Source organism: Colletes gigas, unplaced genomic scaffold (genome assembly GCF_013123115.1).
Source record: "Colletes gigas isolate AHSC1104 unplaced genomic scaffold, ASM1312311v1 Colletes_gigas_Sc00038, whole genome shotgun sequence".
NCBI classification, from domain to species: Eukaryota; Metazoa; Arthropoda; class Insecta; order Hymenoptera; family Colletidae; genus Colletes; species Colletes gigas.
Genome location: NW_025106667.1, coordinates 1,409,091 through 1,905,381, shown reverse-complemented (window position 1 = coordinate 1,905,381; position 496,291 = coordinate 1,409,091). Strand labels below are relative to the sequence as shown.

General features: G+C 38.5%; 25 protein-coding genes across 68 annotated transcripts; 13 read left to right on the top strand and 12 right to left on the bottom strand.

The window, feature by feature from the left end:
- Positions 1-2,474: 2,474 nt before the first annotated feature.
- On the bottom strand, positions 2,475-3,833 carry LOC122402641 (huntingtin-interacting protein 1-like). The gene is made up of 6 exons (XM_043405599.1): positions 3,522-3,833; positions 3,301-3,389; positions 3,050-3,188; positions 2,885-2,972; positions 2,725-2,817; positions 2,475-2,643 (listed from the first exon to the last, which is right to left on the bottom strand). The coding sequence occupies exons 1-6, from the start codon at positions 3,831-3,833 to the stop codon at positions 2,570-2,572; spliced, it is 795 nt and encodes a 264-aa protein (XP_043261534.1). The 3' UTR covers positions 2,475-2,569.
- Positions 3,834-9,935: 6,102 nt separating this feature from the next.
- LOC122402629 (ubiquitin carboxyl-terminal hydrolase) lies at positions 9,936-12,195 on the top strand. 4 transcript variants are annotated; one of them, XM_043405575.1, is made up of 8 exons: positions 9,936-9,989; positions 10,149-10,240; positions 10,316-10,327; positions 10,500-10,628; positions 10,713-10,864; positions 10,940-11,081; positions 11,517-11,592; positions 11,692-12,195. In XM_043405575.1, the coding sequence occupies exons 2-8, from the start codon at positions 10,205-10,207 to the stop codon at positions 11,847-11,849; spliced, it is 705 nt and encodes a 234-aa protein (XP_043261510.1). In that variant the 5' UTR covers positions 9,936-9,989; positions 10,149-10,204; the 3' UTR covers positions 11,850-12,195. The 4 variants fall into 4 exon arrangements, with proteins under 4 accessions (XP_043261510.1, XP_043261509.1, XP_043261512.1 ...); XM_043405577.1 differs by having other exon boundaries at positions 9,951-10,064; XM_043405578.1 differs by having other exon boundaries at positions 9,986-10,004.
- A 6,995-nt stretch (positions 12,196-19,190) lies between these two features.
- On the top strand, positions 19,191-44,054 carry LOC122402618 (proton-coupled amino acid transporter 1). 5 transcript variants are annotated; one of them, XM_043405548.1, is made up of 11 exons: positions 19,192-19,390; positions 30,451-30,527; positions 33,810-33,926; positions 37,023-37,173; positions 37,320-37,447; positions 38,136-38,220; positions 38,305-38,577; positions 40,064-40,242; positions 40,697-40,729; positions 40,999-41,171; positions 41,987-44,054. In XM_043405548.1, exons 2-11 carry the CDS (start codon positions 30,451-30,453, stop codon positions 42,226-42,228), a joined length of 1,458 nt encoding a protein of 485 aa, XP_043261483.1. In that variant the 5' UTR covers positions 19,192-19,390; the 3' UTR covers positions 42,229-44,054. The 5 variants fall into 5 exon arrangements, with proteins under 5 accessions (XP_043261487.1, XP_043261483.1, XP_043261484.1 ...); XM_043405549.1 differs by lacking the exon at positions 40,697-40,729 and having other exon boundaries at positions 19,194-19,390; XM_043405551.1 differs by lacking the exons at positions 19,192-19,390; positions 30,451-30,527 and adding an exon at positions 31,260-31,385.
- A 1,643-nt stretch (positions 44,055-45,697) lies between these two features.
- Positions 45,698-50,869, top strand: LOC122402687. Its single transcript, XM_043405676.1, is given in 11 exon segments — positions 45,698-45,850; positions 45,986-46,127; positions 46,393-46,616; positions 47,008-47,139; positions 47,735-47,971; positions 48,099-48,181; positions 48,662-48,866; positions 49,291-49,432; positions 49,495-49,691; positions 50,125-50,300; positions 50,731-50,869. Coding segments are annotated over 11 exon segments (1,830 nt in total).
- A 1,440-nt stretch (positions 50,870-52,309) lies between these two features.
- Positions 52,310-60,236, top strand: LOC122402673 (4-coumarate--CoA ligase 1-like). Of its 6 annotated transcripts, none has more exons than XM_043405657.1 (8): positions 52,310-52,442; positions 52,533-52,661; positions 56,776-56,983; positions 57,357-57,835; positions 58,208-58,385; positions 58,625-58,846; positions 59,207-59,367; positions 59,709-60,236. In XM_043405657.1, the coding sequence occupies exons 1-8, from the start codon at positions 52,416-52,418 to the stop codon at positions 59,865-59,867; spliced, it is 1,563 nt and encodes a 520-aa protein (XP_043261592.1). In that variant the 5' UTR covers positions 52,310-52,415; the 3' UTR covers positions 59,868-60,236. The 6 variants fall into 6 exon arrangements, with proteins under 6 accessions (XP_043261592.1, XP_043261591.1, XP_043261594.1 ...); XM_043405656.1 differs by having other exon boundaries at positions 59,207-59,436; positions 59,709-60,233; XM_043405659.1 differs by lacking the exons at positions 52,310-52,442; positions 52,533-52,661 and adding an exon at positions 55,777-55,888 and having other exon boundaries at positions 59,207-59,436; positions 59,709-60,232.
- Positions 60,237-60,261: 25 nt separating this feature from the next.
- On the bottom strand, positions 60,262-62,935 carry LOC122402674 (zinc carboxypeptidase-like). The gene is made up of 7 exons (XM_043405662.1): positions 62,853-62,935; positions 62,519-62,672; positions 61,773-62,291; positions 61,625-61,712; positions 61,189-61,391; positions 60,881-60,965; positions 60,262-60,570 (listed from the first exon to the last, which is right to left on the bottom strand). Exons 2-7 carry the CDS (start codon positions 62,660-62,662, stop codon positions 60,377-60,379), a joined length of 1,233 nt encoding a protein of 410 aa, XP_043261597.1. The 5' UTR covers positions 62,663-62,672; positions 62,853-62,935; the 3' UTR covers positions 60,262-60,376.
- An 831-nt stretch (positions 62,936-63,766) lies between these two features.
- LOC122402686 (zinc carboxypeptidase-like) lies at positions 63,767-67,234 on the bottom strand. The gene is made up of 5 exons (XM_043405675.1): positions 66,831-67,234; positions 65,776-66,081; positions 65,153-65,240; positions 64,425-64,712; positions 63,767-63,981 (listed from the first exon to the last, which is right to left on the bottom strand). Exons 1-5 carry the CDS (start codon positions 67,188-67,190, stop codon positions 63,767-63,769), a joined length of 1,257 nt encoding a protein of 418 aa, XP_043261610.1. The 5' UTR covers positions 67,191-67,234.
- A 13,181-nt stretch (positions 67,235-80,415) lies between these two features.
- On the top strand, positions 80,416-102,301 carry LOC122402671 (acetyl-coenzyme A synthetase). Of its 3 annotated transcripts, XR_006259546.1 has the most exons (12): positions 80,422-80,977; positions 82,765-82,980; positions 87,780-87,975; positions 91,999-92,236; positions 92,714-92,885; positions 93,410-93,602; positions 94,128-94,283; positions 94,544-94,711; positions 95,215-95,404; positions 98,255-98,500; positions 98,922-100,296; positions 100,336-102,299. XR_006259546.1 is itself a non-coding variant. In XM_043405654.1 (11 exons), the coding sequence occupies exons 1-11, from the start codon at positions 80,889-80,891 to the stop codon at positions 99,116-99,118; spliced, it is 2,013 nt and encodes a 670-aa protein (XP_043261589.1). In that variant the 5' UTR covers positions 80,416-80,888; the 3' UTR covers positions 99,119-102,301. The 3 variants fall into 3 exon arrangements, 2 of the variants coding, with proteins under 2 accessions (XP_043261589.1, XP_043261587.1); XM_043405654.1 differs by having other exon boundaries at positions 80,416-80,977; positions 92,762-92,885; positions 98,922-102,301; XM_043405652.1 differs by having other exon boundaries at positions 98,922-102,298.
- LOC122402672 (enolase-like) lies at positions 95,415-98,066 on the bottom strand. The gene is made up of 4 exons (XM_043405655.1): positions 97,298-98,066; positions 96,735-96,859; positions 96,418-96,663; positions 95,415-96,235 (listed from the first exon to the last, which is right to left on the bottom strand). Exons 1-4 carry the CDS (start codon positions 97,690-97,692, stop codon positions 95,691-95,693), a joined length of 1,311 nt encoding a protein of 436 aa, XP_043261590.1. The 5' UTR covers positions 97,693-98,066; the 3' UTR covers positions 95,415-95,690.
- Positions 102,302-103,734: 1,433 nt separating the features above from the next.
- Positions 103,735-108,275, top strand: LOC122402670 (inositol monophosphatase 1-like). The gene is made up of 6 exons (XM_043405651.1): positions 103,735-104,617; positions 105,856-105,989; positions 107,414-107,673; positions 107,747-107,852; positions 107,920-108,071; positions 108,147-108,275. The coding sequence occupies exons 1-6, from the start codon at positions 104,555-104,557 to the stop codon at positions 108,251-108,253; spliced, it is 822 nt and encodes a 273-aa protein (XP_043261586.1). The 5' UTR covers positions 103,735-104,554; the 3' UTR covers positions 108,254-108,275.
- LOC122402668 (serine/threonine-protein kinase PRP4 homolog) lies at positions 108,275-116,951 on the bottom strand. 11 transcript variants are annotated; one of them, XR_006259538.1, is made up of 16 exons: positions 116,833-116,951; positions 116,136-116,306; positions 115,816-116,062; positions 115,264-115,745; positions 114,345-115,023; positions 113,922-114,272; positions 113,767-113,852; positions 113,549-113,695; positions 113,314-113,467; positions 112,655-112,907; positions 111,833-112,071; positions 111,024-111,678; positions 110,780-110,922; positions 109,697-109,770; positions 109,001-109,222; positions 108,275-108,844 (listed from the first exon to the last, which is right to left on the bottom strand). XR_006259538.1 is itself a non-coding variant. In XM_043405650.1 (12 exons), exons 1-12 carry the CDS (start codon positions 116,835-116,837, stop codon positions 111,478-111,480), a joined length of 3,015 nt encoding a protein of 1,004 aa, XP_043261585.1. In that variant the 5' UTR covers positions 116,838-116,951; the 3' UTR covers positions 110,930-111,477. The 11 variants fall into 11 exon arrangements, 1 of the variants encoding a protein (XP_043261585.1); XR_006259541.1 differs by having other exon boundaries at positions 108,275-109,222; positions 111,024-111,315; positions 111,433-111,678; XR_006259539.1 differs by having other exon boundaries at positions 108,275-109,222; positions 111,024-111,315; positions 111,478-111,678.
- A 1,168-nt stretch (positions 116,952-118,119) lies between these two features.
- Positions 118,120-214,829, bottom strand: LOC122402643 (titin). 2 transcript variants are annotated; one of them, XM_043405603.1, is made up of 82 exons: positions 214,144-214,829; positions 206,368-206,410; positions 205,673-205,947; positions 205,511-205,585; positions 205,359-205,411; positions 204,913-205,134; positions 204,453-204,796; positions 203,981-204,329; positions 203,624-203,862; positions 203,183-203,412; positions 202,977-203,120; positions 202,613-202,870; positions 202,359-202,502; positions 202,007-202,279; positions 201,275-201,820; positions 200,598-201,075; positions 199,891-200,471; positions 199,192-199,734; positions 198,822-199,076; positions 198,592-198,735; positions 197,450-197,851; positions 196,573-196,974; positions 196,046-196,268; positions 195,787-195,959; positions 194,878-195,017; positions 194,166-194,682; positions 193,884-194,027; positions 193,558-193,809; positions 190,769-193,470; positions 189,265-190,267; positions 188,526-188,924; positions 187,933-188,452; positions 187,546-187,717; positions 187,279-187,465; positions 184,717-185,056; positions 183,897-184,632; positions 183,394-183,732; positions 183,026-183,182; positions 182,775-182,941; positions 182,203-182,332; positions 165,850-173,466; positions 164,455-165,227; positions 163,904-164,363; positions 163,718-163,818; positions 163,529-163,626; positions 163,156-163,376; positions 162,428-162,502; positions 160,820-160,924; positions 160,380-160,568; positions 160,076-160,304; positions 159,921-159,990; positions 158,854-159,732; positions 158,647-158,713; positions 158,150-158,203; positions 147,078-156,011; positions 136,250-146,584; positions 135,927-135,964; positions 129,264-135,849; positions 128,846-128,893; positions 128,674-128,787; positions 128,440-128,592; positions 127,934-128,297; positions 127,434-127,749; positions 126,876-127,164; positions 126,407-126,475; positions 126,158-126,290; positions 125,302-125,738; positions 124,873-125,142; positions 124,262-124,640; positions 123,977-124,131; positions 123,536-123,826; positions 123,308-123,449; positions 122,917-123,186; positions 122,328-122,773; positions 121,763-122,062; positions 121,518-121,672; positions 120,989-121,139; positions 120,669-120,746; positions 120,496-120,600; positions 120,100-120,297; positions 119,717-120,022; positions 118,120-119,611 (listed from the first exon to the last, which is right to left on the bottom strand). In XM_043405603.1, exons 1-82 carry the CDS (start codon positions 214,310-214,312, stop codon positions 119,409-119,411), a joined length of 56,673 nt encoding a protein of 18,890 aa, XP_043261538.1. In that variant the 5' UTR covers positions 214,313-214,829; the 3' UTR covers positions 118,120-119,408. The 2 variants fall into 2 exon arrangements, with proteins under 2 accessions (XP_043261538.1, XP_043261536.1); XM_043405601.1 differs by lacking the exons at positions 120,669-120,746; positions 126,407-126,475 and having other exon boundaries at positions 205,359-205,585; positions 214,144-214,827.
- LOC122402645 lies at positions 160,986-162,420 on the bottom strand. Its single transcript, XM_043405605.1, has 2 exons — positions 161,168-162,420; positions 160,986-161,037 (listed from the first exon to the last, which is right to left on the bottom strand). The coding sequence occupies exons 1-2, from the start codon at positions 162,396-162,398 to the stop codon at positions 161,030-161,032; spliced, it is 1,239 nt and encodes a 412-aa protein (XP_043261540.1). The 5' UTR covers positions 162,399-162,420; the 3' UTR covers positions 160,986-161,029.
- An 8,054-nt stretch (positions 214,830-222,883) lies between the features above and the next one.
- Positions 222,884-276,868, bottom strand: LOC122402644. Its single transcript, XM_043405604.1, has 52 exons — positions 276,669-276,868; positions 276,260-276,452; positions 275,676-275,789; positions 275,435-275,609; positions 274,533-274,633; positions 274,249-274,458; positions 273,664-273,849; positions 273,465-273,579; positions 272,933-273,174; positions 272,731-272,853; positions 272,427-272,618; positions 272,134-272,342; positions 268,777-269,374; positions 268,408-268,586; positions 268,089-268,284; positions 267,450-267,675; positions 265,414-265,664; positions 252,004-252,126; positions 251,664-251,842; positions 249,943-250,190; positions 249,300-249,556; positions 248,836-249,027; positions 248,490-248,672; positions 247,634-248,242; positions 247,266-247,424; positions 247,009-247,192; positions 246,802-246,929; positions 246,201-246,647; positions 245,575-245,941; positions 244,968-245,416; positions 244,491-244,890; positions 244,103-244,405; positions 243,735-243,901; positions 242,884-243,168; positions 242,170-242,350; positions 241,871-242,085; positions 241,443-241,727; positions 239,881-240,055; positions 234,793-235,133; positions 234,494-234,722; positions 233,968-234,165; positions 233,683-233,886; positions 233,411-233,574; positions 230,190-233,084; positions 229,470-229,689; positions 228,396-228,708; positions 227,914-228,356; positions 227,056-227,241; positions 226,085-226,600; positions 225,334-225,431; positions 223,448-223,628; positions 222,884-223,353 (listed from the first exon to the last, which is right to left on the bottom strand). Exons 1-52 carry the CDS (start codon positions 276,851-276,853, stop codon positions 223,244-223,246), a joined length of 15,129 nt encoding a protein of 5,042 aa, XP_043261539.1. The 5' UTR covers positions 276,854-276,868; the 3' UTR covers positions 222,884-223,243.
- Positions 276,869-279,240: 2,372 nt separating this feature from the next.
- Positions 279,241-286,943, top strand: LOC122402696 (muscle M-line assembly protein unc-89). 2 transcript variants are annotated; one of them, XM_043405707.1, is made up of 9 exons: positions 279,241-279,522; positions 280,809-281,188; positions 281,979-282,201; positions 282,337-282,624; positions 282,705-282,832; positions 282,942-283,114; positions 283,274-283,637; positions 283,723-284,176; positions 284,396-286,943. In XM_043405707.1, exons 1-9 carry the CDS (start codon positions 279,438-279,440, stop codon positions 286,525-286,527), a joined length of 4,227 nt encoding a protein of 1,408 aa, XP_043261642.1. In that variant the 5' UTR covers positions 279,241-279,437; the 3' UTR covers positions 286,528-286,943. The 2 variants fall into 2 exon arrangements, with proteins under 2 accessions (XP_043261642.1, XP_043261641.1); XM_043405706.1 differs by having other exon boundaries at positions 284,393-286,943.
- A 1,450-nt stretch (positions 286,944-288,393) lies between these two features.
- On the top strand, positions 288,394-356,364 carry LOC122402691. 12 transcript variants are annotated; one of them, XM_043405691.1, is made up of 48 exons: positions 288,394-288,687; positions 290,146-290,287; positions 295,560-295,860; positions 296,871-297,051; positions 305,521-305,771; positions 306,072-306,216; positions 306,335-306,547; positions 306,670-306,852; positions 306,944-307,141; positions 307,246-307,382; positions 307,507-307,843; positions 308,014-308,298; positions 308,549-326,195; positions 327,588-329,001; positions 329,074-329,428; positions 329,705-329,953; positions 330,028-330,177; positions 330,252-330,581; positions 330,738-330,910; positions 331,124-331,244; positions 333,261-333,424; positions 333,868-334,089; positions 334,215-334,468; positions 334,674-334,837; positions 335,151-335,421; positions 335,513-335,764; positions 335,945-336,077; positions 339,632-339,800; positions 339,876-339,921; positions 340,026-340,161; positions 340,324-340,480; positions 340,559-340,687; positions 340,989-341,336; positions 341,679-341,850; positions 342,136-342,289; positions 342,926-343,052; positions 343,268-343,468; positions 343,751-343,920; positions 344,084-345,007; positions 345,185-345,347; positions 345,437-345,778; positions 345,846-346,140; positions 346,225-346,366; positions 346,497-346,696; positions 346,768-346,920; positions 347,008-347,131; positions 354,757-355,861; positions 356,074-356,359. In XM_043405691.1, exons 1-48 carry the CDS (start codon positions 288,675-288,677, stop codon positions 356,247-356,249), a joined length of 29,718 nt encoding a protein of 9,905 aa, XP_043261626.1. In that variant the 5' UTR covers positions 288,394-288,674; the 3' UTR covers positions 356,250-356,359. The 12 variants fall into 12 exon arrangements, 10 of the variants coding, with proteins under 10 accessions (XP_043261626.1, XP_043261621.1, XP_043261620.1 ...); XM_043405686.1 differs by lacking the exons at positions 345,437-345,778; positions 345,846-346,140; positions 346,225-346,366; ... (1 more) ...; positions 346,768-346,920; positions 347,008-347,131 and adding exons at positions 352,635-352,976; positions 353,044-353,338; positions 353,423-353,564; ... (1 more) ...; positions 353,966-354,118; positions 354,206-354,329 and having other exon boundaries at positions 308,549-329,001; positions 356,074-356,364; XM_043405685.1 differs by lacking the exons at positions 346,225-346,366; positions 346,497-346,696; positions 346,768-346,920; positions 347,008-347,131 and adding exons at positions 353,423-353,564; positions 353,695-353,894; positions 353,966-354,118; positions 354,206-354,329 and having other exon boundaries at positions 308,549-329,001; positions 356,074-356,362.
- LOC122402692 (esterase FE4-like) lies at positions 356,258-362,129 on the bottom strand. 5 transcript variants are annotated; one of them, XM_043405696.1, is made up of 9 exons: positions 361,904-362,129; positions 360,077-360,283; positions 358,786-359,080; positions 358,188-358,373; positions 357,802-358,001; positions 357,554-357,710; positions 357,141-357,467; positions 356,569-356,713; positions 356,258-356,511 (listed from the first exon to the last, which is right to left on the bottom strand). In XM_043405696.1, exons 2-9 carry the CDS (start codon positions 360,209-360,211, stop codon positions 356,376-356,378), a joined length of 1,581 nt encoding a protein of 526 aa, XP_043261631.1. In that variant the 5' UTR covers positions 360,212-360,283; positions 361,904-362,129; the 3' UTR covers positions 356,258-356,375. The 5 variants fall into 5 exon arrangements, with proteins under 5 accessions (XP_043261631.1, XP_043261633.1, XP_043261632.1 ...); XM_043405698.1 differs by having other exon boundaries at positions 360,077-360,265; XM_043405697.1 differs by lacking the exon at positions 361,904-362,129 and adding an exon at positions 361,436-361,501.
- A 1,614-nt stretch (positions 362,130-363,743) lies between these two features.
- Positions 363,744-366,052, bottom strand: LOC122402605 (integrin-linked protein kinase homolog pat-4). The gene is made up of 7 exons (XM_043405524.1): positions 365,922-366,052; positions 365,462-365,627; positions 365,123-365,315; positions 364,960-365,040; positions 364,453-364,895; positions 364,156-364,386; positions 363,744-364,079 (listed from the first exon to the last, which is right to left on the bottom strand). The coding sequence occupies exons 1-7, from the start codon at positions 366,008-366,010 to the stop codon at positions 363,933-363,935; spliced, it is 1,350 nt and encodes a 449-aa protein (XP_043261459.1). The 5' UTR covers positions 366,011-366,052; the 3' UTR covers positions 363,744-363,932.
- A 218-nt stretch (positions 366,053-366,270) lies between these two features.
- Positions 366,271-368,032, top strand: LOC122402606 (mediator of RNA polymerase II transcription subunit 27). 2 transcript variants are annotated; one of them, XM_043405525.1, is made up of 5 exons: positions 366,271-366,393; positions 366,545-366,948; positions 367,020-367,280; positions 367,367-367,667; positions 367,753-368,032. In XM_043405525.1, the coding sequence occupies exons 2-5, from the start codon at positions 366,776-366,778 to the stop codon at positions 367,885-367,887; spliced, it is 870 nt and encodes a 289-aa protein (XP_043261460.1). In that variant the 5' UTR covers positions 366,271-366,393; positions 366,545-366,775; the 3' UTR covers positions 367,888-368,032. The 2 variants fall into 2 exon arrangements, with proteins under 2 accessions (XP_043261460.1, XP_043261461.1); XM_043405526.1 differs by having other exon boundaries at positions 366,293-366,393; positions 366,734-366,948.
- Positions 368,033-369,596: 1,564 nt separating this feature from the next.
- Positions 369,597-371,200, top strand: LOC122402690 (peptidyl-prolyl cis-trans isomerase 5). The gene is made up of 4 exons (XM_043405682.1): positions 369,597-369,776; positions 370,094-370,301; positions 370,377-370,561; positions 370,639-371,200. Exons 1-4 carry the CDS (start codon positions 369,684-369,686, stop codon positions 370,771-370,773), a joined length of 621 nt encoding a protein of 206 aa, XP_043261617.1. The 5' UTR covers positions 369,597-369,683; the 3' UTR covers positions 370,774-371,200.
- A 1,253-nt stretch (positions 371,201-372,453) lies between these two features.
- LOC122402627 (mitochondrial import inner membrane translocase subunit Tim8 A-like) lies at positions 372,454-373,370 on the top strand. 2 transcript variants are annotated; one of them, XM_043405571.1, is made up of 2 exons: positions 372,454-372,809; positions 373,182-373,370. In XM_043405571.1, the coding sequence occupies exons 1-2, from the start codon at positions 372,717-372,719 to the stop codon at positions 373,368-373,370; spliced, it is 282 nt and encodes a 93-aa protein (XP_043261506.1). In that variant the 5' UTR covers positions 372,454-372,716. The 2 variants fall into 2 exon arrangements, with proteins under 2 accessions (XP_043261506.1, XP_043261505.1); XM_043405570.1 differs by having other exon boundaries at positions 372,454-372,830.
- Positions 373,356-374,743, top strand: LOC122402626 (peroxisomal biogenesis factor 3). Its single transcript, XM_043405569.1, has one exon. It carries the CDS (start codon positions 373,490-373,492, stop codon positions 374,627-374,629), a length of 1,140 nt encoding a protein of 379 aa, XP_043261504.1. The 5' UTR covers positions 373,356-373,489; the 3' UTR covers positions 374,630-374,743.
- Positions 374,744-376,742: 1,999 nt separating this feature from the next.
- Positions 376,743-380,275, top strand: LOC122402698. Its single transcript, XM_043405709.1, has 4 exons — positions 376,743-377,151; positions 377,720-377,995; positions 378,735-378,950; positions 379,194-380,275. The coding sequence occupies exons 1-4, from the start codon at positions 376,888-376,890 to the stop codon at positions 379,668-379,670; spliced, it is 1,233 nt and encodes a 410-aa protein (XP_043261644.1). The 5' UTR covers positions 376,743-376,887; the 3' UTR covers positions 379,671-380,275.
- Positions 380,276-380,436: 161 nt separating this feature from the next.
- On the bottom strand, positions 380,437-382,598 carry LOC122402697 (ADP-ribose pyrophosphatase, mitochondrial). Its single transcript, XM_043405708.1, has 3 exons — positions 382,360-382,598; positions 381,971-382,270; positions 380,437-381,206 (listed from the first exon to the last, which is right to left on the bottom strand). Exons 2-3 carry the CDS (start codon positions 382,194-382,196, stop codon positions 380,572-380,574), a joined length of 861 nt encoding a protein of 286 aa, XP_043261643.1. The 5' UTR covers positions 382,197-382,270; positions 382,360-382,598; the 3' UTR covers positions 380,437-380,571.
- A 26,178-nt stretch (positions 382,599-408,776) lies between these two features.
- On the bottom strand, positions 408,777-486,976 carry LOC122402642. Its single transcript, XM_043405600.1, has 3 exons — positions 486,115-486,976; positions 416,999-417,230; positions 408,777-411,454 (listed from the first exon to the last, which is right to left on the bottom strand). The coding sequence occupies exons 1-3, from the start codon at positions 486,241-486,243 to the stop codon at positions 411,123-411,125; spliced, it is 693 nt and encodes a 230-aa protein (XP_043261535.1). The 5' UTR covers positions 486,244-486,976; the 3' UTR covers positions 408,777-411,122.
- Between the last annotated feature and the right edge of the window lie 9,315 nt (positions 486,977-496,291).

The following is a 496,291-nucleotide window of genomic DNA, read 5'->3' as shown; positions in this document are numbered from 1 at the left end:
TATGCAACGTGTATTGCACTTTTAATGAGTATTGAGGAGTACAAGTTAGGTCTGACGTCGCTGGATTATCGATACCGTTTAATGAATATTCGATAATATCTTCTGCTTCGGAGATGCAATTTACTGAAATAAAAATACACCTTTCTATCAGAGATATCAACATAAACCATTCACCATTTTATTATCGAATAAATTTAATAAAATATTACCTGATATCCAAAAGTGACTATTTTAGATAAGAAATCAGGAAGTAGTTAGTTAGTCTCGGGTCTGTTTTGACCCTTTACAACGGGTCTCTTTTGACCCTGTTCTGCGGGTCTATTCTATTCTACGGGTCTGTTCTGACCCTTTACAACGGGTCTCTTTTGACCCTGTTCTGCTGGTCTATTCTATTCTACGGGTCTGTTTTGACCCTGTTCTGCGGGTCTATTCTATTCTACGGGTCTGTTCTGACCCTTTACAACGGGTCTCTTTTGACCCTGTCCTGCGGGTCTATTCTATTCTACGGGTCTGTTTGGACCCTTTTCTGCGAGTCTATTCTATTCTACGGGTCTGTTTTGACCCCTTTCTACGGGTCTCTTTTGACCCTGTTCTGCGGGTCTGTTTTGACCCTTTACAACGGGTCTCTTTTGACCCTGTTCTGCGGGGCTATTCTATTCTACGGGTCTCTTTTGACCCTGTTCTGCGGGCCTATTCTATTCTACGGGTCTGTTTTGACCTTTTTCTACGGGTCTCTTTTGACCCTGTTCTGCGGGTCTATTCTATTCTACGGGTCTGTTTTGACCCCTTTCTACGGGTCTGTTTTGACCCTGTTCTGCGGGTCTATTCTATTCTACGGGTCTGTTCTGACCCTTTACAACGGGTCTCTTTTGACCCTTTTCTACGGGTCTGTTTTGACCCTGTTCTGCGGGTCTGTTTTGACCCTGTTCTGCGGGTCTGTTTTGACCCTGTTCTTTAAACTCGAGGAAAATGGAGTGTATGGCTCCATGCAAGGAGATTATAGCTGCAATGGAGGCTACAGGAAGAAGAGATAGGTATAGTGAAAGCAGCACAAGTTTGGAAGATGATTCATCTGCTCCAGCATGAATTCAAATATAATATGTAAACATAAAATCAAAATAGATGAAAGAAAAGGTACTACCAATTTTGTTAAAGTATCAGGTTTACTTAAAAATAAAGTATAAAATAAAAATAGGGGAAACTGTATAGTAAAATATATAAAATAAAGTACAATAAAATGAAAAGTAAGAAAGACTAGAAGAAATATTGAAATAGAATAAAATAAGGTAAGATGAACTAGACCAGACTGTAGAGTAGTTTTAGCTTATCCCGTATCTTTGGTGTCATAGCCCATATCTTTAGTGACAAGTACACGTAAATGTAGAAAAGAGCCCCTAAGCTGTGGGTATAACTGTAAAAACTATGGAGTGTAAGTATATGCTATTATTATATTATATAATATTTTATTAGTGAGAAAGACGAAAGCGTTTCCATATCAGTAAACTGTATAACGGTAAAGAATCCTGGCCTGAATCATAATGAGAGAAAATAACTAAAATAACTGTGACTTGTATTGTATCGTAGTCTATTTGTTACATTTATATACGGCCGATTGCAGATACTATTACTACTACTACTACTATCTTTTCCTGGTTACATCCTGTTGTGTGATTTCACTGTTTTACTATTATTTTATCCCTTGATTTCGATTTAATTATGTTACTTCATTACCTGATTTACAAAATCTGATATTACCTGATATCCAAAAGTGACTATTTTAGATAAGAAATCAGGAAGTAGTTAGTTAGTCTCGGGTCTGTTTTGACCCTTTACAACGGGTCTCTTTTGACCCTTTACAACGGGTCTCTTTTGACCCTGTTCTGCGGGTCTATTCTATTCTACGGGTCTGTTTTGACCCTTTACAACGGGTCTATTTTGACCCTGTTCTGCGGGTCTATTCTATTCTACGGGTCTGTTCTGACCCTTTACAACGGGTCTCTTTTGACCCTGTTCTGCGGGTCTATTCTATTCTACGGGTCTGTTTTGACCCTTTACAACGGGTCTATTTCGACCCTGCTCTGCGGGTCTGCTTTGACCCTGTTCTGCGGGTCTGTTTTGACCCTGTTCTGCGGGTTTGCTTCGACCCTGTTCTGCGGGTCTGCTTTGACCCTGTTCTGCGGGTCTGCTTTGACCCTGTTCTACGGGTCTGCTTTGACCCCTTTCTACGGGTCTATTTTGACCCTTTTCTACGGGTCTGTTTTGACCCTTTTCTGCGGGTCTGTTTTGACCCTGTTCTGCGGGTCTATTTTGACCCTAAAGCCGTTTTTTTACAAGTTATAAAATCATTTTTGCCAATCAACGCCTAAAATATTACACTTTCACCGGAACGAAATAAAAATAAAATATAACCGTAAATCTAGTAAAAGAAAGGTATTAACCAAATTTTCACCTCTCGTGGTATTTACTTCTTCTTTTATATCGTCCAAATCCTCTTGTCCTTCGATAGCTTTTCGAGCTTCCTGTTCAGTTATATCTTCACCTTCTATTAACTCGTCCAGTCGGCGTTCCGCTAAAAACGGTTCGACGTTCCGATTTTTCTTCTGACATTTTTAATAACACAATTTGTTTGTCCACTTCGGCTTTCTGTTACATACGAGGATACACGTAACGAGCATGAATATTTTCTTATGATATTAAAAACTATGAAAATTACAATATTCCTACCTTCCTGATTAAACTGATATGTTCTTCTCTTCATTTTGCATATACATCTTTCAATTTCTGAAATCTCTCTTCCAAAACAAAATAAATACTTTTCTACAAAAACATAACAGAGAAGTTATATTAGATTGCGATATAAATGTACACGTATGTATGCACCAACCTTCGCTTTCATCAACTTTCGCCATCGTGTCTGCTTTTTGTTTAAGAGAGTCCTGATTTACCTGTTTTTCTTGTTCAATTTCATTGCCCTAAAAAATAAAAACAACTTGTTACATAGACTGTTTTTGTAAACCATAATGTTAATGATTAATTAAAACGTTTTTACGTTAATAAGCAAACCCGATTCAAGTTGCATGACACGACTCTGAAGCTCTTCCGTGATTCGTTGATGATCCATCGGTAGACGATGCGATTCTTGTCTCTGGTGACTATTTTCTTGCTGTAAATGATCGATGGGACTTTCTCTAAAATACATATGTTCGGAACAATTAATAATCTTCTATCGCGTAAGAGTAATAAGCGATCATTTTTCTAATTAGTATTAACATTTTCTATTCGCACTTTATTTAAGTTTACCTTTCCGCTAAAGATTCTTCTGGTGGCGATACCACCCTCGGCGTCGCGTACGTTCGTAACTCGGATTGTATCAAAAAGTTTGGTGGATTCTTCGATAAACATTATACATCGGGTAAATCGATAAAGAAATTTAACAGTTTTTATGAGCATTTTATGGTAGAAACCATTCCTTCGAATCACTAAATTCTGTTTAAAAATAAATTTAATTCGAAAAATCTTACCTCGGGTAACGCAGGCGTCGTTATAACATGCTTAAAATACTGTCTTTGTTTTACGGTGTTGTACAACTTCTTCGGTTCATAGAATTGTTTCGAAAATCGGTCACGATGGCCGGCTAAAGTGTCCGCTGGTAGTGTGTTATCAAGTTTCAACAGAATTTTCACACAATAATCGTATAACTGCGACGCGTCTGGAACGCACGGAATTAGTGGAGCCGGTCGACATTGTCCACTGACGGTCATACAATTTGACGGTGTATTCTTTAATGATGCGCTAACTGAAATCATTAACGTAACCGTGATACATAAATACATCAAAACACATAATCGATCGCTTGTCAGAGCGCGACTCCTCTGGACTCCTCTGGTGGCGAGCATGGGAGGCGACGCCACAGGCCTAACTTCCCCGGGCCTAAATCCCCTAGCCTGAGGTGTTGGGTCTTTGGGGGGTTAGATTTTTGGGGGTTACAATTTGTAAAAAAACAAAAGCCACCGTTCTTTATCGAAAATTACTGACATATTATGAGATTAGTTTTCGATCTAAATTAATAGGGGCGCCGTCTAGGGTGCAAAGGGGTGAATTGTTTCTCGACAAACTTGGGCGTTTTGTGGTAGATGTCGTCTTGACACGTGTATATCGATATACAGTAAACTTCTAGGGGTCTATTTCGACCCTAATGGTCTATTTTGACCCTGTTCTGCGGGTCTATTTCGACCCTAAGGGTCTATTTTAACCCGGTTCTAAGGGTCTATTTCGACCCTGCTCTACGGGTCTCTTTTGACCCTGTTCTGCGGGTCTATTCTATTCTACGGGTCTGTTCTGACCCTTTACAACGGGTCTCTTTTGACCCTGTTCTGCGGGTCTATTCTATTCTACGGGTCTGTTCTGACCCTTTACAACGGGTCTCTTTTGACCCTGTTCTGCGGGTCTATTCTATTCTACGGGTCTGTTCTGACCCTTTACAACGGGTCTCTTTTGACCCTGTTCTGCGGGTCTATTCTATTCTACGGGTCTGTTCTGACCCTTTACAACGGGTCTCTTTTGACCCTGTTCTGCGGGTCTATTCTATTCTACGGGTCTGTTTTGACCCTTTTCTACGGGTCTGTTTTGACCCTGTTCTTTAAACTCGAGGAAAATGGAGAGTATGTCTCCATGCAAGGAGATTATAGCTGCAATGGAGGCTACAGGAAGAAGAGATAGGTATAGTGACAGCAACACAAGTTTGGAAGATGATTCATCTGCTCCAGCATGAATTCAAATATAATATGTAAACATAAAATCAAAATAGATGAAAGAGAAGGTACTACCAATTTTGTTATAGTATCAGATTTACTTAAAAAGAAAATATAAAAATAATAATATAAAATAAAGATAGAGCAAAATGCATAGTAAAATATATAAATAAAATAAAGTACGAATAAAATGAAAATAAGAAAGACTAGAAGAAATATAAAATAAAATAAAATAAGATAAACTAAACTAGACTAGACTGTAGAGTAATGTTTTAGCTTATCCCGTATCTTTGGTGTCATAGCCCATATCTTTAGTGACAAGTACATGTAAATGTAGAAAAACCCCTAAGCTGTAGGGTATAACTGTAAAAATATGGAGTGTAGAGTATATGCTATTATTATATTATATAATATTTTATTAGTGAGAAAGACGAAAGCGTTTCCATATCAGTAAACTGTATAACGGTAAAGAATCCTGGCCTGAATCATAATGAGAGAAAATAACTAAAATAACTGTGACTTGTATTGTATCGTAGTCTATTTGTTACATTTATATACGGCCGATTGCAGATACTATTACTACTACTACTACTATCTTTTCCCTGTTACATCCTGTTGTGTGATTTTACTGTTTTACTATTATTTTATCCCTTAATTTCGATTTAATTATGTTACTTCATTACCTGATTTACAAAATCTGATATTACCTGATATCCAAAAGTGACTATTTTAGATAAGAAATCAGGAAGTAGTTAGTTAGTCTCGGGTCTATTTTGACCCTATTCTATGGGTCTATTTCGACCCTGTTCTAGGGGTCTGTTTTGACCCTGTTCTGCGGGTCTATTCTATTCTACGGGTCTGGGTTGACCCTTTTCTACGGGTCTCTTTTGACCCTGTTCTGCGGGTCTATTCTATTCTACGGGTCTGTTTTGACCCTTTTATACGGGTCTCTTTTGACCCTGTTCTGCGGGTCTATTCTATTTTACGGGTCTGTTCTGACCCTTTACAACGGGTCTCTTTTGACCCTGTTCGGCGGGTCTGTTCTATTCTACGGGTCTGTTCTGACCCTTTACAACGGGTCTCTTTTGACCCTGTTCGGCGGGTCTGTTCTATTCTACGGGTCTGTTCTGACCCTTTACAACGGGTCTCTTTTGACCCTGTTCGGCGGGTCTATTCTATTCTACGGGTCTGTTCTGACTCCTTTCTACGGGTCTCTTTTGACCCTGTTCTGCGGGTCTATTCTATTCTACGGGTCTGTTCTGACCCTTTACAACGGGTCTCTTTTGACCCTGTTCTGCGGGTCTATTCTATTCTACGGGTCTGTTTTGACCCTGTTCTAAGGGTCTGTTTTGACCCTGTTCTGCGGGTCTATTCTATTCTACGGGTCTGTTTTGACCCTTTTATACGGGTCTCTTTTGACCCTGTTCTGCGGGTCTATTCTATTCTACGGGTCTGTTCTGACCCTTTACAACGGGTCTCTTTTGACCCTGTTCTGCGGGTCTGTTCTATTCTACGGGTCTGTTCTGACCCTTTACAACGGGTCTCTTTTGACCCTGTTCTGCGGGTCTGTTCTATTCTACGGGTCTGTGTTGACCCTTTACAACGGGTCTCTTTTGACCCTGTTCTGCGGGTCTATTCTATTCTACGGGTCTCTTTTGACCCTGTTCGGCGGGTCTATTCTATTCTACGGGTCTGTTTTGACCCTGTTCTAAGGGTCTATTCTATTCTACGGGTCTGTTCTGACCCTTTACAACGGGTCTCTTTTGACCCTATTCGGCGGGTCTATTCTATTCTACGGGTCTGTTCTGACTCCTTTCTACGGGTCTCTTTTGACCCTGTTCTGCTGGTCTATTCTATTCTACGGGTCTGTTTTGACCCTGTTCTGCGGGTCTATTCTATTCTACGGGTCTGTTCTGACCCTTTACAACGGGTCTCTTTTGACCCTGTTCTGCGGGTCTGTTCTATTCTACGGGTCTGTGTTGACCCTTTACAACGGGTCTCTTTTGACCCTGTTCGGCGGGTCTATTCTATTCTACGGGTCTGTTCTGACTCCTTTCTACGGGTCTCTTTTGACCCTGTTCTGCGGGTCTATTCTATTCTACGGGTCTGTTCTGACCCTTTACAACGGGTCTCTTTTGACCCTGTTCTGCGGGTCTATTCTATTCTACGGGTCTGTTTTGACCCTGTTCTAAGGGTCTGTTTTGACCCTGTTCTGCGGGTCTATTCTATTCTACGGGTCTGTTTTGACCCTTTTATACGGGTCTCTTTTGACCCTGTTCTGCGGGTCTATTCTATTCTACGGGTCTGTTCTGACCCTTTACAACGGGTCTCTTTTGACCCTGTTCTGCTGGTCTATTCTATTCTACGGGTCTGTTTTGACCCTGTTCTGCGGGTCTATTCTATTCTACGGGTCTGTTTTGACCCTTTTCTACGGGTCTCTTTTGACCCTGTTCGGCGGGTCTATTCTATTCTACGGGTCTGTTCTGACCCTTTACAACGGGTCTCTTTTGACCCTGTTCTGCGGGTCTGTTCTATTCTACGGGTCTGTTCTGACCCTTTACAACGGGTCTCTTTTGACCCTGTTCTGCGGGTCTGTTCTATTCTACGGGTCTGTGTTGACCCTTTACAACGGGTCTCTTTTGACCCTGTTCTGCGGGTCTATTCTATTCTACGGGTCTGTTTTGACCCTGTTCTGCGGGTCTATTCTATTCTACGGGTCTGTTTTGACCCTGTTCTGCGGGTCTATTCTATTCTACGGGTCTGTTCTGACCCTTTACAACGGGTCTCTTTTGACCCTGTTCGGCGGGTCTATTCTATTCTACGGGTCTGTTCTGACTCCTTTCTACGGGTCTCTTTTGACCCTGTTCTGCTGGTCTATTCTATTCTACGGGTCTGTTTTGACCCTGTTCTGCGGGTCTATTCTATTCTACGGGTCTGTTCTGACCCTTTACAACGGGTCTCTTTTGACCCTGTTCTGCGGGTCTGTTCTATTCTACGGGTCTGTGTTGACCCTTTACAACGGGTCTCTTTTGACCCTGTTCGGCGGGTCTATTCTATTCTACGGGTCTGTTCTGACTCCTTTCTACGGGTCTCTTTTGACCCTGTTCTGCGGGTCTATTCTATTCTACGGGTCTGTTCTGACCCTTTACAACGGGTCTCTTTTGACCCTGTTCTGCGGGTCTATTCTATTCTACGGGTCTGTTTTGACCCTGTTCTAAGGGTCTGTTTTGACCCTGTTCTGCGGGTCTATTCTATTCTACGGGTCTGTTTTGACCCTTTTATACGGGTCTCTTTTGACCCTGTTCTGCGGGTCTATTCTATTCTACGGGTCTGTTCTGACCCTTTACAACGGGTCTCTTTTGACCCTGTTCTGCTGGTCTATTCTATTCTACGGGTCTGTTTTGACCCTGTTCTGCGGGTCTATTCTATTCTACGGGTCTGTTTTGACCCTTTTCTACGGGTCTCTTTTGACCCTGTTCGGCGGGTCTATTCTATTCTACGGGTCTGTTCTGACCCTTTACAACGGGTCTCTTTTGACCCTGTTCTGCGGGTCTGTTCTATTCTACGGGTCTGTTCTGACCCTTTACAACGGGTCTCTTTTGACCCTGTTCTGCGGGTCTGTTCTATTCTACGGGTCTGTGTTGACCCTTTACAACGGGTCTCTTTTGACCCTGTTCTGCGGGTCTATTCTATTCTACGGGTCTGTTTTGACCCTGTTCTGCGGGTCTATTCTATTCTACGGGTCTGTTTTGACCCTGTTCTGCGGGTCTATTCTATTCTACGGGTCTGTTCTGACCCTTTACAACGGGTCTCTTTTGACCCTGTTCGGCGGGTCTGTTCTATTCTACGGGTCTGTTCTGACCCTTTACAACGGGTCTCTTTTGACCCTGTTCGGCGGGTCTATTCTATTCTACGGGTCTGTTCTGACTCCTTTCTACGGGTCTCTTTTGACCCTGTTCTGCTGGTCTATTCTATTCTACGGGTCTGTTTTGACCCTGTTCTGCGGGTCTATTCTATTCTACGGGTCTGTTCTGACCCTTTACAACGGGTCTCTTTTGACCCTGTTCGGCGGGTCTGTTCTGACCCTTTACAACGGGGACGGACGGGAGACGCCACGCAGCGCCACGCAGCGCCAGTGCGACGAAGGATTCCCCTGACTGAATCGACTACTGACCATAACCCTCTCGAAGATGTTGCCATAATTTTCCAATATCCTCTAGCCTTCCACGATACCGTTGAGAGTCTGGAATTACTTTTCGATGACCCTCTCGCAGTACTTTGTGTAAAACGTGACAAAATTTCCATGCGACGATTTCATTCTCTTGCAATGGTTGTCTTAACATGCACATCCAAAAGATTATTCCACTTTTTTCTTCATATGTACCTATAATCGCGCCTATATTTCTATAAGGTGTATACAGCGTATTTACAAGAGAATAATTTATAAACTACAATTAATAATCTAGTAAAAATTATAACCCAGACCTAACCGCGACGCCCGGATAGAAAGTGGTTCGACGAGTGTATACATATACATATATGTACTAAGTAGGTACAACTAACCGTGGGGTCGATCGAGCTCTTGTGAGAGCGCGACCCCTCTGGTGGCGAGCATTATATGTATGTATAGTAACCCTAGCAGTTTAATATTATTTCAACGCGTTTTACTTGCCCAATTACTCTGTTTCTACATATACATATGTATGCAATATCACTTTTATGAAACTATTTACAATAATTTAAATATATGTACAATAAATTTCTCGAAATCGACTTCCTTTTTCTAATCAACAATTTTGTATAAACGGAGCGTCAAGCAGCTGGAAGGGTTCTAAATAATGGAAACACCTGTAAAGAAATTTTGATTTAAGAGTATTGAAAGAAAATTAATTATGCGATATATCGTTGACCGTTACTGGCGAGTAGGACTGTTGTTGCAGTAAACTGTATTAATATTATAAAATGCTTACACGGATTTAATATTTTATTTTAAGCTAATAATTTGGTATATCTGAAATATTGCCTATTATGTATAATGCAGTTGTTTTTACAAAAGTTGCGTGGTATAGGGGGAAATGACAATAATTTTAGCTGTTTAAGTCTGTTAAGAAAGTGGAAAATTCGAAATTTCTTTCGTACTTATATTTATTATCCATTCTGACAGTCTGACAGTAGCAAATATGTAGTAGCCAATAGCGTTCTGTCGGTATCAACGTGGTGCGAAGGACTCGGATTTCGGTAAATTTTTCGGGTGTAATTCAAACACGAATAACAATTAAATTTTAAACATAAGAACCTTTTAATACGATAAATGTATTGTGGTGGTCCATTAGAATTTATCATTGATAATCATTTTTAGAAAAATTCTTGTTGAAAAGTATTTAAAACAAATTATAGGTTAGTAAGTAAACCGCTAAATTTGCCGACATTCCCGACAAACACGAAATTTCATCATGTCTACTTGGATACCATTGGAATCAAATCCAGAGGTAAGAATTTATATTTTCAAATTGAAAGCACAGATGTTTTGTTCATCGCTCAATAGTTTTTATTCTTTGTTTTAGGTTATGACGAAGGTAAATCATCGTGACTTTCAACTGTTGATTTTGTCATTTGATTGTGGAATGTCTTTTCTTATATGTCATGAATATTAACTTATTTACATGAGTAGAGTATACTTTATACTTTTACAAAGTAAAATTATTAATAGCTTTTCTAAAGCAAGTAATAAAACGTTTAATTTTACAGTTCTTGCACAGAATCGGGGTGCCAAAAGAATGGTGCATCATTGATGTCTACGGGTTGGAACCTGATTTGTTAGCACTTGTACCTAAACCAGTTATTGCTGTTATATTGCTTTATCCTTTGCGTAAAGAGGTTTCAAAATTAATATTATATTATTATATTTGTTTGTTGAAATTACCATATATTACAAATAATATTATTTTACACTTATAAAAGGATAACAAACTTGAAGACAACGAAGATGTTAAAGAAAATGATAAAAGTGCGTTAGGTCCGACAGATCCGGATGTTTACCACATGAAACAGTATATTCATAATTCTTGCGGTACAATCGCATTAATCCACAGTGTTGCAAATAATCTAGATAGGTAAGCTTTTTATGCAAAGTTTAATTAATTTATTTTAAATACATTATTGTAGGTTACATTTCTATGTTTCTGTAGTATAAATCTTCAGGATGGTTTTCTGAAAACTTTCTTAGACAAATCAAAAAATCTTAATTTCGAGGAATCTGGCGGACTTTTGGTAACCTCGTCTGAAATCAACGAGACTCATAAAGGATTGGCATTAGAGGGACAGACGATGGTATGATTCTTGGGTAAATATTTATTTTAGTAGCTTTGTCCTAAATTTGTTTTCCCCAATATATATCAGCATTGAAAAGAAATATATGTAGATCAGTGGAGGGTGAAAAAGTAATGCGCCGTTGTATTTTTTTCATAAAAAGAAAGCTTAAAATTTAAAGAAACTGCAGTATGTGTGAAGCCATCTTGATGATTTTAGAATATGTTATACTAGAATTTCCTTAAATTTTAAGTTTTGTTTGTCAAAAAAATGCAAAAGCGCATTACTTTTTCATCCTCCGCCATATTTTCTTTTCAATGCTAAATTATAGCCTCTTTTAAAAAAAAAACCCCCCCAAAAGATAGACAAATTTCGGACATAGACACTAACGTAAATATTTAGAGATTCTTGTTTTTGCTGTTTAATTAGAAAAATGTTACCAAACATGTTTCGTAGGTACCAAGTGTGGAAACGCCAGTCTACCATCACTTTGTAGCATTTATACACAAAAATGGTGTTTTATACGAATTGGGTAAATATATTTTTACATCGTTAGTTCTAACAAATGATCGTGCAATGTACAATTAAAAAGAAGAACATTGTAATTAAAATATTTAATTTATATTCTTAGATGGACGTAAATCCGCACCTATCAATCATGGTCCCACCAGTCCTGAAACACTATTAGAAGATTCTGCACGTGTTTGCAAAGAATATATGGTTCGCGATCCCGAAGAAGTGTGCTTTACAGTTGTTGCTCTCAGTAATAGCGATGCGGAAGCATTATAGCTTCATGTCTAATATATTATAAGCACATTTTATAATAATTGTTCAAATAGTTTATTTTGCACGTTTATATATACACCGCCATTTTTTTTATTGCATTTAATAATATCCGCTTGTTATTGCATTGTAACACATATATTCATGAAAGATAAGTGTTTGCATAGATATTCATATCATCATGTTATATGAAGATAATCTACATATCAGAGGATATCTGTCAGGAGTATCTCAAGCCAAATAAAAGTCGTACTCTTAATATGTTTATATAATAAGGAAAGTATTTTACCTTTCTCTTGCATTTGTCAATATCATCTGCTCTTTACTTTGCATTGTTTATTTAATTTTTGTAAATTATTTCGCTATTAAAAGTAAAGGGTATAGCCGAATAAGGGGGTCAAATGTGCCCTTGAACGAAATGTGACATACGATGGATCCATCGATAGAGCATCAAGAAAAAACGTTCTGTGCCAAATTTTAACCCTCTATCTTGTTTGGAAGGGTAGTTATTGAGAAAATTCGGATTAACGAGTTTGTGCCTATTTCCCCTATTTAATCGAGTAGAAAAATTATGAAAAAAATCTGGTACATTATGGTTATCGAGATACGTGTTTGAGAATTTTTTTCCGATTTTTCGATTTCAAATCCTAGGTGTGAAAAATTAAAAACGCAAAAAAACGCAGAAAAATACCGATTTCGTATTGAAGCTTTCGAGACACTAGATTTATATAATTACTGTAAATGCATATTGTCATTGGTTATGTCCCTGAATTTTTTCAGATTTTTTGGCAGGGTGCGCCGTAGTAGGAAAAATGAAAAACCGATTTTTTCGGCGTTTTTCGCGTGAAAAAGCAACTTATACTTTGAATTTTTGTATTCCCTTTAATAGATAACTATATTCTGTGGTTCTAAACATTTCCATGTTGAGTAAAACAGTGTATACAAGAAGAAAAGCAAAAATAAGTCAAGAAAAAAAACGTGCTATGCGCGTTGTATTCAGAAGTATCAGCATTATTTCCAAGAGCTGCTGCGATGGTGCAGTGAGTAAGATGCTCGGCTGCGAGACTGCTCTGCAAACTTTTTGACGCGCGTTCGCGCCCTGCTATGGTACATTTTTTTTTATTATTTCAATTTCTAACTAAACGACAATGAAAAACTATTAGTTTATTAATATTTAAAAAATATTTTTACCTAAAATATACGCAAAAACAATTATGGAGCAGTTTCTATTCCATCATTTCTCTAGTCGTATATTTGCTTAAATACCCTACTGTTTCATTTTTTCTACGTTAAATGAATATACGTACTTAGTTTTAAAATTCTCAAACACGTATCTCAATAGTAGCAATGCACCAGATTTTTTTCATAATTTTCATACTCGATTAAATAGGGGAAATAGGCACAAATTCGCTAATCCGAATTTTCCCAATAACTACCCTTCCGAACATGATAGAGGGTTCAAATTTGGTACAGAATGTTTTTTTTTGATGCTCTATCGATGGATCCATCGTATGTTAAATTTGGTTCAAGGGCACATTTGACCCCCTTATTCGGCTATACCCTTTATATAAATACAACTTTCAGATTTAATTATCGGCCGTCACCAGAAGTAAAAATATTCAATATGTCTGCTGTATGATAAACCCTTTAAAACAAGCGATTTTTTAAACTGTGTCAAAGCAAAACGTTCATGTAGAAAAATAGAATCATTTGAGGTATGTGTTAAATCGAAACCACGTGAACAGAGAATCTATTTCATTTGTGTAATTAGAAAATTTGGTGTATTGTATGACGGTGGTTTTTTGCATAAAAATTTGTTGTGAAATTTAACAAAATTTATTAAGTAATCCAAGAAACCGTTACAACAATTGAGAAGATGATACGGAGAACATTATATGTATATACATATGTATTATAAAACAAAATGTTAGTTTGATTTCTGGATAAAAAACTAACAAATTGCAAGCCCAACAGAAATGCAATATCGCACAATTAAACATATCAAAACATTAGTAGAAGTTAGTTTCTTATCCAGAGATGAAACTAACATTTTCTTTTATGATACATATACATATAATTTTAAAAGTTCGTATTTTGAGAGTCCGGATTTTTGGAATTATATTGTACAAATATAAATTTAACTATTAAATGTATACTTTAAATATAATTGTAAATTTCGAATTGTGCAAAAGTGTGTCAGAAATGTGGGACGACAATTTTTGATACAAGGCTTTGTTTTTGTTTTGTACGTGGGGAAATCCTTCGGGCGGGCCCGCGGGTAGTGCCGGACTATTACCGGCTAAAACCCCACGGTGACCATCCTCAGGCACCTGGCGAGAGATCGGGAGCTCTAGTCAGCCATTACAGAGTACCCTGCCGCGCTGTGCCTTTTCAGGCCCCACCCGCGTGGGAGGCACACCTTCCGTTACATTCCCACTGAACCGCAGGTGGCAGGTAAAATATCCCATGCCCCATACCGGTGTATTCATACACCGGTGTTTGGTCCGCGGGAGCTTTCGCTCCGACCTCCGGGATCCCATGCAACGATGCAGCCTACACCAGCCTTCTCAGGTTGATGAGCTCATCCCAGCGGCTGCCCTTATCCGCCACCTGGGGACGCACCACGTAGGGGTTCACCTCCCCTGCCACCTGGACAACCAAATACTCAAATACATACCTAAATGGGTGCTTGGTCCGCCAACTACCATTCTTCCACGAAAAGAAGGCACACACGTGTTTACATACCCACTCATAGGTCTGGGTCGAAAACGGTGACGAAGATCGGTGACAGCCAATCAGCGGACTGCAGCAAGAGTGGGGATGTAAGCACGCTGTGTCTTCTTATCGTGGAAGGACGATACGCGTGCACTTAAAAGATAACAGACTTGAATGTAGTACATTTTCCACTTAGTTGCTTTCTTTGTGTATGTAAACATTTTATTTCAGACAAAATAGACAACACTTTCAGCAATTTGTAGTTTATCCGAGTAAGTGTATTATTGAAGTGCATTACTACAGTTTACATAATTATATGATGTTTGTAAATATGAGTAGAGTAGCCAAGTGCAAAGAAACATTCAACTCAAGTACAACACGCATATTTGTCGGGACTTCATACTCGAGAACGAAATCTTGTATCAAAAATTCTCATTCCACATTTTCAACTTACTTTCGCGCGAAGAATAACTTCCATTCGGATATAACCACGTTGTTGTAAACTTAAGTAATTTTTAAATTAATAAGTATGTATACATATGTATGTATACAGGGTGGGTGGGCCACGAACTAATCCCCACGATTTTTCACTCGCTTTTGATAATTTGACAAAAAAATATTTCCTATCGATGTTAATCAGTATTTAACCGTTAAGAAATTACAGTTGCTTAATTTTTTATCGAAAATCAATTTGTTTGTAAACTTAAGTATGTAACTGTAATTTCTTGTGGGGACTACTTCGTGCCTCACCCTGTATAGAAGTTGTTTGTGTATCAAGGGAAATCGACTATTGTATACATACATACATACATACATACATACATACATACGTATATGCAACACAAACCTTTCAAATAATTCAAGCTATAGTAAGCTTTGAAAAAAAAAAAAATTATTCTTAGAATCATTGCATGCAATTGATGAAGAAATCGTTTTTAGCGCTTCATCTTAATTTACACGTTTAGATAAAACGACGATTTCGTTTTAAAATAAATTTACTGAATATATTGGGAACGATTTAGCACCGTGTCAATTAGTATAACGATTTCGAAAATTTACTAATAAAGTTTTCTAAACTTATCGACGAATTTTTATAAAGAAAAGCATTCAAGTGAATTTTTTGACATCGTTACGCACATGAAGACTACGTAGGTACTTACTTACATTCTAAGATAAATTGTTTACATATAAATAGAATTTTTTTAAATTTTTCAGCGGAGCTGTTTCAAGTGTTCCTGAAACTTATACGGAAACGAACATCAGAGAAATATTTCAGATGTCGTATGGAAAGCACACTGTTATATGGATAATGAAGATTTATGACAAAAAAACAAGTTGCCTGTAAAGTTTATTTTTGAAAGAATTTTGCTATGGCGATACCTTTGTTTCCTCTTTTATCGGAGGTCGCAAAACTTGTCGGTCAGTGACCAGAAGCTAGCAAAAGGCTTATGTTAGTTATTTTCGATCCTCTTAGTGAGCATCTTGGCACCACTCTCTAAATAGTAGCTTCAAAATACAAAATAAGACCGAAAACCAGGCCCGCGGTAGGTTATTTACTATACCCACAATTTCTTACGTAATACGATGAAAAGCCTTAATAGAAAAAGGAAACAGGAATCCAAAATGGATGCCAAGACAATTTGTCATTTAAATCACTGCGTATTTACTTCCTTTTTTAAACGCAAAATGTCAGAACGAATGTTACTTATACCAATTAGTTCTTTTAAATCATCTGTCCAAATCGCTTTTCCTAACTTGTTATTGCTTAAATTTAAAAACTAGTAATAATGTAATATAATATAATATATGAAATGACTGATAATAAATAATGAAAAGTATAGACAAAAAATTGACAGATGATACTTTGTTTCGTGGGTTTTGTAAATATTTTAAACAATCATGTACGATTGATATAATTTTTTATCATATTTATGTAGATTATGTAGATTTTTATAAAAATATGTTTATTCTAACATATTTTACATTTATTTCATGTATGTATTGGAATTATTATATTATAAAAATTACATCGATGTTTTTCGAAAAGTTATTATGATTCCTAAATCGTACCGCTACAATCATAAACCATCGTTGTTTCTCTTAATAAATATAGTGGTGTTTGTTGAAACGTGTGTATTATACGTGGGAATATAAAATAAAATATAAGTAGTACGATTTATAGCAATTTTCAACTATACATACATATGGGATACAAAGGGATTCCACTTTTGTAAATAAATGAATAGTAGTTATTGTCCGTTTCAGGAACAATGTGTAAAATGCACTTGAGACGTGTGTTTAGTCACTGTTTGTTGAAAATTTTCCATCAAAACTTCCGGCTTCGACTTTTACCCATATCGCGGTAGAAAATTTTCCATGACCCTCCGAGGCGGCTGTTAAATTCCTATAGAGGAATGCGATAACATTCAATGAGTCTTTTTCGATAGAAGATGTAAATATATTGCCATTATCAAGTAATTCTTCACAGATATTATTACATAAGGATGTAGAGTTTTTGGGGTCGCTGACAACAATATTTCGTTTGAAAATATCAAACTCAAAATGGCGGATTCAACCACTTAAGATTCACTAACTGAATTTTTCAATTTATACCGCGCTATATGTATTTGCCACTCTGAAGAATACATTAGATACCAAGTTTTTATAAGATATGTAGAGAAAAAATTCTTTGACTGTATCCGCTATTTAAAATTTGGAAAAATATGTATATGTATGTATAATACCATTTAAAAACCACAAGGTGACTCCAGCTTTTTCTGAGAACAGGATATCTTTGAAGGTTCTTTTAAACCAATTACATAATACATACTTGACTTGATATCAATCAACTTTTGGTTGAGGCATTTTTTTTTTATTAAACTATCAGGACCAGCTAAAATATCGTGACGACTGATTCACGACTTACTCTGTTCATGTTATATTCTCCCTTCGTTTCGTGTACATACATACATACATACATACATACATACATACATACATATATAAACTGTCATGACATTGAATTTCAAACGAGCAACTCAAACGAATACATCAATCTTTTTTTCTTTAAACATAACGCTAAAAACTTTGTTTAGGTAAATGTGTTGTGTACATGTCCTTCAGTTGCATCACAAATATTCTACCAACATCCTACAGTATAAATTATTTAAATAATCAAAATGACAAATCAGGCGTACGTTAATCAAACAGTCCATATTTTCATCTAAGAAAGAAACATCGCAAAGAACCTTATCATCAGTAATATCGATATCTTCGATATATCATTTAATACTGTAGATGTTATTATTCGTACCAAACTCAATGAGAACACGCAGTGTCGTGTAAAAGCTTTATCTAAAAAAAAAAGGAATTAGAATTTTTACCATGGAAATGACGTATTGCAAACAGTAATAAACGTAACCGTCGACTGAAGGATTAAGAGGAACGTTGCGATTTCAGGCGATAAATGCTTGAGTAATCACTCGTGTTTCGCGCCGTCACATCCCGGCATTGATAACACCGTTCGACATCCAACTTCTCTCCTTCGATTCGTCTTTATGCGACAGTGACATTGGTTCTTTCCCATTATGTAGAAAATAAAACTTTCGAACCGCGCGACCCGTGTACTTACCTACATACTTACTTACATTGCAATCTTCTTTCCACGCGTAACCGAGAGAAACGGAAACTTACTCTGTGGAATAATTCACCATCGATGAATCACGGAAGTAACCCCTAATTTTCCATCCTGAAAAACTTCTCTTCGACACGATTACATTTTATCTAACGTGTTTCGATCTAACGTGCTTCAAATTTTCCACTCCGATGACGCAGACCTCATTCAGTCCATCAATATTACAACTTGTTGGGCATTAACTCTAAGCGTGATGCGTTTTAACATTTATTATATGTATATTTAATGTGTAACATACAATTATATATTTGGATTAATAAATACGTTAGTAGATAGGTGTTAGAAAACATATAAAACCGAAAGAGCGGCGGGTAACCAACCAGCGCGGGGCCATCCTACATAATGGTGCCAACACAACATAATGCAAAAAAAAGGTGAAAATTTTTTATTTTTTGTTTTTAATCAAACTTTTACCAATGTATCTGTGAGCATTATTCCGATTAAAATAGAATTTATCCTGATGGGATGCGGAATTAAAATGTGTTATGATTATGATTTGCAAAAAATTCTCCCACAAAATTTAATAAAAGCGCACTTCACACTAAAAGAACCCCTTAAGTGGACAGATTTTGCGAGATACACTGGTAAGTAAGTAAGTAAGTAAGTTGTAAGTACGTATCTCTGTCGTTTGTGGTGAAAGCGTTGTTTCCTCGTTTTGTTGCGTTTCGAGTGTTGCAATTGCTCATGACCGAAGCGAATAAAACAAGGCCCACATTGGAGAATCTTTGACCGTAAAAGTTGTTCCCCGTGAGTGTTGCCCCGGGACTCCCGGAAGCAGATATATCTTTGAGATCGTGAAATGTTTCCCGGTGTCGGCTGGTTCCACCGCGAACGAAATTCAGGGAGCATCGCGGTCGTCTCGGTTAGGTGCGGCTCTTGGTCGATCGTCGCGTCGGAGGAAAGCCAAGAAAGACACGGTCGCACCGGGCAAGTCTGGCAAAGTAGCAGCGAGTTGAGCGAGTAGCGAATCAGTGTTTGGCGGTCTGGCTCGAACGTACCCGAGTATCGCGGCTCCGTTTCAGTCGCGCGGAAGCAGCCGACCGTTGCACGTGTTTACGGATCGGACGACAATCGCCACCATCCATGGGTTACCAGTGCCCGTTCGCACATCTGGATACATTCAATTGACTACGATAAAGTAAGTCGTACAGTTTACACCATTTACTTAATCTCATCTTTGATCGTCTTCGAACGATCTTTCTTTAATTCTTTAAAAGTTTTACGAAAACAATCGGTCGTTGTCTCTTTCTCATCGAATTACGAGTTTCTTAACAAATCTTCCTCAAATCGATCGAATCGATTTTCGTATCGTTTGTGCTTCCTTGTGCGTTTTGGGTATTATTGATACATACGTATTAGAGGAGCGTGTGTCGATCGGTTTTAAGGGATGATGATGTATGTAATTCCGCTGTTTCGATGTTGTACAGTCTGTGCTAAAGTTTACGGTCCGGAGGTATACGAAACGGGCAACAAAGTGTTAGTAAACATTGGATTGTAATCCAATAGAGTTTAATATTGAAAAGGCATGTATTAGAAGTTAGGTAAGTAAGTACTTATCTCCTCGAGTGTTTCATTTGATACGCTAGTTGTCGAAAAATAAGACTTGACGGAACCGTGTTCGCGTTTGAACATCTGTTGCGACGAAACATACTTTTCCCTTCTATCTTGGAAACTCTCGAATTCCAGACTCACGTTTCGAGTTTCGAGCGTAAATTTTAACGCACCCTGTAAGTACAGTCGGCCAGTTTTCATTCACGGTGGGTTTTAAATACATAAACTGTTTTATATCTGGGACGATGCGATTACACAGATAAGCGGGTTGGTTTCCGACGGTGTTATTTATGCATTTGATGCGTACAGCTGGTCGCGCAACAAGTGACATTAAGTGATTTGTAAGATACAATTATTTCAGTGTTGCCCTTATCGAGTGCAGTTAACGTTTCACCGAAATACACACGATACACGTGTGACGTTCAATGTTTTCCTTTCTTGCTAACGCTTTTGTTTTGTATCGTGATACTTTTATCGGGCAGCGCCTTCCCAGGGTTGGCCGAACACTCTCTATAACAATTATACTGGAATACGGAATAGTAAAAGTCAGATTCGAGTCAAGATCGACCTGGGGGTGGGTCCATCATCCGAGGGATAACGGTTTTTTTCTTATTATTAACTTGATAGTATTTTATAACCAATTCCTTCAAATTATAAGCAATAAGTTACAGTTGTAGTTGTTTACATACATTTTTTCGAGCACTTCCTCTGTTAATCTGACAAAAAATATGTTCTGAAGAAAAGTTTATCAGTTTCAAAATATGTATTCAGTTTATAAAAATTATTATTTTCTATGATGGTATAGGTTGAATTAGGTAGTAAATTTGTTCGACGGATTTAGGGGTGGGAAGCTTTTTAAATGAGAAGTTGGATAAGTTGCATAAATTAAATTGACTAAATTGTGATATTTTGTGCTTAAGTTTAACCGAGAGCATCGATAGGTCTCTCGATCGATTGTTTCATTCGAATTGTGATTTTCAACGATTCATCAAAATACAATAATTCGGTAGGATTAATTTAATGAGTATGATTAAATCAAGGGTTTTTTACCATATGTATAACGCTTCGAGTGTATTTTACAAACTTTATACCGTCGATTCTGTTTGTCATTTTATCGGATAAAAATGCAACGATACACCAATTAAGATAAGAACGGTTCGTATCGTCACTGTCATTCAATTTTTAGACGTAGTTTATCGTGACTGTTTGGCATGTGTGCACCTATTCATGATAATGTGCGTTGCAGATATAGAGCACAACATACTGATCTCTTGGGTTTTGTACAATAGGATCGTTTAACACAAATACTAGCAGGAATTCGTATTATACCTTGCATAGTGCGAATATACAATAGCGAATACATATCGTTTTTTTTTTTTTCGCCAACACTGTGAATGGCGGAATACACTGTACATACATACTCATCAGCGATCGGCGGGGTGTGATGCAACATTTCCGTCAATTGTCCGTCGTTGATATTTGGCGATCATCCACGTCGAATGCAGCAGACACATTAGGTCATGCGCATTGGTCTCGAAAATAAAACCATCGGATATCACGCATTTTTCAACCCCGTAAAGTAATAAATAAATGAAAATATTCATAAACGAAGTTGTATAAACAGAAGGGTAGAAACGTGCGTGTCTGTTTCTAAACAAATGATAATAATTAAACGAGAAACACGACAGTATTGTTGTTAGGCATTTTCGCACAGTTGTGACGCATCATTTACATTCGTCTTTAGAATACTAGTTTTCTAGTGATTTCGTTAATTTGCTCGTACTAAAAGAGACGTTTGTACGAATAAAAGGTGACGTCTGGGTAAATATTGACAGGCGATTTGGCGATTAAACGTTTGACATTTAAATAATCTTGGCCGATGCACCGCCGCACGTGCAAGAAACGTGTAAGTAAGTAGGAGCGAGTTTCCTAATGCGTATCAGTCGCCTATAATCTGTATATGTACCTCTTTAATTTTTTTATTATTACGCTGATAGTGCTGATAGTATAAGCACAATGTTGTGGCGAGTGTACCGAATAACCGAACGAAAGAAAAATAGAAACAACAAATAAACAGACAATTTTGTTTATACATAAAGCTGATAAAAATTTGACGATGCAGTTTTATTGTACGTGTTTACGATTGTAAATAGAAATAGGTTCCATAAGTAATCACTCTGAATAACACCTAAAGTGTGGATTTCATAGAAATGGTATTTTATATGTAGAAATATTATACAATTATTTTTAAATAAACTTGAATATTTTCTTATAATCTCCATCTCCTCACTAGTTGTTGGGTTTCGTACAAATTAAGCTTAAAAATGTCTTATAGAAAATTCACTGCTCTCATAAATTTCGATACCAAACGGTATTATTCGTACCATAATAAAATTTTTGTTTTTAAAAACCGTTTGGGGTGAACAAGTTCTACATATGAATCACCCGATATACAATGTATATGTATACATATATGAATGTAGGTATGTACATATGTTTGAGGATAACATAGTTTCTCTTTTTACAGTTTCAAAGTTTGTAATTACGTTTGAATTTCATTATTACGTAGGGTAAGTAAAGGTAATGGCTAACAATTTACAGAATTTCCATTTTTATTATAGAATAGAGTCATTATTCTAGCAAAAGAAAGTAAGAAAGATTTAAACAAGTGTACCTCGAGAACCAACAACTGTACAACATATGTCAATGTCAACGTTATGTCTACGAGGTCTCGATTAATGTAAATAATTACTTAATTTACATTTATTTTATGCACATATTACAAGTATGTACATATTGTGAAAATTAAATCGATATCTATCTAAAAATTATCATGACTTTTGAATCATATCGTTGACGAGTATGTAAATCGATCGGTATAATCATTATTCTATCTTTTAGTATTAATTGCAAGTATTTCTTTGTTTTAGTTTATTTTTTTCGACGTTTCGAACTCTGATTATTTATTATTATACATACATACATACATACATACATATGTATATTCAAGTATGTATGTACTTACTTTGAAACACATTTATAGTGGACAAGAAATTTTCGAGCAAAATTTCAAATAAATTTCCTTTAGTCTTAAAAATGTTAATTGAATACAGTTGGAGGGCGTGAATCATCGATCAGTCTAACAACGAGCAGTCTAGCCAATAGAAATACTAATTCTAGCCAAGATGCGAGTCTTCTAGTTCTGGCTCAGGCGATGCGTGTCTTTCTCCTGGTGCACGTGGTCTTTCTTCCTAAATTTTAACAAGGCGCCGCGTTATCGAACCCAGTCCTGTCGTTGCAACGTCGGAATGTCGATGCAAGAAATAATCTGACATTGACTATTTTCGAATGGGCGCCGTTTGTAAGTAAATAGGTACGCGTGTATGGGCAAACAGCACCACCACTCGCCGCGACCGATCGAACAGCTCCACGCGTCGGGGATGGCAAAGATCATTCGCTGATTCGATTTTTCACGAATACTTTTTACCTTTAAGTACGGAAGAAAAGAGAAAACTATTTATATCAGAGAAGAAACGTTGATTGATGCGACTCTTAATTCACCGACGACGCAACTAAGTATGTAAGTACATACTTACATATGCTTGCGTCCTTTTATATAGATTAGTTTTATTCGAAGCATTACATCATTGGTGGGACACGTTAGAATTTTATTACCGACTGAATATTTTAAGCTTGGTTCGTCAAATTTTATGACAGAGTTTCGAACACGGTACAATATTATCCGAATGGAAATACATTATTTACATGATTTCTTTAATTTTAATCTAATGGGTCACTTAGGGCTATCGCTTCTTCTTTTTGGCACATTGGTATCGCGGTTCGTGCGCCACCGCACGATTTACGCGTTTCATCGCATAACTGAACCTTCCGAAACCTATTTAACCTATCTGCGATAAGTGGCATGAATCGCTATGAAGTAATGTTCTGTTAATATATCTCCACGATAGATTACATTTTCGAACTAGGCTATTAATTAAGGAATTAAACTATTATTTCAAACGAAAGGAAATGTTGGCCATAAAATAAATGTAATATTTAGTTAACGCTTTGACTGCCACGCCACTTCCATCCCTGGGGAAAATTTTAATGGTAGATTCTAGAGACGAAAATAAGATGAAAATCGAGAATATCAATTTCTCGATCGAGGCTTCCTTAAAAAGTTATTAACGTTTAAAGTTCTCGTACGTCTAAAATTTGATTATCTGTCGTGTCACTAGACTATGAACAAATATAGTTGAAATCTTACTCCCTACTTTTAAAACATATGTATCTTGCTGTAACTTGCTTAACGCAAATTTATTCATTGAGAGCGTTTGCAGACGTGAAGTAATTTGTCAAACGTTTATCATCTAATTTAAAAATGTATTCAAGTTATTCGTAGAAACGATCTAGTCTAAGAGACGCGCACACAACCACTGACTAAATCACAATAAAGATTATCATAATTGTACCGGGAATCGTAATTCGTGTCAAGAACCATATTAAATTGGTAATTGAGTTAAATGCATAATTCGTGCACTTTGGCATCGTAATCATGCGAACGTGTACCGCTGTGAATCGAAGAATGGGCCACTAATTTATAATTGAAAGCGTATTCTTCTGGTTTAAGAACGATTATTTCAATCTTTTTATTTGCTTCTATTTTCAAAGTCAATTGATATTAAACTTCTTCTGGTATACTTCCTGAGAGCATTAAATTGCTCGAGCAAATATTAACATTGTCCCTGCTAATAGCTAGTTGCTCGTGTTTCGTTAATACGACAATCTCGATTAGGTTTTTTTTTCCTTATAGCTTGAGAAAGGCTACCATTATTAACACGTGTTTTCTATTTCATGTAGTTATTATTACTTTAATGTGTAATGCTTTAATACTACATAGTGTAACTTTGAATGATCGTAACCGGTTCATTAATTAATCGATAATATTAATAGATTTGGTACAAAGAGCAATATTACGACATTTCGTATTGAACTTGCTAGTTGAATTCTTGTCAGTGAGGCTTATTTCACAAGACACTGTTAATTTTTTGGACAATGTACGATAAATGGTTCTTAATGGTTCCTTTGTTTTTAGCTACTGTCTTTCGTACAGTTCAGACGTTGTTCCGTACTTACGAGTATGTACATATTATCTCTTCCGTGCATATGATGATGCATATTTTATGCGGAAAATGAGTCAACAATGATGATATCAAATGTGAATGTGTCCAGTTGACTGTATCCCAAAATACAATGGTATAATATTATACACGAATAGAACTGCTTTCATAACAATGGCGGAAGAGTCATACAGTGATGACTTGATCGATTTAATGAAAGTTTGAGGAACGTGAAATATTTTCCAGGATACTCAATAATTTATATTTATAAAAAGTCGAGATTTAAATATAGAAATATAGAAAAATGAAATATTTCGAGCTGCGGATTTCTAATACAGTCACGTGACTGTATTAAATTGGAATTATTAAAAAGAAGTTTCCTTAGAAAAAAGGCGATCAAATAATGTTACACTATGTATGGTAAGTAAGTATGTAGGTACTAGAGGAGGAATTTCTCGTCCTAGTTACCACAGTTGCGAAAGATCGCTTGCTATGTATGTAAGTACATATGTACTTCTTACTTACACGGTGTTGGAAAAGGCGCATAATCAATTCCTTTCCACCCTGTACCCGTCACCAGCGGTTGCTTAACAATTAAACTGTTTCTACTTGAACATTTCACTTGTATGAGAATTTCAATTTTAATTTTTCAACTGGGTAAAAACGATCGACGTCTCTTTTTTTGTAGTTTTTTTACATATATGTATGTATGTATGTATGTATGTATGTATCTGCAAAACCTTACCTTACGCCTGAATTCTTAAAATTAACAATTCTCCATAAAGGCAAAGAATCTGACCCTGTAGATCGGAGGAAGACCCTTTTAAACAAATTGGATGATTGGAAGGATGTTATACATACATATGTACATATGTACATATGTATGTATGTACTGCCATATTCTTCATATATTCTCTATGTCGAAAATTGTTGTGTATGTGGTGGTACTTATTGGAAGGTTTCCTCCTCTACCTGATAATTAAGTTAATAACGGTAACATTCGATTCTTGTTAATAAAATCTTTATTTTTACTATTTACCAAATAAAAAGAAAAAAGTATTTCCGCTATTGGAAATGTTTTAATTTTATTAAATAAGTAAAAAATCTTGAAAATATTTAATGGTCTTAATTCGATGGACAGGAATTTACCAGTGGTAGATAACTGAACTCTATTTTGAAAGAAAAACGCGCAACGATTATGCACAATGAGTTATTCAAGTTCGTTTGCTTTCGACTGTTAATAAAATAATCGGTCAAGATAACGCTTATCGGTATGTTTGATTACTTCGATCGTTCGTAGCAACCTCTTAACCGGTCCTCTTCTGATTGCGAGCTGGAAAACTTTTTACAAGATAACTCTTTATTAGCATATTAAGATAGGTAATCTACGTTCCTGACGTAACCAGAAGACAAACGATAACCGAGCTAGTCTGCATTTCGTTTTCTTTGGAATTGCATGAAACGTGCATCCTGCACTAATCGCGTTGATAAGACACTTCACCGAATGCCTGACACGCTTCCACCAACGAACATCACAATAATAATTAACAGAATTCCGCTGCAGATGCGTTGTTAAACGTGACTCGTTTGTCAGATTTCTCTATTTGTTTATTGCTACGAGATTAAATAGAGGCGTCCAAGGAACTACATACAACTTAAACGACGCTCCATTTTCGAGTTTTAAAGGAAAACTAATAAAATGTTATTTTTTGGAATAATTAGAACACAGAATTTATTATGGAAATTGGTCCGTAAAAATAAAATTGTAAAATATTATAAAACCTAACGATAAACCCCTAATTAAGTAATTACCGACAGACTTAATTATTCGATAGTTTGCACAATGTTGATATCAAAGAGGAAAGAGCGTATCTCTATTAATGAAGAGAAATAAAATTAGAATAATATTATTTTATTATTCGATTTGTGTCAGTCGGGGTATCAAATACCCCGGGCCTGTAATATGTAGTATCTGAAACCAATAAATAACATATCTTTAAAATTCTAGTTGAAATCACAAATATTTATAGTTATACATAATACATACATACTAATTAAATGATGAGTAAAATATAATATAAATAACACACAAATAGCAAGTGTATATGCTTAGTTGATTGAATAAATATTATTGTAATACATACATACTGGTGAAACTTGATAACTTATGTATAATAAAAGAATAGATTTACATCAAGCATCAGGTTTTGATGCAGATATACAACATATTTCACTATATGTATATTATATTGTTTAAGAAAATGTAAAAAAAAGAAATCGATATTTCAAAGGTTCACACTACGATACTCCCTTAAGATTCTGATGATTGTTTAACATTTTTCAACGAACAAAGAAATTGCCTTAAACTATTGAAATTCAAATGATAGATTTTTTTGGTCGATAGGGGTGAGTTGAAACCCCCATAAGCCAGCCCCTCTATTAGGTATCTACCATTTTGTATCGTTTTTTCAGTTTTTTTTTCATTTGAGATGTCCTATAATTTTCTTTGGTTAATTCTTGGTTACTTTTTCTTAACTCTGATGTTAATCTATTGTTTATCAAGCCATCGAATGTGATTCACGCACCGCTATCTTGCTCTTTAATCATGACACCCACTTCAGTATTATTCTACACGCACGATGCACACTGTTGTCACGTGTGTGTTTGCCAAAACACACTTTTTTTTGTTTCTTTTAGTACTTACTATACATATAGTAATACTCTTACCAGTTAAGAATCTCTCATGCCGTGATACGATCTTTTTTAAAACCGACTATGTTTGACTATATGTATGTATTTGAATGTATGTAACAGCACCACCAATTTTAATTTTTTTTTTTTTTTTTGCCAACAACGTTGAAAATGTCACTGAAACATGTATGAACGAACCTTGTATGATTTGTCTGCAAGATGTGTTATAGTTTCTATGTATTTATTAAAAAAAATTAATCGATAGGATACACGAATTCCGTGAACTCGTGATTCATTGCGCACGTGAACTAGTCGGAATCAAACGATAAATAGGTTGTAATTGTTGGGTCGTGTGTGCATCGATGCACGCGTGCACGTGCCATTTTCGTGCGTATCGCGCGTATCGCGCGTGCGGTGTGTCATTTCTCGTAGCTCGTCATGGATGAGTTAAATCTATCGCAGACACGCACGGATTACTTAATGGATGTCAAACAATAATATACGTTCGCCATTTTCCTCTACGAATCGTTTCGCGCGTCGCAAAATATTAACCACGGAATATTACTCGAACGCGACTAAAGGATATGTTGATCGAACTAGTTTCACGCGGACACGTTTACGACGAACGCGATTATGCTAATTAACGATAATTGTAACTTTGTTCAAGACCTCTCGCGTCTATGATTTACATATCTACATCTATTTTTCATCTCGATGTTACATCGATTTTATCCGTAAATCCGAGAATACATATTCTGCAATCGATGAATATTGTATTGTAAGAAAATATGTACATACTTACATATGTACATACATATACGTATACATATTTGAGGGGGAAAATTTCACGTTTATAATGTGGATGAAATTTAAGGTAATAATACTAACGAAAAGATAATAAATAATTAAGGAATAATAAAAAAAAAGAGGGAATTAATGTGTACAATTTAAAAAAAAAACTATTTTATTTCTATTATAAACAAAATACTAGAATTGTATACACAGAAGAACGACATTTGTATAAGAAAAGGTCGTACATAAACTTTTAAAGGCATTGTAAAATTAATCGTGAAAAGAACAACCATCTTCTTTTTCTCCCTCTGCATCCGAGTATAAAAACGTCTTTGAAAAAACAGAAGCTTTGTCTTTTAACAGGAGCAAAACTATTCTAAAATATCGACAAAATATTATTTATTTATATCAATAATGAAAAAAGTAACAATTTATCTAATTATTTTTATTCGATTTGCAAAACATTATTAACACATTCCTGAGGAAGACCTATAGCGTAAAGATCGATTATGGAATGTTTTTTTAATCTGCGCTATCATTTACTGTAATTACTTTGTTGGCGTGTTGTGTTCACCTGTTAATGTCCAGAGTGAAATATCATTTGTTATTCGATGATAGCGGAATAATACAGCGAAGATAATCGAAGGAAATCGTTGGACAGATGTTCAGTCACGTTTCCGTGAGATACTGGATCGTGTGTCTCTCATTGACTCTGTGCGACCTTAATTCGATCGACCGTTGTCGAAGAAAAGCAGGAGCGCCGCCATTGTTGGAGTTTAATTAACGGACGCACGTGGTTTCGTTCTCACGAACATGGAATTTCAGCGAAATGAATAACGCTGTCAACAAACTAGCGATTATCAATAAATGCGATACTCGGTGGATTGCATTTGCAGAAGGCTTTGCTTTGATACGATTACTATCAGGCGTTACAGTCCCCAGACACTCGATTATGGCCGACAAAATATTGCAATAGCCACAATCAATATATGTACATACTTACATATGTACGTATTAAACAAAATTTAAATAAAATTATAGAAAAAAATATCAATTTTCTGCCGTTCTAAAATCAGCTATACATACATCATTTCTATCATTCGGTATTCTGGCTAAATAGGTACATATGTATGACGCAGTAGGAATAATTATAAAAAATATTTTCGTAATTAATGGTAGTTGTATAATATTTGTGTCTTGGCTAAAATGATAAAACATCCGCATTGATTAAATTACAACCTTAAAATTACATTTACAAAATCTTTTTTATTTTATCTTATTTATTAAGTCTTTCCTATTTCTATGTAAAACGAAAATAAAATATTAGTCGTTCGAGTTGTAAAATCGAACGTATAATTTAAATTATACAAGCATGAATTACCCAAACTATTTCGAATTCTCTAATCGTCGAATTTCTTGAAGGTCATATCCGGATCTTATCAAATATTATGAAACGATTGCTACATATACATATGTATCTCTCCTCGGGGACATTGATTCAGAAGTAAACTGAAGTTTGCTCGCCATAGTATAGGAAACAGTCTATCAGTTATTGTGTAAGTGTTAATTAGATAATGTATTCTAACATGTGTCTGACGTATGTACATATTCTTATATGGTTCGATTTTATTGCAATTATTAAGAATTACTAAGAATTTTTCATCAGAACAAAATTTCTATGTTATCTACCCAATAAATATGTAGTATCTGTTGATTTTTTTTTAATGTATCTTTTGAGAAATTTCGAGGTTAAATAAACAATCATCTTCTGTAATTTTGTAATTTTTTTAATCAATGGGTTTTGCCCATAAATAAATAAATAAATAAATAAATAAAAGTTTCCAGCAAGTACATATAAGATAAATGATACTGATTTTAACTATACATACCTATTACCTATTCGTTTGGGAAGGAAAAAATATTATCGATTATTGAAACCTCGTTTTAAATATAATAGAATTTCGTATCGATTTTCATTTATTTATTGTACAGTTTCGTCATAGTTTTAGTACTTTACTATTGATTTAATTATTTATTTTTACAGATGGAAATGCATAATAGCCCCAACATGAAGAAGAGTAGCTTTCGTGGTGACGAAATGACGCTGAAGGAACCTCACAGGTAAATAAACATCATTTTTACTAAAATGATTATTCGTTTATTAGAGAAACAGTATTGTTTTTCGTTAATATTTCTTCTAATCTATCAAATTGTGGGCGTAACAATAGTAAATTGAATTCTTCCAGAATGTTGTAAACAAACGTCACCTGGACGGTTCAGTAATTCACTATGTTAGAATGTCGCGTAACTGCATGTTATGTAACATCCATATTGCTAATAAGAAAATTATTACCGGAACGCGAGTATGTAATCTTCCAACGCTGCATTAATCTCATCCTGTTCATCTTCTTATAGTATTCCTCATCAAATGTGGGTCAATGAGGCTCGTACGAAACAGACTGAAGAATTCTATATGTTATTAAGATTATCGATGCTTAATAAGTGTTGCGAATTACGTGACAGAATGTGACGTTTATAGAAATGTTTGCGATTTATCGGTGCCTTGGAAATAGTATTTCAGTCGTTTCAACAGTGTGTTCAGCTTCATCCATCTGTTGTGAATATTGCTTCCTGATTCGTTTAAAAATTTCTTAAGCATTAATTCTCTCTCTCTCTCTCTCTCTCTCTCTCTCTCATTTCATGGATTTCTTATTTACCACTGGATTTAATATTTCCTATTGTTTTCAAACGATGTTACATACGGTTTTTGTTCTAATTGGTGTGGTTCTAATAAGACTGTTTATTTAATGGCAAAAGATTTCCTTTCGGAAAGATTGCGTGATGCATGCTATCCAGATCGTCGATGACCGAAATAGTTCGAAGATTCGACTAGTAAGTAGTATTAAACGAATAAATTGCGAAATGTTGTCGAGTTTATACCTATACATATGTACATACCTACGTGTTCCTGTTTCAATGGTAAGTGCAGAGCCAAGAGTGACGTATGTAGCTGCTTGGCACCCAACGATATTTCGATCTAGCATCGAACCACGAAACTTCCACTCGATTCGGTTTTCACTCGTTAATCAATTTCTCATAAGGTCGAAGCGACAATTATGCAGATCGATGTGTGCATCGAACGATGTTGCGCCGAACGAATCGAGGTTTTCTTACTCGTTGCGTAATCGATACTATCTTAAAAGACACTACTTATAAACACTACCAGATGGCCGGACGTTAGATTTTTAATTGTTGTACACAATTATTTATGGCTCAGAGATTCGCTATTAGCAACGCACGCACATTGTTCAACGATATTTTATTTGCGAATGTATAATAACAAGCACGTGTGACAACTTCCACGAACAATGTCATTTCCGACTATTAAATTATTTTTACGTATGCTGATTTTTTAAAAGATACTATTATATTATTGTTTAGAGTTAATAAATACCTTTTGGGTTAGGTAAAGTAACGTGAATACGAAAATTACGTCAGTTTAATTACAGACTCGCCGGTTTTGACAGGAAAATGTCAGATAGCATTGTCAAAGGATGATAAATATTATTTAAAAATGTTCAAGTATATTTCTAATATTATATTAGAAAAATAACAATAAGGAAACTTTTGTGGCTATTTAAAATTTACGTATGGATATTTCACTCACTTTGGCTTTCCTATAACTAATAAATATTGTAGTTACTGTAAAGGTCTCGTCACATTTTACTTATTTTCAAACGGATAAATAAAGCGTAACAAGTTGGAAAATTGACCGCCTCGTGTCACTATACTGCATAAAATACGTGTGCGGCCTGAAATGCCGTTTCTGACGAGTATAAAGGGTGTTTACCTTGAAATGTTAATATCGGATACAGGATGCAGGTCTTGCAATAAAGAGCAGACTAGACTGTCACTTTCACCGGTTTAACTCATTCGTGCAACTATACCGCACTGACCATGATGCATTCTATTCGTAAAGGCATCATATCATCATCGACAGATTTTCTCTCCTTGAAAATTGCTAATTTTCACCAAATTAGTAAGCAATTTTCACAATATAAAATCGATTGTACTTTGATAATTCGATATGTACCGGAAGTGAAAGCAAAAAAGATCAACAGATTTTAAAATACGTTTCTAACGTAGGTATGTACATACATACATATATTCTTTTTCCCTTTCACTCTTCAATCTTCTGACTTGGAACGATGAGAATGAAAAGAATATTTTTGTTCGCAATTTCCAAGGATATTTCTAATCTGTTGGAAAAATAACGATAAGGAAAATTTGCTTGTTATTTAAACTTGACACGTTTAAAAAATAACTTTCTTATAACTAATATATGTATTATAATTACTATAAAGGTCATATAATTTCTATTTGTTTCGGTCATTTTCTATTTCTTTATTATTGCATATTAATAATTGGAAAATCTATATCTATTGTCTATCGGTTTGATTCTTTTGTAGTACGTTTGAGTGGAGTTCGAGGAAAGAATGATGCAACTATTGTTCTAATTATTTTGACATCGACATGACTAACGTTTTAACTAGAATTCGCACAAAAGTATAAATGTTAATGTATTTAGTTGGAAGCGGATCGCCAACGTCGCAATATCCGATTCGCGTGCATTAGCGTCACGAAGTCTACGGGTAGAACGCGGTATGGTAATCGTAAATCTTACTAACAACTGGTTTGACGTTCATGGGAAAGGGTAGACGTATGTAACTTTATACAGAAGCGAGTCGTTAGCGTTGCATTCTAGTTTGTACTTGTTGCGACTAGTCTCCGGTTTCCGTCCTACAGAGCCATTCGATAATTAGAAATCTCATTAGTACCTTTGCATCATGCGAATTTACGTTATCAACATTTTTACGAAATTACTTCCTTTTAACGTTCTACGTCAGTGGTTCTTAATCTGGGGTACTAGTTTTAAGTTTAATGCTTCATAATTCCCAACAATTCTTATCATAAACTTTCTCAAGGAGCTCTTTACAAATAAACTATAACACCTTCCTCGGTCAACATTTACAAGGTTTATTTCAACATGTTTCAGTGACATTTTCAAATTTGTTCAGTTCCCTTATTAGAACGAAAAATTTACTAGATTTGAAAGTGAAAAAGTCTCCGGGAATTCTGTTGTAAGGTTATTTTTATCTTGCGTGTAAGTTTACATCGTCTTAGTCGGAAGTTTCAACACTGGTTGACAAAATATTGATTTAACGAATATTAAAGAACGTTATTTCGAGAAATATTAAAAAAGGAGCTGATGGGAAGAACAGTATTACAATTATCATTAAAGTGTAGCAGATCACGTTACACAATTTCGTGTAATGGTAGGTTAATATGTATGGAAAAACAATGAAAGGTGAAAAGTGACGAACGAGAATAACTGTTTTGCAGAAATGGCAGCACGTACGGAGCCTTTCAGTCGAAGGATCCTATTTTGGCGGTCGAGAAGGGCGCCGACATGGAAGGCGGAACTAACGAACATGGCGTTTCCGTCAACCATCCGACCTCGTAAGTACAATAACCTTGAAACTCAACTTTCGTTCCTTTATTTCTTCGCCTCGAGACGTTCAACGTCCATCGAGCAATTTTCAGGATCGATTTAAAATACATACATACATACATACATATATTATAACATATTATGAAAAAACTCTTGAGCACAAAAAGAAATAATACAACAAAGTAAAGATTATACAGAGAAAATATTATAGCTTATAAAATTTTGCAAAATAATTAATGTTACAATACGTGGCAAGGACAGTTTTAGACATTTTCCAAGGATTTGTTAAATTATTTTATTTATACAATTTTGGCATTATGTACATAGTTACAGTCTCACAGAATAATATAGAATGTGATTTGTTAGGTATTTCGACATGAAATATGACTTTTGATTAGTTTATTTACAATCATGGTATCGGTGATTTTGTTTCTAGTATGCAATATTTGAAACTGGAATCAGTTTCGAATAATTCACTGGTTCTTATAATTTTTGTATTTTTTCTTGTTTGAGAAACGTATAGCCATACCGTTTTGGAGATCTACCTGACTAATTTGGCGGAACACGGTATGACTCATGCAAGTTGCATGAGTCATACCGTATTCTCGGTTAGTATGGTAAAGGGCTCTAACCGTTTCTTATTCGTTCTCACAGCTGACTACAAAGGCTCGAGAACGCCTCGATTGTGAGGCAGATCTTGGATCTGAACTTTCTACGATATAACCTAGGATTAGGAAATCGTTGTAAGAAAGTCAAGAGATTGTTTCACGTTAAACTTGTTGCTTGCAATTTATTCATTGCATCGTAAATTTAAAAAAACGTTTATTAAACTTAGCATACCAAGGTGAAATTTTTAACACATTTCCAACTAAAATCTATCAAATTTGATATACATACATGTACATATGTATATGTATGGTATAGAAGTTCTTTTTCTAGATAGATAATATTTCTCTAATATTTCTAGTTAAATTTATTAAGAAAAATTTGACGATAAACTTCTGGTTTTTCTTTTTTTTATAAACTTGACGTGTTTCTAAAGTGGCGTACTGGTATTTTAGACGAAGAGGAAGGAAGTAAGTACATAATACGGCGCGTATCGTCGCGATGAATCAGGATAATCGTAGTTTTCCGCCACGTTCTCGAGTACATATTACTTTCCAAGAATCGCGTAAATTTGACATACTCTGTTGTCTAAGCGTCCTTCCTTTTTGCACTCGAAGCGACAGGATAATTTGAGAGTTAATGGGTCTTTCCTACGAACTTATTGTCCGTCATTGCAGCAATTAAATCACACCGTTCAGGCCTGGATCTTTTTCCCCAACGTAATCGTCGCACGCAATTAAAGTGCAGTATGTACATACTTGGAGACCTTGAAGTAACGTGTATGTATGTATGTATGTATGTATGTATGTATGTATGTATGTACGTCACGTATGCTTCGAGTAAATGTTCTTAACCTCGCATTCCGTTTGCGGGAGGCATTCTCGCGGATTAAATATTTCGATCCAGGATCTTTTCGTAAGGACACCATCGTGAAGATAACAATGAACACAGTGCGCACCGCACAACCCTTCATAACTCATTGTCAGTTGCACTTTCAAGTTACATCACCATATACATATGTATCTACGTATAGTTTTAAAACGAAGATTAAAAATTCTGACATATAGTATAGTACGTACGTACTTACTCCTATCTACATATTTGACGATATTAACGTAACTAGGAACTTTAATAAAATTTTATGTAAAAAGTCGTAATACGTTTAATTCTTCGAATCGTTTCGCGATCTTAAATTATGGGGAGGACGAAATCGTCCAGTTTTTTTTTAATAAGAACGTAATTGTTGGCACGCTTGAAGTGGACTTTTCAAATCGCATCGTACCGGATCATGTATGGCCGTCACGCGCAACAGCAATTTCCTTAATTTCCGAGTCATGCGCAACATTAATGAAAATCACAATATGAAATAATTCATAGGGACATGAATTACAAGTATGATAATGCACGGTGGTTTTCTAAACGAGCCATCGTCGTCTTCCTTCGTCGTACGAGAAATTACACTCTAGAAAGTTTAAACGAAGAATTCACAGCTCGGATAACTGATATTTATTTCTTCTTTTCCGTACAAAAGTATGTATGTATGTATTTCGATCGATCTTCAGCTAGTACTTTTAGACAGTTGGATGGTGCCAACGTCAGCGAACACGATTAACGAGAAGCATCGAGCCTAAGGTTTTGCTTACAGCCGCTAAAGCCGAAGATGTATCTCGAAATACATATTTTGGCATTGGTTCCCATTAGGTTCGCGTAATTTCCACATTTAACTCTTCATTTAGCGAATCGTTCGTGTCGCGAAGACGTTAATAGTATATTAATCGATTGCGTAATTACCAGTTTCATTGAGACGTTGATTGAATAAAATGGCGAACAATTGTCGCGTTTGATGAAGAATAGAAACACCAAACGGTTGTTTCTATTCTGTTTTTCAGGGAATTTTTTAACACTTTCGAATGAAAATGCTCGGTTAAATAAAATTTATTCGTATAAAATTGAATTTTCATATGTGATATTCTTTTTGTAATTTTACCGTTTTGCTACACAGAGGGCCTTGGGTGAGAACAATAAAAAAAATATTATGGAAATATTAAGAGATTTCAAACGGAATTTGTTAACTTTATTTTCGTAGCGGATATCTATTTTGGTTGCTCTTATTCGAAGAATGATCGTACTCGCGAATGGATATAACGATATGTAATCCCGGAGTAGAACCGGCACGTGTTTATTCGCCGATATAAAATCGCAAGAAGGGACATAGGCGAGCGTTTTCAAACTCGGTCGGCCGGTTCATTCGCCGGTGATTTTAAATTAGCTCGCGCGACGAGACGCGGGAATGCTTGGAAAATTTCCTGTCAACTCTACCAAACTTTCTGTACACCAGCTTTCAACTAATTTTCTATCAAGTAATTTTCAATTCATTATCGGACAAATATTGTAAAAGGTAGTTTAATCATCCACTACTCGATTATACACACGGTAAAAAAAAGTTTTTTTTATCTTTTTACACAGTTTTTGCAACGATGAACGATGAATTATTACAGGTATTTGGAAACAATGATGCACCTGTTCAAAGGTAACGTCGGCTCGGGAATATTTGCATTGGGCGATGCTTTCAAACACGCTGGACTGCTCCTGGCTCCACCATTCACGATCTTCCTTGGTGTCATTTGTGTTCACGCCCAGCACATTCTTGTACGTAAAATTCATTTCTTTTTCAATTCGAAAATATAGCCTCGAACGAACTAATCTTACTCTATATTTTCGATCCGTTTTTTTTTTCCTAGATAATGTTTGTAATTGTTGTATGATAATGTAAGTACGTGATCGAATGGTTACAGATTCAGTGCAACGAAGAGGTAAGGCGTCGCGTTAATGATCCAAACGCTACCAGTGGATTCGCTGATACCGTGGAACTCTGCTTCGCCACCGGACCTCTTTCACTCCGAAAATACTCTGTGCATATGAGGTTCGTATGTATGTGTGTCGGCAGAAGATTAAACAGGGACACCATCCTCTGTTTGTTTACCATTACATATACTCAAAATCCGTCTGATGTCTTATTTTGAGACGCGACGCAGCTTAAAATTAATCCTGTTAACGGTCCATCGATATCACAAAACGGATTCATTTCATTAAACTCGTAATCTTTCCTTTTTTCCGCTTTAACAATTTTTAGTAACAATCCCTCGATTTTACAGGGGTGATTTATTATTAGTACATATTAGGGTGGTATCGCCATCGACGCATTTAATTTATTTACAAAAGCTGCAAAACACATTGTTTCTACTCTGTACAATGTTGTGTAATATAAAATTTGATTACTTAAAAATTAAATATAAATATTTTTATAAAGTTTACCGAAGAAATTTAACAGATTTTAGGTATGTTCTTTTTAATTATTTCTTTTTCGAGAAATAAAACAGAATTAATGCAATAGAGGGTCAACTGGAATTTCTGTTACTTTGAACGTATGTTTATTAAAAAATATGAAATGAAACTAATATATTCTCTGCTCCGACTGTGGATGGAATAGTAAGAATCAACATCTTTGTTGAATCAACAGTTTTCCAATATCGTTCAAAACAATATTTAAATATCAATTTTATTCGCATTTACGATGTCATATTTACTTTGACGATGTCGCTTTGTTCCAGAAAATTGGTTAATGTATTTTTATGTATCACGCAACTCGGATTTTGCTGCGTATATTTCGTTTTCATTGCTACGAATATGAAGCAGGTGAGTTTTTCAACGTATAATAATTGCAATATACAATCTATTGTTTGTTTAAAAAACAACAATGAAAAAGAATATTTTCGGCAGGTGGGGGACGTGTACGGAGTCCAGATGAACGTCCATGAACACATGGCTGTAATCCTGATTCCCATACTGCTCAGCACGTGGATAAGGAACCTAAAGTACCTGGTACCCATCTCCTCGTTGGCGAATTTTTTAGTTGCCGCTGGCTACATCGCCACCATGTATATAATGTGCTACGATCTGCCACCCATCCATGAGAGGCGGTACATAGCCGATTGGCACAACCTGCCTCTATTCTTTGGCACTGTGATATATTCTTTCGAGGGTATCACGTTGGTAAGCGTCTGTCGTCTCACACGTGCTCCACTGTATTTATGCAACGCGTATCAATTTGGCGACAAAACAACTCAATTCCGCCGTCACACTCCTTTCCCTAACAAACAGCAGCATCTGTGAACTCTCTGACACGCTGACACTGACCAAATTTACGTTAACCGACGGACAAATAACCAACTTTCTCACATTCGAATATTCCTGAACCTCTTTTGCGAATGCGAAAGCACTCCAAAAAAAGAAATATGTACTCATATTTTTAATCTATTCCAAGATTTCTTCTCGCTTCTCTACATATCTTGAACATTTTTCGACAAGTTCAAATTGTCCGATATTAAATAAATCATTTTTAAGTGTTAGCATTCTGCACGAAAGGACTTGGGAAATTATTTAAGGTAGCGAAACTTTCCTCTGACATCGATTCGTTCCAAGCTCTCTGTAGGCATTTTAAATAAAAAATTTCTTCCCTACAAACCAACGCTTCAAACGCTCAGAACGCTTCTTTCTACGAAAATACTTTGAAAATTGCGTTCAGACACTGACGCTTTTCCGACATTAAATCACCTCAAGGTTCCTCCTGTAAATATCTTGGAAACAATATGAGAAATAACAAATTCGACTTTAATGCGATTCAAGTTTTTAGCCTTCTGAATGCATCTTAGAATGATACCTGATACTTGACATTGTGTCACAGAGTATATGTATACTTTGTCAGAAAGAAGTTGTGTCGAGACAAAAGTGTCGTCATTTTAAATTTATTCTTCTTCTTCAAAGAAACATGTGTACAATTAAACCTATTTTACATAAGGATAAAACTGTACTAAAGATCGGTGTCACTTGGTGGGATGTTTCTTGTGAATAGTCCAAGATACAATATTTAATTATTGTAATTATTCAAATTATTCCACGTGTTGGGAAAAAAATGATATCTTCGGTCTGAAATGCAGTTATGTATTTACTACTTGTATGTAAGAATTTGCTTCTAAGAAATTTTAAGTTCACTGCTGTTGGAATAATCGTGAACCTTATTCAAATTCAATAGTTTCTTTTTACATGTACGTACTTTTATTTAATATATCAAAGTCCAAGTTTTATTTTGTGTTCAAGTACAGTGAGATTAAATACCAGAGAATTCATATTTGCAAATGGGATACGAACGATGGAATGAATAACTAGTAATTAATTATTTCAATAAATATTTTTAATCGAAACACTCGGGCAACTTCGATAAACAATAAGTATGTTTCCTAGTTTATTTACCTGCTTAAAAATTATATTAATTTAAAATTCGAATATTTTATTTTCCATAGAATAATTGCAGAAAATAAAAAATATTAACACGGGTATACGTGTCTGAAAAATTACAGGAATTTAAACACATGTTTAGTAATTGCTCCTTATGTATAATAGCAGAATTGTTCGTTATCGATTGTAAATAAAATTTAGGCAGTTTAAAATTCAGTTACTAATCGATGCTATTGCGTTCCAGGTTTTACCACTGAAGAATGAAATGAAGAAACCAAGTAATTTCAATAAGACACTTGGTGTTCTAAATGTCGGAATGGTCATTGTGGGTGCAATGTTCGTCGCGATGGGTTTCATGTCGTACTTAAAGTACGGCGAGGCGGTCGCTGGTTCTGTTACGTTAAATCTCGAAAAGACAGAAGTGTAAGTATAAATTTATTTACTTTTTATTTATATCTCGACGTATTTTATTTTTTGCACGGCCGATAAAATCACTCTCCTATCGATATTTCGGTAAATGTATGGAAATGTTAATCACTCGCTAAAATTATGCGGGTAGTAATTGTTAAAATTAGTCTCGATTTCGAAAATAAGTTTCTATTTCTAAAACAATTCTTCCCAATAATATTTTAGTATTTATGAAATTACGCAAGTGGTTAACAACTGTTGTGTTGCCTAAACGCTTAATGGTTATTAATGACGTTAAACCAAAATCGTTTTACCGATTCTATAGTAGACTTTTATGCGTCCAGGTGATAAATCGTACTGCGTTATGAATAATCAAAATTCTATCACACAAAATGATAGCGAAAAATAGCGAGACGCACACGTAGTTAAGAGAAACTCTTTGTAACATAATTTTCTGTTGCATACGAAGGGTGGATGGGAAAAACGTCGTCGACCATTCAAGGTTTCTACCATATAGTTCTTTTTTATACAAGTGCCGTACCGTACAAATACATACTACTTATATCAGTTTATTTTTTTTTTTTATCCACCATATTAACGATCGTGGATTTCTGCGTTATTCTGTGGTCGACTAATTCTGCATGTAGTGTTACTTAACATACATACATAGAAATAATTGTATATTTTGATGATGTGACGATGGAAATGGAATACTGGAAGCCGCGTTTACGAACACCTTCGTCGAGTTTTAATCCTTCTTTTCTTTTACAGCTTACCTCAGTGCATAAAAATTGCCATCTCGTTGAGTATATTACTCACGTATGCACTCCAATTTTACGTTCCTGTTGCGATCATGTGGCCGAAGATCGTCGAGCAATTTGGCCCCTTCACGTGGCCAGTTCTATCGGAGACTGTTTTCCGCTCAGTGTTATGCTTCCTTACATGTAAGTTGAAAATTTAACATAATTTTCATTAATGTTCATATCAGTTCATACATTACGAATTTAAGCACACAGGAAAGATTCAACTAACTCCGTACATATACATACAATCCATTTTAGTCGTTCGATTTATTTTCACATGAAAAAAAAAAAACACATCAAATTGTATACTGGATACACCATGTTTGTGATGGAATATTTTACAATTTCGAAAGTATAATCGTTTTTCTCTTCGCCATTATTCTCTCAAGTATTTTACTTGTAATAATGTATTTTCTAATGTAATTTGGGAAATTTCCCTACTTCGAGTAAGTACATATGTACATATAGCGATGAAACTCTATCACGTTAGATTTTCGAGACACAAGAGTTAAATTTAAGAAAAATAGGGTTCTCATGTGTTGAAACCATAACTGAAATTCAAATTTCTCGATCGTATTCAGTTTTTCAAAAATTGCATTTTTCTAAAAGTTACTATAAGTACATGTACAATAGTACGGTAATAAAATAATCGTTCTATTTTATATGTACATATGTATACATATGTGTATGTGTATGTATAGATATAATAATGTTAATATGAATTGACGATGATCGAGTGTAGCTAGAGAAAATTTTGCTGTTCATATTGTTTACCGGTAACCAAAAATTGTTTTGCCATTGATAATGGTTATGAATAACGAAAATAAAATTCCGGTCACCGATAATGATTACTGTAGCTAAATAATGAATGAATTTGTTATCATCATAGGTCATACATATGTATGTACATATATGTATAGCAGAAAGAAATATTGATGGTAATTGCTCTGTTGCAGTTGTCCTAGCAGAGGCAATACCTAAATTGGGCCTGTTCATATCGTTGGTGGGTGCAGTAAGCAGCACAGCACTAGCACTCATATTCCCGCCGATCATCGAAATGGTCGTCTGGTGGCAACACACGTCCCTCGGGCTTTCCACGATAGCAAAAGATATTACTATAATAGTGATCGGTTTCTTAGGCTTCGTATTTGGAACGTACGAAAGTCTGAACGCGATCGTTCGGGCGTTTAGTAACTAATTTAGGTTACATGTTGTATAAATTGTTGTTAATTTTACTTGTACACACGCGAAATCAACGGATCATGACATCTACGCAAATATATATCATCATAGACGATGATTGTTGGAAGAGCCAGAATTTTCGTATAATTTTTGCAGACCATTATTATTTATTAGTCCGATACTCCTGTTTTCGATCAGCACAAGTGGGATCTATTGCGTTGTTAATTTTATTATCGGGCTTTTCCAGTAAGTACCTTCTGTACCGCCAAGTATTCCGAGGAATTGTTTCTTTTTTTCTCATTTATTTACACTGGAATGAAAACAATTCTCCAGCAATTTGCAATACCACGTTACAGACACATCGGAGAGATATTTATCAATGTTACAAATATGGCCACTAGGGTGGCTCGAACAGATTCAATTCTCTCGCGCTTACTGATTCGAACGTTTTTCGCGAGGTTACTAGACTATTGAAATTTCGAATAGTTTTTAACGGGAAAATGTTTACCATCTCCTTTGTATCTGAAATAAACAGAGACTGATAGGAAGATTCCGAAGCTGGTAACAGCAATCGAATTACCGTGCACGTAACATCATAACCCACACAGAAATTTATAGCATAGTTGTTTTTCTCTCCTGAAAGCGACGTAAAACTAGCCATAAGATTATGCCGTAGATTTATAGTAGGCTATTTGATTAAGATATACAGAGTCTATATAAAAATAAAAACTGACTGTAATTACCGTGATACGTAGCTCGTACGAACTAAAACGAAAAAAAGAAAAAGAAAAAAAAATGTACATCGAACCAGACAATATGCTGATCACTTTTTTAATCTTTGTGAATTGTAATCGTACTCGACGATCGTGTGATATAAAAGACAAAACTCTGTAGATTTTACTGAACACGTAAGTACTTACTTACTTACTTACTTACTTACTTACAAGTGAGTTCTCGCTTACGATAGCTTGGATCAAGTTCACGGACTGTTTCAATAGCTTCCCGAAGGCTTGATCGAGTTTCTCGGATGCATAAATTGCAAACTTTACGTTGTAGCTGTGAGAAATATAATGGTAACGTAGTTGCGTTTGGGTGATCAGCGTTTCAAACTATCGAGATGAATAAACGAGCAATATATTTTTTGTACAGTCATTATTTTAAAACTTGAACGATCCCGAATATTGAACACAAATATAGTACAGCAACCGTGTGTTGTTGGTCACCATGAGATAGAATGAATTATGAATTAATGTCAATATACGTCACATAATGTTATCGTTACAAAATCACTTATCGTAAGGTCATGCAATTTTATCATACTCTCGAGAATATTTGCGAATTCATTTCATAGCGCACAGACACACCTTCGAGGTGGTGAAAATCGTATCTGTAAATAATCGATGTAACATCGTTTTAATTGTACATTTTATTTATTTTTCTCTCGCAGTGTGATCAATATTTATAAAAGAAAAGAAAAGAAACAGAAGAATACGACGAAAAATTGGATATTGTTTGATTGTACGTTGTCATAGATCGACGAATCTACTCCAATACCGAACTTTTTCTATATGTAATAGACAGATAGTAGTACCGCTGCAAACGTGGTAAAAACATGTTTAAGAAAAGAAAAAAGGAAAGCAGAAAGTTAAATTGCAACGGTGTAAAACTTTCACAGCCGTTTTCAAAAGTGGAATGATCTTCTCGTGCGCAAGAATTAGCAAAAGAGCATTCGTAATCGTTGTCGTACGAAATAAAAAGAAAAAAAAAACAATTAAACGGACAAAGAGTTTTGTCGAGTAACAAAGTATAAAATATTATTAAGAATTTACAGGAGATTATGAAGAAAAGTACTGATCTGGTAGTACACGCGTTGTAAAATGCCAATTATCGTAATGATTCGAGATATGAAATTGTATTGTTGTTGTAAGAATAATATTTTACAGTGACACTTTCTAAGATATTCGCTGTCCCGATACATTATTCGTTCCATGGATAATGTCGATTGTGGAATGCTCTGGATTTCTGAGATTTTTTGTAGGCGCATTGTACCGATATAGTATTAATTATTTAAGCGAATCGTCGATGTTAGAAGGTAAAGTACAAATTATTGTGCTACCTTGGAGTACAAATTCTCTCAGGGAAACTTTATATGTACCTACGTATAAATAACGAGGTGTCTTTTTTTGCTATTTGCGGTGTAAAGTGATGCCTTTCTATTCTTGGAGGGTCACGAAACGTATTGTCTATTCATGTACCGATGTATTCAATGTTGCTCGATCTCTTATTATTTGGCGAATAAATTGTTTTAAATTGTACTGTTCCTACTGAATGCTGTTTGGACGGAAGAATTTATGGGATCGTTGATAATAGTTTCCAGCACGTTCGCAACAATAACTTCGTGTCATTATTAACTTCTGTTAAATTCCTATTTTCGGATTTATTACATGACAACTCGATGACAAAACGATTACATTTTCGACCATTCTACGATATGTATATTTCAGAAAGATAATTAAACGGCTCCGGAAGGGTTAATCTTTTCTTTATCGTTATTCGGATAATACTTGTCATATCGAATAATATTTACTTCAATTATTTTCGTTACTAAAAACATTGTTGATGCCAGTTTTTCAATTATTTTCAATTAATAGTAAACGTTTCTTCTATGATGCCATTATTATACGCGAACGTGTACACAATGATAAAGCATTTGGGAAAAATATACATTTTCTTTGATAGTTCAACCTTTGTTAATTATATATATTATTTGATCAAGAATTTAACGTAACGATATCAGAAAAGTGAAATTAGTTACATTAAAGAGTTTGAATTTACAGAGGGCGTCTGTTGAAGAAAAAGTTCAAGCGAGGGTTAAAAGAAAACCAGACTTATGTTTCTATAAATCTTTTAAAAAACTATTTGAATTAATATATTATTTTATACGCTATATGTATAACAATGGTGCCATGGGATTCGTATTAAATTATTAATATGTTCAATCGATAGCGAGAAAAAGGATACTAATCTAATAGAGTATTCCATAAACAAATTTTTAATAAAGGTGACTCAACTATACCATAACTTCACTTTTAGAATTACAATAGCTTCTATTATCAATTCTTCTTTATTAAATGTTTTCAATTATACAAATGGTATCTATGTATATTATAGAGTTACCGATAATGTAAACATTCGGAATATACGTACATACATGTATCTACCATGTACATTATTGCAACCTGAAGTTTCACAGAACCTTGGAATAATTTTCAATAAAAAATTTCTAGACGCCTTGTCCGGAAAATGACTGATTGCATTGGTGCTGTATTCGGTTAGGAATGTAATTTTTGCTTTATTAGAAATGGATTGCACGAAGGATGAGGTATGTTTTCAAGTTTACGTGAAAAGTTCTCGGTATTAATTATACTCGTGTATTTCAGTTGGGGAAAACGAATGTCTTTCAACTTGGTATTTTAATTCCGTTGATGAAACTTTTGGACATTTATGTGCCGATGAAGCGCGAATTAAGTCCGGATGAATTTTGTATCTTGTTGTTCGCGAAAGATGAACCGACAGAGAAATGCCAATTCGAATTAAACCCGATTAAGCGTTCTTTCGTTAATCATCAAGAGTTTAAGGTTAAAGTCTCTTGTTAAATTGTTAATATGTACTGCTGTTAATAATGCTCCCTTAAGAAATATATTTATCATTTTATGATTTTATTTTGGCTCGATATAGATAATATCTAACCCTTATATTTTGCGTTCTTGAAGGTTCTGTCGGATTCGGTACAGAATGTAATCGTCGATTTATTTATAAACATTACTCGTTACGAACAATTTTTGGAAGCAATAAGCAAAGATTTATTTAATAAACGACATCATCGGAATACCGATAACTTAAACGAAACCATGGGTAAGCGGTTTCTTAATTACATATTTATGTATTTCTTCTCAATGAAAGGGCATATATTTTTCGAAACATCTACAAAGTTACTTTTATTATTACATATATCCCCATCTTCTATTATTTCATTACTGCAATTTTTCTCATTATTGTAAAATAATTAATATTTTTTAATCCCTATTTATACTATAACTTGCTCTTGTCGTTTAAAGCTTTCACAGTCTCTTCGAGACTAAATTTTTCTAGTAATTGTTTAACAAATTTACCGTTTCAGGTCTTCTATACATCCTAGCATACAGAACATTCGCTTTATATTTCGAACATTCCGTGGACTGCTTTCATCACTTTAAAATACAAAAAATGTTGTTTCTTATTACGTATCTTCTTCGCTCGGAAACGTCAAATCTTTTCCACGAAAAGGGTTGCTTAGTATTCGACGAGGACTTTGTCGAACAAAAGCTGATTTTCCCATTCTTAGAAGCGACACCATGCTTGGAGGTTCATTTTTTTCAGTTCATTCATTTTTCACTAAACAATATACATACATATGTACTATAAGAAACACAATTCGCAATTAAATGGTTGAAATGATCATTTTATTGTAGAAACGTTTATTACGAATGTTATATTGACTGATTAATTTTAAGAATTTTAATAATTTGATATTATTGTATAGAAAAATAAGACATAATTTTATCGTTATTCTCAATTTCTTGTAATTATAAAACTCACTAGAAAAGTTTAGTTAAAATGCAACATAGTGGTAAACTGAAAATTCAAAAATGTTTTTGAAATTTTGTAAAATTAAAAAAAAGTTAAAGAATTTTTGTAGATATTCCTCCTTTCAGATACATATAATAATGAATAATGCTTGGTTAATTTTCGATAGAAGCTTCAGAGTCATCTGAAAGAAGAGTTGCAGAAAATGAAACATCCTAAAAAAAAGCTTACTATTCCGTTATTCATGAATGTTTTGCATCGACCGAGATACCGTTTCAGAGTACCTCCTTCCACACCGGAAGTAAGGAATTTTTTTCTGTATACTTTGGAAAATAATACCTGTTGACACGAGTCACGCGGTCAAAGATTATTTACATTTTGCAATTGTTTCGTTGACTCGAACAGTTAATTATTTTTAATTTTATGTTAAGTTAAAGGCTGATGATATCTCTATAGCACAGTTTTTCAGATTTCTATGTCTTTACATATGTACATACATATGTATAGTATTTATGGACTTGAACACTTAAATTACAATAATATTTTATTCGATAATTAAACTAAATTAACTTTTATTTGTTCGAAAGAACGGCGGATTTCAGTTTAAAAAATGTTACCACGGCGTCAGAAATAATACTACGTTATGCAAGTCATTAAATCAAAGTTTATCTACATGTCGTGATCGCTTCTATTACGATACAAAGTTTAACCGTTGATTTTTTTTAAATTTTCTAAACAGGAAGTAAAAGATCCAGATAGAAATATGGAGGATTAAAGTTTACATCGATTATTACGCGTTTACGTGAATTTTAAGTGAATTTTAAGTGAATTTTAAGTGATCGAACCAACGAAACTTTAAGGTTTTTTTTTATGAAGACTCCTCATATGATGGATAGGATTGGACGATGGGGAAATTTGCACGCCAAGTTCCACCGACCAACTACCTGAAGCCATCAACAGAGACGAAATTGGAGTTGTTGAGAGCTAAGAACAAACTGCACGCTATGAATTTGTTGAAGGATGCGAACGAGAATGCGCCGAGTTGTTTCCAACGTCGTAAAGATTCGATCAAACCTGTGAAAACAGAACAACCGAAGACGGTTTTCGTGAGAAAATCGGTTCCGACGTTTAAGGTGAATCGTGTACCTAGATCGTGTTTATTCTCATCCATATTGGAGTGTTTTACAAGGGAGGTTTCTCAGATATCGTGTGAAACCCCTGTGGCCTTTCAATTATAAGTAAAATTTCTTTGTTTGACAGCCTGTGGAGGTGAAACAGACAGCAGCTTCGATTTTAAGGGAATGTGCGCGCGTGATAAGCGACGAACAGAAAGAAATAAAAAAGTAATTCTACGAATAAAAATTACTGGTCGAAAGTATGGGATAATAGTGTATAGTAACAGCGATAAATATTCCTCTTCCATGGTGTATTGGATTGGTAAATATTAATTGGTATCTTTACCAATACAATTTTCACCAGACGATGATAAAAATACGTAATTTCATTTAAAAGAATGGATCACTTTAAGTTAGGGAAAAAACACTGGGTCCATGTTTTCTACAATTAGAAACGTGTCGGAATTTACGTTAAGACGAGGTGGAAAAAGGTAGATAAATGCTACTACTGATCTATCGTATAAATAAGTGGTTAAAAGTCTGTTACTTTCGATCAGTAATGTATTTATATCGCTTGATAATATTTAGACGTATTTTTCGAAATGTTCACATAATATTTTGTTCCGAAAGTATAAATGAATGAGAAAGTTTGATATTTCGTTTGTACTTTGACAGCATCTAAATGTTGCATTTAATTATTATACATAGATTGAAAGAATTAGTGGAGGGCGGACTCGATCCGTGTTTGATATCCAAGCTCGAGGAAGAGAATCGGGAACGGAAAAGGGAAGAGGAATTGTTAAAAATACAGGAGAATCATCTTTTGGCTCTATTAAGCCGCGAGGGTGCTTTTATAGCGAAACAATCGCTGCTGGACGACGTTAAGCAACATGCTGATAGCGTACGAAAGGAGGTAACTCAGTTTTCATTATTTTCACTTGAACAACATTCGGAACATTTTTAAAACATAAATAAATATACATACATTCAGATTCAAATGTCGAAATTAGAAACTTATACTTTTTATTTGTAAAGAAAACATTCAATTTCACCAGACGTGGTGGTAATAGCCATTAGAATATTTACTCAGGAAATGGAACGAAAAATTATAGAGTTTATCTTATACGAATCTGTTTATCTTAGGCGATAAAACATTCCGCTGATTGTCAATCGTTTTATATCTTCGATACTATTGCAAGCGATATTAGTGTTTTAAATAAAAATATACAATATTATTACTGCATATAAATGTTTAATCCGAATACTGCTCTTAAAATTTTCTTTACCTCTGGATTTAAATAGATAAATAAATGGAAGAATATTAAATATTTCCGTAGAAACAAGAACTGTATGAGAAATTGGAGAAATGGAGGGAGAATCACAATAAGGAAATGACGGAAATTGTCGAGAAATGCCGCGAAATCGAACAAGCATCTCGCGATGCTTTCAACGCCATGATCGACGAGAAACGACAAAAGGGTAAACTGTTTCTCGACATTACTATTTTTTCTTACTTATGAACGAGGAATTACTTTGATCAGCCGCCGAAGTTTCAGAAGAATCGCGACAACTAAGAGCGCAGTTGGTAAAACAAAGAGAAGAGGATACTCGAAGGAAGATTAAATTAATTGAAGAAATCAAGACCATTCAATCATTGCGAGCATTATTGCCTTTCAAGGACTTTGATCCTACCGAATCCAGCGGCTTGGGTCTCTTTTGCGAAATGTCCTTAGCAGAGGTTGGACAAGTATCACGAATTTATTTAGAAACTAGCATTATGTAGTTCCACTAGTAACTTGATAAATTATAATTCATTAACGGAATTCTAACAAAAGGTAATAATTAGCGAGTAAATCTAAAATTTGTTCTTGTTGGGCACACGTTGTGTTTCACACGTAGTTAGCTCTATAGAAAAACCAATGTTCGTAGTACATATGTATAAACTCAAACTCTGACTTCCTTACAGACCTCGTATAGAGAACTAGGAAAAGATATACCTCGCATACATACATATTTAATAAAGACTATTATGTATATTTAATTGTGTAGTGATGGAATTATTCTTCCATATCCTTATAGTTTCTAATAGCCAGGAATAAAATTTGCCTCGACTCTGTTCTCACGATCAAGGAGAAAGTATCGATGATGGATTCCTTTTTCTCGGGTTACAGTTAAAGGAGCGGTTGTTCTGGATGAGAATGAAATTAAACGAGGAGGTCGAGAATCGGAAAGCTGTCGTGCATCGAGAACGCGAGAGGCAGAAAAATTTCATCAAGGATACTCAAAAAGCGCTCGAAGACTACAAAGCCAGCAAGTTAGTTATCGAATAACTGTTAGCATGAGATTTGTAATCGCTGTAGGATAGTTGATTTTACTGCAGAAGGTAAACGTTTTCACATTCATGGTTCTGGCATAAGAGATATGACCATATAGTATTATCTGATATGATTATGCATTCTTTTTACCACCAGAGTTTAGCATCTCATTGTAAATATGTATATGACGACACAGACACGATTAGATGAGAACGTCTATGGATATTATTGCTTGGACGTATTTATCGACTTGTCACCATGACTCGGCTTATAACTTCTGACAGTTAATTGGAAATGTAATCATCATGAGTGTAAGAATGATTATAGAATAGTTTGTTACACAATAGACGATAACGAAAGAGAACGGCCAGCGGCCAGGGATCTATTGAAAGAAGAAAACAGTGATATATCGTGTATTGATTATCGGATACTCAGTAAAGATGATTTGTTTATGTTTTGTAGACGCGCTGCTGTCTTATCGTCTAAATTCCAGCGAACGTCTTTGTCTGTCAGCTCGCCAGAAGTGGACGCGTTACGGAAACAGTTGGAGGAACGCAGAGGCATAAGGCTGCAGAAGGAAAACGCGCTGCGCCCCAACTGAATCGAAACACGGCCTTCTCTGAATCCATGGAAATCGCCTAACATAATACGATAACAATACAGTGGCTGTCACTTAAAATTGTATACCTAGCGGTTCAACCCATATTTTTCTCAATAAAACATGACAATTCTGCTAAATTATTCAAACTCGTACAGAGTGTAATGTTTCTTTATTTGATACATAACAACGATACAAAAAAAAACCTTTAGTAGTAGTAGTAGTAAAAAGTTATACAATAGCCAAATCTTCGCTACATAAAAATTGTGCTTTGGATCGTTGTCGGCGCAAAAATTTAAAATCGTTTAATATAATTAATATGTATACTGAAATACGACCATTTATTTATTATATTATCAATAAATAGCAGATTTCCAACGCCAGATGCTGACATGTAGCCCCAGACCTAACCCAGACCCACCGGCAAATTTAACTGTCGCTCGGAGATTTTTAATATCCATAGCTGTACATATTTGGTTTTCTCCATACGATTTGGTTTCTTCCATCCGAATCGGAAATATTAAATTTCGATTCGTCGGTAAAAATTACATTTTCCGAAAAAGTAAACGCGTTCGTTTCTTGGCGATTATGTAATATGTAATCTGTAACGTGTTACGAAATAATTGCACGTGAATGGGAATCAGAAATCGTTATTTCAAACTGGTACTGTTTTGTTTTTCGCGTTTACATCACGCTCGATATTTATTCCTTTCTCATCGTCGACGTCCTAGTTACGGGTTGAGGATAAAATGCAACCTTCGTTAAACATCTGCGTTAGCCTGCAATTGAAAATTTGCAAGTCATCTTTCTAAGATGACGCACTTTCTTACATAGCAATTTTTCATCAAACTTCCGGATGGTCGTATCACTTTCGTAATTAAAATCTTCCCTACGTATTTTATGGCCGATTCGTCGAAATTATTTCGCATTTAACGAGTGTTACTTTTTTCGAAGGGTTAAATATTTCGTAACGATTACAAATAACAGTATGTATTTATATTAGAAATAAAGATACTGTTACGCAACAATAAATAAGAATGTCTCAAAAATTTCAGTCGTGTAATTCCATGGATCGTGAATGACAGTGAATTATTCTTAGAGAATTACATATGTAATTACGCGAACAGTTTTTATCATCGTGAGACACGAAACGTAACAAGATTATAAGAAACACCCTATCTAACAATAGCGATAGATATACATATGGTACATAGTATGTTTTTATTTCGACCTTTTATTGTCTAATTATATGTATAGATAGATCTGAATCAATTCAGAACTAATAACTACTATGTATTATGAAAGCTTCGAACGAGTCATGAAATGCAGTGGTTGTAATGTGCTTTTGCCTGCGTTTTACCGCCGATACCTATGGAGAGGGGTGGGGAGGTAGTATGGAAACACAATAAGAAGGAAGCGTTTGCCATAGCATTTTCCGTGCACTCGTTCGAGAGACAGCGTTAGCCGTAATCAGTCAGTTTTCCATCGCCTGCAACGTGCTAAACATCGCGTCCAAGATTCTTTACTACCCGTCTCCTTTCCGTTCAACATGGTCGCTGGAAATACACAGCAAAATGTAAGATCCTCCTGAACGTTGTGTTTTCATTTTATTTCCAATTTAAAGTATTTCAAGTTGGTCTTAAACCATGTTCGTTATTGCTCCCAGGGGGATCTCCCTTTCATCATCGAGAACAACGTGCTGAAAGGGAAAATAGTTCCGTGCGTAATCAATTACACCAACGTTGGGAAAGCGATGTTCGATGTGATGCAGAAACACCCGGATTTCGTCGGCCAGGTACGTCGAACAATTTCTCACGGTGTAATAGAAAAATCCTACTTGATAAAAGCACTTTCCTATATTATCTTCTCTGGGGTAGTTATAAAATTTTTCAAAAAAATTTTCTAAACTTCTTACAGTCGTCTAAATTATAGATGGTATATTTCTCAAAGACTATCATTCTTTCGCTTACCTATTATCGTACAAGTTTTTTTTCCAGGAAATTACATTTAGTGGTGTAAAAGTGGAGTGTTAGCCGCTTTTCAAGTAATATAATATTTGAAAAATAGATATTTTTAGTAAAACAATATGCTAATAGTAAACTCTTGACTTTATAATGTATTATATCACTTTACATGTTATTTACCGTATTCGCTGGAATGTTTGTCTACGTCTCGCTTGTAACGCTGTGAAGCTAACCGGGTACAGAGTTTTTTTTCATTTTTTTTCCAACAAATATTATTTTTTTTTAAATAAATAATTCTTTGAGTTAAAATTCATAATGTTAGAAAGTTAATAGTTAGCGAACGATTTAAAGTTTTTGTTAATATTTATGTTTAAAACATAAATTAATGTAATAAAATTAGTATGGTGGTCGCATTTGAACGTTCCACTGTCACATAAAAGCGAAGAAGTTGTTTGTAGCGTGTCTGATTAGTTATAGTATAATCTCCTTCCTGTATAATTCAGGAAGGTGTGTCCGTAGAAAGGAGATTATACTAGAAATAATCAGACTGACGAGTAAACTTTTCGTCTCTGGACAATACATAATATATTTTTCTATTTTTTTTTCAAAACAAAATCGATACAATTGCTATTTATGTTTGAACAATACAAACCAATTAAGACACGAATACACTTTATCGTTCGAATACATCGATAGAAATAAGTGAGATAAAATAAGTTTGGATTTATTGACAGATAAAATAGATCGTCGTAAGAGCATTTAATAATTTCCAATTAATAATTTAATAATTCTCATTTCCTTAAATTTTCGTTAAACGAGGGAAGAAATAAATTGATGTTTAATAATAAATTAAGTTTAGTATTCTTTTTTAGTACCAAAAACGGAGCTAATTAAATAATTTTGAATATTTTTTTACAAAGTTGTTCGATGTAATTAACGTTAATTTATTAAATAACTAAATATTAAGTTTTGAAGGCTCTTTGAAGGGTGTTTCTTTGTGGAAAAAATATATCTTCTTTTGTCCTTGATCGCAATACTTTCTTTTCTCGAAGGTCGGAAACTGAAAGTGTTACGATCACTTTCTCAGATCGGAACCTGTCTCGACAAATTGCTTTCAAAGAAAAACTTGTGACGATTAATCGTTCACTCTGTTTGCTGTATGAAAGTTGTGGTTTTGCGTAACGCATGGTTACATGTAATCATACGTCTTTAAATAATTGAACGCGTGTATTTCGCAAGCAGCGCAAAAAGCGCCTCACAACAGACTGATGTACTTACATATGTATGTACATACCTAGTGAATCGTGAACGAACAGTTAGAGTTTCAGCGAGTTTGGATAGGTTTCTTTTCAAGAGTTAAGCACAGTCACAGTAATTTTCTATCATACGTGTAGAAACAAATATACGTTTTAAGTTTAATGAAGTTTTTTTAATAATAAAAGAAAGGAGTTAAGGAGTTTTACATACGAATTAATGTTACGAATCCAAGTAAAGTCCAATACTCAGAGTTTACTTCGTGGGTTCAAATACTGCTCATCGAATTAACAGTTTTCTCAAAAGCCAACGATCTATTTATTTTTTAATTAAATCGTTTAGAGGAATACAACTATTTATTAATTAAAAATAATAAATTTTGTATATATTAATTCGGATTATACATATACATTTTATGTACCAATTATTGATTTGATGAATCCATGAGTTCAAAAAATTCATTAATGTATTGTTGAATATGTAAGGCTGAGACTGATGAAAGGCGATTAAAGAATGATGCGGTATTCAAGCGTAAGTATTCACAGCCATTCTGACATTGGAATGCCAGTATGTATTGACGGATGGACGCGAATACTGTCAATAATAATGACCGTGTAAGGTCGAACGCGTTATTGCTCTGTCATTTATCACAAGGTTACATTGCAATCTGATATTATCAATACGAAAAAAAGACTCGGAAATCGAAAGAGAATCGAACTTGTGAATGAAAAAATGTTGAAACGTTTTCAAGAAACAACAGATTATTACATGATACGTTTATAGTTGAATGAGAAGAAGTTTTGCATGTAAATGAATATACGAATTGTCTGTTGAATGTTAGAAAATTTTTAATTTTTATCTTTCTTTAGGCCCCTGAAATTAAAAAGAAACATGAAAAAATAGATAATCAAAGTTAAAATTGTGTAGGCATTATTTAAATCATTGATATGACTTTTCTTCTGCTATCGCAATGGACCTCGACATTCTTCTTCTGTGACAAGGCGCGTTGCGACGCGTCGCGGCTGGATTAATAAGTACTTACCAGTGTAATCCTGCCTTTGTCGGTCTTCTCGCTGCCAATGAATATACCCGATTCTCGGCCCTGGTTCACTTCCTGATTAATTGCCATCGGGAACGAACAAAAAACATTTCTTTTCACCGGCATAAGATTTATTTTGTTACGACTTTTATGTAGGAGAGATAACCCACCTGGGCTACAAGTTTCCGATTTTGAGAAAACATAAAAATTTACTAAGAAATAACGTCGTTACTTTTTTCACTCCTGACTAATTTATTGTTAAATTTATTCTATTTTAAGATTTTTAGCTCAATGTTAACACTTTGACTGCCATGACACCCATATATGTATGTCCATATACATATGAACCGTTTATTTTTCAAATGGCGCAAGTCCATTTTCCAAAAAAATCGAGTTAGCTACCTTAATAATTATATTTAAAGTCATGTAACTCACTCTGTGTAAGATAGAAAATCAAATTTCGATCATTTTTGTTCATTTACAAAATACAGAATATTTGTATATTTATATTATAAATATCATATTTGTTTTTTAAGAGGTTCCTTATCATATTCTAACGAATACTTAAAAGGGTGACATTTTACTAACTTACAATGTGGTACGAGATTGAAACGTTGCTCTATAAAATAAGGTTGGATTTGCCTTTCTCTAACGATCAAGGACGTGTACCTATTCCATATACTCAGAAAGAGCAGAAAAACGCGTATCTACCTGTTTATTAGTGTTTGTTTACAAATGTTTCATCTGTGACACTGTAATTATTGAGTGAGTTTTTTATGCCTTTCTATTTATTCAAATTACTATGCAAAAACTGGAAAAAATCTATGCTTGAATGGTTTTCTCAGTATCTTATAGTGTCCGTGATGAGAACATTAGTTACAGTAGAACTTGGTATATTGTCCATAATAATAGGAAAAGAAAACTTTCTTCGCTTCAAAGATCATTTTTCACATTTTTATTTTCTCGTTTACCATCTCCCATCTTTCTTTTCTTTCTCTTTGGCCATTCTTTTCTCACTTACTCGATCCCTCCATACGATAAGAAGCCGCCACAGTTGCATTAATACAATTTATAAAAACACTCACACAGTCCTTTTTGTTATCAGCGTTTTGGAGTTTTGTGCACAGTTAAGGTGCTAATTTAGAAAATGTACCGTTTTATTATACATAAATAATTAGGTAGGAATAGTCCCGTATAAGTGAGATTTTAACCTAGATTTTCCAACGATTAGCTACTAAGCTATTATGTGTATAAGGTATTTTAAGACTTTGACTGAAAAACTGCAATTTAGTTACTATTATTATTATTAATATGGATTGGCGGATTTCAATAGAAACTAATGATCTTTAAATTCGTTGATAAATAGAAATTACTACATATTTATTACCGTACACATATGTATATTGTAACCGAATCTATGGGCTCGAATGGAGAGCCTAAGGTCTTTAATTTTGTTAATAAATAAAAAATATATCAAAGATCCCTACTAGAATCTACTATTTGAATTTGATATTTGTAAATAGTAAAAAGTTCGGACAGGAGAATATATTAAACTAATTATCTCCCCGAGGATCTCTGCTGTATTAAATTCTATTTACATATGAGAAACGTTGGAAATTACAAAAGTCATCCAGAACAATTGAATGCTTCAGCTGGAGACTTTTACGGGGGTCGAGGAGACTTTTGGGGAGATGCTCGATCGTGCAATAAAATGCGCGCTCTGGATGCAGAAACAAGGGATAGGGAAGGGCGATGTTGTTGCGGTTTCCACGCACAATCACCGTGACAGTTTCACACCCTGCTTAGCTGCATTGTTCATAGGGGCTGCTTTCAATCCATGGGACTACGAAATGAACACTCGTAAGTATTTCATTTATGATATCCTCGGGCAATTATCTATTTCACGAGGGTTCGTTGGAAAGCGAGATCAAGATATTCTTCAAATTTCGGTTTTCATTCAAAGATTCGAATTAGATATTAATCTTTCTCTGGCTTTTAACTTTTAATGTAATTTCCATTTTGTCCAATACGTATCGTTAAAATAATGATAAATATAATGGTTATCTAAATGCAGAAAAAGAGTGGTTCGTTTAATGACAACTCGATAAACAAGTGCTTACTTGCATCAGTTGATTCTTCGGATTTACGTAACAAACACAACGCCTCTAACATGAAACGGAGTCCACGGTTGTATTTACAATTGTAACAACTCTGTAATTATGGATGTTTTCAGATCTAGCTCGTCATTTCATGACGTTGACGAAACCGAAAATTATTTTCGCGAACGAGCAATCGGTCGGCGTGACGTTAGAGGCGTCGAAAATCGAAGTTTTCCATACTAAAGTGGTGACGTTTGGCAACTACCCCGGCACGACGTCTTTCGCGGATCTGATGAAGGGCCACAGTAAATCGACGGTGGAGAATTTCCAGTGCGTGGAAATCGATAATCTTGGTGAAACAGCGGTGATCCTTTACTCTTCCGGGACAACAGGGATGCCGAAGGGCACGCAACTTCCACATCGGGCTCTGCTCAACGTTTTGCTGTCGGAAGGGAGTTTAAAAATTCACTCCCAAAGACCGATGTGGTTCAGTTCTTTATACTGGGTCAGTGGCACGTTACTTAGCTGTGTATCTATTACGTGCGTCACCAAGAAGATCATCCCTCCGGATTTCGATGAGAAAACAGCCTGCGAAATGATCGAGAAATATAAGGTACATACATACTATATACATATATCTTCGTTTGTTGTGGAGGTGGGTTAGGGTGGTCCTTATTTTTTCTTATTTCTTATTTTTGAAAAGAATGCATAGGCAAAGGACGGAGCATAGCACGAGTGAGTGCTGTAACTGCATACCTCTCAGAGCTCAACTTAAAATAATTCTACGATACCATATATCAATCGTGTTAACGTTAAATAAATATTTCGGAAACTATAAAAGGCGTCTACCTTCAAACCCGGATATTATTAGTTTCAGTTTTTCAAGCTCTACCACTGAACGAAATCCAATAAAAGACTCTCCTTGTTGGAATAATTATATAAATTACAAATTGTTTTTTCATTTTGTGATCATTATATGGTGTAGGTCGAGTGGTTATTGTTGAGCACCAGCATGGCCAATCGAGTTATACGATTCCACGACCTGCAAAACTACGATCTATCGTCCATAAAGGTTATTCTTGTCGGTGGTTCTGTCTTGAAGCAGGAATCTCAAGATGTGTTGAGAAAACATCTGCAGCATGCGACGGTTCTGCAAGCATACGGTAAACTTTACAACGCTAAAAATCTACGCTTGGAAAGATTGCTCGAATCAACTCCCTCTCTTGATACGATCGAGTCACTTTACTTTTACGTTAATTAATAATTGATTAGGAATTACCGAAAAGCAAAAATAACTTGAATAGAAACAAAGTCAATGTTTCTATGAATTAATTTTATTGGTTCGATGCCCCCCGGTCATTAGAGAAACCTTATCTAATGAATACCAATTACCTCGTGTTAGGTATGACGGAACTGGGTGGGTTGGTTTCTGCTCAAATGGTAAATAGTACGAGCGGTTCTTGCGGCGTTGTAAAATCAAACTGTGAAATAAAAATCATTGATCCTGATACGGGAAAGATCCTGGGCCCGAATGAGACCGGAGAGCTTTGCGCAAAGACACCCTTAATGATGACGGGATATTACAGGAATCCCGAAGCTACTAAAAACATAATTGATCAAGATGGTGAGTGTGGGGTATAAAAAATTTTCAATTATGTACTTTCAAAGAAATACAAATGAATATTTTAATAATCTGTTATCGCGTAAAAACCTAGATATTATCGTGTCGAAAGTATTTATTAAAAGTAAATTTATCGAAGCGATCATTATTACCCTATTCGTCCTTAGTTTGCAACAGTAGATGTCAAATACGTCGTATAACTGTTCCAATAAATACAAGTAATAACATTCAACCTATTACAAACTACACTTTTTTGTTAAAATTAAAAAAATAATTATATTAATTTATAAATAAATATCCCAATGAAAATTTCAAATCAACCGTTTTCAATAATAATTTCCTATTTAAAAACTTTGATTTCAGGGTGGTTGCATTCGGGCGACCTCGCTTACTACAACGAAGGCGGGGAGTTGTTCATTGTCGACAGATTGAAAGAAATTATTAAATTTCGAGGACATCAAATAGCACCGACTGAAATCGAGGATCTGTTACAGTCGCATCCGGGCGTTCTGGAAGCCGCAGTTGTTAGTATTCCTCATCCAGTAGATGACGAGCACCCTGTTGCGTTTGTCAGCAAAGTACCCAATAAGGAGGTATGCTCGAACAAGTATTATACAATAATATTACTTGGTATGTCACGGCTTGCTGACCTGAATCAGAGTAGGACATTATTCGTTCCTGGGATTTGATTATTAGAAAATGTTGGCATTTTATGCCATAAGTATTACCTTAGAAAACTCTTGGTAGTAATATTATACATAATACATATAGAAGATACCTTTTTTATCATTAGCATTAAAATTTCCTAAAGATCGACTGATTGTTCGGACAACGATTGCTCGATGATTATTCATTTATTTACCAGGTGACAGCGCAAGAATTAATTAACAAGGTGGCAACTACTTTGATGGATCATTGTAAACTACGCGGTGGAGTAAAGTTTCTACCGAGTCTTCCGCACACACATTCCGGAAAGGTTTCAAGGAAGGAGTTAAAGGCGATGGCAAAATCGCTGGTCGTTTAACAAATTAGATTATAGACCCAATCATAATTATAAAACTACATTCTACATATTACATACATACATACATACATACATACATACATACGTACATTAGAATAAGAATAATTCGGTAAATATATTTTTTAGGAATACGAATATACATATGTATTATCCGTTTAAAATCTCTATCCTTTATTCGCGACGTGAGATTGTACAGTATTTTATTATCGTAGTAAAAAGGAAAAATAAGAATGTTGTAGAAACATTTAATGTATCTACGCAAACAGCGTAGAATGAAACCGATACTTTGTTCCTGATGCTATAATATTTCTATATGTATAGTAATAAGGTTATCGTGTATCAAGGAACGCCAAGGACAGAAAAGAAAACGACAATATAAATACTTGAAAAAAATGAGGAAATTTTATTGCTCTAATGAAATGATAGATACATACATATATTTATCGTCGCATTAAATATTTTATGCGTTTATTCCGTTCGTTTGAATAATCCATTTATTCGACGTATCTTTAATTGTAACCGCTTGCTTTCGCTTCTTTGAACAAACCGACCAAAGAGTCGAGAGTTTCCAGGGCAGTGGGCGCAATTTGGTTAGCTGGCAGCAAGAAACCATAACGACCAGTATCGCGCAACTCGTAGGTAAAAGTGACAGGCGTGTGAAAGGTTCCCTTTACCCAGTCCATTGAACTTCCGCTGGCGACGTCTGAAACAAATAAATAACAAATGATGCGAACAACGATCCTTTCAATCTTTCTGACAGTAAGTGGATAGGAATAGGACTAAAAAAACTGTTGAAGTGGATCATTAGATTAGTGGCTGTTTACTATGGTTTTACTAAACTTAACTATCTTGCAATACCATGAAAATAAGATGTGTACTTTAATGGAAACTCTCTTTAGAAACACTCTAAATTGTTTAATTTCCTCTTTAGTTTAGATAACTCTTTAAATTTCAAACGTGAACAATATTTCGAAAGAAAATTTATATTTTTCGAGAAACTTGATTCTACTTACAAATCGTTTCAGCAATATTTCCAGTCTTGTACTGCGTTCCGTATCGTGTTGCCAAAGCCTGAATAGTCTTGGTGCCAATTTTTAACTGAAACAAAGTATCGATTAACGAACGATCGACGCAATCAGGAATTTGGATAAAGTCTGATTCGCGCAACACTTTCCTGATAAGAGGAGAACATATTTATACGCGTTTGAGGAATAAATTGAACGCAACGTTCCATAGATTCTAATAATATGTAATTAACTTTTTACAGTTTCGAAGAATTCCTATTACTTTTCTAATACTTTGGTCCGATTGTTTTGCTTACAGAGTCGTCGTAATTTTCCAAATGCTGCTTGGTGTGTCCGTAGGGGAACATCAGAAGCTGAGAGTAACTGTGGAAAGCGAGGTAAGTGGAGAATTTGCTGGAAATCGATCGGAGGTAGTCTGAGAAGGATTTTGTTTCAACGTCGGAGAAAGCTGAGCTTCCGGCGTAGGTATCTGCGCACGGGTTGTTGCTGGAACCACCTTCTGAAAATGAAAAAAAAAACATAATATTTATCTAGATGGTTGGTCTTCCCTATCATTTGTAGAAACTTTTACACGAAGAAAGTTGTTATATAATAAGTTTGTTACTTTTTCGAATTGGATAGTAAGTACCTGGTGAGAAAAATATTGGAAGAAAAGCTCCTTCGCGAGAAATGTGAAAATAAACTGAAACGACGGGACGCGACGCGACGCGTTTAACAGGAGGTTAAACTTACCCATCCATTTGTAGCCCCAGTTCCTGTTAGGGTCAGCGCCGGAGCAAAGAACTCCGTAAGGTTTGCGGGTCTTCCTCCACATACGGTTCTGAAACGCAAAAGACACGGATTAACTGTCCTTAACAACGAAATCTCTGTATCGACTTACGTTGGTGTGTGTGTAGACGTAGCCATCGGGATTCGTGACGGGGAAGATGTACCAGTCATGGGACTCTGCGAGCGATCGAACGTCGGCTTGTTTGCTGTTCAGCATCTCGTTGATCATGTAGAGCATGGCGGCAGGTCCGATCCATTCCCTAGCGTGTATTCCAGCCTCGATTACGACTCCAGGCTTGTTGCTGCCGAACGACAGCTTCACTCCCTTGATCTGACGACCCTCGTACGTCTTTCCACCTACGATCACTTGGACTTTGCCTGGGTGTGCCTTGGCCAAACTGTCCAGGTAAGAGTAGATCTCATCGAGATTGTGGTAGTTGTTCAGATCGAACCCAGCCTGGGTCTCCACTTCTGACTTTTCGTTGTCGATCAAGCTTTGAACGTTAGGGACGAAGATCTCGTACGTGATTCCCAAATTCTCCATCATCTCGGTGAACTCTGGGACCTTGTGGGGCGCCACCATCACGTCGGCAGAGCCATCAGCGGCGTTTGGTTCCCTCCAGAAGGAGTACTGTCAATTGAAAATATCAATTGAAAGAAAGAAAGAAACGATTGAGTATTTTGACAGAATCGATGAAATGTGAGGTACATACATAATTAGAACAGATTCAGCACGACTGAATCGAAAGACACCAAAATAGATTCGAATAGCAGGATAATGGAAAGTAACGTATAGGTACTATACACTTCGAATTGAACATATTGGTATTCAGAGTAGAATGTAATTTATACGCTTACCGAGTCAGATACGGTATCCAAGTCGCGTACAGTTTGTACTTCCTCTTCCGTACGAGGAATCACACGAAACACCTTGTAGTTATCATATCTGACCTTTTCGGCTGTCGCGAAAGCGAACAGGGCGACGAGAATTACCTTCCACATGATGCTGCTCCTGAAGAATGATCAACACGATCAACAATTAGAATATCATTTGAAAATAAGAGATTGTAATCGAACTGTACTGTTTCGATTATTGTGTAGGTTATTGGAAATCTGAGCCGCGAGAAACAAGAATACAAGCACAGTTTATTAATACGTTTAATATAATCCGAGAACACAATGATTATCTTACCCTTCGCGGTCACGAAAGAAGAATGCGTTGTTGGTATTTTCTTGGTTGTATTTAAACGCTTCATCTGCACACGGCACCAACGATCATTTCTGGTGGATCGTTATTCAAAAATCATATCACTGATCAATTAACAGACACGATCATTGGCTCTAAATCCATCTTATCGCACTTGATTCGAACGAATTATCTATCCGAGCTTACGCCAGTAAGCTTTGTCGACGCGTTGTCTTACAATTAGTTTCACAATCAATTGCAGACGACTTTTAATTCCGGGGTACTCGACGCTCCCCTCGAACCCTGATTGCAAACATCAGATTTCAGTCTCGTTCCTCGATGCAACTTTATTAACATTGTCCGTCGGTATTCTGACGCATGATCTCGTCATATTCTCGATTTTCAAGGACTTTTCAGGGCATTTTCACATTTCAAATCCTGATATCGTAGATTAATGATCTACGCTCTCGAAAACTTGAATATTCCAAATTTCATGCTAATCTGAAAACTACATTACTAATTTTTCTGGCCTTTTCTGCCTCGACGTACAATAGTAGATAAGAATAATGGCCGCGTATTTCAGTTATCCGATTATACGTGGAAACATACTGTTTGTTCAAACGCATGGGAGAAATCAAGATCGCGATAACAACCGATACTCTTCAGAGCCTATACAATGTATTTTGGCGAATATCTAAGAGATCGAGATAAGGCAAAACGTTAAAGAATACATAGAAACCGACACGTTGTAATGAAACGTATGTTTGTAATTAAACGTCTGTCGATGACGAACGTCAGTATAACGTTCAGTATTTTGCTATTTATTATTAGGTAAGAAAAAAAGTTCGTGTATTTAATTGCATAAATAGTACGTGTATTTAAAAGCTGATAATTTGAAATATGTGTAAAATTAATTATATTTAAATAACTATGGTTTTCGATTCTCCATAGCCGAGTTTCGCAGCTTGTTCGAACATGGCGACCAAAGAATCCAGGGTTTCCTCTGCAGTTGGTATAATTTGATTTGCTGGTAGAATAAAACCATACCTTCCTGTGTCTCGAAGTTCATAAGTAAATGTTATTGGAGTTTTGTAGGTTCCTCGTACCCAATCCATTGATCCTCCGGATGCAATGTCTACAAAAATCACAAATTTAATTTTATTGAAAAGTATAGGACTTCCTATACTTTTAATTAATTTTATAGTAATAATTGAAAGAATTAGAAATATTATTCGACTATAAACATTATCTATTCGATCAACTGCAAATACGTATATGTATAAGCAGGTCATTCATTATTATTATTATCATTAATAGCTTCTTCGATAAATAATTTAATATTATTAATTTTACCATTAATTATTTTTATTCAAGATTAATTATTTATTTTAGAAATTTCAGTTTCTACTACGATTCGATGTTAGATTTTTTCAATTTTAAATTAAAATCGAGCCAAACGAATTGGAATTTGTCTCAGCTGGATGTTGCAACCTTGCTGTTGCACGTCGAATCGAATAGCAAACGCCAACCTTCGCTTATTTAAATTATTCGCTATTCAAGCGCGAATGATCTACTCACATATAACATCGACGATATTTCCGACTTTGTATTTCGTTCCGTATCTCTTTGACAGCACGTTCGCGGAATAGTTTCCTATTTGTAACAGATCGTTGTAGTTGGAGACCTTTTGGCTGGTATGGCCGTAAGGGATTAGCAACAATTGACTGTAACTATGGAACGCTATGTAGGCGAATATCTTCTCATGGATGCTGCCGATGTACTGGGACATGGTTCTTGTTTCCGTTTCGGAGAACGGTTTATCGCCGGCGTATATTTCGCTGCACGGATATCTGCTTGTACCACCCTCTGAAACGATCAATAATAGTGTGAAAACTCGATAAATGTCAGGGTGACAAGAGTGCTTCTTACACTGAAATATGCTCAAACGTGCTAGTCTAGAACAAGAAGCACTATTATTCACTTTTGATCCCCCTAATCTCGGAAACTGTTCAATTTACGAGTTAAACGGGGCCCATTGGAACTTTTCATCAAGATATTATGAATTATATCATATCAAAAGTTCAGCTAATTTAATCGTGGGCCATTTTCTAATACACAGTACCTACATATGTATATGTATCTGTGCGGGGTCCTTTGGCGGTGAGTCTGAAATGATCTGGGGCTGTAATCTGGTATTGGAAATCTGATATTTATTGATAATATAATGGATAGGTGAATGTTAACAGATTCAAGTTTCAAAATGCCTGATATTATCTAGAATGCATTAATAATGAGTATTACAGCACCTGCCCAGTGAAAGTTCCAGTTTCTGTTTGGATCGGCACCAAAGCATCCCCTTCCGGTCGGTCGTCTCGTTTTTCGCCAGAGACGATTCTAAACATAAAATCGTGTAAGTACTTACTTCGCACTGTGATTTTCTTTTTATCGAACAAGTAAGCTTTATCGATAGTTTTTCCAGACAATTATCACCTATTGCGTTGGTATTTATCAGGCAATCGTACGAGAATGTACTTACTTACGTAGTTTGCGGTTGATTGAAATTTCTTGACTAATTACATATACATAGATAACAAACGACAGTCATTGTCCCGAGATAAAACTAATAAGAACTCGATACATACATATAAGTAAAACTCATATAAGATTATTTTATCAGCGATCGGTAAATTTGGTACAACTTATCGACGAATATTATTTGGTCACGTTCGTGTACAGTTTTTATCTGTTTGTATACAAATTAAACCTTCTCGATTAGAGATTAAACGATTACGTGAGCAATCAAGAATCGAGATTTCTATCTAGATTTATTTTAATTTAAATCTACTGGACAATATCGAAAATGGAACAACAGGGGCTTGAGAATTTACAATCTAAATGCGTTCAAGGTTCTTTTTAAAGATTTCTTTACCGTGGTGTGCGTGTACTCGTAACCATCCGGATTGAATATCGGAAAGATGTACCAGTCGTAAGACTCTGCCATGTATCTGACACGAGGATCGTCGCTAAGTATCAATTCGTTCAGAATGTACGTTACGACGGCTGGCGATATCCATTCCCTGGCGTGAATTCCACCTTCGACGAACACGCCAGGATTTCCCTCTCTGTACGACAGCTTCACACCTTTTATACTTTGTCCTTGAAAGCTGCTCCCGCCGGTTATCGATTTCACGATTTCTGGATGCTGAGTTGCCAGAGAATCCAACCAACGATAAATCTGAAGGGAAAAACTCATTTATACCGACAATGAGCCATTTCATTTTATTCGTACGTACGTATGTATGTATGTATGTATGTATGTATGTACCCTCATAAATATTTGCAGAGTGTTCGCGGCCATCACTAGGAAAAATTTTAATAGGAGATTCTAGGAGCCAAAATAAGACAAAAGTCGATAATAAATACCAATTTGTTGATCGAGGCTTTCTTAAATAGTTATTAACGTTTAAAGTTACGCCTGTAGAACGGCGGAGTGCGCGTGATAGTGGTTCTCATTCAGCATGAAAAACTCTACTTACCGACGTATCGACAGTCTTACAATTTTATGCAGTCTGGATTCGCAGACACTGGATACGCAGCTGTTCGCAGCTGTTCGCAGATTCCCGTTCTACAGGCGGAACTTGAAACGTTAATAACTTTTTAACGAAGCCTCCATCAACAAATTGGTCTTATTGATTTTCGTATAATTTTGCCACCTAGAATCGATCCTATCCTCCTATGAATAATATCATATTATTTATGTATTCTCATATTAACATATCGCTGACTACATATACTAGTATGATATGATATCGTAGTTGTATAATATAGTATGATTCCACGATTTATGTAAAAGTATGATAAACTTTTAGTTTAAAATTGCAAATGAAGGCAAACATGAAGTTAATGTAAATTATTTCGTCGGTTTCTCACAAAGCTTTGTTAATGCTACAAGTAAATGTTATTGTTAAATATTTCTTATCTTACTTCGTCCAATCGATGATAACCCAGCCAGTCGAAAGTGCCCCTCACGTTACGACGAGGATTTTCATCGTCGATGTAATTTTGCACGTTGTCCATCATCAATTGTGGATCGAGTCGCGTCGTGTTTGCGATCTTCATGAATTCCTGAATCTTCTCTGGCGATATCATAACGTTCGCGGTGTAGTTGACTCTCGGTTGTGCCCAGAAATTGTAACCATCACCGTCTTGCATCGTTTGCAACAGTTCGAGATGGGCATCGTCCGCCACAAAAACCTTGTACAATTTATACCCATCGTATCTCACTTTGTCATCGGCACAAATTACACCAACGAAAATAAGAAAATGCAACGAAATCACTCTCATCGTGCGATTCGATTTCGTGAGAAAACTAAGTAGAAAATAAACGTATCGTTATTGGAAGGAATTTTTCGAAAAATCTCACGAAATTTTTCTTTTACTATTCATTCTTTTCACTTGGAAAACTTAATAGTTGTTGGATTTGTTTTCGAATTCTTAGTTTACAATTGAAATTGAAAAGTTTTTGCATTTATTTTGCAATTTATGAAATATTATTTCTTAGTTATTCATTCCACTCATTCCAACTTCCACGACCAACGGCGATTTTTCACGACACAATTTCCACTGAATCTTTGGTTATAATTTAGGCGATATTTGAGCGTTGTTGAGCGATTTTTGAATAAAATCGACCGTTCGACGAGGACGATGTTTTTCCACTGAGAGAGTTCAGCTTTCACGGAAACGGTTAAAAGCGGAAATCGGAGAGATACCGGTTCTAACTTTGTCAAAACCGACCTCGCTTCCTCAAGATGCAATGCTGGTATGCGCGTGTAAGGTGAATCCCCCAGTGACTTTATATACGCGAACCAACCGCAGGAGGTAAAAATATCCTGTACGTGAGATAAGTGTAAACAAAAAAATACGGGCAACACATTTGAATGCAAGATGGGCCATGGGAATTCTCGCGAGGTTGCAACCAGGCGAAGCCTCTCCACATGGTTAAAGACCTCGGAGGTACCGTTCGAAATTATCGAATAACCGAGGTTCTCGACATTTTCTCGACAACTTTTTCCATTTCCCAGAAATTACTTGAATTACTTTCCTCACAATTTCTTTAATTTATTAAATTCCATTTCTTATCTATACATACATATGTATATGTAATCCTTTGCACTAGAGTTTCTTACATTTCCGATACTTGACAAAGAACTCTTGAAAAACAAAATGTTGGTCAACATCAGAAGATTTATAACATTCTGAAAAATACGAACACAAAACTTTCCATATTTGAAGATTTACCTTTTCTTTTTGCATCGACTCTGTACGGTGAATTCTTCTATGCTGTGGGTCTTATTTTCTGACACAGGCATCAGTCATTTTTCATTTATTCTTTTCGTCCATTTTTATGATTCGTGCAGGTCCAAATAAATAAATATTGCAATAAAAAAAATATCAGTGATCGTCGTTTTTAATTCTGCAGATAGAATTATCTCCAATTTGAATAAGAAATTATTTTTTCCCTTTAGTTTTTCTATCGTAAATAGAATAGGATTACGTGCGCTTTGTAATAATGTTTTGCTAATCGCATATTTTCGATACGAAGAAATTTATCAAGTTTTGTTTCAGCATTGTGGAAATTTGAAAAGATTGAGAACCCTCGATGTTTACGGATTTACACGATATTCAAATTGCACGATTTCGATTTAACAGGGTCGAAGGAATGCAAACAGATGCGACGTTGAGGAATTTGAAAATTTACCGTACATTGATCAAATTTATGGAGAATAAAATGCATGTAAGAAACAAGCTTCGATAAGAGAATCGAACGATCGAATAAAATAGTAATGGAAATGTCACGAATAACTTTTAATTCAAACGAATGAAAATTGTTTTTAATAAAGTTTCGAATATTTAGTGTTTAGGTAAAAAAGTAATTGCAATATGTACGTTGAAAGGTAAACTATTAATTTCGTAGTGGGAAGCAAAGAATGGTTCTAGAAACATTAGTTTCAATTTACACGAGACTATTACGGAACCAATCTGCCATGTAAACGAAGGATAAGCATATTTTTGTTTCTCCAGCATTGACCTTGTCTCCAGACAATATTCTTTTCATTTACGGGTACAAAATCTGATAGTAATTATCTAGATTCTGTAAATTATATTCCTCGTTTGCACGAACATCTTTAAATTCAATCGTCCACGCGATCGATGAATAAACAATGCGTGCGGTTGGTTGTTTTTTTCTCAAAGTCCGCAAGTGCAACGAGCTATAATTAAAGACCACAGGAAGATTACGCGAGAATCCGATGAAATCAGATAAGCGAATGAGCATTCATTAATTGTTGCACTAATGAAGGAGTGAAAAAACGATTTTCTCGTTAGATCCCGTATTCTTTTTTGCATACTGCGATTATGTTAAATAGGACAGCGAACACTGTTAAGCGTTGTCCTTCGTTTCCTTTGCCAGATGGAGGCATTATCGAATAGACACGGTCGAGTCTACGTGGAATTAATACTAATTGACAACGAACCAGGAGAACTTTCTTGCTACAAACTTTGTTACGTTTGCTAGTAATTTACTATACTATGGTATTACTATAGTTAATAATATTAACCGTGAGTGCTACTGATTAACGATTACATACTTCAATAGTCAACCGCCATAAGCGATTAATTCCATTAATCGATCGATGCCCAATTCTGGGCAGTACAGATTTCATTCCGTTAAAAAACAAAAGAATTCCTGTAATTTCAAATTCTACCACAATCAGCGCTATGATCGTTTTTTGTAAACTGTTGGTAACGTCGCGAGTGACATCGAAATAATAATGGGGCTCTAGAGCCCCTAAGACATGAGCCGAAAAAATGCATTGGATGTAACGAGTAAACCCTACATGGACTTTCGGTGGCTGGCTGTCTCCAATCTGACTGCCATACCGACCTGAAAATTCGGAGCTGATTTTTAGCGGCCTCTTCTCATGGATAACGGTCAGTTGAGAAACTCACTGAATTAGTGTGATAGGCAGCAGTTAGTGCCTGTAAATGCATACCAGTTGAAAGCTACGAATTATTCGCGATTCCTTGACTAGTTAAAGTTGTAAATAATTTGCTAAAATCAGTCTATCCGCGGCTTCTACCTGAGGCAGCGCTCGGATTCGTAATGCAAGCTTCGTGAGACATCGGAGCTGCCCCCACCCCGCCGCCTAATTCGCGAGCATTGCCGAGCACAGCGGACGGCCTGGACGGCCATCATTCCTACTTTGAAAATAAACATGGCAAGACGTGTCAGGACGTATCGGCGTTTCGCGACCGAGGTGCGTATTTCTAACCTGTTTATCCTTCCACTATTACTACTCGCGTATTACTACATACTTACGATCTCTTGCAATACGGTCTCGATTTAATCATTACTTAATTCTAATAATCGTTTGCGTACTTTAATGCATCGTTATTTCGTTTCTGTTGCAGTCTCTTATTGGAATTCGAAATTAAGAAATAATAAGGCTTGTTGGAACCTGTCAAGACGTGTCGACGTTTCGCGACCAACGAGGTACATACGTCTTTCTAACCTTTTAATATTTCTTCATTATTATCAACTATTGTTTAATTATGATTTAATTTGTATTTCATTTCTGTTGCAGTCTCTGATTGAAATTCGACGCCATGGAAAATTTCATTGGCGCGTAAACGACGCCATAACAGATGGCAGACGAGTCGACAAATTTTGGAGGGAATATTGGTAACTTCTAAACAATCAATATATCAATATAACAATCTAAATAATCAATATTTATATATTTTTATCTCTTTATTACGTTATTCCTTGCAAGCATGATAATAATTTTATAATCGGCCATTGTTAAGATAAATTATGAAAATCTTTGACAAACTTTTTATCCGCTTCGATATCTATCGAAGTATACAGAAATGGCGTCGGTAGATTGGAATAGTTTATATTTAACTGTATTCTGATCGCGATTTAATATTTCCGAGTGTTATTTATTTAATTGATCGTTTATATCTCTTTATGAATTGTTGTAATTGCAATTTGCATATATATTTCGATGCAAGTTTAAGAAAACGTAGAAACCACGTAGTTGGAATATGCTATTAAAGCATAAATATTTAACGAACTTTAATTTTTGCAAATTTCGGAATATTTATAAAAATTATCGGATATTCTCACATTCGATGAAGTAAACATAATCATGCTTACAACTCTAACTATGAAATTTAGTGATATAATATTTATAAATTGAATAATTACTTGTACGTAATTATTTTCGTAGATAATATTTTGTCGTTGAAATTCTCATTGATTGAGAATATTTCGCCTTCGTGGCATTGATCTTGTACGGGACAAACTATGTATACAACAGTACCTACTAAGTAAAACAGTGTTTTCGTTGACGAGCTCTAGTAAGAAGAAAAAAGAAAATCGATAGGCAAAGCACAGGCGTGCTTGTTGTGTTTCTTATCTCCTGTCCCTTTCTTTTCAGCTGTTTTCTTTCCAGGCAATTTGTTGGCCGCGCGCAATGCGGCCGGTAGATTCAGTGATCGTGCGTAGCAACAAGTTTGTTTCTCGGGGCAAAGTGACCCCGAGTACGTTATCGTTCACGGTGTTAGGCAAACGCGAGAATAGAAGCAGTGTTTCTTACGCAGTATTATTATATTATTTCCAGAGCATCGTGGCTCTCCTTGTTTTCTGAATCGCGATAATAGAGTCATTTGTTCGCCGATTTCAATCTTCGGTCGCGGTAATCTAATTTAATACTTTCCAATCAAATTAATTATTTTTTCAATTTGAAATTTAAACTCCTCGTTACCGGAATTAGAGTCGGTGCATCACCGAAGAGGACTTATTGGCCGATGCTCCACGAGCAAACAATGTAAGTATAAATTTATACTTTGAAATTTTTAATTAAAAATCTCTACACTTTTGATAATAGATTCTAATTGTTTTCTTACAGTTTTCTTACAGTTTCTGAACATGATCCTGGGAACCAGCAGCAGTACCCGCGGGGGGGTATCGGGCGGTGGACCACGAGCGAACAACGTAAGTATAAATTTATACTTTGAAATTTGTTAATTAAAAATCTCTATAATTTTAACAATAGATTGTAATTGCTTTCTTATTCTTTATAGCAGGAGCATGCAGGGGGCTTTGATGACTTCCACCGGGCAGCAGCGGCATCATTTTCCAGTCATCCCAGAGGCACAAGATCATCACTGGTGAGTCGCATGCTATTTGTGTTCCTCTGGTCCCCAACCATGTTGTAGGATGAAAGATCCGAATCAACACGGGTGACCGACCAGTTGTATACTTGGTATTTTTGACGAGTTAAGTGACCGCGGGTATGAAAAATACCCATGAATTATATTTTGTTAGTGCAGGCTAGGGTCTTCTTGCACTCGCGTTTTTTAATGTTATCAATAAATATTACACAATATGATTATTACACAATTTTTATACAATATATGAAATATGTTTATTATCTTTATTTGAATTATATAATTGAGTAGAATATGTGAAAAATAATAATGTGAAAACATTATATTAATCGTACGATTGAGTAAAATATCTTACATCATTAATATATTTATTTAATATTCGTTTTATCGATTAATACATCATACGATGTATTTTATGTGCAAGAAGGCGTTTCGCGACTGGTCGATTTTCAACTCAAAGGAACATGCATGTTAATTTTATTTTCTTAAAAATTTACTTTGACGACAGAATCGACCAAGGTTAATTGAATATTTTTAATAATAATTTAACAAATTTATTTCAATTTGCAAAGTAAATTATTTTATCATGAAATCTTTATTAAAGTCTTACATTTTGAACAATTAAATTTCAGTCACAAATTTTTCTTCAATAGTAATATCTTTCGATATTAACGTACTCTGTTGTTGATACAATATATTACATATAACGAGTCGAGTCATTTTAACTGAGAATAGATACCGTTTAGTTAATTACTAATAACCAGTTGTTCTAGTCAGGATTTTCAGGATACTTTTCCGTGTTCGTTGCCTAAGTTCATGCACATGCCCAAGTGTTATTTGCACGAGCGAAGGCAACGGGGCACGATGACTTAGTTTGTAACATTTATAATAATAATTTATCCGTGCGACTGACAATGCTAGTGTATCGTGCACGATGTACCGTCCACATATGTGTGTTTGTGGTTAGGATGTGGAAGTGCATCGTTTCAAAAGTTTATTACAATTCAGATACAGAATTTTTTCACATTAGATTCATAACAATCACAATAGTAATATTAAACTTATAGTTGTTATTTACTTGGCAATTGTTCGTATTGTATATTAGTCAATAATATTGTAAAATGCATAATGTATTAGCTTTTCAATCTTATGTAATCATATACATATAGAGTATATTTTAATGAAGACTATATCAGATATATTAAAATGTTTTACATAAATAATAAAAGTACGCAATGGGCACTAGCTTTGTCAGTCCACTGCAAAAACTGGTACGTACACAATTAGAGTATGAATGAGGTTGTGTCCGGGTGTCGGAGGAACCCCGGGGAGTCCTCTCTAGTTTAGGTCGCGCCCGGACATTCCGAATGAGAACCGTGGAGTGTTTGTGTTTGTTTGATTGAGTTTTGCAATTTTTTAAATATAGGGTTAGGTAGGTAGGTAACTTATTCTCTGGTGTGTGTGTTTAAACGTAAGTAGGTAGGGCCAGGGCAGGACTGTCCACATTAGTTATAGATCGGGTAGGCGCGTTTTCGCGTGGCAGTTCTGTTCCTGTAGTTACGATTTCGAGAGTAGAAATGTTGCTGATTCAAACGGTGTACTTGTGCTGTTTGTTTCGGCTTTATTTTCAACTCCTCGAATCGCGCGACTCTTAAAGTCGCTCTCTCGCGCTCGCGGTCGCGATCAGGTCCCTTTCGAAACGTTCGTCCCGCTCGAGATTCACCACGTATGCTCTTGCAACAATTCGTATATTGTTGGAAGACTACGTATTGCACAAAATCTCGAGCCCGGTCTTTCGTAAGTTTCAGGCATCGGCAGGACCGCCGAAGAAAGAAAAGGCTCTCGATGAGCCGAAGAGGCCCTGACAAACTGTCGCAAGAGTGGGCTGCAACAAATGGCTTTTCATCTTCATCCTCGGATGAGGATGGAAAGTCATTCCTCTTACTACTTTGTCACTTAACTCGTCCGTAGTTGTAGTTAGTTTATTTTTCTGGTTGGCTCACGTATGCATGTACCTGATGGTATATGATTGCACCATACATGCCACCCATCCCTCCCCATAACTCGCGGTTATGATATACATAGAGTTGCGAATATCCAATAATCGCGTTTGCTTTTAGAGTTGCGAATTATTATTTTTCGCGTTTCCTTTTCAGGGTAGTGTTGCGAATAATTACCATCTCGCGATTGTTTTCATGCAAACTTAGGTACCGGGAGTTTGCTTTAAAAGTAGCGTTGCGAATTATTGATAAACGCGATTGCTCGTAGAGTCGCGAATTACCATTTTTCGCGTTTCCTTTTCAGGGTAGTGTTGCGAACAATCACGATTCGCGTTGCTTTTTTACTCTTGTATACATATGATGGACATCAACCGCGTTTGCAATTTTCATACTATAAATTAGCGTTGCGATCTTGATCAATCGTGCGATTTTTTCTTTAGAGTTGCGATATTTTCAATGCCAAAATTCTACCCTAACTGTAGTAATAGAAGTAGTTAGTATATTTTGTGGCCAGTACATGTGAATTCACATGTACCATTAACCCCTGATTAAAGTTAGAGTTGCGAATAATATACAATGTTCGCGTTTGCTCGTAGAGTTGCGAACAAATATTTATCGCGTTGATATATCAGTGTTGCGAATAAATACGATTCGCGATTGTCTTTATGCAGACCTAGGAACCGGGTGTTTGCTTTAAAAATAGCGTTGCGAATTTTTAGTAAACGCGATTGCTCGTAGAGTAGCGAATTACTATTTTTCGCGTTTGCTTTTCAGGGTAGTGTTGCGAATAATTACCATTCGCGGTTGCTTTTATCGTTAGAAATCGCGTTTGGAATTTTTCTATTATAAATTAGCGTTGCGATCTTGACTTGTCGCGTTTTTGATTAATTAGAGTTGCGATCCAATGCCCAAAAGCTGGCCAAAACGTTGGCCACTGTACCAAGATCATCGAGAAGCAAGCTGGGATTCTGCAAAGCCTCGAATGGCTCAACGGCTACTTTATTAAAATTAGTGTTGCGCATGATTGAATACGGGTGCACGCGATTTAATTAATAAAGGAACCCTGCGTGGTTCATTTTACGAATAACAAGCACCATTCGCGTACTTTTTTATTTTATAAATTAGCGTTGCAAAAGAAATTCACTCGCGGGTTGTTTTTTGAATTTATGAGTGGAAAATATACCCTAACTATGTGAAATATATCATATTCTTTATATGTTTGTCAATGAAAATACTGCTTGAAAGTACTGTGGTAAACAGACCAATTATTTCCTTTTTCAGAACGTGTTAAAACCTGTCATTTTTATGAATATATTTTTATCACAGCTTTGTGATGCATTTAAAAATGCTGTATCGTGATTAATTGTGTTACAGATTAAATTCATGATTCATGTATATATATATATATATATATATATATATATATATATATATATCACCAATTATTCATTATTAGAGTTGATCATTTTTACGGGATATAATAACCTTTTCAACCTAATTGTTATTTATAAATAGTGGATTTTTTATAAATATTCTGTATTCTTTGCATAAATCAAAGTTTGTTCGCGATCATTGTTTTAATCGATGGGAAATAGAATGCTTGTACCAAAAGGGTAATTCAAATTGCAATTCGATATTTCATATTGAGAGTTCATTTCCGCGTAGAATCGACATTTTCGTTCGCTATTGCTTTTTCTGTATGAACCTAATTTAGTTTTGAATACAGTAAAATATAATTATTGCAATGTATAGATCTTGAAAAATTGTTTATTTCATAAAGGAAACGAAAATTAAAATCTGTTGTAACAATTGAATACAATTTTCAATCTGTTTCGTATTTATCTTAACATTGAGACGAATTTAGCTTTTCATTTAATTTCAATTACATAGTACTTATGTTTTTAAACTTTTTAATATGAATTTTTACTCGTGGAAACTTTAGTTCAAATATTAATTTCATAATATCACTTTTAGTAGAATTTGATTACCCTTAGTCTATCTTGACGATGTATAATTATGTATTTTTTTCTGTGTTCATTAATACACTTTCATTTCAGCTGTTAATCCTTTGAACAAGTTCTTGTTACAGAATAATATACTATAATCATTGAAGAATGGAATTGAAAATGGTACACGGATTCCATCTTGATCGCTCTTAGAGAAATATTTCATACAATTTTATTTATTGTCTGATTTATGTTTCAGGGAAACATCGTGGGATTAATCAAGACACCAAGAAGAAAATATCTTTTCACGTTTCTCTGTTTTATATGAGTTATATTTATTGGATATGAGTTTTTGTTTCAGGAAAACATCGTGGGAGTGACGAGGACACCAAGAAGAAAATATCTTGTCATATTTCTTTGTTTCATGTCGGTTATATTTATTGTATACGAGTGTGTGTTTTAGAAAAACATCGTGGGATCGATGAAGACACCAAGAAGAAAATATTTCTTCGTTTCCACAGATTGCGTTAGAATATAAGTAGAAATGTATATTGTAGATATAAGCGTTCTCCAGCGTTATATTAAGTACTACTGAAACGTGTGCGTAAATTTAAGTGCGGGAATGATTAATATTAAGGTACATATTAGTATTCTAATATGCAAAGTCCATACGTGCAGTTGCACATTTTTCTGGTTGGATCTTCAGTGTCTGGGTTAGGCACTGTCATAATTAAGAAGGAACAATTAATAATAAAGTACATATTGGTACTTTAATAATCAGGATTCGTACGTGCGGTTGCACATTCCAATTTTGTTTCTAGAAAACATGTGTATCATCTCACATGTATTGACATTTTGTTAGGTTATTCGTCTCTTGATTGAGCAGTTCTTTTAAGAACGCTCCTTTTTCTAGCTCGTTTTTAACTTTTCGATAGCTTCTCCCTTAGTTAGGTATTCGAATTCCTCGCCAAAGGAAGGGTGGTCGGGGCGAGGCTAGGGCGGGTCTCCATTCGCAGCAACCTCCACGCGGTGAGACCCGGGTCATATTATTTACTATGTAATTAATAGAATTATTAATTACATAGGAAATAATATGAGCTAATGGCTGGCGTTCTTCTTATAGTTCCACATAAGTAAGTACCTTCTTCGTTCTGGTGCGCATCTAATAACACTGATTTCGAGTGGAAAATACATTTTTGCCGAGTTATTTTTTGAATAAATGATATATTACAATTTAAAATAAAAAACAGAGGATTTGCGGTGTACTTATAAATGAGGTACATCCTTACGTATTTTAATAATCTTAATCGATTGGTTACTCCAATGAAATTAATCGATCGATGCTCAATTCTGGTCTGTACAGCTTTCATTTCGTTAAAAAATACTAAAATTTCTGTAATTTGATTTTTTATCTCACTTCCTCTTGTGTTCATTTCGAAATCTGTTGGTGGTACGATCCAACTACAGAAGTCGATAACATAGGAAACGTAGAAAACGTAAGTACTATGCCTTGTACCATGTGTGTAATTTATCAATATTAGATAAGATTTTTTATCAATTACAAAGTTCATGCTTTTATATTACAATTATTGCAGACATTTTGAGAATGACCCCCGATTAAGTTTCAATTTGTTTCTTCTTTTGTCTAATATTTTCGTTTGCTTTGCGTTTATTTTAGCTTCCTTGTATTTCGTGGAACGAAGATAACAAATCAACGCTGTAATATAATAGGATTAGTTTGTATTTTGCCATTAGCCTATACTAGTAATCTGATAGAATAAATGTGTCCACGCGTCGTCCTTAGTTACGTGTCACGTCTAATGGTTACATCTGAAGTGAGGAAGATAGGAGATAGGAGAGTAGAATAGGGTCGCCGGTAGCGCGCAGTAGATGATGAAGCAAACCTTCTTGTTTCACAAGTTTTGCCTTTTGATGCTTATCTTTTCGATTTTCAAATTTCAAACGATTACTAAAGCGAAGGTAATAATAGAAGTCGTAATAGGCGTCACAATAACGACATAAATCCATTCTAAGCAGTTTCTCACGCACTGTTTTCCAACTTAATCATCAAGTCAACAAAACTCTTATTTATCCGCGGAAAAAGATATTATGTAATTAACAACATGTGATTGATTCTTGACATCAAGCGTGCATTTTTATCATTCTTACGGTCAAGGACATTGATAGGAATATTAAAGTATAATAATTCTCTAGTGTCGATGCACTTTGATGCATTCTTGGGACTTGAAAATTAAAAGAAAAAAAACAAAACAGAAACGATCAACGGAAATTTTGTTCCGTATGAGAACTACGTGGGCAGAAATTGCAATTATTTAAGGTTTAAAACAATTAATTTCAGTTTTTAATCGAGCTTCATCCGTTTCAGAAATTTCTAAATTCAAATTTCTAATTCTGTTTTTGTTTGTTAAATGATTTTTAGTAATTCCTATTTTGGTGCATCTTATACAAATTTCCATTTTGTAGTAAGTTTTTTCTATTTCAGTAAAAATGTCATTTATTTTATTTTCTTAAAAATTTTTTCAATTTAGAACGAGTCTATCAATTAATAATGATTGATAAATGTTTTGATCTTCCTTTTCTAATGAATTCCGTTTCATGAATTCTATTTATTTTTGTACATATCATCTTAAAAATATCTAAAGAAACTTGCCAATGCTTAATTCCGACACTCTGTAGATAATAAATGTTGAAAAATGTTCATTATTGTTCATTTCTTTCCGTTAGATTGCTAAGAAAAAGAAGAAGGTGCGTTACGTTAAGTTACGTTATCGTTCGATGGATCGAAAAGTCCTTGTCGTACGACTGTGATCCGTTCACCATCGATCGAGTCCTTGTCAAATACAAAACGGATATCGATCATCGTTACGTATACACCAGACAAAGGAAAATACGTAATTTTAAAAGTCTAGACGCAATTTCTGACGGAATATGTAAATCGGCGTTACCTTAGTTCAGATATCACTGTTTCATAATCAATTTGTCCGGTTTGTATACCGTATTATCTGTTATGAGAAACTGTGAAGGAAAAAGGAAAATGAAATAAGTATGTATATCGATCGATTATAATACTACAAAATTTACAACTACACATTCCGCATGATATAAACAATGTGAGTCGCAATCTTATTATATTTTTCAAATAGCTTCGTAATTTTAATACAAAGTAAATATGTACAGTGAGTGACGAAAGTATTCGAACGCTCCGAAATAAAAAGTTTGGAGCTTAAAAAATACGAGTCGTATTATAAATTACGAAATACATACTTTTATTTCTATAATAACATATCTATAAGAATCATGACTAACAATAAGTGTATTAAATTTTAAGTGTCTTTGATAATATATCAACACTAGTTATGAAACATTTCTTGGTAACATCGACTAAATGAACGTTACAAAAGTATTCGAACGATAAACCTCGCAAAAGAAAAGAAACCCTCAAATATGACACAACGTAAACAATGGCGACTCCAGTTAGTATAGCACATTTCCCGTGTTCAGTACAGTGTAAGTATTAATAAGATTGCAAAATTTTTTTAAAATAATGTGTCGAAAAGAATCCGAAACAACTGGCAGGAAATTGATAATTAAGTGGCATAACGAAGGCAAGAGCTATGGCGAAATAGCAAAATTGTTAGGGAGAAGTATGTAAATCTACCGTTTACTGCATAGTAAAAAAGGTATAAAAAAAACTACTCGAATCCTTGAAAATAAAGTCCATTCTGGCCGACTGAAAACGTTAACGAAGAGGGAGGAGAATAGAATTGTGCGTGAAATCAAGAAGGATGACTTACATACAATTAGAGGGGGTTCTGGGTAGGACTAAATCGAATTTAGTCGATGTTGCCAAGAAATGTTTTTATACCATAGTGTTGATATTATCAAAGGCATTTGAAATTAATATACATATACTCATATAATCATGATTCTTATATGTTATTACAGAAATAAAAGTATTACGTAATTCATAATATGACTCGTATTCTTTAAGCTTGAAATTTGTCAGTTCAGAGCGTTCGAATATTTTCGTGGCTCACTGTATGTTACCATAACTGTATGCGATTTTTCGACAAAATCTACATTGGTACGAATACTTTTGTGGACTGCTATTATGTACATATGTACTACGCAGAGTAAAATCAATATATTTTTGTTATTAGTTGATCCATTTATTGCAAAACTTTAAACGCATCCTTTGATTTCAACAAATTTCTCTTACAAGCGAAGAGGGTACGAATACTTATGGATGACGTGTGGCAGTTAAAGTGTTAAATAGCATTATAAAAGATAATATTTAGCCAGTGTTAATATCGATGAAAGTGATGGGGGAAAAAAAGAAATGTGTTGTTATTTTTAAGAGGTCCCGACGACACGGGGTCTGAGAAAGTGATCGTATCCCCGTGATAGGACGTCCCTGACGGCGCCTTCCCTCTCGACGTTAACGACGCGACGCGACGCGACGCCACGCTGTGGTCGACGCTGCTGCCGGGTCGCCTGGCAATCGCTGGTTCAGTCGTCGTTTATCAGCCGAGCCGCGACGCAGAAGTAAACGGAGGCGCGCGTTTTCAATCAAAATCTTCGTGCTCTCCTCTTTCATTACAGATCTCGTCCCGTTCCGTTCCGTTCCGTTCCGTCCCGTCCCGTCCCGTCCCGATCCCTCTTAACGAGACCATTTCAATTATCGAAAGCGTTCCGAGGCGAAAAACGAACCAACGCCGAATCTCATTCGTTGTCACGCGCGCATACTGCTTTTTATCGATCGTCCGCTCGAACTTGTTTCGAAAGGGCTCCCGGAATCGTCCAAGGGTCGAATCAACATCCGAGAACACGAAACAACCAACATGGCGGACAAGATATACTACCCCAATCCGGAGCTATCCAAGAACGCGCATTGCAGTTGCATGGAGCAATATAAAAGGATGCACGAAAAGTGAGTGCGTTAGGGTTGACAGCAGCGTCTTTGTCCACTTTCGTATTAACACTCCCTAAACACACACACACACACACACACACACACTAAATACATTGTTATCAGAACACCGATGGCTGGGCTCTTTTTAGACCCGTATCTTGCATTTATCAATACTTGGACTCCTTTCTAACCTACAATAACGTAGAATGTTTTTTTTTCATCGCAATGATCCTAATTTTGTCAGAAATATTTTTTTAATTTATAGTTTTGCTTTTAAAATACCAATGAAATGTATAAACAGTCACAGAATGCATAATGAATACCAGAAACATTAACGTTTTAGAAAATTGCTTGTTCGAATTTCCCACCAACCGACACCACTTCTTTAGTTGCTAATGACATTCTGTGTACGACCTTACATTATACACGGAAGTTACGAATCAATAATTTTGTTGAAACCTCGCCGTATGCACGAGTCTTGCTCGTTTATTGTTTCATTTGATAAACGGACGAACGATTCGAATCACTGACATTTCCAATCGAATGGCGCGTGTTTTTCATGGAACTCAACTCGTTCCTTTTCCTTTTCCGAACAAAACAATCATCGACGATCTATTTAAGAAGATTGATATGCCAGCTGTTTCGCGACCGATAGAAAGTTTCTTTTCGCGAAGCGTGAAATGAAACAGCTCTAGGGAAATATGTAACCAGGGGACACTCTGACGGAGGATGAACGACAACGTATTGGGGATTTAACGTTAAATTATAGGCAAATTGACAGGCGTGTTTATTAAGTGGATTCCACGAGTACTTTACCGAGAGCAAACGGGGAAATTTGTTATCTGGCTGGTGGAGGGTGTCAAATATACATATGTACGTACTTACATACATATTTCCGGGATCGAGTCTCCGTATTTTACTTGTCAATTTTTTACGGAGCCTTGAAAATCTTTCTTCCAAGCGCAATCAACAATTGACGTTCGATCGATACGTTGAAACATTTACTTATGCTAAATATAGGAGAATGCTTCATGCTTTGATAGAAGCTGCTGTTGATGGTTTGTTCGAGATACTAAAGGGGTGAAAGAATGAGAGTTTCGATATCGTTCCGGTGAAGCAAATATCATTGTTGGTAACATTTCCAACAGTTTTAAGAATTTCTCTTGAAAAAGCTCCCAAATCTATACTGTGTTCAGTACTTACATGTACATATACATATGTAACTACGCGTAGATATATGTAGTTCTGTATGTACATATGTAATTACATATACATATGTACATGCAGTTGTTTGAGTGAAAATAAAAGATAGAATTTATTGAGGACATTGGGGATGGAAAAAGTACTTTTCAGTTCGCGGTGGCCTACATTCGAGTATTGTAAATCTGGCAACATCATTTTGCGTTGTATGTAACGCCATACATGTCTACTATGAAAATAGAACAAAGATATCGATCCCCTCTAGCGAGTCGCCAGAAGATACGATTTCTGTCTATCTTGAAGATTACCTTAAACGGCATTAGAAAAAGGCCGCGGTTTGATGGATAATTGCATTTCTGTGAAAATGTCACGAAATAAGATTTTTTCTACGAAACAAGAAATATACATACATATAGTATAGCATGAAGTAATATTGATCGTTCGTTGAAGAGTGTTACAACATTTGTATGTATGTATATGCACGAATTAGCATGGATCAATAAATATTTTTGATCAATAGCTTAATAGTTTAGCGAGAAAATCTCGGTTTTTCACGATGTTCGTGTTTAAGTGACATTTTTAAATAAAACGTAACGTTTTTCCAGGTCCGTGAAAAATCCAGTGGAATTCTGGGGTGAGATTTCGAAACAATTTTATTGGGAAACCCCGGCGGTAGAAGATAAGTTCTTCTCGTACAATTTCGACATAAACAAAGGCGATGTTTTCATAAAATGGATGGAAGGCGCCTCAACGAACATAAGCTTCAATCTGTTGGACAAAAACGTAAAGAGCGGAAACGGCGACAAGATCGCATATTATTGGTAAGAATATTGCATCTGTTATTCAAATCGTTATTTGCACGTCATAGATTATTATGAAACTGGGGTATACGTTCGATTGACATAATACGTGACGTAAGAAAAGATCGCGTGCAAAGCAACAAAATGAATAGTCCAAGCTATGGGCATCTTTGTACAAAATTCTATTATTATTTCATTCTATAATAATGTTCTGCTATCAACAAGTTTTTTCTAATGCTCCAAAGATCGATCGGAAAATCTAATTGTGTAGTAACTTTTCGCGGCGATAAATTTTAATATCGTATGATTCTAATTGTAAAACCTGTTTATACAGGCACATTGTTGTGTAAAAAATTTAATAGCAAATCGATCTAGCGAACGAAGCACAAAATATTTTCTTTAATAGCGAAGGAAAGACGTCAGACGTAACTTAGATAAATAAACCTGATAATAATAATTCTCGCAGACTACTAAAATTGAGTGTACTCAATTACGAAAACTATCCAAAATAATCTTACACGTGGATTATTATATGTAATGTGTGTAAATTATGATTGTCGTAAACTCGATACAAAACTTTTATCATTAATTCGTCAACATAGTGTTAATATTTCAAAATGTAATTCATTTTTCCTTGGATTTCTTTCAGAAAAATTTACACAAATTATTAAACTTTCTATATTTTTCAATATGTACTTTATCTTTCCTTCAATTTCTTTTACAAAGTTTCACAAAAATGATAAATTCTAACAATTTTCAAATTCGTTGTCGATGTTGATATCCTCTGTATTTAGGATTATTTATTTCTAAAATGGTAAATGCGATTCTAAATCTCTCCGTCGCGATCTTCTAAATTCAGATGTTTTCGTTAACAAAAGTTGTATGTATATGTTTTTCAATGTTTATGCATGCAAACTTTTGCCAGAATCAATGAACTTTAAATCGACGAGAAAACTAACTGTAGGACCGATTTCAGTAGCAGTGTTTTTAACGACTCATTGCTATGCAAAATACATTAGGCGTTTATAGGCGCAAGTCATTCGAGCGCCGTATAAGCGATACAAATTTTCTTTCGCTTTCGGTATGTTGAAACGACAGGAAGAATATTCGAAAATACGCAAGTAACGTTGAATGGAAGGAATATTTATATTTTTATTCTACTTTCATCTTGGAAATATTTTTCTTTGAATATAATTACGATCCATGCACTGTGCCAGTATAATCATAATTAATAAAATAATATAAAATATATATGTATATTAAATGACGTAAGTCTGTTTAAAATACTTAATAACGAAGTTATTGAAGGTCATGGACTGGATAGTTGTATCATATTAAAATACGTAAACTTCATGCTTTTCACAGTTATGAATTTCCCCATTTTGTTGCGAAACGTGTTTTAGAAAGTTCGTTTAGTCTTTCACGGTCTTTGGAAAATTTTCTGAGACTTGTTAATGGCACGATTATCTATTATTTAATTTCTGTTTCGAAAATATATCGTTACAATAAGATATATTTTGGGCCCGATATTAGATATTTGGAATTGTCACGGATATATCAGTTTATTGCAACATCGAGGCACGTTTGTTTATAATACTTAGCATTCCCAAGAGCAGTTCTCGCCAAGCTGCTGACGGTTATCAGGAAGATCAACAACTACCAGTTTCGTTTTATTTGCATACTCACGCGTTGCATTTATTAATAATGTTGGTTACACATTATTACACTCTTACTAATTATAGAACAATTCGATGAACTGGCGTTGCATTTTTTTCGTAGCAAAGTTCAAGGTCGCTTCCGTCTGAAACAGAGATTTTTCAAAAATTATAACAAATATCAGCCTATATGTCTTTTAAAAAATTGTAGTTATTCGTTACGCTAGAAGGTAGGAAAGTATTTTACAGAAAAGTTTTATTTTCATATTTGAATGATCAAAATGTTAAAAATAATTATTTAGATTTACTATGTAAGTCTAAATGGTTATACATATTTCAGTTTTACATTTCTATCCCCAGATCTAATTCAATTTTGAGCAAATGTCGTCCATAGATTATAATCTTTACATTTAATAGTTGGTTGTTTTTTCTAATGTACGTACATATGTATATCAATGTCACCAGAAACACGTGCAATAGATAGCGATTATTTTTTTTAATAGGTAAAATACGATGAAGAAGTCTTAAAAGGTGTTTAGAAATTTTGTCGAAACTGAAAAATGAAGAAAGGTTTTACCACAATAATATTCGTCTTCTTTTGACACGTAGGATTATTTTGTAATTGATTGTCCATCTGTAGGTAAACGCGATGTATTTTGCGTGTGAGTATACATATGTATGTATAGCAATAGAATTTATGGAATGTTAATATGAATGTACATACTGTGAAACATATTTTCGAGTTAAATATCGTTATCTTTGCTTAGACCAACGAACGAGACGGTAGCAAAAATTCGTTCGAACAATTTTACGCTTACAATCGATCAATGAGTCAGACATTTACGCGTTCGATGGTTCGTTCATATCGTACGATGCTCGGTGATTGGTCGAGACTTTACCTTACCGGTGATCGTGTTCTGATTTGTCGAGTGCACGCCGATGCGCGCGATTGTCTCATTGTCGGACTACGATACGCGGTTTCCTTCAAATACGTTTCAGTATCGCGTGTACACCAAATATTTACATTTACCTAACAAGTAGTTACGAATAAAATTCAATACACTTTCGATTGCTTTCAACAAAGAAAAGACGATTGCTGTGGTCGTGAATGATAATCGAAAGGAAATAACCAGAAATTCTATTTACGTCGCGCTGAGCATGTGGCCAAAAGAAACTCAATGTTACATAAAAGTGAACTTTACACTTTATGTAATTTTTCATCGAGGTAAAGTCGTGCATTTGCAATGGTACGCGTAAATTTCCGTAGTAATTGTTATCGAAATGCTTCAAAGAAATTATTTCATGAGTAATTAATTATGTACTTACATATGTCCTTCCTTAGTTTCAATCAGCAATGTTTATCGATGTTTGCTTTAGGTTAGATTTTAGTTAATGGAATTTTTACAAGACACTGTAATTGTCTACGCAGTAATTTCTTTAAAAGCGTATCTTGGACTTTCTCCTATTGATTTCGACCGCTTATTTACATCAATTTGCATTACATAACAAAGAAACAAGTGTCGAAACGCGTTATCGTTTAATATCCAGTTAATATAAATAGAAGTATAACGCAATTTACAATGTATTTACTCGAAAAGGTTGCCTAAAAGAATATCGTGACCATGCTTAGAGTTGAAAATATTTATTTCTCTTTGTTATCTATGTTTACTTACTATATCCGTCTGGATTGTGAATCGTAAACAAAAATGCGATAACTGTCATTGACTGCAAACTGTTACAAATTGAATGATACATTATTTTCACGAGAAAAAAAAAAAAGAAGGGATAACAGAATTTTTAAAACAAATATCTGTTTTCGTCGTTTGTTTTTTCCCCCAACGTTATCGACCGAGTAAATTAGAGCTATCGTTATTTTTTTACATAACTTGTTACGATATCCTTAATCTTGTATCATTTGACTCGATCACATGACACAGTTCGCGTTTTATTTTCCCTCGTACGTAACAAGTTGCTGATAGTCACAGAATAGTCTGCTGATACGTGGAGAAAAAGTTATCATAAACAGAAGATAAACTAATTGTGGGTGATGATGATGGTTTCGCAATCGAGGTTTCAATATGATAATGTACTCTCGTGGACAGAGCGTTACGGTCACGTACCAATTTCAATATGAAACTGTGTGTCTCGAATTATCTTTAAATACGGGAAGAATTTCTGGCCGATCGTAAACCGCATTTGCTCGAAGAAAAATTTCGTTTCCCTCCTTTTTCGTTTTTGTCGATTAATGATGATACGTTCGCGCGCGCCAACACGCGCCATATTACGTCAAACAGTTTAACTATGACTATTCAAAAGAAATATGTATCGAGACGTTCTAGGTCGTGGTATAAGCACAAAAAATACGAATCTTGAACTTTACACTTGTTTTGTCCCTACGTGAGTGAGCGACACCCCGAGAACGTCTAAATACCAGAAGAAAAATTCCAAAAATTTTATGTCAACTATTTTGAAATGAAGCATACTACGTGAATTAAATAGTAATATGTATGTACATATATTAAATTGAATTAAATAGCAATATAAAATATTGTTTCTTTGTGATCACTTTTTGTTTCGGTTCTATATGTATAAATGAAAAAATGAAGGATGTCAGGCTTGTTTTTTTAATTCTATCGACGCACTTTGGACAACATGTTTATTCAATAAACTGAAATTTTTCTACGTCAAAAATATACGTTTCCTTGGAACACGTATAAATAAATATGCGACTTTTGGAAAGGATATAAATAACAGTGCTCGAATAGAAACTTATAAAAGGAATGTCTATTTTCTAGGTTTTTTTTCTAGATAGTTTTTATTTATAAATAAATACACGACGTTTAGAGGAGATATAAACAACAGTGCTTCGGTAAAAAATTATAAAAGGAATATATCCGTTTTGTAGGATCTTACAATTAGAATAAAAGATGTTCTGCGGTGTTTCGTTATATTTTTTATTTATCTTTGTAATATTTTTCACGCGTTGGATTTTTTTTAACGATATGTTCGTTCACACGTTAAAAAGGAGGAAAGACCGTGTTTGCAAGATGAGTTGATGGGTGCAAAGGTCGCGTAACTTTTGATTCGTTTCTTCGAAGAGAATTAATATCCGTAATAATGCCGGATAACAGATTAATCGATTAAAATGACATAATTTTGTTTCAGGGAGGGCAACGATCCGGACGATTATTCGCGACTGACTTACAGGAAATTACTCGAGGAGGTATGCAAGTTTGCGAACGTTTTGAAATCGAAGGGAGTGACGAAGGGAGACCGAGTCACGATATACATGCCGATGATTTTGGAGCTTCCGGTGGCCATGTTGGCCTGTACAAGAATCGGTGCCGTTCACAGCGTAGTGGTAAAATAAATATTCTTCTTTCCATATTATTATTTCTCGTGAAAAATTTTAAAGAAACAATTTGTGTCGGTAGATTTACAAGTTTTAAGAAAATCGCTTTCGCGTTTAGGTCAATACACGCCAGATCTATCATTATTTGCGTTGAATATCAGGAATTTTGTCAAAATTAAGTGCTGTTTAAATCATCGTTTTGGCAAATTTGCCGTCTAAATAAATTTGTATCTTTGAAGCTATTATTTTTACCGAGTTGCTGTTTCCTCAGTTTTTGTCGAGGTCGTTTTTGCAATGCGAAAATTATATAAGTAAATTCTTATTTTGGAATTTTCGTGCCGACTGCTGGTTACAAAACGTTTAAGAAAATGTAAGCATATTTTAATTAACATCCTAATGAGCTGTTAAAATAGCAACGAAAACTGTATCAAAGAACTCTACACACGACTCGTGGGCTAACCTTAAATCAACAAATTATAAGATACTGTTGGGGCCCAAGGCTGAGGCCCCATTAGCTAGGATTCGCCCCTGCCAGTAATATTTATTGCAATCGTGCTGTCGCAATAATTCCTCGTATTTTCACTGTTATTTCGTTCCTTTGTTTCGTTCGAAGGTCGGCAAATTTTCAACAGCATACATATTTACTACGATAGATTTTCAAACAGCTGTTTTCTCTCGTTTATGACTCAGAAAACAGATAAACCATACATACATATATGTATCCTGTAGAAATACAAAATGTGCCAACCACTGTCTTGATTGGCAATTAGTTTTCCTCGAGACTTTTAGTTATAGCGAGGATATTTATTTAGCAGAATTTACGATTCAAAGTTTCCTTTTATACCGATAGGATACTGTTTTCTTCATTGTGTTTATTTTTCGTCCTACATCAACGACCGAATCATTTTTTTTAAATCTCAGTTTCTAAAAATGTCGTATTTTCTCAATGCCATTTTATAAGACCATTGGATTCATATTTATTTTAAAGCATTTAAGGTTAAATTTACAATCTTTGATGGAATATTCAAGATTTGGAAGTTATTCGGAAAAAGATAGCCATTTGCTTTCTGTATTCTCATCTCAAGATCTGATTAGATTTCGAGCAAAATTAGTGTTTAGATGATAATAACTAATTCATTCTTATAATTTCTGTTTTTATAAATGCTACAAAATGTTCGAAATAAATCTTGGACGGGATTGATTTTTTCATATGAAAAAAGTATAAACATTTTTTTTTACTAAAAAAAAAAAAATATTTAATGAAATGTTTTAGTTACTACAGTTATTATTATCTTGAAACAATATTAAGTTAACTGGTCAGGAAGTGAATTGGAATACAATTTTTGGCATTTCTGGATTTTCTCAAAGAATTATGAGTAAATGATCAGCCTAACCTAATACATATATGTATACATATATATGTATATATATATATGAATAAAAAACAGTTGGAAAAATTGGACATTTAAATTTGTTTCGTCGTTGAAAGGTTTTTCACATACATATGTACCTATACATATTACATTATTCACGGAGAATATTTCGTTAAATGTATATCAATAAATTTAAATATTACATCCTGTGATGTAGAACGAGCATTGTCAACGAGCAAATTAAACGTCGACGGTTGATTGATTTAAATTTTTAGAAAGTAGGTACTTGTAGTTTACTGCGATGCGAATTATAATGTATCGAAACATTATAATTTGCTTACGATAAGTAAGTCGTCGGTTATAAAAGTATCGTTAAGTATATTCTTGATGTTACATTTGTTTTGCTGATTAATGAAATAACGTTATGTTGCTAAATTACGTCGAATAAAATATTTTTGGAAGTTTAATGAGACACGATACATCTGACCAAATAATGTTTTCCAATGTAAATGTATATGAGACATTATTGTTTACATATCTCACGTGCATAATTATTTATAGTTTACTTGTGAGAAAAAAAACAGTTTTTGTCTGGGAAATGTGAAAGTAAAATTGGATATTTTACATTATAAATTATCTTATTAAGATGATGTTCATATATTCACAATGTTTATCAGTTCCTTTTTCACAGTAAATACCTATGATCAACTGCAAGTGGCTGTACAGTTACATGACTAAAATTTTGAACAATAAATACCAGAACTAAATTTTTCTTCTTATTTAAATTTTACTTCTTATTCCATGAGTAACGAATAAAAAGTTGTTTATCATTAATTTGTTGAATTGAAAAAATTCAGACGTGAACTAGTAGACAATACACTACATAAGTAGGTACTTGCTAAGCAAATACTTTTTCTCGAAACTTTAATTATGTAACGTAGATCAAAATGTTTTAAATAAGGTTATCGTATGTGGCGAGACGTATCTATCTGAAAGTGTAAACATTTGTATAGCATTCCAGTTAAAATGGAAGCAGGCCCCTCTCTATCTATTCTATGTGTAGAAGCACCGAACCGTATAAATAATAGTCTACAGTGTATATATAAATAGATAATGGAATAAACTATAGTAATTACGGCTGAATCATACCCCTGAGAGATTTATGCCTCTGTGAGTAAGGTATTTATTGAATGCAATTATGAATTTACATTTACACACCATTAGGCGGAAAAAGCAAACGTAACTTCTTGTACCACTAAGCACACATTTTTAAAAATAACAAAACGGACGGTACACGGGCATGCACCAATTTAAAAATCTTTTTTTCAATTTTTCGTATCGATCGTTCTTTATTTGATTATTACTCTAATTTGACTGCTTCGACCAGTAAACATTTTATATTCGTATACCAACTTCCGTTTACATTCTATTTGCAAATTCATCAGTAGATTAGAATCTATTAACGGTTTTTTTTTCAACCGATGTCCAAGCATACAAAGCGTCTGGGAAAACACATTTTACGAATAAATCTAAAATTTTTATTCGCTGCCAGTGAATCGAATTTGTTTAACTTTAGCAGCGGAATGTATAAGCAAAAGTTTAATTTGAAATTTTAAATATGTAATTTGAAATTTGACATTTATTTTAAATCGGATTAATATAATTTAGATAAACAGACACGCGTAAGTACTTACGTACCTACTTACAAGCATGATTTTGACATCATGGCATTTTTAATAAAATTACTTTATTTTTTCGACAAATAATGAGGCATCTTTAATAATATTATTTTATTTTTAACGATAAATAACGAGGCATTTTTCGTAAATATTGAAAACTTTGAATATTCGTCAGGATAGAGGAAACCGTTTGTTTCGTTTCGATTTAATCGTCTTTCATCGTGAATAAATCAATATACCGAATAAAACTGAGTTCTTTTGTGGAATCGGATCGATCGAGGCTTCGTTGCTACAATAAAACAACAATTTTTTTTAAATAAATATTTATAAATACAAAAATCACACGTTATCTTACGATTCATTTTAATTCGATTTTAATTAGAAGAGAAATGTGAAATTAAAATGTATAAACGAATTTAAATGTTTAAATATTTCTATTTGACCAGAGTAGAAAACATTTTTTACTATTACATCTTATAAAGCATGGTCTGCTGCGGATGTCCATGAAAAAATCCAATGGAATTGTAAAATAATGTAAGAATTGTGTGTTAATTTACTATTTTTCGAATAAATGCTTAAAGTAGTCGACTATAGGAAAAGTTATGTTTATCAATAGATATATGGACAAAAGGTCTGTTCCCTGGTTAATTGCGAAAAAGTCGTTGGTAATCGGTAAACGTTTCACGAAGCCTTATTATTCGAAGCAAGAGAGGAAAGAACTAAACTAATTTACATTTATGGTGAAACTGAACGTTGTAGAAGAGAAACTGTACGCAGAAACTGTTTGTCGCGACGTTGTACAATACTATTATTATTAACTTGGAACTATTCGTTGAGAATAAATAATTTCGAGGTTCAAGACTGTTGCGAACGAGAGAAATCTAAACAGATATACAGCTATTATTCGGAACAATTTTTATATTATCGAACGACACGAACTTGTAGGACGAGCTAATGTTATCGATGTTGCATCTGTTTAGTTCGGCGGCTACTCGTCGGATGCCTTAGCCGAGCGAATTTTGGATTCGAAGGCGAAGGTTCTGATTACGACCGATGGAGTGTGGAGAGGCGATAAACTCATTCTTCTGAAGGCAATTTGCGATGATGCTTTGAACAAGGTCAAGAACAACGGCCACGAGGTCGAGAGTTGCGTAGTGGTCGCCCACCTGAGGAGACTCAGTGCACCGCAGGGTAGTAAAGTAAAGGCGGACACAACGGGTAAGTGGAAACTGAAACTACTATTATGTATAACGATACAATATCAAGAAACCTTGTTCTTGAACAGTATCGAAAAAACAAGATGAGTATTATTTAAAAACGTAATGTTATCAATTTCAACAATCTTATAGGAATTATAAAAATTTAAGTTAAGTTAAATTATATTATATTATTGCGTCGAGTTCAAGAAATGCGTATACATAGTCTGTTACAACATATCACTCATATGTAAGTATACGGGACCGATTTAACGTTGACCTGGACAATATTTATCTACATATATTCGTAATCGTCAAAGATATTTAGGCGTTGGAAGTTGGATGGTCCATTTTGTATAATAAAGTTAGGGCAGGCAATTAGCAGAAAATCAATGCGACTTAGGATAAACCAACGTAGTCGACAAATGCTACAATAGATAATCCGTGTTGTAAATCGAGGAAGAAACATATTTTCGATTAATTTCGGAATTCTCTAAAGGGAAGACGAATGGAGTAAATGGCACGAGCGACGGAAACGGTTTGGCAGGTCCTCGCATCCCTTGGGACGACGATCGGGATTGTTGGTGGCACGATGAAATGGAAGATGTCGAAAGCAGATGTTATCCTGTTTGGATGGCCGCGGAAGATCCACTTTTTATTCTATACACGAGGTAAACAAACTAAAAAAAAGTGCCTCTAAGGGTTTTTCAAACGAGGTGTACAACTATATCCACAAGAAGGGAGTTTAGAATTCATCGAGGGTTGTAATAATAACTAGACCGCGGATGTTTATGCATTCATGAGAAATTTTAATTCTCAAAATACTACAGAATACACTCGATATAGAAAAATATAAGAAATACTTCAAGTAAGATACGAATTATTATACTTAGGGGTGGGTTCAGACAATCCTATACAAAGCTCCCATTTCATTAATTCTATCAATAATAATAATATGAATTTGCATAAAGGTCCGCAGTCTAATAATAACATTTAATAATAATAATTAAATAAGATTTTTAATCCTTTCTACCAGGAGATTTTTTTCTGATCACACGACATTTTTGCTTTACTTACTATCTTATAGAATTTATTTATGGAAAGAATCTTATCGCTTCTTTCGCAGTAGTAGTTTTTTCTTTTGTGAAACTTTCGTTAATGTTAATATTTTTGTTCTCGTTTCGATGATACATAGTGGATCCACGGGTAAACCTAAAGGCGTTCTCCATACAACGGCTGGATACTTAATTTACGCGGCCACGACGTTCAAATATGTCTTCGATTATCACCCTGGTGACGTGTACTGGTGCACAGCGGACGTTGGTTGGATTACTGGTCACACTTACGTCGTATACGGTCCTCTAGCAAATGGAGCCACTTCCGTTATTGTAAGCCGATTTTAAAACTTACGATCCTAGTTCTACATATACATAGTCAGTTATTTTCAATTCACACAAGAAGTATGTATTATAGTTGGAAGAGATACTAATAACCACTTGTACAAATATTACTTCCGAAGTCTCATTCCGAATCTACGAGTTGGACTCGTCAACAAGACTTATTATTCAGCAGATGAAATTAATTATATGTACAGTAATCAACTATCGAGTAATTGGAGGCTGTTAAAACGGCGTCACGTTTAAAGCAGATTCTGCCAGATAAGTCTTATTTATGATTTCCATTAGCAGTTTTTAAACGAGATATTTGTTAATTATTATAGGAAAAAGAGTTTTAAAACTGTAGAGGTGAACGACTGGGCCTTTTTCATTCGTTGAAACGCCCATTCCTTGGGTGATTCGATCGCTGCTTAATATGTACATGAATCATTTACGAATTTGATGATAACGAAGAACAGAGATAATAAATAATATTGTCCAATCGCTTGATCTCTATTCATATTTAAATTTTTATAGTTTGAGGGTACACCGTTTTATCCGGATAATGACCGATACTGGTCGGTCATCGACAAGTACAAAGTTTCGCAATTTTACACGGCACCGACCGCCATCAGGTCACTCATGAAATTCGGCGACGATTTGGTGAAGAAACACAACCTCTCCACCTTAAAGGTGAGCCAAGATTTAATAAATACTCTTTCACATTTACAGATCTTTACTTGCTTTGGTTCTCACAGCCTCCATATGTACGTATGTACATATGTATTTCCTTTGTCGTATACATGGAATATTCCTATTTAAGAATACTCATCTTTCCAATAAATCTCGACCAGGGTCCCAGAAATCGTTATCAACGCGAGAATCGAAGAAAGTTATTTTTTTATATCGATGATAAGAATGTAACACTTTTAAGTGGAAATATATTGTTGCAGGTATTAGGTTCGGTCGGAGAGCCGATTAATCCCGAAGCTTGGCTTTGGTTTTACAATCTTATCGGTCGCGAGAAGTGCAGCATAGCGGACACATTCTGGCAAACGGAAACAGGTGGTCACGTGATTACGCCTCTTCCTGGTGCAACGCCGATGAAACCAGGATCTGCAGTAAGCAATTATGTTGTATTATCAGGTAAACAAAACAGTTGGTGCGTTTTTTTGTTTGTTTTTTTTTTTACTAAAGGGCACGCGTATGAATTGTTTTATATTACAGCATGCACAGGTTTCACGATTTGTATCACGATGCTCAATAAACACAATAAACGCAAGCAATTTTCAACAAAATTTTCCGTTTATAAAATAGAAAATGTTTACCAGAAAAATTGCACGAAAACACGTAGTTTCTGTTGGGTAAAAATAATACAACTAAAACTTTAGAAGCATTCGAATAGAATTTTTATTCGATATTCATGAATAATATTCGTTTCACTTACACTTATTGAAATTTGAAACGTGACCGAAAATCATTAGTAAAGTATTTTGTGTATATTTTTACGTTTTATTTATAATATGCAATAATCGCACGAATTTTGTTGGATACCTGTTGCTTATTATTTTTTTAAACCGAGATAATACGATGCTAATAAATTATTCTATTATTCTTCTGTCAGACGTTTCCATTCTTCGGTGTTTTACCAGAACTGGTGGATGAAGATGGTCGATTGATCGAGGGAGAAGGTGAGGGATTCTTAGTTTTCCGTCAACCATGGCCGGGAATGATGAGAACGCTTTACGGGAATCAGCAACGCTTCCAGAATACATATTTCGATAGATTCCATGGGTACTATTGCACCGGTGACGGTAAGTTGATCTAATCTAAGTAAAATTCATCCAGTTGAAAAATGTCTAAAACTAATATTAATGGAATATTTAGTTGAATATCGTTATCTGTTCTTAGAACAACGAAGAAAGCAGAGAATTTAAGAATTGTATGCTCATAATCGATCAACGTGTGTCGGATTAGGCATTAATTGATATCTGTTCGTATCGTACAATGTTTGCCGAGTTACTAAAAAATTCAATACACAGGTTGAATACATAGGTGGTTATGGGGGCTGGATGGCAGATGATTCTCGAAGAGTTAAAGTCACTTGGACAAAGGATTTCTATAGTTAAGACCAGCATATTTCGCGTCCTTTCCTAGTTCCTCTTCGATTCTCAATATCTGATTGTATTTGGCGGTTCTGTCGGTTCTGCAGGGTGCTCCAGCCTTAAATTGACCGGCGGATAATCCCACGGCTAAATCAGCCGCGAAATTGTCTTCGGTTTCGCCCTCGCAGGCCGACACGATGTATCCCCAGTCGCTGATTCTCGCAAGTTTCGCGCAGTTGATCGCCTCCGTGACGGTTCCGATTTGCGAGGTTCTTAGGACGATCGCGTTCGCCATTTGCCTCTCGATAGCTTCCTCGATTCTGTCGATGTTCATGGCAGTCAGATCGTCGGAGACTATTTGAATCTCTTGGTCCGCCAGGGTCAGCCAACCGTCCCAGTCTTCCTGGTCGAATGGATCTTCGATCGAGACCACGGACGGAAATTCCGTTATGTATTCCAAGTACTGATCCCGGAGTGTTTCAGCCTCCATGTACTCGTCAGGGTCAGAGTCTTCCGTCTTGAACGCCAAGTCGTATCCTCCTGTAGATAGAAAAAAACATTTTTATCTTGTAACAGACACGTGGCTTTAAACGCACACTTTAAAAGTCAGTAAAGTATACATAGGAGGCAAGGAAGGAAAAAGGGAGGAGGATGTCGAGCACGTGTGAGAAAGAAAGCGTCTATCCCTTTATTGAAAATACAATAAACCTTTGCTTGCTAACCTTCTTTGTAAAACGCACTGGCTGCCATGTCCAGGGCTATCATGATTTTCCCTTCGTATCCTGCTTCCCTGATGGACTCGTCCAATAGCATCAATGCCTCTCGATCTTCCTCCAATTCGGGCGTGAACGCGCCTTCGTCGCTGACCGAAAGCGGCAGATTTATTTCCGCGGTGGTTGCGATTTTTCTCTCCAGTACTCTGTACACTTCTGTGCCCATTTTCATAGCATCGGCGAAACTTTCAGCACCTGATGCAGTTACAGAACGAACGATACGGTCAACCAAGAACGAACTCTCACGAGGAAGCTAGCACCACTACCGATAGGTAAGATCATGAACTCTTGGCAAGGTATCGTGTTGCCGGCGTGTCTGCCTCCACTGATCATGTTGAAACTTGGCACGGGTATGTACAGTTCTCCATTCTCAGCTAATTCTGCGATGTACCTACAGGTACAAGATCCAAGATATACCTTTACAAGTTTCCCGAGACACGTCTATCATCATACTCTATCCCCCTATCTATCGTTTCACTTTCATTGTTAAATCTTAGACTACTATCTATCGGAAGACGAGATGAGGCAAAAAAGGCTTTGCCTGTTGGTAATGTGTTTCTACATCTCGTCTTCCAACAGTACACTGCTCTGCTACAGTGATAAACTACAAGAATTATTCGGACGAGTCTGTCCCCCGGCATTCGATTTAATCGTGTTTAAATATGTTGTCAAGAACATTATTTCGAACGAATTTTTGCCATTAAATAATCTCCTTGACAACATGTTTCAGCATCATTAAAATCGGTATTGTAGGAATCTTCCGAATAATTACTACGACAAAAAATTCAAGAGATTTATCCGAAACGTTTAGACTTATACATAGAATAACCTGTAAACTGGAAGTCCTTTCTTCGCCGCGCCAGCCTTGCAACAGGCAACGGAAACGCCAAATATGGCGTTCGCGCCAAATTTCGATTTATTCTCTGTGCCGTCTAGTCTGGTCAGTAAGCTGTCTATTTCCATTTGCTGGCAGGCCTCGAGTCTCGATTTCAAAAGTTGCGGTGCTATTATGTTGTTGATGACGTCGACAGCTCTGAAGACGGAACGTCCATGGTACATAGCGTCGTTTCCGTCCCTCAATTCCTGTGCTTGGTTAGGGCTTGCTACCAACACGGATGGCACCGACGATCTCAATAGTCCAACGTCGGTTATTATATCCACTTCCAGAGTCGGATCGCCCCTCGAGTCGAAAATCTGACGAGCCTTAACCTTTTGGATCGGCATCTTCTTACTTTTCTGTCACTTGTATTTTCGGGATTGTAAACGATTCTTCCAAGACCGATAGAACGTGGATTTTATCTAGCGAAGGGTGTTTCCAAGGATTTTAACATCGTTGGCAAACATACATGGTTACAATTATTATTTGGAATTTTTCGAAACATTTCTGTAAATCAAGGACATGATTGCGAAGCCATTTCTAAAGAAGAACAATTGAAGCTCGATTTACGAACGCATATTTTTTTCAATTCTGCGGCTCGAGTTATTCTTGCAACTGGTTAAGAACTGGTCCGTATTTTCTTTACAATTCGTTTCATCTTTTCGTATAAAAGATTTATTTTTTATATCATCGAAATGAAAATAAATTTTTTTAAACTTCTCAACAAAATTTTCATCGTACATATAATATAAATTATGTTTTTTCGCAAGACATAAATAAGAACAATGTAAAGAAAAATATATTTCTGAAATGTTTTGGAAACTTTACGCAACATTTTCATAACGTCTATCTTGAATATCGAAAATATTATCGTTTTTTTCTACCAGAGAAGAATGTATTTGATTGTAGGAGCTAGGCGCGACGAGGATGGATATTTGTGGATAACCGGCCGCATCGACGACATGTTGAACGTTTCCGGTCACTTAATGTCCACTGCGGAAGTGGAGAGCGTGTTGACGGAACACACATCGGTAGCTGAGGCCGCCGTAGTTAGTAAACCACATCCTGTCAAAGGACAATGCCTTTATTGTTTCGTAACACCCAACGAAGGTTCGGTGATCGATAAGAAGCTTCAGGATGAGCTTAAAAAGAAAGGTGAAAAGAGATTAGAACTTGTCAACCTTGTGCAATTTCGATAATCTTTATCAAGTTTTGTTTAGTTTGAAATTGTTGGTTATTTGATTTTTTACAATTATAAAATTCAGTAGGAGCGGAACTTGAAACGTTAATAACTTTTTAACGAAGGCCTCCATCAACAAATTAGTAGTATTGTTGATTTTCGTCTTATTCTCGCCTCTAGATTCTCCCATCAAAATTTTTCCTACGTGTGGCTGAACACCCCCTGTACATACATATACATATTATAAACTCCTCGATCGGTCATTGAATATCGGGGCCTGGTAAGGTTGCTTTTTACTACCGATGGAGTCCGTCCATTGGCAGCAAGTTATTATCTAGCTCGCTTCTTCCAACAACAGCCAAGCAGTTGGTTAATTTGAATGCGTTTTGTTAACAGTACGTGATAAGATCGGTCCCTTCGCTCAACCGGATGTGATACAGTACGCGCCAGGTTTACCAAAAACACGGTCAGGCAAGATCATGAGACGCATACTCAGGAAGATCGCGGCAGGAGACAGAAACATCGGGGACATTTCGACATTAGCCGACGAAAATATCGTCGACGTCCTATTCCAATTGAGGCCACAGGTTTAAAGAAAAGCTGTGCCTCGCTTCTCCGTCAGTTTAGCCATCTTCGAAGGAAATGTCGTGAAACGTAGTAGTTTAGAAAATGAGAAGAAAAGAAAAGATAACGCGTTTCCGGCAACCGGACGAATACGAAATCTCAAATAATAATACGTTACTCTAAAAAATGATAAAAAAAAAAAAAAAAATTGCGAGCCGTTATTGTTGAGAAGCGATAAGAAAGAGTAACTTGTTTGTTGAAGCTGAGAGCGATTTAACAAGGAGAATTTTGGCTCTGATGTTGTGTCTCAAGAACGAAACTTCCTTCTTTCATATTAGAATCGTTTCTCTTCTGTTGAAAGCTAGTATTTATAGTACTATTTATCGATTACTTTATAGGCAAATATTGTGCGATGATAGATGCTGTTCCTTTCGCAAATTGCTGTTCGTTTAACAGCTTTACGACAAGAAACTATTCGAACTGTGAACGTTGCAAATCTATATGTGATTTTTTTTAAGTGGGACTATAGATGTATGGTCGAACTTGGTTATAACTTGCGAAAGTAAAAACCATATTGATTTTAATTAAGGTGTGAATTAAATTTTGGGAAATTTTTAGAAATATCAAAGTGAAATCGTTAAAAACAATATGAATTTTAAGATTCATTATTCATAAGACTAACTGCTGAGGTTTATTATTAATCGGTATAATTTTTAATCGCGGACATTATAATACCAAACACAATTTATTCGTCGATATATTTTAAATCATTTACTATTAAGCATTAATTAAGTGTAAGTTATTTGTCGGCGGTTAAAAATTATACTTTGATCGAATAACTTGGAAGTGTATTGTACAATAGTTTGTTCGATTGGTAATTTATACGGTCATGTTAATACAAATAATATATAAATATGTAAATACACTATTTTCTCTCTTAATATTTATTTCAATTTTTTTAATATAATGTTTCTAAAAATTAAAACAATGAAAGATATATTTAACTGATTCGTCGTAGCATGTAATGATTATATCGAGTAAATTTTATCGGACTTTTTGGTATTTGTTATAACCGAGTTCGACCGTATACAGGGTGTGTCGTTACATCAAGACTCACTTTAGCGACGGATCAGAAACACAAAGCAATGGAATAAATTCATGTAAATATATGTTCCACTTAAGTTTCTTTGTACATTTTTGTGTTGTGGTAATGTCTAGCTAGGCTACAGCTACTCTAGCTTTCTAGAAATTTGTCGAGATCTTGAAATCTTGTAGATCCGCCATTCAGACATGTTTCAGTAATTTGTTTAATCTTTATAGAGGCCATTGTATGCAAATAATTTAGGTAGAATCAATCGGTTGTACAAGTTCACTTTGTGATTAAGAAGAAGGTTCACCGAAGTACAAAAATAGCTGTACTTGAAGAAGAAGGAGGTCTAACGGATGTTGATGCAAGCTCTGTTCATTGTTTTTGTGTTCTCGATCCATCGCTGGAGTGTATCTCACGTGTTTGGATGCATTCTGTATATTAATCGCTGTGCACCGATCGTCTTCGTAACAGCAATATTTTACGAATACAATAATTGTATAGGCGAACATCACAATCGAAAGGCGTGCAACAATTGCTCGACTTTGTTAGGAAGCAAACAATTTTATAATGCGCATGCTGAATGCATGCGTTGAAAATTCATCGATCAATGTGAAAGTATCTTGAGAACTTTTGAAGAGTTTACAAAAACGTTTGAATAAATAATTATACATATATCGAACGAGCATGCAATAAAGTTACACTATGTCGCGAGAATATAGTAAAGTTAAGAAAGTGCCACAAAGCGCAAACTAAAAATTAATTTATGTTTCTTAACATCATCGATCGTTTCTAGGTTTCTCAATGCACTTTTTATACTCGTTCGCCTTGTTTACCGTCTCGTTAAGTTTTTACTTGTTCCGATTACGGGAGCGTTCGTACAAATTCTAATCAGCTCGCTGTAAAGTGTTTGTTCCGTTTATCGTAAAGGTAACTTGTCAACGATTCAAGGTACGAACGAGTTTATGAAAGTATTACAGCCTGCCTCGAGTTAAGAGAAACGCGACTGATATGGTCGAGTCGTAGAAAGAATTCTTCCACACTCTGTTCGAAACGACCTCGTGTACTTACTATGACATGGAAGATATAGATTTGCAAACGAAAATCATATAATGTTTCCGACGCAACGTTCCAAGTGTCTGGGACGATTCTTTCTTGCCGACCCGGCTGTAATTGGAAGTCGATCAGCGACAGCATAAAACCCTCTACCGATAACTTTCAATTTCCTTTAGGTATACGAAGCGCCGTTAAGAATAAGTTTCGAGAAAAATGGCGAGAAACGCCTAGTAACGGGTTATTTAATTTTAGCAAATTATTTTTTTTACAGTAACCGTTCCACGGTAAGGGATGCGACAGACCTAAGTACATATACGCACGATTATTAACGCACTTTATATGAAAGTCAGCGTTTCCTGTAACTTTTAGAAGGCTGGTTTTAAATGAACTGTTATATTATACGTAAATGAGCTAAACGCAACGTTGCCTCATGCTTCCGTTAGGAGCATGTCACATACATATCATTCCTCGCGGAACAAATCAACTATAGGTGTGATAATGATATATATATTAAAAAATATATATATGTATATTATATGAATTAATGCAAAAGCATTTTATATATATATATATATATATATATATAAATATATATAAATATATATAAATGTGTAAATATATCTATGTTAAAGGACACAATTGTTAATGGTCTGTTAAGTGAAATCGTGGTACGCATTATTCATTCTTGCGAAGCAGTTGCTTTTTTCTACTTTATTTGGACATTGACGGTATATCTTTTTTTATTACAAAATTGCGTAAAGCTTCAGAATGAAAAATAAAAAATGTTATGCTTTATCGAATTTACTTATCCGACTAGATTTTCGTTTCATTTTCTCTCGTACACCGGTCCCTTGCATGATTTTTATCACAGACGAGGTATACGAGTAGACCTTACATCCAATGTATTTTTTTTCGCCCATTTTTCTCAGGCTGTAGAATCCCGTTACCATTTTCGAGTCACTCGCAATATTACCAACAGGTTGCGCGATAAACAGAAAAGGAAGTGAGATAGAAAATGAAATTACAGAAACGATCCAGGCCACGGATATTTTCGAATAGAAATTTTTTTTCTCGGAAATGCGTAGAATTTCGGGGGTATGTGTATTCACCAAAAATGATTGTGATTGACCCCAGCAATCGAAAATAATTTTTTCAGAACGATTTCAAACTTTTCAATTTCGTCCAAAAGTTTGTCCACATTCCTGAATTTTTTTCTCGAAAGTGCGTAGGATTTCGTGGGTATGTATATTCACAAAAAATAATTGTAATTGACCCCTGGAATCGAAAATAATTTTTCCAGAACGATTTGAAACTTTTCAATTTCACCGAAAAATTTCAGCAGCTACCCCCTGTCGATTTTTCTTAGAAATTCGTTTTTCATTTTTAATAAATTTGTTTCACGCCCTACAGAAAAGTTGTCTAATACTTTTTTGTAGGTACCCATAAGCTCTACTTCAGAAAAAAGTTTCATCATAATATATTCACTATTGTGGGAGTTATGGCTGTTTGAAAATTGGGCCATTTTTATGGGGTTTTTCTCATTTTACGGAGTTAAGGAACAACCTTTCGAATATTTTTAGTATATCTACATATTCTGTGCCAAAATGCGCGTTGACTGCCGTTTCAAACATTAAAATCGGCCAATCCGTTCAGAAGTTATGACGTTTTAAAGATTCGCATGAAAATTCGGGCAGACATTTCTGGCCATACATTATATTTTCGATTAGGAATTTTTTTCTCGAAAGTGCGTAAGATTTCGGGGGTATGTCTATCGACCAAAAATACTTATAATCGACCCCTGCAGCTAAAAATAATTTTTTTAAAACGATTTAAAATTTTTTAATTTTGTCAAAAATTTTACACCTTCTCGAATTTTTTTCTCGAAAGTGCGTAGGATTTCGTGGGTATGTATATTCACAAAAAATAATTGTAATTGACCCCTGCAATCGAAAATAATTTTTCCAGAACGATTTGAAACTTTTCAATTTCGCCGAAAAATTTCAGCAGCTACCCCCTGTCGATTTTTCTGAAAAATTTGTTTTTAATTTTTAGTAATTTTGTTTGACGTCCTATAGAAAAGTTGTCTAATACCTTTTTGTAGGTACCCATGAGCTCTACTTGCATACTAAATTTCAATGGAATACATTCACTATTATAGAAGTTATGGACGTTTGAAGATTGGGTCATTTTTATGGGGTTTTTCTCATTTTGCGGAGTTAAGGAACAACATTTCGAATATTTTTAGAATTGCCTCGTATTCCTTAGCAAAATACGCGTAGTTTGCTTTTTTAAACATTAAAATCGTTCAATCCGTTCAGGAGTTATGACATTTTAAACATTCGCATGAAATTTCGGGGTAGCATTTCTGGCCAGAAACTATGTTTTCGGTAATGAATTTTTTTCTCAAAAGTGCGTAGGAATTCGAGGGTATACGTATTGACCAAAAATGATTGTAATTGACCCCTGCAACTGAAAATATTTTTTCCGGGACGATTTGAAATTTTTTAATTTCACTGAAAAATTTCAACACCTGTCTGTCGATTTTTCTTAAAAATTCGTTTTTCATTTTTAATAAACTTGCATGACGGCCTGTGGAAATGTGAACTGATAATTTTTTTGTAGGTATTCATGATCTCTACTTGAGAAATAAAGTTCAATGAAATACATTCGCTATTGTAGGGGTTATGGTCGTTGTAAAATTGCGTTTTTTAATTTCTTCCATAGTTAACTGACATGCATTTACCACAGATTATAGCTGGCTGCCCATCAATACTGATTCAGTGAATAGTTTCTCTACTTACTCGTATACCTCGTCTGTGGACGTACGTTTATTGTTCGAAATTCGAAAATTTCCCAATCACACGACTGACAAAAATAATTATAACGGAAATACAGTTTGTCTTCTTGTATGTTAATTTATTATTAAATGAAATGTCAAAATCTGTCGTATGAATTGAAGATATTAAGCATGGATTCGTCTCGTGACTGGTTCGTAACGGTATCGTCCTGCGACGATACGAATAAAAATGTTTACGACCCGGGTCGCCACTGTCGCTCTTGTCGAAAGACTGGGTTACGTTAGAACCGCCTTTTTAAAACCAGCTGACGAGATGTTACGTCAGCTAGTCGGTAGTGTCGGCTGTGTCGGCTGTGTCGGTAGTATTCGGGCAACGGCGTTGCCATTGGACGCACGCGGGCTGATCAGATCGAGCGTAGCGAGTCATCGATCAGGTCTTGAGACGCACGGCGTTATTGCCAGTGTAGTGTCGGTTATCCCGGGAGCCTGAAATTTTCTCTCATTTGAATACGTCAGTTGTGAATCATGTCCTCCGACAACGAAAACTATTACTCCGTGGTGCTTAGTTTGGTGAAAGAAGCTGGCTCGGTTAGTGTCAGTTTCTTTGATGAAATCGATGATAAGAAGCGAGAAAGTGTTTGTAGTATAAAGTTATTCTTGGCTGATAGCGAGTCAACGTTTATCGATTTTGCACGCAAATACGAATTTCAATCAAGTTCTTCTATAGTATGAATATGTACTTTGTTTTCGTGTACTTTTCGAACTACGTAGCATCGTGCCATGTTCGTGCAATCTCAATCCGTACTTACTTGCTCGATATTCAGTCACGAATATCAACATTCTTTTGAGATTGTTTCTTTGAACGTGATGTAAATTTTAACGTAAACTCGATCGATATGATTAACACGTTGACTGCTGTGTGGTGATCACTGGTGACCGGCAAAATTGTTTACAGTGAAAGAACCTAATATGTATTTGTTAAGCTCTAAATAACAAAACAATAGAATAGAAATGCTGTAAAATAACAGGTGTATCATTGAATTATCAAATATTTCTATTTTTCGCACTAGAACGAAGGCATCTCTAGTCAACGTGTTAACAACGCGATTTATTTATGAATTATGTATAGTTTTGTGATTGTCGTGCATTTCTCAAGCGAATAGATAATTCTATTACGTAGAGAAGGAAGCGTGCATTTATTCGGCTTCCTAGAAGTGCCATGTGTTTGGATCGCGGAGGTTCGCAACGCTACACTACAATTTATAACCTATAATGTTAATATGCAAAAATTATTTAATAATTATATCGAAACGCATGTACGATTTATATTTTCACAATTGTTATTTTCTCGATGAAATAAACTGAAATTCTCAAAATGGAAAATTTGAAGTGTTTCTTTAATTACAGGTGGAAATAAAAAATTTGTTATTAAATTGTTATGTGTCGTTTGCTTTTAACTTTTACCGACAAAATATATTTGTCTGTAACGTTCAATCGTCAAGTTAAACTAGGCACTCGAGTAAAAGTAATTATATCTAAATTTCTAAATTTATATCGTTATGTTCCACGTTTGAATACATCCCCAATATTTGTTCGTATTATAGTGTGAAAAATAGAAATATTCAATAATTCAACGATGCACTTATTTTTAGAATAAGTGTAACTGTAAACAAGTTTGAGACACGTTTGAATCGCCGGTCACCAGAACAATCAACGCGTTAAAGAGCATATACTGATTTCAAAGTTGTACAAAGATACGCAACAATTTGGATGTTGAAAAAATATGAAATTAAAAAAATAATTAAATGAAATTGTAACTTTTACAGATCATTCGGGAAAAAATTAACCAGCCTAAAAATGCAATGGAAAAATCGTGCGAAGTCGATCTTGTTACCGAATGGGATCAAAAAGTTGAGAAATTATTAGTCGATGGTATATCTTCGAAATTCCCGGACCACAAGTATGTTTTGCAACTTATTATATTTAGTCATTGTTAAGTTTCAACCGAACTTTATTAAACTCTTAATTATACAAAAAGAAAAACAAAGTATAGTTCTGATTGTACATATTATGATATAACGATAAATTGAACTTGAACATTTTCAGCGTCTTGTTAGCGTCTCTTTTTCTTTTTTTTTTTTTTTTTTGGCCAGTGTTGCCAACCCACTTTTAATAACTACCAAATTCTAACAGTTATACGTTTCGTCTTATCGCCGCAAACTGTTCGGACATTTCATCATTAAAAGATGAAATACATATCTTGAAGATAATTTCAACACTTGTTAAATTTTCAAACAAAATATTGAAATGTTCGTCTCACATGCGGTCATATTACATAACCTTAATTTTGATCGATGTTCAAATTGAAAATGAACATTATCGATTACAAAGCATTGAGATTGGAATATATTTATAAAATAATTAAACAATTGTGTGTTATTGTATGAGTCATACCATATGTTACACCGTGTGGAAATCTATCGTATCTAAACGCGTCGGGTGTAACTTTTTAATATAAAAATTTATCGAATCTATCGTCGTTAGAGCGATAAAACACTACATATTAAATAATGTAACTTGTTTCCTTAACGAATTGCTGTTGATTGGAGATTAAAGAGCGATGAATCCGATGGACTGCAATTCGATCTTGCCCGTCGAAACCTTCGATGTGTACTTACTATCCCATTTAAGTTCATTGCTGTGTGTTTGAAACAAGCGATATGGGGTAGGAGGCAACAAAGAGCCCCGTTCAATGGAACTTTCCATCCGTTCGACTGTTCCACGATTATCGAAAGAATTTATTGGTGCTTTAAAAATACTTCGAGTTTAATATTGGCAGCAGAATGTTATTAAAATTTGTACTATTATTTTTTATTGTTAATAAAAAAATTAATTAATTCCATTTTATAATTGCTAGTACATATATCGTATATAAAAAATATGACCCGTTCGAAAAAAGAAGTTTAGGAATGATTTGGAAAAAAAATAAGGCAGACATATTATTGTATATTTAGGTGAGGTGATTGGGGAGGTGTATCGATAGCTTTCCAGTAGCTGAAACAATGTGAGCTCTTTTTTTCATTTAACGTTCTACGTTTCTTTTTGGGGTATTCCCGTAGGGGAATAGCGTACGATTTTAGCTACGAGATGTTTTCCGCGCCGTATTATAGTAATTTTATTTTTTTTTATGTTAAGCAATATTCATATCTTTTGTCATTATTGCGCAATAAATACAGTTATATGTATTTAGAATAATATTTCTGCCTTATTTTGTTTCGAAAGCAACCACGCTTCTTTTTTCGAACGAGACATATTTTCATACGTGGTGTACGATTTTGGCTGTGACTCGCTGTAATTTAACGATGAGAAAACATATTATTTTAGATTTATTGGCGAGGAAGAGAGTTCGCTTGGGAAAAAGATCGAGCTAACGGAGGCGCCAACATGGATCATCGATCCGATCGATGGCACGATGAATTTTGTGCACGGTTTACCGCACACTTGCATATCAATTGCGTTACTTATTAACAAAACCACTGAAATCGGAATCGTTTATAATCCGATTTTGGAGCAATTGTTCACTGCCTGCAAAGGCGAGGGCGCATTTTTGAACGGAAACCCCGTTAAAGTGTCCGAAGCGACAGGTAATCGTTATCTTTATGGATCAATTCCGATCGATATTTAAATTTAACCGATGTTTTTTGTTTATTTTCCCAGAATTACGTAAGGCTCTTGTGATGATGGAAATGGGTACGAGCAGGGATCCTGAAAAAATGAAAATTGTATTGGAGAATGCAAACAATCTTACCCCAAAAGTTCATGGGTAAAGTTCTATTTTATTTTGTTTCTTAAATTTTTTATTAGTCCAATGTATTTGATGATTTGTTCAGAATACGAGCTTTGGGATCCGCAGCTTTGAATATGTGCATGGTCGCTCTAGGCGGAGCGGACGTTTCCTTTGAATATGGCATTCACGCTTGGGATGTTGCAGCAGGAGATCTTATCGTAAGAGAAGCTGGTGGCGTGTGTATAGATCCAGCTGGTAATTTCTTTTATTATTTTTAAGGTAATTAACTTGTACCTTCACTCTTCCCGAACACTTGCACTTTGGTTTCAGGCGGTCCGTTCGATGTGATGAACAGACGAGTTTTGTGTGCATCGACGATGGACTTGGCTCAAGAATTAGCCAAAATATTAGTTCAGTATTATCCCGAACACGACTGAAAATCTTAAAATAATATACATAGAAAAAGGTAACGCAAACTGAATTACTTAAAAATAATTTAATTGTTTAATGTACGTAAAAGTTAGCTTTTCTTCTTGCGTTAAATCGTAGTTCTTCTGATTGTAGTATGCAAACCACGATAATTTTGTTGCATTTCGCCAGGCACTTAAGGTTCATAAAATGAAATAATACACGTGTTTAAAGAATGTACTTATATTTTACATAAATGTTTGAAACAAAGGTGACAATATGTCCAAGAGGTGTATAATAAATAGATCTAAATTTACTGCAAATTACATATTCGTGATACAAAAATTGATAACGATGTTAAATAGCGACAGCGGGGTTGAATATTGTATGGCTGTAAATGTAATTTGCTTTTTATTGCTAGATACAAGATACTGTAACAAAATATAACATGAAATGAACTTATTTATCTCCCAATATGCACATGTGTAATTTATTCTGATCATTATTTCCGTGTTACACATTTTGATTTACATATCGCTTTACAGTACTTTTCGCGTTTATTAACTCGTTCAGTGTGTTAGAATTATTTTCAAAGATTTTGGCATTTAGTGATCTGAAAACTGAAGGCCACAGATATTAGTATTATGTCATCTTTGGTATTACCTAGATTTCGACTGTATACATATGTTGTATATGCAGCACTCAAGTATTTTTCAAATTTAATATAGTAATTTGAAATTTTCACGCACATGTACCTTACCTGTTCACATACTTACGATCTTATTTATTTCAATGTGAAATTCTACGAGAAACCTTCCTTCTGATAAAAATTTAATTAAATATTCGGCGATCCATTCTGCGATAGGCATCATTTCAATACAGTTGTCACGCTGCAGCAGCTGCGACGATCTCACCCAATTTCCTTTCCTTCATCACCATTGCTTTCCATCAACTGATTTCATCATCTCTTCCATTGCCTCCCCTCCTCACAGGGAGGGCTACAAGTGAAACATTACCAAATTGCCAATTAGAAAACTGTAAACTGATCCAAGTTTCTATGTATTCATTTTATTTCTGTATTAAAATGTGACCGAAATATTTATTTCCCCTTTGATATCTAAATTTAACATAGCATTTTTCTCAATTTTTATACCGATCAAAAAATAGATTCAAGTATCGAAATGCTCCGTGTAAGCTACCAATACGATTATAAAATTCTAACATTTATCCATTATATTGCCATTATGAATACAACTTTGTAATTTCGTATTGAAAACGATGTATGGTGATTTATAAATACGTATGAAGAAAATGTGATCTGCTGCTCCCCCAAGGAGAGCAGACTAAGAATGATCGTTGGAACAACTTGAGTTTGTTTACGATGTAATTATGCAGGGTCTGATTGTCTATACAGGTTGTTTAATGAGAAACGGATATACTAAATATCCCATAAGGCAGTCCCCCAAGAATACCTTGCAACGGGATCGGCGTTAAAAGCCCACAAAGGTCCACTCGCGCATAACGATGCTTTGAATCGAACACTGATCTGAAACATAAGCAATCTCGTACAATATTGCCAGGTAAAAATGCATACCATGAACCATTCAAACAGCATTGACGTTCTGTTGTGTCTTACTTAAATGAACAACAAAATATTAAATAAAAGGAAAAAATAAAATTTACGAAGCTACGATACGAGATCGTATGCCAAGGACATATATCTGTTAAAACGAAAAAAATAAATTTTAAAAGCTAAGAAATATACGATCGCTATTGATATGTTAATATCGAGTGTTAAATAATTTTCGTTCATACGTAATATGAACAATATTCATTCACTGGTAAATATTTGTAATGTCTATTTCTCGGTGCAAATATATACATTATTATTTTTTTCATATTTCTTTACATCGATATCTAAATAAATGCAAAGTCAGATGTAAAATGAGTGTTAACATGTCGACTTATTTTACAGCAGTTTCTAAAACACACGTTGTCTACCTATCATCATATCTCGTCATTGGATAAGAAACAGATTACAATTTCTTTTTTTTTTCTTCTCTTTTTTTATATATTATTTATGGATTGAAATACGTCTACAGTAAGTGCTTCTAATTGCACGAGCAGCACGTGCTTAAAGACTGAAAGTATAAAATACAGGGCTCGTTTCTCATTCTGTTAAGCATGTGTCGTTTTATTTCAGTAACCTACTTACTATACAATTTGTTTTCTTCTCTGTTAGTACAAGACTCCTCGTTTTACTAAAACTTCAGTGCCGTGCACGTACGTCGTCGGCACTGAAGAACAACGAACGAACTCTGTTCATGAATCGGTACGATCATCAGATTCATAAGTTTCACAATTTCACAAACACGGGATCCCCTCGTCGCGAACGTGAACGCATTATCAATAATGATTTGTGATATAATAATTTATACGAGATATTATTATTGTTCGTAAAGAACTCGCGCTTCTCTTTGTTTGTTTCTTTTTTTTTTTTTTTTTTTGATTTTTTTTTTAATCGAAAGATGAAGAAAAAGAAAAATACTATGTACCACCATTATGCTAAGTATCGATGGCCAGTGCTGAAAGAGGCGGTCACTTTTCCCAGTTCATATCGTCCACGGAATAGTTTACGATTACCACGTAATTCAGCGTGCCTCTTCTTCTAGCGTCATCGTTGATTTATTACTTATTGCTGCTGTGCACAGAGAAAGAGAAGAAATAAACCAAATCTAAGCGAAACTTGTATTAAAAAATTTACACGCAAATAAGATTTTTTACGCCCTGATACACTACATTGTTCCGAGCCGTACAAATATGTCAGTTTTATGCGCTGGTAAATGCATCGGTGAACTCCAATGTTTATTCATCGTTCGTATTGGTTATAATTAATATAAAAATATTGCACTCTATTGACCTGCAATAGTTATCATTTGTTAAATAATACAGTTCAGATTGATAGAGTACAACGTCATGCGTGTGATTCAATTAATTTGTTTCCCTTGTATGTTTGTATATTTCCAAATGTATTTCCGTTATTACTTAGACGGAGCGAGTGAAACGTGAAATTTTGCACCGCCTCTTTCTGCTAAAACGGATACAGGGCACAGTCAATATAAGGACACACCGCCTTATGTTAGTATGTTTTATAGTATACAACGAACGAATCGTTAGCGGTGTCATTTCAAACATTTTGCAAAGTTACGTTAATGAATTCTCCGATGTGGAAGGACCCCCCCGACAGGGTTACCTAGATCTTTTCTTGTATAAAGGGATGTGCCAGGGCGTGGTTCACAGTGATTCTCTTTCCCGCGTCCAACATCAACGTTCGCTCCAAAAGATCCTTCAGTTGTCCAACTTTTCTATTTTGTTCCGGGGGCAAAGAGTTTCCACCTAACTCGGCGGTAAGGTCACGAGTGGCAGGTAACGTTGACATCACTACAACTTTCTCCTACAACCACATATGTCGAGAATTTTACGATTCGTGCATACTCGAATTTTAAAAAAAACGACTACGAATCGCGTCGTTGACGCCGTAATTGTTAAGACACTTACCAAACTGCAAGGAACAAGGATGGAATAAGAACAATAAAAAGACAACTTACCCGCTCTGTGACCTTATCAACTTCATGATAGAGGAAATTGCAGTTAGTGTCAAAATGTTGGTCCTTGAACGTGCCTTTCCTAATCAGTTTATTTGGCATTTTGCCTTTTAGGTCCATGAAGAATTTCAACATTTGGTTGTTTGTTTTGCCCGAGAACATTATTTTTCCCGTGTACAATTCGTATATGGTGCATCCCACGGACCACATGTCAATGCCGAAATCATACGGTATACCAAGAACTAGAAAATGGCAATGTTAACTTCCAGTGTATGACAACCGTTACTAAATCTCTATGACAGTGGAGATCTCCCCAATGTGGGTTTGATCAGTATATCGGAGCTGTCACACAGAGTTTCCGTTATTATAGAAAAGATATACATATACGGTGAGTCCTCGAGTTATGCAGTTGTGTTTGTTTGTACATTTTTGAAGAAATGTATAAGAATGTATAGACTCGTTTCTTACAATTGTTTGATAACTTTGGAACGAACTGACTGCGGAAGTCGAAGACTTACACTATACATATGTTACTAATATAATCTAGCCACTACAAAATTATCTATTCGGATCAAGCATGTATACGATTGCACCACGTTTTTAAAGGGCATGCTTAGTGCAAGGCTATCGGAAGCTGGTTTAAAATAGAAGAGCGATTGAGTAAGAAGAGGTTTGTATATAATCCCTTGAGTTTTTAAATTAATTTTACAAACAACAACCTTAAAAATACGTCGAAAGAACCGATAAATATAACTCAAGATAATTGATACAGTTCGGTCTAACGAATACGTATTTTATGCGATAATAAAGATACGCGATACTTACTAATTTCGGGTGCTCGATAAAATCTTGATACTAAATACGGTGTGATTTCATTCTCGTGGGCATGGGACGCCGAACCGAAATCGCACAGTTTCAATACTAGCTTGCTTTCACTGACTAGAATGTTATCCGGTTTGATGTCAGCATGCAGAATATTTGCACGTTTTAGTAACTTCAGAGCAAGGAAAAGTTGCTGCGTATACGATCTTACCGCTTTAACGTGTAAACCAACGTCTTTCCCATACTTTTTTAAAACCTGAATAAATTTATTGATCAAAAGTGGATAAGTTCTTCAGGTGGTATACCTTAAGTATAGTCCGGGCCACGATACATATAGCGAGGTCGTAAACTCGAGCAGGTGTCAAAGTTTACACGTTTCATCTTTACACCTCAAGAGTTTATTAGTTTACGACCTCGCTATATCGTGGCCCGGACACTATATACCATTCTTCCACGAGAAGAAGGCACAGCGTGTTTACATCCCCACTCCTGTTGCAGTCCGCTGACTCGCAGGTACTGGTCGAAAACGGTGACAGTAAATCATCGGTGGACTGCAGCAAAAGTGGGGATGCAAACACGTTGTGCTTTCTTCTCGTGGAAGGGGACGATACTTCACCTTGTATAATATTAATTTTATACAGGTATTCACAAAAAATAGTTACCTCTCTTAAATTCATAGCTAAAGGCTCAAAAACCATACATAAATGATTTTTGTGAAAAAAATGCCTAAAAAGTCGTAAACAATGAAATCTGTCTTCTGGATCTGCATCATTCAGTTTTCTAAGAATTTCTAATTCCTTAAGGCCCGTTCTATGCCTAAAATGGCAAAAAGAGATGAATGTTATAGATCGTAGATTTCCATTGTACAGTATGAAACAAGACATTTCGAATAATTACATTATTTCATTGTTCCTTATTATTTTTACAGCAACGTCCAAATTGCCTCTAGCACTGTCTCTAGCTCTTACAACGTTACTAAATACACCTTGACCTGTGTATCCGTAAACGACGTATCGTGAGTCTAACGTTTCGCCTACTCGCACCCTAAAAATACAATGAAATTTATAATCGAAATATAATGGTGTGGAAAAAGCATAAAGAAAAAGATAGTTTACCGGTAATATCCTTCGGCGTCGTCCCAATTATCCGTTAAACTTGGATTATCTGGCCCACCTTGTCGCTTACCTTCGACAGTGGGACTCTGCAACAAAATAGTAGTATTTAAAATAAACTTAAAACCTATAGAAACAAACATTAGTTAGAAACGTACATTAAAATCGCCAATATTATCCGCTTCTGCAAACATATCCCATTCGTTTGATTTTTTTGCATTTTGCTTCTCCTCTTGTTTGATCTTTTCTGTTGGTTTGATGTCATCAATTTTCTCGATATCTTCCGGCGGTGCATCTTCAAATCTAGATTTTCTCTTTTTAACTGGTTGCGGTGACTTTGGTTTCTCGGGCAGCGGTGGTGTATGACTTTCCGAGGTGGATTCATTATTATTAGACGGGATTTCTATTGATTTTTGCGATACGTTTGAATGGCTTTCCGAAGGCGGAGTAGCGGGAACGGTGTTTATATCACCAGACATATTTGAGTCTTCGTTTGGTCCACCTAACCTCTGCATAACAAAAATATTTTTATTATTCCGTAACGTTAAAAAATGATTATTATCGTAGAATCAACAACATACTTTAAGAAGTTCTTCTCTTTGTTTCCTTCTATGTTCTATAATTGCTTCTTCGTCTTCCTCTTCTTCAATATCGATATCTTTGATATCTTCCTCGCTTGAACTTTCCGAATGTTCTACTTTCAGCCCTTCCGACAATGAATCTTTGTATTTATCGCTGCGTTCCCTTTTCCCATTTTTTTCTCGATCTCTATCGTGGTCTCTGGTATGTTTGTCTCTGTCCCTACGACTTCGAGACAACGACCTCGAACTTTTATACCGATCGTTACGATCTCTGTCTAATCTACTTCTAACAGGGCTTCGAGATCTTCTTGTACTCCTTGAACGTTCACGAATCCTTTCGCGATTTCTACTATCTCGGCGATCTCGTATATCATTACGATCACGACTACTTCGACCATCTCTGTGTCGATCACGGCTATTGTGACGCTCTCTGCTGTCTCTTTTATCACGGCTATGTCGGTCTCTACTCGATGGTCTATCACGGCTACGACGATCGCGACTAGCCGGTCGATCCTTACTGGCATGACGATCTCGACTGCTTTGTCGTTCTCGGCTTCCTAATCGATCGCGACTATCACGTCTCGATGCAGGAACTTTATCGGATTTATCTAGCGATTTGTAATCATTACGGGGTCTGGAATTGTTATGATGATCTGCATCACGTCGACGATCTTCTTCCCTACGATCAAATATTGTTTATTTTGCTTCTACTCCTCTACACAATCTATTCGAATTTGCATACAAATATGAAAAATACTTTTATATTACTAATTATCACTAATAGTTTTAGTTTTTTATTTAATTCGCCTACCAATCACTCTCAACTAATTTCTTCAAATTTCTTTCTTTACACTACCAGCTATTACATGGAACATTTAAATATATTGCATTAAAAATTTAAATATTTTACTCCACATACCGTCTATCTTGTTCTCTTTTACGCGACTCGTCTCTTTTGATAGAATCTTTACGTTTATCATCTTCCGATCTTCTTTTATTATCTTCTTTTCGGGGATCTTCTCTATGCCTATCGTTTGTTTTTCGCGCTTGCCTCTCATCTCTCCTGTTATCGTCCCTTCTTAATTCTTCTTTAGTACGTACTTTATCTTCCCGTCTCCTGTCCGAATCTCTTCGTTTGTCTTTATGTTCGTCTCGACTTCGTCGATCTCTGCTCATATCCACTACAACGCGTCTTTCAGGTTTTGTTATTTTTTTGCGTTCCCTACTGCCAGATTTACTTCTGGCCCGTTTTTTAGGGGGTATATTGTCATTTTCGCTATCGTCTTCTACAAGTATAATATCAGGCGTTTCTGTAGCTTTTACTTCATCTTGTTCCGGTTCTTTGTCCTCCTTTTCAGATTCATCCGAGAGGTATTGTACTAAACACGCTTGCAACCGCTCCTGCATTATTAAAATATTATTAAAAGCTTTCTTTTATTTACGTGTAAAACTTTCGAATAAAGAATAATACCTTTTGTTTCATTAACTCTTCAAGATCGATATCATCTTCAATAATTGTACAGTCCACTTCGTCCGAATCTAAATCTATTAATTTTTCATCTTCGCTTTCTTCCGTAGAAACCACTTCTAATAACGAATTTTTTACTTTCCCGTTTACACCGACGTCCTTTTGAATCGGCCGTGATGGTTTCTCTTCCAACGATCCATTTTCTACCTCTCTTTCTTTCTTAGGTTTCTTATGCTTCTTGTGCCTTTTTCTAAAATGATCGCGTTCGATAATATTTTTTTATCTCAACATTAAAACGTTAATAACATATACATTGCACGTACCGTTCTTGTCGTTCTATCTTTCCATCTTCTCTTTCAATTAATTTATCTTTCTTGTGTTTGTGATGCTTATGCTTTCTTTTCTTCTTCTTTCTTTGGTCGTTCAACATGTCGGATTCAGAATCTACACCGACAGTGTCTCTCTTAGATTCTAAACATTCTAGATCTGACGTACTGAAACGTAATATAAAAATTAATTATGCGATAAGACATAATTAATGTATATTCAAACATAAGATCAAACATAAAATTCCATCCGATAAATTAATTCATACGTTAGAAACTTTGTACAATTTCTTGAAGCGTACTGCTAATATTCTTTTAATTAATTATTAATTTAAATGTGATCCATACGATATAATATTTAGCAAAATTCAATCCAGTGAAATTAAGTGAAGACTGTTGCGAAATATGAATGTTGTAAGACACAAAAACTAGGTTACTTTATTTCAATGGATTCGTACCAAAAATGATAGTGTAAGAAAAATAGCTTTTTTCTCGAAATCCATCAAGCTATCTTACGTAATGTCAAATGAAAAAGAATTTCTTAAAGGTGTGGAAAATTAATTCCGAAAATAAACAGAAGATCACGTAAGTATATGCGATGTAAACAGACTACATATCTTACGTATCTTTTTATACATCGAAAACGATGGTTTCTCAACCAGCATAATTACGTTCGTTGAAATTCACGACTTACCCCATGATTATACTTGGTTAATTTATTGTTAAGAAAAAAACTACAGATTCACTGCACAAAACAACTACACGTATATATGAACTCTTTAATGGGCCGCCATCTTGTATGTTCGATCGTGTTATTTCGAGATATCACGGTAAGACCTCGAGCTATCGATACCGAAGGGTTGCTTCCGGTTTCTGTATTCTCGTGCTTCATGAAACTGTACTTACGTGTTCTTAGTTTAGTTACCTTCGATCCACCATAAGCTTCGTACGGATGATTTTACGCGTACGATGTTAGAGTAAATGTGTAATCGGTGCATGAAAAACCAGTAGGAAAGAAGTTAAGCCTCTACACTTCAACGTTTAAGACGTAAGTTTTCTAACAAAAATATTTTCTACAAAGATATTTTAGATCAGATTCTAACATACAGAAAATTATAATACGTAACCACGAGAGTAAACCTTTCACCTAATGTATTTTTTCGGCCCGTTACCATTTCCGTGTCACTCGCAACGTTACCAACAGATTTAGAAATTAACAGAAAAGGAAGTGAGACAGAGAATGAAATTACAGAAATTTTATTATTTTTTAACGGAATTAAAGCTGTACGGTCCAGAATTGAGCATCAATCGATTATGATTATTAAAATACGTAAGGATGTAAGTATCTCATTGACAACTCCACCGAAAATCCTTAATTATTTAAAAAATAACTCGGTATGGCAGTCAGACTGATTGGATGATCAAAGTCCATAAGGTGACCGGTCGATTCGTATACCTGAAACTTTCGTTCGTTTCTTCTTCGACCAACGATCGTTGATCACAGAAGATCTTTATTAATGGAGGGTGGTTGGGAATCGGTTAGGGCACCCGTAGACTTTCCTCTCCTTGCCCTTGCCCCGTTTAGTTTGTTAGTGCCTAGCCAACACAAGTCATCTCTGAATATTACACGTGGGTTCGGTACGTGTCGGAATAATTACAATGTAACAAGAGAGAATCACAGTGCCGCGTGCAAAAGACAAGCTCTCGTTCCGCGAACGTTCGGCGACATTGTTGAACATTCCGGTAACGTTCGGCATCGGGCAGTTCTCGTCGAGACGTAGAGAAGCGCACGTCGAACCGTTCCTGTAAATTATCGTTTCTCTTTCTTTTCTGTTACATATATATTCGTTCGTTAAAATACCAACGGGTGTGTTTGTTTGTCAATCCTTGATCCGTATGATCCTACATTACATTATACAACAAAAGGATAATTAAGGTTCGTAGTGAAATTTCTCGAATAAAGAAACACCAATGGGGGTACGATTTGCAATAATTTAATTCGTAAAATGTCTTACAGTATGTAACGCGAAGAAGTATGCGACACACGTAATAATTGGTGAAATGTTTCATGTTGTTTTTGCATCTATATTTTGCACGTCTCGCGACACCAACAACGCGTGGCATTTCTTCGTTGTGTAATCTAGTCTTATCGACCAGTTGCATCAACATCGGTTTCGACGGCGATGGCAATTATTTAAGAATTATCATAACGGCAATGGTAACGAGTAACAATTAAATATACATTATATATTACGAATAAATACTAAAAGTAATCCTCGCAAACTCTGGTGTGTAACTGAACTACTGCTGCTTTCCGTTCGCGATAATATAAATACAAAGGATTCGTGGCAATGAGGGGGAGAAGGTGGGAGGGGAGGAGTTAAGATTTGAAGGTCGTGAGGGAGGTCAAGTATTCTTAATCGTTCCTAAATCACTTCTTTGCGCAAGGTATTCGATTATCACATTCTCCTCAGATCAGAGTCTCGGGGGTTGATGGGGTTCCGTCGATATTTCGACGAGAATATTCTTTGCGTGGAAAGGAATCTCAAGGAAGTTTCTTTCTTAAGTTCGCGTAGTTGAAAAGTCACGGGAACGACTGATCAACTTTTAATGTCTCGTCAAATTTAAACGCACTCGTGAAACGAAGAAACAATATATGTATGTACACTGGAAGCTTTACGACCACACCGATAACATTTTCATTAAAAAAAAAGAAAAGAGAAAGAAAGATAGCATCGTAAAGATTTTTTATAGAGTTTCTTAGTTTCTTTGGTAAAACAAACTCCTGTCGATTCGACTGGAATTTTCAACGACGCGGCTAGAGAAAGACACCTCCCCTCCGGTTCCGCGTATCGATTCCAAGCATACGTGACGAAGTCTTGGTCCGTTGAAACGAAAAAAGAAAAAATACATTACTCTACGCTGACTAGATTCTACACCCATCCAGTATATCGATTCTTAATTTAAATCTAGTCGCTACACGTTCGATTCTAGGGAGGAACAATTCAATAATATCGTTCTTTCGTTGTTTCGTTGATATTGAATTTCGTGGAAGAAGAAAATAACAACCGTATAAATACACCTGATTCAAATTAGAAAGAATTTTTCGTATCGTACGAAATTAATAATTAAACCTTTGCCCTACGTGTTTCCTTATTTTTTTCTCTCGGATGTCTTACGCCTTAAATTTTTTATGGTCCTTGTTAAGAAGAAGAAGAAGAATGAACGGGTTCGTTTCCCACTCTTTCCGCCTTTAAATCGTAGAAATGCTTATTCGAAGAGCTTCTTAGCATAGTGCCAAATGCGGAAGAAGTATTCGTCTTGTCTGAGAAGTCTCGCCCTCGCGTACGAGTGAATGTCGGCGTCCATATTGTGTTCCCGAAGCCAAGAACTCGTGTTCTCCGTGCTGAAGCTCAAGGAAGCGGTTTCACCCTTTTCCGTGGGGTCTGCGAGTGGCTCCACTACCGAAAGTTCTGCAAAACGACACAATTTCACCCATTAGAATTTTATGTTTTAATATGACTATACATAGGCAGCGAAGAAAATAAAATCGAAAACATAATGCATTAAGATGTTACCGGTAACTGGTAGAATTTTGAACGGTTCGTCAGATTCCAAAGGATCGCTGACGCCAATCTCGTTCTTGGCGAAGATCCTGATCAGGTACATGTGGTCTTCTTGGAGGTCTCTGATGTTCAACTTTTGCACGTCGGCGTTCACGCGGCCCACTTCCATCCACATCGTCTTTTTCGCGTCTTTGATGGCGATTTTGTAGCTCTCCAATGGTGCGCCGCCATCAGACTCTGGTCTGCCCCACGAAATTACCACTGTGTTTGCTGCGATCTGTCTGATCTCCAATGGCGCAGTGGGTGGCGATGGTACAGCTGTGAAAAAGTGGTAATTTACAAACAATCACACCGATTGTGAGTCTATTCGTTCAAACAAAAATATGATTACTCACTGGCATGCGTCTTTAAGGTGACTGGTTCCGAATTTGTAGGTAGACTGAGTCCCATGTTGTTCTCTGCGAAGATTCTGAAGAGGAATTCGCTTTCTTTCAAGTTTTCGATGCAATGTTGGAGCGTCGAGGCGTCCAAAGTGACGACTTTCGTCCATCTTGCTCCCTTTCCAATCAATGGTCTCTTCTCGATCACGTATCCTGTTGAAATGTCAAAATACGTGTAGTTATGTACATGTTATACATAGTAAGGTCTAGCGGCAGATACAAGGAGAAGGGGACTATAAGGGCTTCGTTTGAAAACAAAGAAAGAAATTTATTTCACATTTTCATTTTTTTCATTTGTTGTATCGCGATCACTGGACCATCCTGTATAGAAAAGGTTTTTTTTTAAATTACCTGTAAGTTCGGTTCCTCCTGTGCTAGCTGGTGGTGACCAACTGAGAGTCACGCTCTTGCTGGTAACGTTCGTCACTTGTACATGTTGAGGACTCGACGGTGGTGCTAAAAATAATTCAAGACGGTTATTCCAAAGAAAGAGAAACGTTTGCTCATTACACATATACACTTACTTTTGCTGATTACTACTTTCGAAGGCGGAAATATACCCAGCAGAGCGTACATGCTGCTTTCGGTGAGCTTTGTTATTTCTGAGTGATAGCGAAAGCGTTAAATAATAAGCGAAGCCTTATGAATGCAGATTTCATAAAGAAAAAAAATATTTCGAGACAACAATGAAGAGTTAAACGCGAATGAGTTTAAATTGGATGGATTGGTGGTACTAAATTGGATTTTATCATGAAATTTTAAATATTGAAAGCAATTAATATGGTAGTTCTTTAATAAATATTGTAAGCAATTAATAAGGCAGTTCTTGAGGTAATTTGCTTACTGATTCGTTTGCCAGGTGCAATTGGTTCTTCGGCTACATACGGCGGACCAGTGCCAACACTGTTCTTAGCTGTTATCCTAAAGTTGTATGGTACGTCTGTCTTTAAATCTGACACGCTAAAGTTGGTTATTTCGTGTTTGGTGCTGCCGATCTGTAAATAAAAAATTAATATAAATGCATGGGAGATTCAACGTTTTTTCTCTACGAATTGTTCTATTTTCGTTTAAAAAAAAATGTATAGCTTCCCCCAGTTTCCAGAATGCATACTCGAAAATGCAAGTTATTTTTAAATCGTTTGTCAAAGTTATATCTAAAGATATATTTAGTTTATTAATTCATTGTATATTATATGTAGAAGATATATCTCAATTTGAAAAAAATCAAAATTTAAAACCATAATTTATATAACTGTTACGGGTATTGCGGAAAAAATGCTTGAAATTCCATATTTTAGTTATCAGTTAATAAATTAAGGTTGTGAAATGTACAATATTTTCTGGGACATTGTAACGTATAATTTGTATCGAACCTTCTGCCAACTTTTCTTCGATTCTTCTTTCATTTCAACAATATATTCCGTTATTGGTGTTCCACCGTCGTTTTCTGGAGGCTGCCATTTTATCGTAAACGATGTCTTCGTCATTCCGGATACTTCTAGTGGTCCTCTTGGTGGTCCTGGTGGTTCTGCGGATACATTAATTTTTTAACGTTAATCAAACTATTTAACAGCAATGGAAATGTATGGAAAAAGGCAATTATAGGAATCGATAATACCGAAGGAAGTTCTCATCTTGACCGGTTCCGATTCCAAAGGTTCTGATGCACCGACAGCGTTTCTGGCGATGACCCTGAACATGTATTCGGCATTCTGCTGCAGTTTGTGCACGCAAAAGCTTTCTACTTCCTTGTCGATATCGACGATCTTTACCCAAGCCTTGCCTGGCTCGCATTTCTCGATGGTGTACTTATCGAGTTCAATTCCACCGTCGTCGGCTGGTGGTCGCCATTCGAGGGTAACGCGATCTTGTCTGATTTCTTTAAAGATAATCGGCCCCTGCGGTTTGTTTGGTTTGTCTAAACGATTTAAAAACACATCGATATAACAACTTGATTCTCAAACATTAAAATATAATATTAAATCTAACCCGGACCTAACTGACCCTCTTCAGAGGTAACAATGTAATATAAATATACAAGGTGTTTGGATATATGTACTCCTTATAATTATACACAGTTATCCCGAAGAAGGTCTTCATTTTAGGTCTAAGCGTTTGCCGTTTCTTTTTACAAATATATTTAATACAATTGAATGAATGAATTAGAAACGTTTGCAACTTGCCTATGATTTTGAGATGTAAGTCAACCGAAGAACTACCAGCTTGGTTGCTCGCCTTTGCTGTGTAAGTGGCAGTGTCCTCTCTGACGAGGGAAGAAATAGAAATGGTAGATGTGTATTCTTCGGTACGGGTAGTCACGTGTTTCTCGACAATTTTCTTGCTGTTCTTCGTCCACGTAACTTCCGGTTTCGGGAAGCCACTGGTTCGAATCTCGATCTTCCATTGACCGTTCACTGGTAACTTTTGGTTCGCCAATGTCTCGTCGAAAATAATCTTCGGTGCTTCCTGTACTTTCAATTCGCACGTTGTTTCTGCTGTTCCAACGTTGTTCTTCGCCTTAACTGTGAACGTTGCCGATGAAGTTTCCGTTGTTTCCGTGATGGTATACTTTGTCACATGGTTTTCATACGTGATACTGCTGTCTTCGAATGTTTCACCGTCTCTCAACCTGGAAAACATTTCATTGTTATTTATTATTACTACAATGTTCTATTCAATTTGTACCAAAGGGTAATTTTTTTATCCGTAAATAAATAAATAAATAAATAAATAAATAAATATTGTTTTACGCGTTGAAATAAAAGTTTGTACCAAACGATGTCTGGCAGCGGCGATCCGCCAATGACGCACGAAAGAGTAACTGTTTCTTTTAGGCCTACGACGACACTCTTTAGAGGTTCCAAGACGACTGGTGGTTCCGCGGCTGACGGTTTTGATATCTTCACGTATGGCGATTGCGGTGATACTTCGCCTGGGCCTTCTTCGTTCACGGCTGTCACTCGGAAGGTGTACTCTTTGTTCGTGGTTAGTTTCGTCACTTTGTGCGTTGTCTCTGTTATAGTTTCTGTGACCCTGGTCCAACTACGGACAAATCAATTTTTACAACGCGTATTTTGCTGAACACTATGTAGAAATTCTAATAATATTGAAAAAGTTGTTCCTTGAAGCGAGAAAAACCACATAAAAAACTACGTATACTCACGTAGTTGTAGTCTTCTCTTGGTATTCCAGAATGTATTCGACGATAGGAGAATTACCATCCGAATCTGGTTTCTTCCAGTGAAGTGTAACACTGTCGTTGGTTGTTTCCAATGGTTCAGGTGCTCCGGGTGCGCTTGGTACCTCTGCAAGGGAAAACCTCATCTCGTTAAGTTTCTATGCTATATTACTCAATAAAATTAACAAAAATATAACAAACCACGACACTTACGCATTACGACGACGGTGATGTCGACGCTGGCCTCGCCAGCGCGATTCGTTAGTTTGACAGTGTAGTCGCCAACATCTTCCTCTTGGATCTTCCTGATAGTTAGGGTTGCAGATTCCTCGTCGATCGTCGGCGCAACTCGTTTAGATTTTGTAATCACGTGACCATTTACTGTCCATTGGCTGGTTGGCTTCGGTGCTGCACTGAATTTCACGACAACATCGACGTCCTCACCTTTCCTCACTTTGTATTTCCTTGGTGTGTCGGGGCTGATCTTTGGTGGCGTCTCGACCACTGAAAGTGTACATTACAACGATGTTAATTATTCAATTTTTCTACATTTTAAAATTAAAATTTTTCTAACTTAAGATGAATGGAATTTTAATATTAAAATGATAACGTATCAGTCAATTTAGAATTCGTTTCGATTGATTCGAATTTTACCTTCGATTCTTAATTTTGACGATGTTTTCACGTTCGTCACAATGGCCGAGTATTCCGAAATGTCGTCGGTCGTGCAATTCTTGACGATCAGTTTCTTTACAGTGCCTTTGTCGATGATTGTGTATTTCGGTGTGTCCTTGATGACTTCCGTTTTCCTGCGACATTATTATATTATTACATGTCATTTCAGATGTCAGGTATTCTTCATAAAGGATTCTTCGCATATAAGGTGAACATCCTGTATTATAGAAAATTTCATCGTGATTATTTGTAATTTAATCTTACCTGTACCACGTGACTGGAACGTCTTGAGACAGTTCAATCACGAATTCGGCATCGGCGTTCAACGGCACCAGAGTCACGTCTGGTAGTTTAGTGATGAAATCGACTCCAGGTTCTTCGACAGTCAGCTTAGCCGACGAGGTTTGTTTGCCAACTTCGCAAGAATAAACGGCCGCATCTTCTGGTTCCGTGTCGTAGATCTTCAGTCTTTGCCTCTTGCCATCGATCGATAGTTGGACGTGTTCGGAAAATTGCAACTCTTGTCCATCTTTAAACCATCGTACCAATGCATCTCCTTTTGTTAATTCGATCTCGAATGTTGCCTTTTCGCCCCTTGCTATTGTTACATCTTGCATCTTGGTAATAATTTCTGGTGGCAATTCTGGGATAATTTAAAAAATAATTCATTAATACTCGACGAAAGAATGGATTAATTTAATATTGTATTAATAGTGGTCAATGTTTGGAAGGGATACATTTTTAAAAGGTTATCTTGACTACGTTTCACTCTCGAAATATAGTAAAATATTTATAACATACTTGTACAATGATAAGAAAAATATCTGTCCCTACCGTACGTCTCTAGTAATACATATTGATAAACCAATGCTCACCGATAATAGTGACTTCCGCGGTGCATTCTTGATCCAAGAGAGAACAGGTGTATTCTCCCTCGTCGTGGACGGATGTGCCCCTGATAAGCAACTTTCTGACAGTACCATCTTTCACGAATTCTAGTTTCTCTTTGCCCGGTCCTAATGGTTCGCCGTCCTTAGACCACTTAACGTCAGCCGTCTGCGACGTAATCTCTACCTCCAAAATGGCGACTTCGCGTTCTTTCACCTCGCAATCTAACAACTTCTTCACGAACTCCGGTTTGGTGGCTGTACAAACGGATCAGATTTCTCAATAACAAGCAGTTAGAAGTAGAATAAAGATGTTGAATTAATTTGTATTAGTCTAGTGAAGCAACAGAAGATATAATATTATAATACGATAAAACATACAACAGACCGTTTAAGCGGGTATAGCAAAAAAATTACCTTTCACCGTGACTTTGCTGGACGTTGATTGATTTTTCACAGTACACTCGTAAATACCCTCGTCCGTGGGGCTTGATTTCTTGATTACCAGCTTGTGCACGTGTCCTTCTTGGATGATTTCGCGGTGATCCATTCCACTGATCTCCTTGTCGTTGTGCCACCATTTCGTGGAGACGGTATGGGACGTTTCGCAGGTCAGTTCCAGCATTTTGTATTCGTCGACGACGACTTCCTTCTCCAACATCTTCGTAAACGTTACTTTTTCGACGTCCACCGTGACCCTTGCACCGTGCGACGTTTTTCCAACGGGATTGCTGGCAATGCATTTGTAATCGCCAGAATCCACCTCTGAATCCGCGTTTCGAATTTCCAAGGAAATATTCTCCCCGTCATAGACTTCCGTGATGTTCGGAGATTTTTCCAACGGCATGTTGTTCCTGTTGGACGAACGATATCGCTTATAAATATATTTTTTCCCACCATTCCACTAAAATACACTTTTGATCTTTAATTTCTGTAAGAGCAAATTTAAAAAAAAAAAAATTTATGCAAACAAATACGTTTCATCCCTGAGTTTTTCCTCAAATTTTATTATTCTTTTAAAATTGAAATTTACCTATTCTTGAAAAATTATAAATCGTTTTTTTTTAGATCGCATTAGATTATATTTAAACCATAGGATTCTTTTTAATCAGTAATTTAATTCCACTGTCTTTAGTAATTTAATTCACAGTCTTAACTTCTTCGAGAATAATGTCTGAATCTGAGTTATTTAAATTAAAGTGCTCACTAAAATTATGAAGAAATATTCCTTATATTCAAAGAAAAGTGGAAGTAATTAAATAAATAACTGTACCTTAACCACGAAACTTCTGGTACAGGATTTCCAGTAACCTTTGCCACCAGTTTAAATGTACCTTTCTCTGGAACAGTAACTTCTTGGAACCGTTCCGTGAACAATGGCGGTTCTGGAGCTCCGCTTGGTATTTCTACAAAGTACAAAAATACCACTATTTTCTTCGAATTCCTAACGATTTCTATTGTTCGTGCATACAAGAGATTTCTATTATAAAACACCATAAGCAAAAGCAGAAGCATATCCTACCCTTAATCACGCTGAAGTGTTCATACGTGTGCTGTTGGATATTAATGCTCAACGAAGGCTTCGAGTTGACTGAAAAATATATTAGTTAAGCGTTTTATGATGTTAATATAAGCGTGATCTTTTAACAAGTTCGAATCTAATGCAAAGTTTCTTTAACCACTTCTCCAAATATTTACATATTTGCTTTAAATTTCATATTTCGTTATTTATTATACTTCATGATTTCATTATCGTCTTCTCAATTAAGGAAATAATCAGAAATTATTGTAGAAAAATATTATACATCTAATTAAATTAATATTATTAATTTTCATAGATCGAGAAAATTATAAAAAATTCAAGTGGTTAAAATGTTCCAATTTGTATGGTACATTCAATTAATTCCCTTTAATGTGATATGCAAATGCGTGGCAAGCGTTTATCGTAAAAAAGTTAAAAATTGTTGCAAGGCTGATGATAGAATGCTTACTTTCGACTGTCAATGTTGCTTTAGTCTCGGCAGTGCCAAGATCGTTGGTGGCCACTACCGAATACTCCCCAGTGTCAGACACTTGGGGTTGAATGAGAGTCAATGTGTTCACGTGGCCATCTTGTTTCGGTGACAAGCCCTTTAGTGGTTTGCCGTTCTTGGTCCAGGTGACTTTGGGCGCAGGGTTTCCGACGATTTGAGTCGACAATAACACGGTTTCTCCTTCTCTCACCACGTATGATTGTAGGGGTTCTAGAATCTCCGGTGGTTCGTGTTTTCCTGTCCTGACCTGTAAATTACGCAAGCATACGAAATACATCAATTCTTATTCGCCAGGTTTATACAGAAAGAAATGATCGTTAATGGAAGATTTGGATTTGAATTTATACTCGATAATTTGAATTAAAATAAACAAACGTAATTGTTTTATTATTTCCCTTTTTCGTCTTTTCCATACGATTATAGAGAATGTTTACCTGCAGGTGTTTTACAAAAAAATATAAATTATTCAAACACGAAGTAATGTACTTTAAAGGAATCACTGGGGGATGTACAAACCTTCATAGGAATCTCGATGTTAGCTTCACCTTCTCTGTTTTTAGCAACGATGGTGTACTTTCCTTCCTGCTTCTTCTGCACTTTGGTGATCTTGATCACGCTGCAGTACATGTGCATGTCGCTTTCAGTGACGACCACGATGTTCTCTTTGCTCGTGATTTTCGTGTCCTTGTAGTACCAAGTTATTTCCGGTTCGGGTACAGCTACCAGTCGACACTCTAATATCACGTCGTCGCCCTCGTTCACGTATTTCGCTTTAGGTTTGCGAGAGAACGTCGGTGGTATTCCCTCCAAGATGTCGGCTAGGGACGATTCTCTGCACGTGTTCGTTTATATTAATTAACATCGAAATGCTATTACGCAGTGTTAACGTAGAATATTCGATCGTCTTGAAATAATATCGAATGACTATAAATTTTAAATGCCCGAAAATGCTATAAATTTTTAAATGTTAAATGTGAAACATGAAAATATCGCGCAAGAATCGAAAAGTCATTCACCTCGAAAGGCTCTTTCTCGATGGACCAGTTAGGTCTGATCCGTGATCAGAAAGAGGCGCTTCTACGACCAATTCTGTGGTACTGGACGCGAATCCAGCCGTGTTTTTGGCGACACAGGTGAAGGTGCCGGCATCCTCGGGGAACACCTCTCTGATGATCAAAGTCGCCACATTGTCGTCGTCGTAATACATTTGGAAGTCAGGAGACGGCTTAATGATGGCGGTTTGTCGGAACCAGGTTATTTGCGGCCTCGGTACACCTTCCACTTGACACTCGAATTGAACCGTGTAACCATCTGGCGTGTGAATCGGCTGTAGTTTTTCAACGAATTTCGGTGCAGACGATTGCTCACCGGGCACGGGTTCTGAAACGTTAATATGCTCGTTAAATATCAATTCTCAATGCGTATATGTGATATTCCTAATAATTTTAAAAGACTAATTTATCTGCCATTTCCATTTTTATGTTGTACCAATAAAAGAAATGAAAATTATAAACAAACTCACTTTCGAACACTGGCAATTTGTCGATTTTCTCGTGCAATTTGCGTTGAAGATAATGGGTATAGTGTACTTCGTTGAGAAGATATTGCGCTGGAACCCAACCCTTCTCATTCGTCAAATGCTTCTTCACGAACCACCAGTCCTGATTTGTGTGATCTGAAACGATACTATGCGTGTAATACTCTTGTCTCGAATAAATATCCCCTTATACGTTACTTTCTCGTTAAGGTAACTTACCGATGACATAAACTCTTTCTCCTTCGACAAGATTGATGGCTTCGTCAGTTTCTGCCACGTAAGAGCAGATCGAGAACATGGTGTCGCCATCGCGAACTATGTACTCGATCTCTTCTAAAAAGTTCCGTAAATTATGTAAATTATTAATAAGGTTATTTAAAAATAAACGTACCTTCCTCTGAAATGTCCTCTTCTCTGGTGATACTAAGCGTGGCCTCTTCTGCAATATTTCACATAAAGTTTTAACGAAGATCCAACAATTAGAATCGATATCCGTTAATACGATTAACTTTTCATTTATTATACGCATAAAAGTGATTTTGCAGGATAGTAAATATTACTATCAGATTTAGTATCGCGTTATTAAGCATTTAATATCTATTGAATTGAAATACGTTATACGGAGTACCGATATGCTTTTCATTCGCAGTGGATTAAGAAGCAAGGAAGAAGTTGGGAGGATATTAAGGGCGAACATACTCACTAAAGATCGATAGTCTGACGAACGTTAATTTCTACTTTAGCTGAAAGCATGTTACATCAGATTAAATGTTATCTGCGAAGCCGATAATCGAAAAATTCTATCGAACCTTCGTCGTATGTGGAAACACGTCTCTTGCTCTTCAGCTTTAATGCCAACGACTCGTCGGTTTCTTCGATCGAGTACTTTCTCTCGCGTTTCAATTTCAATTTCACGTCACCCTCTTCGACGTCTTCGACTTTGTACGGCCTGGGTACCTTCTTTTTCTTTCTCCTCAAAGGCAAATTCATCTCGTCGGTTTCCAATTCCTCGATGCTATATTCGTCCTTGGCTTCCTCGTCCGATTCATCAATTATTTCTTCAATGATCGGGCCTGAATCGTCCTCCACTTCCTGCATAATTCTGATGGTTTCTTCTCCAGCTTCTTCGGAGAACGTCATCGGACGTTTCTTTGGCTTCAGACGAACTTTTCCAGACATGGAGATGTCTTCTTCCTCGTACGTGTTCAAAGATATTTTAAATTCTTGTTCCACGTCTTCCTTGGTCTTTGTACTGCGTGGTCTGAATGTCACGTTCTCTGTTTCCGTGACTTCTTTAATGTCTGGTTTGGGTTTCTTCTTTGGTCGCAGTTTTCGAAGGGTAACGTCTTCATAAATTTCTTCGATCGGTTTAGGAGCCATCTTCGGTGGTTTACGCTTGAACGTGAATTCATGCACTTCATCCTCAGGTTGTTCAACTTCTTCGATTCTTTGGATCGTCAGTTCCTCAGCAGCATCTTCCTCGACCTTTCGAATTGGCTTTTTCTTCTTTATTTGCACATCGGTCGACACTTCTTCTTCCTCGGCAGGCTTTTCCGGAGCACGAGCTTTCTTTATGGTTATCGCGGTTTCTTCTACTTCTTCCGTTACAGATGGCTTCTTTTCTGGTTTCTTCTTCTTAATCGTGAATTCTTCTGGTGCTTCTTCAGCTTCCGTGGGCACTAATTTCTTTATTGTTACTTCGGCAGCTTCTTCTTCAACAACGGGTTTCTTCTTTGGCTTCTTCTTCAGAGTCAGTTCACCTTCTTCCGGTTTCTTTTCTTCTTCGACCGGTTTTGGTTTCGTCAAAGTCACTTCAGCAGTTTCTTCTTCTTCTTCTTCTTTTGGAATTGACTTCTTCTTAGGTTTCGGTTTCAAAGTAACCTCCATCGGAGCATCTTCCTCTTCCGGCTTTTCTTCGACAACAACCTTTTTGATGGTAACTTCATCAGCAGCTTCCTCGACTACAGGTTTCTTCTTTTTCGGTTTCTTTAATTCAACTTTCTCGCTTACTTCCTCCGGCACTGTCACTTTTTCTTCTGGCACTGGTTTCTTCAATGTAATCTCTTCACTTACATCTTCCGGAACAGGTTTCTCTTTAGGTTTCCTCTTCTTCAACGTTACCTCTTCTGGAACCTCTTCTTCCGGTTTCTCTTCGACAACAACCTTTTTGATAGTAACTTCATCAGCAGCTTCTTCGACCACTGGTTTCTTCTTTTTCGGTTTCTTTAATTCAACTTTCTCGCTTACTTCCTCCGGCACTGTCACTTTTTCTTCTGGTACTGGTTTCTTCAATGTAATCTCTTCACTTACATCTTCCGGAACAGGTTTCTCTTTAGGTTTCCTCTTCTTCAACGTTACCTCTTCTGGAACCTCTTCTTCCGGTTTCTCTTCGACAACAACCTTTTTGATAGTAACTTCATCAGCTGCTTCTTCGACCACTGGTTTCTTCTTTTTCGGTTTCTTTAGTTCCACTTGTTCGCTTACTTCTTCCGGTACCTTTACCTTTTCTTCCGGTTCTGGTTTCTTCAATGTAATCTCTTCAGTGACTTCTTCTGGAACAGGTTTCTCTTTAGGCTTCTTCTTTTTCAGCGTCACTTCTTGAGGAACCTCTTCTTCCGGTTTCTCTTCGACAACAACCTTTTTGATGGTAACTTCATCAGCTGCTTCTTCGACCACTGGTTCCTTCTTTTTCGGTTTCTTTAGTTCCACTTGTTCGCTTACTTCTTCCGGTACTTTTACCTTTTCTTCCGGTTCTGGTTTCTTCAATGTAATCTCTTCAGTGACTTCTTCTGGAACAGGTTTCTCTTTAGGCTTCTTCTTTTTCAAGGTCACTTCTTGAGGAACCTCTTCTTCCGGTTTTTCTTCGACAACCACCTTTTTGATAGTAACTTCATCGGCAGCTTCTTCGACCACTGGTTTCTTCTTTTTCGGTTTCTTCAACTCCACTTGTTCGCTTACTTCTTCCGGAAGTTTCACCTTTTCTTCTGGCTCTGGTTTTTTCAGTGTAATCTCTTCACTTACTTCTTCCGGTACAGGTACCTTCTTCGGTTTTTTCTTTTTCAACGTTACTTCTTCTGGAACCTCCTCTTCCGGTTTGTCTTCGACAACAACCTTTTTGATGGTAACTTCATCAGCTGCTTCTTCTTCGACTGGCTTCTTCTTTTTCGGTTTCTTTAGTTCCACTTGTTCGCTTACTTCTTCCGGTACTTTTACCTTTTCTTCCGGTTCTGGTTTCTTCAATGTAATCTCTTCAGTGACTTCTTCTGGAACAGGTTTCTCTTTAGGCTTCTTCTTTTTCAGCGTCACTTCTTGAGGAACCTCTTCTTCCGGTTTTTCTTCTACAACAACCTTTTTAATGGTAACTTCATCGGCAGCTTCTTCTTCTACTGGCTTCTTCTTCTTCTTTGGTTTCTTTAGTTCTACCTGTTCGCTTACTTCTTCCGGAAGTTTCACCTTTTCTTCCGGCTCTGGTTTTTTCAGTGTAATCTCTTCACTTACTTCTTCCGGTACAGGTACCTTCTTCGGTTTTTTCTTTATTACAACTTCTTCTTCAACTTCCTCCACTTCCTTTTCTTCTGTGACAGTTTTCTTCAGTGTAACTTCGTCAGCTGCTTCCTCTTTGACAGGCTTTTTCTTTGGTTTCTTTACGATCGCTTCTTCCGCGACTTCAGTTGGTTTTTTCGGTTTCTTCTTCAAAGTAACTTCCGTCACCGTTTCCTCTTCTACTATTTCCTTTTCTTCGACAATTGGCTTTTTGATCGTAACTTCGGCTGGAGCTTCCTCGATTGGTTTCACCGGTTCTTTCTTCAAAGTAATTTCTTCGGTTATTTCCGGAACTTCTTCTGGTTCCTTAGGTTCAGGCTTCTTAATTGTAACTTCTTCTTCTTTTGGAGGCTTCTCTTTGGGTTTTTTAGCTTTAGGCTTCCGTTTCACAGTGACATCTTCAGCTTCTTCTTTCGGAGCTTTCGGAGCTTCTTCCTCTTCCTTTGCTGGGAACTCTTTCTCACCTTCGTCTTCAGGTTTATCTTTCTTCCAACCTTTTAACGTTATTTTTTCTGGTTCCTCTTCTGGTTTCTCTTTCGTTGGTATTCTGAACTTGACTTCTGGTTCCTCGTCCGGTTCTGGTGGCTTTGGTTCACCCTTTATCAACGGAATCTGCTCAATCTCTTGATCCGGTTTCTTCTTCTTCTCTTTTTCGTATGGCTTTGGAATTGGCTCAGGTTCCGGTTTCTCTGGTTTTTCTTCTTCCTCAGGCTCATATTTCTCCAATTCTGGTCTGTCAAATTCCAGTGGTTTAAATTCATCGTGTTCCAATTTCACTTTTGGTTTCTTTTTCTTTTCCGGCTTAACTTCCTCCTCTGGTTCTGGTTTTACAGGTTTCTTAACGGGTTCTGTAACTTCTTCCGGTTTCGTTTCAGGTATTTTCTTCAATTTCACTTTTTCAGGCTCAGGTTTCTCTTCTTCCAGTACCTTACCCTTTCCAACGACCAATTTCTGTGGTTCCTCCGGTTCTTTGGGCGTTTTCTTCGGTTTACGTTCATACGGGGCTAACTCTTCGGCTTTCTCCAATGGAACTTTCTTTAATTCTTCGAATTCTTGGTCCAACTTTTCCAATTGTGTAACCTCTTTTTCAGAAAGCTTAACTCTCTTTACCTTTCTCTTCAGTAGTTTCAGAGCTTCTTCCGTATTTCTAGAAAGGATACCCGTTTGAACTGGATTTTCTTCCATGTAACTTATCTTTGGAACCTGCAATTCTGGCGGATAATCACCAACGAAAGTGATTCTACTGCGCAACATAATCTTTGGCAATTTAGTCTCAGCGACCTCTTTCTTCTTCGGGGCTGCTACCTTCTTCAGTTTGATGGCAGCGAATTGTATCGTTTCCGTGGGTTCGGAATACTTTAATTTTGTCGGCTTGAACTCTTTCCTCTCGATCTTTTGTGGAACCAATTTCTGCATGGATTCAGGCAAAGGCTTCTTCTCTTTCTTCTTTTTCGTCGGTTCCCATTGAATCTTCTCAGGCATGGGCTCCAGAACAGGTCTTTCATACTCAGGCTCCACCCATTCTTCCAATTCGTCTTTCTTGGCTGGTTTCTTCTTCTTCTTCACGACCTTTGGCTTCTTAGGCACTTCTTCGACGGGTTTCTCTTCAGTTACTTCTTCCTTCTTCTCTTCCGGAGCCTTTTCTACCGGCACTTCCGTTATTTCTACCACATCTTCTTTCTCTTCGACGGGCACAGCTTTGCGTTCGTCGGGCTTCTTGGTCGGCAATTCTTCCGCCACGCTTTCTGGAACAACTTCAGTCGTTTCTACGCTGTCTTTTGGAACGACTTCTTTCTTAGCTTTCACCTTCTTTGGCTTCTCTTCTATTATTTCTTCTATCTTATCTTCGCGTTGTTCCTCCTCTGATACAGTAGGTTTCTTCTCTGTCGGCAATTTCTTCTTCTTTGGTTTTTCTTTAGGAACTTTTGCAACTTCCTCTTTTTCTTCTGGTTTCTCAACAGGAACCTCCTTTTCTTCAGGCTTTTCTTTTATCATTTCACCATTTGTTACAATCGGTTCTTCTTTCGGTTTCTTTTCCTTCGGTACTTTCTTTACGGAAACTTCAGTGACCTTTGCCTCCTCTTGAATCTTTTCTTCCTCCGTGGGCACAGCCTTCTCCTCCTTCGGTTTCTTGTCTTTAGGTATCTCTTCCGTTGTAACTTCAGCCACCACTTCGGTCGTTTGTATTTCTTCTTTAGGAAGAACAGCCTTCTTAGCTTTCCTCTTCTTTGGTTCTTCAGGCGTTATTTCTTCCACAACTTCTTCTACTTGTTCCTCTTCAGTTTCCGTTGGTTTCACCTTTTTCTTGGGTGCCTTTTTCACAGTAACCTTCTTTTCTTCAACGGTAGCTGTCTCTTTTTCTTCTTCGGTCACCAAAGCTTTGTCCTCTTCGGGTTTCTCAACTTCTAATATCTCTTCCGCAGTTGTAGCGACTACTTCGGTCGTTATGAGACCCTCCTTCGGAGTAATTTCTTTCTTTGCTTTAGTTTTCTTTGGCTTTTCAGGAACAAGTTCTTGCACTTCTTCGACCGGTTGTTCTTCCACTTCTGGCACAGCTTCTTTTGGTGCTTCCTTTACCGTTACTTTTTCTGTTACTACTTTCTCTTCTGTTTCCTTGATCTCGGTTGCTTTCTTCTTTTTAGGTTTAACCTTCTCAGGAAGTTCCTCCGTAGTCACGTCTGTAACCACTTCGGTCACTTGGACGCCTTCCGTTTCCGTAACGATTGGTTTTGCTTTTTCTTCCACTGGCACCTCAGGTTTCACTTCTTCTACAATTTCTTCAGTTTCTGTTGTCTCGACGGCAGTAACAGTCTTCTTCTTTTTGGGCGCTTTCTTAACCACCACTTCCATTACTTTAGCTCTTTCTTCTGTTGTTTCCGATGGCGTGGCTTCTTCCGGTTTCGCTTTTTCTTCCAAAAGCTTCTCGACAGGCGTTTCCGCGATAATTTCCGTGATCTCTACACCTTCTTTAGGGACTATGTCCTTTTTAGCCTTTTCTTTGACAGGCTTTTCGATCACAATTTCTTCGACTTCTTCCTCGGGCGCTTTACCTTCCTTTATCGTTGCTTTCTTCTTCTTGATGATCTTCTTTGTAGGCGTTTCAATTATTTCTACAATTTCCTGTTCCTCCATAGTCTTTCCTTCTTCCACCGTTTTCTCAATAATCTCTTCGACCACTTTGTCTTTCTTCCCCTTGGGTTTCTTACGAATGATCTTCTTCGTCGGAGTCTCGATCGTTTCAATTATTTCTTCCTCCTCGACGACTTCTTCCGGCTTCTCAGGTGCTTTCTTCAAATCGACCTTCGTTACCTTAACGGTCTTCTTTTCTTCTTCCACGGCGGGTTTCGCCTTTTCTTTCTGTGGCTTTTCGATAATTATTTCTTCAACGATCTCTTCCGGAACTCCGTCGTCTTTCGTAATCGCCTTCTTCTTCTTAACGATTTTCTTCGTTGGAGTTTCCACGACCTCCATTATTTGTTGCTCCTCCATTTCGATAGTTTCTTCGCGGGGTTTCTGAATTATTTCTTCGACCACGATCTCTTCTCCGCCCTTCTTCATAGGGCGTGTCTTCTTTCTAATGATCTTTTGCGTGGGTGTTTCGATGGTCTCGAAAATTTCCTCCTCTTCCTTGATGACAACCTCCTTCTTCTTCTTGGGCGCTTTCCTCACATCGAGCTCGGTTATCGTCACCGTCTCTTCTTCCTCTTCCACGATTGGTTTAGCCTTCTGTCTCTCAGGTTCTTCTATCGTTATCTCTTCCACGATTTCTTCCGTCACTTCATCTTTAGCTGTAACAGGCTTCTTCTTCTTCTTCGTGACCTTCTTGACTTCTTCGACTTCCTCGATGACTTCCTGCTACGTACATAAATCGAGCCAGTTTAATATCTCTTCGTTATTATTACCAGAGAAAATACAAATATAAATCGTACATATAATCTTACCTGTTGCGATCCCTTCTCCGTGACATCTGCAATAAGAACAAAATGTTTTAAATCGGTACATGAACCAATGATTTCGAATCGATTTCTAAGCTCTCCTCGACAAATCACAAACCATTTACGAATCAATAATCGATGTACGAAGCAGATAGAAATTAGGTGCATTGATAATATGATATAAAGTATGTTTGTCAATCATGTCTTTGTTTCCTGTTCTTGTTATGCGTAGCGAATAAAGACACGTAAGGACACATGTACGTTGTAACGTCTAATTGTAGGTAATGGTGATAGTAATACGTAAGAAATGGGCTTACCTTCTGGTACTTTCTCATCAGCTTTGGGTTTAATCGGTCTTTTGTGTTTGGGTTTTTCGTGTATTTCTGGTGTAGTGTCTTCGTGGGGTTCTATTGTTGCTGTTAATGGTGGTTTACCTTCCTCTTCGACGATCACCTCTTCGGTGACCCGTTCTTTACCTTCTCGTTTCCTCGTCACGCGCTTTTTGCGCACCGTTTTCTTTGTCCCTTCTTCGGTAACGATCTCGCTCGTAACTATTTCTTCTTTGATCTCTTCCACAGGCGCGGGTTTCTCGACAGACACGACTGGCAAAGCTTCCGGTTTATCCTCGTCGAATTCTTCGACGGTAACGACAGGCTCGACGCCATCTTCTTCTATCGTTGTCTCTTCGACGACCTTTGGTTTCTCGTCTCCACGCTTGGTGGTGGTTTTCTTCTTTTTAATTTTTCGTACCTTCTTCTCCGGTGTCTCTTCGGTCTCTACGGTAGTGACAACTTCAACAGTTTCAACAATGTCGTCGTCCTTCGGAACGAACTTTATGTACTCTTCGGGTACTTTATCTTCTTCCTTCGGTTCGTCGCGTTTCTTCCACGGTTTCAGTTTTATCTGCTCTGGTTCCTCGGTTGGAGCATCGCGTTCAGGAATTCTTCTCTTGATCTCTTCTTCCTCTTCGGGTTCTCGAGGCTTTGGAACGCCAGGCACGATGGGGACAGCTTCTGTGTCTTGAGCCGGTGTTTTACGTTCCTTCTTTGGCTTTTTACCTGGAACTTTCTTAGGCGTTGGTTTCTCTGGTTCAGGATACTCTGGCTTCTCTCTTTCTTCCAAGTCAACTTCACCGATTTCCACATCGTAAGGCTCGAACGGTTCTAACTCGGGATACTCGGGCTTGTCCTTCTTCTCTTTAGGTTTCTCCACTTCGTCTTTCTCTTTCGGAACGGGAACCGTTTCCTCGGAAACGCTTGGAGCCTTCTCCGGTATTTTCTTCAAACGAACAGTTTCTTGGTCTTCCTCTTCTACAGGCCGAGGTTTTCCTTTCCCAATCTTTAATTTCTTTGGTTTCTCTTCTTCGACTTCTTTAGGTTTCGGTTTACGTTCATACGGGGCTAACTCTTCGACCTTCTCCAATGGGACTTTCTTTAATTCTTCGAATTCTTGGTCCAGTTTTTCCAATTCTATCAACTCCTTTTCAGAAAGCTTCACTTTCTTGCGTTTTACCTTCTTCAGCTTCATTGCTTCTTCCATCGTTCGAGATATTATACCGCTTTGTACGTAAATTGGCTCCAAGTCGGTTATCACTGGATATTGTATAGATGGCGGCCATTCGTGGCCAGTTATGCGACTGCGTAACAAAATCTTTGGAAACTTGCTTTCATCCTTGTCAACCTTCTTCGGAACAACACGAGCTTTCTTTAATTTGATTTGTGCAAACAGAGGTGTGGCAGGTTCTTGGATTTTCGGTTTAGTTGCTTTCTGTTCTTTGATACTGATTCTCATCAATTGAGGTTTCACAGTCTCCGTTACTTTATCTTCAGGTTTCTTCTTCTTTTTGACCTTTCGTTCCGGCTTCTCTTCAGGTACTGGCTCGTCCAGCTTCTCCAACGGTAATTCTTTCTTCAACTCAGCAAATTCCTTATCGAGCTGTTCCAACTTGGCTATTTCCTTCTCCAAGTGCTTCACCTTCTTCTTCTTCTTCAATTTTGGTAAGGTTGCGGCTTCCTCGACGTTACGGGACAGAATGCCATTTTGAATTTCATTCGGTTCGAGTTCAGTGAGCTTCAAGTGCTTGAGACCTGGAGGCCACTCGGTGGCAGTAATGCGACTTCGTAGCAAAATACGAGGAAACTTCTCTTTCTTCTTCTTCTCTTCTGGACGTTTCGCTACTGGTGTCTTGCGCAATTTTATTTGAGCAAATTGTGGTTTATCTACGGATACTTCCTGCACATCTAGTTTCGTAGCTTCGAATTTAGTAACCTTAACACGCTGCAATTTAACGAGTTTCTTAGTTTCACCAACAGGAAGTTCGCCAGGTTTAGTTTCATCCACTTCCGCCACAACATCGGAGACAACTTCGCGAACTTCTTTCTGTTTAATCTTCTTTTTCACAGTCCGCTTTGGTTTGCCTTCCTCCACAACTTCTTCAGTGACAGTTACTTCTTCCGGTTTTTCCATCACTTCAGTTGGTTTTACATATTCTAGCGCGGGTAGTGGTTTCACAGTTTCTTCAACCAATTCTTCAACAGGGCTTTCAGTCACAGTTGTCACCGGAGCTTTTCCTTGTTCCTCGACAGTGACGATCTCGGTTACTTGTTGTTCTTTTCCTTTACGCCTAACAACCTTCTTCTTGGTCGTCTTTTTAGGTTTACCCTCCTCAGTTATTTCTTTGGTAACTGTAACTTGTTCACGAACTTCCTCGACTTCGGATGGTTTAACAAATTCAGGAGTAGGCAATGCTTTTATGGTTTCTTCAACCACTTCTTCTACAGGACCTTCTGTAACAGTTGTTACAGGTCTCTTTCCTTTCTCTTCTACAGTAACTACTTCGGTCACTTGCTGTTCTTTACCTTTGCGTTTAATAACCTTCTTCTTAATAGTTTTCCTCGGTTTACCTTCTTTAGTGACTTCTTCGGTCACTGTTACTTGTTCACGTACTTCCTCGACTTCGGATGGTTTCACGTGTTCTGGAGCTTGTAAAGGTTTTATTACTTCTTCAACTACTTCTTCCACAGGACCTTCCGTCACCGTTGTCACTGGAGCTTTTCCTTTTTCTTCCACAGTAACTACCTCTGTCACTTGTTGCTCCTTACCTTTCCGCTTAATCACCTTCTTCTTGGTGGTTTTCTTTGGCTTACCTTCTTTAGTGACTTCTTCCGTGACAGTTACCTGTTCTCGTACTTCCTCGACTTCGGATGGTTTAACAAATTCAGGAGCAGGCAATGCTGTTATGGTTTCTTCAACCACTTCTTCTACAGGACTCTCAGTCACGGTTGTTACCGGGGCTTTTCCGTGTTCTTCAACAGTAACTACTTCTGTCACTTGTTGTTCTTTACCCTTACGTTTAATCACCTTTTTCTTGGTGGTCTTCTTTGGCTTACCCTCTTTAGTTACTTCTTCAGTGACAGTTACTTGTTCACGCACTTCCTCGACTTCGGATGGTTTAATAAATTCAGGAACAGGCAATGCTTTTATGGGTTCTTCAACCACTTCTTCTACAGGACCTTCTGTGACAGTTGTTACAGGTCTCTTTCCTTTCTCTTCGACAGTAACTACTTCGGTCACTTGCTGTTCTTTACCTTTGCGTTTAATAACCTTCTTCTTAATAGTTTTCCTCGGTTTACCTTCTTTAGTGACTTCTTCGGTCACTGTTACTTGTTCACGTACTTCCTCGACTTCGGATGGTTTCACGTGTTCTGGAGCTTGTAAAGGTTTTATTACTTCTTCAACTACTTCTTCCACAGGACCTTCCGTCACCGTTGTCACTGGAGCTTTTCCTTTTTCTTCCACAGTAACTACCTCTGTCACTTGTTGCTCCTTACCTTTCCGCTTAATCACCTTCTTCTTGGTGGTTTTCTTTGGCTTACCTTCTTTAGTGACTTCTTCCGTAACAGTTACCTGTTCTCGTACTTCCTCAACTTCGGATGGTTTAACAAATTCAGGAGCAGGCAATGCTTTTATGGTTTCTTCAACCACTTCTTCTACAGGACTCTCTGTTACAGTTGTTACGGGTGCTTTTCCTTGTTCCTCGATTGTTACAACCTCCGTTACTTGTTGTTCTTTACCTTTCCGCTTAATGACTTTCTTCTTGATGGTCTTCTTTGGTTTACCCTCTTTAGTAACTTCTTCAGTCACTGTTACCTGTTCCCGAACTTCTTCAACTTCAGATGGCTGCACGTATTCTGGGGCAGGTAATGCTTTAATTACTTCTTCAACCACTTCTTCAACAGGACCTTCTGTGACAGTTGTTACAGGTCTCTTTCCTTTCTCTTCGACAGTCACTACTTCGGTAACTTGTTGCTCCTTACCTTTCCGTTTAATTACCTTCTTCTTAATTGTTTTCCTCGGTTTACCTTCTTTAGTTACTTCTTCCGTGACAGTTACCTGTTCTCGTACTTCCTCGACTTCGGATGGTTTAACAAATTCAGGAGCAGGCAAGGCTTTTATGGTTTCTTCAACAACTTCTTCTACGGGACCTTCTGTGACAGTTGTCACAGGTCTCTTTCCTTTCTCTTCGACAGTAACTTCTTCGGTTACTTGTTGTTCTTTACCCTTGCGCCTAATGACCTTCTTTTTGATGGTCTTCTTTGGTTTACCTTCTTCAGTAACTTCTTCAGTCACTGTTACCTGTTCGCGAACTTCTTCAACTTCAGATGGCTGTATGTATTCTGGTGCAGGTAATGCTTTAATTACTTCTTCAACGACTTCTTCGATAGGACCTTCTGTCACCGTTGTCACTGGAGCTTTTCCTCTTTCTTCCACAGTAACTACCTCTGTCACTTGTTGTTCTTTACCTTTGCGTTTAATAACCTTCTTCTTGGTGGTTTTCGTTGGTTTACCTTCTTTTGTGACTTCTTCGGTAACAGTTACCTGTTCTCGTACTTCCTCAACTTCGGATGGTTTAACAAATTCAGGGACAGGCAATTCTTTTATGGTTTCTTCAAGTACCTCTTCAACTGGTCCTTCTGTCACAGTTGTCACTGGAGCTTTTCCTTTTTCTTCAACAGTAACTACTTCTGTCACTTGTTGCTCTTTACCTTTGCGCTTTATGACCTTCTTCTTGATGGTCTTCTTTGGTTTACCTTCTTTAGTAACTTCTTCAGTCACTGTTACCTGTTCCCGAACTTCCTCGACTTCGGATGGTTTAACAAATTCAGGAGCAGGCAAGGCTTTTATGGTTTCTTCAACCACTTCTTCTACAGGACCTTCTGTGACAGTTGTCACAGGTCTCTTTCCTTTCTCTTCGACAGTAACTTCTTCGGTTACTTGTTGTTGTTTACCCTTGCGCCTAATGACCTTCTTTTTGATGGTCTTCTTTGGCTTACCTTCATTAGTGACTTCTTCCGTAACAGTAACTTGTTCCCGAACTTCTTCAACTTCAGATGGCTGTACGTATTCTGGGGAAGGTAATGCTTTAATTACTTCTTCAACCACTTCTTCAACAGGGCCTTCGGTCACCGTTGTCACTGGAGCTTTTCCTTTTTCTTCAACAGTAACTACTTCGGTTACTTGTTGCTCTTTTCCTTTGCGTTTAATAACCTTCTTCTTGATGGTTTTCTTTGGTTTACCTTCTTTTGTGACTTCTTCGGTAATAGTTACCTGTTCTCGCACTTCCTCAACTTCGGATGGTTTAACAAATTCAGGAGCAGGCAATGCTTTTATGGTTTCTTCAAGAACTTCTTCTACAGGACCTTCTGTGACAGTTGTCACAGGTCTCTTTCCTTTCTCTTCGACAGTAACTTCTTCGGTTACTTGTTGTTGTTTACCCTTGCGCCTAATGACCTTCTTTTTGATGGTCTTCTTTGGCTTACCTTCATTAGTGACTTCTTCCGTAACAGTAACTTGTTCCCGAACTTCTTCAACTTCAGATGGCTGTACGTATTCTGGGGAAGGTAATGCTTTAATTACTTCTTCAACCACTTCTTCAACAGGGCCTTCGGTCACCGTTGTCACTGGAGCTTTTCCTTTTTCTTCAACAGTAACTACTTCGGTTACTTGTTGCTCTTTTCCTTTGCGTTTAATAACCTTCTTCTTGATGGTTTTCTTTGGTTTACCTTCTTTTGTGACTTCTTCGGTAACAGTTACCTGTTCTCGCACTTCCTCAACTTCGGATGGTTTAACAAATTCAGGAGCAGGCAATGCTTTTATGGTTTCTTCGACTACTTCTTCTACAGGACCTTCTGTGACAGTTGTTACAGGTCTCTTTCCTTTCTCTTCGACAGTAACTACTTCGGTTACTTGTTGCTCCTTACCTTTGCGTTTAATTACCTTCTTCTTAATAGTTTTCCTCGGTTTACCTTCTTTAGTAACTTCTTCAGTCACCGTTACCTGTTCACGAACTTCCTCAACTTCGGATGGTTCAACAAATTCAGGAGCAGGTAATGCCTTTATAGTTTCTTCAAGTACCTCTTCAACTGGTCCTTCTGTCACAGTTGTCACTGGAGCTTTTCCTTTTTCTTCAACAGTAACTACCTCGGTTACTTGTTGTTCTTTTCCTTTGCGTTTAATAACTTTCTTCTTGATGGTCTTCTTTGGTTTACCTTCTCTAGTGACTTCTTCAGTAACGGTTACTTGTTCTCGCACTTCCTCCACTTCGGATGGTTTAACAAATTCAGGAACAGGTAATAGCTTTATTGTTTCTTCAAATACCTCTTCCACGGGACCTTCCGTTACAGTTGTCTCTGGAGCTTTACCTTCTTCTTCAACTGTAACTACTTCGGTTACTTGTTGTTCTTTTCCCTTACGTTTAATAACTTTCTTCTTGGTGGTCTTCTTCGGTTTGCCTTCTACAGTGACTTCTTCAGTAACAGTAACCTGTTCGCGCACTTCCTCCACACTAGACGGTTTGGCGAACTCTAGTGCAAGTAGTGGCGTTAATGTCTCCTCTACAACTTCTTCCACAGGACCCTCTGTCACGGTTGTTACCGGGGCTTTTCCCTTTTCTTCAACAGTAACTACTTCGGTCACTTGTTGCTCTTTACCTTTCCGCTTAATCACCTTCTTCTTGGTGGTCTTCTTTGGTTTACCTTCTTTAGTGACTTCTTCCGTAACAGTTACCTGTTCTCGTACTTCCTCGACTTCGGATGGTTTAACAAATTCAGGAGCAGGCAATGCTTTTATGGTTTCTTCAACCACTTCTTCTACAGGACCTTCCGTGACAGTTGTCACAGGTCTCTTTCCTTTCTCTTCGACGGTAACTACTTCGGTTACTTGTTGTTCTTTACCTTTGCGCTTAATGACTTTCTTCTTGGTGGTTTTCTTTCGTTTACCTTCTTTAGTAACTTCTTCAGTCACTGTTACCTGTTCGCGAACCTCTTCAACTTCAGATGGCTGTACGTATTCTGGTGCAGGTAGTGCTTTAATTACTTCTTCGACGACTTCTTCGATAGGACCTTCTGTGACTGTTGTCACTGGTGCTTTACCTTGTTCTTCAATAGTCACAACCTCTGTTACTTGCTGTTCTTTTCCTTTACGTTTAATAACCTTCTTCTTAGTGGTCCTCTTAGCCTTGCCTTCTCTGGTTACTTCTTCAGTGACTGTTACTTGTTCGCGCACTTCCTCTACACTAGACGGTTTGATAGATTCTAGCGCAGGTAGTGGCATGATTGTCTCCTCTACGACTTCCTCAACTGGCCCCTCATGTACAGTCGTTACCGGTGCCTTTCCTTGTTCTTCCACTGTAACAACTTCTGTCACTTGTTGTTCTCTTCCCTTACGTTTGATAATTTTCTTCTTGGTGGTCTTCTTTGGTTTTCCTAACTTAGTGATTTCCTCTGTCACTGTTACTTGTTCACGCACCTCTTCCACTTGTGATGGTTTTACGTGTTCTAGTGCTGGTAATGGTTTAATTATTTCTTCGACCACTTCTTCGACAGGACCTTCTGTCACAGTTGTCACTGGAGCTTTTCCTTGTTCTTCAACTGTGACAACCTCTGTTACCTGCTGTTCCTGCCCCTTTCGTTTGATAATCTTCTTCTTTGTGGTTTTCTTGGGTTTACCTAGTTTTGTTACTTCTTCAGTAACTGTTACCTGCTCTCGAACTTCTTCTACTTCCGTTGGCTGAATACGTACTGGTTTAGGTAATGGTTTTATTACTTCTTCTACTGGACCTTCAGTTACAGTGGTTACTGGTGCCTTTCCTTGTTCCTCAACCGTGACCTCCTCTGTCACTTGTTGCTCTTTTCCTTTGCGTTTGATTATTTTCTTCTTTGTGGTTTTCTTAGGTTTACCCAGTTTCGTTATTTCCTCTGTGACTGTAACTTGTTCACGAACTTCTTCTACTTCCGTTGGTTCGACACGTTCAAGTGCAGGCAATGGTTTTATTATTTCTTCGACTACTTCCTCTACTGGACCTTCGGTTACAGTGGTTACTGGTGCTTTTCCTTGCTCCTCAACCGTGACCTCCTCTGTTACCTGTTGCTCTTTTCCTTTGCGTTTGATAATTTTCTTCTTTGTGGTTTTCTTAGGTTTACCCAGCTTCGTTATTTCCTCTGTGACTGTAACTTGTTCACGAACTTCTTCTACTTCCGTTGGTTCGACACGTTCAAGTGCAGGCAATGGTTTTATTATTTCTTCGACTACTTCCTCTACTGGACCTTCGGTTACAGTGGTTACTGGTGCTTTTCCTTGCTCCTCAACCGTGACCTCCTCTGTTACCTGTTGCTCTTTTCCTTTGCGTTTAATGATCTTTTTCTTTACGATCTTTTTGGGTTTGCCTTCTCGTGTTACTTCTTGTGTAACTGTCACTTGCTCTCTGACTTCTTCTACTTCAGATGGTTTGGCATATTCTAGCCGAGGTAACGGTTTTATTACTTCATCAACTACTTCTTCGACTGGACCTTCGGTCACAGTAGTCACTGGTGCTTTGCCTTGTTCTTCGACAGTGACTACCTCCGTTACTTGTTGTTCCTGACCCTTTCGTTTGATAATCTTCTTCTTTGTGGTTTTCTTGGGTTTACCTAGTTTTGTTACTTCTTCAGTGACTGTTACCTGCTCTCGAACTTCTTCTACTTCCGTTGGCTGAATACGTACTCGTTTAGGTAGTGGTTTTATTACTTCTTCGATTACTTCTTCTACTGGACCTTCAGTTACAGTGGTTACCGGAGCTTTTCCTTGCTCTTCAACTGTGACAACTTCTGTTACCTGTTGTTCTTGTCCTTTTCGTTTGATAATCTTCTTCTTTGTTGTTTTCTTAGGCTTACCTAGTTTTGTTAATTCTTCAGTGACTGTCACCTGTTCGCGAACTTCTTCTACTTCCGTTGGTGTAATACGTTCGGGCGCAGGTAAAGGTTTTATAAGTTCTTCAACTATTTCTTCAACAGGACCTTCAGTTACTGTCGTTACTGGAGCCTTTCCTTGCTCCTCAACCGTGACAACTTCTGTTACTTGTTGCTCTTGTCCCTTTCGCCTGATAATCTTCTTCTTTGTGGTCTTCTTTGGTTTTCCTAATTTTGTGACTTCCTGTGTAATGGTCACTTGCTCGCGGACTTCTTCTACGTCGGATGGTTTGGCGTATTCTGGCTTAGGTAATGGTTTTATTATTTCTTCAACTACTTCTTCAACAGGACCCTCGGTTACAGTTGTCACTGGTGCTTTTCCTTGTTCTTCGACCGTGACAACTTCTGTTACCTGTTGTTCTTGTCCTTTTCGTTTAATTATTTTCTTCTTTGTCGTCTTTTTAGGTTTACCTAATTTCGTTACTTCTTCAGTGACTGTTACCTGCTCCCGAACTTCTTCTACTTCCGTTGGTTTAATACGCTCTGGTGCAGGTAACGGTTTTATTATTTCTTCAACCACTTCTTCGACTGGACCTTCTGTTACTGTTGTCACTGGAGCCTTGCCCTGCTCTTCCACCGTAGATACCTCTGTAACTTGTTGTTCCTTGCCTTTGCGTGTAATAATTTTCTTCTTTGTTGTCTTTTTCGGTTTGCCTTCTTTTGTGGTTTCTTCCGTAATGGTGACCTGTTCTTCTACTTTCTCTACCGTAGGTGTAACGTATTGTAACGGAGCAATCGGTTTTGTATATTCTTCCGGTACTTCCTCCTCCTCATATTCTCCCGTTTCGAGTATTGGTTTCTCTTCGATCATTTCTCTGGGTTTCGTCACGACCGTCGTTATCGGTGCTTTGCCATCTTCTTCGACCGTTATTTCCTCCGTGACTTGTTGCGTTTTTCCTCGTTTCCGAATAATCTTCTTCTTCGTTATTTTCTTGGTATCGTCCGTTCCTTGAACCTCGATTACTTTGATGTCTACCGTTTCTTCTTGCTTTGGCGTTACTTCCTCTGCCTCGTCTATTCTCGTCGGTACTATTTCTTCGACATCCTCCACTGTCGTGACTTCTTCTATCGGCATAAATTGTTTTTTCGGTATGGATGGAATTTTTGGTTTAATATCCTCGAGTTCTTCTTCGATGACGACAACATTGTTTTCCTCTTCCTCTGTTTTCGGCTTTTTCTTTCTTATTATCGTTTTCTTCGTTTTGACCGCTGCAGTCTCATCGTCTGTACTCCCGCGCCTGAATTTCGTTGTGTACTCTTCGATTACCTCTGTGTCGGATTCGATCGACTGTTGCTGTGGCGTATCGTGTTTTGTTGTGTGTTGTGTAATTGTGATATGATGTTGTTGCGCTGGTACTTCTGTAGTTTCTGAAATGTATACAGAACAAGTGTGATATGATTAACGTGTCGTGGCATTTGTTTGTTTGTTGGTTGCTTACTTGGTTTGACTTCGCGGTTAATCGCGACATATCCCTGATCGACAAAAGGATTTGTTCATTGTTACGTAGACCTTTTTATTATTTGTATATATTACGTATAAATCGAATTTTGTTATGAATTGTATGGCCTGTTGTGTTCTGTGTGTAATTGCTTGTGATGTCTCGATCGTGTTTGATTCTGTTACATATCCATACCTACCTTGATATCTCTTTTCACCTATCCTACACATTTCACGACCCTAAATCCAGAAAATCTGCTTGGATCTATTATTCCCCAGTTTGACAGAGATCCTCTCTCCTACGCTCTCATGAAAAATTAATGGCTACAGTCAACAACGCGTCTCGACGTCCTTTCCTAATCGTCATTGTTCCCGTCCGTCCCGTCAATGCCAATTGCATACCTTTATAGGAATAATACTCACCCACGACTTGTTCCAGGTGTTCGGCTTGGATAGAAACGCTCGCTAACTTCGCGAATGGTATTACAGACTCGGGCAGTTCTGACTCTAGCTCACCAGCAGTGAGGTGTTCGGTTACTATGACACCTTGCTGAATCTCTTCGACGCCTTTGGCCGTCTTACTTTCTGGTTTGGTCACATTGAACTCGGAGAGTGCGACTTCCGGTTGGATCTCGGTTTTAAGGGCGACTTCGCGTCTGATCACGTCTGGCTGAGCGGACGCTTCTTTCGCTACTCCTTTTATCACTTCTGTAGCTTCCTGTTCCGTGGCTGTGACTTGCATCACTTCCAGGCTCTCGGAAACGCGGAACGAGACATCAGCCGTCGCTGTTTTCGTCGTTTTCTCCACCTGGAACGTAATTTCGCTCTCCTGGGGAACCGGTTGCAACTGTTGAATGCTCTCGAAAGGTATTTGTTCGGGAACGATTTGCTTGGTTTCCGGTTTCACGGATTCCTCCAGCTCCCCGGTGGCCGACGACGGAACCACTTGAGACTTCTGAGCGACCTGGATGCCCAGAAGACTGGGCTTGGCGGTCTGCGAAGTGGGCTCTTCCGGCGTTGGGAGTCCGGTTTCCGCCTCGCCGAACGCAAATTCCGAAATCGACAGCGAGAGCAGCTCCTCCAACTGTGGTTTTCCTTTCTGTTCCTCGGGTGCTTTTGGTTTCGGTAGCTCCTCCGCGCTGGTCATTGTCAACACTTCTGACGTTTCGGCCACTTCTATGCTGGACAACTGGGGAAGAGCTTTGCGTACTTTAGGAGCCTCTGGACTCTGCAGTTCCTTCTCCATTTCCGTAGAAACTACTTCGGAGACTGTGATGAAGCTCAATTCCTCCACGTCCGGTTTTCCTTTCTGGCCTTCGGGCTGCTCCAGCTTCTGCAGCTCCTCGACGTTCGTCACTGTCAGTATCTCCGTCTTCTCTGCTACTTCTCTGCCAGTCATTTGCGAACGAGCAATCTTCTCGGTGGGCTTCTCAGGAGTCGGCAACGTTTCCTCAAACTCGCTAGACACCACTTGAGATACCGTCAACGACTCGAATTCGTCCACTCGTGGCTTTCCAATCTGTTCTTCGGGCAGGAGAGGTTTCTCTAGCTCCTCCGCGTTGGTCATAGTCAGCACCTGGCTGGTCTCGGCTACCTCTCTTCCGGATAACGCTGGCTTGGCCGTCACCGAGCTCGGTGCAACCACGCTTTCGAGGATCTCCTCCGTCTCGTGAGACACCGTCTGCGAGATCGTCACGGAGGTCAGTTCCTCCACGTTCGGTTGCCCCTTTTGTCCCTCGGGTCCTCGACTGGTCGTCAGTTCCTCCGCGCTGAGCATGGTCAGCACTTGCATCGTCTCTGCCACGTCGCGACCTAGCAGACTGGGCTGCGCCATCTTCTCGGTTGGAACTTCGGGAGTAGGCAACGCGTCCTCCATTTCCGTGGACACTGTTTGCGACACGAACAGAGAGAGAAACTCCTCGAGACCCGGGACTCCTTTTTGCTCGTCAGGTTTCTTGCTTTCCGCCAAAGTGTCGACGTTCGACATTGTCAACACCTCCATAGTTTGAGCCACGTCTCTGCCTATTAAGTTCGGTTGCGCTTCTCTCTCGACGGGCACTTCCGGCGTGGGCAGCGTGTCTTCCGCCTCGTGCGATACCACCTGAGAAACCATCAGCGGTGCTAATTCTTCGACCTGAGGCTTGCCTTTCTGTTCCTCGGGCGCCATTGGTGCAACCAATTCCTCCGCGCTGGCGACCGTCAACACTTGGAGAGTCTCCGCGACGTCTCTTCCCAGTAAGCTAGGCTGAGCTGTTTTCTCTTTCGGAACTTCCGGGGCAGGAAGTGCCTCCTCCGCCTCGCTAGACATCACGTGCGACACCAACAGCGGAGTCAGTTCGTCCACCTGTGGTTTGCCTTTCTGTTCCTCGGGCCGTTTCAGCGCGAGATCCTCCGTTTCAGCGATCGTCGTCACCTGAGAGGTCTCCGCAGCCTCTCTTCCGATAATGTTAAACTCTGCTTTCTGGTCTTTGGGAACCGTTTTCAACGCGAGAACGTCTTCAGCCTCATTGGAGATTACTTCGCTGACCGCTACGGAGGAGAGTTCTTCCAGTTCCACCGTGCCTTGTTGTTCCTTCAACTTGGTCGTCTTTTCTAGGGCTTCCGTGGTGGCTGCTGTGATCACCTGCGTCACTTCCGGAGCTTCCATGCCGGTTAAAGTGGGCTGAGCTTGTTGCTCTTTGGGAGCAACAGCCGCTGGTAGCAAGTCCTCGATCTCGCTGGAGACCACTTCGGTGACCGTGACCGTGCTCAACCCTTCCATTTGAGGCTTGCCCTTTTGTTCTTCGGGCTTAAACTTCCCTTCGAAGGTGTCTTCGCTCTCGCCAACCGTCGTCTCCGTCTTCACCGCTGTTTCTATCACGGTTTGAGTGACCGTCGCTTGAGAGGAGGCTTGTTTCTCCTCGCGAATCTCTTGAGTGCTCTGAATACTCTCCACCATCGAGCCTACAACGGTCTCGTGCAGACTGATGTCCTGAGTTGCTGTGACGCCCTCGCGTTTAGGAGCAACGTCGAACACGCTTTCCTTGTCCTCGGTGATGGTTTCGGAAACTTGCAGGGACTTTGCTTTCTCGATGTCCACGCCCGCGGTTTGAGTTTGCGGCTTGAACGCGCCCTCGAAGGTCCGTTCGCTCTCCTCGACGACGCTCTCGTTGACGATGATGCTTTCGAACGTGTCCTGGCCAGTAATGGCTACCTGAGGCGTCGCGTCCAGCTCCTGAACCTTGTCAGGCACGTTCACTCGAGACTCGACGGTGGTCGTTTCGAGGATATTGCGCTCGGTGATGATGGTGCTGGTGGCTGTCTGAGACGCGTCCAGCTTTTGTTCCTTCAGCAACGACTCCAGTTCGGCAGACGTGACCTCGGTAATCGAGATTCCGTGGCCCTCTTCGAACGATGGAACCGCCACAGAGGACACTGTCTTTGGATAATTGTCAAAGGTGCCTTCGCGTTCCGCGCTAGGCGTCTCCTCGACGATGATGGGCTCCAAGGTGTCTTGCTTAGGATGAGCTTTCGCCTGGTGCTTTTCCAGCGGCTGCACAGACCCGGTGCTCTGATCGACGAACACCTGGGCCGTCTGTGCAACGTCCATACCCACCTTCGTCAACGTCACTTCCGCCTTGTTCTCTTCGTATTTCAGAGCATCCATACTGTCCTCTTTGTCTTGTGTGACGACGTGAGCAACGGTTATGCTCTTTCCTTCCACAAAGCTGACCGTGGCGCTGCGTTCGTCGAGCTTCAATTTACCCTCGAACGTCAAACTATGCTCCTGAGGGACCGTCTCGCTGACGTCGACGCTCTCCAAGGTGGTTTGCGTGGGCTGAGCTTCGAAGGAGGCTGGTCGTGGCGCCTGGGGGACCTCGCCGAGTCCTTCTCTCAGATTCACTTCCGTCTGTTGAGCAACTTCTTTACCCTCCATGGCTGGTTTCGCGGTCTCTTCGCGAGGCTTCTTCCTCTCCGAGAGTTCTTCTTCGACGTCTTGCGCAGTGGTCGCCTCGGTGATGGCGATGAATCTGTTCTCGTCCACCGTGACGCGAGCGCTGGTCATCTGCAACGCGATCTCCTCGACTTTGTCCACTTCCTTTTCCGCCAGGACTTGCTCGGTCGTCTCGACGGTCTCGTATGGTTTTTGGCCCACTTGCGCCGTTGCTGTGATGGGTTTTGGAATCTCCACTTCCCCGGTGGTCAATTGAGGAACGATTTCTGATCTTTCGGCGACTTCGTGGCCAGCAACAATACCTGGCACCGCGGATCGAGTCTTCTCTTCTTGCACGGTCCTCAGTATTTCTTCTCGATCAGCCGCGCTGACCTCCGTGACCGTAGTCACGCGTTTCCCTTCCTCGATGGACACTTCTACCTTCTGTGTAACGGGTTTGAATTTCCCTTCGAACTCGTTCTCCTGATCCTGAACAATATCCTGAGTGACCACTACGCTTTGGTACACTTCCTGAGTCGAGGATGCTGTTTTCCTATCTAGTTTCTCTACGACCACCTCCGCCACGGTGTCTTCGACAGAGATTGTCGTTGTTTCGGCGATTCCATGCGTGGTGTCCAATCCAACGGACGCCAGATGCTTGGAAGGTTGCTCCTCGGACACGTACAGAGACTCTTTGTCGGCTGGAGTCACTTGAGACACGGTCACAATGTTTCTGCCCTCTTCGAGGTCCACGATCGCTTTCTTGTCGTCTGGGATCAAACCGGGTACAAATTTATCCTCGCTTTCTTGCACGACAGGTTGCGTCTCGATCAACGAAGCGAACGGAACGTGCTCTGGCATGGCTATTGCTTCGGTTGGCTTCTGTTCCAAGAGCTCACCTGTGCTGAAATCGACCACTTGCATGGTAGTTTCGGCTACCACGTGACCAGACACCAAGCTCTTCCCAGCTGTTCTCGTTTCTGGGAGCTCGGTAGATCTGTATTCCTCTTCCTTGTCTTCCGAAACCACCGCAGACACTTGGAGGCTCTGTTCCTCGACTACGGACAAGTCTGCCAGAGCTTGAGTCGGTAATTTGTCCTTCGTCAAGAGCCCTTCTAGCTCCGTTGGTTGCGTTTCCGAGCTAATCACCGCTTCCAAAGGAATACTGGATGGCACAGCGGACGCTGAGACCGGTTTCAACTCCTCCAATTTACCAGCGCTGCTGTCCACCGTAACCTCGGACTTTTCTGCTATCACGCGTCCAGCGAATTCCACGCTAGCTTGTTTTTCCGATGGCTTGTCAGGGAGTCGAAGGACATCCTCCTTGTCGGCTGGTATTTCCGTGCTGGTCGTTGCGCTGATGATCTCGTTGATGGACACTTGAGCCTTGTTGGATATCACAGGCTTGTCCGTGAAGCGTTCCTCGGTCTCCGATACGACAGTTTCGGTCTGCACGATGCTCTCGAACGGAAGTCGTTCCTCCTTCGCGGCGAACGTAGCTGGCTTCGGCACTGTCAAGTCTCCCGAGATAGAAGACGGAGTAACTTCCATCATCTGTGCCACTCTGTGCGCGTCGAAGCTCAGAGTAGCTTGTTCACCTTCGATCTCCAGCTTCTCGAAGTACTCTTTCTCTTTATCGGACGCGATGGTCTCGATCACCGTGACTCCCATGCCCTCCTCGAACGTGACATCGACCATCTTCTTGTCGGGCTCCACAAAGTCCTCCATCGGTTTCTCCAGGTCGCCGGGAGCAGTCTCGGAGGTCACCAAGCTATGGAAGGTGACGTGATCGGTGGTAGCTGTCGCAGCAGTGGTCTCTTCGCGTTTAAATTCACCGATGTTGTCCGTGGTGGTCGTCTCGCTGGTTTCAGCCACCACGTGAGTCGGAATATCGAAGCTGGCAGCTTTCGTTTCAGGCTTCTCCGCTTCCGGCAGCAAGCTTTCCTTGTCCTCTGCCGTCACCGCCGACACGATCAGACCTTCTCCTGCGACGAACTCGACAGTCGCTTTCTTGTCCGTTGGTTTGATCTCGCTGAATGGCGCCTCGGTTTCTCTGGTCTGCACCTCTTCGGCCACGGCAGCTTCGATGGGTAACACCGTGGTTTTAGGCTTTATTTCGGTGACGGTCTCGTCGGGTAGCTCCGTCAAGCCAGTATCGCTAAACACTTCGAACTTGGACGCTACTCCTTGCGTTTCGATGTCCACGGTAGCTTCTGCGCCTTTTGGTTTATCTTCGCGCGTGAATACGCCCTCTTTGTCCTCGGGATAGGTCATCCCCACGACGACGCTCTTTTCTCCTTCCTCGAAGACGATTTCTACGTTCTTGGTGTCTGGTTTCACGTCCTCGTGCAAAGGCGATTCCTTCTCGGAGACCGATATTTCCGTTTGCTCGACGACTTCCAACCCGGTTTGCTGTTGACTGGCGCGCTCCTCCTTCGCTTTCTCTTCCTCTAAAACGTTCACGTTGCTGGCAAGGATCGTCTCCTGCATCTCTGCCACCTCGTGTCCACTGGTGATTCCCATCGTGACGGTTCTCTCTTTCGGTATATCCTCGACTTGCAATTTCTCTTCGCTCAGGGCGCTCGTCACTTCCGTGACGGTGAGCTTCTCGGTCATGGAGCAGATCTCGATCTCTGCGCTCTGCGTGCTTGGCAGAACGTCCGCTTCCCTGAGCTTTTCCGTCTCTGCAACGTTCGTCTCGGTGACGACCAGTTCCTCCAGAGCTTCTCGCTGAGGAATCGCCTTGCCAGACTTTGGTTGATCGACGCTGATGTCGGTGGTGCTTTGCTCGGCCAAAGTCTCCGACTTCAAGGCCACCGTGTGACCGGATATCAACGGTTGAGCGGTGTAGTCTTGGGGCCTGGCGTCAGGACTATAAACGTTCTCTCGATCGTGTGGAATAATTTCGAGTACCGTAGCGCCAGGTCTGGGTTCCGTGAGCTCCACAATAGCGGTCTTTCCGTCCGGTTTCGCGTCCGTCTTGTACAAATCCTCCTTCTCCGCTAGCTGTTGCATCGCCACCGTCACGCTCTCCAGAGGAACGTGGGAGGGCTGAGCCACGCCGGAAGTGGGCTTCTCGGGCACGTATTCCCCGGTTGGTGAATGCGTCCTCACCTCTTCGATCATCGTGGCGTCTTGCGTGGTAAATTCCGTGCTGGCGTACGCTCCCTTCACCTTCTCCTCCCGAGTATACTCGGATTCTTGCTCGCTGGCGATCACCATGGTGGTGTGCAAGCTCTCGATCTCGTTCATGGCGACCTCGGCTACCTTCGAGTCAGGAACTTTGTCCTCGTGAACCGGGGCGAGTCCCTCGTCAGCCACCGTCACGTCCACGACGGTTTCTTGCAAGCTGATCGGTTCGATCTTCGCCACTCCAGACGATGGAATTTCCTTGCTGATTTCCCCTAAATTGTCCTCTGGCTGGGTCATTTCGACCTCCAACGAAACAACAGGATGAGTAGGCACGGTCTTTCCGCGGTGCGATTCAGGCATTTCGAATATCTTCAAATCGGCCTCTTTCTCTATCGAGGTGGTTTGGAACACTTCGACGCCCCTGACAGCGTCGTAACTGGTCTCCACGACGCGTTCCTCGGGCCTAGCCATCTCCTCCATTTTGGTCTCGCGATCGTGAGTCATCGTCTCCTGAACCATCTTAGCTTCCGTCGCTTGTACAGTCACCGTTCCACTTTCCTGAACATATTTCAGTTCGTCTGTAAAGTCTGACGGATAATCGGCTGTTTGGATCTCCGAAACCAGCACGTATTCTTCCGGTCTGATGGACGTCTCCGCCAAAACTTTTGTGGGTTTCTGCTCAGGATGATAGATTCCTTCGGATTCTTGAACCATGGTACTCGCGATGGAGCCAATTTCTAACGAAAATATCGACGTCTCGGCTGTTTTGCTGGTTGGCTTCTCGCCTGGTTGGTAATCCTTCTCCTTTTCCGAAGGTACAGTCTCCGCCGTGACGGCTGATGGTATTTCGATGACATTCAAATCAGCCACTGCCTTCTTGGTCTCTTCTATCGTTAAATTAGCTTCCGTGTCTTGAGTCTCGATGGTGGATACGGAGACACCTTCCAACAGAGTGAGGTTCGTCGTAGCCACGAAACTGTCGGTCTTCCTTTCGGAAACGTATATTCCCTCGCTCTCTTGGATCAAATTCTGCTGCACGATGGCCGTCTCGCTCCCGTAGGGGACTCCAATCTGCGCCTGTTGGCTCGGGGGCAGCCTTCCTGGCACGTATTCGCCTTCCTTCTCAGGCGCGTGCATCTCCTCCGTGACACGTTGTCGCTGAGATATGATAGTCTGCGTGGCGATCTCGGTGGGAACGATCAATTCTGGATAGTATTTTCCCGGCTTGTCCTCCGCACGGACCTCTTCGACGACCAGTGGCTCGACGGCTGTAACGTTCACTCTGGGTTTGGTTGGAACAGTCTTGGTCGGTTCGAGTTTCTCCTCGGCTAGACCTTCCTGGACCTCGTAGACGGATAATCCGATTTGCGGGAGTATGGTGTCCTCTGCTCTGGCAGTCAGTGGCGTGACAAAGTCCTCTGTGGGCACTTCCTTCTGACTGACCATCGTCTCGTAGACGGTCGTTGCCTCCTGAACGGTCACGCTGACGTCCGCCGTCTTGGTAATTTCTTGTTTGGCGATCGTTAAACTGGACAGGCCTGCGTCGTTGGTCAGCGTCTCGCTGACGACCAGACTCTCGGATGGAACGATCGCTGGCGTCGCCTCGTACGACGTGGGCTTGAAAGTGTCCGAGAATTCACCGGTGGAAGCTTGAACGGTCGTCTCGATGGTCGAGTAAGGCTCCACGGGTGAGATGGATAGGGATGCTTTGCGTTCGATGGGCTTTGTTTCGCTGATGTCGGTTTCTTTCTCCTGAACGGGCACCAGGTGCTCCGTCAACGGAGTTATGGTGTCCATGGTGAGCTTTGCTTTCTCGAATTCAGGCTTTCCAGGTGCCTGTTCGGTGGTACGGTCCAAAGGCACCACCTCGTGACGTTGACTAGATACATTCAACACGATGGAAGGCATAGATCTGTCTTCCTTCACCTCGAATTCCTCGATTTCTTCCAATTCCAACTCATCCCGGCCGACTTGCGACCGCTTTGGCTTCAATGCTTTCTTCACTTCCTCTATAATCTCCTCCTCCTCCTCCTCCTCCTCTACTTCTTTCTCCAAATCATCGCGTTTCTTTTTCTTTCGAGTCAGTCTGCCCTTTCTGTCTGTCTCAACGATTACTGTTTCAGTCTCCTCCTCGATTTCCTCCACGTCCTTTCGCTTCTTCTTCTTCTCTTGTTCCGTTTCCTCGATCTCTTCGATCTCTACAACCTGAACCCCCTCGTCCCTATCTTCCTTTCTCTCTTCGATCTGTTCCTTCGTACTTGTATCTTTGGGTTTGCGCAGTGTTGTGTGTGCTTGCCGTGTGTCCTCGTATTCTGTGGAAAGTATGTGAGAATTTTTGTGTCAATCGAATACGAGTGTTTTCGTATGCAACGATCTCGCTCGCTCGCTCTCAATTGCTAGTAAAAGAAAACCATTCTTTTTCAGACTACATGCGACGAGCCACTGAGCGGATGCTTTTGCTAAGACAAGAATCGTGCTTCAACGAAACAAGAGTCAACAACCTACGGACAGTGCACGGCGGACGAGCTTGTGTACAAATTAAAAAAGAAACAAAAAGGTTGGTGGACAACAAAAAAAATCAGCGTACATAGTGTCAACAGCGTGTTTTTAATATCGTTTTACGCGTTTTCCAAAGGTATCGTATACTTTTCTGCCATCCTGATAGATTCTCGAATATCTTCTTTCTAATTTTCATTTTTAGATAAGAAATTTCCATTTTCAAACCTTACCCGCATAACCGAATAGAAACAAATTCGATTCACGGTCAGTTATCCGGATACTACCGTATTTCATTTTTTAATATCCTTTATTTCTTGTCGATATTATTGCCAATTATTTACAAAGCAGTTCATAGACTTTAAATTTAAATATATATTGGAAAATTGGAAAGAACTTATTCGACAGCCTAATAATGTTTTCACTGCTCGTAACAAATATTAACCCTTTCAGGACAAGATAAGACATTTGTTATAAATATTTTTAGACTCATACCATACATCCTAAAGAAAGTATTTTTTATTAATTTATTATTTATTTAATTTTTCATGTGTACCATTTCTTTCTCTGGATTAATTCTTTACGACCATTTTCCTGAATAGATTAATTTCGTTACACCGTATGAGAAGAAGTATTGTGTTGTTCGATGATGAAAAATTGTTCGACGGTGTATCTTTGTATCTCTGTGTAACCGGAATGTAGAAAAATACTGTTTTATTGTTGGATTACGATGTCTCTGGAATGTTTTGCGGTATATAGAGTAGTGTGCAGTGGTTCGGAATCGCAGGCACTAAGGCATACGTTGTTTTAATAACAAGTGGTGCGTGTGTGAATATCGTGTAGTAGTAAAAATAAATAGAAAAGGCCGGTCGGAAGTCAAACCAACATGAACACAAAAAAAAAACGAAGAAATACTTGTCTGTTACACATCGTGCTTGCTACCAAAAAGAAAGAAAAAGAAAAATCAAAATCTCTCGTTTAATTACCTCGTATGTAGGACAAGACTGTTATAAAGAGATGCATGTGAGTGTGTAACTTGAATGTGTAACAGTAACAAGAAGTACGTGAAAATAGCAAAATTCCATTCAACGGTACTGACTAATGGAAAAATATTGGACACCGTATATTTAGAAACTATGAAATATCGTGTTGGTGTATGTTTCGTGGAGCCTTTTGCTTTCAAAGAAATATTGAATTTCATAGTTTCTCGTTAAATAAATAACAGGTAAAATGATGCAACTGGTGGAATGGTATGAAGAAAATTACAAACACGTGTTATATTATTTACTACCAAATGCACGAAATGACTTGTGGACACGGTTAAAAAACTCTTACTTACATTAAAACTGCATTAGCAGCGCGAAGCTCGTAACGCGAAGCGTTGAGTTTTGGTGTTGGATCGGAAGGTGATTAACAGGGGGCGAATAAACTATGGAAAGGGGATGTAATGGAGGGATACGGCGCGTGGAAAGCATAGCGGCTTAAGCAGACAAATTTTACTGCTATTATTCGATCAAGTAAAGCTTCATGCATCTGAAAGAATAATAAAATAAAATCATTACGTAGAGACCGTATCGTATGATCGATACGCACATACTTCGAAACTATTTTTTTTTTCTTACTACGTTATACTGGCACTATTAGTCAGCCATTAAGAAATTAGAATGATTGGTAAGCTCGAAATTTGATAGAAAACGATGAATCAGAATATTTGCTATCCGTTCAGAATTTTGAATGTTGAATGTTGAAATACGAGGCGACTAGAATACATAAATAAGACACGAATGAAAAGTAAAGATGTCTGGATATCTCGATGTGGTGTCGACTGTCCGGACACCGAAGTGTCTTCTCGAAGATATGATAAGAAAGATTATTAATGATGGTTCCCATTCATTGATCGAATGGCCGATTATTCGAATGTATATACCATGCACTGAAACTCGTTGCTTCAAACCTTTAATGTCTCGAATATCCTGCGTGCGGACAGCCTTTCGTTCGTCCCTCCTCTCTGCAATCAGAAATTCTTTTGCTTTCGTGGGAGCTCTGGGAACAGGGAATTAGACGAAGACAAAAACACACAGGATTATTATGGCACATTGTGAAAAAAAATGCTTTTATTCGACAAATCAAATGTACAATCTGTAGCAAAGATATTTTAAGTATCTTCGCGTACAGTTCTATGTATGTACAAAAAATGCATGCTTAGTCGATCTTATATCTAGCTGTGAAGCCGCAAAATATTTACAAAAAAAAAAAAAGAAAAGAAAAAATAGAAAAATGTACAAGTATTATATTTATAGGCAGCCACGCAAGCACACACCAAAATACATAATTTTTAATGTATAGAAAAAAAAGTGCAACGTTTTTTTTCTAATGCTGCAAGTCTGAAGACCATTAATGATTTCGTGTCTCTTTTCGTTTCAAACCTCACATCACGCAGTCTCGACTTACCCATGAAATGGACCTCCGTTTTGCGAACGATGTCCACTCGTTCCGTAACACGTTCTTCCGTTTCAACCTGAACGAGAATTATTATATCAGTTATATTATCTCGAAATGGCTGAGAGTCCTCGAACACTCGATAATCTTTAACTTTCTTAAAATGAAATATTAGATAGAAGCGTGGTCCAAAGATTGGTATAAATGAATATCTCTTACTTCTGTGGCCTCTGTAACCTCCCAAGCACGTGGTCGGAAGTCCTCCGGAGCAAAGTGCGTGAGCACCTCCTCGACGGTGACGTGCTGAAGCTCGATCATTTTCATGAAGGCACGGAAACCAACGGTGGCAGCCACGATGCTTTCATCGGTGGTCGTCTCTTCGGTGAGAACCTGAGTGATGAGTGGACCGTGACCTTCTCTTTCCACCAGCTGAACCAGTGCATTCTGAGCTTCGGGGGTCCTCAGGGCCGGGAAGTTGTCCGTTCTGTAGAGACTCTCGTTGATCTCGTTCACGGAGACACCTTGCCTCACCAGGAAACCAATGGTGGCCAGTTCCCGAAGAGGAGCCTCACCGGGCCCGAATTCTTTCGCGTGAAGCAACTCCATGATCTCTTCGACTTCTCTCGCGATGTTCTCCCTCTGCATCTCGACAATTTCCTCGATGGTCACCTCTTCTCGTGCCTTCACTCTGTCCGTCTTCTTCTTCTTCTTCGGTTTCTCCTCGATGGCCCTCTCCTCGAACACCTTCTCCTCGGTCACCACCGTTTTCTTCGCCTTTCTCTGTTTCGTTTCCATTCGCTTGATCTCCTGGACGCTGGATTCCGTCTGCACCTCCGACACAGAGACCGTCTGCAGGGTTTCCGAAGTTACCTGGGCACGGTCGATCATTGACTCCACCATAAAATCTGGTGCTAGATCCTCGGTGGTCACTTCCGAGACGACAACCACCCCTTCGCGTTCCTCGACCACACGTTTCGCACGTTCCTCGGGTTTCGTTGACAATTCTCCACTCTTCTGATCGTCGATCTTCTTCAGAGACGCGGTTGCTTCCGTCATTACTGGTTCTTGGATCGGTACTACCTTCTTTGCTCGAGATACCTGCGTTATTCAACAATATTTCTATTGATATTTGTCAATGTACAATGCTGTCAAATAAGAAGGATATGCTTATTGTAGTATGCTATATATTGTACATTTTATAAATCCTATATATTGCATGCAATATTAATCATGTAATCTTAAATTCGAAAGACATATAATAAAAAGAAACTATATTTGTTAATTACCTCTGTAGGTTTCTCGTCGATAATTTCTGTTGTTTCGAGTACCTGAGTCTCTTCGACATCGACGATTTTCCTGTAAGATAAATTTTGAAATGGAAATTTAACAACTGAAAACTATCAAGCGGGCGAATTTATTATACGATGACGAATTCACTAACTTTTCCTCTGGCTGTTCTTTAGGGATCAACTTCTCCTTACGCACTTCCTTTTTGTCTATTTTAACACGTTCTGATTTGACCTTCTCTTTCGCTTCTTTGGCCTTCTTCAACTCGGGTTTCTTCTTCTTATGTGGCTTCTCTTCCTCCGGCTTCTTCTTCGGTTTTACTTCTATAATCTGTTCGTCGACGATCTCCTCTTCATCCATGAACGTTTTATCAGCTTTTATGTCTGTAAATAAATTTCTCGCGTATATGCATCGTTTATCAACTTCTTTGCTCGCAGTTGATTCGTTAAATAGTTTACCCGTAACGTGCAGTTTGGCTTTTGTGGTCACCAAACCTATTTCGCTGGTGGCTTTGCAAACGTAAGTGGCGTCGTCTTCTTCGGTAGCGTGTTTGATCTCCAGCGCCGTCTTCATCTCCTCCTCGTAGATACGTACCTTCACGTTTTGCGTGTTCATGACCAACTTGTCATTTCTGTACCATACAACGTCTGTAAGCCCAAGCAAATATAATAATTTAATTCACACGCGTACATTATTGTATTTGTTGCGCGGGGATTCCCGTGGCTTTTGTTTTGTTTCGAGTCGAGTAGTTTTTTTCGAGCCCCATGGTCGGCATTACTGCAATTTATTTTATAGTTAAACTATGTAATATCTAAAGAATAATTGAAGTGGTTGTGTTTAATATTTAAATATCGTCTATATATATTTATTAGAATAAAAATTAAAAGGTTTGCTATACCTGGAGCAGGATTTCCGGAATACGTGCACTCGAATATCACCCTTTCACCTTCCCTCGCATAAACGTCCGTTATTTCTTGAATGAATCGTGGTACAGATTGCGTGGCTGAAAAAAGCAACGTGAGAATTAAAATAAAATTAAGAGAATCGTCGATCCGACTATTTACCTGATGTCTTGGTTGGTGATTGTGCGACTCGCGTGACTCCAATGTCAGTAATCTGATTAGCCAAAAGAAATAAAAACAAAACACACGTAGTACAAAAAGGAATTCATGCGAAATAAAACTGTAAAGTGGTAAAGTAAATAGCGATTAGATGGTTAGTGGGTGGATAAATTGTCAAATGATACCTGACATGGTGCCTCTTTCGTCCTCGCTGTGATGCTCGCTGCAAGATACCTCGGACGTCGACATATTTCCAGCCAATCCGAGGTTTCCGCTACACTGACTCTCCAGTAACAAAAATTCTTGCAGCTCTTCCTGGCTGTCGGCCGTGTGCAGCTGCTGGAAAGCCTCCAAATCGATTTCTCTCGGCTCCAATGGATACATCTTCGGATCCATCAGTTTACCAAAGCGACGTTCCTTGGACCATCTCGCGACAGGTATCCTCGACTTTGGATAAGTGTGATATTTTCTCGCGTGATCGTACTCCAACGTGGTTTCCGTTGCTTTATCGGGGACTTTGCACTGGCCACTTCCGATACAGACCTCGCTGTTCTCCTCGATGGGCGACAAATGGAATCCTGGCTCTGTCACGTTTAAGAAATGGCTTTTCTTCTCGGACCTGGGCGGTGGGAATTCGTCAAAATCCAGCACAATTTTCATCCCCGTTTGATCCCCCAGAAATTCCATCATTTTCTCGCTTTCCTTGTTCTTGATGATCGTGCCAGCGTACGACTCTTCTTTCCTGCTTTCTCTAGTCAGTTTCGAGGACGCCAGGCGCCTCGACTTTTCCGATCTTATCAACCAAGGCAATTTCGAGCATTTTTGTTTCTCGTATTTTTGTTTCTCGTTTACGTGGGGCTCCGAAATCTTTGCGCGTTTCTCTCTCACGGGAGACGGGGATCTAGCCGATTTCTCCACGACCGATCTCGATGCGCTCAACTTTGTCTTCTGCGTGGAAGATTTACTCGTGGCGCTTCTAACCGAGTCTCGTTTCATTTTCACGGACACTGTCTTCGTTTCTGCGTTCTTTTTTGCGACACATTTCTCCTCCGAAGTCTCCGACTTCTTCTTTCTCACAGCTCTACTTACCTTCCCAGAAGTCGTTTTCCCGCCAATTTCTGTCGCGGTTACCGATCGAGTTTCTTTCTCGATATTTCTCTCGAAAGTTTCTCCTTTCGCGTTCAGCTCCCAGGAATATTCCGTGGCGTTCATCTCCATCGTGTCCGAGTATCTTCTGGAGAGAAAGAAGCTCTTCGGGGTAGTTTCTTCCTCGTCGAAGCATCTCTTACCTTCGTCGTCGATGTTCATCAGCGTTCTGGTCGATGAACATTCGCTGACTATCGTCGAACTCTCGTCCCTGATGGCGCGATCGTCCAGACTGTCCGTCGAAAAACTGCACTCCGCTTCACTCAGCATGCATTCAATTCTCCCTGACTGGCTCTTACCTCTCAGAGCTTCTTGCATCTCCTCCATCTGGGTCACCCACGATGGTTTCCTGTACTCCTTCGTTCCGAGGATTCCTGATCAACAAACCAACATTACAAATCTCTCTCAACTTTCGACCCTTTCAGTTCCATTCCTCCAGCAACGTACATACATCTATTGTTAAGCATTTATTTCAAATTAGAAAACGTATTTTTTAACCCTTAAACAGCGACGCGAAAGTCTACGAGTTGATAACTTATCGTTTCAAATTAAATATTCATAGTTATTTTACACTCATGAAATTATTTTCGAAAATTATATTTAAGTATTATTATTCGAGATTTTATAAGCGTTACTATATTCACTGTATATAATCTTCATTTTGTTGTTCCTTACATATTACTTCTTTTTGTATCAAAGGATTTTTCTCATCGATAAACGAATAATAATAATTCTAAGTACCGAAAGACTCGTAGCTTGGAGGAATTATTTAAGGGTTAAACGGATGGAACTGAAAGGGTCCAACGAGTTAGCGGAGCGTCGAATAAAAGAATATAAAAAAAGTGTAGGTGAAGGATGTGAGTGTTCAGTGTGAGTCTGATATGAAGGTTTGGGATATATATTAGGAGATTCCCGATGATGATTCCAATCGAAGAGCGCGGCTGAAAATAACTCGTATCAAGCATATTAGCGAAGCTTCCACCACGTTTTAGAAATTGCACTTTTGGCTCTGTAAAGGGATCGTTACCTTCTACCGATAAGTAAGTTGTCGTAGTCGATACGCCGAGCGGATTGTGCGCTTCGAACACAATCTCGCCGGTGTCGTCGGGATAAGTTTCAGCGATCGTCAATACGGACGTGCCATCCTCAAATTCCTCGACCTGGAACTCTTGAGACGGCACGATCTCTACGCCCTGCTTGTACCATTTTCCTTCTGGCTTCGGTTTCCCTTTTGTCTTCACCTCCAATCTGTATTAAACAACAAATATTTATTTAGAACATACTTTAGCTTTTTTTTAGTAATAACTATACGTATTCTGAGTATAACGTACTGCTAGATTCGATAGAACGATCAACCGCTTTACCGTGACTCGACTATTGCAAATCAAATATTTCCATACCTGGTTAATTCTCCATCTTTGATTGGAATTAACTGAGGAAGTTTTCTGATTATCTCTGGCGCGGATTCCTCCGTGTCTGTGTCGAACAGAGGAGCTTCCTGAAAATCGTACAAATGTTAGAAAATTATCCAACGACCATGTAGGAAACATAATGGTACCAGACATATGAACTATTTTTGTTAAACATACCTTAGGAGATAAGAGATCTTCCTCGGACCCACTTTGCCCTGTAGTAAGCGACGTCGCAACAATCGAGGATGCAATTTCCGAATCTGGCACGTACTCATAGGCTAAAATGATGTATAAGCAAGTCTAAAATCTATAGGAAAAGTAGAAAAGTAGAAAAGTAGAAAAGTATAAAAGATGGCGGTTTACCTTCGACGACAAGCGACGTCGAACAAACGGCTTCTCCGACAGGATTTACAGCACGACAAGTGTATTCGCCAGCATCTTCTGGGAACACCTCGGTAATCGCTAAACTACAGACACCTTCCGTGTCTTGTAAAATCGTGATTTCTTTGCCTTCTTTGATCGGTTTGTTGTCGTGATACCATTCGACTCTGGGCGTTGGTTTTCCCTGCACCACGCACGTCAGATTCGCGCTTTCACCGTCCATCACCCTCACGGGGGATAATCTTTTGACGAATGTCGGTGAAACCAACTCGACAGTCTCTTCCCACTGTGTATCCAGCAGATTTATGGTGGCCGTACAGGTGACCGATCCGCCAACATTTTCCGCGCGACAGGTGTAAGTGCCAGCAAACTCTGGCTTGATTTCCTTTATCATCAGGATCGAACGATTCTCTTGTGTCACGATCCTCACTTGTGGCGTTGACTGCAAGAAAAGTGCGATCGTTGTAAAGCATCGTACTTGTTGTATTACTATCGGACCACAATAATAAACCAAGTAACTGTAAGAAACGTACCTCGAGAGGACGAGTTTCGTGGAACCATTGGAAGGAGGCTGTGGGATAGGACTCGACTTGCGCCTCCATAATGACGACCTCTCCTTCGGCAACGATCTGTGGTTGTATCGGCTGGATAAATCTCGGTGCTTTAACCTCGTCAGTTTGATCCGGGCGTTCTTTGACGGTAACGGAGCCCGAGCTTCTAGCCTCGCCAGCGGGATTCTGAACTCTGACCTCGTATTTGCCGCCATCTTTCTTCGTCACCTCGGGGATGAACAATTCGGCGGTGCTTTCGTAGATGTTGATTACACGCTTGTCGGAGGGAACGACTTCGGTTCCGTTGCGGAACCATTTCACTTCCGGTGTCGGTTTGCTCTCGAAATCAGCAGACAGTGTTAAGGGCTTGCCACTTTCGGCCACCAGAGCTGGCAACGGTCTGGTGATCTTCGGTGCTTTCAGAACTTCTGGCTTGCTGACCTTTACCACGTTGCTGATCACGAGATTCGCCCTGCATTCGGCGCGACCGAATTTGTTCACGGCACGGACGCGATAAATGGTCTCGTCCTCCGGCGTCGGCTCCAGTATGTGCAATTTCGCCTCTCCGGTTTCAGGATTGAAGCTGATCTCTCTACCTTTTTTCGGTATCAGTTCTTGCTCGCCGCGGTACCACTTCACTTCCGGCATGGGCGTTCCGGTGACCACGCACTCCAGAAGAGCAGGTTTCTGCTCCTCGACCATCAGCGGCTTGATGGGCGACGCAAAGTGAGGCGCCACGCCCTCCTCTTCTTTTTCTGAGAAAACAAACGCAACGATCAACACACGGTAACCACAAATTCGAACTAAACACACCACAAAACTCCATGCTAAAACGTTTTAACAAAGCCTCGATCAATAAATTGGTATTCTTCATTTTCGCCTTATTTTGGCCTTTAGAAACACCCATTAAAATTTTTTCCAAGGGTGGCCGAACACCCTCTATAGGCATATATCTTTAAAATTATCAAGTATCTACACCTAATATTTTACACGTATCATCAGGAACATATACTATACCATCACCTTGCCAAGACTCGTTAAAATCAAAGTTAGACAGTTGAAGTCCTTCCCTTGTAAGGGTAGTTTCAAGACCAATTTTTGAAAATTTCTATTTTTACATAATTTTCAATACTGAGTTCAAGGGAAAATAAATACGTGATCCATTATGAAATCTTTCCCTTAAAACTTGTCACCTTTCGTTAAAAATATTTCTTGGAATCATTACTTGTAACGGAGCATCTTATGTAATCAATTATCGAGAGACATATAAAGCACGTTAGACAAAAATTAAAGCATATTTCCTTAATCGATAAATTGTATAAAAAGCAAAAACAAGGACAATCACACAGATATCACGAGGCAGAGTTCTTTCAGTACCGAATATAACGAGATTCACAGTGGACGTTGCTACTCCAGCAGGATTCGAGGCCCTGCAAGAATACATGCCAACATCTTCTTCCTTCACTTTCGTTATTTCCAACGTGGCTGTCGTTTCGTAGACAGTTATGATGTACTTTTCACTGGCGTGAAGTTCTTGTTCGTTTCTGTACCAGGTTATTTCGGGGAATGGATTGCCATAGACCGTGCATGTGAATTTTGCGACGCTTTCGAGTTCCGCGATAACAGGTTGAAGTTTCTGGATGAACCTTGGTGCGACTTTCTTGTCTTTGTCCGTGATAGATATGTCCACTTGGGTACGCTGTCTGCGTTTTCTCTTACGATCTTCGACTTGAATCTCTTCTCGTTCGATCTCTTTTTTCTCGACCTCGACCACATCTTGAGCGACTTGTTGCTTAGCTTCGATTTTAATCGCCTTTTTGGTTATTTGAATACCTGCGGAGGAAACCACCGTCTCATCGACGACTTCTTCCTTCTCCACTGGTACAGGCACCTCTTCGGGCTTCTTCCTAGGACGTTTTCTTATTTCAACAACCGACACTTCCGTTTCATCAGGCTTTTCTGGGGTTTCTTCTAATTCGATTGGTTTCAATTCGGGTACCTCTTCTTCTCGAGGCTTTGCCTTCTCAACAGGTTTCCGAACCACTTCTTCAGCTTTTTCTTCAACTTTTTCAACCACTTCTTCGTGCCTTTCGACTGGTTTTAGTTGAATTATTTCCTTCTCCTCCGCCGGTTTCATTGGCTTCCGTTTCTTTCTCCAGGACACCTCAGACGTTTCTGTCACTTCTTCTACTACTGCATCTTCTTTTTGTACAACTTCAGGTTGTACTTCCACGATTTCAATCTTCTCCTGGACAGTTTCTTTTGGCCTTCGCCAAGGAAGAGCTTCTTTTGGTTTCTCTTCAATAATCTCTTTAACTTCCTGTTGAACGACTTCGGTCACTACTTTCTGTTCCACAACCGTCGTTTCTTCTTCCTGCACATCCGAAACTACTTTTTCTTGATCGATTGGAACAACTGTAACTTCTTCTCGGAAATCGACGACCTTCTTAGTCTTTTTGCCTCGGCGCCACGGTAATATAGAAGTTTCTGGTTTCTCTTCCTCAGGTTTTTCTTCAACTTTTTCGGGCACTACTTTAGGAACCGGTTTCAAAGTAATTTCTTCTGGCTTTTCTTCTTTTGGTTTTTCTTTTTTGAATGGTTTCAAAGTTACTTCTTCCTTTGTCTCCTCTTCCTTAGGACGAGGTTTCACAGGTTTCAAAGTAACTTCTTCAGGTTTCTCTTCTTCCGGTTTTTCTAATCTCTTGAAAGGTTTCAATTTAACTTCCGGCTTTTCTTCTTCCGGTTTTTCTTTTTTGATCGGTTTTAAAGTTACTTCTTCCTTCGTCACCTCTTCCTTAGGACGAGGTTTCACAGGTTTCAAAGTAACTTCTTCAGGTTTCTCTTCCTCTGGTTTTTCTAATCGCTTGATAGGTTTCAATTTAATTTCTGGTTTCTCTTCTTCTGGTTTTTCTTTTTTGAATGGTTTTAAAGTTACTTCTTCCTTTGTCTCCTCTTCCTTAGGACGAGGTTTTACTGGCTTCAAAGTAACTTCTTCAGGTTTCTCTTCCTCCGGTTTTTCTAATCGCTTGAAAGGTTTCAATTTAACTTCCGGCTTTTCTTCTTCCGGTTTTTCTTTTTTGATCGGTTTTAAAGTTACTTCTTCCTTCGTCTCCTCTTCCTTAGGGCGAGGTTTTACTGGCTTCAAAGTAACTTCTTCTGGTTTCTCCTCCTCTGGCTTTTCTAATCGCTTGAAAGGTTTCAATTTAACCTCAGGTTTCTCTTCTTCTGGTTTTTCTTTTTTGAATGGTTTCAAAGTTACTTCTTCCTTTGTCTCCTCTTCCTTAGGACAAGGTTTCACAGGTTTCAAAGTAACTTCTTCAGGTTTTTCTTCTTCCGGTTTCTCTAATCGCTTGAAAGGTTTCAATTTAACTTCCGGCTTTTCTTCTTCCGGTTTTTCTTTTTTGATCGGTTTTAAAGTTACTTCTTCCTTCGTCTCCTCTTCCTTAGGGCGAGGTTTTACTGGCTTCAAAGTAACTTCTTCTGGTTTCTCCTCCTCTGGCTTTTCTAATCGCTTGAAAGGTTTCAATTTAACCTCAGGTTTCTCTTCTTCTGGTTTTTCTTTTTTGAATGGTTTCAAGACTATTTCTTCCTTCGTCTCCTCTTCCTTAGGCCGAGGTTTCACAGGTTTCAAAGTAACTTCTTCTGGTTTCTCCTCCTCTGGTTTTTCTAATCGCCTGAAAGGCTTCAATTTAACCTCAGGTTTCTCTTCTTCTGGTTTTTCTTTTTTGAATGGTTTCAAGACTATTTCTTCCTTCGTCTCCTCTTCCTTAGGCCGAGGTTTCACAGGTTTCAAAGTAACTTCTTCAGGTTTCTCTTCCTCTGGTTTTTCTAATCGCCTGAAAGGCTTCAATTTAACCTCAGGTTTCTCTTCTTCTGGTTTTTCTTTTTTGAATGGTTTCAAGACTATTTCTTCCTTCGTCTCCTCTTCCTTAGGCCGAGGTTTCACAGGTTTCAAAGTAACTTCTTCAGGTTTCTCTTCCTCTGGCTTTTCTAATCGCTTGAAAGGTTTCAATTTAACCTCAGGTTTCTCTTCTTCTGGTTTTTCTTTTTTGAATGGTTTCAAGACTATTTCTTCCTTCGTCTCCTCTTCCTTAGGCCGAGGTTTCACAGGTTTCAAAGTAACTTCTTCTGGTTTCTCCTCCTCTGGTTTTTCTAATCGCCTGAAAGGCTTCAATTTAACCTCAGGTTTCTCTTCTTCCGGTTTTTCTTTTTTGAATGGTTTCAAGACTATTTCTTCCTTCGTCTCCTCTTCCTTAGGCCGAGGTTTCACAGGTTTCAAAGTAACTTCTTCAGGTTTCTCTTCCTCTGGTTTTTCTAATCGCTTGAAAGGCTTCAATTTAACTTCAGGTTTCTCTTCTTCTGGTTTTTCTTTTTTGAATGGTTTTAACGTTACTTCTTCTTTCGTCTCCTCTTCCTTAGGCCGAGGTTTCACAGGTTTCAAAGTAACTTCTTCAGGTTTCTCTTCCTCTGGTTTTTCTAATCGCTTGAAAGGCTTCAATTTAACTTCAGGTTTCTCTTCTTCTGGTTTTTCCTTTTTGAACGGTTTTAAAGTTACTTCTTCCTTCGTCTCCTCTTCCTTAGGCCGAGGTTTCACAGGTTTCAATGTAACTTCTTCCGGTTTCTCTTCTTCCGGTTTCTCTAATCGCCTGAACGGTTTCAATTTTACTTCTGGCTTTTCTTCTTCTGGTTTTTCCTTTTTGATCGGTTTTAAAGTTACATCTTCCTTCGTCTCTTCTTCCTTAGGCCGAGGTTTCACAGGTTTCAAAGTCACTTCTTCCGGTTTCTCTTCTTCCGGTTTTTCTAATCGCCTGAAAGGTTTCAATTTAACTTCCGGTTTCTCTTCTTCTGGTTTTTCTTTTTTGAACGGTTTCAAAGCTATTTCTTCCTTCGCCTCCTCTTCCTTAGGACGAGGTTTCACAGGTTTCAAAGTCACTTCTTCCGGTTTCTCTTCTTCTGGTTTTTCTAGTCGCTTGATAGGTTTCAAAGTTACTTCTTCTGGTTTAGCTTCTTCTTGCTGGACTATCTTTTTAGCTGGTTTTTTACCACGGCGCCATGGCAATTCAGATTTTTCTTCTGAAACTTCGCCGATGTCGACTGTCTCGGGTTTCTGTAATTCTACCGGTTTGACTGCCATTTCTGTAGGAGCTTCCTTCTCTTTCGGTAATTTTTTAAGTGGTTTCAGAACCACTTCCTCTTTTTCGGCTTTCTCTTCCGGTATCTTGCCTCGTTTCGTAGGTTTTAATACAACGGATGAAATATCTTCGACTTCTTCGTCTTTTCGTACTTCTTTTACGACCTTTTCTTTTCGTGGCCTACGCCAACTTACTTCAGATACTTCTGCCTGCTCCTCTTCAACTTTCTTGTCTTCGATCACGTCTTCGGAGACTGTTTGGTCAGGTTTCTTTTTACCACGACGCCACGGCATTTCTGAAACTTCCTGTGGTTGTTCTTTTTCAGGTACCTTAGACACCACTTCCGGTTTTAACGGTTTAACTTCTTTTTCTTCGGGTTTTGGCTTGACTACTGGTTTCAATTTTATTTCCTCCTGCGTTTCTTCTTCCTTTGGAAGATGTTTAACAGGCTTTAACGTGATCTCTTCTTTATCTTCCCTTTCTTCAGGTTTCTTACCGCGTTTAACCGGTTTCAGGGCGAGCGATTTAAAATCTTCGATCGTTTCCTCTTCCTTTTTCATTATTGTTTTGTCTTCCACCGTCTTTCGTTCTTCGGGTGCCTTTTCTTCCTCCTTTTCGAGAGGTTTCTCATCTTTTGGCACGAGAGGCTTCTTAGGTTTTCGTTTCAGGCCCCAAGTCATCACCGATTCAACTTCCTCGGGCTGCTGTTCTTCTTCCGGTTTCTCTGGAACTTCTTCGCGTTTTAATGGTTTCAGCTGTACTTTCTCTTGTTCCGGAACTTCCGGTTTCTTTCTTTCGAATGGTTTCAATTCCGGTTTCTCCCGTTCCTCCTCCTCGGGCTTTGGTTTTTGGAATGGTTTCAATTTAACTTCTTCTCGCGGTTTCTCTTCAGGCATACGTTTCGGAATGGGTTTCAGTTGCACTTCCTCCTTCTCTTCTTCTTCACGTGGAATGCGTTTTAGAGGCTTCAGAGTCACTTCTTCCGGTTTTTCTTTCTCCCGAGGAGCGCGCTCTCGCCTCGTTGGCTTCAACGTCACCGATCTAATGTCTTCGACCGGTTCCTCCTTCTTTTCAGGAATCTTGCGTGGCACTTTTTTCTCGCGAAGCCAAGGAACCTGCGTTGTTTCTTCGTCTTCTGGTATCTGTTCAGGCTGCATTTTTTCTGGGACTGATTCCGGTTTCTCTTCTTTCTTTTTCTTCCCTCGTGCCCACGGAACAGGCACTTCTTCTTCTTTTACCTGTTTTTCAGTCGTTTTTTCAGTCTTTTTGACATCGAGAAGGGAAGTATCTTCTTCCTCTTGATAAGGCGTTTTCTCGATTGGTTTTTTCTTGCCTCTTGCCCATGGCACCGGCACTTCTTCTTTCTCCACACGCTTCTCCTCGACATCTTTTGCAACATCGAGAATCGTTTTATCCTCTTCTTCGTGGTACGGCGCCTTTTCCTTTGGTTTCCTTTCTCTTCTCCAAGTTGCAACTTTGTCTGTTCTTTGTTCCTCAATCTTTTCGTCTTTGTCTATTTTCAGCAACGTCGTTTCCTCTTCTTGGACGAACTGCGTTTTATCCGTGACTTTCTGCAAGTCCACCTTCTCTAGAGTCTCCTTCTTTATTTCTTTCTTCTCTGTCTTAGTTGGTTTAAGCGTCACCTCTTCGACAACGTCTTTATGGGCTTCCCTTTGCTCTACTTTCGCCTTCTTCAAAGTTACCCTTTCCTCGGTCCAAGGTTTAGTTTCCGGTTTCTTCTCGACGACTTCTTTCTGTTTGATCTTCTTGTCGACTCGGAGGAGAGACGTGTCATCTTCTTCGACGTAAACGTCTTTTCCTTCCGGTTTCTGTGGCTCTTCTTTAGTGATTTCCTTGGGAAGCGGTTTCAAATCTACGCGTTCGAGACTAGGTTTCCTAATTTCAGCTTTCTCTGGTTTCGAAGGTTTCAATTCGACCGTCTCGACAGCCTCCTTAGGAGTTTCCTTCTTCTCAGGCTTAGTCTTCTTCAGAGTAATCTTTTCTTCCGTCCAGGGTTTCTGTTGCTCCACTTTCTCCACCGAAATCGATTCTTTCCTCGTTTTCTTCACTCGAGTATCAGTTGAAACATCAAGCAACGTTGTGTCCTCCTCTTCCACGTAATCAGTCTTCTGCGTTAATTCCTTCACTGTCTTTTCCGTGGTTTCCTTCGTCACAGATTTAAGATCCACTTGTTCCAGACTTGTTTTCCGTATCGATAACTTTTCAATTTTTGATGGTTTCAGTTCCACAGTCTCCACAACTTCTTTCTCAACTTCTTTCCTGACAGGTTTCGATTTCTTCAGAGTAATCTTCTCCTCTGTCCAAGGTTTAGCTTGCTCTGGCTTCTCTTCGACCTTCTCTTTCGTCAATTTTTTCACTTCTTCGACCCTGGACACATCCAGCAACGACGTGTCTTCTTGTTCCAGGTATTCAGACTTCTGAGTTTCTTCGGTGACTTTCTCTGTCACCGTTTTAGGAAGTGGTTTCAAATCTACCTGTTCCAAACTGGGTTTCCGTATCGGTGACTTTTCAATTTTTGATGGTTTCAGTTCCACAGTCTCCACAACTTCTTTCTCAACTTCTTTCCTGACAGGTTTCGATTTCTTCAGAGCGATCTTCTCCTCTGTCCAAGGTTTAGCTTGTTGTTCTGGTTTCTCTTCAATCTTCTCTTTCCTCAGTTTCTTCACTTGTTCCGTTCTAGCCACATCCAACAACGACGTATCTTCTTGTTCCAGATATTCAGACTTCTGAGTAATCGTTTCTTCCGTAACTTTGTCAGTTTTAGGAACTGGTTTCAAATCCACTTGTTCCAAACTGGGTTTCCGTATCGGTGACTTTTCAATTTTAGATGGTTTCAATTCCACAGTCTCCACAACTTCTTTCTCAACTTCTTTCCTGACAGGTTTCGATTTCTTCAGAGCGATCTTCTCCTCTGTCCAAGGTTTAGCTTGTTGTTCTGGTTTCTCTTCAATCTTCTCTTTTCTCAGTTTCTTCACTTCTTCCGTTCTAGCCACATCCAACAACGACGTATCTTCTTGTTCCAGATATTCAGACTTCTGAGTAATCGTTTCTTCGGTAACTTTGTCAGTTTTAGGAACTGGTTTCAAATCCACTTGTTCCAAACTAGGTCTCCTGATGTCTTTCCTCTCGATCTTCGAAGGTTTCAATTCGACGGATTCGATGGTTTCCTTTGGTATCTCTTTTCTATCCGGTTTCGACTTCTTCAACGTAACCTTTTCTTCCGTCCAGGGTTTTGGCTCGTCCTTCTTCCTCTGAACGGATTCGTCGACCTTTCGAGAAGTTTTCAACAATCTAGAGTCCTCTTCTTCGGCGTAAATTTCGTCGGTGGTCTGTTCGAGATCCTTTCGAACCTTTTCTTCGGTTCTGACTTCCTTGGTGACATCCCTGGTGACAGGTTTCAAGTCGACAGCTTCGAGGCTCGGCCTCCTGATCTCTTTCTTCTCGATCTTGGCTGGTTTCAGTTCGACGTCCTCGAGTTTTTCGCGAGGCAGTTCTCGGGGCACCTGTGGCGTTTTCTTTAAAACGACCCCCTCCTCCGTCCAAGGTTTCACTTGGCTCTCGGTGGCCTGCAATTTGTCCAAGGAAGTGTCGCGAGACTTTGGTTTCCCCTTTCGCCATGGCGTCACGCCGCTAGCTCGATGATGCACGCGTCCTTTTCTCCAAGGCAACGACTCGTCTCCAGGTTTTAACGGTATTTCTAATGGCAATCCATTCTCATCCAACGGCACCTGTTCTAATATCACGTCCTTGCCGCCCGTTCCCAAACCAAACGGTACTTTTTCACCGGATTTCGCTCCTGGTCCTGCTTCTACCGGAACTTCGTAATAACCTCCTTTCCTTTCTGTAATTGCATACGTATCAGAGTAATTTTACAATTTTGTTTTAGGCTAGCAATCATCACACTGGAAAGGAAGCTTCAAATCGTGCTATAAAATGCGAGGAACTGGTGATACGTAAAATTAACAATTTAAACAAAAAAGTATTAAACAATTGTATAATTCTTTACCAAACAGATTGATTGACATTATTAGATGTAAAGGAGATTCTACAAAATATTAAGCATTAATTGTCAATAATTGTATTTCTTTAAATAAAAATAGATATATTAAGGAAGGTTCGTTTCATTTCATTCGTGTGTATCAATAAGGGCAGTCTGAAAATGTATGCATACAAAAAGCTGAATTTGTAATGTTTAATAAACAGAAATTAGAATAATTTGTAAGTGTGCTATCTTTTTGCCCCGGAGTGTACGTTCAGAGAATCACCGTCTTGGAAAGAAAATTATCTTCAGGCAGTTTCGGTGGACAATAGCGAGAAATATTACGCTAAAAGATGCAAATATAAGTTGGCGAAGCATTTGCGAACGCATGCAAGTAATAATGCATCAATGTCAGAGAACAAGAATTGTGAACAGCGAACAGATACACTCAGCACGCGATTCCTCATAAGTTGTCACGGGCAAAACAATATCTGGGCGTGTTATAAATTTTCCTTCGCCACTCGAGTACGTGTAAACGCACTTGAAAATTTATGTTTCGCAATTTTGGATGGAAGGTTTGTGGAGCGGGGCCAAATCAACCTTGCAAAAGTGAAATCAAGGCAAATCGCCAAAGGATTGGCCTTCGGGGAACGATGGCGGCAAATGATAACCTTAAACAAATATGACGATTTCTCTTATAAATAAGTTTAAGCGGTCAGACCGATTTCGCCAATTACCAAGGTATGCCGCACAAATATTATTCGCGTTAGATAACAAATAATTTCTCTTCTCGTTTCAATTTTTCGTTAAATCGTTCATTTTTCTGCAATTCGAAAGAGTCGGTGTACGAATAGAATTTTTTTTCTTCGAGAAGGAATTGACCGTGGCTCGAGTAGCGAAACGCTTCGAACAGATGCGTGCATTTATTTCTTTTTTATTCTCGGCAGGAGGTTTCGAGCGTAATATCAACGCTCTCAGCCTCGCGTGACTTTATTTTTAAACACGACGAAAAACAGACGATTCGTCATCCGCGAGGCAGAAACCCAAACGAACATATTTCTCAGATGTATTTTTTCGAATTTATTTTCCAATCGATCGCACTAATCACCGCCTCCAAACTATGAATAATTAAAATAACAATGGAAATACATTCTTAACCCATGCGATAATACAAACAATTATACTACTCTACTCACAGTTATTAATAAGAATTTGATTAGTTTTCGATTTGTACAACTGCAGGCAAATATTAATATTTGAATAATGATAATCAAACGGTAATAATCGGATAATAGTAATATTCAAGTAAAGATAGTCAACTCGTAATTAAATAGTAATTATTATTATTATTATTATTATTGTTATTATTAACTGGAGAAAAATGAAAAGAATACACGATAAAGAAATAGTAGTAATATTTGACTAATTGAGTATTTGAATAATAATATTCGAATAGTAACATATGATTAATGACGGTTGAACAGGAACATGGTGAACTAATAACATTAGATTAATGATAGTTGAACAGGAATAATCGAATAATAAAAATGGAATAGTAAAATTTGATTAATGATAGTCCAACAGTAATATTCGTATACCGATGGTTGAATAGTAATAGTAGAATAATGGTAGGTACTTTTTATGAATGGTATAATTCGGATACTGCTAATAAATATTCTGCAATACTTGACTTCTTTGAAGGACAGATAAACAGTCTTTCGTAATTTTGTAATTCACGTACAACGAAGTAAAATTGTTTATTTAAATAAATAAATAAATAAATAATATTTGAATATTAATATTAAAAATTAATTTGTAGGGTTCGTGTATTTATAAATTCTTCAAATCTTTCTAACCGTATTTTCACCCTGAATATGAATTCGAACGTTCTCGAATAAAAAATGTTTCGAGTCCTTCGACTAGTCCTCCGGCGTCGTGCAACGCGGAAGCTTGTCTAGCATTCTGAGCTCGCTATTAACCACGGCAGGTCATTATTCTAGAGAACGAGGTGACGGAGGTAGTGGCCGTGCCGTAGTTTACCACTGAAAATGCAAAAACCCGAACGACGGTCGACGTGAAGGGAACGGTGATGCATGCATCGGGTGGCGAGGAACCGGTGGTGGGGAAACTCGTGTCTGACGCCATACCGCACACACCTCTACCCCAAGCTTGGTCTAGCCTTAATAGTCATCCGCTGGAAGCCGGAGACGAAGAACAAGCTTACCAGTCTCGGGATAAAACGTGTTTCATCTTGCACGTTCGAGGCCTTGACTCTACGTTTTACCAGCGATACGTGCTTTTCGGTGGTTTTTTGTGAAACGTTGTTTCACCAAGTGCTAGGCTACTATAGTGTACTCTGTGCCCCGTGTAACGTGAAAACGCGCGACGACCGTTGACAGTTGGCTGCCTTCGATCGGATCGGCTGCGTTCGAAACTCGTTTCGAACCCGGTTCGATGGAAGTGCAGCCGCATTTGAACTGGACACGTCTGACTTCTAACCGACATTAAGCGTCGCGAAGGTGGTGTTATTCGATAAGTGCTGGTTTCACTTAGTGAAAAAACAACGGCTGACGACAGTTTCGCCGGCAGATTTCGCATCTCGTGATTCGTTCGATCGCCGCATAAACTTATACGTTCTATCTTAATCGTAAAAAACAGGGTTTCGAGCGTAATTTTATTCCTGTACGGAACACCCTAACGCAATCACGATGAGTGAAATTTCTTTTTTTAAGAATGATTCGAACGAGACGAGGCGTTGTTTATTGTACACGTCTCGTCGATCGGGTGTGCGTGCATGTGACATAGAAACAACGATACACCGGCGTTCTAGAGGGGGACACACAAATTTTATTCGATGAATCACAGACGATTGGAGTGGTCATGTACAGAAATAAAAATAAAATCATCGTTTAGCCAAACGTGGTTGTCCCTGACCTTCTTCTTCTTCCCCTTTCTCCGCTAATTTGTCCCAATTTTTCTTTTTTCAGGCTTCGTTATTTCGTTCGTTTCTTGCTTTTCGGCTGCCAGTGATTCAGACGTTCAAGCACAACTCTACGATCCACCGAGTTGGACAACAATCGCAACAACAGTATTTTAAATAAATTACATTAATTGCTCTTCGACAAAGATATTTGATCGAAGCAATAATGTTTATGATTTTTATTATATTTTATTTGCCCTCGATCAAGCTGACTGTATAGAATAAAATGGCTTCCAGGAAATTAATTTGAAATCTTCTTTATTAGTTTCCCCCATGGAACAGAGAGCATCGAGTCGCGATCGATGGCTTCGAAGCGTAAAAGAAAAATGTCCGCCATCGAGAGATTTCGTACACCCTCGAAACTTGGGTCTCGCGTATGCAGAGTCGAGCTGCGGATTTACCAGAAATAATTCCTTCCCGCCTTCCAGAGTGCGCTGACACGCGCTCCGCCGTATTATTTCTGGCGTGGCTGAATCACTGGCAGCTGGGATGGCCGAAATAGTCGGCTTGCTCGGCCCGAGACCGACGAACGACCACGTCGAGTCGGTGGGGGTGGTCACGAAGACGAAGGTGAGCCGCGGAAAAGAAGATCCGTCCGCGATGAATCACCGCGTTCTTTTTCGACCCTCTGACAGATGCTCTGCTAGCCGCTTGGCAGTTGTCTTCGGAGCCTCAGGTGGTCGTTTCTTCAAGGTCGTTGTCACCCCCCAACGTCCACGGAACTGACTAATCGAACGCTACTACTCGAAACGCGATCCTTACGAATCACTTACAACAATTCCTCCGTAGACATATTTTATATTTACATAATAGGTTTCACGCCAAATTGTATAGTAGGGAGAAAGAGAGATAGGTCCTGGAAGGCGTTGCAACTTCCTAAGGCTCGAAACTGATACCGTGAGCCCTCGTTAATGTTCTCAAGGAGGTTACTATTCTCTCTTATTTCTGTTATACGTAGTCTTTTTTACAAATTTAGTTTTTCCACAACTTTAAAATAGTGAATTTTTAATCGCTTCGAATCTTTGTAATACGTTCAACATCTGCTCTTTATAGATCTTTTCTTATTTTTAAATTTCGTTCTCTTTTTTTGGAGAAAGTATGGTTAGTCTTATAGAGGATGACTCTGCCAACAATAGAGAGAGACTATTATAATTTATGTGAATTTTGAAAAGTAAATTTCTATCAATTATACATATTTTCAATGCAATTCCAAAAATCCAGCGAACATTAGCGAGGAACTATCGTGTTTTTTTGTGAACAAAAGTTACTCGATATCTCTTGACTCTGAACTCTGGGATCTTGTTTCGCCCAGAAATAGATTATGTTAGACTTAGAACTAGTGGAGGACTCGCTGTAACGGTCTTTCTAATCAATCTGGCATCTCGAATTCGTTGTTCAGGGTTTAGGGATGGCGGTGATCGCTTCTACGGTTTCGTTTAATAGATCTGATCTCATAAGAGAGGGATTGTACGCTTGAAATAAATTTAATAAGCCTCGAAGACGAATGGAACAGCGGTGTAAGTTTTCTTGGTCCCTACCCAGCTAGCCCGAACGCGACGTATCTTTATTTATGGCCAACGTGAACGTGCCAGGTACTCTGATACATTCTTTCTCCCGCGCTGATCTCGCAATTAACGCTTTGTCGACGGAGGAGACACCAAAGATCGCCGCCATGCTTTGTTCGCCATGCGTGAAATACGTTTTCTCGCCCATAAACTGGATCTTCGTCGATCTTAACCAAAGAACCTTCGTTATCCGAGCATTCTTATCGCTGAATTCGAATTCCATCTAAGGACACTCTCCCCGATATAGTATGCACTATTTAATACAAGCCAAGTTATTTTTGTTCCAAGTGTTTATTTACCTGTAAAATGTGTTCTTCCTCTACGCTACTCGTATACTTGGATCACAAATTAATTATAAGACCGTAACAAAATTCTTTTCTCGACTACATTAAATTTATTTTTAACATTTTAACTTTTCTATTATTTTATATCAGTTTTATTTTAAAAAAAGTTCACTTAAATTCATAAGTAGTATCGATGCATAAATTTAGCATGCTTGAATAGATTTAGATTGCAAGAGGTAAAAATGTTTATCAGTGTTCGGTTATATAATATTTTTGAAAGGCCAAAAATAATTTGGATTATAGAGGGTTATGATTCCGACTGTTCGAATAGCTACATTGTGCAGGCTAGGATCCAATTAAAATTTTGCACAACGCTCGACCGAGAAAGGACCCGCGGAAAGATGGCCGCGACCACGTGTGCTTTGGCCTGCGAAACTGTGTTTAATTGCCACGACCCGACCCATTCTACCCCTCTTTCGCAATTAATCAGACGGATGGCCGAGATTAACGCGTCGGATTCACGGTCTAATTTTGCGTCGGGTCGTAACGGTGCAGTCTAGTCAAATACTGCAACAAGACACGAACACTATCTCATTATGCGAGAAATATCTCTTTATGCACTCATTAATTACCAACGATTAGTTTTCTCAAGATACCAAATCCTGACAATTATTTTTTTAAATTCTGCACGCGTTTGGATTCTTCGATTCGAACAATAACCCTTTGCAGTCCGAAAGTCATTATTAATATGAACAACTAGCAATACTAAATGCAATTTTGTGATGTGACATCTAAAACTAAACAAAATATTCATTACCTATAATTTAAATTATATTTCCTATATTAAATTTCTGTTGTCATAAATGAAACTTAAATCGAGCTATACTACGTATTATGTTTGTCGCCATAGCGGCGCCAGTGGAGTGCAAAGGGTTAAGAATAGTATAATGATCAATAAATGTACGATTTAACGATATGGGATATGTAACTTTTCTCAAAAAATCTGACCAAGTCTGAATTCCAATTCGAGTCATTCTGTCGAGTTGTTTAGGTATACGTAACGTAAACGTGGACGATTATAGTCGAAAGGCAGTGAAGAACGCGGGAACGTCGTTCCATTCGGCGAGCATTTGGTGCTCGGTCGAAACGCAAGCAGCTTTCATGCTAGTCACGCTGCAGCGTCCACGATGATGGGTCTTATTCTACTTTTTCCACGGTAGAGCGCGTAGAAGATCCCTCGCTAGAACCCAGGGAGTCTGGTAATAAAGAACAGTGCTCTATGTTTAGAGCAAAGTATTCTAAATTAATCTTCTACTTCGTGGAACGCCATTGGTAATCTAAACACAAACTCCTACGTAGAATGCTAAATTTCTAAACACTCGAATTTCTACTTTGTAAAGTATACATACAGTAGTTTCTGGTACGAGAATACGAAATATGTTCTGGACGCGGTTTAAAATTGAAGAAACGTGAGAAAAGCAAAGAAAATTCAAAACATTTCATCGTCGTATCGAATTTCGAAGCGTTTGTACGACGGTTAGTTTCCGCGAAACGTCGTCGCGAAATATATTTATGCCTCTCGAATAAAACGTGAAAGTCCTCGTAGGAGTGCACGAGAACCCAACGAGAGACCCCACGTGAATTTACCGAGTGTTCGGGGAGTTCTGAACCGGCGACCAAATATAGCCGGGTAATGTAATACACGTCACGTGGTCAGAAATAGCCTAAGAAGAGGGCCTAGCCGAGCGTGCACACGGCACTGCGTCCGTCCCTCATTTTCAAACGACTCGAGTAGATACCAGAAGCGATTGAAGGAAATACGTTTACCTCTTTGCGCTCGTTAAACCAGTTACCGAGAGAAAGGTGATACTTGGAACAGAAACGAACATCGTAAAACACGGGTATATATATATATATATATATATATATATATACATATATAAACTCTACGCCACACGTAGACCAACGAGGAAGAAAATTATTTTTCCTCGTTTCGTTCCTTTGGAAATTAAATTTCACCTTCTCGCGATTTATTTCGATGATACACAACAGCTGTCGAAGAAAAGGATAGCGAGCGAGAGCGAATGAAATAGAAGAAGAACATGATTACTTCTCGTGTAACAGTCGGGCATCGAGGTTTCCTCGTTCTATTATTTTCGCCGCGATAAATCTGCCAAGCGTCGTCCGACTTCTGACGTCTTATTGTTTGATCGATCGTTACGCTGATTAAGAATCCCGTAACGATGCAACTCGCCTATTTTTGTTCCTACGTCGCGTGTCCCAACCGGGTTTCATATTATTTTCGGGGTGGCGAACGCACGGCGCGAATTGTTTTACGAGCCGCGATGTTCGTGAGTCACGGTCCGCGTTCCGCTTCGATTCCGTGGTTCGTTTCGTAAGCAAAACACGTCCGAATTTATGGCACCGCGAACGTACCAGCCAAAGACGAGCGTATATTATATTAAATTCTTAAGTATAACAAGGGTGTTTAATTGATACTTGGGTGTTCGACGTGCATGATGAACTTTCACTTTGAATTTCGAGATGCCATTTACCGATAATTGAAAAGAATTCTTATACTTCCACTTAGAAACTAAAAATTCGCTTAACTAATCGATCGTGAAACACTAGATTGTTGAATCGGCAACAAACGAGGCTTGTACGTACTTAAAACATTTGTTTTTATTGGCCTTTCCATTGTACAATAATAAATAATCGATTAATAGAACGTTAAAAGGGATTTGCGTGTATGTGTGTTAACTATAAATTTCTCGTCGGTATGACTAACTGTTTATTGCATCGGGGTAATGTATACACTTATATATATATTATATATTTTTATGATAAATATATATTTGTTTTTATAATGAACATCGACACTAAATCGAACGAGCAAACGAGTCACGTGACGTTTCGCTTGATTTCGCGACATTCTCTTATCACTCGTGATTCTGCGTGGATCGAGCTTATGTACAACGCAAAAATCGAAAGAAACTCGGTAGTTCGATGAATTCGAGGCCGGCGAACGTCGCGAGGACGCGTCTCGCTCGCGAATCGCACCTTTCGATAGTGAATTAATTTTATTTCGTCCGCGCCACGTTCGTATCACCGGTGAGAATTTCGAGCGACGCTTCGATTCGTTTCAATTTTTGTATCAGCACCACCTTCGCGACATTTAATCGTCACGCAGTTCATTCCCCACCGATATCCACATTCTATTTATCCTTTCTTTGTCCCTCTTGCACCCGATAGAGCTCTACTCTACGGTCTCGTTTCACTCGCTCGTCTACTTTTAAAACACGACGAGTTAGTACAAACTCCCCGGGGGTTCTTTCGAGACTTTGATTATTGGGGGTGGCCAGGGAAGATACAGGGTAGAAAAAAAATGGTAACAGTTTGCTTGGCAGGTTAGGGGGGTATTTAAAGAAAACAACAAAAAAAGCGAGAAGAAAAAATAAAAATACGCACGGGCCTCGATGGATCGCGTTCGACGGAAAAGCGTGCCAAGTCCGAGACAACGCGTCCCCTAGTCGTCTCTATTAATTTATTTTATACATATTGATATGTTTATTCGTGAATTTTAGAAATTTCCCTTTGGTTTACGATTCTCGCTTAGAAATTCGTTCGATTGGTTGAAATTTCAATCTGAGAAAGCTGCATTGTCTCGAACGTGCGCGCGTTTTCCCGCCATTTCGCAAGAGGCTTATCCCGTCGATTCAATCGCGCTTCGTGTTAGCAATTGAACGTGTATCTCTTATTCAATTCTTACTTTTGACGATGAGTTTGGCGGAGGTTTCTACGGTGCCGGCCGAAGTGGTGGCTCGGCAAGTGAAGGTGCCAGTGTCTTCTTCGTAGGTTGTTGCTATCAGTAGCACAGCGTTATTGCCTTCGTAAATCATCTGGAATGCAGACGTTTCCTTTCATTTAGCGAGTAATTCCACAAGTCATTCGGTAAAATACAGTGAACGTTCGATATATGACCGAACCGATCTACTACATATGTATATTCCACCTGTCTCCTTTGAATAATAGGGATCCTAATTTCATAGTGGTTTCGTGAGCTAGATAAGGTAACATGAAGGTAGCTGAATAAAGTAGAATAAAGGAACGTTGAACATTTCTCTCTGTTTCGCTCATTCTCAGTATTTTTCACTTTTCCTTATAATACGATCAAGCCTAACACGGATAACATTTGGCAATTCCTGAAAAAGCAACTAGGTTACGAGTGAGATAGAGTTGCAAACAAACTTGGTCCAAGTTCTAAAAACTGGTGGGGATGGAAAAGTGGAAAAATCTAAATGAAAAGATTGTTCCCGAAATAGGATTAGAATTCCGACTCACCTGAAAGTCAGGCGACTGAGGGATGAGGGCACCTTCGCGATACCATTGGATCGTTGGCTTTGGCTTCGCTGGACTGACTTGAGTTTTAAATTGCGCTGGCTGCCCTTCCAGAACTATTTGATCCTTCAGAGGTGTCAGTTTGGGCAGAACATCCGCCGCGTCGGGAGCTGATAATAAACGTTACGAATTTATTGGTTAATTTATTAAGTTAAACTAGGTATACAAGTTCAGTAATCGAAGACAATTCTCACCAAGAACTCTGAGATTGGCCGACGTGGTTACATCACCGGCTGGATTCTTGGCGATGCACTTGTAAACACCCTCGTCTTCGGGGAAGGCTTCAGAGATCCTTAAGGTACAGAGATCACCTTCCTTCTGCATTTGGAAGTATTTGGATGGCTTGATTACCTGCAGAGATTAATTAATTCATACAACTATCGTGTAACCAAACTGTTCCACTGAATATGCTAAATCGATAAACGAACAACATGTTTGAGAATGACTTTGATATTAGCATCAGTAGAATCTTTCGTTAAAAGAATATAAAAATTCCTTTATCAAGTTTATCTTATACTTAAAGGTAGAAAAAAATGTCGTTTTTCGGAAATATTATTATCACCTTGTCGCCTTTCTTCCATTGCACCGTAGGTACCGGCTTTCCAGTGATCCTGCACGCAAAAGCAACGGAAGTTCCCTCTCTGATTGTCTGATCTTTCAGCGGCTCTAGAACCGCGGGTGCCTTTTCGACGCCAGGCGTCGTCGGTTTCGCTGTTTTCGCGGGTGATTGAGGTCCCCTAACCGTGCATTCACCGTCGCAACGAGCTTCTCCAGCACTGTTCAACGCAACGCACTCGTATTTTCCGGAATCTTCAGGTACCGTCTCCAGGATCAGCAAAGTGTAAGTGTTGTCTTCCTCGAGAGTCTTGTAACGAATGTCTGCCGTCACCTTCTTGCCGTTCTGTAACAATGTACGGACAAAATGAACGATTGTTGGCGTTACTCTTATTATCTATTGATACTCAAGTAATGATTGTCGAATTACAATATTTAAAGTTTATTTGTTGCATTCATATAGTGAATCATCAGTGAAAATAGGCGTGAATCGATAAAGAAATAAATTACCTTCAGCCAATAGACATCCAAAGGCTTGGTTCCAGTGACTTTAGCGTCAAATCTAGCCAGTTGACCAGAATTGACGGTGGTGTTCTGGATAGTCGAGAGGAAACTCGGTGGTACTACACCTCCTCTTCCTGGTTGTCGTCTGCGTTCTTCAACGACCAAGTTGGCGCTGCACTTGGCCTTTCCGGCTCGATTTTCAGCGATCACGGAGAAAACACCGGAATCCTCCATGAATACTTGTCGAACAATTAGCACCGATTTTGTGCTGAAGGTGTAAATCTGGAGGTCTGGCGAATTCTGAATCGGGAAATCTTCGCGGTACCATTTGATGTTCGGCAATGGATCGCCGTCAAATTCGACTTCGAATCGCGCTTGCTCCTGCTCAAATGCTCTGCAAGGTTGAATCTTCTTCGTGAAGACTGGCGGTTTCGCTGGTTTCGCAGGACCCTGAACAACGCGCTCTTGCGTTTTGGCTTTGTGTTCTACTTCGGTGGTTTCCGTCGCCGTTATCTTTCGGGTGATTTCCAAGTCGCCTTTGATCTCTTTCTGGGTCTGCTTTTGTTTCGCCACGTGGACTTCGCGACCGTGAACCGTGGACTCGGATGGTTCAGGAGGATATTTTCCTGTGGCCTTCGAGCGTTCCACGTCGATGTCCACTTCCGCCACGAACGGTTTCTTCACGAACTTCGTCGTTGTTTGTTGCACCGTTTCCTCGGTTGTTTCGTCCTTCTTGTCCTCCCTGAAACGCAATCACAGCAGGTAAAAAGAACTATGTATAAAATATTTTACTAGAAATTTTAACGAAAACGGCAAAGGTACTCACAAGGTTTCTTCGTACTTTTGGGCCATTCCCTTGGCCATAGAGTTGGCGACGATCTTCTCACCAGGGATGGCATATTGATGGGTAGTTTCCCTCAGTCTAGACTCCTTCAAGACCTGTTCCTCCTCCAGGTTCATGAGCTTGTTGTAGTAGTCCTCGTTCTTCTTGCTCTTGACGGACTTCTGCCATTCCGTTTCAGGCTCTTTGATGACCTTCTGGCCGAGGTGTTCGGTCGCGATCTCGATTCCTTGGGACACATTGTGGTGTCTCTCGTCGAAAACTCTCTCGAGTTCTGTGTTCTGTCGCTCCGATTGGTATTGGGTCAGCCCGTAATCATACCACGCTGGGGAAAAGGTGTGTTAGACCTCCGTTTTTATGTGGCCGCGCAACCGACAACGCATGCCAGACGAACGTGAACCGTTTAGGCTCGGAAACGTTCTATTTCGCTCAAAAATACAACGTTCCCCGATGCTAACGACAATTTGCTATTGTTAAGATATCACCGTATCTTTCGAACACGAAATTACACAGGATAACCTCTAATTGAACTGCAATCATTGTTTTTATACGATACCTTAAGTATCTGTTAAGTGTGCACAAGTTGGCAAAAACCACTCGTGTTTGTTCAAATCATAAAATTGAATATTTTCAATCAAAGATGTATAAGAATGTTAATGTTCCGTTAGGCGTAAAATATTGTTGGCGCAATTGAAATGTGAAATGGGGTTCTTGTAGAGGGCGCCTCTAGTGGCATGCGTCGTCGCCAGTTTCAGTTCAGTTTCGGTTCAGTGAGCACGCTTTAATGGCGAGCGTCTAGCGTTAAGATCAAGGAAACGTTGTATTTTCGTGAAAAAAGATTGATCTAAAACCACGGGGAAATACGACACAGTACTTTGTTGGCGATGCAACACATAACGACGTCTCCTGCGGGAGAAACAAGATGCCCGGAAACCAGAGTACCGGACTACCGGAGTACCGGAGACAGAGGTGGACATCCGAACAATTTAGGTTAGAGCACATGGTTAATAAGATCTCGTAAATTCATTCTTTATTCATTGAACACATCTTCGGGGAAGGTCTGAAATTTCTAACGTTTCAAGAGTTCGCGATCGTGTGCAGAGATTCAATATCGTTTTCAATTTGCGAAATTCATGCGTGGATAATTTATACATTTTCGACGTCTCTCTGTTCCACGAAACGCGACACGAGGGAAACGTGGATAACAAGGGACATATATATTTTTTAAAACAAGAAATTCGCTACGCGAACAAGGATTATAAATAACGTTGATACTAACACGACATAGACAGCACTCTGAGAAATACGGACTCTGCTCGGCTAATTATTACCCCGTACTAGAGATGGCGTGCAAAATTACTAATAGTGATTTATCACAGTGATGTCAAATCACCTAATTGATCCGATTTATGGTAGTATGCAGAAATAATACATTAAATAAAGTTGTGATGAAGTGCGATTTAAAAGCAGCGAGTGAGAATTATTCTTAAAAAAAATATTAAGAACAATATATCAATCAATGAGCAATAAACCCGTTTTCTCCAGTGCAATAGAATATATCTCAGTCACGGAGGAAAATATTTAACTTCGAATCGGCGGTGCTTGAGATCGATAAGCGAATAAACATCGTTTGTGAAATCGCGCGTCGATATATTTTTCTCCGTGCAGATCTAATAACATTCGGACAACAAAAAATTGAAAAAAACAACGATGAGCAAATAATTTAAGAACGAGTTTGCTTTCTCGATGGTTTATTCCATACCTGAATGCCGGTTTGCGAAACGAAGTAGCCGATACCTTTGACTTTAGTCGACATTGCTCGAATATGCCCGTCGAATTCCCAAACCCCGAAGAAGAAGAAGAAGAAGAAGAAGAAGAAGCTGCTCGGGGTGCTCGGGGATGAGGTGAGTCTTTCAAATCCTTTCGTTAACATTCGTTTTCGAGGAGAAGGACATGGAATAGGGCTGGTGTTCGAATAATGGTTTCGAGTGTTTTCTGTACTCGAATAGAATGTATGTGTCGTATCGATATCTTATGTACTGTGTTTCGGTTGTCGCTCATCTTTCAATCGCGATCCATTTCTATCGATCGCTAATCAAGTCGAACAACCGCGTTTTACTTTATTTTTCTTTTCTCTCGTGTGGTATACAGGGTGTTCGGCCAACTCTGAGAACAATTTTAATGGGAGATTTTGGGGGTCAAAATAAGACGAAAATCATACTTATTCTAGCCTCTAGAATCTCCCATTAATATTTTTCCCAGGGGTAGCCGAACACCCTGTATATTATTGTGCCGTTGTTCGATATTGGCGGATTATCATTTGTTTTCTGTATGTGGTTGCATTCTTTGGTTTACATTCTTCAAAGAAATTTCATTTCGTTGAAAATCGAGTCTTGATTAATTTTATTGCCGATGTTCAAATATAAAAATTCGAAGAATCGACGACGAAACAACGACGTGTATTGAAATAAAATATATTCACGTTCGTGGAACACAAAGAATGCAACACGTTTATGTAATGGAGTCCCTGTTTCAGGATAAACTTACGTCTTGGAGAGTTCTTCAACACTCCACGATAATCGTCGCTTCTTGGTTTCACGGTTAATGATGTTTCCGTGCGAGTCTCACCCACCGAACTCCTTGCAATAACCTCAATTTTTCCATGATCGTACTGTCTCGTCTTGGGGATGTCCAAATGATACATGCCGTCGTATGTTAACTTGTAACGAGATCCCTGAGTAAACGATAAAAATATTTAACGAAAAGCTTCATCAAAGAATCGGTCAATCTGAAAAATTTTTAATTACAACTTACGTTCACTACAGTGTGACCGTTAATGATCCACATGACACGTGGTCTCGGATGACCTGTGACACGGCAGCAGAATCTGGACCAATCGCCCTCTTCTACAGTTACGGGTTCCGGTTTGCTAACGAAGGTTGGAGGGGCTCGCACCTTCTCCTCTTCACCCTCTTCCTCAGGTACTCTGTGTATCAAGCATGTGTTCACAGAATGAGAACCATTAATCGTATCGTTTGTAAGAAATTTTTTAAATATTCTTCAATAGTCAGTCAGTCAGTCAGTCAGTCAGTCAGTATTTGTGAAAAATTTTAAAATGATCGGTGTAATAGTTGCTTTTTTATAAATTCCCATGCACACTCCATATTTCAGATCGTGTAAAAGTGAAACAAAATCTCTTACATTTGCCATGCAGCTTCCATCTCTCGGATCTTCTCGATACTCTTCATGCCCTTTGGCAATTGGGACTCGTAGATAATGCCAGGCTTTCCAGCGGTTCGGATTACTGCTCGTGTTTCGTCCATTCCGTAAAGATTCGTGGCCCTGCAGAGGTACTCTCCGCTGTCTTCGGGATACACCCAGCCAAAGTTCATCGCCACGTAGCCAAAATCGTAGATAGGCGTGAATCTGTTCTTTTGCGGCAGAGGTTTGCCGTTGAAGAACCATTCGACCTTCATGTTGGGATCGCCGACAGGCGCCAGTTGGCACTCGAACTTCGTACTGTTCATTTCGACGAGTTCGGTCTGGTCTTCGATCTGAGTGACGAAACGAGGTGGTTGTTTCTTGTCAGCGTCGTAGAGGTCGTCCTCGGTCAGATGAACTTCCGAGGTGTATTTCTTAATGGTAGCCTCCATTTGCATCAACGCCTCCGACTTCTTCATACCCTTTGGTACTTGGTTTTGCAGGATAATGCTAGGCAACCCTGTGGAATAGATTTATAAATTAAATACTCATTTTAAAATTAAATACTTGGCGATCTTTATTGTATGATTTACTTTTGCATGAAACCGATGCCCTGGTAGTGTCCTCTCCAAGGTCATTGATAGCTTTGCAAACGTATTCTCCGGAATCTTCAGGGTAGACGTACAAGATGTCCATAGACACGAATCCCATATCGTACGTGGTTCTGTATCTGTGCCCAGCTGGAATCAGCTTTCCGTTTCTATACCACTCGATACGCAAGTTTGAATCGTCCTTCGGTTCCACGCGACACTCGAACCTAACTGGTTCGGATTCGTCGACCGTTGCGGATTGAATATGCGTGATGAATCGCGGTGGTTGACGCGGTGGTTCTTCGGCAGGTGGCTCGCTCACCGGTCCACGTTCCAATTCCTTCAATTTTTCACCGCTCATGCCCGATGGTAGCTGAGACTCAAAGTCTATCGTTTTCTTGGCTGAAACATTCAAGCATTCGTTAATATCATCTGTGTAACGGATAACCATATTTTCTTTCTGCAAAAATGCTTTGACGTTTCGCAAGAAATTAGTCTGCCGACCGACGTGTGTATTTAACCTTACATTTACTCGTGTTGACGCTTGTACACTTCTCGCATTCGCTCTCTCACAAGCACTCGACCGACCTATTCCTATATGTATATACCCTGCGTATAAGGCAGGGTCTGTTAGGGTTGTCTTACGAGAAAAGAATTAGTTTATTACGATATTAAGGAAACGTCAAAGGCATTTTTCAGAGATTTTTGTCATCGTTAAAGTTCTCTCCGACTTGGTACGTACATTTGCAAGTGATGGTTGCTTTGGTGGTAGCAGAACCCCATTTGTTCGTGGCTCTGCAAACATATTCGCCGCTGTCCCTGGCGTAGGTATACGACATGTCCAAAGATATAAATCCAAAATCGTTGATTTGGTGTACTCGCGATCCCGTTGCGAACGATCGCCCGTTATGGAACCAGTCGATACGCATCGTGGAGTCTCCGACCGGTTCGACTCTGCAGTCAAAGTGGCTGGAGGCTCCTTCCTCTACTTCGATGTCCTTCAACTCGACCGTGAATCTGGGAGGGTTTGGCGATTCTTCTTCGGTCAATATCTCGTCCCTCTTGTACAAGGCCTCCTCCAATTTTTGAATACTCTCTGTTCCAGTCTTAAAGTTGGATGGTAACTGAGGTTCCAGGATGATTCCTTGACGACCACGGACTTGCAACTTGCAAGACACGGTGGCCTCGCCGTGACGGTTCGTTGCTTTGCACGTGTACAAGCCAGAATCGCGTTGGTAGCAATTGGCGACTTCGAGGATGACGAAACCGAAGTCGTGGATCGTCTTGATTCTGGTACCAGCCAGCAGAGGCTTTCCATTATGGAACCACTCGACTCTCATGCTCGAGTCGTTGATGGGAGTCAATCTGCACTCGAAATGAGCCAGAGAATTCTCGGTTAAAGTCAAATCGGACGGTGTCGTGATGAATTCCGGTGGTTTTCCTGTGTCGTCGTCCGGAGTAGCTGCGCTCGGCTCGTTTCCGAGACCTTCCAGCTCCGCGATTTTATCGATGGTGCTTTCCATTCCTTTTGGCAGCTGAGACTCCAGAATTATGCTTCGTTTCCCGGTGCACTTCATGGTGCAAGTCGTCACTGCCTCGCCATATTCGTTCGTTGCTCTGCAACTGTATTCACCCGAATCTTCTGGGTAAATTGGCGATATTTCCAGGATAACGAAGCCAAAGTCGCAGAAGGTTCGGAAACGAGACCCGGTACGCAATGGTTTTCCATTCCAGAACCATTCGACCTGCAAATAAATAGGATTGCATTGGTATACATTACTTCTAATCAGAAGATTTTTGGATACTTAATCCTAGAAAGGCCAAGGGTTATTTTCAATAATATTAATTCTCACGTGGGTATTAATCACACACTCATGGAATTATCAATTGCGTTTATTTTACTCTTTGGTATTGCAGTTGCACGTGGCCGTTAACAATAACTATCACTAGAGATTAATTGAATAAGAGTGCCGCTGTTCTTCGCCTAGTTTCTCAGCTGACCCGTCAGATGGAGCTGTAGTTTCAGTATCTGCCGAGTTACCGCTACGCTTAATATTATTATTGATATTTGTATACCAACTACTAGGTTAGGTTTGGGTTAGGTTTACCGAAGGTTCAACTGCCGGTCAATTAAAGTAAAATTTATAAAGGCCCGTTAATCGATATTAAATAATTTGTAATTTAGTAAGAAGATAAGCGTTAGTATAGATGATAAGATGATAAGTGACCATAGTAACTGACGGTACCTTTAGTTTTGGATCGTCAGTAGGTGTAAGTCTTGCTTCAAAGTGTGCGCTTTCCCCTTCCCGAAGGCCATCGATGTTGCTCAATGGTACAGTGAACATTGGAGCCTTTCCACGTTCTTCGACTACCTTCTCGTCTTTCGTGCGAATCATCGAATCTTCGAGAGTTTGTATCTTTTCCAAGCCACCTTCCATTCCTTTGGGAAGTTGAGAGTCCAAAATAAGGCTAGATTTCGAGTAGCACTTCAAGGTTGCTTTCGTCGTGTCCTCTCCGTACTTGTTGAAGGCTCTGCACTCGTAGACGCCAGAGTTCTCTTCGTAGCAGTAGAGTATGTCCAAGATGACTATGCCAAAATCGTGGAAAGTCCTGTACCGATGTCCATGAGGAAGCTTCTTGCCGTTGTAGTACCACTCGACCTTGAGGTCCGGATCGGCCACTGGAGTGAGTCTAGCTTCGAAGTGAGCTGATTGTCCTTCGACCAATTTGGTGATGTCAGCGATTTGGGTGATGAATTTAGGTGGTTCGGTAACCGGGGTGGTTGGTGTTGTCGGTTGTTCGCCACCATAGCTCTCTAGTTCGCGGATTCTGGCGAGAGAATCCGGTTGCAAGGAATCGAGGTAGACTCCGCTCTTTCCGAAGCATTTGATAGTTGCTTTGGTGTAATCCTCGCCGTATTTGTTACTGGCCTTGCACACGTATTCTCCGGTGTCGTGCGCCATCACTCCAGCGATATCCATGACAACGAAGCCAAAGTCGGATACCATCTTGAACCGAGAAGAATGTCTCAAGGGCTGCCCGTTGTGGAACCATTCCACTTTCATGTGAGGATCTCCAACTGGAATAAGGGTACACTCGAAGTGAGCCGACTGGCCGTCCTTCAGACCCTCCAACGATTGAATCTGCGTGGTAAATTTAGGTTTCTGTCCCTTGGATTTGTCGACGCATTCCAGTTGTACGCTGATCTCGGCTTGACCCCATTTGTTCGTGGCTCGGCAAGAGTAGGTACCAGAGTCTTCGATCTTCGTTCCAAGGACTTCTAGAACGACCATGCCAAAAGCGTAGACGGTTCTGGTGCGGTGGCTAGCCTCCAACGATTTTCCGTTGTAGAACCATTCGACGACCATGGTCTGGTCACCGGTTGGAGTAAGGGAAGCTTCGAAGTGAGCAATTTCTCCTTCGGACAGGTTGGTCAAGTTCTCGAATTGAGAGGTGAACACTGGTGGATGACCTTCCTCGCTCTCCGGCGGGGCACCATCCTGCCGCTTGAGGGATTCTTCGAGATCTTGGATAGCTTCCAGACCCTCTTTGCCCTTTGGATGTTGCGACCTTTCGATGATGTTCTCTTTGGTCGAGCAGTAAACGGTCGTCGAGGTGAAGGCTTCGCCTGCCTTGTTGTACGCCTTGCAGGTGTAGATTCCAGAGTCGCGGTCATACACGTCCGTCAGATCCAGGGTGACGAATCCGAAATCGCTGGTCATCTTGAAGCGAGATCCATGCTCCAAGGCTTTGCCGTTAAAGTACCACTCGATCTTCAAGTTTGGATCGTCTTTCGGTTCGACTTGTCCTTCCAGATGCAATGGCTCGGACTCTCCCAGTTTGAATTCCGGTTGCAAGGGAACCGTCCAAATCGGTTTCGGGTATTCGTGTTCCGGTCCGTCTTCTGGTCTCCTATACTTGGACAAGTAGGCATCTTCCGCCTCTTTGACCTTCTCCAGACCAGCTTCTCCTTGCGGATGCTGAGTCTGCAGATAAATATTTTGTTTGCTGGTACATTTCAAGGTGCCCGATGTCTGGGCCGAGCCCTTGGAGTTCGTAGCTTTTACTATGACTACTCCAGAGTCCTCCTCGTAGGCATGATTTATGTCCAAAGCAACGTAACCAAAATCGTAGGTTGATTTGAACCTGGCGCCGGTCGGAAGTGGCTTTCCATTTATGAACCACTCGATCTTCATCGTTGGGTCTTTCGATGGTTCCACGTTGCACTCGAAGTGTGCATTGTCACCTTCGACGCACTCGACGTTGTTCAAATGAGTGATGAACACTGGTTCTTCGTAGATCGGCTCTGGTTGTTCGGCGGATGAAACGTGAGGCTGTTCCAGAGCATCGATCTTTGGAAGAGCATCGGGATGAAGAGTGTCACCGAGCAACCAGTGACGGTCGACAATTTTCAAGCTGCAAGTGGATACAGCTTCTCCCAGCAAATTGGTGGCCTTGCAGGTGTAAATCGCTGAATCGTCGTCCCTCAATCCATTGATGGACAGCGTCACGAGACCGAAATCGAAGGTGCTACGAAGTCTGGTTCCCGTTTGAAGCGCTACTCCGTTCTTGAACCATTCTACGCGGAGGTTTGGGTCTGCTCTTGGCTCAACTTGAGCCTCCAGGTATACGTGTTGCCCTTCGACGAGTTTATCGTAGCTTTCAAGATGCTTCGTGAAAACTGGAGCTTGCTGCGGCGTCGTGTCGACGAACATTTCTGGCACTTTGTTCATTTCTGCTTCCTTCAGTTGGATCTTTTGCCATGCGTCGGGTTGAAGACTGTCAGCGTCGATGGCTGAGCGTGCTTTTACCTTTAGAGAGATCGAGGAAACAGCTTCTCCAGCTTTGTTGATCGCTTTACATGTGTACACACCGGAATCTTCTGTTATGACCTTCAGAATGTCCAAGGTCACGTATCCGAAATCATGATTTACGTGGAAACGAGAACCTGTTTGACAATGAATAATCTTGTAAGAAGAAAGTAACTTCTAAGGATACTAATTGTTGCATTTTAAACGTATTAACAGATTCTTACCCATTTTTAATTCGACTCCGTTTATATACCATTCGAATCTCAAACTGGAATCGCCAACAGGGACGACTCTGCATTCGTATCTAGCCATCTGACCTTCCCAGAGTTCAGTGGGTCCGGTCAGTAACTGCGTGAATATGGGTTTATCAAACACTTTCTCTGGCTCTTCGGGTCGACTCGGTTTGTCAGCTTCGAGTTGGGCAATCTTACGCTGAGCTTCAGGGTGCTGGGTTTCCAATTGTATGCTAGCTTTACCTGCACGAGAGCAATTCAATTAGTAAATATTACGTTTACGCGATGCATTAACAAAAGTAAACAGAGACACTGACTCTTAATCCTCATCGAAGCTGTTGTGACAGCTTCGCCGAGCGGATTGGTAGCTCGGCACATGTAGACACCCTCGTCTTCTTCTCGTACATGATTAATATCCAGGGACACGTAACCGAAATCGTGAACCTTGGTTATTCGTGAACCTAAATAACGAAACAGATCGTGTGAACTTTCATCTTTCAGCTGGAACACCTACTAGTGGGAGACGAGATCATCCTCGTTTTCTAATAGTAGTTTGTATTGTTCTATCAAGAGAAAGGAAGACAAGAACGTAGACTTACTTGTCTCGAGCGGAATTTCATTTCTGAACCACTCGACCTTCAAGGTAGGATCCCCTACGGGTATCAGTCTGCACTCAAAGTGAGCAGTCTGTCCCTCGGGAATGGCATCGATGTTCTGCAAGGGCTGAGTGAAGACAGGTCGTTGTCTTGTTTGTGGTTCCGGTACTTCTGGTCTCTTCCAAGGCTGCTGTGCCTCGAGTTCACGGATTTTGTCCATTCCTTCGGGACGCTGAGAGTCCAGAATAATGTTATCCCTCGGGATAACTCTCAGCTCGATCGAAGACACGCATTGACCAAGAGCGTTAATCGCTCGCACGGAATACTGGCCAGCATCTTCGGGGACCGCGTGACCAATGTCCAAGGCCACGTATCCAAAGTCAAACGTCACGTGGAACCGGGAAGCCGATGGCAGAGGCTTGCCGTTGTGGAAGAATTCGATTCTCAAATTGGCGTCGTGAAGAGGCTCCACTTGGCACTCGAAGTGAGCTGTTTGTCCTTCGTATACTTCAGTAGTACCCTGAACAATAATAAACAAATATTTTTTTTATAATTATACAAGAATTTTTTGTTGAGTTCGTCCTTATAAAAAATTATTAAAACATATCTTTCTCTAAACATGTATTTATTGAATTTGCCCATATAAACTGAAAACTGCAATTTTATATAAAAAATATTATATTGTATTTATAAAAGTAGATAAAGGCAATGTTACCCTGAGTTCTGTGACGAATCTTGGCGGTGTGACAGGTGGTTCTTCGACTTCCAAACGGGCTGGATGTCCTTGGGCCTCGAGTTCGCGGATCTTTTCAAGGCCATCGGGATGTTGCGTGTCCAGAAGAATACTGCGGCGAGCTACGAAGAACAATTTCTCGTTAAATATATTTTTACTCGTTTCGCTAATATGGTACGGTCAAACGAATTAAAGATTCTATAAATTACTGGTTTGAAATGCCTAGGAACTAAAACCATCGATTTGTTCTATTATTTTTCAGCAGTTGTGATCGATACGGTCTTTCTTCCAAGCCTTGAAACGTAACGTGTCGACACTTTGGATTCTGACAAGTATTTCTGAACCGATTTCTTTCGCTACGATATTTCTCAAAATTCATTTCGGATTTTCTTCTCGTTCCAAAATAGTTTTCGTCGTTAGGGTACGTTTTACAACATCGATCGATCGCTGTTTCGCACCGATTTCTTTGACAAATGTAATTTTCCTCCATTTTACGAGGTTCTGTAAATTGTTTGTCGCATCTACGAGTCGCCAACGAAAATGATCCGAATCTAGGTTTCATGCTCGATGAATTTTCTGTCCGAGTAGGCTGTTCATCGTTTATTTTTTCAGGGAGTTTCAGGGGTCGGAAGCGTGGAGGAGGATAACGCTTGTGCTTGGCTAATTAATCGTATAAAATTGCAGAATTTGTACTATTTTCTTTTTTGACACAAAATTTCATTTTTCTAAAACAGCGATTTTCGATTAATCAGTTCTCGATTGTACAGTTTCTCAATCACCAAGATTTTTATTACCTAAACTCTGAACTTTTTGTCAGAAGCCAATAGAAAATTTTTTATCCTTTAAAAAAAATTGTTTTGGATCTAGAATTCTCGAGTTTTGAATACTTACAGCCAACTTTGATGGTGCAAGTGTTGACAGCTTCGCCAGCCAAGTTGGTAGCCTTGCACATGTAAGTACCAGAATCTTCAGAGTACGTGTAAAGAATATCAAGAGCCACATAGCCGAAATCGTGAGTTTTGCGGAACCGATGTCCGGTTCTCACAGCGACTCCATTCACGAACCTGATGGAAAATTAAATTCGCCCGATTTAACGATCGATTCGACGATCATGAAAATATTAAATTAATAATTTCTCGATTTCGTTTACCATTCTATCTTGAGATTTGGATCGTTGATGGGTTCGACTCGGCATTCTAAATGAGCGTGTTCACCTTCCTTTAAGTGATCCAGGTTGTTGAGCGGTGTCAGGAAAACGGGCTTCTGGTGTACAACTTCTTTTTCAACCTCTTGTTTCACCTCTACGGTCTCTAGCTCGCGAATCTTCTGCAAACGCTGGGCGTCCAACGTGTCCAGATAAAGTCCTTGTTTAGCTGTTCAGGATAAACACCGAAACCTTGAACTTTTCCTTTTCATCGACATTAAACGCATACTTTGGAATAATTACTGGTCGACTTATGAATTTGGTTGTACCGAAAGGTTAAGGAGGTTCGTTCGATATTCGAGATCGTAAATTGTTTCAATTGCTGAATTGTTTGAATATTGACCAATCGAAATTCAGCAAAATTTGAAATATTATTTTAAAGAATGTACCATTTGAAATGGCCCTAGAGACAGTAAAGATTACCAAAATTTTTAAGTCAAGAATAAAATTGAGAATAAAACTGTTTGACTTACAGTCGACACTGATGACGCAAGTGGTGACAGCTTCGCCAACAGCGTTTCTTGCTTTGCACATGTAGGTTCCTGAGTCTTCTGGATAAGCGTAGAGGATATCGAGAGCGACATAACCGAAATCGTAAGTGGTTTTGAACTTGTGGCCCTGCGGAATCGGTCGTCCGTCTCTGTACCATTCGACCACCATTGTGGGGTCGTTGACAGGGGTCAAGGTCGCCTCGAGATGGGCGCTCTTGCCCTCGGGCAGGTGCTCGATGTTCTTCAGCGGACGGCCGAACTTTGGTTTCTCCGCGACGATCAATTCTTCCTCGTCCGTGCGTTTGTACCGCGAATCGTCTTCGAGGTACTGTATTTTCTTCAAGGCACTTTCGTGTTGCGTTTCGCGAATGATCGAGGAGCGGGCTGTAAGGTGTGATCGATTAACACGACCGGGTCTAATCGACACAGAGGTGCACTTGGAGGACAGAAGGGTCGAGAATAACGTACAACAGGCGTAAACGAATAAAACTAAATAAAACAACGAGAAAAACAACGTGGAACACCCAGAAAGGAGAAGGGTGGCCATTCATTTTACGTATGTATATAGATACTTTACAGAAGCAAGGAACTGTGTTTGAAAGCAATGGGGGTACTAGAAGCAAAACAGACAGGGTTTCTAAGTAACACAAAATGCGTGATTACATCCACCTGCTGTCCCCGGGGCATGTAATCGCGGAAGCTCGTAGAAGTATCAACGCGATATAGTAATTATTATCTTGATCACGTTTTGATCAAAGTATTGATACTTCTATCTCGCTTCGAGCGATCGCGCGTCTCCCTCGAGATCGAGTTTGCAAAATTGTCTCGGGGCCTCGTCCGTTCGAAGGGTGATACTTACATTTCACGTCAAGATTGATCGAGCTCTTGGCCGATCCCAGTTTATTGGTGGCTTGGCAGGTGTAGGTGCCAGAGTCTTCGGCGTATACTGTCAGAACGTCCAACGCAGCGAATCCAAAGTCGCAGGTGGTTCTGTACCTGTGACCGGTGGACAGTGGTTTGCCATTATGGAACCACTCCACCTTCATGTTCGGGTCGGGATAGGGTTCGATACGACACTCATAGTGTGCGCTTTGTCCTTCGACCAGGTTGGTGGGTCCGTTCAATTGGACTGTGAAGGACGGTTTCTCCTTAACGACGAACTCTTCTTCCTCGATACGCTGGTACCTGCTCGTGTCTTCCAGGGCCTGAATCTTCGACAACGAACTCTCGTGCTGCGTCTCGAATTGCAGGGCTGCTTTGGCTGTGTCGGGGAACAGTTTTTAAACCGTGTATTTGTACGAGTCGTGGGAAATTGGCGATTAAACATTTTACGAGGAAACGTCCTTTTGTTCGTTTTCCTTCTTCAGGACGGACTTTACCATTTCCAAGTTACACAACTATTTTATTTATTTTTTATTTGGTGAACGGTTTCAAGGTTATTTGAAGGGTAACTTTATTTTGTATCAAATTTTGTTAATAAAATAAAAAATTAGTTTACTTATTGAATAAAGAGTTAATAAATATTGCTGTACCACCATAAAAACTATTTTGGAAAAGTTCATCGTAGAAGTAAACAAAAGACGGATAGAAATCGCTTAGCGAGCGTTAATGAAAAATGTTCATCGCCAAGTATACCGAAAATGGAGTATGAATATCGTGAAGTGTCGATGAAGGTGTGTGATTCTGTTAATGATGGCTGCGGAGCTCGATCGCGCGAACGATCTATGTTCGAATGTTCTTGTGCAGTTTACGTGAATTTTGCGAAGGACACCAAAATCCACCAAAAAATATTTAAACAAATATTGCTACGAACATCTCGGCGAAAAAAAAATTGGGGGAAAAATTGCTGTGCAGAAAATACAAAAAAGAAAAAAATTTCTACGTGTAAGCGCAGCTGTTTCTACGTGATGGAAGCTCGTCTGTAGCTTACGAGAAGCGGTGCTGAAAACTGAAGCTCCATTTTTGGGATGATCTCGTTTTCTGTGCACGATCTCTACTTACACTGGACGAAAAGTGTCGCTGACGTGACTGCTTCGCCAAGTTCGTTCCTTGCACGGCAAGTGTAAGTACCCGAGTCTTCGGGATTCACGTATTTCATGTTCAGAGCGACGTATCCGAAATCGTGCATCGTCGTTATGCGATTCGCTGCAAACGGTAACAATTTGTCAATGTTCACATCTACCTACGGTTCGTTTTAAGAATCATTGCTGCGTTTTGAATAAGTAACTTACAAGCTGAAATCGGAACTCCATTTCGCAACCATTCGACTTTGAGCTTTGAATCGCCAACAGGAATCACGCGGGCTTCGAAATGAGCCGCCTGATTCTCCGCGACTTTAAGGTCCTTGATGGGCATCGTGAAAACTGGCGCTTGAGTAACGGTTTCTTCCGTTGTGGTTTTCCGTTGGTACCGCGAAGTATCCTCCAGATAACGAAGCCGCTGTAGGGTCTCTTCGTTTTGGGTTTCCAAGTAGACCGATTTTTTGGCTATTCGTGAAAAATAATTATTAAAATAATTACAAATAATAAGAAACTTAATCAATGTACTCGTTTGCATCACTTTGTTCAAGTGATTAAATAATCAAGTAAAATGAAAACTTACAGTGGACGACCGCGGTCGCCGACGTAATTGCTTCTCCAATAATGTTCTTTGCGCGGCAGGTGTAAGTGCCAGAGTCCTCAGGATACGCGTACATGATATCCAGGGCGACGAAACCGAAACTGTTCGTCTCGACGAATCTGGAGCCTGCTTTGACCGGTCTGTTGTTGTGGAACCATTCGACTTTCATGGTTGCGTCGGACACGGGGATCAGTCTGCACTCGAAATGAGCTCTCTGACCCTCCTTGATCTCCACGTTGTTTAAGGAAGTGGTGAAGATCGGCGCCTGGGTGGTCGTTTCCTCGACGTCCTCGCGTCGCTGGTATTTGCTCCTGTCCTCGAGATAATGAATTTGTTCGAGACTGAGCTCGTTCTTGGTGTCCATCAACACTTGAGCGGTCGATCGACAGGTCAAAGTGCAGGATACTTCGTCGCTGCCGACCAGATTCACGGCGCGACAGGTGTACGTTCCAGAATCCTCGGCGATCAGGTCGATCACGTCCAGAGCAACGTATCCGAAATCGTGAATCGGACGGAATCGATGTCCTGTCGATCAAATATGGTTTTCAAATTTTTTTATTTTATAACTGCATCACTGCAATTGATGTATGTTAAACTATGTAATATCCAACGAATAATTAAAGCGGTTGTGTTTAATATTTAAATATTGTCAAAGTAATTATCTCTTTAATTTTTCTTTACCTATTGTTACTGGACGACCGTTCTTGAACCACTCGACCTTCAAATTGGAGTCCGTGACCGGTTCCAATTTGCATTCAAAATGCGCGTGTTGTCCCTCGCGAAGGTTTTCCTGGTTCTTCGGTGCTGTGACGAATCTGGGTTTAACGTTGACAACTTCGTCGACCAATTCGTGTCTCTTGTATCTCGAAGCATCCTCGAGATACTGTATTCTTTCCAAGCCTTCGGGATGCTGTGATTCCAGGAGCAAGTCCTTCTTCGCGTGCACCCTCACCGAGCACGAGGTGACGGCTTCGCCCAATTGATTTCTTGCCTGGCAGGTGTACACGCCAGAATCATCGGGATAAACGCCAAGGATGTCGAGTGCTACGTAATCGAATTCGTACGATGGTCGGAATCTGTGACCAGTTTTCACCGGTCTACCGTTCACGAACCACTCGACCTTCATCGTGGCATCACCGACCGGTTGAAGACGACACTCGAGGTGGACGTTGGTTAATTCCACCGTCTCGATGTTGTGCAGAGCTCGTGTGAATTGGGGTGCTTGCATCACCGTCACTTCTTCTTGTTGAGTTTTACGGTACCTGTGTAACAGTCGAGATTGCGTCAACATTATAACAACAAAAACTAATGAAAGTCCACGGGTCAACCATCTCAAAATCATCTTTTAAAATATATACGACGATCTTAATTTAAATATAGAGGCACACCTTGATGAATCTTCCAGCATTTGAATCTGCTCTAGCGACTGCTCGTGTTGAGTGTCCGTGACGACATCGGACTTTCCGATCACTCTGACGCAAGCTGACGTGTGAGCAGTGCCAAGGTGGTTGGTAGCTCTGACAGTGTATTCTCCAGAGTCGAGGATGGTCGAGTGCACGATGTCCAAAGCGACGAAACCAAAGTCGTAATAAGTCCTGAATCTGGAGCCAACGGTGACGGGGCGGCCATTTTGGAACCACTCGACTCTCATCGTTGGGTCGCCCATTGGTTCCAAACGGCACTCCAGATGGATATTCTTGCCCTCGCTGACCGGCTTAGGGTCGCTCAATGGCTGCACGAAGATTGGCTTGGATTTCGAAATTTCCTCGATGTGGTATTGGGGCTCGGTGAATTTCGATTCCTCGAGGCGTTGCGTCTTTTCGTAGGAAGTGCGGTGCATGCTGCTGGTATCCACGCCTGAGCGTGCTAAAATCCATTTTAAAAATTATTATTTCTATCCTAGGAATATATATATTTACCTATTTGTGAAATTTCTGGTTTCATTAATACTCCGGTACGAAATAAATTTATAATTTCACAAGTTACAAGAGAAATGGAGAATTATGCCATTCTTAATTTCCACCAATATTCTATCCAAGGTGGAAAAAGATTAAAAAGAACTTACTTTCTACCACCATGGTGGCAGATAGACGTGCCTCGCCAAGGGCATTTCTTGCAACGACGGTGTAAGTGCCGGCATCTTCGGGTCTAACTTGAAGAATATCGATAGCAACGTAACCAAAGTCGTGGTACGTTTGTATTCTGTTCGCAGCAGTGATGGGTTTTCCATTGTGATACCACTCGATGGTCATGGTCAAGTCGCTCTGAGGTTCGACGCGAGCCTCAAAGTGAGCACGTTGCCCTTCGACGATCTTGTTGGTACCCTTCAGGGTTCCCAAGAATCGTGGTGCTTGAGTAACTTGCGTTTCTTCCTGTACTTTTCGCGAATATCTGCTGGAGTCTTCCAGCGTTTGTAGTTTCTGAAGCCCAGTGGGATGTTGACTGTCATAGATGACATCGTTCTTGCTGATCACGCTCAATTGAGCGGTGGTGTGTGCTTCTCCGGCGCGATTGTAAGCTCGACAGGTGTACACACCGACGTCGTGGATCGTTACGTACTTGATGGTCAACGCCACGTAACCGAAGTTGAAGAAAGTCGTGATTCGCGAACCTGGTGAACAAGTGTATTTTGTTAACGAACCAAGTATTTATGAATTCGCAAGAAGATTATTATAAATTTTATTTTAGCAAGCGATATATGGGAAATTCGAATTTTCTTCACCTTTTCGAAACGAATGTCTAGACAAAATATAAATTTAATAAAAATGTATTAATTTGCAGAGTGAGGAATACTGACTAGCTTCTACAGGGCGTCCATCTTTGAGCCACTCGACTCTTAAATCGGAATCGCCGACTGGTTCGAGGCGAGCTTCGAAATGAGCGAAGCCGCCTTCTCGTATGCTGTTCTGATCCTTGATAGGAGATTTGAATTCCGGTGGGCTGGTCGGTTCAGGCTGCTCCTGCACATATTTCTGGTGCATAGCCTGTTGATAGGCTTCCAATTCCTCGGCAGCCTCGATGTACCTCTGTTGCTCGGGGATTCCCAGTTCGGAAGTAACATTTGTGCGTGCTGAAACGAACGATTCGCGTAACCGTCGCGTAATGACCTAGCTTTAGTGTTAATAACGATTACATTATAAGATCTTTACCAAAGACACGGAGAGATGCGGAGCTGACAGCTTCTCCCAAGCGGTTCACAGCTCTGACGGTATAAGAACCCGCATCTTCAGCTCGTAGATGCAATATATTGAGCGAGACGTATCCGAAGTTGAAGATGGTTGTGATTCTTGAGCCTGGAAAATTATTAGAATTCGGTACATACAATATTTAGGCAGTATTTTACTTATCCGATCCACAGTGGGCCAGGAGACTAAACTGTAAAGATTTATGGAAGGATACTTACTAGCTGTGATTGGCCTACCATCCTTGTACCACTCCACTTTCATCGTGGGATCGCTAACAGGGGTCAGTTGCGCCTCAAAGTGCGCATTCCGACCTTCCTGCAGCTCTCCTAGATCCTGGAGTGGACGGATGAAGGCCGGCCGCTGGGGAGAGATCTCCTCCACACTCTCCTGCCTTTGGTACTTGCTGTAATCCTCGAGCTGTTGAATGTACTGGAGGCTGTCGGGGTGTTGACTAGCCTGTTCGATTGTTGCGCGTGCTGAAACAGTCATTTGTTTCAAATAATATTCGTCGAAACTCTCAGCTCCTTGTACTAACGACGGAAGGACACCAAGAAGGAACCATCTTAAACGCTTGTAACTTACGCGTCACGCTGAGGGTAGCTCGAGATTCGGCGACTCCAGTCGAACTAACGACGCGGCACACGTATTCGCCGCTGTCTTGAAGAACGATGCTGATAAGATCGAGCGAGATGAAGCCAAATCGGAAAATGGAAGTCGCTCGAGAACCTGCAATCACAACAAGTTAAAAAGGAAAAAACTGAATCGTAAGATTTGTGAAAGGTACTCACTTGCATCGAGAGCTCTTCCATTGACGTACCACTCTACCCTCATGGTGGGATCGCCCACCGGTTCGATTCTGGCCTCGAAGTGAATTCGTCCACCTTCGATTTGATGGACGTCCCTCAACGGTATAATGAAACGTGGCGGTGGATAAACTCTGTCCTCCTCGGGTGGAGGCAAATACGGCTTGGCACGTTCTACGTGTCGCAAGTAAATCACTTCGGGGCCAGGCGCAGGTCTGCAAACATTCTCACCGATTATTTCCATTCTTTACAAATTAAATTACAGATATAATTAAAGTTTTACCATCGTCCTTTTCCAGTTTGCATAACAGTAAAACAGTGTTAAAAATCAACATTAAGTAAAATAATTCAGTCGAGATTGAGAATCCACTTGAGGGTTAAATTGTCAATTGGTTTCCTTTCCATAAGAGAGAAAAAGCTAGTTACTCTGGTTCGATGACTTTCGTCGGTCGGGGTAAATTCAGGCGTCTTGGTTCGGGGGCTGTTCCTTTCGGTGTCTCTACGAAGAGCCGTGCTCGGGTGGCTGTGGAGCCGGCTACGTTCTGTGCCGTGCACTGGTACCAAGCTGCATCCGACATTTTCGCGTAAGGTATATCCAAAGTCGAAGCTCCGCTGCCGTCTGTCAATATACGCACATCCGGTCCGGGTGTTATCGGCACGCCATCCTGGAACAATTACACAAATTTTCCTATACCTTCTGTCTAAATATTTCTCTCGATTCTTGCGACAAAATAATTCAAGTTTCAGAATTGTTATATCAGGGAATTATTCCTGCAGGTTTACCTTTTGCCAGGTGATTCGCGGTACAGGGGTGCCAACCGCACGCGCCATGAAAACAACCGGTTCTCCTTCTTTGACGCTCGTGGTCGTGAAACGTTCGACGAATTTCGGTGCAACCACTTGTTCTTTCTCGATGACGTTCAGGTTACATTGGAACGACGTTTCACCGGCTTTGTTTCTTGCGACGCAGGTGACGACGCCAGCGTCCCCGCGGCTCACGTTGGTAATCATCAGGGAGTTGTTACCGGACTCGTTTACGAGAATCTTGTGGGTCAAGTCGTTGGCCACTTGCTGGTCATTTATGTACCATGTTACTTCAGGGTACGGGCGCCCGGTTACACGACAATCAAACCTGAATAACACATTTACGCAACCGTGAGTATGCTTTTCTACTGTGATGAAATTTCTTCTCGCGAAGAAAGGAACGGTAATCCAACGCAATTTAATTTTAATTGGAAAAAAAAGAAAGATTTACCTGGTCATCTTTCCTTCTGTGGCTTCACGATCGGTGCAGGTGCGTACGAAATTCGGCGGCAACACTTTGCCAGAGTCGGACTCGCCGGTCGATTCTACTTGTTGAGTCTTGACCGCTTCTTTCTGCTGATAATGCTGGTAAGCCTGATCCACTTGATCGCTGGATTCGATCGCCAGATACGCCGAGCTAACGGTACAACCCTGGGGATTTTCCGACAGCAAGGTGTAATGGCCGCTGTCTTCTGGCAAAGCCGTTCTGATTCTCATGGTGGCTTGCTGGTTCGAATAGCTCATTTCCACTCGTTGCGACTCTCGGATCCTTTGGCCGTTTTTAAACCAAGTTAACTAAAATGAACACGTTAGAGATACAATGCTTCTCTTCCTGTATTGTAGGTATGGTGCCATTGTGCGCATTTTCGAGAAAAAAAAATTCAGAATAAACGACGAATGGTTGTATTTACTCTCGGTTTCGGATTGCCAGATAGTTTCGCTGTGAAAACGGCGTCAGATCCCTCGACGAGTTTCGAGTTTCTGGGCTTCTGGACGATTTGCGGAGGTGCAACCGGTCCCAGGTTACGATCTACCACCGTCGAAATCTGCACGTCCGATTCGCCCACGAAGCGGCGTGTAATCGACTCTCGATATTCCGTTTCTCGCAGCAGCCTGTATTCGAATGTGTCGACCTGCAAATCCATCAGATTACCTTCCTCCATTTCCATAATCTTCCGAAATGTTTACACGAACCAGAAGAAGAAAAGTGTCAAGTAATTTTATAGTCTTTCGACTCTTTTTATTAGAATTATCGTGCATTACGGATTTCATGTCGACAAATTTCTTTTTCCAAGTAAAATAAATTAAAATTGAAAAGCTTAAGTGAATGTGTGACTGGAACTGAAAAATATGAAACCTTAAAATCTTCGATGCTGGTGGAGGATCCGTTCATGTAACTTCGTTTGTCAACTGTTTGCTGATAGCTGCGCTGTTGGAAACTTTGACTTCCGGTTTGACTCTTCTGTTCGGTCGATTGGAAAGACTGCGCGTATTCCTTCCTGTAACCACCCGTCTGCTGCTGCTGCTGCTGCTGCGGAGGTCCGAATCCCTCTGGCTGAATGTAAACTGAGCAGATCGCCTCGCCTAAGCAGAGGAAATGATTCTCATTTATTTTGTTCCCAGCAACGTATAAAAAAGCTGCTGATCAGTATGGTGATGTGGAAAACTTACCATATTGATTTTTAGCACTGCACGTGTATTCACCCTCGTCTCCAGGGCCAATCTGATTAATCTGAAGAGTAAGTGCTCCGGTTTTCTCGTCGTACGACATCCGAATTTTCCATGACTCCAATAACGGGGCACCTTTGTGCGTCCAGGAAACGGTGGGTTTCGGGTTTCCTCTGACGCGTCCTTCGAAAATTGCATTTCCTCCCTGCGCGAATCTGGCGTTCTTGAAGATCTGCTCAAAGACCGGCGGCGATGGATCGCCGGGCCTGCCAGTAAAACTGTGCAAACGTTCTTAATTTCAACAATATTTTCTAAATGATCCTTCACGCCTTTGCCCACATAAGTGGACGTTTAATTTTTTTTTTTATAATTATAGTTACTGTCAATAATAAATAGACCCTGAAGAGGTTAAAGTATCAAACTAATTTGTTAATAAAAAATTTACATTCAATTCCTTTGCTTCTAAAATCGATCTACATATACATATATTATATTTTAATGCTCTCAATTTATTATTTTTACTTCAGCTAACTATTGCTACAATTGACAAATATTTTTATGTTTAACTATTCGTAGTACTATTAACTGCAACAACTGCCATTGATTCATCATTTTTTTCAGTTTATACTCAAGTTTACAGTTAATAAATATTTAAATATTAATGTTCGCCAAAAGTGGACATAAATCCAAGTACTCACGCTGGTACCGTGGGCGTCGACTGCATCACAATCTCCCCTTCAACTGCAAAGAGAGAAAGAATAATACGTTACTTCGTCGTTCAATGAGATATTACAATTTATAAATAAGTAGAATAACTATTATTAGCCATCGGTAGTCAACAAATCAAGACAACAGATTTTAAACTGTTTATAGAAATATGATTCATGTTCTGCTATTTGTCAGAGCCCTCAAGGAATCTCAGTTGTATTTTTTCATTATAATATATTGCATAATAGAATTGTACAAATGATCTTTTTAAAAAAGTTTTTTAATACATGTCTTGTCTTCGATAAGTAACTTTCAGTAAGAAATTTAAGGAAAATAGAAATTAAAATAAAGATTTTAGGAATTATCTTGTAACAATCACGAGATAATTCTACATTTTTTTTCTCGTTTTTTCTCTTTTATAAATATATACATGGTTTCGAAGAGATTTCGTTTGTTTATTTGCGCCGCGGCGTTTCAAACGAAAGAAAAAATGGGCGTCCGTGCTTTCGCCCGAATCTTTCGCGAAGCTCGTTACTCTTATTTCTGGACACGCATCTTTCCTCGAGCCGCATTTCCTCTCATTCTTCTGAACTGGACTAGAACGAATCGAGGAAACGAACCGTTGACGCCGTTTGTTTCTCTGCTGTCGTCACGCGCCACGGCGGCCACGTATTTTTCTACAAGCTCATCTGCGTCTGGACGCCAACCAATTAAGTCAATTCGCTAATTAAACACCGAGGCGCCATTCACGCAAAATCCTGATGATCCGTATTCATCATCATATTCGTATCTTTACAACTTTTCCTGCTCTCTTTACTGTTGCACGCGTAGAAAATACAAAATGAATAAACATTTTGTTATTCAACGAAATAAACAACCTGTATAAATGGTGTCCCTTCTTATCGCATCAATTTTCAAGATTATCGAAGTTCTATCGTACTGTACGTGTTCAGAATGTCAGCAAGTAACGCATTACTTGGAACAAATATGTTTTCTCGTGGATTAATGTTGTTTAGGGACTTGGAAAAAAAGAAAAATAATTTGAAAATATCGTATGCAAATACGATCGAGCTGATATTGAAACGAAGAGCCGACAGTTTGAACACCTTCTATAAATAAATGCTGCTTTCACAAGCTACTACTATTTATAAGAAAAATCTACTGCATCTGTTCCTTATTACGAGCTGTGCCAGCCAATTAAGCCGCAACTGGTGCAACTAAAAACACTTACGCTTAAAGTACACCTGGGTCTGCAACACTCTGTACAAATTTCGATTTATCTTTTCTTACGCATACGTGTCGAAAACTGTAAAAATGGAAACGTGGTCGTTTGATAACTTCGATATAAAAATGGCATTTTTCAACTATTTTTTAGATTTGTATATTCTCAAAATTGTTGGCGTCAAGAATGTGTTTTAAAATTCTGAAATTGACGTTCGAAACATTGACGTAGTCGTAAAAATTGTAAGATAAATACGTGAAGGCTCGCAAAGTGCGTGGTTAATAGGTCAATGCTGAGATGACTCAGTTAATTTTTTGGTATCCTTATTCGCACACAGCAAAGGTCATCATGCGATTAATGTAATCGCTGATGTATTTTACCTGTCTAAACATTCATACTCTTATCATTTTAGAAATTTTTCTTAACGTTATCACCCCTCTGCTACTTTGAAAATTCCTATTCATTTAATTTATATTACAAGCCACGTTTCTAGCTATATTCATACTATAGATAAAATAGTGTCGTATCTTGTATCGGATTAATAAAGTTTAAAATCATTTATTAATAATGGACTGATTGATAAACTACATCGGAAAGGGTTAACAGAGTTTGCGTTGTATCGCGATAATTGCATAAAGTCGACTGAATCATCGGTAGGTAACATCTGTGCCACTTGATCGGGGCGAGCTTCGACGTAAAAATAAAGGACTTCGCTTTTAGTGAGTAATCCTGGTTGTTTTCTTTTCGAAGACCGCCGACGTGCAACTCCCGTGGCGAAACATTTCCAACTTCCAACGGCCCCCAAATTACGCGTACAATGCGATCAACGATGTAACGCGGGCGCCAGCCACGGGGAATTAATTGTCAGATCCAACACGGAGGGCGCAACGAAAATAAACTTCCGATCCAATCTTGGTGCGCGTCGCTAAAGCCACTTTCGTTATCGCGATTAAGTGGATACTAGAAGCCATGACGCTATCGCTCTGAAATCCCAGCCACGTTCACACGCGATGCATCCATTGTGTAATAAATATTCAACCACCGATATGTAGTATTAAAGCATTATTAACTACATCAAATACGTTCGTGTTAACCCCTTAACGCTCATATTTTTCGGGTTAACCAACAATGATCAGTTTTCTTTACTGGATTTGTTTCTAAAAATACGGTTTTTGTTAATTACAATGTTGTATCTAACGTATAATTTGAAGAAAAACAAATACTATCATCCCTTAAACCGTTGGATTAAACAAATATTGTTTTTCAAAGCAGTCAGAGTCGGGCATGAACGTTAAGGGGTTAATGGTGGTCTTTCCCAAACTATAAGAAAAAGTGTTCGACTCTGGTGAATAATTTCAAAGAATTATCCCAACCACGTTCACACGCGATGTATCCATTGTGTAATAAATACTCAACCACCAATATGTAGTATTAAAGTATTAATAACTATAAGAAAAAGTGTTGGACTCTGGGGAATAATTTGAAAGAATTTTGATATATCTTTGGGTATAAATGGGGGCCGGGGTGTGCTATGGAAGGTGTGGTTCCCGAAGAGTTGTGGGCTAGAAGGTCAGGCGGGGAGCCGGTGCAATAAAAAGAATGAAATATAGAGTCGAGGCGAAAAAGAGAGCGGTACCCATTCTCACTGGGATGGAGACGGGGGCGGGTGAAGGATGTAACGTGGTCGGATAACCACGGGATCCTATTTTTGCATCCAGATGGGGATCGCGTTACCGTGGGCCATTTTAGGAGCAACTATCTTTGCGCGGCGCCCAACGCCGCGACGCGACGCGACGCGACGCGACGCGTCTACGCCGGCCGGACTACATGCACCTCGACCAATCGCCGGGGACGTTACGCAAAGCCAGTCCAAACTGACCAAAATAAAACAGCTTCTAATGCTGTTTCTCTTTACCCTCTCTTCTCTTTCTCTCTTCTTTAAAACGAACGCTGTCCTATTGGGAAAATATTTGGAAATGTTTATTGCAAAAACATTTCCAGTTCAATCACCATTTGAAACCAACTCTGGATATTCATGGACATTCCTGGTAGACTATCCGCGACCTCATTGGATAATATTCGTTCTGCTTTATCGTGGTCGTTTCGTCGTTATTGTTTACGACGCCAAGCTGACGGCTCGCTTCCGTCACGATCAGCTGTTTCAAGACTACGAGGGACACACCATTCTATCGGAGAACGAACTCTCAAACTTCCCACTCTGGCTAGATCTTTTCAACGAATTTGTCGAGTTATTTTTAAGCCAACCGTCTTCTTTGATTCGACTATACACATAACGTCGAGGTGCGCGAGCTAGTGGGCCAACGTTGCCAAAACCAAGTCGATTAACCGTACTTCGGCCCTTTGTACAATCTAATAAACGTCCATTCAGTGGACAACAGGTAGACAAAAGACTTAAGATTTAAAATTCACTACAGATCGCCATTCTACAGGCGGAACTTTGAACGTTAATAACTTTTTAACAAAGCCTCGATCAACAAATTGCTATTCTTCATTTTCGTCTTATTTTGGTCTCTAGAATCTCCCATTAACTTTGTGGCGATGCTTTTCGCGTTCGCCGATAGAGGGCTACGCTCTCTCACAAGTATTCGACCGACCTATTCGTATATATACACTCCTTAACCGGCCATTCAATGTCGTGACGGTTAGGGTATTGTACGATGAAACTACTACTTTATTGTCATTATATTTTGAAATATCTGAGATGAATTCCACATTATTAGAGAAGTTTCGAAATTAACTTTAATAATAGATTTCCACAATGCTTATTTTAAAAATTTACCAAGAAATTTCTCAAACTTCGCCAAACGATTATAACGATTTTGTTGAAATATCTGGCGATGATTTAAATTCCACGTAACGCGAGATCGTGGTCTCGCTTTATTAATAATGATGATTTAGCAGCGTGCAACATCGTCGCGCGAAATAGCTGACTTTGTCACGACTAACGAATACGGCTTTGTTAGCTGCGTGTTGGGATGTTTTGTATGCGATTTCTCGCGGCCCACACGCGACCTGTATTCTTTTTAGATGCGATGCCACCGCTGGCACTCATCGAATTTGACTGACATTTGCGAGCCAAACTTGAGTACCGACTTTGCCAGACTGCGAGTCAATGTCGAACGAAATCAAGAAACTTTTACACACAAACTTTTCTTTTAGTATAGTAGTCGAACAGCGAGCTGTACCATGTATGCAACGATTTGTGCCATATGTAAACCTAAAAAGTATATGCGTCGATCTTTTGGCTAATCCTATAACATGGTCAGGCAAATTTTATTCATGACCAACGAATATAAATTTTAATTCGAAAAAATCTGTCTAACTGAAAATGGAACTAATTGCCGTTTGTAATTGCTTGTAAAGTAATTGCATCGATAAGATTATAAGTGGCGGAGTTTCAAGTATCATATAATCGTGAATCAGAGGCGAATAAGCGACTGATATTTTTGGGTCTGGCCGTGCCGAGTCTCTTTCGTCGAGTTCGCAACCAGCGACCTTCCGATAAAATTTAGACACGCCAAAATTGCTGGATAGTTCGCGAGGAAACAAACGAACGATTTTACAGGCTGTAGCATCTACGAAAACGCTTCGATGCGATGGACTGTTTGAAGTTACGCAATTCTGATATTTGTTTCTTCGTGCAAAGTTAAATTTAAATTTACGTATGATTCGTAATACCAGAGAAAATACAAGTATTTATATTATTTATTAAATTCCAGTTAATAGTGTATTTTTAAAAAACGACCAAGGCGCGGTTGGCCAAGCCATTGTTACAAAACCGTATTGAGTAGATTTCGGAATTTACAGTCGTAACTATAACCGTGACTCGTGGAAAATTACGTTACTTTCTTCGCGATTGTTCCCCACCAGTCTGCCCGTGGAGAAAAGTGCATTCGTTTACGATTCTTGCATTACCTTGAATCTCGCATGTAATATGTTGCACAATACTGTTCTCGACGAAAGAATTTCTCGGTCCCATTTCACGAAAGAATTGTAATGTAACTGTATTCTAAAGTTTATACAGTATACTATAATGTAAAAAAACTGTCACATAAATCTACAATTTATTTTTAAAAGTAAATTTATTCTTTTTTTATTAAAAAGTACAAGAATTTTGTCCACCGACGAGAATATTTAACCATTAGACTCGTGCCGTATTTTGGCGAAATGATTCATGGGAAACGACGCGAACGTTCTCGGTATTTCTTTCTTCAGTCACGCGACGAAAACAGAACTACATATTACTCCTTTTTTTCCTCCCAGTTGCCACGCATCGTTCCCTGGCAAGATTTCGATTTTTGCATGGAATCGCGCAACAAGTTCGACAAACATAAACAGGAGGAGGAGGGAGGGAACAAAACGGTATTTTCATTCCCGATTTCCTCGCTATTGGAACCTCTCCAAGCTCGTATTCCTCGGAATGCTCGCGTCCACTGTCATTTCACCGCGAATTACGCTCATCAATTCCCGTCGCTGAGAATAACGATCGTTGTGCGTTCTAGCGTTTTAACTCTGTTTAACGTGCAGCAATCCTTCGTTAAGAATGTTCTCAGAAGGGACTATCACGATTCTCTCCGCTGTTTCGTACTCTTTGACCGAACCCTCTGCGTTTCTCGTCCTTTTCGAAGCACTTACGAGCTGTCAGGTTGGTACGTGTTTCGTTTTCACCAACGAACATTACCGTTACAACTTGTGAGTTCAAAGCAAGTCGATTACTATTTTATCGCGACTGGGTTTCTTGTTCGATATTTTTAAATAATCAGTTTACAAAGGAAACCAAGGACTTGCGTCAAGAGCTGTTGCAACAATGGCGTTCAATCAGTTACGAACGTTAATAACTAAATTTGTCCATTTCTGGAGGAACTTTAAAATAGAAAAAAAACTATTTATTTAAGTTGGAAAATTAGAGGCTCGATTCGTTTCTTCAAATTTAACATACAGTTTTCTTGACTACTTAACACTAGATTGCCCAAGAAAGTCATTTTGACTGCTTTTTAATTTCAATTAGAAAAACAATTATGTATTTAATGACACAATTTCTTAGAATTTTGTGACTTTTTGTACAACATATAAATGCGTTTATTAATAATTGTAGTTACCTCCCCCCTCCTTCATTTCCAGTATATATATATATATATATATATTGCCTAAATTTTAAATAATCAAATGACTCTTATTATTGAATCGAGTAAATTTCTCATATGACCAGTTTGGCTCTGTATTGAAATAACAGTTTTCATTTTTTTTCGATTACCAACACATGATAAATTGTCGATTTGGGCGTATACTTGATAAATTGCAGTTTCTCAATAAGCTAAAGTAGTACTTGATATTCGAATCTTTATGCAGTGATACTTGTTCTAACAAGTTGTTAAATTCATAATATTAAAAATTAATTTTAAACAAATTTCTTTACACATTAGTTGTTCTTTCACATTGCAGTCATTTTGACTGCGTTTGGGCAATATAGGTATATACTAAGTTTCAGTCTTTCTAGTGTTAAGAAGATTTTCAATTGTTTATAGTTAGAAAATCGATGTATAGTGGTGTCTGTACGTTGTTTTGGCGCGCATCGTGAGTACACTCCCACGCTTCGAATGAAGTTGAATTACAATCTATACGAAATTTTCGCGACGCAAAATCCAAAAATCGACACAACGGCGTCATCATGTTTCGACATTTTAGAAGTTAAATTTACATCTTTTTGTCAAATAAGAGGTGGGTTTACTGTTTTTCGAATTTGAATACAAGACTCGGCAGGACCTGATATGATATTTACTTTTACTAATCGATAGGCGATCGTCGTCGATCTTTACTTCCGAGGCGACGAGCGTCGCAAAGAGGTGGGAGGAGGGGATGCGTGGAAAGTGTGTCTGGCCGGATTTAGAAGCCGTATTTCCCCTCCGTTCCCCTGTCGTTGTGTTCGCGTCAGCCCTGGCGAACGAGTGCAAGAATCCACGGGCCAATGACAGATATCCCGTGGGCCAAACGATGGACGGAAGAGAGGCGAGCACGACCAAGACACAAGAGCGCGACGATTTTGACAGCTGCGTGTTAGCGTGTTTGGTTTTTAGGCGCAAGGGCCACCCTGGTCGGGGAGGGCGACCCTTAGGAGCGTTTACGGGCGCGTGCAGGAATTTTCGAAACGCTCTGGCGTCGAACGACGTGGAAAACTATCTTTAGAGCTCACGCAGGGGCGGTGCTCTCGCTCGAAAATAGAATATTCGTCGAGGGGATATTCTCCGCTAAGAAATCCGGAGGGATCTCGATTTATTTTCTACCTCGACGCGAAAACGAAAAAACGACCGTCGAGCGAACCGGGAAAAATAACATTCACCGAGACGTCGCGCCGACGATATTTCGGAATTTGCTGAACCGGGCGAAATTCGATAGCTCGCCCGACTACTTGAAATATTACAAAACCAATACTAACAATTAACGATACAGAGTTCCTTCCAAGATTGAAAATTAACAGTATTTGAAGCTTTTCGATTTTCACTTGTAAAGCATCGCCAAAACTGACCTCTCTGCTGACTGGTGATCTGTTGTCGAGTGACATGTCGTTGTTCGGTTCTCTGTTGAATGTATTGCTGTTGTTGCGTGGTCGTTTGCTGCTGCTGCTGCTGCTGCTGCTGCATCGTCTGTTGCTGCTGCTGCTGCTGTTGCTGTTGCTGAGACACTTGTCGCTTCATATTGGATCAACGGAGAAATCCAACTCGTGTGGGTCGATTAAATCGATCGTTTGTTCGTCGTCGACGTTCGGGGATCTCAGAAACGGGCCCCCAAAAGATCGGTCTTTTCCCTTTATTTCTTGTTTTTCGTCACCCGAGAATTACTTGGTCGTCGAAACTTCCCCGTGTGGTGCACTCACTGGGCACTCAACAACAACAAAATGATCGGTGAAAAGAACGAGTAAAATCCTCGTGTGGCTGTCACTCGCGATAAAATATTTTACTCGATTCGGAGTAATCGATAATCCTCTTTTTCTCGGTTTCTCTCGTGGCTGAAACTGCTTGCTCGCTTTCTCTTTTTCTTCTTTCGTCTGTGCTGCCTCGAGACCGCGGCTCACTCCAGTCGGCAGAAGTCAAGTCATCATCAAAAATCTTGTCCCCGAGACTCTTTAAACCAAGACGTCGGTCGAATGCGAATTGCCGGCTGATGCCGTCTCGGAAAACGAACACGGCCTTCCACGAGGACGTGCCACTACGTGGTGGGGGCCTCCACCAGAGGGTGGGGAGACTTGGAGCGTCCCGACGCTCAAAAACGAGTCGAAATTTTTCACACCCTCCTCCCTACGAACACTAATCCTTCCAATCAAAATCGTCCCTCCCACCACCCCCATTTCTCTCTTTTTCACTTTCGTTCCCTGTCTCTTTCTCGCTAAAAAGGAAAGTCTCTTAAATAAAAATAAATAATTTTTTTCCTCCAAATCTCTTTAAACGGGTACATTTAAACATTATTTACGCATCAAGTTGTTAAAAGTCATTGAACCTATAGCCTAAAAAATTATTTATACGAGAGTCTGTTTAAAAACTCCTAAGCAAACCTTTTTCATCCCCCGATATTAAGATATTCTGGATTTTTCGTGCTCAAGGTCAATGTTGTGATGCATCATTGTACTTGTCACTTCAGGTTTGCATCATGACGATGAAAATACGTAATCTCGTTTCTTGAAATTTCGAAAATCATAGCCGTGCAAAAATGTATTTCTTAATATAAAAAGTACCAAGGTATTGCTTTACAAGGTGTCAGTATCGATAGAGCAACCGAAAAAGAGGGGTGATTCTGCATAATCCGGTATAGCTATTGGAAAGTTTTCTTGGAATTTAGTCGTTTGCCGAAGAAATTGACGTTTACTTTGTACTCAAAGCGTTAAAATCACATTTTTGCTTGTATGTTCATCGAATTAGTCATATTATATTTTTGTGATAACACGTCCGAAGAATATGAATAACTTCTAATTGGGGCTACTATATGTATATTCAAATTTACCTTAAAATTTATATCCCATTATTAGTGTTGCGATCCTATCGTATAATTTTTCCCCGAAGTCGAATAGAATTTCAAGTTACGAAGAATTAAATTTATCTCACTGTTATGCGATGAAAAATGTAACGAAAATAGAAGGCAGATTCAACCGGTCACTGAAATAACGCGTTACGAATGAGCAAACTTCTGTGGGTTCGTAACAACCGAATTCGATCAATGGATGAAACAAAAAGTTGGAGAACGTTTGCCCGCGGAAGGCCAGAGAGTCGTACGAGTTCCAAGGCAGTGTCTCGAATCGAAACTGATTGAATGTAACAAGGCGGGCCCCCTTTACTTATTATTTTACGAGTCCTTCTCTCGTTACTGTTCCTTGCGTACAGTGAAAAACACGTGCGAATCACAAGCCAATCTCGCATCCGACCGAGTCGAATTCTCAGCCAGGTGACTTGTAGTACCTTTGCTCGGTTGCTTGTTATTCGAATCGAGCGATGATTCGAACCCGTAACTCGGAGCGGAGCCGCAAGTCGACGCGCGCGCGGCTCACGCAGCGTTCTCGCGCTCACTGACAGCCGCCCACGCATCTACGCACTCTTTGCCCCCCCTCTTCTTCTTAAACCGTCCGCGGCAGCCCCTTCCTCAAGCTCTTCCTCCCCCCTCCCCGCCCCTTCGCAGCATTCGCGGTGGAGACACGTAGTCGCGAGAGCAGTCGTGTCTCCCGTCAGCCTTATCCCCCTTTTTTTACGTTTCATTTAGCCTTTTTGCTTCAATTTTCCTTCCAGCGACGCGCTCTTTCTCTCTCGCGACGTTTCCGTGGCTCTGTTCGCCAACGGAACTGGGTCAATCGCCATTTCTTTCAACCCCCCCCGACACCTTGACCATTCTTTCAATTTCAATTATAACAATGCTTCCTAATTTTATTTATTTCTTTGTTTCTTATGGCAATCCTTTGACGTACGATTTAATTTCAAATAATTTTTCTAACCTATACTATTTAATTTTGTTTAAAGAAGAAAGAATAGATTTGTTTTACGAATACCCCGTGAATGTAGAAATGTATTACAATGTCTGGCCGAAACAGTTAACTGGCGCCACGTTTAAACAATCAGCTTTGTAACATGTTCGATGTAACGACCGACCCCGTGCCCGATAAATTACACAATCATCGGGCGACCAACGTCCCGAGCAGACGACGAAGGTCAAAGTGTTCGATGTTTCTGATGACCGGCTGACTTTTCGTTCCACGATAAATTAAAACGTGACAATGAAACGATTTATCGTCGAACAGGCAACGTACGTGCCAGACGCGCCATTAGCATCTGAACGTTTTCGCTCGCAAACCAAATTTATTGCCATAAATGTCACTTCCATTAACTCCACCTCTTTTCAGAGCACTGATTCTTTAAGGGGTCTGGTTAAAATCGAATTTTAACACAAAAACGAGTTCTTATTACGAATATTTTGCAGAATTATTTGACAATTTTGAAAAAAACGGATCGTCAATGCCTAATAAATATAATAGTAAAGATAACTGTAAATTTTCAAAGCAATTGATTAATTAGAACTGGTGTAATGCTGCACACCGTTTTGTAAAACATAGTTCCGAGAAAAATGCATTTAACGCGCTACAGGACGCAGATACACGTCATCGTCACTGAGACCTTTCGCATAATGTTTTTAAGGCTTCAAACTATTATTTAAGCCAAAAAAAAAAAAAATAATCGAATTTTTCAATATTCTAGAGTTACCAGACCCCTCAAGAAGAGATTAAAATTGTAAAATATCGAAGGGACTAATTTATTTTCAATAGTTGTTTCGCACGATGTGTAGAAAAATCCTGCCCAACCGTTATCGTTCCGTGTCTGGACGAATCGGAGCGAAACAGACGGTAGTCGCAGGCATTTACGATGTGCACATACGGTGCACCGTGCAGCTACGCACGAGATATATGCAACACGCGTTGCAATTTTAATCCTGGCTAATGTCTGTATCAACGTGGATCGACATCGACGTCCAACTCGACAATTTTACAGTTATTTGTTCGAACTTTCAAATTTGTTCACGCAGCCGCGCAACCGTGTAATTCAGACATTACGCCAGTCCAGAATCGTATTCGCTGTACAATGGCTTTGGTTTCGAGTTACGAGGTAAGAGAGGCACACGCGTATACGGGAGCATGCGAAAACTCGGCCTTTTGCCGCTAAAACTTTCGCAATCACGACAGAATCTACTCACGTTCGTTCATCGCGTGCTTACCACGCATATACGAGTCTCCAAAGTCGCTTTGGAGATACCATGTCGACTTTTCCTCTAATTTGAATATGTTGTACTCTTTAATGATATATAAACGTCAATGTTCAACGTGGTGGCTGGTATTAAAAATTTGTATTTATTAAGCAAACTGTGTCATACAGTTTGTTGCTCCAATTATAAATTTTGCTGTAAGCGAAGTATCTTATTTTGCTTGTTGCGCTTGACGCAATAGTTGAAAATATAAGCAGAAGGAGGTATCAAAAAATACCATGTACCAAGTAGAACGGATTGCCAGATTGCATTCAAAGAAATTATTCGAGGTAGAAGTATTTTTAATCATTGTATCAACAACGAAAATATCCTCCACAATTTTAAATTCCATTTCTACGAAACAATGACTGTTAAATATTATTTTTAGAAGAGTTTTCTGCGGTACGATCAGTGAATCAATGATATTTGATCGCGATATTTCGAGGCATATTTTCGTTATGAAACTGCTAGTTTTAAAGTAGCGTTCGCCAACCTTGAAAGATATAAAAGCTAGTGTATTCGTTGTATTATTCAATTTACATTTTTATACTTTACAAATAGTTTTTTCCTGTTTCTTTATGTTAATGAATTTAATATTTTGTCTGCACAAACATTGTTCATCCGTGACAAACTATAGAAAATTTTTCACCCCATAAATGTATGACTATTACAGTCTCTAAAGATAATTTTAATGTTCTTCAAAACGACAGTTGCTTGAATTAAAATTAATTCTTGGGGCGCAAAGGATTAAAAAAAATACTAATATCCGTGTAATAGAGAATAGAGAAGCAAGATAGGAGTAATATCTGGTAAGATTCGCGTCCGTGGATCGATAACACCGGTCTCTGGCGATCTTCGAAAGATGGGTCACTCGTGAATCACCGTGGTCCGCCAAGGTAGCGCATAGCGACGCGTCTATTTCGAGGGCCCGAGGGATACTCGACGTGAAGTGGCGAAAAGGGGTGCGTGGTCTATGATTCAACGTCCGCCTCGAAGCTTACCAGAAACCCGTGTGCGTTCAACACACGCTTTCCGTGTGTATAAACTGCCAAGATTCGACGAGGATACCCACCTGGGGCACACGCATCTACATCGAATGCTATTTTCGCGGACGAGTGCGAGTAATCGTCCGAAGGACCCTGAATGTGGGTTACCAAACCTCTCCGAAAATCCCTTGTCTTCGGTTCGAAATTAAAGATCGAGATTAATCAACGCGACAGACCACCGATGCCAGCACTGTTTCATACTCGTTTAACGCTTCGAAGCCAACGCGTTGCTTCACGCCTGCGAATTTCTTCTAATCCAATTTATTAACAATGTTGATAGATTCAAATAATGATACTACCTGCGCGTCGCGGTTTCAACCAATTATTTTTAGATTCCTGTAATTGATACTCTATTTGTATCGAGTAGGTGAAGGATCGCCTACAAGCGCTGTAAAAGCGTTTCAGCTTTTCAGAGGCGTACGATGATACATTTTGTGTCATCGAAATATGTTTAATGATCGGTATTTTCTGTTACACTGTCGTAGCAATAAAAGCTTGGTTAATTTTCAGTTCAGAAAGGCAAATGTCATCTAAACATCCACGTAGAAAAATACTAATTACACCTCAAAACTATTCAAGTTTCGTTCGAATTCTTTTTCAATACAACGGTATATCGAACTTGATCCCATCTGTAGTGGTAATTATAAGCGAATCGACTTACCGGTGTTCTTTGGCTTGACGTTGGACAGCGCGGGCGTGAAGTATTCGCGATCGAAGGAAAAATCAGAGGCATCGCGAAACGAACCGTTCGCCTCGAAATCGGAATACTCGAGCCGTCGCGATATTGGATTTCTGGCTGTTATCTCTGCGCATTCTTCCGTCGCATTTTGCTCGTCCAGATAGCTGCCACCTGCGTAACTAAAACGAACAACATCTCGATGAGTCGTTGCTTCGTTACACTCTACGACAGAGTAAGGAAGGTTCGTTTCATTTCATTCGTACGTATCAGTAAGGGCAGTCTGAAAATCTATGCATACAAAGAGCTGAATTTGTAATGTTTGATAAACGCAAAATTACAATAATTTGTAAGTGTGCTATCTTTTTGTCCCGGACTGTAATTTCTCGATCGATCGAAACGCGTACCTGTGATCCGCGCACGGATCGAACTCGAACGACGACGAACGTTGACGATTCGTTAGACTCGGTTTCACGTCGTTCTCTTGCGGCAGAAACAGATCCCTGAGCGCCACGTACTTCGGTGGACTCTCGATCGTCCTCTCGCCGATATTTTGATCTCGATAAGTACCGTAAAACGGCGACGGTACACCTGAAATCAACGTACCCTTTCAAACCATGCAACTCAAGTTGCATAGACCTCCCTGTATACATACAGGGTGTTCGGCCACCTCTAGCAAAAATCTTAATGAGCGATAGTAGAGGCCAAAATAAGACAAAAATCAAGAATACCAATTTGTTGATGGAAGCTTCGTTAAAAAGTTATTAACGTTTAAAGTGCCGCCCGTCCTGAATTTTTTTCTCGAAAATGCGCAAGATTTCGGGGGTATGTCTATTCACCAAAAATGGCTGTAATTGAACCCCTACAACCGAAAATAATTTTTCCACAACGATTTGCAATTTTTTAATTTTCTCGAATAATTTCACACCTTCTCTATTTTTTTTCTCGAAAGTGGGCAGGATTTCGTGGGTATGTCTAATGATAAAAACTGATTGTAATTGATCCCCGCAACCGAAAATAATTTTTCCAGAACGATTTGAAATTTTTGAATTTAATTGTTAATAACTTTTTAACGAAGCTTCCATCAACAAATTGGTATTCTTGATTTTTGTCTTATTTTGGCCTCTAGAATCCGCCATTAAAATTTTTACCAGGGGTGGCCGAACACCCTGTATAATGGCGATAGAAAAGTTTCCGACACGCTGAAACCATTTGACAAATGCGTTACAAAAAAAGATCAAGGAATAATTTGCCGAAAGAACGATTCTGTAATCCGAATACCTATGACGCGATTTTCTGAAAAAAAAAAGAGAAGAGAGGAAATTGTACCGAGATCTTTAACAATCGCAACCGCTTGTTTTTCTCCCGTTTATTCTTGGATGGTCGACTCATTTTCCATCGCATTCCGGGATTACCTTACCGTCTATTTTCATACCGCATCATCCAACAGCCGTTCATCGTGCATGGGAACATTCGAGCATTTCATCCCTCCAAAAATATTAATCTACGCTTAAAAATACATTACAGGTACTCCGCGCGAAGCACATAAGTCTGATGCTCGAATAATAAGATGTGGAAATTGATTTTACCGATAGTTAAATGTTTCTCGAACATCAGAGGTATTAAATTTCATTTGACCAAATATACGTGATCCCGCGATGAGAATGATTAAGGAAAAGCCCAATCAAGATCCCCACACGGCGTGCATAGAGGGGCGCGAGTGTTGGTGTTAGTAACCCCGAATGTTAATTGCGCTCCACATATTTCTTTTTCTCCTCCAAAAATAAGTGACTGCCTAAAATACGTATGACTAATCGTGCAACAAGAGCAAGGTGGAACAATGCTTTCGATACGTTATTGCGGCATTGAACGTCCCGTTTATTCCTAACGCTTTATTTTTCCCTTCTTACGTCACACCGTTCGCCAAGAAAAAGAAACGAGACACGTATCGCAATAACGCTCTCGAAAGTCGTTGTTTTCATCTTGTAAACAACAGCAAAATTAACCGTTTCACCCTTTATACACGAAGTTGGACAAATTTTATACGGAAGCAACGAATACAAATTTTAGATTCGTCTGCAAATCGTGAATTTTCACAAATAAAATGTAAACGTGAGTTCGTTTAAAAATTGATTAAAAATTGGTATTTGTTATCGTAATAAAAGTTGCCCGCTTCTGCTTATACTACAGCATGCTGATACTACGTTAACCTACCCCATTCTACACCATTACCAGCGTTGCTTTGCTCCAGCGAGTGAAAATTGTACCGCGCGTGCGCGACAAGTTGGCTAGCTGGACAATTCAGGGAGTTTGCTCCGCCTTTTAGAGTGGGGGAACCAATCAGAGCCGCGTTCCTTACACTAGCCAACTTGTCGCGGATGCATAGTACTATCGGCAGAGAACAATCAGCTACAGAATAGAGAACAGAGAGTGAGAGAGGGAGAATGGGGAATAAAGGGGTTGAAGAAAATAATTCGTCACACCATAGTACCCAAGTATTTTTTTTGTATTGCAGAGGAAGCACACGTTTATTTACACAATATATCAATAAATTGTTGCTGCGACGAATGACAGTGTAGATAACAATTTCTGATCGTCTTCGATCGTCTTCTTCCGTTTTATTATCTCTACAAGCGATGAAGCTTTCAATCAAGGATACACCTGACAAGCCAATATCAGAGAACGAAACCTTCTTCTGCGGCTACCCGCAGTTTTCCCCTAACAGTAAATAAAATTCTCTTGCTCGCGTTCAGCTTAACCAAGTGACTAGCATCGTTTCGAACAGAATCACGGCGGCGGTGGTAATTTTAGATCGCGAGTAACTCTCGAAATTTCCACGAAACTATTCGGTGGGAAAGACACTGGAGCATTCAGCGTCAGCTTCTCGCTGGTCTTCCGAATCTCGTCAAAAATTACCGCGACTCTGATCTATGACGGGACAGGCGACAAAAAAAAATGAAAAAAAGAAAAAGGATATAGGAAAGAATATTTATAAATACGTATGCTACGTGCTCGACAAGAGAATAGAGAAGTAAGAGTGGATAAAGAAGATAGAGATGAAAGGAAGTAGATAGAAACAGAGAAAAACGACCGACTAAAAAGCGTTTTCAAATCGTTCAACGGTAACAACGACAGAAAAAATGCATTCGAAGAAGCCCACTACGCGCTCATCAAAACAAGTAAAGAGCTTTTCACCAGCTTTTCCGAATTTTCCTCGACTTCTCACTATTTCGGTCATCGATGACTAGTTCTCCTCGCCCCCGTCGCAAAATCATTTTCATATACAAAATGCAGAAAAAAATCGTTAAGAATTAATACTTTGTTTTTTTTTTTGTTTTTTTTTTGTTTTTTTTTTTTGTATTTTTGTATTTCGTTGTCTCTGGTCGTTTTCAACGCGAGCTTACCATTTAAGCCGAACTTTGTTTGTATCCGTCGTTCTTTTGTTTTGTTTATTTCTATCGATTATCGACCGGAAGCTGTTCGTTGTATCGATTTTCTTTTTCTTACGATAAGATCAATGACACGAAACGAAGGCGAATTATGATTGTTACGGCCGATCAAAGTTAGAGGCTCAATGTTCCACCACCTTTGTATTAGCTGCGTTTTTCTTTTAAATCCCTCCTCGACCATTATTAAATAGGCGCGTATACTGATCGTCTGTTACCTGGCACTTGCAAAGTGGCAGAAGTCACTGTCGAACCTAAGCTATTCGTCGCAGTGCACGCGTAAGTGCCAGCGTCCTCTGCAACAAAAAGATATTCGATTAACCAAAATCTCATTTTTTCCTATAAATATACATAACGATAGCTTTCGAGTAGAATTAATTACGCGTGTACCTGGAAAGGCTCGCACAATGGTGAGACGACAAACACCGTTTCGATAATGGATTTCGTAGCTCGTAGAATTCTCGACGATCCGACCGTCCTTGGACCAAAGGATGTTGGGCTGCGGTTCAGCTTGTACGATACACTCGAATCTTGCTGTTTGTCCGCTCACCACCGCGATATCTCTCAGAGGCTGAAATTCCCGGTAATAATTTTTAATATAAATTGTAGTAAGTAATATAAATTATCTATAAAATCGCTACATATAAATAAACTACAAATTCTAGTATAAGGTGAAGTTGCTGTTGGAAAAAGAAATTTCGTTCAAAATTAATTAGTTTGGGGAAAAAGAAATCCATTATTTTTCACCTAGATGGCTCTAGTGACGTACAGGGAGATTCTCGAGGCCAAAATAAGACGAAAATCAAGAGTACCAATTTGTTGATGGAGGCTTCGTTAAAAAGTTATTAACAATTAAATTAAAAAATTTCAAGTCATTCACGAAAAAATTATTTTCAATTGCAGGGGTCAATTACAATCATTTTTGGTGAATACACATACCCCTGAAATCCTAAGCACTTTCGAGAAAAAAATTCGAGTAGGTGCCTAAATTTTTCGGCGAAAAACAAAATTTCAAATCGTTTAAAAAAAATTATTTTTGGTTACAGGGGTCACTTAAATTCATTTTTGGTCATTACACATACCCTTGAAATCCTACCCACTTTCGAGAAAAAAATTCGAGAAGGTGTGAAATTTTTTGACAAAATTAAAAAATTTTAAATCGTTCTAAAAAAGTTATTTTTAGCTGCAGGGGTCGATTATAAGTATTTTTGGTCGATAGACATACCCCCGAAATCTTACGCACTTTCGAGAAAAAAATTCCTAATCGAAAATATAATGTATGGCCAGAAATGTCTGCCCGAATTTTCATGCGAATCTTTAAAACGTCATAACTTCTGAACGGATTGGCCGATTTTAATGTTTGAAACGGCAGTCGACGCGTATTTTGGCACAGAATATGTAGATATACTAAAAATATTCGAAAGGTTGTTCCTTAACTCGGTAAAATGAGAAAAACCCCATAAAAATTGCCCAATTTTCAAACAGCCATAACTCCCACAATAGTGAATATATTATGATGAAACTTTTTTCTGAAGTAGAGCTTATGGGTACCTACAAAAAAGTATTAGACAACTTTTCTGTAGGGCGTGAAACAAATTGATTAAAAATGAAAAACGAATGTTTAAGGAAAATCGACAGGGGGTAGTGTTGACATTTTTCAAGGAAAATGAAAGGTTTCAAATCATTCTGAAAAAATTATTTTCGGTTGCTAGGGTCAATTACAATCATTTTTGGTCATTAGACATACCCTCGAAATCCTAACCACTTTCTAGAAAAAAATTTGAGAATGTGTGACATTTTTCGGCGAAAATCAAAAATTTGAAATCGTTTAAAAAAAATTATTTTCGTTTGCGGGGGTCAATTACAATCATTTTTTGTTAATAAACATACCCTCAAAATCCTAACCATTTTCGAGAAAAAAATTCGAGAAGGTGTGAAATTTTTCGGCGAAAATTCAAAAATTTCGAATCATTCTAAAAAAATTATTCTTGGTTGCAGGGGTCAATTGCAATCATTTTTGGTGAATAGAGATACCCCCAAAATCCTACGCACTTGTGAGAAAAAAATTTGTATAGGTGGAGAAATTTGATTAATAATTTTGTTAATAACTTTTTAACGAAGCCTTGATCAACAAATTGGTATTTTTGATTTTCGAGTTATTAATCGAACGGCAACAAATTATAAAACAAAAACGGTAGATATTTGAACATGAAAATAATGGATTTGTTTTTCCCCAACGTAATATTTTCAAGAATATTTAATTAAAAATAAATTACCGTGATGAATAGAGGAGCCTTTTTCGGTAGTATTTCGAGGTAAGGCTGAATCACTTCTTTGCTCGAAGCCACTCCATTGGTGGTTGGCCACGGTGATCCTAGAATAATCAGCTCGATTTAACCCGAGTAATCTCAATCGAACGACAGCGATACACTCGACAGCATAGAAATCTGTACTTCTCGTTGCGAGAATAATTCGAAAGCCATTGCGTAGCAACACACAAGCAATGGCAATTCAGTTGGGGGAAAAATGGAGGTGGACGGAAGCATTGGAAAGCCGAAACTCAAAGAAACAGAGGTCTGGCAGAAAGAATACGGGATAAACGTTGAACTTTCCAGAAGAAACGAAGCAGTTTTTAACAGAGCGGAGCAAGGTAAAACAGAGAGGAACGAAGCAACACTGAAACTCTTTCAAATAAACATCCTTCTTAAACCTTTCGTTTCTTCATGCTTCTTCCGAACGCTTTATCAGCAGAAAAGATATTCCTGCAGTGAAATCAAACAATAGTCTAGGCTCCCAAATAAGTAAGCTTTCAATGTTCTAAACAATTAAGAATTATTTAGAATATTTCCCATGGTTCCTGAATCACAACTCGAGCAAAATCATTGAAAAATTTGGAGAAGGTGAAAGCGAGTGCGTGCAGTGGCGGAAATTGGGTGCAGCTAAGGCGAAAGTAGTTTCGAAGTGGATGGCTCCGGGCAGATAGAGGCGAATAAACAAACGCGTATCGAGGCAGAAGCAGGCCAGTACCTGCGGAATCGACGTTGCTGGGTGGTCCTGTGGCACTACTGTATCTTGGGGAGAGGCTCGGTAAGCTTGGACTCAAGGAAAGCGGACTGGGCGTCGTGTGGTCCCATCTTGACGGCGATGGCGAACATGGTATGACGAGGCTTGGCGCCACCATCGCGTTCCCGCCATCGGTATGCCTTTTTCTCGCGTTTCGGATGTCTTCCGCTTCCGAGAACTCGCTCTCCGACGTTGGCTCCCACTTGACCGTCTTCGAGGTGCCGAATTTGCTCGCCGGTTTCCCTTGTCGGCCCGACGACGTCGTGCTGCTGGCTCTCTTCGCGAAACCGTTCTCTTTCCTCGTGGTGAACTCGTGGACGATCGGAACCTCGATGTCGCTGGATCGTCTCTGGCCCTGAATGGTCCTGTTCGTGCTGGTCACCGTCTTCTTGCCCTCGCCGGGCAACACGATCCCAAACTCGTACCCAAAGTCGTATTTGAAGTATATCAGGCCGGTGTCCGGATCGATTTGCTTCGTTCCTGTGTTCGTCATTGTATTCTTACTTTGTATAGTCCTTTCTCATTATTTTTAACGAAGATGCTATTTTTACTCCCTGTACTCGCTGCTGTCAAATTTCTTTTCATTTAGTCCCCGTTTTGTTTAGAAAAGGTGCACACCGATAGGCTACGTAGATCGTTTTGACAATGAGATATCTGGTTGCTAATCGTATTTTGGCACCTACATAACTATACATAACTTTTTCTTTAATATTCTTAAAGTCTCAAAACGAGTGTGTGAGCCTGTGAAGAGTAAGGGTGACCCGAACTTCTCCGAGAGATTCTATTTGCGACGTGCAAAAGTAAATAAAACGTAAAACGTAAAACCGCCTAAGCGTCTAGGTAAGAATAGAGCAGTAACGTAGCGGTATAATGGCGGCCGAATATTAATGGCGTTTACGGTGATTCGATAAACGAATTAGTGGATAAACGATTACCGTGTTCCGAGACTCGAGATTCCTCTCTGTAAGTTCGGGGCTCGTCACCGTCGCTGGCTCGATTGTCGACCGGATGCTTCAGGATCGGCTTGCCCTGCTTCATATCCGACTGGATGTCGTTGACGAATCTCTCGGTTTTCGACTTGAAGCTGCTGGTCATGTCGCTCATGTGACGCGACGCGACGTCTGCGGATGTTTCAGATTGTTCGTGTTACGGGAGAAGAGAGCTTGCCAGCGATTTTTTAGCAGGCCAGGGAAGTATGTGTATGTGTGTGAGAGACGGAGAATTGTAATGAAAAGCCGATGATGCGTAGCGATAATTTAAACGAAAGGTAACCAAGAGTTTAGAAGACGAGCAAAGGTAATATCCAAAGTATCTACATATTACGGTAATGACTCTTAAAATGAGCTCTAATGATTCTATGTTATTTTAAGAATCATTACTGTATATGTACGTCTTTCTCTCAGTAAAACTGTTTTACGTTTACAGATAGCAAATTCTTCCTGGCATTATTTTTACAATCTAGTAAACATTCTATACAGTTACTCACAAAATGAGCATATACTTAAGTTGGTAATGATGATTGCCGGAAAACTAAACAAAAACAGAATATATACTTTATTTGGATATTTCAGCAGTTAATTCTTTACTTTCGGGAATGTCTGTTTTTGTTTATTTTGTCGCCAATCGTTATTACCAATTAAGTAACTGTAATTGACAAATAATTCAGTTACGTCCCCCCCTAGACACTAGCCACGTCGATCGATTCTCTTTGATTTTGTTCGATTTTACGTTAGAAAAGCACCCTGCGTCAACAAATAAGCGTACGTAAAGAAAGAGATTGACGTGGTTCTTACGATTGGCGGCCTTTCTCACGTCGCTCCTCGAAACGTATCCAAACTCGGGCGGCGAGCCAGGCTTGAGCACTTCGTCCCGCTTGGACGTCGTGATATCCCTCTGCAGTTTCGTCCGAGAATCTATTAGCTTTCTCGTTCTACTTTCGTCTCTGAGCTGCGTCATCGAGGTCTGTTTCTTCAGTACCGGCGGTCCTGTGTCGAACTCCATCGGCGACACGACGTGTTCTTGTCTGACGGGTGCGCTGGATGACCTGGGCGACTTGACAGCCGGTGGCTGAACCTTTCTGTAGCGCGGCTCCTCCTTGTCGCTGTCGGATGGCGTCCATTTTGGTCTGATTCTGGTGTCGATGTCGCTCTCGTAGTCCGATTCTCTGAACTGGCCCTGCACAAACTTCTTGGGCATAGGCACCTTGAACCGAGACTTTTGCTTTTGAGCATCGAAGCTGGAAAAATCAGCAGCCGTCTTTTTATTGTCGGCAAACTTGATCACGCGACTGGTTTGCTCGACGGTGACGATCCTCCGGCTGTTCTCCGTCGATTCGTCCATCCTGACCGTCTTCTTGGTCTCCGTGCCGATCGCGTTGTGATACGGTGGCCCGGAACGAGCCTCGTAATAGGTTGTCCGGGGCTGCGGGGGTGCGTACGCCATTTCCGGCGGCGAACCGGGTAGAAGAACCGTCTTGGGTTTCGACGCGACGCTCTTCTTCTCGAGCTCCTTCGTTCTCTGAGCTCCGCGCGTCGATATCTCTTCGATCGGCGGCGTGGGCAGCTCCTTCGACGCTGGCTTTCCTATCGCTAGAAAATAGTTCCCTCGGGTGACCTCGATCTCATCAACGGACCAACGGGCCAGCGAGACGAAGAAAGCGGACCACCACACACCCCCGAGGCAACCGGTTTCACGCGACGCAGAGCTCTCCTTTTAATTATCTCCCGCGTTTTCATTTCTTTTTTTTGCTTACAGGTGTCTTTGTGGATTCTGAACGAAGGTGAAACCAGCGTGATAGCGACGAGCAGAATAGAGAGCAAGCGATGAAAACGAAGAAGAAGAAGAAGAAGAAGAAGAAGAGGGTTGTTAGCCACGGGGCCAAGGGGGGTTGGGGAAGGAGAACCGGAGAAAAAGCTGGGGAAACTCAAGTACGTACTTCGAGTGGCCGAGAAGAAAAGAGAGAAGCAAGCGAAGCAGGAAGAGAGGAGAACTTGTCTTGCGAGGTAAACAACGAGAAGGGAAGAAAGCTTGCCAGGAGGACTACTTGTTGTAAGCTGGAAAAAAGTTGTCAAAGAATGAGAGACCCATCGATGTATCGGCTGGTCGATTATGTTACACCGACCCCCCTTGGAAACAATTTTTAATTTTACTGTATTCGATAAAATATTCTTTTCTAGAAAAAAAAATTATAATTCAAATATTAAATTCTTTTTTTAGGGATAAAGTGACTAGATGATCCTCTAACTATTTTGACGGTGCTTTCTTTCCGCTTAAAATCTCCTTTTCGATCTTGTTCCCGAATTTAAAAGTCGTACAACTAAAATGTCTATATATTGGGATTCGTAAATACCTGGACCAGCGAGATGGGGTTTCACGGGTCTGAAAGACTGATCGTCGCTTTCGTAACCTCGTGGCTTCCAAAGTGCCGGTATTCTGCCGTCGTAATCGCTCTCGTAGTCGCTTTCACGGAATTCGCCCTTCACGAATTTCGAAGGACTCGGAGAGGGCGGCAGGATCTTCTTCGCCGTTTCGAATTTCTTTTGCGTTTGATCCGTGGCATAAACAGTTTCCTAAAAGTTCAACGAAAATTAGGATACTTTTTAACTTCGCTCGTCTCTAAACTGACATCAAAAACATATAATTTACCCTCGATTGGTACATAGATACGCGTATAATCTTTCTTTCAAACTTCTCTATGCAAATTTACCATTATTTTACTTGTAATCATCCAAAAGAGAGTACACTGTATTACCAACCGAGGGTTAAAAAATATACAACATGGTGTTAAAACACAAAAAGAAACCATACTATCTAAAGCAACTTCAACCTTAAACAAAACAAATACAAGCCTTCACACCGTAGGTTAAAAAATAACATGAATTTACTGATTTTGTAAATCAGTAACACCTCCAGTCCTTTACGAACACCTGAAAAGATTTGTAAATTCATGCCTAAAACTTGTAAAAAACACACTATAGCAGCACTCTAGCCGCTAAGATCTCTTCTCCCTGGAAACTAATCTGGCCTGCGTGCAGAAAAAGCGATGCAGACACACGGTCAGCTCTCGAACCTTCGTAGACATGAATCTGGATGGTGAGGTGCCGGAGGAAGCATAACTCTTCTCGACGAAGGTGCTACGTTGCTGAACCGGTTGCTTCACGGCGGGCGTCACGGATGGCGCAAACGATTGCATCTGTTCCTGCTGCTGCTGCTGATGCTGATGATGACTTCCGTAGCTCTTGGTTTCGAAGAATTCCGATCGGTTCTCGGAGTAAGACGAACGTGACTCCATGTGAGACGTAGTGGACGAGGAGGATTCGTGTTTACCAAAGCTTTTCTGCATGGACGAGATGGAGCTTCTCTGTTGGAAAGGTTCGTCGGTGTCTGCCATGTAACCACTCTCCTGCTGGAACGTTTTCACCTTGAACTTTGGAGATTCTGGCTTCTTGACTGGTTGAACGTAAATCGGAGGAGAGCCGGGTTTCAATTCCACCGGCGCAGGTGGTACGACCTGATGATACGTCTGTTGTTTCGTCTCCTTCTCTTGCCTCTTCAGGGTAGTAGTGGTCTTCTTGGAAAATTTCTCCTGCTCTTTGGTGATCACTGACTTGGATGAACCGCCGGATTCCGGAGGAACCTCGAATTTCGAGGGAGGAAGAGGCTCTGGCTCGGTGGACTTTGGTCTGGTCGGTTGCTTGGGCACCGGAGCTTGGACCCTCCGATAACGCGGCTCTTCGTTGTCGCTTTCGTACGGTCTCCACTTTGGTTTCATGTGACCGTCCATATCCGACTCGTAGTCGCTTTCCATGCCAAAGGATCCTTTCACGAACTTGGTGGGCGTGGGTGGAGGAGCTACCTTTGGCTTGGTGGCCGGTGAAGTCGGAGTTGCCTTGAACGGAAACGGTTCCAAAGGTTCTGGAGGAGCTGATTGCTTGGCTGGTAGCGGTGGTGGAGTAATTCTAACATCTTTCGGTGGCAATGCGGGTGGTTCGTCCCTTTTGGGAGACGAAGGTATAGTTCTGACACCGCCTGGTGGAATCTTGGCTGGTTGGTGATGCTCCAAACTCACTTCCACGTGCTTTTCCACCTTCGTCTCTCTCATTGGTGCTGGGATGTAACCGATTTCTGGAGGTGGACCCGGCTCGAGGATAATCTGATCGATCGGTGCTGGTTTCTTGGGCGTCTCGACGCTTCTGACCAAACTCGGGGCTTTCAAATCGTCCATCCAGCGACTCTTGGAATTGAACTGCTCGATCTTCTCCGACACTTCTGACTTTTTGGTATCGGACTCGCTGCTGTACTTCTCGTACAGAGACTTCTCTTCGATCTTGTTCACCGTGTGATCCACCTTGATCGTTTCGGCGTTGTAAATGATGGGTTGAATTTTTGGGGGCGACGGGGCTCTAGTAACGATTCTCTCTGTCGCTTCTTGCTTGGTGCTCCAGGAACGTCTCTCCAAACTGCTCGATGACTCGCTGATCTTCTTGATTCTGCCTTCCGGGGACTCTTCAACTTCTCGTTTTAACTCTTTGGAGGAGGTTTTGTACTCCTCGGGAGGTGTCTGCCACTCGTGCTTGAATTTGGTGGTGGTGTCCTCCTGCGGGGGCCAAGATTTCCTGCTGGAATCGGCGCACTTCTTCGCCCAGGACTTCTCCATCGCCAAAGCGTCGGCCGACGGCCTGGGCGAGGCAGATCGTAAAATCTCCTGATGACTGGAGGCGGCAGAGTGACACCTGTACTCGGAGAGATCGGTGGACACGTGGGATCTCGTTTCCACGTCCGAGGACGAGGACCATGGTCTGCTAGGAGAGACTGGCCTGAACGCTGCTGCGTGATCCTTCTTCTCGTTTACGTCCTTCTTCACACAAACCTCCTCCACTATCTCTTTCTTATCGAGCTGGAAGGGCGGAGGTGGCATGGAAAACGTTGGCGCGAATTTCGGGGTTTCGATTACTTTCGGGGAGGGCGAGGGGAAGATTTTGACACCGCCGATCGGCGCATCGATGGGAGACAGGGTCTTTTCGAAGGATTCCTGAAGTTGCTTCGCTTTGATCGACACGTCAGGGCGTTTTTTTTTTATCTCCTCGGGCTTTGGCATGTAACCGATCTCCGGTGGTGGTTCTGGTACCAGGTTGAACCCACCCATCACCACCTCGGAACTCTCCGATCGAGTCTCCATTTTCGACATCATCGACGACGTGGATCCCGAGGTGATCGTCTCCTCCGTCACTGTCTTCTTAGTCTCTACAGGTTTGTAAGATTCGTAAGGGAAGTCGAACAATTTGTTGTCCACGCCTCGAGACGGGCCACTCCCTTGTTCCAGTTTCGTGAAGATCTCGTGAACAGCCTTCTTGGTAGTTTGTAGCTCCGGAGGTCTGGGCTCTGGCTTCTTCACCTCCTGGAACGTGGTCGATCGTTCGTAGTTCTTCGTCAGTTTGCCAACCTTCACTTCGTGGCCGTCAGTGTCGTCCACCAATCTGATCATCTCTTTCGGACGCTTTGGCCCCGTCTCGGTTTCCTTCGTCATCGATTCGAAGAAGCTCAGAGCGTCTTTCTTGGCTATCGTCGACGTCTCGATGTTCTCGTTCGCGATCACTGATTTCTCTTCGAAGACCGTAGCTTTCGGTTCAACGACCTTCCTCTCTTCGCGAATCACTTCCTTCGTTGTTGTTTTTTCTTCTTTCTTCGGCTCTAGCACCGACGGTGTCTGATGTTCCAGCTTCATGTGGAATTTCTGTTCGGATTTAGTCTCCGTCTGATGGGACTCGACGGTCGATGAGATCTTTTCCGATCGAGACATCTGCATTTCCGGCTCTCCGATCTTCTCTATCGTGCGGGTCGTTTCAGACATCGACGAGGATGTCACGCTCGGTGGCAGTTTTATCACGGTGCTTGGATGGATCGTTTTCGTCAGTAATTCGCTTGTCTGTTTCATGGAAGAGTCTTCGCCCTTCTTTTCCTCGGACTAAGTAAATACGAATACAGAAATTTATGCTCCGTGATAAAAATTATTCTTAACCGCGTTTACTGGAAATTCCATTATTTTAGTTTCTATCGAGATTTTTAGAAATTAGAAATTACACGCTGATAAACCTGTTTTCTTATTGGAAGATCTAGAAATTTTCTTTAAAACTTCTTAAGACTGATTTTGCATAATTGCTAGTTCTGAAAATATATTTTGTTACATTTTATTTCACTAAAAATTTAAATTCTATATATTCAAGTTATTCGATATATGTAGTGATAATTATTAATTATGAAAAATAGTATCTGTGGCAAGAAAATGGTTACCTGAGTGATTTTCTTGTCCTGCATGTTCTCGTAAATGACGGTTTTGTGAACCTCGACCATCGTGTCCGGCGTTGGCTCGAAAACCGCGAAGTCGGCTATGCTTTGGGCTTCCCCGCCAGCGTTCGTTGCCCTAACCATGTACTTTCCAGCATGATCCTTGTTAGCTAAACGGATGTACGATAGTATGTTTTTATTCACCAAAAATAATTTTTTCAGAATGATTTAAAATTTTGTAATTTCGATAATCAACGATCGAGCTAATATAAACATACCTTTGTCGATGATCAGCATGTAACAATTGCCTTGTTGCTTAATTCTGAATTCAGGAGGACGTTCCTTGATCGGGATGTCGTCCTTGAACCAGGTAACGGTGGGTTCCGGGGTTCCTGTGATTTCTACTTCCATGTTAACGCGATCTCCGCGCTTCACAACTTGAGCCTGGAGTCTTCTACCGAACACTGGTGGGAATATCGTTTCTGCAATTTATTAAAAAATAGTTTCATTGTTGGAATTCGCGGGTCAGGCGGTTTTAAGAAACAAGTGGAACGCCATTTTACTTTTGACAACAAGATCGGCCGTGCTGCTGGCAGATCCAACGTCGTTGCTCGCGGTGCAAGTGTATCTTCCTGCGTCTTTCACGTTAACGTTCTTCAGTTCGAGACGAACATGATTATGAGCGTAACTTAGAACCATTCCATCTTTCGTCTTCAGTTCTTGCCCGTTCTTTGACCAGCTGATCGAAGGCTGAGGGTAGCCTACGAAAGATATAATAAATAATTGTAAAGTTATGTTACTGTACGACAAAATATTCTGCCGAGAGTACAATTGCTCGTGCAGCTGCAAATATTTTATAAGCGACCGTTTTATGATTTAATGACAGGGAGGCGTGCTTGCCAAAAACGAATGTCATCCACCTTTACTGAAACATTTTAACGTTTTAAAGTAAAATATTCCAAGAGTTCATTGACTAGGGATGTAATATAATGTTACAAAACAAAAATTGTTTTTTGCAATTATATATTGTTCAGAGAGGTGGTGGGGGGTTGGAATTTGTGAAGGACATCAATATTTTTGCTATCTTACCATCAATGATTCCTTCAAAGACAATGTCGGTGTCCTGATCTACGATCATGCCTGTGATCGGTGACACGAATCTTGGCGCGGTTGATTTCCTGGTTGGTTTTGGTATCTGTGCAGTTTTCATGTCTCTTTTGATTCCTTCCTCGTCCTGAGATACGACCACCGTCTTTTCTTGTCGAATTTCGCCTGGTTGGTCCTGTATGATCTTCTCGTGTTCTTCCACTTTGTACGACTGTACAGCATTACGATAAGATACAATATAAATATATACATATATGTTCGATGAAACTTGAATATTGTACCTGGACAACGGGGGGTGCTTCATTTTCCGACGCGGATTGCTCGGTGCTGTGAACGGTGGTTTTCACGCAAACGCTGGTGGGTTCCTGTCCAGACTTGGACGTGGTCGAGGACATCATCGACGAGATATACTCCTTTTTCGTGGTGGTGTGCGTGGTGGAGGATTCCGTGATGGTCTGGGACATCTTGGTCATCGTTTCGTTCTCACCCCCGAGCGCGGCCATTTTCTCCGCGCAGAACTGCTTCTCGCTACTACTTGCCGCGTGCATTTCCTCGCTTGGTAATCTTTCGACTAGCTCGAACACCCTCTCCTCAACCTTATTTTCTTCCTTTGGCCAGCCACCTGACAGTGATCAATCGAGTTATCAATAGACCGATGACTACCTTCTGCTCCGTAGCCTTCGAATTTTTATTCGTCATAACTATACGACCAGGAAGCCCCGAATTTAATAATACAAACGGTACACACGAGGCATACCTTTTATAAGCGCCCTGATCTAATCGTTTCAAAGGGGAGAAGTGAGTGGCAAGGCTGAAACTAGGTGATCACTTCAACTATATCTTCTGTTCTCCTTTTAGTAGAATATTTAAAATAAAAATAAATATCGATCGTCTCGAATGATCGTGATATTAAAAAAACCATCAGCTTTGATATTAATAGACCACCATTTTTTACTCGAATCGAAACGGAAATTCTAGACGATTTCCGTCTTCCACGATTATAAAATATGAGAGACAGTATTTCGATCGAAATAGCAGCATGTAACTATGCCATTTATCACGAATTCTATATTCCGCGGCGATCGAAAGAAGTGACACTCTTTGGCTGGTCACCAAATTTTCTGCATTCGAAACGAGAATTCGTCCCGACGCGAAAATCTGGACCGCGAAATTCGTGATGATTTGTCCCAAATTCGCGAGCGAATCGCGAAACGTTCGACACGAATTCTACTGGGAAGCTAACGCGATCCCTGAACTTCACGGGACGCGAGAAACCGTAAAAGTTAAGTTTGGAAGCGGTATCGGGGTGCCGATGAAATAGCCCGAGAACCCTTCGACCGGGTAACGAAGTGGTTTGCCTACAATCGACGACAGAAATAGTATCGTTCACCTACCGCGACGAGAAATCGAGCACTGGGGCACAATTTGTAAGTCGTACGCGATCTAACCGAGTCTTCGAAATAGTGCCCGTGTCTTTGCAAAAATTAACGCTTGTCCTCAAACGAGTTCAAACGTTTAGACACAAAATTCTATTCGGAAAACCTATCCACTTTCGAGAAAAAAGTTCAAATAGGTGCTGAAATTTTTTGGCGAAATTAAAAAATTTCAAATCGTTCTAAAAAAATTATTCTCGGTTGCAGGGGCCAATTACAATCATTTTTGGTCAATACGTATACCCTCGAATTCCTACGCACTTTCGAGAAAAAAATTCATTACCGAAAACATAGTATCTGGCCAGAAATGCTACCTCGAAATTTCATGCGAATCTTTAAAATGTCATAACTCCTGAACGGATTGCACGACTTTAATGTTTAAAAAAGCAAACTACGCGTATTTTGCTAAGGAATACGTGCCAAGTCCAAAAATATTCGAAAAGTTATTTCTTGACTCCGCAAAATGAGAAAAACCCCATAAAAATGGTCTAATTTTCAAACAGCCATAACTCCTACAATAGTGAGTATATTTCAATGAAACTTTTTTCTGAAGTAGATCTCATGGGTATCTACAAAAAAGGATTAGACAACTTTTCTGTACAGTGTCAAACAAAATGATTAAAAATGAAAATCGAATGTTTAAGGAAAATCGACAGGGCCTTAATTGCCTTAATTTTTCAGGGAAAATGAAAGATTTCAAATCGTTCTGGAAAAATTATTTTCGGTTGCTAGGGTCAATTACAATCATTTTTTATCATTAGACATAAACTCAAAATCCTATCCACTTTCGCGAAAAAAATTTGAGAATGTGAAATTTTTCGAGAAAATTAAAAAATTTCAAATCGTTCTAAAAAAATTATTCTCTGTTGCAGGAGTCAATTATATTAATTTTTGGTCATTAGACATACCCTCAAAATCCTATCCACTTTCGAGAAATAAATTCGTGTATATGGAGCAATTTTATTAATAATTTTGTTAATAACTTTTTAACGAAGCCTCGATAAACAAATTGGTATTCTTGATTTTCGACTTATTTTGGCCTCTAGAATCGCTCATTAAAATATTTCCCAGGTGTGGTCGGACACCCGGTATATAAGTAATAAAAACTGATAAATGATTGGTCAAAAAAATCGCCACTTGACTTGTACCTACACGATATGCTAGATTTTATTCCTAATCTTCGTTATCGGTCGAGTTGCAAGCTCAAAGATCGATCTTCGAATCGTCACACTTTACGATGATCGCGCGAAGAACTTAGTCGTTGTCGCATTTGTCGAATAAATCCGTCTCTAACGAAGATCCAGACGTTCAGCCACTTTGGTCGTATCCAATCGACTATTGACTGCCGACTGACACGCTGCACGCGCGACACAAACAAGTTCCTCTCCTGGATTCGAAACTTGTTTCTCCAAGAGAAAATTATTTTTGTCGATAAAACACTTGCGTTCGCGTGCCACTTTGCGCCGCGGAACGTTCACACGAAATAAACTTTCAACGAATCTAAAGAGCGAGTACTTTGAAAATTACCTCAGGGGAGGGGGTTGGGGTGAAATCGAAACGCTGATCTGGTTGTTGAAGAGGATGACAGGATGAGAGAACGATTTATGGGTGAACGGTGGCTCGTGGTACCGATGCGACTCGCTAGGAGCGTGACTCCCCGAAGAAGACGCGCTTAAATTCCCTGGGTTAGCGACTCTGGACTAGGCTACGTGCCGGGTATTCGTGCCGACAAAAATAACGTCGTTTCTGCGTGTGTGCACCGGCCGAAACAGAGAAAGAGCTACGAAGACGAGCTTTTCTGTACCGGCCGAAACAGAGAAAGAGCTACGAAGACGAGCTTTTCTCAACGCCGTGATACACGGAAATCCCGGAACTGACCTGTTCAAGAAGGACGGAACCAGACTTCCACATCGATCGATTAATTTCATTTCGATTGAAAATTTTTTAATCGTCGCAACTAAATCGCAATTAATATTAGTACTTTGGAATTTTTCCCCCAATATTTTTCTATAAGTGCAATGGCATTTAACGACTGTACAATTATTTTATCAGAAATGTATGTTATTTGTTGAATAAATCGAATCCTCTCGTCATTCCAGGTGAAAAAGTGTGAGAACGAAACGGTAAAAAATGATTAGTTCGCGAGATATTTTATATGATTTGTCTCTATTGAAGTATGTGCGATTAGGTTTCGCACTTGCGTTACTATGCGTTCCTACAGAGTGATGTAATGCCTCCAAATGCATATCTGTTACTATTATGACAACGAATGTCAAGGTCAAAACGACGCACGAAATGTTTACAGCGTTGGCGCGATTGTTATAGCCACTTTTTTCATAAAGATATTTGTTTAAAATGTTTCTTTTAAAAAAGCTAGTTCTATACAGAGTGAAGATTGTGAAATATCTTGCAGTAAAAGCAACCTTTGCGATGTTGTCAAGAATTTATCTAAAGTGTCAGAAAATCAATCGAAAAGTAAGAATTTTCGAGACGGAAAGTGGTCTTAAAAATAAATTACCAAGGATATTGTTCTCTAATTTTGTCTTCGTTTGCAGTTTCATTCAAACGGTTGTCGTTATTAAAATTAATTTCGAACGTTCCGCTATTTGATCCTGTTAATGTAGATATGCTGAAACATTGCTAAACGGATGTTTTTACGCGGCACGTATAAGAGCACGAACGCGTACAGGTGGGCGTAGAAACGTCAGATTTAATTGCCGCGGCATGTGCACCGACCTAATATTAGTCGTGACTCAAAGTGACTTTTCGTCGGTGAAAGAAGAGAAAAGAGTTTGTTTAGTCGCCCCAGTTAAAAATAAGACCCTCCTTTCCATATAACACTCGGTCCAAGGCAATGGATCACGGACTATCGTCTCGCCACCAAAAATTTCATTTCGAAATAAAATTACGATTAAATCACGATACTATCGTTTCAAACGATCCAGTTGTAAAAATCACTCGTTTCGTGATCTCAAAAAATATAATATTTGTTATTTTTTCAAGTCTCCAAGGATCCTCGAAAAATTTAAATTTAATTTAGAAAATGAAATACAACGAAACGCCTGAGAGGTATTTATTGGTGTTTGGAAGATGGCGCAACGCTCGAATATTTTTTTTTTTGATACTATCGTTTCAAACGATCCAGTTGTAAAAATCACTCGTTTCGTTATGACTAAAAATTGTCAAACAAAAAATATAATACTTGTTATTTTTTCAAGTCTCCAAGGATCCTCGAAAAATTTAAATTTAATTTAGAAAATGAAATACAACGAAACGCCTGAGAGGTATTTATTGGTGTTTGGAAGATGGCGCAACGCTCGAATTTTTCAGCGAAAAGCATCGGGCCGGTGTCGAATTTCAGTCCTCGCCGATGGCGTAATGTCGTCCTCTTTGCTTATAGATCGAGATATCGTGCCCCGTCTTTCTCTGCCATTCGCGAAATACTAATACTCTGTCGACCAAACATCAGCCCCGTCGTGAATGAAGCTTCCATTCGACTTAGCTATACGAGTATTAATAACTCTGTTGGTGGCACCGTTGCGGGCGTTTCGGTGATATTTTGGCATCGTGTAAACGATTTCTACGCGACCGAGGCTCCCGATAAAAATTGTTCCGTTTCCAACTATCGACGGTCCATTTCACGCGGCCACGAAATTTTGACACTTCACGAATTAAACATTCTCCTAAAAGTAAATTGATTTCGCGTTGGAACTTGAACGAAATATTTTTTCAAATCAAAATCTGGTTACAGGATTTTAAAAAACGCGTTGAACCGTTCATAATCTCGCGGCCAAATGGCGACACCTACATATGATAAGGTTGAAGTGGTTCACCCACCAAGTAAATACATATTGTAAATAGATTATAATTCGCGCGTCGAAATAACGATTAGAATAATAAACTAATTGCTTTGATAGACATAATAGCGTGACTTACCGATCTCTAACCGAGCAGTGCAGATCGCTTTGCCAGCAGCGTTCTCCGCCACGCAGGAAATCGTACCGACATGCGTGCTTCCGGTCTCCGGAATCGTCAGCACCTGCCTATCCCCGCTGACAGACACCAAGAAGTCCTTTCCATGAACAGGACGGTCGTTAAACAGCCATTGGATCTGAAAATCGGACGTGCAACTCCCTCAACGAATTTGTAACGTATATTTGTTATTTGACTAAATAAAATATATCATCGCAAATTAATTTAAATACAAAAACAAATGACTTTAAAATTAAACAATTATCGTGAACGCGGGAAATACACACACGAAACAATAAAAATTAATACTCAGACCTTGAACGTCATGGAAAATTTAAAAGATCAACAAATATTTTAAATTTAAAACGCATACGATCGATTCTATAATAGAAATTCATGATCTACGCACGCACCGATACCTAATTCGAGAATACCACAGAAAATCCACATGCTCGAAAAAACTCTTTTATATTTAATTTGTTAATTTATAAAAAAACGAAAACCGACTGGCCATTTTATTAACTTTAAACTTTGTAACGATATTAAACGTTGATCACGTCACAGAAAATTGTCGAAAATCGACTCGTTTCTTAAGTTTCAGGCGCACATGATCGATATATGTAAATGGTGGATCAATTTTGTCACAGAATTGAATAAACCAGGCAACGGGAAATGCACGTACCGATACCTGATCCGCGAGTGTCAGAGAAAATTTAACGAAGTTCCTCGCGCCGCGGCTGCGTCCGCGAATTTCCACATCAGGTACATTGTTCCTGTTTAAATATAACCCGGAGGCACGAAATTACTCTTGGTCGGCTACCTCCTGACAGGCCGGCCAACTTTGCACCCTATCTTTCACGCGTCCCGACACCTTCGAATCACGGCTCTCGATCTGGCGCCACAGTTCGAGACGCTTCTTGTTCGCGTAATTGCTTTTACCGATGAAACCGTCGCGAGATTTACGACGCTCCAACTTCTTCGTTTACCAAACAAGATACAAACGTCCTTTGCCTTTTTCCTATATCCTCTTTGAAAATTACTTAAATAAAGTCCTTGAATAAAAACAAATGAGACTCGAAAGTTTCATTTCGAAGAAAACATCACCCTATTTATGTAGAAAAATAATTAATCGCCGGTCGAAGGCTAGCTCTTCTTATTTTATAAATTTAAATTTAGTATTAAAATATTTTAGGACGACATTATTTCTACAATATTCACACAGTCATTAATTACGTTAATACTCTAATTGAACAAAAATGATTGAATTTTACTAAATTTCCACACAGAACTTTAAAGCAATTTTTACACATTGCAGAATAAAAAATTTTCGCAAGTTAATCATTGAATTATCAAAATCTAGAATCTGTGGACTTAACTAATATTTTTCATACGTTTGATAATACCGTTTCATTACAGGGAAATTTTTTAATTTATCGTCTCTAATCAAAAGTTCCGTGAACTTGACTATTGTCAGTCGATTGGAGATTTTGCAAACGTGTATTCTTTGCTTCAAAGTATCAGATTACCTTTGGAGAAGGTTTTCCAACAACGATGCATTCGAATTTCGTGGAAACTCCCTCGGGGACGTTTCTGCTTTCAAATTTTTCCTTGAACGTGGGTGCGATCAATTTTTCTTCCATCTGAACAAACTCCTCTTTTCCTCGAAAATCGCCCAACGATCTTACGACTAGCCTGGCGAAAGCCTTTGCTTTCCCGTGGACGTTGGTGGCTTTCACCACGTAATTTCCTCTGTCCTCGGGGATCGCCGATAAAATTTTTAAAATGCCTGTTCCATCTTCCGTCTGCTTCATCTGAACATCAAATAATATTAGATAGTTTAGTGGAAATTAATTAAACGCTTATCCTTAAAGAAATATCAGACATTTTAGAGGGGTTTTTAGTGTCAAGTGCATCTCTTTGATCTTTGTTAATATTTGTTATTGTAAACACTTGCCAAGATTCTTTCGTTGGCAGTGATTTCGACGCTGTCTGAGAACCATCTTAGTTCCGGTTTCGGTTCTCCGATCACCGCGCATTCGAAGATGGCGTTCTCTCCCTCGGCTACCAACGAGTCCGTTGGAAGCTTGACGAATTTTGGCGGCGAACCCGCGGCGAACGTTTCCTCGACTTCCGGTCGCGCTTTGTCCAGCTCGTCAGGAACCGAGACCGCTGAATCAAAACAATTGTTTTTCTTTTAGCGAACCATGCACGTCGTGCAACATGGTTTCCGTTTAACCAAGTCGTCGTACGTACGAGTCACTGTTAATGTGCACTGACTAGACGCTTCGCCGCCAGAATTAATGGCGACTACTTTGTACACACCAGCGTCATCCAAGAAAGCCTCGTGGATGACCAAAGAGCACTTGTCACCCTGGAACAGCAGCTGGAAGTCGGCGGATTCCTTCACAGGTTGCTCGTCGTGATACCAGATCACCTGTGACAACAAAAACTCGTATTTAGCATATGTATTTAGAAAATAATATTTTATGTATGTATGTAAAGAAAGAATACTTTCTTTAATTGAGGTTAGTAGCTCAGCGCGCCCTCTAATCAGGATATCGAGACCCAAACGAGAGGAAGAAAGTAAAATAGAGAGGGAGATTGTGTAAAAGGCACATGTGCAATGATCTAAGTGATCGATAGATAACGGTAAATAAAAGAATAGGACTAGGAGTAAGTCAGTGAGGAGAATAGACTTAAATTCTCGTTTCTCTTTCTATAGGTAACTAGTTAACCATTTTATCTGTAAAAACTGTATATATGTTATGTATAAATTATAACCTCTTTCTATAGAGCAACACGTGTTGGTTATTCTCCTGGAAGTCCTTAAATTTCTCCGTTGTCTTGTATGTATATAGCGATAAGATTTTAAACGAGTCAAATTGGATCAATCCGTAAATCTAGTCTTAAAGACCAAGCAGAAAAAGTTTCTTAGAATTTGGCTATAAAACTTTGAAGCAGACTCACTTCTGGTTCGGGTTGACCGACGATCACGCAATCCAAACGAACGGACCGGCCTTCCTGAGCCTTGAGATCCTTCAAGGGCATCTGAATCTTGGGTACGACGGGTTCCATGTCGCTGCAAGGAGGCTCAGAGTCGCTGGTTTCGTGGGGAAGACGTCCCTTGACGGAAACGTGACAGGACACCGTTGCCTCGCCAGCCTCGTTCCTAGCGACTACCATGTAACATCCGGCATCCTTCGCGAACGCCTCCGAGATTACCAAGTTGCTCCGATTCCCGTCCGTTTGTATCTGAAACAGCGAATCACGACACCCTGAGCTCTCGATTCCAGCTCTTCGTTTTCCCGCCTCGACGCGTTGCTCTATTTTGAATTCGGCGCGTGCAAGTCGCTAAAAATACCGGGGGATGCTCGTATCGGATCGAAGAAGGGATTGTGGAAGCGAGAGGACACGAGGAAAACTTTCTTGACTTTCATTCAAGACCTTATCGTTCCATCAAATACACGATTAGAAAACTCATACCTCACTCGGTTTATTCTAATGATTCTTAAAATGAACATCGCTCCGACGTTGGAATATACATTTATCGTACTCAAATGAACTTTTAAAATCATTCAAATTACATTTTTTTAAGGAGAACTAACTTTCCTTTTCAATTTGTATTCAGTATGCACGTGCAAATTAATTTAGCGAGTGAATTTTTAATTTAATTTTGCAGTCAGTAGAAATAATTGTTTTAAATACATTTGTATAAACTGTACTATTGTTTGTAACTACGTAAATGTTTGTAAGTATAATTTGAATAAAACATATTGAATATTGTCTTTCGAGTTTAAGACACGCATGAAATAATTTACCTTCAAGTTCATGGTTTCCTCGATCGGTCGTCCATCGTGGTACCAAGTCAACGTGGGCGTGGGATTTCCTCTCGCTTCGCATTCGAGTTTTATTCTCTGACCTGCTCTACCCATTGCGTTCGATAGGGGTGTTGTGAAACATGGTTTCTCCTGACCGGCCTCTGACGCTACAAATTTATGAAAAGGAATATTTTTACTGCCTCTGAAAAGGGAGGTGTTTGCTTGTGCAAAGAACTATTATTTTATTTATGTTGGCTAAGTCAAGTTCGATGAGAATATTTTGATATTTTACCAAGATTCATGTAGGACATTTTTTAGACAACAAAAAGTTCTTTTTTATGATGTTAAGAAGAAGGTAATTTTCTTACTTTCCACATTGAGGGAAGCGGAAGTGGAAGCTTGACCCAATCGATTCGCCGCTTTGCACGTGTAAGTGGCTTTGTCCTCCAGGAACACTTCGTCGAATTTTAAAACAGCTTCACCGTTGTTGTAAGTGATGACATAGTCCGGCGAATTATCGATATTTGTATCGTTTTTATACCACTGGACAGTCGGTAGAGGATTGCCCTCGACGACACAGTCCATCCGAAGCGACGAGCCTTCCGTTACCACCGATGGTAACAATTCTTTTACAAAAACTGGTGGACTCAGTTGCTCTTCCGGAGTTGTTTCTAATCAACAGAGAACAAATATTTCAAATATTAACGTTTAGGAAGGGCACTATGTATCGTGAAATAGTAAAAAATGCAAAGTTACCGCTGACAGTCAACGTAGCAGACGTTTCAGCCGAACCAGCGATGTTGAACACTCTGCAAGTATACTTGGCAGAGTCCTCGGCGAAAGTTTCCTCGATCGTCAAGGTGCAAACGCCTTGCGTGTAAGTAGTCAAGTAGTCAGGATTGTTCAAGATCGAAATTCCGTCTTTGTACCAAACCACTTCCGGCGGTGGGTGGCCAACAAGGCTGCACTGGAAGGTGAATCTCTCGCCCTCTTGAACCGTGGCATCGTTCAAGGGGATGGAAAATTCCGGAGCTAACGGAGGAACCTCTTCCTTTTCCATTTTTTCGTGCAACTTCTCTTGCGTTTGTTCTGTCACGACCTTCCTCGGTGGACTTGCTTCCCGTTCAAACAGAGGAACAGTTTTCTCGATTTCCGTCTACAATTTACGTACAATTACGATTAATTAAATTAAGGTTCTCGAAAGGGTATTATTTACAATAAAAGAAAATGTACCTTTTCCAAGATGTGAATTTCTTTAGTGGTGATGGCGGAAGTGACTGTTTCCTCGACAAAACTCTCGTCTTTCGTAGTCTCGATCGTTTCAGTCTGCGCAGACACCGAACACAACGGAGGTGCAGCAGCTTTCTCTGCTTCCTTATCCTCTCTCATTCTCCTCGCTTCCATCGTCGCTTTTTCCAACGTTTCCGCCGCAAATTTCTCAGCGACCCTTCTAGCGTTCTCAGCCTCTTCTCTGGCAGCTTCCGCGGCAGCCATCACTTCCTTAGCTGCCTGCAGCTTCTCGTTCGTTTCCTGTTTCTCGATCCGCAACTTTTCGCACAAATCTTCCGCGTTCCTCAAATTCTCCGCCAGCGTTCGCAATTCCGAGGAAACGACAGCAAACGAGTCCAGCATTTGACGATTCTCCAGTATCACCTCGTTGAATTGCGGCAATCTATCAGTACCTGATGTGAAAAACAAGTTTTAAAAGTTACCTGAGGCCTGAGGTAAAAATTCTAAATGAATTATAATAATGGTACCCTTTAATTTAAAGTTCATAGTTAATTACATTGAGCGAATATAATATTAAGTGCACAAAATAGAAATAAAAAAATTTACTTACCGAAAACAATTGTCGATAGTTTCTTCAGTTTCTCGATCCTCATCTCTTGAATCTCTTCACCCGGTTTTAAAAAATCTTCAATTTCGTGAAGCAGCTCCGTCGCGTCTCTCGGTACTTTTACTACGGTTGCTTTCCTCGCGATCGCCATTAACAATTTACTACCCGTTCTATTCCACTCCTTGGCTTCCTCCAAAAGCACAAAATAATCGACGCTCAGATTCATTCGTATTTTCGTTTCTTCCACCTTTTGTCTAAGATTCCTCCATCTTCCTCTCAACAAGGAAATGTCTTTTGCGATCTCCGGTGTCGTAATAGTAACCGACTCTTCGGTCGTTTTAATGAACGTCTCGATCCTTTCTTCCAGAATCTAAAAATACGTTCCAAAAACTAGTAAAACTACTATTTACTTTTAGTAACTGCAATGGACAACCTATTGTACATATTTCTATGCTAATATTACTATCTTTATACAGGGGTAAAATTTTAATGGAAATTACTTTTTACTTACCAATTCTACGTAATTTTCTGCGCCAAGCGTAATAGAAATAATTTCAATATATTTACTGGGAAATACCAAAGAAGTGATCTGTTTTTCGGAAATTTCTCAATGAAAATTGAACTCTTACCTCGACTGTTTTCTCAAATTGCACGAAGGAAGCAGCAGCCGCTCTGGCCACCTGAACATTTTCACCGATCTTCGCGTCCACTGTCTTCAGATGCTCGTCCAGATCGCGTAACTCGCTATGAATCCTCTCTAGATCCTCCGCGAACATGCAGGTCCGTCGATGTTCTTCGATCTGTTTCATTTGGCACTCATAAAACGTAAAGTTAATCACCGCCAACAGTGCCGCGTGATTCAGTTTCTCGATGTCCTGAACGCCAGCTTCCGGTGGCTCCTGTTTCTTGATTCTAGCAATCACGTCTTCCGATTTTGCGTTCAACCGACTCAATCGATCGTTTATGGCCTTTCTCCTCGCTTCTACTTCGCTGGAAGCGGTATCCACTTCGACTATGTTTTTCAAAGTCATTACGCGCTCCGCTTGGATCTTCAGCTGCTCGATTTCTTCTTTGACCTTGAACGGAATTTTTTTAAACTAACACGAAGAAATTTCGCTTTACGAAGTCAGCTCAGAAAATTTTGCATCTTTCTGTGTCACACATAGATACTAGTTTTGTTAGTTAGAAACTTCCTGTTATTCGAAAATGTAACTATAATCGTACTCTTACTTGTTCGATGTGCTGGAAGATGGAAATCAACGAGTCCAGGAGAGTTTCGTAGTCCGTCGAGGTAGTACGCAAATCTTCGTGCATCTGTTCGAGTCTCTTCGAGATCTTCTCGGCATTTTGTGCATCTCCTGTATCGATATTTTCAATTAACGTAACGACATACCATTTGTGAAATCATTTTTGTCCTCTATGCGTTTGTTTAAATACCTTTCTGGCCCAAAGAATTCATGCTTTTAATTCTGGAATCCAATTCGATCATTGCTTTGGTCAATTCTGGCGGAACGCGGAGTTTCGAACTTTGCAGATCCTGAAGGATGTCCGTTGTTTCAGAGGACTGAGTTTTTATCACTGGATACAGTTGCTCGCTGAATTTAGTAACCGTTTCCAATGTCTGAACAGATCAACGAAATATGTATTCGGAATGTCGACGATGACAAGTAAAAAAATAATATTCGTTCCGCTACCTTTGTACTTTCTTCGATTTTTCGTTCGTATTCGATCCGTTTCTCCATCAAAATTTCACTGGTGATTCTCTTCAATTGTATTTGTTTATTAGCAAATTTGTCCAAGAGAGTTTGGACACACAAACATGCTCTCTGCACGTCTAAATAGGGATCGTCGACCTGAAAATATTTTTCTCTTTTGAAAGGACATAAAACATAAAATAATTGTTCAAATTTAATTTTTATTATTAATTTCTGAATTAAAGTGTTAATGTATGAACTTAACTTAAACCAGAAAAGAAATAATTAAAAAATAATTTGTTCAAACAGTGGTTTTAAATATTATCAGCAAAGATATTTTGTTAACCAGGATTGTTAGATTCACTTACCTTGAGAGCAGCGTCCAAGAATGCCTTTCCATTGGCAGTGAGTTTCGAGTAAAGAGGTTGCAGATCCTTCCAACGTCTCTCGAGCTCCTCAACTTTGACCTCGTTGAAAACGTCCGTATACCTGGTCAGTTCGTGATCGATAGATTCGATTTCTCTCGACAGGTTTTCGACGTCCGCGTGAAATTGCCAGTAAATGGTGCCCAAATCGATCCTGCTCGCGACGAGGTCCTTCGTTTTCGCCCAGGAGTTCTGAAGCTCCTCGACCTTCGATTGCAATTCCAGCTTCTGCGACTCCTCCAATCGTTCTCTGATCGGAAGTATCTCGAACTCCAGATGCTCGACTTCCTCGGTTCTCCGCTCGAGATCGTTCAACAGTTGACGATGCAATCGACAGAAATCCTCCGCCATGGAAACGTCGCTGCCCATGTCCTGGTGACCCTGAAGGAACGCTTCCGGTATGCTCGACAGCCATTTTCGTAGCTCGTCGTGCTTGTCCAAGAACGTATTTATGATCCTCGATATCTCGAGATTCTCTTTCTCGTGAGCCGTACATCGCTCCATTAATCGGATCTTACGGTTCTCCAATTCCTCCACCGCGCGTTTCACACCCTGCAAAATAATTACAAATATTCTTCTTTTGAATTGATTTCTAGTCAAACAATATTCGTTTCACATAGGTTTTAATCCTCGAATTTTTAGTTTAATGTGCTATGACGACTCCGCCATCTTTAACCTTGTCTATATCCAAAGAAACTGAGATATTAGAGATGCTCGAATTGAAGCAAACAGAGTTAATTTCATTGAAAGCATGTCGACGAATTCCACGCAAATAAATATCAGAATCAATCTATCTGACCTCAGCGCCAGGCGCTCCTCTTCCTGTCACATCGAGGAGGGCGTACCCTTCCGTCAATGGTTTCGAAGTAACGTCTTCGATGGTAGCGACCGTTTGAGCATGGAAACGCGCCAATCCTGTCGAATATGGAGGATGTTCCGTTGTCACAAGCTGGATCTCCAACTGATCCAGTTTTGTAATAGCCTGCAAAATAATAACCGATACTCCATTACACAAGCTATTTTTTAAAATGAACATCACCCCGGGGTTAGCATGTTCATTTTTCGTGAAGCAAAATTCAATATTCATCCATCACAAGAAATCCTTTAGATTAAAATGATTAAGAGCGCAGGAGGTAAATGCTCACCGAACGCGCTGAATCGAAGAAGACCACGGCCCTGTTCAGTAACGATTCGTACTGGTCCAAGTCGTTGACATAATCAGCAGCGGCACCGAGGATGGCATAAGCTTGCTCCGTTGCTTGTTCGCCCGCAAAGTGTCCGGATGACACTAATCGTTCGGTCGACTTCGTTATTTTGATCGATCTGTCTTGAAACTCCTGCAAACACGAGATAATGCTGGGGAAATTACGCTAAAAATGAGACGCCATGATGCACAGTGTGTCGCATGTATGGGAATTCGAAATAAAAATCATAACTTTTAAACTGATCGATTTTCGATCTAAGAACTCTAATACCTTTTTAAAGAGAAAAATACATTAATTAATATACAGGGTGTCCTGCATTTTTCCGTAAACGCTTCAGCAGTGAAAGAAATAGTTTACGCGAACAACTGTGTTTAAAATAGGATGAATGAATCGTTGAAAAATACCTTTGCTTCTGTCTGTAACTTCTTCAGTTCGAATAGGAGCAATTCCGCGCTGGACGCAGAATCTCCAAGCTGATCGCAGCTACTCGAAAGAGCAGCGATCCTGTCGTTCAGAATCTCTTCGAGATCGCGTAGATCGGTCGCCAACAAAGCTAGAGCCAGGCATTGCTCCAATTGAGTCTTTCTGCTACGAAACGATGCTTCGATCAGTCGTCGTCTATCGTGAAGCTCCTCCAACCATCTTTCGACTTTCAGCACAGCTGCACGGAAACGGCACAGAATATTTCTTATTACCAGACTGCAGATCTTTATGCAAATTTATATTTCTTTTAACCCCTTGCCATACAATTACGAGTGAGATTTAGACTGTAAATAAATTACATCTACGTTACTCTTTTTGGTAGAGAAAGAGACATAAAAAGTCGGGAAATTTTCACGTTGCATTTCGTTTGGCAGCAGAAGCTTGTTTATTTGTATCAGCGTGCGCGTACCACGAAGTACGAAGCAACGTGTCGGCACGCGAAAGGCACACATCAGTTATGTCATCGATTAAATAAAAGCGAAAGGGAACAGGCGCAAAGGAAACAGCGACATTGGTTTATAATTAACCGTTTTTCTAACGGAAACATTAATTGCGGCTACTCACCGTGATCAGCTTCCAATTTAATTCTGTCCGGCCTGAAGTCCAAAGTACCTTCGTTCGCGATCTCCTTCAGCCTGTCCAATAAATTCTTTCCCTCTTGCAACGCGCCCATCAACGCTTCCAGCATGTTTTTCCGGAGATCGTGGATCTTCGATAAGAAGTTTTTCACGGCCTCGATCTCGATCGGCAACAGCGTATCGTTGCAAGCCATTTCGAGGGCTCTCATATTTTCCCGACACTCTTCTGCTCGGCTGAAGGACACGTATCGATTATTCATTTTTGTTTTTAATTAAGAACAATGAGATATACTTCATATTAACCCTTTTAGTGCCGAGCGAAAAACAATTTGACGAGTTTGTTACGGTTAGAGAAAAAGCTCATAAAAACCAAACTAACAATGATATTTACAAAATTCAAAAAGCACCATATTACGAAATAAAGAAAGAATAAAGTAATGGCAATTGCATTTCAATATTTATTGCAAATCATATAAATAACATAATTATAAACTATGATAAAAAGCATAGAAACAAGTTTCACTTTTACAAACAATATTTACACATAAGAATAATCATTGTTTGATCACAGTTTTATGTAGCTCACGTAGCAGAAAGTTTAAGTATTTGATTTTTAATGATTTTTTAATAAATACTCGATTTAAAATTTGATGAGGTTTGGTTAAAAAGTTATTAACGTTTAAAGTGGAGCCTGTACTGAATTTTTTTCTCGAAAACGCGCAGGATTTCGAGGGTATGTCTATTCACCAAAAATGGTTGTGATCGACTCCCACAACCGAAAATAATTTTTTCAGAACGATTTGGAATTTTTTTTTTTCGTCGAAAAATTTCACACATTCTCGAATTTTTTTCTAGAAAGTGAGTAGGAATTCAGGGGTATGTGTATTCGCCAAAAATGATTGTAATTGACCCCCGAAACCGAAAATAATTTTTTCAGAACGATTTGAAATTTTTTTTTTTCGTCGAAAAATTTAGGCACCTTGGTCTGGGTTAGGTCTGGGTCAGGTCTGGGTTAGGTCTGGGTTAGGTCTGGATTAGGTTTGGGTCAGGTCTGGGTCAGGTCTGGGTTAGGTCTGGAGTAGATTTGGGTCAGGTCTGGGTTAGGTCTGGAGTAGATTTGGGTCAGGCCTGGGTTAGGTCTGGATTAGATTTGGGTCAGGTCTGGGTTAGGTCTGGAGTAGATTTGGGTCAGGTCTGGGTTAGGTCTGGATTAGATTTGGGTCAGGTCTGGGTTAGGTCTGGAGTAGGTTTGGGTCAGGTCTGGAAGAAAAATTAGATTTTCGGTAATTGATCCCTGTAACTAAATATGATTTTTTTAGTGTGATTTTAAATATTTTAATTTCATCTAAAAAGTTCAGTACCTACTCGAATTTTTTTCTCGAAAGTGGGTAGGATTTCGGAGGTATGTGTATTTACCAAAAATGATTTTAATTGGCCCCTGCAATCGAAGATAATTTTTCCAGAACGGTTTGAAATTTTTTAATTTGTTTAAGGAATTATTGTTTGCCAGAACTATTTAGTTGCTTATTTGATAATTTATTTATTGTATTCACTGAGAAATAAAATTTCTTTTAATGCGTTATATGCTAGGGAGATAACTTCTTCTTGTTGCGATTATATTTTTACTCCGAACGTATTTTCGTCGATAGAGATTTTATAGTTGCTTTTCTTAAATTAACAATTAAAGAAGATTGTTGGTTTACAAACCATTGGAACAACACGTTGGAGTCGAGTATCTGCTTTCGACGTTCTAAAAGCTCGTTCACGTCGCGCCATGCTTGGCCCAGAGTTTCCGCCATCGCAGCGTAAACTTCCGCTCTCGGCCTTTGATTCGAAATCAGCTGATCAGCCTGCCGGAGCAACTCCTCTACCGGGCTCTGTTTGCTCTTTTGTCAGAAATTTAAACAAAATCATTTTTTATGATTATGAAATAAAATTAGAAACACATAATTTTACAACTTAAAAAAGCAGACTTCCATTTCTTGACCTTTCTCAAACGCTTAACGATTAATAGAGAACCCGTACTAAAATCGTAGGGTTTCCTAACCTGTAATCGAAGCAGAACTTCGTCGTGTGCATTCGAGAATTCGGTAGCTTCCTCCACCGAACCACCGAGCTTCGTTAATTCTGGTTGGACCTCCAGAACCTTCAGTCGTAGCCATTCTCCGCTCTACAGGGCAGAACAGAAACAGAAAGTTTGTCAGAGCAGTTTCTGATAACGAGGATTGCGAATGGTTAATGGATCGATAATATTTTGTCATCGCGAGGCTCGTAAAAGGCAACGATCATACTATGACGCGCAATACTAAAACGACTCGTTGGTACCTTATAAGGTATCATACAAGGTGATCTAAAACCGGGATACTCGTTGCATCGAATCGGAAAATGGCAACGAGGATTTTATTCGCATCTAGGATGATGTCACTTAAGGGAGCATTCCGATCTAGAGTTTCATTTTTTCAATTCTTTTATGGATTCTTTTCACAAAAGTAACTCTCTTAATTTTTAGACTTTGCCTACATATTTATTTATATTTACGAACGTTCACAATTTATTCCCATTCGCAAGGATTGTGCTTTTTGTTCTGTCGGTCTATTTCAAATCGTTCAGAGACGAAACGTAAACAAACATTAAGAAACTCATCGTAGGCGGACGTTTGTTTATCGAACCGTGCCGAAATACCACACGCAGGAGGATTGATTCCACCTTTGAGATCCCGACGATTGTTAATTTCCGCGTTTCAGATCGTGGAAATAGCCAGCGACGTGTGCTCTCGTATAAACACATCGATGGGTTAACGAACGAACGATGGACAATTTTTCGCTCGTAAATACAGTAATAGAATCACTTGCAAGTACCAAAGAACAGGAGTTACATAACCTATAAGTATCCGTAATGAAAGCGTTTCAAACTAATCACAGAGGTTTCTGTGAACGCAGTTTGTTTAGAACGGACGATCGATCCACAAGTAAATGTCAATGATTTCTAATTAAATACATCGTTGGTCGGACAAACGAGCAGTTATTGTGACAGTTTGTTAGCGTGTCAAGCGTGATTCAATGCGACTGGGACAGATTTAATGCGACGCCACCGTATTGACAACCGGTTCGAACACCGCGAGCATTTGTCGGCTTGCCTGCGCGACGTAATGTCGATAAAAAAAGCTCGCAAGTTCTCGATATCGTAACGAATGATGTAGCGGTAAAAATAGACGTCAAAAAATGAATTTCGTATCACGTGCTCGAGAGACGTCGTTAAAAATATAACATCCTCTCCTAACCTAACGTTTCGATCTTCGTAATGTTGCAAAAAATTCAAGAAAACGAGGAGCTTTTTTTCGAACGTGTCACGTTTATAATAACTTTTAATGTTGGTATATTTCCACCTATTAACTAACAAAAATTTTAATGTAAACACAGATAAATTGGGATTACATGACATTTATTATTTCAACAAATTAATTGTTTTATATTAAAAAATAATTTTAACGTCCATGTATGTCGCAATGTACGAGCCTGAAGAAGTTAATTAATTCGTGCCATCGATCATCTTGATCCGCAGTAGCTGTAAATTAACTCATCCACGTTTTAAAGTATAATATACAACTTCTTTACGCTTCGGAGTCGAAGAAATAGAAACACATATACCTGGAAATCCCAAGATAGAAATTATGTATGTATAGTGGCTCGTAAATTGTGATTTAAAACTGTACGACCATGAGCAATTTCTTTCAATAGATCATAATGATGTCTTGATTCATGAAATTATCACGCGAATCTAACGTTTAATTTCAAATGTTTAATAACGTGGAGACTTGTGAACAGTATTTATCTTCGTTCTGGTTCAAATCAAATCTCTGACAAGTATAATTTATTACACATAATAGGAGAAAAATCTTAATTTTAAACGTAATTGAAAGCTGTGATTTTAATCGTGTATAAATAATTTTGTAATATCTATTATGAGAATGGTTCTGAATTTTTTTTATCAGCAACAAAATTTATAAAAATTATAACAGATTATAAATTAAAAATAAAAAAACTGTTAATAAAATATTTAATTTTGAACGATTTTTTGTTACATATTAAAAAAATTCAATTCAATTTTAAACGTAATTGAAAGCTGTGATTTTAATCGTGTATAAATAATTTTGTAATATCTATTATGAGAATGGTTCTGAATTTTTTTTATCAGCAACAAAATTTATAAAAATTATAACAGATTATAAATTAAAAATAAAAAAACTGTTAATAAAATATTTAGTTTTGAACAATTTCTTGTCATCGATGGAACATTCTAATGCAAAGAACGCGTAACTGCGGACGTAGATCGTGAAATTTTATTCTGTACGAACGACATTGGTACTCCTTTGGTGGTGACATCACATCCCTCCTTCTACACGCGAGTTTATTTGTAGTGAATCGTCGTCGCGCCATTCTAAATCCTTCGTTTAACGCCGTATTATAGAATATCAAACCTAGGTTATTCTTTCTCGAAAGGCTTAAATTACGTTTTCGAAGGTTTATAGAATGTCTATGATCGATTGTGTTCTCTTCTTGAACGTCTTGACTCGAGACGCAATTGGATTCACCACAATTGAGATAATTAATACTTGACGCGATAGTGAACAGAGGCGGAAGATAAATCTCGATAAATTAAAAGCTAGGAAAAATGGAGAAGTAATGAAAGGCGAGTCTCGGCCGTGGACAGCGATACAAAGGATTTACGATAGTGCTTTTCTTGCTTATTAACCGCCTCTGGCAGAACCCTAATTACGTTTACGATGCACACGCGGAATTCTACTCTATCCTTCTCGCCTTGAAATTAGATGCAACTGTTTAGGAGAAAACAGCAGGCGATGCCCGCCGAAACAAAAATTAATGGGCTGCACGTGATTATTTTCTTCTTGGCTGCAATTATTTCTAAAGTATTAGTGATTGCATCGAAAGTAGCGTTTAAGATTCGTCGGAGTGTCGGTGTGTGACGGAACAGCTATCCAACTGTTTTTCTGATTATCCACGCTCGTGTTTCTATACGCTGGCATTCTGACGTGGAGACAGATGGAAAAACGAAGGAAATATTGTCGCTGACTGATGGCAGCAGGAGAAGAGACGAGATCGGTCCAGACGAAACTTTGGCAGTCCGCCAAAGATGAAAATGGAAGCATAACTCGTCTTTCTGTGGCCCAAGTGAGAGGTCGACGAACCCGGGACCGATCTCTCTAGTTTCCACACTCCTTTTCGAGTTCTGTCTTCCTCGATCCAGATTGGGTTAACCGTTTCTCGTCTCTCTCTTCCCGATTTTGCCGGTGAGCTCGCATTTAGATTTAGAAGCATCCCCGGGTGCTCCGGAAATCCGTCGTCGCTTTCATTCCGACTGCTTTTTCAGAGGGTCCGCGAATGATATATCTCGCTCTTCAATCACCTCAAACTAACGCGTTCTAACTAACAATTTTTTAAATACAATGTTCGCTGGTTTATCGAATAGTGTGCTCGCGTTTAAAGATTCGTCTAATAGTAATAATAATAATAAACGTGCGTTTCTATATCGGAATGTACTCGCATTAAGCGGTTAAACCGCGTTTGCTCCGAGCAAGGATCCCGTCCGCGATAGGTAAATTAATTCAGCTCACTAAATAATCATAATCACCAGCTACTTGTTAAACGTCACGAGGCACGCATCCCTCGCTTCGTCATCCACCGCAAGGTCGCCACTCCTTTCCACGCGATTCCCGTACGAAAACACGAAAAATCGAGGATACACCGTGGAAGATAAATAGCGCAAGTCGCTTGGAATAAACCAAGCTATCGTTATCAACCGATTTCAAACGATCGTGCCACGACCGCAAGTAAAATTTCCACCACGGCAACGACGATCGTTCGACCCGCGATCGCAAAATTGCTTCCCGACTGCTGTTGCGGTGAGATCAGCAACGATCCGTGAAATCCAACATGGATCATCAAGGGAAACGCGACTTTTTTCACTCGTCGATCGTGTAATATACGCGACCAGTCGCTTCTGCCCTTATAAAAATATTTTCTATAAATACATCTACAATTTCTTTTATAACTGTTGGAATTTCTATCGCGATTTCCAGCTTTTTGAATCTGGCGCGTGTTATCCCCTGCATACTCTGCAAATGGCGCTGAGCGTGCCCCAAAAAGAACAGAGAGTTTTTTTTCTGTGTGATGTAGAAGGTATCGTTCATTGTGCAATCACGTGTTTTATATAGATCAAATATAAAAACGATTATTTAAGGGGTCTGGTAACTCTAGAATATTGAAAAATTCGATGGCTTACATAATAGTTTGAAGCCTTAAAAACATTATGCGAAAGGTCTCAGTGTCGGAACAATGTTTTTGCTGAAAATTTAAAGCCCCAAACGATGACGTGTATCTGCGTCCTGTATCCTGTAGCGCGTTAAATGCATTTTCCTCGGAACTATGTTTTACAAAACGGTGTGCAGCATTACTCCAGTTCTAATTAATCAATTGCTTTGAAAATTTACAGTTTTTTTTCAAAATTGTCAAATAATTCTGCAAAATATTCGTAATAAGAACTCGTTTTTGTGTTAAAATTCGATTTTAAGTTTCAAATATCTGGCACATTGTTCATTTTTCTATAAATTGAAATGTCTCATCGTTAATGGAATATTTCGGTTTTTGTTGTACATAACAACCATTTTACCACAATCCTGCACACCAGCTGGGCATCAAAGCAAGAAGTGGCTCGGGAACATGGCGCTGATAAATATTTTTTAAACATTGCCAAGGGTTTTTTTCAACATTTGTTATACCTAAATACAATGCAACGTTTCAGGATAATTGAATGCTTACTTTATCTTCAGTGTTGCTTAAAAAAATGCCTCGTTTTCCATACCGCTAGAGGTACCAGACCCCTTAATTACTGAGATAGTGACCATATAGAAACTACTGGCCTATCTAATAACGAAAATATGCTTCGTTGAAAGAATAATTTCCATATTAGATATTATCAAAAGACGTTTGTATCTTCGGTTGTAAAAATGCAACGGTCTGTCCCAGTTTCTATAATCTGCATGCAATTCGATTTACGTGGTATTTAACTGACGCGGAAAGCTCCAGAACGAATTAACCGCATAAGTGGAGGACTCGATGTATAGAGACGCAAACACGTACAGAAGAGAACGTTTCTACAGGAACGCGCGAAGCTGTTTGCGAAGCTGGCACGAACTCTTCAACAAACCACCGCAATTTCTCTTAAAGGCGTTGGCATGCCAGCGGACACGACGAACCGCTCGATCGAGATACCCTACAGAGATATTATCGCGAAACGAGTTTTAATATCGCTGTTCGAATCGCGCGAAAAACTGCCCGAAAAAAGATTCACCGAACGAACCTGCTGGGAAAACACTTTACACCGTGCGGTGTTTTAAAGATTTTTCTGACGTTGCTCCTAGCTGGGATTTCTTCTTTCTGACAAGGAAATTTGACAAAAAAGTAAACTTAATAAAAATTCCTTTGTTAAAATAAAGAAAAATAGAGAATCGAGGTAGGCAAAGGGATGAATCGAGTATAGATAGAAGGGGAAGCACCGCAGCAAGCGCCATCCGAGGATGTGGGAGTTAACCTTGAACTCTGCCGGTGATTTTTCGGCGTCGACGTAAAAAATACGAGGACCGTTTTCAGGACGCGAGGACGATGACAATGAGAACGGATTCCACGGCGAGCCGAAGTGAAAGTGAGTTCTGCAACGAGTTTGCGATTGCACGCGACAACGGTCTCTTGCAAAGTCACGCGTGCATTGCTCGAAACGCGCACGTGTCTCCCGCGAGAACGATGGGAACAACCGGTATGCCAGAGCACAGCCATATTCGACGACCTAAAATTAGGACGAGTCGCCGTTCTACGTGTCCCGCACGAATTCGGTTAAACTCCATCGCGACTTTTTACCGCGACGATCTTCTCAACCCTTTAGCACGCCTGACCACCTAGAAAATGTCCGAGCACACTGGTTAACGTTAGTAGTCACGATCAACGACTAAACTTTTTAGATTCGTTCGTAAACTAGATTTAGATTTCATTGTTAAAATTATATTAGAATTACTGGCCTGAACCAAGTACAATCCCAACATAAAATGTTTAAACGGTCATCCGCTAAAATAAAGAGTAAAGAACTCCAAAAATTCATGGTTTCGTTCGATCAAAGATATAATATGAATATCTTTTACCATCGGTAAATTCTCGTATCGTGGGTTAGAAAAAAGCTACGAGGTGGCCCAGTTTCTAGAATTACCCTGTATATTGACACTGCTGTCGAACAACGCTGAATAAAAATGGTTCTCGTGTGGCGACAGGGGACTGGAATACTCGGCACACGTTCTCGTTTGGCGACATTGGCTCGTAAAGGACTAGACTGTTTCGTCGGTTAATTTATCGGTTTCGCGAAGAAACAAATTTGGAAATTAACCATTTTTCGGTACTTTTGCAAACTCCTCGCGTTCTCTTGCAAAAACAGTGGTTCGTTATTTGCTTATGAATTGCGCGGACGTCTTTATCGCGGAGAGATCGAATTGAACGAGATTGCAAAATTCTGTCCGTAAAAGATGGCGTCCGTTGCAAGTATTCTGCGATCGTGGACAGCCTTTCGTGATTTCGTAAATGTCCGAGTGCTCGAGCGACCTATCTGTGTCACGGAGCTGAGATTCGAACAATTTCCGGGTTATTCAAACCCGTTTTGGTGTACAAAAGTTATTGAAAGTTACAAAAATTTTATAGAAAATCGTAAACATTGAAATATTTCATTAAATATTTCAATCATGAGAAAATACTATTTACGGGCAAAAGGTGTTGTAGATAATTTGGAAAAATTTCCCACCAATTTTAACTTTGTTTATCCTAATAAATTTTAAAAGGGTAAAAAAACGCACTTGACGGTGGAATGGCCTGTTAAAAGTGAGAAAGAATGCAGGGTTCATGGGAGTATGCATTTGAAAGGTATTCTATCCGGGGTCCAGTTCGAAGATGCAGTACTTGAAGATGACTGTACCACCTCCACGGGGTCCCGTCTTTGGGCCGTCCACCTTATATTCATCGTTTTCTTTTTCTTCGGTCCCTTCGGAGGCAGGAGTCAGTGTCGTAAGGTCGTAGGTACGATATAGGTAGAGGCGCGGAGGAAGGATCACGCCCGCCGTCTCGTATAATACCGGTTTGTTAGATTACACGAGAACGTACAGGAGATCCATGCCACGGTAGATCCTCTTGGATCGACCTGCCCCATACCCAACCATTGTAGCTACGTCTATTCGTCTGGTCTGCTTTTCTGATTAAGTGCCCGTGACAACGTGCATTAATGGCCTCTCGAACGTTCAACATTTGCTAAAACACTTTTTATCAAGAATTTCTTTCGTTGAGCTTCGTCGATCGCTAACGGAACATGAGATATAGATATATCTTATTATGGTTGTTCAAAGCGGACAAACAGCTTCAAAGTTTTCTCGAAATGTGTTAGAGAAGGAAGAGTTCCTTCCATGTATGGATCGAAATCCATCGGGTGAATAGTTTCTGAGAAAAGCTACCCACCAGTTTGGAAAACCGGTTTCGAGAAAAGCGCGTTTTAAATTTAAGGATCGATTACATGTTGGAACATGCTTGACGGAAACCGTTATATTTTCGTTGATGTTTCAACAAATTGACATTCAAATTTTTCTCAGGTATGGCCGAACACCCTGTAGAAGAATGCCGTATTTAAATATTATTTGAATTTAGATAAAGATTAAGGTGCAATTTGTAATAGCGGTATAAAAATAACCGATAATTTGTAATTTCCTCGGTGCTAATTAACGGGCCGCGTGGATGTTAATTTGCACTTTACCGCGGCGCGACGCGATCACCGTGAAACAATGAGTCATTATTTCGGTCCAAGGATCGCGGGAAAACGTTTCTCGTTCGCCGATGCAAATGAATATCTCGAGACGCGCGACGTGTAACCGATAATGCTGTGATGTAACTTTAACCGGTAATACTCTGATGTAATGTATCAAACCAGTTGTATCGCTGTTATCACGTGTTTCCACGATAAGATCGTGTGACGTGCACAAGCGCGAAGGAGGCAGATCTCTCGCGCGTCCATCCTCCGCGTTTGCTAAATTACGCCGGGACGAAAGATCCTTGCATCGCCAGATAATATCTCTACGAGCCCCGAGCGTACAAATTGCAAGACGATAAAACGTCACTGTCACGATCCTCCTTCTTCAAACGCCAAAAATGTCCTTTTACAATCGTTTTCGACTACCACAGTATTTCAAATTAATTTCTCTCCCTAGAAAATAATTACGCTTCGAGAAACCTCGGTATGGAAAATATTAGTACTTTTGGAAGGACAAAATCATGAAATTGGTTTTTAGAATCTCCCATTAAAATGTTTCCCAAGGGTGGCCGAACACCGTGTATAATTTCATTTAAAAATATTTTTCACGTAATTTAGTTTAATAATAAACGAGTTATAAATAATATTCTGGCGATTTTAAAAGTAGAGATTTGAAAGTTGAATAAATAAACCGATATGTTCCGTGATGGAGAAACGTATCGTATCATGTTCATATAGCCAGATTATTGGAGCAAAGAGCACTATATCGACCATGCCCAAGGAAGATTACATAATCCGGTAGGAGAGAGACGTTTTCATCGAGTAAACCGTTTGGATCTCGGTGTACTATGCTGCTCGTTAACGACAGAATCGTCCGAGCCGCGTCCAATTACTTTCGGGGCATAACGAACGCGAGATGGTTCCCCGTTGATGGCGGCGCGGCGGGATCTCGAAGCAAGGGACCTGTAGCGGTTAAATTTATCCTTCGCGGAGTTTCGGAGAGCTCGTTTTACTCGATGGATACCTAAAATGCCCACGGTTTCGAGAGGACTCGGAAATAGCTATGGACTCGGTCCCGTCCGGATCCCGAAATATCTAACACCATAGATTATGGTCGCGTGCAACTGCGCGACACAACGGCAGCGCGCTCTATCTGACCAATGTTGGAACGATTAAATGTCTTCGAACGCTTCCTAAAACATATATCACAAGCCCTGCTCTGCTCGCTTCTTTGACAACTATCGCTTAGACACTGATATATGTTGTCTGTCGGTGGTCGATAACTGGCGGCTTCGCTCGTGGACGTGTAACCCTAAAGTATTTCTAATCTACCTAAGTAAAGTGCGGTCATGTCCTTCTGTTTTCGCGCACAGTTACGGGAAAAGGGTTGGAGCAATTCTGATGAATCTTCCAGGCTATCTATAGGATGTTACAAATTCCTAGCCAGAACATGGTTCAACAGAGGGCGCCAACTACTATTTCTACGATATCTGGTTCATTGTTGCATTTACAACAAAGGTGTACATAACAAGATGAAGTTTCTGAGACCCTTTTTCTTGTATCGCCCGACCTAAAATTCCAAGATGTTCAGAGCGTTACGAAAGATTTTTATTAAGTGGTCTGACTTTTAAGCAGAGTTAGATTAATACATTAGTGTTGTACGATAAGGTACGATGCCTCTTACTTGAAGTAGAGCGATCACCAGACGCGTTTCACCACTCTGCACGGCTATAGTGCTTATGGTGGTCGTTGGACTGGTGGTTTGTTGCGGTGCATCCTCGTTGCACACCACCACCGCTCGTGATTCCTTCTCAGGAGGTCCCTCGCTATTCTCTGTCGTTTCCATCGAGTCGTGTCCGTCCACCATTCTCCCGATTCTCCTCTTTCGCGGGAAACAGAATCGTTTAAACTATCACCGTGAATCGATTTACCGATTGCCCCGAACCATTCGACACATCCAACTATACTTCCTCATATCTTTACTCGACACGCAACTATCGAGAAGGCTAATATTTCGACGAACAACGAATTTTATTATAACAGCCAGTGTATAAAGAAAATATGAGGAGAGAATAGAAAATGGATGAAACGGTAGGGTTAAAACGAGAGAAAGACGGAAGAGGATTTTCATGAAATACGTAATTTAATTGGCTTCCGTCCAAAAGTTAAACCATTCGTAAACAGAGAGAGAATAAAGGAAGGTTTGATAGTTTGCTGGTATCCGCGGTGAATTAATTTGGACGTTGATCGAAGTTCCGCGTGACTGGGATGCGAGAACGCGGCTATCACGCGGAAACATTTTCGGATGAAATTGATGTTCGCCATCGTTACCTCTTTCTCGAGACAGCACGAAGTGGAAGTTACGTTCTCCAGTTACCGACGCCGTCTTTACTGATTAACGTTATTTTTGGCGATTCGCCAAAGGCGCATCGACGCAAATTCCGCGAATACAACGGCGACGAATACGCTCCAACGATTCCAAGCTATTCTTCAACGCGAAAAATTCCACCGACCTCTATATCGAACAGTCGAAAAGAATTTCTCTGGATCAAATTTAACGATCAGAATTTTCTATAAACATTTATTCACTCTCGGTATACATTTCGTATCGCCTAAGAAAATAATTAATAGCATTTATGGATAGAGTTAGAACTTAATAAGAGATGGACTACCGTCTCTATTTTTTCCTTGTTTTTATTAGATATGTTTTGGCAATACGATTCTAGTGGTGTAAACAAGAAAAGGGGTGACTTTCTCCCTTAAACTTTGGTCTACCGTTTTTTTTGTAAATTTTTTACTTGGTTTTTATTAGGAAAATTTTGTATGGTCCCAGTGGTGTAAATGAAACTATACCTTTTGCCTTATATGACCCGGGAGAAACAAAATTTTTGTAATTATTTTCCTATCAAAAGTAAGTATAAAATCATAATAATAAAAAGTGGCTAAAAATCATTTGGTTATATAAATTGTGTATGTATATAGTTTGTAATAACTGGATAAAAGTTGAAATAAGGTTAAATTCTATTGTTTTGCGATTGCACCTAATGTTAATTTTCCTATATGTTTATAGTTTAGAGATATCTTTGTAAGGTGACGTCACCGACACGGACGAACGAATGGGAGGATAAAACCGGACTGACTGGTGGCGTTCTCCGAACGAGAGGTTCACCACACCGCGACCCACGATCGGAGACGATCTCGTGGAAAAAGAATAAAAAAACGTGCAAAATCGAGGTAGACCAGCGGTCGTACAGTCCACCGAAATCACGGTGCGTCCGCACGCGGATTCCGCGCTCCGGAACCATTTGCTAGAGTCTCTACTAAACTGGTCATCGTACTGGAACAATGTACAGTATTATCAGTCACATTATGTCAGGCTAATTACATGTTATCTGCTAGCTGGCATGTCTGCTGGTACAAACCGATAGATTAACGGGCAACATTCGCGTGTTTTAATACTCATGGATATACATAGTATACTTTTCTTCTTTAATTAACCGCAACGAGAAAACGGTACCTTCGACTTTGATCGTAATCGAGACACGCATAGCCAAAACAAAAGTTTCTTATTTCGTACGATGCTAGTTTTCGTTCCATTCTTGCTTTCAAGGCGAAAGAACGAACGAGTCTGCGAACACTATACCCAAGGACAAGATGAAATTTAGGTCGAACGAAAAACGTGACAAACTGAAAGGCGCTTCGGTGGTGCGAACAATTTTCGAACGGATGAATTCGTTGGAAATGTGTGCAACTAGGAAAATACAATTCGTCGGTACCGATGAAAATAATGAACCATTTTAAACGTCTAAAAATATTAGCCTCTTGTTTACTTAGTACTATTAACAATTATTATTGAAATATTTTTAGAAAGATCTTCCATATTAGCGAATTCGATTATTATCGGACAATCACCTAAATCGACCCACGTTCAAGCAGTGACAACCACAATATAAATCGCAGCAACAGCAGCACTCGCGTGACACATGTCACAATGGTGTCAAGTCACACCGGCCGATCGGTCGCAGAAGCAAGCCGACCCGAGACTGACCCGTCGAACTGTCGAACCGTTTCGAATGCCGCCGAAGCTGCTCGGCCGCAGTCGAACTTCGCCGAGCGCGCACGATCTTCCCCGAACGCGATCGAACGTGCACGAAAACCAACGACGACTCGCGACCCGCTAAATTCGTAATTTGAAACGCTAATTATTCATAATCTTCGCTCTCGAAGTTACAATCTGATCGAATGCTTCGTGAACGGAACAAGCTTGTATTCTGAGGGTGATCGATAGCAACGAAGCGTAGGATACTAGACGAACATTACTGAAGTTTTTTCTGTACGAAATTGCGTTATAAATAACGTTCGCCATTATCATAACCCTTTGCAGTCCGAGAAGTATTCTTTTCTTAAAAAGAATGTAAAAATATTAAGGGGCATAAGTTTGAGGTCTTCTAGATCCGCCATTGTCAACCTCGACAAATTTCTGTTACGTTAAAAACCTGCCTTGGACGACTGGGATATTGGGAAGTCGTTCGAGGAATGTAGCAACCGAGGGATCGGTCGAGTGCTTGTGAGAGCGCTCGCCCTCTGGTGGCGACGCCACAAAACATTTTATTTACAAACGTGACGAGCAAGCCATGCATACACTGAAATTGTTACAACGCATTAAACAAATTAACCAGAAAACATCAATTTGTGTACGTACAGATTTTGGTTTATGGGTTAAGGATTAAGGACTTACGTATCTCAGTTGATTATCCCTATCGTGCCTTGCGATGTTGCTGCAACGATTAGTTCAACCCGGTATATGATTTTGATAATTTTCTTTACACATTCCACATGGAAAACAATGAAAAATAATTCATACTATAAATATTTGATGAAGAAAATTATTCAAAATATAATATTGTATTTAAATTTTATACCTACCCATTTTATGTGCTTCAATAAATCGAAGATTATAGTAATTTTTAATCTGTAAGAAAAGCTGAGAAGCACTGATCTAAAGCAAGATGCACGTTGATCGAAGTTGAATAAACTTTATTTTCGAGTAACGAATACAAATTTTAGATTTGCTTTTTAAACTAATTTTTAGAAATTAGATTTTAATTAGCGAAATTTTCAAAATAATATTTATCACTAAAAAATAAATAAAATCTTATTCATTGCATACTTAAATCATATTAATAACGTACAGCATAAATATTGTGATTCATAGGTATATGTATTTAGGAAAATACTGTTTTGTTTATATAATTGTTATCGTTAATTGAAATAGTGTTTGTTATACTTACGTATATGTACCCAATATCTACGTTCTGTATAGTTTTATTGATTGTGATGAAAATTTTTTTTTGTGTGACGATTGTGTGATTTTAATTTGTTATTTGAAAATAAAATTTGCTCGATTCTAACGTCGATCAGACACAGACGAAAATAGTTAGCTTGCATTGGAGAGCGGCAAACGACATCGATTTTCATTCACGCTGGTAATTTCGATGAAGCTCTGCTGCACGGAATAGTCATCGAAACATGCAGCTTCGTTGCTGGGATTACAGCTGCAGCAGCACTCATTTCTTTCGCCATTCATCGAGGAAACCGCTATCGAACTCACCTTCCTCGCCCTTTCGAGGAAATCTTGCCCTTCCAGGCTGTCCTCCTTCTTGGTCGGTGACATCTCGATTCCGCTGTCTTCGTGGTGTCGCGTATATTCCTTCAAAGACAATGTGATATCCTTCGAACCATCCCCGAAACTGACACGTGGCTTCTCCTCTTCCTTCAATTCGCAAATTTTCGTGAACTTTATCGAGCGTTCGGTATCCTCGGTTTTCGTTGAAAACTCGTCCCTGCGACTGTACGACTCGGCTGTTCAACATTACAAATTAAAATAATTACACGACAGATCATTCTTCTATCGTTATATTAAAACGATTCTACGAGCCATTATTTTTATTTTCATTTTTCTCAAGTTCTACGTCGAGTATTTGGAGTAATGATTGGTTTTTGAAAAAATATGTTTCAAAATATAAATTGCAGATAATAACCAATCTTATGTTGACAAAAATATTTTGAATGCAATATACAGGGTGTTCTACCACCCCTGGGAAAAATTTTAATGGAAGATTCTAAAGGCCAAAATAAGACGAAAATCAAGAATACTAGTTTGTTGATGGAAGCTTCGTTAAAAAGTTATTAACATTTACAGTTCCGCCCGTATTAAATTTTTTTCTAGAAAGTGGGTAGGATTTCGGGGGTAGGACTATTCACCAAAAATTATTGCAATTGACCCCCGCAACCGAAAATAATTTTTCCAGAATGATTTGAAATTTTTTTTTTTGTCAAAAAAATTTGCACCATCTCGAATTTTTTTCTCATAAGTGGGGAGGATTTTGAGGGTATGTCTAATAACCAAAAATACTTGTAACTGACTCCTGCAATTGAAAATATTTTTTCCAAAACGATTTGAAATTTCTTAATTTTCTCGAAAAATTTCACACCTTCTCGAATTTTTTTCTCGAAAGTGGGTAGGATTCCGAGGGTGTGTCTAATGACCAAAAATAAATGTAATTTACCCCTGCAACTGAAAATATTGTTTCCAGAATTATTTGAAATTTTTCAATTTTGTCAAAAAATTTCACACCTTCTCGAATTTTTTTCTCAAAACTGGGTAGGATTTTGAGGGTATGTGTAATGACCAAAAATGATGGTAATTGGGCCCCGCAACCGAAAATAATTTTTTTTAAACGATTTGAAATTTTTTTTTACGTCTGAAAATTTAGGCACCTACCCCCTGTCGATTTTTCTTAGAAATTAGTTTTTCATTTTTAATAAGTTTGTTTGACGCCCTACAGAAAAGTTGTGTAATACTTTTTTATAGGTACCCATAAGCTCTACTTCAGAAAAAAGTTTCATCGAAATATATTCACTATTGTAGGAGTTATGGCTGTTTGAAAATTGGACCATTTTTATGGGGCTTTTCTCATTTTGCGGAGTCAAGAAATAACTTTTCGAATATTTTTGGGATTGCCTCGCATTCCTTACGAAAATACGCGTAGTTTGCTTTTTTAAACATTAAAATCGTCCAATCCGTTCAGGAGTTATGACGTTTTAAACATTCGCATGAAATTTCGGGGTAGCATTTCTGGCCAGAAACTATATTTTCGGTAATGAATTTTTTTCTCGAAAGTGCGTAGGAATTCGAGGGTATACGTATTGACCAAAAGTGATTGTAATTGACCCCTGCAATCAAAAATAATTTTTTTAAAACGATTTGAAATTTTTTAATTTCGCCAAAAAATTTCACGTTCTCGAATTTTTTTCTCGAGAGTGGGTAGGATTTCGGGGGTATGTCTATTCACCAAAAATGATTATAATTGAGCCCCGAAACCAAAAATAATTTTTTTAGAATGATTAAAAATTTTTTAATTTAATTTTTTAATAAGTTTTTAAGCCTCAGCCAAGAAATTGATATTCTTGATTTTCATCTCATTTTGGCCTCTAGAATCTCTCAATAAAATTTTTCATAGTTTCCTATCCTGTATAACGAATGGTAAATATAAATATATAAATTAAATAATTCCATAGTGATTTGTAATTTTCAATTTGATGACGAAAACTGTTGTGAAACGAAATCAATGCAGCAAGTCTCACTTTTTGTACCAGAATCTCTTTCGTGATGTAAACTGTTTGCTTTCCCATGAACGTCCGATGAGACGACGCGTTCGAGATCCTTGAGTTCCTTAACGTCGACATTTTCTCGATGATCGTGCAGAGTATTGGATATCACCTTGTAAGAGGCAACTCCTAATCGAGTATCGTGCGACACACGCAGAGTCGTGGTTTCCGTGACTTCCTTCACAATTTTTCCAGACTTTTCCTATGATATCGACGCATTAGATCAATTTTTAAACGAAATTATTAGTACATCGTCTAATAACAAAATTATATGCTCGAATACGCATGCAAAAAGTGCTCTGAATTAATTTTATTTCTATACGTGTGAGCTCATTTAGAAATTAATTTATTCCAAGTTTTAATTCCTAATTTCTCTATATATTAATAAATATTCTCGGAGTGTAAAGGGTTAATTTTTTATACCTATAGCTGATTGACAGTTGACTTGTAATTTTAAGAGATATTTTAAACTTATCACTTTTAAACAGCCCCTAAATATGAAAAATATTTTTCAAAGCAATCGGAGGCGGGCACTTAAAACCGATTGACGCGTGACAAGTATAAATACATGGACACTTTTCGCATGCTTCTTCGTTTCTGATCATCCCAACATACATCTACTCTCTTCTCCATAGACACGACTTTCTCAATCTCCTTTTCGCCGTTTATCTTGGAAATTTCTGGCTTCGAAACCTCCGTCGAGGCGTCTTTTTCCGGAATTCCTGTAATTCTCGAAGCATCCTCTTGTTTAATCAGAGACGAGGACACCGCTGCGCACGCGGTGATAAATTTAGGATCCTCGATGTTCCACCTTAACCGTTCAAGGGACCGATAAAGAGTCGAAATTATTATTAGGATCGCTGGTCGAATGGATCTGCGTTAGGCTGAAAACTTTTCAGACGACCCTCGTAGCTTCTGTTTCTCTGTTTCTTACCAAGTATCGCGCGTGGACATCATGCTTGCTGGAGCAGCAAGGTCTTCGCATTCTGGAGATGTAACGAACGACTCGCTTCTGGAACGGCCAGTCGGAGTCGAGCACTCGGTCGCTGTCACGTAGCCCTCGATGTTCGAGTCGTCGGCCACGCTGTTCTCGTAAGACCTTTCCACCGTCTCCTACGAAACAACCAATAAATAACTAGAATCACTGACCAGGAAATCTACGATATCTCGCCTACAAATTTAAGTCAATAACTTTATTAGTTTGTTTGAAAACAGCTTAAGACTCAAGTAAATCATACTTTATAATAAATCGAACATTCTTAGTTGAAATCCTATAGAGAATGTTAAATAAAAGAGTCCTTACCTCCATAACTTCTTCCTGCCTATCACTGTCACCAATCACGATTCGATCAGAACTGGAACCCTCGCGAGTTTCACTTCCGGTTCCAGCAATATTCTTCGCGGCATCCGTTCCTGAAGTCTCCAATACGGGGGACAGAATTCTTTCAGGTAGATTACTCGTGGAAACCGATCCATTCGAGACAGCCATGGACGAAGAACTGATTGCTGCGGAGGCAACAGCGCCCTTGGCCGTCGATATTGGCGCGGATAGAACCGTGGAGAGGGATTTTGGTTGAAGCGGTGCCGTGGACGTGGAGGAACTTATCAACGGAATCACCGGGGATCCGCTGATGGTTTCGATTCCAGCGAAAATCGGTTGACAGTGGCTGGGAAGTGAGGTGGTCACGGTAGCTGGAACCACGCTCGACGATGAGAACAAGGAGGAAGTTGAGGACATCGCGGACGACGACATGGGAACTGGTCGAGTCCTGGCTCCCGCCTCGCAAAGTCTCGCGTCCAGTTTCTCCGCGAGTCGGACTACTTCCGCCAACCTTGCCGAGATGGCCTCCACCGCTGTCAAGTTACTGACTTTATCCGTGGCATCATCGGCTTCAGACATTCTAGAAAAATAAATTTTACTCGTTAGCTCGCCTCTATTAATAGAATCCTCGTGGATTCAGAGGTCTGCGTACTCTACGAAGGATACTCATGCTTGCGTTATTAACACGTTCGACCCAACACCGCACAGTGGGGCCATTGCATGCCAAACACAATGAAATAATGATTCACTAATAGTTAATGGGACACATGGCCCATGATTTAGTCTAATTTTTTTTATCATTTTATCATTTTTTTAAAATCATCCAAAATTATAATCATCGTTTATTGTTGCTTTGATTCTTCAAAGTAAACGATGAGTAATTGAATTAAATGTACTTAGTACGTATTGAAATTACGAATGAAGAATCATAAATTCTTTCGTTTTCTCTTCGTAAAGGTCGTGTCGTCTATTCGCTAATTGCCATCTTCTCCTGAAACGGGACTTCAAAGTTGCAATTTCTGTTTTCAAAATTTTCTGCTACTCCACAGAATAATTATCCTGGCTCATTAAGGACGACTCTAAAAATTCTAGTTTATTTTCAAAATCATGATTTTGATGCTGTGTCATGATGTTATAAAACTGCATCGTTAAAAACACACGTACTCCTGATGAACCTTAGGATTTAAAAAAAAATGTCACTCTGTTAAAATGAAACTTTTGCTACGAAAACTGTATTAACAAACTATATAGAAGATGAAGAAAAATGGCGAAATTCAAATATATATATCTGTACCTACCTACTTCAATTGGAAATTCCATTATTTTAACACTAAATATTTCACTCGCAACATACAAGTTAATTAAAAAATAAAATGAAAACTGAACATGTTCAATTAGTTATAACTGAAAAAATGTTGGAGATATAAAATTGTACTTTGGTGTAATTTAAATACGCACTAAGTACATTTAATTCAATTACTCATCATTTACTTTGAAGAATCAAAGCAACAATAAACGATGATTATAATTTTGGATGTAGTCGTATAAAAAATCGACAAATGATAAAAAAAATCAGACTAAATCATGGGCCATGTGTCCCATTAACTATTAGTGAATCATTATTTCATTGTGGGTATATTTGTATAAAACCAGTTTTTGCCGCGTTTGCACCGGTTCCTAAGGAAATATAAAGAAAAGATATTCTTTTTTATTATTCGTATCGGTATAATTGCTTTGGACAACCATTCAGGAGCATAAAATAGAAACGAATTATTAACGTATCTTTCGCGTGTTAGATTTTCCCAAAACTATCGATCCGCTTCGAAAACGTCAAATTTCAAAAGTGTTACGTAATCGACAGTGACAGCGCCGCGATGCTCAGTCGTGGACCAGATGGTGCCTCCAATGTGGGACGGAGTTCTAATTTCGGTGAACCAAGAGCCACCGAATCTGCAGAGTATCACGTACGAGCGGCATTTTCAATCTTTATTGCACACAATAAAATTCCACCCAGCCTGTGGACCAACTTCCATTAAAATTACTTTTATAACGCTGTGAGCTTTGAACAGAAACTGTCATCAAAATTACAGTAGGACACGTTTTTTTTTAAAGAAACCGTGTTCAATGACATATAATTTACTAAGTTTTGATTCTATTCGTTCGAAGAAAATTGTGAACGTTCGTAAAACATGAATAAATATGTATGGAGAATTTCGAAAGTTTGAAATTTATACTTTTTTTTGGAAAAAAAATCTCTAAAGAGACCAAACAACTCTAGACTAGAATGCTCGTTTAAACGTGGCAAATGATTAGTATTTGGGAAGTAGGTGATCGTGTTATGTCGTCGGGATTTAAAGTTCATCTGTACGTATGTTCACCCGTGGATAGCAGCCAACGAATTTCCGCAGCTGCATCTTTAAACCATTTGTGCGTTAAGAAAACAATGCATACCAATGGTAAGAATTTGAAAACCGACGAAAAATAGAGGTTAAATGCAACGATGAGGCCTGAAACGTAGTCGGTTTGGTTTGGACCGGCGCCAAAACGAACTGCATTTTCCAGATTTAAAGTCTCAGCGATGCCGATTCGTGAGGATTATTCGACAAACGCAGCGATACACGCAGGCAACGATTTCGGTGGCCCTGACCGTCTCCGTGTGGGTGAAAATAGGACATCCGTCTCTATGAATACAAACGGTGCAGTGGCGCACACGTCAACGAGAACGAGACGCGGCGACTGACCCATATTTCGCACACCAACACGTGGATCGTCGAGAAAACTGGACCGATCGATCGATCCGGACAAGTTTCCGGTTACAGAAATTCGAAAAATATTGTTTCACACGTAGAAAGCTTCACGGTTGATCGATCGCCGCGACCTATTCGATCGAGGGTAGAATTTTACCGAGGAAAATCGGTAACCCCGTTCGCGACTGATCGATAGAGCGATCGAACGAGAGCAGGGATCACTTATCGAGTTTCGAAACGTTCGACTTACGTTCGATATCAAGGTGTAGGTATCTCGTCGACGTGCAGCCATGGACTGACACACCGCCTCCGTTAAAAATGGAGGTGCACGTCGACCTACCTTGCCCCCCTAGCCTCTTATTACCAGCTCCGTTCGACTCGCAAGGAAGGGTCGCAAATGCTCCGGATCGGATTTAGACGAAACTTTCTATCCGTTCCAATTGGAAGGGATCCCCTTTGAAGCCAGTGAAGCGTAACATTTTTCATTGACCTTCGGCTTGAAAATAGACCAATTTCTAAAATTGTTTTTTTGTCAAGATAAACCAGCACCAATAATATCTTTTAAAACGCCTCGAATCGCGGTCGTACTTGCCGTTGATGGCAAAGGGGTTCCTTCAATCTGGTCCTCAAAAGGCGACCAAGCCGTACCATTCGGCCTACTTCCAGAAGAAGCTTCTCCCGATTGCCCAGGATGTCTCTTATCTCTGCCCTGGCTCGCGACTCTGCCACCAGATCCTCTGCTTTCGACGATCGACGCAAACAACCCACTGTCTCGATCAGATCGCATAATTTCGTGCAGTGCTTTAAACAGTAAATTCAAAATTAACACAACCGTACGACGAAAGAAACTTTATAAGTTACACAAAGGATGGTCACCGTGCGTACATCTTCGACGCTTCTGTGAAAAACGGCGCACACTCTCAGCCTGGTTAATTGTTCTTGACCGACTGATCGAAGCTGCTTCCAAGCTTGACGAAGCCTCGAGAAGAGCGTCGCGTTGCTTTCCAGAGATAGTCTGCAAGACAATCTCAACACTCGAGCACCGTTCATTAATTGGCAACCATAGTCGTACGTTCCCTGGAAATTTAAACGCCAAAAAACCCTTTTTAACTCTTTAACTTTTGATCTTCGTCTTATTTTGATCTCCAGAAGCTAGAAGCTAGAACACCCTATACGTATAATAGCACACCTTAGCAGTTTCTTGAAACGACTGATGTTCTTCCTTCTGCGATTGTATTTCGAGGGCGTTGCATCCAATTTCCATGTGATTCTTCAAAAGAACTTCGTACAGGTCGTTCAACCATTTAATCGCCTGCGAAATTTATTTCAGTAAGCTGACACTTTTCTGTGCCACATATTTCGTTAATAGAACGGTGTTATTGTGCTGTCACCTGTTCAGCGTCGCTTTCGTAAGTATATATCAAAGCGATCTGTTTCAACGACAGCTTCTGCAATTCAACACTGTCGTTGAAGATATTTTTCCTAGCATTCGTTGCATCCAAAATATCTCGGACGTTCACTATATCTTCGCCGTAGTCGACTTGCACGTCCCGGCCGAGGGCATCCTTCACAGGCATCGAGAGTATGTCCGATAATTTTTCACCTTCCTTCACCAACTCGCACTCCAACGTTTCTGAAAATTTATGCGTCGCGATCAATCGTGCACCGTCTTTCCAAAACACTTACAATTCCATAGAATATTCTATGATCTTTGTAGACGAAAGAACACTTGCATTTCCTGTTTTATTTCTAATCAGCTTTTGCGCGACAATATTTCTTTAAACATCGTGCATTTTATTTTCTTCGAGAAAGTTAAACGGTGCAAAAGTTTTTTGGGTTAATATAATTATAAATTAAATTGTTGTTATTGTCTAAAAAAATTAATATACAACCATTGAGAAAATAAAATCCGTAAATGGTTACCGAGAATCGCTTGACTCTGCTCCAACTTCAAAAGGTATCCGGCAGCCTGAGAGAAATCGCGAGTTCTATTGCCCATTACCAATTTGTCGAACACGTCGCTCGTTTTGTCAAAGTACTGAAACAAAACTCAGGAAATTAAAAAAGCTTGTCGCTCAAAAAACTGTAAGGCTCTCTGAACACTCTCTATATTGCTGACTACCTCGGAAACCAGCCTGAAGAACCTTTGCGATGTGATCAGCACGTTCCGTCGCCTCTCGAGTCTGGTCGCGAAACTCCTGCAGACGAAATCCATGAAGTCTCTTTGGGATTTCAGGTCTTCGGACAAACGTGTGCTTGGCAAACTGTCGATCTTGTGTAGCAATTCTGCGTATCGACCATATGTCTCCTGTAATCAAGAGAAACTTCAACGAAGGTAATGAAGGAATATTTTTTTAAGTCAATTTAATAGTCTCCACATTCTACCTTCTTACAAATACTCCTTTTTTGGGGAAATTTCAATTGTGTACGTTACTGATATATTATTATTTATTAACTTAGATTTAAAACTTAATGTTTATTCATTTATAATTTTTATTTCAATAATTGATGAAATAATAATTATATTTAAAGCACCATTTCCAAGTCCTTGAATTATAAAGGATACAACAATGAAAAAGAAATTATAATAAATGATAATTTTAAGCAAAAAATATATTCTATCGTTTAGCGCCTTAATAGTAACACTTATTTATCAGTAATGATTAAGTTTATTCTGTGTAGAGTAATTTTATTCGGTGGTCGTTACCCTGCACTCCAACTCCAGTTCTTCGTGCCGCCTTCGAAACTCCTCGGAAGACGAAACATCGAATCCAACCTGGCAACAAGAATTCAACATTGCGTCAGCTGGTCCGAGGATCCAGTCGGTAACACGGGACACACCCTTTTCTAGATCGCCGATTACTCTAGCGGTGTCCAAATTCCTCTCCATTTCTGACCAAGAATTTTCGATGTCCACCTAAACAATACGAGGCCACGTTAAATTTATGTAGATATCAAATAAAGATTCTTCTCTTTCCAACACTGCAGCACCTTCTTCAGTTCGATGGAGTCGATCAGCTCGTGGATTCCTTTCGTGGTGTCCAAAGAGTCCTTTCTCGACTCTCTGCTCAACGAGCTCACTAAATTTCTACCTGAAAAGACAGTAACAACAATAAATTATTAATATTTATTTTAAATGTTACTATATACTACAAAGATACTAGAGTAAGTAAATGTATTTGTTAAATGCTACAATCGCTTGAAAGACAAATAATTTTGTCGTAGAGAATCATAAGAATTAACGTTTAAAATAAATAGAAAGAAAATGCCTGGTGTAAGAATTAAGTCTTGCGTCGACGTATGTAATTGATAATCGTGTAAGTTTTAACGTAAGAGGAAAAGTACAATTCGTGAACCGTTCCCCATAGTTCTGTTGCGCATTCCAAGTCGAAAGGGTTTAACGGGAATCTTTTCAGACTGTTCGGAAAATGAAAGGTCTATAGAGACTCCTGTCGAGGCATTTGGTACGGGAAGAGGAGAAAATAAATGACATGCGAGCCCCATTGTCCGTGCTCGGTGTTTTTACACCCTCGCATTACCACGAGCACGCGATCGCGTTCGCTTCCCAAGGAACGCTCATGCTCGACATCCGGTTAAGCCGGCTAAGCCGGTTTTTCAATTTTTCCAGACAATCTAGCTGCAAGTGTCTATCTTCCTTGTACGACTGGCTTGATTGCTGCTGCCCTGGCAAAGCAGGAAATAACCATTGAACTACGACTCTGACGCGTTCGACAGCAATGAGACCAAAGAACCGTGTCCGCGAGAAAGCAACTACATAATCCTTCAGCAAAGAGCACCAGTCGGCAACTTTTTACCAACGAGGGATACATTTAATATTCTCACAAAGAAACGCCAACAGACTTATTGCGCAACCTAATTAAATCCTTGTTTACCCGACTGGAGAATGTGTCGTCCAACAGACGTTAATTTCGTGCTCATCTCCCAGTAGGTCTCTAGATCCTCGTCGGACTCTGACATCCGAAATGCATCCAAGCTGATTAATCTTCGGTGCAGGTCGTACATCCTTACCACAAGGTCGGATGCATCTTTGCAGTAATCTTCCACTTTCTACAAAGTTGTTAAAATTTGTGTTATTGGAACGCTCCTCTTTCTTATTAATGAATTAAAAATTACCACACGATTCTGAATCCACTCCGTGTGATCGTAGAGTTTGTTGCCAGCTAATTCGTACGGCAGTTGAGTAAAATCGACGTGAAGTTGAAGCCTCGACAGAGTAAGGTACGTCGGCTGAAAACAAACGAGAAGAAGCTGAAGTAAATTAATTTGCGTCACGCGATGCACGCTGGAAGAAACCATCGATTGACGACTCGTCGTTGTCGTCATGATTTTCGAACGAAACGACTCGATCAAGCGTGGCGTGAACGCCTCAAGCTATACAGATTGAAACACGTGCTCGGAAGAAGTAACATTTTTTCGTAAAAATGGTGCACGGAGAGAAACTCAGGTCATAGTCAGTGAAACTGGTATAACTGGTCGGCGCAATGAAATTATAAATTATGTAACTTGAAACATGTCACATTATAAAACTGAGAATTTATTCGGAGTATTTACTAGTGATATTATATTTATTCGTTCGTATAAATTAATCTTAAAGACAATTGAATGGACAAATTGTTGGTCGATTCAAGTAACTTTTTTTCTAGCAAAAGGTTAACATCTTTTTCAGAGATGGAAAAGAATTTAAATCGAATACCAACCTCTCCTTCTTTGTGGGACCTGGTGCAACTGTCGACTCGTTTGTCCCAGAAGCCTTCAGGACGGACTACGATCACGGAAGCGGCGGAAGGTCCCAGAAGCACCATCGACAATCTTATGCACGACCTCGCAACGCGCCACGCACCCTTTCGTGCGTCCACGATCAAGACTAACCCGTTCCTCTTCGTTTCCTCGCTGCCAATGGAACACATTTCTCATGACCCACTTCCAACACATCGCACCAAATTCCATCGTAATATATTAAATGTGTGTTTGCAAGAAAATCGAGTCTCCTTCAACGAAATACTTGTTACGTATTTTTCATTTAAATCGAGACGTTAAAATTTTTATGACCCCATTTGTTGTACCATCCACGTCAATGCAAGAATATAAATTATTATCTTCGATTACCTAAAAATTGACAAGAAGTACGCAACCAGAGATTCCAATCGTGGTTTCGTGGTGGGTTGTGGCTCCGATGGCACGTTGACGACTACCAAAGGTCTTCCTTCGCGATCACGTCCCCCTGGAATGTATGCGAGCTTCGATTCGAGGGCTTCCAGAATGTCCACTGCCTCCAGATTCTTCGTGGGCATGGCTGAATATATTCGCAAACATTACTTTCGAACTGGAAACGATCCCATATACCGAGTACAGGTACATTTACCCTAACAAGTCAAAGTGAGCATAGGTGTAAGGCTTTGTTGGACAGAATGCCACCCGATTCGAGGAAATACTGACACTGACACTGTTTATATAAAAAGAAGTTCCGGTACTTTTCGATAAAACTGTATACAATTCCGAGAGCATACACGCGATATATTAGCATGCATGATTCGAGCAATTTACGAGAAACAGAGCGTCGTGCGCTCCATAAGCAATGTAACGCAAGACGCCGGATCGACCCGACGCACGATCGGTGTCACGATCGTGCTACGTTCGACGGAATTGTGTTACAGCGATCAGGTTCGTTGACTGTAAAAACGATCTCGTGGTTTGCATGCCGCGAGGCATTCTCGCAGAGAAACACGCGTTGCGTTATACCTGGTGGAAAGATTTCGTTTCGACGGATTTATCATCTTATTTACATCAGATTTACTGTTAATGTTATTCAACATTTTTTATTTTATTTATTATAATTATACATTTTTGAGGTAACTAAGAATATAATATTGTTTAGTTTAACGTATAAACTCCTGTTAATATTAATAACAAACTTAGTGTTATAAATAACTGAAATTTTTGCATGCATTTTTACCACTGTGCTTCGGTAAAAAATAAAGGCGATTGGTGTCGAATCTTAAGAATCATTACTGTAACCGAATTGGTCTTGACCCACCGTTCACATCTCCACGTGGAGAATACATAAAAATCCAGCATATTCATCATTTAAAATTTCGTTTCCGGTGAAACTAATAACACAGAGGTTTTGGAACGATGCAAATGGTAGACCGATAATTATAATCGGTGCTCGTAAGTTAAAGCGTTAAGAGAGAGCCCTGAACCGATCGTTCCATAACCTCGGTTGGTCGATAGTTTAATCGAGCGTTCGTAACCCCGGCACACGTTTCTCCACGCTCCAGCTAGTAACTCGGCGATCTTATTAAAGTTGTCGAGTTATGTGTCGCGTATCTCGCAGGGAGCAGAGGGCACAGTGAAAGTTGAACGCTCGAGACGTGGTGTCACACCTTCCGAGGGAAACCTTGACCAACAAATTGTTGGCGCCCGACGGTGTCACGAACACCGCTTCCAATAAACGTTAGCTGAGACTCACCGATCGGAAACTGCGAAGGTCCGGTTGATCGAGTTGATCCGTTTGGAACGATCTCGGTGGATCGTCGCGGACCATTTCACGTGATCGAAGTCGCGGGAGCACCGGTAAACCGCCAACAGCTGTTGCGAGGGGGAGATCGAGTAGCGGTGTTGGGTGCACGTGGTTCTCTGCTCCCGCGGCGGAATCGCACGCGGAAATGTCGCGTCGATTCGTAAAAAGAAAACTGTCGCGCGCTTTCACGTGCACGCGTACGCGGTCACGTGAGCCCACGTAAGTACGTGGAGAGTCCAAGTGGCGACGGAGAGCGGAGCTGCAGCTGCCACGGAGGCTGCAGGGAAACCGAAAGCCATCTCGCTGCTCCATTCAGGTACAACGGTACTCTGGCACCGATTAACCGTCTTCCCCTACTACCTCCTCTTCCTCGTGGTCTACCCTCTCGCTCTCTCTCTCTCTCTCTCACGCGGTCCCACCTTTTCTATTCGCGCGAAAATCTCCTCTTTTTGTTCACGCCCAACGTAAAGAATAACTGGGTTTCGGCCATCACGTACACCGCAACGGTATGCAAATTCCGATTAAATACGAAGACCGTTCAATAATTCCTTAGAAAAAGATAGAAATTCAAATTGTTATAATCTCTTTTTAGGTCTATACACTTTTCCAAGCGTTTCTGCAACTTTTTTAAGAAATTTGAAAACTAAGATTCCGGAAGGTCCTGAAAATGGGCATCTGTTTGGGCGGTGACTTCCTCCTTCGACGCGAGCCGTTATCCGCCGAGCCATTTTTTTAAGTTTGACTACGAGCGCCAGGTCTTAGATTTTTTAAGGACTTATCGAACGACCCTTGTATTACTCGTAAACGAGTCAAAATTGTTATATATGAAAAATGACTGTTGTCCAGGTAGTCTATCATTATGACGTCGAAGGGTAGTTGGGTACTTTTCAGAGAAGTTGATTGTTCCAAAGAAGATTTTGGTGGATTTCGAGGGAGTCGAAGAAGCGCGTTAGGTGGGAAACAAAGAGATAGAGGGAGGGACGAAGATAGCTTGAAGAAGCTGGCGTCGCCACGGTCGTCGGCCACGGAACAGGTCCGGCAGTGCTGCACCGAGCCTCGCGCTATATCGAGCCGAATCTCTCTCTTTCTCTCTCTCTCTCTCACTCTCAGTCTCTGTCTCTATCTCTGTCTCTATCTCTGTCTGGCTTCCCTCTCGGCTCGGTTGATCCGTCGTCGTAGACGGACCGTCGTTCGGCTCGACGGTTTTCCCCCGTTTCCACGGCTATTTTCATCGAACTGTCGATCGATGACGGGCTTCCGGCTGTCGGGCGTTCCGGAACCATCGGAAAACTGGCCAGGAACGGAGTGATCGTCGGGCCAGGCTCGACGTGGAAGAGGAAGAGGAGGAACCAGCCATGGGCAACACCACCACGAAGAGCCACTACTCGAAGAGCCTGGCTGGCGGCGGCACCTCCAGAAGACCGCGCTGGGAGGGATCAGGTTAGACAATCCGTTCCGCGTTTATCGAGAACGATTTATCGGGGGATGATCGAGGATCGAGGATCGTGAACGGGTGTCATCGACATCTAAGAGCGTCGCCATCTTGGTTAGGATTCGTTTCACGATATGGGAGATTCCAAGTTCCTGGCGGACGGTTTCTCGATTCGAAGTTCGGGTGATCAGGATGGCGTTTTTTAACGCGTTGCGGTTAGTTTGACGGGGTGGTGGGGGTGAAATGGTTTCCGGTCGAAAGGACGCGGTCCCGGCATGACTGTGGGGTGCGTTTGGTGACATGGAGTTCCCGGTAACGATGCCTCGACGCGAGAACGACGATGCTCTCTGGTCTTGACTGGCTTGTTTCGATAGTGGGATGATATCTAAAAATATTATATCTATATAAGTATTTGATTTGATTTCAACGAGCCTTGAAATGTCAGCCGTGAAAATATATAATGAAAATACGGATTGGAATAAAGTTGGCTGGTTAAAAATGCAATTAACGTCTCTGTTAAAAACGAAACTACTTTATTTTGTAGTAAAATCGATCGAGAAATGATAGGTATGTTGTAGAAGAGTGTCGAACCGGTGTTCGATATCGGCTCAGAGTCTCGCATAGTTTTCGTACCCTGAGGACGGCGCAACAGTGGCCCTCGGATTGCCAAACGTTTCAAATTTTATTTTGGGAGCGCCACCTGCGGACCTGTGTTAGACTTCGAGCGTTCTATGCGTATTCGAGCATCGTTCTGGCACGTGCGAGCTATCCGTGAACTTATTAACAACCAAAACTCCTTCATACCATCACCCAAACATCGCGACACCATTGTGCCAGAAATATAATGCAACGTCCATTGTTTCCTTTTTCAAGAAGCCAGGCAACCAGGCTTTTAGAACATGTTTAGGCCGCGAAATAATGCTCGATGAATAAAGTAGCAGTTGAAACATTGTTGAAACCATTGGGTCCGATCGACGCGACGGCAGGGAGCCAAAGTGTTTAAAATAGTAAATTAAATAAATAAATTACACTCACCGAACGCTTCGAAACGTTGCGTTTTACACAATTCTGTGTTTACTTGTCGAAGTCTGCCTAAAAATATACAGCGAGTTTAGAACTTTTATTACTCGATAATGAAGTTGAAGAATTCTCTTTTTAAGCGAAGATAAAACATTTTTGCATTTGATAGGCAATTCGAGTATGTTTGCCAACATGGAAAAGAGAAATATTTCCATACGTGCATGTTTGCCAACATGGAAACGAGAAAGATTTCCAACGATTATTACCGTTGCAGGTCTTCCAGCGGCACCGGGGAAGCCAATTTTAATACCGGGCGCGGACGAATCGCAACCCGATGTGGTCGCCATTCGATGGGAGAGGTCACCGAGTAACGGTGGCTCGGCCATTGTCGGCTACCTGGTCGAGCACAGAAGACTCGGTTCGCCGCACTGGGTGCGCAGCACACCAGGGCTTTGCACCTTTCCGGAACTGACCTTGAGCGGCCTCGAGCCAGGATGGCGCTACCAATTCAGGGTCAGGGCACAGAACGCTATAGGACTCTCGCGACCCAGCGAGATCTCCGATCCACTGACAGTGACCTTGCAAAGGTCCGCCGCGTCCGCACCCTACTTCGAACTAGAGCTCAAGGATACGGTCGTTCTCGAAAACGAACAGGTAATACATACTCTTTAAAGTATTAGTTCTTTTAACAACTAAAATAAAATAAGTAATTACAATAAAGTTGTTTCAATGTTATATAATTTATAAATTTTTACCAATATATAAAAAAAATATCGTTTCAACCCCTTGAAGAAGGAATATAGAAACGGACACCACGAGATAAAAACTGAACTTGTAATTTATTTTTAGTCCAATCTGTTTGTTTATATCGAAGCTAAAAATGTGACAACTTTATTTTGATGCTGCCATTTCTATTGGAATGCATTTTTGTTTATTAGTCCACGATCTCTGCTTACATAACGTAATAGTACCTTATATTTAAGGTTGCGTTTGCCAAACACAATCGTCTGTGTTGAAGGCCGAGGGTGGTACGTATATGTGCGAATCACATTTACAATCGACTTCAGCAATTATATCAGAGTTGCAACTATTTTCTTGCTTAAATGTTTGAAAGCAGTGCTTGGTAACGAAAGGTCTGACAAGAGAAAAACAGAGGGTATTCGATCATCCCAATTATACAACAATATTGTACTTACGTATTAAGTTTATAATAGTACTCGTAAAAGTAAACGTATTTGTAAAATTGATTTTAATTTTTCGTCGCTAGTTTCCATTAAAAAATCTAAAGATCTCTAGTTTTCTGTTAATCGTAGCCCCAAAAGAATTTGTAGCACATGAAAAGTTTAGCCCTCTGGGGCCATACTAAAAAATGGAGAGTTGCAATTATTGTTAAATTTTGAGAAAAGAGTTTCTAAGAGTTTATGAGGTTAATTTCGATTCGCAGGCAGAATTCGTGGTACGATTTACCGGGACGCCGCTGCCGAAGATTTCGTGGTTCAAGGATGGCTTCGAAATCTTCAGCAGCAGACGGACTAGGATTATTACGGACAGCGGCAGAAGCGTCCTTCTGATTCACCAAACCGCGCTGAACGACGAGGGTGAAATAAAGTGCACGGCTACCAACAGAGCCGGTCACGCTAGTACCAAATCGAGATTGGTTCTGGAAGGTTTGCAGGATGTCAAGCTTTGTTTTGTTTCGTTACGCTTTCCCGATGTTTGATAATCGAGTTGTCGCTAAAGAAACGGGCTAAAAGATTAATTGTCAATTATTGTCGATGTTTCGTGATGTTTCGCACGACTAGCACCCCCAAAAATTCGGCTTCCACGCCAGTACGAGGACGGTCTCCTTTTCGAACAGGACGAGACCATCAGATTGAAGGTGTCGTTGGCTGGAAGACCGTCGCCAATCGTGTTTTGGTACCACGACGGGGATCTGATACCCAACGACGAGAGACATATCTTCGAAACAATGGACGGTGAATCGGTCCTAAAGATACCTGATGCCAAACGCGTCGACCGAGGAGAGTACACTGTCAAAGCCGTAAATAAACTTGGGGAGGATTCGACGTCATTCCTCGTCACTGTTACAGGTCGTTGCAATCGAAGCACGTGAGAACGGAATCGTTCTGTATCTCACCTTCGATACGACAATTATTTTGTTCGTTTATAGATCGACCCGCTGCACCTGGGAAAGCAACAGTCACGATGACGTTAGGTAGATCGGTCACTCTCTCGTGGAAGGAGCCAGACGACGACGGTGGTTGCAAGATCGGGACTTACATCGTTGAATATTACAGAGTAAGCGATCGAAAGTTCAGTTTCAGTTCCCAGAAAGGCACAAACCGAGTTACGACATTTTTAAGAAATCCATCTGATCAACGATTCACCGCTAGACGTTTCTCTGCAGGTTGGCTGGGACGTGTGGCTGAAGGCAATCACCAGCAGACAGACCAAAGTAACCTTGACGGAATTGATCGAAGGATCCGAGTACAAGTTTCGAGTCAAGGCTGAGAATCCTTACGGCGTCAGCGAGCCTAGCGAAGAGAGTGACGTAATCTTCATTCCAGACTTAAAAAGGGGGTAAGTTGTAGAGCTGTCCAAGTACAGTGATCCCTTGCTAACGTTCGCTGGCTCGGTTATAGAGGGAGGTACTGGAAATTCCTAACTTTTATCCGCGAAAATGAGAAACATATTCGGAAATCAAAGTGTATATATGATATACTCTGTTTAAATATCTAGTATAATGACACCTTCGTTGAGCGGGAAGTCGCAGAGCCATCGAGAAATTCGATCACGAGAGAAACGAGAAGTGAGCTTCGCAGTGCCAACTCAGAGAACCAGAAGCCTGACGCGAGAGGAGGCTCGCACGAGAGACGAAGACATGGATTTCGGGCCGAGTAGCCGTTCAGTGTCCGCCCAAAGGCTCAGCAGACCATCGAGAGCCGACAGCAGGGTCACTTTTGCCCTGGACACGCTAGAGAAACCGAATGAAGCGCCTGTACCTCCCGCCAGATCGAAGGATCATTCCACTTCAAAGCACGAGAGTCGCGTTGAGAATCACGTAGACCGTTCGAGTATTAACATGGACGTAACCACTAACGAGGCAAGCATTTTTACTATTAGGTTAAATGTTTATGTTTTACGTTAAATGTTTTCTTTAATCGTGACGATTTTTTCATTCGAAACAGAACCAGAGTCTAAATAAGGAAAGTCCAGCGGATCTAAGGCCCGCCAGTGCCGTCGCGGTTTCGCCACCGATTATCGACGAATCTAGCAAACGTTCAGCGTACAGAGAATCTCGATCGCGATCGGTCTCCATGACCAGGGAGCGTAGCATGTCTCCGCTCTCGATGCCCAAGATTCAAGAAAACTACGAGGAAGAGGCTTCGACGCGTCCTCCGCGGCTTCAGCGTCCCTCGATAAGTTTGACCCTAACGAAACAACAAGCTATAATCGACGATCCAGAATCCTCGTTCGTCAAGAGCAACTCTTTGGATGATAAACCGGGATCGCCTACGACTCCCAGAGAGGATGACGAAACTGTGATGCACGGGAGCTCGGAATTTATGTTGGTCTTGTATCCTGACGACGAGGATCAGGCTAAGAAACTCATGGACTTTGCTGACAAGGGAAAAAGTTTAGGTAAGACAACATTAACTCATCTTTGATTGGCAAAGAGAAAACATGATCAAGTGAGAGTAAGAGAGATCCAAGAGAGAAACCAACTCGTGTATATTAGCATGTTTTTAATTATTCATAGTGTTTCTATCGTGTCTTTGTTGTGTTGTTCCTTTTACTCATATCGTCAGGCAATCGGACGCCTTAAATAATAATTTCATAAAGTTGGTATACTTTTAGTAGAAGACGAAATGACAGGAGAGGAAACAGAAGATATGGAAGACCTGATTCCACCACCCATGTCGTTGTCTCTGCCAGAATTGTTCAGCGCGGAGCACCAGGTGGTGGAGACTCTTCGAGAGGCTGTTAGTTCTACGGAGCTGTTACACGAACGAGCCATGGAACGTTTCTATCGCGCGGTGGCTGCAGAGGAGGCGTCAGATCTCGCCAAGAGGAAGACGCAACTCGAGAGGACCACGGGAGAATTGGCGTCGACGGTCGAAGGAAACGTAGATATCGATACGGAAGCGCAAGATGTACGAATGCGAAGACGATTGTCCAATCCTAGCGTCGCTACTCAGAACTTGATCAGCTGGCAGACCAAGAAGAATCGCAGAAGATCGAGCGAAGGTCAGACAGAGGGGATCAAGGCACCATTGAGAATAGTAACGCCCAGTTTGCTGTCCACCGTGGAGGCAAGATCGGATCCATACTTGTCCAACGAAGCGGAGATAGCAACAGGTAAAGTGGAGGACACGGCTACGCAGCTGCGCAGGTGGCACGAAAATAGCTACGTACCATTGGTCGAGGCGGGAGAATCGATACCCTCGAAAGAAGAGGCGTTGACGAAGATTCAACCAATCCTACAGGCGACAGAGAAGCAACAGGAGGTGGAAGAAGAGGTGGAAGAAAGCATCGAATCTTCCGAAGAATCCTCCGAAGAGATGAGCAGTGCCGATAGCGAGGATATAAAGTTGCTAAAAGCTAGGATCCTTGCCAGACAGGTGCTGGAAGAAGAGGACACGTATCATCCGAGAGGAAAACCGGTTCTACACGTTGAAACGGACCCACCGCCGATTCCACCTCACAGGATACCGATTCTGGACGTGACACCTCCCACACCGACCAAAGAAACCACCATGTCTCTGCCTAACGTAGTTCCGAAGTCGATACTGAAGAAACCTAAAGAAGAACCAATTCCTGTGAACAGTTTCGGTAGGCCGATTCCACCCGAGAAACCTATCAGAAAAATACCACCGCAGATATCACCAGCGAATAAGAAAGAAGAAGACGAAAGGCAGCCAGAGATTGCGCCAGAACCAGTCAGAACACCTGTACTCTCGGAGTCTGACACGGACAGCGTTCTGTCGGCAGGAGAGGCGGCCAAGAATCGCAGGATTCAAGCTAAAATGCGATCAGCCACCCCTGAAGAGGAGGTAGACGAAGAGGACATCGAAGCTCGCATGGCGGTGGTGAATCATTACACCGAAATCGTCAGAGAGCATTCGAGTCATTTGAGTTACAGAAGCTCGGAGGAGCGAAAATTTGGCGACAGTTTAGCCAGCTCTCGAAGGTCCTCGTTCTCCGAAGATCCGGACACGAAGGACTACGCGAACAAAAGTCGATTGGAGACGAGATCGAGTAGGAAACAACAGCAACAAGAGGCGAGAAGAACCGAGCAGAATCAACGAACGGCGAGAGTAAAAAAGGAAAGAGAAGTTGAGAAACAAGAAGGTAAAAGAAGCGTCGGTTCTCGAGGAACAACGCCTGCTCGCGAGAAACGATCGAGTCGAACGCCGTCTAGGAACGAATCCCCCGCGCCGAGATCTAGAAACGTGTCGGTCGAAAGAGGTGTTTCCTCGAGGTCGTCCTCGAGGACCAGAGCTCGAGCTCCCTCGCAAGACAGAAGACCACCCTCCAGAACCGGATCGGAGGATCAACGCTTCGTCAGAGACAGGTCTGTGGACGAGGGAACTCGAAGGTCGAGGAAGCCTTCTTCGACGACGCATTCGAGGTCCAGTTCCAGGGACAGGAACAGACCAGAGACGCCGGTAGGCTTGAAGATGGAACGTCTTCAGAAAGCTCTTGAGAGCAAGAAGAGCAAGTATCGTCCTCTGCGACGGGAATCCCCCGACGAGCCAGCCCAGAGTCGTCTGAACGGGGAACAGCTAGCGTTAGAGGCGAAGAAGAACGTTCGATTCACAGTCGGATACGTGACTGATCTGACGCTGCTAATGGCCGCCATTTACGTGTACTTTTTCAAGAAGGAAACCCTCGCGATCCCCTTCATCGCCCTTCTTCTTTACAGGAGGATCCAGCACGAGATATGCGGACGAGTGTCTCGAGGCTGGTGGTGGTCCAAACGAAAACAATGACAATTTTCACTGTTATTCTTAGACTAGGAGATTTCACACTACGATACGATGCTCAGTTCAGAAGTAGTACTTGCTCTGCTACACCGACGGGATTCTCGACCTCCGACATTTCGCGATCGCCCCGAAGAAATCTTTGATCTTTGGACGCCGGGGAATTTTCGTTGTGGAGATTCTCGACCTTCGATGGCTCAAAATTGCAATCAGATTATCGACCTCCGACTGTTCAACATCCTCGAATCCATCATGGCCGCCTCTCAACCGCTTCGAGAGCCAATTGTCGTGTTTCATTCAGGAATTATATGCTGCACCAAACGCCTACCAAACAACAATATATGTGTTAAGATGGTATATGTAACGACAAATCGTATATTATTATAAATTATTCTTATTTATTCTTATTTATTATTATAATATTCTTACCGTCTTTACTCGTAATAAATATGTACAAAACGTTCTGTTGAATTTCAATTCGGAATTCATCTGTTCGTAACCTCCCCGTCCCTCCCCCCATTATACGAATTCAAAAGTAAATGCTTATAGAATATAAATTGAAATTCAAATATGATTTCAATATGTAAACGTCCCAATTATCGATACATTTTTTAACAATCGTCACTTTAAACGACAATGGAAAATTCTCGATATTATAATAAGAAAAGATTTGGTATTTTACGGCATAAAATACCCCCCTCTTTTTTTATAAACATAATTATTTAGGGACTTTTTTTATGTTTTTCTTTCTTTATTTATGAATGTCATAATGTTGGTTGGTACAAGGCATCTAGAACAGTAAAACAAACGATATCACAAAGAGGTAGAACAGCTTGTTAAGACGAGTAAATGGAAAATTTAATAATAGATGTAGTACTGAGAGTCAATATCGATACTGGTACCGAAATTTTGGCAACAATACAAGGTATGACCCATCTCTATCTCTGCACCACCCAATAGGGCAAGTTGAGTCAGTGCTGAGACTATGCACAAGAACCTCGAAGATCATTCACTGCATCGTTCACCCCTTACAGTCCATTGTTTCGACGGTTCCTTCGACTCAGGTGTAAAGTGATGAACCCATGTTTCATCCATGGTTAGAATCGACGCAAAAACTCGGCTTTGTTCCTGTGAAACGTCGCCAAACTCTCGATTGAAACACCCTCGGAAGAAAGGCAAGAGTGAAGCGCAGTTCGTCCTAGCGACGAATTCTTATCTTTGTGTGACGCCGCCTCCCATGCTCGCCACCAGAGGGGTTGCGCTCTCACAAGTGCTCGACCAACCCCTCGGTTGCTATATACATATACATTCCTAGAATTACTTCCCAATATCCCAGGCGTTTAAGGCAGGGCCTGCTAGAAAGCCTTACTGACGAGTCCACTAGCAGGCCCGGACGAAACGCGCCCCTTTTCTAGCCTCCTACGAATTTCACGAGATCCTACCCTCTAGACATATGTAGTCGTCACTGTAGATGATTTTTGTAACATCATAATAAATAGACTGCGGATCTTTATGCAAATTCACATTTTAATTAATAGAATTAATGAAATGGGAGCTTTGTAAAGGATTGTTTGAACCCCTAAATATAATAATTCGTATCTTACTTTAAATATTTCTTATATTTTTGCATATTAAATGCATAAACATCCGTAGTCTAGTAATAAAAATTAGTAAGGTGGGAAACTCGGAGGCGAAAGCGATCGTTGGAAGATAAAAAAACATCGATGCGCAAAGTTACATCAGGGATGAGTGGTTGGGCCAAAGAAAGAGGAAGGGGGTGGGGCGTGAGAACGAGTGAAAGAGGGAGAAAGAGGTTGCAGAGCGTAGGAGCGTGTCGGACGGCGCATGTGCGCGTTTCGTTAAAACGACGAAGCCGAGAGTACCGTGTCGAGACGATTTTAGACCGGAGCAGGGCCTCCTGCCGTCAGATTTCGTGGCGCAGGGTGTGCCGTGCCACGGGTCAGAAAACGAACAGAGCCAGCTGGTGGAGGAAGAAGCTTTCGCGGCGGTCGAGGCACCGTAGGACGCCGCTGCAACCGGAAGAACGTGACCGCAGGTTGTTTCCCTGATCGAACGAATACACGAGGACGTGCGCGCGGTATCCACGCGAGTGATGTCCATGCGAGCAGAGCTACGTCTTCCTATCATCTAACGAGATGACCTTAACAGGTATGAATTCCGTTGCCTCTTTCGATTCCCTCTCGCGTTAACAACCTCCACGAGCTGGATCGCGTTAAACAGGACGACAAGTGGTATCCAACTACATACTTTTGTTTCCCTTCTGAAAGACTGACGATGGCCTCGATCAAGAGTCTCTTTCTTTGGTCGGAAACACGCTCAACGTTATTTGTTTGACGGTTAAATGGGATTTACGAAGAGTTAGAGAAATTAAACTAAGCATTGTTCGAGGCTTGTTGATAGAGTTAAGGGAGAATATCGGTTCCGGTGTGATGTTTATTTTTTAACGTATTTATTTACCATAATGCCGGCGAGGAGCGTACGCGTGCGCGAAAAATTCCTATCGCGTCGATTGGCACGTTATTCGCGGGGCATTCTGCCGAACATGCGATCAGCACAGTTTGGAGAATGTCTCGTTTTATTTTCTTAAGCGGTTTCCCTCCGCCCGTGTTTTCCTCGCACAGGTATCTATATTTATGCTACGGCATTTGCATCCACGTACTACCGCTTCTCTGGCCGTTTCGGAGACCACGTGAGCTTCCGAATAGCAGGTACAAGTTCGCGTATAATAAATTCTCGCCTACGGGCTAAAACCGAGTTACGCATCGTCGATTGTTACAACCATTTCGACGAGCCTTGCCGTTCGATCCACGGTGCCCCGAAATCGAGGAAACTTTACCAAAGCTCGACCAATAACCATCAAATTTTATGCATTATTGCTTACTTGAAATGATACGTTCTATGAAAGAGAGATTAACACGTTCACTGCCAGATCAAAAACGTATAATATTCTGCAAAAGTAAAATTTTGATTATTTTCGGAACCTTGTTATAATTGACAAATTCTATCCAAATTTATTTCCCTCAACGTCTTAACTCGAGAATTAATTTTTCTAGCATCATAGTGGTAAATCCTGTCACCCATATATGGATGATATGGCAGTCAAAGTGTTAATAGAGTAGAACTTTGATTATTCTAACAACCGATTACACTGGTCAATAGCAAATAAATATTCCTTGTCCAGATAATGAAACTTAGTTTCTACTACCATCCCAATTACGAAAATAAAAGTTAGATTTAAATAGTGACTAGTTTTACAGATGCAGCCACTAAAAGTGGGGAACTTTGTACTATCTAAAAGTAATCGAAAAAATAAATTTTTAATAAATTTTCTATTGTAAATTAATTTAAAATCAGTTTTTTCTCAACATATAATGTTCCAGAGGTTCGCTGCAAGCAACAATCTAAATATGTATATGTAAATGTAACACTGTTGGTTTAACATTTTTTAATCAGTGTTATAGCAACATTGACACTATTTTATACATTAAAATAGTTTTATTAATATCTACGATAAGTATCCAGGTTTTCTCAGTTTCTGCGATATCGCGTATTTTCATGTCGCGTTAGTAATGACCCAAATTTATTATGCAATGTCGGTGCTTGCAGATCACACAACGAAAGCCAAGGGACCGCCGCAATGGCTGGAACCGGACCAGGTCCTTTCGGTTCAAGGACGCCCTGGTGAAGATATCGTCGTCGAACCAAAACTACGATGGTCCGACGTCTTCGACGAGCTACGATTCGAACTGTGAGTTTTACTATCATAAATAAAACGTAATTCTGAACTCCAGTTAGAAAGCGAATCGGACTTTCAATCTTAGATCTTTACTCTTTCTTATGTTTCCTTTTTTCAAACTTGGAACAATCTTAATTGAATGCTTTTTCAAATGAATAAATACTACGATTTCGATAACGATGATGTACATTTAAAAGGTATACAAAAAGTAACAAAATATACACATTATGTTTTTAAAAGAAAACATTAATAAAAACAACATTTCAAAAATTATGAAACTTTGGAAAAATATTTTGAATATTCGTTTTTAGTACGATTTTGCAGATATTAAATTCCATCTTAACGAAATTAGGATGTTAATTATGTAACGAGAATAATTATAGCATCGGTTAAGAATTCGAGGGCCGGAAGTGGGAAACGAAGGTGACGTAACTGGTATCGAGAACACAGGAAGGTTCACGACCCCCGGTATCGACTCATTCTTCTTCTCGTAGTACAATTCATCGCGCGCTGTCGTTCACACATTATCGTTCATTCTAGACTACTGGCCCTAATTTCAGCGAAAACCTTGAAACGTGCCAAGGATCATATGCAGTTTATTTCGAGCTGTCGCGCACTTAATTTTCGCGGAGGACCAATTTACACTCCCGTCTCTTGTAATCTCGTTACAGGTTTTTGCGGATAATTCACGCGAATTATCCAATGCCACGGCCAGCAGACGATACTCGACAAAATACGTTCGACATTGACACGATTGCACAAGAAAAACTACACTTTTTCGATGGCATTCTGTCCCAAAAAATATCACGCGATTTTAGGCACCTTAAACCGATCAGTTAATAAAGTTTTGGTAAATGGTTGGAAATCCCCTCTTTATAAGAATTAGGAAGCGTTATTCTTAAAAATGTACTTGACACAATTTTTAACAATTGAATATTGTGAATTTCATTTAAAAAAAAACTATGATTTTAAAATGAGTTAAAAGAATTGTCTCTTACAATTTCTAAATGTTGAGATCGATGTCATTTATATAAATCTATAAATGCTTTTTAAGTCAATAAAATTGTAGGTTCTTTTATGAAACCTATCTTTTTGTATTTATTATTTTTTTAAAGATATTTAGGTAATTATAACAAAAGCGAGAATGTGTCTGACGCGTCTCCCCATTATTCACTGTTTCTACTTGCGCTGATGTCCAAATCGTACTCTATATCCACGTATATCTCTGATCTATACGCGAAGAATCGTTTGAGTGTTCACAATTCAATGTATATGCACAATACGGTACTAATAAAGTCACAAACATCGTTTCATTACGAATCATTATAATTAAAAATATCTAATAGCAAATTCACGAACGTATCATGGGACTGCGTGAGAATAAGGGCACTTAACTATTTAATGTTCACGTTTTTTTAAGTTCGATGATATAAAAACGTAATATTTACTTTTTTTTAATAATTTAAAGTTTTTCTTTTTAGTAATATTGGTTATATGTACTTTCAAATATCTGGTTTAACTTGCTTCGAAATCGTTAAAGTGCATTGTGCATCTAAGTCTTGGCCAATTCCACGTCTAATACACCGTCAAACACGATCACACTTGGATTCGTCGACTAACTATACTTTATGCCAATCCTGACCAGCCCAATCTTCATCTGCTTGAACAAATGCAAGTCGCGTTAATTTCGATATATTCATAGAAAATTGTTAAAAGAATCTACTTTGGGTGAAACAAAGTTAATACTGGTGTCACTGCATACTGTAAAACATAGTCGGTTCTAAAAAGAGTCGTTTCACGGTGTCCATGATTCCGGCCATTCTGTTTCTTTGAAACGAGAAAACGTGAAAGAGTAGTTAATTAGTATGAATTTGACTGGGTTAGGTCTGGGAAGAGGAAAAAAATAAAATTTTATAATCCCTCCTTAAGATTGAACTCGTACAAAGTGGTTCCACCGGTGAATTGATAAAATAATAAAAATGCTGGTTCGACGATCGATCCGAAGTTGTGAATCATCTGTAACTATTCCGTCGAAGCCTGGACCATTCAGACGTAGCATCACACAGCGACGACGGAAGCGTTTCTCGCGCGCGTTACGAAAATTCCGACGTGCTTTGACGTTCGTTTGCAATCCTCCCCCCAACTCTGCAAGCTAAATTCGACCGAGCTCGAAATTTTCGCGAAAAGACGAAAGAGGCGCTGCTCCTTGAGCATTTGGCTCTAGGATGCTGGTTGCTTATAGTTTTCTTCGAACTATAGCGGAAGGTGGTGGCGGTGGAGGTGGAAAATTAGGCGCGGACGATCTGGCGCTGGCATTCCGCTATCAGTCTACCGAGGGAGCGTCGAGACGATCGACGAGCTGGCAAAAAGTCGGCTCGGACCTCTCGAGTCGTTTTTAATCCGTCAACGAGGTCCAGAGAGGTCCACGATACGCCGCCATTCCCTCCGACAAACGCTAGTTTCGACTCTAAAACAAATCCTCCTTCATCCACGAACGACCGCGAGTGGATTCGATCGTTGTCGAAGTTAAGTTCGCGATGAAACGATCGAGAGTGACTAGCACGCGTTCCCCCGGGTGCTTCGATTCTTCGATGATTTCGTTCGAAACCAAGTAATCGAACAGGCTCGCGTCAGAACGGCATTTGAATCTATTTTCACATTTTTACGCGTCCACTTTCGATTCCGACTCGAGAATTGAAAACGCCAAGTGACGAGGGTGCGAACGCATGGCGCGCGGATCGATCCACGGAATCAATGCATCGATTTGGATTTCATCCGCCCCTTCGACCGTCGTTCAAACGCTTCACGACTCGCGGACGCATGGAGCATCGATATGCCCGCGAAATGTTTGGTTCGATGAACTTGTCAGTGAGAGGCAGTGACTGTGGCAGATCTTGACTCGAACAGAGCGCTCGATCGATCCACTGACATGGGGAGCGACTGCTGCAAGTGCGCCAATGGCAACAAACCCGCCATTGCCGGCTCCTTCTCCGGCGGATCGCGACGGTAGGATCTTCAACTATCAACAACAACAATTACAAATTGTTTCCTTTCTCTATTTTTAAACTAAAGAATCGCCCTATATAAAATACAACGAAAGTTAGCGAGTTAAATATTATATAATTTTAATGGAAATTTAGTTAATAGAGTTGGAAGACCTGGTGGCTTCTAAATAAAAATCGATTACATAGTTCCAACGTATTTCGGGCAAACAAATGATCTAGAGCGCCTCAAACACTTGGCATTGCTCTACTGCCCTATTTTCGTCAGCATTTTTACCGCGACGGACGAGCACAGGGAAAGAATCCGCCGGCAGGATCGCGAGGATAAGCGTATCAACGGATTTCTCGAAGGCCGTCGATCGTTCGGATCTTTGAAATATCTCGGAACGATCTAGAAATACCGTGGTCAAAGATCAGTGGTGCAACCGCGTGCGATTGACGTAAGTTCGTTGGGAACGCTCCGGTCACGACACGATTCTTACTTTTCTCCCCCCGCCCCCCCCCCCACCACCCCCCAACCTGTTCGCTTTTCTTCCTGCTTTCTACTTTCTTACGCACCTCTTTCTATTTTCTTCCGTTCGACACGTAACACGGGGCTGTCTTGTCAATCTTAAAATAACGATCGCGCCGGGGGCGCAGAGCCTCTGAAAACCGTGTCGAAAACTCATTTGCCTTCTCCAGATCGACTGATCGAAAAATCGCATAGCAAACGTCCAAGTTAACGTCGCCTTGACATACATTGTGACAGAGTGGAATTACCAAAGGGGCCTAGTGCCAAATAATAGTTTTCTAGCTATGAAAAGAAAATATTTCATTTAAGTTTCTATTGCGAAACGAAACCAATTGTTTTCAAAATTGATAAAGCTATATATCGTTACGAAAACAAAAAATTTCGTTTAAAAAAGAAGAGAAAATCTCAAGCGCCACCTTCTATGGTCTCTCACTTTGCGTTTCTATGATTCTAATTCGATATTAGACCTATAAGGGTCAATTATAAGGGTTAACGCTTCCTTTTACTTTCATTCATTAACGATCGCAATTTTGATAATGAGGTATCTGCAGTGTTGATATACAACATCTAGTGGAGCTATCTGGCGTTGAGAATGAAGACTATATCGTTAGAAATTTGGCAAATCGCCATGAAGAGCGATGACCAAGATTACTAAAAAGCAACTGAATAAAATTTTATCCACATTGGAGGAAAATAATGGAAATTGTAAAGAAATTACAAACCTACAGATTTTTAATTTTATATTATCAATTTCTCATAATTCACGATTTGTTTGAAACCCTTTTTGAAGAGCGAACGGGAAGAGAATTGGTCGCGGCTATGGAACGTCGAATTTATTTCTCGGGCCAGACAAAATAGACATTGCGTCACCGCGTATCTATCTGTTTGCTATGCCGGCGTTACGCTGAAAAGGCGCCCATATGGCCACGTCGGCGTCGCGCCGCGTCGCGACGATCGCGACCATCAAGGGTGCATTGCGCAAACGCGATTTCGCGGACGACTGAATGAGTCCGCAATAATAGACGTCGATTCTTTCGAACTGTCTGCCACAGAGAACGAAATAGCAAATAGACGCCGCGAGGATGACCATCGGACCGATTGGACTTCGGCCATCGCCCCGAGAAGAACCAGAAACTGACATTTGCCAATTGCAAAACTGCTCCCGTTTCGTTGCAACGTAATTTCTCTTCACTTTCTCACTGAACGTGCAAACACCTTAACCAACTATTCTGATCTATCAGTTTCATTTGTTTCGTCTTAGGAATATTTTTACAAAACAGTTTCTTAATTTCGACATTTTTAATCGAAAATTTTAGAGGCCAAAATAAGACGAAAATCAAGAATATCAATTTCTTGGTTGAGGCTTCGTTAAAAAATTTCAAATCATTCTGAAAAAATGGCTGTTGCTACCTATTGAAACATGAATTTGTTAATGCAAAGGCTAGTGGTCACAACAATGGGTGAAAATGCGTATGATTTAAAGAAACGCGACTACAATAATGATTACCAGACGTGATTCGAAGAATGAAAATTTCTATTCCTCCCAATTCGAGGGATCCCCCTTAGAGCCTAGTGAAGCGTGAGAGACAATGCTTTGCGAAAAACCGCCTTCAGATCTCACCAACTGGCATTTAAAGACCATAATTTATGAAATTTAGAAAGATATTCTTTGTCTGTACTGTAAATCGAAAATCCTAATCGGAACCTAGCTGTATTTAAATGACAAAGGTCATAAAAATGAATGAAAGTGATGACATTTGTTTTATTGCAGAACACGCGGAGATGTACCGATCCAATCCGATCGATATCGGATTCAGATGAAAGGTAACGTCGTCCAGGTGACCCTAACGCAATCGCAAAAAGACGACAGTGGGCATTATGCTTTGGTGGCAACGAGGGTCGGCCAAGGGTTCGATAAGGGATCCTCGAAGAAGATTCAACTCAGCGTCGACGAACCGATCTCCGAAGAAGGTGATCCACCGGTTTTCCTGCGAAGATTAACCGACCTCGCGGTCAAGGTCGGCACCAGGACCAGGTTCCTCGTGGAAATCCGAAGTTCAACGACACCAAAGGTAATCACACCACTCATACGCAACCTCAAATTTTATTTAATTTGCCGAGTACTACTAAAGGTTTTTTTTTCTATTGTTGTTATGTATCAAATAAAGGAACATTACGCTAAATGCCTCTATACGAGTTTCAATAATTTAGTACAATTTTCATGTTTTATTGACAAAAATATCGGCTGACCCGCTAGGTGGACGATTTTAAATGATAGTCACTGTATTTGGTATAACTAATTATCGACGCTAAATAGCGTAATGTCGAGGAACGTGGGAAAAACTGGAATGTTCCGGTGTTGATATGTCGAGGAAGAGAAGGCGAGGAATGGTTGCCAATTTCGGTGAATAACCCGGAAGGGTAAAACGAAATCAGTCCGTTGAGTTATAGCCAGGGATTTCTGTTGGTTCTTCTGTCCCGATTGCAGACGAACCGCACTAAAAGGGACCCCTCGAGGTCCATGACCCGAGCTCGCGGCGAGAGATGAAAAGGAGAAAACGAAGATCGTTACGCGGTCTTATGCGTCGTCTTACGACTATTATTACGCGCGCGCACGTACACTATGCCTGAAACTATGCCCGCCGATCGGTTAAATCTGCGTGTGTTTCAACGCGCGCTCGTAAACCTCGAAATGGTCGTTTTCCACGGTAATCGGCTCCGACCAGCGTTGCGTAACGCTCGAGAGGGTCTAAACTTGCAACAAAAGAACAACGAAAACCCTCTAATTGTGTAGAAATTATATCACGAACAGTAAACGAGCCTTACAATTTACTTGAATTCGTTCCAAATTACCAGAAATAAGTTTTACTACTCTTTTATTTCAACAGAATAATTAATTGAGAATACTTTTGTTTTTCAAAATTGACAGAGCACAAATAGAAAAATAAAAAACTAGAATCAAAATCACGAATTTAATAAAATCACGGATTTTGTATTTTAACGCGTGATGTTTGACAAGCCAATGACATCAACGCCCGCGTCGCCGCTTAAATCTTTCAACGTCGTTGTTGTTTAATTCCAGATTACTTGGCAAAGAAATGCCGAAGCAGTACACGCGGGTTCAAGATTCTCTTTCGTCCACGAGGGGAATTTCTATTGCATCGACGTGGCCCCTGTCACGATCGAGGACGAAGGATACTGGACTTGCATGGCGGAAAATCGCAGCGGCAGATCCTCTTGCGCGTCCCGTCTGACGGTGATCGGTAAGAAAGAATCCTATATTATCATTCAATCATTATCACTAGACCACAGACGAGGAACACGAGTAGATCTTTCACCTAATGTATTTTTTCGGCCCGTTACCATTTCCGTGTCACTCGCAACGTTACCAACAGATTTAGAAATTAACACAAGAGGAAGTGAGACAGAAAATAAAAATTACAGAAATTTTAGTATTTTTTAACAGAATGAAAACTGTACAGTCCAGAATTGAGCATCGATCGATTAATTTCATTGGAGTAACCAATCGATTAAGATTATTTAAAGATATCAAGATTATTAAAATACGTACGGATGTACCTCATTTATAAGTACATTGCAAATTCTCTGTTTTTTATTTTAAATTGTTGCATATCATTTATTTAAAAAATAACTCGGCAAAAATGTATTCGCGACTCGAAATCAGTGTTATCAGACCGCACACCGGGGCGAGGAACATATGTGAAACTACGAGAAAAACGCAGCCATTAGCCCATATTATTTGCTATGTAATTAATAATTCTATTAATTACATAGTAAATAATATGACCCGGGTCTCACCACGAGGAGGTTGCTGCGTATGGAGACCCGCCCTAGCCTCGCCCCAACCACCCTTCCTTTGGCGAGGAATTCGAATACCTATCCAAGGGAGAAGCTATCAAAAAGCTAAAAACGAGATAAAAAAGGAGCGTTCTTAAAAGAACTGCCCAATCAAGAGACGAAGAACCTAACAAAATGTCAATACATGTGAGATGATACACATGTTTTCTAAAAACGAAATTGGAATGTGCAACTGCACGTACGAACTCTGATAAAGAGATTAAAAACCTAACAAAATGTTGATACATGTGAATTGATCCATCACATGTTTTCTAGAAACAAAATTGGAATGTGCAACCGCACGTACGAATCCTGATTATTAAAGTACCAGTATGTACTTTATTATTAATTGTTCCTTCTTAATTATGACAGTGCCTAAGAAGACACTGAAGATCCAACCAGAAATGTGCAACTGCACGTATGGACTTTGCATATTAAAATACTAATATGTACCTTAATATTAATCATTCCCACTTATATTTACGCACACGTTTCAGTAGTACTTAATATAACGCTGGAGAACGCTTATATCTACATATACATTTCTACTTATATTCTAACGCAATCTGTGGAAACGAAGAAATATTTTCTTCTTGGTGTCTTCATCGATCCCACGATGTTTTTCTAAAACATACACTCGTATACAATAAATATAACCGATATAAAACGAAGATATGACAAGATATTTTCTTCTTGGTGTCTTCGACAATCCCACGATGTTTCCCTGAAACATAAATCAGACAATAAATAAAATTGTATGAAATATTTCTCTAAGAGCGATCAAGATGGAATCCGTGTACCATTTCCAATTCCATTCTTCAATGATTATAGTATATTCTGTAACAAGAACTTGTTCAAAGGATTAACAGCTGAAATGAAAGTGTATTAATGAACACAGAAAAAAATAATTATACATCGACAAGATAGACTAATGGTAATCAAATTCTACTAAAAGTGATATTATGAAATTAATATTTGAACTAAAGTTTCCACGAGTAAAAATTGATATTAAAGAGTTTAAAAACATAAGTACTATGTAATTGAAATTAAATGAAAAGCTAAATTCGTCTCAATGTTAAGATAAGTACGAAACAGATTGAAAATTGTATTCAATTGTTACAACAGATTTTAATTTTCGTTTCCTTTATGAAATAAACAATTTTTCAAGACGTATACATTGCAATAATGATATTTTACTGTATTCAAAACTAAATTAGGTTCATACAGAAAAAGCAATAGCGAACGAAAATGTCGATTCTACGCGGAAATGAACTCTCAATATGAAATATCGAATTGCAATTTGCATACCCTTTTGGTACAAGCATTCTATTTTCCATCAATTAAAACAATGATCGCGAACAAACTTTGATTTATGCAAAGAATACAGAATATTTATAAAAAAATCCACTATTTATAAATAACAATTAGGTTGAAAAGGTTATTATATCCCGTAAAAATGATCAACTCTGATAATGAATAATTGGTGATATACATATATATATGAATCATGAATTTAATCTGTAACACAATTAATCACGATACAGCATTTTTAAATGCATCACAAAGCTGTGATAAAAATATATTCATAAAAATGACAGGTTTTAACACGTTCTGAAAAAGGAAATAATTGGTCTGTTTAACACAGTACTTTCAAGCAGTATTTTCATTGACAAACATATAAAGAATATGATATATTTCACATAGTTAGGGTATATTTTCCACTCATAAATTCAAAAAACAACCCGTGAGTGAATTTCTTTCGCAACGCTAATTTATAAAATAAAAAACTACGCGAATGGTGCTTGTTATTCGTAAAATGAACCACGCAGGGTTCCTTTATTAATTAAATCGCGTGCACCCGTATTCAATCATGCGCAACACTAATTTTAATAAAGACGTTGAGCCATTCGAGGCTTTGCAGAATCCCAGCTTGCTTCTCGATGATCTTGGTACAGCGGCCAACGTTTTGGCCAGCTTTTGGGCATTGGATCGCAACTCTAATTAATCAAAAACGCGACAAGTCAATATCGCAACGCTAATTTATAATAGAAAAATTCCAAACGCGATTTCTAACGATAAAAGCAACCGCGAATGGTAATTATTCGCAACACTACCCTGAAAAGTAAACGCGAAAAATAGTAATTCGCAACGCTAAGAGCAAACCGATCATTTAATTCGCAACGCTATTCTTAAATAACGATAAAAGCAATCGCGAATGGTAATTATTCGCAACGCTACCCTGAAAAGGAAACGCGAAAAATAGGAATTCGCAACTCTACGAGCAAACGCGATTATTCTATATTCGCGACTCTATCTTTAATGGAAATATATTTATGTTTCGCAACGCTAATGCAAGTCGCGTTTTGCCCAAAAATGCTGGATTTTCGTGCTGGCGACGTCCATCCTTGATACAAACATACATGCAGAAAATAGCCTAACTACTTCTAATTACTATTAGCTACTGTAGAGTGGCTCATGTGGGGATGAATTTAGACGTTTTAAATATCGCAACACTACGGGGCAACAACGCGAGAAATCGACAATCGCAACGCTAATTTATAATAGAAAAAATAGCAAACGCGACTTGTAAGAATAAAAGCAACCGCGCATGGTAATTATTCGCAACACTACCCTGAAAAGCAAACGCGAAAAATAGTAATTCGCTACTCTACGAGCAATCGCGTTTACTAAAAATTCGCAACGCTATTTTTAAAGCAAACACCCGGTTCCTAGGTCTGCATAAAGACAATCGCGAATCGTATTTATTCGCAACACTGATATATCAACGCGATAAATATTTGTTCGCAACTCTACGAGCAAACGCGAACATTGTATATTATTCGCAACTCTAACTTTAATCAGGGGTTAATGGTACATGTGAATTCACATGTACTGGCCACAAAATATACTAACTACTTCTATTACTACAGTTAGGGTAGAATTTTGCCATTGAAAATATCGCAACTCTAAAGAAAAAATCGCACGATTGATCAAGATCGCAACGCTAATTTATAGTATGAAAATTGCAAACGCGGTTGATGTCCATTATATGTATACAAGAGTAAAAAAGCAACGCGAATCGTGATTGTTCGCAACACTACCCTGAAAAGGAAACGCGAAAAATGGTAATTCGCGACTCTACGAGCAATCGCGTTTATCAATAATTCGCAACGCTATTTTTAAAGCAAACTCCTGTAACCTAAGTTTGCATGAAAACAATCGCGAGATGGTAATTATTCGCAACACTACCCTGAAAAGGAAACGCGAAAAATGGTAATTCGAAACTCTAAAAGCAAACGCGATTATTGGATATTCGCAACTCTATGTATATCATAACCGCGAGTTATGGGGAGGGATGGCTGGCATGTATGGTGCAATCATATACCATCAGGTACATGCATACGTGAGCCAACCAGAAAAATAAACTAACTACAACTACAGACGAGTTAAGTGACAAAGTAGTAAGAGGAATGACTTTCCATCCTCATCCGAGGATGAAGATGAAAAGCCATTTGTTGCAGCCCACTCTTGCGACAGTTTGTCAGGGCCTCTTCGGCTCATCGAGAGCCTTTTCTTTCTTCGGCGGTCCTGCCGATGCCTGAAACTTACAAAAGACCGGGCTCGAGATTTTGTGCAATACGTAGTCTTCCAACAATATACGAATTGTTGCAAGAGCATACGTGGTGAATCTCGAGGGGGACGAACGTTTCGAAAGGGACCTAATCGCGACCGCGAGCGCGAGAGAGCGACTTTAAGAGTCGCGCGATTCGAGGAGTCGAAAATAAAGCCGAAACAAATAGCACAAGTACACCGTTTGAATCAGCAACATTTCTACTCTCGAAATCGTAACTACAGGAACAGAACTGCCACGCGAAAACGCGCCTACCCGATCTATAACTAATGTGGACAGTCCTGCCCTGACCCTACCTACTTACGTTTAAACACACACACCAGAGAATAAGTTACCTACCTACCTAACCCTATATTTAAAAAATTGCAAAACTCAATCAAACAAACACAAACACTCCACGGTTCTCATTCGGAATGTCCGGGCGCGACCTAAACTAGAGAGGACTCCCCGGGGTTCCTCCGACACCCGGACACAACCTCATTCATACTCTAATTGTGTACGTACCAGTTTTTGCAGTGGACTGACAAAGCTAGTGCCCATTGCGTACTTTTATTATTTATGTAAAAAATTTTAATATATCTGATATAGTCTTCATTAAAATATACTCTATATATGATTACATAAGATTGAAAAGCTAATACATTATGCATTTTACAATATTATTGACTAATATACAATACGAACAATTGCCAAGTAAATAACAACTATAAGTTTAATATTACTATTGTGATTGTTATGAATCTAATGTGAAAAAATTCTGTATCTGAATTGTAATAAACTTTTGAAACGATGCACTTCCACATCCTAACCACAAACACACATATGTGGACGGTACATCGTGCACGATACACTAGCATTGTCAGTCGCACGGATAAATTATTATTATAAATCTTACAAACTATGTCATCGTGCCCCGTTGCCTTCGCTCGTGCAAATAACACTTGGGCATGTGCATGAACTTAGGCAACGAACACGGAAAAGTATCCTGAAAATCCTGACTAGAACAACTGGTTATTAGTAATTAACTAAACGGTATCTATTCTCAGTTAAAATGACTCGACTCGTTATATGTAATATATTGTATCAACAACAGAGTACGTTAATATCGAAAGATATTACTATTGAAGAAAAATTTGTGACTGAAATTTAATTGTTCAAAATGTAAGACTTTAATAAAGATTTCATGATAAAATAATTTACTTTGCAAATTGAAATAAATTTGTTAAATTATTATTAAAAATATTCAATTAACCTTGGTCGATTCTGTCGTCAAAGTAAATTTTTAAGAAAATAAAATTAACATGCATGTTCCTTTGAGTTGAAAATCGACCAGTCGCGAAACGCCTTCTTGCACATAAAATACATCGTATGATGTATTAATTGATAAAACGAATATTTAATAAATATATTAATGATGTAAGATATTTTACTCAATCGTACGATTAATATAATGTTTTCACATTATATTAATTCATATTCTACTCAATTATATAATTCAAATAAAGATAATAAACATATTTCATATATTGTATCAAAATTGTGTAATAATCATATTGTGTAATATTTATTGATAACATTAAAAAACGCGAGTGCAAGAAGACCCTAGCCTGCACTAACAAAATATAATTCATGGGTATTTTTCATACCCGCGGTCACTTAACTCGTCAAAAATACTAAGTATACAACTGGTCACCCGTGTTGATTCGGATCTTTCATCCTACAACATGGTTGGGGACCAGAGGAACACAAATAGCATGCGACTCACGAATGATGATCTTGTGCCTCTGGGATGACTGCATAATGATGCCGCTGCTGCCCGGTGGAAGTCATCAAAGTCCCCTGCATGCTCCTGCTATAAAGAATAAGAAAGCAATTACAATCTATTGTTAAAATTATAGAGATTTTTAATTAACAAATTTCAAAGTATAAATTTATACTTACGTTGTTCGCTCGTGGTCCACCGCCCGATACCCCCCCGGGTACTGCTGCTGGTTCCCAGGATCATGTTCAAAAACTGTAAGAAAACTGTAAGAAAACAATTAGAATCTATTATCAAAAGTGTAGAGATTTTTAATTAAAAATTTCAAAGTATAAATTTATACTTACATTGTTTGCTCGTGGAGCATCGGCCAATAAGTCCTCTTCGGTGATGCACCGACTCTAATTCCGGTAACGAGGAGTTTAAATTTCAAATTGAAAAAATAATTAATTTGATTGGAAAGTATTAAATTAGATTACCGCGACCGAAGATTGAAATCGGCGAACAAATGACTCTATTATCGCGATTCAGAAAACAAGGAGAGCCACGATGCTCTGGAAATAATATAATAATACTGCGTAAGAAACACTGCTTCTATTCTCGCGTTTGCCTAACACCGTGAACGATAACGTACTCGGGGTCACTTTGCCCCGAGAAACAAACTTGTTGCTACGCACGATCACTGAATCTACCGGCCGCATTGCGCGCGGCCAACAAATTGCCTGGAAAGAAAACAGCTGAAAAGAAAGGGACAGGAGATAAGAAACACAACAAGCACATCTGTGCTTTGCCTATCGATTTTCTTTTTTCTTCTTACTAGAGCTCGACAACGAAAACACTGCTTTACTTAGTACTGTTGTATACATAGTTTGTCCCGTACAAGATCAATGCCACGAAGGCGAAATATTCTCAATCAATGAGAATTTCAACGATAAAATATTATCTACGAAAATAATTACGTACAAGTAATTATTCAATTTATAAATATTATATCACTAAATTTCATAGTTAGAGTTGTAAGCATGATTATGTTTACTTCATCGAATGTGAGAATATCCGATAATTTTTATAAATATTCCGAAATTTGCAAAAATTAAAGTTCGTTAAATATTTATGCTTTAATAGCATATTCCAACTACGTGGTTTCTACGTTTTCTTAAACTTGCATCGAAATATATATGCAAATTGCAATTACAACAATTCATAAAGAGATATAAACGATCAATTAAATAAATAACACTCGGAAATATTAAATCGCGATCAGAATACAGTTAAATATAAACTATTCCAATCTACCGACGCCATTTCTGTATACTTCGATAGATATCGAAGTGGATAAAAAGTTTGTCAAAGATTTTCATAATTTATCTTAACAATGGCCGATTATAAAATTATTATCATGCTTGCAAGGAATAACGTAATAAATAGATAAAAATATATAAATATTGATTATTTAGATTGTTATATTGATATATTGATTGTTTAGAAGTTACCAATATTCCCTCCAAAATTTGTCGACTCGTCTGCCATCTGTTATGGCGTCGTTTACGCGCCAATGAAATTTTCCATGGCGTCGAATTTCAATCAGAGACTGCAACAGAAATGAAATACAAATTAAATCATAATTAAACAATAGTTGATAATAATGAAGAAATATTAAAAGGTTAGAAAGACGTATGTACCTCGTTGGTCGCGAAACGTCGACACGTCTTGACAGGTTCCAACAAGCCTTATTATTTCTTAATTTCGAATTCCAATAAGAGACTGCAACAGAAACGAAATAACGATGCATTAAAGTACGCAAACGATTATTAGAATTAAGTAATGATTAAATCGAGACCGTATTACAAGAGATCGTAAGTAGTAATACGCGAGTAGTAATAGTGGAAGGATAAACAGGTTAGAAATACGCACCTCGGTCGCGAAACGCCGATACGTCTTAACACGTCCTGCTATGTTTATTTTCAAAGTACGAATGATGGCCGTCCGCTGTGCTCGGCAACGCTCGCGAATTAGGCGGCGGGGTGGGGGAAGCTCCGAAGTCTCGCGAAGCTTGTATTACGAACCCGACGGATGCCGCGGATAGAAACCGCGGATAGACTGATCTTAGCAAATTATTTACAACTTTAACTAGTCAAGGAATCGCGAATAATTCGTACTTTTCAACTGGTATGCATTTACACGCACTAGCTGCTGCCTATCACACTAATTCAGTGAGTTTCTCAACTGACCGTTATCCATTAGAAGAGGTCGCTAAAATCAGCTCCGAATTTTCAGGTCGGTATGGCAGTCAGATTCGCCCACGAAAGTCCATAGGCATACGTCTTGCATATTTTTTATAAAAACATATGTCACATATATTTATTAAGGGGACCTGATATTTTTCAATATAAGAATGTTGAATAAATATTTTTTTCGAGTATTTTAAAGCAGTCATTGTGCAAATAGATTTCACACCGTTTAACTTTTCTTGTTGTTCCACAGTCCCAAAAGCCTACAAGCGGCCAGAATTCGTCGAAGAACTTCGTGCTCTGCTGACAGAGACTGGTACGGTGTCTTTAGAATGCAAAGTGGTCGGTGTACCTACCCCGGTGTTGAGATGGTTCAAAGACGACAAAGAGATCAAGGCTGGCGACGTCTTCGCTCTAACTGCCAATCCTGATGACCCAACCTCCCTTGGCATTTATACGTGTGAGGCGGTAAATTGTATGGGTGTCGCTTATTCCTCTTCCAAAGTGAGTACTCCTATGAAATACCTCCGTTTTAACATTTCTCTCGAGCAATGTAGGAGAAAAAAAAGATCAGTCTTCGGTTAAAAAATAAGAGAAAGTGAAGTAAATCATTGAATTAAAAATTATTATTGGCAATACATATGTATAAAAATATTTTAAGTAGCAACAGACATTTCTTTTTATTCAAATAAATCTGAAATCTTCAAATTTTTTTTGACAACCACGGAAATACGGAAATCGGCCATATATTTTGAGAACACGAATTAAATTAAGGTAACTATAATGAAATATTTGACTTGATAGGTGCATGTGGTTGGAAAGGGGAGCAGAGAAGGTTCTCTGAAGCCAGCGGATTCTTTGAAACCCTCTGGTCCTCTTCCTGTTTTCAAACGAATTCTGCAGGACGAATGCTGCAGAATCGGGGACACCCTTCGACTTTCTTGTCAAGGTACTCGATATTAAACGCGATCTACATGACCGATTCATCTCGACCGATAGGGTCAAAGTTTAATCACTAAATTTTTGGATAAAAATTTATTTATAATTTGAAAAATTTGTCATAACAGTTCATGTACCACCATGGCCGAAAGCTATTACATGGTACAACAAAGAAGGACTCATCGAGCTCAGCGACAAGTACCACGTGATGGAAGATGGTCTCGGTAGATACTCCATAGAAGTACATCCGGTCGAAGCCATGGATGAGGGCGAATGGAAGTGCGTCGCGACCAGTGCAGAAGATATGAAGCAATTTAGTACTTGCTACGTTGCAATGTCCAGTGAGTTCAACACGAGAAATTATTTTTTTACACATTAATAGATTGAAAACTTAAAAATTCTTAAAAGTTGAAATTGTACAATTTAACATACGATCACGTCGTATTTTGATTGATTGTTTCAGTTCCAAAGAATTACAGAAAACCACGTTTCATGGAAAGCTTGAAAGCTGTCCTGACGGAAGAAGGATTAGTGTCCTTCGAATGCAAGGTCGTAGGATTTCCGACGCCTCTGTTGAGGTGGTTTAAAGACGGCCAGGAATTGAAGCCAGGAGATGTTTATCAGTTAACTGGGACCAACTCTCTGGGTACCGTATCAGTGACAATTTTTAATTTTCTTTCAAACGTCGCACAGTGGTGCCGTTTCCCGAAAATGTAGACGTTCGTTTCTATTACCAGGTTCCTATTGCTGTATCGCGAGAAACTGCATGGGAGAAGCGAAAAGCACAGCCGAATTAACGATCGAAGATATTCAAAATCAACTGAACGAAGAAGAACGCCTGCAACTGTTGAGCACGAATCAACCGCCCACGTTCATCAAGAGCCTCAGGAGCTGCGAGGCGAGAATCAACGAAGATTTTCAATTTACGGTACAAGGTACGCCCCATCGATATTTATTTTTCAATCATTCCATTTCCTGCTCTTCCTCTAACCGTACTACTAATACTATATATACATAAATAAATTAATAAATTTTGCAGTTAGTATTGCCCCAGAGCCAAGTCTCTCTTGGTACAGGGACGACGTGCAGGTGGCAGAGAATGAGAAATATCAAATTGCCAAAGAAAATCTTGGTACGTGTCATCTTGACGTGCGAAGACTCGAATTCGTCGATCAAGTAAGTAAAACAAAAATCATCTCTTTTAAGACGGTTTGATACTAGTCTCACTCAAAGCCCTTGTTAGTCATACTAATGTTGTTCCTTTTTTGTTCCTAATTTGTTCAACATTTTGGTTATTTAGGCCGAATGGAAGTGCGTGGCTTCCAACGATTTTGGTCACAGCGTCACTTCCTGTTTCCTTAAATTAATCATTCCCAAGCACTTCAAGAAACCGAAGTTTCTCGAAAGTTTGCGAGCTATACTGTCGGAGGAGGGGGCGGTGAATTTGGAGTGCAAAGTGATCGGTGTCCCGCAACCGATTCTCAAGTGGTACAAGGACGGTGTGGAACTGAAGCCTGGAGACATACACAGAATCATTTCAGGACAAGATGGCACTTGTTGCCTTGGAACGTATACTTGCGAGGCTACCAACTGCATGGGGACCGTCAGTAGTTCTGCATCTCTTCTGGGCTTTGAAGGTAACCGACAAATTCATAAGTTGAACATTTCTATTCCTTCCAACTGGGTGGATTTCCCTTGGAAACAGTATAAATATCTGCTGGTGTCGAATTTCACCTTCCTAAAATTCGTTGAACATGAAACGAACCAACGTTCAACGACAATTGTGAAACTTATTTCCTCGTTTCAGATAAAATCCCCGTCCGCAAAGAAGCGAAGGAAGTTCAATCGCCAAACGGCCACGAACTCGCGAGGAACTTGTCGCTTTCGACGATACACGAAGAAAGAACGTCCCAATTGTACGATACACCACAAACGGATCATTCCGTCACGTTGGACGATCGAGGAGAAGTGTCTTTCAGTTTTGATGGTAAGGAGGTTTCCGTCAGCCTGTACGAAACGCCTGATCTCACCGAGGAGGAAGCCCTTCAGATCGTCGAAATGTATGCCGATCAACTATCCGAACACGTAACAGGTACGTAGCAACTGTCCTCGAATGAATTATTATCATCATTAACTGTGCAATCTCTTTTCATACGATTTTTAAACACGTTTCATTTACTTAAATACAGAGACATTTTTACGATTTTAGATAGTCTCTTTTTTTCACGTTCTTTTTACACAGTAGGCATCCGCCGTATAAAATGTAACCTAGGTATAACAAAGCTAAGAAAATATAGAGGGTGTTCGACCACCCAAATGTTGGAAATGAAACGTTTCCGTAGAGCACAACGTGATCGAGCTGCCGCCAATGAGATTCGTCAAGGAGACATCCACCTCTGGGAACCTGTTGATGGAAGCAGTGGTGATAGACGTGTCTCCGGATTACTTCGTCAGTGCGGAGGACGGTGATGATCTTCGAACCGAGGCTGACTTTGAGGACGTTTCGATAATGGACGACATCACGCGGGTATTTTCCTCCCCGGAACACGACTCTCGTAGTTCTCTGAAGAGATCGGCCATGTACAGTTTGGACGAGGACGAGAAGCCACCGATCAGGCCACCAAGGAAGAAGTCGAGCTCTTCGTCGAAAAGCGAAGAAAAGAGTTTGAAAATGGAGTCGGAGAGTTTCCACAGCGCTCAGAAAGACGAAAGATTCTCCCCGGTCTCACCGATATCTCCAGTCTCGTCGCTGAAACAGGACGACAGCGACACGTTCGCCGACGCTTTGTCCTCCGCGAGGTTGTCCATGTCGGAGAATCAAGTTCACAAACTGTACGAAAACGTTCAAGAGCGAAAACGCAGCCTGAGCGGAGAGAAGACGACCGGTTCGAGCATAGACGACGGAATTGGCGGGGATTCCTCGTTCGATTCCGTGACCGGTGCCCCGAAGAAGAAGAGACATCGAAGGAAGAAGCACAAGAAGGAGAAGGGTAGCTCGGAGGAATCGTCGATCGGAAGCGAGATCGACGGGAAGCGACGAAGAAGCGGATCCGGCAGCGCCAAGACGGAAATGCATCAGCGCATAGAGTCGATAAACAAGACCGAGGAACCGTACATCGAGGATGTGGCGGACAAATCGTCCGAGAAGAGGCAGTCCGAGAAATCCTCGGAGAAATCGTTATCGAAAAGCACCAAGGAAAGACTCTTGGACAACACGAAGAACTTGAAGAGCCCTGTGCTGACGATTCGAGACACTCTGGTTGACTTGGATAGTCTGAGCTTTAAGCTGAACGCTCAGAGCGAGGAAGAATGCAAGACTATAATCACGGAGAATATCATTAAACCGATCCAATCTCTCTGCGAAGAGGTGTCCTCCATAGAGTCGAAAGCTCTGAAAAACGCTGGCGACCGATCGCTGCTTCAAACGGTTCGAGTTAGTTTGCTGGAGACCATCGGAGGCCCGACGGAGGAGCTTCTACGCGGCATGGAATTGATAGAGCGACAGGAAAGCGTCAAAGCACGCAAAACGGACGTAATCGGCATCTTGGAGAGTCTCACGGACCCTGTCGACGAGATACTCGTGGGAATTACCAAAATAGAGCACGAACTCACCGGCCGAGCGAAAGGAGAAAAACCGATCGTTCTGATCAGAATGATGTCCGCGGTTTCGAAGCTCGAGGAGACGGTCAGGAACGTTCTCGCGACAGACAAAACAGCCTCGCGACTGAGTTCAAGCTTCGAGGAGATCCTCGCCACGCTGGACTTCTTCTTGAACGACATTTCGGTGGATCCAGCCAAAGGAACGATAGAAACTGTGGACACCGTGGTGGTCGAGTCCCTCTCGAAATCTGTCGAAGACATGGCGAGGGCTTTAACTTATTCCTCAAAGACCGAGACCGTGGAGAAAATCGTGGAAGAAATTCTGCCTTCTACGCGCGAGCTGAAAGCAAAATTGGACACCTTGAAGACTGCTCTGGAGACGTACAAGTCGAAAGGCATTCTATCGGAGCATCGTACCAAGTTGATCGAGTCTCTGCAAGAATCGGTTGGACGAGCCGTGGAAGAGATTCGAAGAATGAAAGAATCCAAGCCGGACATTTTGCGAGAGGCAAGACTTACTCTCGAAGAGGCTCTGAAATCGTACGAGAATATCTCTGGTACTCTCGATCCTCGACTGTCCAGTATTTTCGATCGAGTCGACGAGATGCACCGACGATTGAGAACCTCTCAGAAGAAGGAGATCTGTATCGAGTCGTTGGCAAGCCTCGAAGGTCCTCTCTACTCCCTTCAGTGTGCTCTGAGTTCGGTTTCTATAGCCGAAAATTCAAAGACGGTCTTGCAGCTCTTGGAACCGTCGATCTCTCAGCTGAAATCGACCATCTCGAGCCTGGATGAGAGTTCCTTGCAACCTGTGCTGGAGACTTTGCGCAGCATTGAGAAGACTGTTAGCGGAACTGTCGATGAATACGAGGAGACTATGTCCACGAGATCGACGCAAGAGGAGCCTCAAAGCTTGATAGACAGAATCCTGGATCCTCTGATCGACGTTCAGTCGGCTCTAAGCTCTGCGCTCGAGAACGCAGAGGACGTTGACTCTGTCGCGAACGGAGCAACCAGCCCTCAAAAGCTGCTCGCGACCTCGGAAGTGACTGGTTGCCTCGTGGAGCTCAGACAATGCGTGTCGGACGTTGCTCGAATAGCGATGACGCTCAGAGAGGACGAAACCTTGAACAGTTTGATAGATTTGAAGGAACCGTTGATGGATTTGCACGTCGCTCTGGCATCCGAGGAAAGAGTGGTCATTGAGCTTCCAGTGATACGGAAAATATATCTCCCGGTGGAGAAAATGAAGGTGCTGGTGTCGAAAGTGCTCCGCCAGTGTCGAGAAGAGGAAAGAATAGAGTCGGTGAAGGATGTGTGGAAAACCTTGGAAGAAATCGAGGATCAACTGCCAAAGACTGTGGTTCGTCTGGTGGCGATCGACGAGGCGCAGAAGCATTTCTTGGAGAGTCTGAACGTCGACCAGAATCTCAGCAACGTCCATTTTGCTCTGTCCTCGGCTCTCGAGCGACACGAGAAGAGTTTCCCTTCGTACGCATCGGATTTGACGAGCTGCGTCGAGGAACTGAGACAGAGCATCGGTTCCTCCGCAGTGGCCATCGCAAACTTACGGAATCCAGAGGACCAGGAAATTATAGATCAGATCTGTCGGTTAAAAGAGACTCTGCTGAGCTTGCAAAGGATCCTGCTGACCCAGGAACACGAGCCCGAAGAGGAGCAGATCCTGAAGGACTTGATCGGTCCCATCGAGAGCCTCAAGTCTCTGGTGCAGAGCATCGTCGAGAGCGACGCTGTAGCGAACGCGACGCTTCCGGTTCTCGAGTTGTTGGAGGAAATAGAGAAGGACACGCCGTTGATCGCGAAGGAGGCCTCCAAGATGAAGGTCCGACGAGACTCGAAGACACAGAAAGAAACGAGGAAGCAAAAGTTGGCCTCGTTCGCTCTGGCGGATCGAATCAGTCGATCTCTGGATCCTATGAAGCACTGGCTCTCGACTACATCCGAAGACAGCCTCAAAGACGAGGAGGAGTCCGGTTTGAGCTCCACCGTGGACGACTTGAAGAGAGACGTGAACAAACTTGCCATCGAGACCTCGTACTCCGAACCTCCCAGCGACGAGAATCTGATAGAAGCCTTGGTGGATCTTCGAGAGCCGCTGACCAGACTCAGAAACGCCATGTCGCTCTACCACGAACCGGCAGACCTGTCCACCTTGGAAGGCCTCGGTCGACCGATGAAGTATCTTCTTCGAACCATCATGGACGTTCTGAGAGATCACGCCGAGGAGGAGTCGCTCAGACCAATTATAGACATCGTCGAGGAGATCGAGAATCAAATACCCATCTCTATAAAAGAAGCCCTCTACAGAAAAGAGCTCAAGGAAGTGGTGAAATCGTTGTCCCTCGAGGAGAAGGAACTCCTGGCTACAGCCTCTCAGGAAACTGTTCAGGACGAGAGTATTCCGCGAGATGGGAAAGAGGAAACCACCGTGCCTCCTGAGACGCAATACAGCGACTCGTTGATCGAACAAACGACCGTCGAGGAGAGCTCGCAGAGGACCGATCAGATGATCACGCAGATAGAGGAATTGCAGAAGAAAAAAGGGGAGACTGGAAGAGTCAAGAACAAGGAAGACGCTATGGAGCTGGTCGTTTCTCTGGCAAGGACGCTAGAAACCGTGGAGATCGATGTCACTGGGATTCTGGAGGACTTTGAAGAGCCCACAGCAGGAAACACTATGCTGCCAACCTCGATACTAGCCAATTCTCTCGAACAACTTGGAAGAACAGTCTCCTCGTTCCGTGTGACGACCACAGGTTACGGGAAATCGGTAGACTCTTACGAAGAGATGGTTTCTCGAGTCTCTTCTCAGCTAGGGAACCTCCTGGAGCCTCTAACTAACCTACAAGAAACTCTTCTAGAGACGCACCAACACGGTGCTCGAGAACTCTTGATCCTAAATCATCTGACGCAGCCATTGAACGCGATCGAAAAGGAAATTAGAGAGAAAGTTGATCTCGAGGCAAGCTCCGAGCCCGTTCTTCGCGTTATTGCCGACATCAAAGACAGGATTCCAGTGGTCGTGAAGGACATAAATTCAAGACAAGAGATTCTGGGATGTCTTCGTGAGATTTTCAAGCCTTTGGAGCAGATTCAAGAACGCATGAGGATCATTCAAGCCCAGCCCGAGGTTACTCTCGAAACTGACGTGGCTAAGATTCTAGTGAACCCTTTGGATATTCTGTTGAACACGATCAACCTCGCTTCCCACGAACTTCAACTTCTGGATCGACGAAGAGCAACCATCGTGGAGGTTCGAACTCTCGTCGAACCGTTGGTGGAGTTTCTCAGTTGTCTGTCGGTGGTGCAAAGCAGTCGACGGAGCTTGGTTCCCGAGGCAGCGTTGCTGGACGAGAGGAGAAGCGTTATTTTAAGAGCAGTCGAAGGCCTTCAGAGACAAACTTGCATCATTCTCGAGAGAATATCGAATCTAGAGGGGGCGTCCATGTTCGAAGAACCGTTGAGTTCACTGAGGAACGCGATCGTCTCTGTTCAGAAGCAAATTGGCAAAACCGACTACTCGCGCAGATCCACCACCGGGGATCTCGCTTTTCACTATGAACTCTCGACGTCGTTGGAAGATCTGAAGAGCAGCATCAAACGTTTGGAAGAAAACATAGACGGGACGGTGCACGAAACGATTTCGAAGTCATTGGGCGCGTTGCAGAAGCAAATATCACTCTCGCGAACGCACTTCATCGAAACGAACGATCAATCCGTCGACGAAGAAGCCATCGTCGAAGGTTTCCTCTATCCGACCAATCAGCTTCGGTCAGCGTTGAATTCGATCAAAGAGAAACTAGATCGGAAAATAATAACTTCGGTTTCGACGGAAACGGTGACGCTTCTTCGGTCTCTGGCCAACTCGACCTCCCAATTGGCTTCTTCCTTCTCCACGCGTCGAATGCATCTGATTCGCGAAGGCGCCTCCGAAGGCTCGTCGTTCGTAGAGACGCTATCCGCCGTTGTGGACGTTCTACAGAGCGTCAAGGATTCCATAACGGAGATAGAAAACGAGATAGTAGGAGAGCAATCCGAAGAAACGACAGGCCAAGAAACTAAACAGCAGAATCTACCGATCACCATCACGCAGATCGAAACTATCGTCGACGAAGTCATCGAAGTGTCCAAAGAAGAAATGGAGAGTCTGCTTATTATCGAAGAAATATCGCGTCAAGGTAAAACAGACGATGGAAAGTCCTTGGAGAAAGTGGAAGATGGAATTGTGGTTAAACAAACTGAAACAGAAATGTCTAAAGTAGAAGAAAATGCAAAAGTTTTGTTCGAAAGGTCGGAAGATTCAGCAGGAACAAAGAAAGAAGTAGAAGCTCAATCTGTAAAGGCAGAAGAAGTAACGAAGCAAGAAGAGAAAATCGAGACTCTGAAAGAAGAAATAGAAAAAACAGTAGAACGAGAAGAAAGTGTAAAAGTTTCGTCTGAAATGTTGGAAGATTCAGCAGGAACAAAGAAAGAAGTAGAAGCTGAATCTGTAAAGGCAGAAGAAGTAACGAAGCAAGAAGAGAAAATCGAGACTCTGAAAGAAGAAATAGAAAAAACAGTAGAACGAGAAGAAAGTGTAAAAGTTTCGTCTGAAATGTTGGGAGATTCAACAGGAACAAAGAAAGAAGTAGAAGCTCGATCTGTAAAGGCAGAAGAAGTAACGAAGCAAGAAGAGAAAATCGAGACAGTAGAACGAGAGGAAAGTGTAGTTTTATCTGAAATGTTGGAAGATTCAGCAGAAACAAAAAAAGAAGTAGAAGTTCAATTTGAAAAGGCAGAAGAAGAGAAAATTGAGGTACTGAAAGAAGAAATAGAAAAAACAGTACGACGAGAAGAAGATGTAAAAGTTTCGTCCGAAAGAGTAGAAGAGGCGATAGAAAAAGAACAAGCCGAAGGAACGAGTCAAACTGTAATCTCTAAAAAGATAGAAGAAGTAATAAGAGACGAAGAAAAAGTAGAAGCGTTAAAAAAAGAAGAAAGTGAGAAGGTTGAAGAACTAGTAAGAAAAGAAGAGAAAGCGTTGGAAGAAGCAGCAAAACAAAAAAAAAAGGAAGAAGAAAGAAGTAAAGAAATTAAAATTAGGAAAATAGTATCGTCTGTTGATACGATACAACAGCCCCTCAAAGAATTAACCAATCTGATGTACTTGGCCCTGGAGCAGCCTCTTCCCTCTAAATCCGAAGAAGAGAAACGAAAACTTCGAGAAGTAACTGCATTGATACAAATACTTAACGACTTGAGAGCCACGAGCGCGTCGATTCGAATCGCTGTGCAGCCCTCGTCGATCCCTGAGCTGGAAGAACAATTCCTCCGCGTAATAGATACTTTAATAAACGTCGAACAAGCTACGGAAATGCTTCTTTCTTTGTCTCAAAAAGAACTGACTCCTGCGCAAAAAGAAAACGTAATGGTTTCGGTGCAAATTCTTTTAGCGCCTTTGGAAATGCTGCAACATGATTTCTTCACCGTTCAACGGACCGCTGAATCTACCTCGGAATTTTATATGCTCTCCGAGAGCATGCTACATTTTACTCAAACGATATCCGAGCTCATAAGCGTGATACGTAGAACAGCGGAATTGAAACAAATGAAGATGGCGGAAGAAATGAAAGTAGCCAAGACGAAAGAAGAAAGTCAAGACATCGAAGAAACTACTGCCAAGCCGCTGGAAGAACTTATAGAAGCTATAATGGTGTCTCAAGAACACGTGAAACGCGACGACGCGTCTCCTTTCGGCTCGATTTCGCCCGCTGAATTAACAGAACAACAGAGATTGATCAACGAAGAGGAAATTAAGTTGCAAACAAACCTCGTGGAGAAGATAGTGAGTCCCATTCAAAATTTGCGAGAACTAGTCGCGAAGATCGAGCTGCAGGAAATGGAAGAAACCGAAGCGGTGGATCTACCAACGAGGAAGACAGCTTCTGTCATTCTAAACACCATCATCCACCCTTTGGAAGAATTAGAACAGTCGTTGAACATCTCAGCCGAACAGCAAATTGACGATACTCGAGAAATTCTTGAGGAGACGAGCAGAAACATTTCGCCATTACAGTCGCTGCCAGTCAGAACTGTTCTCGAGGAATTGAGAAAGTCCATTGCCACTATTCAGGAAGAAGTGATACTCGAAGCGATCGAGAAGACACCCCAATCACAAGCTAGAGCGTTGATCGCAAAAGAAGTCCAAAAGTCGCTGGAAGATCTTAAGTTTTCGGTCGGCGCCATGCAAAAGATCGCTGCCCTAGAGACTGAACGGACAGAGGAACTTTCAGACGCGGAGAGAACATCGGTGATAGAGACATTTGTCAAATCGGTCAACGAATTGGGAGCTAAATGTTTCGCCATTGCTAGCCCTCCGCCGGAAATAGAAATGGAACCAGTCTCGATTCACAAACAACAATTAGAAGAAGTGATTCAAATATTGCATGCTTCAACGTCAGAAATTGCAACGCAGATGACCGAAGATATTCAAGCATCCGATCAAACAACTAACGACCTGGTAGAAACATTGAAACCTCTGGTAGAACCACTCGAGAAATTGGAACAGTTGCTCTGCACGACGGTCCAACAAGTCAGCGAGACAAAGATCGAATCGACAGAGGAAATCAAACAAGACAGTACTTCTGATAACAAATTAAATCTTACTCCAGTCTTGGAAGAATTAGAAAAATCGATCGCGGTGATCGAGGAACAGATGTCATTGGAACCAAGCAAAATTGAATTGTCCACCATGAAAATTGAACCTTCTATTGCTGAAGTTATTCAAAGCCCGTTAGAAGAGTTGAAATGTTCAGTTGCAACTTTACAAAAACTTGAAACCGAAGAAGCAGAGAAACTAACGAACGAAGACAAGAACACAGCTTTGAACGCTGTTGCTAAATGTGTGAAAGAAATAGGAAAGATATGCTCAGTAGCAGCTAGTCGACAGAAAATTGAAGTGAGTCTTGCTCCAAAAGCTCAAGTTGCTGAACTTAAAGAAGTTCTTGAAACAATTTCTAGTCCGATTCAAATTTTACGCGAAACTGTCTCTGAGGTTGAACAGCAGAAAACCGAGGAAACTAAAGCTATAGACTCTACAGCTCAAAATGTGGTTGAATCTTTGAAACCTCTAGTTCATCCTTTGGAAGAACTTCAACAATTATTATCCACAACAGTTCAGGCAGCCAGCGAAACAAGTGAAGAAATGAAAATATCTAGCCCATCAGAAGAGAAATTAACTCTCACCCCTGTTTTAGAAAAATTACAGAGGTCAATTGCAGTAATCGAAGAGCAGGTAGCTTTGCAACCAAAGAAGGCAGAGGTTTCCAGTGTAAAAGCTGAAGCTTCTGTCGCTGAAGCAATTGACCATCCATTGGAAGAATTAAAATCTTCCATAGCAACTTTGCAAAAATTAGAAACAGAGGAAGTAGCTGGCACAGACAAGACCATAGCTTTAAAAGCTGTTGCTAAATCTGTGGAAGAAATAGGAAAAGTATGTTCAGCAATAGCAACTCAACAGAAAGTTGAAGTAAGTGTTGCTCCGCAAGCTCAAGTCGCTGAACTCAAAGAAGTTCTTGAAACAATTTCCAGTCCGATTCAAATTTTGCGCGAAACAGTGTCAGAGATTGAACAGCAGACTACTGCGGAGGCTAAAAGTTTAGACACTTCGGCTCAAAACGTAACTGAAACTTTAAAACCTCTTGTCCAACCTCTCGAAGAGCTCCAACAAGTATTGTACACAACAGTTGAACAATTCAGTGAAGCCAAGATAGAAACAACCGAAGAAATGAAAGTTTTTGTGCCATCCGAAGAAAAATTGACTCTCACACCAATCCTAGAAAAACTGCAAACAACAATTGCAGTAATCCAGGGACAGGTATTGTTGCAAAAGCAGAAAGCAGTAACGTGGAGTACAGAAGTTGAACCCGTCTTTGTTGACGCTATTGAAGGTCCACTAGATGAGTTCAAATCCGCTGTAGCAGCTTTGCAAAAACTTGAAACAGAAGAAACAAAGGAACTAACGAGCGAAAATAAAACAACAGCCTTAAAAGCTGTTGCTAAATCGGTGGAAGAAATGGGAAAAGTATGTTTAGCAATAGCAACTCAACAGAAAATTGAAGGGAGTCATGCTCCGAAACCTCAAGTTGCTGAACTCAAAGAAGTTCTTGAAACAATTTCCAGTCCGATTCAAGTTTTACGCGAGACAGTGTCAGAGATTGAACAACAGAGTACTGAGGTAGCTAAAGTATTAGATTCTGAAGCTGAACATGTGGTTGAAACTTTGAAACCTCTGGTCCAACCTTTGGAAGAACTTCAACAATTATTGTCCTCAACAGTTCAGGCAGCCAGTGAAACAAGTGAAGAAATGAAAGTATCTAGCCCATCAGAAGAGAAATTGACTCTCACCCCTGTTTTAGAAAAATTACAGAGGTCAATTGCAGTAATCGAAGAGCAGGTTGCCTTGCAACCAAAGAAGGCAGAGGTTTCCAGTGTAAAAGCTGAAGCTTCTGTTGCTGAAGCAATTGACCATCCATTAGAGGAATTAAAATCTTCAATAGCAACTTTGCAACAATTAGAAACAGAGGAAGTATCTAGCACAGACAAGACCATAGCTTTAAAAGCTGTTGCTAAATGTGTGAAAGAAATAGGAAAGATATGCTCAGTAGCAGCTAGTCAACAGAAAGTTGAAGCAAGTGTTGCTCCGCAAGCTCAAGTTGCTGAACTGAAGGAAGTTCTTGAAACAATTTCCAGTCCGATTCAAGTTTTGCGCGAAACAGTGACGGAGATTGAACAACAGAGTACTGAGGTAGCTAAAGTGTTAGATTCTGAAGCTGAACATGTGGTTGAAACTTTGAAACCTCTGGTCCAACCTTTGGAAGAACTTCAACAATTATTGTCCTCAACAGTTCAGGCAGCCAGTGAAACAAGTGAAGAAATGAAAGTATCTAGCCCATCAGAAGAAAAATTGACTCTCACTCCTGTCCTGGAAAAGTTACAGAGGTCAATTGCAGTAATCGAAGAGCAGGTTGCTTTGCAACCAAAGAAGGCAGAGGTTTCCAGTGTAAAAGCTGAAGCTTCTGTTGCTGAAGCAATTGACCATCCATTAGAGGAATTAAAATCTTCAATAGCAACTTTGCAAAAATTAGAAACAGAGGAAGTATCTAGCACAGACAAGACCATAGCTTTAAAAGCTGTTGCTAAATGTGTGAAAGAAATAGGAAAGATATGCTCAGTAGCAGCTAGTCAACAGAAAGTTGAAGCAAGTGTTGCTCCGCAAGCTCAAGTTGCTGAACTGAAGGAAGTTCTTGAAACAATTTCCAGTCCGATTCAAGTTTTACGCGAGACAGTGTCAGAGATTGAACAACAGAGTACTGAGGTAGCTAAAGTATTAGATTCTGAAGCTGAACATGTGGTTGAAACTTTGAAACCTCTGGTCCAACCTTTGGAAGAACTTCAACAATTATTGTCCTCAACAGTTCAGGCAGCCAGTGAAACAAGTGAAGAAATGAAAGTATCTAGCCCATCAGAAGAAAAATTGACTCTCACTCCTGTCCTGGAAAAGTTACAGAGGTCAATTGCAGTAATCGAAGAGCAGGTTGCCTTGCAACCAAAGAAGGCAGAGGTTTCCAGTGTAAAAGCTGAAGCTTCTGTTGCTGAAGCAATTGACCATCCATTAGAGGAATTAAAATCTTCAATAGCAACTTTGCAACAATTAGAAACAGAGGAAGTATCTAGCACAGACAAGACCATAGCTTTAAAAGCTGTTGCTAAATGTGTGAAAGAAATAGGAAAGATATGCTCAGTAGCAGCTAGTCAACAGAAAGTTGAAGCAAGTGTTGCTCCGCAAGCTCAAGTTGCTGAACTGAAGGAAGTTCTTGAAACAATTTCCAGTCCGATTCAAGTTTTGCGCGAAACAGTGACGGAGATTGAACAACAGAGTACTGAGGTAGCTAAAGTGTTAGATTCTGAAGCTGAACATGTGGTTGAAACTTTGAAACCTCTGGTCCAACCTTTGGAAGAACTTCAACAATTATTGTCCTCAACAGTTCAGGCAGCCAGTGAAACAAGTGAAGAAATGAAAGTATCTAGCCCATCAGAAGAAAAATTGACTCTCACTCCTGTCCTGGAAAAGTTACAGAGGTCAATTGCAGTAATCGAAGAGCAGGTTGCCTTGCAACCAAAGAAGGCAGAGGTTTCCAGTGTAAAAGCTGAAGCTTCTGTTGCTGAAGCAATTGACCATCCATTAGAGGAATTAAAATCTTCAATAGCAACTTTGCAAAAATTAGAAACAGAGGAAGTAGCTGGCACAGACAAGACCATAGCTTTAAAAGCTGTTGCTAAATGTGTGAAAGAAATAGGAAAGATATGCTCAGTAGCAGCTAGTCAACAGAAAGTTGAAGCAAGTGTTGCTCCGCAAGCTCAAGTTGCTGAACTGAAGGAAGTTCTTGAAATAATTTCCAGTCCAGTTCAAGTATTACGGGAGACTGTCTCTAAAATCGAAGACCAAAAACTCCAAGAAGCTGAAAATTTAGATTCACATAAGGCAATGGAGATTGCAACTATACTAAACACCTTGGTTCAACCTATGGAACAATTAGAGAGATCTTTGTCCGTGGCTGTTGAGCAAACGAGCACCGATAAAGAAGAATGCTTCGCTGATATGAAAGACGTACAAGCTTTTTCGAAACTGAACGTCGAACCTATTCTCCAGGAATTGCAAAAATCGGTGGCAGTGGTTCAAGAACAAGTGTCTTTGGAACCAACGAGTGAAAAATCAAGTACCAAAGTGGAAGGTTATTTAGCAAACGCTTTAGAGGAACCATTAGAGCAGTTGAAGTCCTCGATAGCAGCTGTCCAAGAAGTAATGTGTGTCGAATCTACTGAAATCACGGACAAGACGGATACAGAGAAAGTCTCGATTCTAAAAGCGTTTGCGAAGTCCGTAGAAGAAGTCGGAGAACGATGCTTGATGGTAGTTACCGAACAAAAGGCTGAGACGAAGATGCTTCCCGAAAAACTGGATGAATCGCAGGTAGAAGTTTTAAAAATGGTGATCAAACCGCTTGAAACATTGAGAGAATCTATCAATAAGATAGAAGAAGGAAAATTGTTGAATGCATCGAAAGTTGATAAAACAGAAAATGCATTGATGGTTCTTGTAGAACCATTGCAGAAGCTGGAGACGACGTTATCTTCAACCGTCCAACAAGCTGTTTCGACGAAAGTCGAGAAAACTGAAGAAACGACGGTTCCATCGTCTGAAAAATTGAATATCCAGCCTGTTGTCGAAGAGCTTCAGAAATGCGTCGCTACGGTTCAAGAACAGGTGAAATTGCAAACTGTAACAGCAGATTCGAGCGCTAAAGCGTTGATGCAAGCCGCAGAAAAATCATTGAATGACCTGAGTAGTTCACTCGCGATTGTTCAAAGCGTTGTCCAATCTACGGAACAAGAGAAACTGAGTACAGAAAAAGTGACGACTTTGGAACACTTGGCTGAATCGGTTCAAGAATTCGAGCAGAAGTGTAAAGTTGTGGTCGAAGAGGAGAAACTTGATGCTGAGGTTCTCCAGGCTATAGTCGAGCCCGTTCAGACGTTGCGCAAAACTATTATGGAAACGCAAGAAGAATTAAAACTGACTCAGCTGATACATCCTCTAGAAAAATTAGAGAAATCTTTGACAACTGCTGAGGAAGTAAAAGACGCGTGTTTGCAAGCCACGGTTCTCCAGCCAATTTTGGAAGAATTTAAAGAAACCATTGCTACTGTCCAAGAGCAATTAAAATCAAGGAACGTCGAATCGGAAGCTATTCAGAATATTTTGGAAGCATTCGAACAATCAAAATCAACAGTCACAGCTGCTCAACAAGCAGTTACACCAGAGTACCAAACTAAAGAAATGAAGGCTGAGAAGATAACAGCGTTAAAAGCTTTTGTGAAATCGATGGAGCTGTTGAAAGAACGTTGCTCGGTTCTCGTCAGTAGCCAAAAGAGAACCGTGGACGCGCAGATTCTTCAGCGGATCAGCGAAACTGTTCACGTTTTGCGCGAATCGCTGTCTCAGATCGAGGAAGAAAATATGCAAGAAGTCAGAGAATCCAAAATACCAAAAGACACGAAATTGAATGTTCTCAGTAAGCCCTTGAACGTGCTGGAACAAGCTTTGCTGACGGCTGTCGAAGAAGCTACAAAGGAACTAAAACATGGTGAAATTTCAGTAGAAAAATTGGACTTTGAACCAGTGCTTGTAGAATTGCAGAACTCGTTGACAATAATTGAGCAACGCGCGAACGAAATTGAAGAACTTCCTTCGATGAAAGCTGCTGCAAAGCCTTTGGAAGCTTTAAAGCTGTCGATAGAAGCTGTTCAAGAAATTACTCGAGAAGATAAGACGACAGCTATCGACGAAGCGTCGCGTTTGGAAGCGTTTGCGCGATCGGTGGAAGAAACTGGAAGAGAACTGTTGGCTGTAGCCAAGCACCAGAAAGCTACAATGCAGAAGAAAGCAACCGAAAACTTTGCAAAATCCGTAATCAGACCGATAAATGAGCTGCAAGGTACCATTCTAGAAATGACAGAAGCTACGGTTTTCTCGAGTATGGTGCAACCGTTGCACCAGTTGGAAGAAACGTTCCTGTCGGCTGAACAGACCTCCTTGTCCGTTCCAACGTTGCAAAAACTACCGATCAAGTCCGCGTTGCAAGAACTCAACAACCAAGTGACAAAGATTCAGGAGCAACTGGGTTTGGCTAAGCAGACGGTGAGTTTGACCGGAACCACCGAGGATCTAAATGCTGTGAAGAACATTGAAAGATCTCTGGGTGATTTGAGGACGTCTCTAGCGGTGGTGCAGCAACTGACAGCGATAGAAACGCCTGGACAACAAGTGTTGGACATCGAGAACGTGTCCGCGTTGCAAGCATTTGGCAAAGCCATAGACGAGTTCAAGAAACACTGCTCTGTCCTCGTATCGAAACCCAAAGCAATTGCAGCGATTACTGGCAAAGCAGACACCATCGTTATCCCCAGGAAACTTTTGCAGGAAACGATCTCCACGATAGAAGAGTTCAAAGTTCAGGAAGCAGGGGTTCTCGAGACACCTGAGAGGAGCATTTCCGTGAGTCCCCTATTGACAGTGCTGATCCCGTCTCTGGAGCAGCTAGAGCGAACTTTGGTCGGGGCGGTGCAAGGCGGCGAACACGTGCTCGAGGAACACCTGGAACAGAACCTGGTGTCTTTCGAGAGGAACAATCTGAGGCCCATACTCGAAGAGTTCCAGAGATCGATCGCCACGATCCAAGAACACGCAATTCTCGATGAAAGCGTGCAGAGCTTGTCCGAGGCAACGGACGCTTCTCATCTGAAGACAATGGCGCAAACGTTGGCGGACCTGAGGACTTCCGTGGCGGCTGTTCAGCAGATCGTCGAGAGTCCAGCCCAGATCACCGAACTCAAACCTGACGATAGCGTGTCCGTGTTCGAGACGTTCGCGAAATCGCTTCACGATTTGGTGGAGCGCGTGGCGACCATCGATCATCAGCAAATAGCGATCGAGCCTGCCGCTGACACCATCTCCGAGGACGCCTCGTCGTTGAAAACCTGGGCAGACGTTCTGGACGAGCCAAACGTTAGAATCACGGAGCCTTTGATCGTCGATCAGGGCACCATAGAATCGCCCACTGAAATTGCTATATCGATTTCCGAGGAAGAAGCTCAGATGTTGAAGGGATTGGCCAAGCCTCTCAGCGAGCTGCGCGAATGCTTGGCTCTGGTCGTCGAAGAGCGAAAATCCATGGACGCGAACGAAATGGCGGTCGCGTTGTCCGAAAAAGAGGACCTCTCGATGCTGAAAGCAATGGCTGAACCGTTGTTGGAGCTGAAAAACGCAGCTGCGTCCGTTATTCTCGAGCAAATCGCCTTCGAGTCCGCCAAAGAGAAGACATTTGTCGCCGAAGAGAAAATCGAGACCACCTTGAACCCGTTGATCGAGTCTCTGGAGGAACTCTGCAGATCCATCGCGCTGATCCAGGATCACATGATCGTCGAATCCGCGGAGGACCGACCAACGGATCAAGTCTCCTTACTGACAGCTCTAGCGGAACCCTTGATCACGCTTCAGAGGAGCATCTCTGTTCTCGAGGAGCGAGTCATGTCGCCGGATGTCGAACCACTGCCCGAAGAATCGACCAATTGGATCACCGAATGCTTGTCAATTCCATTGCAGGAGATAGAGACGTCCATCGCGGAGATTCGTGAATGCGTCGTGATCGAAGCTGCAGCCGCAGATCAGAGGATCGACACGCCAGACTGGTCGGTGATCGAGAAACTGGTGGAACCAGTCCAACTTATAAAATCGACTATCGTTCGCATGGAACAAACTGATAAACCAGCAACCGAGTACGAAACAGTGAGAACGTTGCTGCAACCTCTTTCGGATGTGCACGAAAGCTTCTTGGCGCTCAAAGACAAGACAGATTTAAGCATAGACGAGGAGGAAGCTAGCATCGACGCCATAGTAGACTCCTTGTCGAATCTTGAAAAATGTATAACCAGTATCGAAGAACGATCTGCTGACAGAGGAGGTTCCAGCACAGAAACAATTATCGAAGCGTTAGCTGAACCTCTGGTGCAATTGAAAGAATCCATTATGACCGTGGAAGAATCTTCAACCGTGTATTTGGAGAACCTGGAATTGCCTTTGAGGAATCTGCAGACAACTTTGGAGAGTATCGTGGCTCGTGAACATGATCAAAACCGAGAAAAGGAAACGGCTGTATCGCCGGAAGAAGTTTCGAGACTCTCGACAAGAATTCTGAACTCTGTCAAGGAAATAAATGATTCCATCGAATCTATTGACCGCAAGATAGACAGCTACAAAGATCTGTTGGGTATCGAAATTCAAATTGAAAACGAAGCTTTGAAAACACTGACGTCGCCGCTGAGAGGACTCGAGCAAGGAATTCGATTTATAATGGAAAATAGGATGTTCGAGGGATCGACGATGAATTCTCTTGGGAAACTACGGCAGGCTATCGCTACCATTTGTCACCAATCGGATGACAAACCATCCGCAGAGCCAGCGTATTCAAACACTGTCGACATCGTGAGTGTATTGAGAAGATTGCTGCCCAGTTTGCACGAATTAGAAGTGTCTGTTGCAACAGTCGAAACACTATGGAGCCAGAATCTAAGTGGAGAAGGATTGCAACAGCTGGAAACACCCATATCGAATTTGATGAACACGATTAACGTCTTACGCGACGAGATATCGAGGATGGATGTGGTATGGATAATGGACGAAGATAAGAAAATGAAAGAAGAAAAAATTAAAAAACAAGAAGAAGAAAGGTCGAAGAGGGAAGCAGAAGAGCGTAAGAAGGAAGAAGAAGAATCTGAGAAGCTAAAACAAGAGGAAGAGGAGCAACAGCGTAAAAAGGAAGAAGAAGCGGAAAAGCTGAAACGCGTAGAAGAGGAAGAGAAACGCAGAAAAGACGACGAGGCTAAGAAACTGAAGCTGGAAGAGGAGGAGCGTAAGAAAAGGGAGGAAGAAGAAGCTAGAAAACTAAAAGAAGAAGAAGACCGAAAGGAAACGGAAAAGTTAAAGGAAGAGCAAGAGCGCAAGAAGAAGGAGGAAGAGGAAAAACTTAAACAGGAGGAAGAGTCGCGTAAAAAAGAAGAGGCTAAGAAACAAAAAGAGGAACTGGAAGCACGCAAGAAAGAAGAAGAAGCTAGAAAACTGAAAGAAGAAGAGGATCAAAAGCAAAAAGAGGAAGCTGAGAAGCTAAAAGCAGAACAAGAGCGCAAAAAGAAAGAAGAAGAGGACAAGATAAAACTGGAAGAAGAAGTACGCAAGAAAGAAGAAGAGGCTAGAAAACTGAAAGAAGAGGAAGATCAAAAGCAAAAAGAGGAAGCTGAGAAGCTAAAAGCAGAACAAGAGCGCAAAAAGAAAGAAGAAGAGGACAAGATAAAACTGGAAGAAGAAGTACGCAAGAAAGAAGAAGAGGCTAGAAAACTGAAAGAAGAGGAAGATCAAAAGCAACAAGAGGAAGCTGAGAAGCTAAAAGCAGAACAAGAGCGCAAAAAGAAAGAAGAAGAGGACAAGATAAAACTGGAAGAAGAAGTACGCAAGAAAGAAGAAGAGGCTAGGAAACTGAAAGAAGAAGAAGAACAAAGGCAAAAAGAGGAAGCTGAGAAGCTAAAAGCAGAACAGGAGCGCAAAAAGAAAGAAGAAGAGGCTAGGAAACTGAAAGAAGAAGAAGAACAAAGGCAAAAACAGGAAGCTGAGAAGCTAAAAGCAGAACAAGAGCGCAAGAAGAAGGAAGAAGCGGATAAACTTAAACAGGAAGAAGAGTCACGTAAAAAAGAAGATGAGGCTAGAAAACTGAAAGAGGAACAGGACCAGAAACTGAAGCAGGAAGAAGAAACACGCAAGAAAGAAGAAGAGGCTAGGAAAGAAAAGGAAGAGCAGGACCGAAAGCAAAAAGAGGAAGCTGAAAAATTAAAACTGGAAGAAGAAACACGAAGAAAGGAGGAAGAGGTTAGGAAACAAAAAGAAGAAGAACAACAGAAACGTAAAAAGGAAGAGGAAGCTGAAATACTAAAACAGGAAGAAGAAGCACGCAAGAAGGAGGAAGAGGCTAGGAAAGTAAAGGAACAAGAAGATCGAAAACAAAAGGAACTGGAGGAGAAGTTAAAAGAAGAGCAAGAAAAACTTAAACAGAAGGAAGAGTCACGTAAAAAAGAAGAGGCTAAGAAACAACAAGAGGAAGAAGCCCAGAAACTAAAGCAGGAAGAAGAAACACGCAAGAAAGAAGAAGAGGCTAAGAAAGAAAAGGAAGAGCAGGACCGAAAGCAGAAAGAAGAAGCAGAGAAATTAAAGGAAGAACAGGCACGTTTGAAAAAAGAAGAAGAAGATCGAAAACAAAAAGAGGAAGCTGAGAAGTTAAAGGAAGAACAAGAGCGTATGAAGAAAGAAAACGAAAGGTTAAAACAAAAAGAAGAAGCACGTAAGAAGGTCGAAGAGGCAAAGAAACAACAAGAAGAACAAGAACGCAAGGAGAAAGAGGAAGCTGAAAAACTGAAACAGGAAAAAGAAGCACGCAAAAAGGAAGAAGCGGCTAAAAAACAAAAAGAAGAAGAGGATCGAAAGCAGAAAGAAAAAGAGGAAGCTGAAAAAGTGAAACAGGAAGAAGCACGCAAAAAGGAGGAAGTAGCTAAAAAGCAAAAAGAAGAAGAAGATCGAAAGCAGAAAGAAGAGCAGGAACGCAAGAAGAAAGAGGAAGCTGAAAAGCTAAAACTGGAAGAAGAAGCACGCAAAAAGGAGGAAGTAGCTAAAAAGCAAAAAGAAGAAGAAGAACTCAAAAAAAAAGAAGAAGCTGAGAAACTGAAACAGGAAGAAGCGGCTAAAAAACAAAAAGAAGAGGAAGAACGCAAGAAGAACGAGGAAGCTGAAAAAATAAAACAGGAAGAAGCACGCAAAAAGGAGGAAGTAGCTAAGAAGCAAAAAGAAGAAGAAGAACGCAAGAAAAAAGAGGAGGCTGAAAAAGTAAAACAGGAAGAAGCGGCTAAAAAACAAAAAGAAGAGGAAGACCGAAAGCAGAAAGAAGAACAAGAACGCAAAAAGAAGGAAGAAACAAAAAAACTGAAAGAAGAAGAAGCCCGGAAGCAAGAGGAGGAGGCTAAAAGACTAAAAGAAGAACAAGATCGAAAGAAGAAGGAAGAGGTTAGGAAAAAGGAGGAAGAAGACTCGCGTAAGAAGGAAGAAGAGTCTAGAAAATTAAGAGAAGAAGAAGAAAGGAAGATGAAATTAAAGCATGAGGAAGAAGAACGCAGGAAAGCTGAAGAAGAAGAGAAACTGAAACAAGTGAAAGAGAAATTGCAGAAAGCTGAGTCGGATACTTTGAAACAAAAGGCTGAGGAATTGCAAATGAGGAAAGACAAGCGGAAATTGCAACAAGAAGAGGAGGAACGTAAGGAGAAGGAGGAAATTGAGAAACGGAAGCAAGAACAAGAGCAAAGGAAGAAAGAAAGAGAGGAACGCACGAAGAAAGAGGAAGAAGAACGAAATAAACGAGAGGAAGAGGAACGAAAACGGAAAGAGGAAAGAGCAAGATTAAGAAAGGAAGAAGAGGATCGTAGAAAAGCTGAGAACGAAGAAAGGCTGAGAAAGGAGCAGGAGAAAGAAGAACAAAGACGAGAAGAGAGCAAGCGTCGCAGAGTGGAACAAGAGAAACAGATCAGACAGGAAGCTGAAAAGATAAGAAAAGCTGAGGAAGAACGATTGAAAAACGAGGAGGAAATTCGAGAGCGCAGAAGGAAAGAGCGAGAATTGAGGAGACGAGAAGAGGAAGAAAAAATGCTGAGAGAAGAAGCGGAAAGGACAAAGTGGGAAGAAGAACGCAGAAGGAGGAGAAACGAAGCCGAACGACAATGGAAGGAAGACGAAGAGGCTATGAGAAGAAAGGAAACTGAACGTCTAGAAAGGAGGAGGGCCAAAGACCGTCAAAATAAAGAAGAAACAGAACGTTTGAGAAGGGAGGATGAAGAGAGGAGGCATCAAAGAGACGCGGACAGGCAAATGAGGAGAGAAGAAGCGGCCAAAGCGTTGAAGGAAGAAGAAGAACGCTTGAGAAGACGACAGGAAGATGAGACGTCTAGACTTCGAAGGCGAAGACAAGAGCAAATGAGGGACGACAGTTGGTCTCGAATGCGACAGACCGAGTCTGATCAACTGTTGAGAAAAATGACGGAAGACACGCTCAGAATTGGACGACCCACCTCCACGGGTATCTCCTCCGACGTAGAGTTTTGGAGAGACAGACGTGATAAATCTTACCGATACGATTCTGGCTTCGAGTCTGCTCTATCCAGTACTTCCAGGTCGTACAGTTGGAGAGATTCTTTGACGACTTTGACCAAAAGGAGAATCGACGATTTCCTCGATTATAAATTGAAAGATACTTCGATCGACAGATATTACTTCGACGCTGGCTCGTACTATCGAAGAAGAAGAAAAAGGGACGACCAAATTACTCGAGCGAGATCGATCAGTTTATTAAAATATGACGATTACTCGACCGGCGATAGCGACACGACTATTACAGCTGCCAGTTCTACGAGACTATCACGGTACAGCAGACCACAGACGACGTCTCGAACCGACCTCGATTTTTATCTACCTCCTATTAAAAGCGAGGTAACGTTTTATCTTTTATAGCAGTTATACCTTTTAGGAACACCTTATTAAAATTGCATATTTTATTTGCAGATTATACCGCGCGAAAAGGGAAAGAAACCATCGTTCTGCACAAGACTGACCAACAGAACCGTAGGGGTTGGTATGAGAACAAGATTAACCTGCACGGTACTTGGACACCCGGAACCACGAGTTTACTGGACCAAAGATGGCGAGAAACTCGACATAAGCTCAAACCGATATCGAACTCGGTTTGACAACGGTATGGCTTATTTCGAACTGCATGAAGCCCTCCCCGAAGATTCCGGACTGTACACCTGTGTTGCCGAGAATGTTCATGGGATTGCAACCACCGAATCCACCTTAAAAATTTATCCCGATTTCCAACCAACACTCTCACCCCCCACCTTTACAAGATCTATTAAAGGTAAGTACTCGAAGAATCCAACAACTAGAAAATATTTTACTTTTAGATGTAATATTACCGACAAGGGTAGCTTCCCCTTGTGAGCAACGTCATGTCTTTATTTGTATCGTTACTACTTCCACTTGTCTCGTAACTGTGAGGAAAATCCGAAACTAAATGTGAATATTAATTTACACGTCTGGTCCCCTCCAATATCTACAGCTAATATTTTCCAGAGGATCACTCTACTATTATTCAAAAAGAGTATATTAAAATCGAAGTCTGTTACTTGTTCAGACACCTATCGACATTCGGACAACGAATTGATCTTGGAATGTCGAGTACGTGGCCATCCTACTCCGATTATCTCTTGGTTGAAAGATGGTCTGGTCCTCCAAGGCGATCGTTACAAGCATAGTTACCTAGACGATGGGATCTATCGATTGGAGATCGCTGCACCGAATTCCTCGGACAGCGGCCGGTACGCGTGCAGAGCAATGAACGATATGCGCACCGAAGAAATAGCCCACGTTGTTCAATTTGACGGTAACATTTACACTTTCAATCATATTACATTTTTAAAATATTCGAGTTTCCATTAAAAAACATTTTCTTTAAAGAACAAGTTCGACGAATGGCTGGCAAACACGGGAGAATGTTCGACGACTACTTCAGCACCGAGGCTTCCAAGAGACCTCATTTCTCCAGTTTCTTGAACGATCACAGAGTGCCCACCGGTGGCACTGTTGCTCTTCAAGTCGAAGTCAAAGGTATTAAACAACTTGGTCGACGACTAACTGACTCGAACAATTTTAAAATTGATTGGAATTTAAAATGAACGTAGGCATGCCCACACCGGAAGTAAGATGGTTCCGCGGTGAAAGAAGGGAGCCAGTCACTATTCCCAAAGCGAAGACTTTCACAGAATCCGGTGTTCACACTTTGATCGTGCCGGAAGTTACGGAATCCGAGAGAGGCACGTACATTTGCAGAGCAATTAACGCTTATGGACACGTGGACAGCATGGCCACGATTGACGTAATATCCCCGAGTGCGATCGACGATGGAAAACCAGCCATGTTCGCCTCGAGACCCGCGGAAAAATCGATGACCGTTGTTGCTGGCGAAGATGTCAGCGTGTCATTTAGGTTTTCTGGAGTTCCCAAACCTCGAGGTAAGATGCTACTGCTAGATTTCTCGTGCTCGTTTTCAGAATCGATTATTGTGCAAAGTAACTTCATTCTTTGTCACTCGAATATACTATTCTTGTTTCATTCTCATCCAAATTCCGAATTACGTTTACTATCCCCAATCTTTTGTTGTTCTCCAGTGACCTGGATGAAAGGTTTAAGAGACATCACCAATGGACCTCGATCTCACAAAGAAGTCATCGACGATTACGTTCGGTTGACTTTGAAAAGAGTTATACCCGAGGACGAGGGCACCTATTGTATACTTGTCAAAAACAGACATGGCTGCGACAGAAGTTTCTTCTCTATTAAGGTGAGTCGAGGTTTTATTCCTTCTTATTGTAAAATAACTAAAAATTTATTTATTTTTGCTGCTATTAAATGTAGAGGACGATAAAGAAATTCTTTCAACACTTTTGGCGAAAGAAAAAAGCAAAAGCATGATTAAGTAAAAAACAAGTAGATGTTATTTTAAGTTCTAAATTTCATTGATAACTATTACGTGTCCACTGAATTCTTTTTACAGGTGAAACAACGCGCCAGGTCACTGACACCTGACTGGAGTACCTTGAGCAACCGTACCGAAACCGGAAGTCTTCTAGGTCTGTCGAGTGAAAGTCGCGACGACGAAATGTCCTACGTGAAGAGTAAGTACACTTTTAATTAAGACTGACGTGTCCGTTGAATCGAACAATGGAATTTTTCGCGATTGGCTCTTTTCACGGTCAGAGAAGGTAACGAGCTATTCCAATCCGGAATGACAATGCAAGTGTCAGACGTTGCTAATTAAGTAGACTAATTATAATCAAGCGATTATAATTAGACATCACAGTCCGGCGACAGTGACTGTAGCTTCATCGTACACTTGGCCCAGCTTTTAATGGCAGAAATCCAAATAAACCCTGGACTCAACCGACGCTTGAAATGACGTCAATATTTGGACTAATCAGCATACCGCGCTAACATTTCTTAAGTATCCGCAAACAAAAGTCTGTACACATTATTTTTCACAATATATCAGATTTTATTTTAATGGAGCGTCTAACCATGTTGGTTTTCTAATTAAATACTCCTGTTGACGAAATATAATATTCTTTTCGACAATGCAACAGACTTAAATATTTGTTAGTTATTTTATGAAATGACTTACCATAATTGTTAGTAAAGGGGAGGAATTTCTGTAACATAAAAATCTAGTAAACATTAGAAGCAGGCATGAAATTAAAAAAAAAAAAATGGTGGTTGCAAGATCTCGAATAAATGTAATTCGAACGATAGTATCGTGATTCTGTCGACTGAAATGACGGACGTATACGTTTCCAGTTTACTGAATTCGAAGCTGAAGCAGTGCCAAATGTGACAGTTCCTTGACCAAGCCACCACGCGCTTTAAAATATAGCACGGTACAGTGGACTAGCTGCGAACGAAACAAACGTAATCTATTACACATACACGGAAAGAAAAGAATTCCGTGACATGATTAACTACCTACACCGAGCAAAATCACAGACGTTGGAAGGGCATCGAGATTCTGAAATTAGAATCAAAGGTCCCGCGGTCTGTTGTGAATTAATCTTGCGCAACCGTCTCGTCACTTGAACTTGAGCATTGTGTAAATCTTTTAAACTCGACGGCGATAATTCAGCGATAAAAATTTCACGGCACGATTCAACGCCGAAATTTCTCCGGATTTATGCACAATAGAAATAAACAGAGGAAACTGTGAGAGCATATGGTTCCATCCAAGTAGGCCGTACGATAAATAAACCTCGCTCGTGGTACGGAATTTGTAATTTTAGAGAGCCCGTAAACTTTGAAATACTCGCTGAAAACTGGAATCCCAATATTACCGAAAGTTTGCTCGAGAAACGCTAATGTTATTTAACGCGATAGAACATTGTAAACAGAGTGGTGGCTACTAAATTGTCAGCAATGTCATCGTCTGTTACTCGCTATTGCCAAGAGGTTTCCGCAGCCAATGACAAATCGCAACAACACCGTTGTCAAATGTAACAAGAGCAGAATTGTGGGTGATACGTGTTCCATTGATTCGAAAGCAATCAGTGGAAATAGGTGACACAATTCCACAAGGTGGTTCTCGCGTTACGACAGATAAACCTGCAAACGACACCACCTACATGCGTTTCACGGCTCGTGGAACACCTCCCGTTGGGTTATTTTCGTTTGCCTTGCTTATTCGTCTCCCTCCAACATCCATCTGTGTTCACAAATTCAAAATTCAGTCGGCGTCGGGACGCGAGTCATTTCGTATGCCCTACTTTTTTTCGAGCCTTGGCCAACCAGCAAAAAAAAAAAAAACACCTTGACATTTTCGATTTCACTCGAGAAACGTAAGAATTTCGCGAACGAAGATGGTGCTGTTTCACCACCGAACTCGGCCAATTAAGTAAAAGGAATTACGGATTCCTCGAAAAGTTTACACGTGAGATGAAATCTGATTAAAAATGAAGCAACACGATCACGGAATCGTCGCGAGCAACGACGAGCACACGACGATCTCTCGTCTGAGACGCTCGTGGTCCGACAAGGATTGTTTGATCGTTGGCTTTCTAGAATATCTCTACGGGCACAGAGGTTGGCGAAAGTGAAATGATCGAATCTTCAAGATTTAATGGAAATGAGGAACCAGAATTTTTGTTTAGATGTGCCAGGACCTATCAGCAGCGAACCAGTTGTGGTCGACGGAGGGAAAAATTGGTTGTCCCTAAGTTGGGGCAAAGCGGAACGAAGAGGACCTGCGCCTGTCATCGCTTACAGAGTCGACGCCTGGTTGATGGGTAGCGACGGTGGTGCACGATGGGTTGAGGTACCATTTTAATTATTCACCCTATTCTCGAACCCAAGTAGTTTGTATCCACGAAAATAACCGAAAAATTCCATGCTCGATCTTGATTTCTTTAATCATCTGTTTACGTAACAAGTGTCGTGGCAAATGAAGCAACGTACGGAAAATTTTTATTCCACATTTTCGATTCATTTTTAAATGCAAAATCGCCTCTGTATACAAATTAAACGTACATCAACTCTGGATGTAAACTACTTACCAGCTCGATGTATCATACTTTAAATCGACGTGAATGTAAAATACACTACTAACGTTAATTTTCTTATAATCTGCCAATTTTGAAGGAACCAAGTAAGGAATATTACATTTATAATTTACGTTATTTAACGATCATCTGTGTATGGCATAGTTTGGTAGGCCCTTCTTCCCCACGTATAATTTCTTAATTTTCCTTTCTCGTTTAGCTGGGTATGACACCTATAAACGCCTACGACGCGTTCAACTTGAAACCGGGTGGCGAGTACAAGTTCCAAGTGACTCCGCGGAATCGTTACGGATGGGGCGAATCCACGACAATGACAAACACCGTAAAAGTCAGCGAGACCGTCGACCTACCGGAGTTCACAAAAATCTTGCCAGGTCAACTGAAAGTGCTCGAGGGGAGTACAGTGAAATTGGAATGCCAGGCGAGTGCAGCAAACCAAAATATAGTTACTATTAGGGATAACGAGCAAGATTTATGATGTATCGTGCATCGATAAAGACTTTGAATGAAACCTGAAGTTTACAAATTGATTCGACACATTCGCAGGTTCGCGGGGACTCGAAAGTTGACGTAAAGTGGAGCCGCGAGTCGACCGATATAGATCCGAACAACGATCCTAGATGCTTGATCTCTTATAATGGGAACAAGTGCTCCCTGACGATTGAAAACGTCCAGGACATCGACTCTGGCAGATACATTTGCGAGGCAAGCAACATGGTTGGGAAGGTTTCATCGTTTGCTAGAGTGCTCGTCGTCAATGATCCGAAGATCATCGAAGCCGATGCTAAACTTAGGTCAAGGTACGTGTAATTGATTTATTTATTGATCACGTGTATTACGATTATGTCAAATACATGGAATCGTCTACCTTTCGCTAAAAAAAGTAATCTATAGTTTTACATTGTATTGGTAAAACCAATCGGGCAATGCAACAAGAAACATCATCAGTCTTGCACTTTCTTTGTGCGAAATAAGTAATACTTGAGAATATATTCTGATCCCCAGAGCTTTGGAGGACGACTTGGAAGACAGACCACCACAATTCACTATGAGGATTCGAGACAGAAGGGTCCAGGCAACGTATCCTGTGAGATTAACTTGCCAAGTGATAGGAAACCCTACTCCAGAGGTCACGTGGTTTAAGAATGGCACCGAGATTCATCAAGACGGTAAAGAATCTTCGATACATTAACGCAATTAACAATTTATTATAAATTGCTTCCATGAATTGGAATTGATCAATTGTAGTTTAAAACCATTCTAGTTACAATTGGCAATGCAACGATTGTCTTGACATTACAATTAACAGATACAGAATTAAACTTAGAAATTAAACACTAACTACACTTTTTGTTTGAGCGACGTTGGTCCCTGGGAATCAACAGCATCAAAAAATACTACTTTACAATTTGTATAATACTAAAAAATATGTTTACACTCTTTTAATAGACTAATGCTTTTTTGATTTGTATCTTTTTAAAGATCGTCACGTATTCTGGAACAACGATTCGAGCTTTTATACCTTGGAGATCACGCACTCCACCCTGGAGGATTCTGGGTGTTACATGGTGACAGCGAGGAATGTGAACGGTTCAGTGTCCTGTCGATGTATCCTCGTCGTAGACAAGGGCATTCGTGCTTACATAGCTCCGGAATTCTTGTGCGGTCTCGACGCCGAGTACACGATCAGATTGGGTGGCGATCTACGAATGACAGCTCAGATAGAGGCGTATCCCAGCGTCGGTGTCGTATGGTAACGTTATCTATTTAATAAACCCAACGAAATAATTTAATAACAACTTTAAAAGACTATTGACATCGAGGTATGGCTATTGATTGTTCAGGCATCGAGATGGAATTCGTCTTCGTCCAAGCAGAAGAACAGTGATGACCTTAAATCACGATGGCGCCGTTGAACTGTCCTTAGCCAAGGTCACTGACAGAGATAGCGGCCTTTATACTTGTACAGCTACGAACGAGGTCGGCCATGCTGAAACATCTGGAAGGGTAGCAGTTATTGGTACCGAGATTCAGGACGACCAAGTGTCGTCTCTCGAAGGAGTACCAACTGTAACAGTCGCAACGTCAGATATACCGTAAGCATCAATAAATCGTCGTTTTGTAAACTTGTATTTCATTCTTACAAAATGAACTTTTTCTATCTGTACGTGGTCACATGTTTACATCATATAATAAATACATAAATGAATAATTATCACTGGTAACTAAGTTCAACGAATGTAAGATAATTTTCTTTTTTGTATAAAAACTTGTAGGTATTCAAAAGAGCCTCTCTTCATCACGAAACCTTTATCCACCGAAGCGCTCGAGGGAGACACTGTCATCATCTCCTGCGAAGTGGTCGGTGATCCCAAACCGGAAGTAATGTGGCTGCGCGACTTTCTCAAGGTAACGTGCATTTCTTCAATTCAGATTCGGATCGAAATCCGCCGTTCGAGAGTTAAACTGATTTTAACAAGGCAGGTGGAAAATAATCACAATTATACGCGTATAAGTAATCGATCGAGTACTTGTGAGAACGCGTGAGAAACCATGAGAGTCTGGCGCTTAAACTATTCGATCTGTTTACCGATGGTCGTTAATTTGTCATCGTTGGAAAGGAAAACCGTATAAGCCAGAAACGAAGCGTTTCTTTGATTGTATGGACTTAGCGGGTGGATGATGGCGGATGGAACAAGAAAAAGAAAGGAAATGTTGCGCAATCGGTGAATTGACGTGTCCCTAATGCCGTTCTGATCCATGATGTGGGTCAAGGTGATTGCGAAAAAGAAATGACAACGTAACATACCGGATTATGCCCGTAAATGGGCCACGCATTATATGCGTCGGGGAAACGGCATTGATATTGGACGGCTCTTTAAAAGGTAACCGTAAGTTACGTGAGGTTAGACACCCGAAGCCAGGAGAAAGAGAGAAATTTATTGCTCGAGCAGGAGGAAGGTCTTTCCGACAGTGAATGCGTTTCGCGAGTCTGACCACCGAACGGATACGACTACTAGACTTCTAGTTCCGTTCCACAGAGTGGAAAAACGTCCAAACCCCGGACAAAATATGAAGGCAACAATTTAACCTCTTCACGCCCTTGACCACATATGTGGACGTTTAGTTTTTTGTTTTTATAATTATAGTTACTTATAGTTGCTTAAAAAAGCACATTACTAACCCGTTACAAGAGACGTACAATATTTGTTTTAAGAATATTATTACAGATGCGCGAAATTCTATTCCATTCACGTTTGTATCGATACTCATACGTACAAACCTTTCCGAGTTTATTCCGACGGTGCCGCGCGCAAAACGGTGCGCACTGAATACTAATCAGTGGTAATTTTAAGTATGTTGACGTCATACCAATGATAGATCTTAATACGTCCATTCGACGTTCAAAAAACAAGCGCAGTGGTCGACCAAATGAACTGACCACACCGGAAATGGTGAAGAAAATTGCGTGAGCTTGCAGACATGGTAGACATTTCAAAAAGTGCTGTACAACGCATTTGCTCGCAATAGAACAAAAACAGCATCGTGAGGATGTTTCGATAGAGTGTTTGGCAACGTTTCACAGAAATAAAGCCGAGTTTTTGTCATGGAATGTATATAGAATGTCCCTTTAAATTTGCCTGTAGAGACGTATTAATGTCAAGTCGTAAAGAGAACCGGAAGTAATCGGTGACCGGAAAAATGTGTGTATATGGTATCCGCGTCACTCGCGAGGATATCTGCATTATCGAAAAGAGTAGACAGTTCGAGTGTCTCCCCACTTTTCCTCACCAAGTCGGCTTTCTTCGTCGATGGATCGGTAGTGCGAAAGGACGAGCGGCAAAACAGTCGTCGCGTGTCTTTGGCGAACGAAATACCACTCTGTCCCCCAACCGACCTCCTTCACGATCCTCAGTATTTACAGTCGGACAGTAACATGGATATTTCCTATTCCGGCCAATACGAATATTCATTGGAAACCTCCTGACTAAACCAGTGATTTACTTCGGTTATTCAATAGCTGACCACCCTATTTTCCAACCGGATTTATATTCGATGTTGGATCTCGAAATGTAAGTAAAACACTAGTTTCACATTCCTTTTTAACGTTTTCACAAGACGAGTCTTAAAAATAACTAGTCAGTGCAAATAGACTAGTAAGTTTCCTGGTTTTCACGATACTAATAATTTTTTAATAATTTACGAGCATTAGTTTTGTTCGTTATAATCAAATTTGTTTCTGAATTTTCAGAGAAAAATATCGGAATAAAAGAGACCACTTTTGTTTTATTTTTAATCTGACTTTTTAATACCGATTATTGAAATAAATATTAGAATTTCCCCCATTTATTTAAAACAATAGTGCTATTTTACAAATAATAATAATTTAATTTAGCTTATATATTACTTGTACATATAATTACGTTAAATGTATTTCTTCCGTATTTGTACACGCGACGTTCGAGTCACTTTACCAAATCATCAAACGAGACTCGAGTCGATATTTGAGATGATCTACGAAGATCTAACGCAGCTTGTTAGGGCATCCATCGAACCAATCGATAGTTACGCGTTAATGTCAACACCAGTTCGTCGTGATGTTGGCCGAGTCAGAGTTTCCTTTCCCATTCTTTCCTGTAAATCAAAAGAGACGCGACGCGTCGCGACAGCAAACATATATAGTCGGCCAACCTGCCAAATACGTACAAGTTCGTTTTCAACGCAGCTGCAACTGCTAAATGAGGAAAAATGCGCACTGATTTCACGCTGGATACGATCGATCGCCGATCGAAAAATCTTTATCGTTTAGATGCAGTTCCCTCGATTTTGCTTCCTGTTTATTCCGATCAGCGGAATCCGGCTCCGGATTAAATTTAAATTATACGTTGAAATGATTCGAGAGAGCGTAATAATTATAAAATATAGTAACCAATTTATTTGTTATTTAATATTCATATTTATCACGTTTCCACAATTCTTACCGAATAATGGAACATCCAAATCATTTAATAACAGTCAATTATCCGTTGTCCAATCCATCTGAAAGGCATATAAAAATATAGTTGCTCGACTGCTTGCGTTGGAAGGATTCTTTTCTTGTGTCGGCAATCTGTTCGACACGGGTAAATATAGATCGATATACGATGACATTGCGAGAAGTCCTTGCGGGAGCCAGGTTTGCTTCGATTTGTCGCGCCTCTCTTCCGTAACGGGAAGTGTCGTCCGCATAAATTTCATCGTAGGCGAACAGTACTGTGACAGGTGAAAGATAGATGGGTCTCAGAAGGTCCATTATGTCACGATTCGACTTTGAGCGTTCGAGATCGTAAAAACTTAATTCGCCGCGTCTACTGCGACAAGTTCAATCTTCATCCGAGTCGCATAGTTTGCACAAACTACGAGTATCGGATTATTTTTTTAAATCAAGGATAACGTTTGATACAGCTGACTAGGAAATTGTTTACTGTGCAATTAGGATCGTCGTGAACTGTCCTGTTGGATCAGATTTGCACAAACGTGCCTTTCTTCCCAATGACCTTAATTTCCGAGGATATAACGAAGGCGTGTCCGGCAGAGGGACGTGCAATTAAGTAATGAAAAACGGTAATATGCGTTGGCACTCGTGTCATACGAACAACGAGATCAGTCTGAAGCGATCTGTTCAACTTTCGCTCCCTATATGGACTAGAGTCCGGACGAAGACGTTTCTCATCTCACTTTTATCACTGTCCTTACTTCTCTCTCACACACTCACTCACTCTCTCTCTCCCTGGAATGCCTCGAGTTCGAACCCTTTGACCACTTTGAAAAGATCACCGATCATCGATTACTCCTTGTGCTGATGAAAGATGGCTAATGCACTTTGATAACAGCTATGAAATGCGCTCAAGGTCCAGGGATCCTAACTGTTCCTAACTAATTCATATTTTTATTAATAGTTTGATATTAAATATTTTTTACAGCCTGATTACTACCGGGACGCAGCCCACTTCCGGCTGGTCGGGCAAGGACCTCAGTACCGATTGGAAATACCCTACGCAAAACTCGATTTTACGGGAACGTACTCCGTGATAGCGCGCAACTGCCATGGGGAGGCTAAGGCCGTGATTTCTTTACAGATCTACGCTAAAGGTAATACTTAGCGTCGAAGAGAAACGAGTATGCGTTCGACGGTTTGATTAAACGAAGGAACAATTATGCTTTCAGGTCAAGGCAAAGAGGACAAGATGAAGAAATCAGGGTTCACGCACGGGTAAGCCAGATTAGAGCATCCCTCTTTGACGAGTTTGCAATTTACGGAACAACGGCGTGCTTTCGTTCGGTCGAACGGTTGTTATTCTGAATTTTTATTGACAGGAAGGTGCTGACTTTACCGGAGATTGCAAGAGAACTGCGAGACCTGAGATGCTGCGATGGAGATGCTGTTACCCTCGAGTGCAAAGTTCGCGCCACGCCGGAGGCACCTTTGGTGCGCTGGGAACGTGGAGGAAAGGTAGAAATTATACCAAAATGCTTGTCTAACATCTTTAACGCTACAACTACCGACACTTATGATGATGTGCGTTCATTTTGACACAAAATTGCGTACACTCTATCCCCTCGTCTCCAGAAACAGTCCACTCTCCATTTTCTATTCGCACGTTTTTGATCTCAGATTCTTTCGATGGGCGAGGACTTTTCTGCGGAATTCGACGGAGAAACAGCGCGTCTAATTATCCAGCACGTGTATCCAGAAGACGAGGGCGAATATACCTGCGTGGCTTACAACGACCTTGGAAAAGCATTCACGTCAGCCTGTCTAATAGTGGATGGTAGGTTTCCATGGAAATTATAGCTGCCTGATAAGGCGTTGAAAATATTTCATTTTAAATCAATTTTCTATTGTAAAGTACCTGAAGGGAAAGAAAACCTTTTGAGCCAAAGATTGTCGAGGCCTCTGGGTCTACTGTCAGCAGGATCGACGCCAAGATCGACGCCTCGCTCGACGCCAATTAGAAGCTTATCTCCGGCAGTTTCGCGTAAGTATTTCATTTATAATGTTTCATTTTTTTCCAGAAAGTTAAGAATCGTTAAACATGGTCTATCAAGTTCAATTTGGTTTGGGTGCACTTTTACTAAATAATTTTTAGTTTAAATTGTACATTTTTTATTTTACTAAATGAATAAAATTCCAAAAAAGATACCAATATTTTATTGAAACTATTAAGGTACCACTGTTATATGAATGACCGAAAGAGTATCTTCCAATAACTGCATTTGTTTATCAAATAGACAACCAGTAGAACTAACGTTAAACTGCTAAAAACGAACGTTTCACAGATGGTCGAGAACTGCGGTCTCCGCAGCTTCTGCCGCGAAGCAGGTCGATGTTAAGACGGCCAAAAATTAGTCCACCAAAATTTTACGCGGTTCCACACAATCGAGTGGTCGAAGAAGGCGAAACCGTGCGTTTCCAATGCGCAGTGGTCGGTCATCCAACACCGTGGGTGAAATGGGACAAAAATGGCACTGCCGTTACGCCAACAGCGAGGATCTCCGTAAAGGAAAGGGACGACGTGAAAATATTGGAAATTGTCGAAGTCACTCAAGAAGATGCAGGATTATACAGGGTGACCGTGGAGAACGACTATGGTCGTATCGAAGCCAGTGCTCGTCTGGAAATAATAAGTACGGCAATATTTCATCAAATCTAATCTATAACAACTTAAGATGAAAATGTAATATCACTCATTCTATTTAACCAGTATTTAAAGTATTTCTTTGAAATTGAGTGTATTTGTTTTATATTATCTAGCTTATTCATCTACATAGACGAATATAACTAACTGCAAACTGTCTAACTAACTGCAAACTAACTATCTAACTGGCAAACTAACTAATTAACTGCAAACTAACTAAATAACGAATATAATAGAAGAATATAATTCTATGTGATATCAATTTAATTTAAAAATTAACAACTACCAAAGCTGAGTTATTAGAATTCTCGATATGATTTTACGTGAAAAGATCATCAATTGCTTGGACCGGTGTCTCGAACCATCAGAACCCGAAGCGCGTCGCCTAGAACCTACCCATCTTTCGGTCGAAGCCTTCTGGACACAACTACCAGAGTAAATGGACGATTGCAACTTGCTTGCGGCATTAGGGGAACGCCCAGTCCAACGCCAACTTGGTTCAGGTAAAATACAAACAATCCACGAATGTTTCAACAACGTCTGCTTCGATACCTAATTCGACTTCTCATCTTCTCAGAATGTTTCTAACGTTTCTATCAACGAACAATTTTTTCCATGAAACTGAGAATATTACTGAGATTATTATCGAATGCAACAGGGAAAAAATACTGTTATTTGTCAAAATTAAAAAAAAAACTGGTTTCAAATATTATATTTGTCAAATTATATTCTTTAAGAAAATACAATTTTTTCAATGGTTCGCTAGAATAGCCCCTTGAATTTTTCAGAAATGGACGCCCATTGGAACGATCGAGCCGAATAAAAAGGTATTTCGATGGCAAAATTGCGAAAATTGAAATTTCAAAAGTGAAAGCGAGCGACGCGGGCGAATACAGCTGTGTGGCGATGAACGTGCTTGGTTCCTCGAAGAATACATGTCGGGTAAACATCCTATAAACCTGGTTAACGAGAACTGGCAGCAAATATAAACAGATGTGATCAGACCAGGGTCTAAACATAATATTCAAATCCCTACATTAGTAGGAAAGGAGCAAATTCTCTATACAAAATGTGCTCATTCTTGTGGCCCGATAGAATATAAAATTTAATTTATTCAGGCCTAATACACCATAGAGCGAAATTACATAGATAGTGAAGAAGGGATATTTTATAAATATCTATTCTCAATAATAATATGATATTATTAATATTATTATATAATAATGTAAATAAAGAGGGAAATGAAGGTACAAATGTTGAACGCATTTTCTCCAGTTTTCAACCGTACCATATTCTAATGACTCGTGAAATAAATTTTTTACATCCGCAAATCTGAACGTTGTATTATTTGCTGCAATGTAACGTTTACCTGTGACCAAATCATCGACGATTGCATTTAACGCGTCATGCGAGGGCCCTTCTCAGGGGCCACTGAAAAACGTCCTTAAACAGCGACATTTAGTAGTGTTTTTGTTTATATTTCCTGCCAATTCTCGTGAAACCGAGTATAGTTACCTGTTTCTCGATCGACGTAAAATTCTCTCGATTTTATTTCGTGTAATTACTTCTCCGTCGCAGGTGACCGTTCTCGACTCTCATGATCCGTCTACGTGCGACAAGGATCCACCAAGGTTCCTGCAGCCGCTTCCGGGAGAATCGATCGTCATGGAAGGACATTGTTACGAGCTTCAAACGAGATTGACAGGTACCGTTAAGACAAGAATAATTTTTGAAATAGCATCGCACAAACAAAAAAAGTTTCATAGTTACGTCCTTAAAATTCTTGAAAATTGGCTTTATTTTCAGCCATCACAGTGGTTTCCCCCCTTAAATTCAGTATTAAATGAAATGGTAGAATATTCCAACCGCATTCACGAGAAAATTATATTCAATGGAAAACAACGAAATCGTATTTTTTAGGTGTTCCACCCTTCACAATCATTTGGTTAAAAGACGGTCGTGAAGTGACTGACAACGATTACTACAACTATGTCATATATGGCGATGGTGGAATCGCTCTCAGGTTATCCAATGTTTCTCCACAAGATGCTGGGGAGTACACTTGTCTCGTTCGAAATAATTTCGGAGAAGCGTCCTGCAATGGTCTTTTTGCTGTGCAAGGTACGCGTTTTTCCAAAGAAATACCATTTTCAATAATGGTTCTTAAAATGAAAAACTCATTATTATATTTAAACACATTTATTTCTAATTTTAACAATGAAAGTACATATTTCTACACTTGTTCCCTCACAACGCCTCAAAGACCATTCTAAAACTAATCAATTATTCATAGAAAGCCATTCTCAATCACCGATTTTTATGACCTTTAACGTAATTAGAGAGTACTAATAATATTCCACGCGTATTGAATAAATAAATAAATACATTTTGTTCTGAAAACAGATTACAAAGGCGTTCCAAAACTGGCGCCGCAGTTTACCAAAACTCCTCTGTCCGTTATTACGTCAAAAGGTGAAACTGCGTGTTTCTGCGCCCGAGTACAGTGCGGAAAACCCGTGGAAATCACGTGGACGATCAATGGAAAGGACGTCAAAGAAAATCCTAGGTGTAAGGTACGTTAAAAGGGTTAACGAAATTATTTCATTTGACATGGAAAGTATTTCTCATTGATTTCAAAACAAAAGCCAATAAAAGAACCCTAAAAACAAAGAAGAAACCTAAAGTTCCTTTTACCAACTTGTGTGTGAAATAATAATAGTCTGTATCTCACGACAGGTTGAAAAGGATGATAACGTCAGCATCCTGAAGATACAAAACGTGTCATCGCGAGACGTTGGTGAAGTTCGATGCACAGCATCTGTGGTCGGTAAGAGTCTGTCGATCAGCTGTACGGCAGAATTGCGATTAAGTCGATCGTTGTGCAATTTCGAAAAGTCCACGTACGATAAGGCGCGCACCGAAATTCGAAACAAAATGAACGCCAATTGCGGTAGCAGCAACTTGGTAAGAAAGGCGGGAAAAGGCGTTCCCTCGCCACGACACGAACGATACGAGTCACCTATGCGCATCAGATCGTCTTCGTTGCCTTTGAGGAACACGCGAAATGTTAAACAATCGTCTCCCATGCCGTCAAGAAGAATCGTCCCACCGAGTCCCTTGCTCGACACGAGAAAACCAGTCGAAATTAAAACGAATAGAAGAAAAGATCTGGGTTACAAGATGGCGAAGCGTAACGTCGCGAGATCGAACGATCAAAGGATTTCGTCGTCTTCGGACGAGGAAGGAATTGATCGTACTTCTGGACGAGTATCGTCTGCGGAGGTGTCGAACGAAACGAGCCCGAAATTAAAGACGAATAGAGAAGAATCTGCAAAGAGTCCGGCATCGGTGGATTCTGATTTCCGCGAGACTAAAAACGATACGAAACGAACTCAGGATAACTCTAACGTGCACGATGATGTGCCTATAATGAGCGCGGAGTATGATCCGGTCACGGAAAAACCGGACGAGTCTTCCACTTTGAAGGGGAGCGGTCAAAACGAAACGAAAGAGGAGAATATTAAAGTTGCGTCGGAGGAATTTGTACCCGCCACCATTTTGAAGGTCCCAGATGACGTGACAGTGTTCAGAGGAAACAGAGTGGTGCTCAGAGCGACGTATCGAGGATATCCGGAACCACGTGTCAAATGGCTTCGCGCGGTATGTATTATAGACAAACCATCTTGCTTGCTTTCGAGCACAATATGGCGTCACTAGTTTTTTTTCTATGTGATGGTGTTAAGGAGATATGGGGGTCAACTTCTTTAAATTACAACTTATTATTTAATCAATAAAATGTACCTAACAAAACTAACGAAAGACACGATTCTACCAAAGGGTCGAGAGCTCGCTGCAAACAAAAAGACTGCGATCACCTATGGCGGTGGTATGTCCTGTTTAATATCGGACGATGTTACTGCTGATAACGCTGGAAAGTACGAAGTTTCGGTGGACAACAAATTCGGAAAAGACCGACGGTGCTTCAGCGTTGCTGTCGAAGGTACCCCAGAAAATACTACTGCTAGTAATTTCAATTACTTTTCGTCGATGGCAGATCATCATAGGAATTTAATTGACCTCGTTGATCAGGCCCACCTGACCCACCAGCGGGTGTTCCCAGCGTGTGCTGTTCGATAGATGCGATCACCATCAATTGGAGATCGTCACCTTACGATGGAGGTTGCGCGGTCACTGGCTACACCGTTGAAATGAACCACCTGGGCGAAACTTCCTGGACAACGGTGGCGGAGTCCTGTCACTCGCTGAGTCACACGGTACCAACTTCTGAAACGCACACCCTGCTACCCGATCAAAGATATCGATTTCGCGTTCGAGCGGAGAACATCCACGGGGTCAGTGAACCGGGAAACGAATCGGAATACGTCAGAATATCCGAGGCAGATGAGACGTCACTCGACGATGCCGAGGAAGGTGAGTACCCAGAGCGAATAGGTGTAACCAACACGAGGCCATTTTAATCGAAACATTATTTGAACAGATTTCAAACCACCTTTCGAAGCCAGAGTGGTGGAGATGGAAGACGGACAACTGTTCGCCGATCGGTACGACGTCTTCGAGGAACTTGGAAAAGGTCAATACGGTACGGTGAAGAGGGTCGTTGAAAAGTCCTCAGGAATCAGTTTCGCCGCCAAGTTTGTTAGGACTATAAAAGCTAAGGATCGCGAGCAAGTGCGGGAAGAGATTCGTATTATGAACATGCTGCGACACCCGAAGCTTCTTCTCCTGGCCGCCGCTTACGAGAGTCCTCGGGACATCGTTATGATCACGGAATAGTGAGCAATCATATGAGCTAAATATTTCGGTACGAATGTTCAAACAGTCCGTTATTTACAGTTTGTTGCGGTTCGCTGTTTCAGTATCTCCGGCGACGAATTGTTCGAGAGGGTCGTTGCTGATGATTTTACACTCACCGAGAGGGACAGCATACTCTTCATGAGGCAGATTTGCGAGGGTGTCGAGTACATGCACCAAAACAATGTGGTCCACTTGGATTTAAAGGTAACAATTAATTGACGGAAAATAGATTCCAGTTCGCCTCTTGAAACTTCTAAACGTTACATCTATCGCGTTTTATACTGTTGTGTGGCACAGTGTAGCTCTGTTAATTGGCGCCTCGTTGGTTTTACAGCCGGAAAATATAATGTGCAGAACACGAACTTCCCATCAGATCAAGCTGATCGACTTTGGCCTCGCTCAGGTTCTGAAACCGGGCACTCCGGTCAGAGTCCTGCTGGGTACGCCAGAGTTCATTCCGCCTGAAATCATAAGCTACGAACCGATCGGCACCGAATCGGACATGTGGAGCGTCGGTGTAATTTGCTACGTTCTGTAGGTATATCAATCGTTTGATTTCGTTCAAGGAAGACTTACTAAACGGTTAATGTGATCTCAATCGCCAGATTGACCGGTTTGTCACCATTTATGGGCGACAGCAACGTCGAAACTTACGCGAACATCATTCGAGTCGATTACGACTTGGAGGACGAGGCATTCGACGCGATATCGAACGACGCTAAGGATTTCATTAGCGGTTTACTCATCAAACGAAAGGAGTACGTTTACGAACCACTGATATAAAGATAACGTAGATTACTTGCGTCGGTGTACCTTAGTCTATTAGGACGTTCACTGTTTCATAGATTGCGAATGTCCGCGAGGCAGTGTTTGGAACATCCTTGGATGGCTCAACACGCAGAAGCTATGAGCAGGGTAGCTTTACCCACAGAAAAATTAAAGAAATTCATCGTACGAAGAAAATGGCAGGTAAGACGCGGTCAAATTTCGTTTATCGTATTTGCATTGGGTTGATTTTGTTTGAGAGTATTCCTTTGCTATGTTACATTATACGTATAGAGATCGTATAACAGTAATTATTCTCTGTTTGCAGTACAGTAAAATTCGTTTTAAGCAAAACTTATAAAATACATTATGTTTTAAAATATGTTTACGAGTAAAATACAACTTCTTCTATTCTTCATTAATTATCACGCAGGATTCACTTGAATGCATCAGAAGCCAGTAGTTGTTTTATTCATTCTGTTTTATTGAATCTGTGTCATTTGACACGACAAGAGTTAACACGAATTATCTCACTTTCATCAGACGCCGAGTAGAAAACTTGATTTTTCTCAATTATACAGTAATGTTAAATGCATGGTTTTTTAATCGTGTTGCGTGTGCGTGTGCTTTCGTTTGTCGTAACAGAAAACAGGAAACGCCATTCGTGCAGTGGGTAGGATGGCAATCCTTTCGGCGAACAGCAGACGGAGTAGTCCAACCGCATCGGTCGAATCATCACCCACTTCGGAACCCTCGTCGAATCTCCAAAAACCATTGATTTTAGAATCTAGATGAAAGTACCATCGTAATAATCATCGCCATCGCTAGGAGAAGTGTGTGTAATAGTCGATCCCTTGCTTGGGATCATGGTGGAGTTAAGCAAACCAACCTCCAGATACACCAAAGCGTCGAGAGACATGAAACGAAAACTCATTCATTCGCGTCGATAGTGTAGAAACCAAGGAAAAATAGAACATGGACGCTAAAGAGTTTCGAATTAATGGCCATTCGTCTTACTCGCTAAGCCAACGTTGCACCACTACTTTCCTGGTGCTAATGATTTCTTTTGTCCTACGGGTATACAGGATTTCCGATCCCATAATAGTTATCGATAGCTATAAATAGTTCGATTACTATTGATATTTCAAAATACATGTTACAGCAGAAGGACTCCATATTTCTGTTAATTCAAATCCTAAGACTTATTTATGTAAACAAAAGTGACTGGAATTAATTATTGCAAATAATTTATTTTAAGTGTTATAGTTTTGAAATGTAAAAAGGTAAAATATGTATTTACAGAAAAAAAATATAGTTCGCGTCAGTTCATAGTTTTCGTCTATGAACTGTCGGGTTAAAGTCACATTTTGTGTCAACTATCTGTGATGTCCACCAATCTGTTGTTAGTTCCACACACTAGACAGTGTCAAGAATTTCTTTTTCTTAAGTTTTACATACATATTTGTATATTTTTTTAATAAGAATCATTCCACGGTTTATAAAGAAATACATTCGACGATGAAGAAAAAGTGACGTTTCGAAGAAACGAGTGCAAATTCGCAGAAGTCTTGAAAAAGAAGAAAATCAGAACAATAACGGAAATGTTAAGGAAATGCTAAGGACGAAAGGATTCGAATACCGCAAAACTTCCGAGAAAATGGTCGAGACGCCGGAAAATGAACAGAAGTCGGCGAACGAAGCTACATACTTTCAGTGGTGTGACTAAACATTCGCGTGCAGGTAATCGGCATGAAGGTGTGTTCATTGCACAGTTTGTTTCAATAATATTTCAAGTTGATTTCCATAAATAATATGCATGAAAAGCTTTTATCGTTAGGAGAGCTTCCGACAAGGAAACTGCCGGGAAAATATCCTATTATAAAATCAGCGTTATTCTTAGGAACCTTTCCCTATTGATCGTGTAACGTCGTTCAGCATAATACCTATTCTAATATTTTTCTTTGCAGTTGCCAGCGAAATTGAGGAGCCAAGGTTGTTAATCGGTCGCGTTCGAAGTAAATTTGTTCCAACCGGAAATGTGAGTCGTACTGCGAAATTATTTCAGAAGGAGGCGACCACCACAGTGGCAACAAAGCCGAAGAACGAAAGGATACAAAAAGCTTTTGCATTCTGGAACAAGCGATCCGTACCACGAATTTAATGACATTTCAAAGTTAATCGCCGTTTCCACGAAATATCAGAATACTCAACCATTCGAATAAACTAAAGGAATCTAAAAATTCAATTTGTACAAACAATGTTTTCTAAAACTTCGACAGTTATACTCGTTACCAAGTGGCCGTCGCTTAATGGACTATTGTGCAAATTCATTAACGCGACTGTGAGATGTTGAGCAATAGAATAAGTAATCATGATTATTAAAAATACGTATTTATGTAATCAAAATCGCATGTAGTCGAAAAGGAACGTTTACGGCGACAAGTACTATTGCAAAGTACCATATCTTTGCGTTGCGATAATTTTTTCTATATTTTAATCAAAATTTCGGTACCAAGCTTCGCAACGCGAAGCAATCGAAAGCGAACAGAGTTCGATTTTTGACATTAACTTTCTGTATAGATACGTTCGATAACGCCAACGTGTTCCCTATAAAATATTTACGATTATATTGCGAGCGATAAACGCGATAGATACCATTTGTCTTTTCGATGCGTGTAAATAGCAGTCAGTAACATTTATAAGGGTAGCACAATAATAAACTATTAATTTAATTTCTTTTGCACCTTTCATTCTTTCTGGGGGCATAAAAAAATCGATTATATGTATTATTATAATTGTAAGTAATACATGAATAATAACGAAAGAAAATAAAAAATGTGTAATCTTGAAGGTTGTAATATTGCAGTTTTCGTTGCACGTCGGTCGAGAAAAAAATTCGAGTAGGTCGAAAAATTTTTCGACAAAATTAAAATATTTCAAATCGGTCTGGAATAATTATTTTTATTTGCGGGGGTCGATTTCAATCATTTTTGGTGAATAGACATATCCCCAAAATCCTACGCAGTTTCGAGAAAAAAATTCGAGAAGATGTGAAATTTTTTGACAAAATTAAAAAATTTCAAATCGTTCTGGAAAAAATATTTTCAATTGCAGGGGTCAGTTACAAGCATTTTTGATCATCAGACATATCCTCAAAATCCTAACCATTTTCGAGAAAAAAATTCGAGAAGGTGTGAAATTTTTTGACAAAATTACAAAATTTTAAATCGTTCTGGAAAAAATATTTTCAATTGCAGGGGTCAGTTACAAGCATTTTTGGTCAACAGAAGTACCACCGAAATCCTACTCAGTTCCGAGAAAAAAATTCCTTACATAAAATATAATTTCTAGCCAGAAATGTCTGCCCGAATTTTTATGCGAATCTTTAAAACGTCATAACTTCTGAACGGATTGGCCGATTTTAATGTTTCAAACGGCAGTCAACGCGTATTTTGGCACAGAATATGTAGATATACTAAAAATATTCGAAAGGTTGTTCCTTAACTCCGTAAAATGAGAAAAACCCCATAAAAATGGTCCAATTTTCAAACAGCCATAACTCCTACAATAGTGAATATATTTCCATGAAACTTTTTTCGGAAATAGAGCTCATGAATAGCTACAAAAAAGTATTAAACAACTTTTCTGTACAGTGTCAAACAAATTTATTAAAAATGAAAAACGAATTTTTAAGAAAAATCGTAGGGGGTAGGTGTCTAAATTTTTCGGCGTAATTGAAAAGTTTCAGATCGTTTAAAAAAAATTATTTTCGTTTGCGGGGCCCTATTGCCATCATTTTTGGTGAATAGACATATCCTCAAAATCCTAACCATTTTCGAGAAAAAAATTCAAGAAGGTGTGAAATTTTTTGACAAAATTAAAAAATTTCAAATCGTTCTGGAAAAATTATTTTCGGTTGCGGGGGTGAATTATAATAATTTTTGGTGAATAAACATAACCCCGAATTCCTGTGCATTTTCGAGAAAAAAATTCAGTACGGCCGGAACTTTAAACGTTAATAATTTTTTAACGAGGCTTCCATCAACAAATTAGTATTCTTGATTTTCGTCTTATTTTGGCATCTCGAATCTCCAATTAAAATTGTTAAAACAAGTGTATGTATGGCAAAACATGCGAACGCGAGCAAAGACGAGCGAACACGAGCGAACTCGAGAAGACGCGCTTTTTCTATCTCTGAGCTACCGTGTTTACGGTTTACATGTATCGGTTCAAATATTGTCCTCGTGCGAATCAGTCGCGGCATACCGAATACAATACGTTTCATAAAGCCGTTACAAATAATACAGTGTGGTTTCATTCTTTGATATCCACTGCATATAAGCCTCAACAAAAATTTTTTTCAGGGGTGGCCGAGCACTCTGTATATGTATGTATATGAATTCCAATAATTTAATACCATCTTCATATTTTATAGAAAAATAGTTGGTTCAATGTCATGTACAATTCTAAGTTACAGTCGCCATACAACAAATTCAGCTCATAATAGTTTGTTTTGACTACCGTTATATCTAACTTCTCATAATATTGTAATGTGATGCAAACATGTGATAACTGTTTCATCAGTATTCGAAATACAATACGATTAAACATGAAACATGCGAAAGAAAGCTTGTGTTGCACAGAAGGCAGTGTTTCAAAAAGATACTACACGCTAATTATAAATTATAAATATTGCTATCTGTTGGAACGAAATATAAAAAATGTTTCAGACCATAAAAGGTTAATCGTGTTTTGAAATAAGCGTCTCTATATAGGTATAGATGATGTAAAGAGTAGAAACGAGGCATTCGTTCAAACAATCTGCATAGATATAGGCCACTGGGAAATGATTAATGTTTACAGAGCTCCGAAACAAGCGGTCTTACATCACTCGTTTAAACTCTTATGTGCGCGTGGCACACCGCGAACATCTATGCTTCTTTGAGCAAAATAACTTTAATTCGTAGTATTTAAAATACTGAGTAGATTGTACCTAAGCTTGAATTTCGATGAGATAACGATTGTTCGTCTCCTGTTTAAAGCATCGAGCAATTAGTAAAGCGTTAAGAAGACGCTCAATTAATATTGAATTTTAGTTGCAAGAAATGCGGACGCGGTAATACACAGGTCGACTATAATATCTTTCGACTGCATCAACAATTAATTCCATTCTCATTAACTCTGTGGAGCCTTTTCCTGGCCGCGAACGCGATTCGGAACGAAACACCCATTGTTCCACGTGCGTAAGCGTCTGTCGCACGGTCCAGTTCCTCTTCTTATGTACAAGGCAGACGACAGTCTCACGTGACGTACGTCGCAATACTTCCTCCTTCCCGCGAGTCTTCTTCATTAGCCCCCGCCATTCGCGCCGACAGTTTTTACCCTTTCCACGAGATCGCGACAGAACGAACCAGTGCCTCAGAAGTGCGCGTGGAAACCGGTGGTTTTTGCTTATCTTGAATGACGATCAGTGTTGTCGAAACTCCTGCCTTTTCACATTCCACGCTCGTTTAATTTCTACGAAAGTTTCCAGTGCTCCGTCGAGTGATTGCAAAAAGGAAACGATCGAAACACGCTGGAAAAATGGGTAATACATTATCTATTCTCATTAATTGCTATTGACAAAAAAGATTATCATACGTAGCAGGAACTAAGATAACATTTTTTCAAGGGCAAGACTAAGAATTTAATTGACCTCGTTGATCAGGCCCACCTGACCCACCAGCGGGTGTTCCCAGCGTGTGCTGTTCGACAGATGCGATCACCATCAATTGGAGATCGTCGCCTTACGATGGAGGTTGCGCGGTCACTGGCTACACCGTTGAAATGAACCGTCTGGGCGAAAGTACCTGGACAACGCTCGCGGATTCCTGTCACTCGCTGAGTCACACGGTACCAACTTCTGGAACGGACACCCTGCTACCCGATCAAAGATATCGATTTCGCGTTCGAGCAGAGAACATCCACGGGGTCAGCGAACCGGGAAACGAATCGGAGCACGTCAGAATACCCGAGGCAGATGAGACGTTACTCGACGATGCCGAGGAAGGTGATTACCCAGAGCGAATAGGTGTAACCAACACGAGGCCATTTTAATCGAAACATTATTTGAACAGAATTTGAGCCACCTTTCGAAGCCAGAGTGGTGGAAATGGAAGACAGACGACTGTTCGACGATCGGTACGACGTCCTCGAGGATCTTGGGAAAGGTCAATACGGTACGGTGAGAAGGGTCGTCGAAAAGTCCTCAGGAATCTGTTTCGCCGCCAAGTTTGTCAGAACTATCAAGGCAAAGGATCGCGAGCAAGTGCGGGAAGAGATTCGTATTATGAACATGCTGCGACACCCGAAGCTACTTCTCCTGGCCGCTGCTTTCGAGAGTCCTCGGGAGATCGTTATGGTCACGGAATAGTGAGCAATCATATGAGCTAAATGTTTCGGTACCAATGTTCAAACAGTCCGTTATTTACAGTTTGTTGCGGTTCGCTGTTTCAGTATCTCCGGCGACGAACTGTTCGAGAGGGTCGTTGCTGATGATTTTACACTCACCGAGAGGGACAGCATACTCTTCATGAGGCAGATTTGCGAGGGTGTCGAGTACATGCACCAAAACAATGTGGTCCACTTGGATTTAAAGGTAACAATTAATTGACGGAAAATAGATTCCAGTTCGCCTCTTGAAACTTCTAAACGTTACATCTATCGCGTTTTAGACCGTTGTGTGGCACAGTGTAGCTCTGTTAATTGGTACCTCGTTGGTTTTACAGCCGGAAAATATAATGTGCAGAACACGAACTTCCCATCAGATCAAGCTGATCGACTTTGGCCTCGCTCAGGTTCTGAAACCGGGCACTCCGGTCAGAGTCCTGCTGGGTACGCCAGAGTTCATTCCGCCTGAAATCATAAGCTACGAACCGATCGGCACCGAATCGGACATGTGGAGCGTCGGTGTAATTTGCTACGTTCTGTAGGTATATCAATCGTTTGATTTCGTCCAAGGAAGACTTACTAAACGGTTAATGTAATCTCAATCGCCAGATTGACCGGTTTGTCACCATTTATGGGCGACAGCAACGTCGAAACTTACGCGAACATCATTCGAGTCGATTACGACTTGGAGGACGAGGCATTCGACGCGATATCGAACGACGCTAAGGATTTCATTAGCGGTTTACTCATCAAACGAAAGGAGTACGTTTACGAACCACTGATATAAAGATAACGTAGATTACTTGCGTCGGTGTATCTTAGTCTATTAGGACGTTCACTGTTTCATAGATTGCGAATGTCCGCGAGGCAGTGTTTGGAACATTCTTGGATGGCTCAACACGCAGAAGCTATGAGCAGGGTAGCTTTACCTACAGAAAAATTAAAGAAATTCATCGTACGAAGAAAATGGCAGGTAAGACGCGGTCAAACTTCGTTTATCGTATTTGCATTGGGTTGATTTTGTTTGAGAGTATTCCTTTGCTATGTTACATTATACGTATAGAGATCGTATAACAGTAATTATTCTCTGTTTGCAGTACAGTAAAATTCGTTTTAAGCAAAACTTATAAAATACATTATGTTTTAAAATATGTTTACGAGTAAAATACGACTTCTTCTATTCTTCATTAATTATCACGCAGGATTCACTTGAATGCATCAGAAGCCAGTAGTTGTTTTATTCATTCTGTGTCATTTGACAGGACAAGAGTTAACACAAATTATCTCAGTTTCATCGGACGCCCAGTAGAAAACCTGATTTTTCTCAATTATACTGTAATGTTAAAAGCACGGTTTTTTGATCGTGTTGCGTGTGCGTGTGCTTTCGTTTGTCGTAACAGAAAACAGGAAACGCCATTCGTGCAGTGGGTAGGATGGCAATTCTTTCGGCGAACAGCAGACGGAGTCCAACGACATCGGCCGAATCGTCCCCCACCTCGGAGCCCTCGTCGAATCCAATCGAATATCCGAGATCCATCGATGCTGATGTACCAGTCGGCGATCAGAGTAGTTGCAACCTTGGTCGTGCGTCGAACAAAGACGAGAGTTGTCCAATCGAGACGGACATCCGCGGAAGAAACATGTATTCGTTCTGTTACAAGACAGAGGTGGTAATCTTTCCGGAAGAAAGATTAGACTCCTCTTTTAAAAGCGACACGCTCGCGCCATCAAACCTTGACGACGCGTCCCTGAAAAGCGAACTTCCAAGGTACGTCACACGATCGAGTTCTCAAAGAGATGTAACCCAAGACATTCAAGAAACAGACACTGCCGAGGATTTGTCAACCGAGAAAACTGGGGACCAAAGTGATAGTTACTTAGTTCCTTCGAGGGAACTCGAAGAAGAAATCGAGACTGTCACGACAGAACAGCGCACACTAACGAGCGACGAGACATCCATTATAAAAAACAGAAATTCCAAAACAAGAAATCTAAGCAACGCGTTTGAAGATACCGTTAAGTCACAATGCGGCAACGATGAGAGTCTGTCTACGGTTTACGAAGAAATATTTTCACGATCGACAACCGATGACGAGACTAAAATATCGGAATCGTACGAAATACATTCGACGCTGAAGGTTGTAGAGAAATGCGTGAACGAAGAAAAAGTAATGTTTCAAGTACAAGGAAAGGAATCGAAAGACAGATTGAACCAAGAAACGAGTGCAAATTCGCAGAAGTCTCGACGCGTCTTCGACGATTGCATCACAAACTTATCAACCTCATCGCAGCAAGTGAACGAACTCGGTGTATCGTCGATCAGAGAAAAAGAAGATAATCGGAACAATAACGGAAATGGTAAGGAAATGCCAAGGACTAAAGGATTCGAATACCGCAAAACTTCCGAGAAAATGGTCGAGACGCCGGAAAATGAACAGAAGTCGGCGAACGAAGCTACTTTCAGTGGTGTGACTAAACATTCGCGCGCAGGTAATCGGCACGAAGGTGTGTTCATTGCACAATTTGTTTCAATAATATTTCAAGTTGATTTCCATAAATAATATGCATGAAAAGCTTTTATCGTTAGGAGAGCTTCCGACAAGGAAACTGCCGGGAAAATATTCTATTATAAAATCAGCATTATTCTTAGGAACCTTTCCCTATTGATCGTATGACGTCGTTCACCATAATACCTATTCTAATATTTTTCTTTGCAGTTGCCAGCGAAATTGAGGACCCAAGGTTGTTAATCGGTCGCGTTCGAAGTAAATTTGTTCCAACCGGAAATGTGAGTCGTACTGCGAAATTATTTCAGAAGGAGGCGACCACCACAGTGGCAACAAAGCCGAAGAACGAAAGGATACAAAAAGCTTTTGCATTTTGGAACAAGTAATCCGCGTACCATGAATTCAATGACGTTTTAAAATTAATCGGCGTTTCAGAATACTCGACAAAATACGTAATTACAAAAAAACATATAAAAACAACTTGGTTTTTATTGTACATTGACCGAAATAGATCATTTTGAACTTAACACGTGCGGTTCCATGGTTAACAATTCAGACTCATCACCGATATCTAAATAATTGAATTTATCCTTCGTCACGGGTTTCCAAGTGGTCTTGATAATGTCGTCTTGACATGGTGTAGGATCCCTACGTTAAAAATATTCATCAGATTGGCATTAAAATTAAATTTATCAAGCGACTTACCCTGTTTTAGCAAAGTTGGTCCACATTGTGGTTAAACGTTCGATTACAAGTCTGTCTTTCGTGCAAACCGCTGGTGGTTTAGGATCTTTAATTTTTAAATAAGGCGAGTAAAACAGATACGACAGCTCGTCGACGTGCGAGGCTCCTAAAATGTTTTTAATAATGCAGACAGGGTCTTTTAATATCAAAACTGGGTAAAATCTAAAGAAAAATATTTTCTTTTATATCTTTGACGTATGTGTATTCATAAAAAATTATTGTAATTCACCCCTGCGATTAAAAATAATTTTTTCAGAATGATTTGAAATTTTTTTATTTAATTTTTCAACAACTTTTTAACGAAGCCTCAATAAAGAAATTGATATTCTTGATCTTCGTCTTATTTTGGTCTCTAGAATATCCCATTAAAATTTTTCCCAGCGATGGCCGAACACCGTGTATTAAAATAAATAAACATTCGAAAGTAACGGTATTTTTAGTATTTTTAGTATTTTTCAAATAAAATGGACTATTTACTATTTGAGCTAGTATTTTACCCAGCTCTGTTTGATATATAGCAGCGTATCGATTACCAGGTACAATGCGTTTAAGCAAGAGATCTGTGTGCGTTTCTTGTTCACCAACGTAGGAAAACTTGTAGAAATAACTTGGCGAGCATGTTTCCTTTACTCGATTCTCTACATACATTTTGGCTGGAATGCCAAAATTAAGATCACCCATAAACCGTATAAATTCTTGTACTTTGTCTGGAGTGATCGGTTGTCCGTCAAAATAGCAATCCTTAATGGTTTTCAATAATTCCTCGGTTTCTGCTGACCCTAACTTTTTCAACATCGCTAAGATTTTCACGTATAACGGTAGATTCTTGTCGTGAGTTTTCATCGTACCCTCGCATTTATCTGGAACAAAACGAAATTTTGTAAATATTATATTTATTAAGTTATAACGATATATTTTTTAATTGTTAAACCTTTTTTATTATTACCTTTAAAAAACATAAGGTACTCGTGTGATGTATACCCGATCATAACAGGAATGTCAACGACATTCGAAATTAATTGGTCCATTGATTCTGGTAAAACAGAGTATTCTGCAAAATTATCGGTATTCAGTCCAAAAGGAAGACAGCACCCGTTTACCTCCTGTGTAATAATACGAAATATTGTACACTGTTAAATATTGTAAAAAAAAAGGGGAAATATTATCGAGGCAAATTAAAGGAAACTTCTTTACCTCCTGCGTAAGAATAGTAGAATGAGCTTTAACGATATCTTTGGCGTCGATCGTTCGTAGAAACTCGACGACTTCCACCGGATCGGTGGATTCTTTTCCGAGAAACGTCGCAAGCTTGAAACCGCGACTTGGATGACTCTGATTATAAGCCCAGGGGCAAGTCAGCAGCCCACTTTGCATGATCGCTTTGTGAAACAACCCTGGAGTAAACAAAAATTATATCAGCAGGTTTCTTTGCTTTTCATTTTTCTCTGTCATACGAAAATATGTACTTATACTTTGTATTCGACTAGTTTTCTGAAAAAGTCTGTTCTGATTAGCAAGTCTGTAGTTATCTTATCAATGACAGTCAAATAGTGATATTGCATTTAAATGATAAGTGTTACCTTGCGCGCACGGCGATACAGTCAAAGCGTGAACTAGGGCGCCTCCAGCGCTAGCACCAAAGATCGTAACATTTTCAGGATCTCCCCCAAAACCAGCAATGTTCTCCTTCACCCACTCCAAAGCTGCGATCAAATCTTTCAAGCCTTGATTGCCCGGCGCAGCCGCGTCTCCCAAATTTAAAAAACCTACAAATTATCATTGATTGGTCTTTATAAAAATTGTCAATTTCGATGTACTTCCAAAACTACTATGATAGTGAAAATTCAAGTAATCAGCAAATCAAAATACTTAAGAATCCAGAGTATAAAAAAAATCGGAACTACGTCCTTTTCTGAAGTTTATCCGTAAATTTTCGTAACAAAAAATAAACAAAACCACTTTTGATTCTTTAGCTGAAGTTAATACGACGATATTGTATGCGCGATGTTCCTTTTTTAAGCGCGTTTTAAAAAAAATCGGAACTATGTCCTTTTCTGAAGTTTATCCGTCAATTTTCGTAACAAAAGAAAAACAAAATCACTTTTGATTTTTTAGCTAAAATTAATATGACAATGTTGTATACGCGATGTTTCTTTTTTAAATAATAAGTATACTAACCGAATGCACCCAATCTGTAGTTAGTCAAAACAACGACAATATCCTTCGTAACTAAGTAATCGGGCCTCTTGGTATTGTAACATCCGTTTCCTATGAGAAAAGCGCCGCCATGGATCCAGAACATAACTGGTTTACGCGTACAGTCGGAAATGGAGTTCGTATAAACGTTGAGGTAAAGACAATCCTCGTCGCCGATGATATCGTAAGGTGAACGTTCTTCTATCTGCGGACAAGCTTTCCCAACATATTTCGACACATCCTTGATACCCGTCCATGGAGCAGGTGGTTCCGGATCCTGTATTAAACGAAATTCTAAATCCTAGTTGAACTTTTGCTAACAAAGTTCTATATAAGGTACAACAATGTGACTCGGATTAATATTCGACGCGGATCGCGTAGTGTAACCTGATCTGGGCTCGAATATATATGAAACTTTTTTATTTTTCTTCGTTTTTAAATGAAACTTTTAGCAATGTATTCGTGAGAGTTTCCCGATTAAAATAAGACCAAACACGATAAAATTTGTTGTTAACGTAGCTCTAATAGAGTATAAGATCGTGCTAAATATGCAAATATCGTGTTTGGTCTCATTTTAATCAGAAAAACTTCACAAATACACAAAAACTAAAAAATAAATAAGTTTCTGATTGTGTTATTGTTATTTATCTTTGATTTGGGTGTTCAGCTTGACTTGTACCTTTTTAAGAACTGAAAATTAATCTTGCTTTAATAACTAAGAGACTTCAGTCCCGCAATTATTCAAAATTTGCTGTAATCCTGATTTGGATGAGATACTTTTGCTAACAAAGTTCTATATAAGGTACAACAATGTGACTCGGATTAATATTCGACGCGAACCGCGTAGTGTAACCTGATCTGGGCTCGAATATATATGAAACTTTTTTATTTTTCTTTGTTTTTAAATGAAACTTTTAGCAATGTATTCGTGAGAGTTTCCCGATTAAAATAAGACCAAACACGATAAAATTTGTTGTTAACGTAGCTCTAATAGAGTATAAGATCGTGTTAAATATGGAAATATCGTGTTTCGTCTCATTTTAATCAGAAAAACTTCACAAATACACAAAAACTAAAAAATAAATAAGTTTCAGATTGTGTTATTGTTATTTATCCTTGATTCGGTGTTCAGCTTGACTTGTACCTTACTAAGAACTGAAAATTAATCTTGCTTTAATAACTAAGAGACTTCAGTCCCGCAGTTTATTCAAAATTTGCTATAATCTTGATTTGGATGAGATACTTTGAACGATGTTTGAATTTGTCCAATTACCTTGAATCTAAGTTTTCCGACGGGAGGTGCAGCGAAAGGTATCTCGTGAAAAGCGACGTAACAAGGACCTAGGGCGCCTTCAATTAGAGTGCCTCGTAATTTGCCTTGCTTTACTGTGACTATCGGCTCATTCATTGTCGTGCACGCTCTCGTCAACTTGATAATACTCCGTTGCACTCTACACAGAGACTGTAAGCTTGACGTGAGCTGTTTCCGTAACACAATCATAAGTTTATTTTACATATAAAAATCCTGATATCTAAAGTTTACGTCCCGCGATAAGATAGTATTTAACAATTTCAGTAACGATCCTTATTATTCAATGACTGCAGTGCAACGATTGCGTGTAATTAATTATGTAATGCATCGTTTACATATTTACAGTGTTATACACATCCTGTGGTTTACTATTAAGGCGCATTAGCGTGTCAAAAGTTAGAAAATCCAATTCTCGATATTGATACATGACACGATATCACGCACGGACGGAAATTCGAAAAAATAATGCACAATCGAAATTCGACTTTCCAATCGTTCTGCTTGCCTGCTAAATTCATTTGTCATAACGAAAGCAACGTAACCACATTTCCATCGAAACGATAACATGAAATCGTTCGGTGTAATTGGCTTACCGTTAACGAGAAAGTAGTGGTTTCAGTTTCGCGACTAATGGGTAACAGAATACATCTTTCAAAATCATAAGTTTTACGAAATATTGGTTCGAGTACAAAGTGCATAATAAGTATAAATAAATCGTGCAATAACGACTTCTGACTTCGTATGGACTTTAAACATTTGCTATTGTTGTTTTGCTATATGCGTATAATTAAATGACTATACTTTTTATTAAATAATTTCACTAAAACAGACCTTGTCTGTGAACCTGAAGCCATCGAGAATCAATAAAACGATCTACATAAATTATCGACAATGTAATTAAATAATATTTATATTTAAAAACGCCCAAACGTAAGCACGACTTTAAATAGAAAAATGAATTATTAAATGTTATTGAGATGCGGGCTGAAACACTTCACTAATTGTAAGGGTGAGTCATCCCATTGTACGGCACGCGACCATATTGCGTATTAAATATAGAGTAAACTTGAACAAAAGTCAATTCTCTAACAATTCTCTTAAGCTTCTCTTAGAATTCTCTTAAATTCCCTTAGATTTTAAAAAAATATTCCAACACTGGTTTTATAGAGTACTTATCCTTCGATTCGCGGTAAGAAATGACAACTCATCATGATATCTCACGTTCTATATTGTATACAATCGATTAAACAGGATCGCCTAATCTCGCAATCTCACTCGCGACAATAAATTTCATAAAATTTAGCTTGTATTAAAATTTACTTTATTAGAAGGGTTTCGTATAAGGCGTAACACCAAGTTTCACCACGGACAAGATACAGAATAGACGTGTCAGTCAATACTATTTTTCGTCACATGATTTTGAGGCTATAGAACCCCTTTACCACTCCCGTATCACTTTCTACGTTATCGATTCAGTATAGAGCATGGTTTTTCGCCCTCTTCGACACTGCAAAATTCTCTTTTCACAGATGCACCGATGCAATTGCAAACTGCAATTGTACTTTTTTTTAAATAAAATTTACTGATTCTTTTTATTTGTACAAATCGATTCCTTGGGTAAGATCATCAGTAACTCAATAATTTAGGAGATATTTAATTCCGTTTCTTACAAGTTTAGAAATTTTTTCAAATTTTAAAATTTACTTCTAATTATATGTTTGAAAAATTTCAATTGTAAAATTAAAAAACAAAGTAAAATATCTTTTAAAGTATCGAATCGTCACCAACCTTTTATTCGCGGAACGGAATCCAATCAATAAGTTCAATTTTTGTAAATAATGCTGTTTATGTGTTTTGTAAGTAAACAACTGTACAGTAACAAAATTTTCCTCTTTCAACGTTTCTTTCTAACTTTGCTCGAAATGGAGTTATAATCTGACCCAGTTATCAGATACGCCCTATATGAATCACAAAGTTCTGATCCATTTTGCAATCTGAGGCTTCGTTACCGAGACACGTAAATGCAGTTAACGTATTTTCTGGTATCCACTGAAGAGCTATGCTCTTTAGAATCTCTGTCGAGAATGTTCACTGAATACTTTTACTTTCAAGAGTCGCTAGCAAGTTTAAAAATCGCATCGTTAGTGGGAACGGCATCGAGAATAAGGAAACTTTTATGCGGATACGTGAGGTGTGACGAAGCAAATTCCAGCATGAAGGCTCACTCGTATAAAACTCTCAAGTGGACACTGGCCGACGCCAGGCATTAACATATTTCTCGTGTGTTAGTGCGTAAGTACATTAGTGTTCAATTGTATGAGGAACTAAAAGAGATATAAATAACGCATCTGCATCAATAGTCATATTCAAGCTTATTAAACGTCAAAGAACGAATTGTGACCATATTTCTGTTTTTGTACTAAAATACATGTATTTATGAATAATTTACAATTTATAGCATTTCCTTGCAAAGCGTAATATTTGCATAATTTGGAATATTTAACAAATTTTGCTTGCATGGTGTTTACAAACAAATGTAATGTAGCTTCGTAATTCCTTTTTGAACTTTGGTTAAAACAGAGTCACTTAAAATAAAACAGCAAGTGCTCTAGAAGTACAAAGACCGCCCTTAGATAACGGGGCATTCGATCATCGTTCGAGAAGTGTATATATATAAAAATAGGCGGTCAAGCACTTGTGAGAAAGCAGTCCCTCTGCTGGCGAGTACGGGAAGTGTACTACACAACAATCTATGAATCATCTTATGACGAATATAGAATACGAATCAGGAATAACCCTCTCCCACCAGCAGACTGTTAACGAACTTTAACTGACAAACCATTAAATTTTAAATATTAAAGGACTATTACGATTTCTAACAACTAAACGCAATCAGTTGAAATAAATAATATCGTATAAACATCGATACTTACAAATACCCAGCGCAAGTAGAAATAACGAGTAATGGACAGACACGTTAGAGACGCCGTACTCAATTATGCGCTACCTAATGCATCTTCGCCATTAGTTAAGTCAATTACAAAGACTTGTATGAAAACACTTGATTCTATATTTTCGATTCATTGTCTCGCGTATAATTACGAAAAAAAGAATAATTAACTCGATTACTTAGGCTAATGTCAGAAAAAAATAAATTACAAACAAAAAGATCATGCAGAAACATATACAGGGTGTTCGGCCACCCCTGGAAAAAATTTTAATGGGAGATTCTAGGGGCCAAAATAAGACGAAAATCAAGAGTAGTAATTTGTTGATTGAGGCTTCGTTAAAAAGTTTTCTTATAAACACTTACCTTTAATTTTAAAGTATAGTAAACTCAAAATTACAGCATGTAGCATTTAATATTAATACAATAGGTAGGTAATGAAATAGGGAATGAAAGTAATTTGAAAAGAAACTACAATAATGAGTATACATTTATAACATTCAATAAATGACAATGGGTGTAAACAAAATCCTAACCAGAAAAACTGATCCAGTATGTTTAAAAAAGAATGTTAATATTTCATTAGACAACGTAGATATAATCAGAATAAATACATTTACATTATAAATTATATGTAACAATAAACTTGTCACTGTATATAAATACACCATGGAAGTTTTACGAGGCACATTTCTTGAAATATTACTGTATAAAAAATATAATTCAGTCATTTTAATAGAGGCACTGCGTTGAACATTTTTAAAGTTTTTAATCCTTTCTAGTTAAAACCGTCATGTTTCCTCAGGAATGAAGTATTTCTTTCAATGTTTTTACAATTAAAAAAAAAGAAATGAAATATTGCACTAAAAGTTAGCGTTTCATTTTGTCAAGTATTGGAACAACCATATCAAAAGATGGACGTTTTCCAGGATCTTCGTTCATACATATTCTAATAAGTTTAGCAAGATGCGGTGAGATCCCTGGTGGTATACTAACGCGAAGATCCTCGAGTGCAATCTGAAACAGATAAAATATATGTAATTAAAAAATTATGAATTTATGTCAGACTTGCGATAAAATATTTATAACTGACCTTCATGCCACACTCCATAGGTGAGAGATCTGCAAATGGAACTTCTCGAGTTGCAAGCTCCCATAGCAGTACAGCAAAACTCCACATATCACTGGCTTCGAGATTTATGTCGGCTGGACGTTTACTTAAGGCTTCTGGTGACATCCATGCTGGTTCATAAATTCGACCGACTTCTTGAAACGAAAATTTCGAGTCTGCCATGTTTACACGAGCAGTTAAATCTTCGTCAATCTAAAATATTATCATAATGAAAAACATACTAATAACGATTATAAGGTAATAAAAAAGGAAATATACCATAATGTGTTTACTATTCAAATGAAATCTACATCTGTTCTGCCTCTCAAGCCCATGGAGAAATGCCATAGCTCTAGCAATGTCAAGAGCCAATCGCAATGCTCGTGCTGTATCAACAACTACACCTGTACCCCCATGTAAGAGTCTGTGTAAACTACCGCGAGCCATATACTGTGAAACAGTAGCTAACTGCGGTGGCTGATTAACGCAACCGAGAACAGGCAGAACATTGGGATGTGAGAAAATTCTTAATTTAGGGAATTCCTCGTTGAAATCTCTTGAAATGCGCGCGGTACAATCGCGTATATTCAAGATTTTCGCCACTATATCATTGTTCTGCCAACGTCCCCGCCACGTTTCGCCGCTCGGCGTACTCGCTAAATGAGTATGTAACGACAAATCTGCCATATTAATTCCTTTATGCCTCGATAGTGTTGCATCTCCTGAATAAAATTAAAACGGTTTGAATATTGTATTAGGCAACGTACATAATACAATATTACTTACGACTTCTGGTTTTCAGACCTAACCAGCTCTGATCCTTAAACTGAATTTTCTTCAAATCCTGTCCATATTCTACAGCTAAGTCTAATAAAATAGATTTAAATTGTACATTAGTTTACAATAGCATTCCCCTAATATAACTTTTTAATCATTAATTGACTACTACCATGTAATCTCTTAGCAAGGAGACCTCTTGCTTTGTCCAGAGGAGTATCTCCATCTTTGTTCGCGATGGATACCAGAGCACCAGCAGCTACCAATTCTTCCGCAACTGGTTGGTCACCCCAAAAACAGGCATAATGAAGAGCAGTGTTCCCATGCTCGTTTGTAACATTAACATCAGCACGATTTCTAAGCAACTGCAAGTTTAAATTCCATTTAAGTCTTTATATGCTTGATTTGTAGCGTTAGATAATATTTTTAACTGCTTTTCTTGTTTCAAAATTTGTTACTAAAATATTTTGGTAAATTTTTCCTTTAATAATGTTTAATAGATTTATTTTACCAGTTGAACTATTTCCTTGTGACCATGAGCAGAAGCAAGATGAAGAGGAGTATCAACTCCTCTATTGGTAGCATTAATTCTTGCTCCTCTGCTAACTAGCAACTCTGCCAATTTTAAGTGGCCTTCCTTGCAGCACCAATGGAGTGGACTGAATCCATGATCATCTCTATAGATAGAATATGAACTCATAAATGAAATAAAATTCAAATTAAAGTAATCATAATAAAAGAAACAGTCGGATATAATGAATTTGTTATAGTGTATACATAAAGTTGAACATTTCTTAAATTCGATTTGTTTACAGTCAGTAAATGATGAACATAGGAAGCACTTCAATTTAAATCGCAAATTCAAATCGAAACAAAAAGGAAAATTAATGGTTAAAAGAAAAAACTATAAAAATTCGAAAACCACAAGATTAAACGACTCTATTTTGAAAAAAGAGCTTTTGTATACTCACCCTTGATTCATGTCATGTTCAGTGTCGTCCAGCCAAACACGCACTTGCATAGCGTTTCCTTCGCGACACCATTGAAAAATATCTTCCATTTTCTAAAAATTATCAAATAAAATAAGGAAGATATATGAATATTGCAGCGGGGGAGTGGCAGTGTTTCGTACTCCACAACACTATAGTCGTCATATACTAAATATAACCATATTTCCGCGCAAGCGACACTGGCACAAAAACTGCATAACTTCTTTATACTTCACAGACTGATTAATCGTAGTATTTATATGAAAGTTCTGTGTTGATCAAGTATGAGAACGTAAAAATGAATACGTATATTTGTAACACCGTACAATGTCTGATATAATACCGTGATCACGCTATAATATGTGCAGAGATATACATCTGACCATATATGACGCGTGGAATCACGTAGTACTACTTCACCCAGGATGCGGTTACTTCATATACCCCACGTAACGTACGTACTTTTATAAAAACTGTATGAGAGACAGTGGTGACATTATCCGAAAGTATCACCAGAGGGCTACGAACGATACATGATTCTCACAAGTTCTTCAATTATAACAAGCTACTTCAAATAATTAAATCTTTTTAATTGAATTTTTCAGTGTAAAGTAGAAACAAGCCGACTGTCAAGCTTTAATTAGTAAATTTTCATTTTATAGTATGAATGAAACAATTTGTCATAAATAGGCCCTGTGACGACTTAGAAACTATTTGTGGAAGATGTGTTTATTTATGTGCTTTTGAGGTTAAATGCCGGCAGTGTTTCTAAGAAAACTTACTTAATTTCATAGTCAATAAATCCTTACTATGCTCATATTTTAAACAACGATAAAATGGAACAACTGCAGACTGCATTGACAGCGATTAAAGTACTACGTTCTAGTGTTGGTCAAGTGTTCGATTCTCTCGGAAATGGATTACGAGCAGATCATGGAGAGGAAAATAAAGAAAATAAATATTTGCTCGAATTACAAGAACTTTTAACAACTGTCAGTGTTAATTTACGGTAATACTGATGCGTTAAAAAAGTATATTTATCTTGGGGATGTATTATATTCAATATTTTGTCATGTTTAGAGACGTTGAACAAGCTGTAAGTAGTTTAAATCCACCACCAGGACCATTTAATCTAGCAAGTACTGCATATCTTAGTCAAGAGACTACGCAAGAAAGACAAGCATTGTATAGTACGGTGGTCAATAGTTATAAATGGACTGACAAAATTCATGAATATAGTAATGTTGCTCAAACATTGCTTAGTCAAAATTCATTGAAAAGATCTTCTAGTAGAACGAAAAGAGGTAGAGTTCAAACAAGTAATCATAATGTTCCTCAACAGTAAGTTTAATAGTTCCAGCTATTTAAGATATGAAATATTACATATTATTATAAAATTGTTACCATATGTTTTGCTTTTCTTACAGGCAAGTGGATTCGATGATAGCTACTTTCGATAGACTTTTTAATGATATGACAGTATCTATATCACGACCATTTGCATCAAATGTAGTATTACACGTTACACTAGGGCATGTTTTAAAAGGAGTAATAGCATTTAAAGGTGTAATGATTGAATGGGTAGTTGTTAAAGGTTATGGAGAAACTATGGATCTATGGACAGAATCCAGACACAAAGTTTTCAAAAAAGTAACAGAAAATGCTCATGCTGCAATGTTACACTTTTATTCACCAGCATTACCTGAATTAGCTGTTCGATCATTTATGGCTAGTAAATTATATTAAAATATTACGGATTATAAATAATTTAATCATTTGAAGAAACTTAATATTTTACATTCTTTTTTTGTAGACTTGGTTTCATAGCTTGAATAATTTATTTAGTGACCCATGCAAACGTTGTGGCTTACATCTACATAGTGCCTTACCCCCAACATGGAGAGATTTTCGAACTTTGGAACCTTACCATCAAGAATGTAAACCATAATAATTTCTATTAGTCTTCCATGACATAAAAAGAAACATGTATGTATTATAATTTTGTTCTCTTTCGAAAATATATTTAACGTACGCAAAACCAGAGGGCGTCTCCCTAGCGTTCGCGCTTTTTATAATCTCCTTCAATCGCGTTACCAATCCTTCAACAAAAATTCTAAACCTAGGGACAATTACCTATAGTATCATTATACAACTTGAAATAAGCTTAATAAAGCATAAGATCGAAAATGTTGAATCGATAATCGAATTTTCTACAAGTTTTCTGTTTCCTACATTTGTGGTTACATAATAAACACACCTTCGCTTATCAAAATCAATGAAATTTGTTTAACTTCACATCCTTGGAATAAATTTATGATCAAGTAAATGCGTTTGCTTTGTATCTAATATATAACTTGTTCGTAACTAGTAAAATTTTAACACATTGCTAATATTTCTTGTTGACGACACTAAGCAAAACCGAGTAATTGGTCCGTAACTCTTTAATTTCTTTTTTATTAAGTATTATGTAAATTTTTTCTTATTTATTTGCGTGAAAACATTACATTCGCATAAATACCCAATCTGTTCGCTGCATGTTAATTTTTACATCTGTATTCATATAATTTAACCATGTAATACAACGCCACAGGGTAACAATTACTGATGGCTAGAACTGCTACTTATGAATCATGAATGCTTGCTTTAAATAAAATGCATTATAAATGAATAATATTACGATGTTGACATCGACCGTGATCGTGATTTTACGATCACTATGATAAATAACGGTCAGTGATTTTGCCCGCCATACTCGTATGCCGTTGACGGGAGGTCGGATTTCAGTTGTTAAGAGCGAGAAGGCAAATGTGAGCCTTTCTCTCTCGACTCCCACGAGGCGGTCCGAAATTAGTTCGGGCAGCTTCGGAGAATCGAGAAAGAGGGCATGCGTCAGTTTGTCTTTGTCGACATTCCGAAACTCCACGAGCTCACGTACGCCTATCTGGCATGTGTGAGTAGGGCACCCGACAGTGCTTTTCTGGCATCTCTGCCGCCATCTCTAGTAACAACTATGTTACACTGTGACAACGTTACAACATGACTGAACAAAAACAGACAGTAAATTGTAGCGACAATGATATCTGGAATAGAAAGCTTCCTTTCAATTATATCAATCTCCAGAACGTTTTATTCATTTGGCCATATACAGGGTGCTTGGCCACTCCTGGGAAAAATTTTAATGGAAGATTCTAGAGGCCAAAATAAGACGAAAATCAAGAATACTAATTTGTTGATGGAGGCTTCGTTAAAAAGTTATTAACGTTTAAAGTTCCGTCGATACTGAATTTTTTTCTCGAAAGTGGGTAGGATTTCGGGAGTGGTCTATTCACCAAAAATTATTGTAATTGTCCCCCGCAACCGAAAATAAAATTTATCAAATTACAAACTATTATCAAACTTCTGAAATAAAAGATTTTATATGAATTATAATATAAATATTTCTTAGGTTTTCATAGTAAATACTTCTATTGCAAATTATGTGCAAGTCTGGCCATAATTCGCTTCAACTTTCTATTAAACATTTTTAATTCTTTGTTTGTAAAATTGTTTATACGTTACTGCATGAGTGAATGTAACCAATCGCATGGTCCCACATTTCTAACGTGTGCGCGCGCATAGGGATCCACGTTCGAGTGTGTTGAACACTGTCAACGTCAACACAGTGTGTTCCATTCTGACAGAGCGCAGTCGTTAAGAAGCCTTTGTCCAGTTACCTCTTGATAAATTAAAATATTTGTATCAATAATGAAATTACTTTTGTTAGTGGGTATCATTCTATCGGTCTTTTGTTCGAGTAGTAACGCCGATGATAAAAAAGGCCCAAAAGTAACAGACAAGGTACGTAAATTTGCTATATCGGTACATGCACGGTAACAGGCGCGGTAACAAAGAATTCATGTTTCCATATAAAGTAGGTAAGAATACAATTTCTAAAACCGACTATTATAAAATAATAATTACGCATTTTTTTAAAATGGAAAGTGTAACTTACGTATTTATATATTTTCATTTATCTTTAATTCGTCGCATATATATTGGATCAAAAAATTTTTTTTTAAGTAAATTTTAGAAAATGCCATTTAATGGTTTACAACATTTTTGCATATAAAAATGAAATATAAAGCACAAAGAAATAAATCGATATGTACATATAGGTATGGTTTGATATTACCATTGATGGCAAACCTGAAGGAAGAATTGAAATTGGTCTTTTTGGAAAGACTGTCCCAAAGACGGTTAAGAACTTTGTAGAATTAGCTAAAAAGCCTAAGGGAGAAGGATATAAGGGTAGCAAATTCCATAGAATTATTCGTGAGTTTATGATTCAAGGAGGAGATTTTACAAAAGGAGATGGAACTGGAGGTTTGATTTTATGTTTTTTTTAAATACATAAGAATTGTATATAATTTTTTATTAAAAGTTGTTTTTAACATTTAGGACATAGTATTTATGGAGCTCGCTTTGAAGATGAAAACTTCAAATTGAAACACTATGGTGCAGGATGGTTGTCCATGGCAAATGCCGGCAAAGATACTAATGGTTCTCAGTTCTTTATTACCGTTAAAAGAACTCCATGGCTTGATGGTAGACATGTTGTTTTTGGTAAAATAATCAAGGGAATGGTATGTTATATTAGTTAGTCATGTTAAATACATATTAAAATATCTATAACAATTTTTACATAAAAATATTTTTATAGGATTTAGTTCGAAAAATTGAAAATGTAAACACGGATACTCGTGATAGGCCAACAAAGGATGTTGTAATTGCTGATTGTGGAGCTGAAGTTGTAAATGAGCCATTCAGTGTATCAAAGGAAGATGCAGCTGAATAAGTATTACATTTTTGTCTGTTTTTTAAAGTCAAAACAGTTTCCAATTGTTATGAGAACAATTTTATTTACTGTAACACATTGTCTTCGTGATTCTGTATGCCTCCAAACGTGATTTATTAGGAAAAAATATACTATTGAAAATTTTACTGTAAAAATCGGTAGAAACACTTCATGCTTCGATACAATTGTTCAAAGCATGTTTCTTCAAAATATAGTTTAATTAAAACTAATAAAGATTCAGTATAGAATCGTTATTTTTAGTAAGTTCTATCACATATCCAAAATAAAATTTTACAAAACATACAGAGTTAAGAAATTACAACATTGTGTGTATGATATCTTATCGTACACTGTTATCATATTCCAACTTTTATAAGAACGTATATTCATGTCAGGACGCGCAATAAATTTTATACATATATCTGTAATCGCATTTTTAAAAGTAATAAATATAATTTGTTTAAAATAATGCATCACTCTCCTGCTACCTATTTTTATTGCTAATTGTTATCTAGCGACAAGTAAAATAATACAAGGTAATATTAGACGAGATGTGAACTACAGTATGCAGTGGATAGAAATAGTTGAATTTTTTTCATTAGTATTGCGGGAACGTAGCCTTTCACTTTAAAGTTCATGACATTCTCACAAGTCTCAATCATGAATTTTCCATTCAATTTCGCGCGATGGATATTTATTATACGATTAATGTTATTATCGAAGTATGGTAATATATCGAAATTGAAAAATTTTCAAAAAGTAAAGTTAAGCTTTTCAACTTATGACACATCCATATACATATAGGGTAGGCTCAGCTAAATTCCGATGTAAATATACTGGGTAATAGTAACAATGTAGTTTATAAAGTCGTTAAATTTGTTTTCTTATACTTTATAAAAATGTAAGAAAAAAAATATGGGATTCTATTTAAAAAAGTATCGACTTTGAAATCTCGTTTTTATCTCTTTCCCTGTAACTTCCTTAAATCACGAAAATTCCCACGAATGTCCATCACTGGATCATCTATATTTCGGTTATATAGTAGGAATTTTTAAGTATGATTAGGTTATATTTGTACATACTTTCTATCATATGTTTATATTTATAATATACATGCTTGATAAAAATTATTTATTCAGTAAACAAAGTATTTTCCTCGAGTAATGTTTAAAAGTTTTTGTATTACTAAGTATGTTTGTATGTAATTTTCAGATGTAATGTACGATAACTTATATCTCGATAATCGATAACTAATATCTTTTTTACTTTTATAATTTTTACGATAGTCAGTTGACACTCTTGATAATTTTATGTAAGTACATATGTATGTATCATTACTACAAGTCTAAAATAATATATTTTTGTTTAAATGATTTGCTAAATTGCCTTATTTCATTCATTATATCATAATATAAAAAAAAAAGATAATTATTATTTATATTATATTATACTATTGTACCTTGCGAAGGTAGTTTAAATATCAACAGAATATTTATGTTTAATTTGATGAAAAGTATATAATTACTCTTGAAACTTTTATTTTCATTTGAGAATCGTTGATTCGTTTTTTACACGTGTATGTATAATGATTAAAGTAATTTTATCGACAATGAATTGCTGTATTTAACCAGCGTCGTGCATTAACCTACAGAGGTCAGTACTATGAAATCAGAAATTGCATTATTCTGAAAAATAATATGTAGTTCCGTTGAACTTAAACGTAGAAAGTTTAGCGTTAACCTAAGAGTATTATCGTTATCGAGTTACCTTTCTTAACTTTATTTCGGTTGAGAAAAATACTTAATGCGGATATAATTTTTACTACTATTTTACTGGTCGTTTGTGCATATGAAATTCGGAATAAGGTTCGTAAGAGTGATAACGATCTAAAGGTCAAATGTTTCCATTATTTCAGTATTAAAAAGTACGGTGGGAATTAAAGAATGAGTTTTATGGAGGAGCAAAGGTCACAAGGTGCGGTTGATGAACGATTTCAAGCCTTCATAGAGACTGAAGCTAAAAAGCAGCAGTTTCAAGTTAGTCGCGAATTGATATCGGTATTTTCATTACGATGTTTGCAATTGTGTGAGAATTTTTTCAAGTCAGTTCATTTATCAAACTACCAATATTAATTCAAATTTATTGCCAATATGTTAATAGTACTACGATTGCGAGGAATATAAAAAGTAGTCGTTAATGTTGACTTTGTATGTAACAGTAATTATAGTAACTTTTCAGCTATAAACATAACATATTCGAAACCGTATCTTTTAACAGTGTCTTATGCGGCTTCTTTAAACGAATTTATTTACAAATAAAGAATATATTTTTTGAGATAAATCATCCGAAATATTAATACAAATATATGTGCTTTTCAAATATTCTTAAATGTAACGATTTATTTTCAGGGATTGGCATTTAATTTAACTGACATTTGTTGGGAAATCTGCGTCGAAAGTCCTACTGCACGCTTGGGTCCAAAAATTGAAAAGTGTCTGATAAATTGTGTAGATAGATTTATCGACACAACAAATTTTATTACGAACAGATTAGAACGTGTAGTTTTAAACAACCGTGGTGAAATGAATGTACAGTAAATTGCTTTGTGATCAAGAAAAGTGAATAATTGAATTCCAGGGAAATACATTATCAATGTCTAAGACAAACTATGTGCATCTTACACCTAACACCTATTTCATATAAACTATTTTAGAAGATGTTATCAAGAATCCGTGCTTTTATTAACCGTCATAGGCAAAAATTTATAGTGGGAGGCGTTGTTGTTAGCAGCGTTATTTTCATAAGATATATGCAACGTAAGCTTAGAGAATGGCAAGAAAAAGAGATAAAGGACATGCTCGAAAGGTCAAAAAGGCGACAGTACTTTGACTGTACGGAGAGAACATGCGATCAGATGATAATTTCCCTTGCATCGACTTTAAGAGTCTCTATAATGAAGGTTGTAGATACAGAAGCAATTCTAAATAAACTTAGAAGTGGCTGCACTGATAAAATAGTATGTTGGAATGAATTAAGAGTTACCACGATTACTAAATCAGCTGTAATAATATATTCGTATGCCATGTTAGCTACTTTAATAAGGATTCAATTTAATGTAATGGGTGGTCATGTTTACAAGGATACCCAGAAACCCAATGGTACGACTACAGAAAACATTGTACAGACAAAATATATGTCTCTCTCAGGTAGTTTTATGCACGATGGAATAAAAAAATTAAGTTCGCTCATAAAAGATAAAGTTGCAGAAATAGTAACCCCAATATCTTTGAAAGATCAGGTATACTTAAGAGATATAGAAGAAATATATTGGGCATTAACATCGTCTATATCTACAGATACCTCAAGGGATCCTGTAAAAAATCTTGCCAAATACATGTTAGATATAAACTGGGATAAGCAACAAGGAACCACAATAGTGAAATTAATTAATGAAACTCTCGATCTTCTGGAAAGCGAAGAAGTACAAAATATTACGCAAAGTAATATTAGAAGTGGATTTAGTTTGTTGGTAGATCACATTTCTGCATTTTTTATTCCTCCATGTGCAGTGAAAAACGACAAAATCGTAAATGATATTTCAATACCAGGAACGTCGAGTCAAAATCATATGACTTGGAAAAAAACAGATAACGAAGAAACAAACCACCGTGAAAATTCATTTGTTAATATCAGTCAGGTATCGATGCCCATGGCTAAAATAATACCGATCATAAATTGTCAAATACCGGATAAATCAGCTTCACAAAATTTCCAGGCAGATTTATTACAACATTTTATAACAAATAACGAACTTAAAACGCTTGGGGCAAATATTTACGAAGCATTTAGTTTTTAAGTTTAACAATGCAAATATTCAAACTGTACACAATACACAACATGGCATTACACAAAATTATAACATACGATCTTAAACTGTTGATTATTTTAAATAGAAGCACATTGTTTTACATTTTTAAAAAAAAAATACAAATGTATCTTTCGTAGTAGTACATTATAACAAACATTTTGTTAATTATAATATGTTAAGATTCTGAAAAGACAAGTCTATTGCTTTTGTATCCAATTTATATTCATAATATCTTAGTAATGGGACTACTACTTACAGTTATATGTAATGCAAAAATAGAATTGTAAAAATATGTCTCAATCCTCTTGTTATCGTCTATAATTTTCTCAAGGAATTATAATATATTTTTACTTTTCGAAAATGCTTTTTTTATTTCGTTTTCTTCTTTTTCAGCTATTAATTTAGAAATGTAAACAACGAATATTTATAATTAACTTAATCTTTGAGTAATAAAGATAATATGATTCAACATTTTTTCCGTACTATTTTATTAATAAACGATTTTAATGATTCGCTTCAATAATAAACGTCATCAAATGAATAATAAATTTAATAAAAGTATTTATAAAAATGGAAATTATATTTAACGCCACTTCGTCCGACTCGTCAAAAACATTCTAGAATTCAAGTAGGCCATAATGCTTTAGGTACCTATGTGTCCTATCAGTTCTATGTCATAATTTAGAGAGAACGTGAATTGTTACTTTTGAATCGCTCGTGATTTGATCACGTTCATTCCCAATCATGGTGATTTTTCACAGTGATTCGTGATTGCTTTTGATTGGTGGGAAGTGTTCTTTTCACTTTTCACGAATTACATATGTCCTTAAAAACAATTTGACATGTGAAATGTATTTTTTCAGTGTTTAGACTACATTACTATACAATTTAAATTTGGCGCATTTGTCATTCTTTGAATAACAAAAACGCCATCTTTCGGATCACGGTCGTGAATGGAGTTTAATCACGAGCGTGATCGTGATTTTATGATCACTGTTAGCATGGAGCATGGACATAGGAATATAGGGACGGAGCAATAGTCGAGGGGGGTGAAGCAGCTCCGGGGAGCTGCACAAACTATGGTCACGTGGTACTCTGATGCCGCATTGGCGATTGGTTGTGATAGCGCAAGCGCAATCTTATTCTCATCGAGTAAGAGTGAGTGAGAAGCAGTGTAAAAGGCAGTGAAAGAGTAGACTGGTATTACTGCGAGCAGTAGCGTCAGTGAATTATACAGTTTTTTTTCTAAAAAAGACAGATATATATTTGTTTTTACAATGCCACTGTGCGTTGTAAAAGGGTGTAAAAATCGTACGGCAAGTCGTCCCGTTTTGGGAGAAAAGAAAATAAATAATATAATTATTCTCTCATATCACCGGTAATTGTTATGAAAATGATTGATAATACACCCTAATCTCTTTATGCAATAGAAAAATAGATATTAACAGTTGTATAATTTATTAAAGGATAAATTACGAATATTTAGGGAATTAGATTAACATTTTATAATAAAAATTTTAATATTGCATTATAAGACTATGACCAATATTTAACTCTACGATGGCAAGTTATATGTTGCAAAATTCGTTAAATCATATTCTTAAGTCGGAAAAAGTGAAAGATAACCTTGTAGTTATATCTATCTATTCCTAAATAGTCATGTTTTATTTATTGACAGATCTCGTCAAATAATAATGCAAACCGTACTGAATTCATTGCGTAGTTGCAAATTTAAATATCAAACGAAAGTAATAAAGATTTTTCATATCTATAGATTCAAACTTTTAACCATTTAATTCTGACATCTCAATCACCATTAACATTTCAGTATGTTGATTTATAAATAAAACATTTTGTGTCTCTGGTTTACTAAAAATATTCTATCGTACATTTATAATTGTAAAGAAACTAAAGCTTTCATTTTTAAATTTCGCGCATTTAGGATAGCACCAATCACTAATGCGGCACCAGAGAGTACCACGTGACCGTGATTTCCCCCCGCAAAGCTGCTTCACTCCCCTCGCCAAGAGTCGCAACTATTGCTCCGTCCCTATATTCATATGTCCATGGATTTTATGATCACTGTTAGTCATTTTGCACGCCATCTCTAGTCATAATACATCAGTGCGCCGCTTTGTCTTCCGAGATGAGGGCGCATTGTAGATAATAGTAAGGTCGCGGTGAAATTAAAAGACGATATTTGTTAAATTTTAATTCCTTTAACGTCATAATAAGCAACCAAAAAGATGTGGAAATTTGTAACTCGTGGTATTCGTGAAACTCTAGAACGTCGTACATGTCGTACAAATGTTTATTCGCAAACGTCCCAAGATAATAACCCTAAAAATGAGGTTAAAACTAATTTGACGTGCAATCACAAGTTCCTGGCGCCAAGCTTCTCGGCTTTTAATAAAGAATTTTGTGGGTCAGCAAAAACTGATGATGCTAATGACAACAATCACGATTCCAAGTGGAATACAAAATATACTTGGTCGGATGCTGTCGGATGGGTAAATTGCGTCGTTATATTTATCTTGCATATTCGTTTGAAGTATGAAGTTCAAATTGTTGTTTAAAAATTGATTGAACTCCTTTCTTTCACAATTCAGTATTCGAATAAATAAAGGAGAAAAGAGTTTAATTATTTTCTATAACAAATACGAAGACAAATATAAAAACGTCTGTTCATTCTGTATTAAATGATGAAGTTTAAAATGTAGTTTGTTATGCTCTACATAAAATTACTAACATACTTATGCCCTAAACTTATTCATTAGGAAGTTATTGAATAAGTATGTTAGTACTTTTATGTAGAGCATAACAAACTACATATTGACTACTGGTGCAGTCAAAAATGTAGGTTTCCATTTTTAAAAAAAGTGCAGTTGCATTTTTCCGATGCACCAATGCACACGAATGCATAAAATTAGTTCCATATTACACATAGTCTGATACCATTTAACTTTGACTTACAATATCTTTTTCTATTCCCAACTGTTTAAGAGCCACCCTGTATACATAGCTTCGTTTAGAAATCTGTAATGTAATTGATATATTAAATGAATAATTTTTTAACAGACCAGTGTATTAACTGTTGGATGGATGGTATGTCAAACGGTGTGTCTTCGCAGAAGACTTTTCGGGAAGGAAAAGAGTGAATCTTTACAAAGCAAGCTATCTCAATTTTCAGAAGCACGTTTTAGTTACTTATTTGGTCAAGTATTGAATTTAAAGTCAAAACATATTCTACCTGTTACTAACTGTGTTGGAAACAATAACAAAAAGTACGTACAAGAGGATTCAGAGGTAGAGTGGAAAGCAGATGAGCCATTCGGACCAATCACTATCGAAGAGGTGAGAATGTTGTTTTGTAGACATTACAATTTGTAATGAAACAAACATTTTCAATAGATAATAATAGAAAAATATATATGTATACCTGACTATCGTACCACAATTTGTAATTTCCGATAGTCTGTGCATTTTTGTAAATTTTTATTGTATCTGTAAATAACACTTATAGTTTTCATTCTATTTATTTTTAATTTGTAACATATAATTTCACCTTTCCGTAATCATCCAATGTACAAGTAATTGTAACTATTGTGTTTCAATTAATAATTTGATGTAACCTCAAGTATTTTACTGTGGAAGCATAATATATTTTTGTAAAATTAAAAATAGAAACGTAAATTTATAATTTTATTTTATTTCTTTCCCAAAACACATTTCTTTTCATTCGATCTTAATGTAATATTATACAGTCGAAGAAATTATTGGAGGCATCGTTATATAATAAAAGTATTAGTTTTAAATAATCATTTTTAAAAATTTGTTATATCATAAGATGGTAATAATATTTTAATTAATAGTTAATACAGTTTCCATTTTATTTATTTCTAATAATTACAAGTTAATTAAAATATTTATCAACTAATAGGTTGTTAATTATTCCTTTAATGCCCTTTAATGTAATTACAAAATCATGCATTTTTAAAAACGATTCTTTGCACGATATGGACAACAAAAATATGTATATGTTATGTAACAATGATTTTTGTAAGCATTGTTTAATACTCCTATGCATTCTTAGGCTCTCAAAGAAGCTACAGATGAATTTGCCAATGTTCATAAATTGGCTATGGGTGAATATGAACTTCGTTATGGCCTAAAAGCTTTAGAAGAAAAACGTTATACGGATGCAATAAAACATTTTGCTACTGGTGCCAAACTATCATCTACTGCTAGTATGTTCAATTTGGGGTTGTGTTATGAATTAGGGCTTGGAACATTGATCGATCATGCAAAGGTACAATATTATTTTTCAACGAGTCCTCGAATTATGCGATTGTGTACTTTGTATATATCTTAACCCTTTCGATATTAACGGTGACTAATAGTCACTCATCATTGCACGTTCGCTCTATTCTATTGGTGACTATATATATATCATACTAATTATTAATTCAAAATAAATTAACCACATAATTAGAGGACTTATTATAAATGTGTGTGTGTGTTATTAAAACATGTTATATCTCTATTTCCTTAGGCTGCAAAATATTACAATGATGCAGCAGAACAAGGTCATGCAGATGCCATATATAATTTAGGAGTATTTTATGCTCAAGGCAGAGGTGGTTTATCAGTAGATGTTGCTAAAGCTCGTAGTTACTTTACTAAAGCGGCAACATTAGGTCAAAATCAAGCGCAGTATGCACTTGATTTAGAACAACGTTATTATCAATCTAAAGAGAAAGAAAATAATATAACCTACGCAGATAAACGTGAATTTACTGTAAATTATATACAAAATAGTAAGAATGTAAAACACATTCTTAAAAAGTTAATCAATTACAATAATCCGTTAAATACACATTTAAGCGTAGAATCTTTAGAAAATTCGGATTATAATCAAGTTGGAATAGAAACTAAGAGTCCAACAGAAGTATTCTTAGATATACTTGGTTTAAATAAACCAAATATATTGTCTGTACCGGTGAGGTCAAATTGTACTGTGCCATGTTAAAGTGCAAGAAATAATTGGAAGTGAAAATATAAATTATATAATTACGAATTATCAATGTTTATAAGTAAAAATAAAAGCTATATTTCATATTCTCACTTCTATAATTATTAATTGTATGACAAGATCTATTGAACTCGAACAGTATTTTTACAAAACTATTTATTGTTTGTTATAGTATACTTGTAAATAATTGCTTTTAAAAATATTCCCGAAACAATATTGTGATGTAAGGTAGTATATAGAATTTCATTTTTATACCCAATGAAAATAGATCTTGTTTCATTCAAACAAATTCACATTCTTTTCGTAAATAAATATATCATGATTTGTACACATTATTATCTTTGGTAAGATATGTAGTGGGTACAAAGGTACCAATTTTAATAGTGATTTAAATTTAAACAGTTCCAAAATAAATTGGATTGCACTGTGATGAATACATAGTTTATGTATATGTTGGGGGGAATGAGTGAAAAAGTTCAACTGTGGTTCACCAAGACCATTTATATCTATAATTTTTATTTATACGTTTTTCCACTACTCGTGCAAGTTTTATAATTTAATCCTAAATAGATACTTCTTACAAACTTCCCTTACGAATAACTTCCTCGAAAACTCTGTCATCGGTGAACCCCACCACTGACATACATATAGACATGACTTGTACAAGAAATGAAATATATCAGTTCTTTGGAAAATTATATTATTCATTCTTTTTTATAATACATAATTTCATTATTTTCTATGAAACGTATAAATTGTTGTCATATTTATAAAACATTTTTTGTGTGCGTGTAAATGTTATTAATTCATTTTTTGTAAATACAAGTATAAAAATAAAATTTTCTCAAACAAGTAGTAGCATTTATGTTTTCTGTATAAAAGCAGGACTTGAGAATCGTCACCAGTGTGCATTACGCTTTCGCACTGTTCTCTTAATAAACTCAATATGATTAGCGTATAAATTCAGGTTTCTATCGACGGTCATCCACTTTGCATTACGCGCATCATCTCCTGCTGTTAAAGTAATCTGTCCAACAGTGCTACCGTGTTCGTCGTGAAAATTTGAAGCTACAGTTTCCATCCAAGCATTGTCTGTATTTCTAGGATCGTCCACGTATCCTTCATAGAATTCTTCTCCTTTTTCAAAAAATTCTTTGATAGAGCATTCCAATTCCTCTTTTCCTATATCATCTTTCTCCAGAGAATTCATAGCTTCTTCCATGAATTCTCTTTTAAGCGTTGCCGAGATGGTTTCACCGGGATCAACCATACCGCCGGGTATAGCCCATTCTCCGGAATCTCGTCTTTGTATCGCAACAAATTGCAGAATTGGTTTGTCCGTTGTTTTATCAATTTCCAACGCTCCCGTAGTGTTTCGTTTCCAACGAGTTACGATCGGATCCGCCGCGTGATTCGGTCCCCATCGTCCCAACAGACCACGTCCGATAATACCAGTACGACCGACAGGATTTAAGGGATAACCCTCCTCGTTTATAACATAATCACCCGTAAAACTTTTGCGATTCACCTTTTCTGTTGGCATGGAATTTGTACAATAAAAGTATTACGACATACTTTAAACGATAAATATGTTCATGTTAGATTTAAATTCTGAAAGTAGTGTTGCAACTACTGTAAGATACAAGTATCAAACTTACTACAGGATTCTTTTAAAATACAGTGACTGTTACTTAAAATCGTACACCTAGCGGTTCAGTTGTTCAAATACATTTGTCATCCTACTTTGAACTCCTACAAATAGTATTGTAATAGTCTTGTAGTAGTTACAGCATTACCATCAGATCTTAAGTTAACCATGCATATTGTTATTGTTTAAAGTTTTAGCAGCGAGTATTCGAATATTTTCGTGAATCACTGTATTGTGTTCGATCGACATAGCAGCAGTTATGTCCTTCTAAACTTCTACGTATGACGTAATATTACGATAAAAAAGGTACGATCAATGATAATTGTAAAACAACTGTACGAAGGTTAAATGGACAAAAAAATTAGTATGCATGAATTTTTCATGTTAATTCCACTCGATTCATAAACCGTGGAATGTTTATTTACGAAAATTTTTAAAATTTTAAATTACAATTTCCACCAAAAATCGAAAAAATATATTGCGCGTGATTTTGAAATTAATGACAAATCGATATAGTTTTCTGGAATTTCTAAAAAAGTTTTGAAAAAAGTTAAAACCGCAAACTATGCTGAAAAATTCTAGGGTTAGGTGCGATCAGTTTGAAAAATATTTAATGATATGAAAGCATATTTTACATGTAGTTTCTCACCATCAAAAGAATTCCAATTTGGTTTGAACGAAACTTCTTCAATTTCCGGATCCGCCCAGGGTTTACCTTTAAGAACCGAAGCGGTGTATTTGACTGGTTCGTATTCTGGATAATCGACGTTCCATGGCACTTTATCTTCAGGCACTTCGAATCGTTTTACATTGCTAGAGGGATAGATACCCTGTCTACATTTATAGTGCATCATTCTGATGAACTTATTGCGCATAGAAACGTGTTTGGATTATTGTTAAGGTGTGTTGACGATTGAAATTAGATTTAAAGCAGTTACGACGCAGTCTCCTGCAAGTTATGAAAATTACATGAACCTCGGTCGGTAAAGTAACTGGACACTGCTTTATGCATTGAAAAAGTAAATCATTAATATTCACATATTTATTCAGTACGTAAAAACGAAACGGTCTATGGATCCTCTTAAATCTTTTTGAAAATATTTGTTTTATCTTTCTTCATACGAAGTATAACGCAGGATCTACAGGCAACAATCAGATATACGTAAATCTTGTTAGTGATATAAGACAGACTTGTTATCTAATGGAAATTTGCATCACATGATTGGAGAATTAATTTCATAAGTCATGAGATCATTTATTATTTTCGCGTCATAACCGTTGTTATCGGTTCAAAATGAAAAATGGTTTTAGCACAGACGGGGTATCGAATAGATCTATCATTTAATAGGACTTTGTTCTTTTAATATTAAACTACAATAAGCGGCCAGAGATGCCAGAAAAGCACCGTCGGGTGCCCTACTCACACATGCCAGATACGCGTACGTGAGCTCGTGGAGTTTCGGAATGTCGACAAAGGCAAACTGACGCATGCCCTCTTTCTCGATTCTCCGAAACTGCCCGAAGTAACTTCGGATCGCCTCGTGGGAGTCGAGAGAGAAAGGCTCACATTTGCCTTCTCGCTCTAACCAACTGAAATCCGACCTCCCGTCAACGGCATACGATTTGGATTTTCGACTGCACAGGCATTTTTACTTTCCGACCTATGTAGGCGCACATAAGCAAAGTACCAAAAGTTACAAATTTTGTAAAATTTATTTTACGGAAATACACGTTTTAAGACCCCCTGATCATATTTTAATTAATGAGAAAAAAGAAATTTTTTTTATTAGTCCCATGTATGAGCGCACATATGTATATTATTAATACGATTTTTGAAAATCAAAATACTTTAAGATTGATAATTAATAAATTAAAATGAGATTCCACTTTGTACCAGTATTGTGCACGCTCTGGCATTTTTCAATAAGAAGAGTTCTTACTTTTGTAACATAAACAAAACAGTAGAATTAATAATAGCAGAAATTAATTAACAATGATTTTCCTCGATTGTTTTGAGATAACCGTATCAATTTGTTATGACGAACTAAATAGAACTAACTAGAAACAAAGGAAAAGTGATCCCGTTTGCCAGTTTAATACAAAGTATTAAATTAAAGTCAAAAAATTCTTGCCGATTTCCCGATTCCGTTTTTAAATTTTTTTTCTGTAACCGTCACTCTCGTACCTGCTGGCAAAATCGAGAATTCATTTTTTTCGTCAAAAAATTCTTGCTCGAAAATTTCGCCGATTTCCGAGAGTGACGGTAACAGAAAAAAAAATTTTAAATCAGAATCGGGAAATCGGCGAAATTTTCGAGCAAGAATTTTTTGACGAAAAAAATGAATTCTCGATTTTGCCAGCAGGTACGAGAGTGACGGTTACAGAAAAAAATATTCAAGAGTTAATTTTTTATTTTGGCAGCAAGTACGAGTGCTGACGGTTACTGAATAAATTTTGCTCGAAAATTTCGCCGTTTTGCCAATTCAGATGTGGCCTTACCTTGACCTCGACCTTCAATTCAAGGCCATTCGAATTTTAAAAAACTTCTGGACACTGGGAATCCAATTTTAACCGGAAAAACGGTCTCTTAAAACTAAGGGAATGATTTGGAGAGGAAAAGAAAGGTAAAAATGATGAGAATACATAGAATTCTTTGAAATTATTTCATTTATTGCCATAGATTTACATTATACAAAGTTTTAATACATATACGTCATGGCAGAAGTTGTCAATAAAGGTCAGCAGTGGTCAGCAGACTCCAGCAAAGGCATGCAGAGGCAATCAGAGACCAGCAGGAGCAAGCAGTAACACGTAGAAATTGTTATACGTGTCTGAATAACCAAGTCGTGGTGAAATTAATAGTTTATTATAGGTATATGTGAATTACAAAGAAAGAATAGGCTCGCATCGTGGCGATTCCTCAACTCACTCTCTCGCTCTCCGCCGCGTGGCGCTGCGACTACCCAGGACCGTAACTAGCCGATCCACCATATACGTTGTCAGAACGTATGAGGAATGGTCAGCAACGGTGAGCAAAATTACATGTAGTCGTACCTATACATCGTACTTTTTATCTTATAGTTCAGGTAAAAGGGGTATAGTAAAGTAAAAAATAGCTGGGCAGTCGGGACTTGGAATCTTATGGCGTTGGCGTGAGGTCGAATGTGAGTTGTTCAAGGGCGCTAAGGCAAATGAGAGCCTTCCTCTCTTTGCCTTAGTTTACTTTGCATTTTAATCAATTTTCAACTTGGTACATTAAAAATCACATAAGATTTAAATGAATTTTAATATAGATAAGAAAAGAATGTTTCCCCAAATGTTCTTCACAATAAAATGCTTGTACCTAAAGGGTTAAAAGAATGTGTTTGTTCTCTGTTATCGCGGCATGGTTTACACTCTCATTCAATGAATAAGAGAGGAAAAAGGAATGGAAGAATGTTATTTACGATACTAAGTTTCTACGTGGAGGGTAGCTGGAAGCACCCTCTTTGAACTCGCTAAACACGGGAGGAGAATCGTTCAGGAGCATAAGTTTACGCAAACTGGGGTGAAATATAATTTTAACTTTCTTCTCATCTCGAGAAAAGAACTTACAAAGCACGTGAGAAAGTTTGTATACGTTGATGAAAGAGCGCGCTTTACGAGTACGGTTTGATTTTAATTTCGCTCGAAAGACGATGGTTATTACGATTGCACGACGTTCAAGGTAGCCGTCGCGTTTTCAAGATCTCCAAACGAGGAAGCAATCATGGTCGGAAGTGAGTTCTCAAATAATTTCATCGATCGGAAACCAAGCATTTTATCCGCTGGACGTATTTTAATATTCCTGCTTTTGCGTATAGTTAGATTTCGGAAATTTTTCTCCTTTAATTACGCTCCGTGAAACGGTGTAATTTGATTTTATTCCGTATGGAGAAATGTGGTTCTCCACTCTGGCGAACAGTGTAATGCTTTTAGGGAGGTGACCGCGTTCTATAACGTAATTTCACCCTTATTTTTCTTTTCTTTTTTTCGTTTTCTTAAGAAGCTCGTTGGTTTACAGTTGGAAATATGGAATATGCAGAAATTTCTCCTTCTGTTCCTCGAACATGAGGAAATATTTTTATTTGCGAAGTTGAAACGTCGTACAGTCATTAACATATATTCCAACAATCCATAACATAGAATGAGTACAGTTTTAAGAAAAACACTGATTTCTATTTGTTAGTAATAAAGTTGAGCGCTTAACGATACCACTATACCATTCATAAATAGATTTATTATAATTAATTCAATTGGATATCAATGATATCGAACATATATTTAAAAATATTCTATTTCTCTCGCATATAATTAAGGATACTGGTACAGTAAATTTACTTCGTTTATTAGATGCAGACAATTGATTGATTATTCCATTTAATACTACAATTCGTTTATTACATATCTGAACTGATTAATCAAATAATTTTAATAGATCCTGCTATTTATTTTTATCAATGTTCAGAAATTTCTGGAATAAATCACAAATTTATACCAGTTGTGTTAAAGAAAACAAGTTACAATTTAGTGTAGGTTAAATAAAACGATTTAATCGACTCGATGTGTTTATGAAAACCATTGAATTCAATTGAAATAATTTTAAAATAAATTGTTACAAATTTCTCGATACAATTTTGCAGAAATATTCCAGAATAATTCCTACTTAAAAAAACAAGTTACAATTTAGTGTAGGTTAAATAAAACGATTTAATCGACTCGATGTGTTTATGAAAACCATTGAATTCAATTGAAATAATTTTAAAATAAATTGTTAGAAATTTCTCGACACAATTTTGCAGAAATATTCCAGATAATTCGTACTTAAAAAAAATGTGTAAAAAAATTATTACCAACATCTAAAGCTCATGGTCTCTAAACGTGCCACCGAGTAGAGTAGTTTGAGATTGCATCTCGGCCGAAGATTTACGCTCGTTGCCGGTTTTCTTTGCATTCCCACCCTCAGGATTAACGATGTCGTTAAAACGACCTGGAATTACTCCGTTCTTGGGAGCAGGGAGAAGTTTTAATTCCTCGTTGGAGTGCTATCGACGACGATCGAACAATAAAAACGAAACGAATGATAAACGAGCAGTTTCGTCGTTCCTGTTGGCGCGATAATCCGATCGGCCATCATTGTCGCGAATCTGTAGCATTCATTTCACGTTTACTCGTCCCCGCAAAAATTGCATTTCTATTGGCATTCCTGTAACTTCCCATTTGAAATTACCGTCTCCAGATTTTCCTTCGTTCTTCAAAAGGGGGCATTTCTTCCTGAATTCTGTTCTAAAATTGACAACGAAACGAAGCAAAATTGATGAGATTTTTTATTTTAGATGAAAAACAAGCAGATTCCCCGGTTTGATAGTTCAACTAACTTTTTATTTTATGTCCAGTTAAACTCGACGTCGTGTTTCGTTTCAGTTTAATTGCTATATTTCACCTAACTTTACCACCTTAACACTGACTGCCACGTCACCCATATACGGCTGACAGAACTTTTAACAGTGAAACGAAAATAATTAATTCTCAAGTTAAAATGTTAAAGAAAATAAATTTTAATAGGCTTCGTAAATTTTAATGAGTTTACTACGACAACTTTTAAGTTGTTTTATTTACAATTGTCTGAAATCAATGTTTTGGTCTCGTAGACAGTTTTAGGATTTTAGACTGGCAGCCAACGTGTTAAATATATCGCTTACTTTGTATGAGAGAAAAAATGTCAGGGGAGGGGGAAATATTCTGTTCGAAGGCGGCAAATACGGTGATGGGACGAATTTCTTTCTCAAGGTCATTTTTTCCAACATTTCAAGGTCATAGTATCTTTTTTAAATGGTACTGCATATTTTCTCTACGATAGAGTTATTGCTTATAAAAAGACGAATCCAACGAGGTGTAATATGTTGATCTTTACTTGACTTTTAGCGAGAAGATTGTAAAATGTTTGTCAGTAACTTCAGTACGCGTTTCAAGACCACCCCTTGATCCTTGACCATCAATTTCTTGTTCAAAAAATCATCTCACGACTTTTCCAAACACCGATTATAGAATTGTATCTTACCAAGTCTCTTCAGCACCTAAAATATTCTACACCGATCAGGACTCCTGATTAACATGTAATGTTAAGTGAAAATTGTCATCGCAAGCAGTTCGTTCCAACATCGAAACCGTAGAGACCCCATAGAAACCATAGAGGGTCCTAGAGTCTTGTTGGTTCTCAAAAAGGCGACTAAAAAACAAACACACATTAAAATTCACTTGTATTCTCATACGGTCCACTACTTGAACACACATCACCTAAAATCCCCGCAGAAGGTTAGACTTCTGAAGAAGATTATGTTTCGTAACTACCAAAATTCACTGCTATGTCATGTCTGATAAATAATAAAAAAGAAAACATCGAAAAGTCTGAAAAAGGCATACACATACATAAGTGAAGCCTAGATGCGTATTTCAGAGAGCAGAGTGGAGCAACAGATTAAGTGTTTTCATTCCCGTCCGATTAAAAGAAAAGAAATGTGCATTTCGAGGGATAGAAGCATGGCAGTGCTAGATTAAGTAGTTTCATTCCCGTTGGAAAAAAATAAGCAGCAAAAAGGGGAAGACTTGTATCCTTCTTCGCGTCGTTGTTGGGAGCGACAATTTTTTCCGTCGGTCGTCTCGCGGATCTTGCTTAATCGTCCTTCCGCGTCCAGGCATTTTCCTCGAGCATTTCGCGCGAGGATCTATTTATCAACGTCAGCCATCCGGCCAGATAAATAATTTCTCCCGGTCCTCGGAGTGATTTTCACTCGTGGCTCTTCCCCTAGATTGCAATCGATGCTTGAAATTTTTCAATCATACGAGATTTATTTCCATTTGAAAGAGATCTATTTCATTCAGACGTAACAGTTTGTTGTTGTAACTCTTCGGTTCTGCTTGTTTTAGCCCTTCCTGTACAGTGAATCCACGAGCAGTTGACTACAGAAAGGAACGAGAAGAACCCTATAACAGCAAGTTCAATTGAAAAGAAAAAAAATAATATTAATCTTCCAGAAGCGGCGTGTCTCTCTCGAATTTCAGCCGCGTCTTCCTAATTGAGGACACCGTTCCTCGAAGCTCATTATAATCTTTGCTCGTTCGTTCCCTTTCATCGTCGGTTTTCCTCTCGGATTAAGTAACAAGATCTTCCGTAATCACCTGAACCGCCGCAACTATGCCTAATTCAGCCGCTTAAATTCGTGAAACGAAACGTGCGTCGCCGGAGAGGGAGATGCATCGGTCGGTTAATTGGTCTTAATTCGCTGACTCAGCCGATTATATCACCAACGAGCCCTTCTTTCCGTATTCGTGCGTCGTGTTCTTCTATTCTCGCCCAAGGCCGTGACTAATTCCCCAGAAGACCGCCGGTGACGAGTTCGTGAACCGAGTCAGCGACGTCCTCATTAACAATAAACCTGCGAAACGCAGTGTGCATAAGAAGTACGCTTATTATTGTTTAAAAGGAAATAATCTATTCTATTAGACGTACGAAGCAAGAGAGTAGTTTCGAAATTTCGTTTGAAGAGATTCTGGAGGCGAAAATGAGACGAAAATCAAGAATATTAATTTCTTGACCGAGGCTTCGTTAAAAAGTTATTAACGTTTAAAGTTCATGCGCAGCTGTTTGCGGATTGCCGTTCTACAGGCGGATCTTTAAACGTTAATAACTTCTTAACGAAGCCTCGGTCAACAAATTGGTATTATTGATTTTCGTCTTATTTTGGCCTCTAGAATAGGCCAATATCTTATATTTCTCTTTCTGATATAAACTTGAAAAAAAATAAAAATAAATGCTGTTAGAGGAATAAATCGTGTCGATGATAGGATTGGCAAAAAAAAAGCCACTAATGCGAGGAATTTCTTGGCCGCCATTACGCAGGTTAGCCACCGTTTCATCCGCGACTTAAATATCCATTACTCTAAGCAGGAAGCTGGCCCGCCCGCGGCGAACAAAAACCGTGGCTGCTCGATATCGGGGAAGGTTGGTTAACCTGGCTTGTCTTTTCGTTGAAAGCTAACCATCCTTTCCCAGCAGCTTTTTACGCGAAAGTCGCTTCCATCGATCGATCCGAGCGTAGTAACGTTATTTTCTCGCCTTATCGCGTTCCCAGCTACCCTGTAGAAACTCGAGTGGATACATATGTACATACGTTTAAATCGAGGAAAGAATAGTTTCTCGAGAACGTAGGCACTTGTTTTGTCACGGTCGAGCTGCTAATCGAAAAGTAGCTTGGTAAAGTCGGTGGCAATTTCATGAAACTGTCTCTTTAGAAGTTAGGTCTGGGTTACTGTGATTAAATTACCGCTAACAAGGAAGGTTTTTTAGGTGTCCGCCTCCGATTGTTCCGAATTTTTTATATATTTTGGTTAGTTTTCGTATTTAGGGGGTGAAACGACCCCCTGAAGCTTCAGCTACTTCTCAAAGAAAACTTCTAAAGCGATAGCTAAGTGGCAATTTGGCGCGATAGGTAGTGGACTGCGTAATTTTGCTCTCTTGGTCGGTGATATTCGATTTCTACGATATAAACCGGGTATCTACCGGGTAAACGAGGTTTTCTTCTGATCCACGGGAAACCAAATGGAGGTTGTAAGGCTCCAAGTGGCTATATCCCGCGAGCACGCTTACCACCCACACGCAGGAACACTTCTGGTCCTAGTTTCGGTCCCTCAGGAGCGACCTGATGCCTCGACAGCAATTCCTTAGCCAGCCGTGGGCTACCTCGACCGGAGACTCCTAACGAAAATTCAGAACGCAGAGGCAGATTCATTTGGACAGAGGAACCTCTTCGATAGCTAGAACTTTGCAAGAAGTCAGTTCTGCGTATCAGAAGCAACAACTTCTGAGGGTCAAGGTACACGTTAGGGGCACAGAGTGGCTGGTGCAATACGCAACGACCACGAGCAACACTTGCAAAACCTGGCAATATTTGCTGAAACAGGCATAGTGGTTATATGGTTGCTGTAACGTTTACCTGGTGCACGGTATATCTTTTCGAGATTATTTACTCCCGGATAGCGGGAACGTGGACAAGAGACGATCTCGCCAGGACGGGAGTCGATTGTGGCGAGCGAAAAGGGAAGAAAACTCGTGTGTTTCGACGCGGCCGTCGCTCTCGGGCTATTTGTCCAGCTACAATCAACGATCCTCGTTGAAAGGACCGTGTCAACGGCGCGTGAGAGACTCGATCACGATCAAGCGAGCATCACGCCTCCGCGAATTTTCCACGGATGGCCGAGCTGGACAGCCAACGCGATCGTTGTATCTGCTCGTTGGTTCACCTGCACGGAAACTCTGCTTGTGTTTGGCTGATCGTAAACAATTTATGGCGACGCGATTCCACGCGGAAACGACAATGACAATGAACAGATCGATTCGATCTTATCACTCATCCATGTATCTAGTAACGAATCCAACGTCTCTTTCACTTTTTTAAACTCTTTCTTTCTTCTTGATATTTTTACTCTCCAACCTATACAGAAGGAATTTTATTTCACTTTACTTTCTCTAAGAATCCTTTCAAAAAAAAAAACTGTTTAAAATGTATAATTGATTGTCTCGGTTTATTTTTAAAATGTGCACATTATGATTAATTATGATATTTATGAGAATATTCTGTTATTTAAGAAATTATTTTCTTTGATTAACTTTCTCGAAGAATTGTTTCGAAATAAAAAAAAACTCTCTGAAATGTATAATTGATTGTCTCGGTTTATTTTTAAAATGTGCACATTATGATTAATTATGATATTTATGAGAATATTCTGTTATTTATGGAATTATTTTCTTTAATTAACTTTCTCGAAGAATTGTTTCGAAATAAAAAAAAACTCTTTGAAATGTATAATTGATTGTCTCGGTTTATTTTTAAAAAAAGGACATTATAGAAGTATTAATTATGATATTTATGAGAATATTGTATTATTTAAGGAATTATTTCCTTTAATTAACTTTCTCGAAGAATTGTTTCGAAATAAAAAAAAACTCTTTAAAATGTATAATTGATTGTCTCGGTTTATTTTTAAAATGTGCACATTGTGAAAGTTTTAATTGATATTTATGAGAATATTGTGTTATTTAAGGAATTATCTCCTTTAATTAAAATAGTTTCAGAGTAATGAAGTGTATTCGTGTTTGTTAATTGTGTACTAAATTTTATTTATTTAACTTCTTTGCTTTATCGTGATGGAAGAAACAAAAGAAAAAAGGTGGAACAAAAGATGCAATATATATAAATACTATGTCACGAGGAATGGACGAGTTTCAACAACCAAAAGTTAAAAGACTGGCAACGTTATTGGTGAACTTTCACTGTATCGGTTTTAAGTGTACCAAACTTTTCTCTTTTTTCTTTTTTATTATTATTAAAATAGAAAAAATGGAAAAAATCATTGACCACCAGTCAACGTGTTAAATAAATATATAGAATTCTTATTGTTAGAACGAAGGATCTCGTAAATAGGACAATAGAAATGGAAGATCGACAAATTAACACTTTACCGACCGGTAGCGGTTGATTAATCGGCTATCGGTCGATAAGCATTGGTCGGTAAAAAAGTTGATTAATACGCTATCGGTCGGTAAGTGTTGGTCGGTAAAAAAGTTGATTAATAGGCTATCGGTCGGTAATGTGTTAATGTAGATCTGAATAATTTCAATGAATTCTATGCTATTTAAAAATGTCCATATTTCAATAAGAAAATGTTGTTTCGCTTGCTCTGTAAGATAGATTAGAAAATTCTGTATAAATTGTACAATTTGAGACATTAATTTGTCTTCGGGAAGACGACCTTTTTACTTACTTCGAAGGAACATAATCATATCTTTCGAAATAAAATCGGGTTAAATAAATATACAGAATTCTTATTCTTAGAACGAAGGATCTCGTAAATAGGACAATAGAAATGGAAGATCGACAAATTAATGTAGATCTGAATAATTTCAATGAATTCTATGCTATTTAAAAATGTCCATATTTCAATAAGAAAATTTTGTTTGCTCTGTAAGATAGATTAGAAAATTCTGTATAAATTGTACAATTTGAGACATAAATTTGTCTTCGGGAAGACGACCTTTTTACTTACTTCGAAGGAACATGATCATATCTTTCGAAATAAAATCGGGCTAAAAAAACGAAAGAAGAAGGTTCGATTCGTTTTCTATCGCAATTGTTTAATGATGGAACTTAAAATTTTACTGTTCTTTGGTTCGATGTCGAAGTAGTAGCAGTGTGACCGTTGCAAAACTCCGATTGGAAGACCGGCACTGATTGTGAGTTAATAATCCTCCGTAGTCGCGAAAGACAGAACTTTTCCAGAAGTTCGTAAAGGGAAGAAGTTTGAGAAATAGGACGGAGCAAGTTTAAGCAACAAGCATTAAGTATTTTGAAGATGGGATAAACCATGTATACAGTGTTTCGAGTCTAAGAGAAAGATATGAAAAGAAGTGAAACAAGTTAGAAACTCGAGGGATCAAAACAAAATGGAACGTGCAATAGTATCGCGAGCATTAGAAGAAGTAAATGTTTTTGATGGCTGTGAAAGTTATTGAAAGGCGAAAACGGGAATAATGAACGATATATGGAGGTATTAATAAACTCAAGGGAAGTGTAGTTGAAAGAGGATCGATAGGATGGTTATTACTAACCAAAGCATCGGAGAATATTTCAAGAATAAAAAAAGTCTGCGTCGTCTAAAAACAAATAAAAGATTGTATAACTATAAAAAATTCGAGAATTTCTCCAGCCAAGCATATTTACGTATTGTGTACATTTTTGCAAAGAAAATTTTGCAAATGGAATAAACGAAGGAAAAATTTTATTTTTAATTCTGTTTGGAAAATTATTTTTTTAATATTTTTGTTCGTGTACAATTTTTTAATTCAGTATGATTTCTTTGGACAACGTGAATACGAATGCTTAGTTAAATAAATACTTTACATATTTATTTGTGCAACTTTTTATTTTGTCTCTCTTATCTAACGAGGAAAGAATATTTTATAATTATTGTATAACTTGTTTTTTGTTCAAAGAGTGTGAGTGAGAGGGTAACTTGTCGATCGATGTCGAAAAATACCCTTATAATTTCACAAAAATTACGTAATATTCCGGAGAATTTCAGCAATGAAAATTAATTGGGTTTGTTTCGACTTTTGATAAATGTTTAATTAATTGTATATTCGCAACGTGCACGATCGTACGTGTACACGAGTTGACAAAATAGCTGGGCGAGCGCAGCGACGGATTCTATTGTCATAATACCGACATTACGCGCATTACATTACGCATATGGCCGCGAGTACGTGATGTGGGTTATGGTGATTCTTGCTGTTTCGCAGCGCTCATTACCGAATTACGAGTAATTCCATCCACTTTGCCGCACAGAAACATTATTCGCGTTTCTCTGCGTCCATTCATTAAGGGGCAAACAGCCCGCCATTACGCTCTCGATTTTAAAGCGTTTCCGATAACCGCGTAAACAGCGTACAGACGTAATTTCAGTGCCCTTTGGCCTGCAAAATCACCTTTCATTCTCTCAAATATCCCACATCTAATTATCTATACGATTTATTTATTTAAAAGAAACAAAATTCTTCTGTGCATTCGAGCAATCTATCAGTTTTCAAATCTGCTTTTTTAACGAGAATTTTAAACCTACTACTTTCATTCAGAGAACCTAGTTAGAACTTCTTTTAGATTAATTTTTTTCTATTTCAAGCTATATGTATTCTCTTGTGTATTTTCTGAGTTTAAAAATAGATTGTTCGAAGATGACCAGTCGTACATACGATCAAAATTACTAAAGTTACTTGCATTTACAATTATCGTGAAAATTTCAAACACCGAAATAATAGTTGGAGCAATATAATTTTTAATAAATAAATAATAAAATAAATTTATTACAAGAAAAAAGACATACTGAGAACAATTTTTGATTCCAGCTGTATATCTGCATTAATGGAATATAATACATTCAAAACAGAAAATACAATGCACAGTAAATTCACGACTGTTTCAAACCTTTAATAACTTTGAACAGTGGAAGAAGATTAAAATGTTTAAAACCATACAATATAGTTATCTATTAAAGAGAATACAAAAATTCAAAGTATAAGATGCTTTTTCACGCGGAAAACGCCGAAAAAATCGGTTTTTGATTTTTCCTACTACGGCGCACCCTAGCAAAAAATCTGAAAAAATTCAGGGAGATAACCAATGACAATACGCATATACAGTAATTATAGAAATCTAGTGTCTCGAAAGCTTCAATACGAAATCTGTATTTTTCTGTGTTTTTTTGCGTTTTCAATTTTTCACACCTAGGATTTGGAATCGAAAAATCTGAAAAAATTCAGGGAGATAACCAATGACAATACGCATTCACAGTAATTATAGAAATCTAGTGTCTCGAAAGCTTCAATACGAAATCCGTATTTTTCTGTGTTTTTTTGCGTTTTCAATTTTTCACACCTAGGATTTGGAATCGAAAAATCGGATAAAATTCTCAAACACGTATCTCAATAACCACAATGCACCAGATTTTTTTCATAATTTTTCTACTCGATTAAATATGGGAAATAGGCAGAAATTCGTTAATCCGAATTTTCTGAATAACTACCCTTCCAAACAAGATAGAGGGTTAAAATTTGGCACAGAACGTTTTTTCTTGATGCTCTATCGATGGATCCATCGTATGTTACATTTGACTCCCTTATTCGGCTATACCCTTTGATACAAAATAAGTAACTCGCAATTCCATTTATACCCGGTTCAACGGATATTATTAATTAAATACTATTAACATTATTGGATAATAATGTAAATAAGAAGGCAAACGAAAGTACAAATGTAATGTACGGAGCACTATATTTCTACATTTAATTTGTCTATTCATTACTATATACAATTTATGTTGATTCTGTGTTCGAACTGTCAGAATTTAAGTTAATTATAAATGATTCGATCAATGTACCGATATTATGGTCCAAATGCTTTTTAAAAGAACAGTAAAATCTATTGACTTTAAACTTGATTATACATACTTAATAAGTATAACTTATGCTTAAGATAATTTGGATTATTCATTTGTACACTTAATATTTACTACGAGCTCTTCATTTAGGGCAAGATTTCTTCAAGGAATGCCTGATCTGTTACTTGTCTTGTTATTTATTAATGGAACCTAGATTTTCGAGAGACGTGTTTGCAAACTTTAATCGAAGTCTGCATTGAGGACACACCGACATACACACACACACACACTCATTCAGAGAGCTTCCGGAATTTGGGAAGCATTTCGGTCGAGGTTAATAGTCGCGAAGATACATTGTTCGATGAAAGTTTGGGCATACCTAATACTAGGATTAACCAACTGGGACCAACTAGACAATAATAAATGAAGTTCACGTGATCGTACTACTTTCGAAAGTTTGTTCCTGGAATTGAAAAACACAAAAGAACGGTATTGATTTCTTATTGGAAATGCAAAGAAATTAATTTCTAAGCGATTTAGCGAAATTCGAAAAATAGACTTCGAAGCGAATTCGAGAAAGTTGGCCTTCGAATCACCTTCAAAACGCCCAATGAAAAGGAAATAAATATTACAGGTATTCTTGATCCATCAAATCTTACAATTTTTTTTCAAAAACTTTGTTTTCGAAATACTCAACAGACTCGATTACTCGTATCTAATAAAATTCCTGTAACTTCGAGAAACATAAACAAATGTCTGTTAAAAGTTTTTCAAATTTCAAGGTTAAAACTGAATAAAAATTTTAATAATTTAATAAATAAAATTTGAATAAAAACTTAATAAAAACATTTTCATAATTTCTTAATAAATAATTTGACCGTTCGTATTTTCACGGTTCGTCCTTAACTGAACGCGAATGATACAACGAGGATCCGGAAGTGCTACAGCGTGCGAAGAATAAAATTTGTCTGGAATTTCCTAATGGAGCAATATACATGCAAAGTAGCTTCCGGTGTACAAGGCAATGTATGGAGAGTGTGAACTTACGTGTAAGTTTTCAAGTTTCAAGTACCAGGACAGCCTCGAGTTTAAAGTTGATCGGTAACTTTAAATTCCTTGTTAAGGATACCCATCTGCACATTATAGATTATTATGGAACATTCTTGTGAAATGCTTTCAAAGACAATCATTCTGCCGAGGAATAGCAAACTTTCTTCTCGAAAATAAGGGGAGTACCTGAAAATAAACAAAATTATTTTTTGTAAACATGTATATTAAAATATACTGTTTCTTTACCTAATAATTTACCTTTTCGATTTTTCATTTATCTTCTCTAATTGAAAAAGTATGGAAAGAATTGTACTTTTACGTCGAATCGGAAAAAGAAATTTTTTTTCAGTAAATGTCAATACTTTAATGACATCCAAGCAGAAATTTCTTTTTTCTGATATCAAATAAGAATTAAAGTTAATTTTATGATAAATATTGTATATATTAGTTTTAGTTACTAATGTAATTTTTGAAAAAGCTTTACCAAAATTGAGTAAATAAATTTTAATAGAATTTGCATTTAGATATTAAGAAAGATTGTTTATTTGCTATTGGTCACTTATAGTTTTGATAATCTCGTTGAAATGAAGTTTCTAATTTGATATTCTACTCGAAAGTACTCTCCATGCGAGCCAATACATTTCTACCAACGTTATTTCCAACAGTGGAAACAGTTCTAGGACTCTGCAACGGAAATACTGTTTATTGCCTCGGGCAATTTTTCTTCCACTTCGTCTGCACCAATGAATCGCTTTCCTTTTATAGTTTCTTCATTCATGAGAATAAAAAAACGTTGCACGTAGCGAGAGTTCGGAAACAGCAAGCATTTCACCAAAAATTGTTACAACGCTGGAAAAAACATTGATACACAAACATTATTTCACTTAAAAAACACTCTGTAACCGGGCAGAATGTGAAAATGTAAATTTTCATCAAAATTTTCACAAAATTCAATTTCAGATATCTTTAGACAGCTTCGAGGATGCAAAATTAATTATAAAATTATGTAATTCTGGAACGATGGCTCGAATGGTTTATTTATAATTTTAATTCCTGCATTTGGACATGTAATTGTACCAAAATGTTAAAATGGAATTTTCAAAAAATATTTATCTTTTATTAAAATTGCAATACTTTATTTGGAGAATTGTTAAAAATTTTAAATGGACTCTATGTGTAATCGAGCATTATCTAGGAAGGAATTGTTCCTTCCAATAAGTGAACTAATACACAATTTAAAAATATTTGAAATGTCTGTCATCGTTGATCAAAGTATATTTTAATCTTTTCTTACTCCAACCAGAAATTAAAAATCTTCCTTTTCTCGTACATTTTTGCACCAACTCGAGATTTCCAAATAAATATGGGGGCGTAAACATCTGGGTAAAACATTACATCTGCACTTGATGCCTTTCATTTACACTTGTTTTCCGTTGTCTCCTACAAACAGTATTAATTCTTTAGACAAGATAATGTTTCGACAAAATATATATAATAAGACTAGTTTCATACAATTATTTTGCCCCAAAACGCAAATAAATTTTCTTTATCGATACATAATATTCATTTGAAAGATAACGAAATGTATAAAAGGGAGAACCAATGCTCTATTTCTTTCTCGAATTTGATAAATATTGAGTAGTATTTGTCGTTGGCGTCTGATCAATGCACAACCTTTACTACTGAAAACACTCATGCGTGTATACCCAGAGTCACACAATTTTGAACTTAGGAAAATGTTTTAAAAGGCTGTTTTTTATTTCATGAACAGTTAATAGTATTTAGTAATTACAGAGATGATACAAGCTCCTATTGGCAATTTCTACTTGCATTCTTTTCCTAATATTTACATTCCCTCCTAAAAATGGTATTAATTTTAAAGTTGATCTTTTAAATACGAGATCACGATAGATAATTTGTTTATCTAACGTGTATCGTTTGAATATAGGGACGCAAGTATTTTACTTTGTATTAGTGTGGGCGTCTGACCAATGGCTGACCTTTACTACTGACACCTTTCACTTACAAGGAACCATCGCGAACGGTCCGGCTTCGATTTTGATGAAACTTTGTACACTTATAAAGCAGCCAAAAATAATCCACACGTATTTTTTTTTAGCTGCGGTAACTCGAGTTTAAGGGGTGAAACCACCCCTTGAAGTTTTGGCTCGAAAACGGAAAGACATACAAAAAAATTGTTAATGGGCGAGGTTGATGGTTTCTTATGTACAATAACATGGTGTTAAAAAATTAAAAAAAATACAATTTGTTTATAACAAAAGAAAATTTATTAACTTAATTTTTCATTTTATTGAAATTTTCATAATGACAAAAAATGACGAGCATTTTATTCCAAATCCATTGGTATGCGATTTTTTTAAATTGCCTCTTACAGTTTTGCAGATTTTGATGATTTACATCTTGCGCGCACATTCATTATGGTAGTAGCCGTTCTAACTTTGATTTTAATGAAGCACTGTAGGCTTGCACTACTTCTAGAGGACAAAATCGGGAAAAATACAAGAATACCAATTTGTTGATGGAGGCTTCGTTAAGAAATTATTAACGTTTAAAGTTCCGCCCGTACTGAATTTTTTTCTCCGAAATGCCCAAGATTTCGGGGGAATGTGTAATGACCAAAAATGATTGTAATCGACCCCTGCAACCGAAAATAATTTTTTCAGAATGGTTTGAAATTTTTTAATTTTGTTGAAAAATTTCACACATTCTCGAATTTTTTTCTCAAAAGTGCGTAGGATTTCGGGGGCATATATATTGACCAAAAATGATTGAAATTGACTCCCGCAACTAAAAATAATTTTTTTAGAACGATTTGACATTTTTTTTTTTCGCTGAAAAATTTAGGCACTACGCCCTGTCGATTTTTCTTAAAAATTCGTTTTTCATTTTTAATAATTTTGTTTGACGCCCTACAAAAAAGTTGGCCAATACTTTTTTGTAGGTACCTATGAGCTCTACTTCAGAAAAAAGTTTCATTGAAATATATTCACTATTGTAGGAATTATGGCTGTTTGAATATTGGACCATTTTTATGGGGTTTTTCTCATTTTGCGAGGTCAAGGATCAACTTTTTGCATATTTTTGCGATTTCTACGTATTCTTGATTAAAATACGCGTCGTTTGCATTTTTGAAAATTAAAATCCTTCAATCCGTTCAGAAGTTATGACATTTTAAAGATCCGCATGAAATTTTCGGACAACATTTCTGGCCATAAATTACATTTTCGATTAGGAATTTTTTTCTCGAAAGTGCGTAGGATTTCGTGGGTATATGTATTGACCAAAAATGATTGTAATTGGCCCCCGCAACCGAAAATAATTTTTTCCTGGAGGATTTGAAATTTTTTAATTTAATTTTTTAATAACTTTTTAACGAAGGCTCAATCAACAAATTGGTATTCTTGTATTTTTCCCGATTTTGTCCTCTAGAAGTAGTGCAAGCCTACAGTGCTTCATTAAAATCAAAGTTAGAACGGCTACTACCATAATGAATGTGCGCGCAAGATGTAAATCATCAAAATCTGCAAAACTGTAAGAGGCAATTTAAAAAAATCGCATACCAATGGATTTGGAATAAAATGCTCGTCATTTTTTGTCATTATGAAAATTTCAATAAAATGAAAAATTAAGTTAATAAATTTTTTTTTGTTATAAACAAATTGTATTTTAAAAAATTTTTTAACACCATGTTATTGTACATAAGAAACCATCAACCTCGCCCATTAACAATTTTTTTGTATGTCTCTCCGTTTTCGAGATAGCCGTTTCGAGCCAAAACTTCAAGGGGTGGTTTCACCCCTTAAACTCGAGTTACCGCAGCTAAAAAAAAATACGTGTCGATTATTTTTGGCTGCTTTATAAGTGTACAAAGTTTCATCAAAATCGAAGCCGGACCGTTCGCGATGGTTCCTTGTTAAGCCAGAGTTCAGTGGTATAATCATAATGTTTCCGACATCCCCACCACTAGCTACTCTCCGTGCACCATATGAGTCTCATTGCCCATCATCGAAGGCCCCCACCATTGTTTTAGACGAAATTGGGGAGAACTTTCACTACGAACGAAGGAAGTGGAATAAGCATGGCTACTGGGGGACATCACTCGTGCAGATCTGATTTCTTAACCAAATTAATCTTTCCCAAACAATACTAATTTCGAAACCACTGACATTTTTGCAACGTGATTCCAATTAATGACCGAATTTAACAGTAAACAGTGAGTATTGAGTATAGATATTCGAGGAAAGGTCAATTTCTCAATTTCTGTTGGCGACGTCTTTCGAGCTGGTTCTGTCGCCATCAAACTCCGGCCAGAAACAATGCAACATGCCGCACGGAACGAGTCGACAGTTTACGAGGGGGACAAAGTTTATGCAAATAGACGCGCGCTGAATGCCGTCGGTAATTGAATCTAATTCTTATTCCTCGAACGTGTGTCCCGTAAAGTCGTGAGCCTCGTAGAACTGCACTCTCGAGTATACTTACTTTTTCTTTTCTGCCGTCTGACTAAAAACAGACACATCTACTTTAAAAAACAAGAAGAAATGCGACTTTTATAATATTTATACATTAATCTCTATTTTGGCGGTTATTACAATATTTTGTATTGAAAATTAATCTTCAATCTTATCAATTAATCTTAACACTTTACCGACCGGTAGCGGTTGATTAATCGGCTATCGGTCGGTAAACGTTGGTCGGTAAAAAAGTTGATTAATACGCTACCGGTCGGTAAGTGTTGGCCGGTAAAAAAGTCGATTAATAGGCTATCGGTCGGTAATGTGTTAACCTAGTAATCATTACTAATAAATGATGCAGCTGCAATACAATCAAATTAGAAATACGATTGAAAATTTCAGAACTGCACCGTCGTAATTCATTTCCAAAATGTCAAATTACTTTCGTTTATGAATCAATATCTTCAACCCAGACCCTTCGCGGCGAGGTCCCATTGATCCCACGCTATGTTTAAAATTTAAAACACAACACGAGCGGCTGCATCTTCCTGTCTGGTATCTGTCAATTCATTGGTACGGCCATTAACTAATTTATTAATTCAGTTATCTGTTTCGGGCAGCCAGGTCGTGATCTTCTGTTATTGTAAAAAAAAAAAAAACACCGCCGGACAAACCTAATCTCGTAACCACCCACGGTACAATTGAAATGCTAATTCCCATTTATGGGCTAATCGTCGTGTTGTTTCGGAAAGTCGATTGTCGGGGCTGGGCGACGCGTTCGCTGCCGTTTCTCATTGTCGAATGATGACGTACCCCACGCAACTCCATGCTTGAGCGGCTTTTATTCGGATAACACCGTTCCGATAATGCTCTTCATCGAAATATTTCTCTTCGAAATGTTTCTTTCACCACCACTGAATCTTTTATGATGCTGAATTTACTCGATCAACGACTTTCTTGATCTACCCAACCGATGTAATTGCTTGTTTTGATGTTGATCCTAATGATTTCTCAAGAGCATTGCTTCTGGGTTAAATTTATCATTTTTTTGGTCTGGGTTAGGTCTGGGTTAGGTCTTGGTTAGGTCTGGTTTAGGTCTTGGTTAGGTCTTGGTTAGGTCTGGGTTAGGTCTTGGTTAAATCTGGGTTAGATCTGGTATAGGTCTTGGTTAAGTCTTGGTTAGGTCTGGTTTAGGTCTTGGTTAGGTCTGGGTTAGGTCTGGGTTAGGTCTGGGTTAAATCTGGGTTAGGTCTGGTTTAGATCTTGGTTAGATCTGGGTTAGGTCTGGGTTAGGTCTCGGTTAGGTCTCGGTTAGGTCTGGGTTAGGTCTTGGTTAAATCTGGGTTAGGTCTGGTTTAGATCTTGGTTAGGTCTTGGTTAGGTCTTGGTTAAATCTGGGTTAGGTCTGGTTTAGGTCTTGCTTAGGTCTTGGTTAGGTCTGGGTTAGGTCTTGGTTAAATCTGGGTTAGGTCTGGTTTAGGTCTTGGTTAGGTCTGGGTTAGGTCTTGGTTAAATCTGGGTGTTAAGGATTCTAAAGGAACCTTAACATCGCGAGGTTTATGATACGGACGTGACTTCTCCGCTATTTTTGAGGATTAGGCCTCCGAGACATTTTTTCTTGCTAAATTACGTTACGGTCATTAAGGAAACTCCAAACTCCACACGGGACATGGAATCCTTGGAGCTTCCTTGCCTCAATAGCGTTTGACGTATCGTAAAACCACGGGAGCCCACATCTGCGGACCACCGGGGTCTTGGGGGCTTTCGCTTTCCCAAATTGTTTACAAAAAGGGCAACGTTCTCGCTCACTCCTGCATGGTGTACCTGGACGCTGGACAGCAGGGTGGGCGGGAATGTTGCAAAATGCAGGAAACGCCCTGCCAAGGTGACAACTTTGAGGATTGGCTTGACCAATCCTCCCACCGGTTTGCGCTGCGCGTTTTCGTCACCTTGGCAGGGGAAACCGAGCTTAGGTTAAAGAGTAGCTTTAGGTCTTAGGATTAGATTCGTTTTTGATCGAGCCTTACAACCTCGAGTCGACTCTCCGCAAGTGTAGAAATATTCTTGTGTAACTAAAAAGAGCATCGGGCTCTGCCTTGAAGCAACGGGCTTCAAGGTTATCGGTATTTTCCCAAACACCAGTTTGGGTGGTCCTTCGAGCACAAGGAAAGGGAACACAGTACGGAGCTGTGTAATACGCACGGTCCGCGCAGTACAGAGCAAGAGGGCATAGTCCTTCGCGGCCGAAACACTGGGTTAGGTCTGGGTTAGGTCTGGGTTAGTCAATCGACGTCGAGGATTTTGTTCAAAATGAAAAGTTTAAGGGAAAAGAATAAGAAATTTGTTACGACGCACACATACCCTTGCAGTTAGCAGTTTGCAACGAGTTTTGTGGTAGAATTCAAGAAATACTAATATATGTTTTTAAAAAATAAATGGGATGTCTTATAGTTTTGCCCACCAGTGTATACTTATTGTTAGACTTCTAATCAATAATAATGCATAATATTCACTTCACCCACTTGTTAGAAGACCTAATATCCGAATGATCCTAATATTCAATCCTAAATATTTTTGAATTTTAGTAAAAGAATTGATCATTAAAGCGTTGCTTTTAAAATACCAACGAAATATAAAAAGCGTTTTAGAAAATGGAATGAAACAATGAATGAAAACTAAGTGTAACCCGGGTCGAAAGAGACCCATAAACTGTCGCGCGAATCCTAAACGTATTATGTATGTCGCCGGGAGTTTAGCGGACGGCGCTTCCGGGTTACCTAACGTAAAATTCAACTAAACAGTTTTCCACTGCACGGCGAGGGAGCTTTGTGTCGGGTCCCTTTGACCGTTTCGTTTATATCTTGGCAACGAATGCATCGGGGCAGGAGAGAAATCGTTAAGAGAGATCGAGCGGAGAGGAGGAAAACGACCAACAGAAGAATGCCCGAAGACGGCTGGCCGGATGAAAACGGCTAGATATCCGAGGAAACTGACGGAAGTAAGAGGAGTTGAAGGAACTCGAGATGGAAATGAAAGGGACCGATCAGAGATGGAACGACGAAGGCGAAACGTGCCGGACAGACTTTTCTTTGAATCCGGCGAGTCGCGACTCTTTTACGGCCGTTCTCCAAACTGGCTTTTTTAATTTATTTTTCACGCTCGAGGAATCGAGTGGGCGACACGCTGCAGTTTCCACACGGACTTTGATTCGTTCTGTTAAAAAAAAAAAGAAATACGGGGCACAGAAGATCGAGATTTTGACTAGTTTCGTTTCGGTTTGTAGTACAGTAGTGGTTCCTGTTTTTCTCAACTTGAGAATTCATTTTTCAAGCAGCAATTAAATTATTATTATAAAAGCTAGAAATAGTACATAGAATTTTCTCTGAAATTTTGTATTTTTTCAAATTTTCTTCAATTATTCGTACTTCGAATAAAGAAACTCTTCTAAAACACAGATCCAAACATTTCTACTAGAAAACATAATTTATTCGTCGATAAATATTCCAGGAGAATTTACTTTGCTTATTTCCTTCCCAGAGGCAAGTGCTCTTTGATTATAGACATTATTTAACCGAAGTTTTTGATTAGCCCGGGAAATTTCTGTCAGTTTGGTGTTCCACAAGAATGATGGAACGAACGAATGGAGGTTATAATTTTCTTTAATGGATAATATTAATCTCGATGGAAGAGTTTTCCAACAAGAATCAGATCAACCTTAAAACTCGCCCGGAACTTGTTGAAAACTCAACGAACTTTAAGAGCAATCAGCAGCAGAAGCAAAGCGGAAATGAACGAAATAAGCAGCGCGACGAACCGAAGCGCAACGAGGGGAAAGAAGACAAATATTTGCTTAATTGGGAAATTAACTTTAATTATCGGGACATCTGGAATATTTTCGTATCCGGCTAATTCCGCGATATTAGAAATTAGTCACAGGTTTCCCTGACGGTTAAATCTTTCGTCGGAGGCATAGTTAGGTGCATAGCTGGTACACAGGCCGTCGTATAACGCCAAAAGCTTTTTACCCCTTGATTCTTCGCGAGCTCTTCAGTATTCAGGACTCATGCGCTAATGCGATTTCGTTATCTTTTTTTCTTTATTTTCGCCCGGGGCTTTCCGCTGCCATTCGCGAAATGCTCCCAGTGACGAGTGAAATGCGTTTGAAGCAGTCGTTCCTTATTCCAACGCGTTTTCCTTTTCCTCAATTTTCAAATCTCTCTCTCTCTCTCTCTCTCTCTCTGCAACGCGGAATCTATTTTTAACGATCACTCGAACGGGGATTCCCGAGCATCTCGAAAAATGCAATTTAAGAATTTTTGTTTCTTTTAAAGGAAACTTCGCGCCACGGGCTTTTCAAACTGTAACTACGTACATATGTTTATTAACCCTTTTCGATTTGAGATTCAATAATGATTTTTTACACTTTATATTTTTATAATATAAAACATATTTATTATAAATGAAAACATTATTGACATTGAAAGGGATGACTACAGTTCTGTGCAATAAATTTACTGACTCCAATCAAAGTAAGTTAATTTTATAGGGTAGACCAGGGCAAAGTGGGACCAAACAAGTTTCGAGAAAGATAAAAGATGTTTTCTTCATTGAGAAAGATTAAAAAACAAATGGAGATCGAATTCTGGAAATATTTTCAAACAAAAAGTGCCCCGTATGTGGGGCACAGAGTGCTACAGTATGGAACAAGGGATGCTTTTAATAGAAAAATGACGTTGAAGAATGCTAAGGCTGACAGAAAATAATATTCTTAGAAACCGTGGAATTCATTCTTTATTGTTTCATATTTATACACATAATAAGCATACGATTATATCGTATTAGGTACTAGAACATATTATATATATATATATATATCGATATATATACATATATATATGTGTGTATATGTATATGTATATATATCGAGGATTCTGTACAATAAATAAAAACTCTAGAGCATTTTAAACATAACATGGCGTACTCTCTGCGATTGCCGTCGAGTGTACAATAATTTAACGAGTTCCCCATATGTATATCATCATTTTCAAATACTCGTCGACGCTACAACAGGCGATTCGATTCGAGGATATATATACAGGACACGAGTTTGTTTCTTCAATTTTTCAAAACGAATTCTAACAGCGCCCGCTTGTTTCACTCGCGTTAAAGGACTCGCACTACACTCGAACGTATTCCTTTACATTCATAAATACATATATCGACAAAACACGTAACTCGCGATAAAAAACTTTAACATGCCATCCGTGAGACATGCAGCTCGATCACGTTGCAAAAGTCAGATCACGTAGTACTACGTTTTGTCGATCGCCTACATCATAACGTTAGTCGTTTGATGATAAATTTATTCCAAATTAATGAATCTCATCGAACTCAAGATAAATTCTAAATCACGTAGTACTACGTTGAATTAAATTTTCTATTTCTTTAGATTAATTTGATCGATTTTTCATAAATTATGGCCACGCTTCAAGAGATTGTATCCCATCGAAAAATCACGTAGTACTACGTTTTGTCGATCGCCAACATCATAACGTTAGTCGTTTGATGATAAATTTATTCCAAATTAATGAATCTCATCGAACTCAAGATAAATTCTAAATCACGTAGTACTACGTTGAATTAAATTTTCTATTTCTTTAGATAAATTTGATCGATTTTTCATAAATTATGGCCACGCTTCAAGAGATTGTATCCCATCGAAAAATCACGTAGTACTACGTTTTGTCGATCGCCTACATCATACCGTTAGTCGTTTGATGATAAATTTATTCCAAATTAATGAATCTCATCGAACTCAAGATAAATTCTAAATCACGTAGTACTACGTTGAATTAAATTTTCTATTTCTTTAGATTAATTTGATCGATTTTTCATGAATTATGGCAACGCATCAAGAGATTGTATCCTACCGAAAAATCACGTAGTACTACGTCCTGTTATTCCTTGAAATGTCGTTCACCAGTTGTTTTTATCTAGAATTTATTCATGCATAAACCAATCGAACAATTTTCAAACTGCATTAGCTAGTTGTCTATCAGTCGGTTGTTTTTGATTATAAGGTAGCTGGTATTTAAATTCGATCGTATAGAAAAATTGGCAAGCATAAAACCTTTATATAATTTAGTACGCTCGAACGTTCGTATCAAAATGGATAGAAAACGTAAGACTGGTGGAATTCAAGGCTCTTATAAAACGATCGCCTCAACGAATCTCGTTAAGTAGAAAAAGATACGTTTAGCGAGTGAATTTCATTAGCGAGTGCGATTTCTGTCGACGACACGGCCGCTTCGATTCAATCGAATCTTAAGTCGCGTCGACCAGTCGCGACGCGAATAACATCTAACAATAAGTTAAACTATTTTACAATCGTACAACGCAGTTTTTTCTTCCTCCCCTCCCGCCCCTCGCGAAGAGAATTATATATCCAGGTAGAATTCTCGCTAATCTGTGGTGTATTTAAAGTCGATATACTATTCTAAATGGGCTCGAGACAGCAGAAAGACGTACAGGATACATTACGAGTTTTTAATAGTTTCATCGTCGAACACTTGATTCAGGAAGAAATTTTATTTCTACTGAACACGAATATTAGACTTGATCGTTACCTCTATTCGACTTCGAATATAACAAAGCACGTTCATGCTTGAACACAGCGCGTCGGCCATCTTGCAACAGATTCTGTTTTCGTTCAGTTTTCAAATTGCGCGCGAAATAAACGATACGACAGAACCTTTTGAAATGTTCCCCGATAAAGGGGGCAAAATGACTATGCTATTAGGTTTAAAAATTATACAAGGAAAATATACTCGTACGATTGTTAAGATTCGATTATTAATGGAAAGAGATGTTTAAGTCATCCACACTTTTCTACGTTAAAAATATCTTTTTAAAGATCCCCGCGGAAAACATCGATTTACGCATTCTTATCGATTCGATTTGATAATCCTACCAGTAATCGCCACGTTCGAGACAATTTGCTTGTAAATCGTTCAATTTCGAAGAAATCGTTTACTATTAATATTTCAAAATTTTATTACTATTGAATTTATGAGTTCGATGTATAATGTCGAGGAACAAGATGGAGGACACGATTGTAGTACGAATATAGTAAAGATTATTTACTATAATTTTGATTAAACAAACTCTGAAGCTTGATATTTAAGTAAAAAGATGTGTCGATTACTGATACGTTTAGTCAAATGAATCGTATAATTGACTGACTATTGGATCGATACTCGTAGAACCGACACAAACGTTGTGGAATTGCTATTATTTCCTTAAATCCAGAAACTGAGACACATACAACATGCACTTCTATCTAACGTGACTAATGTTCGCGAGAAGCTCGTTTCTTTTTGAACAAGGATTACCATTGCTGAAAGAGTTGGTTCTCACGTAGCGCGATTAACTCTTTCAGCACAGCGTTATCTGACGTCGAGGATATTTCCAGATGAATTTCATTCTCGTTTCTCCTTCAAACCCGGCCATCGTGCTCTGAGATTTCCTCTTGTTACGAAAAGTATAATAGCAACCATTCTGCTTATACTTATGGACAGTAATGTTCTCTCAAGTATTTTATTTTTAAACGTTTCAACAAATTTTACTCCTCCTCGCGAATGATCTGTGATATTAAACTAAAATGTAAAACGTACCATAATTAAATATTTATAAATTAAGGTATATTTAATTATCAGTTAGTATTATAGTAATAACAGGTACGCGCTCATTAGAAATAAAAAATAATAATATAAGTCCACCTTAAATTGAAAAATGTGAGTAATAAATTTTAAATTTCATTTTTTCAAAAACAAAACCTCTGTGAAAAAAATTTGCAATAATTTTACAGATAATTACTGTATTTTAGAATTATATTATACAAAATTGTATAAAAAATAAATTGATCGAAACGTTCAAAATTAATGCTTCAAAGAACATTATTTAATAATTCTGTCATACTTGGAAATAACACAAATGCTTTATTGTGCTCGTATATCTTGTCGTTCGATCACCACAGTGTTAAATTAATAGAACTAATTAACAAAAACACAGGAAATACAGCAATTCCCGAATAACTGAAACGACATCAGACCCTCGGGGTTTCAGTTATCCGAGAACGGTCGAATTTTAGACATAGGAGTAATATCGATCTAATAGATGATGTTTCTTCGATGGAAATGAGTCCAAACATGAATATATTTTTAATTATTCAAATCATCTCTATGAATTTTCAAACAAAAATTTGTGTTTGGACTCATTTTCACTGGGAAATCTTTACCAATTCAACGATGGTACACTCATAAAGGTACTACATATGATAATGATAAATATAAAAATATCAATTTTTATTAATGGTGAGAATATAAACAGCAATGGAGATATTTGCCTCGAGTTATACGAAAAATTGTATCGATCTTTCGATAATTGCTGTATTTCCAGTTTCTATTAACTGATCTGTAGCTGAAAGAGCTAATCGTCGTGGCGTCGAACACTCGCTATAGCGTCCAGGATAAAGAGAGGTCGTAAATTGCTTGAAATATCAAAACAGATACGTATCGACTGCCGAGACAAATCAAGTGACTCGGGTCAGGACCGTAGAAAGAAATCTTTCACCCGGTGTCGATGTATCTACTTACTATGTACTCACGATAAATCGATGTCTGGAGAAATTTACGACCTCCCTATATCGTGAAAGCTACAGCACAAAGGAACCACTTAACCTGTCTTCTTCCGGATTTAACCCACTTTGCAGAATGGTAGGTTATAAGATTCTGTTGCTCTGATCATTCTGGGGGAAGAAATCAGCTCAAAACAGGTAATCAGTCAAATAGCGAGACAGGTATTTTACTTCAAAATAAACGGCTCAAATGCTAAAAAATGCAGGAAAAGGAACCTTAACAAGGTTGCCAGGGATTTTAGGGACTTAAATACACTACGATATCAATATTGTACTTTGGTTCGTTCTACAGTAAATTATTTGGCTCTCAAATTTGGCCTCCTTACTTAAATTGCTACGATTATACACTGGGAAAGATTCAGCACAAATTCCTGTAGGAATTTCTTTGGCATTATGTAATCCTGACTATGTCAAAATAGTAAGTAAAACTAAATCTTTGGTGCTAAAGTGAGCATCTATGGATAATCTACTGGTACCTAGACCAACTAAAAAACACAATATTGTCATCCAAGGGATTTACAATGTGCATTTACTGCCTATGATGTTGTGTAAATTAATAAGTTCTATGAGCAATTGGATCAAGTCATATTTCAGAAACAAGTTTGTTCAGTATTGATGAAAATTATTATTGTTATTACCAATAAACATAGACGTACATTGCTAAGAAGAAAATAATTTTTAAATCAAGGAATATAGAAATTTCGAAAAACAAAAACATCTGTTAGCATTCTGTAAGAGCGGGTTAAAATTGGAGGCGATAAGTTAGGTTAGGGTTTCACCATGAAAGTGTCATGATTATCGAAGATGCATGCGGCTGGACAAGAGTAGAGTTCGTTTCAGCCGTAAAAGAGAATTGATCCTGCGAATATCGAGAGAGTCATCGAAAGAAATGCGATCACAGTGCCCGATGGAACGGAATTCTATCGAGAAACAAAGATTGGAAGCAACAGATTTCGAACGAAAGACCCCGTGTCTCGTTCGCGTTTTTCGTTCGACGAGATCGTTATTACGATTGCGCCGTGGAATCGGCCATGCTCGTGCAACGGACACGAGACGCGAGATCGTTAGTTGCGTCGGCAATTAAGGGCATTCTTCCGCGATCAAAAGAGGACCCCCCGAGTACTGATATCGATTACGTCGTTAAAGACCGTTTCTCGACAGATGCTCCTCAACTATACCATCCCCCCCTCCAGCGAAAATCGGTTTTCGTCCACGTTTCGAGAGCAGATGGAAGTAAGATTCGTGTCGATTCCGATTGATCGTGACTCGAACAGTTTCCCCAGACGTTATGCAAAATGGAAACTGGAGAAATAAACGCTTCTACCGATAGTTGGCTAGCTGTCTTACGATCAGAACCTTGCACGTATCGCGATGATTGCACACATCGTCAGAAGCAGACCTTAACCTAACAGAAAACACGATAGACTTTTCAACGATGGTTCAGCAATTTTCCCGATAAATTGGATCCGATCGTTTGAAAGATAGTTTCAACAGTTTGCTTATTTCGCAAGCAACGCTCCATAACGATTCTCCTCGCGATTACTTAATTACTCGTCGTATTCTACGACCGGCCACTACCAGGAAACGAGTAGAACGCTGGAGGATAAGATGCTCATCAACGTCACCCAGCCGATCAGCTCGAAGGATCCTCTTCTCCAGGGGGCGTAGTTCATGCAGGTTTCCCGGATGTTCGCGATGTTCAGCCCGCGACGACCGAGCAGATTGTGGACACCTCGTTTGTCGCTCTTTTGGAGGATGTGCTCCCGCGCCAGCAGCAGAGAGTACAGTTGATTGTCGGGTCTACCTGAGCAGAAGGTCAGCACCATGTCGGAGGCCACGGCCTTCATCACGTGGACCTTCCCGGTGAACTGGTTGTACTGCCTGTCTCTCGTACTCGCCAGCGTACCTGTTGACATCATCAACTTCGATTCATTCTCTTACAGATACATATATGCACTTATGTTGCCTGCACTGATACCATAAAGAGATCACTTGTTGCTGAAACCCCCACTCCATATCCACCAAAGATACATTTTTCTTCTATTCATGGCTAGTGGTTGGGATTTTTTGGATAACTGGTACAGCCTTATCCAAGGCTTGGACTTCGAGGTGGAGAGGAGGTTAACGCGAAAATGCGTTTTGTCACTCGGTCTGGGGTAGCAGAACAAACGTTGCATTCGATTTGGTTTTTGGAATTCATTCGACATGAATTTTTCAAAGTGAATTTCTATGAATTACACGTAGAATATTTTCGATGCACTTTCAGGAATCGGTAGAAATGACTTCGTAAACAATATCGCGGGAAGAAAGTAGTAAACATTAGCAAGAGATTGCTATAATGTTATCCGAATTTTCGGTACAAATACCCCACGTGTGTCGATAATATTTTAATCATTTTTACATTAAATTACTAACAGAGCCAGGGATATTTTCCAACAGCTAAATTTATTGTGATTATCATCGTGCTTGATTCATCCCCCCAATAATACGGTTCTCGAAGGTTTTTCTGTAATATAAATGGTATTGGAAAACGTAGAAGGTTTCTACTTCTCTGCATACGTTGGAAATTATTGGAACATTTACATATATGGTTTGAAAAATAATATCGTGACTGCATTATCGTTGACGTCGGCACGTATCACGGATAAAACGTAACGCGCGTTATTAGTATGGAAAATGACTGTCACGCGTCCAGTACGTGCCAATCGCAATAACGTCGATGCGACGTCCCATCGCAATATTGCAGCGCCGTCCATTAAACTGTTTCGCTGTGTAAATGGTCACTAGTTCGAAGATATTGACGTATAATAGCATAAAATTAATTGTAGCCATTGTTCAAACGCGTAAAATTCGTTAAGAGATATGGGAACAGTATTTTTGCATTTTCTGTTCATTTCTACTATCAAATATTACTTATTATACATACTGTCACGGTATCTGTCGTAATACAAGTAGAATAGGGATTACTTTTTATATTTTTGAAAAGTAGTATTTTCGAAATCTATTGGTTGTGTGTGTAGGTCGAATTATTCTTAATTTCGTTTTAATGGATTTCGACTAAATCTCAATGAGTAACTAGAACATTATGCATTTTCTCACATATCACGAAAATATCTTCCGATTCGTTATGAAAATTAGAAAGGCGGAGAACTGAAAAGAAATCGACAACGGAACTTTAAACGTTAATAACATTTTAACGAAGCCTCGATCAACAAATTGATGTTCTTGATTTTCGTCTTATTTTGAGATTATCAAATTTCGTACGAGTTTCATCAAAATATTGCATCCGTGGCGTAAATAAAAAATGGTAAATGCGAATCTTTAAAATGTCATAACTTCTGAACGTATTGAAGGATTTTAATGTTTGAAGCGGCAAATAACGCGTATTTTGGTGAAGAATATGTAGGCATTATAACAATAGTGAAAAAGTTGATCCTTAATCCCGTAAAGTTAGAAAAACCCCATAAAAATGGTCCAATTTTCAAACGGCCATAACTCCTACAATAGTGAACATATTTCAATGAAAATTTTTTCTAAAGTAGAGCTCATCGGTGCCTATAAAAAAGTATTAGACATTTTTTCTGTAGAGCGTGAAACAAATTTATTAAAAATGAAAAACAATTTTTTAAGAAAAATCAACCAGGGGGTGGTGTCTAAATTTTTCGACGACAAAAAAAATTTCAAATCGTTCTGAAAAAATTATTTCTAGCTAAGGGGGTCAATTACAATTATTTTTGGTGAATAGACATACCCCCGAAATCCTACACAGTTTCGAAAAAAAATTCAAATAAATATATCGCGCATAGCACTTTTTTTTCCGTGACTTATTTTTGCTTTTCTTCTTGTATACAACTGTTCTGCTCAACATAGAAATGTTTAAAACCATACAATATAGTTATCTATTAAAGAGAATACAAAAATTCAAAGTATAAGATGCTTTTTCTCGCGAAAAACGTCGAAAAAATCGGTTTTTGATTTTTCCTACTACGGCGCACCCTAGCAAAAAATCTGAAAAAATTCAGGGAGATAACCAATGACAATACGCATTTACAGTAATTATAGAAATCTAGTGTCTCGAAAGCTTCAAAACGAAATCCGTATTTTTCTGTGTTTTTTTGCGTTTTCAATTTTTCACACGTAGGATTTGGAATCGAAAAATCGAACAAAATTCTCAAACACGTATCTCAATAACCACAATGCACCAGATTTTTTTCATAATTTTTGTACTCGATTAAATAGGGGAAATAGGCAGAAATTCGTTGATCCGAATTATCTCAATAACTATCCTTCCATCGTATGTCACATTTGGTTCAAGGGCACATTTGACCCCCTTATTCGGCTATACCCTTTGGAATATATGCATACGTTATATGTGGGAGAGTAAATATACTAAATATATCGCTTTCTATAAATCAATTATGTTGGCGCTCCTGTTAAAAATTGTTATCTCGGTAAAAACTGCAAATAACGAACAGATAAAAATGTAATATATCGGAAAATAAAGTTTCAAGAAAAATACATCACTACACCGGAATAAAAACCAATTTCACAGTTTTAAAAACTTTAATTCGATGTTGTAATTCGAACTGCCATCACTGCTCAGAAAAATAACCATATAATCCGACGCATAGTTAAATTTTCTTGGTAGAAACGCGGCGAAACGAACAAATTATGAACAAATATCGTGAATTTACTTATTCTATACTCTAAATGTTACATAAAAGTTTGCACTGATTGCCTCTAACCGGACAACTGTTTCTAATTTACAGACAAGCTACCGCGAAACATTAGTGAACGTGTTAAATAATTCTTCGCTCTCCATTCGATAATTATAGACACGTTGATATTAATATTAATGTTCCATTCTTTCGATCAAGTTCTATTTCAGCGAAGTTTCGAGGCTCGTCTTCCATTCGAAACGACCGGGGACGCAATTTATTCCCCATAATCGTATCGCGAACGAACGCCTCGTTCCATTTTCCAAACACCGGGGGAACTCGTGAAATAAACGTGTTCGAGCAACGAGGAACATAACTTGACGGGACAAATTTCGTGTTCAGAGTCGAACGAGGAGTGGGGGATTTGAAAAGAGCTTCGACAGATCTTGATTCCCGATGCATTGTGCGGGCATTCGTGGCGTTCGTTCGTCGAGGAATCGGCGGGAAGAATAGCTCCGCGAAATTAAAAAAAGGAACAGGAACCACCGAGGGGCTTTTTGAAAAATTATTTTTCGCCCCGATGATCGCGTGTCGATTTTACACGAGTTTTTCCCGCCACCCTTCCTCCACGTTTCCACCACATCCGTAATTAAAAGGGACGCCAACGCCAGCAGCGCCATCTTTGTTTCGTTTGTCGATTACATTGTTACTTTGCTTTGATCATTTTTTAAACAATTTTCTTGCGTTTCTAGCATCTCCCAAATCACAGAATACTGCTCTCAAGTATTTTATTAATCATTTTCTTTTTTATGTGTTACGTATAAATTGTAAATATGTTTGATTTAAAGATCGATAATCTTTTCTATATTTTTTTTTTGTCCCTCGACAATTTGATTACTGATCGTTAAATAATAAAATAACAAAAATTGCACTTGATATGCATCCTGTTTGAGAAATGATTGAGATTTGGCAGCCTAAGTTATCTTCTTTATCATCTTCCCAGTTACATTTTAACCGCGAACGTATCAAGTGACCGTAGTGCATTAATTATTTAACTGTGTTTTTGTTTTCATCATCGTCTTACAATTTCTGTAATCTCATCATAATATTTCAATCAATTCATTAATTCTATTAATAAAAATATGAATCTGTATAAAGATCCACAGTGTAGTAATTAGCCAGTGAGTTTCTGAATCACTGTAAAAAATAATAGAAAGAATGATTAAAAAATCTTTACTGTTAAATATCTTGGAAAGAATTGACCATCTAAAATGACGTTAGTAGATGAATTAAATAAGTTTCGTTAAAAAGTAAGCGCCACGCTCCATGTGGTTTCCTTGTTAGCCGCAAAGTAGAATAATTCAGACCTTGGCCAGATCTTAGTTAGAGCAACTTAGTCGTGAACTAGCTTAACCCAATTCTTGTTTGCAATTAGAGCTACCACAGATCAGATTCCATAAACCTCGTTATGTAAACTTCGTCTTGGAAATGTTCTGTCGACTGTGTTTATCTCTGCACTGTTTCCAGTGCTCTTAACTTCGTTTTCGCTTTGTTTAACTCTATCTGATCGCGTTTGGTCGGCTCGTCGATCATCAGAGCTAGCAAAGCTAACCAGACACGAAGATTCGAACTGACAGCCGCTGAGAACAACTTTTACGGTTGCAGTTTCATTCAGACGCTATCCTAAGCGTCTATATGTGAAAAGAACACACAAACTCTAGAAAACTGAAAATATTTATCTGGAAATCGCTCGATGGTTTCCTTCGTAAACCTGTTATTTATTATTTCCAAATTCTGCGGGCTCTAAAACTCTATGTTGTTCGTTTAAACAACAAAGAGTCAAGAATCGAAATTCTTTCGGAAGAATTTCACAACATCTTCCCCATTCTTCGTCGTCAAAGGCCTCTGAGACCACTCAAAGAGCGTACGGAGCAGCATTTAATGGCGTGTTTCTAATTTTCTTGCAAGCACAGGCATCCGTCGTTCAATCAAAGCTCTTGTTTATTTCATTCGGTTGCTTAGAGAAATTACTGTTTCAAAAAGTCTCGTAAAATTAGATTCCTCGAGAAAATATCGAGACAAGAAATTATTTAAATATTTTTCGAGCGACACGATTCGTAAATTGAACAAACGTGATTCGCAAATTAAACAAACAAGATTCGTAAATTGAACAAACGTGATTGGCAAATTGAACAAACGTGATTCGCAAATTGAACAAACACGATTCATACATTTAACAACGCGATTCGCAAATTGAATAAACACGATTCATAAATTGAACAAACACGATTCGTAAATTGAACAAACACGATTCGTAAATTAAACAAACGTGATTCTCAAATTGAACAAACACGATTTATAGATTGAAGAAACACGATTCGTAAATTGAACAGACATGATTCATAAATTGAACAAACGTGATTCGCAAATTGATTATAATTTTGGATGATTTTAAGATTGAACGTTTCAAAATCATGTAGTCGTATAAAAAATCGAGAAATGATAAAAAAAATCACACCAAATCATGACCCATGTGTCCCATTAACTATTAGTGAATCATTATTTCATTGTGGGTATATTTGTATGAAACCACTTTTTGCCGCGTTTTGGCATGCAATGGCCCCACTGTGCGTCGTTTCGAAAATATCGAGACAAGAAATTATTGAAATATTTTTCGAGCGACAGTGAACGAAATTCATCGAAATCCGAATCGAAAAGTTTGTCGAGGATCCACAGAATCTGTAGATTCCCCGTTTTTTGTCGCGAGCTTTCAACGATGGAAGTCGAGTTACCGTTTTGCTGAGAGCTGGAGATCCAGACGCCTGGTTTCCTAGAGATGTCCGGTATCCGGAAGGTGTATTCGAGATTTCCAGCCTCCTCGGTCCATAAAAGCTTCAGCGAGGAGTACTCGAGTGCCCGCAGCTTGACAATCGGACAGGAATCGACGATGTACGATCCGCTTACAGGCTTCAGCGGATCGATTTTGTGCTCCAAAACCTCCACCACGTACCACTTGCCCATTATCTGAAATTAATAGAAGCACACCTATGGATTTATTACGTCCACGTTCGACGAAACGTTTCGATCGAAACTTACGCGGAATTTCAAGGATCCAATGAAATTTTAATGGTCAGTGCCTTAAATATTTTACAGAGGGATGTGTTAACGATTCTAAAGGAACCTTAACATCGCGGGGTTCATGATACGGACGTGACTTCTCCGCTATTTTTCACGATTCGCGACATTTTTAAAATAGCAAAACGGAATGTCTTTGCTATACCAATATTGCATAGAACAGAAATTGCAACACCGAACAAAGGAATGTTAATCTATTGAAATAGAAGGTGCATAAATAGTTTATTAGCCTGAGCTAAACAATGTTAGTATTCGATAATGACCTTCTACGTGTTAACCCTGACCTGAAAGTTAAGGCAGTCGTAGTCGATTGCTATCGAATTTAGGCCTCAGTTCGGTACCACTAAACCGAGCCATTCATTAGATTCCATGAGATGAAATTCCAGCGATGGCGGACCAACCAACGCGTCCCATCGATTTCACCGTTAAATATCGAATCCAAAGTTCTCGAATGCGAGCAAACGGCCGGGATATGCATTAAAGTTAATTTACAACCCTTAATATCAGCTGGCTCGCGAGAGAGACTCGCTCGGTGAGATAATCCAGAGACTTTGGTGTTGGTACAGATAAGTCCAGAAGGTGCTCGAAGCAAATTAGAAGCGATTTATTGGCTAAACGGTCGCTGGTGATCAACCCAAGAGAAATAAAGAGAAATAATATGAATGACCTCAAGATCGCGGTGGATAAAACACTTTTGCCTCGTTTTGCTTCGATAAAACGTAAACGAGGGTTTTTAACAAATATAAAACAAAAGGAAGAATAGAGAGGGTGTACCAGTATCTGTGATGCAACCGGGGAGTTCCCTATTAAAATTGAAAAATAAAATTTTTTCCTTCGAGGCTTCGTTGTTGAAAAAATCAATTTTTAATACGCGTGCACTTAATTGTGGTTTATTGTTAGATGGACGAATCTCGATACAGACATTTATTATGGTTTTTGCTCCTCTGTACGTGTGATATCATCCCCTGAGCACGTACAGTAATGATTCGTGGCGTCGCCACCAGAGGGGTCGCGCTCTCACAAGCGCTCGACCGATCGCGGTATTATGTTTTGATAATTAGTTTCTTCGATAGAAAAGTAAATGTCCTCACGGAACGAAACAAGTATGAACTGTAGGTGTAAGAGTAATTCGCGCGTCAGAAGCGAACATCGAGCCCTCAGAAACGGGTGGCTGGCTTGACGCGCGACGACATGGGGATAATCAGCAAGCGAAATGGACAATGCTTTGCCCGCGGGAGTAATTAAAAGTCGCGTAAACGCGAATCTGGCTACCATGGAAATCTCATTTGCCGCGATTCCAGCCAACGGATGAACGCTCTTCGAACCCCGCGCTATCGACTAGCCTCGTTTTAATGAATGGACAGAACAGCTCGTCACTGCGACTGAAAACAACTCAACTATTGTGTCACTCGAGACCGATGAAATACCTTTTTTACTGATTAATTCGACACGCTTCTCTCGAAATGGTGGAAATCATTTCAGAAGCGAATTCAAAACGCAATAATAATAACTAGACTTTCTGTGTTTCATTACTCAGCGCACTAATCCGTTGCAGTAGCCAGCCAATAATTCTGGCAAAAACAAATTCTGTTCTTCAAAGTCCTACTTCTTTCTCGCAATAATCAAAATTTCATGATATACTGCCCAAATTTTTTACTTTGTTTCTCAGTTGGATTCAGTTTCATGTAATCATTTTATTAACGATAGCTCCGATATACATATAATTCAACGTTACAGATTTTTAATATATTTCGACTGCAGTGGTGGTTCTTTAAATGAGAATGATTCGTAAGTTGAACATTTCTATTCCTTTCAACTGGGAGGATCCCTATTGGAGCCAGTGAAACGTGAAAAACGACATTTGTGATAAACGATACCAAGTGATTCTTAAAATGAACCCTAGACGTGATTCATAAATTGAGCATTTCTATCCCTTCCAACTTAGGAGATCTCTCTTCTAGCTCTGTGACTCGGAGATGGTGGGCCAATCGATATACAATAATGTTTCTTAAAATGAACCCCATGATTCGTAAATTGAACATATCTATCCCTCCCAGCAAGGGGGAGGGGAATCTCTCTTGGAGCCAATTAAACATGAAAGATATCATTTAAAAAACGATACGATCTGAGGTGACAGCGACGATTTGTATAAAAAGCAATGTTATTTTTCTCACTCGCTGTCTTTTTTTCGGTTACTGACTATGCTTGACGTCAAAAGATAAATACAATTTCGAGGCTGAACGATACAGCTCTGTGTAAGAATATGCTTATACTGTACGGAAAGTGAGCATGCTAACTCCATTTTAAGAATCATTACTATGTACATATAGAAAAATGTTTAAAAGTGTGGAATCTGAGAGAATGATCTAATCAACCTTGATGGATAGAGTAAAAATAATATGTTACTATGTTACAGCATGAACGATGTTCATTTTAAGAATCATTATGGTAGAAAGATTTGTTTCATACGACGTCGAGTGGGATGGTGTTAATAGAACAGTATTTGTACAAAGCCTACTGTGCACAGCTCGTTTTCTCGAGCCAACTATCCAATTTCCCTCATTTTCTCGGCAAACGCGTTTCCCGGACTAAAGGTAACGCAATTTAATCCGGCAGACAATTCGGCAAGTTATTTGACAGCAGCCGCTAAAAACACGGCCAGAATAACGCTCGTGTCCGTACGTGAGATAATTAAAATTAACAAATGGCAACGCGTAGATTCGAGCGTGAATATAACCGGTTTGACCGCTCAGAAACGCATAGAAGCAATTTATTGAAGCAGAGATGCGCAAAGTGGGGCCAATCAGAGTCAGGAAAATTTTACTTACGAACGCAGATTCTATCATCCGTGAATTAACTTTTTTGACTAGTTTAACAATATTCGTCAACGAATTCTAATTTACGCGCGAAACGTAAACGGGAGCTAGAATTAAAAAATAATATTTGTTGCCAATACGAGCATTTTATTCAGTTACAAAGGTAATTTTAATGCGACTTAGGTAAACAACGTACGGATAAAATGTTTAAAAAAGTTTAAATACACCTATTTTTGAACGATACAATAGAGCCTGTAAACAAATGTGTAATTATGATTAATCATTCGAGATTGAAATATAGTATCTAATTGCTGTTGTTACTGACTTATTTTATTTGGTATAGTAGGAAATAGGATTGTGGGGGCCGGTGCATTAAAGCAAGACGGTGATGCACACCGAGCGCATTTATTCCGTCGGAATTGCAGAGGAAACGTACCTTTGTCGAGGTTCACAGTCCCGCGTAATTACGTTACGCAGTTTTATGAAAGACATATACTTTCGAGGGCCCTTCGTTAGTCGCGCGGATATTTTGCAATATCGTGTTTCGCGGGCGTATTCATTCTTCCGAGGCGGGGGATGGGGGGTAATTGCACACCCGCTACGACATCTCCCAGTCGTTTGTTTCGGGGCACTAGAATATAATTGCAGGGTGTACCGGTTGAGCTTCAGTGCGGTTCCTCACCGAAGAATAGCGCGGAACAAAGGCTCTCGAGATCAAACATTTCAACGAAGCTTCGTTTCCTCTTTTTTGTTTCGATGCAACCCATGTAGCAGATGTTACAGCCACGCGACACGATACGATCTTTAAATAACTACGGTGGGTTGCTGCAATTAACTATCGATTCATTTCTTTAAACAAAATTCATCCAAATCAATAAGGAAATAGATCGAAATTATTGCTCCCTGGACCACTAACACGTCTTTGCTTATTCAGATTAGTACGGTGATGATTTTTAAAATTAGATTCGTTAAATGATCATTCGTGATTCATAAATTGAACAACGCGATTGGCAAATTGAACAAACAGGATTCGTAAATTGAACAAACACGATTCGTTAATTGAACAAACGTGATTCGCAAATTGAACAAACAGGATTCGTAAATTGAACAAACACGATTCATAAATTGAACAAACGTGATTCGTAAATTGAACAAACGTGATTCGTAAATTGAACAAACGTGATTCGCAAATTGAACAAACACGATTCGTAAATTGAACAAACACGATTCGTAAATTAAACAAACAAGATTCGTAAATTGAACAAACGTGATTCGCAAATTGAACAAACACGATTCATGAATTGAACAAACACGATTCATAAATTGAACAAACGTGATTAGTAAATTAAACAAACGTGATTCGTAAATTGAACAAACACAATTCGTAAACTGAATAAACGTGATTCACAAATTGAACAAACATGATTCATAAATTGAACAAACGTGATTCACAAATTGAACAAACATGATTCATAAATTGAACAAACGCGATTCGCAAATTGAACAAACACGATTCATAAATTGAACAAACATGATTAAATCATCAAAATTTGTTTTCTTTCCAAATTTCGAAAAAATTTCTTAAATTTCTGTTTAAAATTTGAAACAAATGAATAGATTGAAAACTTTCAACCAAAATTAGATAGCCACTGTTTACTAAATTTACATAAGAGAGTCCTGTTATTTTTTAATATACCACCGGTGTTGTATTAGTAAACTTTCAGGAGTACGCGTTGTACATTTAATTACCAGACACGATATGAAAAAGCAACCAGGACCGAGTGCAACAAGAACCATAAAAGAATGCCTCTTTAACGTGTTCGAAACTAATACTCTTTGAATAAATTTAATTTGCGTGCGCAGTCATGCTCGTTTACATCGGGACGCGCGAATGAACGCGTACAACGACGAGGCAACCGTTGAAATATTCCATTCGACGCTGAGCAAATTCGACTGTTCATTACTTTAATTAGTTCACACCCGGCTCTGAAATTACGAGTACTCTGGCGCGACGCAATAGCGAATGTAACAGTAGGAACGTACGCTGGTCAAAGGTTGCGTTTAATGTACAGAACGGTTTGTAATTGACTGGTTGCGCGATCATCAGAAAATTGATCGTATAAAAATTGAAAGATTTCGACGAAATAACTGCTCGTTAAAACGGCTCGTTGCCTTTGTCATTAAAACAGAGACAATCGAGAGAAATTTAAGTAATATTTCTACGCTAACGACTGCAAATTAATTGACTTTTTTAACGACCAGTAATTCGGTAATTGTCATCATCGATGGGTAACGTAATTTTTCATTTTACCACACTGTAAAAGTTTAAAAAATTTATTTTTATATTTGTAAATTTATATTAAATTTATTTTATAAGTCTGAAAAATTTATTTTTCTAATAAATGAATGCCAAATTAGAAGCACGTTAAATCACAATTATTCTCGTCAACGACCATTACACTCTATCTAAGACCAATTTAATTTTCGTTATTAACATTGAAATTAATTTTCTTACGCTCCACATAATTTGCTGGTAAGTAAATTATTATAATTGATATAAAAATTTTAATTATTATATAACAACAATTATTTTTGATGAGTTTGTTATTCAACGACGCTTAAGAACCGTTAAATACGTTAGTTTAATGTTAATTTTGTGTTAGTTAGGAGGCTGGTTAAAAAAGTTATACTGTTCTCAAAAATAATTGCATTACGAACGGAATTAAATTTCACTTGTTGGCGCCATTTATTCTCCCCCCCCTCTTGAAAAGACAAATAGGAAGAGGAACTGTTGGAAACAAGCAAAATATTATAGCGAGCACATCGTCGTACAAACTGTAAATTTCAAGTTGCGTTGAATACTGGTTTTGTCGCAAGAAACCTCACATTGTCTGGCGCTGGCATTTCTGTAACCAGTGTTCCTTAACATAGAAAAAGAGAGAACGAAGATACAAAAATTATTCTAGAGAATTTCCCGCAAAGAAAATCCTATTAAATTGATAATATCTTCCTCACCTTTTGAACAGAAATTTTTAAAAGTATTTGCTCACACGCCACATTCACCAAAAACTAATCGAAAGAAATAGTTTTTAAAATTGATAAAATTGTCATTTCTACAATTACTTGGCAGAAACGGTGTCCAAAATTATAAATCAAATTCCATACGTTTTATACAGAGAATTAGCATCGAATGTAAATGCTACTCGAAGGTTCAAAATATCGATGAATCATCTATAAGGTAATTATAAGATCTATTATATTTATCATTTAGAAATAAAATGTTCAAGGTTCTCATAAATGATTTTTGAAAATTAAAATATAGTTGAACGCTTTTCATTAAAACATTGACATTTTCAAATTGATTACCCACTGATAAGCCTGCAGATTGTTGTATTTTGTTTGTTATAAGGTTTGCTTTTATTATATGTTAACAAAAATAGTCATAGTCATTCCATAAGCCAGTGTGGATTCCAAACATGGAGCTTTGACACAATGTCTATGAATATATAATGTTTCATACATCTTCTGAGCTAACAAATTTTGTATGTTTTCTATTAAATTGCAAATGTTATTTTCATTGAAAAAATGTCGAAAGCTGGGAACTTGTGAGACCAGCCTCCTACGAATGAAACACGTTGATGGCGTGAAACGCCGTAGTTTCCCACCATAAAATGAGCCAACACTAATGTTTATGGTACTTTGGGCTGATCGAAATGGCTACCGACATTTGCGTTCCTTTCCATTCGAAATCGAGCGCCATTTGTCACTAATATTGCTTGATCCACCGCGCGGACCGTTCTATGGCAAACGATGCTCCGTTATTAGCTGGCCTCACGACAGAGCTTTCTTGTAAAATTCAACGATGTCGGCCAGAATTCACATGCTGCGAAACGGCCTTTATTGCGCTGGGAAACCTGGCGTAAATCACCGTCTCCGAAGTGGACGAGAAGAACCCGCCTCGCCTCTGCCACTGGACGAGAATTAACGAGATAATAAATACGCTTTCCGTCGATTTACCGACCAACAAAATGAGAAAACCTCACCCAACGCTTCCTGCAACCTCGCTTAAATCCCATAAGAAGCTTTCGAACCGTTTAAACTTTCTTTATTCTTTCCACTATGCTAATATAGTACATATGTTCATCGCATTATCTTGCGTAAAGGGTATAGCCGAATAAGGGGGTCAAATGTGACATACGATGGATCCATCGATAGAGCATCAAGAAAAAACGTTCTGTGCCAAATTTTAACCCTCTATCTTGTTTGGAAGGGTAGTTATTGAGAAAATTCGGATTAACGAATTTCTGCCCTATTTCCCCTATTTAATCGAGTACAAAAATTATGAAAAAAATCTGGTGCATTGTGGTTATTGAGATACGTGTTTGAGAATTTTGTCCGATTTTTCGATTCCAAATCCTAGGTGTGAAAAATTGAAAACGCAAAAAAACACAGAAAAATACGGATTTCGTATTGAAGCTTTCGAGACACTAGATTTCTATAATTACTGTAAATGCGTATTGTCATTGGTTATCTCCCTGAATTTTTTCAGATTTTTTGGTAGATTGTGCCTTAGTAGGAAAAATAAAAAACTGATTTTTTCGACGTTTTTCGCGTGAAAAAGCATCTTAGACAGTGAAAAACTATTTGTTTATTAATATTTAAAAAATATTTTCACCGAAAATATACGCAAAAACAATTATGGAGCAGTTTCTATTCCATCATTTCTCTAGTCGTGTATTATAAACATGTAGTTTCTGCATACTTCACTTTGAATTAAAATATTAGGTTGGGGAAAAAGAAATCCATTATTTTCATGTTCAAATATGTACCGTTTTGTTTTATAGTTTGTTGCCGTTCGATTAATAAGTCGAAAATCAAGAATACCAATTTGTTGATCAAGGCTTCGTTAAAAAGTTATTAACAAAATTATTAATTAAATATGTCCATCTATACGAATTTTTTTTTCATAACTGCGTAGGATTTTGGGGGTATCTCTATTTACCAAAAATGATTGTAATTGACCCCCGAAACCGAAAATAATTTTTCCAGAACGATTTGAAATTTTTTAATTTTCTCGAAAAATTTCACACATTCTCGAATTTTTTTCTCGAAAGTGGGTAGGATTTCGACGGTATGTCTAATGATAAAAAATGATTGGAATTTACCCCCGCAACCGAAAATAATTTTTTCAGAACGATTTGAAATTTTTTTTTTTCGTCCGAAAATTTTGGCACCTACGCCCTGTCGATTTTTCTTAAAAATTTGTTTTTGATTTTTAGTCATTTTGTTTGACGTTCTATAGAAAAGTTGTCCAATACTTTTTTGTAGGTACCCATGAGCTCTACTTCAGAAAAAAGTTTCATTGAAATATATTCACTATTGTAGGAATTATGGCTGTTTGAAGATTGGACCATTTTTATGGGGTTTTTCTCATTTTGCGGTATCAAGGATCAACTTTTTGCATATTTTTGCGATTTCTACGTATTCTTGATTAAAATACGCGTTGTTTGCCTTTTAAAACATTAAAATCCTCCAATCCGTTCAGAAGATATAATATTTTAAACATAAGTATGAAGTTTCAGTGAAACATGTCAATGTATGGTCAGACATCACATTTTCAGTAATGAATTTTTTTCTCGAAAGTGCGTAGGATTTCGAGGGTATACGTATTGACAAAAAATGATTGTAATTGCCCCCTGTAACTAAATATAATTTTTTCAGAACGATTTGAAATTTTTTAATTTCGCCGACAAAATTTCAGCATTTACTCGAATTTTTCTCTCGAAAGTGCTTAGGATTTCGGGGGTATGTCTATTCATCAAAAATGATTATAATTGACCCCTGCAATTGAAAATAATTTTTTCGTGAATGATTTTAAATTTTTTAATTTAAGTGTTAATAACTTTTTAACGGAGCCTCCATCAACAAATTGGTACTCTTGATTTTCGTCTTATTTTGGCCTCCAGAATCTCCCCCTGTACGTCACTAAAGCCATCTAGGTGAAAAATAATGGATTTCTTTTTCCCCAAACTAATATATGGTGCAAAATTACATGAAAAATTTTAGTTTTTTATTTATTTCAGGTACCCTAGTTTTAGAAACATTGAAACATAAATAAATCTCTCGTTGATAACTATTTCTTCGTTAGAGAATTTCAGTAGTATAGGTCAGTCGTCGGACCAGTTAGTTGGTTATACTACTTGAAAGTAGCGTGACCAGATTATAGTCAGGCGCGACTTAATTTAATATTCGGAAAATTTCAATATTTTTAAAAAATGTGGCATATATAATAATACATTATTAGATTAAAACCAAAATTTCTTTTTAATTATAATATTTTTATTACTTGGAATAACTTTGAAATGTATATCATAAAATTGGTGAAAAATTAATGTTATTAAATTTCTGCAAAGGTACTCATTCTCGTAAATTGAATTATATTAATCGTAAAGGTTACATCACAACCGCGTTTGCAGCACTAATTTTTACAATCTCAAAGTGTTTTTGCCCCATCGTTTGGACAATGCCATACAATTACACTCATAAAAGGATGTAATAAATATTCCTTCTGTCCATGGCGAGCCGCGGGAAGTGGAAAGCGAACAAATAAACGGGCCAGCTCCTGGGAACCGGTCGCAGATAAATTTTCGTTTATTGCTCCTGGCCACTACAGTTGCAGTTAATAAATTTATACGCGTGCATACGTGGATACTCTCGAAACGAATACTTTTTCCAGTTACATCTCCTGCTATTTAATAGTATAACGGATTATCATCGATTTATTCGTAATTTCCAACTGCTTCCAAGTTATAATAGCATGAGATTATCACTATCATTCACAAAACGATTTTAAAAAAATACATTTGCCGTTTAAACCGGTTCTATATTTTGATCCAAGTATTTTAAAAACGAGAAGATTTCTTTCGTTTTGCTTTAACGTTTGTTCTATGAAACACAAACAGTTTTCGATGTCTCTAAATTTGAATTACTTTACACTTAGCCTTGTACATATGTAATGTTATAATTTTATAATTTTCCAATTATGGGGAATACCAAAAGGGGTCAGTCAAGAACAACGCGAAGAGCTCCTCTCCGAAAGAATCTACATTCGATGTTTATTCTCGATCGTCTCACTTTTACACTTTTCACAGCAATCGCGCGTGTTTAAAAAAACCTGACTTCCTCTTCTCCCCATGCGCGCGCAGGAGCCTTTAAAAACTAGTCTCGAGGAAGTGAACTTCCTTACACATATGTACATTTCTTTAGTCAACAAATAAAAATATAGTTATAGTTTTCTAGGTAATATTTGGGATTGTTGTTCTCTTCAAGGGTGCAACATAATAAACTGAAACTTTTTATGCCAATTAACACTAAATGATCAATCTTTAAGAAAACCATACGCTCGTGGTCTGTCTTTTTTCCAGGAATAATGTCCGTGGCGCGACAAAATAGAAAAGCCCTAATTTTACACGTAACATTTTCCGGTGGCTGTAAAAAACTACCACGATTTTAAGAACGAAATGAACGTGTCTGGGATGTCGTGACTCGGACCATTTGGAAGGAAGAGATTCGCGCGCGATTTGTTATCGGATTCATGATTCGTGAAAGATGCGGGGAACCGAGAAAAAAATGACAGAAAGAGGTCGTAAAGATGCAAATGCGCGTTTCGAGGAAAAATTGGTGGACGTCGGAGCCGAAAAGAGTCGAAGTTGATTTAATCTCGGTGTATTTTGAGCCCTCGTACCCTTGTTCGATGGTAACTGCTTCGGAGGATGATATGTGACCAGATTTCACTATGTGATCCACGGAACCTGACGACCCCGGTCATTAAATTCAGAACCAAAGGACGACATTTTTCTCGAATTGAGAGCCGTGACTGGAATTCGAACGTTTCCACGATACTTTGGAAGTGGTTCTAGTATTGTTTTAGGAGAGAATCATTCCTTCTCTTTCGTGTTGTACTTTATATTACATTTTTGTTTTAATTTATTGAATATCTGGATATTTTTTCTTTTTTTTAATTCGAGTTTTACGTCGCATCGACCTATGGGTCATTAGCGACGATTAGGATCTGTTTCCTTCTTTCTGTCCGGTCATATGCAGTGGTAGATGTTGATGTTCTTTAGGTAGTTCAGGGTATTTTCTATGTGCTTCTTTGTCGTCAGAACTTCTGTCGATGTTATTTTATATTTCTGCCTTTGAGTGTTGAATCTCCTGCATTCGAATAATAGGTGGTTGGTTGTAATGGTTTCCTTGCAGACAGTGCACATTGATGGTTCTGTTTTCTTAATTAAGTATTCATGTGTGAGTTTGCAGTGACCAGTTCTAAGCCTGGCCATGATTATCCTGTCTTTCCTTCTCATATTGCTGCTAGGCATTATTTGGAAGAAATCTTGGGTAACGTCATGTGTTTTTATTTTCTTGGATGTGGTCCATATTTTATTCCATGTTTGTTGTTCGATATGGCCTAATGCAACGATGAGGTTTTGGTGTGGGACTTGTCTGACGATGTTATCTGGTGGAAGTGCTGTTGCTTCTTTAGCGGCTATGTCGGCTGCCTCATTCCCTTTGATGCCTTGGTGAGATGGAACCCAGGCTAGGGTTATTTGTTTACCGTTATTGATGAGATCCGTATAGGTATAATGGATGTTTAGAATGACTCCATGTTCGGTTCCGCGATTTATATTTGCTATTGCCATGAGTACACTCATTGAATCGGTGAAAATGATGGAGAGTTGGACATTGTGGTTACGTATGTGGTTAAGAGCTTCAAGAACTGCCCAGGCTTCTGCTGTAAAAATGGATGAGGTTATTGGGAGGTGGAATTTCTTTGTCGTGGTGTCGCAGACGATGGCAGCTCCTACTCCCTGGTGAGTCTATGATGCATCAGTGTATATCGTTTGATGGTTTGGGTATTTGTCATACAGTTGTTGGAAGTAAAATCTATGTTCTGTGCTGCTTATGTGGTCTTTAGGAAACCTTGCGAGGTCGACGTTGATTTCTGATGTTTTTAGAATCCAGGGAGCTAACTTCCTGAATTTACATGGAATAGTTGGTGTTGATGTAATCACAGTGAAACTATCGCATTTGGCAATTCTTCCATAGAATGGGTTTGGAAGCTTGGGTTTTTTAGCTTGTAGGTGGGTATATCTGTTAGTAAATATGTTGTTGTATGTGGGATTATTTGGAGTGGAGGACATATCTGGATATTGTATTTCCACGAAAACAATTAATCTTCGAATTATGTGACGCCATTCTGAGAAATTGTACACATTTCTAGACGGATCAATGCACGATCGATATTATTGGGAATCCCTGGCCTTACGTGTACTGCGCATGCGTTGCTTGGCGTCTGTTGCACCACGATGGCTGATGAAAGTAGGTATACATAGTCTCTTTATTGAAATATAGTTTTGGTTATTTGTTGTTGAAGTGATTTATAATCCAACTATTCAAATTCTTATCAAAATTTACTTCAGTATAATTCTTGTTAAAGGTATAATAGATCGTCAAGATCACTAAAATTTAACTTTACACAATTCCAGTATAACGAAACAAATAAAAAATTTAGTTTCCCGATTAATAAATCATTGTGCTTGAAATTACGATTTGTCATGTATTAATAGATCAAGGTTTTGAAACGTGCAATATTTACAAAACTGTTGTCAAGGTTGGTTCAGATGAAAATGTCCAGTCCTCTATTAATCGGAAATTTGTTGAGCGAAGGACAAATGTTTGGGGAAGTGTGAAAGGTTCCAGCGACTGTCTACGAACAATGTGTTTCGAGGGAAATGCACGAATGCTCGATGGAGTTTGGCGCGAGTCCGTGTCGCAGTTCGGAAGAGTCTCAAGCGAATCGATTATTGCGAGTGGACACCGAGAGTATAACGAAAGTTCCGAGAGGACAGCGACAAGGCCGAGTATTTAACAAGAGTTTACAATTCAATGGTGAACCGTTGCCCTTTGTTAAACAGAAATTAGCGTTCGACACAGAATCCAGTCCTCGAAAGTTGCACAACCATTCCGTGCACTGGCCATCCATTTTCCCTTCGACGAGGCCTCAAAACCTTTCAACTTTTCCAGAACGGTACCTCTATTATCCGACTACTCTCTTTGCATACAATATTTCAGTCTGGAATATCCTTTCTTCATAGAAATGTAGTTCTTCGTAAATTTTAAATATTAATGAATATATTGAATTTTTTTCTCGAAAATGCGCAGGATTTCGGGGGTATGTGTAATGATAAAAAATGATTGCAATTGACCCCTGTAACTAAATATAATTTTTTTAGTATGATTTAAAATTTTTTAATTTCGTCTAAAAATTTCGATACCTACTCGAATTTTTTTCTCGAAAGTGGGTAGGATTTCGGGGGTATGTCTATTCACCAAAAATGATTGTAATTGACCCCCGCAACCGAAAATAATTTTACCAGAACGATTTGAAATCTTTTAATTTAATTGTTAATAACTTTTTAACGAAGCTTCAGTCGAGAAATTGATATTCTTGATTTTCGTCTTATTTCGGCCTCTAGAATCTCCCATTAGAGTTTTCCCCAGGGGTGACCGGACACCCTGTATAGTTTCTTTGTAAAAAAGTACCAAGAAGAACATAAAAAAACGCGTTTTACAGCAGAAGACCCTTTTAAAGGACTATATTTGAATAATATAAAATTTTGATGAGTTATTCGTCCGATATTTAAATCACTGAGACGTTGGAATATCCGAATACAGAAAAACTCGCGAAACGAGTCAATAGACGCGGTTCGGAGTGAGCCATTGAACCGAAGTCAGGCCGGATTGGCGAGTTTTAATTAAATCCCTTTGGTCGACGATTTATTTTTAAATCCATCTCCCTGCTTTTCTTCCGATCGAACAGAGAACGTTTGATATTTTTGCCCGCTGTACCAATACAGATAATATACAGCGATCGCTCTCGATTATGCGATGGCTTTCCTCTTTTATAAGGAAATCAACTCTTCAGCGACGTGGCAAACTTTGATTTCACCGCTTTGTTCGTTTCATTTCCTCTATTTTCATTCGATATAAACTGCATCGACGATTCTTCCTTTCTATCCCCTCTCATCCTACTATTGCATTTGTTTTTTTTTTATAAAAACTCCTTTTTCTATCATACACGCTTTGTTTCGTTCATTTAATTAAATAATAATATTTTATAGAATTTCTCAATTATGTCAGGGTGAGTCACCTAAAGTTTGCATTGACAAAATTGAATGGTACAATGGGCCTCGCACGATGCCAAAAATATTTTTATTTCTATGTTATTTTTTTTAAAGAAATCACCGTCATTTTTTTAAAATGGGATCACCCTTTTTGAAACACCTGCAATGATAGTCCCTTTCATTAGGAACTCAGTGACTGTAATTATTCAAGGTCATTCAAAAAATAAAATTTAAAAAAGCAGAATACCTGTATTTCATAAATGTACAAAATGATGGCCATTTACTTTTGAAGGAACCTTGTTCGATGACATACATATAATTCAGTCAGTTTTTATTGCATTCGCCTAAAAAAGATTATCAACAATCGTAAAACAAATAAATATGTATGCAAAATGTCGAAATTAAGGCACTTAAAGAGCAAAAAAAAATAAAACTGTAATTTACAAATTAATTTTCTTTTTTATTTCGAAAAGGTTTAGAATTCACGTAGAATGTCGAGAATTTGTTAGTTCGATCGGGCATAGCGAAGCAAACGATCTTGACAATGGGACGTTGCTTTCTAAATAACAGATTTCTACGGTAGCTATCGAGGGAAGCAATCCTCCGAGTTACGAGGTTAGAAGGTATTTTCCAGCAACACTTTTCTCTCACGCGTTGCATTTTTCAGTGGAAAAATGCGGTTGGATTGTTTCGTCGGAGGCAGCCTTCGGGTTCGATTAAAACGAAGGCACCGTACCGTGCCGGCTGAAACTCTCAGGAATTCCTTCGGAGGAACCATTCCCTCCGGGGAAATCGCGTCGAAGGGATGACGCCTGAATAAATAGATGGTTCAAGGGTACGGTTCTGGAACCATCGCCGATCCCGGCATGCCCGCAGACTTATCGTAACGATTCGATGTCGTTTCCCCGTCTCTCGACATGCTACAACCGACCATCTTTTCCATTAACGACAAAAAAAAAAAAGAACTCGATAGGTTGGCAACGCGATAGATAGCTTGTTCACCTTCGACGAAGGATGTTTTCGTTCTAGCTGAGCGGGAAATTGATATCACGCGCTGGTTTCTTTTTTCAGACGTGTGCCATTTCGCAAATAGGACGCGAGGACTTCGTTCCTCGATATCGCCTTTTCCCCTCAACCGAGCTCCTTTTCCTATACTCTACGAATACACGCCACTTTTCAAAATCATTTTACGAGAAAATACATTTTTATTCGACTAATGATTTCGATAAATGTAAAGAAACTCAAGAGTACAAATTATCTTTGTCTTGTTCTATAATTAAGAAATAACTGAAAATAAACATTTTTTTATCTCAGTGTTACGCAATATACGTATATTCCACCTGTTTGGCTTTTTGTCATGAGTGTTAAATAAAACAACTGTAATTATATCGAACTGTTTATGATTTCAAATAAAAACGAATCGTGAAGCTCAGAGTTGAATTGAATTAGAACAAAAGTGGAAAAATAAGAGTTTATAGAAAGAGAATAAGCGTTTAAGAATGTAATAAATCTTTGTGTGGAAAAAGGAAGAGCACCTATAAAAGGAGTCTGGAGACTAGGTGAAATTAAAATGCGACAGGATGGGATCACCAATTTGTTCGAAAGATGAAAGTGGCTGGAAGAACGCCATGACACTTCGTGCCTCCTCGCTTCATCATTTCGTTCTTTACTTTTTATACAGAAATCGATACTTGCTCGACGGGAGGCGCGATCTTTTTTGCACGAGGTTGGTTCATAGAGCGTCGGAAATTTACCATTCTTGTTCGTGGCTCTTTTTTTTTCTACGGAGTTTATCGATTGGCCTTTTTCGAAGCAGCCCCGGGAAAATGGCTGTCAGAGAACTCGAATCCTTCCGCCTCCCGGTCGACTCTCCAAAACAAACACCTCGAAGAAAATCCCGATTGCGAGTTCTCCGACCTCCTTTGGGGGACAGGGCCCCGACTTTAAGACTATTTATAAACAGAGGCGAGCACTGTGGCGGAGAACTTGGACTAGAGAAGAGAAAACTTATTTGGACCTCTTGGACCAAACAAAACGAACGCTCGAGATCACGATGATATACGTATTGGGAAAGATTGATGGAAACACTGAACAGCAACGACAAATAACAACAACCCTTCGATCAAGATACAGTGAGTGTAAAAAGTATTCGTACACTAGTCAATTTGGACAAAAACTTTGCAGAACTTTGTTTATTACAAAAGTATGGTAACAAAAACATGCATACATATTCTTAGAAATCTCGGGAACAAATGTCATTAACAACAAATTATTTATTTATATTTATTATGAAAATATTAACAAATTTCCAGAAATTGACCTAAAATATAGGCGTAATAAGTATTCGTACACTTCTAATTTTACAACAAAAACTGTAAATTTTAGTACATAAACCTAACAAAAATCAGTCTATTTGCTATTTTAGTATCTAGTGGGATTTCCTTTAGATTCTATAATCGCTTTAAGCCTTTGCGGCATTGAATTTACTAAATTTTTGGTTATAGTACTAGAAATTTTGTTCCATTCCTCTAAAAGTGCATTTTTTAAATCTTCTTTCGAAGAAATGTCATGGTCTCGAATTTTTTCTTCAAGATGACTCCATAAGTGCTCTATCATATTTACGTCTGGAGACTGTGGAGGGATTTTTAATTGCTGCGGCACATTATATATGATCCACTGACGTGTATTATAAGCATTATGCTTTGGATCATTATCTTGCAAAAATATATAATTGCCCTGTAACTGCATTTTATTTCCACTAACCTGAAGATGCTCTTCTAGAATATCGATGTACATTTTCTGATCCATGATAGCATCGATAAAATGGAGGGATCCAACCCAGCTCGCACTCATAGAGCCTAACTGCCAAACTGCGACTGATCCTCCTCCATGCTTTACGGTCGGCTTCAAATTTCTTTTTTCGTACTCGGTATTTTTTTTCCGTCATACTGTACATCGTCCATCTGACCCAAATATGTTAAATTTACTCTCATCGGTAAATATAATACGGTTCCAGTGCTCCATAGGAACATTAACGTACTCTTTCGCGAATTGCAATCGTTTCTCTCTATTAATTTCATTTACGAAATATTTCTTACGAGCTACTCTGCCGTGATATCCTCTATCCCGTAAAAAATAACGCACCGTGCTACTGCATACGTTAATGTCCAGATCATTTTCAAGTTCAGCTGTGATTTTCACCGCACTTATCTTTGGATTTTGCTTTATTTTTCGAATTATCCATCGGCCGGTATACTCATTTATTATTCGTTTACGTGGATTATCCGTTTTTTGGATTATTTTTTACAGTTTTTCGATCGCCATATCTGTCGATGATTCCTTGAAATGTGGACCTCGGTCTATTTAAAATTTTAGAAATTTCACTCAGTATTTACACTTATTATGTAAATTTATAACAATTTTCCTTTCTTCTTCGGAGGTTTCCTTGCGTTTTCGTCCCATTTTACTAATAATTTCGATGATAATACTTAGGATACTACCTATACCGACAGCGTCTCCAGACATACTGATGCTAAGTATGTTTACATATCATGGATTATCTTGTAATCGTTCTATGTGGAATGTTACGAATCAAAGACTGTACGAATACTTATTACGCGTATATTTCACGCCAATTTACTGGAAATTTGTTAATATTTTCATAATAAATACAAACAAATAATTTGTTGTAATGACATTTGTTCCAGCGACCTCCAAGAACACGTATGCATGTTTTTGTTAACATACTTTTGTAATAAACAAAGTTCTGCAAAGTTTTTGTTCAAATTGACTAGTGTACGAATACTTTTTACACTCGCTGTATATGACAAAATTTATTCCGATGAACTTAATTTCAATTATCAAGAATGAATATTTAGGGGGGTATCTAATGTGAAATGTGTTTTTTTTTTTAGTTTCTTCGAGAATTTTTTGCAAATAAACTATAACACCTTTTGCAGTCAAATTTGCAAAATTAAATTTGTTTAAAATGTCACGAAAAATGTGTACATTCGGTACATCTATGACTATAGTCTATACTAGAATCAATCCAAAACTTTTATTTTTTATTTTTCTTTAACCACTCGAAATGTAAAAAGAAGCATGAAAAGATCGATAATCACGCTTCAAAGTACTGCCATTTTTTTAATTTTCGACTTTTTCTTTTAGTTTCGGTACCAGATATAGCTAAACCCATACTAATTAAGAATCTTTCACGTTTTTTCCAAACAAACAGAATGATCAGAATCATAGAGATCGTAAGATGAGCTTTTCTTAAAAGTGACTATGTTTGAGAGCATGGAGTGTCGCCAATTTTAAACTTTCACTGAAACATGTAAAAATAAATCTTATTTTGACTGCAAAAAAAATGTTTAAATCTGCATTTGACGGTAAAATACCTCCTTGAAATAGTATCAAAGTGTCAAAAAATATTGTGACACATTTGCCTTTGGCAATTTTTATAGATGCAATTTCATGTTTTATTCTTTGTTATTAAAATTCAAATCTACTGTCCATAGCATGGCGGTCCGCGTTAAAGCGGGAAACAGGAGTTTTCGCTAATCTGTGTGGACTATGTATGCATGTTTTTGTTAACATACTTTTGTAATAAACAAAGTTCTGCAAAGTTTTTGTTCGAATTGACTAGTGTACGAATACTTTTTACACTCACTGTATATTTTAATAGAGATTACGTGTCAAGACGAACTGTGTGACTGTGTCTCTCGCCTTTAATCCAACCAAAAGCTGAAAGAAGAGAGATGTAAAATTGAAACTGGAAAATATTTAGCGCGAGCTGGAGAAAGTCATAAAGCGAAGAACCCTGGAAAAATGGAAAAACAGAAAGCTTAGGGTTACCCTTGCATGCATTCCATTCCCACAATGGCAATAATCGAACGTTCACATACATATAATTTCACCGACAGAGTCGTATAAAATTAGTATCTTAACGAAATCAACTAACATTTCTCTGTGGCTGTTGTAAGCTCAGCCAGCTGCTCCGTGATTTTGCATCAGGTTCGTCCGTGAACTCCCCTACCTCGTTTAGTTTCACATCGAGTTCGTCTGCACGTGTTGTAACCTCCTAGCAGCTCTTCGATTTCGCGTAGAATTCGTGTGTCTGCGCCGTTTTATGCCACTGCTCCCCGATTCTCGCGTTAGGTTCGTCCACAACGTTTCACCTATCCGAGCGCGGCCCAATTTCGCGTCGAATTCATTCGCACGTGATCCGATCCTAGATGCTCGCTATCAATAATTCCAGCGGCTCCTCGATCTCGTATCAGTTCCGTGTACCTGACTAACAAACTCAAACGGCATTCCCTTTCGAAATGCTCTCTCGCAGCCCTGACTCGTAACCGAATATTGCGTGGCTGCTTGTGGCTGCACGGAGGAAATAGCAGGAGAAAATAAAAGGAAAGGAGAGCGAAAGCGTTTCGTCCTGGGCCTACCTTAGATACTAGAGTGAAAAATAAATCAAAAATCAAGAATACCACCAACTTGTTGACTGACAACTTGTTGTGAGACTTCATTAAAAAGCGATACAGTATTGTCTCTATATAAGAGACGCTCTCGACTATAGCGTGGACGAGAAACGATTCTTAATACTTTGTATAAAAATATATAATGTATATTTTATTCTTTCACGACGTGTATACGGTGAGTGAAACTGAAGATTCTCTCCTTTCATTTTTCCGTATATTGGAAGCTAACCAGAATTTAATAACAAGTTTTGTCCGGTGTTTGACAAAAAAACTATAAATTGTGGTTACAATGGATAATTTTGAACATAACATTAATTAAACGAGCAAAATATATCGCGTGGGCGTATAATTTTGAACGAGTTAGCAGGAACGAGGGAAACGGCGTAAGGTCAACCACGGTTAGATTTGCTCGACCACGTACACGGCTGAACTGAAACCCAATTGTTTTACGAGCCGCCTAATTATATGTGTACATTGTGTAAACCAGCGTGACTTAACCGCTGTCGGTGCTCGTGACATAATCGAACAAGAAACGACCCTGGTCCCATAATATTTCGCGGCGTGTAACACCTTTAATTGATACAGGTGTCGAGAAGAAATTTGTGGACTCGGAAAATCACGGCAGCGTTGAAAATTGCTCACGTCGGCCATTAGAAGAGCCACAGAATAATTCACCGTTCGTAATCTCAAAAATTGTTACAAATGTAACAATTTGCAATTGCAAAATTTTCGAAATTTCCGTATGTTCGATACCAATAACTTTCGAAAAACTTAGAAGCGATAAAAAAATAAATTCGCATATAACGAAATTTATCCACTTTGGAACAATGCAACAGGATTTAAAGACAAAGCAAAAAAGAATCAAAACGTCTCAAAGCAAAGAATAAATCCATTTCGTTAAAAGTTTCATCCGGCAGATGGGATGCATTTGTTAATACTCGACGTTTCACAAATGTTTTAAACGTCCAAGCGTGATTTGCAAGCGGATGAATGGAGAATTACTTGACAAGTATCCGTGCTCGTGATCGATGAAAATTAATTTAATGGCGACTAGAACGGGCCAGAGTATCGTTTCGACACGCTTCAGAAAATTGCCCCGTTCTACCCGCCGCAGAATCTGTATAGTATCTACGGTCTACTGTAAATTTCTCCCTTCCTGAATGCAACCTCTGCTTCGCCTTAGATTAAACGCTCGAATAACTTTGAAGTTATATTTACCCGTGAGTAATACGGCTCGATATCGATATCGATATCACGGATCCGCCTTAACCGATACCTACAACCCGATGAAACGCACACAAACCAATTGCTCACTTCGACATCTATTCCAAACAGTAAAATTAAATGAGCTGAATGGATCGTTTCAAACACCTGTTTTTCACACCTTTCGAGATATTCCTCAATCTTGCTTCCTTCTATCCCTTCTACTACAATTTACACAATGGGCTTAACCCTTTGCACTCCGAATTATATTTCAATTTTGTTACCAGCAGCTCCCAACAGAAAATAAAGCAATTTAAACAAGTACAGGAACAAACAAATTCAATTAAATATCTGTTTTATTTACACTATTGGTTTGGACTTGAAAAAGGAGATCCTGAGACGATAACTGATGACGAGTCACACTCGACATAGGAGTGCAAAGGGTCAAATCGATTCTAGCTAGCGAGAAGTAAACAAAATTAAATTTTCAATTTTGAAAATGAACATTTAAATGAAATGTATCATCGTTCGATAGAAATATTCACAGTCAAACTTAATTTCTTACATGCTAATCGTTTAAGCAACTATAAGCAAGTATACAGTGATGAAAAAAATATTTTTCTCTATTATTTATCACTTCATAAGCCTTCGAAAAACGATTGGTATTAAATCAATCCAGATTATTTCAATTTGTAAGATTCAGTCGCTGTACATATGTATACCTATACTGTAGAATTAAATTGTGTTGAGTGAAAGTTTTTAAACTTCATTATACTTGTGATCCATATCTATACTATGATCTACATATATCATACTTTCATAATTATAAATTCGAAAATAAAAAAAATTGTATTTTTGTGGTTGTTTTAAGAATGTCATCGCGAACAATATCGAGGGACCACTGCGTCTGATAGCATAGCTAAATCATTTTTAGTCGCCATTTTTAGAAATAAAAAAGGCGGGTTTTGAAAACCGTACAAATATCTAATAGTTATCGTAGAAATAAGTCCGAAAAATCAAAATTAAAAAGATTCATTAAATAGTAGTTTGTTATTTTTCGTCTTGAGGAGTTCGTCAAATTGTTTAATCGCGTTCGAGGAGGAAATTGTAAATTCTGCCGCCGAAACCTCTGTCAAAAGCAGCCGCAGACTCCAAAGCCATTCGCCACCAGGAAGTTTTCCCGCTAACGTCACGAAACTCGACCGAGTTTCCTCCGGAAAAGCTGCTCGATCCGCAAGCAGCTTGCCCGTTTAATCAAGATTACGGGTTACTCGGGAAGGATCGAAATTCGTCGCGATTAATGCTCGAACACCAACCATTTTGCGTTTCAGTGGTATACTTTCTACTCGTCGCTATTACTCGAGGCTCTTAGAGTACCAATTATTCCTGTAAAATGTTACTTTTCAGTCTAATACCTCCCACGTTTCCCCAAACTGTACACCCTTACATCAGACTCGTAGTTTTTTTTAAATTAATAAAATATAAATTTACTTCTAAAACGATTTTGGGAATAATTTTTATTCTATACTGACTTTTCCTATATTTTTAAACAAATAGAAAGTAGTATCGAATAAATTTATTAGTATTTATACTACTTGTAACGAAGGTAAACTAAACTTAGATGCAAGAAGGTTATTAAGGTATTTCAGACACTTTACAGACTATATTTAACACGCTCACTGCCAGATCGAAACCGTATAATATTCTGCAAGATTAAAATGTTGATTTTAGAACTACGTTATCTAAAAGTTTTGTCAGTACTTATTCTTGTGACGTTAAAATTCACAAATCATATCAAATCGAGATCAAAACTACACAACCCCAAATTTGTTTTAGTACTTATTTTCGTAATCTTGCTAAAATTCATAAATCCTATCCAAATTTATTTCCATCGATGTCTGAATTTGAGAATGAATTTTTCTAGTTTCATAGTGGTGGATCACATATACATATGTGTGACGTAGCAATCAAAGTGTTAATCGAGTACTTATAAGTTCTCGCCTCGCAATGACGAGCTTACGAGTAGAAACAAAAAGAAAACGTGGAAATATTAAAGAAAAAATGCTCGTAACAAACCAACCAGCTGATTTTTAACATCGAAATTTTAAGGTATTTGGAATTTCAGACTGTTAAATGGTCGAAAATTGTGGAGAAATTAACGCCATGAAATTTGCCAGAAATTCTGACCAACTTTCTAGCTGCACAGATTGGAAATTAAGTTGGAAAAATTTCAGGGTGAATGGATCGTCATGATTTCGGGGAACGCCGACCGTCGATCACTCGAAACCACCTGACGTCATATTAGTCAGGCTAATTCGACTTCGTATCAATTCAATACGATACCTGGCCGGTCGGCACACCACAGGAAACGCGGACGGTTTTGTTTCGCCCGACCACCGGCATCGTTCACGAGACACGTGTAATTGCACGCGTTTGGCCAAAACGATGCGTTTGAACCCGCCTGAATTAATCAAATCTGCCTCGCGGCCGCGTTTCGAAATTTTCCGACCGATTAGACAGGATCAATGGCCGGCCTTTTCTCCTGGAACCATCGCGGGAATTTCAACGTCTACGAACACGCGAATTCCACTGTGACTCTCAAAAAAGACCGAAACAACTTTGCAACTGGAACAATTAATCTTTCGCTAAACGCCAATATAGTAACGAGTTTTAAAAGTAAAATCGCTTAGGGATTAAGCGTCTCATTTCACGGCTACAGTGGAAGCAAAACTCGACACCAATTTGTTGATGGAGGCTTCGTTAAAAAGTTATTAACAATTAAATTCAAAAATTTCAAATCGATCTGGAAAAATTATTTTCGGTTACGGGGGTCAATTACAATCATTTTTGGTGAATACACATACCCCCGAAATACTATTCACTTTCTAGAAAAAAATTCCAGAAGGTGTGAAATTTTTCGACGGAAAGAAAAAATTTCAAATCGTTCTGGAAAAATTATTTACGGTTTTGGGGGTCGATTACAATCATTTTTGGTCATTACACATACCCCCGAAATCCTACGCACTTGCGAGAAAAAAATTCCTTACCGAAAATCATATTAGATGCCTAAATTCAAAGAAGAAAAAAAAATTTCTAATCGTTCTGGAAAAATTATTTTCGGTTGCGGGGGTGAATTACAATCATTTTTGGTGAATAGACATACCACTGAAATCCTACCCACTTTCTAGAAAAAAATTCAGGAAGGTGAATAAATTTTTCGGCGAAATTGAAAAGTTTGAAATAATACTAAAAAAATTATATTTAGTTACAGGGGTCAATTACAATCATTTTTGGTCATTACACATACCCCCGAAATCCTACGCACTTGCGAGAAAAAAATTCCTTACCGAAAATCATATTAGATGCCTAAATTCAAAGAAGAAAAAAAAATTTCTAATCGTTCTGGAAAAATTATTTTCGGTTGCGGGGGTGAATTACAATCATTTTTGGCGAATAGACATACCACTGAAATCCTACCCACTTTCTAGAAAAAAATTCAGGAAGGTGAATAAATTTTTCGGCGAAATTGAAAAGTTTGAAATAATACTAAAAAAATTATATTTAGTTACAGGGGTCAATTACAATCATTTTTGGTCATTACACATACCCCCGTAATCCTACGCACTTACGAGAAAAAAATTCCTTACCGAAAATCATATTAGATGCCTAAATTCAAAGAAGAAAAAAAAATTTCTAATCGTTCTGGAAAAATTATTTTCGGTTGCGGGGGTGAATTACAATCATTTTTGGCGAATAGACATACCACTGAAATCCTACCCACTTTCTAGAAAAAAATTCAGGAAGGTGAATAAATTTTTCGGCGAAATTGAAAAGTTTGAAATAATACTAAAAAAATTATATTTAGTTACAGGGGTCAATTACAATCATTTTTGGTCATTACACATACCCCCGAAATCCTACGCACTTGCGAGAAAAAAATTCCTTACCGAAAATCATATTAGATGCCTAAATTCAAAGAAGAAAAAAAAATTTCTAATCGTTCTGGAAAAATTATTTTCGGTTGCGGGGGTGAATTACAATCATTTTTGGTGAATAGACATACCACTGAAATCCTACCCACTTTCTAGAAAAAAATTCAGGAAGGTGAATAAATTTTTCGGCGAAATTGAAAAGTTTGAAATAATACTAAAAAAATTATATTTAGTTACAGGGGTCAATTACAATCATTTTTGGTCATTACACATACCCCCGTAATCCTACGCACTTACGAGAAAAAAATTCCTTACCGAAAATCATATTAGATGCCTAAATTCAAAGAAGAAAAAAAAATTTCTAATCGTTCTGGAAAAATTATTTTCGGTTGCGGGGATGAATTACAATCATTTTTGGTGAATAGACATACCACTGAAATCCTACCCACTTTCTAGAAAAAAATTCAGGAAGGTGAATAAATTTTTCGGCGAAATTGAAAAGTTTGAAATTGTTGAGGATTCTAAAGGATCCTTGGAGCCTTCGAGACATTTTTAGTACGATACTGGCCTTGATTTAGTATTATAGCGGTTAAAGAGAGTATGTCTGACTAAACCATTAGTCTTCTACTTAGTAAGCAGCGATGAACGTATCACATTCTGCTGTAAAATAGTGTCGCGCGTGTTGGGCCGCTTCGCGCCACGAGAACGTAATTTATTCCGCAGTTGGCGATAATAATAACAAAACAACAGCACGGTAGCGGAATCTGCTAGCGTGTATTACATTCAGCGGTGATTTTAATATCAGATCTCGGGGTGAAAGCGCGACGGGAATCCGAGGCGTTCCGCTCGAAAACCGTGCTAGATCACCGCGCCCCGACCGCGGTATATGTAAATCGAATCGCATAAGTTAGCATAAATATAGGGTGGTTAGTGTATACGCGAGAACAAAGTTCAGACAACTGATTTCGCGTTGAATAGGACTTTCCACTGGCGAATACCAGACTAGAAAGCTCGACAGATACATTTAGAGATTGAAAAGCGTATAATAACAGCGGTTCTTTCCTCCTCCGACGCGACGGTTCTAAAGAGCCTTAAACAGTTGGTAGTTTCAAAGAGATTAAAACTATTACAGCCTACACATTGTTCAAAGCATATTCAACACGGCAAATCAGACCTCGATTTTAAATATTCAATGAGATACACTCGATGTACACTTCATGTATTATTCAGCGTCGGCTTAAGAAAGAGCTGGGTTAAACGAATTCGCAAATTCTGAAATATTTAATTCTCTCGGTGCATTGGGCTCGATCCACGTGAAATTGCTGACTATATTTTGGATTTTCTTTCAACTAAAATACAGTGCACTTTTTGGCAATATTTAACCGTGCCACGTAAGGTTATTTCAAATTTCTAATTCAGCTACTTTCCCTCGATAGATAATTATTCTTCGATTGACGATCGAACCAAGAACGAATTTCTGAAATACTCTTTTACTCTGAATGATTTTAGAAACTGTAGTTTAAAGAAACGATGAATTTTCTCTATTTCACTTAGGTCTTCCAGGATTCTGTTAACATAAAAAACTCTAAAGGCGATCTTAAGTTACTCCGAGGACACTGTCAAGTTATTTTATGGCTATTTCAAAGCTGTCGATAATCTGGGGTGCACTTTGTGAATTCTAAGGTCACATTCAAGCCATTCCAAGGACAATCTAAGGTTATTCCGAGATTACTTCGAGGACATTTTGAAAACTTCGAGGCTACTTTGAGATAAGTGTGTTCTTCCAATTTTTAAGGATCATTTGTTAAAATAAAAATCATTCGAGATTGTGGGGAAAAGGGTATAGCCGAATAAGGGGGTCAAATGTGCCCTTGAACCAAATGTGACATACGATGGATCCATCGATAGAGCATCAAGAAAAAATGTTCTGTGCCAAATTTTAACCCTCTATCTTGTTTGAAAGGGTAGTTATTGAGAAAATTCGGGTTAACGAATTTCTGCCCTATTTCCCCTATTTAATCGAGTAGAAAAATTATGAAAAAAATCTTGTGCATTGTGGTTATTGAGATACGTGTTTGAGAATTTTGTCCGATTTTTCGATTCCAAATCCTAGGTGTGAAAAATTGTAAACGCAAAAAAACACAGAAAAATACGGATTTCGTATTGAAGCTTTCGAGACATTAGATTTCTATAATTACTGTAAATTCGTATTGTCATTGGTTATCTCCCTGAATTTTTTCAGATTTTTTGCTAGGGTGCGCCGTAGTAGGAAAAATCAAAAACCGATTTTTTCGACGTTTTTCGCGTGAAAAAGCATCTTATACTTTGAATTTTCGTATTCTCTTTAATAGATAACTATATTGTATGGTTTTAAACATTTCTATGTTGAGCAGAACAGTGTATACACGAAGAAAAGCAAAAATAAGTCACGAAAAAAAAAGTGCTATGCGCGATATATTTATTTGAATTTTTCTTCGAAACTGTGTAGGATTTCGGGGGTATGTCTATTCACCAAAAATAATTGTAATTGACCCCTGGAACTAAATATAATTTTTTTAGTATGATTTGAAACTTTTTAATTTTGCCGAAAAATTTAGGCAGCACCCCCTGTCGATTTTTCTTAGAAATATGTTTTTCATTTTTAATAAATTTGTTTGACGCCCTACAGAAAAGTTGTCTAATACTTTTTTGTAGCTATCCATGAGCTCTACTTCAGAAAAAAGTTTCATCGAAATATATTCACTATTGTAGGAGTTATGACTGTTTGAAAATTGCACAATTTTTATAGGGTTTTTCTCTTTTTACGGGATTATGGAACAATTTTTCGAATATTTTTGTAATTTCTCCATATTCTCCACTAAAATACGCGTCCTTTGCCGCTTGAAACATTAAAATCGGCCAATCCGTTCAGAAGTTATGACGTTTTAAAGATTCGCATGAAAATTCGGGCAGACATTTCTGGCTAGAAATGATATTTTCGGTAAGGAATTTTTTTCTCGGAACTGAGTAGGATTTCGGGGGTATGTCTATTCACCAAAAATAATTGTAATTGACCCCCTTAGCTAGAAATAATTTTTTCAAAACGATTTGAAATTTTTTTTTCGTCGAAAAATTTAGACACCTACCCCCTGGTTGATTTTTCTTAAAAAATTGTTTTTCATTTTTAATAAATTTGTTTCACGCTCTACAGAAAAAATGTCTACTACTTTTTTATAGGCACCGATGAGCTCTACTTTAGAAAAAATTTTCATTGAAATATGTTCACTATTGTAGGAGTTATGGCCGTTTGAAAATTGGACCATTTTTATTGGGTTTTTCTAACTTTACGGGTTTAAGGAACAACTTTTTCACTATTGTTATAATGCCTACATATTCTTCACCAAAATACGCGTTATTTGCCGCTTCAAACATTAAAATCCTTCAATACGTTCAGAAGTTATGACATTTTAAAGATTCGCATTTGGTATTGGAAAAATGAATGGAATTTCCCTAGTTTTCCTAGTTTTCCTGGATCCGATGCGTTTCGCAGTGGGGTGAAAAGAGGCGAATGTTGGATGCAGCGAGGAAAAAAAACATAACCCAGGCAGTTAAACGAACGCCGCCTCTACCCGGCTTGCTGTTTTTAAGCGCTCGACCTGCGCACGGTCATAAAATGCACTCCGCCAGCAACATATTGAGGCAATATCGGTGAAATTCCGCGCGACGTGAGCAAAAGTCGTTACACGCTCGCATTACTCGGTAATATTATCAGACAACGTGTCACGGTGCAAGAACGTTCTCAACTTCCGCTCGTCGCGCTAAATAAAATAGCGTCGTTGATATTAAAGAATCCTAATTGCTAAACTTGGCGGGAACGGTTCAACCGGGCTACCAGCACGTGAAAACTTTACCAAACTGTTCCTCTCTCGACTCTCCGCCACCGTCTTGTAATTTACATTTTAACGTCAATTATTATTCTTTAAATTGTGATTTTGTAATTTTTATTCGATGTTCTCGTATCATCGTTTGCATTAAAATTCAACGATATGGAGTAAGATTGCTTCGTTTAGATTGCCATCGAGTCGCGTTAAATAGTTGAAATTAATACGATAACGTAATTTCAGCACGTGTTTCAACGCTGCTGTGATATTACAACAGTCTATTATTTGTTACGCCATGAAATTTAATTTTTAGGAGATGTATGCAATATTAAAACCACACAAGTAGGTTTACGACACGGAAGGTAGTATAATTTTACTATTTTATTCATTTGTGAAATAATAAAAAGAATTTTGGATCAAGGAGATACTGTTAAAAACAGAACAAAAATTATTTGTTCCAAACGAGTTAATGGAATAAAAGTAAAAAAATTTAAGGTAGAATCAATCAGGGTGTTAGCAAGAGCATAATAGAATCTTAAGAATTCCTATATTTTTATTTTTTCTCAATAATGAATATAATGTTATAGTCCAATTGGATCAACTAGTTCGAAATACCACAATTTAAAACAAAAATAATCCAACTATCTTAGCTTAATTGTTATTTCCAATTTTAATATCGAGCAATAAATTATTATCAAATCGATTTATATTCGTAAAAAAATTACTAATTTGAAATTAACTTGCAACAGAAAATTCATTTAAAATCGAATATTTTTAACCATGTTATTTAATCGAGAAATGAATTTATTCCCATTATTTAGTAATTTTTTGTATCGAAGCTCGTAGGCGAACAAGATTGAATTTTGTAACATATTATTGGGTGAGAATTCACTCAACTTTCGTTTACTTTCGCGCAGTGTTCGAAGTTCTTCGTTAAGAGTTCTTCGTTAAGAGCTTATTAAGATCTCCGTACTACTTCTTCATACTTTACATGCAGCCTACTTAAAACGCCCCGATGCGGTACTTGTAAACTTCCGTATAATTTCAGTACAGTTCGCTGCCTGCCTCGCCTCTTTAGTTTGTAAATCAATCTAGCCCTTAAGAAAACACAAGTACATTCAAGAGTACCAACCGGACATGCTAATAAACGACATGAATATCTCGTCGTGGAGCAAACAACTGGACAAAGTAAATAAAAATTTATTAACTTTATTCCATACACTCTCATCTGGACTGTGTTTCCATATACAATCTTAATTTTCTTAACTACAAACTGACCCAAAAAAATATTTATTGGGTAGCGAAAAACGTGTGATCTATGCAACAAGATCCTCGAGATCGTACTTGGTTCGAAAGTAGAATAAAGTATCTTTTTCTTAACCCTTTGCACTCCGAATTACATTCCAATTTTGTTACCAGCGGCTCCCAATGCTTTTAAGAGTTTTATTTGAAATTTACCTGTTAAAATAAGTGTTTTATTTACACTGTTGCTGTATTTTGTAATTTTCAAGTGTATGATATCTGTTTGGTTTGGACTTGAAAAAATGTCGAGTGGGACTTGACGAAAGAGCTCCTGAGATAAAAATTGATGTCAAGTCACAGGTCACTCGACATAGGAGTGCAAAGGGTTAAGAAAGGGGAAGATCAGTGATCTACAGTACTGTTGATGTACATACAGTGACTGTAAAAAGTATTCGTACACTAGTCAATTTGAACAAAAACTTTGCAGAATTTTGTTTATTACAAAAGTATGTTAACAAAAACATGCATACGTGTTCTTGGAGGTCTCTGGAACAAATGTCATTACAACAAATTATTTGTTTGTATTTATTATGAAAATATTAACAAATTTCCAGTAAATTGGCGTGAAATATACGCGTAATAAGTATTCGTACAGTCTTTGATTCGTAACATTCCACATAGAACGATTACAAGATAATCCATGATATGTAAACATACTTAGCATCAGTATGTCTGGAGACGCTGTCGGTATAGGTAGTATCCTAAGTATTATCAACGAAATTATTAGTAAAATGGGACGAAAACGCAAGGAAACCTCCGAAGAAGAAAGGAAAATTGTTATAAATTTACATAATAAGTGTAAAACACTGAGTGAAATTTCTAAAGTTTTAAGTAGACCGAGGTCCACGATTCAAGGAATCATCGACAGATATGATGATCGAAAAACTGTAAAAACTAATCCAAGAAACGGACGTAAACGAATAATAAATGAATATACCGGCCGACGGATAATTCGAAAAATAAAGCAAAAGCCAAAGATAAGTGCGGTGAAAATCACAGCTGAACTTGAAAATATTCTGGACATTAACGTATGCAGTAGCACAGTGCGTTATTTTTTACGGGATAGAGGATATCACGGCAGAGTAGCTAGTAAGAAATATTTCGTAAATGAAATTAATAGAGAGAAACGATTGCAATTCGCGAAAGAGTACGTTAATGTTCCTATGGAGCACTGGAACCGTATTATATTTACCGATGAGAGTAAATTTAACATATTTGGGTCCGATGAACGATGTACAGTATGGCGGAAAAAAAATACCGAGTACGAAAAAAGAAATTTGAAGCCGACCGTAAAGCATGGAGGAGGATCAGTGACAGTTTGGCAGTTAGGCTCTATGAGTCCGAGCGGGGTTGGATCCCTCCATTTTATCGATGGTATCATGGATCAGAAAATGTACATCGATATTCTAAAAGAGCATCTTCAGGTTAGTGGAAATAAAATGCAGTTACAGGGCAATTATATATTTTTGCAAGTTAATGATCCAAAGCATAATGCTTCTAATACACGTCAGTGGATCCTATATAATGTGCTGCAGCAATTAAAAATCCCTCCACAGTCTCCAAACGTAAATGTGATAGAGCACTTATGGAGTCATCTTGAAGAAAAAATTCGAGACCATGACATTTCTTCGAAACAAGATTTAAAAAATGTACTTTTAGAGGAATGGAACAAAATTTCTAGTACTATAACCAAAAATTTAGTAAATTCAATGCCGCAAAGGCTTAAAGCGATTATAGAATCTAAAGAAAATCCTACTAGATACTAAAATAGCAAATAGACTGATTTTTGTTAGGTTTATGTACTAAAATTTATAATTTTTATTGTAAAATTAGAAGTGTACGAATACTTATTACGCGTATATTTTAGGTCAATTTCTGGAAATTTGTTAATATTTTCATAATAAATATAAATAAATAATTTGTTGTTAATGTCATTTGTTCCCGAGATTTCTAAGAATATGTATGCATGTTTGTTGTTACCATACTTTTGTAATAAACAAAGTTCTGCAAAGTTTTTGTCCAAATTGACTAGTGTACGAATACTTGTTACACTCACTGTATATCGATATTACTAGTCCAATAAATCTGTCCATCCGTCTATCTTCAGGTGGAATAATCGTAGCCGGTACTCCATGGGAACAATTTCCTCGAGTTCCGGTTATTTAATCCGAGTCCCGTCATCTCTGGCGAAAGCGGGGAACACCCGGAAGCTTCGCCGTGGAAAAGTTCCACGGACGAGCTGGCAAGGGAGAAAGACGTCTCTCGGCTTAACCGGACAATCCAATCAGTGTGTGCAGCCTAGTGCAAAGAGCCCTAGCCCGTTCGAACCGAGGAGTACCAGAGGCGACGGATTGCGATCGTACAACTTCGCGAAATCTTATAGCTGGTTACAGATACTAAGGAACAAGTAAAAATCCCCATGGCCAACGGTACTGCCCCATCGAGGGCCATTTCTCGCCTGGAAGCCATAAACGCTCCGAGCTTCATCGCCCTTTCGTCTCGATGAACTCTGCCAGCTGCCTCATGCTCCCCACGTCAAACTTTCTTTTCTTTTTCCCCTCTACCACCGCCAATTTATTTCCAATTAAACATTAAATTTAAAAACTTCCGTTATTTTTATTAATTAGGTATTCGAAAAGCATGGAGACGAATCAAGGACCAAGTGGAAGACTCGATACGAAACGATAGCGAAACGACTCGAATATTGTCCTTCGAAAGGGCTGAAATTCACATCTTAGTTGGCAGCGAGCTGAAACGGTGCTTTTGTTTCATTGTTTTCCCGCGCAAAGCAGAAAGAGCTTCGTGGAAATGTATGTATAATCGTATTAGTTCGCGGACGGGCACCGAGCAAGATACTCGTTGAATTGACGGCGAGAATTAAGCGCCACTAGATATTGCGAAACTTCCCCGGCGTACCGAAATGCTGAAATGCTGCCAGTTGAAAGAGTATTCGAGTGTGGAATCAATAGAACTAAGTACTTTCTACCGTTTCGGGAACTTACACAATTAGCGACGCGCTTCCAGAACGTATTACACTTTGAGCAAGTTTAAGCATTATTATTCGATTCGTCGAGTTCATTGAGAAATTCTCTCCGTAATTGATTCTAACTTATTTTAACCCATTTTTCGCATATTCTCTCTCTCCCTCTCTCTCACCCTTAAATCTTTTTAAATAATTCTCATTTTTTTTAAATATTATACCACCAAAAATGAATTTGAACTAACACGTTTTTTTCTTGATCGGAGTAAACAATTTTTAGTTGCAAAAAAAAGTTGTTCAATATTTCGTACAGTTAAAAATTTATAATCTAATATATAGTTAGTAAAATCCAGGCTTAAATACAGAATTTCACTTGTATACTAGTAGAAATAAGAGAATATCATCACGTGTACCAAGTACTTTTCGTATTGTTAGATTAAATAATTCTCTTTCTTTTAAAATACCACCAAAAATGAAAGTGTAATCTGAATTTGAACTGAAACGTTTTGTTGAATTATATGTGTTATATGCACGTACATATGCAAGAGATTTGAATTTGAATTGAATTCAAGGTAATTAGTTAATCACGCGTGTTTTTGTTTCTCGAATTTCTTTCTCGAATATTTTAATATTTCAACGCTTCAAATATTTGACAAATACAATTTGAATAATATTCAGTATAATAATTCGTATCTTTAAGTATTTCTTATATTTTTGCATATCGAGGGCATTCTGTAGTTTCTTGAGAATTAAAATTTCCCATAAATGCATAAACATCCGCAGTCCAGTGACTACTATATTAATATAAACAGATATTTCATTTATTCATATTTTTAATATTATGAATCTTCTTTAGTGTCCTTTGTGTATCGTGAAACTTTGAAAAACATTATTTTACCATGTTGTAGGCACAGAAAAATGAACATCGAGTGTCCAGCGTCAACAACAACCGTGTAAATAATAGAAACGGGTTGAAGAAGTAGCGAACAACAGAGGAACGTGTTCCAATTTGCTATGTCAAATATGACGACGTAGGCATACGGTCTGATCAAACATGGGGTGTTCTACTTAAACGTATGAAAACCTTTTGCGAGTCGCAGGAAGCAATTTAGAGGACTCAGCTAACCGGGACGTTGTAGACGTGTTGTCTGGTTAAATATGGGATATTCTACTTAGACGTATGAAACCCTGGCGCTTCGAATTCGTCGCTTTAAATGTCAATGCAAATGCCGCGTTCTGCAGATGCAAGCTTCGATGGAATCGGATCGGATGAAAAATTACGGAAAATGAGATCGACACGTTCATAAATTTCGATTTCATTTCCCGTCCAGTTAACATCTAAATTGTATAAATTGTCGATCATAATGCACGCGTCAAAAATAAATAGGGACACAGTAAAATGTACAGTGAGTGTAATAAGTATTCGTACACTTCTAATTTTACAACAAAAACTATAAATTTTAGTACATAAACCTAACAAAAATCAGTCTATTTGCTATCTTAGTATCTAGTGGGATTTCCTTTAGATTCTATAATCGCTTTAAGCCTTTGCGGCATTGAATTTACTAAATTTTTGGTTATAGTACTAGAAATTTTGTTCCATTCCTCTAAAAGTGCATTTTTTAAATCTTCTTTCGAAGAAATGTCATGGTCTCGAATTTTTTCTTCAAGATGACTCCATAAGTGCTCTATCACATTTACGTCTGGAGACTGTGGAGGGATTTTTAATTGCTACGGCACATTATATAGGATCCACTGACGTGTATCAGAAGCATTATGCTTTGGATCATTATCTTGCAAAAATATATAATTGCCCTGTGACTGCATTTTATTTCCACTAACCTGAAGATGCTCTTCTAGAATATCGATGTACATTTTCTGATCCATGATAGCATCGATAAAATGGAGGGATCCAACCCAGCTCGCACTCATAGAGCCTAACTGCCAAACTGTCACTGATCCTCCTCCATGCTTTACGGTCGCCTTCAAATTTCTTTTTTCGTACTCGGTATTTTTTTCCCGCCATACTGTTCATCGTCCATCTGACCCAAATATGTTAAATTTACTCTCATCGGTAAATATAATACGGTTTCAGTGCTCCATAGGAACATTAACGTACTCTTTCGCGAATTGCAATCGTTTCTTTCTATTAATTTCATTTACGAAATATTTCTTACGAGCTACTCTGCCGTGATATCCTCTATCCCGTAAAAAATAACGCACTGTGCTACTGCATACGTTAATGTCCAGATCATTTTCAAGTTCAGCTGTGATTTTCACCGCACTTATCTTTGGATTTTGCTTTATTTTTCGAATTATCCATCGGCCGGTATACTCATTTATTATTCGTTTACGTCCGTTTCTTGGATTAGTTTTTACAGTTTTTCGATCGCCATATCTGTCGATGATTCCTTGAATCGTGGACCTCGGTCTATTTAAAACTTTAGAAATTTCACTCAGTGTTTTACACTTATTATGTAAATTTATAACAATTTTCCTTTCTTCTTCAGAGGTTTCCTTGCGTTTTCGTCCCATTTTACTAATAATTTCGTTGATAATACTTAGGATACTACCTATACCGACAGCGTCTCCAGACATACTGATGCTAAGTACGTTTACATATCATGGATTATCTTGTAATCGTTCTATGTGGAATGTTACGAATCAAAGACTGTACGAATACTTATTACGCGTATATTTCACGCCAATTTACTGGAAATGTGTTAATATTTTCATAATAAATACAAATAAATAATTTGTTGTTAATGACATTTGTTCCAGAGGCCTCCAAGAACACGTATGCATGTTTTTGTTAACATACTTTTGTAATAAACAAAGTTCTGCAAAGTTTTTGTTCAAATTGACTAGTGTACGAATACTTTTTACACTCGCTGTATATGACAAAATTTATTCCGATGAACTTAATTTCAATTATCAAGAATGAATATTTAGGGGGGTATCTAATGTGAAATGTGTTTTTGTTTTTTAGTTTCTTCGAGAATTTTTTGCAAATAAACTATAACACCTTTTGCAGTCAAATTTGCAAAATTAAATTTGTTTAAAATGTCACGAAAAATGTGTACATTCGGTACATCTATGATTATAGTCTATACTAGAATCAATCCAAAACTTTTATTTTTTATATTTCTTTAACCACTCGAAATGTAAAAAAAAGCATGAAAAGATCGATAATCACGCTTCAAAGTACTGCCATTTTTTAAATTTTCGACTTTTTCTTTTAGTTTCGGTACCAGATATAGCTAAACCCATACTAATTAAGAATCTTTCACGTTTTTCGCAAACAAACAGAATGATCAGAATCATAGACATCGTAAGATGAGCTTTTCTTAAAAGTGACTATGTTTGAGAGCATGCAGTGTCGCCAATTTTAACTTTCACTGAAACATGTAAAAATAAATCTTATAAATTTGACTGCAAAAAAAATGTTTAAATCTGCACTTGACGCTAAAATACCTCCTTGAAATAGTACCAAAGTGTCAACAAATATTGTGACACATTTGCCTTTGGCAATTTTTATAGATGCAATTTCATGCTTTATTCTTTGTTATTAAAATTCAAATCTACTGTCCATAGCATGGCGGTCCGCGTTAAAGTGGGAACAGGAGTTTTCGCTAATCTGTGGAGAAATCCAAGTCTCTCTGAATCCAGAGAGAGCTCGTACATCGCAGTGGCGTCTCTCTTCGATATCTCGTACGGTATCATTTTATTTTGTTCCCTTTTCTCCTTCGTTTTGTTGCCCGTTCGAAGCGTATCTCTCTTCCTCCGCGAGGCAAAAAATTGGAAAGAGGATCTCCTGTCGGCGACTGTCACTCACATACAGATTGAATTCAAAAATCCGTCCAGCACGCAAATCCACAATGGACGCCATTTTCTTTATTCCCGCCAGAATACACGGATTCCGAGGTTCGTTCATTTAAAACTAAGCCGTCCATGCGACGATGCTTTCCGTTTGAAGTCCCCCGTCATCGAGAGTGTGTCCGTTTGTTTCGCCAAGACTGTTTTCGTCAAAGGATTCGGTCGCGCGAGTCTTCCGTGATGCATTCGAACGGACAGAGACAAGATTACAGCCCATTATTTCAGGATATCAAACAATACAATGGCCAAAAAGTTCGTACGACTCTGAACCTGCAAATAGGAAATATCTGCGTTCTAATAACCTAATCCCATCTTTCAGATAGCTTTATAATTCCCAGAAAAAGCAGAGCGCTATTTAATGGCCTCTTAAGAACCCAAGTTTCATCAATTTCGACTTTATTTACACTGCTTCGTTATGATATACAATTACTTTTTTGGAGTTTTTCTTTTAAATTATTAAAATGTTAGAAATGTCAGTGGTGCTATAGTTATGCTCCACGGTACACTGAAATTCTTTGGAAGAATTGTATTAATAAATATTGTGAGAAATATACATTTCTAGATCGATATTCTTTAATTTTTAGTTTATCGTGGCAAGATGGCTAATGGAAGCACGCGTGTTATTTCTTGTCGAAATATATTTTTAGTGATTTGAAAACGTGAATAGGAAGGAAAGAAATTCCAGCTACCATTTGAGCGTTCAAACGAAACAAGTCATCGATCGCGAGACGTCAGAAGGAAGCTTTTAAATTTCTGTGCCGACATGTCGCGCACGTTTATAATCCAGGCAAGTGGAGGTAGTTTTAAATAAATTCTGTACCCGTCTCCGCGGTGTCTGTAACGTCGAACGAATTTATTTGTTCGTTTTGGTCGCGATCCATCCGGCGCGGTCGGTCTCCACGGTGCCTTTTACATTCGAGCAAAGCAACTGCGCCCCAGCTGCAGGTAAACTGTCGCTACGTTTACGTGTCCTGTCGCTTAGCAAAGGAACATTTGTTGTCAAAGCGACGGTCTAACGCGATTGTCCTCGGTGTCCCCGTGCACGCTAAAAACTTTTCAGGGCAGCCTGTTTATCACAGTCGACGGTTTTCCCGAAAATTACCGCCGCGTAATTGCTCCCAGAGAGACCAATAAGCGACAGGCGTTCCCAAAATACCGAACACTGTCCCCGGCAACATTTTCATTCCACCGAAATATTCAAATCGGAATATTAACAAGGGAATCGAGTACGTTTCGAATATTACGGCTACCCCTCCACATCCTGGAATTAATTGAAACTCGCGAACCCATCTCTTAATTTCAATTTAAAAATTTCCTACTTCTACCAAACTTCTCTTATGGTTTGCTTTTCTTTTTTTAATCAAAATTAATCTACATTTTATTAAATTTATTATTATTAAATCAACTAAATTAGTCTACTATTAATTAGTATTTTAAATTTATTATTTTACATATTCGTAGTCTTTTAGTTTTTCTTTATGAATAAATTTGAATGTTTTTAATAAATATTATATTTATTATTATTAAATCAACTAAATTAGTCTACTATTAATTAGTATATTAAAGATGTTCCCAACGTGTTGCGTTTTCAAACGTACCGTTTTAATATGTTTATTCGGTAGAAAATATTCAATAATTTTACTCAAAATATTCATAGGGATAATTTACAAATTATTCCGAAATTTTCTAATTTTCATCGAAGAGAAGATGAAATGCCCTTCAACGCGAATTTTCTTCGAAGTCGATACAGTATTTACGGAAAAATACTAGCTAGTAATTACGCAAACACCCTGTATACAAGTTTAAGTTCATTTTCAATTAAACAAACAATCTATAATCCAGTTTTATCGCACATCGATAGCATAATTTATGGGAATCGTTGAAACTTTTTTGGGCAAATAAAGTCAAAGCAAAAATAAACATAAATAATTATAGTTTTGATTCGATTAAAATTTATTTACACAATCTTCTTGATGTTGACGCAATATCGTTGCAAACAGTTTGATTTTTCCTAGCTTTTTTAATTATATTCTGACATAACCTGCACTTGGCTTATTTTCTGTGGTTTTTGTTATTTCATACTTTATAACAATGCATTGCACCGTTGTAAAATTTAAGTTGAGTTCTTTATCAATTTTTCTATAACTTTTCCCACGTTGTTTACGTTGATAGTAACTATTGTTTTGGTGAATTTTCGCGGTGCAAGTGAAGCGTAGAAAAGGAAAAAAGTCTAGAAGAAAATGTAAAATTGAAAAGAAGACGATACGAGGATTGGAAATGCATTTCCAATAGGAACGATACGACGAATTGTCATAACGTCGACTTTAATAATCGGAAGCTACTTAATTCGTTGAATCAGGTCATGGGTGTCAGGGCAATTGCATCGGTGCACGTTAGTTTGCGACCTTATTAATGTATTACGTAGCGTGCAGGGAACAAGGGGCTAAGTAAAGCAAAACTGTTGCACCAAATACAGTTTTTTCCCCCATTGTTTCCGCCAACTGACTGTGTTTTGCATTATTTCGTAATTTTAATTCCAATTATACGCGTATTGCGAGATCGTTGGAAGTTTAATGGACTGTAGGAAAGGCGCAGGGGTGTAAAAGATAGCAGGATAAAATAATTAATAAAGGAAATTGGCAGCTGTCCGTATTGGTATTATTGATTCGACAAAGTTTAGGTTTCAATTCCTGGAAAGTTCTCCTTTCAGAAATTTGATTAATCTATCGTTATTGATGATTTCAAATATCTATTAAAAATATAGATTGTCGGTGACGTGCGTTCATTAATTACATCAATTGGTAATATCAGGTAACCCTCTCGTACACGCGTTCTTCTTGATACAATTAAATATTTGTTTCTTGTAACGTCATACTGATAAATAATTTCTCAAGTTACTTGATATTGTAAAAATAATTAACAAAACTTCGTATTACATCATCTGGAATACTTACAATGACAAATAAAGATAAATAAAACTGTTTATAATTTTATAAAAGAAGTTTATTTTTTTAAATATTTTAAATATTTGTATTACTGGATTAAAAGCTCATTATTTATCCGAAAGTATTATCGTGTCAACATAGATGTAAATGGATTCGCTTATAGCGACTAAACAAACTAAAAAGAGTATTTTTAATATATACACCGCTTCAATTATTGCTACAAAATTAACTAGTTTTTATTGTAGAAAGTACCTACTTAATTTTGGTAGATTTTTTAAATTCAAAACTGTCATCCAGATAATGAAAAGGTAAAGAACATTTGTCGGCTAAAAATTAGAATCTTAATTAAATAGGGAAATTACTAATTGTAAAATGAAACCGAAATTAAGAATTTCTATTCAACATTTATTGTTGGAATAAAAGAGAAGCCGCGTGAAAGAGCTTTAGGAATACGACGGTTAAGCTTCTTATTAGTATCCTTTGTTTGTCAACGTGTGTTTGGAAAGAGAGAGGAAGCGAATTCGCCGCGCCACAGGAGCTAGGAAGCAATGAATTCCTCTGGGCGTTTCGTAGCCATGGGGAATTCCGTGTTCCGTGTTCCGTCAGCGGGAGTGCCTTTTAATGGCGCTAAACCACAGAAATTGAATCGTAAATTCGGCCGGAAAGGACGTGCACGGAGACGAGCGTATTCGCGACGCTGAAAGCCCAAGTTTGGCTACCCTAATGTAGGTCTAGCGCATATATTGTACCAGAGACAGACAAGGACTCGAGTACCATGGCCTACATATCACCCGTTTTCCTTCGTCAACGCAATCGGTCGCGTTATCAACGATACCTATAGTTATCACATTCTGTACACTCCGAGCAACGTCGATCGAACGACTCGCACTCGACCAAACACCGATCACAGCTAATAAAAAAACACTACTTGCTAGATGCAGCTTCTTATAGCAACTTTTTTTTAACCCTCGTAAAATGTTCGTAAGGAGGAACTTTATCCTTGAAACCTTAATGTTATTTCATTCTTGAAAGAACATCACCTGTTACTTCGATAGAGTTTTCAAGAAAATTGAATTTATTTACTTTTAAGTAAGTGCCATCAGTGAATCATTTTCGGTTTTTCTCACTTGGTTTATCGTGGAAGAAGCATATTATTATAGATACATTATAGTTGAATTGTAAATATATAAACTAAAAATAGTTGATAGGTATAACTGTCTTCCGTGTTGTGTAAATGCACTGAAAAGCTTAGCTCATCAATTTCAGCACAGTTTATAGAATTTTCCGAGTATCATCGCGCTCCTTGTTCGCTGGAAACCTCGCTAAAAATTATTCGAAACTGTCGGCTGGGTCTGTTTCGACGCGGACAAAGGCGTTGCATCGCCTTTCCGTCGGGAAAGGGGGAAAACGAAGAACAGAGGAGAAAGTCGAGGAATCTTTGAAGCCACGGCAGACTTTGCGGTTGGAAACAACGCGTTATTAAAATAATAAATTAACGTGCGTCAGCCCGTGACTTTGGGTGTCAGGACGTGGAAAACGCATTAATTCTTCTCCATTCGAGCGTCGACGGTACATTAAATATTCCACTATTGTACGGGGAACCCTTTCAAATCACCTTGGAAAAAGATATTTGTCTCAGCTTCCCGAGAAGACGAGAGTCTCTGTATTTTCAGAGTCTTAATCCCCCATTGCATTAACAGAGGACGTAAAGAAAGTAATATTCTCATAAATATAGTCATCGAAGCATAGAACATTTTTTAATATTTATTAAAAACATTCAAATTTATTCAAAAAGAAAACCTAAGAAACTACGAATAAGTAAAATAATAAGTTTAACCCTTTTAGTGCCGAGCGAAAAACGGCTGCCTATGCGAACAATACCGAGCCAATTTCACGAGTTTCTTATGGTTAGAGAAAAAGCTCATAAAAACCAAACTAACAATGATATTTACAAAATTCAAAAAGCCCTATATTACGAAATAAAGAAAGAATAAAGTAATGGCAATTGCATTTCAATATTTATTGCAAATCATATAAATAACGTAATTATAAAATATGATAAAAAGCATAGAAACAAGTTTCTCTTCTACAAACAATATTTACACATAAGAATAATCATTGTTTGATCACAGTTTTATGTAGGTCACGAAGCATAAAGTATAAGTATTTGATTTTCAATGATTTTTTAATAAATACTCGATTCAAAATTTGATCAGGCTTTGTTAAAAAGTTATTAACGTTTAAAGTGGAGCCTGCACTGAATTTTTTTCTCGAAAACGCGCAGGATTTCGAGGGTATGTCTATTCACCAAAAATGATTGTGATCGACTCCCACAACCGAAAATAATTTTTCCAGAACAATTTGAAATTTTTTTTTCCCGTTGAAAAATTTCACACATTCTCGAATTTTTTTCTAGAAAGTGAGTAGGAATTCAGGGGTATGTGTATTCGTCAAAAATGATTGTAATTGACCCCCAAAACCGAAAATAATTTTTTCAGAACGATTCGAAATTTTTGAATTTTGTCGAAAAATTTCATACCTTCTCGAATTTTTTTCTTGAAAATGGTTAGGATTTTGGGGGTATGTTTATTAACCAAAAATAATTATAACTGACTCCTGCAACTGAAAATATTTTTTCCAGAATGATTTGAAACCTTTCATTTTCCCTGAAAAATTAAGAGTCGATTTTTCTAAAAATTTCGTTTTCCATTTTTAATAAATTTGTTTGACATCCTACGGAAATTTTGTTTAATACATTTTTGTCGGTATCCATGAGCTCTACTTCCATACTAAATTTCAATGGAATACATTCACTATTATAGAAGTTATGGACGTTTGAAGATTGGGCCAGTTTTATGAGGTTTTTCTCATTTTACGGGGTTAAGGTATAAGTTTTCGAATATTTTTACAATTTCTACATATTCTTCACTAAAATACGCTTTGTTTGCCTTTTGAAACATTAAAATCCTCCCATCCATTCGAAAGTTATGACATTTTAAAGATTCGCATGAAATTTCAAGGAAGCATTTCTGGGCCTCACATTAGATTTTCGGTAAAGAATTTTTTTCTCGAAAGTGCGTAGGATTTCGAGGGTATGTATGTTGACCAAAAATGATTATAATTGACCCCTGCAATCAAAAATAATTTTTTTAGAACGATCTGAAATTTTTTAATTTTGTCGAAAAATTTCACACCTTCTCGAATTTTTTTCTCAAAAGTGGGTAGGATTTTGAGGGTATGTCTAATGACCAAAAATGATTGTAATTGATCCCTGCTAATAAAAATAATTATTCCAGACCGATTTGAAATGTTTTTTTTTTTGTCGAAAAATTTAGGCACCTTGGTCTGGGTCAGGTCTGGATTAGGTCTGGGTTAGGTCTGGATTAGGTTTGGGTCAGGTCTGGGTTAGGTCTGGAAGAAAATTAGATTTTCGGTAAGAAATTTTTTCTCGAAAATGTGTAGGATTTCGGGGATATGTGTAATGATCAAAAATGATTGTAATTGACCCCTGTATCTAAATATGATTTTTTTAGTGTGATTTTAAATATTTTAATTTCATCTAAAATTTCAGTACCTACTCGAATTTTTTTCTCGAAAGTGGGTAGGATTTCGGAGGTATGTGTATTTACCAAAAATGATTTTAATTGGCCCTTGCAATCGAAGATAATTTTTCCAGAACGGTTTGAAATTTTTTCATTTAATTGTTAATAACTTTTTAACGAGGCCTTAGTCAAGAAACTGATATTCTTCATTTTCGTCTTATTTTGGCCTCTAGAATCTCCTATTAAAATTTGTTCCCAGGGTTGGCCGAACACCCTGTATAACATGACTTCAGAATATACGTTTCCTTCATAAAGTAGTGTCGAGTTGCTGGTTCGCCCGAGCGAAAATGGCTTCCAGGGCAAAGGGTTAAACCGAAAAATAATTTTTTAAATGCTTTTGCAATAAAATTAGACCCTTTATAATGTTTTAGAAATTTTTTTGAGACAGATCTTTCTCCTAATGCGAAGAATAAGGCACCATCGCATACGCAACGATATATCGTCGTTCGGCACTAAAAGGGTTAATATCGACGCATTCGGTACTGGTTGCGTGCAACGAATCGCGTACAAGTACATATATCGTAGATGGCTTACTTGCTGGCAACCAGTTGCACACGGTCGCGCGAGATATAGACGAAGGAAAATGTTCATCCTGTCGTCCGCGCTAAAGTGCACACGATAATCTCTGACACGCGATCGCGATTACCGAGCACACGACCGCGTTCTATCTCCATTGACATCGATCAGACGATGTCAACGAGTTCTTGATCGTAAAAATAAACTTACGTGAGAAAGTGAGAAACACGGAAAGGCTACATAATTTAACTTATACAGTTTGCGTGATTAAAACAATGAAAATGAAATCGATGTTTGATTAAAATCCTTTTGATCGACGGACAACTTAATGGATTTTCTTTGAAAGAGATACGGTGTTTCTTTTATTCTCGAGCACCGAGAAATTCCCATCGACTTCATTTTTTTCCTCGTGGCTGTCACTGCCGCGCGAGCGAGGTGTAATGCCGGACAATTACTTCGAAATCTGTTTTAAATTCCGCGTTGGTGCACGGAAAATCCAGAAAGGCGCTTTCCTTCGAGATATATAGCCGCCAGAGATTGCGGAAGATTTACGGTGTTAGAGGCGCCTTCATCGACGAGAGATTTGTGTTTTAAAGGGTTTCCCTTATTCCGTACAACTATTACGATCCTCAATAAGCTCTCCACTTTCCTACTTTTTACATTTAACCAATCGTTATATACTTGGATTCCATATAAGTAAATTTACTTTTCATTTCTGATAAGAATAAATAAGAAATATTCGCTTAAATCAAGTCAGTAGTAATTTTGCTTACTGTCACATATTTTTTTACCACATACAGGGTGTTCGGCCACCTCTAGCAAAAATTTTAATGAGCGATAGTAGAGGCCAAAATAAGACGAAAATCAAGAATACTAATTTGTTGATGGAAGCTTCGTTAAAAAGTTATTGACAATTAAATTCAAAAATTTCAAATCGTTCTGGAAAAATTATTTTCGGTTGCGGGAGTCAACTACAATCATTTTTGGTGAGTACACATACCTCCGAAATCCTATCTACTTTCGAGAAAAAAAATCGAGTAGGTGGTGAAATTTTTCGGCGAAAAAAAATTTTTCAAATCGTTTTAAAAAAATTATTTTCGGTTGCGGGGATCAATTACAATCATTTTTTATCATTACACATACCTCCGAAATCGTACGCACTTTCGAGAAAAAAATTCCTTACTGAAAATCCAATTAGGTGCCTAAATTTTTCAACGGAGAAAAAAAATTGCAAATCGTTGTGGAAAAATTATTTTCGGTTGCGGGGGTCAATTACAATCAGTTTTTGTCATTAGACATACCCACGAAATCCTGCCCACTTTCGAGAAAAAAAATAGAGAAGGTGCGAAATTATTCGAGAAAATTAAAAAATTGCAAATCGTTGTGGAAAAATTATTTTCGGTTGTAGGGTTCAATTACAGTCATTTTTGATGAATAGACATACCCCCGAAATCTTACGCATTTTCGAGAAAAAAATTCAGTAAGGGCGGCACTTTAAACGTTAATAACTTTTTAACGAAGCTTCCACCAACAAATTAGTATTCTTGATTTTCGTCTTATTTTGGCCTCTACTATCGCTCATTAAAATTTTTGCTAGAGGTGGCCGAACACCCTGTATATTCCTTAACTTTGAATTTAACATTTTTCTAAAGAATAATATCAATGATTCTATGAACTTGTCTTTTGTTTATTGTATATTTAACATATTATTAAAATTGAGGTATGACGCGTGTAAAAATGTCTTTTGAATGTTTTTTAAAACGATACAGTATTTTAAGAAGAGCAGAGAAGAGAAGACCATTTCCGAATTTTACATTAATTAACAATTAACAGCTAAATCGTTATTTAGCATTATATCTTTAAAATATGTGAAAAAATTAAATACACTTTTGAAATATATGAAAATGGTTACGTTTTTAAAAATTTATGAAAAAAATATTAGAATTGGGCTTCTTTGAATATTAACTAATGAAAATAGTTTGAAAAATGGTGTTCTACATCGTGATTACTTAAACGAATACAATTTTTTTGTGGTAACTGATCGGATGCGGGTAAATTCATGCTCCGACACAGTTCTTCCCATCCATCGATCAACGTTGCCTCTTTTTATTCGGTGTATTCATTGAAAACAACGTTCGATTCCACGTCGAATTGTTGGTCAATAATTGACAATGATTCTTTCGCTTCGGCCACTATTCATAGAAATTCTGGGTGTGTCCAAGTCATTGATCTCTGACCGAGTATTTGCGTAACGTACGCTCGACGAATCGAGAGCATATCGATTGCTCGATACTTCGATAGTTCGATTTACGATCGAAACAGTCACGCACAGTTCTCGTTTATTTCTTTTCGAACAAAAATTCAGAGTTAAATGGGCGATTATTTTTCTAGACTAAAAAGACTCCCGATTTATTGAGTTTATTATAAAGAAATAAGTATATTTATATACATATTCTAAAAGGAGAAACAATTAAATGGAAACATTTAAATATCTCCTGTAATTTATTAAACCGGAAAGAAAATTTCTAATGACAGTCACACTATTTCAAAGAAGATAAAAGAATTTTTCTTCGAAGGTCAAGTTTTAAATAATAGAATTTAATGTATTTAACGTAATAGAACAACAACGTATTTTTACTATACTTATTTTTTCCGTTTTAACGTTAGACATTTTCCATGTATAATTAGTCCGTAAATTGTTGAAAAATTCAAACAAAATAAGAAATCACAGAGAAAAGGGACACGTGTAGAATGGACGAGCGCAAACGAAGGATGTAACAAAGAAGTTACTCGACATGTTCGTGCAGAAAAATTATTATTCGAATAAGAACTTTCCTGTTTGTCGGGCAAACAGTTCCCCGACCAGTATTATAAAAATAAATCCACTGGTTTCAACGACGTCGAAAAAAAATTCGTTTGGAATTAGAGACCTCTAATGACGATCCCAGGGACGGTGACGATTTTAATTAAAACATAGAGTATTCGTGAAACTGACGGAGAGGATCGCGAAAACGTACCGACTGGCACGAAATTTAAATATGGAAATTTGATATTGCCATCCGTTTGCGTTCCCCCTTCTTTTCCGTTACTTTTTACTCTCACATAATAAGTTCCCAGCACGTACGCGCTCTGACAGACTATAACTTTAACATAGTAAATGTTGCGTACTGTGTGGGAGATAAGGTTCACCTTTATTCCCTTCTCCGATAAGAACTTTCCTAGTTTAAAAGGAACAATTTTTAAACTTTCGCGCTGTTAAAGAGTTGTTAAAACTTTCGTTTAACCCTATCTTCCCAGCATCTTGATAGCCACGAATATAATTACATTGAAAAAAGGAAAAAAATTATACAAAAAACGCAACCTGAACCTGATTGCAACCAGTCCAATCGACTCCAAAAAAATTCGCGTAATAAGTTATTAATAATTTATACGTTGATACGATAAAATGATGAGATGAAATGAAATAAAAGTTCAAACATAAATGAAGCGGCAAAATTCTTGAAAAATTATTTTCGGCCGCGGGGGTCAGTTACAATCATTTTTCGTGAATACACATACCCCTGAAATTCCACCCACTTTCGAGAAAAAAATTCGAGAAGGTGTGAAATTTTTAGACGAAATTAAAAAATTTAAAATCATATTTAAAAAATTATATTTAGTTACAGGGGTCAGTTACAAGCATTTTTGGTGAACAGACTCACCCCCGAAATCTTGCTCATTTTCTAGAAAAAAATTCGAGAATGTGTGAAATTTTTCGACGGGGAAAAAAAAATTTCAAATCATACTAAAAAAATTATATTTAGTTGCAGGGGCCAATTACAAGCATTTTTAGTGAATAGACTCGCCTCCGAATTCCTGCTCATTATCTAGAAAAAAATTCTAGAATGTGTGAAATTTTTCGACCGGAAAAAAACTTTCAAATCATACTAAAAAAATTATATTTAGTTAAAGGGGTCAGTTACAAGCATTTTTTGTGAATAGACCTACCCCCGAATTCCTACCCACTTTCTAGAAAAAAAATCGAGTAGGTACTGAACTTTTTAGATGAAATTAAAATATTTAAAATCACACTAAAAAAATTATATTTAGTTACAGGGATCAGTTACAAGCATTTTTGGTGACAGACTCGCCCCCGAAATCCTGCTCATTATCTAGAAAAAAATTCGAGAAGGTGTGAAATTTTTTGACCGAAAAAAATTGATGAAATCGAGTAAAAAAGATTGTTGGAATATTTGGAGAAACTTGACAGGATCAAGCTGAAACTGCACTGACCGATCGATGTTCGATCGAATTATGACAGTGCACGTAAGCTCGCAATTCGTCATAGCTCGTTGAATTTTCATCGCGTAAATATTTCGCGCGCTAATCGAAAGTGTGTGTTGACGATTGATGCGTCGTTGTCCGAACTGATTTGATTGGTAAATGAAAAAAAATTGTTTGCAGATCCATCGAGGTCCAGAAAGTTATTCGAACGAGCGTAAAAAATATCTTGGCGAGTTCTCGTCCCATTTCTCCTTTTCTTTTGTCGATAGTTAAAAGCGTGGGTGCACGGCCGATACGAGCGACGCGGGAGAATCGAAAGAGAGGGACAGATTTTCCTGACACACGGGTAACTCTATAGCAGTCGAAACTTTCCGCTGAAAGCCTCTCGTCGAGCTATGAAACATTTTCCAGACGAGCTGGGAAGCACCGGGGCTTTTAGCTTCGGGTTTCCCGTGGTTTTCCAGCGCAACTTTTCACCGCGCGGTTTAGAGTGTCGAAGAGAGGGATACGACAGAGCCAAAGGTTTCTCGTTTGGATATTACGCGCGAGAAATATTGTCCTTTATTTGGGCAAGTTATCGCGATGGAAAGTTTGCTCCCCGAAACCTTACCAACGATTGCGTTTCACTCGTTTCAATAGCTCCGATAGTCCGGACTTCTGAAAAGCGAAACGGATACGCGATCCAGAACGAGCAACTCTATTTTATTTCCACCCTAATACACTCCGTATGCTAATTAACGTTTAATTACGTTTTATTTGCGAAAATTTCATTTTATACTTTCACCTTCGAATATTTCTCAACAACTTGAATATATCCAACTCTAATTAAATTCCAGGCATCCATTGTTTATAGAAAATATGTCACGTTATAATTTACTAGTAATTTAAACATTATAGTTTACGTTAATAGATATCGACACTGTGTTTCTTTAACAGCCTACATTTACATTTTTTTTTTAACTCGGATAATAAAATAAAGGGAAAAAGTAAGTATGAGATACGAATACAGTGTTGACAGAAAGTTCTACTCAAATGTTCGCAGTTGTGAATAGTTTTCATTATTTGTGTAAAACATTTCTGTGTGTTAACGAGTAATGAACGAAAAATTTCAAAACATACCAAAAAAATTATATTTAGTTACAGGGGTCAGTTACGAGCATTTTTGGTGAACAGACCTACCCCCGAATTCCTACCCACTTTCTAGAAAAAAATTCGAGAAGGTGTGAAATTTTTCGACGGGGAATAAAAATTTCAAATCATACTAAAAAAATTATATTTAGTTACAGGGGTCAGTTACGAGCATTTTTGGTGAACAGACCTACCCCCGAATTCCTACCCACTTTCTAGAAAAAAATTCGAGAAGGTGTGAAATTTTTCGACGGGGAATAAAAATTTCAAATCATACTAAAAAAATTATATTTAGTTACAGGGGTCAGTTACGAGCATTTTTGGTGAACAGACCTACCCCCGAATTCCTACCCACTTTCTAGAAAAAAATTCGAGAAGGTGTGAAATTTTTCGACGGGGAATAAAAATTTCAAACCATACTAAAAAAATTATATTTAGTTACAGGGGTCAGTTACGAGCATTTTTGGTGAACAGACCTACCCCCGAATTCCTACCCACTTTCTAGAAAAAAATTCGAGAAGGTGTGAAATTTTTCGACGGGGAATAAAAATTTCAAATCATACTAAAAAAATTATATTTAGTTACAGGGGTCAGTTACGAGCATTTTTGGTGAACAGACCTACCCCCGAATTCCTACCCACTTTCTAGAAAAAAATTCGAGAAGGTGTGAAATTTTTCGACGGGGAATAAAAATTTCAAACCATACTAAAAAAATTATATTTAGTTACAGGGGTCAGTTACGAGCATTTTTGGTGAACAGACCTACCCCCGAATTCCTACCCACTTTCTAGAAAAAAATTCGAGAATGTGTGAAATTTTTCGACGGGGAATAAAAATTTCAAATCATACTAAAAAAATTATATTTAGTTACAGGGGTCAGTTACGAGCATTTTTGGTGAACAGACCTACCCCCGAATTCCTACCCACTTTCCAGAAAAAAATTCGAGAAGGTGTGAAATTTGTTAACAAAGAAAATTTAATTGGTAATTATTTTACGTAGACTATCCACGCGACTATCTAACCCGATTATTGATCAAACTACGTTCATTGCTCGATAGACGGATATCGACGGTTAGTAGTGCAAATACAGATTAGATTATGGTACATTTTGACGAACACGTGGGTGAAATAAATATTGGGCGAGTGTCAACAAAATAATCGACGTGGTACTGGAATGCTTGCAGAACTAAAATACACTTTTGCATGAGAAGCTAGAATTACTCATCGTTTAATAAAAAATCTAACGATTTAAATAATAGAAAAATTAAAACTAGCAAAGAAGACAATGTATTACTTAAATGTTCACGTATAATTAAAGTTTCACTGTTCGTATGGAAAGGTTCATTTTTTATTTTCATTAAACAATATTGTGTTTTTAAGCTTTATGAAAATTCTGAATAATCGTTGGAGCAAGTAGTAGGTGGCGCCACTATAGTCAACCACAATGGCGATTAACGGGTTAAATAAAATAATTAACGCGATATCCGCGTGAAACCGGAGTCAAAGAGAACACGTTTGTTGGTAATTTCTGGTACACTCGGGCGTCGAGTGTTTTTCGAGACAAGAACCAACGCTAATTAATCGTGGAGCGTAGTCGATAGAGAGAAACTTCGTCTGAGCAATCGACTTAAACTAAACCGTAAACACGCGAACTTGGCAATATTGTGCACGCTGAATGTATTAACATTCATTAGTTTCCTAAGCAAGCCAACACTGGCGGGCCGCGGTGTAAATTAATTATCACTTGCTACGGACGTCTAAGGGCACCGAAACGCGAACTATAAAGCAACTTGTATTCGTTGACACCGTACTACAAAGACACCCTAAACACTCACTGCAGAATTACAGAGGTTGCACGTTCATCAAAGTGCTCGTTTACTTCGAATTAAAAATTCGAGAATGTAAACAACTGCCGTGGGGCAGTTTATCTTTCGAATAAAAATCGATGAAAAAAGAATCTTTATTAAAGATTATGAATGAACACATGTATAAAGTTTATTTATACCAAATTATAACAAAACTGATTAATAACAATATCATAGTTATGGAATATTACGAGTCGCCTCATGGCCAGGAAACAACATAAGAGCGCTCATGAACGGGGAAACCCGATTCCCCCTCGCTAGCCAACGGCTGCAGGCCCGGCAACCATGCCGACATTGGCCGTATTTCCAACAATCTTTAATTTTATTTTAATGAACAAATTTATCCTTTTCTACCTTTTGAGCCCTCAGTATCCTAAGAATGATAACCCAGGTGTGACTTTGATTTTTTTATTAACCAAATTATTTAAAAAATTGATTGTATTTAGTTGTTTTTGAAAATGTTTAAATATTTTCCTACCCAGTAATGAAATTATATATTATTGCTTGAATGATCTGAGCTAAGACTTGTAATTTTTCACTGAAGCATCGCGAAAAATTCATTGACTGATTCTTCGAATATGGTTTTATTATTCGCGACCATCGGTGCATCTTTCATAACATTGCATTTTAATTGTCTCTTGATTATCAGTTACCATAAATAACTAACCGAAACACTGAATAGCAACGATGCTTACCCGTTATAAATATTCACCGGTAGAAAAATCTATTTCCATGCGTAATACTCGTCTCAAAAACGATTTCCGTGATAATGTAACAGAAACAACGATCACTACGATTTCTAATATTTTGTAAAATGTCACCGGAATCACAAACAAACTTCCAACAAATTAAAAACTAATGACATAGTTATTCTTTGCTTCTTTTGGCTCAAAACCCAGTTTAAGGGAGTATTGTAGTTTAGAGTTCCATTTTCTTGGTCTTCTTAGGGATTTTTTTTATAAAAAAAAATATAACTTTCTTAATTTCGACATTTTACATACACATTTCTATTTATTTTTTACGAATATTCGCAATTTTCTTCAACTGAAAATAATCAAAACTGACTGAATTATACAGGGCCAAAATAAGACGAAAATCAAGAATACCAATTTGTTGATGAAGGCTTCGTTAAGAAACAACAGTCATGCCAATATTATAAATATTTACATAAGTATTTCATAAAAATATTAAATTTACAAGTGTGCCAATACTTTTGTTTCGTCGAAAACTGCCCTGTATGTATTTGTTATTATTTTTTATTATTACAGGTCTGCTTAATCGCTTTGTTTCGAGAGATACTTAAAGTTCAAACCTCTACTTATATTTTTAGATTAGTTTAGTTTAGAGTTACTTAACATTTTATTTGAAAATACACTCTGTGCCAATACTTTTGTTCATAATGTCAATGTACTTGGTGCACTTGGATCGCAAATGGCTCCCTTTGGAATCTCCTAGTGACCATCAGACGTATTCATACTAATAACATAGATTTCTCAGTGAATTCCTGGGTCTGAGGTATGGGAATCCATCCATGATTCGAACAGCACTATGGGTTAGGATAATCTGGCATAATACGTGATGGATTCAAGCTGAAACCTGACAATCAGTGAATACGATTGATTCTTGAATTTGGGATATTAGGTTCACCTCAAGTGTACGTAATTTCTCTCAAATTACTGTCATTGGAACTGTCAGTTATCGACATTCTCCAAAGCGGAAGGAATAATTAACGACTTAATGTATTGATTGATTATGTCAGATAGGTCGAATAATATGATACAACAAGTAAAGGGATCGATCGGATGACATACTCGTTAATACCGATACGTATTAGCATTATGTCGAGGTATTGGAACAACTTGTCAGTGGTGTTAGCGAAATGCATCCGCTTGTTAATATAATTCTAGCATTATCGTTACAACATACATATTTTTAATTATGCCTGTGATTATGGAAACAGCCTACATAAATCATTTCTCATTCATTTAACTTCTATATTACTCAAGCACACAAATACAGCAATTTGAGAAGAATAGAGAAATTTTCTATGCAAAGAAAAGAAAGAGATTCAGTAATAAGACAACTGTTTCGAAAATCTTATCCCGATTTGTATTCTATAATATTAAAAATCGTTAGATTGGGGAGGTGTTAAAAGTCGATCGACCAATTTTGGCCGACTTCTTCTTTCCGATATATTCCAGCGATTCGATTTCATAAAGATGGAAAATCGTTAGAACGTGGATATTAAAAATGCTGATTGAAATGAATTTCACCGTATCGAAGGAAGCGACGAAAGATCGAACGCGTGCAACGCCAACATATTGTGCCAACGTAACCGAGGAAAATAGGACGGTGCACGCGTTGCTGGCGGAAATGCATTTTCCACGGCGACGTTACGTGCTCCAGACGCCCGTTGTCGCGTTTCGACGTTTAACGATCGCGAAGCAGACGGGAACACGCGTCTTACGTGGATTAATTCGACGACGATTTAGGGCGTACCGCGAGATTACTACACGCGATTCATTTGATTACGGTTGTTCCCTTAATCAGTGGATAAATTGGACGATGTTCGTTGATGGGCGTATAAATCCGTTCTCCACGAGAAGATAATCCCTCAGATAATAACACAAATAATGGCAGATTAGAAGCATGCTTCGAAACTAACTTGCTAGACAAATTTTTTCCCAAGTAGATCGACAAAATAACACAATCATTGCAAACATTGAACTTGTAAACTGATCCAAACGGTTTTAATTTTGTGAAAAACCGCCAGTTAAAATGGATTTCCACGCCTTTAACTGTTAAAATAATTTTCATCAAATATAAAGACTTTTTCCACTATTCGTTCGTTCACTCTTAAGATTACAGCAGTATTCACTAGAATTTTTCAATTATATTTGTATAAACAAATGACAAAAATTAATTTTTTTATTTCGACGAAAAATTTGACCACATACTAAATTTTTTTCTTGAAAGTGCATAGGATTTCGGTGGTATGTCTATTCACCAAAAATGCTTGCAATTGACCGCTGCAACTAAAAAAAATTTTTCGAAGATGATTTGATATTTTTTTTTTTCACCCAAAACATTCAGTACTTACTCGAATTTTTTTCTCGGAACTGTGTAAGATTTCAGGGGTATATATTTTGACCAAATATGCTTGTAACTGACCCCTGCAACTGAAAATATTTTTTCTAGAACGATTTGAAATTTTTTTTTTCGTCGTAAAATTTCATACATTCTCGAATTTTTTTCTAAAAAGTGGGTAGGATTTCGGGGGTATGTCTATTCACCAAAAATGCTTGTAATTGACCCCTGCAACTAAATATAATTTTTTTAGTATGATTTGAAACTTTTTAATTTCGCCGAAAAATTTAGGCAGCACCCCCTGTCGATTTTTCTTAGAAATATGTTTTTCATTTTTAATAAATTTGTTTGACGCCCTACAGAAAAGTTGTCTAATACTTTTTTGTAGCTATCCGTGAGCTCCACTTCAGAAAAAAGTTTCATCGAAATATATTCACTATTGTAGGAGTTATGACTGTTTGAAAATTGCACAATTTTTATAGGGTTTTTCTCTTTTTACGGGATTATGGAACAATTTTTCGAATATTTTTGTAATTTCTCCATATTCTCCACTAAAATACGCGTCGTTTGCCGCTTGAAACATTAAAATCGGCCAATCCGTTCAGAAGTTATGACGTTTTAAAGATTCGCATGAAAATTCGGGCAGACATTTCTGGCTAGAAATTATATTTTCGGTAAGGAATTTTTTTCTCGGAACTGAGTAGGATTTCGGGGTTATTTCTATTGACCAAAAATGCTTGTAATTGACTCCTGCAACTGAAAATATTTTTTCCAGAACGATTTGAAATTTTTTAATTTCGACGGAAAATTTGTCTACTTACTAAATTTTTTTCTCGAAACTGCGTGGGATTTCGGGGGTATGTCTATTCACCAAAAATGCTTACAATTGACCGCTGCAACTAAAAAAAATTTTTCGAAGACGATTCGATATTTTTTTTTTTCACCCAAAACATTCAGTACTTACTCGAATTTTTTTCTCGAAACCGCGTAAGATTTCTGGGGTATGTCTATTCACCGAAAATGATTATAATTAGCCCCCACAACCGAAAATAATTTTTCCAGAATGATTTGAAACTTTTTAATTTCGACGAAAAATTTGTCTACTTACTCGAATTTTTTTCTCGAAATCGCGTAGTTTCTCGAAACTAAATATCCAGAAATCCTCGATAAACTTGCTCTCTCTCGATCACATTTACCATAACGTTCTCTTTCAGTCACGTTTCCAAAGACTCTGCTCGCAATTAATTACACGAATCTCCAGTACCTAAAACGCTGACCCAGCGTAGACACTTTTCCTTTATTGAGTTACATAATTAACGAAAATGATATTTCGCCAACAAGGTTGCTTTGTTACAGGGCCGCTAATGAATCAAAGCTGAGGGAACCAGGTGATTAAATTACTCTCTGACGCGGTACCCAATCAGGCCAGGATTATTTCTGGATTTATTCAAAAGTCGGAATTTACTCGAGAGACGGATTCCATGCAGTTAATTTGTCCCTGGACGCGAGAGTCTAATAAAATTAATTTACGGACGCGTTCGAATGGTATTGTCTGTCAATGTTTTTCTTGGTGTTTTCGTAGCTTGGTCTTTGTTTAGAGGTTCTCGCGCCATGGCGCGTCGATTAGCATAAATTCCATTTAAGTTTCATGTACTGAATATATCGCGAGAAAGCGTTCTGTCGAGCGAAGTTATGAGCAAGCTGTTGCGGAATTGGTTTCGACGATGCCTGGCTGCGTTCTGGCGAGCGTGTAAAAGGCAATCAGCCTTTGCTGGGGAATTTTCCGAGCCAGCAACAACATTCGGTTTTCTTTCCTTTTTTTCCCCCCCCCCCTCCCTCGAGAAGTTTTCAGCACGGCGAGTTTTAATTACGTCGATGATTTATGGGATCATTTACGTACGTTGGTTCTTCTAAGTAAAACTATGTAGCCGCTCGCGTTCGACGAAACTTGTTAGCGTTCTTCGTCGGATAAATATATCGTTAGGTTGTTTTCAGGTTGAGGATAGCTACCCAAAACTTTTCAAATTTCAATTTTGCTCGTGGAACGCGCGAAACGCGTAATACGATTAAACTAAACGTTACTTGCTCTTTGTTCGTTTGAATAATAGCCCCGGTTCGTCTAATTGCATTGCAATGAGAGTAAAATTTCTACATTTACTCTCTTTCTGTATTAAAAAATAATTTAAAATTGTCAAAAATAATGCTAGCCTTTGTAACACGAAAGTGTTTTAAAATAAACGTTTCAGTCGCGGTATAAAGGTCGGAATGGCTGTATTTTTTAGGTACAAACGATTTAGAACCTTTGAGTAAATCATAGCTCAACCTGAAAGGAGCTCAACCTGTCACGAAACGAACGTCTCTCGCTTGTTACCCAATTACCCGCACGAAATCGGAATACTCGGCAATTAATTTCTCAGGTGCTCTGGAACAAGCCTCGTAGGATCCTGAAGTTTGCGCTGATAATTACTCAAGCTGATTAATTGTCCCGTAATTATGCCCTGCAGTCGCCGCCATTGGCCGCGTCAGATAAAAGAAACGTTTGTCATTCCCTCTTTGACAGGGTGAAATTAATAACACGTGCTACACCATTTTTTAGCTCGCTATTCCACGTTTCCTAATTACTGTAAATATTTCGTGCCACATTCCTTATTATATTATAACAAATATTTATTTACTTATTTATATATAAAAAGAAATTAAAAAGTTTCAAATCATTCTGGAAAAATTATTTTCGGTTGTGGGGGCTAATTATAATCATTTTTGGTCAACAGAAATACCCCCGAAATCCTACTCAGTTCCGAGAAAAAAATTCCTTACCGAAAATATAATTACTAGCCAGAAATGTCTGCCCGAATTTTCATGCGAATATTTAAAACGTCATAACTTCTGAATGGTTTGGCCAATCTTAATGTTTCAAACGGCAAACAACGCGTATTTTAGTGGAGAATATGTAAAAATTACAAAAATATTCGAAAAGTTGTTCCATAATCCCGTAAAAAGAGAAAAACCCCATAAAAATTGTGCAATTTTCAAACAGTCACAACTCCTACAATACCGAATATATTTCGATGAAACTTTTTTCTGAAGTAGAGCTCACGGATAGCTACAAAAAAGTATTAGACAACTTTTCTGTAGGGCGTCAAACAAATTTAATAAAAATGAAAAACGAATTTTTAAGAAAAATCGACAGGGGTAGCTGCTTGGCGAAATTGAACAATTTGAAATCATACTAAAAAAATTATATTTAGTTGCAGGGGTCAATTACAAGCATTTTTGGTCAACAGAATACCCCAGAAATCCTACCCACTTTTTAGAAAAAAATTCGAGAATGTATGAAATTTTACGACGAAAAAAAAAATTTCAAATCGTTCTGAAAAAAATATTTTCAGTTGCAGGGGTCAATTACAAGCATTATTGGTCAACAGAAATACCCCCGAAATCCTATTCAGTTCCGAGAAAAAAATTCCTTACCGAAAATATAATTACTAGCCAGAAATGTCTGCCCGAATTTTCATGCGAATCTTTAAAACGATATAACTTCTGAACGGATTGGCCGATTTTAATGTTTCAAGCGGCAAACGACGCGTATTTTAGTGGAGAATATGTAGAAATTACAAAAATATTCGAAAGGTTGTTCCATAATCCCGTAAAAAGAGAAAACCCCCATAAAAATTGTGCAATTTTCAAACAGTCACAACTCCTACAATAGTGAATATATTTCGATGAAACTTTTTTCTGAAGTAGAGCTCACGGATAGCTACGAAAAAGTATTAGACAACTTTTCTGTAGGGCGTCAAACAAATTTAATAAAAATGAAAAACGAATTTCTAAGAAAAATCGACAGGGGTAGCTGCTTGGCGAAATTGAACAATTTGAAATCATACTAAAAAAATTATATTTAGTTGCAGGGGTCAATTACAAGCATTTTTGGTCAACAGAATACCCCAGAAATCCTACCCACTTTTTAGAAAAAAATTCGAGAATGTATGAAATTTTACGACGAAAAAAAAAATTTCAAATCGTTCTGAAAAAAATATTTTCAGTTGCAGGGGTCAATTACAAGCATTATTGGTCAACAGAAATACCCCCGAAATCCTACTCAGTTCCGAGAAAAAAATTCCTTACCGAAAATATAATTACTAGCCAGAAATGTCTGCCCGAATTTTCATGCGAATCTTTAAAACGATATAACTTCTGAACGGATTGGCCGATTTTAATGTTTCAAGCGGCAAATGACGCGTATTTTAGTGGAGAATATGTAGAAATTACAAAAATATTCGAAAGGTTGTTCCATAATCCCGTAAAAAGAGAAAACCCCCATAAAAATTGTGCAATTTTCAAACAGTCACAACTCCTACAATAGTGAATATATTTCGATGAAACTTTTTACTGAAGTAGAGCTCACGGATAGCTACAAAAAAGTATTAGACAACTTTTCTGTAGGGCGTCAAACAAATTTATTAAAAATGAAAAACGAATTTCTAAGAAAAATCGACAGGGGTAGGCTGCTGAAATTTTTCGGTGAAATTGAAAAATTTGAAATCATACTAAAAAAATTATATTTAGTTGCAGGAGTCAATTACAAGCATTTTTGGTGAATAAACATACCTTCGATATCCTACCCACTTTTTAGAAAAAAATTCGAGAATGTATGAAATTTTACGACGAAAAAAAAAAATTTCAAATCGTTCTGAAAAAAATATTTTCAGTTGCAGGGGTCAATTGCAATCATTTTTGGTCAAAAGACATACCCCCAAAATCCTACGCAGTTTCGAGAAAAAAATTCGAGTAAGTGTTTAAATTTTTCGGCGAAATTCAAAAATTTCAAATCATACTAAAAAAATTATATTTAGTTGCAGGGGTCAATTACAAGTATTTTTGGTCAAAATATATACCCCTGAAATCTTACACAGTTCCGAGAAAAAAATTCGAGTAAGTACTGAATGTTTTGGGTGAAAAAAAAAATATCGAATCGTCTTCGAAAAATTTTTTTTAGTTGCAGCGGTCTATTGCAAGCATTTTTGGTGAATAGACATACCCCCGAAATCCTACGCGCTTGTGAAAAAAAAATTCGTGTATGTAGACAAATTTCATTAATAATTTTGTTAATAACTTTCTAACGAAGCCACCATCAAGAAATTAGTATTCTTGATTTTCGTCCTATTTTCGCCTCTAGAATCTCCCGTTAAAATTTTTCCCAGGGTTGGCCGAACATTTTTAATGTTTTTGATTCAGATCGTACCACTAGCGAATCAAAGTGTAACGTAAAATATATGTATACATATTTTATGGGAACTTAACGATCAAGTATTAAAATCAGGATTATATCCCATGGGATGGAATTGGGTTGACGAAATCGTCGTCTCGTCAGGGACAGTTCTCAATGCAACACCCATTACAGTCCCAAGTTCGCCATTATGGTTTAAACGAATATAAATCAGCAACGCACACATAACATTAACTAAGCGGCGGCTAGGCAGTTCACGTGCACAATGCAGGCCCCCCAATTGCTCCACGATCGATGTTGATATAAGACCAGCAGATTGAAAAGTTTACCGCGTCTAACAACGCCGACAGCAAAATTACCAGCGTTTAAGGAAGTTTGCCAGCCGAACAGTTTCCAACCAGCTCGCCACATCCAATTTACGTATTTGCGACTGTCCTCTCCGTGCATATTACTATCATTCTCTCTTGTGCAATTTTAATTGCACTAGTTGCTAAATTTTCGACCGCTGAACGACCATCGAGTTCAAAGTATCAGAAAATTGCTAAATTTTAGCTTCCTAATTACGAAAAGAACACTTTTTCTTTCAATTGCTCTTATAAACGGAACGAAAAAGACTGTAGTTAAATGTTGAAAGATGATATTTAGTCCTATTTGACTCTAATATGCAGTATTTAACTTTCGAATGTTGGTTTATCGAACGTGTAAAGATATACTAATGAAATATTATTAACAACGCATCGTTTGTATTTTCCAGTATCTAAGTTTGGAACCAACTAACCTATAGTTAACAAATTTCAAATAATGAATAGAAGATAAACAACATTTTGTGGTGGATCGGCTAGTTACGGTCCTGGGTAGTCGCAGCGCCACGCGGCGGACAGCGAGAGAGTGAGTGTGTCGCGAGGCGAGCCAAATCTTTTTTTTGTAATTCACATATTACCTATATTAAACCAATTATTCACTACGCAAAACCACGACTGGGTTATTCAGACACTACAATTTAATGTTAAATTAAATATTAACTATTTCACGTTAAATTAATGAAGGTTCTGAACAACAATTGTTCAATGACATTCGCGTAGCGGATAAATCAAAATACCGGGTTTCTGTTATACCAATAAAATGTTGGCTTTCTGAAATCGATATTTCTTCGAATTTTGAAAAGCTTTCCCCATTTCCTCAACTTTGAATAAATAATTATTCTATGGCCGCTGAACTCGATCATTTCCACGCGATTAGGCTCGAAACCTGGCAGAATCGTTTCCATAAAGTTATCGGGAGTAGAGCAGAGTGCCATTTAAGTCCCCAAAAAGTACGATTCTTTATCTCCGTCGTGAAAAATTTTATTTCGTCGGTCGCGCGAAGCCAAACGAAATTCGCGAAAATTTGAATAATACAGGGACGAACGGCGCGACGGTTCGATCAAACTTTTCAGAAATAGAATAAGCTCGACGGCGGATAAGATAAAATGGAATGCCAAGAGGCTCGGTCGATTTTTCAAAAAATCACAGCTAGCGTACATTGTGTGCTTTTTTCTCGACCGAAAAAAGGAGAACGAACGTACACGTTTAAACGGTGACCTACTTCCAACTGCAAATCTGTTAGCCCTGGTGAATTCGCGTGCACGTTGCTGTATCACCGGAGGGTTGCGCAGCCAATCTCCTGTCGCGACAGCTCACCTACGATTTAAGTAACCATCCTATTTCGTTTCTTTCCAGTCGACATCAAAGCACATTCACCAAACGTCCCTCTAACAACGACACTTCTAATTATTCATTCAACTTTTTAGAAAATTTTATCTGTCAACAGGAGATTTTCGAATATTCATATATTTCGATCATTCATCGAATCAAATTTCAATACTAAGGTACTCAAATATTCTTTCAATACTTCACTATTTTAACACGTTCACTGCCATACCAAACTCCTCATACTGTCCAGGGAAACGAAACTTTACTATTGAGCAACTGGAAACTAGCGCAGCCATCATTTCTTGTTGAATTTTTTTTTACAGACCCGTTAAAATTCAAGACTTCTATATGGACTTATTTTCATTGATATCTAATCTTGAGAATTAATTGTTTTAGCTCCTTAGTGAGAAATCAGTTAATACCATTCGAACACCATTAGAATACTTCACTATAAGAATAATAGTCGAATACCTAACCCAAACCTCACGATAAGAATAACATTCGAATAATTGACTACCGAAGTATTATTCTAGTATTTTACTATTTCAACACTTTTCCAACACGTGTCTTTTCAAATACTTCATTATATAAATATTGTTGATTCACTACTTTTAATATTATTTGAGTAATTGACTACTTCAATACCATTAGAATACTTGACTGTAAGAATAATATTCGAATACCTAACCCAAACCTCACGATAAGAATAACATTCGAATAAGTGACTACCGAAGTATTATTCTAGTATTTTACTATTTCAACACTTTTCCAACACGTGTCTTTTCAAATACTTCATTATATAAATATTGTTGATTCACTACTTTTAATATTATTTGAGTAATTGACTACTTCAATACCATTAGAATACTTGACTGTAAGAATAATATTCGAATACCTAACCCAAACCTCACGATAAGAATAACATTCGAATAAGTGACTACCGAAGTATTATTCTAGTATTTTACTATTTCAACACTTTTCCAACACGTGTCTTTTCAAATACTTCATTATATAAATATTGTTGATTCACTACTTTTAATATTATTTGAGTAATTGACTACTTCAATACCATTCGAATACTTGATTGTAAGAATAATATTCGAATACCTAACCCAAACCTCACGATAAAAATAACATTCGAATAAGTGACTACTGAAGTATTATTTTAGTATTTTACTATTTAAATATTGTTACTTCACTATTTTAATATTATTTGAATACTTGACTACTTCCATACCATTCGAATACCATTAGAATGCTTGAGTGTAAGAATAATATTCGAATACCTAACCGAAACCTCACGATAAGAATAAAATTCGAACATTTGATTACTTGAATATTATTTGGCAATTTGACTACTCGAATGATTTACTGTTAGAGTGTTGTTCGAATGCATAATTGTTGAAATAATATTGAAATCCTATATTGTTTAAATAGTGAACTATCAGAGTAGTATTCGAATGCTACTAGTATATTTCGTGGACTGATCAAGTATCTGAATATTCGTAATATTCGTGTTATAGTATTTTAAGTGAAGTTTGAATTGATTTTTCTGAAATTCTACTTCACTGTTTCTATTTTGGTAGAGAAAATGCAGGGATAACCGGAGTCAGATTACGAATTACGATCTCTTCGAAGCGGCCATTTGAATTTTAGCTGGCACTTAACGCACTTCGTATGTAACCAGAAGCATCGAGTGGACTCGACGACTTCGTAGAGACCGCGTGCTCCAGGAACTCGTAATTGTTTTGAATTAACGATACTTTAAGCTACGGCCTAAGCTCCAGCCGTTACTCGACGGATCGTCTACCGGGTGGACCATTTATACCGGTATATCTAAATCAGAAACGAAATTTGTGCCCAGATATAAAATTTTCTATAGTACTATAGACAATTTCAGCCTGGAATACAAACATTTATTTTAGTGATTCTCGTAAACATTCGAATATCGGAAATTATAAATGAATTTTTGTTTTATTGATTTGTCATTGGGAACAAAATTTCTTTACAGGAACCAATCCTTTCCAAATAAAACTGAATAAATGAGAGAAAAATTCCCGAGTGCATTTTCACAAAAGTCGTAAACATCGGAGGAATGTATTTTTTAAAAAAATTCGAAACCAGGAAAAATGACGACTTAAACTACCCTTATTATTAGTTTCCTGTAATAATTTTCTAAACAATTTGCATTTCTAATGTCAAACTTTATTAATTATTTATTGTTTAAATATGGAAATTTAATTTAATGATTTCGAAGTCACCTTGTACGATTTCATAAATCGATTGATCAATAGATCGATTCTTCAAAGTTGAAATATTGATTCAAGAATCGATTCTTCTTGCAATAATTGAATATCTCTACTAAGTACGTATTCGTAAGTAACCCTAATATATTTATATATAAAATGACCTAAAAACTACGCAACATTGTTGAAACACTTCTAAAGTTAGATATCGATTATCTCACGGCGAGTAATTTCATTTCCATAAAAACGCGACGCGATGGTCTCGATCGTGGTTTAAACTAAAATCAAATCGAATGGAATTTAAAAAAAATTGAAAATAGTTTACCAGACTGATGATCCTGGTATGCGCGCGCGACGCGACGGAATTTTATTTATCAAACTTGAAATTGGCTGGGACCAGAACAGATAAAAAAAACAAATAAAACGAATATCTCCAGCCCGCCATGAAATCATTTTTGTATTAATCGCCTAAAACGATCGACGAGTTTTCGAAAAATTTCGTGACACGTTGCCCCGTGTTATCGATATTACATCGATAGCAACCATTTTTCTTTTTCAAATAAATCCATCCTCTTTCTGCTACGACATTTCTCCCGAATAATAAAAAATAACAAAGAAACAGTCGAAGGGAAAAGAATGTTATGTTTATTTTCAACAAACCACACCAGTTATCGGAATCGCATTAATCCACGCGAATAAAAGTCACGACGATCGCCAGATCGGTATAAATTTTTTTCGCGATAAATTCGCGGCAGAAAACCATACAAATCATATTTCCCCCGAGAATCTTTGCATCTGTGCTTCGAATAATCTATTTTTCGCGTAAAATTGTAAACATTGATCTTCAATTCTGTTTATAGTAAGAAAATCATTCAAATAAATTATAAATTTAATTTTGGCTATTAATGATTTTCATATTTATAAATTGTTACAGAACTTTCCTAGAATGAATAATAGTAGATATCATAGTCTTGTCGAACAAATAAAGAATATTCATTTCTGTATTTGTAAAAAAGGATTTCGAATAACCAATTTCTGTAGAAATTATCGTCTCTGATGGCGCAGCAGGGTTAGAGTGAACGTGTAGTTTATATGAACACAGTTTATTTGGGATATAGGCAATAAAAAATAGGTTGCATATTTATAGAATACACAAATGGAGTAATATAAATGACAGTATATAATAGTAATAAACTTTTACGCGGTTCCATCTTTAACACGTGCCACAAGCAACAACAAACCGCAGTCTCGTTACAAATTATAATAATACCGTGATAACACTTGTTTATTTCTGTCGATTAAAATTAAGCATACAACTTTGTGTAATAATAACTATCCACAGCATGCTATAGACATAGAAAAGCGTCTAGAATTTATAATTAACAAAATATTATTTTTAAATAATACCTTCAATTTTCTATCATCATAGAAAATGACAAAAAGTACTAAATTTTATTCGGTTTAAAAATCTTCTAGCAGAAAATATTTAAAATAATGTAGCATGGTTCGGTATGTGTTATAAAAATATTATAACGATTAATTACGTTCGACGAGCAACGATACTGCAAGAGACGGATGAATCGATGAATTCAACTGTAGATCTTCCCGAAGAGTAAAATACTAGTAATAAGAGTAATTAATTAACTATTTTCCATTACTTTATTCTCCTATCTGCGATACATCCGCAAATATACTACGAGTTCTTTGGTATACTCTGTCAAACAAAATCAATTCATCGCCGCAAACTTGACCATCCTTCCAGTTAAAAAAGCATAATAACCATTTCTTAGAAGCACTCGGAATAATTATCTCGCGGTAATCGTGGAAAAGCCTCGACCATCCTACTGTACGTGACGTGAATTTAATCACGCAATTAAGATATTCTCGGTACACGGAGTACTTAAGAGATCTTTCTTGAAAAAATAGACTATTATTCGACGAATTCTGCCTTATTCCTTCGATTCTTGCCTTATACAACAATGTATGTATGTATTGCCTTGACCAAAGAAAAAACGCACATTTCGCGCAACCGATTTTCAACTGTTCGCTCCAGGAACATTCATTTCGCCCTTGAAAGAGTTTCAGTATCGAACTACGACTTGTCCCCGATTGTTTTCATGACGCACAACGGAAAATAATAGGTCAGCGTAGCGATGGGAACAATACCATTCAATCCCTATCGATTCCTTATAGGTAGCTACAGCAGTATCGTTCTAAACTTATTACAATATTCTAATCCACCATAAATTCACTGTTCGGTGCCATAAAACAACAGTTTTTCGAGTACTTGCAACTAAACTGTACAAATCAAGTTTGTAAAAACGCGATAGTATAATTATCGGATCGCGTAATTTTCGAAATAATTACAAATTGTTATTTCAAAGTTTTACAGTGTCTTGCGATCAATGGGACAGTATGTATTAACACATTCACTGCCACGTTACCCACATATGGGTCACACGACTTTTCACCAACGAGTGAAAACAATTAATTCTCAAGCTTAAAAATGTCAAAGAAAATAAAGCTAGTTTGTGAAAATAAATTCAATAACAAATGATGGGTATGCTAGTTTCCAGTTGTCTGCAAAAACAAAATTTCATTTCCCTTTTAATTTGAGGAGTTTGGTCTGACAGTCAATATGTTAATTCTGCACATTTCAATTATTTTCTCGAAAAATGAAGGTGACCTTGTTTAAATACAGTGCCGAGCAAAATTATTAGCACAGAGCGTATTTTCAAATAAAATGTTATGTAACTGTGAACAAAGCATAATATCTTCTTTATTTTTTGTATAAAATATAAGTTTGAGGTTTGAACTTTAAGTATCTCGCGAAATCTCGTTCTTAATTTCTTTCGAATCTTTATCATCGATACATATTTCTAGCTGATTCATCAAAGTTTTGTTGCTGCCGCTTCTTGGCGTATTTAATTAATTAGTTAATTCAACGATAGACATCAGCTTTAGGATACCTCCACACCAAAAAGATTCACAGAAACCAATTAGACTAAAGTTCTATCCTAGTTGCGATGAATCAAGACATCTATGATTAACTTCATACACGAGTGTTGTAAATTAACAAAATTAAAGAAAGGGTACACGGTGTATCCGCCATGTTTACAGATGATAAAGGTGTCATCGACATGCTTCCTCCCGATTTTTTAACATTAGGACGTCGTACTTGAATTTAATAAACAAAATTTAGTGATAGACATACTTTTACTTTTTCTTTACGATGCAAATAAGTTAATCAAAACTATTTAATTTCATTCTCTGTTAATGTAATGATATCGGTGATTCGTTTAGAGGATCTGTCAACTGAAACAGACTATAACTCGATTTCAAATAAAATTGGACAAAAATTAAGTTCAATTGCACTTTCTTTTTCAATAGAATTCGCTGATTTTGTTTCCATAAAAGGTACCCCAATATTTTAGGAGATATTTCGTGTCTACGATTAAAAAAATAGAAATTAATTTATTTCATTTTCTTTTCAAAATTAACTTTCAAATATTACATTTTATTTGTGCAACGAAAGATGATAAAAAAAATGGACTCTTGAATATACGTATAAAGGAAAGGTTGAATCGATTTGCTCAATAATATAAGCATTATATGTACTTCATCATATACAGTGCCGAACAAAAGTATTGGCACAGACCGTATTTTCAAATAAAATGTTATGTAACTGTGAATAAAGCACAATGTCTGCTTTATTTTTGGTATAAAATATAAGTTTGAGGTTTGAACTTTAAGTATCTCGCGAAATAAAGCGGTTAAGTAGACCTGTGATAATGAAAAATAGTAACAAATACACAGAGGACAGTTTTCGACGAAACAAAAGTATTGGCACACTTGTAAACTTAATATTTCTATGAAACACTTATGTAAATATTTATAATATTGGCATCACTGTTGTATCCAGGGATTGTGTCCCGAGATTGAATTTGATATTCATTTGTTATTTCTTTACCAAGTTTGCCTGTAATAAAGCGAATAACACAACAATGTATCGAAAAGCACGAGAAACAACAATTTCAGAGAGAAAAATTCTATTAAAATTATCGAAAGAGGGAAATTCATATTCTACGATAGCTAAAATAGTAAATAGAAGTCGTTTTACCGTAAGAAATATCGTTAAACGGTTTCCTGACGAACAAAATGTAAAAAATCTTCCGCGAAGTGGTCGTCCACAGAAATGATCAGAACGAGATAAACGAAAAATTACCAAGATTGTAAAAAAAAATCCTAAAGTTGCCTCTAGAGAAATAGCGGCACAAATGAAAAGTGAAAATAAGGTTGATGTACATCCTGAAACTATCCAGGGAGTTCTTAAAAGTGCACAATTCAAGAGTGGCTAGAAGAAAACCATTGATCAGCAAAATTAATCGAGAAAACAGATTAGAGTTTGCAGAAATGTACGTAAAACGTACGTAATTTAGAATTTTGGGATAGAATACTCTTCTCTGACGAAAGTAAATTTAATATTTTTAAATCTGATGGTGAAATAAGAATATGGCGAAAGCGTAATACCGAGTTAGTTAGGGATTCGCATAACATAGTCTCGACTGTTAAACACGGGGGTGGTAGTGTATTAGTATGGGGTTGTACGAGTTCCTCCGGACTTGGAGAACTAGTTTTTATAGACGGTATTATGGATAAATTTGTATGTTTAAATATTTTGAAAGAAAACTTAAAAAAAAGTGTGGAAAAATTAAATCTTGGGGAAAACTACTATTTCCAACAAGATCATGATCCCAAGCATACTGCTTATATGTATTGCCCGGCAATGGATCGTTTTTAATACACCCCATACATTGCCAACCCCTCCTCAATCGACGGATTTAAATCCGATTGAACACATATGGAATGAGTTAGAAAGAAGGATCTGAAAACACCTTATTCAAATAAAGGAGCAATTAAAAGATGCACTTATGAAGGAATGGAACGAAATAGGTTCAGAAGTAACACAAAATTTAGTGCATTCGATGCCTAATCGGTTACAAAATGTAATAAGACAAAAAGGATTACAAACAAAATATTAATTTGAATATTGTATTATGAAATAGTAAGTGTGCCAATACTTTTGTTTCGTCGAAAACTGCCCTGTATGTGTTTGTTATTATTTTTTCTTATTACAGGTCTACTTGATCGCTTTGTTTCGCGAGATACTTAAAGTTCAAACCTGAAACTTATATTTTATACCAAAAACAAGGAAGATATTGTGGTTTGTTTAGAGTTACTTAACATTTTATTTGAAAATACGCTCTGTGCTAATACTTTTGTTCGGCACTGTATATGTATATAGGGCGATTCTAGTGTCGAAAATGAAGATTAGTAATTTGTTAATTGAGGCTAATATAATACCTTTAAGGATTGGTGAAATATTCGTTATATGTTCGTTGGTGAAAATAAATGATAAAAGTATGGTACCGGTTGGTTCGCCCTATCGAATTAGTCCCGTCGCTGAACAACTCATCCCATGCGATGAATCCCAGTACAGCGTTGTAACCCCGTCAGTTACGTAATCACCGAACAGTGAACAGTCGAAGAATAAAGAGAGGAAGCGTGGGTTACCTTGTCGAGATCGATCTCGTCCTGGGAGTTGAGCTCCGGGCAAGCAAAGGTCGAATATTCCGAGTTGTTGACGGTGTTGTCCGCCCGCGAGACACCAGCCAGAAACAGCACCACTAAGCACCACTTCATCGTTCGCGATAGATTTCAGGCCTCGAAGGTATCCAAACTCCTCCACCGTGTGTGTGTGTGTTCGATCAGTCTATCGCGCCTGGCATCGACGCGACGCTTCGATCGCGATCGCGCGCGGCCGTAAAATCGTTCGACCTTGAACGAGAAAGAGAGACTTTGACCCAATTTTTCACGTCAACCGACCGCGATGGTCCCCCCCGGTGAGGATCCTGGGAAACTCGTTGCACAATGAGCAATCAGCTCGGTTCGGTTAACGTCACCGCGGATTAGGAGGTTGCGTTAAGAGGCAACATCGCAAGCTCGCGTACTCCTCGACTGATATATTCCAAGCGAGTTACGCGGCAATGTTCCCCCCAGTTCCTTTGCTTCTGGAACGCTTTAATTGAACGCCTCGCTCATTCCCCAACGCGTTCGTCCCTGATCATCCGCCACTATTTTCTCTTTCTCTTGCTCTCTAGATCGCTCCTGATGTAATCTTCTGGTCACTTTGTTTCTCCTGGTCTACGGGGATTCCCAGCTGGTAATAACCGAACCGATTCACAGAAATTCTTAACTCGAGGTTCCAACTTGGTTCGGCGGACACTTGGGGGGTGAATCACTGTTCTCGTGGCACTGTTTTTCACTGTTCGACACGGATCGCGCGATCGATGCACACTCGTCGACGCTCTCGAGACAAGAGCCAACGATCTACGAGGTACACGATCGAGTAGGCAGGGATGCATGCGCGTGCGGCGCAGTCGTAGGGCACTCTGACGTTCCCAGTCTGCTCGGTGGTCCTCGTCGCTGTGTCTGCCCGAGCGTCGCGATCACAGGAGGGGGGGGGGAGGGGGGGAAAGTAAGAATGGACCGTACGCGAGACACGGGGATCGAGAATTAACCCAACGATCCAAAGAAGGGAGCGTTATTTTCGTTGGAAATCAATTTTCGCGGTGACTCTGATCGAATTTTCGATTAACTTCGATCACTCACGGAATAACAATTACCAGACAAGTTGCCTAACGCATGGTCTTTCGTGCATCACACCCAAAATTTCACTATAAATGTATCATTCTTTAGAGAATGATTTAGAGAATAATGTTCTCGAGCAAACCACAGAGATCTCTCATTTTCGAAGTGAAGAAATAAGAAAAATATAATTCAGAAATAATAAATAAATACCATCCGAAGTTTAGCATGTTTCGACGTACGGTCGCTGTTATTATTATTATTTGAACGTAAACAAACGACAATCTAGGCAGGCCTCCAGTTCTGGGTCGAAAAAGACCCGGAAGTCTACATACAGAGATTCCGATCGAATAAATTAAATAAAGCAAAATAAAAGACTAAAAACAAATTGTAGAATGTTACTTATTATTTACAATTTGAAGAACTACGAGTATCTCTATCGTGTAAAATATAATCTTCTTCGTAACGTATTTAAAATATTTTGAAAATATACGAAAAAATAGGAAAATTGCGAGAGGTAATTACGATTTTTCATGATTGAATTTTGTTTAAAGTTGAATTGTAAATAAATCTCCGAAAGTGTCAGAAAGACTTGAAAAAGTTGTTTGAAAATTGTTCTTTCTTTATACGTGGAAAAATAAAAAGAATAACTTTGGTAGAAAAGCTGAAGGTTCCATCATATTTTTGCTGTAATATAAAAGGTACACGCGGTATGTTTTATTTATTTTTGAAAATTTATTTCCCATGAAACGTAGATATGTCGATATAAACATTGATGTACTCGAATCAAGCAATAAAGTGGCGCGCATCGGAGTTTTTGCCCGGCTTTACGATAAGTAAAGTTGTAAGACGCCACGAAGACTTTAGTTTGATCGTCTTCCCTGACACGAGACGTACGTTCGTTTGTCTCGTACGATCCGAACAAATGCCGGAGGAAACCGAAGAAAAGTAGAAAAGAAACAAAGAACGACTTTTCCAGTACGGAATCGAGGATTACAGAAGAAATCGAGGAACGTAGGAAATATGGGAAAACGATTGTTGCGTTGAATGGGTTTTCCATTTCGGCTCCAATGGATGTACACTCGCCGACGAAAAGACAGAACGGAATTGTTCCACTTAAACTACACTACCATGTATTATTCATTCATATTTTTTTGCATTCATAAATTGAATATCACCGTGTTCTCGTCCACTGTTCCTCCATGAAAGAAATATCAGAGGTGAAATTAATTTTACATGCTTCTCGGCATTTATTTCAATAGACCATTTTTGAAAAAAAAATACTTAAATTATCTACACCTGTACATTTAATATTTTCCCAATTTTTAAAAACACTGGATTTATTGCATAATTAATTAATTAATAAAATAGCAAATCTTCATTTATGGTTTAACATCACGACCAAAAGTGGACAAAATTTATTGGATAAAACAATCAAATTTATTCATTGTCAAATATTCAATTCGATAATTGAAACTTTTATTTTATGTAACAAATAGTGGATGGAAAATTGATTAATTTATATTCGTACTTGGACCTTTTGTATTTAGGTAAGAATTTTCTCCACCTCTGATCACGAGAGCTAACAAAATTCGCGCCTAAAATTTTAGCAGTTATGCTGAAATATAATTGCACACGAGAACTTCGTTAATAAGCTTTTAAACTCCTCTTCGATTCAAATAGCCCCTCGGCCCTCGATCGACCCCAATTAACCAACTTTCACTGCGATTACAAAAATTTAGGGTTCTGGATCAAGTATCGTACGTATTCCCACCACCATTACCAATTAATAGATTTTATTTAAACAATAACAAGTGATTGTAGATTAGTTTGCTCTTAGTTCGTTATAGTAAAGTTGTATACCGAAAGCAATGTTTATAAATATAGAAAAATTTAATTATATATTAATTACGTTCAATGTAAATAAATAATATTACCAATAGACAAGAGTAAAGATACAAGTATAATTAAGTTAGTTGTATGAAACAGAGAAATATAGGAAGAAAAGTTATTGGTAACATTTCTCAAAAAGTTTAAAAGAAAAGGCTCAAGATGGAAGACTATGAGGAACATGTTTAAACCATGAGTTAAACTGACATACGTGGAACCCTGGGGATTTACGGATGCGTTGGTGAGGATCCACGAGGTTTCGAAACCAGAAAAAGAGTATACTATACAGGGATTTTAAAACACTTTTGAAAATTTGGAAAAATTATAAATCAAAATATATAAATATAATATAATATATAAACAACATAATAGTTGTTTGCAATTTAAGAAAATATTACATTATAATGAAATAACATACTAAATAAAAAAAATTAAAATTTAGTCTGAAACATCAATTTACATGTAAATATGGTAAATGTTTGAAAACAAGTTGAAAATATTGTAACGCGTTAACTGCTATTTAACAGCTTTGCTTGTTTCTGTCGATTAACTGCTACAGGAGTGTAAGCGAATAGAATGGTGAGATTGGGTGTTAATTAAATTATAGTTGGTGGAAAAGGAAGATTTCGGAGGAGGAAGCAATATGGAAGACCAAAACTTGGCCGAAAACGTCGAATAGTTGAAGTCGAGGAGTTGATCGAGGATGGCTCGTACAGTGGAATTTAATTTTCAGCGTTTCCGTTTTTTTCCCCCCCTTTGATCGGGCCGCATAATTATTGCGGGCGAGTAAAGTTCGATAAATTCCAGCGAATTTGCGCGGTCACGGGTCGCGGAGTTCACGCAAACAGCGTTCCATAGTTTCTTGCGCGTTATCGAGCCGGCCAAAGAAGAGACGTCCCTGCACAACCGTATCGTAATACATAACAAGAACGTTCTGACGACTTCATTTCGAGGATCTATAGAATCCCGAAAACATTGGGAGAAAAAGAAACGATCAACAACGGCAAAACGAATCGGGAGGAAGTTGTCGAACGAAAAGAGGTTTACTGTTTTTCAGAAAATTCCATTAAATGTTTAAAATAGTACCTCAAGTTATACCTAATAGAAAACTCGGTACAAAATGTTGTGTGTGTGGTGACAGTTTCTGGATTCGCCAACAGAGGGCTACGTTCTCTCGCAAGTACGTCCCTCTACTAACCATTCAATGTCCTTTTTCAATCATTCGTTATACAGTCTGTCCAATAAGAGTAGCATGCTAGACTTATGTCTAAATCTATGGAGTAAATTAATATAAAGAAGGATAAACGCTGGTGTTAATCGGAAAAATTCTCTGTCGTCAAATATTTGAACAGTTCTTCGATACTCTGCCTTTGCTTTAATCCGACTGACGAAGCGACTCGCATAGACGCACGTCTCCTTTAACGGAATATCCATTTAAGCTCAATATTGATTACGATACCTACGTAAGTAGTTTTAAGTGACCGGTCACAGATATATGTCTCAGATAGGAGCTAATGGAGCCGATACAACCGAGAAAATACTGAGAAAGAAGATGGAAACCACGCTATTGATCAGCCTTAGGTTTCCAACTGCTAATGCTCCTTCTCATATTAAAAGATTTACTGTGAGTTTTTCTACTGAAAAAAGAAAATTAATTAATCACGTTTACTTATTGTCATGAGACTCTGCACCTACGTATGTGTGATGAGTGCTCCGAGAGGATGGCAATTGAACACCTCATGATAGGCTACTCGAAATACAACAAGACCTGTATGCAACATAGTTTGGAACCTAAGCTCGAAGACAACCTCGAAACTGGACATTTCAATAAGTATTGTTAAACCATTAAATAAAAACAGAAAGGAATAACACGAGAGTCGTGAATAAAGAAAAGGCTTTTTGGAAAAATCGACTTCGGTGTGAGGAAACAGTGTAAACGGAAACAGGAAAAAGCGTATTTCCCAGCGTCCCGTAACGATTCGTCCACGGACCAGAGAGAATTAATCAGTTCACCGTCGGCGGTGCTCGCGGGTCACGTTTTATGAAATTCCAACGTATCGAGTATAACGGGCTCGGTCTGTAAATAACCGACGAGCCGGCTGCGCGATAAATTAAGGGAAATGAATTCATATCGACGTCGGTGGGCCCCGCTTTCGTCGCTAAATAATCCAGATCGTAATCGTTCGCGGACAGGACGGCACCCCGACGCGTTTAAACTCGCAATTAGAATGTTCGTTATCGGCCAAGCGGGACAGTGGCGAGGCATTTTTCAACCGTTGGCCCGCTTTAAGAGCGAATTGCAACGCGCCCTCGCGTCCTCTAAATCTCTTGGAAATGCTTCCCCGGCACGTTTTTCCCTCCTTTCGCCAAATTTTTCCATTTTTTTCTGTCCCTTTCAGCCTCTTTGTTTGTTGCAAACTGTCCGTAATGGCGCTCCACGCAGTCGGTTATGCCCTCCTCGTGTCTCCGATTAATCCACACGCAACAGCAAAGACCGATTCGAGCATCAAGGGAATCAACTGTGATCCGTTCAGAGGCTCTTCTCTCTTATCTCCCACTACTCTTGATTCTTTTTACGGCCTCGACGGCAACTACGAAACGCGTTTGTCGGAAACTGCCGCCTAAAACGATTTCCTTATCGGTTTATGCCCCAACAAACTCTCTCCAAGAAAATTCTATTTTTTAACGCGCGTTATAATAACACGCTCATTGCTGCTGATTTTACGTCATTCTTCTCTTATACTTCTGTCAGTTAGTTTGTCAGTTAATTAGTTAGTTTGTAAGCAGTTAATAAGTTAGTTGGGATGCTAGTTAGTTAGCTTGTCAGTCAGTTAATTAGTTTGTTTGCAGTTAGTTAGTTAGTTCTTAGTTTCTTAGTTTCTTAGTTTCTTAGTTCTTAGTTTCTTAGTTTCTTAGTTTCTTAGTTTCTTAGTTTCTTAGTTTCTTAGTTTCTTAGTTTCTTAGTTTCTTAGTTTCTTAGTTTCTTAGTTTCTTAGTTTCTTAGTTTCTTAGTTTCTTAGTTTCTTAGTTTCTTAGTTTCTTAGTTTCTTAGTTTCTTAGTTTCTTAGTTTCTTAGTTTCTTAGTTTATTAGTTTCATAGTTTCTTAGTTTCTTAGTTTCTTAGTTTCTTAGTTTCTTAGTTTCTTAGTTTCTTAGTTTCTTAGTTTCTTAGTTCTTAGTTTCATAGTTTCTTAGTTCCTTAGTTTCATAGTTTCTCAGTTTCTTAGTTTCTTAGTTTGTTAATTTGTTAGTTTGTTAGTTTGTTAGTTAGTTAGTTAGTTAGTCAGTTAGTTAGTTAGTTAGTCAGTTAGTTAGTTAGTTAGTTAGTTAGTTAGTTAGTAGTTAGTTAGTTTGTCAGTTAGTTAGTTGTTAGTTAGTTAGTTAGTTAGTTAGTTAGTTTAGTTAGTTAGTTAGTTTGTTAGTAGTTAGTTAGTTAGTTAGTTAGTTAGTTTGAGTTAGTTAGTTAGTTATCAGTTAGTTAGTTAGTTGCTGTTAGTTAGTTAGTTTGTCAGTTAGTTAGTTAGTTTGCAGTTATGTAGTTAGTTTGTCGGTTAGTTAGTTAGTTCGTAGTTAGCTGGTTAGTCAGTCAGTTAGTTAGTTAGTTAGTTAGTTAGTTAGTTAGTTTCTTCGCAGTTAGTTAGTTAGTTTTGTCAGCTAGATAGTTAGTTTCCAGTTAGTTAGTTAGTTTGCAGTTAATTAATAAGTTTATCAGTTAGTTAGTTAGATTGCTGTTAGTTAGTTAGTTTGTCAGTTAGTTAGTTAGTTTGCAGTTATGTAGTTAGTTTGTCGGTTAGTTAGTTAGTTCGTAGTCAGTCAGTTAGTTAGTTAGTTAGTTAGTTAGTTTGTCAGTTAGTTTGCTGTTAGTTTGTTAGTTTGTTAGTTAGTTAGTTAGTTAGTTAGTTTGCAGTTAGTTAGTTAGTTTTGTCAGTTAGTTAGTAGTTTGTCAGTTAGTTAGTTAGTTTGTCAGTTAGTTAGTTAGTTTGTCAGTTAATTAGTTAGTTAGTTACTTAGTTTCTCTACTATATCAACAGAACTATGCAATTCGAACCGTGTTCCACCTTCTGCAACGCAAAGTTCTACTTTTTGTAATAAAGTCTTACGTTCGATTCGGTTGAATAAATGAGCATTTGTAATGTTTTCGATTCATTTGTATGCGAAGAATCGCCGATTTTGTTAGACTAAAATGTTATAAGAGAACTGTTGAGTAAAAACTCATTATTAATTGACTATTGAATTCCTGGCAGAATTACAGGGTCCACGTGTCGTCGTTTACATTTCTCGAGGCTCGAATTCCGAATTAAAAAGAGAAAAACAATGTTCTCGTAATTAGTGACAGGGCAGAAGCGTATCTTGGGGAAGCGCGCCGTTATCACGACGATTTCCTGGACGTTCTATCGCGAAATTCGCTGGAAAAGACTACGGAGGGCACGTAAAAAGGTGGGGACACGCGAAAGAACAATAATTATTCTCCTCGAAAATAGCGGGGCCAGAGAAGGTCGCAAAACGTGCCGTGCTTCTAGACACGCAAGTAATACGAGTCAGTAACAAGTCAGCCATTCCTGCCTCGAACAGAAAACGAATAACAGACCGTCCGTTTGTTTAAATTAGATTTCAACAAATCTGCTTACTTCTCCTCACCAACCATGTCTCTTTGCTTTAAGATATTATCATTTTTTTCTCGTATTAAATTATTGCTAAAATAATAAATGTAAAGAAAAATTAATTTCCATGGAAATTTTATATATTTCTATTCGTAGTGACTTTTATCGTATAAAAGTATTAATCAAGTTCGAAATTAAAAATATGTATTTTCCCTCGATCGATAAGCTTTTTAGGTTTTTTCGGTATTTTCCTCGAACGATGGATTCGATGATCGTCAATAACCAAATAGAATTACGCGTTGTAAATGATCGGGTAATTAATATCCGACATTAAGTAATTAGCCAACTAATTATTTAATTGATTTAATTTAATATTATCAGAAAGAAATGGTGGGTGGGGAGAGGGCCGCTTAACGAACGATCCGCGTTAAAGCGTGTCGAATTTATGCCATGAGCGAAAGCGTAATTTATACTTTCTAAAGGGCCATTAAAATCTGCACCGTAACGACGAATTTACACGCGAATAAAACCCTCTCTGGCTACGTTGTAAAATTCGGGGGAGCTGGTTCCCACCCAACGGACGATTTAAATTGTTTACTTACGGGCAAACGAATCGTCATGAAACAAACCTGCAAAACGTTTGATAAAGACGTATGTGTACACTTGATCATTTGTAGAAACGAAGCTGCTATTGGCTGTAATGTGTACGCGAGCGTGACCAGTACGTGTCTATACAAACAATGCGAGAATGTACTTAAAAATTGCAGATTTATCAAATCAATAATTAATAAATTTATACATATTTATTTATTTATTTATTTTTATTTGTATACCAATTATTGATTTAATTAATATCAGAGAAACATAAATCAAAACAGAAACTGAAAAATAAGTAAAAGTAAATTAATTTAAATCTCTTTTAAATTATATGAACGAAACGCGATAATATTTCTCTTGCAGGTTTATTTTATTGTCCTTTGTATTTCCTTTCTTTCGGGAAAGATAAATAAATCGAATTAAATTATGTTTAATACTTATATAACAATAGATTTTTCACAGAGAGAAAGCAAAGCAAGTGGACTGTTTTACAATGCCATTTCTCATTCGAAATTGTCCGAATAATGGCACTGGATATTATTTCGAAAATCATCGATGGAAACGTTTTATCAGTTGCGTCGAATGTGGGGGCGAATCAATGGATCGATCATGCAGCGAAAATCGGATGAAAGGTTTACTTTGCCATTCGTTCGTTCATACGGGCAACGTTTCGCGCGAAAAATGAACATTCCATCAAGGAAAACTGCGAAACGGATTTATTACATTAAATTAATAATAGTTATTAATTATTACCCATCAAAGTCGACAAGAATAGTAAAAGAATAAATGTTGATCGAATATTCCAGAGAATTTCACCAACTTGGCGAGAAAAGCTGCGATCATGAGAAAAATTGTATTTCCTCTGATTTACTAATTTCAAAGTACTATGGCAAAAATTTCAGTTCGAAAGAGGAAAATTTCGGTCTCGCCGTTGACGGGAACATTGAACGATCCTTGAAAATGAAAGAGGGGCACTCGAGAAGGGCGCAGGAAACTGAGCGTGATGAATAAAAGGGAGAGAAATTTTAAAGTGGGCTGAAAAGAGGGGTGACTAGAAACCGAGGAAAATTACAGCGCCGGAGAGCACGGTAATTAATATCAGTTTAGCAGGAACTTGGAAGACGCAATAAGTTAATAAGCAGGCCGACAAAGTTTCGCGCGCCGATCCGCCAGCTTCCGGTTCCTAAAGGGTTGATCTGATAAGTCGTTAACCACTTACGATCACAATTTACACCGCGAGGATTATTAATCACCATCCAAATAATAAATTAATCGAATAACTGCTCCTAACGAGCATGAAATATTACAACAGCAATATCGATCAGGGTTACCTTAACAAAACATTCTTTCTTCAACCTAAAAATATTAACACTCCAACAAGTTCTAAATAAAATTGGCTATTTAATCAATTTTCATTTAACGTTGATAAAATAATCTTGCAATGATTCAAAATTCTGCTTCTATTGATAGTAAATTATTGAAAATTATTTCTTTAAGTCTTCTAAACACCGAAATGAAAATAGTAAAGAGGAATTTAAATTAATATTTATAATTTTAAAATTTAATAAATTAGAAATAATAATAAAAAATAAATCCTAAAGATCATAAAATTGAAGGATCAATAATTAATTTTGATCCATAATATGTTGCTATTGGTCTTCTAACATTATGACAAAATTATACTAAACACCAATTGTATATTTTGACTTTTGCAGATAAAGTATTTTGTATTGCACTACATGGCACAGTAATTTAGAGAGCGACATTTCGTGGCCAAAATTCAATTTTTCAACTTTAAAATTTAAAATACTTCCGCATAGTTTATGTTGAAATTCTTTGATATATTATATTTCGTGTTACTATACATATATTATAGAAATAATTATGGCTTTTCAATCGGTATGAAATGTAAATGTGTAAAACAAAGATCACGACGTATAACATGTAGGTCAGATTTATCACGAAAATGAAAGTTCCGAATAATTGAAATAAATGAAATTTCAACTACGAAATTA

Excerpts from the sequence above, each read along its gene's own strand:
- LOC122402641 (XM_043405599.1), bottom strand. The coding sequence starts at position 3,833 with ATGTATTTATGTATCACGGTTACGTTAATGATTTCAGTTAGCGCATCA. Across the intron at positions 3,390-3,521 it reads CGACGCCTGCGTTACCCGAG|AATCCACCAAACTTTTTGAT; the intron begins GTAAGATTTTTC and ends TGTTTATCGAAG. Across the intron at positions 2,818-2,884 it reads GAAAGTTGATGAAAGCGAAG|AAAAGTATTTATTTTGTTTT; the intron begins GTTGGTGCATAC and ends ATGTTTTTGTAG.
- LOC122402629 (XM_043405575.1), top strand. The coding sequence starts at position 10,205 with ATGTCTACTTGGATACCATTGGAATCAAATCCAGAG. Across the intron at positions 10,629-10,712 it reads TTTATCCTTTGCGTAAAGAG|GATAACAAACTTGAAGACAA; the intron begins GTTTCAAAATTA and ends CACTTATAAAAG. Across the intron at positions 10,865-10,939 it reads GTTGCAAATAATCTAGATAG|TATAAATCTTCAGGATGGTT; the intron begins GTAAGCTTTTTA and ends ATGTTTCTGTAG.
- LOC122402618 (XM_043405548.1), top strand. The coding sequence starts at position 30,451 with ATGGAAATGCATAATAGCCCCAACATGAAGAAGAGTAGCTTTCGTGGT. Across the intron at positions 38,578-40,063 it reads CTTTCGAGGGTATCACGTTG|GTTTTACCACTGAAGAATGA; the intron begins GTAAGCGTCTGT and ends ATTGCGTTCCAG. Across the intron at positions 41,172-41,986 it reads AGTGTTATGCTTCCTTACAT|TTGTCCTAGCAGAGGCAATA; the intron begins GTAAGTTGAAAA and ends GCTCTGTTGCAG.
- LOC122402673 (XM_043405656.1), top strand. The coding sequence starts at position 52,416 with ATGGTCGCTGGAAATACACAGCAAAAT. Across the intron at positions 58,386-58,624 it reads GACGGTTCTGCAAGCATACG|GTATGACGGAACTGGGTGGG; the intron begins GTAAACTTTACA and ends ACCTCGTGTTAG. Across the intron at positions 59,437-59,708 it reads GCAAAGTACCCAATAAGGAG|GTGACAGCGCAAGAATTAAT; the intron begins GTATGCTCGAAC and ends TTTATTTACCAG.
- LOC122402674 (XM_043405662.1), bottom strand. The coding sequence starts at position 62,662 with ATGTGGAAGGTAATTCTCGTCGCCCTGTTCGCTTTCGCGACAGCCGAA. Across the intron at positions 61,392-61,624 it reads CTGGGGCTACAAATGGATGG|AAGGTGGTTCCAGCAACAAC; the intron begins GTAAGTTTAACC and ends TTTCATTTTCAG. Across the intron at positions 60,571-60,880 it reads AAATATTGCTGAAACGATTT|ACGTCGCCAGCGGAAGTTCA; the intron begins GTAAGTAGAATC and ends TATTTGTTTCAG.
- LOC122402686 (XM_043405675.1), bottom strand. The coding sequence starts at position 67,190 with ATGAGAGTGATTTCGTTGCATTTTCTTATTTTCGTTGGTGTAATTTGT. Across the intron at positions 66,082-66,830 it reads GTTATCATCGATTGGACGAA|ATTTATCGTTGGTTGGATTC; the intron begins GTAAGATAAGAA and ends TTTTCCCTTCAG. Across the intron at positions 63,982-64,424 it reads AAATATCGTCGATGTTATAT|ACATTGCATCCGGAGGATCA; the intron begins GTGAGTAGATCA and ends TGATTTTTGTAG.
- LOC122402671 (XM_043405652.1), top strand. The coding sequence starts at position 80,889 with ATGGCGGACAAGATATACTACCCCAATCCGGAGCTATCCAAGAACGCG. Across the intron at positions 93,603-94,127 it reads ATGGAGCCACTTCCGTTATT|TTTGAGGGTACACCGTTTTA; the intron begins GTAAGCCGATTT and ends AAATTTTTATAG. Across the intron at positions 98,501-98,921 it reads GGATGAGCTTAAAAAGAAAG|TACGTGATAAGATCGGTCCC; the intron begins GTGAAAAGAGAT and ends TTTTGTTAACAG.
- LOC122402672 (XM_043405655.1), bottom strand. The coding sequence starts at position 97,692 with ATGCCGATCCAAAAGGTTAAGGCTCGTCAGATTTTCGACTCGAGGGGC. Across the intron at positions 96,664-96,734 it reads GTTCATGATCTTACCTATCG|GTGCTGAAAGTTTCGCCGAT; the intron begins GTAGTGGTGCTA and ends TAACTGCATCAG. Across the intron at positions 96,236-96,417 it reads CAGTGCGTTTTACAAAGAAG|GAGGATACGACTTGGCGTTC; the intron begins GTTAGCAAGCAA and ends TTCTATCTACAG.
- LOC122402670 (XM_043405651.1), top strand. The coding sequence starts at position 104,555 with ATGTCCTCCGACAACGAAAACTATTACTCCGTGGTGCTTAGTTTGGTG. Across the intron at positions 104,618-105,855 it reads TGGTGAAAGAAGCTGGCTCG|ATCATTCGGGAAAAAATTAA; the intron begins GTTAGTGTCAGT and ends TAACTTTTACAG. Across the intron at positions 108,072-108,146 it reads CGTGTGTATAGATCCAGCTG|GCGGTCCGTTCGATGTGATG; the intron begins GTAATTTCTTTT and ends CTTTGGTTTCAG.
- LOC122402668 (XM_043405650.1), bottom strand. Across the intron at positions 116,063-116,135 it reads AAGATAGAACGACAAGAACG|AAAAAGGCACAAGAAGCATA; the intron begins GTACGTGCAATG and ends CGATCATTTTAG. Across the intron at positions 113,853-113,921 it reads ATAATATTGGCGATTTTAAT|AGTCCCACTGTCGAAGGTAA; the intron begins GTACGTTTCTAA and ends ATTTTGTTGCAG.
- LOC122402645 (XM_043405605.1), bottom strand. The coding sequence starts at position 162,398 with ATGCTGAGTGAAGCGGAGTGCAGTTTTTCGACGGACAGTCTGGACGAT.
- LOC122402643 (XM_043405603.1), bottom strand. The coding sequence starts at position 214,312 with ATGAAGCGACAAGTGTCTCAGCAACAGCAACAGCAGCAGCAGCAGCAA. Across the intron at positions 146,585-147,077 it reads ACACCTGGAACAAGTCGTGG|AAACTACAGAAGTACCAGCG; the intron begins GTGAGTATTATT and ends TATACATTTCAG. Across the intron at positions 128,788-128,845 it reads AGAGGACATTTCAGAGGAAG|AAGAGATCGAGTACATAGTT; the intron begins GTACGTTTATTT and ends GGAACTTTTTAG.
- LOC122402644 (XM_043405604.1), bottom strand. The coding sequence starts at position 276,853 with ATGCCCACGAAGAATCTGGAGGCAGTGGACATTCTGGAAGCCCTCGAA. Across the intron at positions 233,085-233,410 it reads AGGACAAGAAAATCACTCAG|TCCGAGGAAAAGAAGGGCGA; the intron begins GTAACCATTTTC and ends GTATTTACTTAG. Across the intron at positions 225,432-226,084 it reads CAGCAACGTCGATTCCGCAG|GATCACCGTGGCCAACCACC; the intron begins GTACTGGCCTGC and ends TGATTATTCTAG.
- LOC122402696 (XM_043405706.1), top strand. The coding sequence starts at position 279,438 with ATGGGCAACACCACCACGAAGAGCCACTACTCGAAGAGCCTGGCTGGC. Across the intron at positions 282,202-282,336 it reads ATCGAGATTGGTTCTGGAAG|CACCCCCAAAAATTCGGCTT; the intron begins GTTTGCAGGATG and ends TCGCACGACTAG. Across the intron at positions 283,115-283,273 it reads ATTCCAGACTTAAAAAGGGG|TATAATGACACCTTCGTTGA; the intron begins GTAAGTTGTAGA and ends TTAAATATCTAG.
- LOC122402691 (XM_043405686.1), top strand. Across the intron at positions 329,002-329,073 it reads TACCTCCTATTAAAAGCGAG|ATTATACCGCGCGAAAAGGG; the intron begins GTAACGTTTTAT and ends TTTTATTTGCAG. Across the intron at positions 343,053-343,267 it reads GCTTCAAACGAGATTGACAG|GTGTTCCACCCTTCACAATC; the intron begins GTACCGTTAAGA and ends CGTATTTTTTAG.
- LOC122402692 (XM_043405695.1), bottom strand. The coding sequence starts at position 360,304 with ATGATTGTGTTACGGAAACAGCTCACGTCAAGCTTACAGTCTCTGTGT. Across the intron at positions 357,468-357,553 it reads GTACCTTATGTTTTTTAAAG|ATAAATGCGAGGGTACGATG; the intron begins GTAATAATAAAA and ends GTTTTGTTCCAG. Across the intron at positions 356,512-356,568 it reads ACCAACTTTGCTAAAACAGG|GGATCCTACACCATGTCAAG; the intron begins GTAAGTCGCTTG and ends TTTTTAACGTAG.
- LOC122402605 (XM_043405524.1), bottom strand. The coding sequence starts at position 366,010 with ATGGAAGATATTTTTCAATGGTGTCGCGAAGGAAACGCTATGCAAGTG. Across the intron at positions 365,316-365,461 it reads ACAAGGAAATAGTTCAACTG|TTGCTTAGAAATCGTGCTGA; the intron begins GTAAAATAAATC and ends TTAAACTTGCAG. Across the intron at positions 364,387-364,452 it reads TGAATAGTAAACACATTATG|ATTGACGAAGATTTAACTGC; the intron begins GTATATTTCCTT and ends ATAATATTTTAG.
- LOC122402606 (XM_043405525.1), top strand. The coding sequence starts at position 366,776 with ATGGAACAACTGCAGACTGCATTGACAGCGATTAAAGTACTACGTTCT. Across the intron at positions 367,281-367,366 it reads AATCATAATGTTCCTCAACA|GCAAGTGGATTCGATGATAG; the intron begins GTAAGTTTAATA and ends CTTTTCTTACAG. Across the intron at positions 367,668-367,752 it reads TAGCTGTTCGATCATTTATG|ACTTGGTTTCATAGCTTGAA; the intron begins GCTAGTAAATTA and ends CTTTTTTTGTAG.
- LOC122402690 (XM_043405682.1), top strand. The coding sequence starts at position 369,684 with ATGAAATTACTTTTGTTAGTGGGTATCATTCTATCGGTCTTTTGTTCG. Across the intron at positions 369,777-370,093 it reads GCCCAAAAGTAACAGACAAG|GTATGGTTTGATATTACCAT; the intron begins GTACGTAAATTT and ends ATGTACATATAG. Across the intron at positions 370,562-370,638 it reads GTAAAATAATCAAGGGAATG|GATTTAGTTCGAAAAATTGA; the intron begins GTATGTTATATT and ends ATATTTTTATAG.
- LOC122402627 (XM_043405570.1), top strand. The coding sequence starts at position 372,717 with ATGAGTTTTATGGAGGAGCAAAGGTCACAAGGTGCGGTTGATGAACGA. Across the intron at positions 372,831-373,181 it reads TTAGTCGCGAATTGATATCG|GGATTGGCATTTAATTTAAC; the intron begins GTATTTTCATTA and ends ATTTATTTTCAG.
- LOC122402626 (XM_043405569.1), top strand. The coding sequence starts at position 373,490 with ATGTTATCAAGAATCCGTGCTTTTATTAACCGTCATAGGCAAAAATTT.
- LOC122402698 (XM_043405709.1), top strand. The coding sequence starts at position 376,888 with ATGTGGAAATTTGTAACTCGTGGTATTCGTGAAACTCTAGAACGTCGT. Across the intron at positions 377,996-378,734 it reads GACCAATCACTATCGAAGAG|GCTCTCAAAGAAGCTACAGA; the intron begins GTGAGAATGTTG and ends ATGCATTCTTAG. Across the intron at positions 378,951-379,193 it reads CATTGATCGATCATGCAAAG|GCTGCAAAATATTACAATGA; the intron begins GTACAATATTAT and ends CTATTTCCTTAG.
- LOC122402697 (XM_043405708.1), bottom strand. The coding sequence starts at position 382,196 with ATGCGCAATAAGTTCATCAGAATGATGCACTATAAATGTAGACAGGGT. Across the intron at positions 381,207-381,970 it reads AAATTGGAATTCTTTTGATG|AAAAGGTGAATCGCAAAAGT; the intron begins GTGAGAAACTAC and ends CCATGCCAACAG.
- LOC122402642 (XM_043405600.1), bottom strand. The coding sequence starts at position 486,243 with ATGAAGTGGTGCTTAGTGGTGCTGTTTCTGGCTGGTGTCTCGCGGGCG. Across the intron at positions 417,231-486,114 it reads ACGAGATCGATCTCGACAAG|ATAATGGGCAAGTGGTACGT; the intron begins GTAACCCACGCT and ends TATTAATTTCAG. Across the intron at positions 411,455-416,998 it reads CTCCAGCTCTCAGCAAAACG|GTACGCTGGCGAGTACGAGA; the intron begins GTAACTCGACTT and ends TGATGTCAACAG.